Raw genomic sequence first — 576,716 nt, forward strand, 5'->3', positions numbered from 1 at the left:
CTCTGGCACAGACTTGTCCTATGAAAGGAGATAAATCACTTTTTTCTGTGGCTTTATTTTTCCCATCTGCAAAATTGAGATAATAATACTTAACCATTATATGGAAATGTGCCTCAGCTGCTTAAAATAGACAACATCTTGCCATGTTATCTGGGCAATGTCAGGCTTATTTAGATCATGATTCAGCCAAGCACTGAAGCATGTACAGAACTGTAAATATCTGAGTGCTCCTATTGACTTCACCAGCTTTGAAACTAAGCACATGCTTAAGTGCTTTGCTGGCCATAAGGGGTAAACTATGTGGATCAGGGATCCAGTTTTCATACCTCTCTGCAAAGTGCCTAGACACTGGTGATTTATGAATAACAATAATAATAACTTAGTAATATTTGTGATGTGTATTGAGATCCTTTAATAAATGGCTCTAGAGAAGTATAAATTATTGTTGCTATGGAGCTGGCATCCTAGCATTGCAGCCACAGAAAGAGGTTTAACAAAGTTCTTTTTAGCTCAGTTCACCTTGGTCATTCATGATTAAGTTCAGTGCAGCACAGAAGAAAGTTCCTAACTACAGATATCCCATGATACATAGAGACAGATGCCTAAATTCACCCTCCTCTACAAATATCATCACTGTATGGTGAGTAAAATTCCCACTTTGGTTTTAATTTTCCCCATAATATTTCTTTTAAAAAGCTAAGAAAGACTTAGGAAACTGCATTGCCAGTGACCTAAATATGTACAGCGGCCTGGGGATTATATTAATTTTTAATGCATTAATTTTGCTCCATAAAAGTCACATTTAATTGTCCCCATGTTCTCTCCACATCAGTTTTATTGAAACTAAAATGGGGTTAAAATGTAAATGAATCTCAGCTTTAGGTTTAAGAGTCGTTTGCCCCAGATACTGCACTTAAACGCAAATCCTGCAATTCTAACTCAAAATTTGATCTTCCTGCCACTGAAGCCAATGGAATAATTCCTGCTGACTTCAGCTTGGGAATGATCAAGTCCTCAGTGCTTACTCAGCCAAAACTTCCATTCACTTCCATGGGAATAGGACTGGGCTTCAGTCCAACTCCAGGTACCCTCAGTAAGAGTTTTGCCCGAGTAGTAAGGGCTACCGGATTTGTCCCTTTATGCCTTTTAGAATTGGATTTTCCAGTAAGAGGTGAGGAACCAGAAACACTCTAACAAGGGAGACCTCACTTCTGATTTACACTAAATTATCTTGTCGTTTGAAATTTCATGAAGTCATCAGAATTCTATGCCATTTGGGGTCACAGATTCTGAGTGAGTTATTACTGCAAATCATTCTGTTTGTTCAGGCTCTCTTCATATTCTCTTGCACCATTTATCACTGTGGGTGCTGATGGCTAAAGCTAAAGGGTCAGATTCATCCTGGCCCTGTTGGCACAGAAAGTTCATTTTTTTCAATTCTCTGCACCAGTGGTAGTCCCTGTACCCCAAGGAAGATTCACCTTGGGGGGGGGGGGTGGCAGAATTACAGGCAATGTTTTCACAATCACCCTCCCACTTGGAGGACAGTGGCAATTTTCGCTAGGCATTCCATGGAAGCCCATCCAAGTGAGGGTGCAGAAATCATGTGCTGAATAAGAGCATACCCTGGGCTACCTTAGCCATTCCCCTTCCTTGGGGAATCCTCCATTTGCTGCCCTGCAGACAAGCAGATTGAGGCCACCTTGCATAACCACAGCCTGCTATGGCAGATTTTGTTACCTTTTGATCATGCACCCTGCTTCAGGCTGGAACAAGTCAATGTTCCCATAAGGAGTGAATTTACTCCCCAGGCTCTAGAGCAGAATGCCCCATTTAAAGTGGAATCCTCAATGGTGTCTCACCCATCTTTGCCTTCTGTGGTAAATGGGAGTAGTCAGCATCAAGGCCAACAAATATTCTCCCCCCACCCTTTTTTTTTTTGAGGTCCTAGATGATGCACTGGAAATGACTCTTGCAGACCTCCAGATAATATTTAGTGATGTGCTCTCATGGTCTGAACCTGTTTTGAAGACAAGTCTTTGTTTTATCGGTAGCCAGCAATAGCAAACTTTGGGTTTTGTCTGTGAGTTTGAACATGCAGGAGCAGCAGAGAATTGACTGCTTCCTTTTCTTGTAGTTGAACTGTTGTTTTTCTGCCAAGTGTGTCCTGTCTCTAACTGTGTTCCCTGCTGCTGCACCTGCATTTTTTTAAAGTTAACATGGAGAAACCCTGCAGTGATGCCATCAAACATTTTACTTTCTGCATTGTAGATAGATTTGGCTTCAGTTAGAACAGTGAAATTTCCAGGAAGGACTAAAAATAAAGAAAATTACTACCTTATAAGACAAGCCCCCAGTATAGAATAAAGGACAGAATTGGAAAATGATTTCTGAGAAATCCAGGATTAGTCTGGGGATTGGAGAGAATAGTGATGGGATCAGTGTGCATCATCAAGCTCCTGAATGGATATGAGGACTTCAAACTGAAATTAGTTTTAATTTTTCAGTACTTGTCTTTAGACACTGAAGTAATACCCCAACTGTGATAGTGACTCCATTGCTCTGAGCGTCGTTCATTGCTCCTGGGGGAATTCTGCACCAAAAAATTGAAAATTTTGCACAAAATATTTTAAAATTCTGCATCTTCCTGTGATCTGAAGCCAGAAAATATTGCTTTCAAAGTAATGAAATTAGCTTCTATTAGTCTTACTCTGATTTGGGTAGATAAGTGTGCTGTAGGAAAGATTGGCCCACACTCCAGTGTCTTATCAGATAATTATTTTATTTAACCAAAAACATACATTTTAAAGAATTATCATATGCTTACCTCAGATAATAGCATGCATATAACTCTTGTTGCAGATGATGGGAACCGTTTGCTTGTGCCTGAGAGGGGAATTTAGCTCTTTCTATTGTGAGGTCCTCAACAAGGAATCTCCAAATAAAGACAACCTACAATGTAAAAGTCAAAAGACCTCCCCAAAGCTCACTGAAGTCAATGAGAGCCATTCAACTGATGTTAGTGGGCTATGGATCAGACCCAAGAAGGGGAAAGCATTATTCCAGTTAGAAAGACTCTCTCACAAAAAACGTTCCAGTACTGAGCTGAAATGAGTATATCTACACTGCACCTGGGAGTGTGAGCATCAACAGACAGATTTGTGTCAGTGGAGCTCATGGTAGGATGCTGAAAATAGTTGTCAATGCTACGGCACTGGCAGAGTCTCAGGCTAGCCATCTCAAGCTTGGACCTACTCTAACCCCTGGGTCCAACCTCAGGCAGCTATCCTGAGTCTCTGCTGGTGCTGTCCACATTGCTATTTTTAGCATGTTAGTTTGAGCCCTGTTAGCATGAGTCTGCCTACCCTGGCTGGATGGTTCACTCCCAGCTGCAATGTTGACATCCCCTTAGAGACGTAGAAATTTACAGCTTCCCTCCCACCATGATGTCACCATGATGTCCCACCATGATGTCCCCTGAACTCCTTACTGTAACCTCTAGTTGCATTGAATAGATCATTACTAGAGCTGATTGGGGAATTTTTGGACTGAGTTTTTTTTCCAAAACTGTAACCGTTCACGGGAAATGGTTTTGACTAATTTCTCCTTTTGAAAAAAAAATGGAAAAAAGTTACAACATAGTCAAAATATCCCATTTTATTCTAAAAGCTTAGAAGTCTCAAATTTTCCCAGTACAGGAAAACCATTCCCTAACTAGCTCTAATCATTACAACAGGCAGTTTATATTTCATTTTTCCTAGAGTTGATCCCAGGGACCAAAATTCACACACAGAGCAGGCTGTTAAACACCTCTAAATTCAGAGTTCTGGTCTGGCTCAGGGTAGACAGATGCCAGCTCTGAAAGTGGGGGTAGGATGCTGAGCCCCCCACCCCCATTTAAAATTCAGCAGCACTCAGATATGGGGTTTTAATTTTGGATAGCTTTGTTTTTACTCATGTTGTTAATCATAGGCTGGCTATTGATGAGAGTGAAGTGAATAATTAAGTTTTTGGCTGAGTGGCCAAATAAAAAAAAACCAAAACAATTTAGTTTCAGTTCAACCTGAAATGTAATTTTTTGGGCTTTTCTTGCAAAAATGAAAAGCCTGAATGTTTCATTTTGGATCAAATGAAATATTTTTTACCTGAAATGAAACAGTTCATATTGGTTTTCAGTGTTTTAACCTTGGACATTTTAAAACAAAACAAAGCTAGTTAAATTTAGAAATTCACTATTTCATTTAGAAAATGTCAAAATGAAAGTTTTGACTATTTAAAAACATTGTTTCAGCTAAACCTATTCACTGAATTTGAGCCAAATTCACAAACTGTTTCAATCAACAAAATGTTGTTTGTTAAACATTTGAAAAAATTTTCCTTGCTTGAATCTTGATCATATCTGCAAGATTCTGCTGCTGATCATATTCCTGTTATTGATCAAATGTATACAAGTCATATCAGTAAACAACTGGTATCTACACTTGGTTCTCCCTTTTTCTTTTGTGATTCTCATATTTACATGTGGTGGGATTATTTTCTGTTCAGTTCCTTCAGCATGTTTCCCTAGATTGCATCAACCAGAAATGTCAGTGTTGTCACACAGAAAATATTCTAACAAATTAAATAAATAAACGTAGCTGGCTCCATGGATGTTGTTGCATGGCTTTGATTCCATCATTTTGCATCATCTAACTGGGATGAGCCATGCTTGAAGGGGTAAATAACTCTCTGCTTTTTAGTTTCAAGAAAATATCTGACAATGTACTGCAATGCTAAGAATAATTTGCTGCCTTGCTATTTGTTTCTAGCCAGTGCTTTAAAATGTAACAACAGATTTCTAAGTTGTGTGACTAATAGTGCCCACAGAGCAACTTTATATTCTGGGATGAATCTACATTATTTTATGTAGAGCAAAGTAAAAAAATTAATTGACTTTTTTTTTTGCTTGTATTCTTTCCTGTATTTCCTTAACTTGACCAAACAAGGTCCACTGAATTCAGTGGGGCTATTACCCTGCATAAAGTTACTCACATGCATAAAGATTTGCAAAGTTCAGGCATATGTCTATATTTTTTTCTTTATATTATTATTTTTGGCAATGTGGATAATTAAAAAGTGTAAAACTGTAGAGGAAAAAAATTCCTAAGATTCTTATGGTACTTTAACTGTTTTTTTGCATACTGCAATGAGAAGAGGGTTCATCGATTTGTAGCCTTTAAAGCCAAGAGGGAACTTTATAATCATCTAATTGGACCCCTTGCTCAGAAGCTCACCAAGTAATTCCTGCATGAAGCCCATAACTACTTTTTTCCGGTTATAGCATATCTTCTAGAAAGAATCCAAACTTAAAGACCTCAAAGATGGAGAATCCACCACATCTCTTGGTAAATGGTAATGTTAATTACCCTCACTATTAAAAATGTGCACCTTATTTCTAGTCTGAATTTGTCTACCTCCAGCTTCCAACCATTGTATCTCAAGCCCATTTCTTCTAGATTAAAAAAAGCTGTCTATTATCAGAACTTTCTTCCCCATATAGGTTCTTCCAGACACTGACCTTCTCTTGACCTTCTCTTAACCTTCTATGGGATAATCTAATAGATTCAGCTTCATTAATCTCTCACTATAAAACATGTTTTTCAGACCTTGAATCATTCTTGTAGCTGCTTTCAGAATCCTTTACAGTTTTTCAATATTCTTCTGAGGCAGTTTACATGAGAGGATGGATTGTTAAGGCACCCCACTTTTTTTTGCTACAGTAGCTCCTCACTCCCAAAATTGACAGCAGTTTTCAGGCACCTCACTAGCATGAATCCAAATGACAAAGTACATTTGAACTATTGTTTAAATTGAGAAATCCACATGAGAAGAGAACTGTAATAGTTTTTCACTACTCTGTTTATGAAATCAATCTGAGTAGACTCCATATCAACATCCGATTTCTGCTGTCATCCCATACTGATTTCACACTTTGGAAATTTATAGGAAAACTTTTTACCAAAAAGGAAATACAGCCTGCCATTTTATCTGGCTTTGCCTGTTACCTAGCAGTGTCTGTGTAAAATTAATCTTGTACTCATATTTTTCTATATATATTTTTTGCTGTAGATTGCTAATGTAGTGAGTAATTCACTCATCTATGACCGATCCCATCTTTATCCTTTTATGAAGGATCCTTTGGGTCTTGCTTTTCTTCCTAGATAAAGAAAGATGGTATCATTTCAGATTGGAGAACAATGCATCATAACTTGCATGTTCATGGATGATTCATAGAGAATACATTAATTTCAGTTGTACAGGAGCCAGAAATCTCATTATAATTTATTTACACACCATATACTGTACCCTGATGTTCACTGTTACTCATCCAATTACTAAGTTTTTTGGCGAAAATTGAAATAAATAAGGCATTTAACACTTTATCCATTGCTGTGTTTTCTGTCATTGTCTTTCCCTCCTCGTCCCTGGTCCTCCTCTTCTCATGTATTTGTAAAATGCTTTCTTCTTACCCTGTATTTCCCTAGCTAGTTTAACCTCATTTTGTGTCTTGGCCTTTCTAATTTTGTCTCTACGTGCTTGTCGTATTTTTTTTTTAAATATTTATCCTTTGTAATTTGACCTAGTTTCCTAGTTTATATGTGTCTTCCTTGAGATTCAGATCATTGACAATCTCTTGGTTAAGCCAGGGTGTCCTCTTCCCATCTTTCCTACACATTGTATAGTTTGTTCTTGTGCCCTTAATAATATCTCTCTAAAAAACTGCCAACTCTCCTGAACTTTTTTTCACCTTAGACTTGCTTCCCATGGGATCATACCTGCTAATTCTGAGTTTGCTAAAGTTCGCCGCCTTGAAGTCCATTGTCTTTACTCTATTTTCCTTCTTACCATTCCTTAGACTCTCAAATGCCAGCATTTCATGATCACTTTATTGCAAGCTGCCTTCCAGCTTCAGATTTTCAACTAGTTCCTCCCTGTTTGTCAGAATCAAATTCAGAATAGCATGTCCCCTAGTCATTTTCTCCACCTTTCATAATAAAATGTTGTCTCCAGTGCATTCCAAGGACTTGTTGGATAATCTGTGCTATAATATTTTCCAAAGGTGGTGATGGCAACTTCAGCTACCCAGATATCAAGTACTGTGTTTTGGATAATTTTATTAATTGTAATAAACTTATGACAATTTACACCAGCTGAGGATCCTGCCCCTGAAATATAATGGTTCTTTTGTATAGGTGCAGAAGCTTATCTGAATCTTTATAGCCTTTGTGGGATGGGGGCTGGTTCTTTTCCTCTGAAGTCAATGGCAGAACTCCCACGGACATCCAAGAGAACAGTAATTGCTGCTAATACTTATTAATAACTAGTTTGTATTTATTTCTAAACATGAAGCTCTCTAATATCTACATCACAATTGATATTGGTAACAACCATAAAAATACATGTTTAATTTTTATCCACACTGTCTCATTTAAACAGGTGATGATGTTATACTGGAAAATCTTCCAAAGATACAGTGATGTGATCTGAATGATAACATGAGCCTCAGACAGGGTGGATAGTATCTAGGAGGCAGGTACATGGTCTGTATCGATGGTCTAAAAACTGTTTTGGCAGAATGTAAAACACTGAGCAACAGAATGTTGCCATGCTGTATCTGAGGGTAGGTCCATACTTACCACGCGGGTCGACGCGGTGAGTTCGACTTCTCGAGTTCGAACTATCGCGTCTAATCAAGACGCGATAGTTCGAACTCCCCACGCGCTCCGGTCGACTCCAGAACTCCACCACCACGAACGGCGGTGGCGGAGTCGACCTTGGAGCCACGGAGTTCGACCCCGCCGCGTCTGGACGGGTAAGTCAGTCGAACTAAGGTAGTTCGACTTCAGCTACGCTATTCGCGTAGCTGAAGTCGCGTACCTTAGTTCGAACCCCCCCATAGTGTAGACCAGACCTCAGTGTGTAGAAGATTCCTTGATTTATTTACATTGACACAGCAGTTAATTTGCCTCCAGCATACTGAAAAATGATAAAAAGTTTAAATATTTTATTTATGCATTAAGTATAATCAACAGGGTTGAAGTCAAAAGATTAATCTCTACTCTCACACAAATGTATTGAATATTTTTCCAATAAATAAAACTACTACTATGTGGTCTTGAACTCAAAAAGGGTATAAAGATCATTTTAAAAAGTCACATGTAATGAGAAGAGAAAACAGATATTATACCCTAAAGTATCTGTGAAAGATTTCTTTTTCAAAAACCTATCTTGGATACATTCAGGCCATAGTTACAGGCGCTAATAGCTTATCTCACTACCAGTTTAGAAGACACATTCCAATAAACCAGGATAGAAAAAGAGAACTATATATTAGAGGGAGCACATTTAATATTGACAAGTCCTTAGACTATTAATAGAGGATATTTGTCTGACTCTAAGTTCCACATGAGCATTATTCTTCTCCTTTGAGGCTAGGACTTCAGAGCCTAACAAAAGGTTCGCCTTCATCATGATGTTCAAAGATATTTTTCCTGAGATTTACAAATCACACAATTTGGCAGGAAAAAATACTGCACTACTCAGAATCTAACTCTTTTTAAATTTAGGATTTAAGCATCAGAAACTCTACTGAAAGGATAAAATGTCCTGAGCAACACTGATATAAATGTGTCCTATACTAACATAGTAAGAGTCAGTCCCTGCCCTGGAGACCTTTGGTCTAAATAGATATCATAAACAAAGGGGAAATGTTCTCTCTCTTCTACACAGCAATAATACAATGGGGTCTGATTCTTCCTGTGCTATGGCCCTTTTGTGCTGCTTCTCCTCAGGCTGCTCTAACTTGCACCAGGAGATGTGTGCAACACATCAGGATTGACAGAACCCAAGGGCATCCTTTCTCCTTGCTGAATGTCACATTTTTTCAGTTGTAGCCAAGGGTTTTGGCCTTAATGTCCCTTGATTGGGATCAACTGGGATAAAAATACTGTTATTCCTTTTGGGCCTGAGTGGCTAGACAAAAGTTGGGAGGTCTTGCATGTTGGTCTAGTTATGAGATGAAATGGGGGATGGAGTTGGTACCTTTTGATGCAATCATGCTGATTTATAAAGAACGTACAGAGTCCTGGCTCCCTGAAAACAGGAAGAACCAAACAACAGGGAATAGTGACTTTGCTTGCAGTCATAAGCCTATTTTTGCCAGCACCACACCAAACTTGTCCCAGGAGTGTCTATCACTTCCTTCTCTGCCTGTTTCTTTCTCTACACATCTTAATCCAAAACAATACCCATGGAAGCCCTCGACCCACATAATTCTAATTCCTGGGCAGACTTGCATCTGCCTTTGCTTTAGGTGGAGGCTGCTATAAAGGAGCCTGTTTCTTACAGCTATCTTAAATGAAGGGTGGCAGTTTCATTTACCAGCTTCAATGATGTTTTGCCCAGCCTTCAATGATACTGTCTCACTAAGGCGTTGTGGCATTCAATTAGTTATTTTTTGTAAATAGTTTGACACTCGATGATGATGATTCCCTCCATTGCTGCAGTGCTTATCAGAATTAGGCTATGTCTACACTACGGACCTTACAGCAGCATTGCTGTAAGGTCTCCTGTGTACCTGCTCTATGCTTGCAGGAGAGCTCTCTCCTGCTGGCATAATTAAACCACCCCCAACGAATGGCAGTAGCTATGTTGGTGGGACACCATCTCCTGCCAACATAGCACTGTCCACACAGGGGCTTTTGTCAGTGAAACTTATATTAGAATCATAGAATATCTGGGTTGGAAGGGACATTAGGAGGTCATCTAGTCCAACCCCCTGCTCAAAGCAGGACCAATCCCCAGACAGATTTTTGCCCCAGATACCTAAATGGCCCCCTCAAGGCTTGAATTCACAGCCCTGGGTTTAGCAGGCCAATGCTCAAACCTGTTGGTCTGGGGTGTGTTGTGTGTCGTTCCCCCACACCAGCCCAAACTCTTGACTGACAAGGTTTGCGAACAAAAGTGCTAGTGTAGACAAGGCCTTAGAAATCTTTCACAGAATGCATATGTAGACTTCATAAAAGAAGAAAGATGGGCAAAATCAAAAGTAGGGATGGGATCAAATCTGTGTCTCATTTTACTTGAAATCCCTAAATTCACCAGGAAAGAATAGGAGTTTGGATAAATGGTTCAGATTAGGGCCCAACTCTACAGAACAGGCAGAAATTTCCACCTTGCCTTTTCTGCTCTTCCCAGTCTTTCACTGCTTGGTTCTTTACACCAGTGAAGGATTGGCAGAGGAAAGTTCTGCTCTACATATCCTCTCTCTCTGACCCATCCCCTTATGCCAGAACTCTTTGGGGGGCCTGCAGAGGAGATGGCTTAGCTGCTTCTACTAGCCTTATGTCATGGGAGGGTTTCTCAGAATGGGACAGATCCTCTGAGTATCTGTAGCTGCAGTGCATTCACTTTGTGTGACCTGAGTGGTGTAAAGTGAACATAGCACACTGGAGAATCGAACCAATCATGGTTAGTACAAAAATGCATACAAACAGCTCCTCCCTAGACTGTAATTTGAGCCATAAGGTTTCCCCTGCTGCAGCTGATCAGCCATAATAAATCACTTTGTCATTAATTTGTTTATAGCCTAATTTATTATGGGCTTGAGCCAACACTCATTTAAGTCAGCAGAAAACATCCTATTAACTTAAATGGGAGCTGGATTTGGCCGTGTGATTTTAATACAAGAGTCACAAGCTGTTTATGCAACCCTTGAAATGTTCTTAAAATCAAAAGACTTCAAGATAATTCCGTACAAGTGAATTTATTTTTGAATGATATATTTATTAGCTTTATTTGGATATGATATCCATTTCTTCAATGTGTCATCATGGAATAGGGAGACGACACAAAAAATTGTCACAAGTTATACCGTCGGCAGTTGACATTCCCCATTACACAGTACATAATACACCCTAACCCTAGGACGTCTAATATTCTACCTTTCTAACCTTCCTATAACCTGGTAGGGCTAGATCTTGATGGTAAAATTCCCCCATTTTGTACTCAAGAACTGAGATTGTTCTTGGAATTTGTGAAGGAGCAGAAAAGGGGGAACTTCTTGCCCCCTTTCTTCACTTTTCCTTGCACTTCCACTCTGGGTTAAGTACAGTCTAGTCCTTAGCCCCTTGCCCTGCTGATTTACACATAATCTTGTGAGGAAAACAGTTTAGGAGCCTGCCTGTTTTGAGTTACTGTATCTTCTTTATATTTTGGAGTATACTGTGACTCCAAAAATACTGTATTGTGGAGTCACAGTATTTCCACAATAACTGTGTGGAAAATGTTATTTTATGATTATTTTGATATTTTATTTAAAATTAAGTTAATCTCCCACTTTTAATAAAGCAGTATTTTTCTGCATATGGGATAACGGTGTAGATTTTGATTTGGACTTCTCTAGCATTTCCCATCTAAGGACCTCAGAGTCCTTTTAAAAACATGAATGAATATGGGCTAGGTCCTACAAGGTAGGGAATACTTCAACCCTGATCCAATGGGGTCTGTCGCCGTTACAAAAGCACTCAAGATTGTGCTTAAATTCCATTTTAGTTAATGGAACTGCTAGCATGCTTAAAGTTGAGGACATGTTTAAATACTTTGCTGCATCAGGGCTAAAATGCACAGCAACTTGTAGGATCAAGACCTTAATCCTCTAGTGTGTGAAAGTATTATAAACCCTATGCTATTTAAGGGCAAATGGGGCCCAGGGAGGTTAAGTGATTTGTCCAAACTCACTCAGCAAGTCCGTGACCGTCGGGAATAGATCCCACAAGTCCTGACTCCTACAATCACTAGATACATTCTACAGATACATAGTAGGAACTTATGTCAAAAAATTTTCAGATTAAATGGCCTCCTACAGTTTAACTTGGGGACAGTTTATGTTTCTAATGAGAAAGGGAGAGAAGAGAAGGAAAAGGTAGTTGAAATGGGAGGAACATCCCTCCTTCTTAGTGATTATAAACCTTCACACAGTTACCATTTCTGCTGCTAATCCATTAATCCTGTCCCCCTCTGCTGAGTCTGTTCTTCTTGAAACAGTATTTTCTGTCAGCAAAGTACAGGAGAAACTGCTTCTGGCAAGGCTGGGAATGGGAGGCCAGCAGCAACTGTGTGGTAAACCTGGTACATAGCAGCTTCGTGATACAGATAAGGAAAAAAAGAGCTGTAATGCTGTACTAAAACACTCATGATATTTGATAGGTACTGTATAATATAAAAATTCCATTACAATATCAACTATTCAGAAAGTTGTCATAAACCTGCATTGTACTTATAAGACAAGGTGGTTGTTCTTAATTTACTAAGAGGAAATATTATTGAATCTACAATTCCCTTAATCTAGAATGTTGGCTATGGCTCTTTCACATGCATTTTTATTAGCCACGCTTCCCTGTGGCATCTATAGCTCAGAATTTTCATCTGCATAGCCGAAGAAAAAATCAGGCATGTATAAGATATGTGTAATTTTATATGCTGCAGTTCTCACTAGTTCTCACAACACAAAGCTCAGAGTATAGGTCTAGTGGCTTAACAATAGAGACTTTTTTCATTGATGTTGCCACAAACATTTTTGTTATCTGATTAATCAAATATAACATCACATCCCAAAGTATTTTTGGAATAAAGTAAAAGAGATTTGCAGCGAAAATCAAAGATCTGATGTGAGATGGCAAGAAGTCTGAATTTAATTACCCTGATTATCCATTCCATTTCTTTTTCAGCTGTGTAACTCTGTTGACATCAGTGGAATCAGAGTGACTTAAAACTGGAATAATGGAGTATAAAATCAGAACCAGTATTTCCAGAATCCTTAAAAGACATTCCACAGTTCCAGAGCTGAGTAAGAAAAGTGAAAGAAAGTTGTATGGCAAGAGAACACGTGGTTCAATGGTCACCAAGGTATGTCCATCTAGGTTTTAAAGGGACCATCTCAAAGTTCTATAAAACAGATCAATAACTGCTTTACAAATAAGTAATGTAAATGTTATTTCCTGGATTGCTCTCAACTAATAGGTAATGCCTATGTTCTTGTGTTCCCAAGATTTTTCAGACTTCTATCAAAAAGGAAATCAATATTAATTATTTTGGTCAGAGATAATATTTTACTAAGCCAAAATACAAAGAACATGTAAAATGTGGACTTTAGAATAAACAGAAATTATACGTTGGTTATTTTGGATTTTGCATTTTTATTCTTTTTTTTAATGACCCAACAGCAATAAAGATATGGGCTAAGTAACTCACCATCAGGAGCTTTCGAATAAAGAGTGAGGCATATTTTCCAACTAGAACATAGATTCCACTGTCTGTAAAACGGATACAAGCCTAATACATCAGCTTTGGATCCAAAAGGCCTTTAAGAATATAACTAGGTTTAAAAGAGTTGCTGTTTAGCCTCCTGGAATTATAACTAAATACCTCCCAGAGCTCATAGGGGATGTCATCTGCCTTTGAACATTTACTTGCATTTACATGTACCATACGCCAAAAGTGAATAAATTGGAATCAGTCCTGATAGCACCTTGGAGACAGAGAATTTAAAAGAGGAACAAGCAGTTGAACATCATCGACATACAGTTGAAGTAGAAACTCAAAGATTTTGAATCTGTTGATTAAGTGGTAGCATATAGATAAGGAACAATATCAAGCAGTAGAGGGACTGTGGAACACACCAGAGCTGAGATAATAGACACAGACCGGGCCTGATTCTTCTCTCACTTCCATATTCATTCAAATAAAGTCAGTGAGTCAGACCAGAGTTAAAATCAGTGTGAGAGGAGATTCAGATCCACTGGCAGTCAGAAGCAATGAATGTTTAACCAACCTGTCAGTTACAAATGTTGTACATTTCCTCTTCAGCAGATGGCCATGGAGTCAGAAGCAGCAGCAAGATCTAAAAGAATCAGCATGGCAATTGATTTTGAATTGTAACAAAGAAACTGTAATTAACATCCAAATCAGAGCAGCTTCAGTACTGAGGCTAGATTCAAAGAGCTCATATAATAAATTCAGAGTAAAGGGAAGGCAAATCTCTGTAAATGGATAAAACTCAGAACTGCTATCTGGTGGGAAGGGAAAGGTAAAGTTTTATAAAGGTCATTTCCAGCACTCCTGACTCAGACAGCGAGGAAACAATCAGCACTGGAACTGAGCTACAAACATGTTTAGATGAGAGGCTGGATGGAAGAAGGTTCCAGGAAGGAGATTGCATGGAACAGAGGACAGATCATCCCTTTCAGCTGTATCATCATAGGAAAGATATGAGAAGTAGCATGTGCAGAAATATGGGACCAAATTCTCAGCTTGTATAAATTGATGTAGTTTAATTGAAGCCAGAACTACCCTGCTTTACTCTAGCTGGAGATCTGGCCACTTGTCCTCCCTGTAGCTTTGGCTCTGTCCAAATCTTCATTTTATTCTGCTTCCTCTTTATCCATGGATGTCTTCAGTCCCCTGAGGTAGTACTAACACTGGATGATCTCCAGGCTCTCAGTTGGATCTCAGTTGGAGGTCCCAGTTATTTGTTCTTCCTCCAGTAACTACTTTGATTGGGGGATGCATGGGGACTGAAAAGTAAAGAGCATCAATGGACATTTTTCTTGAGCAGAGAATGCAGAATTTGTCTCTAAATTAATATGAATGACTGCAGTTTTCTGTTAGTATGCTTTACACAAACACTCCTCCAGAAATAGGAGATAAAAGGAAAAAAGTCTGAGCATTGATGATTAAAATAAATAGGGGACAGATATGCTCAGTTTGAAGCCAAAGCCTTGATGCTTCATTGTGTTATACCAGTTTTGTATTGTGTAGTTCCATTTACATCAATGTAGCTATATCGCTTAAAACATGGTAGAGAATCAGGCCCAATGTCATGAATTCCGCTCAGCATGTCACTTTAACGTATTGTTAGAGACACACATTCCTTCTTGTCTTTCTGTTTTTAATCTCATTGGGTGAAATCTTGAAATTCTTAGTATTTATCTAGTCAACACTCTTTTAAGGACTTCGATACAGGAATCCTAGAGAAAGTGCTTCATCTATTTCTGCAGGCAATCTCAAGTATAGGGCATGTGAATGTTTCTGACTCCAGGATATAAGCCACAAGCGTAACTGAAAGCAACATTAGAATAACAAATAGCCCAGCCTGCTGAGCTAAAAAAACAAAAAAAAAGTGCATTCAAAAAGAACTCACTCTCACTCCTAAAATAATTAGTTTGTATTTACGTGGTGGTGCCTGTATCCCCATGCCTCAGCCTAGTATGAAAACTCAAAACAAATATTTCAAAAAGACAGCATAGTCCAGCAAGCAGATACCAGAACGGGCATAAAAAAATAGCCTTTATTAACCTACCCCTGCACAGAATAAATAAAGACTTCAGAGGCAAACAAATATGTATAAACCAGACTCTGCCACCCTCAAGTGGGAAGTACATCACTCCTCAAGCCTGAGTAAGGGACAGAGCAGAATTGCTCCTAGCCTGATTCCGACCTTGCTCCCGAGGGGAAACAACCTGGCACAGATTACTTCAGCAGCAGCCAGAGGGAACAGCCAATGCTTTATGTCAGCAGCAAATTACAACCCATCCCATCCAAACGCATCTACTCAAGGTGACAGGGAGGGAGTAGCAGGTGGCAGTGCCCGCTTAATCTAGTGGACTGATAATTAGCATTGGGGTAGACTGTGCAGGTACATACAGAGTGGAGCAAGGGGCTTCTTATTCCTTCATGCTTATGTGCAGGCATGTAGGCCAAGTTAGAATCTAGCCCAAAATCTTTTGTGTTAGCTGGAAAGGGAGGAAAAGGGTCTGTGTTATATTTTGGCTTTTATTAAAGAGGAGAGCACTGCAACACTATAGCAAAGGGTGACCACCTATATTTTTAGGGCTTTAGGTATTGAAAAAAGCATAGGTTGCTGAGTGTGGCCATCACAGAAACTCTGAGGAAGTATTTGTGCTACTCCTGTCTAATGCAGCTGCCGTCAGAGTGGCATTTAACACAAGCCCCAAGTGGAGCACAGTGCAAAGATACAGTCCAGAGGTCGCAAACGAAGCAATTCCAAAGTGGCTCCGTCTCACAAAATATGTTCAATAAAGTCGGTCCTGGAAGCTTTAATGATACAGCACTTGATGTCCATAGCAATTACTTAAAAAAGGAGCAGATGAGTGATAATACCACACTAGGCTGCTAAAGCCAGTCAGAGAAGCAGTACCCTGTATATGATGAAGAACATTTAAGGAACAAGATGTCAAAGAGACAGGTTTCTTGCTGCTTCCATGGTCAGTATAAAGCAGATGTGAATCATTACAGAATTATGTAGATGAACTGATCCCAGCGCTTCCTTCACCCACTTGCCAACCCACTGCTCTCCTGGCTTTTAGCTCCATCAGGCTGATTTAAGGCTGAAGGGCACAACTTTATAGCCTCATTAAATAACAAGGGCAGTAGGCAGAGCTCTGGAACTAACATATACAGTATCCTAATCAGCAGGTGAGTAAATGCGTAAAATCCACTTATCTCCAAGGCATCCAGTGTTAGAGCTGAGCAAATCACTCAAAATTAAAAATGGTATGGTAAATTTCTGTTTGTGGAATGTCTGTGAGCAGGTCACAATTTTCTTTAGTTAGTTGAAATTTTGTGTGTGTATATGCGTGCTAATTTCATTTGCTGCATGGCTAGCTATTTGATACTTAGCTTAGAAAGTATATATGTGCACTACTGACCTGCAATATCATAAATGAATAGCCACAAGCAACTCCATTCCTTTCTAATCTTTACATTTTCATTCCCTCAAGGAATGGTAGGAACTTTCCGAACCTCCAGTCTTTCTACTGGGAGTGTTAGCAAACATAACCTGCTAATAACAGGTCCAAATCTGAAGAAAGTTTCTCTCAAAGATACAGGGCCAAATTCAGACCTGGTGTTAGCAAGTACAACTCCACTGATTTCAGTGATGCTGCACCCAATTATGACAAGTCTTGGCCTAAGGGGAGTAAAGAAATGTACTATAGGTACCAAAATTTACCCAAAGCTTTCCATTATCCGAATATATTAGTCTAGAGAAACATAACAATTTATCAAAAAATGTTACTTTATAATAGTTTGTATAAGATTAAATAAATACAAGAAATGCATGAAAGATATTGTATAGAAACTTCTGAGTAGGCTATGTTATATATATTCATTTGTAGAGAAGTATGTTTGCTAACACTCCCTGTAGAAAGACTGGAGGTTAGGAAAGTTCTTACCATTCCTCAAGGGAATGAAAATGTAAAGATTAGAAAGGAATGGAGTTGCTTGTGGCTATTCATTTATGATATTGCAGGTCAGTAGTGTACAGGACTTTTACTTCTTCATCAGAATTTCAGGAAAATGCTATACCAGAGAATACATGTTAACTTTGCTAGAGGAGGGAAAAACGTATAAAGTAGTAGTGCAAGATTTCTTCACTAAATCTGAAATGCAGGACCAGATCCTTAGCCCTTGTAAATCTACATAGAGCCATTAAATCAATGGAGCTAATTTACACAGCTGACAATCTGGCCCTAGATTTCAAATGCACTGTGAACCAATTAACATTAAAACATATTAGTGAACTAAAATGAATAAACAATACTGTAATCTTTTCTCACTCAGTACAGAATAAGTGTGTTTGTGTGAGTTTGATTTTTCCACAAAAACCGCTATCAGCAAAAATGCAGCTTAGGCCAGGCTTTTCCAGAATTCCTGACGTGAGACTTCTAGGTATGTTTTATATCTAAAGAATTTAATTCGACAAGGAAAAAGATGCGCAAGAAGATGTTATGCTGAGCATCTTTGTTCTGTCTATTCATATATATTTGCATGGGTTGGGTTGATGAGAGTTAATGTGTTAATGGACATCTGGGGCAAAAAGACTACATCAAAAACAAAATTGCAGCCATACCACCATAGGCTATGCTCCTGCCAAATCTCACAAACTGAGAAGGATCTAAGCAGGTCAATACCTGAATGGGAGACTTCGAAGAAAAACCTGCATGAATGGTGTTTGACAATTTAGTATGTGGATCTCTCCTTCTGAGACTCTACTGAACCAATGACCCAGGAAGATGGTTGGGAACACTGTGCTGTAGGTGATACCGCTTTTCAGATGAGACATAAAAATAAAGTCTTGGCCATTTGTGGTCTTTAAAGATCCCATGGTTCTTTTCTTAAAAGTTGGGGTGTTAATCCTGGTGCACTGGCCAAATTCCAGCTGTGGTTATTATCTACATTTCCCTTGAACTTGCAACAATATTACCCCTAGTGAAACACATCAAGTCATAATCAGAACGAGCCAATAGAAAGCAAGCCAAGAAGACTTAATTACTGGCACTCTGAACTGATATTAATTATTTAGTCATTGTCACTGTTCAGTTTTTTTATTAATGTACATGTTTATTTGAATATTTGCTTTACTTTATATTTAAGTTCACTTACTTATTCAGGTGCTGATTTGCTGACCCAAATTAAGTAGCACAGCAAGGAAAGATAACAATAGAATTATCTCATTTTAAAAATGTAGCTAACAGTTTCCATGATGCATCTTATGTAGTCTGAAGGGTAAAAAAGGGCCCAATTGTATTTGTAGATTAATTTGCTTTTAAAGGGAGCTGATAACAGCAGGGTAGAGGTGTGAAAATATTAATTCAGTGTTTCATATTCTACAGACTCCATTATATAAATTCTTATCTGATTTGTCTGAGACATTTTTCTTTTCAAAGGCAACATTTTAGGGTTTGGTTTTTTTTTCAACCACAGTTCAGCTTTCATGTTTTTCTTTATGGGTAGCTTATTTCAAACATGTCTCCCAGGCAGAAGAAATATTATTATTATTATTATTATTATTTTGGTTAAAATACTTTTACATACAGTAGTTGCTCTTGCAAACATTTTTATATCTATGTGTAAAATACTTTCCAGCACTCTGACTAATGTCAGAGAATTATGAGGCACAGTGATAATTTTCAGACTTGTTGTTGCTTTAAAATATTCTTGTTTGTGGCATTTGGATGCTATAGCTAGCAGACATATTTTACAGTGTCAGCAAGCATCTTTAATTATGTAACATTGCAGGCATATTTTAACCTTACAGAAAATAGCTTTAATTATACTCCATCCTCAGTGGTGTGGGCCCAACCAGTTTGGAGAGGGCTTTTCTAAAAGATGGGTTATTTCTAGGACAATTTTTCTGAGTTCTTATAAAGTGATTTTTTAAAAAAAATCTTGCCTATATGTACAGTACCCAAAATGAAGTGGAATGACTTGGCTTCTATTTTGCAATAGAGATAGGGGGCCAAATTCTTCATTGGAAATGAATGATATTGTACACCTGGTTGGTCCAAGCTATTTTTTTAATACAGCATGCTTTCACGTCCTACCAAAACCACAGCTGCCTGTAAGGGGATCTGGATATATGTGGGATTTAGAGGGGGCCCCCGGAATCTCCCAACTCAGACACTGTTGGGAGAAGACAGCAATAAATATTATAGAGTCTGCTAGATCCCTTCATGATGAAATTTGGAAATGCCAGTCGCTTCAAGGGGCATTCTGCGGGTAGTCTGTGGTTTGTGACCTCCCTGGAAAAACAGCTTCCCTGGGAACTATTCTGTCCAGACACTGGTAAAGGGGCTTCTGTGCTGATGCCCATTACCTCTGGAAGACATCTCCAATAACCACGATTTAAGGGTGGAATACCTGGCTTCTTCTGCTGGGAGCCCAGGACAACCCCTTCCCCCATGCAGTTTTCTCTAGGTAAGTTATTCTTACAAACAGGTAGAAGGAGCCATTTAGGTCATCAGTACATACACATCTTAGACATCAAGGAGCTTGCTCCAGTGGATGGGGCATTGAGCTGAATGCTATTCCTGACTCTGCTACTGACTGGTGTAATTTTGGGTAAATCATTTAATCTCTGTGTACCTAAATTTCCCCATCTGCAACGTGGGATTAATGACTTAACTTTCTTTACACAGTGTTTTAAGATTGAGAGCTGTACAGTATTATATAAGTATTAACTATTATAATTTATGTCATTGCTGAAGTTAGATCTAAATGTTACTTGCCGTCCTCTCGGTTCTGCTCTCTATTTCAGGGGTAATGATTGAGACTAAACAGTCTCACTAGTAAATGTAAGAAGACTGGCTCTTATATGGTGTGGCTTTATTTGAATGTGGTTTGTTGAAAAAGTAATTGACTTGAACTTGCACCAAAACTCAGAGAGGAGGAGAGAAGTTAGAATCTGTTTGTTTGTTTGTTTTAAATAATTTCCAATTGAAATTAATCTTCTGTTGTATTTTGGAAGAACGCATTTATGTCTGTGCTTTTCTTTAGTAGTACTTTTCTCCTTGATAAAATTAGGAGATAGAAAGTTCAACTCTTTCAGCTTTGTATTCACATTATAAAATATTGTGCTGGATAACACTTACCGTAAGTGTACAGAGAAATACCTGACCTAGGTATAACACTGTTTCATGTTATCTGATGCTAAGCATGCAGAAGTTATACGTTCCAGTAGAAGATTACATAACACATATTTGTTTCACAGTGATGGTATATGGCTAGATTTTGTGTAGTGCTTAGAGCATGGTTAGTCCTTCAGCTATATCACATATACTCTTGATATGGGCCCAATTCTTCAGCTGTTCCACAGACAGTCTTCCAAGTGAAATCAGTACAATTTCTGTATGCGCTGGTGACAGACTCAGGCCCAAAGTGATTTCCTTTTATGTAGCAATAGATATACCTATGAGATAATAGTAGAACAGTGTTTAAATGTCTGAGATGAACGTGGAGTGTTATGTGAATCTAGGATAAAAGAGAGAAAATTCACTTCTTGAGCATAAAATAAAGTGAGAAGTGTTTTGAAAATCTTTTTAAAATAAATTTGTTTTGTCCTTCAAAACAATTCCAGTCATCATCGTAACCCTTAGCTCTTATGTAGCACTTTCCATCCACTGATCTCAAAGCACTTTGGGCACTCTGACAATAGAAGCAGCCAGCTATTGTTAGCTGTATGTAAAGCAATTACGAATGTAATGGACTAGGGTCAACATGGCATAATCAGCCCAGAGAGTATTATGCAGCTATGAATAAATTCTGTCATGCTACTCCTTGCCTTATGGGAAACAAAGGTGATTGTACATCATATGTTTAAGGGATTTCTTTTGCCATTTCAGTGATTTTTGCATAATACAAAGGAGAGAGCAATGAACTTCTCTTATTTAAATTACATGAGCTGGATACTTCCATCTCAGGAATCCTTTGCACATCTTTGAAAAAAGAGAATTACTAAAAAGGAACAGGGATCAAGCAATAAAGAGTTTGGAATGGGCCATACAAGTCTTTTGCGCGTGGCCTGATGAAAGCAAAAGACAATGTTATGTGATAACATACACAAAGGCCCAACAGATTCTTGCAATCAGAGTGAAATTTATTTTAGATAAAGAAAGCAACCAATGCAAGAGAGAATAAATGTAAAATCTCCATTAGAGAACACACAGTGGGCTTGATTCACCCATGTATCTCTCCAGTTTTATGCTGGTATAATTCCATTTTTCAAGCAACTGAATATGACCAGCATAGAAATGGTGTCCCAAAGAGAAGAATCAGGCCCAATGTGTGTGTCAGTGAATTGAACTGAACACAACAGGAATGCCTGTACCTGTAGACAGCAGAGACCTTAGAGATATTTAAAGCGTGATACATGGAAAAACCAAGCCACTAGGGAGCATAACTAAAATGTTCCACAGACAAATGTAGATACTGAAGTTATAGTTGATCTAGTACAGCTCTGCTATATAGAAGCATTGATATCTTTCAGTAAAACTACAGACATGCTTTACTTTCTCATAAAGAACATGCTGTCTTTGTGTATTTAGATCATCAGTCACCCATAACCACAGAAACCAATCCATTCAACAGAACTGTCTCCCATTTGCACACATACCTGTGTTGCTATTATGCCCCTAAAAGCACCGTCTGTAAAAATTCAGTTGATCAGAATTAAATAATTAAGAAAATGGGGACACTTGCTGCCTGATTAACAACTTTGACGACACGTGATTAGAAATTGGCTGAAAGCATTTCTAAAAAAAATCATGAATTTGAATTAAAAATATGATCATCTAGGGACTCTGACTTCCTCCATAAAACAGGTTATAGAACTTCCCTAAAATAATTCCTAGAACATATCTTTTAGAAAAAAAATCTAATCTTGATTGAAAAATTATATGCTAGAATGAAGAGCCCATTATTAAACATTTGTTTCCCACATAAGTACTTGTAGACTGTAATTGAGTCACCCCTTAACCTTCTCTTTGTTAAGATAAATAGATTGAGCTCCTTAAGTCTATCACTTTAAAACATGTTTTCCAATCTTTCAGTCAATCTTGTGGCTTTTCTCTGAACCCTCTCCAATTTATCAACATCCTTTAATTGTGGACACCTGAATTGGACACAGTATTACAAGCAGCAGTCACAGCAGTGCCAAATACTTAGGTAAAATAACTTCTGTACTCCTACTTGAGATCCCCATGTTTATGCATCCCAGGCTCACCTTTAGCCCTTTTAGCCATCAGCTCCTCTCTGCTCACCCCATCAAGCCCTGGCTGACAGAGGGATTGGGAGGAAATCCTATCCTGACTTCCTGCTGCCAGTCTGTTTCTTACTAGAGACTAGGAATGATGCCCTAAGGCAGGAGCAAGTTGGGTGACCAGACTGCAATGTGAAAAATTGGGACGGGGTTGAGGGGGGGTAATAGGCACCTATATAAGACAAAAGATCAAATATTGGGATAGTCTCTATAAAATTGGGACATCTGGTCACCCTAGGAGCAAGTGGGGACAGGCAATTGGTTGTAGGTCACTTAATTGGCTCTGTACCAATCATCTAGCATTGGGGGGAGGGGGTATACAGAAGACATACAGGGCTGAGGCCTGGGCACATGTTGCTGCTTGTGATGGGGTGTATACCCTGCACTGGCACTGCAAGAGTTAAGGGGAGTTGGAGATCTCAATTAGTGCGCTCAGTTGCAGCTGGAGGGTGGGCTACACCCAATTAAAGAGTTGTCCCAGCTGGGCTGTTAGTGTAAAGAGAGAAATTTCAGAGCAGAAGCAGCAGAACAAAGAGCAGCTTAAGAGATTGAATTCTTGAGTAGTGGAGGGATGCTGGCAGGGCCGTAGAAGAAATGGAGCGGTGAGAGCTGGTACCGGGATCCTCTCCTGAGCAGAGAATTCTGCCAAGAGGTCAGGAGATAAATGGAAAAGCCACTGTGGTGGAGCAAGATCTGGTGGTGAACCCTCACAAGACTGGGTGTCTGGAGAAAAAGCCCAGGGAGGCATTCAGCTGAGGAGCAAAGCACAGGGGAAACCTAGGAGAGAAAAGCTTAAACATGAGGTGGGCAGCAATAGGTGTGTTTGGTATATATATTTTAAGTTGGGATATGTTGGGGGATTCCAAGTGGGAGCCCTTGCCTTGACAAAAGAGTGAACCTTAAGAAGCTGTGGAGTCTGCGAAGTACACAGGGAGCACAGAAATGTGGGAAAGTCCTGCTGACAGACTGAAGTAGGGAAGCCTAGGGAAGTAGTGGGTGGGTGTAAATGTACAGACCTTGACTGCTCACTCTGGGGTCCTTGGAGGAGGAGCGGGATTTTCCTCCTATCATTTACTGAGAAAAATGACATGGAGGCCACTCATATGGAAAGTAGAGCTTTTAAAAGCCTTGAGATGAGAGGGAATGAGGGCCGGTCAGTTAGACTGAAAACCTGACGTAACGCTATTAGACTGTATTTGTTGGACTCTGTTACCCTGAAAGGGGTGGGGCTGGGGTGGGGGGAAACTATATGTGCTTTGGCTGGAGGACTGAGTCACAAGAAGAGGCAGATCACCACAAAGCCAGAGTGGCTGTTTGGTAAGGAAACCAGATGAGGAGAGCTTGCTTTGCCGTGCTCAGCCTTGAGGGGGTTTGCCAACAGTGAATGCACTCCCGTAGGCTGCTGGAGTGAGTTGGTCCAAACAGCACCTAGACCCAAGGGAGGAGCCCTGACCCACCAATGGTTGTGGGAATGAACTACAGGCAATACAGACTAAGAGTGGGCCTGGAATCAATTTGAAATCTCCATCAGCGTAGAGATTATTCCTCTGCATATGTAAACATTGGAGACCTGGTATTTTGTCCTATTGCTGGAAAGGAGGTTTATGGGACTCCTAATAGGGCCCCCCAAAAGGTGCCTTGTACTAATGGATGGATTATTGTGTCCAGATAAGTGTTACTTCATAGCTGAGGACAGCATTTGTTTCTGGGGTTAATTCCTGCCTCTTCAAAAGGAGGAGCCTAGGCACTTGGACCTATTTGGTGGCAACCAGAGTACACTCAAGCATATAGCTTGGGATTTGGGATGCGCTTAATGAAACCAAGTTGCCCTTACTACATCAGATTTACAATGATTTCAGCACCTGACCAACAAATTCACATTCTTCACCCTAGAATGAGCCCAAGATAAAATCTGTATCAACAAAAATTCCTCTCTCTAAATTCTATTTATAAGGTGGCAGAGCTAAATAAGCTCTGATTGCTTATTTAGGAGAAATTTGTATACTACAATACAGTATAAGACAAAAGAGTCTAATTCACAGTTTGCTATGTAACTTTTTATTTCCTTGTATTTTTCCATAAATCAAGGGTGATTCATTTTTTTGTTGCTTACGTCAGTGTGATTAATTTTAAATGTCAGAATTAAGATGTGTTTTTAAATTTAAGTGCATGTGTTTTAAAAACAAACAAACATTGAACTTCTTTGAATCTGAATCACTACTGTTAATCTCACTCCCAAGTGCAGGAAAAGTATGGACAAAAAAATACATTATACTATGCAAGTAGTGTCTGTCTCAGAAGTATTTTCAGTGACAATTATACTTAAAGCATGCTGTCTATTTTCCTTCTGAAACTTTGACTACATTTGCGACTAGGTTTTCAACTAACTTAAACAAAAATGTGATGGGGAGAGAAATGGGGGCCAAATTCTCCGAGGGCATACTTCAGTGCAAGTTCATTGAAGTAATTGGTTTTCTCTAGCTAAGAATTTGGCCCAATGTGTGCCCTCTCCCTAAAACAAACTCTTGTGCTCTCCCTTCTGCATCTAAAATCTGCTAAATATAATGTGAGCATTTAAAAAGATAAATAGTAAGAAGTTGTATGATATTTACAGCTAAAAGATATGTTTGCCTAGCCGAAGACCTGACTTGTTCATTCAGGGAAGTCAGGCTGATCCTGAATTCCCTCTGAAGTTGCAGTTGAATACAGTATTCCTCTTCACTTCTTGTTCTGTAGTGTTGCTGTGCACTGTAAAAATAACTGGATTCCACCTTAAAGGAAACTGCATTGGTGCTCAGTGGAGCAAGCCGTAGATAACATACAAATCTGAGACTATAAATCTTATTTGGGTCACATGGGTTCTGATGATTTCTTAGTGAAAACTGGTACAGTGCTTGCATAGGTCTAACACCCATTGACATCAATGAAAGTTGTATGTCTACAGCTCAAAGCCTGTGAAGTGCTATATATAAAGTGCTATTATTTACTGTCGAGTCACCGGCTCCCATATCTGGGGGGTGAGGACGAAACCTGCAGATGGTGTTTGAAAATCCAAGAGCTTCTATTAGCGTGTTTCTTAAGGGTGGAGGCACAGTTGTCCACTGTTGGATGGACAATGAGTTTGTTACCTTAAAACCCAGGAGGCCTCAGTTGGCGTCAACTGTTAAGTTCTGGGTGCAAAACCTTAAAGTACGTGGACGAATTACAGCGAAGGGCAACAAAAATTATGAAAGATCTAGGAAACCTGACCTATGAGGAAAGGTTAACAAAATTGGGCACGTTTAGTCTTGAGAACTTAGCTTAGTTGAGATGTCTTGAGATGAACCAGTGGTGGATTTAAGCATAAGGGCTCAGGCAAAGTAATTGGTATTTCACATTTAGGGGATCTGAGAAGAACAGGATTGTCTGAATAGGCAGACAGGAGCAGGTATGCATCAGATAAAGAAAGAGCTTGGCACAACTGAGCAGCTGTAGACCTTTCTCCCCCCCTCTGTGCACCTGCCCTGTGTATCAGGATAATTTGCAGGCTAGAAAATTCCTTCTCACCTAAAGGAACTGTCTAGGGTCACTGAAGCACACCCAGAATCTAGGACTGCATTTGAATTTACCCTGACTCCCTTGCTTTCAGTCTTCTTATCTTTTCCTTTTTTTTTTTTTTGGTCCTCCTTAGCATGCTTAAACATAGCACTGTGTCTATGCTGGTGGCAGCATGGCTAGTTGTCCAAACACATACCATGGGTGTCAGGCAGGATTGTAGTCAGGTCGCCTGCAGCTATGCTGCTGTTTTTAAACATGCTAGCTTGATCAAAGCTAGCATAGGTACATCTACTCAAGCTAGACATTATACCCTCATCTGCAGTGTAGGTGCACTCTTAGGTGGTCATGACCCAGGCCTGGGTTCCTCATCTGAAACAGGAATAACTTCTACAACTGCTTATTTTGTCCCATTTTTGTATGCCAGGATGATCCACAAAACTCCTGTTTGGCTGCAGCCCAACCCAGTAGGTTCCTAAACTCATTCATCCCCTAAGTTTCTGGCTCTGAGCATGTGAATTGCTGTCTCATCCTATTGGGATCCAGGAACCTAAGCCCTAGAGCAATCCACAAACTGTAGGGGAAATAGGCAATCCTCCACCTACCTCCCACATGGGGCTTGATCTGGTAGACGTGCTCAGAGCTGCCTAGAGCTACACAACAGCTTGGAGGAGGGCAGAGAACTCTGAATTTATTTGCTTTTTAAATGGTGACTTTGTTTAGATTTTTAGTAACTGAAAAATTCTTGTAAGGAATTTTAGCCTTTAATTTACTGTTGTGCCCTCTGCTCCTCACATTAGCCAAGTCTTTTTGTCTGTAGTATTGTGTCACAAAACCAATTTTTTTCTGGCAATTGAGTGTTATCAGTACTTATCTATTAAGACCTTGTTTAGCCAGTAAAATATCTATAGCTTTTCATTTGCAACAGAAAGTATAGTTTTAAACTAGCCATTAAATAATTCATTACACACTTAGTTATAACATTTGGAATCTGCTTTTAGAGCTGGTCACGGAAACTAAATTGAGTGTGATTCACCTGCATTTTCTGATTAAGCTAAACACTACAATAGATGATATAATATCTTGTTGAGGTCACTTTCAGGAGTCACAAATAATGATGTGGGGGACGACAATGATATTTTTAAATAGTGACATATTACTAATCTCAGAAGCATAACTATTCTCAGATGAAATGTTTAAAATGAATTCTTATTAACACTGATTTATTTTTACCCTGCTTGGACCCTGAATTTTAATGCTTCCAATCACTAGTGTTAATTTTTCTACCTGTTTCTTGTTGCTTTTGCCTGACAGAGTATGAAAGTTTGTTGTTGACATAAGTTAATTATCATCCCGTCATGAGATAATGCAACAGTGATAATGAGGTGTACCATGGCTGCAGATCATTATTTCTGAGGCTTAGCCTTGCACTGGGAAAATGATTAGCTTGTGCTACCGTTGTAGCACAGTCAACATTTCATGAGCTGAAATTGGTATTCCCTCTAATTTTCTGCTTGATTTCCAGCAGAGCTGTTTCTTGTAGAGAGAAGAAAAGAGAGGGAGAGGTAAAATAAAGAAAGGGAAGAAAATGGCAACATCTGGGTCAATGACTTTCATTTGCAGTGAACCTCAGTTTAAAGGGGGAAAAAAACGGAGACATCACAGTGGTAGAAAAGACAGCCCCATTGAACATACAATTTACAATGTAAGAATAAAATAAATGGGGATAAACACATTTAGATCCATGTGAGAACCAGAGAAACATTCTGAGCTGCTACCCAGCTGATCATTGGTCTCAATTTTGGTTGTAGGTGCTCTGAAAAAGGTTCTGGAGAACTCTTAGCACTAAGGACAATGTTTTAAGGTAGGGCATCCACTCTGAAATGTAGATTCATCACATAAGCCCATCAGCAAAATTAGAGTAGCTCACTCAACTAGATCGCTGCTACTTCAACTCCCATGAATTTTAGCCTATCAGAAATATACACAAGCACCTCTGCTCAGTGTGAGCTACAGTAGGGGTTCTCAAACTTCATTGTTCCATGACCCCTTTCTGACAACAAACATTTCTAGATGACCTCAGGAGGATTGTATAGAAGTCTGAGCCCCTCCAAGCCCCTCTGCCCTGGGGGAGGAGGGGGACCCAAAGCCAAAGGGCTTCAGCCCTGGGCAGGGAAGTGGGGGAACTGGAACCTGAGCCCTGCCACCCAGGGCTGAAGCCCTTGGGTTTTGGCTTCAGCCCCAGGCAGTGAGGCTCAGGTTTTCGCTTCAGCCCCAGGCAGTGGGACTCCAGCTCCGGGCCCCAACAAATCTAATGCCAGCCTTGGCAACATCATTAAAATGGTGTCCCAACTCACTGTATGAGAACCGCTGCGCTATAGAAAACTCACTCTAATAAAACAGTAACAGTGAAGGTTTTGCTGATAATTGTCTTGCATATTATTCTAGGATGTTTTCCACATCCCCCATTTCATAAAGAGACTGTATATTCTGCATCCTGAGCCCAAAAATATGTGAAGTAGTAAATAATGACAGCCCAGTATACAGAGAAATCTGCATCACTTGGTGAGCTGGGTTCATTTGAACAATATGCATTTTAGTACAGCCAAATGCAACATACATTCTCTTTCCCCCACCCCACGCCCCAGAAGGAGGTCACACTTGCAGGATGGATGACTGTATCCTGGAAAGCAGTGATATTTTGGAAACAAGTTAGGGGTCATGGACTTCCAGTATGACGTGAGGACTTTAAACAATCAATTTCATTAGTCTTTTAACAGGACAGTATTGAATGGCAGTTGGGAGGTAGTGTTGCCACTGAATATATCACTGGTGAGGCCATTACTGGAATGTTGTGGCCAGTTCTGCTGTCAACACTTGACAAAGGTTGAAACGCTGGAACAGATTTGCGAAAGAACTGTAAGAATGACTCCAGGACTGGGAAACATGCCTTATATTGAAAGATGGGAGCCTAAATTTTCTATCAGAGGGAAGGTAAGGAGGTTGTTTGATCATGGTTTGTGAAGTACCTACAATGGGAAATCTGTGGTGATAGAGTGGGGGCTCTTTAATCTAGCAGACAGAGGAATAACAAGATCTAGTGGCTGGAAACTAAAGCTAGATAAATTCAAGCTAGAGATAAGGTGCAATTATTTAATGGCTAGAATAAGTAACCATTGGAACAACTTACCTGAGGACGTACTGGATTTTCCATCACATGAAGTCTCCAAAATAAGCATGGACATCCTGGTTTTAAAACAAACAAAAAAAACCTGTATCTCAATCACATTGTATGGCTTTGTTGCCAGAATTACTTAATGAAATTCCAAACCATGTTATGCAGGATGCCAGACTAGGTGATTGTAGTTGTCCCTTTTGGCCTTAAAAGAAAAAAAAATATATCAATCTGAATCCTTATGAGTTGTTCAGAGAGAACAACTAGAGAACAAGGCCACCTCAGAGCTCCACTCCTTCTGTATCCACTTCTTGCAAGAAATCCCAGAAAAACAGCCTCTTCTTTCCCTCAGTACAACAACATTTCGATTCTTTGACAAGCAGGAAACCAGGGTGAAAAATGTATCTAAACTCTTCAGAATGTCAAGGAACAGTTGGGTCAGTTCATCAGCTGGTGTAAATCAGTAGATCTATTGACTTCAATAGAACCATGTTGGATATGGCTTTGTTCCTTACTCCTATCATCTCCTTACTCCCTCCTCGGTATCCTTTCTCTGTTTTCTCCCACCTCCCTCCTTTTTCTCTTCTCTCCTTCTTCCCTTTCCTGGGTTCCCCCATGAACAGATCTGTTGGGCAGCAGGGGGAGAAGCTACAGACTACGTTGCTATCACAATACACTAATATAGTACAGGAGATGGATAGTGTGCTAATATAAGTTGCAATATTTATTCAGATATTCTTCCACACACACTCTTTTATGTAATAGCCACTTTAAGAAATGGAAATATCTTCAAAAATAAACTTATAAATTGTTTCCGGATTGTTCATTGGTCAGAAATAATACACTTAAAGTATGCATGCACTCTAATGGCACATTCATCTGTTAGCTTGAATTGCTTGCTTTGTTTCAAGAGACTGAACAAATAACTACCTTTACCTTGTGTGAGAGAGAGAGATGCACCTCTTTTAAGGGATGCAGCACTTGCCTCTCTGAGAGATGCGCTCCAGAATAATTTAAATTGTATCCAACCATGCTTGCCTATGCTCATATTTTAAAATCTGCATTGTGAACTTTTCAATTTAAATGTTCTTGGCATTTAAGGTCAGAAATTGTGCTGCAGGATTGAACATCCATGATTTTTTATATATAATATATATATATATACAAGTTCCTTAAGCTGAACATTTATTTGCAAATTTAAAAATCAGAGCCATCAATTTTAGACTCCTTGTACGTACAAATCATTTTTACAATCTCTTTTTAGCAACGTATGCTCTAGGGTGAATAATTTGCCAAAGCCACATTTTTATCAAATATGATTGAAAAACTGTCTACAGTTGCAGGAAACAATCTCTTAAGAAGCTATTGTGTGACTGGATGCAGGTGGAAGCTACTACAGCAAATGATCGATAATGTTTAGTATTGATTCTCAACTCTGACATTTCTCTGCACAGAATCATACAATATATGATTATGTACCTTTAATCTCCATTGCCCTAACATTAATAACTTGATCCTTAGAAGTGCTGAGTACCCACAACTATGCCTCTCTCAGTAGGTTCAGATGATGGAAAGCTCTGAAGCTGCATTGGCTTTATCAGAGCTATGTGGATTGATACTGGCTGAGGATCTTGCCTGATGGGAACTGAGTCCCACTTGAGTTAAATAGAAGTTGCTGGTGCTCACTGTCTTCCCCTAAGTAGCTCACCTTCCTATTGATGGAAAACAGCTAGTGTTATTACTATTCATGTGCCACAAAAGAAAGTTATCCACCCCTAGTAAATTCATTAATACATAACTGCATTTAAGAACTTTCCAATTAGAGCAGGGCCAAAATGAAAAAACTGCTGCAGTAGAATGGAGTGTAACTGAGTAAATAAATGAGAAACATGATGTGCAAATATACAATAATTACATATATGCCAACATCCTGGGCAGCGCAGCTTTCACTGAGAGAATTTTTGAGATGACTTAGATGGATCTAGGTCAGTCCAACCATCTTATTATTTAGAAGATTGGAAACTCCTAGCATCTGTGCTAATTTCCAACTTCGGGCTTCCCTGGGTGGCTGCTGTCCCTCTTGAAGAATGGAGGCATTCACACCAAGGTGGGGGAACCCCCCTAAGTTAATGCTGATCTGGGTGCTGATCAAGGTCCTAACAAAGCTGATTAAAAGACTATTACTCCTGTGAATATTGTGTCTAAAAATTCTGTACACAATATTTTAAAATTCTGCATATTTTAGTTATCAAAATAACAAATATAATCACACCAGTTTCAAAATTTTGGTAACTTATTTCAAGATACCTGTCAGCAACTGCCTGTAATAAAACAGATACACACACAAAAATTCCTCCCTATGACACTCCAATTCCTCTGTCTCTTCCCCCCCCTTTTTTCTACAGAGCTGAGCTGGGGGGCCTGAAACCCACAATCCCTCCCCCCAGCCAGGGCACACTCCCAGAGCCTAGTCATGGGGTGCCCCCCAGTCCAGATACCTGCACCCCTCTCCCAGAGCCCAGGGATCAAGAGGGAGAAACACAGTGAGAGTGGGTCCCAGGCTTGTATGGAGTTTCCTGCATGCCAATTCCTCTCTTCAGGGTATGCTGGGAACTGCAGTTGCCAGAAACCTTAAAGCTCCTCCGCCCCTCCCCTTGGCAGTGTCTTCTGTTTGTGAGCAGGGGAGCTAGGCTCTGCTGGGTCCAGCAGCCCCTAGTGGTGGACAGCAGCTCTTCAGTGCCAATTCTGTGGGAGGAAGGAAATTCTGCACAGAACATAAATTGTGTGCAAATTCTGCAGTGTGCAGTAGTGCAGAATTCCCCCAGGAGTAGACTACAACTGACTTCAATGAAAGAAACATAAGGGCCAGAGTTAGTCATAGTTTACATGGAGAATTTCCTCAGAATTCAAAGACAGAGAATTTTGTATGGATTGCACTCCCTACTGCTAGGTACTTCTCCCATGTCATTGTCCCCTCTATCTATGGAGAGCATGACTAGCAAAACTTCAGACACTCATGATTAGTAACAACACGTAATCTATACCACATTCATCACCACAGTATGAACACCTTCCACTATTGCACTAAGTGATATGGCTAATATCTGTCACATGTGGTTTGGTCTTTCATGCTCTCCACAGGGTGAGAATTGCATATGTGATGTATTTGGTTTTGGTAAGTGTGATGGGCTAATTACTCCACACTTGCCTGGAAAGAGTTAATACAGAGTGAGAAGGTAGCTAATTAACTCAGCAAGCCACAACTGTGGGAAATCAGGTGGCCAAGTAATCCCCAGACTAAATGAGGGAGCCCAGCTGAGGAGGAACAAGCTGGGTTGGGGCTATAAAGGAAGGAAATTGGTAGTAGAAGGGGGCTGCTGGGAAAGTCTATAGCCACTCCCTGGAAGGAGAAGGTCTATTTGGACTGGCAAACCCGGAAAGGAAGGAATGTGGGATAGGCAATAAGGTTTACATAGGAATAGACCTTGACTGCTGTCTAGAGGATCCTACAGTGCAGGGCAGGACTGAGTTCCCCTGCTAGTTGCTGAAGCTGTAGTACTATAAGGCAGTGAATGGGAAAACTGCCTAGGATAGTTGTTGAAGAAAAACTTTCATGCCCCTGAAGAGAAAAATGGATATAGTGACCTGGGCAGAGTTACAATGAGGCAGCAGTAGCAGCTTGTGGACCAAGAGAGGGGTTGGAAATGGAGAGACCAACAGAGGTTGTGCCATCTTGGGAAAGTGTATTGGCCTGACAAGCTATTCCCCAGATTGACCAGGAGGAGATGATATCCTTGCGGTGAGTAGACCAACACAGTGGGGTTTGAGGTCTTTTGTTATGTACACACTGTTTTATGTTAGACCAGGCAAAGAAATGTATCTTGCATTTGTAGCAGAAGATAGGTTTGTGTGATGGTCCTTAATTTCTGTAGGATTTGTTCCATAGCCTAGGCCCAGCCTCCAAGAAAATCTCTCTTGATATGAGACTATAACACTCCACTGGCGCAAACAGACTTTCTTTTGGAACACATGATGGTGGATAAAAACTATGAATTTTTGCCATAATGACTTTTCTTCAGCAAAATGCAAGAATGTTTTTCTGTAAAATAAGCTAACTGAAAGAAAAAGCAACCAAATCATGAAAACAAGCCCATAAAATTCTTTTTTGCATTTGTGTGAAAAGAGGAAATATGGTTTGTCAATCAGTCTTACCAGGGGTGATGTATTTATAGTGTGCAGGTATGCACAACTTTGAACTATTCTGCACCAACATGTGGGGACTTGCAAATTGCTTCACATGAAGCAAGAACACTCTATCTCCAAACCTTTACCTCCAATCTAAAAGTTACCTGTGTAAATATAACCTAAATCTCTTGTTTATCAAACTTCCAGTGATCAAGAGCTGAAGGAAATTGAAGCTGATCTATAGAGATGCATGCATTTTGTCTCATCTTGATAGTTGGCAAGTTTGGCCTTAACTCTCAGGTTTTATGGAAGAAGACTTTATAGTAACACAGAAGCCAGCAAGACTCCAACAGTTTGCCTAAATAGAACTATTAGGTAAAGGATACATATTCGTTCTCCCTTCCTTGACATAGTTATTGTGCCATTAGCTGTAAAAGACTCTATTTATAACAGATGAAGGGGAGACTATAAAGGACTAATACCCTATTCAGTTTGTAATTTACAAACTACAATCACAGCACTCCTAGATCAATTTATTTCTGTGTCTTAGATCATTTAAAATGGGATGAAATCTGAAACTTCACCTATGTCAGGAGGTTGTTTTAAAATCTATTTCATAATATGAAGTTTCAACTGGCTTCCATATGGTAAAAAGTGTTTTTAATCTCCATGTGCCAACTGTGCTAAAGAATATAATAGAATGTCAGGGTTGGAAGGGACCTCAGGAGGTCACCTATTCCAAACCCCTGCTCAAAGCATGTAATTTAAGTTGTATTTGGTAATTAGCTATGTCAGACTGGACTGGTGTAGATGAGAAATTCCAACTATTTCTATGGGGATGGAGGATCAGTAGAGCTCACTGAAAAGCAACAGTTCCATCCCATAGTAAATATCAACAGCTTTCTTACTCAATCAAAATAAGTCAATATAAAAACTTCACACAGAAGAAACATTTCTGAAATGTTGAGATATTTTGATAAATGATCTTTCTGATCCACCATGGTGCCTCATCAGAGGCCTGTGACCATGATGCTTTATGGGAAATGGAGCCCGGCTTTAGAGCTATGCCCATAGGTAAAAAATGGGGGTGTGAGGCATCTGAAGTACAGTTCCCATGAGGCACAACTGGGGCTCAGGTGGAGGCAGACTAATGTCAGCCTGACCTGAAATGAATTTCTTGTTTTTAAGGGAAAAATCAACAAATTTCAGAAAAATTAAAATACTGACTTTTTTTGCAAAAACTAAATTTTCTGTTGGAAAAACAGTTGTCTAGAAAATTCCTGACCATCTGTAACAGTCATCATGAGCCCACCTAGCACCTTAACACATCTTCCTTATAAACTTAGGAGACAATTCAGACACTCTCTAGTGCCAAGTGTGGTGAAGTGAGATTTGCTTGAGGATTATTAAGGGGCATGGGAAAGAGAGTATCCTTCCTCCATCCCAAAGACAGGATGTGGGACACCTGCACAGAGGTCTTCTGCTGCTTCCACCATCACTGCACCTGCTGCTTGCTGCACTTCCTCCATACAAGGTTTATCTGTGCAATTTGCCAACCCACTGCTCATTCTGTTACAGCTCAAAAAAAAAAAGTTTCTGCTTGTTTTGTGATGCTGTAAAGGCTTCAGCTTAGGTTCACATTTTGAAAGGGTACTCACTTCCTGTCCTAGAAACTGCACTAGTGACATTGACCAGTGATGTGATCCCCTCCTGGTTATGGATAAAGGCACCTTGTCTGCTTGCTTCAGCATATCAATCAGCTGCCTTTGTTAGGATTGACTAGGCTGTTAACAAGGCTCTAATCACAGATGGAACTGCTTTGAAGTGGCTTTACTTCCTTTTATATACAAGGACCTAGAGGATGGCTATGGGCAACAGTTCATGCATCACAAGCTTTCTTTGTGGGGTACCACAGGTTTCTATTTTGTGTGTTTGGTGGGGGTATACAACTACCCCCCAGTCAAAAAGGTGTTTAAAGAACAACTTGGGCTCAGGCAGCCTCCCCTTGCCACATCTGCAAGGCATGCCAATCTTGGAGGAGAAACTTTGAAAGAGAGAAGCCTAGTTCAGGAAGGCCCAGTCCTGGGAGGTTCAGAGGCTTCTTTCCACTTGTTCCCTGAAAGGAGCACTGTGCAGGATGAAGCTACTTGAAGGCTCCTGTGAACACTACAGAGTAGCTCTGAGTTTCCTTTCCTCCAACAACTGGAGAACAAGGCCTAGATGCAGGCCACAGTAGGAGGAAGTCCAGGGAAGGAGCAGAAGGCCTACAGAGTCAGACCTTAATTGCCTACTACAGAGATTTTTGGGGTGGAACCCAGGTTAGAGGAAGGGACAGGGTTCTCTTACCGGCCACCAAAGAGAGGCCTGGTGAAGGGCGTGGATAGGGGTCAAAGGTCTAGTGGTTTCAGAATCAGGTTGGAGCCCTGGCACAAGGCTATTGGACTCAACTCTGACCTACCCTGAAAAGGGTGAGACTAAAATATGACCTGATCAGAGAGCTGAATTATGAGACAAAGGAGACCACGAGCAGATCTGAATAACTGGTTGGGATGACTAGAAATAAGGAAAAGCCCTGAGAAGCCACCCCAGCCACAAGGGGAGCACTGGCTGGTAAATCACTTGCTCACAATGGCCCTGTCAAAGCGGTGCAGGCCGAGGGACATACTGGCCGCCGCTTCCCGCAGCTCCCATTGGCCTGGAACAGCGATCGGACGGACCTGAGGACACGGCAGGTAAACAAACCGGCCCGGCCTGCAAGGGGCTTTCCCTGCACAAGCAGTGTCCCAAGTTTGGGAAACACTGCACTAGCTTATAGGAGGGGGGGGCAGGATAACAAAGACTTACCAATGCCAGGCTACCCAGAAATTCTTCCACAGAAGGAGAATTATCAGTTGGGTAGGTCCACCAGAGCCTGGCAAACTAGATGGAATTAGGCTAAGGTCTTGCCTTACCAGTTTCCAAGTGAGTATAGAAGGCTACCAGTACAGATAAGTACAGTTTCATATTCACGATGAACTCATTTTGCACAGGCATAAGAGTGAACAATGTGTCAAGGACTGGGGAATCAGGTCCAAAGCCAATAAGTGTAATTACAAAAACATGGGATGGTATTATGGAGGGTATGCATTTCAATGGGATCTCAACTTTAGGAATACTACTTATTCATATCTGCTGGTGGCTATTGATCACTGGTTCACCATAGATGTTTAAATTATGCATTCTATCATGTGATCATAAAAGCTGCTTCTAATCACAGTATAAAGTGACACTTGAGCATATGCTAGGTATCTTGCCTTTAGTTGTACTGCACCTATGTCAGACAGTTCTGTGTCCCCTTTATCAACCAGAAGTTGTAGCTCAAATCATTTAATGTAAAAAGAAAATATAATCTGTAAGATTTCAACAATGCCCGGGATATTCATATACTCCATGAATTTGAGTAATTTGCAATCATATATGGGAGCACTACACTTTCTTAGACTTTTTTTACATATAGTTCTTCAATTTTTATACATTAAATTATAGTACTTTCCAAAGAGTCACTTTCTGCTGCCATCACTGTCTCACAAGGATCTGGGCAATGTATGGCCTATAAGCCAAATATGGTCGTTTAGTGTCTAAATTCTCCAGTGATTCCCTAGTTTTCTCTCTCACAACCTTTTCTAACTGGCTTGGGAAACACATAAAGGCCCCTGTCCAGCAAATCGGTAGAACTGCTCAGATCTTTAGAGCTAAGCATCTAGAATGAAGTGCCTTGTTGTTCAAAATACAACTAACCAGTCAATATTGCTTCTGTAGACCCTACTGAGCACATGGGGGCAGGGGGTTATTTTTGGCCAATTTTGGAACCAGATGACCTGTCACTTGAATTCATACATAACCAATTCCAGTATGAAATCTGAAATGCAAACACATGACAAAAAGCTACATTGAAATTCTTTGCAACTATCCCAGAACTACAAAAATAAAGTTCAAATCTGACTTAAACAAAACACTGCTGATGCAAATGTGATAAAATATTACATTTTCACAGTTGCCTAATAAAGCTCAAAGCATAAATTTGAAATGACATTCAATTTCATAAAACTTCGCTACTACTGTATTCCTGGTACTATTACTACAATCATGTACTCAGACTGGGCCACCAGATCCAATCACCTTCTTGCTTATCTGTAATTTTATACAACACTTTCAATCACAAAGAATCCCCAAATGTTCTATGACGTCTAGATACAAGAACGTGTTCAGCCACTATTGAGAGGCATCTCACCTTGTATTGAAATATGGTAGATCTTTGACAAAGCACACACATCCTGCAGCTTAAGTTAGCATGTGAATAGGACTCTATTCAATTGAAGTTGCTGGTGAAGCTTGTATAAGAAGAAAGCAGCTAGTTGCTTAAGCTAGAGGTTAGACAGAATTTCCAAAGTGTTTTTGTAAAAAGTAGGGATTGTTAGTGATCACAAGTGCTCAACCTTGGTCAAGGTTTTCAAACAAGGGTGCCTAAATGAGTGGCTTGATTTTTTTCCATTACTTCCACCCCAAGTGCTGAGTACCTAGCAGCTCCCTTTGACAATTGCTAAAAATGGCAACGGGATCATCTAAATGTGGACTTAGGAGCTGAACTTTGATATCCATTTTTATAGCCTGGGCCCTGTCAGGTTCTTCTGTAGTCTCTTCTTTTCTAGAAGGTCAATAAATCCAATAATGGAATTCCTACTAATCTTCCATGTCACTCTTGCAAATTGGTCCAGATCAGGGTATTGGCTCATATGCTGTTGAGTCCTCGTCACGACCTTCTGCAATGCCCTTTCTTATCCAAGGGCTGGCCAGGGTGAGATTTTACAAAACTGGAGCCAAAGATACTTTGGTTGTGGAGTACACACTTTCTTTTTCCATGGTTGCCTTAGTTCGGATCCCAAGGCATAGCTCAAGAGATAAGAAGCTTCTAATCCCTTAGAAGGTTCTTTAAGTAATTTTAGTTAGAAATACATTAACATGGTAATAATGGGAGATATACCAATCTTCTAGAACTGGAAGGGACTTTGAAAGGTCATCAAGTCCAGCCCTCTGCCTTCACTAGCAGGACCAATTTTTGCCCCAGATGGCCCCCTGAAGGATTGAACTCACAACTCTGGGTTTAGTAGGCCAATGCTCAAACCACTGAGCTATCCCTCCCCCTAACATGGGATTCTAGGAGCCCCTGGCATTTTGATGTCAATACTAGTGCAGATGTTGAATGTCATAGTTATGAAGCAAAAAGAAAAAAAAAATCTGCTTTTGCCAGAGAATTTCAGGGTTCTTCACCTATATGCAGGAGACATGAACACAAATGATCCATTTATAAAAACTTCTGACTGTTTAAAAGAACTAAGAACAAGTAAAGTAGGAGAGTGCCAAAGGTAATTACCTGTCCCAGCTATTCAAGCAGTGAAGAGACTCTCACAAAGTTAATGATCTCTTCATAGGCATTCACTATTCCTTATTTTACTCTGATATATGTGTATATATTATATTAAATCTTCATTGAATAGCCCTGAAAACTGGTAGATGAGAATCATGTCCAGCCTGATTTAAAAATGCTACTATGATTGCATATACTGTGGTGACCATTACAATAGTTTACATCTATATGTGGGGAGGGATGGTTCAATGGTTTGAGCATTGGCCTACTAAACATAGGGTTGCAAGTTCAATCCTTGAGAGGGCCATTTATAAATCAGGGCAAAAAAAACAAGACAGGGAAACTGTCAGGGATAGTACCTGGTCCTGCTAGTGAAGGTAGGAGACTGGACTCAATAATTTTTTTAAGTCCCTTCCAATTCTATGAGGTAGGTATATATCTCCATTTATTATTATATTCTCTTTAATGATACCAAAATCCTATACAGTAATAATGTACAGCACACTGAAATGAAGTCACTTTGGGGCCTGTCAGGGCTGAAATGACAGACTAATTTCATATAGGATTTTTGGAGTAAGTACATGTAGCAAAAATTATAAATACAATATAACAACCATCTCAGTATAAGCAGGCCCTGACCCCATTCAAGCTGGAGCCTGAATTTTAAGATAAATTAGGAAAAAAGGTCATCTCTTTCCAGTCAGCATAACATCATTATCTTATAGTAGTGAAGGCTATGATGAATATCAGAAGATGAGGCTTTGGAAACAGAAATGAAGCTGGTGAGGATAACTTAGTTAGCCAGAGCCCATGGTCTGATTGTTGCCATTCATATTTTGTAAGGAGGGAGTAGTACTTAATTACATACAAAAGCAGTGCCAATAGGTCCTTGATCCATTACTTCCTGATAAGACTAAGATAAAAAAATACCAAGGACTGTAAAATGACCCCTGGACAGCAAACTGAAAAGCAAGCCTGCTCGTAGTGGACTTCTGGGTGAAAAGTCTAGAGGGGCACAAAAAAGGATAAAGTGGTGGAAGCTCATAGATGGGAGTTAGTCTGAGGTTTAAGGATAAGCAAGGGCGACTCCAGGCCCCAGCATGCCAAGCGCGTGCTTGGGGCGGCATGCCGCGGGGGGCGCTCTGCCGCTCACCAGGAGGGCGGCAGGTGGCTCCAGTGGACCTCCCGCAGGCGTTCCTGTGGGCGGTCCACCAAAGGCACGGGACCTGTGGACCACGGGACCAGTGGACCCTCCGCAGGCACGCCTGTGGGAGGTTCACCGGAGCCGCCTGCCGCCCTCCTAGGAAACTGGCAGAGCGCCCCGCGTGGCATGCCGCCCCAAGCACGCGCTTGGCGTGCTTGGGGCGGCGAAATGTCTAGAGCCGCCTCTGAGGATAAGGCTCTGCAGAGGTTGGACAATGACCAAACCAACTGCAATGAAAAGCAGGCTACTTATCCAGGTGCCTTCAGAAAGTAACACTTTTGGTCCTTACCAATTGAGGCTGGATTTGGACCAGTGATGCTAATATGAGGCTAGTACCCTGAGCCAACCATTCTCCACATTACTTTAGATCATTATACCTTCTTTGGGCTCTAATCCTGAGAACTGGCGTACCTTTTACTACCATGGCTGATCCTAGGAACAGGCAGGATGGTGTGATAGAGGATTCAGAGAAACTGCTCATTCCCTCTGAAGTTGGGACCATCAGAGACTCAGAAGGAGGTGGGGAGCTCCCCATCCTTTCCAGCATCCATGGAGGAGGCTCCTGCATCTCCCCTGTACTGGGTTTGTATTAGCTGCTACAGCCATAGAGCAACATTAGCCTCAACCCAACTGCCTGTAAGACTCAGAGGAAAGATAGGTGACAGAGAGGAGCTCAGGTGGAACACCATCCCCAAAACAGCTCCTTGGGTTTGTTTCTGGGGAGGTGCTGCTCCCTATTGCCTGCAGAGTTATCTCTGGGCTTGTGTTAGATCATTGGTAGCTACAAGTATTAGCTGTCCTCAGTAACTTTCAGTGCTAGGTCAGTACTTGTATAAAACTGAGGAAAGTAGGAAGAGACTCAGGTCCAAATGAATAAGTGAGATACATTGAAACTTTATTGGAGTATTTAATTGGACGTCCTCTAAAAATTCACCCCTGGATCTCCATAGTTACATCATCACTGCACATCATTTTGATTCTAATTCCCATACTAGCAGAATCATAGTGTATGGTATAGTCAGCTATATTAATATTTTTAACGTGTTCATCTTGGTTATATAATGGACCATAGATTTAAAATGTGCTCTATAAATTACTGCAATGATTTTATTAATAAAGGTTAAAACCCCTCATTTGTAATAACTACATTCCTAATTTGTAAACGCGCAATATTGATTGCTTCTAAGTATTTAATCATAACCATTATTCTAAGCCAAATAGTTGCTTAGCATAATGCATCTGATTACCCGTCCCACAGGATTTATATTTATTTAAAAAAAAAAAAACAACCTCCAGTTGATCTGATTGTTTCATCTCCTGAACCTTTTCAGGATTATGCAAGTATGGCATTGGTTTTTAGTAATTCCTCTTTCATCCATAGTGTGTGCGCCTTACTACTTTTTTCAAGATTCCAGTTTAATACTGCAACATTTACATTTTTAAAGCTTAAAAAAAAGAAAAGAAAAATAAGACCAATGTTTACAAAATCTGACTTTCTAATCTGTGAAATTCAGACCAAGTGCTACTTTCATTTAATTCAAAACTATCACGTAAAAGTAATAGTTGTAGAAATAACAGTTGTAGGAAAGTTCTCTTCTTACTTTCCTCAGTTTTCTACAAGTGAATTCACTGAGACTCACTAGAAGTGAGAGTTGAATCAGGCCTTATCTGTTCAGATAACAAGACCACAGGTTCATAATCTATTTCAACTCAGTTCTTTTTATAATTCATGCTCATTTATAATGAATACGTCATTAGTTTAAGATGTGCTTTCTCAGGGCACACAAAATGGGTCCAACACTTTCTGTAAATTCCTTATGAAGTATCTTTTGAAAACATAAATTGGTGTTTGTGACATTCTAGGTACTATCTGGACTGTTGAACAGCTGTATCCCCTCAATTATCCATCCTGGGGTGCCTCTTTATACTGCTTTACTGAGAGTGTAACCACTCCTAGTCTGCTCACTCTCAATCTGCACCATGCAAATCAGTGGTTCTCAACCAGGGGTACGTGTACCCCTGGGAGTATGCAGGGGTCCTCCAGGGTGTACATCAACTCATCTAGATATTTACCTAGTTTTACAACAGGCTACATGAAATCACTAGCGAAGTCAGTACAAACTAAAATTTTATACAATGAGTTGTTTATACTGCTGTATATACCATACTCTGAAATGTAAGTACAATATTTATATTCCAATTGATATATTTTACAATTATATACTAAAAATGAGTAATAGTGTGCTATGGCACTACTGTATTTTTATCTGATTTTTTTGTAAGCAAGTAAATTAAGTGAGGTGTAACTTGGGGGTACACAAGACAAACCAGACTCCTAAAAGGGGTACAGTCATCTGGAAAGATTAAGAGCCGCTGATGTAAAGCACTCCCAGCTACGCTCTTCTGGTGTTGATCTGCAGTGTAATTAAATTTCCAGGCCCAGACTTTCCTCAGAAACATACATCTTGTACTGCCCAGCCCTCTCCTAGAAAATACAAGCTCATATAAAGTCTTTCATTTTATTAATAGAAAATGATGTGCACAAATCCTGTTATTTCAAATGGAGTTTCCCAAACACTTCAATCCAAGCACACTGGTTTAGATACAATAATTTATTAACTACAAAAAGATATTTAAGTGATGAGGTATAAAAGTCAGAATTGGTTACAAGAAATTATAAGTGAAATGCAACTAATACCTAACCTAACCAACTAAAAAACGACAGAGTCCTGTGGCACCTTGTAGACTAACAGATGTATTGGAGCATAAGCGAATACCAACTTTGTCAGACGCAAGGTGCCACGGGACTCTTAGTCTGGATCTGTAAAAAGTGACAAACACGGCTACCCCTCTGATACTTAACAAAATGAATTCAAAGCAAAAATCTCTCACCACATGCTTCAGCAGTCTTACTGGCTGCATTCCTTTCAGGCAGGATCCCTCCCTCAGCTGTATCTTTGTTCCTCAAGTAGTGTGGCTGCTGTTGGTAGAGAGAGAGAGGAATATTTTGGGGTGTTTGTTCCCCTTTCTTATACCTTTTCCTCTTCTTTGAGAGTAGTCTCCAGCTGGGGCTCGAGGGACAAAGTCTCTGGAGATGGCAACCTCCAGCTGTTTCCTTGCCAAGATGTAAATTTTCCTACCAAAGAATGGCTACTTAACCAGGTTGATCATCCATTTGATTTCATTGACACCTGGCTCAGGCATCAGTTTGTGGTTACTTCCCCAGATTTAGAATATGTCTCATAAGATATTACTGTATGATATTACTAACTTTATATAGAATGTTGCCACACACAAGTTACCAGGAGAATAATGATCTGCAAATCATGAGTTTTCAAATAATACCTTACAAGGCATAGTTTGTACAAAATTTATCATAGCCTTTAAAAAGGAGTGAAACTAGTGTTACAAACTGTTAGCGTTTCCTCCAAAGGCAACACTGTTATTTCAGAAGTTAGTGAATTGCCCCCACAAAAACTGGTGTTGTGTGTGTGTGTGTGTGGAGCGGGAGGTGTAGATTGAGAACTATAAATTGTAATGAAGAACCAAGTATGGTGAATTTTGGAAAATAATGCAGTGGAAAGCCTTGAGTCAGTCACAGCAGAGAGCACCGTATTGCAGTTAAGTAACCAGTCCCCAGGCTCTCTAATTCAGTAGATTCTATTTTTGGGTGACAGGTGGGGTGTTACCAGGGAGATATATTTTACTGTAGTAGTAACTAAGGGCCAGGTTGCCCACCTCTCTGAGAATTCACATAGAGGGCTAGGAGGAAGGAAAACTACCCTTTCCCTCTTGGACTAGCTCCTAAACTCTGTAGATCTCCTTGCTTTCATAGGAATCCAGGAACATATGCACAGAGGGCCCATGCCTCCATGTGTCAACTGCCCCATTACAATTGATTCCTTAATGAAATTCCAATGGAGCTCCATTGTCAGGATGACAGATGATGACCGTCCAGACTCTTCTGCATGATGCCAGGAACTGTACTTTTCTACTGAGTTCCATGGTGCTGCTGATAGGATGATGGATGTCTTCTAAATCTGGACCACCCCGTCGACTCCTGAGCAACCCATTGCCTGCTTCTACCCACACATGTATCAGTGGCCAAGAAAATAACCGTGAGCAGAGTCAGAGGAAGGGAACCAGTGCTGCAGAGGCAGCTTTTCCTCTTTTGTTGTGGGAGGCTTGAGAGCTGGCATGGAATACTCTTTCCCTTCTCCCTCCCCCAAAGCATACAGATCTGGTGGGCAAGGAGTATGAACAGAATCTTAATAAATACATGGCATTATTAGCACCCAGTCCTATTCTGATTGAAGTCAATGACACCACTTCCATTTTCTGCTTTGTAAGTTGGTCAAAATATTTTTCAAGGCAAATTTCTGAATATGCAACTTGCCATCAGGTAAATCTATCAGAGTGCCTGAAGTTTGAGATAATTTCATGGATCGTGAAGGGAAAAAAATAGCTGTGCCTTGAGATTATTCAACCAGATGTTTGCGTAAGAAGTTGTTGCATAAAACAAAATGTGAAGAAAATGTATAGCAGCGGTTCTGTCACCTGCCAGAGCAGGCATAAGAGAAATTAATCTATGGGTCAGATCAGCTGCAGCTCCTGAGAATATGAGCAACCCCCTTACAATACTCTGCTAACAGGGTGTTTTTCAGCACAGAACAGCAATAGCACTTGATTCCACAGTCACTCTGCCACTAGCCTCTATCTCCATTCCTGGAACTCTCCCCACCTGGGGAGGTATAAAGATGGGCAGTGTAAAGCCATGTATATTGGCCCTATACAGTAAGGGAATTATCACATAAGCTACTGAGGCCTCCTATACCATCAAAGAAACACACAATAGTTGGGATAAGGGTCTCATGCTTTTATAGTCAGAATGATTAAGACTACAAGTGCATGTATCTCTTAAGATGTGTTAACAGCTCAGAGGTCATATGTAAGAAGGGATGGGATCCATGTATCTGTCACTCATACTGGACTTGAGTATGAATATAATTTTATACTGACACATTGTATGAAGTGTACTTTATATGTTTATACTCAGATTGATCCTTGAGATCCCCAACCATGGAATGAGCTTGAGGAAAAATCATGGCAGGAAGCCTTATGGGGAGGAGAGTTCCCCAAAGTCCCCCTCAAATAGTTTACTGAAAAATCTTTTGTCACGAGTGTCTCCCACAGAAAAGCAGGATTTGGACCCCTAAAACTCTGCAGAAGCCCAGAGACCTGCAGGATGCCTGTGCCTATGTCCTTAGGACAGTCTGGAACTATAATAACTTGCTCATGGACTTCTCCTGAGAGGTGGGACACACCAACCTATTTCCTCCCTTGAACAGATCCCTGAGGTAATGGATTGACCATCCCTTCTTGTCTGGTGGCATTGGAGTTCCATTCATGGAGAGTCGCCTCCATCTTCAGGTCATGAAGATACAATGTGGCCCTAAAAATTTCCATAATCATTTGTTCCTTATTCTTTTAATAAATCAAAGATACCAATGAGAGAGTTGGTAGAGAAACTACCAGATAATAAATGCACATAAAAATGGAATTGGATAACCCTGCTTTAAAGAACCCAATATATACCCCCCCCTTTTTTTTTTAAGAACTAGATAATGTGGTGCTCACAAGCTTAATGCTCTGAACCCATGTCCTATTTTTTATAACTGTTACGCATCTTAGGGCATTGTACCAACCGCCCCGCCACCACCACCACTGAAAACAATTGTACGTTACAAGGAATTTAATTTACTGGTCTCATATCCATCATTTTTATGAGAAGTTTTATTCCAAGGATTCTGCAAACTACAAAAGCAATTGCTTATTAGAATTCTGCAACTCTTATTCAGTGTACCTAGGAAAATTACCGTGCTTTAAAAAAGTAAAAAAATATGTTGAAGTATTGTGCTTATCCTGAACACAGAAATATTTATGAATGTTTAATGTATTATGTTAGCATATTTAATAACTTCATGTTTGTGATATCTCCTCTCATTGACGATGCCAGATCATACTGCTGTATAGTCAGTGAGTAGATAAAGACAGTCATACCACTAATACTTAAATTTCTTGTTTCGGTTGGGATTAATATCTATTTGTTTAGGAGGGTGGTAAGCCAGGTGCAATGTGAACTCTGGGCCAAGCTGTAAATAATGGAAAGCTATGTGTCTGACTAAAGAGTTTGCCTCTGCATCTCCAGTTGACTTTTAATCTCCCTCTCCCCCAAGGAAACTTGTGACTTGTCTGGGGAATTTGGGGGCGGGGATAGTGAAAAGAGGAAAATAGAACAAGATGGATGCATAGGTTTAGGGACACTAGACTCACAAATAACTTTCAGTTCATCTAATTTTTCCAGAGTTTATTCTTTACAATACATTAAAAATGCAGAAAGCAAGAGCAAAAGATTGGAGTCACTGCTTCTTTTAAGACTTTAAGACAATCTGGTAGATGTCACTGTCCAGAAGAGAGAGAGAGAGGGTGAGTGAGTGTGTGTGTGTGTGAGAGAGAGGTGTGAGCTTTTGGTGACTTGTGTGTGTCCCAAAAATGCTGGAACTCTCACAAGTAAGCTGCAGTGCAAACACATGGTCTTTGATGCAGGCTTATCCATTTTTCCATAGCCATGACTGCATCCATAACTAGACTGTTCATGCAAGCTATTTCATGGATCTCTTCTGGGAAAATACATACTAAATTAGAGAACGGCTTTATGATGTGGATTATTGACCACTAGAGAACACCTGCTTTTTACTAAAGACCTGCAAGTGTAGTTTAAGCAAACAAGAGGCAAAAGGTAGCTAGGTAACTACTCAGTCTTAGGCTAAATTAGGATGTCTTTAGCCACACTTAGATACATACTGGTGTGTGTGTTTTGTTTTTGTTTGTTTTGTTTTGGGGGGGGTTGTTGTTTTTTAAGGTAGAATACTGAAATTGTTTTAATATTGTTGATGGAAAAACTAACCTTTGTGCTACCAGAGTTTTGTGGCTCAGGCATCTGGGACTAATGTCTCAAAGTATGGCAAAACTTGTCAGACTTATGACTGACTTATGGTAAAAGTATCAGAAGAAATGGGTGCAACCATCACTTTTTAAGATGACAAACCGAATTGAAGTCAAGTGAGTTTTGCCTGGATAAGAGAGAGCAGGATTAAGCCTAAAACTTGGCCATATCATAAGATTGGAATATTATCTTTGTACCTCAAAAATTAAGAACTTATAGGACTTGATTTTTGCTCACTCACACCACAGTAATTTAGAAACAACTCCACTGACGTCAATGAAGTAGTGCCAATGTAAGTGACAGAAGAACCTGATTCTATAACCCTCAGTTGATGTGGAAAAAACCTTAGAATACAGAGCAAGTCTCACAGTTTTGCAGACAAATTGCCCTACTCATAAGGGCACCTTAATGTTCCAGAGCCTCACTCATGATATCCTATTCTGTAAGTCAGAGAACCAAAATTTGGGACTTCATTCTATGAAGATGGGGAAAAATAAATTACCAACGGGAAGGAAAAATAGCTCTAGTGCTAACAATGCCTGTAACCAGCTGCTCTCCATCTGAAAGTTCTCCGTCTCTTTCAGAGCCTCTTTGCCCCCTTCAGATTCTCTTTTTTCCCGCAATAATCATCTCTGACATGTAGTTGGAATCCCTTATTCATGAGAATCTTTTCTTTAGTGTATCTGGTTGGCGTACTATCAAATTCTCTCAGCCACAGACCAAGAGATACAGTGAGCTTTGACCTTCTTCTTCACCTCCGCTGTGTGAGACACATTACGGTTTTGGGAAATGAAAGGCAGCTTGCTTTTTCTAAAAAACTGACACCGCTGTCCTAAGTACTTTAACTGTGATGGAAGAATGGGTGGGAAGAGAATGGTACCCTGTTCTCAGGAGGTGTAATTAAGGGGGAGTTAGGTAAGGAACAAGACACCACTAGAACCAGAGCAACTTCTTATGTGGAAGCTTTTTGCTCTAGAGACTAGCAGCTATATTCAACCCCTTATTCTGAGTCCTTGTGCATGCACAGATTCCAGGCTTATTAGGCATTAGGTGACGCCAAAACCATTACTTTCACTGTCTTGATGTATGTGAATGAAATTCTGGGGGGGAAGTAGACAGACTTACAATAGTACAGAGAGGTATTACATGTCCTCTATGGGACATGGGGAAGCCATTTGGGGAATGCCAAACGAGACTAGAAAAAGTGCTAGAAAATATAAGGCATGAATATGAGCTAATTTGTCTCTTCTTTCTCTAAATTCTGTGGTTCTCTGATCTCTAGTCTAATTTTAGACATGAATCACAGCCTTTGCTGGTCCCTTAAAATAACACTATGTCCCCATTATCAGTCAATCTAGTGTATCCTTTCAGAAAGCCAGATTGTGAACACCTCACTTATCTGAGTCGTATCTAATTACTACGGGCCAGAGATTTGAATGGGACTGCTTGCACAGTAAGGTACAACTCAAGGGTGGCTTGGAGTGGGGGGGGGAGGAGAGGATGGAAGTGATTCACCATCTGGCCCAAAGTAGACAGGATGAAATCTGTGATGGGCCAGTGCCCACAGTAATATATCTTACTTATTACCATGTTATGTTACACTTTGGACTTCAAAATCCCTTACTCTGGATATTCTCAAAACACTTTAAAAACACAGATCGCTCCTTCTAAAACCTCTAAGTGATGTCTGCTCATTTTTTTTTACAAATGTGGGAAGCTGAGGAATATATGGGTTAAGTGGCTTTTCCAAGGTCATACAGTAAATTGGTGGCACACCTAATTATAAAAATCTGATTCCCAATCCTGAGCTTTTGGTAAGTTACATGGCTTCAAAGTGTTCACTATCATTTTAGTATCTAGCCTGAGAAAATCTTCTGTCTTTTCACATAGTCATAGACTTTAAGGCCAGAAGAGATCATAATCTCATCTGACATCCCACATATTGCAGGATACAAAACCTCACTCACCCACTCCTGTAAGTAAAATATATAACCTCTGGCTGAAATACTGAAATCCTAGAATCTTGATTTTAAAAAATTCAAGTTACAGAGAATCCACCATTTTTAGCCTAGTTCAAACCAGCAAGTTACCCATGGCCTCATGCTTCAGAGGAAGGCAAACTCCCCACAAGGTCTTTGCCAATCTGACCTGGGGGAAAATTCCTTTCTGACCCCAGATATGGTGATCACCTAAGCCCTGATCATGTGGTGAGGCCCACCAACCAGAGGGACAATTTCTTAAATACATTCCTTGTTACAAGTGGTTAGGTGGGCCAGGTAGGAGGAGGCTGGAAAGTACTGTCTCTTGCTCTCCTTTCATTGGTTGGCTCTCTAACTTTGTTTCATATCAATGTTTTATAGTGTTTACTGGAAGCACAATAAATACTCAGAGCTGCATAGTTTAGCGCACATTATGCATATCCCACTGTCATCACATTTGCAATATTCATTTATGCATAAATGAATGTATATGATGCGAAATATAAAAGGGAAGGGATATAGAAATCCCACTTAGTGGCTCATGGTTTATACAGTTATTTAAGCAATTAACAACTACAGCATTTTAAGTGTGTGTGTGTATAGTCAACTGTGACAAGGGGAGCAATATAGCCCATAAAGGACAGGAAAGAAGCTGTTTTCTTAAGCTGCTCTTCATATTTTCATGTTAAATTATCCTAGTTGATCAGCAAGAATAATGTATAGGTCTTTACTCAATTAAAATTAGTTCAGGCTCTATACACAACCATATAAGTTGGTAATTCAGTAAGAAATATACCAGCTGTGAAATGGGGGCCTATTGCTGGTTCACTACTAGGTCAGCAATTCTTTTCAGGCCTGATATACTCACTATGCTGTTGTCATAATCTGTATCTAAAATATGTAAGGTAAAGCAAGGTATCATCTACACGCTGGTCCTGAAAATCACTGGTGTACACTGTACATCATAGCTATGGAGTGTTTACAAAGGATTAAATACATGGTAGAATTATTTTTTTTTTAAATGTATTTGGCGAGCAATGCCTAAGCCACGCCTTTTTCATTCAAAGTAATGTGGTTCCACCTGCTTGAATGGATCTCTGATATAAATCGAGAGACATTGGAAATGCAGTTACATGAAAGGTAAACAAAACTATCAGGATAGCAAGCTGGGAAAAGTGATCACTTAAGTCTCAATGGAGGATGGAGACTGCACCCCCAGGAAACCTTCCTGCCTCTTGAAGCCTGGATTAAGGTCCATTGTTTCCTTTCTGTATAGCGCTAAACTGAAAGAGTATGTGGAACAGATCAAGAGGTGGAGTTGAAGCCTGGAGAACTTTTCTGTCAAGTGTAAAAGTGTGCCCCCTTTTTCTTCCTCTTCCCCCCTCACCAGCTTCATTCAGGTGAATTATGAACAGGTGAATTTTGCTATGAACTGTGAAATTTAATTTTGGTTGCCACTGGTTCTGCGTGTTCACTTGTGTGTGTTCAAATTTTCTGTATTTTGTAAAAAAGTGAAGCCTATCAACAAACAAATGTGATTATAGTCTAACATTCTCAGAACAAATTTTGTAAGGAAGTAAATGTGTGGTTAGATCGTGCATGCTCTTCTGTGACATTGTCAAGGCCCGCCTCCTGGCAGATGAGGTGAGAGAGGTGGTGGTTGGTGGCTGACTGACTACTTTACTTTTTCTTTTCTTTTCTTTTATTGTGTGCAGTTAGTGACCCTGCAAATAATGACAACCCTCAATTCCTATGGAAGTCAGTGATTCATATTGCTCTTCACCCTCATGTGGAATGTCAATTGATGTCTAAGAAAGTTCCATGAATGAACGGTCAGAATTATATAGCCAATGGAGAGTTAGTCTGTGATTCTTTTGAGCACAATATAATGCTCCCTAGATAAAACCATCCAAAGGAGTTTGCATATGCATTGTTCAGCATGAGAGAAAAATGGAGTGCATCATTTAAAAAAAATAGATAAGAAATATGACCATATGAGTAGATTTCTCTCTAAATTGCATTGTATAGGAGGAAAACTGGCAAGGAAAGAAGGAAGAACTATGGACTGGAGTAATCTGGTTGAGTAACAGCTCTGTAAGAGTTGTGCAGAAAGTGCAAAACTGCTGTATAAGTACATTACAGAACATATACATTTACCCATGAACAGGGAAAGAAAACTGGGTATAGTAGAGTCAGGTGATACAGTGATCGTAGAGTACATACAAGGTTGTTTCATGTGGCTAGTTGTATCCAACATGCTAAAGTCAGAGGCAGTACATTTTATGGGTCATGATGAGATGTCTGTTTTTGCTTCTTGACAATGTTTTAAGCTGTATTTGGCATTATTTCAGATAATGTGCCAGAGCTGAACATGCAACTGGTATCAAAGTAATGCCATTGACTGTAGTATAGGAACCCAACATCGGACACTAAAAGTAGTTCCCATTCTTTAAATCCAGGTATAATCATCACATTGGTTTTAAACCAATGTCAGACTCTCTGGGCATCAGTGGAGATTCTTCTTTAGATCAGGGTAAGTGTAATCAGAATCAGCCCCATTATGTTTCACTTTCAATATCAAACACTATTTTCTTCTGTTGGACCACTATTAAAACCAGTTGGAAACAGGTACTGAGCCCTCTGTATTGGGATCTGCCTTACTATCATATGTCAAACTATTTTTAAGCAGGCTCAAGCTTCTATTGTAATTAAAATCTATTTCACCATTTATTCATGGCCCCAGTGCTTTCTGCAATGTGAAGTTTCAGCTGTTGAGCTGAGCAATAAAAGATCTATTTAGAAAGGCATATGTATGTTATGAAGCAGTAACCGCAGAGGAGGACTGGAAAGATTACAAAAGCAAAAGTCTCAAAGGGAACATTAAAGCGTAAAAAAAGCAGAGGTGAAGGATGAAAGGAAGATTGCAAAAAAGTTTATAGCAAATAAGGAATTTATAAGAAACTAAAGGTCAGGGAAGGAAGCATCAAGGCCTCATAGTAGTGGTAATTTATTGTCAAAAGAAGTAGATGGTGCTAAGAAATTAAATGAATTCTATTTGAGTGCTCACAAAGGAGGAGGGAGGTGAGGTGCCTTAACTAGTCATAAACTTCCCAAGAGCAAAGAGTGTAGTAGTGAATAAAATAAGAATGGTAACAGAACAGATACACTAATTTCTAGAGCATCTCAACTCTGAAGACTGACTAGACTACAGACAGGACCACAGCTAGGGAAAGAGTACCTACTACACCAGAGCGCCGCTCACCACTGCTATGGAGATATGGATCAATGGGAGATGGGTTGGAAATAGGAGGGTGCGTGGGCCATAATGGCAGAGAGAAAGGAGGGTCAGGGCAAAACTGGGAGGCAAGATCAAATCAGTATCTTAGATGTCTATATACAAATGCAAGAAGTATGGGTAATAAGCAGGAAGAACTGGAAGTGCTAATAAATAAATACAACTATGACGTTGGCATCACCAAAACTTGGTGGGATAATACACATGATTGGAATGTTGGTGTGGATGGATACAGCTTGCTCAGGAAGGATAGACGGGGAAAAAGGGAGGAGATGTTGCCTTATATATTAAAAATGTACACACTTGGACTGAGGTGGAGATGGACATAGGAGACGGAAGTGTTGAGAGTCTCTGGGTTAGGCTAAAAGGGGTAAAAAACCAGGGTGATGTCGTCATGCTAGGAGTCTACTACAGGCCACATAACCAGGTGGAAGAGGTGGATGAGGCTTTTTTTAAACAACTAACAAAATCATACAAAGCCCAAGATTTGGTGGTGATGGGGGACTTCAACTATCCAGATATATGTTGGGGAAAATAACATAGTGGGGCACAGCCCATCCACTAAGTTCTTGGACTGCATTGCAGACAACTTTTTATTTCAGAAGGTTGAAAAAGCTACTAGAGGGGAAGCTGTTCTAGACTTGATTTTAACAAATAGGGAGGAACTCATTGAGAATTTGAAAGTAGAAGGTAGCTTGGGTGAAAGCCATCATGAAATCATAGCGTTCACAATTCTAAGGAAGGGTAGAAGGGAGTACCGCAAAATAGAGACAATGGATTTCAGGAAGGCGGATTTTGGTAAGCTCAGAGAGCTGATAGATAAGGTCCCATGGGAATCCAAACTGAGGGGAAAAACAACTGAGGAGAGTTGGCAGTTTTTCAAAGGGACACTAGGGACCAAAAGCAAGCTATTCCGCTGGGTAGGAAAGATAGAAAATGTGGCAAAAGACCACCTTGGCTTAACCACGAGATCTTGCATTATCTAAAAAATAGTCATATAAAAATGGAAACTAGGACAGATTACAAAGGGTGAATATAGGCAAACAAACAACACAGGAATGCAGGGGCAAGATTAGAAAGGCAAAGACACAAAATGAGCTCAAACTAGCTACAGGAATAAAGGGAAACAAGAAGACTTTTTATCAATACATTAGAAGCAAGAGGAAGACCAAGGACAGGCCCACTGCTCAGTGAGGAGGGAGAAACAGTAACAGGAAACTTGGAAATGGCAGAGATGCTTAATGACGTCTTTGTTTTGGTCTTCACCGAGAAGTCTGAAGGAATGCCTAACATAGGGAATGCTAATGGGAAGAGGGTAGGTTTAGAAGATAAAATAAAAAAAAGAACAAGTTAAAAATCACTTAGAAAAGTTAGATGCCTGCAAGTCACCAGGGCCTGATGAAATGAATCCTAGAACACTCAAGGAGCTATCTGAGCCTCTAGCTATTATCTTTGGAAAATCATGGGAGACGGGAGAGATTCCAGAAGACCGGAAAATGGCACTATATTTGCCCATCTATAAAAAGAGAAATAAAAACAACCCAAGAAACTACAGACCAGTTAGTTTAACTTCTGTGCCGGGGAAGATAATGGAGCAAGTAATTAAGGAAATAATCTGCAAACACTTGGAAGGTGGTAAGGTGATAGGGAATAGCCAGCATGGATTTGTAAAGAACAAATTATGCCAAACAAATCTGATAGCTTTATTTGATAGGATAGGTTTCAGAGTAGTCTTGTGGATAAGGGAGAAGTGGTGGATGTAGTATACCTAGACTTTAGTAAGGCATTTGATATGGTCTCGCATAATATTCTTATCAATAAACTAGGCAAATACAATTTAGATGGGGGTACTATAAGGTGATGCATAATTGGTTGGATAACCATACTTAGAGAGTAGTTATTAATGGTTCCCAATCCTGCTAGAAATGTATAACAAGTGGGGTTCCGCAGGGGTCTGTTTTGGGACCGGCTCTGTTCAATATCTTCATCAACGACTTAGATATTGGCATAGAAAGTACGCTTATTAAGTTTGCAGATGATACCAAACTGAGAGGGATTGCAACTGCTTTGGAGGCTAGGGTCATAATTCAAAATGATCTGGACAAATTGGAGAAATGGTCTGAAGTAAACAGGATGAAAACAAAGACAAATGCAAAGTGCTCCACTTAGGAAGGAAGAATCAGGTTTACACATACAGAATGGGAAGAGACTATCTAGGAAGGAGTGTGGCAGAAAGGGATCTAGGGGTTATAGTGGACCATAAGCTAAATATGAGTCAACAGTGTGGTGCTGTTGCAAAAAAAGCAAACATGATTCTCGGATGTATTAACAGGTGTCTTGTGAGCAAGACACGAGCAGTCATTCTTCCGCTTTACTCTAAGCACTGGTTAGGCCTCGACTGGAGTATTGTGTCCAGTTCTGGGCACTGCATTTCAAGAAAGATGTGGAGAAATTGGAGAGGGTCCGGAGAAGAGCAACAACAATGATTAAAGGTCTTGAGAACATGACCTATGAAGGAAGGCTGAAAGAAGTGGGTTTGTTTAGTTTGGAAAAGAGAAGACTGAGAGGGGACATGATAGCAGTTTTCAGGTATCTAAAAGGGTGTCATAAGGAGGAAGGAGAAAACTTGTTCACCTTAGCCTCTAAGGATAGAACAAGAAGCAATGGGCTTAAACTGCAGCAAGGGAGGTTTAGGTTGGACATTAGGAAAATTCTTAACTGTCAGGGTGGTTAAACACTGGAATAAATTGCCTAGGGAGGTTGTGGAACCTCTGTCTCTGGAGATATTTAAGAGTAGGTTAGATAAATGTCTATCCAGGATGGTCTAGACAGTATTTGGTCCTGCCATGAGGGCAGGGGACTGGACTCGATGACCTCTCAAGCTCTGTTCCAGTCCTAGAATCTATGAATCACCAGCCTGCTGCTTCCTTGACTCCCCTGATGCTTGAAGAGGGAAGGGAAGCCCGATGCCAGCTCTGTCCACATATCCATTCAAGTGACACCATCACAGGACCTAATCACATCAGACAGACCATCAGGGGCTCGTACACCTGCACATCTACCAATGTGATATATGCCATCATGTGCCAGCAATGCCCCTCTGCCATGTACATTGGCCAAACCGGACAGTCTCTACGCAAAAGAATAAATGGACACAAATCTGACATCAGGAATCATAACATTCAAAAACCAGTGGGAGAACACTTCAACCTTCCTAACCACTCAGTGACAGACTTGAAGGTGGCAATTTTGCAACAAAAAAACTTCAAAAACAGACTCCAAAGAGAGACTGCTGAACTTGAATTAATATGCAAACTAGATACCATTAACTGTGGTCTAAATAAAGACTGGGAATGGTTGGGTCATTACACCAATTGAATCTATTTCCCTATGTTAAGTTCTCCTCACACCTTCTATGGGCCATCTTAATTATCACTTCAAAAAGTTTTTTTTTCCTCCTGCTAATGATAGCTCATCTCAATTGATTAGACTCTGCCTGTTGGTATGCATACTTCCACCTTTTCATGTTCTCTGTATGTATAAATATCTCCTGTCTGTGTGTTCCATTCTATGCATCCGAAGAAGTGAGCTTTAGCTCACGAAAGCTCATGCTACAATAAATTTGTTAGTCTTTAAGGTGCCACAAGTACTCCTGTTTTTTTTGTCTTTCACTTGCTCCCTCTGTTCTGGGGTGATTTGAGCTTCCCTGCCTACCACCATTTGGGGTGACTCAAATGCAGAGTCACACAACTTGGCAATGATGGGTAATGGGAATTGTGGGTTGAGTAACCAAGGACCCCCATAACTGATTATATGGTTCTGAGGCTTGGCAGTTTGTAATCTGTTGGCATCTGTGCAAAGTGGATGTAATATGCTACCTGCCATTTAGACTAGTCTTCAGACACCTGTGCACAGCTGCACAAGCTGCAAGGCATTGGACAATAAAGCTTAGTGGCGCTGGGAACTGTCTGGTAGTCATGTGAAGTAGAGACAACTTCATTGTCTAGACAGATTTTATTTCTCCACATTTTACATTAGTGCATTTAGAGATGATCTAAAGTCAAAATTTACCCACGTTCTTCTGAATTTTGGTGGTTCAAGTAGGGAATTTCAACTCAAAACAAAAACCAACACTTTATTTCCTCTGTAATTTGAACTACAATTCATAATATCTGTAGAACTTTTGGATTTCTTACAAACTATTCTTCCCCAATTCCCCCCCTCTCCCCTCCCCCCTTATTCTGCTTAGTGCTACTGTCATGTTATCTGGAGTGGCTCACAACTGAGAGCCACTCTCAGGGCAGACATTCCAAACTGGTTCTATAATTTAGATTTCACCAACCCAATAACAAGTGTGAACACCTAAAGCACTTAACAGTCTTGCCATGGAGCCACACTGTCCCCCTTAGACCTTCCAGTCTATCTTGCCTCCCAGTTAAACTGGACCATGTTATAATTGCTTTACACCAAAAATCACCAGTCCCAAAGGACCAGTCACTTTACCCCAGGTAATTTTGTACTCTGATCTCAAATCAAAAACGCTTGTAGACAATCCTGTAATAAACTAACTAAAGATTTATTAACTAAGAAAAGAAATAGTTTTTTACAAGATTAAAAAGAAACATAAACACAAATGAGTTAGTCTTGGATTCAAAAAGGTAATACAAGTTTCTATGATAAGCAGCTCTACATATCCTTTAGGGCTGACCATGCCAAGCAGTATGTGAGTCTCTTGCTTTTGTTTAGAAATCTTTACCCTTCAGAGTCTGGACAGAATAAAGATCCCAGTTTCTCCTTGTCAAGGATTTTTATCCACTTCACCCCAGGATTCAAGCTGATGGATGAGTTGATGTGCATGCTTCCCTTTCTTGAAGGGAGTGAAGAATGCAATCAACAAGCTCTCTGTCCATTGATTCTACACTATGTCTTGTGTGCACAACAAGCACTTTAGTTAAAGGTAATGTTTCTTTCCCTGTTTGGTGAGATACACCGTTACAGGTTTATAATGCAAACACTCAATATAACTTTATACCATGGATTTAAAACATACCATATAGTAAGTAGGATTAGTACATGGAACATCCTACAAGCATTCCTTAAATTCTAAACACATTCTTAGAACACTAATATCTAATTCAACCTTAATAATGCACAGGTAAGCCAAAATAGTGTCCAGCTAGTCATTTGTTAGTGTTTAGTGAGGGCCTGGACCTTGGCGTGAACTGGCAAGTGGCCTGCCAACATCACATCCACATCATAATACCTACACTGTGTGTAGTAATAAGCAAACTGTACAAATAACTTGTGAATTTATTTTACAGGGGCTCTACAATTTTGCCTGTAGGGCTTTGAGATGTGTAATACATGTACAGAGATAGTTGAACCTGCAAAGAAAATGTATTTTTTTATTTATACTAGCCAAGAAATGTATCTTTCACTGATGGATGTCTGAACTGATTCTGGTACTGGAAACCTAGACTATAACAGGGTTCAAAAAAAACCAAGATGAAATTCATGGAGAATAGGTCCATCAATGGTTATTAGCCAGGATGGGCAAGGATGCTGTCCCTAGCCTCTGTTTTCCTGAAGCTGGGGATGCGTGACAGAGGATGGATCACTTGATGATTACCTATTCTGTTCATTGCCTCTGAAGCACCTGGCATTGGTCACTGTTGGAAGACAGGATGCTGGGCTAGATGGACCATTGGTCTGACCCAGTATGGCCATTCTTATGTTCATTGTCATGTGCATCAGCATTACAAATGACTTAAATTCTAGATATGCATTGTCTTTTCATTTGGGCCAGGAGGCATTAATGCTCAAATGAGAATGGAAAGTGTTAATATTTTTTTATAGAAACCCTGGACAATGATTAGTTGTTTACTCTTGAAAAACAACATAATAAAATGAGTATTTGTGTACCACAGCTTTCTACTGAATACAATTGGAACCGGTGGTTTACCTATTATATGCTCAAAATGTACTGATATAGGTAAGGGTGAGTCGTCTTTAGTGCAAAAGGTAAGAGCTTGTGCCTTTGGAACAAGGGAATTTGAATTCTATGCCTGCTGCTGCAGTGAAGTTCTTTAAGGCCACATTATCAGGTGTTTTCCATTACTGTAGGTATGTTGTTGTGTGTCAGTGATCCCTCAAGGTCCAGGATGATCTCTTTCACAGGTTTTTTTATGGGTCCTCTGACTGAAAAGTTGGATCCTTGAGCCACAAACTTGTTGGCAGACGTTGCAGGCTACATACATTGCAGGCTACATCAAACAGAGAAACCACTTACTAATGGGACACTAGATGGGGAAAGGCTTGGAGTTACTACAGAGAATTCTTTCCCAGGTGTCTGCCTGGTGGGTCTTGACCACATGCTCAGGGTCTAACTGATCGCCATATTTGGGGTTGTGAAGGAATTTCCCCCTGGGTCACATTGGCCAAGACCCTGGACATTTTTCGCCTTCCTCTGCAGCATGGTCACTTGCAGGTTTAAACTAGGGTAAATAGTGAATTCTCTATAATTTGAAGTCTTTAAACCATGATTTGAGGAATTCAGTAACTCAGCTAGAGGTTAGGGGTCTATTTCAGGAATGGGTGAGGTTCTGTGGCATGTAATGTTCAGGTTAGACTAAATGATTATGATGGTCCCTTCTGACCCTAAAGTCTGACACTGAGTAATCTCCCTTGGTGCTATTAGTCATCCATTTAGAACTTGGAAATAATTGTTTTTCTTCCAGCTGTGATGCAAGAGCTGAACTAGTGGTTATTTCCTGTCCCCTCCACCATCCCCCTCATCTCCTGAGCCTCTTTCTTGGAGCCTCCATATACACTTTATAAGACAGGGCAGGGAAGTGGAAGAGGGGTGTGTACATTTTTCCTAGAAAAATAGACTGTTGTGCACTGTTTGTGGGAGGCTTCAGATTGTCTGAATGATATAAATTTATGCCATGCCCTCCGTGCAAAATATTAATTTGTTGGACTTCAACACTTTGTTTTTATCCATTGTTTGTTTTGTCAAAGGCAATTGTGAGTGTTTTTGGCTTTCTCTATCAGACAAAAGGGGTATAAATAGGTATCTTTCTACAAATTGAATTTGAAAATTTTAATTTGATTGCCATTTGTTCTGATGGTGAAATTACCAAGGCACAAGTTTGAAAAATCACCCGCAGCAGAAAAACAGTGAACTCTGAGGTTTGAATTATCCCAGCACAGTTGTGTAAACTCTTCCTCTCTCTCCCCCACCCCCCAGTCCCCATTTATTTATAATACATCTGCCCTGTGGGAAAGAGCATTCACAGGAGCTTTTCTTTGTAGTCTTATTTCGCAGCAATGGAGTCTTAAGAAACGGTGGCTTCAATTTTCTTTTTTACAACATTGAGTGGGCAGTTACAGCTGCTTCTACATACTAATGTCTGTCAAACACTTCATTCATTTTGCAGTCTGGAAAATGTTTCCGAGCTCTGCCATCTGCTAGTGTTGCCAGAAGCACAGAGGGCTTCTGTTTGTTCCAAGAAACTGTCATGCAGTATATCACTTTACATCAGAAGCAGCTTCCCATGTGATCCTTTCCTGTAGTGAGCTTCCAACAGGCAACACCTGATTCATAGTAATGGAGATTCCACCCTGAGTGATGGTGGAGATACTTATTGACAGTTTGACTAGGAAGATAAAGTATTAGCTTGCAATTGTCTGTGCAAAAATATTTGATGTGCTACAGGAAGGATATTATTATTTTGAGAGGGTACAATAAAGATGCTAAAGGAACTGAAGAGTATGTATTATGATACAAAGTTAAAGAAGCCACTTATTCTCGATTGGAAAAAAAGGAGATGGAGGGGACATAAGTTACTGAAGAAAATTACTCCATTTTCTAGTTATTTTTATTTTAATTGGAAGGGCTCAAAATTTAGGAACACAACCTTAAAAGAAACTGGATGCCAGATTTTTGAATAGTCATAGAAACTCCCATTTAAACTCAATTATAGTTGTATATAGGTAAGGAGTACAGGACTGATCCCTAGGAGTATAATCAGGGAATTCAAGCATGACAAGATTGTACTAAGAGTATAGTGGATATATGTTAGGGATAATGCAAAGGGTGTGTTTCTCCAGTTTTATTACTGTATAACACAACTGACTTCACAAGAATTACTCCTGACTTACTAAGTAAGAGAAGACTCACACTCAAAGTATAAATTAAACTAACAGCTTCATTCCTTTTTCTAGAGAAGGGGGAGAGATGGAGTAAATTTATCTGGCTAGATGGATTATTTATCTTTCCTGCTCATAACATTTCTTACAACAGGGAAAACTATTAACTAATAACAATTGTAGTTAGTAATATTTGGATTGCACATATTTATCCATAGATCTTAAACCAGCATTACAATCACTGTTTTGTAGATAGGGAAACAAAGGTCAAGGGCCAGATTTGCAAAGGCATTTAGGCACCTAAAGTTGCAGATGGGCACCTAGAAAAACTTTCAGACACATTTATCTGGATGGGAAGAAGTCCTGCCCTTATAGAGAACAACCAGAACAAGTACAAATTACCATTTGATTCTTAAACAATGTTATCAGTTCTCACATAAGGATGACAAGGTAAAGCAGTGGCAGTGACACTCAGGCAGTCTTTGGCATCACAGATCTATATGAGCCAAACAGCTACAGGAAAGAGAAGACCATAAGCCAATCTGGAGGCAAAAATAAATTCACAGGTACTGTGAATCTATTTTTCCTGAGAGGAAGGTAACCTTGCTCCAGGGATGTAAGAATTATTTACTGACTGTACAGTCTCCTCGTTGGGTTTTTTCCATGTAAATTAACATGGAGCTCTCATCTATTAAGAGGCCAAATAATGTTCTTAGTTGCACAGATGCAATTTCAGTGAGGGCTGCATGTATTTATCTAAGGATAGGCTATGGATTTTTATTATGCACAGAAGCTGTATATCAAATTCAGCACACATGCACACTGCCACTGTACATACAGAAATAACTGAAGGCTGAAAACATTGTGTTAACAAGGCAATTGAAACCTGCAAGTTAAATGAAACAATATCCCCTTATGGGTAAGTAATTTTGTTGAAGAAACTTCTCTACACAACTTCATTAGTTGATTCAGACCTACAATTATTAATATATTATGGCTATGCCTACACTGTGTGACTGGTACTGCAAACTCCACTTTCTCAGAACTAGCGTTTGTAACAATAATTGCTAGAAACCTCTAAGACACATAGTCAATGTCCCTTACACAAACAATATTTCCATTAGCAACAAAAATTGCTCCCTGAGATTTGTTACCCCAGCTGTCTTTTAAAAAGGATCTTTTAACTTTAGAAATAGTTGAAGTCTGCAAAATCAGTTTATGGGAATTTGCTTCCCTGCAAACAGAAATGGATGAAGGAGAAACAAATGATACTGGAGATTAACAGGAAACATTAGGCAGATAGTTTCTATGTTTTTATTTGTATCCTGAATTAAAAATTGTTTTTGTGCTTTTTGAGTTTAGCATAATTTTAGAATCAAATGGTTAATAACTCTCAACAGTCTTTTGGAAGATTGTTTGTTTATTTGGAAGCAATCTATAAAGTGAGAAGTGAATACATCAAATTTCTCAAATATTTTCTAGAAGAGATGTAAAACAGAGGTTCTGAACTCTTACGTTCCGCAAAGATTCCTCCACCGGTTTTCATAAGGATAAGGGTGTGGTTCCCAGTGCAGTGGCCCAATGTTAGCTCAGGGAAATTATTTGCCTACTTAAATTCCCTCTGTTCTTCCAATTGGAAAGAATATTCTCTTTCATTTGCTTCCTTAAACAGCATACAGCAACTACAGATTAACTGCCAGTGCATTATTTCAGAGGTGGCTGCATTTCACTGGTGGATAAAATGATCCCTATATATTTTTAATCCACAATACAAGTCTTGTGAGGCTTAATTATTTAGGGTCTGATCCATCAAGATACTAAGCACCAGCAGTACTTGGTGATTCAGGTGCTCAGCATATCTGTGGATCAAGTCCTTAAACTTTGGAAAGAGTATCAAGATCTGTGAATGAAAAGCACTATTGAAATGCAAAATATTATGCAAATCATTATTTTTAAAATGAGTTGATCCCACATTTGAATTCCTGGGTAATAGTATTTTTCTATAGACTCAATAAATGGCTTCAAAGCAGCCCATTTATCTCAAAATTTGCATTTTAACGACACTAGGCAGAAGGGCAGGGCTGCAATAAGTGTTAATTTTTAGAAGGAATGAAAGCTTGGGATAGTCTGCTCCAGTGACAGAGCTTTGTCATGTTGTTGGCTACTTGCTTTGTTCAGTTATCTCCCCCCTCCAAAAAAAAAAAAGAGAGAGAGACAACCTGAAATGCTGATTGATTGGCAACACACTCCTGTGTAAAGCATGGGTTTGAAGCGCCAATTCCTTGCCAGACTCTTTTGGATTTTGTTGAAGAGGAGCAGACTTTGATTTTGATGCACTGAAATATTTTTTCAATGCTCTTAGTAGATGAGTCTCTCTTCTTTAGCCAGGGTGTACCTTAATTATCTGTATCCCAGGTTGGGAGTAAATAGTTTATGAGATTACAGAAGTGAACTTTCTAGAAACTGTCAGAATTGTCCAAAGCATCTTGACAGTTCTGTTTGGAAAACAGGCCAGCAATGGGCAGAAAATTATTTGCTTCCAATGATGGAAGCTAATTACATTTTCTATTATAACAATTTATTCATAAGCAAGCTACAGAACTCAAAATATATTGAGCCAGATCTTCTAGTGTGCCAGCTGTTTGTGCCACTTCAGAGGATGCTAAAGATGGCAGCCTTAGGGCAGTCTTGGGAGCTGCTATGGTTACTGTATTCCACCCAATGCCACCAGTTGCTGGCACAGAGGACATGACCAGGGAAAAAACAATTACAAAAAACAAGGGTGTTGCCATGCTCTGGCAATTCTGCCAGCTCCGACAGATGAGGCCTATTAATTTTACTAGTTAGTCTGTCCTTGGTTGATTCATTACTTTCCGTTTAAAATAGTATACTGACCTGAAATATATAAAACTTAGCAGACTTTGTCAGTTTTTAGCACTTCATTAAACACTGTAAAACCCTACAAATGTGCAGCCGCATTCTGTCTGCCCTTCTTGTTATAAGCTAGTTGAAAGTAGTTCACTACATGCTTATTCTGTGCTAGTTTATGGGCAATAAGAAATGTAGCAGTATTCTGCATTGTAACACATCCCGCACAATTAAATAACTATATCCAAGGGTTGTATGCTGCCTTTGAGCATCTCTGATTTACACTTTTTTTTCTCACCAGGCAGGTCCCAAGTGGGTTAGAACTAGAATACCCATGCACTTACAGCAGGCATTGTTGGATTAATGAACAATTATTCTGAGTTATTCATTAGATTTCTTGCCTCTGAGACTGTCTTAATTAGCTAAGTGCAAAAGATTTCCTATCCGTACACAGAGTTTTCTAAAACATCACAACAAAAATAAGATTAAAAGAACATTAATCATGTTTGAATATCTAGGGAAGGAACAACAGATTGTTTGAGGTGCTTTTCTGCTGAAACTTTTTGTTCCATGTAGTTTCACAGTTTGTACGGTTTATGCAGAAAAACGGTGAGATGTGGTATAGCCTTTGATGAATTAAGGGTATGAGAAATGAGATGGGCCATCAATGCCAATCCAAAAGAATAGAGTGTTCAAAAAGCAGGAATGATACAATTGAAAACATGTATTTTCATAACGTCAGTGCATAATTGAAGGGAGGGGGCGGGGAAAAGGCAGAAATCAATCATATGTAGCAGTACCAAACATCACAATCTTCTCAGTGGAATAGAAAGAACCAATGTCCAATTTCTTACTTTGGTGTTAAGCTTATCTATCTTTGCTTGTCTAGATTAATCACTGATCTAATCTCTGGGTACTTTTGAGTAGGACAAGATAAAGGGCTTGGCTACACTTACAAGTTGCAGCGCTGGGAGTTACAGCGCTGGTCATGCAGCTGTGTAGGGCCAGCGCTGGAGTGTGGCCACACTGACAGCTACCAGCGCTGCAGTGTGGCCACACTTGCAGCACTTTCCAGCGCTGTATTGAGAGTTGCATTGTGGGCAGCTATCCCACAGAGCACCTCGTCCCATTTTGGCGCTGAGTATTGTGGGAAGGGGAAAGAAATGTGTGGGTCATTCCGCTTCCTGTGCCAACGCCCCGTGGTGCATCGCTTCACATCCCAGCATTCAGTCTTTCCGGCAACGTTTGGCGCCATTGTGAGTGTCTTCTGTTACTCTCTGTGTGTGAATCGCGATTTCTGTAGGAAATGGAGCCCGAGCTGCTGAGGACTGTGCTGATGAGTGTCGCCAGCACAACACGTTTGGCAATCGAGCTATTCCTTCAGCTCCAAAGTGACAGTGAGGAGTCCGACGATGATATCGATTTGCCTGCCGCGTGTGACACTACAGTGCTTGTGGCATTCACAGAAATGCTCAGCACCGTTGAACGCCGCTTTTGGGCTCGGGAAACAAGCACTGACTGGTGGGATCACATCGTCATGGAAGTCTGGGATGACGAGCAGTGGCTGCAGAACTTTCGTATGAGAAAAGCCACTTTCATGGGACTGTGTGCTGAGCTCGCCCCCACTCTGCGGCGCAAGGACACAAGATTGAGAGCTGCCCTGACGGTGGAAAAGCGGGTGGCTATTGCAATCTGGAAGCTGGCAACTCCAGACAGCTACCGGTCTGTCGGGAACCAGTTTGGAGTGGGAAAGTCGACCGTTGGAATCGTGTTGATGCAAGTTTGCAAGGCAATTAATCGCATCCTGCTAAGAAAGACCGTGACTCTGGGGAACGTGCAGGACATTGTGGATGGCTTTGCACAAATGGGTTTCCCTAACTGTGAAGGGGCGATAGATGGGACGCATATTCCTATTCTGGCCCCCCCGTCACGTGGCATCAGAGTACGTTAATCGTAAGGGGTATTTCTCTATGGTTCTCCAGGCACTTGAGGATCACTGTGGGCATTTCATTGACATTTACACAGGCTGGCCTGGAAAGGTGCATGATGCACGCATCTTTCGGAACAGTGGCCTGTTCAGGAAGATGCAGGCAGGGACTTTTTTCCCAGACAGGAAGATCACAGTAGGGGGTCGAAATGCCCATTGTGATCCTTGGAGACCCCGCTTACCCGTTACTGCCTTGGCTCATGAAACCCTATACAGGGAAGCTTGACAGGACCAAGGACCGGTTCAACTACAGGCTGAGCCGGTGCCGAATGACTGTGGAGTGTGCTTTTGGGCGTTTAAAAGCCCGCTGGAGATCCTTGTATGGGAAGCTAGACTTGGGGGAAAGCAGCATCCCCGCGGTTATATCCGCTTGCTGTACCCTCCATAATATTTGTGAAGGGAAGGGTGAAACATTCAGTCAGGCATGGACCACCGAGGTTCAAGTCCTGGAGGCTGAATATGCACAGCCAGAGAGCAGGGCTAATAGAGAGGCCCAGCACAGGGCTTCAAGGATTAGGGATGCCTTGAGGGAAGAATTTGAGGCTCCGGATCGGCGATTACCCTCGCGGGCTTTGTAATAGGCACTCCGCAGCTCCTTAACTTTCACCCTGCATTGTAGTGCGTCCCGATCATGGCCCCTATCCAGCATGGACCTTGATACCTGCTCAAAGATATCGTAATTCCTACGGCTGGAGCGCAGCTGGGACTGGACAGCTTCCTCCCCCCAAACACTAATGAGGTCCTGCAATTCGCCAGTGCTCCATGCTGGGGCTCGTTTGCCGCGTGGAGGCATGGTCACCTGTAAAGATTAACTGATTGCACTCCACACCTGGCTGCAGCAAACAGGAAGGAGATTTTTAAAATTCCCGGGGCATTTAAAGGGCGGGTCACCTGAGGCAAGAGCAGTAGAGTGCAAACTGATGAGCAGAGTGGCTGAACAGGAATTCTGGGATAACTCCTTATTCCCTGGAGGACAATTAAAGCGCTGGTGAGTGTCCACACCTGCTGAGCAGCGCTGGATCACCAGCGCTGCACTCCTTATACCCCAACCCGGACGGGTTTTCAGCCAGCGCTGCAACCAGGGAGTTGCAGCGCTGGTTGTGCCCTGCAAGTGTGGACGGGGTGTAATTGCAGTGCTGGAAAGCCTCCACCAGCGCTGCAACTTGTAAGTGTAGCCAAGCCCAAAATAATTTCTCTTCCTGTTCTGCACAAAATATCTGTGCCCTTCCCATATTAAGGACTGGGGTGTGCATTCTGTTCTCATTTACACTCTTGAAAATCCTAGTAACTCTAGAGATCAGTGGCTTACTAGAATAATTAAGAGCACAATTTGGCCCATAATACTGGTACTGCCCTAAATCCGATTTAATTCCTGTGGGTAGTAACTGGGAGTAAGGAGTGGGCATGCACAGCTGAACTATAGACAGGCATACACAAATGCTTGAACACTTTTACAAAATTTTCCCAATATACGACGAAATTCTGTGCCAACTTGCACCCTGTGCAAAACCACTGGTACTGCAGAGGGTGTAAGCCTATAAAGAATTTGGCTATTCATTAGGCCTGATTATTCCTCTCTTGTATGGCTTTAAACTGGGAGTGATTCCACTGAGGACAGGCATTGAACAGTCCTGTGAAGAGAATCAGGCCTATGATTCTTAAGTACCAGTTCTGGCAGCTTCAGCTAATTTGACAATCTCTCCGATAACACGTTTTCATTGTGTGAATATATAAGTAGTAAATGGTGCCAGAACTAGGGTACCAGCTGTATGCTTACAAATTCAGAAGCCTGAATTTAGCCAAATTTTAAAATCATAGCTGTTTATCAGGACTAAAATATGATACATTTAGCGTGGATTTTAAAGTTATTGGGTTGGAAGAATTTATTAAATCTTATCAACTGACTAAATCAAGCCAAACAGATGTGGGGGAGGAGATCTCTGTTATCAAACACTCTTTTTGGACAACAGTTCAGTTAAATATTACAGGCCTTGTTGTCCACTCCCTTGCACTTGTTCATAGTGATGTAAAACTATTATTCTTGCTTTCTCCAAATGTAAATGATTGTCTACTGAAACCTATATTGTGACTGGTTGGAAAACAAAAAAAAAATGTGGTGTCAAAATTTAACACCTTCTCAGAATTCAAATACTAGCAAACTTCCAATAAGCTCTAGACCCCAGAAGGGGTAAGGCAATGAAGGAGGACCTATAAATTCAAATAATCACCACTAGCTTTTCATGCTTCTAGGAATACTGTGAAAATGACTTCTTTCTAGATGGAGTCTGAAAACACACATTTCTGTACTGTAGTACTATGGGGCTTAAATTCAACCAGCGCTGTCCAGAGCAGAGCACTGGTAAATACTTTCAAACCCACAGGAGCCCCAGCGCATCCCTTGGAGTACAAGCCCTGAGCCCCATCACCTCCTGCGGAGGAGGATCCCCGGTGCTCTGGGAAATATTCAGTGAGAATTTCAGCCCTGATTAAGTATAAAATTTCTCTATTGTTTTCCCCCCACTTTATTCTCTGGACCTAATGAGTCAAATTCAACGCTGGAATTAAACTTCTGGTCAAATATTTCTAATGTTATGTAAGTCTTTAGAACTCTCCACAAAAACCAAACACACACACACACACACACACACATTATTGGGGCTTGTTAAAGATCTTATGTTGTAGTGTCTGTGACAAATAGCTGCAGATCAAGGATTTCCTATTTATGTTGAGAAATCTGGGCCTTTTAAATAGCAACTCTGAAATGCTGAGGAGCCACAGTGATGCAGAGGGCATACATTTATATTCCTTTGGACAGTGTTACTTATGGAAATTCTGTATCATTGTGGTCAGTGCAGTGCCAGCTAGTCAAAAGTCTGACTGTCACTGACTGGCTGCTGTGACTGGGGGTCAGTATGCTCCAAATGCTCTTTCAATTTCTATTTTACTGGTTATAAAAAATTGTTGCAGTGCATGTGCAGAGAGAAGACCTAAAATGATGGAGAGTGACTTCTTTCTGTCTTTATTTTGTGACGTGGACTTTGATCTTCAACAGCCAAGTACAGAATGAAGAGGAAGTATCAGATGGATATCCATTTAGAAATGCATGTGGATTTCACAAATTCCTAGTGGATGTGTGCGCACCTATCCTGGTTTGGTTCTGTGTACACTGAACAAAAATCATGTTCCTATGGCATGATGATGGAAAAAACACTTAGGAAGGTTGGGAATGTGTGACCAAATGCAGACCTGAATTCAGAAGGTGTGACCAAATGCAGACCTGAATTCATAAGCTACACGCTTATGTAATCTTGGTACAAAATATGCCTTTGAAAACTAATAACTCAATGATCAATAATATCATAGTGAAATGCATGTAGCAATATTATATGTAAAGTTATGAATTCCCCCATATAATCAAATCCTGCATCTTGGCAGTTGGTTAGCCTAGATGACCCTTCTGGTCCCTTCTAACACTATGGTGCTGTGATTCCAATGGTGCTGGAACAATTTGTATGGGGCGGGGGGGGGGGGGGAGGAAGAGTGAGAGCCATTGAACCCCTCTGTAAACTCTATCTATGATGGAAACCACTGCAAGCCAGGGGGTGCTTCAGTACACCCCCTGCACTGCTATTTCCAGCACCTATGTATGTCGTTAGCATGTTATTAGCACCCAAGCAGCTCTGACTATGCAGAAGGCATTAAACAGGTCTATCCTAAATAAGGAAATGTGGGTTTACCTCACTTTACATATAAGCAGTAAACATGGTCCTTGGGACAGCAAGAGTGGGTAAATGGGTTTCTCAAAGACAAGGGACAAACTGACACCTCTAGCCAGGTGTCAAAATGGATTGGCAGACACTGGTCACATGGCCATTGTTTAAAAATGAAGGGTGGCAAAAACAGATTGATCTGCATTCTAGCAAGCAACAACATAGACCTTCTTTCACTGTGAGACTCCAAGTCTCTCTCATTACAGAAGGAAAAAACGTTATTCAGCATAATGCATTTCAGAGGGTGAATGGACTATAAAAGTGAGTGACAAAAACACTCCAGCTTATCTTTCTTTTTCTCCCTCTCTAACCTAAGAAGACAAAGGAACCAGCCCTTTGACCTTCGGGCGTGGTACTGACCTGAGAATTTGGAAACATGTGGAAAAGATTTTTACCTTGAACCGAGTCTAGTTTACTAAATGTAAAATGCTTTCTAGTAGCTTATCTTCTTTCTCTGGTAACTTGTTCTTAAAACTTAACTTTTAAAATCTCTTTGTAGTTAAATACACTTCTTTTTTTTTTTTTAATTAAAACTCAGCCTTTGTTGTATTTAAAATGAACTACTTGGTAACTCTAGGTAAAGTAACAAACTGTTGCATATTGAACCCTTACAGAGACAACAGACCTTTAATATCTGAACTGTCCAAGAGAGCTGGACATGGCAGGACCCATATTTGGGGAAAACTGGGACTGGGGTATGTTGGGGTCACCCTGCAAGTAGTAGTCAAGGCTTCTGGAAGCCAGAATGTGACTGGTGTATTGTCAACAGGCTGCTGGGGTTAGAGCTGCTGGACTAGGGTGGTGGTCCAGCAGGTGTGACCTGCATGCTGTTTGTGAGAGACCCAGATTGGGAGCCACAGCAAAGCGTTGTGAGGCACCTAAGGTTGTGGGCCAGGTGATGAGACAGCCTCTCATTGGTCTACATTGCAACCTGGAATGTGACAGAAGGATATTGGTTGAGTCTCTTCTGCCCTGACAATATTTTTGCTTCTCTGGCTATATGAGCAGCAGTAAAGAGTTTTATTGAATGGGAAATAAATATCTGCATGTCCTGTTAACCACTTTTTTTTTAACCTTCCTGCAATTATCAAAATATCTCCCTGCTGCTATGGCTATGTCATTCACCAGTCTTCAGAGATTTTATCTTGTCATTTAAAAAAAATACTTTTAAAAGTAATTTTCATTCAGGATCCAGATCCTCATTCCTCCATCTCAGATTTCTTATTCTTTAGTGCACTACACCCCTAATGAAGAACAGAATATTAAGTGACTTTATGGACCAGCAGTTCTGATTTTTGAGGCAGAAAATGTATCTTCCTCCACTGGCTTGTGAGGAGTCAGATTCCCCATGAGCAATTTTGAGTTTATTCTGCTATCACTAGAGATTGAGGTTGCTGAGAGCAGCGAATGTAAAAAGCAGAAGTAGCAACAGCAGAGTCCATGCAAGTCCTTGCTTTACAAGGCAACATCCTGAGGAAGCGTTTTGGCTTTACTCTTGATAAATGTTACCTCAATGAAATTCAAGATTATGGCACTTCCTACAAATTGTATATAGTGCAAGTTACCTAAATAAACTACTCTCCATCACTGATCTGCATTTGTCCAGGATGAGCTGAAATTAATACTATCCCAAGGGTGAAGCTCGCAGGAGAGGCAGGGTTCTCTTGGTACCACATCTATAATGGATCCCTTCAAAAATGCATCTAAGCTTGAACTTGGCCACTATACTGTTTTACTGGTAATTGTGAATAGAGACAACCTTTGGCCCAATCAAGTGCTCTCAGATACCACTGTGAGAAATGTTACACATTTTTAAAGGCCTGAAAGAGTTTTTCTCTGTGGTGGTATTTGTACATGCGTTTCAAGATGCATATTTAACAACTTCTGTTTGCATAAATATAGTACACTGCTCTTCTATAGAACCTTCCATCTGAGGACCTCAAGTGACTTTACAAAAATTAACCAAGCTATGCTCTCCTTGAGGTGAGTAATTGATCCACTAGAGAACATGACCTATGCAGAGTCTTACTGTGCTTCAGTGGAAGAGTTGGGAATAGAAGTAGAACTTCCAGGTTGTAAATGCCTGCTCTAATGTCTAGACTGCACTGCAAGCATATTATTAATATGCAACATTGTTCAGAAATATAAGTGCAACATAAGTTCAGAAAGTGTAAGCTAGCATGTACTGTGTGGCACTGTACATAAAAAATATACATATGCGGCACTGATCAGGTCACATACAGACAGGACAGGATTATTTGTATGGAATTCTGATGTGGCTCACCCTCAATCTCTCCTATTGAAGTTGTTCTAATCAATTAAATGTTAATTGGGCTAGAGAGTTGGAATGAATCTATAGCTTAGTGTTTAGGGCACTCACTTGAGATGTGGCTAATACCTGTTCAGATCCCTTCAACACTACTTCAGCAGGAGGGCTGGCTTGACCTGGGGGTCTCCCACATTATGGGTGAGTATTTAACCACCAGGCTAAAAGGTTATGAAGGAGATATCCTCTTCCCCTAGCTCTAGCTGTTTTGTCAACTTATGTGAGGGGTCTGACCTGGAAGTTGTGCTCAGAGGCTGCCTACCAGACTGAGCCCGATACATGACTTGGGCCACCCCATGCTTATCTTCTCTGGTTTGTGAATCACTCTGGGGCTTAGGCAGGAGATATTTGTCTGCATGCCAAAGAGAGGCAGCCATGCACATGTCCAGAGGCAGAAACAGATGCTTAGGGAACTTTTACTGCAAAAGCATACTTGCCAAGTGAGATTAGGGGGTCTAAAAATGTAATTTTAGGCATCTAATTACCATTGTGACTCATACCTCTAGTAAATAATAGAGACTTTGGTATATATCATCTGGTATGGTGAATCATTGGCTTCTTAATGCTTTACATAAGAGCAGTGTCTTATCTATGATAGCTGGCAGGACGCATCAGTAAAAAGCTACAGGGGATTATTAGAACTGGTTGAAAAATGTATGGGGGGATCAGAAATGTCATCAGTTTGTTTGTCTTAATTGAAATTTTGAGAAAGTTTAATCAAAATATTGAATCCTGAAAAATTTCAACCAGCTAAAGTTATTATGAAGATGAACTCATTAAAAATTAAATAATTCTTTCCACATCTCCTGTGAATGTGACACATGAAATATGACATCATGTAATCACACATCAAATATTAATAATGGAGATGGCTTTTATCAAAACTCTGGTTCCACCTGAAGCAGAATCTATATCAGAATTTTTGCAAGTGACCCTTATATTACTGATGCTTTATTCAAGAACCGCACATGTAATCACCCCAAACTTGTATCTGAATGTTGTTGCTTCAGTTCATCTGTAATTATTAATAATCTGTAGTAAAATAATACATTCTATATTCTGATTAGATCAAAATCCAGTTGTAAAGAGGAGCTAATGAATGTATAATTTTCTACCTGGATATTCCAACTAGCATTATACCAGCTTTTGGAAGCTTGTTCCTAGTCATAGCCTCCCAACAAGTTTTATAATTGAGCATGTAGTAAGGATATGTCAAGCTATACCTGGGCTCAAAAAGTGCTTTAAACTATAATCTATTGATGCTGAGAAGTAAACTCCATTTTTTTCTTTTTAAAATAGGCACCATCTCATCTAGAAATAATTGGATGCCACCTGCCAGTCACCAGATAGTAGCAAGTGTAGCATGTTTTTGTTTTTTAACTGAAACTGACAACCGTGTAAATGGGCATACCTGCACCAAATGACTGGCAGGCAGCTGGCAGTGGGATGTTGGCTTTCATTTAAAGATCCATACAGTACATATAAACCTAAATGATGTGTATTAGGGGGAGGTGGCCTTCTCTTTATGTAACACAACTGGCAGTTTTTAGATTGAGGAAATATTTGCTTATTTTCTTTATTTAAATTACATAGCACTTTGACACAACTTTTGGACTAAAAGCACTTTTGTCACTATTAAACAACTAAGCTTTACAATAGAAGGGATGAGGGATGGGGAGAAAGGTAAATATAACCCACAGTGCAGCTGGATTATCAGAGAGAGGAAATAACTTGCCTTAGGTTATTGAGCAAGTTGGTGGCAATCTAAATCCTAGGCTTTCAATTCAAACATTAACATGATGCACAGGCATGGAGCTACTTTATTGTCTTTTTCTACAAACGTGGTATTATCCTTCACCCTTTTCTAAATGGTTATAAGTATGTAGCATTAGCTTTTGCTCATGAAAAGTTGTGGGAATCTATATAGGATTTTATTAGCTTTTGTCATCTACACAGCAGAAGTCTTGTTCTTCTCTTAGCTATATATATATATTCTATATATAATAGAATATACAACATATATATATGTTGTATATTCTATTTTTTAATCCTATTTTTTCAGTTTCAAAAGTTGGCTCCCTATTCAATTTTCTGGTATTATTTAAAATACCAGAAAATTGAGTAGGGAGCCAACATTTGGAACTGGAAAACTAGAGGGTTTTTTCTTTTAATTACAATGTACAATCTATTTGATGGCTGAATCACTTTTAAGTAGAAGTGAGGCTAAATTAGAACTTGACTGTGAACAAACTAAAAATTACTAGCAGTCTTTTGTAACATGACAGTATAATAAATGATCTATGATAGCAGATTTTGAGAGAGACAGATTTGTGCCAAGCGATAACCAGAATTTTCACCTCCAGTGTTTTACAGTATATTGAGGGTGGGGAATCAAAGCTGAAAATCATTCATTTAGCTTTTTTATTTTGATTTGCTCTATAAATAATGTAGGTGTAGTTTCATCAAAATCAGAGACTGAAAACTTTTTTATTGGCTGCTATAATTTTTTTTGTATTGTCATTTACAATGCTAATATTTTGATGGGCAAAATCTGCTCTTGTATAACATCAATGTAAATCTGGAGTCACTTCACTGTCTTCAGCGATGCAAAAATTAGCCCTTACTCTTTCCAGCCAGGCTCACACCCAACACTACATGAAATAAGCAAATGCTAATAACCAAATTGAATGATAGAGCTGGCTGGAAATTTTTCAATTAACAACGTAGTACTACTTTATTTGCAGTGTTGTGGTAGCCATGGACCCAGAATGTTAGAGACACAGGTTGGATGTTTTTATTGGAAATTGTTGATTTGTCAAAACTACAGTTCAAAGCAAATATAACTTAAAGATATTGTAGAGACAGTCTATAGTAAAACCTTGCCCACAGTGCCATAAACCCTTTCAGTATGCCGTGTTGTAGCAGTATTGGTCCCAGAATATTAGGGAGACAGTGTGTGAGGTAATATCTTTTATTGGGCCAACTTCTGTGGTGAAAGAGAGAAGCTATGGAGCTGATATAGTTAACCAACATTTAAGGAGAAATGGCCCATTAACACCCCTGCAGTCATAGGACAAAAAGCAGGGATGGGTGGGTTACTAGGTTAGATTGTTTTAAGATCTCATAAATCCAATGCCCTTATTAAGCACAATTACAAAAGTCTAGCAAAGTTACGAATTTAAGCTCTCCAGCTTGTCTTTTCAAGGTGTTGTGCAGGTTTCCTTTAAGGACGAGGACTGAAAGGTCAAATGTGGAGTGATGGTTTTTGTGAAAAATGTTCATTCATGGTGGTAATTGTGTGTTTCTCGTGTTTTTCTATGTAATTTTCCACTGTTATGCCTGCTATTGCTTTTACTATCACTAGTGGGCAAACACTTTTAGCAAAACGCCTCAAGAATGAAAAGCATGTTGCCCAGGCCATTTTTGTTCCCTTTGTGCAAACCTGAATGTTTTCAGATAGTGAATTTCGTAGTTGACATGCAAATATTTGTAAACAACATTTTAAATTCTCATGACCGTCCGCCTTGGCAATGCTTGTGTTTTCATCCAACTAAGTATCTGTTCCCATGTGATTTATCTAAACAAATACAATTCAGACTCCAGTGAATGTTTAATATACACGGAGAACTGTTTGCCATCATTTTTATAATTAAAAAAAACAAACTCATTGAATAATTTTACATAATTATTACATTTGCGGAAGCAACGATGTGCTCAAAACATACACCAGCAATAAGGTTATATTCACCTATAAACTATCTGTGAAATATTCATTCAGCAGTAGTTTCTAGCCCACGTCACTCATACAGAATGGAAGGTTCCTGAGTAAGGGGACAGAACTTAAAGTAGTGCAAAGCACTGAATCCAGGGAGGTAGGTTACTGGGCTATTTTCTTTGTGGTCTGATTTAAGTGGATCATATTTTTCTTATCACTCCCTGTGGGGGAGAGAAGAAACTAAAGCAACTTTTGACTACCTGTGCTAATCCATCAAATGCATAATCATTATTGACCTACAGCATAGTCTGTGGTAAAATGTTTTGTATCCAAACTTGGATATTTGGTCCTCAAAAATTACTCTTCACAGACATTCCATGTCGGCAAAATGTCATGATAGAAGGCCCATAGCGTGGCCTGATACCATAGCATCACCTTGTGCAATTCAAATAATCTTTGAAGGAATGCTTTATATGTGGCTTGGTTCCAGGCTGTAGTAATTAAGGGTTTGATCCTGCACCCATTGAAGTTCATGACAAAACTTCCATTGATTGCTATGTGTAAGATCAGAGGGTTCAGTCCAACTCCCACAGAACTCAATGAGTCTTTTCACTGACTTAGGTTGGATCAGGTCCTACAAATTATTTTTTTCCTTTAACAAAAAATTTCAATATTCTCAAAAAAGAAACCAAAAGTGTCTTAATGACCCAAAACAGGCCAGTCCAAGGAACAGTTGCTGCCAGCGTAGAACCATACTGTGATGAGAATATGAAGCTCCTGGAGATCCTTCCAAAAAGGTGTTCTTCCCAGCAGGGATACAGCACTGATACTTTTTGAAAAAGTAAGGGTATGTAGAACTGCATGGGAGGAGTTTGGCACAATCCTGACTCAAGTACTCACTTGAATAAGGACCACTTGCAAGAGTAAGCATTGCAGGATTAGGCCCTGTGTGGGTAGCCTTGTTGGGCCAATTCCTGTGCAGTGGTGTACATGACACCTGAAGTTTGCTACGTGGGGCAGATTAGAGGAAGAGAGGGAGTGCAGAACACAACATTTTTGTCTTTATGATATGAGATTAAATATTTTAGTTGAATCAGCTCTGGTCAGTTATTTTCAGATGACTGATTAAGGTTCCAAACATCCATCCTGAATTTTAGGGGTAACTTGCACGTTGGATAACTGGCCAGAGAGAAGTACAGTTTCATTTTAGCTGTTTCAATTGATTGGCAAGTATTTTAGCAGCTGAATGTTTCTGCTGCTTAATCACTCTAGACTGTTCATTAGGGAATTTCATCACAATATCTTCAACAAGCTACTTTGGGAAGAGGAGCTACTTATCTTGTTGTGTGTAGCAACTCTAAGAACAATCAATAAGCAGATAGTGTTAAATAAAGCCAATTAGAGAACATTAAATATCTTTTTACAAGGAAAATCCTATCAGTGGTAAAGTGACAGTGTGGTTTTCTTCCCTTAAGAGGAGCACTATTGTTCGTGGGAGGTGGAAATCTATGTATATGATTGCATAATATTTTTTTGAGTTGGAAGTTTTAAAAACATTAGCTTAGTGTAGTGATCTGTGTAGTGGGTATGCAGGATGAACAGGCAGTTCTCAGTCACATTTTAAACTTTACAATTTCTATTGTAAATAAGGCTGGGAATGTGTTGTATGAAATCAGGCATCCATACATCCAGTCATAAAATTACATGCAGTATAACTTTCTGTTTTTGTGTAAACTGTTTCTTGCAAAACAAGTCTTTTTTTGTTTTGTTTTTTGTTTGTTTTTGGCCAGGCAATAAGATTTGTATATGCAGTTGGAAATGTGATTTAAAAACCATTTCATGTTGTGTTTATCAGAGGAATTTAGTCAGTACAAAACGCGAATGCAACAAAACTTCCAGGAATTCAGTCCTTTCTAGAGCAAATATCCTTTTAGGTGTGGGTTCATATGAACCATTTACGCGATACCACAGAGATGGGGACAGTACAAGTACATATGCAGAGGTTTGTAGGTTTGTGCATGTATAATTAATATATTTGCTATATTTCCTGTATGTTTCTAAGAACAAACAAATGTAAATATGAAGTAGTTGACACACTTACCAAAACCTAGCATAGTTCCTGAGAGGTGCAGAGCACTCGCAACTTCTGTGGAAATCAGTGAGAGCTTAAGTGCTCTGCAGCGTTTAAGATAAGGCTGTAGGACAGGTATTTAGGTTATGCCTGCCAATGCTAATATTGCTAGCTTAGCAAAATGCCCAAACCAATATTTTAGTGCATGCTCTAAGGCTGGTAGTTTAAGGGGCCAAAAGGTAGTTGGGTACCTAACTCCTTTAGGCTACTTTGAAAAATGCCAGCAGAAATGTTACTATCCAACAGTCATTGGCTGATATATATTAAGTAAAATGCTTCTTCCCTTTACATAGTGTGTGCTTTCATGTCTAATTTAACACCTCCATGATGAGATGGTAATATTACAGTTATCTCAATGAATGTGCTGGTAATCCTAGAGGGTAACTGGCTGAAGGTTTAGCCAGTGAAAATTGCTTTAAGACAATACTTAACACAACTATTTTGCATGTTATATTTTCATCACCCAATTAACTTCTTTGGTTAAAGAAGGCACGACTAGCCCTTTTCACTGTGTAGGAGAGCAGTTTTGGCTTTAAGGGATAGATGGGTGAGCCTTTCTGGTAGCTTCGCCTCTTCCTGGATGATTGAATATCTCAAGTTGGAAAACTTCTTTTTCTTAAGGCTTCCACTGAGCAGAAGTAAATATACAGAATTAACACTGTCCTACTGTATTGAATAGAGAAAGTAAATATTTTTGGTAAGTAAAAATAAGGGTTTTTTCCAAAAAAGTTACCTTTTCTCTTCCAAAATGTTGAACAATGACAAAGCTTCAATTAAATGTTTTGATCATAAATAATTCTGATCATCTTTGTATCTTGAAAAAAAAGTTTGATCAAATTTTCAAATAAATGTTAAGCTCAGTTTGAAAAAAATTGTATAACTTTGTTATACAACTTGTATGGAAAACCTAGGAGATGTATTATCTCATACTTTAATCATATTCATTTGAAGGATACGTGGCAGTGTTCCATCATAGAATCTCAGGGTTGGAAGGGACCTCAGGAGATCATCTAGTCCAACCCCCTGCTCAAAGCAGGACCAAACCCAACTAAATCATCCCAGCCAGGGCTTTGTCAAGCCTGACCTTAAAAACCTCTAAGGAAAGAGATTCCACCACCTCCCTAGGTAACCCATTCCAGTTCTTCACCACCCTACTAGTGAAAAAGTTTTTCCTAATGTCCAACCTAAACCTCCCCCTCTGCAACTTGAGACCATTACTCCTTGTTCTGTCATCTTCTACCACTGAGAACAGTCTAGATCCATCCTCTTTGGAACCCCCTTTCAGGTAGTTGAAAGCAGCTATCAAATCCCCCCTCATTCTTCTCTTCTGCAGGCTAAACAATCTCAGTTCCCTCAGCCTCTCCTCATAAGTCATGTGCTCCAGCCCCCTAATCATTTTTGTTGCCCTCCGCTGGATTCTCTCCAATTTATCCACATCCTTCTTATAGTGTGGGGCCCAAAACTGGACACAGTACTCCAGATGAGGCCTCACCAGTGCTGAATAGAGGGGAATGATCACATCCCTCGATCTGCTGGAAATGCCCCTACTTATACAACCCAAAATGCCATTAGCCTTCTTGGCAACAAGGGCACACTGTTGACTCATATTCAGCTTTTCGTCCACCGTAACCCCTAGGTCCTTTTCTGCAGAACTGCTGCCCAGCCATTCGGTCCCTAGTCTGTAGCAGTGCATGGGATTCTTCCGTCCTAAGTGCAGGACTCTGCACTTGTCCTTGTTGAACCTCATCATATTTCTTTTGGCCCAATCCTCTAATTTGTCTAGGTCCCTCTGTATCCTATCCCTACCCTCCAGCGTATCAACCACTCCTCCCAGTTTAGTGTCATCTGCAGACTTGCTAAGGGTGTAGTCCACACCATCCTCCAGATCGTTAATGAAGATATTGAATAAAACCGGCCCCAGCACCGACCCTTGGGGCACTCCACTTGATACCGGCTGCCAACTAGACATGGCACCATTGATCACTACCCGTTGAGCCCGACCATCTAGCCAGTTTTCTATCCACCTTACCGTCCATTCATCCAGCCCATACTTCTTTAACTTGCTGGCAAGAATACCGTGGGGGACTGTATCAAAAGCTTTGCTAAAGTCCAGAAATAGCACATCCACTGCTTTCCCCTCATCCACAGAACCGGTTATTTCATCATAGAAGGCAATTAGGTTAGTGACTTGCCCTTGGTGAATCCATGCTGACTGTTCCTGATCACTTTCCCCTCCTTTAGGTGGTTCAGAATTGATTCCTTGAGGACCTGTTCCATGATTTTTCCAGGGACTGAGGTGAAACTGACTGGCCTGTAGTTCCCTGGATCTTCTTTCTTCCCTTTTTTAAAGATGGGCACTACATTAGCTTTTTTCCAGTCATCCGGGACCTCCCCCGATCGCCATGATTTTTCAAAGATAATGGCCAATGGCTCTGCACTCTCATCGGCCTACTCCTTTAGCACCCTCGGATGCAGTGCATCCAGCCCCATGGACTTGTGCTCGTCCAGCTTTTCTAAATAGTCCCAAACTACTTTCTCCACAGAGAGCTGGTCACCTCCTCCCCATACCGTGCTGCAGAGTGCTCTTTAAAACTCATAATTTCGTTCATTTTATTTACCAGTTCATAAGAATTATTAAGTGGTAAAGGTTGCAAGAACAGCAAAGCACTTAAGTGGTATGTGCTTAATGTTAATCATGTGAGCATTTGATGTCGAAGGAATTGCTCACATGCTTTAATTTCAAGCATGTTCCTAAGTGCTTTGATAGCTTCTTAATTTGTATGAGATATTAATGATTCTGTATGAAGTTTTAATCTAAAAAGTCATCAAATTCATCTTGAGGGAGAAAATGTATTTACACATACCTCAGTTATGCAGGGTTAAATTGTGCCACAGAGCCAAAACCCTGAATTTGGAGGATCATTGTGCAAAGCCATACCATACCAAGGGACAATCTGCTCTGCTTTGTGAGGAGGCCCACAAACTGTTACCTCCCTTTGAGGAAAGTGACATATTACCCTAACCTACCTCATGGTTGGACAGCTCTATTGGCAAGAGTGTAGAAGAAGGAGTGATGGCTCCACCTATGCTCTTCCCTTCCCTCTCTTTGGTGGTGTCATACCCACTATCGGGAACATCTCAGGAGCAGCACTGTGCTCCTCTAAGTGCACTGTAGCAATTCTGGCAGAACTTAAACTGTGGGAGGAAGAGGCAGCTACTTTCTCTTGCTCCCACATGCATTGGGCACCGATGTAGAAGCCAAACAGAATCTAGCTCACTGTAATTATCATTGCTCAGCATAGCATAACAATCATTAAATTAGTTGACTGACTCCAATATCTAATAAAAGAATCTGTTGGATCAATATCTGATTTTTATTAGAAGGTTGAGAGGGCCAATTATCCAGACTAAGACTGTGTTTGTTTTGTTTTATTTTTAGTGTGCAGAATGACACAGATTTTTGCATTACCCTCATAAAAATAAAGCTGCTTTTTTTTTAATTAACTACATCTTGGCTAGAAACCAAGACAGAAATGCAAAAGCTTCAAACAGCAAATTCTGACTGAGGCACAAATTTTAGAAATATATGTAAATATATATATTTAATAGCACCACTTATTTCCCCTCACGGAAACACCTGCTGCTATTCATATGAAGATACAAATGATATATTTATGGTATCAGCAGAAGAAATATTTGTATTGCAAGTAGTGCCTAATAGTCCAAGACATAGACCAGGAGCCCATTGTACTAGGCAGAATGTATGAACACATATCAAAATGATGGTCCCTTCCCCAAAGAACTTGTGGTCCAATTATTAGACAAGATACAACAGGTACAGTCAGACAAGGAAACAATGGGGCAATGCTCTGCAGCATGATTGGCAAGTGTTTCAGTACACTAGCTATCTTGCCATATGTACAAAAATCCCAGCAACTTGACAATCATGGCAGAGGAGGGATTTTGAGGAAGAGGTTGGTGTAACTGTGGATATTTATGTGGAACTCCTGCCATCCATGAGAGGCAGCGTGGTAGAATGCATGACAGTGCTATTTAAAAAACTTAACTGGGCAGAAAAGGTTGGCATCAGTGGCAGGAAAGAGGTGGGAATCTGTATCTCCATGACAGGGTGGAAGGAAGGATGGGAATGACCCCTGAAGTGAAGACTAGTGGTTGTGATTTATTAGATACAATAGATTTATTTGAACGTTTAAGTGTGGAACCAAAACATTTTGGATATTTGGAGGGGAGGATCAAACTCTTGCAAAGATTATAAAAATGATAAAAGCCACAGTGGGTCTGACCCAGAGCCTGTTCAACTTTCTCTTCCCTCTTGTTCTTATAGAATCCATATAATGGCTATTCAGTTGCTCTTACATCCATCCACTCACACTCTGGAGATATTAGACAGCTATTCTTTCATATACTTTCAGATTTTTGTAAAATGTTACAGCATGTGTCTCTGTTATGAGGTGGAGTGGCTTCCCACTGAGCCAGAGGGGGAGGGACCACTCTGTGAACCCTGGTGGGCAGAGCCAGGCCATGCTCGCTCCTCTCACCAGAAGTCAGAGGCCAGAACAGGAAGTATAAAGGGCAGGTCCTGGGGCTCAGTTGGGCTGTAGCCCCCAAAGAAGACAGGCGCCTTCTGCCTGCTCTAGCCAGAGCTTCTGGAGCCACCTGCTGACCCAGGCACCAAGGAGCCTCTGGGACTGCCACTGATCTTCTACCCAGACAAACTGGAAGACACACTATGGATCTAGGTAGGGGAGGGGAGGAAATGGCCCAGGGGCAACCAATTCTAGTCTGGCTGCATTGCTGTCAGATACCAGCTCCTACATGCTGACGGGGATTCCCCGCTGACCCAGTGGCGCAATACTCCTCTACTGTTAGGGCCTGGGGTTGGGACATAGTGGAGTTGTGTGGGCCTGCATCCCCCTACCCCTGCTACCTTACTCCTGGGGTTGCAGTCTCCCCTTTCTAGGCCAAGGAGCTTGGGATCCACTGAAGCTAGGGTGCCCAACCCTCTTGCTGCTTGGCCCTGAGTACAGGCCTGAGCCATAGACTCTTGGCTGCCCTGACAAAGGGCTTGGACTCGCAGCTGTTTGCTCCTTTGCCCTGATTGTGGGCTAGAGACCCTAACCAACAACCCCTCTGCCAGGACTGCTGCCAGAGCCACAGGCTGTGGATTCCCTGACTGTGGGTGACGCCCAGCAATGTAGTGAGGCAGAGTGGCTGCCTAATGACCCGGGGGGGGGGGAACAACTGCTAATCCACTACAGTCCCATGGTACCTTGAAGCAAAAAAACTAGTTACTAAAAAGTTTCATATCCATATGAAATCCTAACAGATGAATAAACTTTTGGACAGAAACATATCTGAAGCAGAGAATATTTTAATAACCACACTGACTGTTAATCTTCATCAGTTGTAGAATTGCAACTTCACAGAACCTCTGATTTGCTGATGACTTTGAATTAATTAAGTGAGATGGGACAGTTATGTAGACGGTTGACTCGATTAACCATAAAGTTTTTGGAACTGGTTAACTTCTTTGCTTTAGATGTCTGAGACTGTATGTTCTTAGGTACAAAAGGACTTGAGAAGTAATGAAGAAGAAATTTAAAGAAAAAAGTATTGAAACTGAAGCATGATGACAAATGTACTGTGCTTCATATAACTACGGAGCAAATATTCTTAATATCAGAATCTACAATCCCTTTAAAAATTGTAGTCTGAAACAGATGAATCAATAAAAAGCAAGAATGTTCACATTCATCTTTTTCAAGCTCACTTATTCTCCACGAGAGGCTAAAAGAAAGCTTTTAAAGGAAAAATGGGGTAAGGATTTTGAAAGATCATTAATAATTTGGCTAGTTTGTGGCCTCTACATGAAATGAACTTGTGGTCTCCATCTAATTCCTAGTGGACTGGTGTCTACATAACACACAATCATGATTAGTTGATGCACTTGTCGACACTGTTTCCATTTTAGGCAGCAGAGGGGCTAAGGACTAAATGGGAGATGTACATTGTGTGACAGGGCAAGGCCAGATGGCTATAGTAAAGTAATGGGAGACAGATATATTAGCCACAGGCTAAACAAATCCCTGTTACCAGGATAAGCAAATGGCAGCTGCTCCAGGTCAATTAAGACACCTGGGGCCAATTAAGATCTTTCCAGAAGGCAGGGAGGACAGCTAGGTTGATTGGGACACCTGAAGCCAATCAGGGGCTGGCTGAAACTAGTTAAAAGCCTCCCAGTCAGCCAGGTGGGTGCATGTGTCAGGAGCTGTAGGAGAAATCTATGCTGTTGGAGAGACTGAGCAGTACAAACCATATCGGGCACAAGGAAGGAAGCCCTGAGGTAAGGCTGAAGTAGATCTTGAGGAAGTGGGGGCTGCTGGGGGAAAGTGGCCCAGGGAATTGTACACATCCTGTTCAGGAAGATGCAGGCAGGGACTTATTTCCCAGACAGGAAGATCACAGTAGGGGACGTCGAAATGCCCATTGTGATCCTTGGAGACCCCGCTTACCCGTTACTGCCTTGGCTCATGAAACCCTATACAGGGAAGCTTGACAGGAGCAAGGACCGGTTCAACTACAGGCTGAGCCGGTGCCGAATGACTGTGGAGTGTGCTTTTGGGCGTTTAAAAGCCCGCTGGCGGTCCTTGTATGGGAAGCTAGACTTGGGGGAAAGCAGCATCCCCGCGGTTATATCCGCATGCTGTACCCTCCATAATATTTGTGAAGGGAAGGGTGAAACATTCAGTCAGGCATGGACCACTGAGGTTCAAGTCCTGGAGGCTGAATTTGCACAGCCAGAGAGCAGGGCTGTTAGAGAAGCCCAGCACAGGGCTACAAGGATTAGGGATGCCTTGAGGGAAGAATTTGAGGCTGAAAGCCAACAGTAATGTTTGCTGCCTTGCATGGGAGTGAAGTGCAGTGGTTACACTGTTAGGATTCTATTATCCCTAACATGATTTCCAGTGACTGTTTCTTTACTGGGATAAGGTATCTTTCACTATGCAATAATAAAGACTGTTTTCAAAGCCAAGATTTATTTTATTGAATAGAAAAATACTTCATTGACAGACACACAACATTTCAGGAACCTAGGGCAGGGGGGTGGGTGGGTGAACTGTACAGTCACAAGTTTGCATATGTCCTGTCTGCAGTGCTGTGCAATGGCTGCTGCACTTCAGGGTGCATATACTGCATGGTGATGGGGGTTGAGTGCAGAGGGTAAGGGTCGTAATTCTCAGGGCTGGTTGGTGAACGTACAGGTGTTGGAGGCAGCTGGTGGTGGTAAGAACCTGGATGCTGGGGAAGGGGGTTTGGAGCTAACATTGGGGCAGAAGAGAATAAAATTTGGGACAGGGGGGGCTGTGGGGCAGCACGGGACTGCTCTGCCTGCATAGCTACGAGTGCCTGGAGAGAGTCCGCTTGGCGCGCCAGGATGCCTAGCAGCTGGTCTGTGCTTTTCCTCTTTGCCACAGCGTTTCTCCGCCAATGTCTCTGGCGGATCCTGCTTTCCCTTTCTCTCCACTCCTGCAGCTGTTTACTCTCTCAAGCAGAGTGATCAATAACTGTTTTCAGCATGTCTTCCCTGGTTTTTCGAGGCTTTTCCCTCAGATTCTGTAGTCGCTGTGCTGTGGTAGATCTGGGCAGTCCAGCAGTCAAGGTCACTTCTTGAAGGCAAAAATGGCAACATTTAACAGGGTAGCATTGTTAATTATCTCATCCAAACAGTAATTCCCACACACTGAAGGAGTTTTCAGTGTTCACTTTAGCATTCTTTTCCCATACCAAATAAGACCACACATAACACAACAGGAGACAGGAAATGGTGAGTAAGGGGTACTGAGATTGCTTCAGGGCTGTGCAGGGGTTTCTGTGCGTTGGGGACAGCAAACAGCTGTATGGGGGATCTGCACTAAACAGTCTCCCAACATTTTCCACAGGAGTTACTCCTGGAAGATATCTCCCTGCTGCAGGTCACTAGGGAAGAGCAGGAAGGTCTTCTATAGCAATGCGGATTCCGCCTTGGCCCCTATGCAGCTTGCCTGTGTGCAGCAATGGTCCCCGCACCCCTCGCAGCACAGTGGCGCGGACGCGTTAGCCTGACTGGGACAAGGACCACAGTGGCTCTCCCTATAAACCTGCGCAGGCACATTGCCCACGCTCTGGCTGAAACTTTTTGAGGAGATTACTGCAGCTGATTACCGCGACGTGATAGACCACATCAATGGGCTATTCCACATCTAGGCATGCATGTATGCAGCCCTAACCCCCCCTCCTCTCCCGAAACATTTCCACCCTGAAAATAAAAGACGCTTACCGGTAACTCGCTCCTCTGTTTGTCCTTCAGCAACTGCTGGCTGCTGCAATTGGCTTCCTTCCTCCTGGCTTGAGAAGAGCTCCTGGCTGCATGCCTCCTGGGACTCTGGGGTGTCTTCCCCCATCCCAGTAGCTTCACTCGCGGTTTCCACCCCCCCCCCCCGCCGCCGCCACCACCTCCTCCTCCTCCTCCTGTCCCCCACCCGGCTCAGAAGTGTCCATCATGGTCCTCGGATTGGCAGTGGGGTCACCCCCAAGTATCGCGTCCATCTCCCTGTAAAAACGGCAGGTCGTGGGGGCAGCGCCGGAGCGGCGGTTCCCCTCACGGGCTTTGTAATAGGCACTCCGCAGCTCCTTTACTTTAACCCTGCATTGCAGCGCATCCCGCTCATGGCCCCTATCCAGCATGGACCTTGATACCTGCTCAAAGATATCGTAATTCCTACGGCTGGAGCGCAGCTGGGATTGGACAGCTTCCTCCCCCCAAACACTAATGAGGTCCAGCAACTCGCCATTGCTCCATGCTGGGGCTCGTTTGCCGCGTGGAGGCATGGTCACCTGGAAAGATTCACTGATTGCACTCCACACCTGGCTGCAGCAAACAGGAAGGGGATTTTTAAAATTCCCGGGGCACTTAAAGGGCGGGTCACCTGAGGCCAGAGCAGTAGAGTGCATACTGATGAGCAGAGTAGCTGAACAGGAATTCTGGGATATCTCCTTATTCCCTGGAGGCCAATTAAAGCGCTGGTGTGTGTCCACACCTGATGAGCAGCGCTGGATCACCAGCACTGCATTCCTTATACCCCAACCCGAACGGGTGCACAGCCAGCGCTGCAGCCAGGGAGTTGCAGTGCTGGATGTGCTTTGCAAGTGTGGACGGAGAATAATTGCAGCGCTGGAAAGCCTCCACCAGCGCTGCAACTTGCAAGTGTAGCCAAGCCCTTAGTAGGCTGTAACGCTTGCCTCTAGAGTGAGAATGGCTATGTGGAGGGTCACAGTGAACCTCTGAGGCTAGCGAAATCCGTCAGAAAATGCGGGACCCACAGAGACAAGGACAGAGCTTTGTCACAATTGACTTACAGAGACTTAGTTTGAAAGGGTAGCAACAAAGTTGAGAGAAACAGGTGGAATAGTATGAAGAAATTTGGACTGCTGTTAGCTGTGCTGTGCCTCTTTTATGAATATATAGAAAATGGTATTTTCCAGGACAGCTTCTTGCGAGAACTAAGGCCAAGATTTTCAAAATGGAATGCCTAGGACTAGGTTCTTATACTGAGATTTTTCAAAGTACCTAGGGGATTCAGGAACACACTTTTCATTAATTGTGATAGACTTAGGTGCCTAAGAATGGGATTTTCAAAAGCACTTTTCATAAAAAAATACATATTTGAGTTAACTGAGACACTTATGGAATTTGTGAAAAATTCACCAAATTTAGATGGAACAATAAAAACAGTAAAATTCTGAAACATTAAAATGTTTCACTTCCACATTTTTGAAAAGAAACTTTTTGATTTGAAAAGACTTTGTTATGAATTTTACTTCAATTTTATAAAAGTGTGGGGGGACTGATACAAAATGTTTCATTCAGTCTAAAATAAAACACTTCATTAGACCTGAAACATTTTTTTTGGTTCATCTAGTGACCCAAAAAACCAGTTGTTAGCATAACTCTATTTAGGATCCTAACTTTAATTATTCAGTTTCATTTTGATTTTCCCTAGATATCAAACAGTAGGCTTATTGAAATGTTAGTAAGGGGAAGTTTTGCTGCCTCCATTAGCAATTTTATTGCAAGAAATTAAGGATGGTATTTCCAAAGGCACTTAAGACAGTTAGGTGCCCAAATCTCATTGAATATCTAACTCTAGTTAGTCTCCCTTGACAATCCCACCCTATGAATAAAACACCATTGTCCACTCTGTAAAGAGTTCTACACCTGGCTTTCTCCACTAAAATCAGTGGAGTTACACTGATGTAACAGACTGGAACATCTGGTGCGAAATATTTTAGTTTGCTTTTCTGTTTAAGCCATTTTCTGAAGCTGAATATGAACTTTTTCTAAAGGATTTGAATCACGGCTTTCCATTTCTCCTCATTATCATTAGTCTTTTCACATGCATATGAAGTCAGGATGTTTAGCTGGGTTTCTAGCCAACTAGAGACCAGGAAGGTAGTAGTGTTCTTGGTTTTTGTTTTCCCCTGGCCTTCTGGTAGGTCCATCACAAAGATTTCCCAGCATTATCTGTACAACAGGACACTTAAGAATAAGTATGACCTTTCCAAAATAATTTTATTATCTGACTACTTTGTGTTTTACAGGGCTTTCTCCACATTGTGCCAATCTCAGCTTGAAAAATGAATACTACACATTTATATTTAATACAATTTAGTGTGATTTGTTTAATTATACACAAAGCTAGCATGAAACATATGAACCTGTTAGAAATAAACAAGCAATTACTTTCATTGGAACTTTCAGTAGACAAGGCATTGTCTAATAAAAGGAGAAGAATATTAATAAAATAAGGTCTCAGCTGGCTCACAGATCAAATATAAATTTCTTCAGCTTGTATGCATCAGCTTAACTCCAACCTGTTTTATGGCTTTAATCTTAATATATCATTGATTGGAAAGGATGTGCTGATTGCTATAATTTAAAAAAAACCAAACACTTTCACCCCTTTTTTATATTGCCTTAAAACCAAGTTGCACATTTAAAATGCATGGAGTAGTTACAGAAACCCACATTAGTCTAGAAACAAGAATGAATCAATTCTGCTGCTGTTTGATGGGAAGTTATTGCTCTACTCAGGAGCCATGATTTAAATTTTTGAAATGGCAACAGTTACCTCATGAAATTAAAGTATCCATGGCTATAGAATTACTTGCAATTTATCACTCAGTTGCTGATGTATCAGGTCAGATTTTGTTGGTGTAAACAAGAATTCCATGAAACTGATCAGTTGTACTGTGACTGATAATAAACAAGAAATCAGCCAGGTCTGGATATTCCAACATCTCAAAGTTTGGGGATGTTTAGGTTGGGTTTTTTTAGCCACTTACAAAGATTTTTTTTTTATAAGAATGCATTGAAAAAAATGGATCCTAACCCGTGTTAAGATTTGTGGATATTACCTTTTTGAGTGGTAGCCAGTGTTAGGTATTTGAGATGGTCCAGTTTCCTGTTTTGGGGAGACTGATGACCTAGAGCCTGTGGTGTGGCCACTTCATGCAACCCTGTGGCTGTAGATTTTGGGCATAGAACTGGTGTAACTAGTCCCAGGAGGATCACTCAATGTAGTGAGCCCTCAGAGATCTGAGACTTCAGTGCATAGGCCCAGTGGTGTGATCTGGAATGAAAATTCTTATGTTCTTAGATGTAAAAGCTACATCTGTTGCCTTTCAGTCCATGGCTTCAATAAGAAAATATAAGAAAAGGCTCACCAATTAGGGCAGATCTAGCCCCTACACGTTAAGTGATTCACTCCCAGGACTATGGGAGTGCCTACATTTAAGCATGTGTCCAAGGCTATTTGCAGGATGAGAGCTGTAGTCTTTGGGTTGTCAAAGTGAATTACATCTCTCAGAATTCTAACTGTCACCCTCTTTGTATAAGGCCTTTTCACTTTATGGTACTGAAACTATTTATTCCATCTATGAAGGTTTAATGTTTTCTTTAATCAAAACTTTTTTTCTTCCCAGAGACATTTAGAAATATTTGGCTAGGATTGGGACTCTAGGAGTATGTTAAATTTAAGAAAGACCTTTAACTGAGCTGTAGGGTTTTATTTGATTTTTTTTTCTGTTTAATTCTTCTCCCTAGCCCCAATAGTTTCCCTCAGAACAAGTGACAGAATTTTCAGATAAAATTAGCTAGTGGGTACAGTGTGACATTCCATCTCATCCCATATTCTTTATGAAAATATACTTATGATATGAATGACTGACATACATGAGCCATCTTGCATAAAGTAAATCTCAATTAAGATATCATTGGAAAGATTGATTTACTGAATGTGATTATCCAATGTGTATGCTTGTATCATTTCTGTTCCGGAAGTTAGTTAATATGCCTATGTATCTGTATTTCAAATGTGTTATTTTGAGTGTCAACCCCAACCAGCCCTTCAGGTACAACAATGGAAAAGCCAGACAGGGCTAATGGTCCATTAGCAAAGACAATGGACTGTGAAAGAGCTTAGTCTTCCTGTGGATGCTGGAAACGACCTACGAGCAATGGCTACCACAGCCCTGCAAAGACATGGATCTTGTCACCAGATACTAAATATTTCCTGGGACGACTTGTAACTTTCCACTGGAAGGGAAGGAGTGTGTGTGTGTGTCAAGTTTGGGAAACAAAGGATTCCCACCTTATGTAAATCTTATTTAATGGTGGGGAGGAAGGCAAACATGACTCCTCCTCTCCATGGCCTGCCTGCCCAAGAAGAGACTGCTAAAGCCACCTGAAGGGAAGGCAGGGGGAGTCCAGACTGAGACGGATCCAGTCTGAAAAGGAATATGCAGGTCTGTCGCATCTTAGGCGGGGGTTCCGTTCCGCGGTTATCGCGTAAAGCGAAAACCGCGTATAGTCAAAGCCCTAAGCCCTTTAAACTCCGCCCGCAGCTCCAACGGCGAGGCCGGGGAGGAGGGCATTTAAAAGGCCGGTGGAGCCCTTTAAATGCCCCCCTGCCCCTGTCCCACCGCCAGAGCTGCGGGTGGGATTTAAAGGGCTTCCCCCTCCCCCCCGCCTGGTCGCCGGAGCTGCAGGTGGGATTTAAAGGGCTCCGCCAGGCTCCCCGCCGTATTGGGGAGCTCGGAGGAGCCCTTTAAATCCCGCCCGCAGCTTTGGCAGCTGGGCTGGGGCTGGCATTTAAAGGGCCCAGAGCTCCACAGTGGCTGGAGCCTCAGGCCCTTTAGTTTGCCCCAGGGGCTACCAGCCACCTCTGCAGCTGGGAGCCCCCTGGGTGATTTAAAGGCCCTGAGACTCCCAGCCACAGCTGGTGCACCAGGACCTTTAAATCTTGAGGCCACGCTTCTTCTACTTGAGGCCACGCCCCCTCCCAGACTCCAGGCCTTTCAGCGTGAAGCTGAAATCGCGCATGTTAAATGTGCGTAAGGTGCGAGAGACCTGTAACAGGAACTCTGAATCACAAACTTTGCACCCTGCCTAAAACAACATTTAGGGTAAGAAATTACATTTTGTAACCTGTTTCTTAAGTATATTGAATTTAGCTTGTATACACTTTTTATTTGCTCAATAATCTGCTTTGTTCTGTTATCTTATATTCACTTACAATTCACTTTTTGTATTTAATAAACATATTTCTTGATTTATAATATAACCCAGTTTATATAATTTCTAACTGTCATGGTGGGGGCAGGGAGGCAAGAAGTTGTGCATATCTCCCTCCACATTGAGAGAGGGGCAAATTTCATAAAACCTTTTGGTGCCTACTCCCCTTAAGGGGTACAAACCTGGATGTTGGAGCAAGCCCCTAAGGCTGAATCTTTCCAGAACAGATCTGTCTCTCTGTGCAGCTGGGTGTGGTCCTACCTGTATGCTTGGCTGGAAGAGGCTTGTCATCCTAACCCAGCAAGGCCAGGTAAAGGACACCCAGGCTGGCAGAATAGGTGGAATCAGCTAAACCCTAACACATCAGGTGACACCCCAGAAGGCCCAAACCGTCACAGTTGGCAAAGTCACAATCTCTGTATATATACTGACAGCAGAAAAAGACTTACCCTTTGTGAATAGATCTCACTGGGAATTAGTCACTAAGGCACATCTACACTGGCAGAGTTACAGCGCCGGCAGTTACAGCACTGCTCAGAGAGCACTGAAGGGAAATAGCCGCTAGCTGGGGCGCTTGCAGCAGTACTGGGAGCGGTGCATTCTGGGCAGCTATCCCACAGAGCATCTCTTCCCCTTCTGCCACTAAGTTCTGGGAAGGCAGAGGGGGTCCTGTCCCAATGTCCTGTGACACATTGCTTCGCATCCCAGCAATCCCTGTGCTTCCATCCACATTTGATGTCATCTTTCAAGGGTTTGTGTACTGCATGCCCTGCCTCTTTTGGGCTGCAGGAATGGATCCCACACTGTTGACCACTATGCTGCTTGCTCTGACCAACATGTCATGAGTGGCAGTGGAGTTATTCCTTGCACTCCTCTTGCCTTTATAGTTTGACCTTGATCATGTCACGTGTAGTAGCTATGACATGAGTTTGCTTGTGGCATTCATGGAGGTGTTGACCACAGTGGAACACTGCTTTTGGGCTTGGGAAACAAGCAGTGAGAGGTGGCATCACATAGTGATGCAGGTCTGGGATGATGAGCAGTGACTGCAGAATTTTTGGATGAGGGAAGCCATGTTCATGGGACTGTGTGATGAGCTCACCCCAGCCCTGTGGCGCAAGGACACAAGAATGAGAGCTGCCCTGCTGTTGGAGAAGCATATGGTGATTGCACTGTGGAAGCTGGCTACTCCAGACTGCTACCGATTGGTTGCTAATCAGTTTGGAGTGGGAAAGTCTACTGTTGGACTCATGTTGACAGATATGTGCAGGGCCATTAATCACATCCTGCTCTGAAAGACCATGACTTAGGGCAACATGCATGACATTGTAGATGGCTTTGCACAAAGGGGCTTCCCTAACTGCAAAGGGGCGATAGATGGCAGAATGACTGTGTGCGCTTTTGGCCATTTAAAAGCCCGCTGGAGCTGCCTCTATGGAAATCTAGACCTGGCTGATGACAATATTCCTATAATTATAGCCACATGCTGTATGTTTCATAATATTTGAAGGGAAGAGTGAAAGCTTCACTCAGGCCTGGACCGCAGAGGCTCAGTGCCTGGAGGCTGAGTTTGAACAGCCAGAGACCAGGGCTATTAGAGGGGCACAGTGTGGGGACTCGAGGATCAGGGATGCCTTGAGGCAGCAATTTGAAGCTGAAAGCCACTAATATTTGTTGCTATGCTCGGGAATGCAGTGCTTGTCATGCTAGGAGGTGATTGGTGCACATGATGCAATAAGGGGGTTAACATAATTGTATGTTGCTTTGCAGTGCTCTTTTTGCTTTCAATTAATAGAATAAAGATTGCTTTCAAACCAACACAATTATTTTATTAAAAGACAACAACCGGAGAGAGTCAAACAAAACAAAAAATCAGCAGTGAGGGAAATGGGGGAAGGGAAGGTCCCAGGAGAAGGCGTCCCAGGATGGCTAAAGATTTGAGTATGTCCAGGAATCATATCCAACCTTCTTCTTTGGAGTACAATGTAGTGGGTGTTGTACTTCAGCAGGGCCAAACTGCAGAGGGACGGGTGTTGAGTGCAGTAGGTATTGAGAGTCCACAGTGCTGGATTGTGAGGAGGGAAGAGTGGAATGTTGCACATATAGATTAGAGCCAGAAGGTTTATAAGTGTGGTGGTCGTGTCTGGGGGGTGCATGGGAAAGAGTCTTGCGACCGCAGCTGCAGGGGAGGGCGTGTGTGGAGCTGCTCAGTTTGAAGAGCATGCATCCGACGAAGTGGGTATTCACCCACGAAAGCTCATGCTCCAAAATGTCTGTTAGTCTATAAGGTGCCACAGGACTCTTTGCTGCTTTTACAGATCCAGACTAACACGGCTACCCCTCTGATACTCAGTTTGAAGAGTTAGCATTGCTTGGAGCATGTCAGCTTGGCGCTCCGTAACCTTTAAGAGCTGCTCCATTGCTTCATTCTGGTGTGCCGCATTCTCCTTTCGGTCCCTATTCTTGCTGTCCCACCACTCCTTCAATTCCTGTTTCTCGGTGGCGGAGCGCATCATAACATCACACAGAAAGTCCTCCTTAGTAGTTCTTGTCCGCTTTCAAATTCTGTGCAGCCGTTCAGCCGCAACACAGAGAACACTGAATCAGTGATTTAAAACACAGCCAGTACACGCACACCTGTCACTAACTGGCTTACTCCAGGCAAGCACACATGAGCCGCAAGACCCTTCAGGGGCAGGGTAAATTATTCTTCCCAGACCCTGCTGTATACTGGGCACTTGGCTCTTGGAGAGCCAGCACTGTAGGGTGTCCTGATATTCCTTCCTGTCCCTACACTTTCCGCAGAATGTGATCATTATGGATGAGATCTCACTGCTGAGGATGAGCAGAGAATCAAGGGAGGGTCTTCTCCAAGCCTGCAGTGTCTGCCCTGGCCCCTATGTGGCTCACCTGTGTGCAGCAATGGTCCATGCTCCCCCCACCCCTCCCAAACACTGTGCCATGATGGCACAGTGGCATGGGAAAGTTACTATTAATGGGACAAGAAACAAAGCAGCTCTGCTGAGGAACCTACAGCAGCGAATTTCCCAATATGTTCATAAGAGTTTCCTGGAGATCTCTAAAGGAGATTCCCATGAAGTGAGGGAGTAAATCAACAGCCTGTTCCGCTGCTCAGACTAGGCATGTGGTGGGAGACAAGCCTGTTTTCTGCAACCTTCCTGCCCCCAACAACTTGCTTTAGCAGTTCCCAAAATCAGATCCACTTATCAGGGGCCTCCTCTCCTACTTGCACTTTGCCAATCTCTGACAGCTGTGACTGGCTAGCCTCCTCCAGGGTAGAAAAGAGCTCCTGGCTGCATGCATCTCTGGCCTCCGAGTTATCCTCTGCCTTTGGGTCCCCCCCCACATCCTCGTCCAAGATTTCCTCTTCCTGGCTCAGTTCACTCTCAACTGGCACACAAACCACCGAAGTATCCACAGTGGTCTTCGCAGTGGAGGTGGGGTCACTGCCAAGTATTGCATCCAGCTCTTTGTAGAACAGGCAGCTCGTGGGTGTAGAACAGGAGCGGTGGTTGGCTGTAATTTCTTAATCTAAGAGCTAGGTTGCTCCCCAGCATGAGGAGGAGGCTCACAGTTACACAAATAGTTCCTATTTATTCCAGTGTAAATATGCAGGTGAGTGAGGGACTTGCAATCTGGCTCTAAGGGCAGGTCTACACTAAGGGCGGGGGTCGTGAATAGCGTAGCTGAACTCGAAGTACCCTAGTTCGAACTACTTACCCGTCCAGACGCCGCAGGATCGAAGTCCACGGCTCCAAGGTCGACTCCGCCACCGCCTTTTGCAGTGGTGGAGTACCGGAGTTGACCGCGGCGCTTCCGGAGTTCAAACTATCGTGTCTAGATCAGATGCGATAGTTCGAACTCCGAGAAGTCGAACTCACCGCGTCGACCCAGACGGTAAGTGTAGACTAGCCCTAAGATACCTATGGTTTTTACAAAAACTTGCCCTTCTCACTTGCCTCTGTAATGAAGTTAAAAATTGAACACACAGTATCACATTTTCATTGAATCAAGTGTCCCCTGAGGTAGAATTTGCTGTAATGATTCACATTCTCTTCTGTGCTATTTTTAAGTTAAAGCAATTATGATCTCCAGGATGGGATTGTACTCAAGTGGTTAGAATGGGAACTAGGAGTCCGAACTCCTGGATTCTGTTTCCTGCTCTACAAAAGTCTGTGCGATCTTAAGCAAATGTAGTCTCTCCTGCCTCAATTTGAACCACTTTAAGAGTGGGTAGAGTAATACTTACCTGCCTCTCAGCGACTCTGTGAGGCTTAGTATTTGGAAAACATCTTGAGATCCTTAGCGGAAAGTCTAGACCCTGGACTGGGGAAGAAGATAGCGTACCTTAGAAACGTTTTTTAAAATATGTTGAGTTGAAGTGGTTTTAAAAGGAAAAATAAAATTGGATGTATAACTTCAAACTAGGCCACTGGGGAAACTATTCATTATGACAGACCTCTGGGAGGAGTGTGTAGCACTCTGGGAGGTTTGCAATCAGTACAAGCTAACAAGGGTGTGAGTAAATTAAAGAACAATGAGAGAAGCCCAACCTATAAGGAGGTGCAGGACAAATCAAGATTTGAAATGGCTCTTTGCAGAAAGAACAGTCCAGGGAAGTTAAAGGCATTTTAAACCCCCCCACAAAAGCTACTATGTGACTGTTTGACTCTTAACGGAAAGTTCCGTTCAGACACTCAAGTGAATGTTTGTTTGACTTGTATATTTTGCCCAACCATCTCTGCTGTTCAGAGTATTACATATCTAGATTGACTCACTGCACTTGCTAAAGTTTGTATGCCTAATGGCTAGTGAAAAGAAGTATGGTTATAATTTGCCAGACTACAATACAGGAAGAGCAGCAAAGAATCCTATGGCACCTTATAGACTAACAGACGTTTTGCAGCATGAGCTTTCGTGGGTGAATACCCACTTCTTCGGATGCAAGTGGTGGAAATTTCCTGGGGCAGGTATATATAAGCAAGCAAGAAGCAAGCTAGAGATAACGAGGTTAGATCAATCAGGGAGGATGAGGCCCTGTTCTAGCAGTTGAAGTGTGAAAACCAAGGGAGGAGAAACTGGTTCTGTAATTGGCAAGCCATTCACAGTCTTTGTTTAGTCCTGAGCTGATGGTGTCAAATTTGCAGATGAACTGGAACTCAGCAGTTTCTCTTTGAAGTCTGGTCCTAAAGTTTTTTTGCTGTAGGATGGCCACCTTAAGATCTGCTATTGTGTGGCCAGGGAGGTTGAAGTGTTCTCCTACAGGTTTTTGTATATTGCCATTCCTAATGTCTGATTTGTGTCCATTTATCCTTTTCCTTAGAGACTGTCCAGTTTGGCCGATGTACATAGCAGAGGGGCATTGCTGGCATATGATGGCATATATTACATTGGTGGAAGTGCAAGTGAATGAACCGGTGATGTTGTGGCTGATCTGGTTTGGTCCTGTGATGGTGTTGCTGGTGTAGATATGTGGGCAGAGTTGGCATCGAGGTTTGTTGCATGGATTGGTTCCTGAGCTAGAGTTACTATGGTGCGGTGTGCAGTTGCTGGTGAGAATATGCTTCAGGTTGGCAGGTTGTCTGTGGGCGAGGACTGGTCTGCCACCCAAGGCCTGTGAAAGTGTGGGATCATTGTCCAGGATGGGTTGTAGATCCCTGATGATGCGTTGTAGGGGTTTTAGCTGGGGACTGTATGTGATGGCCAGTGGAGTCCTGTTGGTTTCTTTCTTGGGTTTGTCTTCCAGTAGGAGGCTTCTGGGTACACGTCTGGCTCTGTTGATCTGTTTCCTTATTTCCTCGTGTGGGTACTGTAGTCTTGAGAATGTTTGGTGGAGATTTTCTAGATGTTGGTCTCTGTCTGCGGGGTTAGAGCAGATACGGTTGTACCTCAGTGCTTGGCTGTAGACAATGGATCTTGTGGTGTGTCCGGGATGGAAGCTGGAGGCATGAAGGTAGGCATAGCGGTCGGTAGGTTTTCGGTATAGGGTGGTGTTGATGTGACCATCACTTATTTGCACCGTGGTGTCTAGGAAGTGGACCTCCCGTGTAGATTGGTCCAGGCTGAGGTTGATGGAGGGGTGGAAGCTGTTGAAATCGTGGTGGAATTTTTCCAGAGTCTCCTTCCCATGGGTCCAGATGATGAAGATGTCATCGATGTAGCGTAGGTAGAGAAGGGGCGTGAGTGGACGGGAGCTGAGGAAGCGTTGTTCCAGGTCGGCCATAAAAATATTGGCATGTTGTGGGGCCATACGGGTGTCCATAGTGGTGCCACTGATCTGGAGATATATATTGTCAGCAAATTTGAAATAGTTGTGTGTGAGGATAAAGCCACAGAGCTCAGCAACCAGGTGTGCTGTGGCATCATCAGGGACACTGTTCCTGACAGCTTGTATTCCATCAGTGTGTGGGATGTTTGTGTAGAGAGCCTCTACATCCATGGTGGCCAGGATGGTGTTTTCTGGAAGGTCACCAATGCATTGTAGTTTCCTCAGGAAATCAGTGGTGTCACGGAGATAGCTGGGAGTGCTGGTAGCATAGGGTCTGAGTAGAGAGTCTACATATCCAGACAGTCCTTCAGTGAGAGTAATTCATATTCCCAGTATATTGAAATCAAAGGAAAAGGAATTGGGCCCAAAATGAGTAACCAAAGTTTTTTTAAAAAAATGTGTGGACCATTTCAGCTCTTTTTGTGCAACACTGTCAAAGTAAGAATAAACTGATGAAGAAACAATCCTTTCCAGACAATTTTACTTTAATATTAAATAATTATGTTGTTTTTCATTAAACTGAAAACACTTGTAGACTGTAACTAAAATAATTTTTTTTAAATCATCTTGGAATTATCACATTGTTCATGATCAGTTTTTGAATAACCATAATTTACCATGATACATGGCATGAACTAAAGAAAAATTATTACCTCAAGGACTGTTTAAGACTCCGTGTAAACCCTGGTCGAAATTAGCAAATTTCACAGGATGATCACAGTGATGATTTAAAATGTCATGGCTTGTCCCAAACTAATAGCAAACCTGAGTGGGAATGTGGAAATTATTTACAGAGCAAGAAAATAATTATCAATGTCTGTTTTTATTATGAATAAAAAAAATCTTCAGCAAAGAATCTTTCTAGGATATGAGTTATATGCTGGTGTACTTGACTACATTAGATGTAGTCACCCTTTCACTTTCTTCCTAGTATACTGGACAGCTATTAAACCACAATATACTCTGACTAGGGTTGTCAAGCGATTAAAAAAAAAATCATGATTAATCATGCAATTAATTGTGCTTTTAATAATAGAATACCATGTATTTAACTATTCTGGATGTTTTCTACATTTTCAAATATATTCATTTCAATTACAACACAATACAAAGTGTACAGCGTAGAGTACTTTATATTTACTTTTGATTACAAATATTTGCACTGTAAAAAAACCAAAAGAAATAGTATTTTTCAGTTCACCTCATACAAGTACTATAGTGCAATCTCTTTTACGCTGTCACGATACTTACAAATGTAGATTCTTTTTATTACATAGCTGCACTCAAAAACAAGAAGTAGAACTGATTGGACTTGTAGGCTCTAATCACTCAGGCAAAGAAGTTTGTTTACATTTGCAGGAGATAATGCTGCCCGCTTCTTGTTTACGTCACCTGAAAAGTGAGAAGAGGCGTTCTCATGGCACTGTTGTAGCCCATGTCATAAGATATTTATATGCCAGATGCGCTAAAGATTCATATGTCCCTTCATGCTTCAACCACCATTGCAGAGGACATACATCCATGATGCTGCTGGGTTCTGCTTGATAACTATGCACAGCAGTGCAGACTGACCCTTATCATTTTCATCATCTGAGTCAGATGCGACCAGTAGAAGGCTGATATTCTTTTTTGGTGGTTCGAGTTCTGTAGTTTCCGCATCAGAGTGTTGCTCTTTTAAGACTTCTGAAAGCATGCTCCACACCTCATCCCTCTTGGATTTTGGATGGTACTTCAGATTCTTACCTTGGGTCAAGTGCTGTACCTATCCTTAGAAATCTCACATTCGTACCTTCTTTGTGTTTTGTCAAATGTACTGTGAAAGTGTTCTTAAACCAAACATGTGCTGGGTTATCATCTGAGACTGCTATAACATGAAATATATGGCAGAATGCAGGTAAAACAGAACAGGAGACATACAATTCTCCCCCAAGGAGTTCAGTCACAAATTTAATTAATACATTATTTTTGTTAATGAGCATCAGCATGGAAGCATGTCCTCTGAAATGGTGGCCGAAGCATAAAGGGGCATATGAATGTTTAGTATATCTGGCACATAAATTCCTTGCAACACCAGCTACAAAAGTGCAATGCAAATGCCTGTTCTTACTTTCAGGTGACATTGTAAATAAGAAGCAGTCAGTAGTATCTCCCGTAAATGTAAACAAACTTGTTTTTCTTAGCAATTGGCTGAACAAGAAGTAGGACTAAGTGGACTTGTAGGCTCCAAAGTTTTACTTTTTGTTTTTGAGTGCAGATATGTAATAAAAAGAATCTACATTTGTAAGTTACTTTCATGATAAAGATTGCATTACAATACTTGTATGAGATGAACTGAAAAATACTATTTCTTTTGTTTATCACTTTTACAGTGCAAATATTTGTAATAAAAATGAGCACTGTACACTTTGTATTCTGTGTGTCTGAATTAGCTGGGGGTTCGTTCAAGCTTGGTATTGAGTGAGGAAAAGACAGGCAGGACCAGGGTAACACTGAAAAGCCAAGTGGCTGTGTTTATTTAAGGGATAATTACAACTTGGGCTGGGGGAGTAGGCAACTTTGGCTGGGATGGTATTAAAAGTACAAACACACCCCAAAACACAGTAATAATACACTTTATACTGCTCACCACACCACACCAGATAGGCAGACACACCAATCACACAAGATGGGAATCGGGTTCGTCAGGGCGGTGCCTGGTGCAAACACAGAAAAAGAGACCCACGGGTCACTGCCTCAGCCACCCTTGCTTTCACACTAAGGATAAATCCAGAGTGTGGTGCGGCTGCAGCTGGGCAGATTCCACTCACTCAGACCGCGGGGACTGGACCCCCTTGGTCAGCTACCCTCTAAGTAGAGGCAGCTCCCAAGTTTGAACACACACACACTGGACACAGACAGAGCAGTGATTCATTCACATAAACAGTTTGCAATTAACAATTCAATAACAACTAGAACTATTATACAAGCTAGCTAAACAATTGTGCAATTCTGAGCTCACTAATACAATCCTGATATCCTGAGTAGATATTTGGTATCAAGTTAGGGAGGGGAAAAAATAAAAGGCTAGATAAGCTAACTGTCAGATATCAAAAAGCAAATACCGCACTCCAGGCGCAGCTGACCAGCAGAACAGACACCAGAAGCATGACGAGCTGACAGGGATCGGGTCCAAACGACAACGAATCCAAACGATACGACACGAGTGCACTTTACCGGGAGGAGACCCTGGCCGAACGAGTGATCAGGTCCTTCAGCTAACACGCGGATGCTCCACACAAATTTTGGGGGGGGACCTAGTTTTATAGAAGGGTCTCACTCCCTCGTGTCAGCATCTGATTGGCTCCCTGGTCCCTCCTCCCTTCAGGATTTGAGCTGTTGCCACCCCACGTCGGAAGGCTTTGCACACGGCACACTGGAGTTGACGAGTAAACAAACCTGACCCTTAGATGACTGGATCCAAAAAGAGCGGGAAAGTGAGTCGCTGGGCAGAATTAAGTCTCTGTATACAATACTCTGGAGTTGCTAGGCAGAACTAGTCTGACCTCCAGACGACCGACCCAAAAAAAACAGGTTGCTAGGCAGAATCAGGCCTTCATACACAGAACTAGCCTGACCTTTAGATGACCCAGCAGGAGAAAGAAAAAAAACAAAAACACAGGAGAGCATACACAGCCAGTGTTGCTGGGCAGGATTGAGTCTCTGCCTTCTCCTATACAAACAAGAACCTGGTCCAAGATGGAGGCTGCCTTGTCCTTTTAACAGGACAAGATGGCCGTGGACCGACAATTGGCCATACAGAGCCATAACTATGCATCGGATTGCGACACTGTGTTGTAATTGAAATTAATATATTTGAAAATGTTGAAAAATCCAATAATATTTAATACATTTCAATTGGTGTTCTATTTAACAGTGTGATTAAACTGCAAGGAATCACAATTTTTTTTTTAGTTTAATCGCATGAGTTGATTGCAATTAATCAACAGCCCTAATTGTTATCTGGATTCATTTTGCATGTGCATTACCCCTTCCCCCCCCCCCCGATATGCTCATGCATGGGGCTTTAAAGAAGGCCTTGGTCTTCGTGTTGCAATATGTTGGGTACAAACTCTGATAGAGCCTTGAGGGTTCATAAGGAGGATCCTAGCTCTCTGGTGATCTGAAAGGTTTAGGGGAATATCCTCACATTATTGACAGGTTTCCCTTAGTTATGGCCTAGCAGCAGCTTGTTGAAATGATCTCTCAAATGGTTTATACAAACTAGAGATGGGGTCAGGGAGACAGGTTTTCTAACTTGGTTTAAGGCCCAGCTAAACAGCAGATTCTTTGAGAGAATACACTGAAAAGTGATATGCTTTTGCACTTACAGCCATTGGCTCATTATGGGGTCTTGTATCGGGGGTAGCCATGTTACTCTGTATCCACAAAAACAAGGAGTCTGCATCTGAAGAAGTGAGGTTTTTACCCACGAAAGCTTATGTCCAAATAAATCTGTTAGTCTTTAAGGTGCCACCAGACTCCTTGTTGTTTTTATGGGGTCTTGTGACCAGTTGCCCAGCTGAATTCTTTTCAAATGGAACAGCATTCCCTAGCATTTCTCCTCCCTTTCTCATTTCAAATTGAATAAAGAGCCACATGTAAGACATTTAAACGTCTATAACTTCGGTATTAGGCCACAGAAACTCCCCAGACTTGTCTCCATGCAATGTGGTGAAATAGATGTTATCAAGAAGGAAGCTGCCTGATTTCTGTTTCCTCACTAGATCTGCTTATTAGCTTCTCCAAACAAATGCAAGGACTAGAACTGGTTGCCATTGGAAGTCAAAGGTGTCAATGGGAGCAGGATCACACTATCAGTCAGTATTGGAAAATGAATGCAGAGCCAGCAGCAGGGTTTGAAATGAATTAGATAAATATTTTGAACAGTGTAACTTTTTATTATTAGACTCATGGCTGAATCACCAAGTTGTTATCTGGATCCAAACTTCTACAAAGTTTGGGAGTACTTGAATGTGGGGTTTTCAGTTAGGCTCATCTCTAGTGCATTAAATAGTCTGAACTTTTAGAACCAAACTGCCATAAAAAGTAACATGCAAGGTCAAAGCATACTCTCCATTTGCACCTGTAAATCTATTCCTTGGGCATACAACTGGATAATAATTTTTATGTACTGTGTTTTTTGTATCCAGCTTAGAGATGAAGGTAGGCATGACCTTGGCCCTTCCTCTTACTAATAAAAGTACACCTGAAACTAGTGTCAAAGTGACATTTAGAATAGCTGGCTATATAAAGTATATTTGAAAACAAAGGGTGCCATCATCCCTTTGAACAGGGGCGGCTCTAGGATTTGCGCCGCCCCAAGCAGGGCGGCACGCCGCGGGGGGCGCTCTGGCGGTCGCCGGTCCCACGGCTCCGGTGGACCTCCCGCAGGCGTGCCTGCGGAGGGTCCGCTGGTCCCGCGGCTCCGGTGGACCTCCCGCAGGCATGCCTGCGGATGCTCCACCAAAGCCGCGGGACCAGCGGACCCTCTGCAGGCATGCCTGCGGGAGGTCCACCGGAGCCGCCTGCCGCCCTCCCGCAGGACGCCGCCCCAAGAGCGCGCTTTGCGCCCTGGGGTCTGGAGCCTTTGAATAATGTTTTTGAATGATCAAAATATTCTGATCAATTAAAGGCTCCTTGAAAGCAAAATATAAGTTTGCAAGTATGCAGACTCAGGAAATTTCATCTGGAAAAATTACTTTACAGGCATAAGGAGGAAGAATGATCCAGTGGTTAGGTTAATAGCCTGAAACTTCGGAGGCCAGGGCTTGCTTCACTGGTGTTATGATGCAATGTAGTGTTCCTCAAAGATGAGCCACAGATTTCTTTGGTAACTTTCACATTTTGAGACTAGTGGTAAAAGGATTACACTTTGCACAAAAATAAAGTTAGAGCTACTGTTAACACAACATTTGTGGGGTGATGCTAGCTGATACTCCACCACTTGGTGTGAGATCTAAGTTGGCTATAGATGTCATACCATACGTACACACATCCTCTCTAATGCACCTCAGCTTCTCAAGCAGCATAACTAAGCCTAAGTCTTTAGCTCCTTTAATGCAGAGCTGTAAACTAAGACTCATATTGTCCAGCACTACATAGTGAAACATTACAGCAAAATTAGGTGTTGACTTCTGATCTCTCTTTCTCTCTGAACAGCCAATTGGTTCTTCATATATTCTTCAAAGAATTGCTTGTATTTTGGTAGTAACAGGACTCATTTCTCCAGGAATTTGTAGCTCCTTAGCCATAAACTAGTCCCCCAAAGAATGCTGAGCCACTTATCAAACTGTGATACTATGTCCCATATTCCGCAGAGATATGGTTATGACATAATTAAGGCATAACTAAGATGTATTTTATGCAATATGGGTCATGTGAGATATCATTAGAAAGGATATGATTTACTGAATATGATTTATTTGTATGTATGTCGTTTTTGTATCCTTCATGAACATGTGCTTTTGGATTAGATTAAATAGAGTTTAATAGCTAGAAAAAATTAGAATTTGGCCTTTGAATTTTGCAGCCTAAGCTATAAATGTGAACACTATATACAGCTATAAATATGCAGCAGCTAAGAACAGTCTCACATTTCTTTCCAATTTAGTTAAACATTTTAATAGGATAACTACAAATATTTAAGATGCACTTGTTTCCAACAAAAGTGATCCAAAGTAATGTTGTTAAAAAGTAAAAATCAGCACAATTTTAAATGAAACTGTATGATTCTCTGAAATACATCATTGTGTGCATGTACATATGTGCCATAGTTTAAAGATTTTCTCATTTATTTCAATACCAATAGCACTTTAGGAAGCTCACTGTCAGTGGATTTAGCACTTACCTTTTGATGCTCTGGCTGGTATGTGTTCAACATTCATCCTAGATGGAATTAGTTTGAAGGTCTTAGCTCAAGTGCTCTTAGCGGATAGTGCCTTACATCACCAGAAATACTATATCATAGGTCAGTACAGTTTTTCAGGTTAGCCCAGAAATGAGAGAGCATTAAAACTGAATTTTCTGTTGAATTACACAGTAATGCCTCTTCTAATTTTTTTTTGTTTTGTTACTGTGGCAGTTTACTGAGGACCAAAATCTCCCACCTTACACAAAGCTCAAGTAAAAGGGCTTTGCAGAAAAGAGATCTGCAGTGGAGGATCGCCACTGTAGAGATCTGCCGTGACGATCCTCCACATGTTTGGAGGATGGAATTCATGAGAGGCATAGTCATATCTGTAGCTGCTCTGCATTCATTTGGACATTCTCGACAAGAGCTGTCTGTGATGTGCCTCATCTCTCTGCAGCAAAATCATACCACCTTTTCAGCCATTGAGCCCATTGCTTCAGTAGGAATATTTGTGTCAGGAAATGCTCACCAATATGAGTAAGGATTGCAAAAGATCCCAGCACAACTAGTAGTTCCCCCTAGGTCCCATGGAGAGTTGATAGAACTGAGCCAGGGAGGCTTGACTCCCAGCCCCATACTTGGAGCTGTCAAACAATGTTCCCCTGGGACAGGCTATTTACACAACTGTCACTAATAATAATGGCTGAGAGATTGTTTTCTTCTTACTTTCCCTATTGTAGGGTTGCACCAGAGAAAGCGAAGTGGGGTAGAAGGAGATGAGAGTGCTGTGGTGCAGAAGGAAGACTTTTTTTTTTAATGTTTCTATGGTACCTCTCAGTAGCTTGCACACTTTCACAAGGGCTTCCCCTAAAATCCAGACAGGCAGATTATGAATGAAAGAGAAGCTGATGATATATGGAGGTAAATTAAACTGTTACTTTAATATCAAATACATTTATTGGCCATCATAGGTGGTTGGGTCCATATCTTGCCATTCTAATTCAGGTGAAATGATCCCAGATTTGGGGACAAGACGGTATATCAGATTTTTTTTTTCCATTTCACTTATTTTTAGTTTTCCAATATGAGCACATACAGGTGTATTTTGTCCCCAGTGAGTTTCTCAGGCTGGCATGTATTTTCCTAGAATACAGGAAAGTAAACAAAATCTTCCCAAATCCCTGCTATCACATTTTATAAAGGGCCTCTTTGGGTGTGGGCATGTTTCCTGTTGTAGTCTTGCTACAATCTTGAAGAGACAGAAGGGAGCTCCTTCTTCTTTGCTTTCTCTTGTGTTCATCCCTGTCAGGCTTTCAAGCTCTAGATTCCTATAGGCAGGTGTAGTAACACTCCTTTTTTTTATTTTAGTTTTTTAAAATCTCATTTTGCTTTGACCAGCTCTTGTATCTACATAAATTGTCCCACACATGAACAAATCAGGGAACATAGCTCAGCAGTAAGTGCAACTACATTGTGAATTGCCATATAACGGGGTGCAGCTGTGCCCCTCTAGCTTCTGCCCCTGCTGTACCCACAAACCAGCCAGAGACCTCTGTGGTGGTGCAATCACCCATGCTCTTTATTTACAGTTTATTTTCCCACCACCTTGTAGCTACAAACCACTTCAGTCTTATAGCCTCAGTGGCTGCTAGCTCCTGCAGCCAGCAGGGAAGAACTCCCACTCCCTCTAACTCCTTTCCTCTCTTTCTCTGGCTTCCTTCCTGCCAGCCTTTATGTAGGCCCTGGCTACTGGGGCTGGTAGCTGTTCTCCTTTTGCCAATCAGGCCTGGGCTTACTCCGCCAACTCCAATTCTCCTTTCTTGAGTGGAGCTGGTGTGACAGAGGCCTGGCTCAAGGTTCCTTAGCCAGCACACTGTCACATACCTCTTTGCAAGGTGAGTGGGGGAAAAATAATCATGGGGATTTCAGTTTTAGCCTCTAGGCTCTAGTAGTCTAGATTCATTGAGTCCAGGGTTTGAGAGATTTCATATGTTCTTTATGGTGTGCCCTCTTCCTGACCTGACTCCCAATGGTAATGAAATTTTATCCTTTATGAAATCTCCTAAGTATTTCATCAAAAAGGTGAAAGACAAGAACAAACGTTGGGTTTTTTTCGACTGTTTGTGGAGGAACACCACACTACTATTTTTAAAGTGATAGTACTGAAGGGCTGTGAAGCTAGTTTTGCAAAATGAGAATGTTTATAACTTTTTTGTTTATATAAACACTCAAGCATTCTAGTCCCTTTATAGGCACACGCATGAGAAGGTCCCTACTTTTGAGGAATTTACAGTCTCTGTCCCCAATCCGGCAAACTTTTAGTGTATGAATAATTGTATTAATCTGAGAGAGCCTGTAGGTGTCATGCTATTCTTCCTCTGGGATTTCTTAGCTGAGGAAACTTAGGTATGTGAGTAAGTGCTTGCAGAATTTGGGCCAAAACTGATAATATACACTTCAATCCCTCTACTAACTGCTACTTTATTTTTTAACCGTTGTCTAATTTTAATAATCTTTTTTGTCTACATGCAGTTCAGTCCAAAACTATTTTCAGAACACCTTTTCTGCTCAAAAACCATGTAACAAGTGAATAGTTTGGATTTCCATCACATATAACCTCACTCCAGCATTTCTATTTTCCTTCACTTAACTGAACACTGTGCTCAGTCTCTAGCCACAAAAAAGCAGCTGATGAATTAGAGATTTGCTTCAGTACATAGCTGGGGCCAGATCATGCTCTCATTGGGTTCACACAGCTGTAACGGAGGGCTATATCTTTGAGTAATGTAGCTATATATCCATTAGACATTGTAGAGAAATGAATCATTCCCACTAGAGCTATTTTGTTAGCTTTACTCCCTGTTTCACTTTGCTTTTTTAATGTACAGATATATAATTGGCAAAAGCATCAGCATTGGCCTGATTACTGAGTTAGAAATTGATGTTCTTCAAGTTCAATTAAATCTGTGTTCTGTCAATATAACCATAGCTGTGCCAGTGAAATTGAAGAAGTGAGGGATAGGCTAAATTCTCTTGTCCAGTGACAATTAGTTGAATTAAATTTGGACTTTTCATCTCATGAGAAATTCTGAAACTTCAATATTGGTTTTCACCCCGAATCAGGATGCTAACTTTGATTTGGAAATGTCAAAATGTTGGATCAAAATGAAACCGCAATGCTCAAAATTAAAACGTTTCAGTTTATTGAACAGACCTGAGATTCTACATTTCGAGTTGGTTCAGAATTAAACTGCATTTTTCCCAAACTGGTGGTGTGCCTCAAGAGCTGTAGTTTGGAAGCCAGATGGCCGCTGTCTCCCCTATGGGCCAGGCTTTATCTTGCACAATGCACTAGGTGTTTCCAGTATTGTTACATCCATGTGGGTCCCAGGATATTAGACCCACAAGTTGGGTGAGACAGTGTCTTTTATTGGACCAGCTTCTGTTGGTGAGAGAGACAAGCTTTCGAGCCACACAGAGCTCTTCTTCAGGGAAGGGAAAAGGTAGACCAAATGTTGCAGCTAAATGCACTTGGAACAGATTGTTTAACATAAGTTGTTAGCACAGATTCTAAGGGACTGCCTTGCATTTAGCTGTGACACTCGGAGTACCTTTTCGCAGCTCCAAGAAGAGTTCTGTGTGGTTCAAAAGTTTCTCTTTCACCAACAGAAGCTGGTCCAATAAAAGAAGACACTGCCTCACTCACCTTGTTTCTCTTATACCCTGTGACTGACACGGCTACAACTACACTGCATACGTATTCTAAGAGACCATTCAAGGTGAAGTAGTCTGTTAACAACTCTGCAGTCATAAGCCAAAAATCGAGGGAGCCATAAATCCAGTCTCTTTATTAAAACCACCATTTTAGAGTCTAGCAAAGTTATGAATTTAAGCTTCTAGGCTCATCCTTTGAAGATGTTCAAGTTTCCTATGAGAACAAAGACAGTTTGAGATCAAATATGGAGTGATCGTTTTGTGAAAAGTGTATGCCTATGGGTGAAATGGTGTTTTTTGTCTTTTTTATCATTTTTCTGTGTGAGTTCATCTGAGTGTAATTGTCTGGTTTCACCCACATAGTTATTGAGGCATTTAGTGCACTGGCTGAGGTACATGCCATGTCATGTGTAGGACCTATGGATCTCAATTGGTAGAGCATCAGACTTTTAATCTGAAGGTCCAGGTTCTTGTCCCTGGTCAGATGATGAACTATTCAGCAAGATCTTAAAAATCTGTCTTTGTGGACAGGAGAAGGGATAGCTCAGTGGTTTGAGCATTAGCCTGCTAAACTCAAGGTTGGGAGTTCAATTATTGAGGGGGCCATTTAGGGATCTGGATCAAAAATCTGTCTGGGGATCAGCCCTGCTTTAAGCAGGGGGATGGACTAGATGACCTCCTGAGGTCCCTTCCAAGCTTGATAGTCTATGATCTTGAAAAGCATGTTGGTGACTAGCAGTGGAGATAAGTCTTCAGGCTTTGCATCTGTTATGATAGGGTCCAGTGCTACTTTAGGTTGATGGGTTCAGGTCTGTGTGAAGCTTGCTTCTTATGATGAACCTGGGAGCTTAAATTTGTAACTTTGCTAGACACTAAAAATCATGGTCTTAATACAGACTCTGTATTTATGGCTTATTACAACAAACTGCAACCCACTAACTCTTCTCCCCTCCCCTACTTTTTTGGTCCTATGACTGCCGAGATATTAACAAGCCCCTTCACCTTGAATGGTCTCAGAGGGTATGTCTACACAGCAATGTAAGCCTAGGGTTAGTGAGACTTGAGTCACTGACCCATGCAAGGGAACCTTGGGCTTGAGCATCTACACTGCATTTTGACCCTAGAGTAAGACTTTTCTGACCCAGGCTTGAACCTAGGGCTCTGGTATCCACAGTGCCGTGCGCAGACATGAATCAAAGTAAACCTATCCCAGAGTGCCTTTTACCCCACCAATGTCGACATGTCGGGAATGCGGTTCACTCTACTTCCCATGCTGTTTCCTAGCTGTGGCAATGCTATTGAGGATTCAGATGCCCACAAGGAGCATATGAGTGCACAAACTGCATAATTAGCTCCTTTGGTGGCTGTCTCAGTAGAAAGACTGCAGTTTGAGATGGTTTATTACTGAACTGCCATCTAATCTGAGATTTGGGTTCTCCACCTCTAGGCTGAGTCACATTGGAAGGAAAATGCCCCTGTTCTGAAGATAATTAAGACATCAGGTTCCAGGGCTGTCAAACTATTTTTTGTCTTTGTTTTAAAGTTTGACAGAAAATGTAAGTTTCAGAGGAAACACACATACGTACACGTCTGCTGGCTGAGGAACAGTGAAGTGAATCCCCAGGACTTGGGGTGCAGTGTGCTCCAGCACCCTTCTGTGATCCCTTACCTTGGTCGCCACTGAACCCCAGGAGGCAGGGATAAGGGATCCCCAGGAGCCTGTGGGGAAGTTTTGGGGCTGGTTCCCACTCACCCCCTGCTTCCCAAACACCCTCACAATGCATGCTGCCCAGGTAACCCCTGCACATGCATCTCCAATGAGGGCGTGGGGTGGGGGGGGAGGGGACAGGAGAAAGGGGCCAGAGATGGGAGTGGGGACTAAATAGCCAACCCCTTCTGGCTCAGCACAGATGGGGAAGGGATGACCTGCTCCCCTCCCCCAACATCCTGGCCGCTCGGAGCCACCGCCTGCCTGTCAGCTTTGCTCCATGATCTGGGCAAGCTCTGTGCAGCAGTGAGGAGTAGACAGAGTGTGCTCTGTCAGGCAGTAGTGGTGCGTCTGCAGCACTGCTCCTCTGCCACTGAAAACTCTGGGATACATCTGGAGGGCTTCTGAGACTCAAGTCACATAGGAAAGTGATAGGGCTTGGACCAGGTCACAGCTTAACACAAGATCAGACTCTCCAGCCCTGAAGGGAGGGGGACTCTAGGTCTGAGACATCGGCTAGCACAATTGGTGTGTGAATGCAAGGGGGTTACGCTTGAGCCCAGGCTCATGTTGCTAACAAACTAGTGTTAACTACTGATGCTAAACAATCTGTTCCACCTTGTATTTATGTGACACCACTGAGTACCTTTCCCGGAGCTGAAGAAGAGCTCTGTCGCTCGAAAGCTTGCTTATTTTACCAACAGAAGTTAGTCCAATACAAAATATTACCTCCTCCACCCTGTCTATAATGCACTAAAGTCATTTGACTCCCATGATGCACCATGTGGAATGGTCAGAGGAAAATCTGCATTGCATGGGAGATGTAATCCTCCATGGAACCTGACCCATAGGAGAGAATGGGGGTCTGAAATACAACTTCAATATGAGAATGCTCTGATAGGAAAATCGTTTAATATTTTGTTGAACTGATTCAAAACAAAACATTTTGGGTCAGTTAAAAGCCAAATACTCCTCCAGTTCAGGTCAAACCAGTCAGAATTGAAATATTTAATTGAAATGTTAAATATAGAAAATAAAAAAAAATCAGCAAAATTATAACTTTCCCGTGGGAGATAGCGATTTTATGGAAGCTGCATTTTCTGTTAGAAAATCATTCTGATGGAACAATTCCCTATCATATCTTGTAACAATGATGGCCAACTCCCCTGAAATCAAAAGAAATATTCTGGAGTAACACCAGAGTCACACAAGATAGAATGTGGCCCCATGATGTGTCTGAGCAGTTTAAAAAAAGTTGTAAAAATTCCAGTAAGACTTGCATAAACCAATCATTTTCACAATGCAGTTCAATAGACTCATGTTAACTCTATTGATACATTATTCTAGTTTATTAATCAGTGCCATGAAATAAATTTTAATATGGGTGAATTCGTGCAATGACAGTGATATAAAATATCTAATTATTTAGAGATCCACGGATATATTCTAGATTATTAAAACATTCCAGTCCAGATCCTTACCTGATGTAAATCATCATTGTAAGGAACTACACTATTTTTCATTATCTGGGAATCTGGCTCTGTATCTGGAAAAAATGTGATTTTTTTTTTTGGTTTCCTTTAGTTCATTTCCCTTGTTTTTTCACTAGAGGTGACACTTAAATTAAAAACAAGATCTTGGATTTAGTAATTAGATGAGTATTAAAAAATTATAGCTGCCACTTGCATACCAATATCCTTAGTTACATACAATATGGGAACTAAACCAATTAGAATTGTTTCTAAATAGAAATCTGTTCAAAGATTTCCCATGAACGCCAAACTGCTTTGTGTCAGCTATTAAAACCCATTCACATCAATTAACATTAATGGAAGCAAAGGATACATTTGTGTAAAGGTTCGTTCCATATCTGGAAATGTACCAAAAGTAGATCAACTGAAAGAAAAGAGGAATTTATTGAAGTGGTAGTGGAAGTGGCATCTGCTAATATCACAGTTTTGATTAGAGCTACATATTTTTTTTAACCTTTGGAAAAATAGAATATGAATAGTATACGATAGAAAAGTGAATACACTAAGAATTCCATAACAAGAAATCCTGTTAATACCATTCTCACTTATTTCCTGCTAGAATCTTACACTCCTGCCTTGTTGAAAAAATGGAGCAGACTTTTCTATGGAACAAACCTTGCCTTTATAAAAACAGGCACAGATGGCCAGATCTCCTTCAGTGTGGCAGTGGTGTAAATGACAGCACAATTTGTCCCATATTTTGTAGAGCTGTAATGATATGATAGGATATCACCTCTTGCCTACGCTTTATTTATCTCTCATGCTAACCTCCATAGAGGCACACAAAAAGCACATTAAAATAATTTGAATATTGTGACACACACTAAAGCCCCCCCCTTACAATGGTTGAAGTGGAAAACTTAATGCTGCATTGATGACCAAGACAGAAATAGAAAATAAAGTACCATATGTCCTCCAATACGTAGACTCTATTTGACAAAATTATATTGCTTTTGATGTCCATTTTTCTTAGCTACTGGACACTATATGACATAACGTAACCATATTTTTTGTTGGTATCACCATCTAAGTATTGTCATACAGTTTTTTTTAAATTAGCTGAAACTTTTTTCCTCTTAACCTTTCAATCCTTAAAATAAAAAAAACCCCTCCAGTTTGGTTCAGTTTTCACATGCCTGGTTTCAGCCAGAAATTAAGGTACCAAGATACCAAAAGAAAAGCCACTTTGGATTTGAAATCGGGCTGGAATATTTCAAAAAGGCTGAAGATATAAGCCAATAACAAAACTTAGGAGCATCCTAAAATTTGCTTTATGATCTATACTGCACCTGACAACCATGTGTGATCATTAAATAGATGAACTCTACATCTAGGGCCAGTGACTAAAGTAGGGTTATTAAGGCATAACTGAGTGGAGAAATTTTCCCTTATTTTGCTAAAAGCGTGAGAAAAATCTATCACAGGGTTTGCTCCACGCCGCTAGTTCATCTCCTTGTGGCTCACCACCAGTCTGACGCCCCTTGCTCAATCACTTGCTCCACTGCCTCTCTCTTGCTGGACTCAGGGTGTTCCCACTCTCTGACTTGGCCCTCTGGCCAGGTTACTGTAGTTCTCCCCTTCCTGGGTATCAAAGTCTATTGGACGATTGCCCCAGGTAGTCTGCTGCTCCACTGCCCAGTCTGTTCCACTTCCCTAGTGGCTGGTGAGGGAACCTGGGCCTGCCCCCACTACTCTGAGTTCCAGCCCAGGGACCCTACAAGCAGTGGCAAAGGTCTGCACTGTCCCAAAGCTTATTTCCCTGGGTTGCTTCCTACTTCACATCAAGCAGGCTTCTTCTCCGCCCTCCTCTGGGTATGCCATTCTCTCAGGGCCAGGATCCCAGGGCCTCCATTCTCTCCCAATTTCCTCTATTTTCCTTCTCTAAGACCAAAGAGTGACTGCAGAGTGTCACATTGTAGCCCCGTTCTTCTTTATTTCTTTTTTTCTCTTTTTAATGGCAAAGCAGACTTGACTAAATGGTCTGCAGCTGCTACCAACTATTATACTTGAATACTTAGCGATTTACAGTCTCTTGCTGTGTCCTGTGTCTTTCAGATAATATAACAGAACTTTTCTAATAATATTCTATTTCCTGATGTGTTTACTATGTAACAATGTAATTTTTGTTGCCTGAAGACATTTGAATTCCTTAGAAAGCTTTTCACTTTCTTTATCAAATCCATTCCATACCCATAAAAGGTGATCAGTTGTTTCTTCCACCTTACATAGTGTACATAATCTATCTTCATGTCTGTTTATTCAAAAAAAAATAGTTTTGGTTAAGCCACAATGGCCAGTTAGTATTCTAAACAAAATCATTTCATTAATTCTATCTAGGCCCTGAAGTATGTAATTATCCTAAACTCTAGGGCACAATTCAAAAAGGAGTTGTCCTCTTTTTTTTCCCATTAATTCAATTTTTTTGCCATTCCTCTTTTTTTTAAATTTTTCTGTACTGGGTTTTGAATTCCTGTGAGAATACTGTGTTTTCTTAGCTCCCCTCCCCCCTCCCCCACCCATTAGCCCCAGCAAGACTGTTAAGCAGGTTAATTCTTCCTGTACATTTATCTTTAACATTGTTTATATGATCTTTCCAAGTAATTTAGTATCAAATATTACCCTGAAGAATTTGAACCTTTTTAAAATATATCTGTTTCTTCTCCATACTGATGCAGTTTACATTCTTTTGTAAAGAACAATCCTTTGGTTGTAAGACTGGAGAACTTGAATCCACTTGCATTTCCCCAGTCAGAGGTCTCTCATAATACTGTTGAATCTCTTTTCTGCCACCTCATTATTCCTGCTCCTAAATCACACAACCTAATCATCTGTGAACAGAGTGATATCTATCCTGGCACTTATTTATTCTGGGAGAACATTTATCATAATATTAAATAGTCAAGCTGATAACACTTCTCCACTTTTAATATATATTCAATATAACTTTTTGAACTCTGACCTGTATGGGTCCTTTTACTCAAAAATTCTCTGATTCACCCTTACATTCTTCCTCTTATCCCTGGTGCACCTCCTTTGTACAAGCTTTCCCTCCGGAGCATGTCATATGCCTCTTTGATATTTAGCGAGACAGCTATCATGAAACCTTTGTGCCTCTTAGTTTCTAATTTAACAATGCGTTCAATGGTGCATCATCTTTTCCTAAATCCACTCTATACCTCATCTATAATGCCATAGGGAATGAATCTTTCATTCTCCATTCTTGCCACAATTTTATCAAGCCTGACCGTAAGGGCAGTTGGTGCACAGGCAACCACTTTTATGGATAGTTTGCCTGGTTTTCATATTGGAATTACTACTGCATGTTTCCACTTGCCAGGAGTGCATTATCACTCCTCTCTCCCATATAGTGTCATATAATTCCAAGAGGACCCTCTGACAGTACTTTAGATTGCACCCAGAAATGAATTGGAAGCTAATGCAGATGACCTACTTCACAGGTGTAACAGAAAGATGTTTGCAGCGGCTTTTGAAACAAATAGGATCGCAAATGGAAGGCTACATCTTAGGGTTTCTGCCCACCCCAGCTGTACAGTGCAGGCCCTTTGAAAACTATGTGGATAATATTGATTGCACAGTGATGCATGTCAGGATAACTTCTGTGAAGCCAGTGTTACACTAATTTAACAGTATAACTAAGAGCAGATTCAGACTTCCCCCTTCTGCCTTTTGGTTATAAAATGAAATAGGGTATCTCTGCCAACAGGGAAGTCAGAAATCCATGTAATTTTCAATTTCCTGAACTATCTAAGACCTATTAGTTGCCATGTCCAGAGGTCCATGGACTTTGAATGGTTGGATGATGTCTTGCTGCCATTCCCAGAATTATTACTTTTGAAGGCATCTGTAGTTCCAATAGTTATGTAAACTATCATATGCCCTTCACCGAAGTTAGGCAACCCAGGTGAGTTGGGTATTCAATATGTAATCATCCCTGTTAGAATAGTGGAAAACACAGCACTTTTTCAGAATGCAATAATGTACTTATTTTATTTCTGATAGCATGATTGTGAAACTCTAAATGAAATCATGAAATCCTTAGCATCCATTAGAGAGATTATTTTCCTCCTTCAAAAGTTATGAAGATATGGTATACATTTAGTTTGCTCTCCAGCCTGTGCTCAGAAGAATTTCAGGACTGAGTTAAAAATTGCTTTACAGGTACAGGTTAAAGGATTTGAGATTATATGGGCGAGACGGGACTGATAAGACTCTCTTCTGTGGTAGTTTAGTAGTTGCTTCAACCATCCTTTTTTTGGGGTGGGGGGAGGTGCTTAAAAAAAAAGAGAGAAAAGAAATGTACTGCTGCCAGTACAAAACTTCATCACTACAAATACTGACAAGAGAAGAAAAAGCTGGCTTTTGACAGGAGGGAAGAAAATTATATATATGTTTGTGTGTACACACATTTTGTGAATGTGCTATAGTATATACCAACCTGACACACACATTGTTTGCAATGCATGTTTTTAAAGAATAAGTGAAGTATATAGAGATAACATATCAAACATAAGGTTTATGTAATATGCATTTGAAAGCTACACTGCGGTTCTCTCAGATCTTTGTCAAACTGGCATCTAACATATTTTGCTAAAGATAAACTTTATCCAAATGCACTTTATTTTTGAACTGATCTTTAATTTTGAACCTATTAATTTTATATTTAAAGGGGGCCCTTAGTTAAATTATTACATGATGTATAACCTCGCCAATTTTTGAAAGTGACCTCTATGGCAACTTTTGCTGCCTCCGTCGAGATTTAAGCTGATAAATAATGTGATAGCCAGGATTTTTTTGTACTGGGGATAGTAAAGTACAAGCCTGAGGCAATTGCATCAATTTTCTAGCTGTGTAAAAATGAAGCAGCATGTATCAATGTGTGCTTTGTTGCTATTCTAACATTGTTTTTGCATGTGATATTTAAATTAGATTTAGACATTTTAATACTTTGAGAGGACACACCATGACTACTTTCAATCTCTTTCTAGAGCTGAATCTCAAGTTCTGATTGGCTTAACTATGTGATTTTAAACATTTCCTATGTAGGACCCATAATCATGCTAGATAAACTTGATTGCTTTTTGATAGAATTATAAAATTATTAGATTAAGGGAACACATAGATGGACTATATTTGGGTTCTAGTAAAGCATCTGATGCTATCTCTCTCAGACGCTTACTCTAAATCAACCAGATTGTCTTGAATGTGAACACCGTTGCACAAAAAGAAAACTGTCTGAAGGACAACAAAGGTAATAGTGACCAATGGCAATGTGAGGCATCTAGTGAGCACCTTTATTAATAGTTTAAACAAAGCACGAAGCACCACATTAACACAATGCCTCAATGATGCTGAGGGTCGCATCTTGGAGGCCTTCCTATGAATACACCTGGACTCCTATTGACTTCAGTGGGGATTGGGAGCACTTAGCGCTGCACAGTAAGCATTTAGGTCATTACCGTATTGCACTGTAAACTGTGAGAAGTTTGCAACACCCAAGGGTCCATCATTAGAATGATGGATAGAAAGTGACAAAATGAAATGCTGAAGGAAATCTAGGGTTGCTGGTGGATAGGAAAAAAGGACATGGATTGGTAATATATGAAAACAAAACCCAGTTCTTGCTGCTTGCACTCACTTGTGACTATCTGCTTCTGTCCACTGAGAACCAGCTGACTTTTCAATGCTCTATACATGTGTCATGAAGCACAGGTAAATCACACTGTTCCATGTGCTGGCTGTGTCTTGTTGTCAACCACAGTGCCCATTAAATCAATCTCTTTTTCATTCTTCACTGGAGAGAAGACTTGCAGAATACTATGATCTATTCAAGAATGCAAAACAACTTGAAGCTGTCACATTAATTGACCAGAAATAAGGATGTGGCTATAGTCAGATATCATTAATGAACATTACATCAAATGGATGATAGAAATCCCAACTAAAACCATTCAAACTTCTGTCCTTTGTGGCCTTTTATTTGCTCTCTTTAAAGAGAATCATTAACCTGCTCTTATTTGGAATATTTTATCATTATTACTAGCTATGCTACAAGTTTGTATAATTCTACATGTGTGTCTTTGTCCCAGTAAAATAGAGATAAGTGGAATGTCAAAAGGACTTCACCTCCTGTAAAGAGTCAAAAAGAGGAATCTATTAGATTCTGTGTAATAGTTCATCAGTTTCAAAATATCAGCTCACTTTCTGTGAAACACAGTGGTAGTATGGTATATGGGAGGCCGTGTTTCCCAGTGGACTGAGCATTGAACTGTGACTATCACCGTCCTATTGTGCCTCAGTTTCCCTAGTTGTAAAATGGAGATGGTGATACTGACCCCTTTGTAAAGCTTGTTAATCTACTGATGGAAAGTGGTATATAAGAGTGAGGTGGTAGAGTTTATTACCTTATTGTGAAATTTGCACAGAAATGGCATAGCCAAAACACTAGAAATAATGGTTTGGGATAAATATTCTGCAGTGAGATATGTTAATATTTTGTTATGTAATCTGTTTTCCTCCACTTCTCTTTAGTACATTTGCACATTTCAAATAGACAAAACATGTGTACTTTATCATTTTAAACAGCTGATAGATTCTCTATTACTATGGTAGCTTCTCAAAGTATCCACTAAAGACCAGGGGTTCATTGTATTAGATAATGTAAAAACACATGCGTACATGGATGTCTTTCTAAATGGGAAAGATGTTTATATTTCAAAAAGGGATCTCTAGCTTCATCTTTCCCCTCAAAAGTATCTAACAAAGTACAGAATGATGCTTCCAAACTGTCAGTGTGTGTAACCAAGACTGCAGGAATTTGTGTGACAATAAGTTTCATTGGTGTTATGAAAATAAAATTACTGCATTACTGGAAGTTACTGTATAGTTGTTTCCTGTTCAGTTATTTTATATTCAGGGCATATGAGTATTGGCAAAGGACTATATGATCAGAAGAACTTTTACTCGCCAGACTGGTTGCAATTATTTTATTTAATAAGACTGTGCATAATTCCAGCCATGGAATGGTAATGCTTGATTTGTAAACTTGTAAACTTGGGCATGTTGGATTTCTTTGTATGGAATATTCCCCCCTAATAGTTTTTAATTAATCCAAGTATTATAAGTTAATGAAATATTTGGCAGCATTTATATCATTCTTCACATGTTGAAAATGCTATTTTTAATAAATCAATGACAATCAGAAACAATCTGCAATTTATTTTATAAAAATAGCTATTAATCATTTTAAAAAATTAATACTGCTGTTAAAATGATAAGTTTTAAAAGATATATACACAATGAAAGGTGGAAAAACAAGGTCAGTTCTCCACGTTTTACATGGCTTAAATCAAGAAGGCTGTGCATATAACAGCAGCATCTGAATGCTAGCGGCCAAGTTTTCCCAAGGACAGCACAAGAGGTTTGCCTGCAAAAATGTGGATTGTCTTGTGCTCTCACTTGCATTTACAGCTGGCATTTATGTCCATAGTTAACCATTTTGTGCATGCAAAAGCTGTCTTTTAGGGAGACCGTTGGCTACAGGTTTGCATTAGTTGCTCTTGTGACCCCCTTAATGCTTGGGGGCTTTAGCTTTGCGCAGGGCATATATATATAATATGCAGAATGCTTCTGGGTGTGCTGGAGACCTCTCCACGCACAGAGCTCTATTTTGGGTACAGGGGCTTTCTACAAAACACTCTGGGTGGGTGGGGACAGGGCCTGGTAGTTGGGGGATGGTACTCTCCAGAGCTCCCAGTTTGGCATTGAATAGGTGTGACTAACATACACCAGTGTGCTGTTTACATTGGGGTGATATGGTTGTGGGAGGGGGGGATGTCTGTCTTCCTCAGATGCCCAAGGATTTATTGGATCATGTAACAAGGGCTCCTTCTCCTCACATCCCAGCCTCAGCCTACCTGTAGAGTTGCAATGTCCCTCACTTGCCCCCACACAAACACACCTGAGATATTCTTTACTATAGGTATAGGAGGACAGCCTGCATCAGTCAGTCTGCTTCCCATGACCTCCAAGCTGCTTAAGAGGATATTGCTGGTTAATCTGACTAAATACCTTCCTGGAGTCATTACTTATTTATTTGTATTATGAAAGGGAAGGGCCCTGTTGTGCTTGACACTGCACAAATGCATCATTAGTCAGGCACATAGCATATTTTCATGCATCTCTGCATTCAGTAGTTTTGTCTGGTTAGGATGTAGCAAATGCAAGCCAGAGTGCTGAGTACAGGTGGTAGAATGATGGTTACTTACACTACTTCTGTGTAGCTTTACAATACAATCTCTGTCGCATACTGATTTGCCATTTGTGGATTTGATCTTTCTCATGACAGCATGGCCAAAATGTCAAGAAAAAAAGAAGACTTCAGGCACTGTGATTTCCCACAAAAGATACAACTTCTGCGAAGAGGGAGAATTCAGTAACAGAATTCAGAAAGAATTGTTCAGTTGTAGAACTCCATGAGGTTCCAAAAGCTCACTCCAGGCTCATCTGGCTTTGGTGCATTCCCCCTGAGGCACCATTGCCCTTTCGTCAGTCCCCTTTGTATGCATGTAAGGGGGTGAAGGAAGGATTAAACTATTGGCATATGGCTGTAGGTGAGGTGGTAGCCTGGAAAGTTTGGCATTTTCTGGGTAAGAAACTGACAGGCAGGCTGTGCTTTTTATGATCTTTTTACTATCCAATCATGAGTAACCATGGTAACATGACCCTCTTTGGTAGTGGTGTGTAATGTGGAAAACAACAAAAATATTGCCTCAAATTAATATAGTTCCTGAGCTGTGGAGAATCGTGCTGAACTGAGGACCAACCATATTGAACCAGGAAGCTACTACTAAGAAACACTGACTGGGGGAGAGGTCAAATTTCCTTTTTTTTTTTTTTTTTTTAGCAGTGTGTGCTGTCGTTTTATTTCTCAAATGACACACACTTCACAAGTAAGTTGGATTGTATTGGTTTCATTTGTGTGTTGGGAAAGTCTGACTAATTCCCTGGAGGCTGGTATTGTGTCCGAGCTCCCACTCACTGCAGTTAGTGGATCTGTAATTATTGTAATGGTGTTCGAATAGCTCCCATTCTACTCAACAAGGAGCAATAGAAATGTGGGTTAAAATCTGAAAGCTTCCCTCTATAATACATTATTGAACTTTTAAAAATTCAGACCCCTTTTTACATGAGCAAGTAAGTATGGAAACAACTCGAGCTCCCTTTCCTTATGACCAAAAAGCTGTTCTCATTACATAAAACTACTTTGTTTAAATTCTACACTTCTGCCATACTTTAGATGCTGAACATTTATTATGTGCTGTGCACTGTAGTCTGTATCCCTTGCAGGGTAAGGATATTTAGGACTTTTTGTTTCTGACACACACTATTTGAGAAGAGAAAGTGAGGGGCTTCATTCTTACCACCTGATGACTTTAACCCCGAGAGAGGAAAGAGCAGATTAAACTCTGAAAGCACCTCTATCAACCACTGACTTGTTTAAATCAAGATTAGAAAGCTCATAAACACAGAAAGGGGGGAAAAAACCTAAATCTGAAGCCTCTAAGAGTTTTTCTTGACAATTAAGGTTTTGTAAAGATGACATAAGCGTTTCAAAATATATAAACCTATATCCTCTCTTCTCATTTTACTACTAACATCAAGATGTGATTATATGAATATCAAATTAGAACAATAAGGTTTAATTCCTACTTTGCAGAGGACAGCTTTTCTAGGCAGGATGCATCAGGTTGATTGTCTGTTGCTTTAAATAAGTAGTACCTACTTTTCTACAATGAACTTTGTACAGATCCCTTTCTGGTAGGCAATACAACTTATAACTAGAGTAGATTTGTTATGTATTTGTTTTTCTTCACTCTTCCAGGCAAAATCTACAAGTCAGAGATGCACTCTTATAACCTTAGAGTTAAGTGCCAACCACTGTGTTTTCCTTCCCTAGTTGCTACTTAAACTGCTAGTACTAACAAATCCTTCAGGACATCAATAGAGTCACTGTGTTGAATAATCACAGCCTATCAGGCAGTAGGCTTGCAGCAGCAGCTCCATTGCCTGTGACATCATTCCTGAAGCTCAAACCCCACTCTAAGCTCCCTTCATTAGTCAGTCTGTTGGTCTGTCTCCTTTTCCAGATCTACAGACCTTTGCACACCGGAGCATGCTGCTCTGAGAAGAGCAGCTGTGGAAATCAGAAGCAGTGAGAGAGAAAGAAGAGGATACAGAGAAAGAAACAGGAAAAAAACCAAAACAAACAAGACAATCTACAATATGAAATTCATCTCAGCTTGTTACTTGCTGCCTTTTTTCCCTGTTCTAGTTTTCAGCACTAGGTGAGTACAGAAAGCTATTTTACTTGGAGTTCTCTTGTTTTGTCTGCTGTTCATCTTTAAGATTCATTCTTCTCTTTTAAATCATAGAGATTCCAGCTTCTTCCATGGTTATAAGTTCAGAGTGTTTCTTCTTCAAATTATTCCATTTCCCCTCACCTCCACCCCAGATACTTTGAGAGATTGAGTCTTTACTTGGTTACTCCAGTTTATTTATGCCCTTACCTTTTTCATAGGAAAGCTGATGGCTCTACAATAACCTAAAGCTTTTGTGGTGAAACAAAATGTTTCACAACAATAAGCTTGATATACAGTGCAATTATAACGAGGGGACTGTGTATCAGTGCAAATCAGGGAGCCAGAGAACAGAAATTGAGATCATTATGAATGTTTTCCCCATTAGAGTGCAAAAATAAAATAAACATTGGAACAGTCTTACTGCAGTGAGGGTTTTACATCTGAACATTGCCTATTTTAAGGTTTATTGTTTTTCATCTTAAACACAGGAAAGATGCTGCAGTGGCAGCAGGATGCCTGAAAACATGTTAAAAAGTTATTGAAATCTAGAAACATTACTCTCTACTGTGTGAGTACAATAAGCCATGGGGAAAATAGGAACATTGTCTATTACAGGTTAAAATCGGGGCTGACTATGCAGCATTCTGAGATATAAATTTTCCTAGGAGAGAGTATGTTCACAATGCCGGAGGCATAGCATGTGCAGCAAAGGAAAGGTAAAGCTACAACACACTATCCTACTGTCACATTGTTCACTGATGAAAAGTTAATACTGTGTACAGACCAGGTATGTCATTTTCAAATGACACTGCTGTTGACAGAAGCTTTCTAGCTTCCTGATGCTTATCAACAAATAACTGACATTTCTCTGTTTGTTAATAAGTACTCAGTAAACTTCTATGTCCCTGGGGCATGTAATCACGGTGTGTATGTCGGTGTGTATCAGGGAAATACGTCCATCCACTTATTCCTAGCATCTTGCAATAAAATCTGAAGATAACACTCCTATGGGTGATAACGTCCCATTTTAAGCTCTAACTGCCCCCTAATCTAAGAGATGGTGGGAGTTCATATTTAACTCATGTTTGAACAGCTGCAGGTGTGTGAGAGAAGAAATGGGTCAGAATGCAGAGAGTGAAGTTGTAGGCTTACCAAAGGTTTGAATGTAGGTGAAATATGCCACAGTGGTGGAATGTCTTACTCATCTTCATGTCTTTTTTAATATTTCTGATTTAGGTTTTAATATTCATCAGTCCCAATCACTGTGAATCACTCCAGTATTCTTTGAAATATCTTGCAATTCCCTTTTGAGTCTTTGTGTTGTGATTCAGTAATTATCCATGGATCCCTTTTGATTTAATAAGTAGATTGAAGAAACATTCAGTATCAGTCTTGTGAAATTCAGATGAATAATTTTACTTTATCTTAAAAATTGTACATTTTTTGCTAAATTACACTGGAGTTGAATTTAAAAGGGGGGAACTGAGAGCCAACTTTTCCAGATGTAATTTTTCATCTTAAATGGGCTTCTGAGTGAAATGCTTTATGAGGGATTCATTGGCTGCCAATGTATCTGTTAGTTAAAATGAGGGAAAGAACGGGAATTATCACACATTTCCATATTTCATAAAAAACTACTATACTTTGGCAAAGATAAAGGGGCAGATCTGAAGCTGCAACTGAGGATCTGGCCCAAAAGCATTAAAAAGGAAATCTGTCATCTTAACAAGAAAAGCAGTGCTTGCATATATTTGTGAACTTCAGTAAATAGCTCATGATTTAAAATTGGATTTTACTCCCCACTGCAATTTGCCAAGGTATGAATAGAAAGTTGAAGTCGACATCTGAATGCCATATGTGATCAGTGTAACTCCAGGAAAAAAAATAAAAACACTTAAGAGATAGATTTGAGTGGCACATGATCAGTTACAGTCCTATGTGACCTAATGTTGAAAATAAATAGCACACAAATGCAATGATTACAGTTGTCAATAAGAATCAATATTCAGGCAGAGAGATTTCAATCTAAATTCCATTTCAATTTTTAATATAAGGGTTTTGAATCATAGATTGTAAAATACAGCTGTTACTTACGCTATTCCTCTGAAACCATGCTGGATGTTCCATTCAACAGAAAAGTAAGTGGGACTCTAAAAATGGGGATTTGGAGGTATAGAAAAGGAAATGTCCTGTAACAATGGAACGCTATATTTGAGCAATTTTTTTTATTCCTCAGTTGAACTGACTATCTAAACAATGGAGCGATTTTTCTTGCGATCATGATGGAAGTTAAAAAACAATACAGTGTTATCAGTATGTCATTAACTGGGAGGAGATTGTGCTTTAATCTGTTTCATCAGAAGGCTGTTCTGTATGTTGCATTTAGTAGTTCTTGCAAACATATGGTTAATGTGTAGGCTGGAACCCAAACAGAGCAGCTTTGCAGGAACAGTTGCTTTAGCAAAAAGGGGAACCTATTATCGTGCTGTGTGAAACTGCTTAGCTCAGGCAAAGAAAAGATCATGAGTAGCAATAAGTTTTCTACCATGAGATTTCTTTAGAAGTGCTTTCCTCTCAAATTATCGTGTATGCAGGGCAATCTCTGTGTAACCTGTTTGCGGTTCCTGAAGTCAGTGGGCAACTGCCCACATTTCTCATCAAGTAATTGCTATTTATTTCTCTTTGGCATTTGGTGATGTCATCTTCCTTGTATCACTTTATTGTTATAGTTTTGTGAGGCCTCTGCATGTTGATTTTACTTCTGGGATTTACAGAACAAAGTTTCAGGTGTGATGATTACTGCACAGTTTTATTAACTGAAATGTGTAGATTTTTCATAACTATAGGGGTCCAGATCCTCAGCTGGATCTGTGCTGATATGCACCAGCTAAGGATCTGGCCCATGATGTGTCACTGCAAAGAAAACCTAAAGCTGTTGAAGCAAATATTTTTTTAGATCCTTTTTGTTTGTTTTTTGGTGTTTCTCAAATCCCAGTGATTTCTCTAAATAATGATTATTTGGTGCTATGAACAATTGCAAACATCTGAGGTTTGATTTAAGATGTATTTACTACTGTAATAAGCACCATTGACTTCACTAGCTACTGCATGAATAACAACTCCAGGATGAGGCTTATTAGAGGAGGGACCAGCAACTCTGTAAAAATATCAACCCTAAGTGTACCCAAGGGGACTTTCTAAAGTTTGGAAAAGTTTGGATAACTCTTTTGTTGTCAGTTTTTACATGCTTTTGCACTTCCTGCTTTTGGAAGGACCAAAATATGTTCTTGTATTTCCTATGCATCAGGAATGATGAACAAGTATTATTTATAAAATGTTATATTGCAGTAGCATCCAGAGGCCTCAGTCAGGACTGGGGGCCCCATTGTGCTAAATGCTATGCAAATACATATGAAGACAGTCTCTGCTCCAAAAAGCTTGCAATCAGGCCCCGATTCTCTAATTGACAACATGTAGGCACTCCTGAGATCTCTTGTGAAGCCCCAGTGATCTATCTGGGTGCAAGCATGCGCCTCTATCAGTTAGCTGCAGATTTGTGTAGTAAGTACTGGAGATTTCACAAGATTTCTAGCCCATCTTATATAGACAAATGAGGTTTTGAATAAGTTCAGGTAAGTGCCCACTCTTCTGCATGCTTATTTAAATCTATTCTCTAAAGGACAGATATTTAACTCTTTGATTTCAATGAGCATTTTGTCTAAGTCTGAACTTCAGGCACTGGCCCTAGATATTTGAGGTTCACCCTTCATAATGAAAGCTTATATTTTCCTCTAAACTCACCTAGAACAATGTTCATGGTACTATGTCTCTGCTTGGTTCCTGTTATGAAACTCAGCTGTCCCTATCCTGTGGTGGCAAACTCTTTTCTGTATAAACAATCTGAGAGTGATCAAAACACACAGTAATTTGATTGAAATAGGATGTTACACTCAGCACCATGTTGATAAGCACTGCAAAATGCAGTTTAATAACAATATTGCTAATAAAGAAAATCATTAAATGGGTATACAAATAACAGCAGTAAAGTCATATTAGTCTAATAGCAGGGGAATGGATGATAGTATTTTTAATAGCACAATTCCACAGCAATCTTAAATTGCTATTGCAAAGCAGTCAGGAATTCACTTCAGAAGAACAAACACTACCTCAGTGACTTGTGAGGGGATGAAAGTTGGTTGGTAATTTATGGTAGAGAAGTTCTGGCATGCTGCTAGTGAAGGTACATATTTTGATCTGTTATGCCTCTGCTTCTAGAAGTGACAGAGGAGGGAGTGGAGGTCTGTTGAATTCCCTTTACCTTGCAATGCACAAGAACCTTTATCCAATGGCTGGTAGGCCTTTACACTGGAAGTGCCACCTTACTACCTTAGGATGTGTCTACACTGCAATTAGACACCCACGGCTGGTCCGCGCTATCTGACTAAGGCTCACAGGGCTCGAGCTAAAGGGCTGTTTAGTTGCAGTGTAGACATTCAGGCTCAGGCTGGAGCCTGAACTCTGACCCTCCAACCCCACAGTCCTAGTGCCTGGGTTCCAGCCCAAGACTGAACATCTACGCTGCAGTTAAACACCCCTTAGCCTGTGTCCCAGGAGCCCAAGTCAGTTGGCATGGACCAGTCATGGGTTTTTTTTTTTTTTAATAGTGTTGACATACCCTTAAAGGTTGAATTTGCTCTTTCTGTTGCTCCTCAGTATTCACAGCACTGGTTTGCTTTGGTGTCTATTGTTAGGTAATATGTAGGTGGTACTTGTAGTATTCTTTTTCCTTCAGCAGATACATTTGAAGTATTCCCACTGTTAAATCTGGTAGAACGTTAAATGTGGATGCCCTAGAGTTTATTAGATTGATGATAAAAGCAAAATGTTTAAAATGTTTCTCCTAAATTAAAATCTTCCCTGTGTTGTAAACATTCATTATGCTGTTACTGGAAGATGAAAGTGACTAGAAAGGGCCCCTTCCTGCTCTTCTAGGTTGAAAAACAAGCCTCAGACATGCTTGGTATCAGCTAGTGCTGAATACCCAAAGGCTGCTCTTTGAGAGGCCACAATCTTGGAGTACATGAGTTCCCTTCCTTTTCCCCATGATGGCAGGCTTGGGTGTGTAGGAAAGTTCTGGAGACAGGTAGTCTCGGACAGGAACTACCATGTTAGCAGGAAAAAGCAGCTGATATGTCCATAGGATTTGTGAGTAATAGAGACCACCTTTATGTTGTTCTTTCTGAATTCCTTCAGGAATTCAGGGGGCACTGACTGCTTAGAATTCATTTCATATTCTTACCATCTCAGGGCATTTCACACTCATCCAGTTCTAATACCTACTAACTAATATTTACAAAAGGCACACAAAGCTACTGGGAGGAGATCAATTAAATGCTGCATCCCTGAGGTGGTCCTGCTCCTTGAGAAAGGTGAGGCTGTATGTTTCCAGATGGTATATGTTAACCCTGTAATTTCTGAGAGAGAGCTCTGAACTATATTTATATCTATTTACGTGCCTCCATCATTTTATCATCCGAGTATCTCTCAAGCATTCATTCATTTATACTCACAATACCCCTCTGCCGAAGGGAAGTGTTATCCCCATTTTACAGATGGGGAACTGAGACACACAGAGGTTAAGTGACTTGTCCAAGGTGTGTCAGAGTCTTTTGCAGAGTTGTCAGTTAAACCCATATCACTTGAATCTAAACCAGTGCACTAACCACAAACTATCCTTCTTTCCTTTTGACTGTACATTGAGAAGCAGCATAACTTTACTCCTATTTTTTTGCCATATTTTTTGAACTCCTCCAGCCCAACACACCCTCACTCAGAAAAGAGTGATCTCATTGATGTTACCTCCTCCACTATCTATCCCCTATCTATCCAGCCACCCATCCTGGTATTAGAGTGCCTTCTATTCTGAATAAGGCATACATGGGTTTAGGGTGTAGTGGGTGATCACTGTAATTACTGCTGCTGTATCTATTATAACCTATCATACTTTCAATAACTCTCGTGGTTCTTGATAATTGCTTCAGTGGTGGGAGAAGGGAAAAGAATTATTTCATCATTATTGCTGCTGGTAAGCAACAGGATTTCTTTTAGAGTACTATATGGCATTTGGATTAGCAGTATTTGGTGCTGCATTTCAGGTGCTTAGGTGACTTCATTTGACATGGGCCACAGGAGTGACAGCAGTAGAGGCAGTTCCTGTGGTTCCCTAACTTAGAATTGCTAGGTGAACCATTAGAATCTCCTAACCTATGATGGTAGGAGCCAGGGTAATAAATTGTGTACAACATGTATATCTTCTTGATGATTTTTTTCCCCATCCCTGTTTCATAATTTTGGACTGAGTTTTCTGTTCGTTGTTTGTTACAGATTAGCCTGTTGCATTGGGCAGGAGAAAGGTGAGACTTTACTGAAATGTAGATGAGAGAAGAAAAAAAGTGTGAGAAATTGAATCAACAAGGTGGTAAAAAAATGATGTGCTTGAGGTAGCTTTAGATTGGTTGTTGAGGGAGAGTAGTTTGTTCCTCCTGGTACAGCAAATTAATACATACTCAATGTGTAAACAGAGAAAACTTTCCAAGTGTGTGTGGGGAGGGGCAATAATATTTTTTGCTCACACTTCACTTTCTAGGTCTTAAAAGGTAACATTTCTTCAAGAGGGGACAAATCCTAGTCCCGGAGTGGTATTCATTGCTGAAATGGATCAGCTTCACATTTTAATACTCATCATCAGTACTGAAATAACTACAAAGGCCATTGTACTTTCTGTTGAGGCAATGGACAGGAGATCCACCAGGCCTGGCTCAGATCTACCCACACAGAGCCCCTAAAAATGCATGAGTTCCTGACCTCTTCCCTTGTTCTCTTGTATTGAAACTTCCATACACATGGAAGGGGCTGGACCCACCCTTTAGTCCAGAATATTCAAAGTGCTCTGCACCTCCAATTTGTGTCAGATTTTTCCAAGTGTTCAGCTCCTATTTTGGTATAAAAATAAATGGCCGGATTTCCCCATCGTGTTGACTGATGAGCACCTTTGAAAATCTGGCCATGAGTATCACAAGGGAGAGCAGAGCACTTCTGAAAATCAGACTCCTTATTTAGGTACTTGATTTTAAGTGCTGAGGTCTTTTGAAAATATGGCGTTGGACACTCTCAGAAAAATCTGGTCTCATGTCTTTTGTTTTATTCTTGGTTAAGGATATTTGGCTTAATAGAAATGGTGCAGCATTAGAAATGACATTGTAACCATGGTGCCTAGATAGCGTGAAGTTGTAAAAACAAAACAAACTCCAATATTCCTGCTTTCCTTATTGCCATTGAGTTAAGGATCTCTGACTTTGCAGTCTGTCCAGTTTGTGATATTTAATGCAATGAAAATTCATACCAACATAGTGATTTCTGTGGACTCTCTGCAGTTAGTCTGGAATTAGTGTATTTTTTCACACATCATTCCAAGTAAATGCATAATAAATATAGACTGCTCTGCAATTGCTGCTTTATTTACTTGGAAAATAGCTATTTGCTGTTCAGTACACACAAACATGCAGTATTTTGCTCAGAAAAGTTTGTGAATCCAGGCATTTAATTTAATATTTTTTCCTTTAAATCATATGCCTTTCCTCTCTCCCACCTTTAGAGGGTCCCAATTCTCACTCCAGCTCCTCCCAAATGAACAGTTGACATCTGAGGTCTTTGTGCCAAAAAAGAATTTGAAGAACAGCTAGCCAAACACTCAAAAACTAATAGCAAATTTTGTAAAGAAGCAAACAACCAGTGAGGCTAGTGGATGATTGAAGAGCACTGTAAAGGAGGCCTCAAAGATGATAAGGCCATTGCAGAGAAATTAAATGAATTCTTTGCATCGGTCTTCACGGCTGAGGATGTGAGGGAGATTCCCAAACCTGAGCCATTCTTTTTAGGTGACAAACCTGAGGAATTATCCCAGATTGCATTGTCATTAGAGGAGGTTTTGGAACAAATTGGTAAACTAAACAGTAATAAATCACCAGGACCAGATGGTATTCACCCAAGAGTTCTAAGGAACTCAAATTTGAAATTGCAGAACTACTAACTGAAGTCTGTAACCTATCATTTAAATCAGCTTTTGTACCAAATGACTGGAGGATAGCTAATGTGATGCCAATTTTTAAAAAGGGCTCTAGAGGTGGTCCCAGCAATTATAGGCTGGTAAGTTTTCTTCAGTACCATGAAACTATAGTAAAGAACAAAATTGTCTGACACATAGATTACCACAATTTGTTGGGGAAAGAGTCGCCATGATTTTTGTAAAGGGAAACCATGCCTCACCAATCTACTAGAATTCTTTGAGGGGGTCAAAAAGCATGTGGACAAGGGGGATCCAGTGGATATAGTGTACTTAGATTTTCAGAAAGCCTTTGACAAGGTTCCTCACCAAAGGCTCTTAAGCAAAATAAGCTGCCATGGGATAAGAGGGAAGGTCCTCTCAGTGATTGGTAACTGGTTAAAAGATAGGAAACAAAGGGTAGGAATAAATGGTCAGATTTTCATTTCTCTCCATTCTGAAATCTATTTCTGTCTCATAGAGTTAAATGGTCCATCAGGTAGCTTGAGCCAATTCTCTGGCAGGGACCAAAACCTTTTATTTTGACCCTAAGTTCAATAGGGAGACTGTATGGGGCCATGAGAACTGGCGTGATATGCTTGCAACAGCCAGCATTGCTGAGTAAGCGGGCTGCCACATATGAATCCAGTTGTAGCTTTTTGTAAAGTTGGCACTTTCATTCCTAGTTAATAATATATCACATAAATATACTTTGGGAATCAAAGATGTGTGGATTACCCTGGCAAAGTCGAGGTCTGATAAGATAGGTCATGTTGGTATAGTGAGTTGGAAGTGGAAATAGGTGTGTTTGCAGACATAACTATTTGAGTATATTTGGTTGCAGTGGGTAGTTCAAAAGGACCAGTAGGCTATGGAACATCTAGACAATCTGAGAACTGATGTTTTAGTGGTGAGTTCTTTCCTGAGGCTGTACCACCTCCCTCTTTCTAGAGGTTAGCTTCAGCCAGCTGCTTTTTATGCAGGTGCTGATGTTTTCCAGGCATGTTGAAAGCTGGGAGATAGTTTTATTTGTGTTAGACAAATAGGAGACATGGAGGTGGTATAGGAGATGATAGGGTCGAGGTTAGACTAGCTTTCGTGATGTGCCAATGGCCCCAAAGGGTCACAAATGTAACTAGGTATAGCTATGAAAACACACAGGTATAAGACTTGCTGAATAAGGAAATGCCATTTTTTCTATTCTGAAGTCCCTTACCCCATCCTCCCACATACTATTATCATGTTATAATTATTGATGGCCACTATTGCTGCAACCAATATAAAAAAAACAACAAACCCTTAGTCTGAATATCATTCATGTATTTTCCAACAGATTTTGTTTAGACCTTTCTGTAAATTCACTGGATGTCCATCATGTATGTGTTCTACTGTCTTTGTTTTCTCTTTTTATATAGAAATGTCAGCATCCCCAATTAAAAGAAGATTTTAAAAATAAATGAGTGGTAAAAGCCAGTCGCACAATTTGGAGATGAATATACTTGTCAGAATTGAAACCTTTAACTGTAAGTGCATGTCTGCATTACAGACTTGCATGTAGGGTAGACAAGCTGCCTTATGTCTATCAGGCCTAATATTTTTCTAATTTCTCCCATTTGAATTTGAAAGAAATGGGAGGGGAACAAAAACTGCCCCTATGGTATTATCTATACAAATTCACATCTTTTATATGTGAAGGTATATGCAAAAGTAAAGGTCTCATTTGAAAGAAACAGGTGTCATTAGATTTGTACTAAAGCCTTCAAAAAAATTGGAAATTCCAAACAAGCACAATTATATATTTTTATTTTGGCAGCTGAGAAAGGATAGTTCTAAAACCATCTAAAATTCATATTGCTTTTTCACTCTTACTGAATACATCTCACAGGTCTTTTATGCTCCCACGTATATTCAAGTTTCGTGAGTGACACTAACCTTTAGGGCTTAGAAGGCCTATGCTCACTACACCACACTAGATTTTGTATCTTTTTAGGCTCTTTTTATTAGGAACTTGGAAACTACTCCAGTGAGGGGATTTTTCCCATTACTTCTCTTTTTTCACTAGCTATCCTAGCTATTAATTGTTCTCCCCTCATTAGTGGGTGGTCATAACAAGAGCTGGAAGTGAGGAAAAATCTAGCTGGTGTGAATCTCTCACACGTTTATTATCAAGCTAACATTAGATGTACATCACTTACTAAAGCTGGCAGTGAACATTCAGGTACTGTGTATGGAGTGATGAATTAACCCTTAGTATTGCCCTGGACTGAAGCTAAAGTTGTTGGCCCCAGCTCACTGCATTTGTTTTCAGTTGAAAAACTTTTTTTAAATCCTGGTGCAGAACATTTTCATTGTTTTTGCAGATTTGGGGAATATGCATTTTAGTTAGATTTAAGCTCCCAGAATGAATCAAGCACAGGGGCCAAGGGTTGCCCTCCACCTACACAGGATTACTCCCACCTGAAATCAATGGGGCCAGGATTTCATCTGTGTTTTAGGCTTTAAACTTGTCACTGGTATGAGAGCGATTATTGCCATGATTGAATACTAAGAATTACTAATATTATGTACCTTTAAGACCCATCTTAAATTATTCACATCAGAAGAACCTGAATAAAGGAAGCTCTGGATGAAACATTGATCAGGAAAAAGCAGGGAGTGGAGGGTGAAGGGGATGGGGAATAGAAAAAAATACAAATGATTTGAATCTTGATCACTGGTATAAATCTGATGCAACTCCACTGAGTTATGGAATTATCCCAGATTTACATCAGTGTAACCTGAGATCAGCATTTGTCCCAATGACTTTGCATTTGGGGGGTTCAGATTGCTGCAAGCTGTTGAGAGAGACAGAAGCAAGAATCAGCTATTTTCATAGTGGAATATATGTGTATTTGTCAATATTCAACATCAAACTATTTTTTTTTTAAAGGAGACATGAAAAAATCACTGAATCTATCACCTTAGTTGAAGTGATCATCTTAGAGAGAAGTGTTTTTAAAAGTTTCGCCAGTTAATGTTTCTCATGCTCTTATTTCTCTCTAATAATCTCTCCATTAATCTATGAAGAGATACTGTAATTAGTTTCTGTAACCAAAGAATACATTTATTTTTTAGTGCAAAATAATATTTAAGATGAACGTGCTGCTGTGTAAAGCAGCTTCTACACATATTGAGAACCTGAGATATAATCATGGCAATTACTGTAAGAAAATTGTTTTCAAATACATGCTGTCTCTAAGGCTGGCTGAGACGCTTTGGACATTGTCCTTAAAATGGTTGTGCTCACAAGTGTATTATTACTCCCATGGAGGAACACACTAAGGCTGCAGGAGAAAATAAATTTGCAGTCATAACAAAATCCAAGAGTGGACCTTGAGACTGCACCAATCCGTTCCCCATTTTAGCTTTATATTACTGTTTGTGTATCTTTATGGCTCAGATACTTTATTTTGTATACAGTGTCCATATGAGGACAGAGTTGGAGCCTATTTCACAGTCTATTTTAGAGCAGTGGTTGATACCCTGATTTGAGATACTAAGAAAAAAACCAGAAAGAGCTTGCCTCCATTAAGAGAAATAGCCACTGATTTCTGAGTACATCTATCCCATCCGGAGGAACAATGGGCCACCAGTAAAATTTTAGATGGCTGAGGAGGGAGGGATAGAGAAACAAAAACAATAACAGTGACAGGAAAGTTTGTATTATTCAGCGGATACATGTCACTGGGAGCATTGACGGGCCTGGCATGACGCCACTGCAGTGAAACTTGTAGCAGGCAGTAGTTTTAAATCAATTATTTGATCAGCTTGAGTAATCACTCACAAAATACCCATTTAACTCCTTTTATGGCCTTATTGTACCATCATCTTAAAATGGAATTTAATTTTGACTTCTTTTGAAATGGCACTGCAGTATGTTATTGCCAATCTATTTTGTACTATGTATTAAACTTATTTTGTGACTGAAGAAAGATTATTTTAACATGAAGCCCTTTATGAGATATAGTAAGTAAGACAAAACACCTCTTTGGGTAAAGCTGTATTCTTAGTCTTTGTTCTTTCAAAAAGAAAAGGGTAACAAAAGTAAATGCTAATATTATTTAATTAAAAGCACAAAATAGCTTTCAATTTAGGCTCAAAGGTTATGTTCTTTAAAGAAAGCTAAAGGGTTTTTATGCACACACTGCAGTGTGTGGGCTTCATTCACCACTGAGTCACTTCACATTTTATGGTGATGTAAACTTATTGGAATCAGTAGAGTTACACCAGTGCAAAAGTGGAATAAAAAAGTGGTGAATCAGCCCCCAATTTAGCAATGGCAGAACTGAAACAGTTATTATGAGCGTCATTTCAGTTAAGCATCTAAAGAACTGGGTACAGAATTTCCTGTCCATCAGGTGTAGCTCCATTGATGTCATGGAGCTACTCACGGGTGTAAAACAGCTGTGACAACAGAATTAGGCCTCTGATGTTTATCTGAGCACCCTTGACCCAGAAGTTTCACAAGGTTCAGGTTTCCTTGTGTGAAATTTCTGTTGCTACTTAAATTTTAAATAGGCAACAATACAAGAAATTTAAGCCCAGTAGGTATTTCTGCTTTTTGTTTTAGCAGGAGTGCAGAAGTTCAGCAACAAAACCTTTTATTTTAAGAGATTTTCTGTAAGTACTCCAGACAGCTCCATGCCTGACTACATCAGTCCGTCCTTCCTTCCTTCCTTCCAACCCTTCTGTTCACTACTGGGAGGTCTGATTCAACAACTGAAGTCAGTGCAGTTTCACTGATGTTCAGCTTGTGTAACAGGACAGAGAATCAGGTCCTGTATGTTCTACTCAGGTCTCTTGCCTTTAGGGGAAATGTATTCCTGTGCTGGTACTGAGACGAGCAGGGCTGATGTGGGGATGGTGGACGTGACTTGCATTTCCTTGAATCCAAGGTTGTTGGGAGCCAGATTGTTTTTGTGCAGGTCAGGGCTGCCCTGAGTGATGCTCTGATTTATGCCTAGGCACTAATGGCCCTGAACCCTTGACCACTCCCCTTTTCTGTCTCAACAGACATGCAGGCCTGCTTGCAAAATTCCTGCAGCAGGGCTATTCTTGGGGGGCCCATGTGGCTGCTTTGCAGTCACTTCATGCTAAAAGAGGCTGCAGGACTCATTAAGTCCTTCATCGCCTCCCACTCTCAACTAACTTCACATGAGCTTTCATGTTGTCACTGTACTATGAAATGCCACCCATGTGTCTCAGTGGGTAGGGAAACTTGATGGGACCAGTGATGAAGGGGGACAGCCCCAGCACCAAGGGAGGAAGACACTTGCTGAGGGGCTCCAGGTAGGGGGGCAGGTGCTGATTGGCTAATGCCAATGCCAGGGATTTAATCTGGAGCAAGGGCCATATTGAGTCTCTTTTAGCTCTGTTCCTGCAGGGATTTTACTGATGGGCCTTGGGCTCGTGGAATAGGCTGAGGTCCCTGCCCTTGAGCACCCTTTGTCTTCATCACAGGGTGGGAGCAGGGCTAGGGCTTCAAAAGAGCTGATTCTGGGGTTTAGGCTGAGGAGAGCCTACCCCAGTTGTGTGTTGTATGTTAGGAGCCCTGTAACATGCCCATTGGAACCACTTAAATGCCTGGTATAAGAGAGTATGGGTGATGGGCAGGTAGCACCCCTTTCCTGTGTTTAATTTTTTTTTAATAAAAAATCAATCCACGTGTCTATCCTCGTTTTGAATCTGTATGCAGATCAACAGCCTTCTAATTAAGGTACTTATGACATTCTGGGGTGCAATCCAGACCAGAGAGGGGTTGTCACTCCCACCCTGCAACTTTGCCTCACAATGCTTTGCTGCTGTAGCTCCAAGTGTGCTGTCCACAGACAGCATGCAGATCACATCCTGAGTGTCTGTGTATAACCACAGCCCTAGTCCAGAAGCTCTGACCCCAGGAATCCCCCCTCCCCCCAAAAAATGTGTGTTCTGCACTGGTCCAGCACTCTCCTTGACAGTCCAGATATATTAGGTCCATTGCATCTCTAAGGGGATCAATATACAACAGTTTGCTACTTTTAAAATTGAATTCAGTTTAAAGACAACACTGGATTAGTTTTAATTAAAGAATAAAACAAGTTTATGGGCCTACAAAGAGGGAGAGACTTTAAGTGAGTACAAGTATAAGGGGTTAAAATCAGAAATGGTTTCAAGAGAAATAAAGATAAGATGCTTTCTAACATCTTAGAAAGATGGTCAAGGTAATATTCTTACTATATGTTCCAGCATTATTGCTGATCAGATTTCAGGCCAGATTCTCCCCCAAAGTCCATAGGGCTGGGGCTGTTCCTTTTGTTGCCTTAGGGGAAGGAGAGAGAGATGGAGAGAGAACTTGGGGGTGTTTCTTCCCCCACTTTTATAGTTGTCATCCTTTCAAATGCATTTTCCTGAGGGTTACCACTAAATAATGTTCGTTCCCACTGTGAGGGTGGAGTCAAGGAGTCTGCTGTCTGCTGCTAAGGTGCAGATCTGTCTGTTCCTGCCCCACTTCCTTGCCAAAGGATACCCACATGATAGGTGATTTGTCCATCATCTTTGACCCCTGGCTAGAGGTGTCAGCTTGTCTTTTGTCTGAGAAACAGGTTTATCCACTCCCCAAATTTGTCTGGTAAACACACTTCATTCATGATTTCACCTTATGTTCATAACTTTACATATGATATTGCTACATGGATTTCACCATGATATTGAACAGCAAGTTATTAGTTTTCAAATGATACCATACAAGGCATATTTTGTAGCAATATTATTATAATGGTGTGTAGGGTGTAAACACAGGCATGCATTCAGTCACGGTGTCCCAAACAACTTGCCTTTCTTCCTTTTATATCTTGTTCTGAAACTGCTCTCCCCCCGTCAATAAAATCTGAGGGATAACATTGGTAGACACTCTTTAGTTGATTTCTGAACTGTCTCTATTTCTGGCCTCCGTCTAAAGCTCTTAAGGGAGGGCCGGCTCCAGCTTTTTTGCCGCCCCAAGCAGCGAAGAAAAAAAAAAAGCCGCAATTGGCGGCACTTTGCTGGCAGCTCTACTGCGCCGCTTGATTCTTTGGTGGCAATTCGGCGGTGGGTCCTTCCCTCCAATAGGGACCTGCCGCCAAATTGCCACCGAAGACCCGGACATGCCGCCCCAAGCACCTGCTTCCTGCGTGGTGCCTGGAGCCGTCCCTGTCTTATGGACTGCGATTTTTGTCCTTTCTTAGTGTACTTTACTTGTTGTGATGCAGCCTCTCTCTCATTAAATGTATCTTGAATTTACTCTGGAAAATTGTGGGATAGAGTTAGTTATTGTGTGTCTTTCTGTTGTGCTCTCATTGTGAATCTTCTACCCCTCTCGTGTTAATATTTCCAACAACGTAAATAGCAAATGGAACTGGGCTCTTCTGCACAATATAAATACCCCACTTGATGATAAAGCCAGTGCTAAGTTGGTTGGTATGAACTTGAAAAGTACTTTACTAATTTGTCTTCTGGTATGTAGGAGGGGGGTAGAACAAACATGTAATACTTTCAACTTGAGTTAATCTTTCTCTGGGACAATCCAGAACAATGACTACATATCAAGTAAAGCAGCTGTTTTGTTAGGGACCTATCTGTACACAATGAGCTGTAGACTAGAATTGAACAATAATCCAATTCTAAACATAATCTAAATATTCCAGAATTCAAATTATAGTTATTTCTGTGCCCCTGCAGAATAAACAGATACACTGTAGACAACTGACAACATTTAACAATGAAAAGAAACAACTTAGTTACTTCCTAAGTATAAGAAATAAGATGTGGCACAGCATTTCAGATATCATGCGATAGATCTGGCCCAGATCTTTAGGTGATACCTGTAAATGTACACTACCTGAGAATCTGATCTGTTAACTGTAAATAAGGACTTATTAGTGAGCACATTGTCTTTGCCTTTTCAATTGTCATGTTCTTCATCTTGCTCCAGAATAAATGCCTGGGATTGCAGTCTCACGTTGGACTATCACTGTTCTGCGTCTTCATGGTCCCAAAACATAAACTGTTTTTATGTTATGATTACTAGGCATACTTACCCCAGCCTCCCTCCTGTTCTCTCTGTCCCACATCTACAGCTCACTCTCTTTGCATTCCTGTTTGTTTCATAGCAGGCAGGAGCACAGTGCTCCTTCAGTATTAGGACTTGATGATATATGGATAGAGATGAGGTTAAATGGGAACTGGCAGAATAGGCTGCTTTATGCTGGACATATCCATCATGTTCTGTTTTCCTGAGCATGTGCCATCTCCTATTGATTGAAGGAATTGGCATTTATTAGGCCAGATTCTCAGATGGTCTAAATTGTTGTTGCGTGGCTGATTTTTGCCAGGATCTTGCCTTCCATTTGAGGTCACATGATTTGTTTTAACCAACTAATTAATAGATAAAAATCAAGAGACCTAGGCATTCAAATATCATAATGATGGGAGTGCTACAAGAATCTATATAGATGAGACATCTATGAGGGCAGATTCTCTTGTGGTGCCCTGATTCTCAAGGCCAGGCTCTCTCTGAAAATGCATATGTCATAATGGCCCCTAAACCAGTGGTGGGCAGGCCTACCAGAGTGGAGCGATGCCACACCACTTCCCTACTGCCTTCTGTCAGCAAAGCAACCTATCTTGTACAAGGGGAAGGACAGGGCCCATATCTGGAATAGATGCACCTGCAAGGAGTTTTCCTCCAACAGGGGATTATGTGCTGGTGATTGGTCTCCTTTATACCACCTCGAGGGTGCAGATGGGTTATATCTCAGAATAGAATGTCACACTGTATATGTGCGCATGCATATAGAATGACAGGTTCACCACTTTCATCTTGCCAAGTGTTCCTTAGTTAAAAGTAAATAAATAAATAGATACATTTATTCCCTATCACAAGTAGAATACTTAGTGTTTCATTAGCAATAAGTGATGCAGCATGCAAACAGGCATTGTTGTGGGTCAGAGATCTTTACTGAACATGGACATTTTGCTGAGTATTACATGCGGAGAGGCCTGTGTTTATTTGGTAGCAGCCTGGCCCAGCTTGTACTCCTGAGCTGCTAATGTCATACCAACTAGGTCCCTTCTGAAATCTGACCCTTCTTGTGAAGTTCTGACATTGTGAATACTTAGAAAAAATTTCCAGCTCCCTTAGATAACTATGTGAATTATAAAATTGCATGGATATGTGCAAATTTGTATGTGTTGGTTATTAGCCACTTTTTCTTCTATTTCGATAACTATATCGTTGTTGGTAACATGTCTGCTACCAAGATGGTGTAATCTGCCTGGTAATTACTCACATGCTTTCACCTTGAGCAGCAGAAAACCAGAACCTATTGTTTCAATTGGAAATGCCAGTTTATATTGCCAGGTGAAAACTGAAATCCCGAGATTTCCCTCCCCAATACAGGCACATGCATTGTTGTATGGGTATAAAGAAATTTCAGATGTGTGGCTGAACCTTGAAGAAAAATGCAGAGTGATGGGGGATATATACAGTGATGAGCTACCAAAATATTAACAACTGGTTCCCTCCTCCCCCCCGGGGGGGGTCGTGCCCCATCCAACCCCTCATGTTCCTTGACACATACCCCCGGGACCCCTGACCCATCCCCCCATTCCCTGTCTCCTGACTGGCCCTTGCCGCCCCACCCAACCCCTCCTCTCATTCTCGATGGCCCCCCAGGACCCCTACCCCATCCAGGCTCTATCCAACACCCCCTCCCTGCTCCCCTTACCTTGCTGCCTGGAAATGGGGGCCCAGCTGGGCTGGGGCTGGGGCCCGGACGCCGGGACAGGAGCCGAGCCCCCGCTGCGCCCCGTCGCGCCGCCCGGACCCCGGACCGGCAGGAGGCCCCGCCGTGCCGCCCGGACCGGCGGCAGGAGCCCCCGCCGCGCGCCGCCCGGACCTCCGGGCGGCAGGAGCTGAACCAGGCCGCGCCGCGGAGCCGCACTTCCCCTCCCCAGCTTGCCTGCCTGCTGCTTGGTCAGGCTTCCCACGAACATCTGATTCACTGGAAGCAGGGCAGGGGGAGGAGAAAGGGGGCGGAGCAGGAGAGCTTGGGCCAGAGCTTTTGTGAAATTTAGCAGCCCTTATAGAACTGGTTGTCCTGGAACAACCGGTTCTAAAATGGCTGCTAAATTTAACAACCGGATCGCGCGAACTGGTGTGAACCGGCTCAAGCTCAGCACTGGATATATATTGGTTAGAGTGCAGAGAGAGAAGAAAAATACTGTCTGAAGCAAGAACGTAACCATGTATGTAACTGTTGCATGAGGTGAGGCATGCACAGTTGAAGAATTTAATAAATCAAGCTAAGCTGAAACAGTAGGCCTACAAAGGGCCTTCTTCCCATCCCTTAAGATTGATGTTTATGCTGTTGTGGAAGGAGGGAAAGAGCATATACAAATATCTTAGATCTTTTAAATTTGAAGAATTTTGACAGGTGGATATGAGAGATCTGTCCATGTGCTGTCTGAAAAAAAGAAGTCATGCAGAAAAAGTTACTTGCAGAAATACAGCTGTCACCATGTGGTAGAGTTATTAGTAGAAGCAGAGTTAGCAGAGAGTAAAGGCATCAGCATTTGCAGAACAACTGATAACTAGCCAAAATTGGAGTAGAGCATTGGTGGGAAAAAATCTAGGGATCTGGAACAAGGGACTCTTATTTATGGGTTTAAAAAAAAAAGATTTTCAGCTTGATTCCCAGCCACTGTATTGGAATGTCCTTGAAAATCCAGATGCTCTATGAGGAGAACCTCCTCTCAATTTTCTGTTGGGGGACAGAGGTGGAAAAACTTGTGTCCCTCTCCATATGGGTCTCTCACCTCCTGTGTGAAAAGAGGGAGTAGCCAACCCTGTGAAAGACTACTCTCTTGAGGTTTGGGGATCTGCACAGGGAGAGTGGCCAGGTCTACCTACCCCACAGAATTCACTATGGAAATTTAGTACCGGCTGACTTTTTACCTTTCCATAGTCTTCGGTCCACACTAGAGCTACCTGCTAGGATATGTGGCCATGAGGGGAGGTAGTATTGGCATCCCTGATGTAATAAAGAGGCACAGGATCTCTGTGCAGATTGCTTTTGCAGATGCCAGAATATCTGTGGAATTCAGTGATGGACCTGTGGCTTCTGCTGCAGGGAGGCAAGCCCTCCTGAGCTCTTCTAAGAGTAAGACATGAACTGCCATGGAGAGACTTTTTCATATAGGAACATAGCCCCCTTCTGCAGGTTTTCCGAAAGAGGGGATGATCCCCTGTTCTTTTAAGTTCCCAGATTAATGCATTAGCCATTTTTTTAAAAAGGCACTATGATGCAATGGGTAGATCTGTTGACTTTATTAGTGCCACTAAATCATACTGACTGCACTTTACAAATTGAAGCTGTCAGCAGGGCTAATATAGTACCAGAAGTAGGAAAATGCAGTATATGGGTGAAAAAGGGAAGAAGTGAGAAACATGTTCAGTCTTGGCAAACTTTCATAATTTGGTGCAGGAAGTGGGTCCATGCTAAAGATAAACTCAACTACCCAGCAAGTATGTACCTAGTCCATGATGGATCTTTAGGCAACACAAGGTAAATCAAACTCCCAAAATACATTTGAATGCCTAAAGTTTTCCTAAAGTATAACTGCACAAGGGTCAGAATCACTTCTTCCATTCTTGTCAAATTATAATTAGGGCCAGACACTGAGAAGAGGAGCGTATGCCTCAATCCATGCCCAAAAGGCACTCTTCACAGGACTCTCTCCCCCAGTAGGGGAACTGGGTTTCCATACATTGAGAGTGGACAGGATGGGCAGTTGGTGGGTGAAGAAGATGAGCATGTTTTCCTCCAAAATACTTGCGGGATTAACTGTAATCATTTTCCTGCTAGAAGCTTTCTTTTGCTTGGATAGGCCATGCCCTCGTCTCTTGAGGGAAGAATTTCAAGGAACGTCCCTGAGGGCAGGACATAAGTTTTTCCCACCCTCCAGCTAGGTTTTCTGTAGGAATTAACCCACTTGCTGGTAACAGAAGTAACTGCTTTTATCTAGGTTTATGAAAACAGCTCATGAAATCATTAACTGAAGATGTCACTTGCAAGACACCTTACATGGAATGTTAAACTAGACTCCCTGTCATACATGCTAAACATTGCTACCCACATAGCCATTCATCTTTTTACCATCAGCACAGATCACTGAGCAAGCTAGTTCATGGCACCCACTTTACTTTCAATATTAGCCACCAGGGATACTTTCTGGGTGCATGATGTTGCTGTTGACATCTCATTTCAAAGCTTTTCTGGAGATCTAATAGAAACCTCCTCGGGTAGCTACATGTGTAGATTCAACCATTTTCATTACTTTTTAATTACTTTTTTTTTAAATCACTCTTCTCAATAAAACATTTTACTCATTATGGGCTTGATCCTGCAATCTGTACTTAGCCTTCCTCTGCTCGGAGACCTAATGATGTCAATGGAACTACGTGCAGGAATAAGTGTATACACAGTAGTAATTGTTTGCGGGACTGGGCGCTTTGGTTTCCTTCATATAAAAGAGGGATTAAGGCTCCATTTAGTAACATATCAATCCTTACCATTCAAGAACAATTACTGTATCTATTTCATTCTCTTTGATAAAAATGGCTTCGCCTTTTCACCTCCTGAGATAAAAGTTCATGTCTTGGATTTTGGACACAGATGAAACTTTGGATTTCATTTAGGGACAGATATTGGCCCACGTAATAAAAGCACTGTTTGATACAGTTTGCAATACAATTTTTTTTTAAAAACAAACCTTTAATTTTGGGTCAAACCAAACATTGTTTTGGGTATTTTTAATAAAAGCAAAGGAAATAAAAGTCTGGATTCAGAAAACACACTTGTTGGTGCCTCCTTTAACACTTGGTGTAGTGGTTAAGGCATTCACTTGAGAAAAGGGAGAGCTGGGTTAAAGTCCTTTCTCCAGTGCAGAGATGAGTGCCCTAACTATTGGACTAGGGTGTATTCGGGGGCGGGTGTCTCTCAGTCTCTGCTGTTGAAACTGTTCCACTCTGTATGAAATACATCAGTAGTCATTGGGCCAGAGATGGAGAATGAATGACTCCAGTCTGGTGATTAGGGTACTCACCTGGAAGGGGAAAACCCTGGATTCCAGTCCATGCACCATTTAATAATGGAGCGTAGAGCAGAACTATAGAGTTACATTCAGGAGTTTTGTACTCTTAAGCCAATTTTGTGAGTATAAAGTTACAGCATAAACATAATCATAAGTCATTATTAAAAAGGACTACTTGAGGACCTAAGTGAGTCTAATTATATTTTGAGCACATAAACTAGAATAATAGCAAAGAACTGGATTACAAAATGTCAGGTAGGTTATCAGTTTTCTCCTGTAGTGAACTCAGAACATTAGGAATTGTTAGATTAAAACAATATAGTTGTAAAAATGTTCCTGAAATACACTTGAGAATGCCTCGTAAATTTCATTTCATTTTAACTGCACAGGAGATTTCATTTCTTGTTGCCTTTTGATAGCAATTCTTATTGCAGGGCTGTGACTTTTAACTCTCTGACAAGCAAGCAACATTTTTGTTTAATTAAAAAGAAATAGTTAGGAATCACAAGTTTAATAATCTGGTTCCAGTGAAGTAGATCACAATGAGACAGCATCTGCCATACATTTCAAAACAGATGGTTCCTTTCTTGGGTTGTGCAGTTTTTCCTTTGGAGATGATTTTTGTGTTTGGAGTATCAATGAAAAGCTGGAGCATGATGACACATTCTGACATGCAGTCTAGTTTAAAATGAAAGGCAGAAGAGACCATTTGATCACTTACAAATGCACTCTTAAAACCACCAATTTTATCCTGGTATGTTGACATAGTTTAATAACAGTAACCAGGTTTTCAAAGGAGCATAAGTGAATTAGATTCCCAACTGTTGAATTTTAATGAGATTTGGGTGCCTAACTCCCTTAGGCTCCTTTTGTTTTTTATCTTACAAAACAATTTTGCATGATTAAGCATTCAGTCGTGAGGTGTAGAATTTTTTTCCAACATGTGAAACTTGGCAGTATTTTACATTAAACATATGATTTTCAGGACAAAAAGTATATTACAATAGAGAGATGCTGTTGTGAATGAAAACCATACAATTATTTTTACTTAGCTGGTATTTGTATAGAGGTTGATAATATATGGGTTGCAGCTTGCACGATTTCAAAATTGTCCCTAGAGGTATGTAGTTCAAAATGGGATTTCTTTAAGCTTTTATGAACCTATTGTTAAGAAAAACAAAAAAAACCCACCCTTCTTGTCAAGCTGCTGTGCCTGATTGCTAAGGAATTCAACATTTCATTGAAAAGGAGATATAGAATACAGGAAACAAATTCTGCATAAGAATAAATGTATGAAAATTGCTGCAGGGCATCTTAAACCATTATGAAAGGAAGAGATGGATATAATAAATAATAATGATGTTTATGGAAGATTTGGAAAGGGGAGGTATCCACTAAACATGTCCATGTGTTCATCTTGTCTTGTAAAAAATAAGACAGATTATCCTTCTCTTTTCATAAATGATTAAATGTTTGTATTGTTCAAGTAACTGAGGGTTTTCGGAGTAATCAACTGTTCTATTTGCTACCATCTTCAAGACTTCATAAAATCTCCATTACATTAGTGTTACACAGTCCTCAAAATTATATACATTACATTGAAAAGATCCTTCCATTAAAAACAAAATACTTTGGAAAAGCACTAGCCAATGATATTCCCCAATGTACCATATGAATCTTTCTTTTATAAAACAATCCTAATCTCTTATTCCATAACACAATATATGTGTCACTTAAGAAGAAATACTATCTCAAAAATGACAACTGCATAATAATAAATACTTAGCATTTATGCTTTATACACCAAAATCCTGGTCTTATTAAAATCACTGGGAACTTTGCCATTCATTTCAGTAGAATTGGGATTTATTCATGTATCTTTAACAGTTTATCAATATTAACCACATTAATTCAGCCTCACAACAAACTTGGGTGTGGTGGTAATAACGATTATTATCCCCACAAAACACAGTAAGGTTAAATGCCCAATTTTGTTTCCACTGAACTTTAAATAAATAAAAAAATAATTAATAAAAATTAAAAGGGTGAAATCCAGGCCCCTTCCAAATCAATGAGAAGCTTGCTATTGATGTCAATGGGATGGGATTTCACCTATAGAATTTTTATAAAGCCAACCATTCAAGCAAAAGCCTTGCAACTTATCCTGTAAGTCTGCAAAATAGGCCTATGTTCGGCTGATAAGAGCATTTCACAGTTCAGGGCCAACCATTAAGATACCTGTCTAGACACCATTAGTGAGTCAGCTCAGTTGGGCTTTCTATCAAGATAGAACTTGAATAGCAAAGAGGTATCCTCTGAGAGACAGCAGCCATCGAAATAGGTCTTGAGAGATCAAAACTAACACCTCGAATTGCTCGTGGAAACAGACTGGAGGTCACTGTAATCTAATACTCAACTGGTGTATATAAAATTATATATACACACACACATCACTAAGCAAATGAACACCTATATTTTGTGGCATCTGAAGTTTCTGATTTGCCTTCCAGGTGAGCACCTGAATTTCAAGGAGCAGGTTGGGATCCCTGGATTGCAAACCTTGTAAGCAAACAAAGCAGACAAACCTCCTCTATCAGGGGTACAGGAGTTGTCTCCATTAGATGTGCAACCTTTTACCAGGCACCACTTGTGCCTTGCTGTTTGAGCTTCATCCAAATGACTCAAAAAGTGAGGGTGCTAGCTTCTGTTCTCAGTTCAACTCGGGTAAATCTGGAGACTCTCTTGTGGTGTTAGTGGAGTTACTGTGATCTCATATTAGCAATAATGATGGTAGAATATGGCTCTGGGAGTTATAGCAGTGGCCTTGGATATAGAATTCCCTTGGCATACTCAATGTCTGATGCAGGGAGTAGGCTGGGAACTGGAGGGAGAATGGGTGTAGCATTTTGGGCTGTAGCTATTCTGGGCAGTAGAAGAGCAAGTATGTAGGCAATTATGGGGAGACTGCCTTTCCCCACCTTTCCTCCTGGGGAGCTCCTTCTGTGCTATGCCACCAGAGAGGTGAAGCACAGACTCCAGCTTTGTGTTTTTGTCAGCACAGCCTTGGTGTGCATAAAGTACTGAGTTAATAGGCCACCTAGAAGAATAAGGTTCATATGGATGCAAAAAAGAAAGCTTTTCTACTTGTTTCAGGGACAGTTTACTTTCACCATGAGCCATTGTTTAGACAGAAGCTGAAATTTAAGTTCTGTAACTGTAAGGAAGTGTTTTTATTTAGGTGATATTTTTTTCTTTAAAATTTCTTCGTGCATACTGTTATAACTGGGAATCAGTTTTGTAAGTGTCTCCTGTGTCACGGAATCAGCAGTTTGTGAGAGAAGACCATGATTTATCCATACAGGCAAAAGTTTGTTCCTCCAAGAAATTTGGTCCTTAGAAAGTATTTGAGATTATTGAGATGAATATAACAATACCTTGCCTCAACATAACACGTACTTGTGCAGAAACACAAAAATGGATAGGCTGAGGACACTGTTAGCCTCTCACAGACTTGAAGGGTATACCTCTTATGCAGTCTATGACAGATACCCTCCTGGGCTTCTGAGGTAACATAAGGAGAGGCGCCTATTTGTTTAGTACAGATGCGGTCAGATCTCTTCCCCACCACACCTCAATGTCCTGCCAACATACTTGGAGAAGAGGCCAATCCCATTCCACCCAGATATATTATACTGGGGCTTCTACTGCTATTGGCATTGTTAACTGCCCCTTTGTGCTTAGCCGGCCTGCAAGCACATCATGTTCCCCCCCCTCCACATGATGGTAGCTGTAGGAAAAATTGTACAGTGCACCCTGTTTTCTTTATACCCTATTAGAAATAACCAAAATCTTCTAACAGGTTGTATAGAAACAGAAGCTTTTTTAATAACATCAGACAGATGACAACATACTTTAGACATGAGTCTGTTCCTGTTTCTGATCCTTAGATGGGGAGAGAGATACTGTAGCACAATGTACTTCACTGAAGTTTGAGGTTATATTAACAGCATTTTGGTATCGTGTTCACAAATGAAAGTGTGTGATGACCCTCTTTTCTGTTTGTAAGATACAGTCTTAATGCATGATTCAGGGTACACAGTGCTTGGGAATTTCAGTGAAATTACAGTGAAAACTGCATTTGTTAGCAGGATAAGACACCAACATTTGTATAATATACAAATAAAATGGAAGGAAAATGATCTATCATAATGTGAAATATGCCACATTTGAAGTATCCAATTTGTATATTGCAAACAAATGTAGTTAAGTGAAAAAAAGACTGACTTAATTATATATTTTAAATCCACCATCTTTCTTTCCAAATGAGTTGTCCATTTAATTTCAGGTATAAGGTGGGATTTTTCAGAAGAACCCAAGTGACTTAGCAGTACAGATCCCATACTTTTGAAAAGCTCACCTGTACATAAAATGAAAGAGGACACTGAAGTTCCCAGTTAACATATTCCCTTTAAGAAAATGTATAGGAAAATTCAAATCAAATTATTTTGAAAGTAGCACAAAACTCTACTATTTACTTCCTATAATTTCCAGTTTTCTCCTTGCCACCCCAGGTATCCTGCTTTTTACAATCCGTGAAATCATGCTAAGTCTGTTAACACCAAATATAATTTCATGCCACTGCATAGGCTGAAATCCCATACTAAAAAACAAACAGAAAAATACATAAATACTTTTAAATAATTCTATGGATTTCTTAAAATAGCAATATAAGGTAATTTCACATTACTAATATCTTTCCTAGATGGTTTTACATATTTGTTACCACCCTTAAAACAAAGTTATCAAACAGTGATTTGAGAAAATCCATTCCTTTTTTGGATTCATTCAAGTTTTTACACTAATCTGGCAACTTCACATTAAAGATATGTCTACACTGCACCAGGGAGGGTGCTTCCTAGTACAGGTAGAAAGATAGACACTAGCTCTCCTTGAGCTAAAATAGCAGTGTAGCCTTGAAGGCAAGAGTGGAGGCTTTGACTAGCTTCCCAAATACAAACACCTCCAGAAGAGCTAGTATGTATCTGTCTCCCTGCAATGGAAAGTAAGCTCCCAGCTGCTACGGCAAGATACCCCAATTTGGTAAGGTTTTTGTATGTTTGTTTGTTTTTTTTAACTGCATAACTCTGATCCTGCATTAAAATCTGCTATCCTATACCCCTTTACCCAGAGTCCCATTAGGATCATGCATATGCTCAGGGATGTATTAACTTTGCTTTGGATTGCCTGCAAAGGTTGGGATAGGCAATGTAAATCCTTCCCAGTCTGCAAAGGGCAAATCTGAGATCTCCATAAAGAGTCCTTTCTATGCTCCTGCTGTTGAGAAAACGATCATGTTCTTGCACTGGAGAGACAGACTTTGTTTAAGTTAGTATTTCCCCCTTGTTCTATTTACAGAATACACAAACCCATGAGAATCCTGAAGCTGTACCTCAGCTTCACAACAACTGAAGAAGGATGATCATGTAGTTAAAGTGCTTAGCTGGGACTCAGACTATCTGGCTTCAATTCCTAGCTCTACTAGAGGCTTCCCTTGTGATCTGGGGCAAATAATTTAATTACTGTGTGCCTTAGTTTCCCATCTGTGAAACAGAGATAACTATAAAACCTTCTAATCTTTGTCGATCTTCTATATTTATATCGTAAGCTTTTGGGGACACTGACTCTCATGTGTCTGTACAGTGCCTAGCAGAATGGGGCTTTGATCTCATTTTGATTCTGCATGAGGTACAGTGGGTACAGTATATAAACAGAACATGGCTGGCTTATAGTTTGACCATAGCTTTGATTATTTGGCTTCTTTGCACATAGGCCAAATCATTGATGGTGCTTTCATGTAGTTTTTGTAGTTTAATATACCTTGGTCTGATGAAAATAAGAAATTCATTTTAGCTTTTAATAAACACCACATTATAGTATATGTGAATCTTTTAATTATTTTTTACATTCTGTGGACATAACTTAGATTTTCAGTGTTCAAAATGATAACCTCTCTCATTTTCTAAATGGAAGAACTGGAGATACACTAGATATACTATGTGCAATTTTTCATCAACAACAAAGATTCAGAGCCGTGAAATTGCCATAGAAGCCAAGTGAAAAAATTGGCAGGTCAGATGAACTATAGCTAGACCTTCACATTTACACTTTGCTGAATTCATGCAGTAATGGGGATAATGTAATTCTTTTTAGTGAATTCATGCTGAGGAGCTATGCATTTTGAACTGTTGAACTCCTAGACTTTAAATCAATATTCCTTCTGGTTGATTTTAATGTGAGCAAGTACTGATGGTGCTACTTGTAGCCAGAAATGAGTTGTTCTCAAGTTCAAGTAGCATGCTAGTATTAAGGCTACAGCTGTAGTAGGACACGTCTATCAAGTTCACTTAAAAGACCCAAAAACAAAAACAAAACCACCTAACTGAAGCAAACATTGTGTATTTCCAGGCTTCAGTCAAACAAAAAAGTAATTTTGTAGACTCTAGTTCTCAGGCTTTTCAGTGTTAGCCATGATGCATTTGATTGGAACATGGCAGATTTGATGCTGGCTACCTAATTTTGGATTAACTATCCAGAGTACTGGTTATTGGAATGTTTTAAGCCACTGGATAAGATCATTCATTTTTCACAAGAAAAATAAAAACGAGCCACTAGTGTTTGTGTAGCTTATCTACTGTTACCTGGGTGACAGAGGAATCTTTAAACATGTGACACTAGCATCATCTTTGACTAGCACTAGCAATCTCATGTCTGTGCAGCATTTTGGAGTGAGCCTCCCAGCCTGGGTCAGACTTGGGCTAGTAGGGCTCATGTTTGTGCTCTAGAAATAGCTGCATAGACAGCACTTTAAAGTTTAAAAAAAAACAAAAAAAAAACAGGAGTACTTGTGGCACCTTAGAGACGAACAAATTTATTTGAGCATACGCTTTCGTGGGCTACAGCCCACTTCATCGGATGCATAGAGCTCTAAGAGGCTAATTAATTAAGATGACCTGTTAAAGTTATGTCTCAACCTGGAGCTTGGGTTCTGAAGCCTAGGGTCCCTCCAAAATGCTGTGTAGACATACTCTTTGTTTCTTTCCAGGTGTAAATCATAGCTGCAGAATAATTTGGTCAAAAATATTGACTTAAGGAAAACATTGAAGTAGAAATGCCTGTTTGTACTACCTGGACTAGAAATGCCATTAGATTGTTGTGCTAATCACAGTTGGGTTTACAATAGTAGAAATAGGTAATAGTTGTTGGAAAGGCTTCACACATCTGATTATATGTTCATCATTTTCTACTGAAGTGAGGATTTCCTAATATTTGTACTCTAGAATATATAACCCCTGAAGGGCTCCCATACTACGAATAGAGATAGACCAAGGATGTCATAGTCACACATGTACCTGGACTATGTTGGGTTGAGGTCTGAAGTTGAATCAGGATTAGGTTTCTGGTTTGGATTTGTTGATGAGGAAATGTATTGGACTGTTCTTGGAAGCTTTCAGATGCAAATAGTGGTAGTTTTGTGTAATCTGTTGATCTTCTAAGATTTACATCATCTTGATACAAGCAAAAAGGACACTTATAAAGACTATTGGTGAGTTTTCCTTTTAAATTAAAAAAAAATAATTTCAATTCTACCCTCATAGTACTAATGAAATAGTCCATTGGACACTCTGATCTGCAACATATCAAAGGGGATGTCAGAATAATTCATCCCTTATATCTCTAGTTATCTGAATTACCCCATTCTCATAGCTCAGGATGTAAAATCACTCAGTAATTGTCCATCTGATGTTATTGAGAGAAGACACAATATTCCTTGTTTCCCCCTTTGAAGTCCAGTTTTCATTTATTTTGGAAGAAGCTGCAAAAGACAACTTCAAATAAGGGATGACCTTTTTAAAGACTGATGTAGATAAGGTCAGAATGAGCATGAATAAGCAAATCAGGAATCATCCTGTATGGATGAAAATTACAATGCATGTCTAATAGAGTGAATTAGGGAATAGAAAAACATTTTAAGCACTGTATTTACAACTCTTATCTCCTAAAGGGGCATAGTTGCCTTTCACCTATCATTGTAATCTTATCAAAGATAAAATTATAGTAAACAACTTCTAGAAAAAAAATCTGCCTTATTGATTGTCTAACGAAAACGCAAAATAAAAATGATGAACCCAGATCACATTCTTTTATACTACTGTGAAATCCTATTACTACAGCTTTAGAAACTGAATAGAGTGACAGTTTCGTACTGTTGATGGTTTCTCATTTAGTCATAGATATTGAAAAACATATCACAATAAGGTATATAGTTATTATGTCCTTCTTACTGGACATAGACCTGATCCAAAGCCCATGGAAGTCAGGATCCAGATCTGCTCCCACTATGGTCCAGTAATATGTGATTACTTTTAATAGCCAACATTTTCTTTTATTTCACTTAGTCCTGTGGAACCAACATATCTAAAAAAGAGTGAACTGGAATCTATTCTTTTGTGTCATCTTTGTCACGAACTTCTTTCATAACCCTCCGAAGTCTATGGAACTAAGCAGGTTTTTTTTCCTGTTTCTGATTAGAGCCAACCCATTCCAGATTAGGCCCTCATTGATGCCATTATTTGGTCTCGAGAATTTTTGTTAACATTGACAGTGTGTGAGAAGGAAAAAAAAACAACAAAACAAATTGACTTCAATCTCAAGCGGAGGTTGCAGTGGCACTTTAACAAAATGTGGGGATTTTTTTTTTACATGAGCATAGTTGTTTGAGAAGTCATTGAGAAACAATAAACAAGGAATCTTACAATGTCCCTTTATTTTGCAGAGTAGTGCCCATTATAGTTGTCCCTTTCCACTAAAAATATTAAGCAAATAGTTCAATTAATTTTTAAACTAATTCTCCTTGGCCAGGTGTGCACTTTGTTGTGGAAAACAAATTCAAACTTGTTTGCTCAAATACAGTATATGTTTTAAAGTCATCTTCCCCTCCCACCCCAGTATTTTTGCCAGAAACTTGGTTTATAAGTTATTCTAATGCAATTCAAGGAACTTAAGAAAAATGATACCATGGATAAGATCCTCATCTTTCTTCCAGCCATTTCACACCCAGTCAAACAGCTGAAGTGGCATAAGTGAGTCTTCAATCCCCAGTTCTGCCTGGAAGAAGATCCCCCTGTTCATGCTCTATGGAAACAGTCTTAAGGCTGCCTCCTGAGGATGCACTCACTAGTCCCAGCATAGCCACATATTGGAGGTGGGAGAGGTGTGCCGGGTTGGACACTTACTTACCACCACAACCTCCTCTAGCCCTGGGCTGCACCTCTCAGAATCTCCTCTTGTCTGATTTACATGGTGATTCACAACTAAGCAACACAGCTCAAATGTTGTATTACAAATGTTGAAACCATGGAGTAAATAAATCTGAAAAAAAATTCAATCAAATAAGAAAACAGAGAAAAAGAGAGGTGAACATTGCTGAATAAATTCCTTGTATGATTTATTCTGTCTGCTGTAGAGATAGTACTATAAAATGTATTCCCAATACTGTATTCCCAATGCAGACAGGAAAACTCACATGAAAGATGGAACTTCATAAGAGGACAAAGATCTACTACACTGACATGTCCCAGGGCAGAAATGGCACTCAATGCTGAAAAAGGCTGGCATTTTGTATAGCACATTTTTGTTGTTTGCTTATTTTTATATTTGGTATTTACTTTTGGTATTTTGATATTTTCATTTTGTTGTTTTTCTCTACCCTATCTGGCTATGCGAGAGCTGTTTTCTTCATTCCATTGTCAATAATTTTGTTTGATTATTATTTTAGAGTTAGAAAAATATCCTTTTGCAATGGTGGCTAACTTGGAGGGCTTGGCAGTGCTTCGAAGAAGGGTAGAAGATTAGCCACAATCACAGCTTCTTCATCTCCCTCCGTACCATAAATACATGGGTAGACATTTGGGACTTGTGAGTACCGAGCTAAGTGGGACCAGTTATCTACAGGACCATGGTGTATGTGAGCTGTCCAGGAAGCGGAAGTCTCATGGCTAGACTGCAATAAAGTAGATTATCAAAGGTATAAATGCCCTTCAGCGGAAGTTTTTACCTTTGAAAATCTCCCCCCCTCCCCCAACCACTAATAGTATTCACCTATTTATAACCTGGAAACCAGTCTCTGTGATACATATAAGGAACTGTAAACAATAACTTTACAGAGGATGTGGATAATGACCTTGGCCCAAGTACTAAGCAAGATCCTTTAAAGTCCCAGACCACATCTGGCCTAAATTTTTTACATGGATTTCTTAGTTTTGAGGTAGACATATTAATGCCATTTGTATTTCAGCTGCTGTTTCTCCTTGTACTGACCATTTTTACTGATCCAATATTTGGACATTTTGAGGAACATCTTTAGATTTTTTTTGTATTTAATTGGACTCCTATATAATTCCAATTATTGTTGATCAGCTCTTCAAAGTTTTATTACCCTACTGATAAATAGCAATGGACACACTTCTAAATATCCAGAGTCCACTCAAAGCCTTGAAGCAGTTAAGATGTACAGAATCAGTCCGTTTAAAATTGGAGGCATTCATTAAAGAAATGTGTTACAAAACACACACAGAGACAAAGAACCTTCCACACAGCGCCACAACCATACACTGCCTGGAACTCTAAGCACACTGAGTGCAAGTGAAAAGATCATCAGTCCCAAAGAGGGATTTGGAGAGAGATCTTAAAATGGAGGGGGTAAGAGATTGGGTCATAGGTGGTCATCCCTATGGTTAGAGCATCAGTCAGGAATTAGGAGCCCAAAGTCTCAGAGACCAGCTGCCAGAATTGTGGATTAGAGCTCAAATCAGAAGTCAGGAATCAGAGCAAGGGTCACCTGAAGTGACGCAAGGCAGAAGCAGGGCTGGTGCCAAGGCTAGAATAAGGCAGGGATAAGACTGGGAACAAACAAGCACAGGGGCTGTAGGCAAATACTTTGAACAGCCACTGAACTGCTGCTGGTCTTAAGAGCTACTCTGCTGACTTTTCCTAACAAGCAGGCAGTGTGGGCAATCAGGCAACCTCCTACAGGCCAGGTGTGCTCGTTAGGTTGCTCAGGAACTGGCTCTGCTGCAGGCCCTGATTGCTGAGAGTGCGGAAATTAAAAACTTTCTGGCGGAATAGTTATGAACAGTTTAGTGTGTTCTGATTTTGTGCCAATGGCCACTCATTTGAGTCAAATTATCTACCATTTTTCCATTCATAGTTTTGTCAGTCACTTTGAGCTTTGTATTAAATTATTCTTAAAATTTTCTTTGCTTCCTAATCAGTAATACTAAGTTTCTTATATGCTGCAGCTGCTCTCATACTGTCTGAGGAGAAATAAGTACAACTAATTTCATGTTTCAGTAGGGAATTCTCTTTTTAAAAAGTAATGTAATATCACTTATGTCCTCTTCCCATCTCTGAGGGCAATCCTCTTCAAAGAAACTTCACGTTATAAGTGACAGAGAGTCGTGTGGTAGACTAACAGAAGTATTGGAGCATAAGCTTTCGTGGGTGAATACCCACTTCATCAGACACACGTGGTGGAAATTTGACGAAGTTGGTATTCACCCACGAAAGCTTATGTTCCAATACTTCTGTTAGTCTATAAGGTGCCACAGGACTCTTTGTTGCTTTTTACAGATCCAAACTAACACAGCTACCCCTCTGATACTTCACGTTATAGAAGACCAGTTAGGCTCTGGGTACCTTGGAATATTTTCTTATTGCTGCAGGTTATGCTTCAAAGGTTTTCACATGATTGGGAGTGCCTTTCAGAAACTTCTGTGGTTGCTAGTTCTTTTCCCTAAAAAAAAAACAAAAAAACAAAAAAAAAACCACATGTGGATGGGAGCTGTCCATAAAGAACATGCATCAGTTGAAGTTCTCAGATGAATATTTCTCATCCTTGTAGCTTTTACATTTAAAATTTTAGTGTAATGATGCAATATCCTTGAAACATTACTTTTAATCAAAAGCAGAAGTGACCCGGAGATTTCATGTGGGACCTCATTAATATTTCCAGGGCTTTGGAATGGAGCCCAAAGCTGGAACACGGAGCCACTCCGGAGCAGTAGGTTTTTCTGGAGCTGGAGTGGAGCCGGAGCACAGCTCCAAAGCCCTGAATATTTCAGACAATAACAAGATACTCAGTCAACAGGCACATGTATTCATTACTCCAGGCAGTATTGAGTTTGCCTGTATTTGGTAGATTTGTCTAGTGGCTGGAGTACAAATCAGGGGTTCTATTTCCAGCTCAACCAATAACACTTCTGAGAGACTTTGGGTAAGTCACTTAGGACAATTTTTTTTGAGTCCTCTAACACAAGAATTGCACCAAGTTTAAGGTGCATAAATGTAGACTTTATTACCAAACTATAGGCATCAGAGCCTGAAAATTGCAGCCTTGACTTCACCTTTTTTTGACTCAGCTCTAAAATTATGAAAATGATGATATTCTGTTTTTGTTAACCTCTGAAATTCTTGATTGAAAAATGCTATATGAGAACAAGATATTATTAATCATGTATCTTAGAGGGATCTCAGTTACTTAAACCATGTCTGTCCATTTCCTAAGAGACAAACTTACATATGTTAGAATTCTGGACATAGGAAATAGTCTAAATAGTCTATTTCCGTCACCTACAGCCCCCAACTAAAACTTCTCCAGCGCATCATCAAGGATCTACAACCTATCCTGAAGAACTATCCCTTACTCTAAGACCTTGGGGGACAGGACCGTCCTCTCTCACAGACAGCCCCCCAACCTGAAGCAAATACTCACCAGCAACCACACACCACACAACAAAAACACCAACCCAGGAACCAAACCCTGCAACAAACCCCAATGCCAACTTTGTCCACATATCTACATCATAGGACCTAACCACATCAGCCTCACCATCAAGGGCTTGTTCACCTGCACATCTACTAATGTGATATATGCCATCATGTGCCAGCAATGCCCCTCTATCATGTACATTGGCCAAACCAGACAGTCTCTACGCAAAAGAATAAACGGACACAAATCTGACATCAGGAATCATAACATTCAAAAACCTGTAGGAGAACACTTCAATCTTTCTGGTCACTCAATAACAGACCATAAAGTGGCAATTCTTCAACCAAAAAAACTTTCCAAAACAGTCTCCAATGTGAAACTGCAGAACTTGAATTAATTTGCAAACTGGACACCATCAGATTAGGCCTGAATAAAGACTGGGAGTGGTTGAGTCATTACAAAAACTAAACCTCATTTCCGCAATACTAATTTTCCCCTACTGTTACTCCCACCTTCTTGTCAACTGTCTGAAATGGGCCATTCTCATTACTACTTCAAAAGTTATTTTTCCTCCCTTGATATCCTGCTCTCAATTGAATTGTCTCATTAGACTGACTTCACACATGGTAAGGCAAATCGCATCTTTTCATGTATTTATACCTGCTCCAGTATTTTCCACTCCATGCATCTGATTAAGTGGGTTCTAGCCCACAAAAGCTTATGCCCAAATAAATTTGTTAGTCTCTAAGGTGCCACAAGGACTCCTCATTGTTTTTGCTGATACGGACTAACACAGCTACCACTCTGAAACCAGTCTGTTTTTCTGTCATTCATACAATCTCCATTCACTCAAGTGCTGAAGTACTATAGCAGTTCGCCCAATAACCATTTTTAACTCCTCATACTGTTGCAGTTGCTGTGTTCTGAAGACTACTCTATATTCGTTTGTGCGTGTATGTGTGTGAGAGAGAGAGAGAATTTGACCTAATTCCATTGGGGTTTGACGTATCTTTAGTTTTCTGTCCTCTAGATATTATATTTGAAATAAGTTCAAATAGTCCCATGCTACCTATTATTTCTGTTCTTTCATGATTTTTGAACCTCAGCAAGCTCTCTCTCCGGTCTTTTGCAAAGAATTCAGACTTCATTTTTCCAGTCTCTCTCTCTAAGTCCTTCAAGGCTCCAACTCATTCTGGTTGCCCTTTGCTATATCTTCTGCTTCTTCATACTTTTTAAAGTGGCTTCAAAGGAGCTGAGGGAACTCAGCATCTCCTGGGGTTGGGCCCATGTTCCTCATGTGATACTGCAGTAATTCAGTCTAAACTGATTTCAGTGCTTGTATTCATTATGGAATCAGTGAGCCTTCTATATACAATGGTCCATGATGGTATTCTTCACTGTTACCTCAAGCTCAATTAAAAGCAAAATTTTTTAAATTAAAGTTTGGGATTAATTTAAAATTAAATATTCATTTTTTGCAACTCTGTATTTCCTAAAACCCTACTAGAGCTAACAAGATATTCTTGTATGGTGCACAGTCCAAATTCAAATAGAAGCACTGGTAATGTAGGAAAGTGTGAGATACCAACCCAGTTTTGCAGACCTGGGAGATTTTGGCAGCATCTTTAGAAGTTAGCTCATTGATATGTAGAATAGGGTCCATATTGCATAGAACCCCTCCACCTCCATAGCTTTGCATCTCCAGTCTGCTGACATGTTGTTCTGAAACAAGCTGAGTAACTGACAGCGAGGAAGAGAGTGACAGGTGCAGTGACAGCAGGGTTCTTAATATTTGACATTTTGGAGGAGGGGGAGGAAGAGATGCCAGCAGCAGCTTGTAGAAAGAAAAGCAAGTGGCATAAAAGTCCTGTTTACTCTTCCAGGGTTTAAAACAAATCCAAAGCTTTCTATGATATAGTTCCTTCTTTTCTAATGGGAGTCTTGTCTGTGGAAGGATTGTAGGACTGAAAAAGTTAGTCACCTGAAGTTCTTGTGGAATTACACTAGAATGTGACCTGGTTTGTGACTGCAGTTCTTTATAATCTTCATTTCATAGTCATTAGTAACCCTTTTCTTATGATCATTTAATTACAAACCACAAATGATTAGGTACGTTTCTTATCATTTGATTTTGGGGATAAACCTATAAACTTATTTTTAAAAATAGATAATTTAATAAGAAGCTTGTGTGAATATGAATGTTTCACTTGTACATTATATAAGGCCCTTATAGTCAATTCAGGAGTCAGTGATAGGAGGCAGATAGCTCAGTGATTTGAGTATTGGCCTGCTAAACCAATGATTGTGAGTTCAATCCTTGCTCATCATGCTGCTTCAGTGAAGTACTAAAAATTGTGCACACTCAGGTTTGCCAAGGTATACTTCACAGCTGAATTCAACAAAACACACATACTGTTAAATGCAAGAAGAGTGCAATGTTACCCAGGGAAATTTTAAATGCAATAAAGTAAGGAAAATGCATAGTTTCCCCTATAACTGACCCCTTCTAGCATGTGTTGGCCAACTACTGGGTTTCCAATATACAGTTCAGAAAAACTAATGAAAAACCCACTTGAATCATAGGGTGGAATATTTCTGTCTCAAATTTGGCAGCACAAAAAACACGTAAAATGACCTTTCTTCTTACTACTTTACCTTTGGATGTTTGAGGAAAACAAGCCCTTTTTTGCAGTTGGAATAGTAAGATGGGGGTCTCTCCTGTCAGTCACAAGCCTGGAATTGCATAAGAAAAGACTTGGGCAGATGGGTTATGGTGCTGATCCTTAGCCTCTATGTTAATGTATCATAAGAGCATAATGACCACTTAGGCATATGAAGTTACTAGTTTTAATTGGACAAGGAGGTGTTCATGAGTAACAAGACACCTTTAGTATTGATACTGGCATCCTAACTTTCACATTAATACTTCCTGAAGTTTTTTTGTGCAAAGACAGAATAATTCTTTTGTCTCAAATGTATACAGTGAATGGCCAGAACTCCCTTATATCATAGTAATATTGTATGAGTGTTTACATCCAAGATCAGGACCTGAATGTGTAACTAAAATTTTCTCCATGTAAGCAGCACAATCCTTCCGAGCAATGTTAGCTATAAATGTTACTCTCAGACACACAGTCTTTCTGGCAATATACCAAAATATTATGGCACAAATTTTCTGGAAAATATTGTTGGCAAAAATCATTTTACCAAAGGGTTTTAGTAACAATGAAAGTTGTTTTTAAAAATAAAATGTTTGTAAAGCTTTTAGTAAGGGCATATTGTGTTATCTTTATTTTCACTGAATACTGACAATATGAACGGTTGGTTCATTAGACTGAAGCCAATGGCGTTGGTTGTGGAGTATGGTACAAGTGAAGGTGACTAAGCATATGACAATAATTATCTTAGGGTATTGTATTGCAGCACATCACTATAGTGTCTAAGTGCCTTCCAAGTAAAATCAATAGCAAAAGCAAAGTCCCTAGTGCACTTCCTGAAGTCTCTGGAACTTCTCCCTTTTGAGGGGGTCAGAACTCTGCTTAGGGTTGTGTTTGTGGTTTTTGTGAGATTTTTTTCTTCAATTTTGATTAATTTCCTCCTTTTTCTTCCTTGTTGATAGAGGTTAAAAGGTCAAACGGGGGTGTCAGTGTTGCAAATGTCATTTTACAGTGGAAAAGCTTTCTTTGAAGAGGAAATCTGACCTTAAATTGTGTTGTTTTAAAACGCCTTGTTATTGAACTCAATTTTGTTGAGCCTAGCGATGTATAGTCCTAAATTAAAAATAAAAAAGGGGTTGGAGGGAGGGAGGCTGAATTTCCGTTTTAGGGGTTTGCCCCCATCGTTAATACTTATTGTTAATCTGACTTCTGTGTACTACTCTGAGTACTCGCCATTATAAGGAGATAACACAGCAGTTGCCAATATTATGGAATGCAGGGTGCTCAAAATGCATAAGGAGGGACTCTCCTGAAAATCTCTTCTGAGTAGATGTCAGTTGAAAAGAAAGTTCACTATCTCAGCAGCGTTCCTGTCAATTCAGAAGTTATGTTTCTGTGTCACTTTAACACCAAAGATATCTTGCACACCGTAATTGCAGAACCATAAAGCATATTACGTGCTAACAGTCTTGTATGACTTATACCCTGCTCTGCTCCAACTGTGATCAAATGGGTTAGAACCTTATCCCAAAGCCGTTTCAATATACATTTTGAATTGTTCCTGCTGCCGTGCAAGACTCCCATGCAATATGCGTCTCCAATTCCAATTAAAGTGTAAGAAAATAACAAACAAATGAAGGATATAAAACAGGAAAGGATAAAATAGGTTCCCTTTATGTAGTACTCTGAGACATTTTGCATTTAACACAAATTGCATACACTTGAACTTGCTCTCTGGATGAGGTTCACTCTTGTCATTTCTTAATAATTCTTTTTAAAGATCTGTGTAAGACCTTGGCTTAACACTGATTTCTAGGTCCATTATCAAGGTCAATAAATGTGAACATATATTATGGTATAAACCATAAAAAGATTATAATAAACTTCTGCCAATGTGTCATTATCAGTGGCATTCCCCCTCAACCTCCTCCTATTCTGGTTCCCACTAATTCAACTAATTAGGAACAGAAAGGCTGCAGATTTGCTGGCTGCCCAAGACTCAAGAATAGCAAATACTCAACTATCATATTTAACACTATTCAGTAAAATACAGAAAATAATAATTCTTACTCATGTGCAAGGCTAAACTGATCATCAGGTCTGGGGTCAGAAGGCATTTTTTCCAGGGCATATTGTCATTGACTTTGGGGTTATTTTGCCTCCTTCTTCAGCACTGAGTCGGTAAAATTCATTAAAAGCATACAAAATTGATATGCTGATCTCCATTATTTGTGAATTGTATCTCACTCTAACTTATACCAGCAAATCCATATTTATCAAACCAATTGCCTTGTTACCAATGGGAATGATATTTCTTCCTTCTCTATACCACTCTCATTGCAGAAGCGCCTACCAATATGACAGAAGTGCTGCAATCACCACATCTCCACAGATACACTGCTAATGTTTGTAAATTAGAGAAGTCTCAATTTCATATTATATGTAGCTTTGTCTTGTATAAAGAGTAAGCATATGGTATTTCTTGGTACAGATTAAGGATTGGGATTCTATTTTTGGCTCTGCCACAGAAAGGCTGGGTATCTTCAGACAAGTCACTTAATTGCTCTGAACCTCAACTTTTCCTGTCTGTCAAATGAGGCTAACGCTTCTCTGTGTCGTGGGATGTTGTGAGCCTCAAAGAATGTTGGGAGTAGTAGAGCTGACCATAGATAGAAGGACCATACATCCCATTTTGTCCAGGACAGTCCCTTTTTAAAGCCCCATCACAGCCGTCACAACTTTTTTGGTAAAGGTGGGTATTTGTCCTGTTCGCTCTTGCCAACTTGATCAGTTGGCAAGAGCAAATGGGATAAATGCTTATTTTTGTCAAAAAAATAAAAAAAATAAAAATGGGATGTGGAGGAATGTGCGTGGGGATGAGTGGTGATGCGAACCCTGCACTGCAGGGGGCGGGGGCACAAGGGAGGAAGCAGGGTTCGGAAATGGAGCAATGGAGCGAGCAGCAATGCCAGCCCCAGCTTTGTGCGGGAGGCAGGCAGGCCTCCGGCAAGCAGCAAAGCCAACCCTGCACAGGGAGGGGTGAGAGTCTCGGGCAAGCCCCGTGTGGAGAGGTGGCAGGAGGGTTCAAGCTAGCCCCACTCAGGGTCCCATTTTCCCTTTGGGAAACATGGTCAGACTAATCGTAGAACAAAACCAAACTCTCCTGAAATTTGTAGGGAAATGGACAAGTTTAGGTTTTCCATTCCAGGCTCTCGCTCTCCCTCTCTTTCCTCTTCTGGACTAGACCAGAAAGTCATCCCAGGACCAGAGAAACCTTCCTGGTGAAATCTATATGTCTCCAGGAAATGATTTGGTTCCAACAAAATGTCATTTTTGTATGAAAATGTTTTGACCAGCTCCATTTGTGAGGTTTCATTAAACTTGCTTGTAAAGTGCTCTGAGATCTGGAGATGGAAGCTGCTACAGAAGGACAGAGGTGTGTATTTGTTATCACATTAATCAGCTGCAGCTAAAAGAGTTAACTTGCAGTAGGTATGCTTTATGTGTACCAGATTCTTTCACAAGTAAGGAATAGTGGTTATGGCATAGCAGTAATTCAGTGCTACCTTCCCTCAATCTTGGCAAAAAGACATTAGCTCTAAACCTTTTGAGATCAAGGTTGTCTCATAGTTGGAATCCTTATGAATAAAATAACAAAAAGGCTTCCTATTCTTTTGCCCTACAAGGGTACGTCTACACTGCAGTTAAAAATCTACAGCTGGCCTGTGCCATCTGACTAGGACTCACGGGGCTTGACTTCAGGGGCTGTTTAACTGCAGTTAGACATGCGGTCTTGGGCTGCAGCCCAAACTCTGGGACCCTCCCATTTTGCAGGGTCCCAGAGCCAAGGCTCAAGACTGAGCTTTTACACTGCAGTTAAACAGTCCCCGAGCACGTGTCACCCAGCTGCGGGTGTCTAATTGCACTGTAGACATGCATGAGCATTTACTATTCGAGAGGAGCCCTCACTCCCAGCTACTTCTGTTTTCAGGTTCATACTTTGAAACCTGTTTTTAAAGGTCTTTTTGGATTTTCTGTGGAAAGTGCATGATCTGCATCATCAGCATTTCCTTTCACAATTAGTTTTCCAACACAGCAACCATCTCCTTAGCTTATTGCTCTATTTTGTAAGCAAAAGTTCCACAGGTGCCTTTCCACTGAAGTCTTTACTGGCTATTGTCAAAAGCCTTTCCAAACAAAGAAAGAGCATTGCCATTTTAATGTTCTTCCTGCCTGTCTCTTGAGGGGAAATACATCTACTCAGAAATAAAAAGCCTGGCAGAAGCAATGGGATGGGAATGATCTTCTATCTAGCACTTTTTTTTCTTTTTCTTTTGGGGACCGTGTGGAGGATATCACATTGTCAGCTTGATGTTTGTTTCTCTTTGTCAATGTGAAGTAAATGCACCGATGGCTAAACTGTACTGCGACATAAACTGAGATGCCACAGGGATAAATAAAAAAAAAGAATTGCTAGGCAAGGAAATAAAAAATAAATCCCAACAACAACAAAAATACACGAAGATTGAGATATTCAACCATAACATGTAATGAAATAACAGTGCAAGCCTTGTTTACAATAAGCAATTTGTCTGGCTAATTATTTCCATTAGAAAACATTTACAACTTCATCTGATGATAAACATCTATTTTCTTTCTTTTGAGCTATTTGAGGCTGAAAGGTAACAAAATCAGATTTCAGTTATTGCTGAACATTTTTTAATGTCATGGCCAAAATAGTTTGTCTCTCTGTAGTTTGATATATACAGATACAGGAGCTTCCTGTAAATAGAGAGGGATGAACATGTCTTTAAAAAACTTTTCTGCATCTTGTTTCATCTGAGTACTGTTTATTATTGACAAGGAAACATCCAAAGTTTATTGTACTATAGCAGATTTCAAATTAATATAAGCACACACTGTATCTTCTCATTTGCTCCCCATTTTAACACACAATTCCCACATGCCTCTTATGCAATACTTTCTGTTGTTTGATCTCATTGATATCCAGGAGTAAAAACATCATGATTCAGCCCTAAATATTTTCATTTTTTAATTAGCGGTGTAGTAATTTGAAAATATGTTAATAAAACAGATTAAGAAATTATCAGTCAAAAACAATGAATTAAAAACTTTCCTTTCTCTCTAGCTGGTTTTCACTCCATGTTTTATCCCACAAAGTTAGCAAGGAGCATGTGATCATGAATAGTTTGTGTTTCAAGTCTAGTTTGGAATAAATCCAAATGTTTACATACTTACTGAAAGTTCAATCAAGCCATCTGACCCATTTAAACCCACAGATTGAACATCTCATGGTAGGGAATATTGAACAGTTTTTAAATTTTATTATTTATAAATACATCCTGAAAATGCTTCAAAGCCAACGAAGTCGGTGCCCCATTGTGCTAGATGCAGCACAAACATATAGTAATTGACTGTACCTGCCTTAAAGAGCCTAGAAAATTAAACTCCATTCATACCTGCTGGCACAAGTGGTGTCTTGCATCTTGAGAGAGGGGGTGCTTCATGACCGCAAAGAGACAGAAGGGATTTAACAACTGACAATTAATGATCATAGAGCAAAAAAATGAAAAGTACTCAATCAGTAAACTGGAAAGTGGCCTCTTGAATGCAGAGATCATTGTGACATCCAAAGGATAGTGTTGCGTCAAAAATATCTCCCAGGCTTTCCCACAACATGACATGAGGATAGAATTCCTATAAATATACCCAAGGATGAAACTTTATGCCAAAGTTTCAGCATCATCAAAGCTCTGTTTAGATGGAATTTGTTTGAGGGGAGTTATCTTGGCATTGTCCTATAGCTGAACAGGACAACACCTAGGTCTTTCATGTAGCTAAGTTTATCAGTGCAATCTGTATAAGAGTAGTAACTATAGCCATAAACACAAGATGAAGCATGTAGCCTTGAGCTGTAAAAAGCTTTTCCTCAGCGTTTCACATTCTGGACAGGAAGCTTTTGAATTTCCTGCTGTTTGAACCTAGATTAGGAACTATTGGTTATGTTTGGGAGCGTGGGAGGGTATTGTTCCCAAAACCCAACACTTTCCATCCCTTGAGCATGCATATTGTAAAATGCAACAAATGGCGGCTGCTTTTTATTCTATTTGGAAACTATAGGATATATTGCTGGTTTGTATGCCACATGGATCATTGAATAATATATTACCCATGTGCTAAGAGAAACTAGGTCTAAAGCATGATTAAAAAAAAATTGTAAAAGACAGTGCAGCAGTAACAAAGGGTAGGAAATTTCTCACTGGTACCTGATACTGTGAATAAGGTTATCAAGTGTGTACAAGAGGCAGGAATGATTGGAAGTGGAAGATGTATCATTAAAAAATAGAACTAGATAACAGTAGGTTACATATTGATACAGCAGCAGTTTAAAGATGGATAACATAGATTACATTCTAAACCTCCCTTGAAATGGCTTTTTTGGGGTAAATAATACATTACATGGGAAAGTAGTTGACAATATAGTCCATCTTAATCCACACTGACAAAGCTATATACACTCAGTGAGTGACAAATTTTTCTGGAGGCATTTTCTAGAGCTGGTAGGGTCAGAGTCTGACCTCAGTTATACTAGTGTAAAATCAATTAATGCTAAAAGTCGATAGAATTTACAAAAAGGCAGATAAGAGCAGAATTTTGCGTATAGGTTTTCTGGATCCAGGGCTTTCTGGCAAGAGTATTTTGGGATAGACAAAATTACCTATGATAAACTAACAGGACAGCTGTACTAAAATCCAAGATATCCTGGTGTGGTGTTATCCATTAAGGAACTAGGTAGGAAGGTTGGAGTATACAAGAATGTCAGACAACATAGGTACAAGCTTGATTCATCAAATTTGGCAGCCAGTTCTCTATGAACTACCAAAGAAATGCGAACCGTGAGACTACAACACTGACAATATCAAGGAGATGAAATTCAGCAGCTGACTGAAAGATCAATAATGTAACAGAATTGTGTATATATTAATGAGCACATCAAGCCAGATGGCATAAGTAATGACCACAAATACAAAGAAAACTATTGATCAGAGACATGGTAAATAAAGCCATTCACCTTGAATTTTTTTAAATTAATAATAAGTGAGAAACTGCTACAGTATTTAAGATGCAGCAAATTTGGTAAAAGAAATCCACAAAGGAAGTTTAAAATCAGTGCTTTCAATAAAATTAAAAAAGGGTGTGGAAAGACTATACTTTGTGGATCTATCCATCTCCCTTTATTAATACCTCATAAACAAATACCTTAGAATCATGACTGTCAGTGACCAATGCAAAGGAAATCTACAAAAGGTGTATTAATCTGAACTCTTGTTGTCTTGCTGCTGTTGTCAGTTGGCATATGTGTTGTCTGTGTGTGTTCTCTCCATGTGCTGTCCTAGCTCTGCGCAGCTAACTGGCTCAGCAGACCTGGAGGGAACTGCCCAGAAAGGCCACAGGCTCAGTTCAGTGGCAAAGGCACTCAACCAGGTTTATTGTCAATGAAGCACAGTACTAGTGCCCCATAGATTCTACAGGTACACTAACTGCTAAATGTACTGCTAAAGTTCTGTTTAGTCTTTTAAAGTGCAGATGTATGAGCTTCCCAAATTTTAGTTATTCTCCCTTTAAAGGAAGAAAACTAGTCACTTCTTTCTTATATGATATCTGGATATGCACTGATTTTTGCTTGCTAGCATCAAGTAAGACTGTTAATTGAAAGGAGAATTTTTCCTGTACACCCCCAAGTTAAATTCTAAGTTAAATATATGCATTTTGTCAAATTAATAACAATTAAAAAAAATAGAAAGTAAAGATAGTATCTTTTTTCATTCCAACACCAACGGGAATGATATACAAGAAAGGTGTTCTTGTATATCCAATCAGAAAACTTTTATTACATTTTTACAAGCGTTTTTTCCTAGACCTCTGCTGATGGCAAGAATATTTTTTCTATACGAGAGATTATACAGAGCAACAAAATCACATGCCCTAAGTCACAGGTTGTAAGACTATAGAAAAAATTATCCATGCCTGTTCAGGCAGTTTATCTAGAAGCTGCAGTTGGTACAATTTCTGTAAGGTAGCCAAGGGCTTGCATTTTAGCCCCAGGTAGATACATAATTTCATTTTTTATCAAGCAAAACTTTCAGTTAAAACTTTATCAAAAGTACAAGTTACTTTCTGATCTAGAATTCCTCCATTGCAAAGAGCATATTTTAAGAAGAGAGTGATCATTATTTATAAACTCTCTTTTTTATTAAATCCTCTGAACAGTGGAATTTATGAAATGTTAGTTTTGTTGGATTTTTTTGAAAGGGCAACACCATGACAGTGGGCACATTTTTCAAACATGGGGCCAAAATTTTCAGAAATGACTAGTGATTTTAGATAACTCAACATTTTAGAGCCCAGCTTGAAGCACCTTAAGAGACCCAGCCTTTTCAGTTGTCATGGCGTTCTCCCCGCCCCCGCCCCCCACCCCGAGGTGGATAACGCTGTTTTGGGAATTGGAATTAGAACATCAGACAATTGCATGTAGGGCAACACAAAGCTACTAGATAGAAAAAAGTTCTAGTGACAACCATTGGGGAGTGGTCTCAAGTTGCTTATCACCTCCACACTAGAGCTGGGCAAATAGTGGATTTTTTGTTGTTGTTGTTTGTTCTCTGTCACATTATGACGAATGGGGAGGGGGGAGTTGCATGTAACTCACCAATGACATTTTTTTTTTTGACAAATTGAAAAGTCAAATCTTTTGAGTCAAAATGTTTCAGTAACATTGAAACCAAACAGTTTTTGTTGACAATTTGTTTTTTCTGTGTTCAGGCCTTTTTGACAAGGGAAAGGATTCATGAAATGGAAGGAGGAGAGAAGCATTCCTTAGCCCAGTAGTTAGGTTACTTACCAAGGATTTGGGAGACCCAATTGCAGTTCCCCCTCCATCCGATGCAGAAAACAGATTTGAACTCTGATTCCTCACACTCACGAGAGCTCCCTAGTCACTGGCCTATGGGATATTATGGTATGGGGCTTTCTCCATCTTGCGTCTTTAAGCAGTTTCACCTTTTATAATTATTTATAAAATAATTCCACATAGTCTTCCACACATTAGATGAGTGCCCTCACTGTCAGACAGCTGAGTCATTTTCTTGCTCTTTCCCAGACCCTATGACTATTAAACATTTTGACTTTATCAGTTCAGTTGAAACTATTCAGCAAACTCAGCACAAATTTGTGAATAGTTCTGGTCAACTTGAGTCTGCATTTCTCAGTGAATAAATTATTTATATGAACATTTTTGCCCACCTGTACTCCATACTTCATAAAAATATAGTATTTGAATGGTAGGCAGAGGTTCCTTCTTCAGAATTCATCTATCACTATGGTATGTGAGATTCACTGAACATTGTTTAGATTCCTTTAAATTCCAAGTCCTCACTTAAGCCATAGACTGAGCACCATTGGTCCCTATGACAGGAAAGTATCTCTGTGTCAACTCTGTGAGGATCTAATTGTGGGGTTTCCCTTACATTCTCCAGAGGAAGTGGTTATTTCTGAGTGGGAAGGAGAAGAGCCCTGTCAACAGCATAGATCCATGAGATACAGAGAGAAACCACCATGGATATTGGGCCACTCCATATCCATATCCATTAGCTGTACTAATTCCTATAAAGATTTTGGAATGTTGGAGAGAATGGTGCATAAAGTGGCTTCTTTCTGGCTCTGCTTCCTTCCATCTTTTGTCCTTAGAGCTGTGTCTATATGTGGAGCTAGTGGTGTGATTCCCATCTTGCATAGACATATTTGTGCTAGATCTCATGAACTGAGCATGATAAAAATAGTAGTGTAGGCATGGTAGCATGGGCTAGTCGCTTCAAATATGTACCTACAGGGTTCAGGCGAGTTTGTGCCCTGGATGGCTAGCCTGTGCCACAGTTCTCTGCTGCCACAGCTGCACAACTATTTTTAGCATGCTAGATCAATGAAATCTAGCATGAGTGTCTGTGCCAGCTGGGAATCATACCCCTAGCTCCCAATTTAGCCTATGTTAGAGCCCTGAACTTGCATTATGCCTATGAAACAACCTCTTCAAGTTTCTAGGGACTTCTGTCTTCTCCTTCTACTGCCAAACATGGGTCATTCCAGACTTTGCTCCCTTCTACCTATGAAAGTGGAGAGGAGAATTGGGCCTGGCAGAGTGTTAAGCACAACTGAACAGAGAAAGGAGTGGGTTCTGCCAAATAAATTGCTACTGAAAAAGTCCATTTTTAATTTTCTGTACTATATAGTCATATTGAGGAGGAGGGGTGGGAAGCGAATCTATTTTGCAGCTTTAGATCATGCAGCTGGCAAGATTTTATAGTTAAAGGCAAAGAGATATTGTAAATACTGAGGTAACTTGCCCACCCTCTGTCTTTAGTATGTGTTCCTCAACTGTACATCTCAAAATTAGCTCCTCACATCTGCATACTGACAAAGATTGTGAGCGAATCCTGACTTTATACTTGCCACTTTAATAAATACAATGGTATACTGAATCTATCACAGCGCTACATAAAAACCTGTGAGTGCTTTGCATTCAGATGACTTGTTTCTAGCACACAGGGAAATGTGAATCACTGGAGTGGGCAAACAAATGATAGGAAAACCCTCCCATGTTCTCCGCCTATTCAGAACTATATGGGAAGAAGTGAATAGTGCCAGTGTTTTGGTTTAATCAAATATATTTGTATATGATCGCCTATGAAAATATCAGCCCCGCAAGATCCAATTTCTGCTAGACTGATTTTATTTGCGTTTGTGGAATTCCACTGCTTGGAGAGAGATTCTGTACTCAGTTTTGGTTTTATACATTTATGCTGTTCCCTGACAGATATTGTGAATGGCAGAGAAATTTCACATAGCAGGAGATTTCCAATCAGTTCACTAATTACGGTAAGCAATCGCTGTGCTGTAAATTAGTAATGTGTTTACCATAAATAAAATAGAAAACACTTATGTTTCACAATAACTAAATAAAGTAGAAAATAAGAACTATTCCTGATTCTGACTGCAGTTTACCCCATTGACTTCAGCCAAGTTACCCTGATTCTCACTGATGCAAGTTCAGAATCTGGCCTGCTATGTCAAAGCCCTGCATCATTTTGTCTAATATGTGTATTCAGGGGTGAAAGTAATTTAAGATTTACAGGTACGCTGGAGTCCTGAGCTGGGGGGCGGGACTTCAACTGGAAGAGGTGGAGCCTTTAAATCCCTGGGCCCTTTAAATCAAGATTTAAAGGGCCTGGGGCTCTGGCTGCGGTAGCGACAGCTGGGAGCACCAGGCCCTTTAAATCACTGCCAGAGCTACCAGCTGCAGAGGCGGCTGGGAGCCCTGGAGTTCAGGGGTGATTTAAAGGGCCCGGGGCTCCAGCCACCGCTACCACCCCAGGCCCTTTAAATCTCTGCCCAGAGCCCCTGGCCGCCCCCACTACCCTGGACTTCTGGCAGCAATTTAAAGGGCCCGGGACTCCCAGCAGCAGCTGGAGCCCCAGGCCCTTTAAATTGCTGCCAGAGCTCCACTGCCAGAGCCCCTGGGTAGCGGAGGCAGCTGGGAGCCCCGGGGCTCGGGTGATAATTTAAAGGGCCCAGGGTGGTAGTGGCAACCAGAGCCCCGGGCCATTTTTAATCTCCCTTTACCGCTCTTGCCGGTACGCTGTACTGTACCGTACCAGTTTACTTTCACCTCTGTCTGTATTTATATGAACGTGCAATGTGAGATACAGAAATATCAATGCAAGTGCTCCTGATGCAGTTATGCCAGACCCTATCAGAGAGGAATATCTTTAGTTGCAAATATAAACCACAACTATGTCAGAAACTACACAAAATTCATTTAACTTTTCTCTTCCTTTCTTTTCCTTACCCTTTGCCATCAGAACTAGTTTCAGAGGTCATACAAGTCAGACCATAAAATAAACAAAGGCAGAGGAAATAAAGGTATTGGAAGGAAACTGACTGAAGAGTGCTATGGATCCTCAGTAATTAGAACAGTTACCCTTAGCACACAGTGCATTATGCTCTACAGTGAGGAAAGCTCTAGTTCCATAATTCATTATCAGAAAAACTGAGATCTTGTCTGCATTAAGGTTTTTAGCATTGGTATCACTGAACTAGTGAAAACTCCTGGTGTAGTGCTCTGTGTTGGTGTGAACTCCATGACTTGTGTTAGTGCATCTTATCTCAGTTTGAAACCTCGTATCATAAAATAAATAAGCTAAAGGTGTCTGAAACTGGGATTAGCTGTGCCATGTGCAAGTCACTTTTTTCACCAGTGCAGAGTTTTCAAAAGATCACCTACACTTGTGATAAGACTCTAATGCAGATTACACTTTACTGCCAAATTTCTACTAGTAGGAAGGCCAGATAGTAAAGACTCCCAGTGGGGGAAATAGCTTGCCATATCTTTTGTAAGTGCTATTATTAAAGTGTTTTAGAAATCTCTCACTTTCCTCATACTCCACAGGCCCTACCCTGTACTCCTTTTCAGATAAAACCCCATTTGACATCAGTGTAAGTTTTACCAGTGTTCAGGGGAAAGTGTTCTGCAGATATACAGGGTGGATTTTATTACTGAAATGTGTTCACCTTTGGGCAGCAAGTAACATTAATTGTGTGCTAAAAGAGGAATGGAAATTTTGGCAAAGCACCACAAGGCAAATTTTGCATGCTTATAAATCAAGTGCTTCCATTCCTACCCTCTCCCTCCACACTGTCCTCCATCCCATCGGTTCTTTCAATTCAAAGAAAAACCCATATCATAAATATCAAGGAATTTATTTTATCTATCTTGGAAGGATAAAGAGGTGAAATGGTCTGGCTGTGATCTACGCACACATTTGAAGTAGTTCTCCATTATTTCCCCTAAGAAGATATAACTGCACTGTGCTACTCTGGCATGAGTGCTGTTTGAGACTCAAATTATCAGTTGAGTCTCAGTCCTTTTTAACTTAATGCACTCTAAATGAGTGCAGACTCAGGAGGGATAGTCTTAAGGCACTGGAATGCAATTGACCGCACTGCATCTTTAAGTGGGGGGAATTTGGCTGGCTGGCCAAATGAAGGGAGCAATGCTTTATGGCTGGCGGGAGGGGGAGAGGTCATACTGCTGTAAAAGGGGACCAGGAGCTAGCGTAGCAACACTGACTTGTCCCCTGGGAACTGGATGGGCAGAAGCGTTTGAAAGGGGCAACCTCGTACAGTGAAGCTGCCTTTTACATAGAGCAGACAGAGGCAGCACCCACCCTCTCTTCCCATTAGGTGGTGAAATATCAGGTCTGGTCAAGACCTGCTGTGGGCATTGCTCTAGCCAGCCACTCCTTTTTAGGAGGACTGGGATGGAATTGGCGTAGGTGGAGTTATGGGGGGTTCAGGGAAGGCTTTGACGACATGTGGCATGAAGAGAGGTAGGCTGTATGTTGCAGCTCATTATATAAGTGTGGAGCTGATGTCCAGTGCAGGTACTCCATAGGAAAGGGATACAGTGACTGGCTTGATGGGTAGAAAGGATTTGTGGGCTTCTATGAATGGTACAGCAGGAAGCCAACCCACCCCCTTCTTATAGGTCTCTTTCTTATGGGTGCAGAGGGGTGAATGGTAAGGTCCCAGCAATGAGTTGGCTGAGGGACCTGGATGGAAAAAGGGAGGGGGCTGCAAGCCCCCTGGGAAGTTATTGAATGAACATGGGGTTACCTGCACTGTACACTTATCTGCCAGGTTATCTCAGACATTTAATAATAAAGTTGTGGCCTGATTAAAACCATATCAAATGTCTCCTGTCCTTTTGGTATAGCTGGACAATCGGGAGATCTGGGTTCAATGAAGTTTCTGGGTCTGCCACAGACTCCAGGTATTACCTTGGGAAAATTATGTAACCTCTTTGCACCCCAGCACTCCATCTGTAAAATCAGGGTGATATTTTTTCTCCCACTCTTGTCTATTTAGAATGTAAGCTCTCTGGGTTAGAGACCCCCATACAGTGGGGTCCCTGACCTTGGCTGTGGACAAGTGAATAATACTAATATCAGATGCTTAGAGAGTAATAGCATTACTGGGGGATCCTCACACTAGGATCTCATCTCTTCTAGATAAGCACATGCCATTTCTGTTAAAACTAAGGGAGTCTTGTGCTACAGCTAATGTGCAATCTCCCCTTATCTTTTTTATATCTAAATCATGTCTAGCTTTTAACAAAAACAACTCAAACCACAACGTTTGTGCAGTGAACAAAAAAGGTCCACAAACATATTGATCCCAATTCTGCTCTCAAATGGAACTTCATTAGGAACTATACTTGGGTATTCGGAACTTAACGACGTCCACTCAATCTGCAGGTTATTCCACTCATAGGAGGAATTTGCTCCTTGGATAAATGTATGTACCCAACCCCCTTTGACATGAATGAGTGATGCACCTGTGTATCTGAGGATAGAATTTGTCCCATAGTGTTAGGATGCCATAATGCAAAACAAAATTTCAATATGCAACAGTGAAACTGTGAGCTCACTTGAAATCTGTTCCAGTCTGATGACTTGAAATGAGAATATTGTGGTTGGTTGACAGTTCATAATTTCCACTTGATGGTTCTTATTTAGTGGTTTCTAAAGGGTGTAGTTAACTAAATAATTTTACTCTAGCTAAAAATATCAAAGCTCAAGAACCTTGTTATTTTTCAAATTGTGAAAGTACATTCATATAATTTAATGAAAAATACTACTGGGGTCAGAAAACTCTGCTTCTTAGATCAGACGAGCATGAAGGTAATATACTAAACCTGATACTATGCATACCCTATGTTAGGATATAGATATTCAGGCCTGTCTGCAAAGGCCTATACTTTAAGAATGTAGGTGTATTCTTATCACTAAGCTAGTTATAGAGGTATAAAATAAAGAATCAAAATCACTGTCTGTGTAAGGGCCTTCTCTTACTGTGACAGTCTGAGACTTGGTTTTTATGCTAAGCCCCTCTGCTAAGCAGCAGAGGCCAGCCATAAACTGGGAAGTGTATGGTCACATCCTCACATTCCAAACTAGTCACATTGAAATAAGGTGCTATTGGGTTGTTAGGAATACAATCCTATTCTGATATTCCTATCACTTCCAGAGAAAGGGAAGAGCCTAGAAGATGTAAAAGGAAATTTAGTTTGATAGCATCCTGTCTGGCAGAACTCAAGTTTTACTATATAGTCTGCAGTCAATCAGGAAATAAGGGGGAAATGGGAACAAGGACTGGGGATGGGAGTGGGGGAATTGGGATCATGTTTTGCTAAAGGGGGGAATGGGAACAGGAACAGGGACACAGGCAAGGCTCTGTGGTGTCAGAGCTGGGAAGGGGGACACTAAAGAAGGAAACTGGAATCATGCTTGCTGGAAGTTCATTCCAATAAACATCAAATTGTTTGCGCCTTTGGACTTCGGGTATTGTTGCTCTCTGTTCATGCGAGAAGGACCAGGGAAGTGAGAGGGTGAAGGAATGAGCCCCCTAACACCATATATGGAGAATAAAATTAACCTCTTCCATGATGCCTGGAAAAAACTGCTTGATGACCATGGCTAGGCAGGTGGCTACCTGACTACCATGCAAAACTAGCTGTTTCACTGTTATCTTCCTTACACTTTATTTGTATTTTCCACCTAACTACAAACTATGATTGTAAATTCTGCGGAGCAATGACTTTGTTTGATTTAGTTGTCCCATCCGTGGAAATCCTTTTGAAGTCGATAGGAATTTTACATGCGAAAGAACTGGGCCCATATTTAAAACTCCCATCTGGTGTTGGCATCAAGCTTTTAAAGCACAGAATAGTTTTAAAGTCCAATCAGCTGAGAATAGTTTCAGCATGGCTGCACCTGCTACTTCTATAACAAAATGTCTTCATCTACTAGAGCTGTCAATCCAGCACAGTTCACAAGCACAAGATAAAATAATCATAAACACACTACTCAAATTCTTATTTACTAACTCTAGGCTAAAAAATTGGCTATGAAAAGGGTCTTGGATTAATAATCACCTGAGAGGAGGAGGAAGAAGATAATATGGAACTATAGTTGATCTAGAAGTTTATGGAGACTCTGTTCTGGTGGGTGTGGTACTAGGCTGGAACTCTGGAGACCTGAGATCTGTTCCCAGCTCTGCCAGTAAACTGCTATGTGACTTTGGGTACATTATTTCAGTTTTCTGTTGTGTATTTGGTTGTCATGGTTTTTGTTGCTATGGCAACTGAGTTAGATTATTATGGGTTAGCTCAGCCGGTTTCAACCAGCTGAGTGAGCTCTCTGTATATGTGTAAATAAAATGGAGGTTTTGGTTAGCTGCCTGCTCTCTGGCCTCAAGTGATTGCTTCCTACACCGGCTGCCCCAAGGATATAACACTGGCGACGAGGGTGAGACTCGGTGCTGCTCCAGTAACAGAAGGAAGTAGAAGTTAAGGTAAAGAACAAACAAACAAAAAAAGCTGCTTGTTTGCACTGACTGTGAAAGTGAAACTAAAAATCATGGCTACTCTGACCAGGCCCCTGGAGCCTTTTGATGAGAATACAGAGCAGTGGCATGTGTATACTGAGCGTTTTGAGCTTTTTGGTATTGCAAATGACATTACAGAAGCGAAGAAGGTGCCAATATTCTTAACTGTTGTAGGGGCTAAAACCTACTCTCTGCTACGCAGCTTACTACACCCTGTTAAGCCTGAGACTAAATCTTACAGTGACATTGTGGAAATCCTGGGGTCTCATTTCTCCCCAAAACCACTGGTAATTGCTGAAAGATATAGGTTCCACAAAAGAGACCAAAAGGAAGATGAAACAGTTGTACAATTTGTAGCCATTTTAAAAAAGCTAGCAGAACACTGTGAATTTAAAGAGATGTTAAATGATGCCCTGCGTGACAGGTTAGTGTGTGGCCTCTGCAGTGAAGCTATACGGAAGCGCCTACTGACAGACGCTCAGCTTACATTACAGAAGGCTGTTGATATTGCTGTCTCCATGGAACTGGCTACAAGGGAGGCACAATACATCGGTGCATCCCCTAGGGTGCAAAAAGTGTCACAAGAACTGACCCACAAAACGGTGCAGAGTCAAGAATGTTACCGCTGTGGTAAGCTGGGTCACCAGGCATCAGAATGCTGGTGTAAGGACCTGGTGTGTCGACACAGTGGCAAAAAGGGACACATTGAGTATGCCTGTAAACAAAAGAAAAAGAGGCCTGTGGTCTGGCCGACAAAAAGAGGAACCTTGCATACCCTAGAGCAGACCCAGGATGATCAAGGTGACACCTCCTCACAAGAGGAAGTGCCACTGCATGTTTTGTCTTTGGCAGCGGGCTCACATGAATACTGGGTAACCCCTTTATTGGAGGGCAAACCTATTCGCATGGAACTAGACACCGGTGCAGCTGTCTCGCTGGTTCCTGAGACTGTGTATAAGGAAAAGCTACAGCATCTTCCGCTTAAGGCAACAAAAACTGTTCTGAAGACGTATACAGGTGAAGCTGTGCCCATGTTGGGCACTATTGATGTTAAGGTGGAGCTCAATGGACAGGCGGCTAAATTGCCACTGTTTGTGGTGAGAGGTAACTACCCAGCCTTAATGGGTAGGTCTTGGCTTGGGAAGATTCAACTGAACTGGGCAGAAGTGCACCGGATGACTAAAGAAGAAACCAGTCTAACCCCTATTCTAAGGAAACATGCTGCTGTTTTTGGAGATGATTTGGGAAGTATGAAGGGAATCACTGTGACATTGAACATTAAACCTGACAGTCCACCAAAATATCTGAAAGCCCGAACTGTGCCATATGCCATCAGGCCAAAAGTTGAAGCAGACCTGGAGCGCCTGGTCACCAATGGAGTCCTAATACCAGTTACCCATAGCTCATGGGCCACTCCTATCGTTCCAATCGTGAAGAAAGATGGCTCTCTCCGGATTTGCGGTGATTTTAAAGTCACTGTCAACCCAGTGTTGTGTGCAGAGCAATACCCGCTTCCCCGCATCGATGACGTCTTCGCAGGCCTGGCTGGGGGACAAAAGTTCAGTAAGATTGATCTGAGTCAAGCATTTTTACAGATGCACGTCGATGAAAAGTCCCAAGAGCTGTTGACTATTGTGACTCATAAGGGGCTTTATCGATACTGTCGCCTACCCTTCGGAATAACATCTGCTCCCGCCCTGTTCCAGAGGGCTATGGACCAGATCTTGTGTGGCTTGTCAGGAGTTCAGTGCTATCTGGATGATATCCTGGTCACTGGAAGAAATGAAGAGGATCACTTAAAGAATTTAGAGGCTACCCTACAAAGACTGGAAGAGTTCGCAAAGACAAGTGTGAATTCTTCAAGCCCTCTGTTGAATATTTGGGAGACATCATTGATTCTGCAGAGAGTACTATCCAAAAACTACGAGGACTCTTTAGTCGTTTTGGTCTGCCAGAACAACTTGTGATCGACAACGGACCGCAGTTCGTTTCTCAGGAGTTTCAAAATTTTATGAAGGCAAATGGGATACACCACATCACGTCAGCACCATATCATCCGTCCACCAACGGATTAGCTGAAAGATTTGTGCAGACAATGAAAAACGCTTTGAAATCAGCAAGGGGACAACACTCCATTCAAAAGCGTCTGGATACCTTTTTACTTTCCTACAGAAACACACCTCATGCTATGACCCACGCATCTCCGGCCTTTCTAATGATGGGATGACAGCTGCGCACTTGCTTTGATCTGCTGAAACCTTCTGAACCCCGACAAATTGTGCAACATCAGCAGCAATATCAAGTCATCAGACGGGCAACCAGAGCAAAAGATCGAACCTTTAGCCCGGGACAGCCAGTTTTGGCTCGGAATTATACTTCCAGAGCTAAATGGGTTCCGGCCACAGTCATCACTCAAACAGGACCTGTTTCCTACACAGTCCGGACTGCAGAGAATCTTACCTGGCGGCGACATGTAGATCAGCTGTTGCCAGGTCATGCCAGTCCTCAGGACCCATCTGCAGTTGAGGGGTCTGACTTCACCTCTTCTGGTGAGGGACCGAATCACGAGTCACCTGTTTCTGACTGTTCTCCTCCATTACTGCCGGCGGCTGAGATACCCCTTTGCCCAGCACGAGCTGATACCACCTCCTCACCTGTTCATGCTGCGGACCCTGAGCCCCTAGTGCTTTCGGGTGCAATAACACCAGAAGTTCGCCGTAATCCACCTAGAGACAGAAGGCCTCCTCATCGGCTGGATCTTTAGCTAGGGCGAACCCATGGTTATGGGGCAAAATAATCCCCAGGGTTTAGCCGGGAATGGAGGCAGTCTACCCTCCTTCTCTAGTCTAGTTGTGTTTTATTTAGGGGATGTTCTTATTAGGGGGGGAGGAATATGTTGTGTATTTGGTTGTCATGGTTTTTGTTGCTATGACAACTGAGTTAGATTATTATGGGTTAGCTCAGCCGGTTTCAACCAGCTGAGTGAGCTCTCTGTATATCTGTAAATAAAATGGAGGTTTTGGTTAGCTGCCTGCTCTCTGGCCTCAAGTGATTGCTTCCTACACCGGCTGCCCCAAGGATATAACATTTTCCATGCCTTTTTTTCCCCCCATGCTCTCTAACTGTATTGTCTATTTAGGTGTAAGCAATTCAGGACAGAGACTGTCTATTTTAATGTGTGTTTGTGATGCCTAACATAATGGGCCCTGGATCTGATCTGGAAAGGCTAGTCACTGTACCGTAATACAAACAAAATAAGGTTAAATGTTAGTGCTTCAGACATACGAGCAGAAGGAATATTTGAGATGCTGAATTTTTAGAGAGAATCATAATGGCATCTTTATCTTGCTCTTGTCTTGTGTACTAGAAAACCGTTTTCTTCCTCCTATTTATTTGAAAACTCTGATTTGTGAAGGAAAAATAAATCAGAAACTAATAGCTTTGACTGCCAAAACTTCCGTTATGTGGAACCAATAAGAAATTTATCCATAGGAAACTTCATGCTATTGATTCCACTACACTGTATTTGTCCAATTAGATGGATATTACTTATTTACACCGGCAAAGTTTATTTATCTTAAATTGTTGATTTGAATATGGTTGTAACTCTGGCTAATAACTACTATTTTATCAGCCTATTAAAGCTTAAAGTTCATTAAAAGACAACTGAAATTACAGTGATGTTGAACAATTTTATTTTATTACATCAGTCCTCTAATACATCAGTTTAAAAATTTGCCTTGATTTACTTCTAATTTGCTCAAATTTTAGCTACAGGCTAGAAGCTAAATCAATGGCTAAGATGATAGTAATATTAGGGAACTGATGGGCAAGGTCCCCTGGGAGAATAACATGACGGGGAAAGGAGTCGAGGAAAGCTGGCTGTATTTTAAAGAATCCTTATTGAGGTTGCAGGAACAAACCATCCCGATGTGTAGGAAGAAAAGTAAATATGGCAGGCGACCAGCTTGGCTTAACAGTGAAATCCTTGCTCGTCTTAAACACAAAAAAACAGCTTACAAGAAGTGGAAGATTGGACAAATAACCAGGGAGGAGTATAAAAGTATTGCTCAGGCATGCAGGAGTGAAATTAGGAAGGCCAAATCACACTTGGAGTTGCAGCTAGCCGGAGATGTTAGGAGTAACAAGAAGGGTTTCTTCAGGTATGTTAGCAACAAGAAGAAAGTCAAGGAAAGTGTGGGCCCCTTGCTGAATGAGGGAGGGAACCTAGTGACAGAGGATGTGGAGAAAGCTAGTGTACTCAATGCTTTTTTGCCTCTGTCTTTACAGACAAGGTCAGCTCCCAGACAGCTGCACTCTGCAGCACGGTATGGGGAGGAGGTGACCAGCTCTCTGTGGAGAAAGAAGTAGTTAGGGACTATTTAGAAAAGCTGGACGAGCATAAGTCCATGGGACCGGATGCACTGCATCCGAGGATGCTAAAGGAGTTGGCCGACGAGATTGCAGAGCCATTGGCCATTATCTTTGAAAAATCATGGTGATCGGGGGAGGTCCCGGATGACTGGTAAAAAGCTAATGTAGTGCCCATCTTTAAAAAAGGGAAGAAGGAAGATCCAGGGAACTACAGGCCAGTCAGTCTCACCTCAGTCCCTGGAAAAATCATGGAACAGGTCCTCAAGGAATCAATTCTGAACCACTTAAAGGAGGGGAAAGTGATCAGGAACAGTCAGCATGGATTCACCAAGGGTAAGTCATGCCTGACTAACCTAATTGCCTTCTATGATGAGATAACCGGCTCTGTGGATGAGGGGAAAGCAGTGGATGTGCTATTTCTGGACTTTAGCAAAGCTTTCGATACAGTCTCCCACAGTATTCTTGCCAGCAAGTTAAAGAAGTATGGCCTGGATGAATGGACGGTAAGGTGGATAGAAAACTGGCTAGATGGTCGGGCTCAACGGGTAGTGATCAATGGTGCCATGTCTAGTTGGCAGCCGGTATCAAGTGGAGTGCCCCAAGGGTCGGTGCTGGGGCCGGTTTTGTTCAATATCTTCATTAACGATCTGGAGGATGGTGTGGACTGCACCCTTAGCAAGTTTGCAGATGACACTAAACTGGGAGGAGTGGTTGATACGCTGGAGGGTAGGGATAGGATACAGAGGGACCTAGACAAATTAGAGGATTGGGCCAAAAGAAATATGATGAGGTTCAACAAGGACAAGTGCAGAGTCCTGCACTTAGGACGGAAGAATCCCATGCACTGCTACAGACTAGGGACCGAATGGCTGGGCAGCAGTTCTGCAGAGAAGGACCTAGGGGTTACGGTGGACGAAAAGCTGAATATGAGTCAACAGTGTGCCCTTGTTGCCAAGAAGGCTAATGGCATTTTGGGTTGTATAAGTAGGGGCATTTCCAGCAGATCGAGGGATGTGATCATTCCCCTCTATTCAGCACTGGTGAGGCCTCATTTGGAGTACTGTGTCCAGTTTTGGGCCCCACACTACAAGAAGGATGTGGATAAATTGGAGAGAATCCAGCGGAGGGCAGCAAAAATGATTAGGGGGCTGGAACACATGACTTATGAGGAGAGGCTGAGGGAACTGGGATTGTTTAGCCTGCAGAAGAGAAGAATGAGGGGGGATTTGATAGCTGCTTTCAACTACCTGAAAGGGGGTTCCAAAGAGGATGGATCTAGACTGTTCTCAGTGGTAGAAGATGACAGAACAAGGAGTAATGGTCTCAAGTTGCAGAGGGGGAGGTTTAGGTTGGACATTAGGAAAAACTTTTTCACTAGTAGGGTGGTGAAGAAATGGAATGGGTTACCTAGGGAGGTCGTGGAATCTCCTTCCTTAGAGGTTTTTAAGTTCAGGCTTGACAAAGCCCTGGCTGGGATGATTTAGTTGGGGATTGGTCCTGCTTTGAGCAGGGGGTTGGACTAGATGACCTCCTGAGGTCCCTTCCAACCCTGAGATTCTATTATTGGAGTAGTACTGGACTAAATTAATGGAGAATACTGTCCCTTACCTAACAGCTTTGGCAACTCACTGCTGTAGTATAGGAGTGCAGCGGATCGCGTATTCACCACCGCAGCGCCTCCTGCTGGTCATCTGGGAATTAGCTCAATTCCAGCTCCAGAGCGCCCTCTGCTGGCCAGTGTCTCGCCTGCCTCAGGCCCCCATGTCTCTCCCAGACCCTGGTGCCCTTTACCTCAGGGTTCTGCTCACCATTACCACCACACTATGGGTCTCCCCTCCCAGGGGAACCCCTAACCCTCTATACCCACCTTGGCTCAGCAGCTGTTGCCAGTCATCTAGCCTCGGTTCTCTGGGGCAGACTGCAGTCTGTACTGGCAAAGGCGGGGTAGGACCAGCTGCCTCTGCCTATCCCCAGGCTACACCTCTTCAACCCCGGTACCTCTTTAGGCCTTAAACAAGGTCTCAGACTTACTCCTCTTGCCTTTCCCCAGCACTGCTCTGCATCAGGTACCCTCTGTTCTCCCAGGCAGCTAGGTCCTTCTCTCTCTATAGCTCGAGAGAGAGACTGCATTCTGGCCTGCAGCTCTTTTATAGGGCCCAGCCTGGCTGCCTCAAGCCCAGTCATGATTGACTCTCAGACCCAGCCCTCTCCAAGAGCTGGCTTTTCGTTCTTTCAGGGCCAGAGCGGGGTGACTGCCCCGCTACAAGGAGAATTTGACCTCCACTTTTACGCAGCTGTGGACTATTCCAGTCTATTCTATATTGGTTTCTATACCACTCTCATCCCTGAGTATCTGAGCACCTGAATATTACTTGAAGATTCTCTAGTGAAAGGTAATCCCACAAAATCCTAAATAGATTGCTCCTATAAAATGATGCACTTTAAAAAAAAAAACATTTTACAATATCTGGAGCCCTGTTATGAAGACTTTTCTCGAGGGGGAGGGGAAGAGAAGGAAGTGGAATTACATAATGGGATAGGATCATTACTGGAATATCTCTGTGAATTAAATGAAGACCTGGGATGTTTGTTTTTTCCCTTGGAAATAAACAGAGAACTAATCAGAAATCATTTAAAAAAATCATTCAATCTCTTTTTATATATATTTATTTGAATTTTTACAGGATAGTTTTCTATTAGAATGTATTAATCATATTTCATATCATTTACTATGTTATAGAGAACCTTGAGTGCCTGCTTCAGAGAGTGCATTTGTTTGGGAGTTGCCTAGAAAAATAAAACAATCATTGTTTGTAACAACAGAAGACTCATTTAGGAGCCAGGGGAGTAAGGATCACTTTGGTGTGTGTGAGCATTGTCAGTCTCTGCACAGAAGAGCATTGAACAGCTGCTAAGAGGCCATTACTGCACAGCTGAGCCAGTATGGATGGGGAAGTAATTTGCACCAGGGAACAGCTGATACAATTACTTGCTCCCTGGAGCAAGTGGGAAGTGGAGATCGAAATGTGTTTCTAAGACATAATTCAGTCCTTGGTCTGCTACTTGGGTAGTGCATCTATGTTTTGCCCTTTACTCAGGCCTTGTGATAACGGCATGAGCTAATTTTATAATAATTATAAGTGTTATATTTGACTGAGACCAAATAATACAGATCCTTTTGGGTATTTCCTTGGGTAGGACTGTAGTTCTAGTGGTGGGGAAACATTGATGCTACTTTGTTAGATTTGTAATTGGGATTTAAAAATGGCAAAATTAAAGGCATTTAGTTATAACAGAGGAAATTTAGGATGAAGTGTTGGCTGAAAGCAAGGAGAATAAATCAGTGGAGAGAGAGCGCGGGGGGAAATGAAATAAAAAGTGAACAAAACTAAATCCATATATGCCCAAGAGTTATGTGTTTATCATCTGGTTATAAGTACACCAGGATGTAACAGGGGAAAAAGGATTAAAAAAGGAAGTATTAAGAGTAATGTCATGAGAGAGAAACATAGACAAGCATAAAATCCCATCAGTGCAGCCATTCCTTTTGTTGCTGACCAGCTACCTGAGAAGTCCCATTGACGTCCGTAGAACTGTTCATATTAGGAACTGCTCATCAACACGAATAAGGATTGCAAATCAGGTCCCAAGATGGAGGCTTATTGGAAAAGTAGAAAAATGCTGAGTGTAAAGAACAATGCTTGAATAGTGAAGGTAAAGACTATTGATGGACAGTTTAAGGTAAATGATCAGAAGATACCCAATTTCATAAAGAACAAGTAGTCCATGAATATGATAGATTTGGCTTAAGCAATAAAACAATAGAAATTTACTGCCAGAAGAAGCAGAAGTTGTTAAATCCTTTCCTCTCTATTCATAAGAGGTTAAAGAATGATCTAGCAACACAAACATTTTTAATGGGGAGGAGGAGTAACTAATGGAGAAAATCAGGAGTGACAGAACACCAGGATTTAATGAGAACTATCCCAGAATTCTGAAGATGGATAAAGAGACAGGGAAATCAGTCAATGTTTACATTTAACCCCAACTTGGTAGGAGAGGAGGAGGTATCAATGTACTAATGCAAAGAGATTTTTGGAAGGGGACTACAGATCCTATTGAACAAGGGTGATGGTAGTGGGCACATTAACCAAAGACAGCACTGGAAAACTCATCCAAAAAGTTGTCATTTCATTAAAGGCAATCCAAATGGATTTAAATCATAATTTAAAGTGACAGGGAATTTTTGGAGGGCAATAAAAGTCAGCATTCACAGTCATTATCATAATTCAGTTTGACTCATGGAAACACGAGGTAAATATTCTAGGGAGAGAGCAAAACACATGAAAAGAGAATACTCTGTACTCTTCATAATCACATAACTAAACAAGGAGCTGGAGAAGGATCAGTGGATAGTGATGGCTAAAATTGTAAGGCACGTGTATGATGCTGGATAACAATAAAAAACTGCAAAATACTGAGAGGCTACCAAGCTACTCAATAAATAATAAATATTTTCACTATATAGGTCTCATGAAATGAGATTACATTTGAAAAGTTCTGCATAAGCTTGGGCACTTTATGTAAATTTGCTCTTTCTGCATATTTTGTTTTTTTCTTGTCATAGAAAATGATGCCATCTCTCTCTTTCTTTCTCTCTCTCTTTCTCTGTGTGTGTGTGTGTGTGAGAGCGAGAGAGAGAGAGAGAGAGTCCATAGATTACATTGACCTGATTAGTCTGTCTTTCTCGTCCTCTATCATATTGTGCATACTTCGGTAATATTCATTGATTGTTCCTGGTGTGGCATGATAACCACTTCTTTATTTTCGGAGGGATGAAATTCACCCCAGTGCAGAAGTCCGAGGCACGTAAGTGTTATACTAGGCCTCTGCAGGGGGGTGAATATCATCCCAAATAATTTGAAAATCCACATGTATGTTGCACACCCTAGTACACAGTCATGCCAGCTTTTTAATAACTGTTAGTGTCTCTTTAAAAAAAAAAGTCATCAGCTCCTGCTTCACTCCACCACACTGCAAAATGCAAACCTTTATTAATGAGAAGTAACTCAGTGGTATGTGTGAAATTATATCAAGTTAAAACCCAATGTGTGAGGTAAGAGGCCCTTTTGTTTCCTCATAGAAGTTTATTAGGCACTGAAGAACCCAGCATTTGTGTAGTGAAACACAGTAATAGCTTTGTGATCCTTTTTGCAAGTTATAATCCTGGCAAATACCATCATATTTTATAACAATCATGCTATTACTGCATGTCACCACTGACAAAACACAGCTCACAGAAAATCAGGTTTTGGCTCGATCCTGTAACATGCCGAACGCTGCCCTGAATTGCTGAGTCTCATCAATTCCTATGGACTCCAAGGAGCATTGAGGGCCTGCAGCTTGAAAACTAGTTCTTTGTAGAATTGGAATCATATCTTGGTTAGGGTCACTCACAAGTGAAAAGGTATTGGATTGTCTCATTCTGTTTGTTCACATCATTAAAACCATTGCACAACTGGCAATGTGCTCAACAGAGATCTGGACAAGAATAGAATCTGCTTTGCACGCCAGGGTTAATTTACATTAGCAGAGCTATGGGAACTCTTATTCAGGCGGTCCCTGAACTGTGTATGATTTATGATCACACTATCAGTCCCTGACTTTTGTAAACAATAAATTCACTCTCATATTTCAGCAGAGCCCCTCTTCCTATAGAAAAAAGGTACAAAAGAACCAAAGTATAAATCTTTGTCATTTCATAGCTCCACAAGGCAAGTTAGAGCACGTCCAAGATGTTGTTAAGGGAAAAGGTAGTTAATCCTTACATTTAAGTAAAGTTAACATTTAGATGGTATTCTCTCTTTGATTTTTTTTGAGAGGAATTGAGAGCAGAGATTCCTCAGAAATTGGAAAAGATGGATTATATTGTGGTTTTGAAATATTCTCCAAGTGATCAACTCTAGTAACATGCATTTATCATTGCAAAGCATAGCAACTAGCCACTACTATAGCTGCATATATTCAGTAGGGAGATCTGCTTGGGGAGTTGGTACTAAATTAGGTGCAAAAACATTGGGTAAAATTCACCCCAGTGCAGTAGGTCAGCATGAGGCTTTTAAGTTAAAGTGGTACTCGAGTGGTGGAGCTCTGCACAGAGGTGAATTTCACTCTCAGTTGAGTCAAGTCTTACCATTTGGTGTTGCATGGAGATATTTGTGAAAAATGTGCAGTTAGCCAAATAGCATCTTTATTATTCATAATGTAAGATATTTAATCAGTTTAATATGAGAAGGCTTTCATCTCATCCTATGCATGTAGCTGACTTTGGAGCATATCTCAATCACCTTGTAGTCAAGTTAAAAAATGTTTTAGTATGAAACTTTTTTTAAAAAAATTGTTGTTGTTGGTTTATAAACCAGAAAAAACACAATCTATAAAAAACCTTCTCCTGGAAAATTGCTAAGCACCCAAACAGTCAACTGAGTTGATATGCATGAGTTTACAGTGGGCAATGGTAACATAGAATACAAGCGGTATCAAAAACTTGCATGCCATCCAGTTCATTTACAGATTATAATCTAGTTTGTAGTCTTAATGATGATACTAATGATCATTGTCACTTTACAAGCATTGTGCACAACCAGCTGCTGCTGAGCTTTCTCTTTTGTTTGTTCACCTAAAGAATTGAGGGGTGGGGAGTGTGGGCTGCTAAGGAAGAAAAGCCAGTGGTTCTGTTTCATAGATAAATTCTTATTGTTTTCAGTCTACAGTTTTGTCAGATCCTTTGAAGCTGGCATTTATTTTATTTGCTCTGAGGGTTTGGGTTTTTTAAAAATATCTACAGTCAGTAAATAGAACAAGTGCTTAATTGTAATGATTACATTATGGTACTAATGTGTTAGTTGCAATCACACTGTGGTGTTTGTTTTGGTCTGATGTACCCTAGGTGGGAAAAATAAGTGTTCTCTATGGCTGTTAGATCCTCTTCAGTTCATCAAAGCTGGATGTGCCTAGCTAATTAGATTTTCAGCTGTATTTATGGTTCATGAATGTTGTCATGTATCATTCAAGGCATTTTACCTTAGCCAGGGAACGTCAAGAACTTTCAAGTTGAGGTTGGTATTTTATGGCTACTAACCATCTGAAGCCTCATACTCAAACCCTATGTAGGTGTGCATTTGTGCAGATACTATTACATGCCTATTTTGTGTGCACAATTGCTAGATTTTGGTACACAAATCTAATTTGCATGAAAATAACGCTAAACACTGATCTAGCCATGTGTAATCACAGATCTGGATTTGCACATGAATATACATAGCTAAAGTCTGAATTTCAGGCCCATTATATATAGTATACATTGGTCTCAGACTTGACCTTTGCCAGCCCAATAACATTTTTACAATGGCAATATGTTAATTTAATGTGGTAAATATCTGCCTTTCCCACTTATCTGATAAAGACTGACATTGCTCCAGTAAAGTCTCCAGTCTTACTGTAACAGTTGCATAGTGCCAGATGTTTCTTTACTGTTGAGAAAGACATTGCAGAAATGTCTTCTAAGGGTAGTATTTCTGGGAGAAGCATGGCAATACAGTACATACTAGTCCGCACAGCAAAATGCACAGCATCCTGATATAACATACATTTCCATATCCTTTTAGTGATGTGTTGTCTTGGTTGACATAAGAATGGCATACTTCTGAAGAGTTGATTTGTATTGTTTCTCAACATAAATAAAGTGGCATCAAAATGACTTGCCTGTACTGGGAATGGCAAAAACTCAGGAAAACATTCCAGTTTGTCTGGCACCTAAAAAAAAATATTTTTCTAATTTTGAAACACCATTGAAACTAAATGACATCTACTGATTCTATTGTTCTTGTTCACATTGTTCTTTCTGTAGCTCATTAAAAATCCTAGGGAAGCTGAACACTGTTAATACAAAATAAATAAACAAAGATGGATAATAATGACCAATTAAATAAATAAAATGTGAAGTTTAATTTTAATATTACATGGTCATTTGGTTTAATTTCATTCACATTCACCAAACATTAATTTTTGTGGGTTTACACAACTTCCTCCTTAATTTTTCATACATATTTAACCTGCATGCATAGACACACAAACACAGCAAATAAGTTTACAATTCTTTGGGCTGATACACTGTCACATTAAGAAAATATTTACTTGGAGTTTTATTATACATGTAGTTCAGTTTGGGAATGACATTTATTTAAATCATTTCTAATTGTTTAGAAACCTGTTAACGCTGCAATTAGCAGCAAAGCAGCTGTATACCTATTACATACAATACTGTAAAGATTCATTTTCTTCCTCCATTAGCTGTCAACTCAAATAAATAGGCTGTTAGTTTATCTGTGATAAATGTACTGTATTTAATGCAATGGGACTGTCCCTTAATTTGAGCACCTAGCATGGTGTCAGCCTAAATCTCCTTTGGCTGATTTAATTAGCATAGCTTCATGTTAATCAATTTGCAATTAAACTTTCCCAGCCTTGTGCTGGGGAAAAAAATAATCCCTTCACAAAATGAAAAGTTAGAATTAGCCCAGCAATAAAAGTAATTTACATGTTTTTTAGGAAATGTGTTAAACAGCTGATGAATTATTCAACACTAGTTGTCTGTAGCAGATTTACAGATTTTAATGAGCTTTACTGATTTGACTTCCCATACAAAATTGTACTATTTCTTGAATATTTTTAATTGAAAAGGGTTCACATATATATATCAATAAATTATCTTTTCCTAATAATGGCAGCTATATTTTCCATATGTAATGATTTACTGGCTCAGTGATGTGAGGAACATTCCCTCCATTGACTAAAATTGATCTAACCTATTATTCATTGCACTGCTATATGAAGAGTAAAAATTGGACTACTACTCTCTGGCTTGGTTATATTCACAGATGCTCCATATATTTGTGTGGCATTCAGGTGCATGGAACACTATTATACACTTTTCTTTCAGCTGCTATTTTAGCCGGCAAGATATTGAGGTCTCCATTCTAGACAGCTCCGCAAAAGGACAGCATTCTGATTTCTATAATGCCACTTCCCTGGCATGCTAGAAGTCATTTCCAGTTCCCTCTGTCCATGCCTTCTCTCCTTCAGTGACAGTCTATTATGTGCCCCTAATTACATAACATCTACTGGTGTACGGAATGTGTAGTTCACTGGCTTAATTTTAAGTGCTCTACAACTTTCAGTACTGATATTACTCCAGAGTGAGCCACTGACATGCCCTTAGAAATTTCCCATGGCAGATTGTAAAATAGTGGCAATTCCCCTGAAATGGGCCAAATTTTGTTGGATTACCCACCATCCCCCATACCTTTGACTCTGCAGAAACCCTGTCTGAGCATTTAAGATTGTGGTTTGGTGGTGGGGAGGGAACATGCCTACCTTTGGAAAGGGTGAAACAAGAAGCGAACCTCAAACAGTGTTTTTTCTGCAAAAGTTTATATTGACTCTATTGTTGTTATGCAGGTTTATCCTTTGCAATCAAACTCCTTTTTTTGGAAAAGTCCAATAGAAGGTTCTCATTTTTCTATTACAACACTGGAGATTTTTAATAGAAAATTATATTCTTGTAATGTTGTTGTATAGGATGAGTCAAAATAGTAGAGACAAAATGTTACTCTTTTAAATTTGATGTTCCAGATCCTCAGTTGATATAAATGGAATTGCTCCATTGACTTCAAAAGAGCTACCTTGCTTTACACTAGCTGTGGGTCTGGTCCTATATGTTTTTAATGTAGTTTTTATGTAACCATATTTGTTTCATCCCTATTACATTCTATAGGAGTTTAGGGAGGATAGGGAGTTTAAGGTATGTAGGAAATAAATAGGAGCATGGCTCCCTCAGGGCACCATAATCTTATGGGAGGAGGGGGATTTGTACAGGTACCCTTACCTCTATGCAAATGCCCCAGCCTTTGCAGATAGCAGGAAATCTAGTAAATCTCATGCAGTCTATTGAGCAAACCTTGTTTTCCACAACTGGAGGATGCAAAGGAAACTTAATGCATTGAAACCCATAGAGATTCTTGACCCCTTTGCATTATTCCCCAAGGAAGGGTGTAATCTGGCCCTATATCTATATCATAAGATTCCAGGATTGTGTCTCTGTTTGACTCTGAAGCTTAGAAGGTCTGAGTCAGTGTAAAGCAAAGGAAACAGCTGCAGGCATGGTTGAGAGCTTCTTTCATCTCAGTCTCAGACACTATCAACCAGAAAAGCTGCATACATTACTTTATTTAAATTTATAAAACAGACAAAAGAGGCATCTCTCCTACTCTCTAGACATTAACAATTATTTAAAAGCACAACCAAATCTAAAAACAAAATGCTAAATAATTTAGGCTTATAGGAGAACAAAAATAAAGGAAAATACACCACACTTTTTTCAAATTACTCCTCCTGCAGCCTCCCTCTCCTCAAAAAGCTTGAGAAAAATTTGAGCATTCCAGTATAGCCCAAAGGTTGGTCCACAGAGGATAAGTCTAATGTTGCTGCCAGATAATGGTATTACTGCTTTATCTCATGTGGTAGAGATCTGTGCTGCAGAACTGAAGGTTCTAGATTCAAACCCTGCTGAAACCCCCTGGAAGGCATAATTACGAAGGACTTGAACTCCAGTAGGCATCAGGAGTTAGATCCATGCTCCATCACTGACCTCTTTATGCTGTGTAAAACAGCTAGAGCAGGGTAAAGATGATTCAAAGGCCTGGATTTGGTGGGGGTGGAGAGGAGGTTTCCCCCAAGACAGGAACTGTGGAACACAGTTACTAGGCTGCTTTCCAAGGACCCCTTTGAAAGCTCTAATGTGGGAGCATACCCAGGTAGGGTTTGAGAGTGAAACTGGTATCTGGAAGCAGGGCTGTAGCAAGCTGTGCTGTGGTGAATGCAGGAAGCACTGCAGGGCTGGCTCCAGGAACCAGCTCAGCAAGCAGGTGCTTGGGGCGGCCAAGGGGAAGGGGCGGCATATCGGGCTCTTCTGCGGCAATTCGGCAGTGGTTCCCGCGGTCCCTCTAAGAAGGAGGGACCTGCCGCCGAATTGCCGCTGAAGAAGAAAGCAGCGCGGTGGAGCTGCCACTGATGGCAATCGTGGCTTTTTTTTTTCTGCCGCTTGGGGCGGCAAAAACCCTGGAGCCGGCCCTGAGCGCTGTGGTCCAAAAGAGCAGTGCTGGGGAGTCTGCTGTAACTGGGGCTATGGCTACAGGTATGTATGTATGTATGTACATACAGGGTCCTGTTGGGTTTGTACTCAGGACAGCTAGCCCATGCCACCACTCACTACACAACTGTTTTTTAGCTCACTAGCTCAATGAGCACTAGCACAAATATGTGTATGCAAGCTGGGGATCACACCCCCAGTGTCAAGTGTAGACATAGCTTTAGACAGCACTGGATGCCTGTCTGTGTTACTCTAAGGGCATTCAAGCCCCCAGGATCTAGAGGGCACAATAACCCTCTCTGTCTCTGAGATGTGAGCTCAATGATCTTACAGGCTCAACGCGGAGGACTTGAATTAAACCCTCTAATAGGGGAAATAAACACATGATAATACTGCTGCTAGCACACAGAGTTACTCCACTTGAGGTAGAGATCTGTCCTGTGTGGACCTTCAAACTCTCTAATGGACCAGGTGATGGATTGTTGCAATTGCACATAAGTTGCACATTTTAAAAAAAAATGTATGGGGACATACATATATACATACAAAAAACTACATTAAAAGAATTTGCTTGTAAATTTAGTTTTTTTCAATGCAAAGTTTCATCACATCATCAAAATTTGAACATGTGGATCAAACTTAGTCATTCATAAATTATCAGTTCATCCCTGAGTTATATATTATTTTCCTATTTAAATATGGATAAGTGGAAAGTATGAAGAGGCTAACTCAGGGGTCGGCAACCTTTCAGAAGTGGTGTGCCGAATCTTCATTTATTCCCTCTAATTTAAGGTTTCGCCTGCCAGTAATACCTTTTAATGTTTTTAGAAGGTCTCTTTCTGTAAGTCTATAATATATAACTAAACTATTGTTGTATGTAAAATACATAAGGTTTTTAAAATGTTTAAGAAGCTTCATTTAAAATTAAATTAAAATGCAGAGCTCCCGGACTGGTGTCCAGGACCTGGGCAGTGTGAGTGCCACTGAAAATCAGCTCGCGTGCCACCTTCAGCACCCATGCCATAGGTTGCCTACCCCTGGGCTAACTGTATTCTGTAAAGGCACGTATAGCAAATCCATGGCAAAGCTTGACTGGAACCCAGGAGTCTTGATTCCAGTTACCTTCTCAAGCCCCTGTACAAAGGGCACCTTATATCAAAATGTGATCTGTCTTTTGTGTCATAGGAAGTTTGATGTTTTTAATGCTTATACAGTATTTGTATGGTAATAAATAACATGCTGTAGTGAAGGTTTAGATTAGTGAAACTTGGCTATATAGTAAAGGCCCTGATATACTTAATTTAAACATGAGTAGTACCATTGAAGTCTGCTTACAATTAACCACATGCTTAAGTGCTTTTCTGATTTGGGCCTCAGCGTGTTGAACTAATACAATGTGGATTTGAATGTAAAATAGTTTGTGGTTAGAATAAATAAATTCTAGTAATAATGTACTAGAAAATATTTTTCATAGAATCATAGGACTGGAAGGGACCTCAAGAGGTCATCTAGTCCAGTTACTTGCACTCATGGCAGGACTAAGTATTATCTAGACCATCCCTGACAGGTGTTTGTCTAACCTGCTCTTAAAAATCTCCAGTGATGGCGAGTCCACAACCTCCCTACGCAACCAGTGTTTAACCACCCTGACAGTTAGGAAAGTTTTTCCTAATTTCCAATCTAAACCTCTCTTACTGCAATTTAAGCCCACTCCTTCTTGTCCTATTCTCAGAGGCTAAGAAGAACAATTTTTCTCCCTCCTCCTTGTAACAAGCTTTTATGTACTTGAAAACTGTATGTCCCCTCTCAGTCTTCTCTTTTCCAGACTAAACAAACCCAGTTTTTTCAATCTTCCCTCATAGGTCATGTTTTCTAGATCTTTAATCTTTTTTGATGCTCTTGTTTGGACTTTCTCCAATTTGTCCACATCTTTCCTGAAATGTGGCACCCAGAACTGGACACAATACTCCAATTGAGGCCTAATCAGCGTGGAGTAGAGCGGAAGAATTACTTCTCATGTCTTGCTTACAACACACTTGCTAATACATCCCTGAATGACGTTTGCTTTTTTTTTTTGCAACACCGTTACACTGTTGACTCATTTTTAGCATGTGGTCCACGATGACCTCAGATCCCTTTCCGCAGTACTCCTTCCTAGGCAGTCATTTCCCATTTTGTATGTGTGCAACTGATTGTTCCTTCCTAAGTGGAGTACTTTGCATTTGTCCTTATCGAATTCATCCTATTTACTTCAGACCATTTCTCCAGTTTGTCCAAATCATTTTGAATTATAATCCTATCCTCCACAGCACTTGCAACCCCTCTCATCTTGGTATCATTCACAAACTTTATAAGCGTACTCCCTATGCCATTATCTAGATCATTGATGAAGATATTGAACAGAACCACACTCTGAACTGATCCTTGCAGGACCCCATGCATTTTGCCCTTGCAGCATGACTGTGAACCACTAATAACTACTCTTTGGGAACAGTTTTCAAAGCAGCTATGCACCCACCTTATAGTAGCTCCATCTAGTTTCCATTTCCCTAGTTTGTTTGAGAAGGTCATGCAAGCCAGAATCAAAAGCTTTACTAAAGTCAAGTTATACTACGTCTACCATTTCCCCCCATCAGTCTACAAGGCTTGTTACCCTGTCAAAGAAAGCTATGTTGGTTTGACGTGATTTGTTCTTGACTAATCCATGCTGACTGTTACTTATCACCTTATTATCTTCTAGATATTGGCAAATTGCTTAATTATTTGCTCTATTATCTTTTGGGGTACAGAAATTAAGCTGACTGGTCTGTAACTCCCCAGGTTGTCTTTATTTCCCTTTTTATAGATAGGTACTACATTTGTCCTTTTCCAGTCTGCTGGAATCTCTCCTGTCTTCCATGACTTTTCAAAGATAATCCCTAATGGCTCAGATATCTCCTCAGTCAGCTCCTTGAGTATTCTAGGATGCATTTCATCCGGCCCTGTTACTTGAAGACATCTAACTTGTCTAAGTAATTTTTAACTTGTTCTTTCCCTATTTTAGCCTGTAATCCTACCTCATTTTCACTGGCATTCACTATGTTAGACATCCAATCACCACCAATAAGTACCTCTGCCATTTCCACCTTTTCTGCTATTGTTCTCCTCTCCCCACCCCCTCCCCCAAAAAATCAAGTAACGGGCATATCCTGTCCTTGGTCTTCCTATTGCTTCTAATGTATTTGTAGAATGTTTTCTTGTTACCTTTTATGTCTCCAGCTGGTTTGATCTCGTTTTGTGCCTTGCCCTTTCTAATTTTGTCCCTAAATACTTGAGTTATTTGTTTATATTCATCCTTTGTAATTTGACCTAGTTTCCACTTTGAGTTTTAGTTTTAGATAATTGAAGATCTCCTAGTTAAGCCAAGGTGATCTTTTGCCATACTTCCTATCTTTCTTACGCAGTGGGGTAGTTTTCTCTTGTGCCATTAATAATGTCTCAGATACATATAAGACTTGTTCAACTGCACAATGTACATTTAGGTGCAAAGAAGTAGGTTAAGTGTAGGTTTTTAAACAGGTGTTTAAAAAATCAACAATAATTTGTTTAGCCACTGGGCTTTATTTGATCGAACTGGCTTGACTTCCATCAGCTACATAAAATTCAAATTAGGCACTTGCTTGTGAATAAATGGTGAGTGTCAGAACCAAATTGAATTTTATTGCTAATAACTTTCCCAGTTATCCTTATATATCTAACTGCAACATTTAAACAGGCAGAGAATGTCCTCCATATAGGGCTCCTTTCCTGTGTTCTCAATTGTCACAGTACCAGGGCTAGGTATACCTTTCATCCCTTTCTGGTTCTCTCTAAGCAGGCATCCCCTGAAGTTACAGATCTGCATCTGCACTTATCTGAGTGGAATCTTGTGATTCATGACATTTTTTTTGCACTGGGTCATGATGCTTGATATAGTACCTCTCCTTACCAACAGTGTTTCCTTACCAGGTCCAGGCTGCTGCTGTTGACTTTGGCTGCTGCTGCTATAGACTTCCCTTTGGGATCTCTGGAGAGTATGAAAGGGCAGTAACACTGAATACCCTCTCCAAAATAAAGTATTTATCTTTTGGAACATAGCAATCAAAGAGAAAAGGGTTAAAATAATAAAATATCTACATTTATATTGTCTTGCCTATTGTGACAGAGAGTGGTAGAAGTCAGATATATCAGCTCTAGAATGGTAACGCCCTTCTCCCTATGAAAAGAGGTTACCTCAAATTGACTAGAGACACCTGAGTCCAATTAAGGACTGCCTGTGACCTTAAAAAAACCTCTCTTCTGGTGAGAGGAGGAGAAGGAGAGATTAGAGACCAGCTGCAGCAGGGTTAGTGGCACTGAGAATAAAAGATCTCTCCTGGGTAGAAGGCTGCTCTCCTCTGTATACAGGAAGCAACCAAGCCAACTGACTGGGGAAGGACTGACACCCAGAAGCCAGCATAATAAGGCAGCAGTCTGGAGAGCGGGAAGGGAAAAGTATTTCCTTTTTTTGTGTTATGAATTTTTATTTTGTTTGGCCCATTCTGTAAATATTGAAAAAAATTAACCAAAAGAATAAAAACCCTCCGGAGTAGGACTGATTTATTCCAGGCCTCCCACCACTAGAGGGCGAAATGCTAGGCTGACGAGGGAAGGGAGTACCTTGCCACACTATGGTTAGCATTTCCCTCAAGACTATATATCTCTCTACTGGAGCTCGAAGTTATAATTTCCAATCTGAGGAGACATACCTGTGCGAGCTGTGATCGAGCTAGCGTGCCAAAATTAGAAGTATAACTGTGATATTGCGAGTGGTGGGAGGGGTTAGTTGCCATGAGTATGAACGTAGAGTCTTGGATGGGATCATACTTGGAGTGGCTATTCCCGTCATTCATCCAACGAAGTGGGTATTCACCCGCGAAAGCTCATGCTCCAATACGTCTGTTAGTCTATAAGGTGCCACAGGACTCTTTGCTGCTTTTACAGATCCAGACTAACATGACCACTCCTCTGATACTATTCCCTTCTGCCACTCCTGCTGCCGCAGTTACACTTGTATTTTTAGCACACTAGTTCGATCAGGGTTATCACAGGCATGTCTCCTCAAGCTGGAAATTACATCTTTCAGCTCCAGTGTAGACAGAGCCTTAGGTGGGCTTGACTTAGCCCTGATACCTTCACTCTTCTGGGGACCAAGTTAGAGTATGTTTCTGTGCAGCCTGAGGCTTTTAACAGTTTCCAAGCTTTTTGTTTAAGGATTTCCTGCTTGAATATTCTCCCCTGCATGTTATCAACCAGCTTGTTGATCAGTGTGTGATGGGGATAAACTTTCAAAGGAACTGACACCTATATTGTTTAAATAAGGCTGATTGAATTTATCCTGCAGATATGTAAAACCACCTAGGACTGAGTTAACTCTTTGCTCCCCGTGTAGTGAACTTTGTGATAATCAATATATTTATCTATTTGTTGCATTACCATAGTGCCTAGTCATGGACCAGGATCCTGTTGTGCTATGCACTGCACACAGAACAAATGAGTGCTTTCCCCATAAAAAGTATGGCTCTCTGCCATGTTCTTCACATCAATGTATCTTGTTTCTTTAATTTCCCAGTGTTATGTCTATAGCTGTTCAAGTTATTCACTGTTTTATGTTCATTAAGACTTTAATCACTTTTGAGTCATTCCCAAACCAGTCTTGATGTTTCTTAGAAGACATTTTTAAGTATTCATTGACTTGTTCAGCTAAATCATTTACAGACTATGGATTGGTTGCAAACTAATAGGAACAATTCTGCAATTTACATAGCTCAGGCAGTACCTTGCAGATGCACAGATTTGAGTGGCCCTTCACACACAGGGATGGATGTCCAGGCATCTGAATACTGTAAATTGCAAAATCAGGGCCTATTTCTAGGTGCTGTTCACTTCTCACCCTTTGTGTGGTTAATTCTCTATGTCACATGGTATGGTATTGTGTCTGCTCCCAAAAGACAGGAGAGGCATTCTAAAAGGAAGAATAATGGAGTGCAAGTAACAACTGACACAATTTCTAGTGTAATTTTTCAGACACAGAATCATAGAGCGTAAAATTATATGTTTCATATCTGAAAATTTTGACATTCAGAAACATTTCTACCAATACCCCCTGATGTTCAAATAGTCACAAAGAGTAAATAATATAAACCTTCATAACCTCATGAACTAAATGTGATACTTTTATGTAGAGAGAGGCTGGCAAACGGGTATCTTTCTTATTTGAGCAGATTTCTTTCATGTAACTGAGAATATTCCAAAATGTGCCTCTTTCTTCCATCAGATGCACAGTAATTCTATTCTGATAGAAATAACCTCAGCTCCTTTCTTTGCTACCAATATATATTTATCACCCTCAAAGTGACTTCACTAGGGCTTGATTAGAGACTTCTTTATTTAAGAATTGACATCAGACAATGAAAGACTTTCAAAATTTTTCTTAAGTTCACACAGGAGGAGTAAGGCATCCCTTTCTTTCTCTTTTAAAAGAAAACCTTCTCTTGCATCTGAATGTAAGAGATAATGTTCAATCATGCTTGGTAGAGAATCTCTTTCACACTTTCTTGAGGTTTGTGGTACAAAAAGGCACAAGGCAATACAGTAACAACAGCTAATATTTTGGGAAGGGAACAGTGTTCCTTTAAAAATTAAGTATTTAAGGAAAGCTAGAATCCAGATTGAAGTGATTTCATGATTCATTCTTTTGTTTATTAACAGCAACTAAATATCAAGGTCCTAAAACATCTCAGAATTTGTAACTAGAAAATCACTGAGAAGATTTGGCACTGTATAAATATAAGGCTTTGGATTCTGAGTGACAAAAGTCCCCTGAAAAACCCGTGTTTGCCACAGATAAAGAAATGTTGATATGAAAGAGTTAGGAATTGGGATTGGAGAACACACTAATACATTAAGGGGGTATGAGGATATAGCCACACTAATTATAATATTGAAATATGAAAATGGAGGGTTGCTAATGGTAAGATTAATATCTTTGATAGCTATATTTTAATGATTTGTAATTATGGGTAGGGAATGAGTATAGATGAGGAAACAGGGACAAGCGTTTTGCTGACATAAGTGTGGTTTTGCCAGTTCTTTTCACAGAATTGCTGATCTGGTCAAAATTATACTATTGCTGAAAGAACGAAGATAAAATTGTGCTGGAAGTTTTGTGGTTAAAAACACATAACACCAAGAAGACTTTTTACTGGGAAAATCCAGGAACAGGGTGACACAAAAAACATGACTGTATAACAACATAACTGCATAAACCGCAATCAATCCAGAAGTTAGGTAAATTGAAGCTTGCGCATGTGTAAAGTATGGGTTATATAAACAAATGGGTGATATGCTAAAATCTGATTGAAGAAAAGTTGAATAATATGGAATGTGATAACCTGGGCCCTCTACCTGTTCTGTCTTGTCTGTTATGGTCGGGCATAAATACATATTCAGATACTATGAGTGAACAGAAGTCTGCCTGAAATTGTATAAATAAAGGCAAAAATTGATTAAGCCTAAATTGGATGGACTTGTGACTCAGATTCACAGCTTAACCCCCACTATTCTCATAAGTATTAGGGTGACCAGATGTCCCAATTTTATAGGGGCAGTCCTGATTTTTGGGTCAGGCTACTATTACACCCCACCCCCATCCAGTTTTTTCGCATTTGTTGTCTGGTCACCCTAATAAGTATTCTTGCAGTACCTAGAAGCCTCAACTGAGATTGGGGCCCCATTGTGCTAGATGCTGTACAAACACAGTGAAGAGCTTACATGCTAAATGGATAAGACAGACCGAAGCGTAAGAGGGAAAACAGAGGTACAGAGAGGAAAAATGACATGACTAAGCCCTGGTCTACACTATGAGTTTAGGTCGAATTTAGCAGCATTAGATCAATTTAACCCTGCACCCATCCACACGACAAAGCCCTTTTTTCAACTTAAAGGACTGTTAAAATCGATTTTGGTACTCCTCCCCCGACAAGGGGATTAGTGCTGAAATCGACCTTGCTGGGTCCAATTTGGGGTAGTGTGGACGCAATTCGATGGTATTGGTCTCTGGGAGCTATCCCAGAGTGCTCCATTGTGACCGCTCTGGACAGCACTCTCAATTCCGATGCACTGGCCAGGTAGACAGGAAAAGGCCTGTTAACTTTTGAATCTCATTTCCTGTTTGGCCAGCGTGGCAATCTGCAGGTGAGTGCAGATCTCATCAGCAGAGGTGACCTTGATGGAGTCCCAGAATCACAAAAGAGCTCCAGCATGGACCGAACAGAAAGTATGAGATCTGATCGCTGTATGGGGAGATGAATCCGTGCTCTGTTCCAAAAGATGAAATGCCCAAACATTTGAAAAAATCTCAAAGGGCATGAAGGACAGAGGCTATAACAGGGACCCGCAGCAGTGCCACGTGAAACTTAAGGAGCTGAGGCAAGCCTACTAAAAAACCAGAGAGGCAAATGACCACTCCAGGTCAGAGCCCCAGACATGCCACTTCTATGATGAGCTGCATGCCATTTTAGGGGGTGCCCCTACAACTACCCTACCCCTGTGCTTTGATTCCGTCAATGGAGTAGCACGCAAAAGGGATGCGGGTTTCGGGGATGAGGAAGATAGCTCACAGCAAGGAAGCGGAGAAACTGTTTTCCCCGACAGCAACTGTTTCTCACCCTGGACTTGGAGTCAGTACCCCCCGAACCCACCCAAGGCTGCCTCCTGGACCGGCCAGGCGGAGAAGGGACCTCTGGTGAGTGTACCTTTGTAAATATTATACATGGTTTAAAAGCAAGCATGTTTAATGATTAATTTGCCCTGGCATTCGCGGCCAGTACAGCTACTGGAAAAGTCTGTTAACATGTCTGGGGATGGAGCGGAATTCCTCCAGGGACATCTTCATAAAGCTCTCCTGGATGTACTCCCAAAGCCTTTGCAAAGGGTTTCTGGGGAAGGCAGCCTTATTCTATCCTCCATGGTAGGACACTTTACCACGCCAGGCCAGTAGCACGTAGTCTGGAATCATTGCATAACAAATCATGGCAGTGTATGGTCCCAGTGTTTGTTGACATTCAAACAGCATCCGTTCTTTATCTCTCTGTGTTATCCTCAGGAGAGTGATATCATTCCTGGTCACCTAGTTGAAATAGGGTGATTTTATTAAGGGGACATTCAGAGGTGCCCGTTCCTGCTGGGTTGTTTGCTTGTGGCTGAACAGAAATGTTCCCCACTGTTAGCCACGCGGTGCGGGGAGGGGTGAAGCGCTCATCCCAGAGAATTGGGTGTGTGTGTGTTGGGGGGGGCGGTTAGTTGGGTTTGGGCTACACATTAACCCAAAAACTGCAGCCCCTCCTCCTTTTACATGGCCAATCCATTTTAAATGGCCAACCCAATGGCTGCTTGGTATGGGAAATGAGGGTGCTGCTGTTTGAAACCATTCCCACATGTTATGAAGGTTAAAGAAGCCAAAAGACTGTGTCTTGCCATGGCTGACTGCAAGCCAAATTCTGTTGCCCGACCCTGCATGTGTGATCTCTTGCACCAAACAGGCATATCCTCAAGAAGAGGCAAAATGTGACCTTGTACTGAAAGCACATGTGCTATGTAATGTTAACAGCAAGGTTTACCATGAAAGAGTCTACTATTGTTCTCTAAAATGTGTCTTTTTAACTACTATGCTGCCTTTTTTTTCCTCCAACAGCTGCAGATGTTTCAATGCTCACAGTATCTTCTCCTTCCCAGAGGCTAGTGAAGATTAGAAGGCGAAGAAAACGCACTCGCGATGAAATGTTCTTTGAGCTCATGCAGTCCTCCCACACTGAAAGAGCCCAGCAGGATGCGTGGAGGCAGACCAGTCCAGGAAAGCACAATATGAACACGAGGACAGTTGGCGGGCTGAAGATAAGTGGTGGGCTGAAGATGATAGGTGGCATCAGCTTGGTGATAGAAGGCAAGAGGCAATGCTGAGGCTACTGGAGGAACAAACTGATATACTCCGGTTTATGGTTGAGGTTCAGGAAAGGCAGCTTGAGCACACACTGCCGCTACAGCCTCTGTGTAACCAACTGCCCTCCTCCCCAAGTTCCATGGCCTCCTCACGCAGATGCACAAAAACGTGGTGGTGGGGGGCCTCTGGGTACCCAACCAGTCCACCCCAGAGGACTGCCCAAGCAACAGAAAGCTGGCATTCAATAAGTTTTAAAATGCAGTGTGGGCTTGTCCTTCCCTCCTCCCCCACCCCTCCCGGGCTACCTTGGCAGTTATTCCACTATTTGTGTGATGAATTAATAAAGAATGCATGAATGTGAAGCAACAATGACTTTATTGCCTCTGCAAGCGGTGATCGAAGTGGGGAAGGGAGGGTGGTTAGCTTACAGGGAAGTAGAGTGAACCAAAGAGCGGGGAGGGCGGGTTCATCAAGGAGAAACAAACAGAACATTCACACCGTAGCCTGGCCAGTCATTCAACTGTTTTTCAAAGCTTCTCTGATGTGTACTGCACCCTCCTGTACTCTGCTAACCACCCTGGTGTCTGGCTGCACATAATCAGTGGCCAGGCGATTTGTCTCAACCTCCCACCCTGCCATAAACATCTCCCCCTTACTCTCACAGATACTGTGGAGCGCACAGCAAGCAGTAATAACAATGGAAATATTGGTTTCGCTGAGGTCTACCTGAGTCAGTAAACTGCGCCAGTGCGCTTTTAAATGTCCAAATGCACATTCTACCACCATTCTGCTCTTGCTCAGCTATAGTTGAACAGCTCCTGACTACTGTCCAGGCTGTCTCTGTACGGCTTCATGAGCCATGGCATTAAGGGGTAGGCTGATTCCCCAAGGATAACTATAGGCATTTCAACATCCCCAGTGGTTATTTTCTGGTCTGGGAAGAAAGTCCCTTGCTGAATCTTTTGAAACAGACCACAGTTCCTGAAGATGTGAGCGTCATGTACCTTTCTCGGCCATCCCACGTTGATGTTGGTGAAACGTCCCTTGTGATCCACCAGTGCTTGCAGCACCATTGAAAAGTACCCCTTTTGGTTTATGTACTCGCTGGCTTGGTGCTCCGGTGCCAAGGTAGGGATATCTTCTGTCTGTCGCCTCACCACAGTTAGGGAATCCCATTGCAGCAAAGCCATCCACTATGACCTGCACATTTCCCAGAGTGACTACACTTGCTATCAGCAGCTCTTTGATTGCGTTGGCTACTTGGATCACAGCAGCTCCCACAGTAGATTTGCCCACTCTAAATTGATGCCCGACTGATTGGTAGCTGTCTAGCGTTACAAGCTTCCACAGGGCTATCGCCACTCGCTTCTCAACTCAGGGCTGCTTTCATCTTGGTATTCTTGCACTTCAGGGCAGGGGAAAGCAAGTCACAAGGTTCCATGAAAGTGCCCTTACGCATGCAAAAGTTTTGCAGCCACTGAGGATTGTCCCAGACGTGCAACACTATGAGGTCCCACCAGTCTGTGCTTGTTTCCCGGGCCAGAATCGGCATTCCATGGCATGAACCTGCCCCATTAACATCATGATGTCAACATTGCCAGGGCCCGTACTTTGAGAGAAGTCTGTGTCCGTGTCCTCATCACTGTGCTGCCGTCACCTCCTTGCCTGCTTTTGCTTTTGCAGGTTCTGGTTCAGCATATACTGCAGGATAATGTGCGTGGTGTTTACAGTGCTCATAATTGCGGCGGTGATCTGAGCGGGCTGCATGCTTGCTGTGCTATGGTGTCTGTGCTGAAAAAAGATGCGAAATGATTGTCTGCTGTTGCTCTGATGGAGGGAGGGGTGACTGATGACATGGCTTACAGGGTTGGCTTGCAAGGTTGTCACACAGAATGGCCCCCTCAAGGATTGAGCTCACAAGCCTGGGTTTAGCAGGCCAATACTCAAACCACTGAGCTATCCCTCCCCACACTATTTATGGAGGGGGTAGCAAATGAATACAAAACAAATCTTGCCTCTTTATTGTTTTGATCCACTCCATCTCTCTCATCTTAGGCTGGCAGCCGATGGTGCAGTATGACTGCTAGCCATTGTCGTCTCCTGGCTGCTCAGCAGAAGATGGTGCAGTACAACTGCTGGCCATCGTCCTTTATGGCCAGAAATGCCATTTATGTCCAGGCGCCCCCGGCTGACCTCTCAGAGGCCAGTCAGGAGTACGCATATCTGCCCAGGCGCCCCTGACCGATCTCACTGAGGTCAGCTAAAAGAGCACCCAGGAGACGACGATGATGGCTACCAATCATAATGCACCGTCTGCTGCTGAAAGGCAATGAGGTGCTGCTGTGTAGCAATGCAGTACCACGTCTGGCAGCACCCAGGAGACATACGGTGATGGTGAGCTGAGTGGGCTCCATGCTTGCCGTGGTATGTCGTAACCCAGGAAAAAAGTCGAGAAATGATTTATTGCCGTTGCTTTCACGGAGTGGGGTGGGGGGTGATGACATTTACCCAGAACGACCCACAACAATGTTTTTGCCCCATCAGGCATTGGGAGCTCAACACAGAATTCCAATGGGCGGCAGAGACTGTGGGAGCTGTGGGATAGCTACTTACAGTGCAATGCTCCGGAAGTTGACACTAGCCTCCGTACTGTGGACTCACACTGCCGAGTTAATGCTGTTAATGGACTTAAGTGGAGACACACACAATCGACTGTATAAAATCAATTTCTAAAAAATTGACTTCTATAAATTCGACCTAATTTCGTATGGGAAGACATACCCTAAGTTCTCACTGCAGGTCAGTGGCAGAGCAGGAATAAAACCAATGTCTTCTGAGTCCCAGTCCAGTGCCCTAAGGCACCTGCTTTCCCATTCTTTCCCTTTAAAATTCATCCCCAGAGATATCATAACAAATTCCACCCACGCTCCCTGAAAACATTCAAGAATGGGCACTTTCTGAAGGGTAAAAACCCAGTTATGAGCCTGTAAGTTGCAGGCCCCAAAAAAGGCGATTGTTCCCTCCTGGCCACAGTAAATATACCAAAACCTGATTCACAAACACCATTTTTCTCTTCTCTGTATGTATCTATCACATGTCAGTAGTTTCTATGTAAACTCTGTCTATTTTAAATGTGATACAGAATCTAGAGTTTGGGGGGAAAAATCTTATTTAATCAAATAGAATTATGGGCTTCTCTGTGGCCAGCCCCTGCATGCAGTGCATGTGGCATGCGAGCAGTACAAGGAACTTCTCACTCTTCTTGTCCCCCAAGTTAGAATGGCTGGGGAGCATCCACAAACTCCGGACCCTCTGCTCCTAAAGCCTCCATAGATGCTAGCTGCTCTAAAAGAAGATCATGGCTAATACCCTCTTCTTTGCTTCAAGCCACCATAGTTTGCTGGGTAAAATAACATTACTTGCTCCAATTTGATATTCACTGGTTGTGGGAAAAGACTGTAATTTACTCATTTAAAGCCACACTTTCCAGAAGGACTCAGTTCCCACATTTGTGGCCAGATTGTCAGAAATGCACAGGACTCAGTAGTTCTCATTCTGAACTGAAGCTGCTGGATGTTGATCATTTTCACAGGTTCAACCCCAATTGTGAGTGCTGAATACTGACTGTTAGGGTATGACTCTATACTGGAGGTGGAGGTATAATTTCCGTTTTCAGTAGACATACACATGCTAATTTTGATCAAGTTAGCATGTTAGAAATAGCAGTGTATCTGCAATGGCATGGGCAGCAGGATGGGCTAGCTGCCCTGCACACAACCCTATCTGAAACCCTAGGTATATACTTGGGGCAGCCAGTGCATCCCACTGACTACACCACCATGGCTATGCTGCTATTTTTAGCATGCTACCTCGATCAAAGCTAGGTCTTGTATGTCTACCTAAACTGGAAATTACACCTCCAGCTCCAGTATGGACATACCCTACATGGGCAGAAGTGGTGTAACAAAAATATCGACAGGAACCTGCCCTCTCGTACCATGCTCAAACTATTGATCCTACTTTCTTGTTTATTTAAATTAATATTAGTAGGTTACACATTTATTTAAAACTCATATTAGTCTTTTTCGTTTACTCCATATGACTTTTATCCTAAAACTCTTCAGCCGGAGTTTGTTTTTCTTTCTAAGTAAATATTTAACATGAAAAGGTTAGGAAAAAAGCCAATATGGAATAACCAGCATGGCTGTTGGAATTTTTGAGTAATTTTTATTACAGGACTCATCACTAGCTGCTGAAGATACCGGCAGCCGCACTAAAAGTGACCCTTTGGTGACTCATCTGCCATGCTGATTGTGCACACACAAAAGAGCAGAAGGTGAGGCATTGAAATAGTGAGCATTGATACCATTCATTTTTCATTGAATCAGAAACAGCAGCGGCCTGTTCTCTGACTCACGTTGAGATGTTCCAGTAGCAATATAAATGAATTTAGCAGTGAGGCATGAATTCATGTCTTTTTGTGGTGGTATTTAATCAACTCCTGACAACAAGGGTTTTTCAGAATTCTTGATGCTAAAGAGATGCAGCATAGGTATGAATACTACTAGGTCCACTACCAGTTAAAACATTGTTGAAATTGTTTCTTTCTCATCATTGATTTTTATTTCATTTATTGGAAAAGCAAATAGTGGCTTGAACCTTTTGTGCTCTAGTAAAAGTTGTGCCAGATGAAACTCAGCTATTGCTTCTGTCATTTGTGTAACGTTTTATTTTCCTCTCAGTAGATTTTAGAATTTCTGAAAGGTGCCTACTTGGCCAGCTCTAGAGACTGAGCTGGAGGCAAAAATTCACTTCTGTTCATTTGACTTATCCTTGGTGTAGTTCCATGAATGCAAATACCTGAAGTAACGTAGTCAAATATTTTATATGTTGGTTCAAAATGTGTCCAGGTGACCTGATTCTGTTCTTCTCTAGTCTAGAAGGAAATTCTGTTCTGTTCTATCCCTGCATCTCTTTGGAATCAATGTGGTTACACAGGCACAGAATCTGATCTTACCTCTGTAAAATAAATTTAATAAAAATCCCCCAGACTGTAAGTGATGCCTCTTTTAAATGAATCGAGACATAAAAAGAATTGTCCTTTGCGCCTCTACATTTATTGACATCGCTGAAGAAAAGGCATTGCTTTCCTGAAGAGGCTTTTATGATCCATGACCCATTTGAATGTACACGCTAGATATATTTTAATTATTCATTATTAACATTTTAATTGAACATATAATTTCTATAATGACCCAGTTACTGCATAGTCGCATTCATTTTCTAACTCTTTCGAGTAGATTGTTATTAGGTGACAATTCAGTTTCTGCAAAACTGTCCACCAGCCCAAAAAGTTCAGTTTCTAAAATATAGCAATAAAATATAATTAGAATGTGATGTAACGGTTACTCTATCCTGACTCTGTTCTCTAATTTTCACTTGATGTGTATAAACCTTACAAGAAGTACAGTTAAGCCTTATTGGCACAAAATTGCCTTGGGAGATGTCAGAGACTGTTCCAAGTGGGCACTGTGGTTCTCCAAAGCACAGTGCTCCTTACACCTGTCACACAGGTGGAGCCTGCCTGTTGCTTATAACTTGTTACCATAAAGAAAGTGCCATGTGGCTCCTTAGCTGCTATGGCTCCATCCCTTTCAGGCATGGTGCTAGCGGCACACAGTCCTGGTGCTCAGATGGTTGCAAAGAATGCAGATGAGATTGACCTCTGCACTAAGATTTCTGAACTCTTTTAATTATCTCCTTCCCCTTGTAGGAGCTGGTTACAATCTAGGTTGAGCAGAGGAGTTTGGGTTGGTTCATATATTTGGATGTTTATGAATTTTGAGGTTTGAGAAATATGACTGGAATTCTCCCGAATACTGGTGCAAAGGTCTAGTATTTGGTTGTGGTCTGCTAGAATGTAGAGTTGTGCCTCGCCCCTCACTCTAAGACCAACATCCCCTTTCTCCTCTTCCATCCCATCAAAAAAACACTGAAATATTTTTTCTCAAAACAGTTTGTCTGTTGGAAGGTTCTTATTTCATCTGATCTAATTTGCCCATCCCTTACACCTACAGTCACTTTCCACATGAAGTACTGAACTAGGCTATGGCCATGCATAATGCTATTGCTACAGAGCTGCTGATAAAATTATTCATACTTTTAATGCTGAGGTATGTCTTCTTATACTGTAGCTCCCATTCTTCATATTTCCTTTCCCTCTATCTTTATTTCTAAAAATATTTTGTGCAAAGATGGGATATTAATTTATTCATCATTCCTAGTATTTGCTTATACCTCACTTGAGGTCAATCCTCTGTTTGTTTCATAATCTGTTTTAACAGCACCCAATAAGAAATGCAATTAATGCAAAATAGGAGACTGATTCTTCATATTCCTTGCCCACCTGCATATGAGTAGGGCCATTTAAAGTCTGTGGGAGTTGAAGGTGGTCAGCACCCTGCAGCAGGAGGGTCTTTGTGAACAATTACTTTTATGTATTGCCACCTTTCTGCCGAGTTTAGCAAGAAGGATGCAAATTCCACTTCATGGTCAGTGATAGGAAAAAAAACATTGCTATTCTCTTATGGCATATGTATTATCTCAAAACAATGCTTTGCATTTTAGACATACACGCTCAGTTTTACTTGCTGCATGGATACTGTGTATACACATATAAAAAGGGCCAGTTCTGTCCTTGCCTATGTATGCGTGATTCCTGTAGAAGCTGTGGATGAACACAAACATCCAAATGTAGAATTTGAACCATAATTATTTGTACAATGTTAAAATGTTGATACAAACCAGTCAAAAGCCACAAAATCCAGGGGCCGGCATTCTTCCCATAATAACTAGCACTGTTGCTCTTTTCCATATAAGGGCATGTTGAAGACTCTCATCCTGAACGAGGCCTATGCAGTTGCTGTTAGGCATTCCACAACCTCAGCTTTAAGATCAGCAAATCCAAACTCATTGAGATTCCCCGGGCATAGTGGATCCTTCTGGTGCATAGAACCATTGTAGTGGCCAGTGTAGGAGGTGTGGCCAGTGTAGGGGGCATGGCAAGAGAAAAGAGTTTGTGGCTGTAATATCCATATGTCCTGATGACTATTGGCACAGATGATGATAGTCTTCAGAATGCTCTGACTTGCACCAAAAGGACCAATCAACCACACCGTGGTAGTGTGATTAGTAAACACAAAGTGTATGTTTGCCAGCCCTTCCCTTGGCCGCAGTTGAGGTTCAGGCCCAGAAAGACTGGATTCATATCTTCAGATTATCATCTCTTCAAACTTGGTCAAATTCTTCAGGGATTCATTTCTTGACAAGAAGCAGTGTTGGGCCTGTCCAGTCCTGTATTTGAATATGTGATTCTAGAATTGATGCTACATCAGGTGATACTCTCTCCTCTGAGACTGTACTGAACCAATAACCCAAGACTGTTGGGATGGGGTGCTCTTCTATTGGAGATGCCATTTCCCAGATGAGATATAAAACTGAGATCCTGACCAGTTTTAGTTATTAAGATTCCATAAGCACTTTTGCCAATGTTATGCCCTTCCTCGCCCCTGCCTGCCCATTCTCCACCTACCTGTGAAGGAAGAGCAGTGACCCTGAAATAATTGCTGTTTCTCACCCCTCTAACATTGTGATTAACGATATGAGAAGTCCATTCAGGGAAACAAGGGGGTACCCTATATCCCCTATTTCCACGCAGGCCAGCTCACAACTGATCCCTTATTGATCTTAGCATAGTGTTATGTATTCTCTGGAAAAATATAATTGCTTCTTTGTTCCCTTCCTTACTAAAAGTGCCCGATAATGGAGGTGTGTGTGTCTGCATATTGAGTCCCAAGTGAATGGTTATATAAATGTGTGCGGTGGGGAGGAGTGGAGGAAGTAATTGGAGTGTATACGAGTAGGTCACTACAATGCCAAAGAGAGGCAAAACCACAAGGGCACATTCAGGAACATTTACCTTCCTGGCTGCAATATTCTTTCTCTGAAATGTATTCCCCTCACACTAATCAAACATTAACTATCTAAATCTGGAAATTGTGCCAGGAGCTACAGATTTCTGTCTGCCAAATGAGTAATCATTGTAAATTTGACAGGAAAGGAGGAAGAATTAAATTCATTTTGCCTCTTATTTTTTGAACTTAGAATATATATACTTGGTTAACATCAGATTAGAATTCACACTAGATAATATTAACAGGGCCCATTTAGAATAAGGCAGAGCTGAATAAAAAATGAAGTTTATGTCCTGTGGGGAATTTCAATATTTCAAAATTTGTTTTTGCCCCAAATTAGGATGAAAAGACAAAATATTAAAACTTACTGAAACAAAAAAGTTCAATGGCATTTTGATTCAGAAATGTTGGAATGTTTCATCTCAGCATTTTTTGTTCAAAATGAAATGCTTAATGTCAGGTCAGGCTGACATTGATATCTGCGGCCACTTGAGCTGCCTTGGTTTTACCTGAGAGTTGTAGTTCTAGGTACTTCATGATCCCATTCTAGCATTCTGGACCTGTTCCCAGGCTGGACTGCATCTCCCATGGGAATCACAGTGGCTCAGCAATCGGTTGAGACTATGAGGCATCACGGGAGATGTAGTCTGGCAAAGGAGCAAAGCCCATAGTGGAGAATAGGGGCAGACGGGAACCAGAACTACAACTCCCATGATGCACCACAGTGTCTGAGGCAGATGCAGAAACTAATGCAGACCTGATCAGAAGCTGTTTTTTCCCCAATTTCCCTCACAGAAAATTCTATCAAAATCAATAGTTTCCTATATAAAATATCACTATCAACAACCCCTCATTTTCCACAGGAAAATATTTTGTTCAAAATTTGTTAACCCACCCTAGAAGAAAGGCATTCAGGCAAAAGCTTTGGAGACATTGGCCTTGATTCACAACTATATTATTTCAGTTTTACAGTGATGTAACTCCATTGCAATGGATTTTCACCAACCTAAAAGTCTACTGTGCAGTGGTGGATCAGGTATGTGAGGTGAGAGAGAGAGGTTCTATTTTTATTGTACTGGTTTTGTTGATGCTGTTACTATTGCTCCTAGCTGTTATTTTCACATTTATTAAAATAGTTTTAAATGAGTCAGGAAGATGTTTCATCAGCTACTGTAGATTCATTTCTATGTTGACCCTGCTTAGATGAATTCTAAAGGAAAAAGAAAACATACCTCATGAGCCACACAAATAGCTTGTACATTTGATGCAAGGTAAAGCTGCTATGTTTGTCTGCCTTTTCCATTTTTATACAAAGAGATTGAACAATAGACATGACCTCCTTAGCTGTGTTGGAAATGAAGGTGTTATCTAGAGGATAGAGGTAATGTAATATTCTTTTAACAAATGGAAGTCACATAATAGAAGGTGTGATGACAGAAGAACAAAGTGCTATAGGAACAGAGCCAGCATTTCAGGAAGAAGATTTCTCACTTACAGAAAGCAATCTGCTGAGAACACTGATCTCAGGGAAGCAAACAGTCTCCAACCCACAGAATATGTCTACACTGCAATTAAACACCTGCGGCTGGCTCTTGTCAGCTGACTCAGGCTTGCAGGTCTAAGGCTATAGGACTGTAAAATTGCAATGTAAATGTTCAGGCTCGGGCTGGTGCCCGAGCTCTGGGACCCCACAAGGGGACAGAGTCCCAGAGCCTGGGCTCTAACCCAAGCCCCAAAGTCTACATCACTGTTTTACACCCTGCATACTGAGCCCCACATGCCCCAAGTCAGCTGACCTCAGCCAGACCCGGGTGTTTAACTGCAGTGAAGGCACACCCTCAGTGTCCAGTAATCTGAAAAAGCACTCTCACTCTGGAAAGCCTGAGTCCTTTTTCATCCTTGTGTTCTTTTTATTTTCATTACTTACTCTCCATTAAAACAGATGAAGGCAGAATTTAAAACAACGTCTTCTTTTTCAGAAAAAAAATTCTTAACTGTGCCTCTGAGTAAAGAGTTTTCTTTGAAAATAAGAACTCAAACCAGTGTGTTTTTAGTATGGCTAAATGTATATAGCTTGGATACATTGGGTCCAGGGTAAGGAGGGGATACTGTTAGAGGTGGCTCACCCCCTTTCTGCATGTGAGGGATTTATTACGTGTGTCCCCTCCCCGGCCAAACTCCCCCTTCCCCGCACAGCCCAGGGCCACCATGCTCTTTCCACATTATGTTACCGGCAAGGGGAACACTCTGTCCTCCCACTGCACCTGCCTCCCCTTGGCATATTCTGCCGCTCTCCCTGGCAGGTTAGAGCCTGGGCAGGGAGTGGGAGGGAGACGCTTCTAATGCTGGCCCTTCCCGGTTGCTACTCTGCAACCCAGCAGCTGCCTGAGAGAATCTGGTTGGGGAGGAGGCGGCTGCCAGAGACCGTGAGTGAGTGAGCTGGAAATGTGTTGGGGATGAGGGGGGGCTCTGGCTTACTTGCCCTGGTTTTTGGCACCCGAGCCTGGGTGGAGAGCGGAAGCCACCTCCTCCCCAACCAGGCTCCCTCAAGCAGCCGCCAGCCCACCACGCTGCAGAGCAGCATCCTAGCAGCCAGAAGGGCTGATTCCACTCCTGGCCCCCCTGCCCCTTCCAATGCCTGGCATTTGGGGCAGTTGCCTCCATGCTCCTCCCCAACACATCACCTAGTCTTATCCTTGCTCCACCTTTTCCTGCCCCTGCTCCTACCCCCACCCCTTCCCCAGTGCCTCCTGTATGCGCTGGAGGGAGAGGGGAAGGAGTTGCTCAGTGGGGCCTGCTACCGGTGGAAGACGCTGGGGAACAAAGAGGGAGGAGGGGCCCACTGGTGGGGGGCTGAGCACCCACTATTTTTTTTCCAGCCCCAGAGCACCCACGGTGTCAGTGCCTACGTATGTGGATGATACCAAGTTGGGAGAGGTTGCCAACACTTTGGAGAACAGGATTAGAATTCAAAATGATCTCGATAAATTTGAGAACTAGTATGAAATCAACATGATGAAACTCACTAAATACAAGTGCAAAATGCTATGCTTAGGAAAAATCAAATGCAGATTCAAAATGGGGAATAACTGGCTAGGCAGACATACTGCTGAAAATGATCTGTGGGCTGTAGTTGATCACAAATTGAATATGAGCGAATAATGTAATGCAAGTGTGAGAGAGGCTAATATCATAGCATATTAACAGGAGTGTTTTATCTAAGATATGGGAGGTAATTGTCCTGCTGTACTCAGCACTGGTGAGACCTCAGCTGGAGTACTTTCTCCAGTTCTGGGCACTACATTTTAGAAAATATGTGGACAAACAGGAGACAGTCCAGAGAAGATCAACAAAAAAAGTCAGGTTTTCTAAATCTTTTATTATGAGGAAAGGTTTAAAAAAAACTGGGCAAGTTTAGGCTTGAGCAAAGAAGACTGAAGGAGGACATAAGTCTTCGATGTGTTAAGGGCTGTTGTAAGGAGAATGTAGATCAATTGTTCTATATGTCCACTGAAGGTATTGTCACAATTTCAGGGAAACTACACATGTAATCCACCAAGGGCAGCAACTTTAGGCTTCTGGTTGTCAGCTGTCACCTCTCTGAGGCAGAGACTCATGCCTTCTTCCCTCCTGACTGGGAATTGAGAGGCTGCAGAGCTCCCTGCTTTATGCTGTGATATCACTAGCAAGCCAGACTGGCTAATAGACAGTAGCCAGCACTAGAATAGAAAGCACTGTGCTTTCTCTGAGGACTTTGCCTACAGTTATAAATTACCACAGAGCTCTTTCTAAGCAAGCACATTAATTCTTAAGGCAGAAAGCATTATGGAGAAAACATAAAAAACAATTACAAAAAAACCCAAACCCTACACACATACTAAAAATCTTACTAATGAGCACCTCCAACTCCAGCCAAGAGGTCTGGTAGATTTCAGTGCTTCAAATCCCACAGCTGGGTTCTCCATGTGGTTACAAGTTCATCCATCTTAGCTCCAGAGCTAGCACAACAGCTGGACAGATCAGTCATTTCTTTAGATAGCTCAGGACTTTGATCTTGCTTTCAGGCTTTTCTATATCCGGTAATCAGCAGATAATGACCCTCTCCTCAGGGCATAGTTTTGAAAGATTGGGTTCTTGTATAACTGGAGCTGGGGAATTTGCATTAACTCCTTCCTAGAGATTCCCCATGAAATTCGCTTAAAATTTATTGTCCCAAATAACCATACATCTCTGGTACATTTTCATTATACTCTTTTGAACTCCAGGACTTACATCAGTGACATCTCCACCCTAGGAAGGTTACATAAAGTTCCAGCCCACAAAAATACATACAGTTAATACTATAAGGTCTTCTAAGAATACTGCAGAAAAACGGCCAGATCTTTCACAGGGAGGACAAGAAGTAATCAGCTTAATCTGGAACAAGAGAGATTTAAGTAAGATATTAGGAAAAACTTTCTAACAAAAAGGGTAGTTCAGTACTGGAATCCCTGTGATTGGAGATTTTTAAGAACAGGTTAGACAAACACGTGTCAGCATGGTCTAGATATATTTGCTCGTGCCTTAGTGCAGGGGGCTGGACTAGATGACCTCTGGAAGTCAATTCCAGCTCTACATTTTGATGCTTCTGTGATAGTGACATGAAAACACAATGCCTGGCTTCCTGTTCTCTTTTAGAAAGCTTAGTGAGAGGTCTTCAGAGAGGACAATTTTATTATTCAGTCCCTCAGATGCCTGTCACTGTGCAAATTGATTTGTAGGCAAACCCCTGTGTGACCTTCTAGACTTATTTTTATTAGTACTGACCCCCTGTGTGCAACTGTATCTAATATTCAAGGTAGGCATCTTGCTGGAATTGAAAACAAGGTTGTGTCTTGTATGTGAGGCAGTTTTATTTTGCCCTGCTGTTATTGAAGTTCCATCTAGATCAACATGAGGAGACTAAGACGTCAGGGCAATAACTGATTTAATTAGCAGTTCTGAAGTCTTATGTACAGCCTGATATAAATTTGACATGAATAGATACAAAGCTGTAGCTGAAGTTATAGAGATTCATGATTTAGACATTAATCTGGATATTTTACAATAGGAAGACTAAGCAAGCCTCTGTCAAGTCAAAATGTCTTTCCTGATTTGGCTCAAGCACTTTTATACAGACAAGAATGTCATAAGTATGTCCAGAGAGATTAAACATACTAGATTTGAATATACCTGCGCAATAACCAGAGCTGCACAATTTAAAGCTTCCATTCTTAAAGGGACATTATCAACTTGAAATCTAGGCAGTAAAAAAGTGTTAAAAGTTATATACCTGCCTTTGAGTCTTTGTCAATCATGTGGTTTTACAATCATATTTTCCTGTTAAAGGTTTTTGTCTCTCCTGTGTGTGTGGGAAAGATCCACACAAATAAGAAGGGAAATTGATTATATATGTTTTGCTGTGAAATGCACAAAATAAACAAACTGGTAATAAACAGAATCCTTTCCACTAATCTTGGATTTTACCTAGAACAGTAGTATGTAAAAGGTTTTCAGGAAGTATTTTTTTAAGCTGATGAAGTCCTGTTAATCAATTTTTAACTATGACCGTTACAGCCAGGCAAGTTCCTTTTTTTTCTTCTTTTTTTTATTGTGCTTTCATTGAGTGATGGTTAAAATGTTCAGTTCACTGAATTTAATTGCATGCATTTCCCAACTGATTTTCCCAGCTGGAGTCTGTATTTGAATCAGTTTTCAAATACTGCACTAGACACATTTAGTGGAGCTCTAGTGAGCCTGGCTATCATGCCCATAGTAAACAGTAAGTTCTTCAACTGATTTACATGGGACAAAGCCATGTACACTTTTTTCATGTCTAGTGCCATACTGGTAAATTTGTAGAATTGTGAGAGGTCTGGGCCCCGAGGCCCTCGTTAATGTCAAAACAAAACATATTACTATAATTCCATGCCACTCTGTTGAGAAGTTTCACCTGGGTCATTTACATCTGCCTTTGCTCTTTCATTGGGCCCAATCAACACATTTGTTTTTTAAGAGAATGCAAAATTATTTCAGTCTTATCTTAGTCTATAAAATCAGTAATTATAGAAGGTTATAACAGCTTACAGTAGAAATGATTCAGGGTACAACCCTATTGCTAGCTAGTGTCAGAAATGTTTCCCCTGGTACTGAATCACACAAATATACAGCTCATAATGGATTTATGCCTGCCCTTGAAGTAGTTGGAGTTGACCATTTGGAATATGAGTCAACAGTGTGATCCTGTTGAGAATCAACAGGAATGTTGTATAATTACATTAGATAATCGTCCTACTCTACTTGGCACTAGTGAGTCCTCAACTGTAGTATTGTGTCCAGTTTGGGGTATCACACTTTAAGAAAGATGTAAAGAAACTGGACAGCATCCAAAGGAGAGCAATACAAAATGAGAAGAGGTTTAGAAAACATGACCTATGAAGAAAGATTTGGAAAAAAAATCAACCCACTTTTTTCCAGCATTCTCTAAGATATATTTCTAGGACAAGAGGATTCACTAGAAATGAATGATGCAAATTACCATGTGATTTACGCATAGTTACTAGCTCTGTATAGCTACAATTCATAGCCAGGTAGTTTAGGGGAATGTTATCAGAAGCAAACACATGGCTTTAGATAAATTGACATGGTGCCCCTGCAAAAAGAGAGAAAAGAAGAAGAGAAAGAGAGACTCTCTAAAGGAAGAAGAATCGGGCATTTAAAGACAGGATGGAAATTAACCTAACTTCAAACTCACTCTCACATCTTGGGTTTGAATGTTGACTCTAGTATCACTGGGTTTATCCTCCGTTTGGGAGAGACTGTGGGGAAAGGTCCAGCATGGGAGAAAAGTAAATTGACAAAGATGGTGCAAAATGGAACAGAAATGGGAAGAATGAAAATCAAATACAAGAATATGTGGGTGGGTCTTGGAACACAGCCCTGTCTTCCTTTAATGTATGTCACCCTGGGGGAAAATAAAACATTCTGTTTAAATTACAGAGGTAAAAATGTGTTTAATTTGAATTAACAAACCCTCTAAAATTTAAAATTGTAGAGGATTGCAAAACTGCAAACTTGATAAGCTTTGCCTGTGTCCATTAAGAAACAATTGTAGAAACTTGAATTGTAGATGTTATGTTGTTACTTTAAGAACATGATAATAGAGGTTGATGAGATAAGGAATATATCGCACTGCATCCTTATCGTTGCAGCATAACAGTAAAAAATGCTGATTTCTTTGATGCTCACTTCCAAATGTAGTTTGAGGCATTTGACAGCCATCTGCCATTAAAATAAAAATGTAGCAAAGACTTCCTGAAATATCATCTGTCTGATATTTTTAAATGGACCATTCTTTGGAGCAGAGTAGGGGGAACATTTGAAATCAAGCAACAAGTTTTCAGGCCATAGGTAAAATTTCCAAAGGTGCCTGATTTAGGAGCTTAACTGCCATGAGATGTAAGTTCCTAAGTTACTTAACATTTGAACATTTTACTCAAAGTGTACAAATAGCTCAAGATTAAGTCAATACAGTTCTGCTACAATCGGAGTAGAGGCAACAATATTCTTTATTCTTAAATTGAGTGGTTGCTATAAGATCATCTTTTGTTCTAATCAGATAGCCACTGGTCTAATTGTTGAACTGGCAAGAGTTAGAATAATGTAAGAAATCCTCCCCACGTACACATCCTTGACATTATATTGGAGGATTTGGCTAGCAATCAATTAAGCTGAAGATCATGTGAATGACATAGGTTACAGACTTTTAGGAGAAAATGGTGTGTGGGTGTGTGTGTGTGTGTGTGGTTATCTCTCTAAAACAAGTTACAGTGGGAGTAGCTCTCTGAAACGGAGTTCCAGCTTCTGTTCTAGTTCTTCCTTCCCCATTTTTTAAGTTTTCAAATATATACATGGAGACACATACATGGGGAGGGGTAAATTGGCCATTGTTTCTTATGAGTCCAAAGATATTTTCCTCAAGCTAGAGTAAACTCGGTTTAGCTGTGTTTGGGTCATGGAAATATTAATAATGTATACTTTTTCTCCTGTATGCCGAAATCTGAAAATTTGCACCAAACTTACTTTTCTCTGCAGCTCACACTTTAAAAAGATTTAAATAAACAAACAAACAAAAACAGTGTGAAGAAAACTGGTTCAGAAGTTTTAAAGTAATGGATATCTGAGGTCTCTCTTTTGGTCCAGATAAATTGAAATTCTTCTGTTTAGTTGTGCTGCACATGTTTTAAAGATTCATTGTTTATGCATGCACTTGTATTGGCTTACCCCTTAGGGAAATACTATCAATGCCAAACATTTTTTAAAGGGGTGGGGCAACAAATATAATACAACATGCCTTTGGGGGAAAAATAGGTTAATTCTGAATTAAAACTGCCCCACTTTGCTTATCTCTATTTGAAATGTCTGAATAGAAAGCATAATATCTGCAATGAAATGTGTACCTTTCCTAAGACCTTTGTCAAGAGTCTTATTGAGCTGCAGCCATTCTTGTACCAAGGGTATCTTGGAGTAGCTGGTACCTCTTTTATCTGGGGAGCAAGCAAAGTCAATTAAAATAGTCATCATGTTCTGACTCCCTAAAAGTCAACAATCCATTTTAAATAGGTGAAAATTTAGTATGCAATAATGATTTCTTTGAAGAGTTATGCGAATGTGGAGTATGAAGAAATGATATTGTTGTCATTGTTTGAATAATATGGAAAAAATAGTATATTTGTTTAAACATAGTGTGCATGTTATAAATGATAACTGCATTTAATTTTATGAACATGGTTGGTTTATTTCTCCAGTATAGAAGCAACTGATGGTAAATCATTTTCAAATGAGGAAGTACTGGAAATCTTGTATATGTTTCCTTCCACCTGCAAGTGTTGCAGTGAGATTAGTGCGTCCCTCATCAGCTCAACTGTCTTGTTCTTGAGCTGTGCAGTAATATTTCCTTTTATCCTTTTGTATGAAAACCTTAAGAGGAATCTTTCACAACACTCATTGCAAAATGATTTTTCTCCTTTGTTGGTGAAATACCTGTTCCCATACAGATAAAAAAACACTGTCATTTTGTTTCATTATTTTCTTCCTTTCTTTATTTTATACCGTGTAGTTTTCAGTTTCTGGCATTGAATCCTATGCCCCAAGTCTCCTCTCACACCACCAGAAAATCAGACGTAAACCCACTGATCTCAATAAGTTACAGTAGTGTGAACACTGCATGAGCAAGATAAGAATCAGGCCCTGAGTTTCCTATTGTACTTTATGAATGACTCTCAAGTCTCTGTGTCTTTTGTCTGTCTATTAATTGACCCTCTCTGTTCTCCACAAGGAAACCCTGAGCAGAAACGGAAGAGAGGGGATGGGGAATAGTACCCCCTCAAATTTGTCTACTGGGGATACCAGAAGTTTGGGGCCAGTTTCCCTGTTACCCTGCACCTTATGTGTTCATATAAACCAGTGCAAAGTGTTCTCTGAGTAGCATTTTAAACCCACTTTGCACTGGACTACAGTGAAGACTATACAAGGTGCAAGACAATGGGGAATCTAGCCCCATGTGTCTGTCCTTTTAATTATAAGTGGATTCATGTATCTTTTGAACAATTCACTGAAAAACAGAGGTCTTTACATAGAAGCAATAGGAAGGGAGAGAAGCCTCTGGTGAAAAGATACCTCCCAGAGGAGCAAAGGGTGATCTTGTTCCACCTAAAGCCAATATGCTTTCAGACTGGGGTTGGGAGGAAATTAGTGTCTTCCATACACCAGTGTGTGAGAGGGGAAAAATAACTCACAAGCTGGGACTAGATGTTTGGAGATACTGAATGGATGGACAAACACAATAAACACTGAGATAAATTCTGGCCTACACCTGGCACCCATATGTCCCCAGTTCTACCTGGCATTGGGGCAAACCACTGGCTATAAACATTTATCAGAAAGCTCACCAGCATAATGGCCCTATAGAGCAGATAGGCTTGTCAATGTGGGTTATTTATTCCATATAGGAAGAGGTATAGTCTGGCTTCTGTAGAGAGCATGCTACTAGATATGGTAACTAAAAACTTGTGGAAACCAAAGCACAAAAGGCCCAATGCTCATATGTGGCCAGACAACACCTGTGCATACCTATTACTCATGTTCCTTAACCTCACTCATGTGGCACCAGAACATGTGTATTCCTCTCATCGTTTTTCCCCCAAGGCAGTGCTGTGCAGAATTTTAGCAGTATTATGTGCTGAAGCACTGCCTCCAAGCCTGCCGTGGCACACTTCCTATGCTGGGACTTGCTAGGTTGTTTTCGATAGAGCCTGTACTGATGCAATCATTCCCTCCTCACCCCCGCCCAGGCAGCATTGGGGCTTTAAGCGCCCATTTACTCCACTCTAGCATTTGTCCTGCTGTAAAGAGTCTAGAGCTGTCCTAAGGATCTCATCCAATATTTTCTATTTTGAAACACATCTTATAATTTCCTTGTAACTTACTTTAGTGCTTATTAATGCCACTTAAAGTAATGATTAGAGAAAAGTTCTGCTCCATTTGTATTCTCTTGTTGTAACAGATACGTTATTTGTGTGTATTTATGAGCAAATCATCACATAAAATGTGCAGTATTACAAACCATATTACTGTTCCTTTGAGTTTGTCATAAACAGATAGTTAAGGGTTAAGGTCTGTTTTACCTGTAAAGGGTTAACATGTAGTACCTGGTGACCACCTGACCAGAGGACCAATCAGAGATAAGATTTTTTCAAATCTCTGTGGAGGGAAGCCTTTGTCTGAGTGAGAACTGTTTTTGGATCTAACAGAGGACAGTCATGTCTCCAAGTTCTCCTGGAGTAGTTTCTACTAATTAATAGTGAGTATTAATTAGAAAGGTGAATTAGTCTTATGATTTGATTTCTACATTTGCAATTGTGTGTTTGCTAAAGGAAATGCTTTATTCCTGTTTGCTGATATTGCTTTTACTGAGAAAAGGGGGAGAGGGGATTCTCTCCAGAGATTGATAAGGTTATACCCTATGAGTGTCCAGCTTGGGCTCATAGAGATTCTGTATTTTCTTTTTATTCTTTAATAAATTCTTTTCTATTAAGGACTTGTTGGTCTTTCCTTGGGTGGATTCTCAGGGAAAGGGGAGGGGGAGGTATCCCTCTGTAGTTGGATCCCGGTATCTCTCCTAGGAAAAGGGAGGGGGGGAGGAAGCAGGGGGAATGGTTTGTTTCTCCTGGGTGTGAGAACTCCATGGATTTGGGGCTCTTGGAATCCCCTAGGATTTTGGGGAAGGACTGTGTCTCAATCCACATTTCATGATTGAGTGGTGGCAGCGACAAGGAGACCTACCCTAGGATTTTAGGGTGGGGGAATACATGCTGGTCCTCACTTTGAAACCCCCCAGTTTCAAGTGAGAGTGCAGACCAGGACATGGTAGTTTAAAGGGAAACCAAGTCAGGTCCCCACATTGGAGCCCGACAGTTCCAAGTGGGGGTGAGACCTTTGACATGGTGGCAGAATACCTGCGGGTCCCCATCTTTGAACCCACAAGCTCAAAGTGGGGGTGAGATCCCATAGGACATGGTGGCAGAATACATGCGGGTCCTCACTTTGAAACCGCCCAGTTTCAAGTGAGGGTAGACCCATGACAGAGTTGAATTTTATGTGCATGGTATCACAGGATATTTAAAAGAATATTTTAGGAGATTTATTGGATATAATATGTACTATATATATAATACCATATGTGATGGTGGCTTTATTTTGTTTTTTCCTTCATAATTGTCAGGGGGGAAATGAATATCTTGCTTTACATAGCAGAGAAAAATGTGCCTTCAAGAAGAATGAAGAAAGTATTCTCAGTATATACATTCCCCATAGGATGGTGTACCAAGTAGGTGGTCTCTGCCTTCTCCACTTCAGAGGGATTGCAGGATTGGCCCAAAATATAAATGTTTTTAAAACAGTAAATTAGAGGTAAAAAGAAATTGCTAATAAAGTAGGAAGCTGGAATGTAAATTGTGATGTTTAAGATGTCCCATATTTTCTCATGATTTACAGAAATCAGTTTCCAAAAGATGAGGTTAAACAAGTAATTTTTTTTCTTTTTTACACACACACACACACACACACACACACACACACACACACACACACACACACACACACACACACACACACAATATCACCTCTTTTCCACTGTAAAGTTGAAAAATGGATCCCAAATCCAGTTTCATCCAGGAATTACTGTCACATATATTTACCTTTGGACACGTCATCAATAGTTCACATTGTTTTCCTTGTGATATGCTTTTATCAATGAGATGGTAACTTTAGTTTTAATCCATCACAAAGGAGAAATGGAAGACAATCAATTAATCGGCTGTTCTTTGTAAAATGGAAAATTGTTTGATAAGCTCTTGACCCATTCTGAACTTTATACAATTATTGCTAAGATGTGAGAACAAAGACACTGATAACAAATGTTAGATATCGTCATATCAACAGTTTTCATGAGAGGAATGATTATACCATTAAACTACACTTGATCATCGTTAAGTGAATGCATATATAGTGGTTCCAGTTATGGATTAGAACATCTGCTCAAACGTCACCTTTCAGCTCTTGCCAAAACTCTGATCAAAAGTTGCAGATGGTGCTGAACTCCTTATGAACATAAGAACACAGGAATTGCCCTGCTGAAACAAAGAATGGCCCATCAGTCTGATAACCTGAGTCTCAGTGGCTAGTGCCAGATGCTTCAGAGGAAACTGTAAATCCCCTTCCCCCACAGTGTACCTAACTCTCAGATATGTCACCATAGAGAGACATTCTTCTTGACCCCAGCTGATCAGTTGATTTTGAAGCATGAGGAGATTTTTTTTCTCTCTCTCATAGTTTTAATCTTGGCTAGGGTGAATGCAGATACTTTTCTTATTCACAGAAATGTCTACCCCTTTTTGGAAATTTATTAAACTTTTAGGGTCATTTATAAAACATCACACAAAGCAGAACAGAAAATTACTGATAAAACACTACCATTCAAAACCAGGTTATTTACACCAGCAGTGTGTAATAAATAAATGAATCAAGCCAGTAAGATACTGCATTCTTCAGCTACAGTTATTCCAAACTTGTCACTGTATGATTACTGTTTTCTATTCTGCAAATCAAACTTTCAACAAAGTGGTTTTAAATTTCATTGAGTGCAATATAAAAAATGCACCAAGATGTGAATGCACCCAAACCTTGTTACAATGTTTTTTTCTGCCTTTTAGGATGGTTAACTGTTTCCTTGCTCTTTTTTATGACCTTCAGTCCTTCATCACACAAATAATCCCATTCAAATGTAGACTTAAAGTAGGCTACTTGTGTGAGTAAATTTTGCAGATTCAGGCCTTAACAAAGCCTGAAAGCATCCCTCTAAGAAGCAAGGGAGCTGTAACCAATCCAAAAGTTTATAAAGATGTATTGTTTAGAGTTGTATTCACATCTTGGGTCCCATGTTGAATTCAGATCTCCACAGACAGATCCCTGTGACTACAAAGGGCATGTATACAGACCTAAAGATCTGCCTGAATGGAACTGAAGAGAGGATTGACATCTGTCTGTCTTTATAGAAAGTGTAATGCTATTTTTAAAACCAAACTTTGAAGTAATGAGACTGATTTTTGAGTAAATGTTGCAGGATTTTCCCTTCATTAATGTTGATACAGCGCAATGAAGTAGTAGTATTGTTATATATGAATATGCCAGCAACTTGTTATATGTATTGAACAAAATGAATGAAATGGTCTTGCAGAACCCTACCCAAAAGATCACTTGCACAGACACACTTGGAGCAGAAATATCAGTCAGTCAAGAACAATACCATCTACTCTACCAAGCAAGTTAACAAACTCTCAGTAAATGGTATCAAAGGCTGATGACAAACCTAACAGGATCAGCATGAACATCTGTCCTGGGCCATTGCTAATGAACAAGACTAATGGAGTTGCGCTACCATGCCCAGACCAATGTCCAAATGAAAGGGATTAGGCAAATCTGAGAATTCTGCATAAATTGCCTTGTCGCTCCATCTTCCATTATCTTTCCAGAAAAAGGGATGATTAGAGACTATGTGACAGTGCCACCATGAAAAGATCATGTTCTCTTAATCATGGGCCTAACCATTATTTGTTTGAAGGAAGCTGACATGCTACCTTCTTGAGAAACACAAGAATCTCAATTAATAAGAGACCAATGCCTCCCTGTTTGCTTTAAGACACCAGGGAAATGGTTCCAGCTTGTAGGTCACAGATCATACTTACTAAAGGAACTCCATAAGTAAAACTGGCCAAATGTATGTTGTTTATAATAGAGCCTATTTATCTGATTTGTTTATTTTGCTGCTTGTGTGTGTATTTTGTTTTAAAATTCTAGTAAATAAATAGAACAAACTGTATTTAATAGGCATGCAACAGGCACTCCCAAGTTAAACGACTCCAAAGTTAAACCTTAGACTGAGTTACCTTAAAGGTAGAGTTACCCCATCTGTGCTGAAGAGCCAGCTGCACCACTGATTTACAATTAAGCAAGAACTTATTGATACTATGGTACTATTGAGAGAAGTAGGAATGAAAGGCTGACTTCAGGGTAATGTTTTCAATTCAATTTCCAATTCAATTTATTTATTTAACCTGGAGAGAACTCTTGATTTTATATGTATAGAGATCTAGAGATAGATGATATCTATCAAGAGTTGTTTCCAGGTTGAATAAATAAATTGAATTGGAAATTAAATTGAAAACATTACTCTGAAGTCAGCCTTTCATTCCTACCTCTCTCAATAGTGTGTATGTGTGTGTATGTATATGTATATATATATATATATATATATATATATATACATTTGAATTCCCAGATGATCCTTTCAAGAGGTGATATATTTATACCCTTATGAAATCATTCAGTCTAAAGTCCACTTGTTTAAAAAAACAAGTATAATACATAATAAACTTAAGTTTAAATAAATCATTTCATCCAAATCCATGGGCTAATCCTGCAAGGTTCCAAGTGCCTCATTTGGCATTATGAATGCCCTCAGCTCCTCTTGAAGTCTGTTAAGTCAGTGGAACTTAAGGGTGCTCAGCATTTGCAGGAAACTCTTGTCAACTGGCTGATTTCAGACCCATACCTGCAAAGGTGGAAAAAAGTGACCTAGAATTCAGATTTTATATAATAGAAGGGCAGTCCTACTCAGAAGTGGCAACACAAGAAAAGCTATTCTGTTATGTAAGATTTTATATATAATATATCTTGTATCCAGCACCCAAAAGATCAGAAGATATTTCTTCTTGCTTTGTAACAAGTTTCCTTTCTCTAAAAATGAAGCAATAAATGCTCTGTAAAGTTGCCAATCACTTCTTCATAGAAAGAATCAATAGAATTTTCCGCTGTTACAAGGAAGTAACTCTCTAGAATGGCTAGACAAAATAACCTTACTAAATGCAATAATTACATTCCAGGACCAAGTTTACTGAAATAGCTCCACCAATCTAATTGACTTTCAGTAAAAGTCAATGCGACATAGACTCCTGTCATATTCTGGGGTGTAATTCAGACCATGAGGGGTTGTGTTACTGCCTGCCCTGTAATTCTGAGTGCATCAAAATGCTCTGCTGCTGTAGCTCTCTTGTTTGGACTCTTCCAGCTGTGTTTTCATAGAATATCAGGGTTGGAAGGGACCTCAAGAGGTCATGTAGTCCAACCCCCTGCTCAAAGCAGGACTAATCCCCAGACAGATTTTTGCCCCAGATCCCTATATGGCCCCCTCAAGGAGGGAACCCTCAACCCTGGGTTTAGCAGGTAAATGCTCAAACCACTGAGCCATCCCTCCCAACTCTGATTCTAGCAGCCTGCTTGTTACACCACTGTCTCCCCCTGCCTTGGTTACATCTGGCAAGATGATCCCAATACCCCCAGTCCTGAATTTTCCCAAAACCATATGCTCCGCAATGCCCAACTTTCGCTTGGACCATTCAGAGAGCTATTAATGTTTACCTGTTTGTTTGTTCCTCTAAAGATATCATACACAGCAGCTTGCCACTTTAGCTGGAGTTAACATTCACTTTAAATCAAATTCAGCACTGGGTTGGTTTAGATTAAAAGTAAAACAAGTTTATTAACAAACTCACTTAATTCCTATCTCCTTTTCAAATATAAAGGGTAGCGTTAGAAAAGGTTACAGGCTAATATAAGTGAAAAACGCTTTCTAGAGGCTAAGACTTAATTTAAAAAATTACAGCCTTTGTTCAGGGTTGTTTCCTTATGAATCTACCTTCCAGCATGATGGCTGACCAAACCTTGGTCAATATCTTCCATAAAGTCGAAGGTGCTAGATTCCTTTGCCATCTTAAATGAAAGATAATTTTGGATTCTTTGGTTACCCCATACTGAAGTTCATTCAAGCTGTGAGGAAAGCAACATGGAGTCATCTGGTGTAGGACATTTCATCTCCCTTCTCCTCCCCTCGCTGGTCTTTGCTAAAATGCAAATTGATCCATTTCCTGCAATGTCCTCACCCTGTGAATCTCCTCCTTGTTGGCTCGATAGTCCTTTTTACTTTTTATGTAAATTGAATTCCTACCATCTCTTAATGTGCGTTGGAAATACCGTCCAGGTGGCAGAACCATGTTCCTTTGTCTAGGATATGGTAACTTCAGCCCTGCCTGGCAGACACACTTGAAGAACATAATTCCCAATATGTTTGTAATTCTGAATTTATCCTCCCATACATACACCAGTCAATAATATTCATAGTTAGTATGATATTAGTTTTCAATTGATATATCAAATGATGCCTTTTAGATACAGGTTATGACATTAGTGAGTTGGGGTACATTCAGCTGGTTAGGCCAGTTGAAACTCACTACCAGTGAGATTCCTGCTTTCTTTCCTCTGGGATGCTGTTAGAGTAACAGTTCCTAAGTCATTTAGATATTTTTGAAAAGTTTACATTCTATCTATGTAATATTTCTGTCTTGCTATATTTTTCAGTCTCGGTATTTCTTTTGTGTTTGTCATCACCATGGTATCTGAACATCTTGTAAACTAAATTTTAAGGGCCAGTTCTTCATCTGGGTTAAATGGTCTTGAAATTAATGCTGATTTACTCTAGCTGAGCACCCGTCCTACTATGTTTCCTTCCTTTCTATATGTTTCATATGTAAGGCAAGATATTTTTAAGGCAAGGCAAATATTTTCAAATAGGACATATTCAATATTTGTGAATGTGCTCAAAATCTGCAATTGTAAGAACAAAATAGTAGTTGTGTGCATAAAATTACCCAACTCATGTATACAAATGCTGATGTCTGCAACTATTATGAGGTTTTTTTCCTAAGACCATTTTTAAAAAAATGGCATTTTGATGTCCCTTTATGCAGGAGGAAAATGTTTTAATCCTCCTGGTTTTTTGCAAATCCCATTTTAAATACAACCAAAAGTGTATGTATAACAATAATGAAGTTTATGAAAGTCCTTATTCAAATTTTGCATTCTGTTTCACTTAAGCACAATTTTAGTTTTACATACTTTTTCCTCTCCCATCACACATCCAATTCTTGCACTCAGGATTTCAATTATTTCAACTGGCTTGTGTGTGAGGGTGTCATAATGGTTCACCATGTAATTTTCTTTCAAAATCTTGTCAGAACAACCAAAAAGAATGGGAATTTATGCTCCTTTACATAATGTAGTTATTAACACCAGGCATAATAGCAAAGACTGGGAAGAGAATGATTAGCTTTAGTCCATCCCAAAAATTGGGTAAATGTATTATGGAATTTATTATAAGCAAACCATTCAACAAGGAGTTTTGTGTGTCCATATCATGTATAAGCCACATCTCTGGCTTTACATAAATCAGTCAGCTCGAGAGTAAATTCAAGGTCACCTTTTGCCTTCATTCTTCTCTTCTCAAAAGCAATAGAATTTTTTTAACTAAGTCATTTAGGAGTCTAAATAATATTGACTTTCATTTTGTAAATTTTACTCAATGTGCTTATTTTGCCTTTTCAAACTTTTATTAAAAAATCATTTATAATGGGCTGAAGAGCCCGTGCTCAGATCCCTGGATAGGTTTTACTCAGGATTACTCAGTTTCAAAGATGAATCAAGAATAAAATAGATTTTGATGCCTATCAATGCAAACTCAAACGAGCTGTTTTTTTGTGAGATTTCAGCCCTAAATTAGTGGAAATTTTGTAAGATCAGATGATCTCATAAGATTTCTATAAGCCTAGTCTAGTGTTGTTTTGTCTTCTTTGCAGGATCTTTTACTACACCAATCCAATGTGATATTTGAGTATCAAAATTACAAACAAACTGTTCTAATAAGAGTTATGATACATTTCACCCAAAAGATAGGCCTATTCTGGTTTTTGCTCTGATTTGGAACCAAAACTTCAGAGACATGTTTAGATACAGCAATTCCAAGTAGAACTCTCTAGTGCTCTCCACTGAAATTTGAAGATGTTTCAATTTCAGATTCTCCCTTTGACTCCATCTTCAACCCTTGCTCACGTAAAATCTTATTGCTTAAGAAAGAGAACCCTTGTCTTGACTCTCTTACTATTTGTAAATGTTAATTTGTGGGCTGTGACTTTAATTTTTCATAAATCCTCTAAAAGAAATCAACTGGATTATCTTCTTGCAGCCAATTAATTTTGGATTTGAGGCCGAGGCAGCGGATTTTAGCAAGACACCTCCACTAATCAGTGTTTGATCTTTCATCACTGATGTCAATGGGAGCTATACTACTGACTTCAGTGAGCACAGAAAATGCTTCCAGTTGGTCGGTTCTAATAATGAAAATCGTGAGACAGCGCCCCAGTCACTGTTGTACCTATTTTGCTACTCGGGATTAGACTCAGGAATAAATATAATATAGTAGAGGTTGGGAAGAGCCCACAATCTTGTCACAATAATATTACTGAATTGGAAATACTCATGAGGTTCAGTAATAGAGTAAGCCACTCAAAGATTTGGAACTTAATGAAAACTAATTTAGCACAAATTTAAAGGCCCTGACGAATATCACAATTTGTTAGAAATCAACTGTAGAAACAGGAAGAATATTTAAGATACAGCTGGACAGGAAAAGGGCAATGGAGGCTACAGGGCTTAAGTAGATACTTGAAGTGTAACATAAAAGACAATCAGAAACTTTAAATATCTATATCGAGATCTAGATCTATCTATCTATATACACATGTTTTGATAAGGAAGAGGGTTAGAAGAACTATACAAATAAATAGATGCTAGAGGGACAATAATTAAAGGAAAAACATGAAATACTGAACAAGCTGCAGAGAATACTTCAGCTAAAGAGTTCCTCAAATATATTCTCAATGGGCAGAAGGAAAGAGTATATTGATTCTGAAAACTAACAGTAGTGGAAAAACTGGGGATTTAAGGAAACTAAAGACTGATTTTTTTTAAAACAATTAATTTGCTCTTGTTTCTGCAAAAGAAGATTAGAATGGGATCTCAGTAGCTAAAAATGGGACCCAATTCCCATCATGGACATGTTGGACTTATGAGAAGATAGACTAGTGGAAGTGACAATGAAAGGGTTGGATATTTCTCATTTAGTTAATGTACCATGTGTCATAAACATACAGCTAAGGTTAGCATAAAATCCCTCTTTACCCTGTAAAGGGTTAATTCCTCTTTTACCTGTAAAGGGTTAAGAAGCTCAGATAACCTGGGGGCACCTGACCAAAAGGACCAATAAGGGGAGAAGATACTTTCAAATCTGTGAGTGAAGGTTTTTGGTCTGTGTCTGTTGGAGCCAGCCAGGAAACAGGGCAGGGCAAAATATATCTGAACTAAGAACTAGTCTTGCAGAAATAGCAAGTAATAGCAGAAAATAAATGCATTAAATTCACAAGCTAAAATAAAAGGTAATCTTTCCCTGTGCTAACAAGGAGGTTTATCCCTGTTTTTGTAACTTTAAGGTTTTGCCTAGAGGGGAAATCCTCTGTGTTCTTGAGTCTTTTGTTATTCTGTAAAGTACTTACCATCCTGATTTTTCAGAGGTGATTCTTTTACCTTTTTTTTAAATAAAATTCTTCTTTTAAGAACCTGATTGATTTTTCATTGTTCTTGAAATCCAAGGCTTTGGATCTGTGTTCACCTGTACTAGTTGGTGAGGATATTATTCTCAAGCCTCCCCAGGAAAGGGGGTGTAGGGGCTTGGGGGATATTTGGGGAAGGTAGGGCTCCAAGTGGCCCTCCCTGAATGTTTGTTTAAACCACTTGGTGGTGGCAGCATACTGTTCAAGGTGGAAGTTGTGCCTTGGGAAAGTTTTAACTTAAGCTGGTAAAAATAAGCTTAGGGGGGTCTTTCATCTGGGTCTCCACATCTATACCCCAGAGTTCAGAGTGGGAAAGGAACCCTGACACCATGTAACTACCACTTGGACTTTGCCAGCTCCTGGAACTCTGGACTGAGCCTCTAGGGCTATAGCTACACAGCCTGTAGAAGTGAACCTCCCAGTATGGGTCAACAAACTTGGGCTAGCACTCTAAAAATAGCTCTGTTGACAGTGTTTAGAGGTTGTGGCGCAGGCTGAAACTTGGACTCTGAAGCCTAGGAAGGAGGGCTACACAGCTATTTTTAGAGTAGTAGCATGAGCCCTACACTCAATTATTTTAACTTAGGCTGGGAGGCTCGCTTCTGCAGGCTTATACAGATATACCATATGGGTCCACCCCGACACTGGCTATTGAGAGTCAGCTGAGACCTGTACAGAACTCCAGACCAGAGAGTCAGGAGAGGACCCTGCCCTCCTACCCCCAGTAGTGAAGATACTATGAGGACTTTTTTTTATTTGTTTAAACCAGCCAACATTTAAAGTGCTGCAGCACTTGTCTCCGGACTTATCCCCAGCATAACTTCTGCCTGGGAAGGTGTTGGAAGGAGCTGGGGGCTGGGAAAATTTGAGAGTGTTGATGTGTTAGTATGTATTAGTTAACCCTAATCCTTTTCTTCCTCAGGTCCTAGTTTCCTGCTTCCAGTAGAGTTCCTATTTGTGATGGTCGTGTTTTTGGGTGTATCCTTTTGCTTTAGTTGTGTCGGTGTATTTTATTGTTTTTGTGTACTGGGTTTTATACTCCTTGCCCATTAGTTGTATTATTCATTTTCCAAAGGGACAGTAAAGAGGTATCATGTGAGGAGAGGAGAGAAGCCACTCCAAATACCAGCTTTAGCCATACCTCAGGGGTGGGGAGATATACCTGGTCCAGTTTCCTCATAACACACATCCCTATCATTCAAGTAGAAGAGATCACTCAAGTGTTAGTGGATGTTAAAGATGTTATGTGTTAACCTGTAAGATTCTTGGGGACTGGAAGGGTAAAAATAAGTGTTTTTCATTTTGGACACAGCAAGAATGTAGTTGCCCTCTTAAGATCAGCAGTGAGGAAAAAATATTCAGAACAGATTTTCCGGGAATTGATACCATAATTTTATTTGAGACAACCAGCAAAGATTTATGACAGGGAGATCTTGCCAATGGATGGATGAACCAGTTCAGAATAAAATAAGATCATTTCTCTCCCTACATATATTTCTAAGCAAAATCTATCTAATCCATTGCTATACTTTAGAAATATTTGGAAATGGTATTTCTGTTCACTTTCAGTATTTGTCTGGGGCCAGTGCTGGAAGAACTGGAAATAGCACAAAAAGTCTGTTTTGCAAGATCTGCAGTCCTTTTGTATAGACTTAGGAGGTTGGACAATTGATATAAGCATTCAGGATTTGGATGATTAATTATCCAAATCAAACTTGAACTCTGCACCTTTTGAAGTTTGTCCATCATTCATCTAGATCTTATTGAACTGCATTAAAGTTCTTTGAACATGTTAATGCTGTGGTTGAGGGAAATGTAGTTGATATTATATGAAGTATTAGGTTTGGAATGTAAACATGCTCTAACATTAAAAATATCAAATAAGCTGTAGATTAGCAATGAACTCTACATTTTAAGATGACTGCTTCTATCCCATAATTTTTCAAGTAAGCTGTACTGTTTATTCAGTGGAAAACCAGAATATCGGTAGATGGCATTTGGAACATTCTAGTCAGTTTAACTAATAATTAATCACTCAGGGTATGTCTTCATTGCAACTAGAGGTGTGAGTGCAGAGGGGGCGCCAGCCTCTTCCCGGTGGGGTGGCTGAAATGGGCCAGACAATTGGGGGGCAGTGCCCTGCCTTGCCACATGGCCCTGCCCTGTAGCCAGGCTGAAAGCTGGAGCCAGGCAGTGCGGGGCGCTAACTGCTTGCAGGCAGTAAGAGATGACTGGGTGTGGTGACCCAGTTTTGGAGCAGGCAGAGCCATGGGGCTAAGGCAATTTTTGAGGTGGCTATAGCCCCCACAAACCCTCCCCCTAGCACTGCCCCTGTGTGCGGCAGCACATGTAGACCTACCCAATCTAGTTTTGATCTAGCTAGCTCAAATAACAATAGTGGTGAAGCCACAGCAGCACAGGCTAGAGGCTCAAGTACATAGCCAGGGTCTTGTCAAGAGTAGCTTTGCCTGGGACCTGATCCAAAACCGTGGAAAGCAATGGAAAGACTAACTGATTTCAGTGAGTTTTTCATTATTCATAACTGACAGAAGGCATAATTTGTCTCTAGGTAAAGACCCAGATTTTCAGAATCAGTGATTTGGGATGTCTCTGTTTTGGGGCCCAACCTGAGACACCATAGAGATACCTGGTTGTCAGAGAACAGGTCTGGAGCACTTTCTGAAAATCAGACCCCTCTCAGGTGTTTCAAGCTGAGCACCCAAAATCACTGCTCACTTAGGGGAAAACTTGGCAAAGTGTCCATAATAATCAGTTTTCAAGCTCAGATGTCTTATAGAGAGATGCAGAATATCTGCAAACAAATCATAGTTGGGACTTATTTTCAAACTGTTAAATGCCCTGCCTCATCACTATATCAATCTGGAAGGATGGCTATGGGGAAAAATCTTTGTTCATACTTTCAAAATCACCTGTGATAGGAAAGGAAATGCAGAATAAGTGCATGGCAGTTTAATGGTTTGGAAACTGATAAAATGTTGCTGGTATGTGCCTGTGGTCCTTCAACTTTTCAAGATAGTTGAGTTACTACAGAAAATTCTTTCCTGGGTGTTGGCTGGTGAGTCTTGCCCACATGCTCAGGGTTTAACTGACCACCATATTTGGGGTCGGGAGGGGAATTTTCCTCCAGGGAAGACTGGCAGAGCCCTGGAGGTTTTTCGCCTTCCTCTGCAGCGTGGGGCATGGGTCACTTGCTGGAGGAATCTCTGCACCTTGAGGTCTTTAGACCATGATTTGAGGACTTCAATAACTCAGACATAGGTTAGGGGTTTGTTACAGGAGTGGGTGGGTGAGATTCTGTGGCCTGCATTGTGCAGGAGGTCAGACTAGATGATAATAATGGTCCCTTTTGACCTTAAAGTCTATGAGTCTATTATGGGGTGGAAGGGTAGTGGAACCTGCATCGAAGATGACAGTTTGTGTCAAGATTTCGCCTGCTATGATTTAAAGCAGTAATATTAAAAAGTCTTCAAAAGTAAGGCTTGTAAAGAGAAACCATTGACATATTGTTAACTTTGTCATAGCAAATGGGTGCTGCCTTAATTAGCTTTGTAGACTAAAGCTCACTTCTGGGTGGTTTTGAACCTGGTGTTTACAAAATATATTTGAATTTCACTCTCATGGATGCTATTGGCCTGATTCATCTTTGTTTCTCGCACCAGTCAGTTTTATACCAGTGTAGCTCCATTAACTTCAGTGGAGTTGCTTATAATTTTATACCACTCCAAACAAGAACATAAGACAATCAGTTCGTCTTAGATTTAGTACCATTCTGGTGGCATGCTTTCAGTATTGCAAATGCCACTTATGTTCATTTCCACTGGTATGCTCTAATTACGTCTGTTCTTTCCAGGGCCGGCTCTAGACCCCAGCACGCCAAGCACGCGCTTGGGGCGGCATGCCACCGGGAGGGCGGCAGGCGGCTCCAGTAGACCTCCCGCAGGCATGCCTGCGGAGGGTCCAGTCGTCCGGCGGCTCCGGTGGACCTGCCGCAGGCATGCCTGCGGAGGGTCCGCTGGTACTGTGGCTTGGGTGGACCTCCCGCAGGCATGCCTGCGGATGCTCCACCGGAACCGTGGGACCAGCGGACCCTCCGCAGGCACATCTGCAGGATGTCCACTGGAGCCACAGGACTGGTGACCGCCAGAGCTCCCCCCGCGGCGTGCCACCCTGCTTGGGGCGGCGCAATTGCTAGAGCCGCCCCTGGTTCTTTCCCATTGTAAATTGCTAATTTTATAGTTACTATTCGTTAGGTTAAACATTTATTCAATAGAGCAAAACCATGCAAAATGGGAAAAAGAACGTGAAAATACCTGATGCCCTTACAGAACTCTTGTCAGTCCATGATCTCAAAGGTTTCCTTCTCCTCCATTGTGTAATTGGCAAGAGGCAGGAAATTGAAGAGGGAAAGATTAATGCGAAGAATACAAATGACTGTCTTATACTATACATTTCAGATTCAGCATGATAAATGTTATTACAAAAAGAAGATGGAACATGCAATACATTTCAGATGCCTTTTTTAAAGGAGGAAGAAACAGAAGAGAGATTAAAAGTAATGACGGAGAAACTAGTCCTGTTGCAATAAGAACTAGCCCAAGCTTTAGCCCAAGTCTCATTAAATCAAATCTTTACAGATATTTGCAAATGTTTGGATAACATCTTCCGCTTCCTCTTATAACTAATTTTCCTGCTTTTTATGCTGCCTGTCAGGGTTTGGAAATTATGATGAATTATTGTGAGAGAGGCTGGTCTTACATCATTTCTGTCCCATTTTGGTCGAAGAGATGTTATACGTCTGTTCTGATCTCCTAAAATTACCAGGGTCATCTTGGAGACTTCAGAGATTTGGATTGTTTGGATGAAGTTGGAATACTGAACTTTTGGATTTTATGTAACTTGAATCAAAACTCTGAGCAGTTTGAGGTTTGCTGAGAGTGGGGACAAAATCTGCTGTGCTGATGATGGGAAATTTTTCAGTGTGATACTGGCTAATGTCTAGGATGCTTTTCTCCCCTGCTTACAGTGAGCCTCTTACTAATGCCATTCATTAATATCCTCCATACTGCTCCCTACAGTATCAGTGGTTCCTCTCTTTTCCACCTTTCCCCTCTTCCCTCTCCAGTTGTGGATTCTGGATCTGTCTCATACAGGGCCACCCAGAGGATTCAGGGGGCCTGGGGCAGGGCCAGGTCTTCGGTGGCAATTCAGCAGTGGGTCCCTCTCAGAGGGAAGGACCCGCCGCCGACTTGCCGCCGAAGAACTTTATTTTTTTCTGCTGCTTGCGGTGCGGTGGTCCGAGGCTTTGGCAGGACTTCACTGCCGAAGGGTCCGCCGCAGAAGTGCCGCGGAAAACCCGGAGCGGCTCAAGGGGCCCCTGTGGGGCCTGGGGCAAATTGCCCCACTTGCCCCCCTCTCTGGGTGGCCCTGGTCTCATATGAATCCTAGGTTTCATTATAATTGGTGGGGATGTCAGAAAAACAGAAAACAGCATAGCATTCACTGGGACATTGACTGTAAGCTCCCTTGATCTATTCTGGCCTAGATGTCAAACAACTCTTTTTCTAGCCTCTCATTCAAACAAAGAAGTGAAGAAGTGTGCTATTAATGAAACATAGATGTTTCTATGTTTGACATCCATTAAGCCTTCATTTCATGGAGCTTTCTTTTTGATTAACACCTTTGCTAAGTTCCTTGCAACATTATTTGGAGGAGAAGAGAAATAACTCTTTTTGCCTTTGACTGAGCATTCACACAATGTTACTCTGCTCCTCCTTTTACCTGCTGAAGGTCAGAAGTGAATATCCTTCTCTCTGGCTTGCCTGGCAGAGGCTGTTCCCAGTTCCAGTTACTAAGTGAAATGTTTATTTGGTATGGCGTGGAAAATAAACAGAAGAACACAAAATAAAAGGTAATTGTAAACAAACACTTCTAGTTCAATACCTGCATGGAGACTTTTTTTTATTACAAGTGCAGAGCTATAGCATATTGTAATTGAACAAATTTACTCTCTCCTTCAGTTCAGAGTTTAAACATGTCTCTGAAAATCTGTTCGTTATGCCTCACCAAGAGGTGTGTTTTTCTCAGCAACAAAATATATAGCTGCCTTCCTCCCCCTCCCCTTGATAGATCTCACTTCATTTTCATTTGGAAACAAATCATTTACCCTATTCTTGATGACAATGTGGCATAACATTGTATAATGTGTTTCTTCCTGTTATCCAACCACAGTTGTTTTTTGATGTAACAAAAATGTTTCTCACATTGTTTTAGGCTATTTTGGGGGCTTAGAAGAAAATAGATTTTTATTTAATATAAAGTCTTCTCCCACTTCCATCAAAGTTGTTTGAACTAAAAGCAGATGATATGTAGGTCATTTGCATAAAATCATATTAGCCTCCTTGATTACTTTCAAAAGCTTTTTGAAATAATGCTTCATTACCATACAAATGGAAATAGACTGTGTTTCCAAGCTAACTGTCATATAGAGTAAAATACAAAACACAATAAAATATCTAAGATTTATATACAATTTGTAGTGGACATCAAGTCACATTTACCAAATGTTGTTAGGTTAAAAAAAAATTCTAAGCACACTTTAATATCTACCCAAGGAGTGAACTGTTACGCTCTTCAGCAACTCTGAGGCCAAGCTTCCAGAAAACTATTATGGCTTTAATACTCCCACCAGGGAGACGGATGGTCAGTGAAGAAAATGCCAACAGTTTGAGAACCAAAGGCTGAGGTATAAACTAATAGAGAGCACAGGAGAAAAAATTATTCCCCTGTCTTTCAGTTCTTTGCAACTGTAAAACCCCCAATAATTCATTGGAAGCTGGCATATATTTTCGGTACTCTATCGGGGCCCCCAAACAATCCTGTTAATGTGTATTTTGAGGTTTTAGTTATGTTATTGAAGAGCATCCCCAGTGAGCTTTTGAAAGCAGAACTGTGTTATAAACTGTGTTTAGCTACAAAGTGCATGAAACCAGTTTAGGACAAAATTCCATCTTTGGGAGCTACAGTAGTATGGTACTTCTGAGATAGGAAACACTACGGAGGATGTAGCTAAAACTCAGAGTAACATGTTATACTTTTTGATCACTAAGCCCCCCCTGGGTACATCTACACTGGAATAAAAGACCTGTGGCATAGCTGTGGCTGGCCCACAGGGCTTGGGCTATGGGGCTAAAAAATGCTGTGTAGACATTTGGGCTTTGGCTGGATCCTGGGCTCTGAGACCTTCACCCCTCGTGGGGTCTCACAGCCTGGGCTCCAGCCCGATCCTGAATATCTACACAGCAATTATACAGCCTGAGCTCCATGAGCCTGAGTCAGCTGATCTGGGCCAGCCACAGGTGTTTAATTGCTGTGTAGACATACCCTAAATGGTCCAAGACTTTCCCAACTGAGAGATCAGTTCTCTCTGCATGCCATGCTTCTACAGATGGGATTAGCTGACACTTCAGCTCCATTGGTTTGTAAGGGAGATTGTGATGGGGTGTACAAACTTCACACTGGAGAGGAAGGTTTAAAGGAGCAATTGTGAGCCTATGCAGCTTGGTCCCACCACCCCTAGAATGCATGCACAGGCTGGAGGAGGAGCTTAAAAGAGGAGCAAAGTAGCTCACCTGCAGGCAGCCAGTGGAAGTGGGCAGATCTATGCTCTGAATATCTGCAAAAGGATCCTTGTGGGAGGCCTAGATGCTGGGGCCCCTCAGTACTGATTCCTGACCTGCTGAGGGAAACAGACTCTGGACATTTATAAGGTTGGAGACTTCTTCTTTGATTCATTTAGTTCACATGTCTTAGGTTTTTGTGTGGGGAGGCCAGTAGGACATTGTCCAGGGCATAGGCACTGACTTCTTCTGGCGCCGGTGGGTGCTTGACCCCCCCTCTGCCCCCAGCCCCACCGTGACTCCACCCCTACCCCGTCCCTCCCACCCCCATTCCAACCCCTTCCTCAAAGTCCCCGCCCCCTCCCTGCACCTATTTGACTCCTTCCCCAAATCCCCAGCCTGACCCACCTCCTCCCCTGAGCATGCCATGTTCCCGCTCCTCCCCCTGCCTCCCGGAGCTTGCCACAGCTGTTTGGCAGCGGCAAGCGCTGGGAGAGAGGGAGCAGTGGAGACGTGGGGCACTCAGGGGAGGAGGAGGTGAGGTGAGGGGCGGAGAGCTTGGCTGCCGGTGGATGCAGAGCATCCACTAATTTTCCCCCGTTTTCATTAAATATTTTTCATGCTGCTCTATAATTAAAATGCTCTGCTCTGCTATATCAACACTCAACTTTCTCAAAGGGTGCTCATGCATAAGACACAGATTGGTCTTACAGGGGATACAGTTAAATATGTAGAAGAGGTTACTGCAGTAATCATGAAGGTTTTCAATTACCTAGTTGACTACCCTGATATTGGCTAGAGACCGAGAATTTAAAAATGACTATATTTTTCCAGAAAGATAGAATCAATATTGCTGCTTCCCCCCACTACCCTTCCTTTTTTACACTTTACTGAATAACCAACTTCAGAGATTCTTTTGGATTATGTGTGTGGAAATGAACTAGGAGTGATGAATTGGGTATCAGTTGTTGAACATCCAGGGTCTAGTGATCATACTCTCTTTAGATTTGAGGTACTTATGCGAGTACTATAAAAGGTAATAGCATAAAAATATTTAAAGTAAAAGATAACATATTGGACTTTCAAAAGTAGATGGAGGATATGTGGAATGAACTGAATAAAAATTGGATTAGAATCCTATATTGCATTGGAAATCATCAGTAGGGAAATATTCAAAAATCACCCAGAGAAAGATATAGGCTTTTGGAATTTAGCATTTAAGGCCAGTTATAAAACTTTTTGCGCCTCCCTCCTCCTCCCCCCCCCAAAAAGGCACATGGAGCCAAGTCATAACTTAATTTGCTCCACATGCCCCCCCTTTTTTACTTTTTCCCTCAGTAATCCTTGGAGGTATGATTTCAGCCAAAAAATTGCCTTGCAGGAGTCAAGCTGCAGAATCTTGATAGCAGGGAATCCATTTTCCATTCAAAACTGCTAGGGCCTCTTTGTGAGCAGAGCACTTTTGTTAGCTCCTCTGTGTTCCCCCCTCCCCCTGTGTTCCCAATAAAATCACTAGGAAATAGAATCATAACCTTGAGAGGTCATCTAGTCCAGTCCCCTACACTCATGGCAGGACTGAGTATTATCTAGATCATCCCTGACACATGTTTGTCTAACCTGCTCTTAAAGATCTCCAGTCATGGAGATTCCATAACCTCCCTAAGCAATTTATTCCAGTGCTTAACCACCCTGACAGGCACGCAAGCAGCTCCATGTGGCTCTCACCTGCAGGTATTGCCCCTCCCCCCCAGTTCCCATTGACTGGTTCCCAGGCAATAGGAGTGCAGAGCCGGTGCTTGGGGTGGGGGCAGCACATGGCCCCTCTGCCTATGAGCCGCACCTGCTACTGGTTGCTTCCGGGGCACAACACAGTGTCAGAACAGGTAGGAACTAGCCTGCCTTAGCCAGGCAGTACTGCCAATGGCCTGGTCAGTAGTGCTGACCAGAGTCACCATGACCCAGTGCCTTACATTATGCGACCCAGTACTGGGTCATGACCCGCAGTTTGAAAACCACTGCTCCAAAGCACTTGCAACCCCTCCCAGCTAGGTATCATCCGCAAACTTTAAAAGTCTATAATCTATGCCAATATCTAAATAATTATTGAAGATATTGAACAGAACTGGCTCCAGAGCTGATCCCTGAGGGACCCCACTCGTTATGCCCTTCCAGCATGACTGTGAACCACTGATAACTACTCTCTGGGAATGGTTTTCCAACCAGTTGTGCACCCACCTTATAGTAGCTCCATTTAGGTTGTATTTCCCTGACAAAGAAAGCTATCAGGTAGATTTGACATGATTTGTTCTTGACAAATCCATGCTGACTCTTACGTATCACCTTATAATCAGTGGTTCTCAAACTTTTTTTTGTGTGGACCACTTGAAAATTGCTGAGGATCTCAGCAGACTATGTAATGGTCTTTCCAAATGTTTTTTGTACCGTTAGCTAACTATTATAATGGGCTTTGGATAAAAGCGCGATATTAAAAAAAACTTTAATAATAAACATTTTTTTTGTTCTACAGATAAAATCACATAACTCGTATTTTAATATCGGTAGTCTTTTCTAATGCAATGGATGTGCCCTCTCTCCCCCACCATGACAACCTCTGAGCTGGGGCTGGAAAGGAGGGCCATCTCTCCCTAGCAGCCACAACCCTAGAGCTAGGGAAAGTTGCCTCTTTCTCTGACTGCCGCAGCCTTACATGTCCCAAATTTCCCCCACCTCCTCTTCTGATCCCATTGCCTCCTCCCATCTATTCCCTATTCCCCCCAAGTCCACCACTTCACCTTACATGTGTGTCTTCTCCAGGGTCCAGACACCTAATTAGTGCCACGCCTGCACAGCTCCACTAATTAGGTGAGTGGCCCTTCATTCTCTTGTGTGCATCCACCCAGGCGCGCATCTTAGAGGGAAGTATCCGCGGACCACTTGAATGGAGCTCGCGGACCACTGGTGGTCCACGGACCACAGTTTAAGAACCTCTGGTCTAGATGTTTGAAAATTGATTGCTTAATTATTTGCTTCATTATCTTTTGGGGTACAGAAGTTAAACTGACTGGTCTGTAATTCCCCAGCATTGTCCTTATTTCCCTTTTTATAGATCGGCACTATATTTTCCCTTTTCCAGTCTTCTGGAATTTCTCTCGTCTTCCATGACTTTTCAAAGATAATTGCTAATGGCTGAGATATCCATCTAACTTGTCTAAGTAATTTTTAACTTGTTCTTTTCCTATTTTAGTCTCTGATCCTACCTCATTTTCACTGACGTTCACTATGGTAGATGTCCAATCACCACCAAACTTCTTGGTGAAAACTGAAACAAGCACCTCTGCCATTTCCACATTTTTTGTTGCTGTTTTCCCCCCTTCATTGAATAATGGGCCTACCCGGTACTTGGTCTTCCTCTTGCTTCTAATGTATCTGTAGACGGTTTTCTTGTTACCCTTTATGTCTCTAGCTAGTTTGATCTCATTTTGTGCCTTGGCCTTTCTAATTTTGTCCCTAAATACTTTTGTTTATATTCATCCTATGTCATTTGACTTAGTTTCCACTTTTTGTAGACTCTTTTGAGTTTTAGATCATTGAAGATCTGCTGGTTAAGCCAGCGTGGTCTCTTGTTATACTTCCTATCTTTCCTACACAGTGGGATAGTTCGCTCTCATGCCCTTAATAATGTCACTCTGAAAAACTGCCAACTGTTTTCAATTGTTTTTTCCCCTTAGACTTGCGTCCCATGGGATCTTACCTACCAACTCCGAGTTTGCTAAAGTCTGCCTTCTTGAAATCTATTGTCTTTATTTTGCCGTTCTCTCTCCTACCATTCTTAGAGTCATGAACTCTACCATTTCATGATCACTTTCACCCAAGCTGCCTTCCACTTTCAAATTCTCAACCAGTTCCTACCTATTTGTCAAAATCAAATCTAGAACAGCCTCTACCCTAGTAGCTTTCTCCACCTTCTGAAATAAAAAATTATCTCCAATACATTCCAAGAATTTATTGGATAATCTGTGCCCTGCTGTGTTATTTTCCCAACAGAGTCTGATTAGTTGAAATCCCCCATCACCACCAAGTCCTGTGCTTTGGATGATTTTGTTAGTTGCTTAAAAAAAACCTCATCCACTTCTTCCAGGTTAGGTGGTCTGTAGTAGACCCGTAACATGACATCTCCCTTGTTTTTTTTACCCCTTTTATCCTTACCCAGAGACTTTTAACAAGTCTGTCTCCTATTTCCATCTCAACCTCAGTCCAAGTGTATATATTTTTAATATATAAGGAAACACCACCTCCCTTTTTTCCTTGCCTGTCCTTCCTGAGCAAGCTGTACCATTCTATACCAATATTCCAGTCATGTGTATTATCCTACCATGTCTCTGTGATGCCAACTATATCATAGGTGTCAAGTATCATAGGGGTAGCCATGTTAGTCTGGATCTGTAAAAAGCGACAGAGTCCTGTGGCACCTTATAGACTAACAGACATATTGGAGCATAAGCTTTTGTGAGTGAATACCCACTTTGTCAGATGCATGACATGCTCCAATACATCTGTTAGTCTATAAGGTGCCACAGGACTCTGTCATAGGTGTGTTTATTTACTAGCATTTCGAGTTCTTCCTGCTTATTCCCCATACTTCTTGCATTAGTATACAGACATCTAAGATACTGATTTGATTTCCCTTCCCAGTTCTCGCTTCTCTCTCCCTTATCCTTGCTATAATAGACCAGGCTCCCCAAAATTCCAACCCTTCTTCCAGGTCTCCATGTTTTTGACTTATCTGCTGAAGAGTCTGAAATTTACCAAGGCTCATAATTGATAAGTTATATCAATTTGTAGAAATATCTAGGGAACAACACTCAGTGAAGTCCTTCAGTGCTTTATACTCAAGGTGAAGGGTGGCAGTACTACAGACTAAGAGCTATCCAGTTTATGGATCTGAAATGCATCACCGCATAAGGACTTGATTTTGAAAGTTATGGGAGGTGGTCAGTGGTATCTGCAGGTGTTCCACACATTTGAAAATCCATCCTGAAGTATTAAATTATGCCATCAGTCCACCCACAGAATTCCCACTTCCTGTCAATGGCTATTTTGTGCATGGAACCACTTCCGAATAGAGCTTGTAAATGCCTTTAAAAGTTAGCAATGATGAAAAGATGGATTTGGGGAAAGTATGGCTCAATGTTCCAGACATTTGATTGTTTGCTCAAATGGGGTCATAGCCACTATGCAAAACAATAAATTTTGTTTTGCGAGTGCCCAGATAAATCAAGATTAAATAACTTCAGGGAGGATAATACCTCATGGTCTTGGCTGGCCATTGTATAAGCCCACATTACTGGAAAGCCATGACAGCTGCTGACCCTAGCCCAACTGAGCTTATTATTGCATTGCTTGGCTGGCCATGAAGCAAAGACCGTTACTGCTGAAGAGTCCAAAACCTGTTTTTTACAGCTGCAATGAGCTGTTTGCCAAAGTTTAGAAATTGGATAACTGTAACTGTATTAAATTCTTGTAAATGCTTTTTGCTAGGTATTAGAACAGAGGACAGGGACAGGAGCCCGTGTGAGTAAGATCTGAACTGGGTCTCAGGAGATCTGAGTTCTCTTTCCAGCTTTGCCAAAGGCTTCCTCTGTAACCTTGAATCTCAGCTCATCTTCTGCTTCTATGTTGAATCCTTTTCTTGTCCACCCTTTGTCTTGTCTAGTTAGACAGTAAATACTTTGTAGCCAGGACTGCATCTTACTATGGGCTCAAATGTGCCCATTAGCCAGGGCATCATTGAGGGGATCATTGTCCCTTTCCCAGCACAGCTATGCAGGATGTACAGCAAGTCAACAGTTAATATTTTGTAAAATACTTTGTCAGTATTTTACTTTAACTTGCCTAGAGAGGGAAAACGAACACACACTTATTTATCGTCCAAAAATCAGTTTGCAATTATCTTTTCCTGTGCACATACTAGATTTCTGGCTTTAAGGGACACATCAAAATAATCATCACAGAGTAAAGAAGGAAATAAGGCACCTGGGCTATATTACAAGTATTTGTAAAGAAAATGTGTAAACAGAAAAGTTGCATCATAACTAAGGCAACTTCAGCAACTAATTCACAGTGTGTGGTAAAGTGCCTTTCTTTCTACAACCCTCCAGTGATTCAGCATTGCTTGTTGAGTGATTGCTCATTGGAGAAGGAAAAAAGCATGCTTGAAAAAATCTTGAAAAAGCATCTTATGTGGTTGAATAAACCTAAAGGTTCAGGATTATTCAAATTACAAGACATATTAGACACCTGCTTTATTGACTGATAGACATTTAACACATTTTGATATTTAGCTTATACATTCTCCACTGATTTATAGTCTTTATTCACAAATGGCAAAGAGATGACATATTTATGCTTCTCTATCATCCTTTCCTCTGCTTGACAGAGGCCTGAATTTGCAGCAGCTTCCTCCTTTGAGCTGTGTTTTGTTTTGGGGACAGTGGAAAGGGGAGAAGACCAAGTGAATTTAAAAGGAAGTTAGAGAACTTCTAAATGGAAAAAAATGATTTAAAAATAATGAAGGTTTACAGGATTAGCAATGGGAAATGGAGCTTTTCATGTTTAGGTTGCCAGTTGAAATCTGGCTCATGGTAGTAAAGACCAAAGTGTGTTGTCATTGATTAGCTGTGGGATGATGTCTGTGAAATAATACTCTGCACTTTCATTAGTAGTTCAGTGCAGTTGCTGGTGGACAGGTGTCCACCTCACAAAACCACTGCTGTGGTTGCACTAATTGAAAGCTTGCTGACAACCTCAGCAGAGGGGCCAAGGGCTGAAGGGCCCTGGAGACTGAATTTTCTCATTTTCTCTCTCCAAGCTGGAATTCAGGCACATTGGCAGGATAGTGTAGGGAAAGATGCAGTCTCTGTGCTGTTTTTGTTCTGTAGTTAAGGGGTACTTTACAACTCCCAGGACATGGACACACTCTTTAAAGAGGAAGAATGAGTCAACTGTGAACCTAGGTGTTTTGGGTTAGAAATTCATAGCAGTCATTTAAGGTTTAAGGCTAATATTATATTACTACCGTTTAACAGGCTTTGTAAGGAAAACAAATGAAATGACTTCTTATTCTAACGGCAGTGTAATGGCATAAGGGAAGTTCATAAAATCAAACCTCTGTGTAGCTAATGTAAAGTAGTGCATGCTTTAACAACGTTTGTCACTCAGCACCGAGGAAAAAAGCATTAGAATTGGTCACTGAGCCTCCCTTTTCCCTTATAAAATAAAATCAACACCATGAATTTCAAATATTTATTTATGTAACAAACAAAGGGAATAAAGCAACATAAATGACAATAGCTGAATCACATGAAAACCTGGTGAGTTTATTACTGGGTTTATACAGTCAGGGTTAACTTACCCTCATTTCAGATTTTGGAACCACCTATTGGGGGTAAATTCAAGGGCATTGCTCTTATGTGAATGTCCTGTAGAATTTAAAATAAAATGACACCCTTTCCACAGGTTTTTAATAATTTCTATTAAATTAAATAAGATTAATATACCTGCTACAGCATAGCAGGATGGTTTGTTGTTAAGTGCTGTGGAGAGTTGTTAAGGCTGCTAAATTGTTATGGCTGCTTAGGCCTGGTCTACACTAGGAGTTTATGTCGAATTTAGCAGCATTAATTCGACTTAACCGTGCACCCGTCCACACCAGGAAGCTAATTAGTTCGACCTAGAGGGCTCTTTAGTTCGAATTCTGTACTCCTCCCCGACGAGGGGAGTAGCGCTAAATTCGACATGGCTATGTCGAATTAGGCTATGTGTGGATGGAAATCGACCTTAGTAGCTCCGGGAGCTATCCCACAGTGCACCACTCTGTTGACGCTCTGGACAGCAGTCCGAGCTTGGATGTTCTGACCAGCCACATAGGAAATGCCCAGGGAAAATTTGACATGCTCCGGCGCCTTGTGGATGTTCTGCAGGACCACAGGCAGGAGGACAGAGCACCCCTGCACTGTATCTGCAACCGCCCTCCCCCGCCACAAAGTCCCAACCCCCCTCACCCAAAGTAACAAGAAGGAGGGGTGACAGGGGCCGTGAAAACTGTCACTGCACCCCTGCAGAGTGCACAAATACAAGAAGGTTCTCATTCCCTAAATGTTGAGAAGTCCTTCCCTCCCTGGCTCACCGAAGCCCCAATCCCAGTTTCATCCCCTAACTGTGTAGTTGATTATTAAAAGTAGTTTGCTGTTAATTACTATTTCCGTCAAGTTTTTCTACAGAAGACTGTCTGTGAAGGGGGTGGGGAAGTGGGTTTTTAATTGCATAGGACAGTCACCTTTACCAGGGTACAGACACGGGGGCAGGATCAACAGCAGGTCACACACACAGTGTAGTCAGTAGGCACCCTGGTCGGTCTGGGAGGTGTTTTCCATGTTCTGTGTGGGTGGGGGGTACGTGACTTTGTGGCATGGGAGGGCGGTTACAGAACTTATGCAGCGGTCCTTGTCCCGGACCACAGAGCCACGCAGCAGGGGAATCTGTAACCGTCCTCCCCCGCCACAAGGTCACGTAGCCCCCGCACACAGAGTCCCGAAAAGGAGGGATGGCAGGCTCCGTTGAAACAACCAGTCCGGCACTGCAGACCGCTCTAGGAGCAGGAGCCTATCATTCCTCGAGTGTAGAAGCGGTGTTAACATCACTGCACACCCTACCCACCACAGTCTGCATCCCTGTTTCAACCCTTTAACGCGAATTCATTAATAAAGAAAACGTTGTTAATTAACAATGTTCCATTAACTTTATTTTTAAACTGGTGTTGGAAGGGGGGAAACGTGGTGAATGGGGTATGTAACCGCAGAAGAAAGTCAACAGTAACTGAAGCAGGGGCAGGTTCAGCTTCTCTGTACAGAAACTGAACAGTCACAGGTTACCCTGCTCCCTGAGGAACCTAGCTTTCAAAGCCTCCTGGATGCACAGCGCTTCCCGCTGGGCTCTTCTAATTGCACGGCTGTCTGGCTGAGCATAATCAGCAGACAGGCGATTTGCCTCAACCTCCCATCCCGCCATAAAGGTCTCCCCCTTGCTCTCACAGAGATTGTGGAGCACACAGCAAGCTGCAATAACAATGGGGATATTGGTTTCGCTGAGATCCAAGCGAGTCAGTAAGCTCCTCCATCTCCCCTTGAGACCTCCGAAAGCACGTTGAATGATGACAGTTACCCAAGACCACCCTCGACACATTTTTCCCCCCAGCATGTATTGTGGGGAAATCCCAGAATTCAAATGGGCAGCGGGGACTGCGGGAACTGTGGGATAGCTTCCCACAGTGCACTGCTTCCAATGTCGACGCTTGCCCCGTTAGTGTGGACTCACAAAGTCGAATTAGTGTCCTTAGTGTGGACACACAAATTTGACTTTGTAAGGTCGATTCCACAAAATCGAATTAAGTGAAATCGAACTAATCTGGTAGTGTAGACATACCCTTAGTGTTGCTGTTCTGGGAGCTCCGATATCAGCTACACTATCAGAGTATGCAGGTTACTGATTCAACAAACCTCAATGTTATTCACAAGGACAGAACACACACTCAGTTGGGTGGCGATGGTGCTTGGCCAGGTTTATTATTGACAAAGCACAGTACTAGCACCAGATAGGAACTACATGTCTGCCTGCGACAAGGTACCTGCTCAATTAGCACACCAGAATGCTGTCCCCTCAGTGAGTACAAAGATGCCCCTTCTCCTTTTATACACTGATACAAGCAAGTTAGTATTATGCTGCAGTTGGTAGTTACCACCCTTATCCTTGTACCTGTTAGTTAGAACAAAACATCTTCATCCATTATCCTGCCATTCCCTCTTTATATTTCCAGGGGTTGATGTGTTCTTGTACCATCTCTTATGAATGTGTTTACATAGTTCCAGTACTTGAGAGATCTGTGAGTGTTTGTATTGTCCTCAGCAGTCAGGAATGTACTTACTTGGCTAGCTGACACCTGATGTGTTCTATTTTACTAAGGCCAGGCCTGCTCTGGTTCACAGCCTTTGGTTCATATTCTTACTTATGATTAGAGCTCCAGCAAGGCCTATATAGTTCAAAAAAATCTATGGAAATAATCACATTTGCTATTAAATTCTGATTGAGTACAGAGTAGTTTTTTAAATTTTATAGAACTCTATTGGTTTCCTGTCTGTTGAATTCTCTGGGACTGTCCCACTCTGATGGAAGCTCTTGACCAAGTTATTGAGATAGCTGATGTGGAAGCTGATGGGGTCTCTGTTCCACATCCCTAAGTGTCCTTTAATATATATTTATTTTATCTGTGGTGCTCCAAACCGATTTTGAAGGTGGAGCCAAACTCTCAGCCACAATGAATAATGGTTGTAGTCAACCTCAGTATATCCAAAATTGGTTCTACATGGAAATAACTTGCATACAGGAATGTTATAAGCCTTTATCGGGGCCTGCATGGACACACTCTAGTATGGGCTCGTTCATTTCACACAAAGATTATTGACATACAACTTAATTCCACCATGTGTATTATTTCAGGCACTGATCCAACTACCACTGAAATCCATATGAGCTGTTGTACTACTTTCATATGTAGTTAGTGTGGCACAACTTAAAAATCAATTAAATAGCAATGGCCTCTTCCCTCCTCGCTTTCTACATTCAGATAGTTCATGAGATTCCACACATTATTTATGAATGAGGAAGAACTGGCATCCAAAGATGAGCAAATCCTATATGTGGCCCTGGGGGATTGCTTCAGTGATCTAACAGATCTTTGTCATCTCTCTCTCTCTCTCTCTCTCTGCTACAATTCTTTAATCTTAACTGGAATCATTTTCTGCACTTTGGAGGTATAAAAGAGAAGTTCAGACATGAATTATGAAAGTGATGTATATCAATTCCTTCTTGCAGAACCTGGACACTTGCTAAGCATTGTAATGGAACAGAGCAAAGGAGGGGAAAAATTGGTGAAACACATGCAAAGTTTCAGAGTAAGCTTCTGTTTACCCTGCTCAGGTTTTTGAAAGTTTGGGTCAAATGCTACCCTTGGATCTGTGCCTATGACTTTATTAGGGTTACTGCAGGCACACATGAGGACAGAATTTGGTCCTGTGTGTTGCATTATTCTATGAAGTGTAGAAGCTTGAACTGCTTGTTGACATTGTTATCCATTAGGACACTACTTTTTTTTTCTTTTTTTTTTAAAATATTTCAAACATTTCCAATTCTGTTCCCAGACGAAACTTTTCTTGTAGTATTTTAGTGGTTCCAGTTTAGGTCCAGGCTGGATAAAGATTTATAACGATTTTTATTTTATCCACAGATGGGTCACCTTTTACTTTTTAGTAAGCACACACAAGTCTAGATGGTGTCAGGAGAGAAGGCACAACACTTTACAACAAATGTATGATCACACAGAGTCTTCTCAGACATCCACAATCACCCAGTGCACACTGGTCATGCACAGAGGTTAATCCAAGTGTTAGCATAGTCACTTCCACTCTAACATCACATTTCATAAACATAGTCAATCCTATGCTAGCAGGATACCCACCTTTTAGACTCTCCCAGTCCTTTTTACTGAATATACCAGAGAAAAGCAAACTATAAGAAAGAATAGCAAACTACAGGCAATTTCTATAGTGCAAATAAAATACACTCTCATAGTGACTGGCAATTTCTATAGTTCTTGAAGAATGTTAGAGGCCTTCCTTTGTATTGCTTAATGCTTTCAGAGATGCAAAAAAGGGTGTGATACAAAGAGAATTAGTAAAACAGATTATTTTTTATTTATTCTATTAAAAAGAAAATGTGATATTCTTCCCCCACCCCTTTGCTGTTTGAACTTGCTCAAAGTAGGAAAAGAGCATTTTTCACAGCAAAAATTATTAATAGGCTAGGAAAAAAAGTCCTTTGGTGACTGGACCTTCCAAGAAAATAAGGGCTTCTGTCTTGTTTCTTGGATAGTATAGGATCCATTGGTAAGAAAAGATGAGAAAATATAATAGTTATTGTGATTCACATCCATTTATGTGGCAATATTGAACCATTTGTGGAATAGAATTATCAGCGAATCAATACAGCATATTTGCCAGTCAGCAAAAATTATGCATGTACCCTAGGAAAGGATATATGAAATTTAATTTATAGCCTATAAACAGTATATCCTTTGTCATATCTAATAATATAATGGTCTGGATATAATTAACGCTTCAGTGTTTGTTTTACTTAAACATCTGATATAAATGAAAAAAGGTAAGATATATCACTCTTCTTAAAGAATGGACTTTGCCTTGACAAGTGTTCCCACTTTGTAATCCCCTCAAGAAAATCAGGCTATAGTTCAGATACAAGGTAAATCAGTACATCCTTTTAAAATTCTATTGGGCTATCTAGATTCTATTCATTTTCTAACATTCTCAGAGTGCCTATTGTTTAATAAAGGCACCTCCTTTAAGATAAAAAGACTGCTGTTCACTTTGGTTGTGGACATTTGTAATCCATTCACTTCTAAAGCATGGTGAGCTCCTCAAATTCAGAATGTTGTTGGGTAACTCTATAGTCTGTGTGGGTGTAACATTTAGGGTGGAATTTATGCAGAAGGTTTGCCCAAGGTCCTCTGCACCACTTACACTCCAGACTAAGTGTCTCCTTCACGGTGATACATGCCTTCAGCTCCCTTAGGGTTCAACCAGATTAGGAAAAGAGGTCAAGGTTAGGTTTCAGTTAGGCAGTCATATGTTAATTAACTCCAACCTGACCTCAGCCTCTCTTTTTTTTTATCTAGGCAGATCCTTAGACAGCACTGCACAGGAGGTACTTTGAACCTCGTGGGGACTGAGCACAGCATAGGACCTTGTCTGGGCATTGGCATGATTTTCATCCTCATTGACTGAGTCTGGGATTTTCAAAGATGCCTAATGAAATTTGACACCCAACTCCCACTGAAATTTAGGTTCCAGAATCCTTTGACAATCCCAGCCTTTGAAAAGTTTCCAGGACCAAATTATATACACTTCCCAGTGAAATGCAAACAACTGATCTTACATGAAAATGCAATCATGAAATATAACACCTCTTCAAAATTCAAGGATGTAAATTGATGGAAATCTAGGGGAAGTTTTGCTCATACAAGCGGAAAGGTAAAAATCCAGCCTCTGGCCCCCAGTGGTGGAAAGTCTACTTGGTGAATGTTGCCTAGTTACACAAGCTGCTGTCAATGACCCCTCCATCCTTTGGCTGGCTGGTGAAGCCGAGAAGGTAGGCAGAGTTGGCAAGGTTGATACCCTGATTCCTCATGCAGTTTCTTTTAACAGGACTCCCATTGAGGCATGCCAATAATTTTAATCTATTTGCCTCTGACAGGACCCTTGGGAGATGGTACTGAAGTGCGGCTCCCCCATTTCTCTTGGAGAAAGCCCCTTTTTGAAACAGGTGCTCCTGAGTCCAGGAGAGTGTACTAAACACAGGAGAGACTGGGACTCGACTGAAACTGGTGTGATACGTAATAGTGCTAGCATGACTTTTGCATTTATATATATATATATATATATAGTTTAATGGGATGCTATCCTGCCCCCTCTTGGGCCAGCAAAGCAGGCGGGATGCAGAGTGTAGCAAGCTCCTCCCGCCCTTCTAGAGGGGTGGAATGGGTGTGTTGTCTCTAACCACCTCAGAAGTCTTGGTTTCTCTTTTGGACCTTCTTCAGTTGCTCTTCAGGTACATTTTACTTGCATTCATATGCCATTCTCCTGAAGCAGCCTTTGATCTCTCACTGTGCAGGGACAAAGAAGTCAGCTGTGTGGTGTTTGCTTTCTTTGAGCCTGAAAATCTGTGCCATACAACTGTCAGTCAGACATGATATGGAAGGAGGAAAACTAAATGTATTATATATGTGTCAGTTAGACCTGCTTTGAGCAGGGTTAGATGACATGGTTCTTGACATAGGTGGCAGCACTAGTAGAGCTGACCTACTGTTTGCAACAGTGGGGATTTATTGAAACGAAAAATCCTAAGGTAAAGAGGGTTGTAGTGAACAACTCTTGATCCATCTGTAGAATATACTGAATGCCTGTTGCTGAAGTGTTAAGTGTTCAGGGAAGAGGTGTGTTTTGTCACATTTCCTGTTAACTTTCCTTTTCTCAAGCAGTTTGTTTTAACTTCTTCCCTTTTATATCTCCTTTTTAATATTGCTGCGTTGCAGTTATGCAGAAGGATTTGGCCAACAGCCAATTAAATTAGATTTGCATGCAGTTTGGGAAGCACATGGCACTTTATTGCTTATGTGAATTCTATAGCCCATAAATTTTGATTGTTTGTTTTTTTCTTTAGAGAGACAAAGTGGATGAGGTAATATCTTTTATTGGACCAATTGTAATTCTCATTTTCTTCCTATTGCATTCAGAAAACAATACAGGCATTTTCAATGGATTTGAAAACTAGACCTCTGTATAAAAATCCCTATAGCTAGGTTACCTAATAATTTCCATTATAAACAATTTTTGTGACCTTTGTTTGAGAAGCTCTTACGTTGTCATAGTTTGCAGGTGGTCTTTGAAATTCAATAAAGAAAAAAGCTTTAGAAACAGAAATGACTTTTCTTTGTCCTATGAAATCACAAGCCATTTAAACCAATGGTTTGGAAGCAGTGTTCTAATTTGTACATTTGTCAGTTTCTAAATGCCCAGTTTGAGACATCTGGGGCTGACATGCAGAAGCTGAGCACACAAAGTTACAGCCAGTAGAGAGCTATGCTTGGCAGTGAAGCAGTGTGAACCAGCAGAATGAACACAGGGTCAGGAGCCAGTAGGGTCTTGAGTTCTCATTCTGGCCCACCATGGGTTCACTGTGTAATCTAAGGCAAATCCCTTTGTCTCAGTTTTCCCATCTGTTGCATAGGGATAACAATGATCTCTTATTTCACAACAGAAAAAAATCAGTGTTTGTGAGGCAATCAGATACTACAGTGATGAGCACCATAGAAAAGCACCTCAGGAAATGAATAATCCTGTGTTCATTGTAGGCTTTGGGTGGCGTATAATAAAGAAGGCAGAGACGGCTAATTGAATGAGGATAGCAATGTTGAACAGCTGTCTCACTCCCTGAGTACCATCTATCCTGAGCACTGAACAAGGCTGAGATGCTAGGAAAAAATAGTATGTGATCATGGAGAATCCAGCCTAAGGGCCCGATCCAGAGCTCATTAAAGTAAATGGAAAGATTGCTGTTTATGCCACAGGGTTTTGGCTCAGGCTTATATTAGTATTTGTACTGTATTTTTGTATACAGGCTAAGGGATGTAGATGAAGTAAGGAGGGCAATTCACACTAGATAAAAATTAACCCCAAACGCCTATTAAAAGTATTGAGCATTCTATTCATATTTATGAATACAGGTTCTGCTTAAAGAAATATATTATATTAAATATGCCTGATATTAAAAAAGGAGACCGCCATTTTTTCTCATGTGAAACTATAATCATTCAGTTACATAATACAATTTCACTAGGTTAGATAAAAGATTATTGTTAACACTCCACAGCCTGACTCAAGTTATTAAATCCAGTTTTTCAGATGTATTATTAATGAAATGTCCCCATACATGTATCACAGGAAGTTTGTTATTAAACACATATATTGTCTTTAACTTTAATTTTATTAATTTTAAACTAATATATTTTATTTTAAAAAATCTGGAAGTTTTCTGAAGGTGCCCTACAAATAAAAAACAGTAATACTATACGGAAATTGCTTTGTGGTGCAGAAAAGGTACTTTTCATAGCTGCAAGTCAATTTTCTGGACCAAAAAAAATGTTATAATGTAAGATAAAGAGCACTGAGATATATAACATATGTCAAATTGACTCCCAAACAGAGCTGTTAAGTGATTCCTGCAATATTTTCTACATGTGGAATGTTTTTTTGATAGTTGTGCTGACAATTGTGTAGAGAGGACTATATATTTGACCTATGATTTTGCAGTGTGATTACAGGGTAATATAATCAATTATGATTTTTATCTGATCCTCTGAATTATTTTGGCACTGTATTTCTTTTGCAAGTTCTTCCTGATTTCTTGGCCTTTTTCAGTGATTCTTTTCAGTATTCCACTGGCTTGTTTTGATTCCCTCTTATGCCCACCTAGCTATTTGCTTTGCTTTGTATTTTTTGGCTCTTGTATTTCAGTTTTCCACTAGTTCATATTGGGTTAATCCCTAAATCCCTCTTCACTGATCTTTCTGACAATGTCTTTGTGACTTTAGTTGCAAATAGCAAATAACATAGTAGTCTTCCTGCAGATGCTCCTTCATCCTCTTAATCACTCATTCAATTCTCTGCCATCCTCCTTTATTCTTCCAGCTGTTTTCAGGCTTCACTAACACTCCATCTTGCTTTGCTGGACTTCACAAACATTCATCTTTCCTCCAGAACTCCTTTGTCCACTCAATGCTTCCCTGACTATGTTTTGCTGATATTTTCCTTTCTGCTGTTCCCCTGATATGCACATTATTTTTCCATTCCTTCATCTTTCTCCAGAGCTCACATATTTCTGTACCCTGCTGTTCTGAACTGACCTCTTACTCTCTCCTTCCCCCTTTATAATGTGATGATCATATTGTATTCCAAGATCTGAATAGAAGAGTGATTTACGGCTGAAGTCAATAATTCACTTTTGGCCAAAGCAGTATATTTTAGAGTCACCATTTCTTTGTGCTTAAGCCAAATATGTAATTTATTTGTACAGTTTCAGCTCAAGAAAATACATCCAACAAAGCAAAATAAATAATATAATAATAATAATAACAACAATAACAATAACAATAATAATAAAAAACCTCAGCAACATGTATGTCCCAGTTCAAGACAGCAAATAAGCACATCCTGATTCAATACAAGTATTCAGGATAATACTTCAATACACATTTAACTTTAAGTATAAGTTTAATCATGTGCTTAAAGTTAAGCACTGTCTTGATTGGGGATGATGTGAATGGGGGCTATGGGAGAATTACTTTGGTAAATCACATAATGAAGAGTGAAAGAACACTTTCTAGAAATAGCGTTGGGGACATTAGCATCGTGTTCCATTGCAAACAATAAAACAGAAAAGGTGCTTCTCTATAAGCCTGTGCAATTTTCCCTTCATTTGTTCCCTCAGGAGTAAGAGGTTGGCAGCATTGCAAAGTGGCAGGGTCATACAAGATACGGCTTAACAATCTGCAGGGAAAACACAGACCTATAGCTGTAGATCTTGAGGTCTCTGCATGGAGAACTTCGCTGTATATGTTGGTATCCGGTACTGTCCCTGAGGAATCAGGCTGCCATCAACCTCCCTAGTCATGCATCTCTCCTATGTCTCTCACCAGGGAAGGTGAGGACAAATATCCAACCAGATGTCTACTAGATCATGCACCACAGAGCAGCTGCTTTTTGGCCCCACTTCCCTTCCTCTGGTTTGTCTTGCGGACAAATCTCTATGGATCCTCACACGGGATGTGAGTATAGACAGGCATCTTGAGGCCAGCTCCCTCTATGGCCATTCTCCATACCAAGCAGCAGTGTGAAGTACAGGGGCAGATGTTATTTATGAGTGTGGGATAATAGTCTCCCAAGATATTGTTTTCACAGTAGAGTGAACAAAACTGAAGGCAGTGTGGTGTTGTGAAGAAAAATTTAATGCTACATTGTTCTTTAAGTTGTCCATTTTGTCAGAGCTTAAGGGGAAAATGAACTATACTGTTTCTTCTGTCTATTCTGCTTATCACTCCAGGACTTGTACAAAAGAGTGAATTGTAGGAGCGAGGACAGAACTGTTAAAAATTATTGAGTGGATGATTTTTCATTCATTAGCATTGGCTTTTTTCATTTGATGATGGAGTAAATTTAAAAACATTTTTTCCCAGAAAGAAATCTTTCAGATAGGTGAAGCAGCCCCTAGTATGTATGCTGCACGTAGAAAACATCTTCTTTTCCAAAGTGTCTGGCTTGCAGGTGATTTATTTTCAGTAATTATAAGGAAGAGGATTTTAACCAATCAAAGCAGAAAACAAACCAAGAAAAAACCCAAAACAAACAAACCCCAGGATATTATACCCTTGCAAATGGCTCTGAGTAATAGGCAGATTCTACCTATACAATGAGGTTGCAATATTAGGGGCTAATTCTGCACCCATTGAAGGCAATGGCAAAGGTTCCATTGGCTTCAGTAGTGCAGAATCAGGGCCATAATCTTTTATAACCTCCTGTAACCTTCTTTGTATGAATTTATATTGGCGGAAAGCACCTAATTCTCTTAAGCACCCTTTGAAAATACCTGTGTGTAATTCTTTACACATATATAGCTCTGTGTGTGTGTGTGTGTGTGTGTACAATATACGCACGTCTGAAATGCAGCAGCCTGCTCCCAAAGAGTTGGTGTGTCTCAGTCCAGTCCCCAACAGATGCTATTAATATAGCAAAATATTATCACCGCAGCTGACAACTTAATTTGCAGTCTTGGAAAAGTGGCCTACGGCACTGCATATTACTGAGAACACTAGTTAGTCCCACAGTCACATTCATTTTAACATTTATAATATTTTCCTGTTTCACTGGATTGCTGCATGGATTAATTAGTTAATGGTTTATAGTGCTTTGAACATGCAAAGTACTATATAAGCACTACTTATTTTTGTTATGAATATTTATCTTTATATTATGAGTTCTTGGAGATTTAGTCACATTTTAGACCTAAATTAAAGGCAACAATGGTTATAATTAGTTATATATATATTTCAGTTAGTGAGTAGCTTATTGATGAATTTACATGATGCTTGTTTCCTTTTAAAAATCATATTGGTATTTGGAATGAGCCGTTTTTTGATTAGATGAATCTTAGGATGAGCCTGTTGTCTCCATCAGTCAGAGTGCAGCTTTGCAGTAATGCACAGTGAACAAATGTCATTCTAATGCACCAACATCCATCACAAAATGTGGCAACATCTATATTAATCATCTGAACAGAAATAGAAATGGGGGTAAACTGTTGTCACTTAATGTAATGTACCCTTCACTTAACTTTGGCTAAGTGCATCAGTTTTGCCCTGGCAATTTTATAGAGAAGGGAGACCACTATTCTGTGACACCAGCAGTATTCCATTCCGTTGACATTATCACCTACATTAAAGACCGAGCATCCCTTTTTTAGATAACAATGGCCCCTGAAAAATCAGTTAGTCTGCAGGATCCTATGTTTCTTCCAAAATAAACTTTTCATATTCAACTAATTTTTGATAGACTATCACAGTCACTTTATTCTTTGTGGATGATCTGCTCAAATTAACGTATAGTTGAAAACTGATAACTGATTGTAAGTCTTTTAACCATAGCAGTTAGATACTAGCACATCAGTGGTTGAATTGTGAAACAAAAATAATTCATAAAATCTTTTCACAAATAATAGCAGTAAGTATGGTTTGCTGTGATTCATGGAATCTTTTTACCATATTGATCATTTAGATAGCTGCCATCTATTTCTCACTTCTCTGAACAGCTTTATGAATTTTATTATGAAGTTGTGTTCATGCAAAACTTCAGACTGGAATTGTTCTCCTTTTTAAAAAGTTTCAGTCATATAATCAGGGAGCAGAAGCTGAGCAGTCGCTTAACACAAGTAATGGATAACTAACAGGCAAAAAGCTGGCCAAAGCATCCACTAAAGTTAATTAGAACTTTCCATTGACTTTTTGGGGCATGATTCAGACTGGAGGAGAACAATTCAATGAAAATGTTTAATCCATACTATTTGGCAAACGTACTAACAGGGGGCACAGTAACAGTGAAATCGTGATTTGGTAGCAAATGATTTGCTACACAAAACAGAGACTAACTATGACGTGATTGTTCATACTAAATAGCTTGACCAGCTGTAATTGCCCCAACGCTGCCTTCATACACCTGTAAAAATTCCCTTAACATTGAAGTTATCCTGTTTCTGTTCCCATGAATAGAGCAGCTCAAGGACACAAGTTCTCCCTCATGATGTATGTCATGCAGGCTGTCCAGAGCACAAACCAGGCAACTGGGCTCTCTCTGTAGAGAGTACTACCTCAGTAGAGATGGATAGGGTCTAGATTTCATGCTCCAGAGTGGATAGATGAAAGGAAGAAACCAACTCTGTTGGTGGACTGAGGAACTGACTAATGATCCTTTTAAAGCACACATCAACTGAGATCTTTCACAAGGATTAAAAACGGGTGGGGATTTTCTTGAACCATGAATTTGCATATGAACGGGATGTTGGATTATAGAGGATTCCAGATTACAGTAATAGCACAATTATATATTCAACATTATTGAAAAACATATAGCCACCAGGAAAGGAAATATTCCATATTCCAAGCAAAATCTGTCTGACCAAATTCAACCACTGTTGGACTCCTGCTGCATCAAAAAGTGAGTGGATAATTTTGCAGTTATAGGAGACAGTGTAGAGGATATTTCTTAATTTAACAATCTAAAGTCTAGCCCATTCAGAACCCACTTGTAGGCCATTTAGTGAATGACACAAGGGTATCCTTCAAGAGGATTGATAACTGGTTGGAGTCCATCATTCTATCCAAATTTGAATCCTCTCAAACTAGCTTTAGATCTGAGCTTGGAGGACAGCCCTTTTTAAGAAGAGAGCATTTGTGCTCCTGTAGGCATCAAAGAGACCATGGAATAGCTTCTCAGCTAAGGTTAAGATAGGCTTTTCTCACCCTACTTGAAGTCAGATACAATCTGGTATTTACTCACTGCTGGAAGGGAAGGTAGTTCGTTCTGAATGTGCATTTACCTGTCTGTCTTGTCTAGATGTCAGTAGCATCCACTATTTGACACATTTCATTCATGTTCTCAACATATATACCTTCTAAATGTGTTGTCTCTACTTCACTTTAGCATCCTTCTTTCCCTTAACTCTAATATCTCGTGAGAAACACATGATCTGTGTGTAGCCATCAGATGATTTATTTCACCAATGTATCACAAGAATGACAGTTTGCTCTTGTGATACATTGTTGTAATAGATCATCAGCCTGGCTGATCATTCTCAATTGCACATCAAAGTGATACATCACAGTGAGGTGTCCTGATGGAATGTTCTAATGGTGGCACCTTTCAAGCATATTGGTAAAAGGGAAAGATTCACTTGAAAAACTAAAGATATACAGTCCAGAATCCTTGCAATTCCTCCTTTCCTGTCAAGGATTTCCTGCTCTCCTAGATTAATTCCATTGAGCAAAGGGGAATTTAGTTATACACCACCCAAAATATTCTGTAACACGGGTGGAATTTTAAGACTCCAGGACAACTCTCAAATGTCCCTTGTTTTTAAGAACCTCACTCAGTTTTGTACCAAAGTTAACTATGTTTCACTGAAATTTGGTGTCTCTTCAATTCTTCTTTTGTTTAAAATTACTTGCATCACAAATAGAAAATCATGAAATTGAGAAACTGAGCCCTGTGTAATGGGCTGTAACCTGCATGGTTGGATCTAACGTTGCTATCTCATATCCATTTATACAGTCACCTTTGGGTGGATTCTACTTGGCTTTTAACCCTATCTGTAAAGGCTATAGACAGGCTGGGGTTGCTCCTGATGGGCCTTGTCCTCTCCAGATATCATGAAAGAACACTGACCATGTCAAGGGAGTGTGACTTGGGCTCTCCATGATTTGAGTGGGGCTTGAGGAGGAAAACTGGGAGGTAAATCAACTAATGTAAGTGAAAATAGGAAATAATATTATGCAGGAAGGCTCTGATTCACCATGTTCTCCGAGCTGATGTTATGTCTACTAAAAAGACAGTCTTTACAGCCGGGGTAAAAAGAGGAGGATGCTAGGAGCTTGAAAGGGGGTCCCATCAAGACGGATAACTGTGAGGTCCCAGGAAAGGGAGTGGGGAGCTCCTAGACCAGAGGACTGCATGAATAAGACCTTTGAGGAATCTAGCAACTGTAGGAATGGAAAATGTGGCATGGTCCTGAACTGGAGAATGATGTGCAGATATTAGTGATAAATTTACACTTAGGAAGCTGATGGATAGCCTCCAATGTTTTAGAGTTAGAAAACAGTCCAAAATAGCAGAAATGGGGCCTGCCAAGGGGGACTGTTGATGTTGTTCTGTCCAGATAGAAAACGCCTTCCATTTCCGGGCATGAGTCAGTAATAGAAATTTTTACTGTTATGTTCTGGTAATCTGATTGGGTGCTATATTGACAGATTCACTAGATCTGAGTACCAGAACCGTCTGGGCCAATCTGGGGCTACCATGATGACTGAGGTTGAATCTCACCTCAGGATTCTTAATATTAATGAGATCAGCGGATAGGCATTTATGAGCACTGGTGCCCATGAGATGAGCAAGGAGTCAAACATCTTCTGGAACACACAAAGGACATTTCTTGTTCAGGTCTGTGGCAAGTAGGTCTATTTTTGGGCACCCCCACTTTGGAAAGATGCTCTACAGGATGGAATCTTTGTAGTCCAATCATAATTGTCTGAGCAGTGTCTTCTGAGCTGATCCACAAGGGCATTTTGTAAGCCTGGAAGAATCTCCAAGGTATCTGCCATGTGTAATAAGATTCTAAATCATCCAGTTGGCAAGGAGTAGAAGGGATGTCTGCCTCACTGGGGGAAGAAAAAGATATTTCTGTTGAAATCAATTAATCATCTGTATCCTGCTGTTCTTCCTCACTGTCATGCTCCTTCTGGCACAGATTATGAAACTGTACAGTGTGACCTTCTTGAGTACATATACAATGTCTTATAGGGGAAAGGGATCTAATTCTTGGGTGGGAGATATTGGAGAAGAGCTTCCTAGCTTGGTTGCATTCCCAAAGGAGCATGATATGGCCAAAATTGTACATTGTAAGGGTAATGGGCTTGGCAACCAGGGTGAATGCTCCCCAGAAGATCCCTGGGGTCTGTTTTTATAAGGGCAATCCCTGGATTCCCAATGAGTCCAGTACAGCTCATAAATGCGAGAGTGGTGTATCAGGGTGGGAGGCATCTCCCTGGTGTGTTCAGAAGAGGATGAAGAAAATGAATATACTTCTTCCAAAGGAGGATTTGCCCTGTTTAGTGTGTTCAGGCCACTCTCAAATCCCACTGCTAGTTTCAGAAGGTGGTGCTCATGGGGCACATGCACACCAGAAATGAAATCCAGGCCACTCCGAGAAGAACACTGTAATGTGCCACACCTTTCTTGGATACAGGAACACTGAGGCATGGAGCCAGCAAGGAGAGATGTCCTGCTCCTGGTGTGGTACTTGAACATCTGAGAGTGAACCATAACCCAGGAATCTTGGCTGTTTCCATGATGTGTCCTCCGCCCTCGTCACCCACGGCATGGCTATTTCCCCTGCCAAGCTATCATTGGGAGGTTGCCCTCTTGCTAAATTTACTGCTTTCCCTGATAGACTGTGCAAGCCTAGGAGGGTAAAATTAATGTTGTTTAGATTACTAACTTATGAGATATTTTCCCATGTATATTGTCAGTTGACTAGAGCACCCTGCTATGCAAATGATGCTCCCGGTAACTGTTTTTTGTTCTCTTTGTGTAAAAGGGTGGACTGGGCCCTTTAAGGAGGAACTGGGCCAGCCCACTTGTTTTTCATTTAATAGCCTTGCAACGATAGAGAGTAGATAGAGAGTAGCTGATAGAGAGTAGCTGGTATCTATAAAGACCTAGTCTCTAAAGAGGGGGGATCAGGAAGCTGTGTGAGAGGCCGTCCTTGCCTGGGGATAGGGAAAATAAGGGTTTGGGTCTGGAGGCCAACTTAGACTGTGAGCATGTAGAAGAACTCTAGGTAAAAAGGCCTAAGATATCCTGCAGAGATAAAGAGCAGGGAAAGACTCCAGGTAGGAAGGCCTGAGAGTGGATCCTCAGAAGAGACCAGGGAATGCTTAAAGGCTTCCTGGGTGGGCTGAGGGGATAGCCTGGGATGAAAAGCAGTGCCCAGCTTAGAAACTTGAAGACAGACCGACCTCAGGTTTGAGAGGATAAAAAGACTGTATTCTGAGTTTGTATGCTAATAAACCGCACCCCAGGACACAAGACTTTGTGGTGTTATTGAGGAGTCTGAGTGAAGGGAAAACTAAGGCAGTGTGCTGCAGAGCCACCTCAGGATGCAGTCCAACTTTTTGGACTGCTCTCAGGATGCAGTCCAACTTTTTACACTTTGTCATACGGGTATTGATGCATTATTTTTAAATAAAGAGAGCCAGGTTTTCATAGACTTTGCAAAACAGAATAAGAAAAAGAGGTCAGATTTCATGCCTGCCAACCTGGATAGTGTTCTTTTATATTTATTCATTCATTTATTTATTTATTTATTTATTTTAAGGTTCCTCATGTTTTTTAGTTCAGAGCACCATGTAGAAGGAGAAAAGGACAATAGTCAATAAAACTGTGGCTGACAGATTTGCTGGCAAGAATTTGCAAAATTAAGGAAATAAGAAAGCAAAAATGTAGGCTGAATCTGGGGAGGGCGGGAGAGAGATGTTTCCTAACAATGAGATCTAACAGACCCTGGAAGTATCTCCCAAAGGCAGTGGTGAGAGCTCCTTTGCTTGAGACATTATGAAACTTGAATGGCTCAAACACCATAAAATATACAGTAAGGAACAATTTGCCCTGACAGGGAGCTGAACTAGGTGATTTGGTAAGCCTTTTCTGTCACTAACCTCGTAATGTCTATAAAAATGTCTAGAAACCTTTTAATCAAGTGCAGTGTTGTTTTTTTAAATTTCTTCAGCTGAATATCCTCTTTTATAATAGTCAAGGTTAAATCATATTAGTGTTGGAGCATGTGAAAGAAAAAAAGAGAGTTCACAATTCTATAGAACAGATTGTTCTATTCAATTCCAAACAAAAGCAATGCAGAAATTAATGTACAACAGCAATTTTAAGCATTCAGGAAATTAGCTGGTACAGGACAAACCTAATCCAATCATATTTTACAATGAAGAGGTTTAAAATAGTTATGGAATCACAGTGGGAGTAGGGACACTCGCATTTCTTCTAACAGTTGATTGATATGCCCCTGTGAAACAGGTAACTTAATTGTTCTATTAAGCCATTCATGAGTTATCCGCTCTCCCCTCACACATGACCTCATGTACTATATATAAAGTGGCAATTATTTTCTGACTCCCATGCAAATTCTTAGATTTAATTCTTTTATTTAAAAAATGGAGGAGGCTATTACTCTCAGATGCTATCCTAATAACAAGAGGTTAAAGCATTGTCCGGGAGACTGAATCCAAAATGACAGCTGATCCTGGAGTGACAAAATTCTGTGGTTCAAGCACTGTGCCTGTACTTATAAGAATCACCAATCTACCATATTTTTAAGTGATAGTTGTGTGTATCACTTTATCGGTGTGACCTGAACATTTTATCCAATGATGGCTATAACTCTATGGACTGAATTCAAATTACAAGAGTAACTCTTAGTTTTAACAGAAGTTTGACAGCACTGTCTGCTGTTCTACGATGAACTAATGAAATAACATATCTCCCATTCAAGTTCATTTGCTACCTTCCTCTACTATGAAGGACTGCAGCTGAACTGGTGAGGACATGATCTGGGGACCTATATGGGAGATGCAGTCTCTTAGGGTCTATGGAACACAGTACTAACATACAGGAGTGGTTTTGGATGGTGGTTAAAAAACTGCACTGGTCCATTGTAGGCAGAAGAGAAATATACTGGCCATGGGATCCATTGCAATCCCATGGATGAAATAGCAGCCAGAGAGCAGTTCCATAACCTAGAAGAAGATTTCTACTTGCATCCTCTGGAAATTTTCTACAGCAGATTATTTGGACTCTGAAGCCAGAGTGAGATTTGACCCATGATTTAATATGTGAAAGAGAGTACAGCTATGGATGCAGTGGTACCCTAAAATCTAAGTGTACTAGAAATTGTCAAACTAGTTTACACCTTGGGTTATCTAGTCCAATGGCCTGTTTCCGATAGTGTCTGGTATAAGGGAGCCACACTGAGTTTTAGTATTACATTTTTGGGATGAATATGTACCTTGATGTGGATAAGGTACCTTTTAAGGCCTTTGCTTTTCCTGCTGACGGAACTATTCAAACTCCTTCTTATAGAATGCACAACCATAGTGGGGGCTGGCAGCATTTGAAACTTGGACCATTTCTTGTCTCCTCTGGATTGTTGGCCTACATTTATTTTTTTAGGTTGTCTACTTCCATTCCTACAACTGTGTCATCCGCTTTTTGTAGCAGAGATTCACCGATCAGTGAACACCATTTTATTACACTAACTCTAAATTATTAAGCAGTGGAACAAGCTTTCACAGGAAACCTATTGACCCTTTTGTCAATTAAACTAGACATTTTAAAGTTTTATGTGAATTGTGATAGCACCTTACTGAGGTAGAGAGACGGGGAAAAAATTCCCACAGATGTCATTCCCTTGGCAGGTACATTTATGTTAACTGCACAATTAGATGTAAAATTCCAGAAACAACAATTAAATTAAATTCTGTGATAATCTGAGACAGACAGAAATATTGGACCTGACTATACTGAAAAAGACAGTGGGAAAAGGCATGTCTAGTTAATCTAAGAAGAATTGTACAGCTATGCTTTTTACAAATCAAAGGAGTATGTGCTGCAAGATAAAGAGGTCATGGCTAAGAGCTTCTGTAGGCATTCAGTAGGAAAGCAGAGAAGATGCAGTGTGTATGTATAAAGAATGAAGCTTAGCAGTGTGAAAAGGGGTAATCTATCAGGAATTCCATATTAAAGACAACATCTTGCAAGGCAGATCTGAAAAGTACATTTTGCCCTTAAGTGCATGGGACCAGATTTTTCCATCAGCCTGTATTTAAATACTGGAAAAAGCTGTAGGCATCAGGGTGCTTTTTACAGACACTTAATAGTATCCCTTTCAAGAATGTACCTTTAAGAAACCAATATGGATTCATTGCTCTAGGTGATGTCTTTAATGTGTGGACAGCTAGAGAAAAAAATCTTAACTATCCTAATTGTTTACATTTTCACAAGTGGAGTTTGGTTTTCTGGATGGTCGATAACATGTTTGTGGGCATTGTAAACCTCATGCATTTAGCTATCTTTTCTCACCCACATATTGTACTGTAGGAAGATATTTTACCCTCTTATCAGGTATAGTCATTTAGGTTGAGATTTTCAAACCCTCCTAAGGTGTTAGGAGGCCCAGTTTTCATTTAATTTTAATGGGAACTGTGCATCTAAATCCCTCAGACAGATTTTAAAACCGCAGCCTTTTACCCTATTCATCATTGTTGCAAAAAAAAAAAAATAGTTGCTGATAGTCACAGGTGAACACAGGTGGGTTTTACACAATAACAATCTTAACAAAGGGGATAAATATGTATTGTAACAAGTCAACTTATTACCTAGAAAAGAATTACAGTGACCCTCGATCTGCATTGCCTTTCAGTCTGTATAATTATTACACTTTTCCAAAGTTAATGGAAAATGCTAATAAATCAGACTAGGAACATTGAAATGACTACACACATTACAAGGTAGTGGACGAATCAGAATTCATTAAAGATACAAATCTGGAAAAACTAAACTTCTTATGAATGTGTCTAAGAAAATGGAAAAGGGTCCAATTTCTGATGGTTAACTAAAACAATTAAATGTACCGGCAAGGAATATAATAAAGTATTTTCATTAAAAAAGGTCAATAAAACTAATCACAAATTTTAAAGGGGGGCCAGTCATATGCCAAAACTACATTAAATGTAAGGTTTGAGGTGTCAGTTATGACATTGGCATCAAGGACTCCTGATGCTGATTTAGGAGAGCACTCTATTCAGGGCAGTATTTAAACACATGCTTAAGTCTCATTTAATTATAGTTAAGCATATGCTTATAAGCTGCCCTGAATAGGGGCCCATATTATTTTCCATGTGTCATGTCAACTTCAGACTTAAATGCAATCAGGAAAACCTAGTGGAAATGTTTGCAATCACACTATCTGATCATTCTTTAAAGTGATCAAAGATGGACCATTTTCCTCCCACAAACTTGAAAAGGCTTAAAATGTGTTTTCACTTTGAAAAGTGACACTCTAAAAATGACATTGTAGGGTTCTGTGTGGATTGTGTCTCAATGATTTCCATTATCAAATGTGCTCACTTTACAAGTACAAAGATGTTTTTCCCCAACTGCCAGCCTTGGAAATTCAGCCTGGGAATTCCAAATCAAGCTAAGTTCTTTTCTTCTTGCCTATCATCACATCAAATTTCATCAAGCCAAACTATGTCCACATATAAACCTCTGCAGCTAACTGCCTTCTAATGATTGCTTCAGTGACATCTGTGCATTCCTATTTTGTTCAAATATAAGTAATCAGAGTTTAGTCAACAATTCTGTTCATGATGCTCTACCTAGATAGTATTTAGTTCACTCCACTCTGTTGGCTCTGCTTGAATAACAAATGTTTAAAAAATCTAAAGTCAACATTTATACCCTGTATACATACAGGTAGAAGATCTCTTGCATACAAAGGAGCCATCTTTCATAGAACTGCACTTTTAAAATATAAATTGCACAAGTAAGGTTTGTAAATTAAAAATCATGGGTTTAGATGGTGCCTGAAATGTAGCTATCACCCTAATTTATTCTCCAAAAGAACCATGCTATTTGATGAAAGAACCATCCAGCTGAGTCTTAGGACTTTTCTATTTGGATGGGGACACCAGGAAAATTAATCCGAATTAACTAAAAGTGTGAATTTAAAGCAGATTAGTTAATTTGGATTAATTTTCCATGTGTCCCAATAGACAAATCCTAAATTAATTTAGGTATTGTTTTAATGGCCTGAAATTCATATTTCAATTTTCTCTTCTAAGTCAGCTTTGCAGTAAAGGTACTTTATGTACACAGAATAAAATAAAATAAAAATGATTTATAGAAGGTCTGTTTCAAAGACAGGCTTTGTTTTCCCTGTGGATTTACAAATCAATATTTCTTTGTCTTAACATTGCACATATTATTCAGTAAGAAGCAAATTCAAACCTGATTTTGAAGCCTAAAAGCCCAGTTTATAAAATTGAAGAAAATAACAGTCAGAGGTGGAGTGATCTCCAGAGACACAAATCTCTTACTTACAAGGCACCTGTTTCCACCACCTACTGAAAATTAGGATCTGTAGAAATTTTGAAACATAATTTAGACATGTCAGTAGGAATCATGAAAAGTCCAAACAGCTGTGACAAGTTTAAAGCTATTTGAGAATAACATTCCATGGCAACAAGATGACACTTGAATTTACAGAGACCCCAGATCAATATACGGAGGACAGAAACTAAACAATTGCAATTACCATGATTCAAATGACTTCCAGACATTGGAATATTGCCAACTGGGATTGCTGTGTTCGCCTTCATTAACATAAATTCTGCATACTCCCAGGAACACTGTAAAAGTGATATTTTAGGTCTTCAAACTTGTCCTATTAATTTTATCAGCTATAAATTGAGATTCAGATTTGCTAAAGAAAAACATCTATGTGCATGCTGTGTGATTAGGTACATAATAGAACTAAGGAACTTGTAAGTACAAAACTCCAGCTATTTCTTTTAAAAACATGCCTGCTAAAATGGGAGATGTATATTATAATGCCAGTTGTGCAGTACATATGCTGATAATGAACATTTATTTTTCAGAACAGTCTAATGGGACATCTGGTGGGCCAGATTCAATCTTGGTACAACTCTCTACAACACAATAGACTTATAGCAAGAGATGGAGTTAGCCCACTGTGTCCTCATAATTGTAGTGTCTGATACTGCAAGGTGAGGAGGGACTTGAGACTCTTCTAGTCCTATTGGAGTTAATGGGGATTGCGGGGATTCAGTACTGTAGCAGGCTGCAACCATGATCTGGCTTGTTCCAAGGTGGCCCTTTTTGCCTGGCTCCCCCCAGACTTGCAGCAACGTCTTTCAAACAAACAAAACTCAGAAGAAAACCCTTCATAGCCAAGCTGTTTCCTCACAGGCATCTCTAATGCAACATTGTTTTCCAATCTTCTTCCACAGCTTGGAGATCAGGGTCAAAAACACCTCAGTCCTTTTCTTCTGTGTTAGGAGAGATTAGCAGGCAACCAACCTTCTCCTGCTAGTCTCTCCCTCATTGAGACCCCACAGTGGGTGAAGGTCTCAGAGTTGGGCCCAAGCCTGAGCCCAAATGTCTACGCTAGAGTTTTGTAGCCCTGCTGACTTAGGCTCTGAGACTCAGTTCTGCAGGTTTTGTATTATAGTGTAGACATACTGTATAAGATCCTGGGTCCTTAAAGAAATAGCAGCCTTTTTCCTCCGCAGATGCTTCCCTCTTCCTCTCTCTCTCTCTCAGCATCTGGCTCCACTGTTCCCTAGGCCTTCATTTTCTCCAGTACTCCTTGACTAGGGTAGTCTGGTCTCCCAGACTCCCACCTCTGGCCATTAAGGGCCAGTATATTCTATGATAAGCACTTTTCAGGACTGAGCCCATAAATCCATATATGGACCAGATCCTTTACTGGTCTAAATCAGTGCCTCTTCATTGGCTTCTATGGAACCATGTTGATTTATACCAGGTGGCCTTTATTGTTTTAGATCTTGTGATTTTTACTTAATCTGGTCCTATACTTGCTGGTATAAATGGGTGCAGCTCTGTTGAACTCAATGGGCTTTTGATTTACATCAGCACATAATTTGCCCTGTGTGTAATTGTATATATCTACATATACAGAGAAATATGGTTTGTCATGCTGAAATTATTTTCCCTCTAACAAACTAAAATTTAGAACAGGAATCACAGCTTCATACAACAGCTAAAAAATATAGGCAGATATACAAAGTGGTCTTATTTTAATCAGACCAATTTGCCCATCTCTAGTTACTATTGTATATATCATGAAATGTATTGAAGGGAACTTATGTAAATTAAGATCTGCCTGGGAAGCTGATGTTGGAATACCTAAATTGCCTCAGAATGGAATAGTTTAGGATATAATATTAAACTAGTGGCTGTGGATCTCTGCTTCCAGCTGATCCAGCAAAAGCTTATATATAGGATGTAGTGGAACCCATCCTGCTTAGGTAAAACAAGTATTCACAGTGATGGTAAATACTGGTATGTGGGAAAACCTAGGGTTGTTCAAGTCACATGGTTTGGAGCTGCCCAAAGGTAATGGGCTTTTTTGAGGCACATGTATCAGGGTAAGTTCCTTTTTGTGAACAGATCTCCTTTTAAGACCTGAGAGATGCATGCTGGAGCTAACACAAATAAAATAGACCTCTCAAACCCATAGAATCCTTATTTATTTCAAGTAACATTTATGCCTAAATGTCAAATATTAACACTTATGGAAGGCTATGACACCACCAAAAATAGTTACAGAATTAGTCATGTTGACTCTTGCAAGAGTAATATACAAGCTATGAGAAGGCATGCATGTCAAGCGATGGGGAATAATATCCTTATCTGTAACAGATGAGTGATTTTTAAATATGCCTTTATCAGAAATAGTGTTGCATAGTAATAAAGTTGCCAGTAGAGGATGCAATCCAATAAGGTCACACCATTCCTTTTCTTTCTTTCTTTCTTTCTTTCTTTCTTTCTTTCTTTCTTTCTTTCTTTCTTTCCAGTTTCCATAGGGTTTCTTCCCTTTTTTTACCTATCGTGTGGAAATATGATATGGCTTATTGTCAAACCAGTCATTTGTATACTGTTCTGCATTGTTGTACGCTTGAGCTTTTTATTGGTCTGTATTTTTTAATCCAACAGTGTATCAAAAATTGTGAACACTTTTAATCACACACAGAATAAGATTGCACTGAATTTTAAGCCGTTCCTTGAACTGAACTCATGCCACTTACCTTAATATTTCACTGCAGGAGTCCATCACCTGTATGTATATGAGTCGGTGGATGATGATAGGGAGGGGGATAATGACTTCTAGAAGATACAATAGGCTTGTTTTCTCTATTCTCCCATCCTGGTCTGTGTTTAGCTCAGGGAGTTGCCAGCTACCCCAGTTTGTTCTCTGGAAGTGTGTCTCGGAAGCTGAAAGAGGCTCTATACCTCACCCAGCAGCTGCTTCTCTTCAGACCTAGGAAGCCCCTTCCCACTCTGGTGATTATAGGTCTTGCATCCTGAGGACAAAAGTCTTATCTGGCAGCTCTTGATACCCTTCTGCTGAGCCCTGCTGATCTCACTCTTTGAATTTCCTGATAATTCACGCCCCGCCCCGCCAGGATACACTCCATGCTTGACAGCTTGGAATTTGCACTGAAAGGTTTGATAAATCCTGACTATTGTTAAAACAGGAGTACTAGCCTCCACACCTTTTTAACACTCTGCGTTTTTTCCCTTTGACTCAAATTTTCCTGACTGGTCTTGCTACTACATTTTTTTTAAAGCACACAAATGTTTAATCATTTGTCCAATTTTTAAAAAATGTATCAAAATGTGTCTATTAGAGTAGGGTGAATAGTATGACAAAAAAAGCCTTCAAATATCCATTAGGATTTTTCATTGAATTAGTTTCAGATATACTTGGTCTTATTTTCCATTTACTTTCCCAAGAGCATTAATGGAATCCAGTTTTACTAACCACAAATATGTCAAAATAAATGTTAGTCTCATATACTCCTGTATTGAGAAAAAGCAAATTTTATACTCTTCTCCTGCAAGGATTCTTATCACTTTATTTTGGCCACAATTCAGGAAAGAATCCCTATTCAGCAATGGCATTTAAGTACATGCTTAAATCTCTGAGTGTATGTTTAAACCAGGGATAGGCACACGTGCCAAAGGCGGCACGCAAGCTGATTTTCAATGGCACTCACAATGCCCGGGTCCTGGCCACCAGTCCGGGGGGGCTCTGCATTTTAATTTAATTTTAAAACCTTATTTATTTTATATACAACAATAGTTTAATTATATATTATAAACTTATAGAAAGAGACTTTCTAAAAACGTTAAAATGTATTACTGGCACACAAAACCTTAATTTAGAGTGAATAAATGAAGACTCGGCACACCACTTCTGAAAAGTTGCCAACCCCTGGTTTAAACTGAAGCATGTGTTTCAGTGCTTTCTTTAATTAGGAATTAGAAGAGTTCTGTTCATCCAATCAGGGAACAGAAACACTACCATGTGACTTATATTACCAATTACAATGAAGTAAGAACTGGAATTTCAAATCTCCATTGATTAAAGACAACAGCTTTCTTGGAAAAAATGTGAAATAATATTGAAAAACTAATAAAATTGGAGAAACCATGATCTTGTCACAGACACTCCTTGAATTGGAAAAGAGGTTAAATTTATCACAAACATTATTTCATTTTTGATCTAATTGTCTTTAAATCTATAAGGGGAAATTCAGTAATTAGTCTTACACGCGGGAAAGAGAAGCACAACATTGGACTTTAGAGAGAAGGATGCAGTTTTAGCTCTCTATATGAGCTGTTTAGGGAGGAGTAGGAAGTATACCACTCAGATGGGAATTATTGAAAACTTTACACTTAATGTAGCCAGGAGCAAGCATTTAGGGACAGTATGGGGATCTTGCTTACTGTAGGGGCAATCTGAGATGCTAGGCACCCCATACTACAGGTTCCCCCACAGGTCTTCCACCATAGCCCCATACCCGAAGTTAAAATGGCAGGGTGGTGTCTTTTTTGCCCAGAAACTCTCCTAGAGTTGTAGAGACTGTCAATCTCTACTCTGTTGCACTCCCAGAGAGCAGGAAGCCTTGAGTGCCTTCACTGCAGAAGTACTGTACTGCACTAGTGTGGACATAATTTGGATCTTTATTTTGAAAAACTTACTGAGGGCCTCAGGAATTATTGTTGAAGTTCTCTCTTTAATCCCAGATTTTTCAAACTATTTCCTCCTCCTCACTTCCTGTCTATCATGTCAATATTCAGTTCCATGGGCAAAAACATATTCCAGTGAAGACCCAAATATGTTAGGCCATAAGACAACCAGGCCAATCAACACTGCAAACTACATGTCCTTTTTCCTTGAGAAAGAAGACTCATTTCACCCTTTGACTCACTTCGAAAGGTTGATTGTTAGGAGAAACTGATTCCTGCTCTGGAGTGGTTTGTGATCTACTGTATGAGAGAAACAATGCACAAAGAAATTGGAGTGTATATATGTATTTATTAGCTGGAGTTTGATTTATTTAAGTAAATGAATATCAAAATACATAAGACAATACAGTGAAACCTATCTTAAGTGACAATCCAAGGGAGAGTGTAATTGGTGGGCTAGTAATCAGGAGGAATGGATTGGGGCTGGGTAAATAACCAGTGCTTGCCTGGGAACTGCCTGCACCTGCCAGCCTCATTAGCAGGAGCTAAAAGGCTGGGGGGCAGAAACCAGGATGGAAAGGTCAGGCTCAGAGGGAAGAAAGAGCCTACTAGTCTGTTGCTGGTCAGGCCTGTATGAGGCCAAGCCGTGTAAATAGCCCGTAGATAGTGGGGAATGGGTGGTATGAACGGACACAAACTGAAGACCACGGGTGTTGCATCAGCTTGGAGCGTCCCTGAGTCTTTAAGGAGCAGGGCCAAGGGGCTGAATCTAACAGGGCGTGGTGTGCAGCCCGTTACTCCTATAACGAAAAGTTGAACAAAATGGTACTGGAAACTTCATGGGGATACTTTAAATAAGTTGCTTAAGATGGGTAGCTAAGCTGCTGGGGGTGCTTCTTAGTGCATGTTTCACTGTTAATAAAGGGCATGACATAGGGATGCCAGAAGAGATCATCAAGCATAATATGCTGTTTTTGATGCTTTTAGAGGAATGCAAACAACAATCTTGATAATGAAACTGACTAATTGCTTTAAGCAGAAGAAATTCCTTTCCTGCTGTCTGCTCATCAAGAAATTAAAGTAGGAAGCATTCTCTGTAGCTTGTCAAGTCAATTACACATAATGGTCCGGTTGCCACTGATGTGGGACAAGTATTTAATACCGATGCATACCTTGTTAAAAATTGCATGTAGTTGTGATAACAAAAATGTAGGTACTTCTGCATAAAATTTAAATGAAGGGGGTTTTGTTTTCTTTGCATTTAGCCACTAGAATTCTAATATTCAGCAAATAATGAACTGGCTAGGATTTCACTCATTTTAATTTGTAGAGAGAAACTTGAACAAACCCCCCAAGTCTAAACAATTTTAGAAATTTCAGAATCCAAGTATTAATATTGTAGCATAAATCCGTGTTGTTCTGACATTGTGTCTCTTGCTCATGATAGTCCATATTTACCAGTGAAGATAATGGGAGAGAAAATGGTACTCAGTATGAGTGAGGCTTGCAGAATCAGACACTTTGAGTGTAGACTCATAAAATCAGATATGTTCTCCCTTATTATAGACAGGCAATCTTAGGCCTATGCCCTTCACAAAGTGCTGTGAATGGGTTCTTAACTAGATTTGCTTTACCCCAAAGGTGAGGAGTTTGTTTTCCTTACCACTGCCGATGGTCCACACAGTGAATATCCCAAGAACAGTTTGAAAGGAAAAGTATCTTAAATTAAACAAGATTAATCTGCAAATTGAGAAGAAGGTCTAATTATAGCAAAACTAAAAGGAATTAAATCATATCTTGCTGATGACTGGGTAACCATTCGGTTGGCAAGGTTATGATCTTTTCATTAAAACATACTCAACCCCCAAAGACTAACCATTGTACTAGAGCTTGTTGGAAAATGAGCCTTTTCCCCAAATTTAATTTCAATTTCTTAGAATTTTTTTAAAAACATTTTCAGCCAAAACTGTTGATAAAAAATGAAAATGTCTTTCCAGAAATGCTGCTGCAGTGCCACATGGAAGTTGCATGTTGGGTTCTTGATGCCTCCATTCTCCTCTGTGGGCTGGATTTCCTGTCTGGATTACTTCTCCCATAATACAAGACAGTTTTCCCTTTTGCTGAGTCCTGTAATTCATCGTGGAAGATGTAATTTGGAACCCTACCCACAGAGAAGAATGGGAGCAGAAGGCACTTGTGAAAAATGTAGGGGTACTCAGTGGTGAATGTTGATCTGTACACCAAAATGTACTTTCTGAACAATGGAACAACCATCACTGAAAGGCAAACAAAGACCAGATTGGGTCCCAAAAGAATGTAAGATGGATTCATTCTTTTCCTGTAACTAAAGAGGGAAGCCTATCTAACTCAGTTGGCAGTGAAGCATGTGATTAAACAGCCTACACACGTTTTTAGACTTATCTAAAATAATTTTATCTCATGGTTATTCCTTTTGCTAATAAAGCTACATAGGCAAGAAGTCTGTTGGTCACTATTTCACTGTCCTAGGGTTCCCAAAAGGTATGAAACTCAGTTGTCAGTTGGACCTGAACAGTAATAAGCAGGTGGTATAGATGGGGTGTTGTATCTAGATCCTGGACTAACAGTGGGAGAACTGTGAAATTTTCCCCCCAGACAAGCAAGGGCACAAGGCCGAGCATCTGATGGGGGCACTCAGAGACTACCAAGGGGAAAGATGTGCAACCAGTAACAACCTGTAACCATGACACACCCAAAATATAACTCATGTGAGGCACTGTAATGGCATTTCCAAATAGCCATTTTTGCTTTTCGGATGATTTTTAGTTTTATGTGTTTGGGGTTTCAGTTAAAAGTCAAAATGTTTCATAGAGAGACCAAGTGGTGAGGTAATATCTTTTACTGGACCCACTTTTGTTGGGAAAGAGGCAAAGTTTTGAGCTACACAGAACTTGTCAGGCCTGCCAGACCTACGAGACCTGAAGACGAGCTCTCTCTATACTTTGAAAGCTTGTCCAGTAAAAGATATTACCTCACCCACCTTGTCTCTCTAATTTCCTGGAACCAACACAGCTATAACAATAACCAAAACATTTTTTTTCATAGAACGCAGATGCTTTTCACTTTTTTAAAAATCTATTTTCCATTGAAAAAGTTCAGTGGGAAATGTTTTAACCAGTCCTCGTTTATATATTCTATGCATCAACTACTTAGGCTTTCAAGGTTTCCACATCACTTTTTGCAGGTTAACTGAGTCCATCATTCCCCCCAATTTCTGTAGCCACCCTTCTCAGCACTGGATTTTGTTTGTCAGGGAATTAGTTCAGCTGCTCTAAGTTCTCTGTGAAGATTAGGTGTGACTTGCCTGCAATAACATCTTATCCACAAAGTAAACTATTGTATTAATATAGGGAATCTGTTTACTCCAACTTTCTTTCATACACTAACTTTTTTGCCTCCATCCTCAGCATCCCTGTGGATTTGTTGGTACCAGCCTGCATTCTCCCCTTCTATGCACCACAGCTGAAGCAGCAATGATGCATCTTCATAGGAACTTCTTTACAGCATGTCCTTGTCAATCTCCCACTCTCATGGCTGCTGTCACTGGTACCATCTGGCTTATAATTAAACTAGTCTCTTTCCCTCATTGGTATAGCTCCAGGCTCTCCCATTGCTGTGAGTGTGGCTTCAAGCTCCTTCCTTTTTATTTTTGTACTTTCATGTTTACTTTAATTTTCCAAGTGAATTTTGGCACTTGCGGGTACTGGATTGGCAGCCTTTTTTATTTTTTTGTTTGTTTTGCTTTGTTGTTTTATTCTTGGATTAAGCACAGCACAGGCAGTTGTAAGGATGGGTTACACCAGGCTGCCCAACAAACGTACTTTAACCCTTCCCTGGCAGGAAATTACTCATTTGATCCTTGACTTGTCAGACAAGACTGTCAAGTAGTGGTTTTTGTGGTGACTCATGTTGTGTTCCAACTGACCTGTGATGACAAACTAATGTCACGTAGGCCACCAAATGGAACAGCTCTTATGAGTTTGATCCTGCCTCACTTGGGGTTTTATTAGTGCTGCCTGTCACTGTAGTATCTGAACACATAACAGTACATTACATGCTCTAAGTCACTACTGATTAGAGCCAGATCTGCTGCAACAGCATATAAAACAAAGATGCTATAAATGTCCTTTATCCATTCTGTCCCAACTTTTTGCATATTAAGTTCACAACAGAGTGTGGGTGGCTGAATAAGTTGTTCTCTTCTTAGTAGAGGGCTGTGTGACATTAGTCTAATGTTTGGGTGGACAAAGGGATGAGTGGAAGTGGGTATTGATTTTATGGAAATAAAGGATAATTTCATACCTGTGACAAATGGTATTCTGTAGATCAACTCCCTTTTGTCCCCATTTTTATATACCCTTTCAAAACAATTTGTTGTTATTCTATTCTTCTCACATGGAGATACCAGTTTTTCCTTGATCTAGACCCACAAGTATGTAGTGTTTTTATCCTTTTAAGATATTTGAAATGCTATTTGCTATTGAGCTCATATATGGAAATGGAGGATAAAAGTTCTGTTGCCAAGAAACGACTTGAGCACATAGTTGGAGGCAGTTGCATGAAATGTAGGTTTAATCACTAATTGGATAGTGACCACCTGTCAGCATTACTGTGGCAGGCAGGGTGTTGCAGAGTGAAACATCTCAGTGGTTTTCACAGTAGTGAGAAGAAATTACAGATGTTATAAATTTCATTAAAGAGATGGCAGCTCAAATATTTCCACACTGTTTCCCCACAGTCACATCTGTAAAAATGTTGGCCAAATAAGCTAAAGGTATTTGCTCTTGATGGAGCTTCAATTCAGTATAGTAGTGTACTAAACTATATCAGTAATATAAAAACTTATAACTGTAGGAAAATTACATTTAATTAAAGCTTTGAAATATACCAAGTATCCAAAATCTGATTGTATAGTGCACTATTTTTTTCTTCCATCCTCCAGGCAGAGTAGATGAGCTGTCCATTGCTAAATGAATCAGCCAATATTTCTCCAAACATGGCCAGTGTTCTTGATAGCTTCAGAAGCCCAATATGGGCCTGACCTGAAGATCACTACTGATTTCAGTGAGCTTTGGATGAGGCCCTAAGATAGTCTTGGTATGTTGCAGGATTGAGACATTTGTTTCTTTTTATGAACTGATGAACCCAGATCTTCATAGGCATTTAGACACCTAACCCCAATCTGAGCCTGAATCACTGACTGGGTAAAAAAAGTTTTAAATTACAGGAGGGAAAATTCAAATATCTTTGGAACATCCTTCCCCCACAAGGAGGGTCAAAAATCTCTGACTACAAAGTTCAATAATTCCTACTGTGCAATATCTCACAGAAAAAGAAAAACCTCCTTTATTGTCAACTTGTGTCAAATATAAAAGCATTTGTTCCTGCCCATAACAGGGAATAGGTTGCTGTTGGCATGGTGGTATGAGGATTTGTGTACACAGATGCAGCAGTTCAGTTTGTCATAAAACATTTCAATTCCTAAACATGGTGCAAGGGGGAATGGAAATGGATTCTGCTTATGATTAATAAAAACTGGATGAACTAAGATGCTGATTTCAAGTACATTGGGAAGACATTTTGAGAGGACTGCCTGTGCTTTGTGTTAGACAGGGCTATGAAGAACTGGAAAGACAACTGAAAGAAGTCTTTAAGGAAAGGAGCAATATCCTCCGTCAACTGTCGAAGACCTCAAAAGAACTTGAAGGAATTAAAGTAAACCTGCAGGTTAGATTACCCTTCACTTTTCTGAGATATACGATCACTCACTTTGTTTATTAGAATTACTATCTATTTGTTAAAAACGTGTTCTTTTAACATGAGACTAATTGGTAATTAATTACCCTGATGCTTGTTTTATATGTTGCGTATGCCAGTTTTCAATATTATTTAAACTGAGAAAACATGGTGCGCATTACACATGAGTGGATTATGCAGTTTATGAATCCCCAAAATTTAGTCTGGATTTGTAAAAAGTGACAGAGTCCTGTGGCATCTTATAGATTAACAGACGTATTGGAGCATAAGCTTTCGAGGGTGAATACCCACTTCGTCAGATGCATGTCTTGGAGCATAATGGTTGGTTTAACAGTTTTGGTGAGAGGACAGGACTCAAGTTAAGGACAATATTTGAGTTATAACTCAACTCTATAGTGAAGACAAACCCTCCATGTGAATAAGGGGTTTCCAGTCTTGCCCTGGATTTGTTGGCTCCCTCAATGACCAAATATTCACATGACAGGGCAGCAGTCTCTTCATGAGGGAGTCTCTTGGCCTAGTGAAAGCAATGAGAATAATTCAGACTGGTTATCAGGTAGATTGCTTATTCTGACACTTGCACTGCCTTGCAGAGAACTGCATTTTATTTGCGCCACCTGTTATGAATGGGGCATATATAACTTCCAACAAGACCACCCCTTGCATTGACTAGTTGAGGGAACAATTCTGGGAAATTATCTCCTCAAACAACTCATAGGACCATGCTGTTATCTTTGAGGGCATGTATGGCTCCCTGTATTCCATTCATTGATGATGCTACCTTCTCTGAGCAGTAGTCTGTCATACATTTTAAAATGTCAGTCTGCATTATCCTGTCATCCTCTACTGCTATTTTTTTCTTGTTGAATTTCTTTCTTCACAGTTTATATGGGGAACTTGCTTCCTCTCTCTCTCTCTCTCTCTCTCTTTTTTTTTTTTTTAAATGAAGTTACTTTAGAACTTCATTCTCATCAAACTGAATGAATAAAAAAGTAGGACACGGGAAAATTTATTTTTTCACGGTACTTTGAATTTGATGCTGCCGAGACCGGATCTATGCAAAGAACTGTACTACATACTCTATTAGATCAGTTCTGCTTTAATGTCTTATCCTGAACACCTGTGTGTGTGCTACAGCAAGTGCTGAATTACTGCCGCAGAAGAGCCAAACTATTTCTGCCCTTTTTTTTTTAAACTGATGATAAAATGTATTATTCAATGGGAGCCTTTTGTAAAAGAGGTCACCATTAACCTTTTCACAGTTGAGTAACATTAAAGATCTTCTTGGTAATTCTCCCTCTCCCCCTTTGTTTCCAGTCTTTGAAAAATGACGAGGCATCTGCCAAAAGTGATGTGCAGAAACTTCTGGAATTAGGCCAAAAGCAAAGGTAAGAAGCTACCTCCTCTTTTCATTCCTGTAAACAGATTGGAAACTGTAAGACCATGGAATTCAGTCTTTCCTTCGTTTGAACCAGTAAGCACAGCACAGTAGGCATGTCCACTAGCAATCGGCCATGACTGTTAAACAGGGGAAGGGAGGAACAATGTAGGATTGTTTCTGCTACACCTGAAATATTAGCTGATATGTGACATACTTTACTTCATAGTTGGTCATTAATAATATTCACAAGGGTTAATATTAGAATTAGATATACATCAAGGAAATTGGGTTTGGTTTTGCAGGATAGCTCAGTGCTGGAAACTTATTTATTCAAGTCAACACATTTCTGTGCTTAGTGAATTGAGTGCCTTATTGAGGCACCATAAATGCGCCTGATTTTCAGAGAGTGCAGTGATCAACAAGTTTGAAAAATCTTTAAAGCATCTCAAATTAGAAACCCAAGAATTGAGGAACCTAAAATAACTAGTTAGTTTTAAAAATTGCTGGCTTTGGAGGTGGAGCATGGGTTCAGATAAAACGCATGAAACCGATCACCTAGTTTTGAAAATTCTTACAGGGTAATCTGTGACAAGAAGTAAAAGAGAATAAATTTGTTTTTTTTTTGGGGGGGGGGGAATATTCATGTCAAATATTCACTTGAATCTAGTGAACTGGAAATTTTCCATGACAAGGGGGTGACAGATCACCATCCTTAGTCCTAGCTCGATACGCAATGACAGTTCACATGATTCTTATAAATGGAGTTGATCTGATAAATTGATATGCCAATATAATTTTAACAAGCAGACCTAGCCAATAGGGGGATTATTTTCTCTGAAACAGTATGATGTGTTTAATACATGTATGTGTCTCAGTTCTATCACAATAAAAATATACATTACGAATTAATCAGATATGGCCAGTCTAGGTACAGCATATATCCCTTTTGTTGTCATACAGAGTAACACTTGAAATCCTGTAATGATTTTATTGCTAATATTTTACCCAGTAGTAGTTTTGTAGCATATATTAAAATTAGATGGCTAATAGGGAAGGATTGTGATGAAATGATTTCCCAATCAGCTCTTAAAAAACAAAAAAAATTGGGGCCTGTTTCAGTGCCCACAAAAGTCAGTGGGGAGTCTATCCATATACTTCAATGGGTGTTGGATCAGACCTTCACATGCCTTAGAAATGCCAAAGACAGATATTTCTGTTTAAAGGGGGACATTTTAGACCTGTCTGAACTGTGGAGTAGCGGGGTTTAGTTAATTAACGTTTCTAGAGAACTTTAAATATGCAAACGTCTATATAATTGGACACAATTAAAACATCACTATTTACCACTAGTAACTATCGTGTAGAAAATCAGACACTATTTTTTTATCCTCCCGTTTCTCATGTAGTAAATGTTGCCTTGAAAACCCAATATTAGCTGCTGTAATTGCTAAATATTCTTATCAACAATTTTTAACCATGATGATATTAGGCAGTGATCATCACACCTTGGAACTTTTAATAAGTGAAAAGTAATGTGTTCTTTGCAATACATTAGTAATTATATAATGTCATTAAAACATAATGAGATGATAAAATTATGATGCAAGTTGACAGTATCATTGTTCAGTGGTTCAAATTTGCAAATGGTCTCTGAAATATGCACCTAAAACATTTGTGGTTTCATCTCTTTGTGCGTGAAAATGATGCCTCTTTTTGTGGATGTATATCAGCAAACTACATGGTCACTGCCCATGTATGTGAGTGTAGTTAACTATTTTGTGGATGCAAACAAAGGTTTTTGGGATGCACAAATGGACACACCCATGTAATTTACAAAAGTATTTTAGAACCCTTTTGGAGAATTGACTCTAAATCTTCAGTCTTATAATTTGCTCTGTACATAAAGGCTACATCACAAATCCTTCACCCATAATTCAGTTTCTGTGATGGGGTTTGACAAGCATGCAGCTTCCATGAAGTATTCACATCAGTGAATTAAAATTGTTAATAAGCTATTTAGTCAATTTTAAATATGCCTGTTTGCAGATGAGAATATGGAATAAGTCTTTCTGGGCAAAAATGGGTATTTCTCAGCTGCACGCACCATTTTGTTCTTTCCATTCCCCTACACAAGACTCCACCTCAGTTCTGTCTGTTTGTCCACCCAAATGGAATGTCAGTTGTCTTTCCAAAAGAAATATGTACTGAGTGTACAGCAGTGTGCTTCAGTGGAACAGTTCCCAGACACAGATTATGTGATACATGCAATGGGCTAATGAACAGCTTGGATTTTTCAATTGCTTCCTTTTTTAAATCCAGGCTTTTATAACACTCTTCGAGAAATGCTATTAAAACCAATATTGTGGGTACTCAAATGACTGATAATTACAGACTCACTGGAATTGGGTTCCACAGAGGTTATGGAAGTCTAGAAGCCCCTATTGACAACATGACAAGGAATTAAAATTGGCATATAATTAACACAATGGGTGCACCTGCTATGATATATACCTTTCCCAGAGATTGTGTATCTAAGAATAAACCCAGACACTTCCATCTGATAAGCTGTATATCAGCATAGATACGTATCTATCTTTACCTTGTCGTAAATCATTCTGTTAGCCTCCTCTCACAATTTACCTAATGAAGGGCCTCATAGAATATAAGGGTTGTAAGGGACCTCAGGAGATCATCTAGTAAACCCCCTGCACAAAGCAGGACCAATCCCCAACTAAATCATCCCAGCCAGGGCTTTGTCAAGCCTGACCTTAAAAACCTCTAAGGAAGGAGATACCACCATCTCCCTAGGTAACCCATTCCAGTGCTTCACCACCCTCCTAGTGAAAAAGTTTTTCCTAAAAGCCATGTTTTATCTGATATCATGTTTTATCTGCCAAGATCCTGAGGTTGTACCCAATCTGCAATAAATGGAGAAGAGTGTAGCTGCCCTCCTGTTGAACAGAAAACCAGCTGGATTAAGATGCTAGGACCCATCATCACTTTGGGTAGCCTTTCAGCATTAAAGCCACAATCTACTTCCTTCATAGAAATGAGGACTGCATTTGCCTTATGGGCTGCACTTTCATTAAGCCTGTTATATAGCATGAATCCAATAAAGTGTAGGGTGCCAGAATCTCAGCTATCAGAGGAGTAGCCGTGTTAGTCTGTGTCCACAAAAACAACGAGGAGTCCGGTGGCACTTTAAAGACTAACAGATGTATTTGGGCATAAGCTTTCGTGAGTTAAAAACCCACTTCTTCAGATGCATGGAGTGAAAATTATAGATGCAGGCATAAATATACTGACACATGAAAAAAAGGGAGTTACCCTACAAGTGGAGAACCAGTGCTGACAGGGCCAATTCAATCAGAGTGGATGTGGTCCACTCCCAATAACTGATGAGGTGTCTCAATACCAAGAGGGGGAAAATTGCTTTTGTAGTGAGCCGGTCCCTATTCAAGCCCAAATTAATGGTGTTACATTTGCAAATGAATTGTAGCTCTGCAGTTTCTCTTTGAAATGTTTTGACGTTTTGAAGTTTTTTTGTTGAGGTATGGGTACTTTTAATCTGTTATAAAACGTCCAGGGAGATTGAAGTGGTCTCCTACTGGCTTTTGTATGTTACCATTCCTGATATCTGATTTATGTCCATTTATTCTTTTACTTAGAGACTGTCCAGTTTGGACAATGTGCATGGCAGAGGGGCATTGCTGGCACATGATGGCACATTCACTTGCACATCTACTAATGTGGTATATGCCATCATGTGCCAGCAATACCCCTCTGCCATGTGTCAGTATATTTATGCCTGCATCTGTAATTTTCACTCCATGCATCTGAAGAAGTGGGCTTTTTACCCACGAAAGCTTATGCCCAAATAAATCTGTTAGTCTTTAAGGTGCTACTGGACTCCTCATTGTTTTTGAGAATCTCAGTTGATACAAGATGAGGTAGCACCATTGACTTCAATGAAGCTGTGCAGATTTACACCATCTGAGGATCTGACCCTAGTGTTCATTCACCAGAAGTCCAACTTTAATCCCTTCACTTCTGACTTCTGTTGTAGTTTTTATGCTGCAGTAGAACATGGTTGTTTCCCATAGTGGTTCAAGTTCTGTTACTTCAATGTATTGTTTGTGTCATTTTGAAGTGTTAACTATGTCTATATTAGACAAATTGGAAGTGCTGCTGCTGTTGGCTCTCTGGCTTCACCAGCTGTTTCAAGCACCGTTTCAGTTAAATCTGCACTACCCAGAACTCCCAAGGTTGCTAGCACCGGTGTAGATGAGGACTAATATGGTAGATGAGCCAGCAACTCAGGTACTTCGTGCCTCATCATGTACAAAGCTCATTCTACACCCGTCAAGCAGTCACTGGGCTAAATTGTCTCCTGCACCTGAGCCAAGGCAGGCAGGGGTTCCAGCTTCCTGATCCTGAGGGTTGATTTGTGCCAGTGGCATCCCTGATAATGCTGTTAGAATGTTCTAAGATATGTCACTCTTGTAGCAGCACCACAACCCTTGCAAATGGCCTGTGTTAGGGGTGAAGGGAGTGGCTAGCGTAAGACTTGTATCAGACCTTATTGTGCTAGAAGGGAATTCTTACTCCACATAAATCCTCTATATGCAATGTGTTGCCAGTTTGTGGTCCCTTTTCACTTCCTGAGCAATGCAAAGGGGCTGGATCTCAGTAGCTAAACTTTCCAATAAATCTCTCTGGGTTTTTTTGGGTGGCGTTTCTTTTAAACAATTAGACAACTCCTTAAAAGATCCCAGTTTATCATTTGCTTTTAGAAAGAGAGAACTAGGGGCTTAGGTTTACCAGCTAGAATTTCTCTTTTCTTTAAAAGCAAATATAAACAAAGTGTCATAGACAGTAGTATATTTCCTTGTTCAAAGTGCTTCTCTTTCCTTTCTTCACTGTTACAATTCTTTTCACTAGAAATTACACAATTAGCAGATGTTTTGCACAGGAGAGTGCTTGATAGATACAAAAGGTAGCTACTTACCATTTTTATATATATTTATATAAAATTTCTTTTTGCATCAGCAGTGGAGTTCACTGGACCATTATGGCTTTAACAAAACACATAGATGCAGCACTCCTGGTTGTTATGCTGCATAATTAAACGAGTCTGTTTAACTAAAGTAAACAAACAAACAAAAAAACCCCACCCCCATATTTCCTAATGGAAAGTAGTGCTGAAGTTTGTATTGTTTCTTTTCAATGATCTAGGGAAGAAATGAAATCTCTCCAGGAGGCCTTTCAAAAGCAGCTTAATGAGGCAGCTGAGAAAGCAGAAAAACAGCAGGCTACTGTGAGTGATTCTCTGTCCTTTTTTCTGTATTCTCTTTTGTTTCTTCTGTCTTTCTACTCTCCTCTCTTGTGATTTATTTCATTATCTCAAATATCTTTGCATGACCAAAGTTATAATAATTTATTGATTATGCACAGTGCTTTGATGACTAAGAAGACCTTAGTCCTTGCTCTAAGGAGGCTGCATCCGAAAGCCCTTTATTCTCATGTATACCACTTTATACTGTTATAATTCTATTGACTTAAGTGAAGTCATACCAGATTGAAAAGAGTTTCCATAAGAATCTAATCAGATCCCAAAGGTCCAATCTTAAGCTTATTGAAATCAGTGGGTGATTTGCCCATTGACTTCAAAAGAAATAGGATCTCGGTCTCAGTGTTGTAATCCATGAACTCAGATTAAAGTAATCATTAAACTGTGTAATATTTTTTGGCTAAATCCGCCATTAACCAGGGACAATTGAATCAAACTTTGTGTATTACTGTTATTCTGTTGAGCATAAATGGTCAGATTTTACTACTGCATAGAAAATTACAACCGTTTCTCATTTCTCTTGTGTATAACTGGTTTGCTGCTAGGACTTAAATAAGGAAATGTCCCCTATAAGTGTCAGTGCTTAAATAAACAAAACATCTCTGTAAATGATCTGTCTTCAATTGGTCATCAGGTAACTGAACATTTTAATACCATTTGAAAGCTGTTTTGCCAGATTCCTTGGTTAACGTCTGTTTTCACCCTGGCTGGAAATACTAGTTGATGATTTATTTATTTAATTATTTGGCCATATTTAATTATTTTTAGGCTTAAAAGACAAGAATGAGGTGAACATAAGAATAGGGTAAATAAAAACAGGAATTAAATAATTTTGCAAAGCTTTGCAAACATTTGGCAAAATGTAATTTTTAGATGAAGGTTGATATTCCTCTTATTTGTACCTGAGCCAGATTGTGAATGCTTGTTTAACAAGATGTGGATTTTATTAACTGGTTTAGGAATGATGTTAATAGGAAAATTTCCATTTGGCTTCAGTGGGAGCAAGATCAGATACTGTGGCCCCAATTCAGCAAGGTACTTAAAAGATAGGGTAGTTTTGTGGAAGTCAATGGCACTACTCGTGCTTAAAGTTAAGTGCATGTTTAACTGCATTGCTGAAATGCACCCTATATCCAGCTCATACTATGCTTTTGAAAAAAGAAATAGCTTTGTCCAAATACATGTATGGAAGCATTCTGCTGTAAAGGAGAAATAAAGTGCATTTTATAATCATCATGTACAAGAAAACTTCCAAGGGAATATTTATAATATCAGAAAGTACTTTTTCTTCACTGCTCTCTGAAAGCTTGGGAGGGGAATCCATTCCTTTACAAAGCATTGTATCCTCTTTGCCACATATTTAGGTATTTATTATTGTTTGAGGGTGTGAGTTTTTTTTGTTTGTTTTTTTGTTTTGGGGGAGGGAGGGGGAGAGAGAATGAACAAAACAACAAACAAAACCCCCAACACTTTGCTTTGGGCAGAAGATGAAAAGAATATGCTTAATTTTGATTGTATTTGATTATATTTGATTATAGTATAAAAATAAGCAGGTCAAAATTAGTCCTGCCAAGGTAGTCATGGCAATGTGTGTCAAGAAAATTAAAACAAATTATCTAGCTAATCTAGCAATAGTATTTATATGGGAGAACTGTCCTAAAGTCAGTAGCAAAGCAGAGCACAGGATTTGTTTATCCCAATTCTCTTCTCCAGCCAGTTGAAAACATGGTAGGACAAATTCTGCTTTCAACTACATTGATGGGCCCCCACTGACCTTGATGAAGGGTCAATAATGTACGGTAATAAAGAGGAGTATTAGTGATAGGTAGGGTGACCAGATGTCCCGATATTTGGGGCTTTTTCTTACATAGGTTCCTATTATCCCTCCAACCCCGTCCCGATTTTTCACACTTGCCATCTGGTCACCCTAGTGGCAGGAGTCAAAACACAAACAAAACAAACTTTAAATTAGAATCTCCTGACTTCTTGTTTGTTACACTGTATATGCTTAAGAGCAGTTCAACACTGGTGTAAATTAGTGCATCTCAAATTAGGTCAACAAAGAGGTACCTCTAAAATTTGGAGTTAATTTTACTCTTCAATTTTTTCCTATTTTTATATAAAGTTCTGTCTCTTTTTTGCATTAGCGTTTATCTTCTGTGGAATCTCTTTCATGGTGCATTCAGGGTAGGGTGTAATCCTGGAGTGAGATACAAGGGACAAAATTCTGATCTTAGTTACAATTCAGTGATTCTGCACCACCTCCACCACCTTTGGAACACTGTGGGATCGATCACCAGTGTAACTGAGAGCAGAATTTATCCCAGGTTGTTGTCAACTGGTTAGAGAAGGAGATTGTGACACAGAAGGCTTGGGCTCCAGTCTCAGCTCTGCGAGTGATTGACCTCCTAATGATTTCAAGGGTAGCAAAGTTGAGCTTTTGATATGTGACCCTGTGCAAGACAATTAACCTCTTAGTGTAGCCTTCAGTAAAATGAATTACTATCTGAAGTCTTTTGAGATGATTAGTTGAAAGATGCAATAAAAATGGAAACAATTATTATTACTGTTACTTAATCCTGTCTCCTGACAGTGTTTCACACCTTTTTGAAAGCCAGTTAAAAGATATGGACAAAAATCTGTAAGATACTTTCTTAATACTTGAAGATGGAAGTCTGGTGTGGAGAGTGGGGTTGAATTTAGTTCCGTTTTACTTAACTGTAAGGCTTTATTCTGGTCAAACATGTGTAGGTTTTAGTCTATTGAACTCAGTGGAGTTACTCCTGATTTATACTGGTGTAAATGAGATAAGAATCATTGTTGAATCAAGCCCATAAAGCCTCAAACTGGAATATTTGCAGAAAATTGCTGGAGGAGGGAAGGTTAGAATGCCTGTTCTGTTCTTAGCAACTTGGAATAATATAATCAATCTCCTACTTATTGCATGTTACTCAATTGGTAAATTAGCATTACATATTTTGAACAAATAGAGAACACCTGCCAGAGGGCAATGATGGGATCTGTTAAGTAACTGCAAAATGGTTGTATTTAAGAACCTAAAATAATTAAGTAAATCAAATAATATTTCCACATTATTTTTAATATAATAGATGGCTTGACCTAAATTGGCAGATCTAAATTAACAGCACCATAGCATCTTGAATACATTACTCAAGTGTCCAAGCTTTGCAGAACTTACTATATTAATCCTTTATCATCCACTGGCCGTATTATATAAACTAGGCCTGGGCAAAATTTTATGGACTAGTAGTTTATTCACCAAAAAATGCTATTTTGAGTTGATTGAAACTATTCATCAACTCAACACGGAATCACCAAATAATTTTGATCGAATGAAAGAAATCTAAATGTTTCAGCAAATGCTGTGTTTTAATGGCTTCTGCTGAATAAGCATTAGTTGTACACAAAATAAGCAATATGTGTGTGTGTATATATGTAAGGCTGTGAGTCTGTCAGTCACGGAAGTCACAGATTTGGTGACTTTCCATGACCTCCGTGACTTCTGCAGCGGCTGATGCTGGCTCAGGGGCTGCCCGAGCCAGACAGTCTCTGGGCCAGTAGCAGCAGTTTGGGTGTGTGGGCGAGGGTTCAGGGCTAGGGGCAGGGGGTTGGTGGGTGTGTGGGGGTGGCGCTTACCTCGGAGTGGGGGGCTACCCCTGACATGGCCCTGCAGCTCCTAGGCAGTGGGGGGGGGGCAAGGGGCTCCCTGCTACACTCTGCCCATTCCCCCAGGCCCCACCCCCACAGCTCCCATTGGCTGCTGTTCCTGGCCAATGAGAGCTGCCCAGCCGATGCTTGTGGTGGGACAGGAGCAGCGTGCGCACGAGCCCCTGGCCCCTCCACCACCTAGGAGCTGCAGGGACATGGAGCTGGGTAGGGAGCCCCTGCGAGCCCTGCCAATCCTCCCCCCTCCCCAAACACCAGTGGGGGTCCTGGGCCACCTCCCCCAGCACCTGCAGTGCCCCCTGCTACCCCACTCAGAGCACCCGTAGCTCCCCACTCAATTTTTAGTTCGGGTATATAGCAAAAGTCATGGACAAGTCACAGGCCCTGAATTTTTGTTTACTGCTTGTGACCTGTCCATGACTTTTACTAAAAATACCTGTGACTAAAACATAGCCGTGTGTGTGTGTGTGTGTGTGTGTGTGTGTGTGTGTGTGTGTGTGATAAAATGTATTTGTATATGCTACCTTAGAATTATAGAACCATAGGGTTAGAAGAGATTGCAAGGGTCATCTAGTCTTAACCCCCTGACAAGATGCAGCATCTTTTGCATCTAAACCATTCAAGACAGATGTCTATCCAGCCTCTTTTTGAAAACCTCTAGTGAAGGAGCTTCCATGACTTCCCTAGGCATTTGTCCATTCCCCTACTGTTAGAAAGTATTTCCAGAGATTTAATCTAAAACTGCTATGATGTAGTTTGTCAGGGAACTACCTTTTATGAAGCATGCAGTGTATGACATTTAAAAACAAATAAATCTAAACTGAAATGGGAAAAATGAGGGAAAAAATGAGAGAGGAGGAAAAAGGAAGAAATATGGCTTTTTTAAAAAAAATCCATTATATTTCCCCCATCCTAGAACTTTGTTTAAAGCATCTGAAACAGCTTTCAATTGATTATCTCTTTAGTTCAGTTTTTAGATTAGAGTAATTTATAAATTGTTTTTGGAAAGAAAACAGAGCTTGGATTTGTATCCCATTTTTCAGACCCACAATATTTGAAATAGTTCTCTGTGTGTGTGTGTGTGTGCAATAAAACATTTCACTTTCCATTAATATTATACAATATAAAGTATATTACTTTGTGAACTAAATTGTTCGTGAACTGAAAAATATAGGGACTACATATACTAGAAATTTAAAAAATGACTGAAATCTTTCAGTTATTAGTTTTAATACTGACATTAAGATGCATCTAGCTGGTTTTTTAAAGTAGTGAGTAAGGATAGACTAACAAAGACCTACTCTCAATGATATTCACACACACAACTTTAGGTACATAAATAGTCCTATTCAACTATTTAAATGCATGCCTCTTTCTTCCATCCTCTTTGTAGGTCCGCTACTTCATCTGCTGTCTCAACTACTGTCTTCTTCCAATTTGATCCATTCTCCTTGATACTTAAGTCCTTGTGGTATTGTAAAACACTGGAATGGTTGCCAAATTCCATCTGGAATCTGATACGCATTTCTTTTTCCTTGAACTTCTCTATTCCTGTGTTACGGGATGCTCTACTCAGTGCTGCCTCATGGCAGTTCTGGGGATTAGCTCTGACAGGCTGATGCCCTTTCCTGCAGTTGCACTCCATCTCTCTCTCTCTCTCTCTCTCTCTCACTCCACAGCCCCTCTCTCACTCCAAGAGCTTCTGCTTTTTCTTTGTGACTCAGTCTTCCGGCCAGGTCACTCACTGTGTTTTCCCCATTCTGGGGTATCAAAGTCTCTTCTCACCAGCAGTCTTAGGCAGTCTTCTCATTCACTGCATCTATGGTGCCAGTGGCTGGTAGGGGAACCCAGGCACACCCTCTACTCGGTGTTGCAACTCAGGGACCCTCTATTTAGCAGCGAAGTTCTATTCTCTCCTGAACCTTGCTGCCTTTCCCTGAGCCTTTCCTATCTTTCTGGCTTCTCTCCTGCCCCAGGGTTTCCAGCCCAAACTTCCTCCTCCCAAAGACTAATTGTATGATACCTATCTCTATAGCTCCAAACACACCTCCCTTCTCCCAAGGACTAACTGCAGACTACTTCCCGTGCAGCTCCCACCTGCTCTCAGCTCCTGGGCTTTATCCAGGCCCTTCCTGTTCCTATCCAGCGAGCCACATCTAATTTAATCCCTGCTCCCTGGCTCCTCCTCCAGGGGAAGAGTTAATTGGCCCAGCTAACCACCTTAATCCCAGCAGGGGTTGTGTGGGGTGGATTCCCCATTACATACTGTAACACTTTTTATCTGTCTTCATGATCTTTTTGAGTTTAAGTTGTAATGTGACCACTAAAAAATAGTAACCAACATCTGCTCTTCTTCTGACTTTCACATCCCTCAAGGAAGATGCCATCTCTTAGATATACACACATGTACTGTCTGGTTGACAGATGTATTGTCTGGTGAACTCCATGTGAGCTTGTGAATCCTCTTGTCTTGGAAGAGTTGATTTCTAGAATGCTTGTTCCACAGAGATTCAGGGTCCATTCACCATTATTAGTTTGGATGTCTTTTGTTTTTTGCCCAGGGCTCTTTGCCAGCCAGTAGAGTTCTTGCTGATTTGTGCATTGAAGTCACCTATCATCAGCCTGATGTCATGGTTAGGCACATCATCCAATACTTGTTGCCACTGCTCATAGAATGTATACTTTTCACTGTTGCCCTCTGTATTTGTTGGTGCATGTACTTAGATTATTCTACACTTGGCATGTCTTGTGTGGAGCTTCCCTGTTGTTGTTCTGTTGTTCACTGGCTTCCAAGTCAACAGGATCTTCACTGGGGTGTTTCCAGCATAATTACTACACCTCTTTCATGTGTTCCTCCTCCTGAGTATAAGATTGTACCACCATCAGACAGCATCTTGCTGCTCCCTTCCCATAACGTCTCAATGATGCAAATATGTTCAGATGGTATTTTTTCATTTCTCATGTAACCTGTGCCAGTTTTCCCATACTATACAGAATAGGTACATTCCACGTTGATACTCTTGTTACGGATTTAGTCATCATGATTAGATGTCCTGAGATCTGATCTTCCTTTTGACTTTCACTGAGATCTGTCGTCCTTGGGTTTTGAGCTCCATCTGCACCTATCATCTTCAGGCTTTGTTTAACTTAACTGCTTCTGATGCAGTAAGCTTTTACCTGAGTGGGTCACAAACCCAGCTGCAGAACCCTTATCTTTTATCCAGGCTTGGACCTGGCACTGTTGCTAACAACCGCAGAGTAATTTTATTAGTAGTAAATATAAATAAACTAGTAATACTAAAATATGAGAAACAGTAGTAATAAAAAATGCAAGATTTCCTCCAGAGATCTCTAACCATGAATAACAATCTAACAATGAAAAGCTCAGATCTATCCTGCCTTTTGCTAGAAATATATAGACTGTTCGCTTCATTTAAATAATAGGCATTTCAGGCAGAGCAGAGCCATAATAAATGACCATCTTTTTTTTAAAACAACCTTAACGAATAGCTCTGAAAGCTGTAATGACAAAAATAGAAAAGTTTATCTGAGTGAAATATCTTTTCTTTAAGGATTCAATCCTGAATCCTGCAGAAATTTCCAAGAGCCACCAAGTGGCCTCAGCTCCTATAATATTAATGGCAGTTAAGTGTGCTTAGCACTTTATGGGATTCAGCCTCCAGTGAAGCAAGTTTTCTCTATTTTCTTCAAAAGACAGGGCAGATCTAACTTTTTTTGGAGGGCTGAGAGGTTTAATACCAACAGAATGTATCTTACTCATGGGCCAAATCCTGATTGTGTCAAAGCCAAAAGTTTTTATGTTGAATTCACTGGGACCAGGATTTGGGCCTGAGGGAATAAAATTTCCCCCAAAAATTGATTTTCCCCCCAAATATATATTCTTGTACTGAGAATCTGCCTGCTTTGTTTTCATCCCTACCCAAACTAAACCATTAGCATGATACAACCCACAGAGCACGATCATAACATATACAGAGCTGCCAGTTGTAGCCATAGTAATGAACAATATCCATGCACATGCTGTACTTCAGTGCATTGTTAATTGTTCATGGCTTAACCTGTCCTAAGTGAGACATAAGAAGTGACTAAGCATCCAGCGTGCAAGCTTTGACTGTGCAATAACAATTACATGTTGGTGTTCTTCTGTCCTTCATCTATGATAAATATTCATATAAAATAAATGTCTGATTCTTAGAATTAGATCATTGTCATCTGTTAGGGCATTTTGTATTTCAGGAGGCAGGTTAATTTGGAAATTTCAAGGTCAAAAACCGCTGAGTAAAGGCCAGTGGATGAAAGCTGTTGTTTTTAACAAATGTAATAAACTCTGAAACACTTGTCTCCTGGAGACACAGAACCACAGTCCTTGTTTAACATTGAAAAGTTCACTGGCTTCGAGCTTAATATATTTTCAATATTTATTTTTAATTGCAGCTAGATATCAGTTAAATGCAAACAACATTTGAAAACCATGGATGCCAAACGGGTGAAAAGACTGAATAATGGGATGCAGAAAACTCCTGAGTGGCTTCACAGCCTTTAATTTAAACAAAAAGATATACCAGAACTTGAATGGCCATTCATGCGTATGATAATAATAGGTGCATTAGGGTGGAGGAGGCAGAAAGCAGAGTTTCTACACCCACATAACTAATGCTTCATGCACTATTCTTATATGCCCCCAAGCAGTGTTTTTCAACTCAAGGTTCTCAAACCACATACTGTCCTTCATAGCCTTGCATGATGCTCTTTCCTTGGATTTGAGTAAAAGCATCATGCAACATCCTGACACTGAGACAATTGCCTTAGGGCACCAAAACATAGAGGCATACACAGACACACTCAAATGGACAGATGGGGTTATCTCTATATTAGCTCTAGTAGCCAAGTAATATAAATCTAAGTCTTTTATGTGGCTTACTGCAGCTCTGTTTTATGACTAATTGGCTCTTCAGCTGCTAAAGATTAAGTGGCACAGCCTTAGAATTCCAAGGAATGTAAACAATAAATGCATTTTTCTTAATTCAAATATAATTTAACTTGAAAAGAAATGGTTTCCTGTGGAAAACTAAAAGGTATTTATTTAGGTTAATTGATTTAGTACACATATTCTTAGGTGCCCATATCAGTGTGATTTACATCTACTGTGCAGAAAGCTTACGTAGTACATATGGCTTTGTGGGGTTCCTTTAAAATACACTAAATTTCACCCTAGCAGAATAGCCAGGCTAGTGTCCATGTCCTATAATAGCAGTAGCACACTGAGAGCATTTTCTGTACTATCCTATTACCAATCTTGTACCAATCTGCTATTATTTTAGTTATTTCAGCACCAGAAATGAGCAACTTTGGAGGAAAATGACAAGGAATCTCTCTTGAGAGTAATGACTGAGAAATAGGACTCATGTCAATGAAGGTCAATTTTTTTGCCTGTCTTAACTATGTCCTTTGAACACATAGAGCAGTGCATCTAAAGAGCCACATTTATCCTATACTTTTTTGTGATTCCTCCATGGTTTTTGGACCTGTGGCTTCACAGTGGCTATTTTTAAGTGATTTAGTAAAGCCCAAATGTGTTAGGCCAAATGTCTTGCAGACTGAAATTCTCTATTTGAGCTTCTTGATCATCTGTGAGGTTGCTGAAAGTCTTCAACTCCTATTAAAATCAACGAGAGTTGAGAATAATCAGCATTTTCCACAATCTAGGTCTTTATGCGCAGGACTTGGACAGCAAAAGTTCCATATAGCCCTGCCAATCATCCCTGACCTGAAGGGACCTCTCCCCCCACTGAATGATAGATTGTCCACTGGCTTCATTGCTGGTATGGTTATCAGTGGTCCCAAGTATGATGGTGTTTTTTAATTACTGACCTCTCTCCCCAGGAAGTAGACTAAAACAATCTACTCAATGTCACACAATCTAAAGAAGAGCTTATTTTACGGTAAAGCCACTGAGGCCCGTATTCCAGGAGTGAAAGGATCTGTATCCTAATGTTGTCCTTCTTAAAACAGCAGGTTTTCCCAAAGTGAATTTATAGGAATACTTTCACAAGTGCTCTTATGTGAACTACAAAGTTTCCTCAGCTGTTTTTCTATGTGTGAATGCTTTTTGTTGTTTGTTTTTGTTTGTTTGTTGCAGAGAGAGCTGGTCTATTTTTTTAATCTCTGTATTGCTAATTCATGTAGGATTGCCATGACATTCTAATATGAAATGAATATTTTCACATTGTCATGTTTATTTTAACTACATACGCCTTTATCCCTCACTGTCCTCTAAAATGTACCTAGCAATGAAGTGAATGCAGTCTGACTCCTATAAAGAAAAATACAACCTGACTTGTGTAAACCAGTGATCCTTCTTAAACTACATGAACTGCGGAAATTGAGTCAAACTTCTACAATTAAGAATTCCTTGAATTTAGTATAGGCTAGGAAACAGGTTCTGACACCTTTACTCCATGAGTGCTCTCATTGGCTCCAAAAGCTTGATGGAGCCACTCACATAGTAATAACGTTATTTAGTATAAGTAAAGGTGTTAGAATCTGACAGCTGTTATGTTAACATATAGGAGATTGAAAACTGCTGAGATTTTCTGATTATAAAAACAGCAACTTTTATTGTTCTAAAAATCTTCATTTCTCTGAAAAAATCTGGATGTATCAGATCCATCCAAAAACAAAACTAGGACTCTAAGGATTTTCATGCAGAATGAGTTTCTTTATTAAGGGTTTGGCTACACTTGCAGCTGTACAGCGCTGGGAGTTAAAGCTGTCCTCGTACAGCTGTGTAGGGAAAGCGCTGCAGTGTGGCCACACTGACAGCTACCAGCGCTGCAGTGTGGCCACATTTGCAGCATTTGCAGCGGTGTTGGGAGTGGTGCATTATGGTCAGCCATCCCAGCATTCAAGTGGCTGCAGCGTGCTTTTCAAAAGAGTGGGGTGGGGTGGAGTGTGACAGAGAGTGTGGGGGAGACAGAGAGAGTGGATTTTTGGAGCTGACACTGTGTCAGCTCCCTGCCTTGCAAGTTCCGACCCCTTCCCCCACCCCTCTCTCATTCACTAAATGCAAATAGCCCCCTTTGTTGTTTTCCTCACAGACCAGATAAGCAGCTGCTCCGAAACGGACCCCCCCCCGCATGCCATGCTGCTTCTCTCCTCAAGCAAACATTCCAAAGGGATCCCTCTGCCTGCCTCTGCTCAAGCGAACAGTAGCTGTGTTTGTTTTTTAGATAAGCAGCTCCAGGAGCCCCGAGTTCACAACAAAACAAAGAGTGTTATCTTTACTTGAAAAGCATTATGGGAAGGTTCCAGAGGTCAGTTACAGCATAGTAAGATTGATCTCTGTTTACACTGGCATCCCAGCGCTGCAGCACCAGCGCTGTTCTCTTTATTCCTCTCGTCGAGGTGGAGTACAACCAGCGCTGTAGCCAGGGAGATACAGCGCTGTATGTGCCTTGCCAGTGTGGACGGGGAGTAAGGCTATGTCTTCACTACCCGCCGTATTGGCGGGTAGCAATCGATTTCTCGGGGATCGATATGTCGCGTCTCATCTAGACGTGATATATCGATCCCCGAATGAGCTCCTGTCGACTCCGGAACTCCACCAACCCGAACAGCAGTAGCGGAGTCGACATGGGGAGCCGCGGATGTCGATCCTGCGCCGTGAGGACGGTAGGTAATTCGATCTAAGATACTTCGACTTCAGCTACATTATTCACATAGCTGAAGTTGCGTATCTTAGATCGATTTCCCCCCGTAGTGTAGACCAGCCCTAAGTTACAGCGCTGTAAAGCCACCACCAGCACTGTAACTCTCAAGTGTAGCCATGCCCTAACCTATCTTGTTTAGTGAATCCCCTAGCTACCTGTATTGTCACTTTATTACAGATTATTTAATAGATATGAAACTGTAGGCTACTGGGGCTGGGTACCTCTTTTAGTTAAGTAAGGTGTCTTATCAGTAGAGATATATATGACTAGTGGCTTAATTTTTGAATAGCCTATCAAAAGTTGTGAAGAGGAAAAGAAAAGCAAGAGAGTGGAAAAGAAATGATTGTGTGGCATTTGTGGTATGCTTCAAAATTTAACATTCAGCGTTTTTTTAAACTGGCAGATTAATTTTCTGAAGACTGAAATGGAAAGGAAGAGCAAAATGATCAGAGATCTCCAGAATGAGGTAAGCGGGATATTTGATTGTCAGCAAAGTATTTTTAGAGTGGATTTTAAAGAAGTCTCAATATTTGAACAACATTGAATGCACTTCAGTTTGTTCTGTGAGATTAAACCAAGAAAGGAATAGTGGTCAAATTGTTAGTATATTTACAAAAAAGGCACAGGTTTTCAGCTTTGTTTTACTTTCTGGAATTGTGAAATTTTCCATGTTTGCTCAGATTTATTCTATTGAGACATGATATGAGATCGTTCAGGTGCAAACACTCTTTTTATCATAGTATTCTACCTTTATTTTTGAGTACATAACCTTGAAACACTTAATGGTGGTTTATGTGTAATCCTATAAATGCTGGCTTCAGAATTAAATTAGAGCATTTTGAATATATAAACCTCCTATTTTACTGTAGTGAGCATTTAACATATACCTGATTAAGAGATATAGGTTGTGATTTAAAGTGGTGGACGCTGCAATGCCTGATAGTTTCACATACTGTATCTGCAACAGAGTTACTATCAGGTATAGATCATTTTATTTTTTGATTCATATAGTATCCAAAAGAAGTGTGGGTCAGGTATAGTGAACTAGCTAAGATTTACACCAAGGTTGCTGTTTTAATGTTCTGTATCATTTATCAGCATTCAGCACCCTTACCTGAGGATATAGAGGAACACAGTTTGGTAGACCCACAGATGAGATGAAAGAAGAACATTAAAAAACAAGGCCTTCTATCACTACTATGGATTTCCTGTCTCTTACTAATAAATTCCGTTCCAACTCTTCTTAAATCAAACAACTGGCATGCAGTATTGTCTGCACATGGAACAATCATGATAAATATTTAGCGGTGCAGGTTTGGCACACAGGTTTTTTTCAGTTGACCCTCGAGGTAGCCAAATGACATTTCATAGGGGGATAGAGGAAAAAACGGAGATCTCCCATACATTGAAAGAAATTATAGCTTTAATTCAGAACTGGAACATACAACAATGTACTGGAGAGATGAAGTTTTAGTGACATGTTGAAAATGCATCCAAAAAATGAAAAAGTGCATTTAGAAAAAACAAATAAAGTGAAACAGCAGTGTGAACTGATGTCCTTGTTAGCAAGATACAGCATACAGCTATATCCTATTTTGGTTTTTTTTTGTTTTGTGGTGGTGGTGCTTTTTAAGTATTGTACTTTGTTGTGATGGTAATAAAACCAAATTTGTGGGCATTATGCTTACAGATAGTCCCTTCTTACCACCCATCCAAAATAAAAATGTTATTTCCCTTTTGCTCAAAGATATGAGATTTTACTTTCAGGGCTGTGTGTGATATAGAATGCAAGAAAATCTACTATTGTCTGATATGCAACATTGCTTGAAAAATCTAGCCAGAAAGAACAGTAAAGTACTTCATAATCCATTGTTTCTAAATAGCTCTGCATATACAACTAGTACAACATATTTATTATTTTTTTTCCTTTTTTGGAGGTGTTATTTAAAATTGAGTCAATAAGCACCTTTTTAAAGATGAGGTATTTATCCTTTTACTGAGGTACAATAGTACTTCATTGGTCAAGCTGCTCCATTGAAATCAATGGAACTATCTAAGGTACTTATGACCTCCATTACCATGGTCTGTGAGCATCTCACAGTCTTTAATGTATTTATCATCCAACACCCCTGTGATGTAGGGAAGGCTTATTATCCCCATTTTGCACATGAGGAACAGAGAAGTTAAGGTCACACAGGAATTCTGTGGTAGATCAGGCTATGGAAACCAGGTCTCCCAAGTCCTAGGCTTATGCCCTAACCACTGGACAGTCCTTCCTTTCCCTTATAATTTACTTATTATATACCAGTCAACATAAGTGAAGGTATATGGCCCTAAGTCAAAAGGTGGAAGTAACTGTCCACAAGTATTTGAAGGGTGTAAATATCAAAAAGGTAGGGAAAACTGTGTAAGGAGCTTCAGTGGGGGTAACTGGAGGGAATTAAGTATCTGTAAATTTAGAATCAGTACAACTTACCCATTTCTTCATAGTGAGATCTAATATATAGTGTCAAGGGAAGAGGAAGCTCCATAGTTCCTATAATTTAAAAGTTTGACTGGACAAAGTCCTTTAAAAGATACACGGAAAAGATGTTGGTTGGAAATGATTTAGTAGATGATTTAGAACATCTCACCATCTATGATGTTTCTCTGATTTCACTGTATGAATCATGTCATTTTATTATGTAAATGATATGTCAGATATTCATTTAGGGTGAAAGTCTGCCTCCCATCCCTCCGTACAGTTGAATGGCCAAAATGCAGGGAGTTTTCATGGTGCCTGAGAATTGGGGAGAGGCAATGCAGGGGAATATCCCATGTCATTAGCATATGGAAGGGGCTTATGAGTGGGCTGGAAGTATGACCAATGCGCCTCCAAACACTTCATGGACCCACTTGTCATGACAACACATGCATTCTGAATCCAGGTCAGTCCATTTTCTGACCACCTGTGTTGGTGTTTTGAGTAAACTTGTCCCTTAGGAGATTCACTGTTCATACAGAATCTGTAGTCATTAATAAACATTGTTAATGTTTAGTAGCTTTTCCTTCTATTGTAAAGTAGATGCATGTTCTTTTAATTGAAAAACACATTAATTATTTCTGTAATACAAAATGCCATTTTAAATACTCCCATTAGTAAAAGTTCTTAGAGACCTTCAGAAAATATACAGAATCTACAGTCTAAAATATTGGTTGATTTTAAACACATTAGGCATGAAATCCTGGCTCCCTTATATCCAGTGGCAAAAACCCCATTCACTTAAATTAAGCCAGGATTTCACCCTACTTGTTTTGCAAATGAAAAGTGTACATTATATATGGTTCAATAGGTTTAGTCTAACTTACTATTTTAGTTCCTTATTTAGGGCCTCATGTTACTTCAGTAAATCCCAGAAGAAGGCAAGAAAAGATGGAGAAAAAGGAGAATGAATAAATGAAAAAGACAAATAGAATAAAGTGCATCAGTCTACCATACCTGTTCTAGGCACCAGTTGGTCTATTGCAGTGGTTCCCAAATTTCCATGTACCAGCTTACTGTTGCTAGTCTATTCCAATGTTTTGCAAACAATTACGTCCATTTTAGCAGAGGACTTATGCTTGTGCTTGAGTACTGTCTTGAATAGCCTATGGTCTTTGGACTGACAGTGGAATACAATGTTTCAGAACAAATAGGAGCTAAGAGAGGACACAACATGCATATGAGACAGTCTCTCAAAGCAGCTCACAGAACGAAAAGTATGATAACCATCAGCTCCTTAATTTTCACCTGTTATTTTTCCTTCAGTGTAGCTGAAGAATGAATTTCAAGTTGTAATTTTTCTATTGTTCGTGGAATCTTTTATCAAACCTTATCTTAATTTTGAAAAGTAAGAATCTTTGAAGTTGTCTGGAAGAAAAGTTAAAAAGTAAATTAGTGACAGCATCTATGGCATATTCTTTGGGATATATTGTCAGCATTGGGCATGGAGATCTAGCCCTGTGCTTTCTGTACCTGTTAACGATTATGTTCACCAAACCGAAAATTTTACCTTTTCTGGTATGCTTGGCTTTTTTCAATTAAAAACTAAATATTTTCAATTTCTTGTAAAATATTCTGGTATGTCTGGCTATAATTTTGAGGTGGAAATGATTTATGTTGGAGAAATAGGGTTATAAAAGGTTAAATTGTAGTATTCTCTTTATTTTCCCGTTCAGTAACAGAAAGCTCACCACTTTGTTCCAAATGCAAAGCAAACTTCTACCTCACTTTTTTGAAAAACAGATATATCATATTATGCCCACATTTAAAACTTACACAAAAATGACCAAATAATGCGCACAGTTTCAAACATACACTTAAAAAACATAACATATCATACATAAATTAAAAAATAGGTTTACACTCAAATTTCCCTTTAGGGACCAGAAGGGAGAGAGAATGAGCCACAAGTGGCAGATGCTGGTCATGTTGCTTATTGCCACAGTGGAAGGTACTCAGATACCACAATAATGGGCACGGTATAAGAACGTGAATAGCATAGGATATGGGGATGTATTTTTGTAATGCCAGCTTTATATTTGCCATAATAAGAGACAAGCAGGCCACTGTTAATATTAGTATCTTGTATATACCTTATTTTATTTTTAAACTGACAATGCAAGAAGGAGAAATAACCCCATTGTGACTTACCACAAATATTTTTTTTCACATATTAACACTTGTCTGGTGTTTACAACTCATAATCCTTTTTGAAGCCTTGATTCTAGATAATGAAGAGCTACAACCTTCAGTGCACTTTTATATTAGCTTAGGTTAATGTAGTAGGAACATTTGTTACCCACTGGCACCTGTGAAACAATTTCATTTTCCACTTGCACTCCCACAAATCTGTCTGGGTTGGGAATAGCATTTGAATAATTCTCAGGGACTGGAGCAACATGTGTATGCTTGTTCCACAAAAAATGCTTTCTAAGGAGGGTTAAAATGTGAAAGTATAGAATGTAGCCATCTGGTTGCTCTAGGGCTGTACATGCCATTTTAACTGAACAATATAATAATTTCTGGTACATCTGATTTTTAAAAAACTTTCATTAGATTACATCAGAAATTAATATAATTCAATGGCCTAAAATGCAATTTAAAAAAAAATCCCTACTGTTTTGAAAAGATGTGTCTCAATTTGGATGGTCTCACTTTGGCCGGATTCCTGTTTTAAAGTTTCTTCTCCAAGCTCAAGAGCAGAAGGACAGCTCAGCAAGCCCATATTTCTTTTTCATAAACAATTACGATATTCTATTGATAATAGAAGATAGACAATGAACACGTTACAGGCTTATCCCCAAAACTGAGAAAGATGTATTAGATTTGGGCTATTGTTTCTTTCCTTAACTAGGAAAAGAAGATGTGAATGGAAATCTAGTTACATGCTCATTGGCTTTGTATGCTCATATGGCAAGAAATGGGACCTGTTTCAAGGACCATGGAACAGAAGCTGGTGAAGTTAGGCATGCAGCTTAAATATGAGATCAGTGTTTCTCCATCTGCAAAGAAATGGAGGGAAAAGTTATATTCAGATAGCATTCACACCAGATAGTAGTGTTGTAGCTGCATTGCTTCTAGGATAGTAGAGAGACAAGGTGTGTGAATGCTATGACCCCCAGGCTATTGGGTATTCAAGGGTGGTACTCTTAATAAATCATTCTACTGTATCAGAATTGTCCACTCCAGGGGCGGCTCCAGGCCCCAGCATGCCAAGCGTGTGCTTGGGGCAGCAAGCCACTGGGGGCGCTTTGCCAGTCGCCGCGAGGGCGGCAGGCAGGCTGCCTTCGGCGGCATGCCTGCGGAGCGTCCGCCGAAGCCACAGGACCAGCGGACCCTCCGCAGGCAAGCCGCCGAAGGCAGCCTGCCTGCCATGCTTGGGGCGGCAAAATGCCACTCACACTGTTGTTAGCTCTTTACATCCACTTTACTGTCCCTTTCCACAAATGTAAAGGACAGCGCAGGTTTCAAGTCCGTGGAGAATCAGGCCCTAACAGTATTAGCATAAGCAGCTTCAAGCCTATACCACAAACATTGAGCATTGCTTTGTAATAAACTTTATTTTAACATAACAGGACCAGATGATGCTATCAGTATACCTCAAGCAGTAAAGAAACACAATCGACTTAAATGGTTTTTTTGCAATACATTTGAAACCTTGTGTAGCATTCAGGAATTAGCTTATTGCTAAAACTGCCCTGAAAATCAGCATAGGCAGCTAATGCTTAAACCTTCCTGTGCCCTGAATACTGTCCAGAGAAAGACTGAAAGGCTTGTTATCTCATCTGCTGCAAAACTAAAGATAAAAAAAGAGAATTTATCTTTGTTCCATGAAAAAGACTGGTCTTCCAAAAGAATCTTTATGACCAAATTCTAGTCTTCAGTGATACATGTAATCCCACTAAATTGAATGGGATAACTAAGAACAGAATTTAACCAGACTGGAATCCACTTTCTGTCTTGCCCTTCATCCCAGAACAACAACATATTTATTTATTTTGCCCACCTCTTACATTTGCTTTCTTCCACAATACATTTTCATTTGTTTAAGAATGCATGTCTGAGTTCTGCCTGTTGAAGGTGTATTTATGAGTTAGGAATGGGTTAACTCAAGCTCAGATCTTGGCTGCCTTTTGGGTTCTGTGTAGGTACAGGTACATACAATCCCAAAGAAGTAATACATATTTATATTTAATTCTGAACCACAGAGGAAGCAGGCTACCAGTGCAGATAGTTTATATAATCACTTATGTCTTCCTTTGTTTCTCCTGGCTTATGCCGTTCTCTCTCTGAATTCTTGATTGATTTTTGGTTATTACTGTACAGTATATTTCAGTTATTGCACTTCCTGATTCTTTCTTCACAGAAGAGGATTTAGCTGTTTTGATACTGGAGAGACAATCTCCCAAATTCTCAGAACAAGTTGGGTCTGGTGGCTGTGGAGTGTTAGTAACTCGGGAATAATATTTCTTGGAGATTGAAACTTCAGTTCGGTATAACAAATGAAGTTCAACAGACCATAGAATCTTGTCCATATCACAGGGTCCTTAAGAATTGCAATCTAAATGGCTACTACATTTTTCTGTTTTGACCTTTAATCTTTTAGATGCTTTGGGATTAAATCTGCCTTTTCTAATATATCTTGTCTTGTTATGCTTGTCTGATTTCATCTACCAGTCATAGGAAGGCCTCTCTCAATATTCCAAGAGAAATATTTCATTAATATATCTAAAGTTTAAACCAGATGTGGTGTTAATACTTTTCCTGGGTAGATCGTTAGACTTTTATTGCCAGGTGGAAGGGCTTGATGTTCAGTCCCTCTTTCTATAGTAATTCATTTTGGGGGATTTTGTAACCAAGGGTGTTTGTGCTTCTCAATTTAAGGAGGTGTTGGCTTAGAGAAATTAATTTGAAGCCAAGGGAAGTCACAGGACTTAATCCTGGAAGATTTAGATCTTATTTTTGTCTCTGACACAGATATCTCAGGCAAATAATTTAGTCACACTTTAAAAAAAAAATCCACTATCTTGGAATTACAGCTGTAAGGTTCCAAACCTGTGTCATGAAGGGTTGGATGGTCAGGGAGGCTGAGCACCCACTATCCCAGCTAAAATCAGTGGGAGCTACCACTGCTCAACATCTCTGAAAATCAGACCTTGTTCTATGTGTCAGGGTTGGCACCCACACACTGAATACTCCAAAGTAGTTCTCACTGTTGAAAATGTTTGCATCTGTGCCTCAGTTGAACCATTTATGAAATAGGAATAATAGGTTAAATGGAATCCTAGTGTAACTCCACTGAAGTCAGTAGAGTTACATCAGGGATAAATTTGGATCAGTAATACTGAGCAAGAGATAGCATGATGCAGTGAATGGGAACTGGAGTGGGAGTTGGGAGAGCTAGGATCTGTACCTGGATGTGCCACTAACTTGTTGTGTGACCTTTTTTCTGTCATGTCTATTTAAACTATAAGCCCTTCAGAGCAAAGACTGTCTCTTACAATGCAATTTTACAGCAACTAACACAATGGGGTCTAACTTGGTTGGTGCCTTTAGGGGTATGTCTACACAGCAACTGGGAACGAGCCTCCCAGCCAGGGTAGACAGACTCACACTAGCGGGGCTCAAACCAGTGCACTAAAAATAGCAATATAGCCATTGCGGTTTGCACTGGGGCTCAGGCTCTCAAATTCACCCTGGCTCCCTAGGCTTGAGAGCCTGAGCTCCAGTCCAAGCTGCAAAATCCATCCTGCTCTTTTTTGATGTGCTAACTCAAGCCCAGCTAGAGTGAGTCTGTCTACCCAAGCTGGAAGGCTCACTCCCAGCTGCACTGCAAACATACCCTAGGTGCTACTGTAACATAAATAAATAATTATGAGTATTGTGAGACTCAATATTTTAATATTTGCAAAGCCCTTGGGAACATCAGGTGAATGCTGCTTGTCAAGGCAAAGTGTATGTAACACAGTGATTGTAATTAATTATATTATAAACTCTTCAGGGGCTATGTTTTTCTATGTCCCTGTTCTGTGCTTAGCACAACGGGATCCTGATCCTCACTGGGCAGTATTTCTATACTTCATCTAATGCTAATAATACCGGTACCAATTTTTAATGTATTCTTGGACCCTGCATAAGGATTCTGGGTTGCTCTCTTGAGTCATCATGTTACTGGGTGCTTGAACACTCTATGAATGCCCAGTGCTGAGTCATACTAGCAGATGCCTTTGTTTAGCTTTCACTAGGCGGTATGACAGATTTGCAAATTAGAGATGAAAAATATATAAAATATATTGTTAATCAAGTTACTATTTAAGTTAACAACTGGATGGGGAGGATCAGAGAACACTTAGCGAGAAACAATATACTGGCTCTATTAAGTCTTCAGTCATGCCCAAAACCCCATCAGAAATGGAGTGGGTGGAATATGTTGGCAATTTAGTGTCACTGATGTGTCCCTGTTCTTCTTGAGAGAGAATAACTTGGTATTGCTAGAAATCATAACTCTCATCTCCTAAATAGGTTCCAGAATCAGAATGCAAATAATTCACTTCCCCCCCCTTTAAAACTAAAGACCAATAAACAAAATTGTACAACAAGAAGGCATCAGATTTCTCAAGAGAGAGAACAAAATAACTTATATATGCTCTTAATGGAACTATAAAACTTTGTGTTTATTAATAGCCCTCAAATGTTCCAAGTTTTATATAGAAATAGAAGGATTAAATCTTGGGGAAAGAGTAATTTCCAGGACTGTTTGTGGAGCAGCTAATTTTAAGTAAATATTAAAGAATAATCTGAGAACGCTAATGTTGAACTCCTAAATACATCACTGTGCTGCTCACAGCAAATTCTGTATTTGAGGGTTCTTTACTTAGGCTAGTCTACTGCCATTCACCACTGAAATGGCACCAGAGACAGACAGTGAGAGCTTTTCAGTTGAATGCAACTGTTGTGATTTGTGCAGTGTAGTTGTAGCCAGGTTGGTCCCAGGATATTAGAGAGACAAGGTGGGTGGGGTATTAACTTTTATTGGACCATGTTCTGTTGGTGAAAGAGACAGGCTATTGAGCCATACAGAGCTCTTCAGATCACTGTTGTGGAAATCTCAAAGAAAGCCATTTTCCAGGCCATTCAAGTCCTAGGAGATGATGATAATCACCTTAAATTGTCCCAAGATATAAAATGGAATCTAGTGCTGAATGCAGAGCATAAGAATTGTGTTTATTACATCCTATCCTACTTCAGGGGTGGTAAGTGTGCCTTTTGCATTATCTGAAAAGCTCAGCGAGATCCCCAGGAGGAGCCCTATATACACCAAATGACAATCTACCTAAGATAAAAAAAGCATCAATAAACTGCTAATGGTTACATAAGACAGAAAAGGTTATAGTCTCCATGGCAGCCAAAGATAGTAAAAGACATGACAGACATTAATAGGCCTGGAGTTCCAGGAACTCCAGTGTGTTGAGTAAGACCCCCAAAAATTCAGTCTACAAAGATGAAGTGTAGGGTATTAATATTTGTAAAGTCCTGTTAGATCTTTGGATGAAATATTATTATTATTTTATTATTATAAAATGCTAACAGCCTGCTTTAAATCAAAGGCACAGTCACTTATCAACTATTGCAGTTCCATTGGGATATCATTCCACAACAACTGTTTGGAAATGCTACAACTATGGATGGTGTCAAAGGCAGGATGCTGTGTCAACATGCAGTAATAATTCTTTTTTAAAGGGCGAGGGTAGGGATGAGTGTTGACAAATAGCTATTTTTGTACAGAATTAAAATTCTTGGCTACAGTTCTGGGTTACCTTAAATAATGGCTCAGCTGGTAAAAACAGTCACTTTCTGTTTAGTATATTCTTAATGTCCAGTTCCTTTCCTCTTGACAAGACTGTAAAAAACATTCTTACGTAGATACTAAAGTATCTTAGCTAATGAACACTTAGCTACCATTTTCAAGAAATTGGTGAGCCAGGAATCGTCCTGAAGGCTCTTTGCAAATAGCCTCATTCCCTGTATCCTCGACAGAGAGTCATAAGAATATTATACTTAGTACCTTTATATCACATAACATTATCATTTTATTTTGCATCACCTTAGCCCACAACGTGACTGAGTGTGACAAAAATGTAGCCTGATGCAATATGACATTCTATAGGCATAAAAAAATAATAGAAGTTTGGATGACGCTGATGCATGCCATCTAATTGGCAGAGAGGGATCTGTAATGAACACTTAGCTTCCCACACAATTTTCAGGGGCTATAATTTAAGATATATCTGGGAATCTCTAAGTTGATATTTGGGAGACAAAGTGGGTGAGATAATATCTTTTATTGGACCAACTTCTGTTGGTGAGAGAGACAAGGTTTCAAGCTTACAGAGAACTCTTCTTCAGGTCCTGAAGCTTGTCTTGAAAGCTGGTCTTGCTCATCAACAGAAGATGATCCAATAAAAGAAATTGCCTCACCCACTTTGTCTCTCTAATACCCTGGGACGAACACAGCTACAATAATGCTGCATATAAGTTTCTGTTTCCAAACATCTTCCAGTGCATTCATACAGTTGGTAGGGTTATCAGTATCAGAAAAATGTTTTTGTTTCGTCTCTTGCAGAACAGGAGAAAACTATAAATTTCTTATAGTCATACAGTAGTGGAGGTGATAAAAAGAAAACTAGAAATGGAAAATAAATTTGTCTGTAGCTCCCAGTAATTTTTGTTTTCCTGACGTGCTTTTATAAGGAGTATGGTTTTAAAGAAATTACTATGTAAACAGCCTGTTGTTCTATTCATATAGGGCAAGTCTACACTATTGTTGACCTAAGTTACGTCAACATACAGCCTCCGCAGTAATTGAATCGGTTTTACATGTCCACACTTTGCTCTTAGGTTGGCAGTGCATGGTCTCACAGGATCGCTTGCACTGATTTAACTGCCCATTGAGGCATTTTGGGATGGTTTCTGAAAGGCAGCAACAGTCGATGTAAGCAACACAGTGTCTATGTTGACACTGTATCGACCTAATTACATTGCCTTAAGCACTACGCCTCTCGTGGAGGTGGAGTTAAGTCAGAGTAGTGGGAAAGTTACATCAGTGGGAGCTACATTTTAGTGTTGACACTTAGAGTTAGCAACCTAACTCTGTAAACATAGACCAGACCATATAAATTGTGGTTATAGCTTTAGTCTCAAGTAAATCATATTAAGACAGCCTTCTATCCAATCTCTCTGTGCTTAGCTGTTCTAATAAAAGGAACAGTGATGGAACTTTAAAATTTCACCAGATCTACAGGAAATGTTATGGCCTGAAGGGTAAATTCAATTGTATTCAATTAAATTATGGTGGAAAAGGCACATTCTTGATGAAGGACAGATGACATTTTAAGAGTCTGGGTCTATATGCTGACAGTGCTCCATACAGGGAAACACTGTAGTCCCTAACCCTTCATAACTTTTGGACAAAATTAACTCCCAAACTCTGATTTATTCTTCAAAAGTGAAATTCACTCCTGTGCAGAGAGAGGCTGCACAAGGTCCTAAGTCCCATTTATACCTTATATGGAGGCCTTCTTCAGGATGATGTGATGTTAACAATTTGTGTTTGAATTGTTATAAAGCTTTAACTTTTTGAATCTCAATGTTCACTGTCATTAAATAATTGTCTTCCCCCATATCCTGCAACTGTGCAAGTTTAAATAGACAAAAATCAGAAAAAAATGTTTTAAAAATAAACATTGATATCGTCAAAATTATTTAAAAGTATGAATTCTGCCATGCCGTATTTATAAGAAGTGATAGCTTTTGGACTGCATTGTAAATAGTAGTAGTAGACTTGAAATTCATGGAAGAATGAGACTAGTAAAATCCTAGACTAAAGGTGCAACAGTCTTTTGCAAGGGCACTGGTCTGTTCTACTTAATTCTAAAAGTGCTACATGGCCTTCTTTGTGCTTCCCCAGCTCCCATTGACATCAGCTGTTCTTCCATCAGGCAATGAGGGCCGTATGAAATGAAACTAGATACCTTAGGTTCAGGGCCAGTGCAGCCATTTAGGTGACCTAGGCGGTCGCCTAGGGCACTAGGATTTGGGGGGCGGCATTTTCTTCGGCAGCGACCGCGGCGACCGGATCTTCGGTTGCCCCAGTCGCTGCCGGCATTTAGGTGGAGGGAGCTGGGGCAGGGGGGCGCGGGGAGGGCCGCCTGCAGCAAGTAAGAGGGGGAGGTGGGATGCAGGGGAACTCCTCTCCCCAGTTCACCCCTGCCCCGCCTCCTCCCCGAGCACGCAGTGGCTGCTTCACTTCTCCTACCTCCCAGCCTTGTGGTGTCTAAGCTGATTGGCGCCACAAGCCTGGGAGGTGGGAGAAGTGAAGTAGCGATGACGTGCTTGGGGTGCTCGTGCGCGTAGCAGGGGTGAGCTGGGGCGGGGGGGGTGCCTCAGGGCGGAGGGTGTGGGATGGGAAGCTGCCGCAGGAGGGGCACCTCAGGGCGGAGGGGGGGAACTGCTGCGGGGGGGGGGTGCCTCAGGGCAGGGGCTCGGGGATGGGGGAGGGCTCAAAGTGGAAGTTTCACCTAGGGCGCAAAACATCCTTGCACCAGCCCTGCTTAGGTTCTTTGGTCTTTAAACTTGAACTTGGTGACATACAATATTATCAAGCAGTACAAATCTTGAGTGTAAGGCAGATTGGAGCCTAGCCACAAAAAAAACTAAGCGTGAATGATATTTTAAAATCAATGCAGAACTTGTTGGGAGCCAGTGTAAAATCAGTCACATAGGAGAAAGAAATGTGCTGATCTTGCTTGTCCCCGGTAAGAAGACAAGCAGCAAAGTTTTTCATAGTTTGAAGAAGTAGAAATTGCCCAGTGGGAAAATCACTTAAAAGGGAATTACAATTATATAAGGGGGAAAAAACTAAGAACATAAATCAATACTCAAAATTTTGAGAAGTTCCTATTGATTATTTCTGTCCTCAGATGAAAAAAAATTAATAATCAAATTTCCATGACTCATATAATAGAATGAGTAGAGTGCAACTGTGGATTTTCATCACCACAAGCAGAGCTATCAGTTGCCAAGGCTTAACATTTAGATCAACACGAGATAGAACCCTATCAGAAGGAAGTCTGGGTTATTGGTATTTGATTTCAGAACTTTCCTTGCCATCTAAGACTGCAATACTCAACAAAGAGTGTTCCAAAAAGACTGTCCAATATTTACTGAAAAAGAAAAGTAGACCAGCATGTGACCTGAATACATATTTGTTAAAGGTAAGAACTGAGTGGGGAGGAGTAGAGGGGGGAGAGAGAGAGACATTGATTTCATTTATTGATTAAAAAGTTTTCTTTTACTAGGCCTGATCCTGTCAAGCAGCTTCTAAATTGTGCTGCATTTCCTTAATTCAATTTAGAAGGTGGTTTGAAAGATTGGCTCCTCACTAGAGGCCTGATCCTGTTCCCATTGAAGTCAATGAGTATTCAGAGGAACAAGACTTAGGAGCCCAAAACTGATCACATTGGAGTTAATGGGAGCTTAGCCACTGATTCCAATAGAAGTAGGAGATTCTGGGAGTAAGTTTTTAAAACCCTCTTCATCAGCCTGACTCTGCTTCCATGAAATCAATAGGAGGTTTACCATTGACTTCAGTGAGAGCAGATTTAGGCCCATGCTTTGAAAATCATCTGTGCCTCATTTTCTCATAGTGGCTTCAGGAGTAAAAGTAGCACACACAACAGAATGCAGGACACTCAGTATACAGTAGCTGACAATAAATCTGAGCATCCATAATTTCAATTATTTTATCACCAAATATGTTTAGATTTAAGATATCCTCTCTTTTATTAGAGATATTAGAATAAATAAATCCCATTCTGGCATGTAGTTTGGTGGTTTGGTCTTCAGTTTTGGATCTCACTCCAAACTGTAATCATGGGAACACTTTCAAATACAGGAATTTATGTCTGCACCCTCGTTCTCCCCAAATTCAAAAGGATTTGGAGTGAAGGCTAAGGTTTTGGTCTAAGTCTAATCCTTATTGTGTGTTTTTGTTCAAGTGAACATTTCAGTTCAGGTGTTAGACTGGCAGCCCTGGAGAGCAAAGCCTGCTCTTTACCTAGATAACTGGTACAGTACAACATACTCAGTGGGAGTGCAACAAGCTTCTTTGTACTATGTTGCTTGATCTGGAGGGATCTCCAGATTTCTTTAGGTACAAGGGAGAGAATAGGTCAGTCTCTACATTCAGTCCTTCACCTTTGTTGAGACTAGTAATAATGGTACCAGTTAGTGCCAACAGTGCTGGAAGTTTGTGATGCAGAAACACTTAAAACTATTAATCTCTTGCATTCTCTTATCCTCACTACCCTCATCTTAAACACAGTCTGGGCTAAACCAATTTAAAGTATTTGGGATTTAGGACACAATAGGAAAAAGAAATGTTAAATAGAGCATTTCAGAGGTTCCCCATTGTTAGTTTGTCAGCAATTATAAGTATAGTATTCAAAGTGACATTGATTTTATTAGGTGTCATTTAAGTACAATATTGACCTTAAGAATATGGATTTATATCTATGATGTAATTCAGAAATACAGTGTTTATCCGATAACTAGAATTGTCTTGGTACTGTAGACTCTATAATCATACCCATTTGTTCAAGTTAGCCTGTAAAAGTGACTCTGTTTAATGGTTCTCTTTTCCACTGCCCCATAATTTGATTACAAAATTATTACAAGTGAGACCATTAAATATCAAGGCCAAGAACAACAGAAACCAGTTACTCACTTTTCTCACTAACTGCTATTGCTTTGGCTTGCAAACAATGTTCAGCCTGAAGGATTTGGTGTATATGGAAATGCATCTTAGGTGAAACCAGAAGGATTTAATCAAGGCTGCCGCTTTAGGCATTTTGGAGTGTATCTTATTGACTTTCTCAACGTCTCTCTGTTTCTCCTTAGTTGTTAAGTGGCTGTAAGTTGTTTGATTATAGAGCATATCAGGTAGCACACTTGTTATAGTAAGATAAATGCAGATCTTACTATCTCTATAACTATACATGGTGGAGAGGCCTATTGATCCTCCACAAACAATATCATATTTCAAAGTAGTGCACACCTGAAGTGTTCTCACACTTAAAAATATACTTTTCTATGTTAAAGTATAATATTTAGCCCTATGGATCAGATCTCTCCATAGAAAAATAGCTAGTTTGAGATTTTTTTTTTCAGTGTGTGTGTGTGTGTGTGTGTGCGCGTGCATGCATGCATGCATGCATGCATGAGAGAGAGAGTAAGAATAGATAATTTTGCTAGTGCTGGAGCCTTATCACTTGATACATTGAAGACTGAACTGGACAGATAGCTAGATTTGAATATACGTAGGAAACAGTCCTACACTAGCAAGGTCATGGACTTTATGATAGAACAACTCATCTCCCTTCCTAAGTTGTATGATTCTGTGAACTGATTGCCTGGGGAATGGGGTGGGGGAGGTTGGTTAGGACAGAAATCCCTAATCTCACGCCTATAATACATAATGTGCCAGATGCATTTTGGACTTTTCACCTTTCTCTGAACAGTCGAGCACAACCCACTACTGGATTCAAGATGTCTGACTAGATGGACTAATGTTTTGCTCCAGTGTGGCAACTCATACTGAATATTCCTATATTTGTATTTGTTAAAGATAGTTTTCTGCAGAACTGTTTAGAATGAGTCTTCTTGACTATTTAGAATGAAGCTTTATTCCAAGATTAGTCTCTCTCTTTCTCTAAGCTCTGTATCCCAACAGCATGTTCTCTTATCACTCTCTGGATTGTATGCACAAGGATAATAGACTGAATGAACCAGTAGGTTTCAGGAAATTCTGAACACATTTAAGGTTAAATGATAGACTGATAGATTAATCTCTTACATTACGTAATATTCGTTTGAAGTACTGCACACCTTTACTTTACTTCCAAAGTTCCATACACTGTCTTTAAATCAGTAATACTCAGACCTCAGTGGTTCAGGAGCCAAATTAGCTATCAATATTACCCAAAAGAGCCACAGTAGTGTGAATTCATTGTTTCATTTACTATAGTAAGTATATTCGTATTTAAACAGTCTGATAGGGGAAATATTTAGTGTGTGTGTATGTAATTATATATAAAGTAAATAAGCCATCCCCTGGTGTGGACAGCACTATTCGACATAGGAGAGCGTCTCCTGCTGATGTAGCTGCCGCTGCTCGTTGGGGGTTGATTGATTTAAGTCGATGGGAGAACTCTTTCCTGTTGGCTTAGAGCAGCTACGTTAAGAGGATCTGTAGACTCAGATAATAGGGCTCTCGGTAGGGTGGATGCTTTCCAGTGCATGTTGGTCAGTCTCATTGAAAACCTGGAGGGGCAGCAATTACTAAGAGCCTGTCAGCATTTTTGACGGTTATGTTAGTTTTGTTGGTTTTTTAGTGCAATCAGAATTTCTGAACAAAATAAAACTTGGCATACAATTTCTCAACAGATTGTACATTGTCTTTAGCAAAACTGTATCAAATTGGTTTAGGTATAGGTCCAGAGCCAGAATTGGAGCAGTGTTTGATTGGACAGGGGATGAGGATGCAATTATTTGATGCTTTCTTTGAGCTGCTTCTACTGGCAGTTTTCCTCAAGTGTAATTTTCTCCTCCCTGCACCACCTTTGGTGAATCTGGCCCATTATTTTTAATGTGACAATAGTGCAAGACCTATGCCTTGTTCCAACAAAAGTATTAAAGCATATGCTTAACCTTAAGAATGTGAGTAGTCCCATTGACTTTAATGCGTGTACTGACCTAGCTATAGTTAAACAAGTGTTTACGTCCTTTGCTGGGTTAGAGTCCTAGTCTTCTTCCACTGCTAGGATTCACTAAATACATGCAGCTGATTAAAAACAAAATTACACAATTTAGATGAGCCATAAATATCGATCAGTGAGAGTTAACCTGGATGCAGAATATTTTAAAAAACTGGGCGGGGGGGGGAGGAAGAGGGAGGGATTGAGAGAGAGAGAGGTTTTAAAAAATCAATTCAGATTCTTAATGCCTGTTGCCAATTCTTGTCGTCTTTATTTGGGAAAAGCCCCAAGTCATTTACATTTCAAAAGCGGCAACTGTGCATGTATAGAGCCTACTTTTCAAATTTGCACTGCATTCCATACTACTTATTATATCCTCTGCGTAGCGTGAGAACTATGCAGAATCCATTTGATTCAGTGGCACTTTGTATACTTAGGCTATGTCTACACTTGCAGAGTTTTTGTGCTGTCAGTTTCACCAGTGATAGGGAACCGGTGAAAGAAAAGTGCTGGTTTGTGTACTCACTTACTTCTACAGGCATCAGATAGTGTTTATTTTGCGGCAGTTCCATCGCTGATAAAGGCAGCGCACTGAGGGCAGCTATCCCAAGTGCAGCTTTCTTCATTTTGACAAGTCTTGTAGGAAAGGGGGGGGCTGAGCGCAGGATCCAGGTGGGGGATTGTTTGCTCTGTGGAGCAGCCATGGTCACTTGGTCAGATGAGCACTTGCAAACAAAAAAGGAAGGGGAGTTTCAAAGTTCCCGGGGCTTTATGGCGGGGCGGGGGAAGGGGCAGATGTCTGTTTACCTGGCATCAGAGCAGCAGAGCTGCTGGCCAGAGTGGTCACCCTGGGCACTGCAGGATATCCTCCGGAGGTTTAAAGCTATTCACAGGAAGAATGTCTTCACTTGCACATCACCGCAAAAGGATCAATGGTAAGAACGTGGAGGTGGTTTTCTGTTTGCGGTGAAACTCAGAAGTTTCACCGCAAAAAGTCATGGGCAAGTGTTGATGCTTCCACAGTTTTTGCGCAAAAAAGGGACTTTTTGTGCTTCAAATGGCAAGTATAGACATACCCTAGGATTTACCTGTTTTTTTCATTTCCTTCAGCATGATTGGAAATAATACCACATTTTTGCAGTGATTTAATATAATATAAAATGAATGATACATAAAAAATGTAGCAAATTAAATCATTATATTTACTTTTTTAAAATTAAGTGTCTCGTCCTTTCTCCATAGAAACATTTTGGTTCTTCCTGTATCCTTCTGTCATATCATTAGTGTCATTAATAAATCTACAGGAATAAAAAGTAAAATGAAAACTTAATTCTGTGCTACATGTCCCTGCATTCCAGCCCAGTAGTGGGGGCATTAGCATATATGTCTAGACTTAATTGAATTTTCATTTTAGTTGTGCAGATAAGCTTTAACACAGTAGATGATACATTTTATTTTTGCTCTGTTTTGATTTAGGCTGACTTTAGCACATTGTTCTGTATGGTCCATATGGTAACACCTCACCTATGAATAGGTGTGGCAAAATGTGATTTTTGTTTTTTTTTAATAATTTTGATGGAAATCTGTCGTAAGCATATTTTCCAGTATTTATCAATTTGTGCAAAATTATGGGTTTTAAGCTTTTTTTAGATTTGAATCTTTACATTTTCACAATTGTGGGGATCAAACAATCATTATTTAGTGATAATAGGCATTGAGATTCAATAAGCCATTTTATAACCGTTAAAACACTAATTGTCAACATCACATGTCAAAATATACAAAATAGATATCCTTAAATCAAACTCTGTTAAGTTCTCAGCATTATTATTCTTTCTTTTCCTATTTGTAAATTTCAATTATTGGTGGAAATATTTTTTCATCAGTTTGTCTGTTTAGTGTTATTGATGTTAAATGACATTTATCGATTAAAAAAATCAAATCATTCCAAGCCTACCTATGAAGCATGCTTTGAGAAGCCAGATATGACACTGACCATTTTTATTTGAAAGTACCAGAGTTCTTTTCATGTTGTCGGCTAAGACTGTATTTTAGCTGCTGCTTATTTGTCTGTGTTGGGGAATGTGGGGGAACTTTTGTTTGTGAAACACACAAATTACCTATTTGGCCAGTCATGCAGAGTGAGGAACGTGTCACATTTCTGTCGGTTGCAGAAGTTTTAATTTCCAGAAGACTTTTGGGGAGCTTTATAGAAACACACAAATCTCTCATTTTATATAGTGCCTTTTTCCCCACTAAGAGCTATGTTAGATTTTTTTTCATATTTCATAAATTTCAGACACCTGGTTACATAGTTTCCTTTCTGATAATTCCACATGGCCAGAGGGATGGCTTGAATAAACTAATCATCAATTCTGAAGCAACTATTTTATCCCACGTTCAATACAAATAAAGATGACTCCGTTTTTCCAAAGTAGATAAACTGAAGCACTGATCACATTTTGATAATTAAGACTATGCGATTTAGTCTGCAGAGTGTTATATCAAGACTCTCAAGAGTATCTAGATGTTTCCCCATTCTCTGGTCTGACTGCAGCCAGAGTATCAGCAGGATGTCTTAAAGTGTACCACCTTCTCTCTGTCTCAGTAATGAGCATTTCAGTTAATGATTCTGGGCCACAATTCCTCCCTCGGCCCTCACTAAAAATCAAATTATTTTGCCCCGTATTCCCTCCAAATACATCAGTTGATTGTTTCTTTGTGTAACTAAATATTCCAAGAAGCAGTCAGTGCAACCAAACCATCTTAAACAAAGAAAATAGAGAATCTATGTAAATTACAGTTAAATGGAATAAACCAAGTTGTCAATGGACAACACAAATATCTGGCTTGCTAGGCTAAAAATCTACATCATGAGGATGATGATTAAGAATCTTTGAAGAGCCCAAAAATGTGATAGGTGCCTCATTTAACAAGTAAACTAAAACCCCTAACCCGAAGCATTTACAAGCTGAAGCCTATATCCTGTAAAGATTTAGGATATGTCTACACTGGATCTGGAAGATGTAATTTCCATCTTTAAACAATATACCCATACCAGCACTGATAGAGTTAGCATGCTAAAGTGGTGCAAGTGAAGGAAAGGCTAGACACTGAAGTGCTTGCCTAGGTTCTCAGATGGGATAGTTGCCAGGGTGACTAGCCCCTTCCTCTGTTCACTCTACCACTGCTATACCTCTATTTTTAGTGTGCTAATTTGATCAGAGTTAGTGGACGTATGTCTTCTTGAGCTCGAAATTTTATCTTCCATCACCAGTGTAGACGTACCCTTACACTCATGCTTAACTTTACATATGTGAGTATCCCCGCTGAAATCAATGAGACTATGCACATGCATAAAACTGACCATAAGAGTATGCTAGATTGGGGGCAAAATTAGACGTGATATAAGAATTGTCAGGCATAAACAGACAAAAAGGGTGAGAAGGGACAAGGATTACAGTAATGAGATCACAAAGTGATTCAGCATATCATGTAAGTTTTTGTTGCTGTTGTGATTGGGCCCAGTTTCCCCAGTCAGGGATGGGGTCATGCTGTGGCTGCAAAATGGTGGCTGGGAAAAGTCTCAAGAGTGGGGTACAGGTGTATAAATGTAGACACACTCCCTTATAGAGTCTCTGAATAGGTTACGCTCTAGGAAGGAAGAATATTGCTTATGATTTATCTCTATCCAATAGGATTCTTTATGGGCAGTAACTGAGATTGTCTTTGCTGCTTTTTTTGAGATTATCATGAGTCCTTATAAACTATGATTAATGGATCTTGCAGACAAGAACACAGATTGAGGGAATGAGATAATAGACATGGGAAATGAATGAATGCCAAAGAGTCAGTGACATACTAGCTGCTTCCCAGACAGTAATCTTATTAATTTAGACAGTACCCAGGATTGACCAGGCCTCAGTATGGCAGTGAGGTGCTATCTAATTCTGAGTTGGCAACATCCCATATCATAGCATAGATCAAATGTTTCCAAAAATATGTAAATTGGCAATGCAGGTTTGAGGTGCTCCAACTGGAAGTCGGAGGTTTAGGGACCCCCAGAACACTGGGTTGCATCCCTTACCATCTCTGCAAATAGCCATTGATGGGCCTACCCTCCATGAACTTATCTACTACTTTTCTGAACCCAATTATACTTTTGGCCTTCAAAACATCCCTTAGCAATGAGTTCTACAGGATGACTGTGCATCGTGTGAAGAAGTACGTCTTTATGTTAGTTTTTTAAACCTGTTAATTATTAATTTCATTGAGTGAGCCCCAGTGCTTATGTTATGTGAAGGGGTAAATAACACTTCCTTATTTACAGGTTACTTTCTCCACATCATTAATTTTGTAGACCTCTAGCCTATCCTCCTGTAGTTATCTCTTTTCCAAGATGAACAGTCTCAGTCTTTTTAATCTCTCCTCAAATGCAAGCTCTTCCATACCCCTAATCATTTTTGTTGCTCTTCTCTCTACTTTTTCCAATTCTAATATATCTTTTTAATCACACAGTATTCAAGGACTTGTCACACCATAGATTTATATACTGCCATTATCACGTGTTCTGTCTTATTATCCAACCCTTTCCTAATGGTTCCTAATATTCTGTAGATGTTTTGACTGCTACTGCATGTTGAGCAGGTTTACTGTGATCCCTTTGTAACTTTTTGCAGTCATAAATGATAAAAATTGGTTTATAATATCAAAATTAGAGGGACGGCTCCCTGGGTTGGCCTGAAGAATGCTTGGCACAGCGCAGGTAACTTTTGTGTTCCCCTCTCCTGCCATGGTTATCTCTGGACCAGTCCTTGAGCGATGCTCTATTATAGGCCAGGAGGCAACAGCCCCAAGGCAATATTCCAGCAGTGAGAGATCACCAAATAATATGGAATCCTAGCAGTGACCCCTAACAAGGCCAAAGGGAGTGTGGATGTCATAGGAGCTATTATGCTACAGCATCAGGGAACCCAATTCTAACATTAGGGCTGGTGGATCAGTTCAAGGCAACATAGGATTGGGGCCACAGTCTATGTCCCTTGAAACATTGGAGGTTTTGATAGTCTCTCCTTTGACTAACATTGGATTCCTTTCACCTGAACAGACTGACAGCACATATTTATCTGTCAAGAAGAAACAAGTTAGTCCCATTTTAATTCTGCACCCCAATTACTACACTCAGCAAAACTTTGTGTTGTGGGGAAAGGCTGCCTATTCAATGCACACTGATGAAACAGAAATATAACACAATCATGCTTTATCTGTGGTGTCTGAAATCAGTCTACTAGATATTTTAAGCTGCCTGATATTAAGTCAGGAGGGACCATTCCACCGCTTTCTCTCCTATCCTTGCAGAACACCTAAAGACATAGATGTTCTCTTTGTTCCATTTGCAGGATTCAAGGTCCCACAAAGGTTTAGCTGAATCAATACCAAAATAATGGCTATTGCTTTTAAGATTAATACACCTTTGTCCTACTCTGTCAAATAACAAACAAACAAATCTAGGAAATGCCAAGTTCGTGTTTCTCATAAAGGTTGTTTCCACTCTTAAAAATATCTAGCTGATAAATTTACATTACATTTCTTTAAACTGCAGAAAATACAATTAAGCAGCTTTAGTTCAGACCATTTATCAAGCTGCACAGTTAAACACAACTGTCACTGAATTGAAAATGTATTGGCAGTTGATGCTGTGTTTATTTAGATCTTGTGTAAAAGGCAGAGAAAAATAGACTGTATAATATTATATAACACTTTTAAAATCAGTATCTTACTGCGCAAGTAAAATGAGAGCCTAAGAAGGTAGTTACAGTTTGCGGGCTGAGTTGTATGTTGGAGTATATATTGTGTTAAGTGCGGTTTAAACTGGCTGTACTGGATGAATTCATGGGTATAGCCATAAAGGTATAAAGTTCTTACCCAGCTAGCTGGGGAAAAAAGGGCTGATAAAGTTGTATAGCTTCCTGAAAGTTCATGGGCAGTGCTCCCAAGGTCATACCTGAAAATACAGCATGCGTCACACTGCTACCTGCCATAGAAAGAATTATTCCTTTCTTTCAGATTTCGAGTGCTTCGTGTTATCAGGAGGTAAACACCCTGTAATCCTTTGCAATTTCAACTGAGATCTGTGTACTGAGCTCTGTTGTTAGGTCTCGCCAAGCTACCCAGAAGGCTTTTACTCAGGATAAAAAGAAATCACTCCTTAGGGGTAAATCCCAGCCTTCCCTCCACAGCCTTAGAGGGTTGTACCTGCTCATTCACTGGAATTAGGAAGCCTGCACCCCATTCGCCATAGAGTAAGAATAGGGAAGTGTCACAGTTTCCTCTCTACCCCTTCTCCCCCAAATAAAAAATGTGGTGCTCAACACTTTGCCAGATTTACCCACTTTAGACCATGAGATCATAGTTCTTCTTGCTAAAAATATGATGCAAGCAAAGATGGCAAAATACTGAAAACACTTCACTACTATTCTTCCACTACTACTCTGAAGACAAGGTCCTAGATTCCTGGAATTTAGTTTACAATTCTGCTGCCATAGAATTAAATGGTAAAACTACACTGTAGTAAAACTTGTGAGCCTAGACCAAAAGAAAATGATCATATAAAATAACTTTCTCTATGTTTGTGGGCCTTGTTTTAAATTCCTATCTTTGATCAGCTCTTACACAAAGCTGGATGTCTAAATGTTTCATATTCAGTTGACATTAGGCACAAATTTCAGAAGACTTAAGGATCAAGAAAAACGCCAAGCACTCAGTACAGCTTGGAGGTGGGAGAAGAGGTACAATGGGCTCCTTTCTGCCTCCTCTGAGCCTAGGTCTGGATGGAAACCAAATCAGCCCATAGAACAAGTTAGAGCAGCCTAAGTATTGCTGTAACTTTTATTCTGGCTTGTTATGGTCCCCAGGAGCTACTAGGATTGGCCAGAATGCAATATTCTCTGGCCATGCACCTCCTTCACTTGTAACAACCCCTATTCTGGGCACAGAAGCAAGTGGCATAGAGTAGGCTTTGCCACTGCAGAATGCCCCAAGCCAGAGGAATCCTCAGCTTCTGGTTTAGAGACAGTTTTCCATATTGTAAGTGCTGAACGATGCAAAACAACTGGGGCTGGAGATCTGGATTTTAGTGTTTATAATAAATTTGGACAGCATGAACCACCAGCTAATTAATGGAAATAGTTTTACTGGATGTTTTGGTATCAGACAGTATGAAAGAGTTACTTTGTTGCAAGAATGGCATGGAGCCACATGTGATGTATTCACAACAGGTGGTTTTTTTTCTTTAAATCGTTTAAATACAGTAAATGGCCTCAAAATATTCTCTTAGCCAAATTTATTTTCACAGCTTGCATAAGCACTAATGCAGCTGTTAAGAGAACGCTATTAATAATGGATGATTCCTGGAATGAGAACAAAAGCAGGATGCCAGGAGATAACAGTGGTTAGAGCCTGTCAGGATGACTACTAGTCTGTGTGCTGCAGTACATTGCTGCTGCAGAGCTAGGAAAAACTTCTGCTGGAAAGGCACTAACCTACAAAGCATGTCTAAAAGAAGTAGTAGTGTATCGACTGAAAAAAGTACGTGCTTTTGTTTTGTGGGTATGAATTGATATTTAGTCCAGAAATCTATCTTTGCCAAATTCAATGGCAGCTCAGTCAAACATTCAAAGTAGAAACTAACATGTTATGTTTGAAACAGACATGTTATGTTTAAACCACGATTTGAGGACTTCAATAACTCAGACATAGGATAGGGGTTTGTTACAGGAGTGGGTGGGTGAGATTCTGTGGCCTGCATTGTGCAGGAGGTCAGACAATATGATCATAATGGTCCCTTCTGACCTTAAAGTCTGTGAGACTATGAAACATTTAAAATGCTTTGAGGTTGTAGTTTTTGTTAACATCAAAACATGTTTCAGGTCTATACACTTAATCTACTTTAGTAAATGTGTGAGATCAATTGAATATACATAATGAATCCCCGGCATATACTATCATGCTATGATAGTATATGCCGGATTCCTTAACTCCTAGATGTGGTCAAATTGGTTAGCCAAGTGAATTCATATACTGAAAAAAAAGAAACCCACATTTGAGAATAACTTGGGACTCATAGGTAGTGAGGTAGATTAGATAAATGTGTGGGTATCTGCGGAGGAGGTAATAGTATTCAAATACTTGGTCACAAATAGGAAAGAAGAATGTTATGAAATGAGCCACTACTGAACCATACTCAAATCCATGCTGAGCCTCAATAATGCATTCATTTTTTTTTGGTTTTTAAATAAATTAATAATGCACCTGACTCTCCTCATACTAGTTCTACACCAATTAAATTCCATTTTATTTCAATGGAATCACTCCTGATGTAATTTGGTGTACGTTACTTTGGAACTGAGCCCAACCATTCTTAGGACTTGTCTACACGTGGAAATAGCTTGAAATGGCTAATGTGGAATAGTTGTTTAGAAGTGGGTAAAACTAATCTTCAAAAAGTCACTTTTAGCAAGGAATAAGGTTGTCCACATAGGAAGCTGGTGTAGAATAGAATTAGCACTTTAAATTCACACACTAGGTTATTTAGCAATTGGTTCCTCATGTACACAAGCCCTTCATGATAAAACAACTGAGAGAGTTTTCTGAGTCTAAATCAAATCTCAATGTTCAATCAAATCTCAAAGATTATGAAAAAGTGGTAACTTCTCTACAAACAGAAATCTGGCCAAACTACTGTGTAAATAGTGTGGGATTCCTCTTAAAATTAGCCTAATTAACCTTGTGCTGAAAGGTTTCTGCTACTATATCTGTCACATCAAATAGTTTGTTTCTGGTGCTTCTGAAACCAGCTGTGGTGGTAGTGCTGATTGCAAGCATATTGTCAAAATGAGAGGAAAGAATTAAAGTGACTACTTTGTTGCATATTTGTTCCTCCCAGGAGACTGTTTATTTTCATGTAAAGAACAATTATCCTTTAAGGTGATACTAAGCCCTTCTGTTGACTTTTTTGGGCTTTGGATTAGCTCCATAATAATGGCAGAACTAATGAAGTGTAGGAACACAGTGGGTTTGTGCAACTAGCTAATCTTTCTGACTTTCCCATCAGAAACATCAATTGTCCAGTGAGTGACCAAGCAGAGTTTCTTCTATTTATAATGTTCTGAGAGAGTGAGAGACCCCATGTCCTGTCTGCTGCTTGTCATCTCACCTAAGCACCCAGAGGTGTATCTCTTGTTCTAGGTATATATAATTTCTTGCACCTGTGTTTGATATCAGAACCCTAGCTTTTCCTGAACTGTTTTTTGAATGAGATTTTATTTATTTTATTTTTTCTTCCTTTATATTCTTCTCTTATTTGTAAAATTTGATATTGACTTTTTTACACTCACAAACTTAATGAATATGAACTTTTCTTAAGACCTTTCACCTGGCCTCCTCTAAGTTCTCCCAGCTGCCCCATTTTCTCTGTGTGCTGCTGCAAGGAGATGAAACACTTCTTGGGGGAGATGTTTTTATTACAAGGAAAAGTAACACGTCTTAGGTAAGGATTTTCCTTGCTAAGAGGAGGCACCCTATTGTCTAGAAAGTTACTTCTCCTGGTATTGGACAGGGCAGTCCCAGGGTAGGATGTGCCTGAAAGGAGGTATGTTTAATGGTAAGAGAAGGCGAATAGGAGTCAAGACTCTAGGATTCTATTCCTGGCTTTGCTCCACCTCACTGAGTGACTCTGAGCAAATCACTTAAGGCTAGATTGTCACTTTGTCTACATGTCCATGCAAGTGAGGAAGAATCCCCCTGCCATCTCTATATAAGCTACCCAGACCATAATCAGTGCATGCAGTATTAAGGAGTTATGCACCTGCTTACTCGATCCCCAGATCACATGGGCATAGAGAGAGTGGGAAGCAGCCGGGAAAGGTGGAGCCTTAGCTCCATTCCTCTAGTTGTTGGCCAGCAAAGAGATGGGCTGTGATTTATTGCTGATAAATTGCTATCAGAACCCCAGCAAGCACCAAGGGATTTGTCTATTATAATTCCTCTCTGAGATGCTCTGTGGATGGAGCAGCAATGCATTGCCTCTTATATGGGCTTTGTCCTTGTGACACAAATCTAGTCTTTAAACGCTCTATGCTTCAGTTATGATATCGCTCACATGGATGTTGTGAGACTCAGATAATTAGTTTGTGAAGTAATTTGAGTTCTTCAGATTTCAGGTGCTATACTTGTGGAAAAGATAATAAACCAGAGAGTGAAGAGGCTGTGATATGTACTAGTTGTTCTTTTAGCTAGACAAAGAGGTGATACCAGTCAGGATTACTTTCCCCCAGTATGGCAAGGAAGCACCGCATTGGGGATGGGAGGGGGAAATTGTAGGTTTGGGTAGCATGCAATTAGGTATGAATTGGTCCAGTAGCTCTGCCTGAGAAGTATCTATTTCCTGGTTGAAAGATGTTGCAGGAACTTCCTCCAGAGTTGCTGATGCATCTATAGATTGTGTCTGCAAACTTCTGCTTTTAAAAATTAAATATCTGGGCAATATAATTTTGGAATGACAAATCTTGAATGAAAACAGTTAAATATTCAATGTTGTTCGAGAATTCAGAAGGCAGAACCTATTAATATGAAAGGGAACTTATGTGCTGTGATACCACAAAGAGAACTTAAGTGTACTCCCCTAGTCATATTCAGCCCTTATCCCTTCATAACTGGCAGTTTATATTTTAAGGCAAATGTTGACAATTTTGACACAAATGTTTATGGAGCCAAAATATGCTTAACATGACAGTTCATTGTGTGCTGCTATTACAGCAGAAAAGATAAAGTTGTGGAACTGAATGTGGTCATTATGGCCCCTTGCATGCCCAGTAATGCAGCAGTTTGTTGGGAAGGCAGAGATTTAATGTTTTAGATATTTAGATTATTTATATTTGCATATTTGGCAACATTCAGGATGCTCTTTTCATTTTTATCAGCTTTCCTTAGTGGATCTGTCATTTTACAGTAATGGGCGTTTTTAAGCCCAATCTTGCAGCGTGCAGCAGTACCAACTTCTGTTTGTCCTTTGTCAAACAAATGAAAAGATGGAGCTTCTGGCTAACATGTACCCAACCAGGTGCTCTCCTTTACTGATCCTGCAAACAACCCCTAAAGCACCCAGTCACATTTACCAAAGAGAAAGAAAGATCAAAGAATTACCAGGTTTCTTCTCTGGATAATCCTGAATGACACCGGCAATTGCCCTATATTTCAAAATCAAATACTGTAAGATAGGATTCTCTGTTCTAATCCACTTCTATTTTTAATTAGAAGTGTATCTTGCATGGAAGGAATACTAAATTGCACTTCCTTTCCCACAGCCAGCTGGATCCAACTCCTATTGAAATGAATAGAAAGATTTCATTGGAAGTAAAATCAGGCCTTGGAAGTATTTGTACCATTTGTATCATTCCTCCCGCATCAGTGATTCTGAATCACCTTATTCAGAGAAGAAGGAGATGAAAAAATAGGGGTGAAATAAAATATTTGTCCCAGCACAGTGACAAAATTCCCCTCAACTTCAGTGAGAAGGATTGGTCCTTGCATTTCTCTTATCACTCAGCAACACTCTTATCAATAAAGCACATGTGATAGGTCAGTTCATTTAATTTTATATTATTTATTTTCATTTAAATTGTCGGAGAAAAACTTAGTTCTCGCTTTTTGTTTGGGTGCAGCAAAATCAAATACTTTATTATTTCTCCAGTAATTACAATGGAGGGAGGAGGGAGAGAGTGCCATAGGACACAGGGTCACCCCAGTCCCGGACAGGTCTCTCAACTGGTAAACAATTACATCAAGCCTTTATACCTTTGTTACAGACAATTTCTAGCAATCATGGAGACAGTAAAGAGAAAACAATTGCATTTGTTTATACATAAATCTTTCTGCTATCTTATTTATCTCCCTACTAAGGAAAGCAAGCCTGCATTTTTGGTTAGACTGTTGCAAGGTCGTAATAACTTTTCACACAGTTCACTCTGTCTCACATTATCTTGCTTCTACAAATCTCACGTCATTAGGGTCACAGCTAGCCTAACTCATGCTAAGTAACTAACATGCATTAAGATCCCTTCAAATCCTTGTTAATTATTTACTGGCTTCCACAAATAATAAGAAAAGATGTTTATATATCTTAACAATTAATATCACAGCATTTCCCCAGCAGCATTAAACAGTCAGGGCTTGTCTAAGTGCGCAATAAGCTAGGGAGTGAATTTAAATCATACTAGCAACTTTGCATTAACTCCCCATGTGGACCCTCTGCCCAGGGCCGGCTCCAGCTTTTCTGCCACCCCAAGCAGGGGAAAAAGAAAAAAAAAAAAGACAAGCTGCGGCACTTTGGCGGCAGCTCAACCGCGCCGCTTCTTCTGCCGCAGTTTGGCGGCGGGTCCTCCCTCTCTTCCTCTTTGGCGGCAGCTCAAAGAGGAAGATAGGGAATAAAGGATCCGCGACCGAATTTGTGCCGAAGACCCGGAGATGCCGCCCCGATACCGGACGGAGTGCCCGCCCTTTGAATTGGCCGCCCCAAGCACTGCTTGCTACGCTGGTGCCTGGAGCCGGCCCTGCCTCTGCCTGTGCATTAAGGCCTGGTCTACACTAGGCGTTTAAACCGGTTTTAGGAGCGTAAAACCGATTTAACGCCACACCCGTCCACACTAGGAGGCACCTTATATCGATTTTAATGGCTCTTTAAATCGGTTTCTGTACTCCTCCCCGACGAGAGGAGTAGCGCTAATATCGGGATTAACATATCGGAATAGGGTTAGTGTGGCCGCAAATCGACGGTATTGGCCTCCGGGCGGTATCCCACAGTGCATCACTGACCGCTCTGGACAGCATTCTGAGCTCAGATGCACTGGCCAGGTAGACAGGAAAAGCCCCGCGAACTTTTGAAATTCATTTCCTGCTTCCCCAGCGTGGAGAGCTCATCAGCACAGGTGACCACGCACAGCTCATCTGCACAGGTAACAATGCAGTCTCCTGAGAATCGAAAAAGAGCCCCAGCATGGACTGCACGGGAGGTACTGGATCTGATCGCTATATGGGGAGAGGATTCAGTGCTAACAGAACTGCGTTCCAAAAGACGAAATGAAAAAGTATTTGAAAGAATTTCTAAGGCTATGACGGATAAAGGCCACAGCAGGGACTCAGTGCAGTGCAGAGAGAAAGTTAAGGAGCTCAGACAAGCCTACCAGAAAACCAAAGAAGCAAACGGAAGGTCCGGGGCAGGTCAAAAAACATGCCGTTTCTATGCTGAGCTGCATGCAATTTTAGGGGGCTGCGCCACAACTACCCCACCCCTGACCGTGGATTCCGAGATGGGGGTTGTAATCTCTGCCATGTCTGAGGATTATGCGGACGGGGAAGATGAAGATGAAGAAGAGGAGGAAGACCTAGCAGAGAGCACACAGCACTCCGTGAGCCCCAGCAGCCAGGAGCTTTTTCTCACCCTGACGGAATTACCGTCCTCCCAGCCCTCACAAGCCACTATCCCAGACAATGACGCCATGGAAGGGACCTCTGGTGAGTGTACCTTTGCAAATAGCAAACATTGTTTTTTAAGCAAGCGTTTTTTAATGATTGATTTGCCCTGAGGACTTGGGATGCATTCGCAGACAGTATAGTTACTTAGAAAAGTTTGTTAACATGTCCGGGGATTGAGAGGAAATCCTCCAGGGACATCTCGATGAAGCGCTCCTGTAGGTACTCCAGAAGCCTTTGCAGAAGGTTTCTGGGCAAGGCAGCCTTGTTCCGCCCACCATGGTAGGACACTTTACCACGCCATGCATGTAGCAAGTAATCAGGTATCATTGCATGGCAAAGCATAGCAGCGTATGGTCCCGGTGATTGCAGGCATTCAAGAAGCATCCGTTCTTTATCTCGCTGTGTGATCCTCAGCAAAGTGATATCGTTCAGGATAACCTTGTTAAAAATCAGGAATTTAAGTAAGGGGGATGGCCATTTTCCTACTGGGTTCATGGACTGCAGCAGCTTAAAAAAAAACCTTTCCTGCACGTAGCCAAGCGGGGGGAGGGGAGGAGTGAAATGCCGATGATCTTTTTTGTGTTTGGTCACCGGCGATCTTCCCCAAGCTACCAGCCACGCAGTGGGTGGGTGGGGGGGAAGGGTATTGATTAGCAGAGAGCTAGCGTGGTATTAGCCATGCATTGGGGGGAGGGGTAAATCACCGCAGAAGCCGAAAGACAGTGGCTTACCATGGCCGCATGCAAGCTGAATTCTGATGCCTGGACCTGTGTCTGTGAGATCTGTAACTCCAGAGCTGCAGGCACTCAGTATTAAGATGAAAAATGCGACCTTGTAGGGAAATCACATGTGCTATGTAAGGTGAATAGTGCTGTTCACTGTGAAAGAGTATAACCATTGTTCTGTAAAATGTATCTTTTAAAATATTTCTCTCCCTCATGCAGCTGCAAATTTTTCAAGCGTGCCTCCTCCATCCCAAAGGCTAGCACAGATAAGGCGGAGGAAAAAGAAGACGAGAGATGAAATGTTCTCGGATATTATGGAAGTTACACGCAATGAAAGAGCTCATCTGAATGAGTGGAAGGGCGTGGTATCAAATTACAGGAAAGAGGCCAGTGAACGTGAGGACAGGAGAGACACCCGAGATGAGAGGTGGCGGCAGGAAGACCGGCAGGAAAATCAGAGGTGGTGGCAGGAAGATCAGCGGTGGCGGGATGCAACTCTGGGGCTGCTGCGTGATCAAACTGACATGCTCTGGCATCTGGTGGAGCTTCAGGAACGGCAGCAGGATCACAGAGTGCCGCTGCAGCCCCTTTATAACCTCCCTCTACCCTCACCATGTTCCATATCCCCCTCACCCAGACGTGTAAGAACGCGTGGGGGGAGGCTCCGTGCACCCGCCAACTCCACCCCCGTGGACAGCCCAACCAGAAGGCTGTCGTTACTGTGAAATTTTTTTAATGGCCTTCTCCATCCTTCCTATCCTCCTCCCAAACCACACCCTTACTTCTCTCCCTGTTTTTATAATGAATTAATAAAGAATTCATGATTTTTAAACGAGAGTGACTTTATTTGCATAAGTAAGCTGTACTCGAAGGGGGAGGGTGCGTTGATTACAGGGAATGAGTCAATCAAGGGGGTTGGGTGTTCATCAACAAACACAGCAGTCACACTGTACCCTGGCCATTGATGAAGCTCGTTTTCAAAGCTTCTCTGATGCGCACCGCTTCCTGGTGTGCTCTTCTAATCTCCCTGGTGTCTGGCTGCGCGTAATCAGCGGCCAGATGATTTGCCTCAGCCTCCCACCCCGCCATAAAGGTCTCCCCCTTACTCTCACAGAGATTGTGGAGAATACAGCAAGCAGCAATAACATAGGGGACATTGGTTTGGCTGAGGTCTGAGCGAGTCAGTAATGTGCGCCAGCGCGCCTTTAAACGGCCAAATGCACATTCCACCACCATTCTGCACTTGCTCAGCCTGTAATTGAATAGATCCTGACCATTGTCCAGGCTGCCTGTGTATGGCTTCATGAGCCATGGCATCAAGGAGTAGGCTGGGTCCCCCAGGATAACGACAGGCATTTCAACATCCCCAACTGTTAATTTCTGGTCTGGGAAGTAATTCCCTTGCTGCAGCCGTTTAAACAGAGTAGTGCTTCTGAAAATGCGAGCGTCATGAACCCTCCCTGGCCATCCCACGTGGATGTTTGTGAAACGTCCCTTGTGATCCACCAGTGCTTGCAGCACCATTGAAAAGTACCCCTTCCGGTTTATGTACTGGGTGCCCTGGCGCTCCACTGCCAAGATAGGGATATGGGTTCCATCTATCGCCCCACCACAGTTAGGGAATCCCAGTGCAGCAAAGCCATCCACTATGGCCTGCACGTTTCCCAGAGTCACAACCTTTCGTAGCAGCAGCTTAGTGATTGCTTTGGCTACTTGCATCACAGCAGCCCCCACAATAGATTTTCCAACTCCAAATTGATTCCCAACTGACCGGTAGCTGTCTGGCGTTGCAAGCTTCCACAGGGCTATCGCCACTCGCTTCTCTACTGTGAGGGCCGCTCTCATCTTGGTATTATGGCGTTTCAGGGCAGGGGCAAGCAAGTCATAAAGTTCCATGAAAGTGCCCTTACGCATGCGAAAGTTTCGCAGCCACTGGGAATCGTCCCACACCTGCAACACAATGCGGTTCCACCAGTCAGTGCTTGTTTCCCAGGCCCAAAATCGGCGTTCAATGGATAGAATCTGCCCCATTACCATCAGGATCTCCAAAGCGCAGGGGCCCGCGGTTTGAGATAATTCTGTGTCCACGTCCTCATCACTGTCATCTCCGCGCTGCCGTATCCGCCTCCTCCTCGCCTCGGTTTGAAGGTCCTGGTTCACCATATACTGCACGAGAGTGCGCGAGGTGTTTAAAACATCCACGATTGCGGTATTGAGCTGAGCAGGGTCCATGCTTGCTGTGCTATGGCGTCTGCACAGTTCACTAAGCAAAAAAGGCGCGAAACGGTTGTCTGCTGCTTTCAGGGAGGGAGCGGTGAGGCTGTACCCAGAACCACCCGCGACAATGATTTTTGCCCCATCAGGCACTGGGATCTCAATCCGGAAATTCCAAGGGGCGGGGGAGGCTGCGGGAACTATGGGATAGCTACGGAATAGCTACCCACAGTGCAATGCTCCAGTAATCGATGCTAGCCTCGGACCGTGGACGCACACCACCGAATTAATGTGTTTAGTGTGGCTGCGCGCACTCGATTTTATACAATCTGTTTTGCTAAACCGGTTTATGTCAAATCGGAATAATCCCGTAGTGTAGACGTACCCTAAGAGTGCCCTCGGACAGTTGAGCTTAATGCACTTCCAAAGTAAGTGTCCAGTAAGTATCCACACGGGGGAGTTAATGCACACTAGCTCCTCCACACTAGAAGCTGTTGTGGCACTTTCAGTGTGTGTCTACATGGGGACGGTCAAACAGAAACTTGCCCAGCCAGCCACCTACAAAAAAGTTCCTTTGTTTGTTGCAGGAGTGCACACTCAAACCTAGTCATAAACCCTAGCACACAGATGTCTGTTGCAGCATGCCTGGAAGGTCACCAAATTTGGGCTATTTGAGTCAAAGATGGAGCAAGTTCCAGAGTACTGGGGTCCTCACCAAGATTCCCCTGCCAGCAGTCCCCCTCTTTTCTAATGAGCATGATCTAGCTGGAGTGCCTCTGGCTGCAGCAATCACAGTATAGCCTGGGGAGAGAGGTGATCCCTGTGGACCTTTAAGTTACAATCAACACCTTAAACTCCACTGGAAACCACTAGGTATCCAGTGCAGATCTCAGAGTATTGGTGTCATGGGCTTCCAATGAGGTATTGTGAGCTGCTCCATTCTCCACTAGCTTCGGTCTCCAACTGATTTTAACTGTATGCAACTGGGTAGTAAATAGCTCTTACCACTATTTGTTTCCCATGAGAGCTATACCTAATATAGTCCATGAAAAACATTGCTTAATGACCTACAATTGTAAGTGTGGGCTAACAGGGACAAAGGAATAAAGACCACTTCATTGGATTAAATATTACTGGCCACTTGGCCAGATTTTCAAAATAATTCAACTCCCATTTGGGCACCTAAAAGGAATTGCCAGATTTTAAAGTGCTCAGATGCTGCCTGACAGTTTCCTTCATCGACTGTGGGTAAATTAAAGCTTTATGTAAGATACAGAGAATAAAATTATTAATAATGATTTAGTTAATCCTTTGCATTTCTACAGTGTCTTGCATCTCAGGATCTCAGTGATTCGCAACCTTAAGGGGCAGATTGGGGATCCTTTAAAGTGCCATTGGTTACAAGTAGCACTGAGTAGAAAAGACCCCACAAAAAATTAACATCTTAAAAAAATAATCTTGGTAAAATGTTACTCTTTGAAAACAAAAGAACAAGTTCTCTGATGGGATGGACTAAGTGTCAAAGTGGCATCTCTGAATAACTGTGTGGTAGAAAAAAATACTGTCCATTGGCCGTGTTCTTTCTCTCTCCGATCAAAAAATGCCTATGGGCAACATTTAAAACACTACTTCATTGGCTAGTCTGAAGTTAGCTGGCTGCCAATCCCAACACCCCTTCTTCCTCGTGTTCATGGTGGCGTTCCTGACATCTTAATGGAGAGTTACAACTCCCTAAGGAACAGGTGTGCCATTCATGCTCTTCTGTGAAGACTTAACTAGACTATTTTCTGAGTTCCACTGGGTCAATGACTTGACGCCTGGGAGACACAAATCCACTAAAGCCATTAATTTTAGTGGGATTGATCTTTTATTTAACAGCCAAGGCTTAGACTTTCTGCATGAAAATGTTAAGAAGTTCAAATACATAAAAGGATGCAGGAAGAAAAGTATATGTGTGGGGGGAGGGGGGAGCTGCATCAAAGGCCTGCATCAAAACATAATTACTTGGTATTTGCATAAATATTTCAGTAATTGTTATGCTGTAAGAGAGAGACATTACAAAACTACGTCAAAATTTGGAACTGTCCTCGAACCTTCACTGCTGTCTGTGTGGTAGGTGGACTTGTATTTGCACACTGAGCCTATAAAACATGTAGAAATCCAGTCAGAACGTGCTACATATTTTATTTTGTATAGTGCTACCCTGCCAAGTATTCCACATGACCTGGTAAAAATGTGACTGGCAATTTACTCTTCCTAATGAAGCCAGCGCAAGGCGTTACACAGCAGGAGTAACCCACAGCATGAAGTGTGGTTGTTATGTGTGAGATGAAAGTATGGCTCGGGTTGTTATTTCTGTGACTTTTAAATATATATATTGTTTGAAACATGAGTATTCAAAATGATGCATAAAAGATCTTTGTTTCTTAAGGGTACATGTCCTCTGGCTGCTTTTTGCTTACTCCAGTGCATTTAACACTCTGCTATGATTTCAACTGCCACCCTTTGTTGTCACACATAGGATCATAACCCTGATTAGGGAATGTGCTCTGATAGCTCATGCCTCTCTACTGTTGCAAAGAGGCCATAAACCAGCACATCTCCCCTCCACAAGGAGCCCTTCTTGTGGTGCAAAGCTGCTGTAAATCTTCCTCTGTTGACTACTGGCATAGAGGACTGAGGTAGAAGTAATGGGTGTGGTCGGGCTTCTAGCTGTTGGCAGAGTCCCTTGGGGCTATTGGCATCTAGTGCATGTTAGAGCAGCCTTTATATTATAGGTAGTAGAGAATAGAGTTGCATTTGTGTTTTTGTGCACATGGGCATTATGCTGGGGACTAGTGCAGGAAATGGATGGGTGAGCTTCAATTCCATTCTCATGAATTTTGTAAGCTCTTTCTTAATCAGATAAAAACAATGTGGATGCATTGGAGGAGTACTTATGTGCAGCAGAGGAAGGAACATGTTTATTCTGGGGAAGGAGCACTTATAAGTTTAAACTACTTTATCCTGCATCTGGCCCCCATATAAATGCACAAGGAAGAAGGATTTAAGAAGTATCCCCCTTCTTTTTTCCCAATAGACTCAGGTACAATCCTAGTCCCTCTGCAACCCTGAACAGAAGAACTGCTCTCGTACCTGTGACACAAGGTCTGGAGGATGGCGTGGACTGCACCCTCAGCAAGTTTGCAGATGACTAAACTGGGAGGAATGGTAGATACGCTGGAGGGTAGGGATAGGATATAGAGGGGCCTAAACAAATTAGAGGATTGGGCCAAAAGAAATCTGATGAGGTTCAAGAAGGACAAGTGCAGAGTCCTGCACTTAGGACAGAAGAATCCCATGCACTGCTACAGACTAGGGACCGAATGGCTAGGCAGCAGTTCTGCAGAAAAGGACCTAGAGGTTACAGTGGACAAGAAGCTGGATATAAGTCAACAATGTGCCCTTGTTACCAAGAAGGCTAACGACATTTTGGGCTGTATAAGTAGGGACATTGCCAGCAGATCGAGGGACGTGATCATTCCCCTCTATTTGACATTGGTGAGGCCTCATCTGGAGTACTGTGTCCAGTTTTGGGCCCCACATTACAAGAAGGATGTGGAGGGCAACAAAAATGGTTAAGGGGCTGGAGCACATTACTTATGAGGAGAGGCTGAGGGAACTGGGATTGTTTAGTCTGCAGAACAGAAGAATAAGAGGGGATTTGATAGCTGCTTTCAACTACCTGAAAGGGGGTTCCAAAGAGGATGGATCTAGACTGTTCTCAGTGGTAGCAGATGACAGAACAAGGAGCAATGGTCTCAAGTTGCAGTGTGGGAGGTTTAGGTTGGATATTAGGAAAAACTTTTTCACTGGGAAGGTGGTGAAGCACTGGAATGGGTTACCTAGGGAGGTGGTGGAATCTCCTTCCTTAGAGGTTTTTAAGGTCAGGCGTAACAAAGCCCTGGCTGGGATGATTTAGTTGGGGATTGGTCCTGCTTTGAGCAGGGGGTCAGACTAGATGACCTCCTGAGGTCCCTTCCAACCCTGATATTCTATGATTCTATGATAAGCCATTCCATACCAGGGGCTGGAAGGAGGCTGGTTCATGGGCAGAGCTGTTCCATACCAAACAGCAGAACTGGTCAGCTGCATGGAGATACGTATGATGCACACCCTATAGGGATGCACAGTGGTGGTTCTCCTAGTGCATGCCTGAGAGCTCCTAGAATCATTGTGCTTCCCAGATCATATAGGGGTCATGCATCACCCACACAGGACTATAGCTAAAACCTATATGACAACCCTCTAGATTTTACTTTGGGATGCACCTCATTGAGGTAATTGGCTTAAAATGGAGTAGTAAAGCAGATGTCTTTATTTGCAGATTTAAAAAGTTAGGTCTCGAAGCATTGGTAAAGTCCATGTGGTTGAGGTGACCAGATGTTTCTGAGGAACCCTTAGGGTATAAATTTATAAATTTATCTCTATTTCTGTCATCCTCAAAATGATATTGCACTCTTGATGCAGCTAGCAGGAGTTATGAGGGCATTCTCTCAGCCAATAACAGAACAAATACAAATGTTTGTGTATTAACATAGTCCTGTACCCATCTAACCCATTACCCTGTAACATTATTCCCATAATACAGGAAATATAGAATAAATATAGCAAAACATCTACAGTTCACTGTTTTTTGTTTGTTTGTTTTTAGGGAGATATTCCAGTAGCTCTTTATTATATGTGCATATGGAGTGTAACACGTTCTATATAAGACCATACCTCTGAAACCTTCAGCAATAGCTCCTAAAGCAATGTTGCTATTAATTATAAGATACCTTACATTTACCTCGCAAGGCTCATTCTGATTGATCCCAGAGCACTTCAGAAATTATGTACTGCACACACAGGCTCACCACTTAAATGTAGCCTCTGCTGGTGCAGAGGCCAGCAGCCAATCCACACACATAATGCTGTTCAACAATGTGGGAAAGGAACCTTTGGTGAAGAATATAGAGGCAAACTCCTACTCTTACAAAAAGTGTCATGTATCTCTAATGTCCATGAAGAGCAGATAGAACCTGAGTTCTTAAGGTATTAACTGAAAAATGTGCACACAGTAAACTGCATGAAACTTAATTTATCTACCTCATAAGAAGTCGACCCTGACAGGATTAAACTAGGCTCACTATTTCATGCCACATAAAACACTTTCTCAACATCATACAATACAAAGCTAATATCCAGACCACTGAGGGTACCAGCACAATGTGACATCAGATAAGGCCTAGATATTTGATTTTTGTCTATTGCTGGCTTCTGATTTCCTCCATCATGGTCCTGTGAATAGCTATTGTTAAACAGGAAATGGAAAATATTTCATCTTGGCAATCGCCTCTGTCACATTCTTACTGAGCACCTTATAGTTTTGTGGGTTGTTTTTTTTTAAAACACCTATATGAAATGTTCTGGAGATGAGTGAGGACTCAGCATGGTTTGATTTGCACTATTCATCAAGCAGAGGAAGAGAAAAATTTATCTTATACAAAACAAATAACTCCTGCCAGACATCAGATAAACAGTCTAGATTGGCACTGATTGTCAGGAGTAATTTTCTGTGGGGAAAATGATTTTCTTTGCATTTATATACTCTGTGCCCTTGCTTCTCAAAAGTGTTGGCTATGACACTGATAGTTTTGTGCTGAATCTGCCTGCAAGGGTGGAACATAGAACTATGAGGGTTCTGAGCAGCTGATATCACCATGGGAGGCTTAGGCTAGGCTCCCATGGGAGGCCCATGTGAGTCTGGGCTTGGTTGGAAGTACCACCCAACAGGACCAGAGTTGCCCCCCACAGCCCACTGCTTGTTCAGTACCAGTATTTAAACCAGGAAGCCATGAAGGGAAGCTGTCTGAGCAACCACACAGACTGCCTGCCTTTCTCTGTTCCAGGCCCTGCTTGTGATAGACCCTAGTCTCTGGCGTCTAACACTGGTTTTTCCTCAACTTTACTGTTTGATAGCTGTCTGTAACCTGGCAACTGGCCTCAATCTCCTGGTAACCTAACCCTACCTGCCTCCTGACACCTGACTCTGTTTACCGTCTGGCCTGTCTTGGACTCTGACCTCCCAGTAACTTTCCCCTGCCTGCCCCATGACTCTAGCTCTGACCACTAGGTCTTAGTCGTGACATAGCTTATATGGTATTGTTTCTCTGCTTAGCAGTTCTTGGCTACAGTACACTTCTAGTGGGGATTGTGCATGCGGTGTCTGAGGGCCTGATCTTGCTCTCATTGGAGTCAATGGATGCCATAGGTATTCAACACTTCCGAGGAGTCAGCCATTTATTTAGGTGCCTAAATACAGATTTAGGTCCCTAACTTTAGGCAATGAAATTTGAACACTTTGGCCTTTATCCTATTTGTGTTTCAGTTTATCCATCTATAAAATGGGATGACAATTCTTACTGTACTTTTGTGAGGCAAAGTTTATTGTCATAAGTTTCAACTAACATTTGCACAACTGTGCTTCATTGAAGCATGACTTTCAGATTTGCTATGATTTAGCTCTTTAATGAAATAGAGTATGTTAACATAGGATTGAGTTAGGGCTGTAAATTGTATGCACATCTGAAAATTATATATTAAAAAGTTAAAAATATTATTTAAATTTCAGTAAATGCCAGACTTATGGTTGTCCATGCAATTTTAATTATGACCACTTTTGCATACATCTTGTACACTGACTAGGGTGATCAGATCGCAAGAGTGAAATATCAGGACACATTGGGCAAGTGGGGAGGGAGTGGGGAGACAGACAGACACAGGTGCACAGCCTCAACTGGAACCAGAGGCACACTGGTCCGCCTGGCCCTGTGCTACCAGCATGCCCCTTCCTGTTGGGGGTGGGCCCATGCTGTGCCACACAGCTCCCCTGCCCAGCACCTCCTGGATCCACTATGCCCAGAGCCCCCCTACAACCCTTCCACCACAAATGCACAGTGCTGTGCACACACACCCCACCCAGCGCCCCCTGCCCACAGCACCCCACTCGCTAGTTTCCCAATACACACAGATTTCCCCTCCCTCCCTTCCTTCCTCTCTTCCTTCCACCCTTCCCCACAGCCCTACCACCACAACTACACAATGCCCCACACAAACCAGTGCCCTGACACACACAGATCTCCCCCACTGCCCAGCACCCTCTAACAGGCCCCCACTGTCTAGCACACCAAAACACACAAACCTGCCTCACTGCCCAGCACCCTCCACACCCTCACAGACCATTCCCTCCACACCCTCACAGACCAGCACCCCACACACACCTCCCAGACACTCACTCCATCACACCCTGCCCCCTTCCCTGGCCGCACTCACCAGCCCTGCTGGGAGGTCTCTGGCTCTTAGGGTGAGAGCAGCGAGGGGAGTCTCCAGACTCTCCACGTGCTGCGCCTGCCACAAGCGCAAGCTCCATGGCTCCCATTGGCCAGGAAAAGCACCAGTGGGAGCTGCCGGAGCCACAGAGCGGGGCTTCCAGGTGCCAGCAGCATGCAGAGCCCCTGCTACCCTAAGAGCCAGAGGGGCCTGGCAAGGGGTGAGGTGGGGAGTCCCGGCAGTGCTCACCTAGGATGGCTCCCGTCCCGGGAAGCATCTGGCAGGTTGGTCCCTCTGGCTCCTAGGGTTGTGAGTTGGGTTGGGTGTGTGTGTGTTTTGGTGTGGGGAGAGGGCTCTCTGCTTGCTCCTGGTGTCTGCAAGCTCCACCCCTGCAGCATGTGGCGCTCCTGCCGGCAGGTGGGCACTGGGAGCTGCCCCAGGAAGCGGTGAGCTGCGGTGCCGTGGCTGTGGTCCGATGGTCCCCAATATCGGGACAATGGGCATCCCAACAGATGTAAGGTTGGGACGCGGGACAAGTCCCCTAAAATGGGCACTGTCCCAGTAATATCGGGATGTCTGGTCACCTGAACGCTGACTGAGGCAGGGGTCCCGTGGAAGAAATCTTGTATGATCATGTAATTAAAGACTGTATCATAAAGCCTATATTCATGTTATGTTGAGAGGGACTGGTGAGTGCATTGATCACAAACCTCTTTAAGACTGGGTTTGAACATACTTTGAATTACAAGTTACTCACAAGCCCTCCACCTAAGACAAAAATGGCTGTCAACCTGTAATCATGGTGTGACCCTGGAGAAGCCTAGAGAGAGGTCTAGATCAAGGATACTGTCTGAACGAATCTTGGCTCTGTAAGATAAGGATACTTTTGGTCCTTCTTGCATTCAGAGAAGCAAGACTTTGTACATTCCTTGTAAAATCAAAGAAAATACCAGACTCCATCAATTTCTACTCAACTGAGACATCTTCAGGGCCCTGAACTTTGACTAGCAGCTTGGGTCAAAAAGGGGTAACATGCACAAATTAAGATTGCATGACAACCATAAATCTGGCATTTCCTAACATGAGGTATTTGGTTTTACACCCCGAATAACTTTCCATTAATGCACAACTGTAATGGCTCCCTCAGCATGCAACAACAGGGGTTTGAGCCCTGGCTTTTCTGCATTGCCATGTAGTCTGCTTCACATGAACTACAAGGCTAATTACATTACTTAACCAGCATGAGAGTGTTTTTATTCCAGAGTAAGAAATGGGCCACTAGTGCCCCGTGTGTGATACTGAGGAAGTGAGACTGAGAGTGGGGACAGCAGCTGTGCTTGCTCGCTCTCTCTCTCTCTCTCTCTGACAGGCTGTCTGCTCTCAGGTTTCCCAGTGAAGTATGCCCTGCTACTATTGCTTTGGTGGCATCAGGAGCCCAGATCTTTAGAATGTTGGTATTATTTTGGCATGCTGCCAAAATGACCAAAAAGTAATTTTTAAAAGTTTATAACTCAGCTCATTCTCAATGGAATTTCATGGAACAAAGAAAAGGCACTTATCTAGCCTGGAGGTTTTTTCCCTGCTCAATTTCAAAGGCCTACCACAAACAATGAAGGTGTCACACCTTTTAATTAAAAAATAAGAATATTTGATAAAAAGAGGAAATTAAATATAGGGATTCCTATCTACTCTCCTGATAATGAATTCACCCCTGTCTCTTTTCCCTTCACATTTTAAGTTCACAGATATCAAAAGATTATGAGAGATCCCTGTATTCACAATTACAGTAATAATTTAAAAAACAATACCACCACCACCAAAACTCCAAGCATGGAACTGCTAATTTTTTTTAGGCAAGGTCCAAAGATTTTTATTTTCACCTGGAAACTTGAATAAAGTGTCTGTAATCAGGTCCTATCTGTTGTTAAAAGTTCTCAAACCCCCACCCCCCCCACCCCGGAAGGTCATTGATGGCTGACCCATCTCTGCCATGCACATTCCAGTGTATATCCTATCTATAAGTATCCAATGTCTAGTCAGATCTGTCAGCTGCTTGGAAGGGCAATGAGTAGGGAATTGTCTAAGCAGTGCACTACACAGCACCAGAAGGGTGTAAGTTTTAGTGCACACTAGTGTGTCACATTAAGTGGTCCACTTGTACCCTGCTGGTGCACTCCCTAGCACACATTAATGTAACTGGATGACATTAATGTGCACTAGAGAATTTTTAGTGTGTCTCAGCTGTGTCCACACCGGTCAGTTTAGCACATGACACACTAGTGTCCATTAGAATTTACACCCTTCTTCTGCAGAATAATGTACTATGTATAACAGCCCTAAGATTACTACAAATCTGAGGAACAACCAAGGCAGGTTTCAACTGCAGCTAAATTTATGGATGCACTGAAACTGCTGATGCAAAGAAGTTAAATAACAGAAAGGGGAATGAGGCTTTAGACTTAAATTACAGTTGTTCAATGTGCTTAATGATACAATGATGCAAATGTTTCAGCAAAGCACTCTGTGATATTAGCATTTCAAGCAACCTAAATACACTTAACTACACATTTAGTTTGGATATAATAGGATACTTGTTCTAAATCTAAAGGGGTAAATCTAGTTGCAGTCATTATTGTATATTTTTTTAAAGATAGACTGACTATTAAAAACACATTAATGGATGCTTAAACAATTATGTTTTATGTACACATCTTGTTTTTTAAACTTGAAATATCTTTTTAATCTAACCCTATTTAAGAATATAAAATGTTTATAATGTTGTGAAAAAGTGACTGTGTAACATCCCAGTTCAATTTTAAATAATTTTTTTTAGTTTATCCCATTTTGGGTTGCTTAAGTGGGAAACAAGAAAGGTCATTTTAAAGCTGTATGAGACCTAATTTTGAACTTTTTTTCCTGACTCAGTAAGAATTTGCAACTTCAGAGTCTTGTGGATTAGTTAATTGAACTAATTACTGAGAGCCTCCTTTACCAAACAGTTACGGAATACAAATGAAAGCAGACTCTTCATGAAAATGGTTCTTAAACAAGAATCCTGATCAGATTATCACTGGGGCTCAGATACAGCAATACAGGTCAAGCATGCTTCATCTGCTGCAGGAGGAAATCATTGATTATAATCAGGATGCAAAACAGTACCTGTCAGTGCAATGTGTCCAGAGTTTGGTAAATGCCAAATAGTAAATACCAAAATTCTCCCAGTTCTAGGCAGAATCTAGCCCTAACAGGCTATCTAAGAATTCTGCCAGCATAAGGGGTCTCTTAGCTGGCATAAAGTGTCATAGCTGGTGCCAATGGCATTTGAGCCCTGGCACAGGGGTGTTGGTGGTAGGGCAAGAGTGTACCTGCAATACAGCAATTCACAACTAATATGATCCTAGACAGTTAGTATAAATTATAATGGCTCCTAAACTGCTCTAATTTATACTGATGGACCAGGACCAGTGCAACTATCTCATTGGTTCCTAATGCTCCCAGTGTTTGTCTTTATCCACCATTATCTCTTGTCTTCTATGTAAGCAGATTGTAAGCTCTTAGTCCACAACTAAGGATACTAGGTGCTATGGTAATACAAATAAATAGTAATAGCGGTTAATAGTAAATGCACCATGAGAATTGAGGTGGCCTAACTTGTTCCCCCTTTCTGATGCAACAAACATATCTTTGCAAAGGAGAGAATCTGCAGTATAATATCATTGCCTTGTAGTACTGTGAACACGTATTTTAAGCAACTTGAAACTATTTATCATTGCAGAAGCAACCTGTGTTAGTGTGTAATAGAGAGGAACAGGGTGAGGTGTGTGTGAAACAAGATTCTGTACTTTGTCATTACCCAGGAATTGTTCAAAAGGCACATGAGGGAATTCAAATAGCATGGGAATTTCTTTGCACTGGTAAAAACTGCATATGTCTAATTCACAAATAAAGCTTCCAGGTTTTCCACTGAGACATAGACTTAAATCTAAATTGATGTACTGAATCCAATTGATATTCTTTTTCAAATGCCAGTATATTTCCCATGCAAAATTTTAGAGAATGCCATTGCTATTCAGTAATAAATTTACATTGTGCTAAATGAATCAAAGGTGGTGGGTTAGGTTTCCATATGTTCATGGTTCATTAGCACATGGAGAATGGGCTCACCATTATTTTATTTCAGTTTTTCTGATCCCTTTGATTTAGATTTTCTAGATCCAGCAAGCCACACTATAAAAAATAGTGACCAGTTGCAGCTGGAATGGTTTAAAGAGGAATACTCCATCTTTCTGGGTTCATTCTTTCAAGGGGCTACCTACCCTCCATCAGAGAAGCTATTCTTCATCAAAGGATAGCTATTGAAATACCCAGCTTTCCCAACTGTTCCCAACATACTCGCCCTTTCCATTAAGGGGAATTAGGTGTTCCCTGTGAAAAGTAAGAAAGAGCCACTGTATATGAGAGGCATTCTTGTTGGGATCAAGGAGACGCGGAGTCAAGAGGTTTGTTAAGCAGGCGTCCCGAGCTCTCTTGAGCTGGGTTTTTATTAGTAATTAGAACAAAGAGCATGAGATCACAGTTACTTGTAACATATTGATTGGTTCACCCATAGCCATCTCCCTTTGTGCAATATATCATAATTGGTGAAGGGGCTACGTGAGCTATTGGAGGGGCTACGTGCGCTATTGCCTAGTCTGTGCTTAATCAATAACCTGAGCATTGCTTTACCTTAAGCCAGGAGTAAATGTAATAAACATGTGTGTGGTTTGCCAGCACAGCATATTTTCACTACATCTCCCCCTTTTTGTTTTTAAGCAATTTGCAGGCATAATGAATGCTCTGTTTTGTATTAAGTCGTTGCCAAGGGCAGCCTTGGACAAATAGGCTAATAAGTGAAGGAATACACTGTAATATGCAGCAACAAAGTATTAATCCTGCAACTATAACAATAACATATGCAAACATTTGCTTTAGCCAGGATAGGTCTGACAGCCATCCTTGTATGGTCGAACGTATCGTGCAGGTACCCAGAGCGGGCCGCTTGGTGTTGATACAGCTGCGTAACCGCGCCCCCAGGTGATTAGTGGCACAGGTCTGCTCCACTCCGGGCCAGGTAGCTGACGATAGGTTACCTTTGGAGCAGGAAGAACTTCGGTCGTCTGATAATGCCGTTGTGCCCTGGTGAAAAATTGAGAATTGAAAGGGAATAGATTTAAATGATTGAGTGTAAACAGTACTTGAGCCAGCCATTCTTCCTTTTCTGTCAGGCTGCCGGGGACAATTCCCCCTTTCTGTTTTTGCCGCAGGAGGGCAGTTTTTAATGTGCGATTAGCTCGTTCTACAATGGCTTGTCCTTGGGAATTGTATGGGATGCCAAAGGTATGCGTGATTCCCCAGCGCGTGCAGAACGCTGCCATCGCTGAAGAGCAATAGGCTGGGCCGTTGTCAGTTTTTAAAGCTGACGGCTTTCCCATCACTGCAAAGGAACGAATGAGGTGATTACAGACGTGTTTGGCTTTTTCCCCTTTTTGTGGCGTTGCCCATATATAGCCAGAATAAGTGTCTATGACTACATGCAAATAGGACCAGGGAGCTAATGGTGGGAACCGAGTGACGTCCATTTGCCACAATTGGTTTGCACCTAGCCCCCGAGGATTTACCCCGATAGCGGGTCCTGCGAGGTTTCCAGTACACTCAGGGCACTGCTGAATAATCGCTTGTGCATCAGATAGTGGTATGGAAAATTGTTTGGCCAATGCCCTAGCATTTTGGTGATGTAAGGAGTGACTTTCCATAGGAGAGCAGGGGAAAACCTTTAAGGCGTTATCAGCATAGGCATTGCCTTGCGAGATTTCTCCGGGGAAAGGCTGATGACTTCTAACATGTGCGATAAAAAATAGATGTCGTCGGTGACGTAATATCAGTTGTAGGGAAAGAAATAAACCAAGCAAATTATTATCCAAAGATGCAGTAACACAACTAGAAGCAATATTACTAACAACATTGGCAGCATACAAACTGTCTGTTATGAGGTTAACTGGTTGATCAGAAAATGTGTTAAAGGCAAGAATTAACGCAGCTAGCTCCGCACGCTGAGGAGAGCGTTGCGGTAAGGTAAACTGGGATTTCCACTGGTCATTTTTCTTCCAAGCAACCACCCCTCTGGAGGGGCCACCATCGGTGAAAATGGTAAGAGCTTCTGTTATGGGAACGGGAGATACCAAGTAGAATACTTTCAGTGGAATATGCTGAGCAACTTGGAGACGAGGATCCTTGGGAGTATGGTAAGTTACAGACCCAACATAATTGGCTAGGGCTATTTGCACCTCCTCCGAGTGCATACATGCAACTTCCCAGGTGGCGATGGGGATGGGGATAATAATGTTTACTAAATCCATGGCAAACAAGTTTAGTGCTCGATTGCGTCCTTTAGTGATTAATTGAGCAAACATTCCAGACAATGGGACGAGTGTGTTTTTGTGTGTGTGTGGTAAATACATCCACTCGAGGATAAATTCTCTCTCACTTGTATGTTGAAGTAATGCCCCCATGAATTGCTTAGTGTCCCCAAGAATGATTAAGGACGGGGGCACGTCAGGTACTGCTCTATCTACCCACCTTTCTGCCATGGCTTCGTTGACCTTATGCACTACCTCCCGTTGTTCGTTTGTTAGTGATATTATGTCTCCCGGTTGCTTTCCTAATTTTAGGGCATTAAACAGTGGAGTTAGCATAGAAGTGGGAATCTTGTAATACGGTCTTATCCAATTTATGGATCCCAGAATTTGCTGTAGTACTACATATGTTAATTTGTTTGGCAAGGTAAGTTTTGGAAGTATGGGCATGGAGTATGCTGCAAGCATTTTATGACCTAAATATTGAAAAGGTTCGGATTCCTGTATTTTTTCCGGGGCTACTACCAGACCCGATTGACTTAAGATATCCGTTAACTCACTTTTCCATGTGGTGGGTAGGGGCCTACCGGCTATTAAGATATCATCCATAAAATGGTATACAAGTAGCTTTTTGAACTTATTTCTGAAAGGTTGAAGAGCAGTGTTTACAAAATACTGACACATGGTAGGGCTATTTAACATGCCCTGGGGTAACACTTTCCAATGATAACGTGTTGTGGGTTGGGCATTGTTCAGGACTGGCACTGTGAATGCAAAATACTTTCTATCCTTTTCCTGTAACGGTATTGTAAAGAAACAATCCTTTAAATCAATTATTGCCACCTGGTAGTCATAAGGGATTAAATTTGGATTGGGGAGGCCACACTGCAGGGGGCCCATTGGTTCTAGTATTTTATTAATTTCCCTCAAATCGTGAAGGAGCCTCCATTTTCCTGCTTTTTTCTTAATTACAAAAACAGGAGTATTGTACGGGCTTGTAGTATGCTCAATGTGTCCATCTTTTAATTGTTGCTCAACTAATTGCTGCAAAGCTTCTAATTTTTCTTTAGGTAATGGCCATTGTTCTACCCAGACTGGTTTATCAGTTTTCCACTGTAACGGAAGAGCCTGAGGCTTACTCATCTTCCAAAACCAGTTTTGCCCCTATCTGTTCTAACAAATCTCTTCCCCAAATGTTAAACTGTAAAGGCAATATGCAGGGTTGAACATATGCTATTATGGGACCTTGTTCCTGGGATTTTACCGGTAACCATTGAGAGCTCTTTTTAGATGCTTGGCTTCCTCCTACCCCGAATACCGCAGGGGCTATCTCAGAGGGCCATTTAGGTTCCCAATCCTTTTCAGCTATGACAGAAACATCCGCCCCTGTGTCCAACAAACCGGTCAGCCACTTACCTTGGAGGTTATACTTACGTTGAGGTTTGTGCAGGGATATTCGGTGTACCAACGCCGCCACCTGTGGGTGAAAGGAAGAGTCGCTGTCGCCTTCAGTACGGGTTGATCCAAAGCCTCCTGTACGTGTTACCTGTGATTTTTCTCCAGGGAGCTCATATGGCAACAGTATCATTTGTGCCCAGGAGTCCCCTCGTCTTAAAGTAAAAGGCAGGTGACTCCAATACTGAACATATATTTTTCCCTGATAATCAGCATCAATCACTCCTGGAACTACCATAATTCCTTGTTTGCTTGCTGATGACCGAGGGAGTATAATGCCCACCGTCCCTTCAGGAAGGGGCCCTTTTAATTGAGTAGGCATTAAAAGAACTTCCCCGGTAAGAATGAGGATTTTTCTTCTTGATTATACAAGTCTATTCCAGCACTGCCAGTCGTTGCCGGTTGTGCTCTAGTCAATTCTTCCGCCCCCGTTGTTTTTCCAGGGCCCGGGGAGGGCCCGGTTATTGGTTTCCCTGCCCCAGTCCTGATCGACATTGATTTGCCCAATGATACCCCTTGTTGCATTTAGGACATTTTTTGGAGGGCCTACCCCCTTCCTGGGGTCTTCCTTTATGTGCTCCCCCTCCGGGTGCCCTACACTGGCTTTTAAAGTGTCCCGGTTTTTTGCAATTAAAACAATTTCCTGCTGGTTTATTACCTTGTCTTATAGCCCCCGCCAAAAGAGCCATAGCATGGGTTTGACTACCGACATCCGCGCAAGCCTGAATCATGTCCGCTAAAGTGTACGAGGGGCGATGTATTATAGATTGCAGTACCTTCTTGCAATCAGCATTAGCTTGCTCATAGGCCAGTCGCCGTAAAAGCTCTGTCTGTGCCTCCTCGTTATCAACCTGCCGCTGTACTGCTTCCTTGAGCCTATCTATGAACTGCGGATACGGCTCTGTAGGCTGCTGCCGGGTGGCTGTGAAAGACCTAGTCGGTTTCCCACTTACGGGAACCCTTCTGAAAGCTCTCATAACACTAAGTTTAGTACGAATATATGTATCTGGGTCTAACTCCAACTGTCCCTCTATAGTGCTAAATTGGCCTGCTCCATAAATCTGGTCAGGCGTGGCAGCTGGGGTTGAGTATCCCACAGCAGCTAACCTAAACTCACTGTCCCACACCATATACTGGGCGGGGGTCAGCACCATACGAAATAAGTCTTTCCAATCTTGTGGAGCCATAATGTAGCCATTTCCAATTCCTTCTAAGATGCCTGCCACGAAATTAGACCTGATGCCTGTCTCTGTGATAGCTTTTCTCACTTCCCTCAGTACTGTATACGGTAGCGCCGTCCACTCTCTGACGGCATTGCCCTGTGCATCGACTCCTGCCGCTATAGGCATTAGCATGGGCAACTCTCCCTCCCACTGATGTTCTTCCTCCAAATTCAATTCCCCCGTCTCACGCGCCAACGCAACCGCCGCCCGGACGCAGCCCCCACGATTCCCCCGGAAACAAGGCTGATCAGTTCCTTTATTAACGGAGGGATCCGAGGGCCGCTGCCCCGAATCCGACACCGCAGGCGCTGGTGGTAGCACCCGCGGGTACGGAGGCGGTGTTGTCAGCGCGAGAAGCGGGGCGGCAGTGAGAGACGCCTGTGGCCCCAGTTTTCCCACTGCCTCAGTACAGCGCTGCCACATGAGCAGGTGCTGTACTGCTGCTCTCGGTGTCTCAAAGAGCTGTGTTCCTATCTTTTGCCAATCTGCTTGCTGCAGGGACCCCTCTTCGGGATACCAGGGGCATTGGCATTCTATTTCCTTAACAAAATCCTCTACATGCCGCAGCGTAACCGCTGGGCAACCGCTCCCCTCAATGAGCTTAAATAATTCCTTAGCATGAGCCTTTTGTGGCACTGATAAATCGCTCCCCATACTCACGAGTGGCTGTTTCCAGCGGGTGCACCTAGACTATTCCAGTCGGATGAGCAGGGGTCCTCGGGATCCGGTGTATCACGTCGGGGTCACCAGATGTTGGGATCAAGGAGACGCGGAGTCAAGAGGTTTGTTAAGCAGGCGTCCCGAGCTCTCTTGAGCTGGATTAGTAATTAGAACAAAGAGCATGAGATCACAGTTACTTGTAACATATTGATTGGTTCACCCATAGCCATCTCCCTTTGTGCAATATATCATAATTGGTGAAGGGGCTACGTGAGCTATTGGAGGGGCTACGTGCGCTATTGCCTAGTCTGTGCTTAATCAATAACCTGAGCATTGCTTTACCTTAAGCCAGGAGTAAATGTAATAAACATGTGTGTGGTTTGCCAGCACAGCATATTTTCACTACACATTCTCAGTGTGCTCCTTTCATAGCACATGCATGTTTGCATGCACGCACATATGTACACACTAGAAATATTAGTCCAGTTTCTCATCTTATGACAAATGATGAAACTCCACTGACTTCAGTGAAGCTAGGCTGAATTGTACCAGCTGAGAATACGGCCCTTGGTCTGAACTAGAGTAGAAAATGGTTTTCCCATCTTGTGAACATTTTTGAGATTTTGAAAAAATGCCCATTCTGTACTGGAATGCAAGTGAGACCTTCTGAAAATTATAAAGAGAGAGAGAAAGAGTCACCCTAGAACCACCAGTTTACTGGTGGTTAGGGCACTCACTTGGGATGTGGGAGACCTAGCTCTGCCTGGTTCAGACCAAGGACTTAAATGTAGGTGTCCTATATCTCAGATGAATGCTCTCCCACCCATTCTGATTTTAACCAGAAACTTCATCCTGAACTGAACCCTCAACAAAAGCTTTATCAACAGGGGTACGTTCCCGTGAAAAGTTTTTGTTTAAACTAGTTGTCATTTTCTAACAAAAAGCTGGTTTGTTTGAAAAATTCCCACCTAGCTGCAGTCTGAATTTACCCACCTCCTGGAGTTTACATTTAACTTAAATCACAACAAACACAAGACTCAGTCAGTGCTTCCTCCTGTTCCTATGTTTTTTCTTTTCATGCCTTGGCCCTTAGTTCTGCCATGAGAGCAATTCTTGTCCCATTTACAGTCAGGAGCTGAAGCTAATGAGACCCACTTAACTTGGTTGCCAGGGTGAGTCAACAGAATGGCTGTGTATCTCTAGGCACCTGAAAACCTGTAAAGGAAAAACATTTTAAAAGCCAGCTGTGCTGGTTACTTGCCTACTAAAATTCAGGCCACATTTGTTTGTGGGGAATACACCTCTCTGTGGGGAGTGCACCTCTCAGCATTTTAAGATTTCCTTTTTGTGGCTTAAAACCCCTTTTTTCCCCCTTCCATTTTACTGTTCCAACCACATTAAAAATTTCACACTTCTTTACACTGAGAGAAGACCACAGAGTTAATCCAAATAATACAGCCAAGGGTAACAGAGCTGGTTGGGATTTTTAAATCCCTGGTCAGAGGGATTTAAGAGCCGAATTCTCATTGAAAGTCAGTGGGAGTTGGTATTTAATTCCCTCAGCCTCTTTAAATATCCTACCTGCTAATAAGAAATAAGAGTACATATTCTTTACTGTGGACCAAAAGTCTAAGCATTCTCGATGTGACCATGCAAAGTTACCCCTTCCATTGATTACTTTTTATGAAATATACTTTGAAACGAGAGAGACTCTTTTAAACTGTGTAGTAGGACAGGTCTGGGAAGAAGTAAATCTGTGTCTTTATTGAGGAAGGGGGTTTCAGGGTTAAGGTACAGGAGATTTGGGTTCTATTCCTGACTCTGCGAATGAGCTCCTGTGTGGCTTTGGACAGGCCACTCATTCTGTATTCCCTGATATTCCCATCTGTAAAATAGGAGTAGGCACATTCACCTTCCCTGGGAAAGTATAATTATTGTTGTCTCAATCAATTCATAATTCTGAACCAGATTTTAATGGTATTTATATGCCTAAAGATGCAGATATCTTATAGCCCCTTCTTATCTTTTTGCCTTTTCATGTTCAGTTAGGGGAAATGGGTCACCATACCAAATACTTCAAAAGGTGTAAAACATGCTCAATATAAATACTGTCCACAGCAGGTCCATAACTAAGTACAGATCAAAATGAATGTACTTCCTATACAGCTATGTCATCCCATAGTCCACACAGTTATATTTTCATCTTCTTGTGTACACCTGTTACATGTTGGTAATGCCTCAGGCAGTATTGTAGGTGATTTGTATTCATAGATTACAATTTAAAAACTGTCTTCTGGTAATTTTAAATGCTTCTTTTTAGAAATACAAACCCCCAAGAAACACACAGAAAGAGGAATATGAGGGGAGGAGGTAGAGGGGAAGGAAAACCTTAAAAGATTTCTATTTAGCCTTTATTTTATTACAGTGAGGGAGAACTAAATTCTCAGCATCTGCACAAAACAACATAAAAAAATAGCCAGTTGAAAGGCATTCAGTGGGCAAAATGTAAACAACTTTGGCAAGAGGCAAAGAACAAATGACACCCCAGGCAAGAAGCATCTTTGGCACTCCTCCCCTCCCACATCCATTTGTTAAACTTTTGAATACCTTATTTTTTTATTGCATATGTAGCCTATTTCATGACTTTGATGCACAATTTGAATGCATGATTTATCCCTATCATATAAGAGGTTCTACAAAGATCCAGAACATTCTAGGAAGTTAATGAAAAATGAGTCCACATACAGAATACCTGACACATTTTATTTCAAACATTCTAGTTCCCCTTTTGTCACTAACAACAAAAACAGCACCCGAAGCCCAGCACCCCAGGCAATCATCTGAGTAGCCTGCCCCTAAATCTGGCCCTGCCCTCAAGTTACACTCACAGAGTTTCCTTCACACATGAAGCTCTCACCCACCCTTTCCACAACACTGACTTCTCATTTCCTAAGATCGCTTGGAGAGTGCTTTTTTGGGATCAGGATCCAGTGCAGTGGAAGCAGCTGGGACTAGATGGCCCAAAAATGGGTGTGGACATCTTTCTACTGGCCTTGCAGATTTCTAAGAGAAAATGATATGACATCAGGCTTTATTACCAGTCCTCTGAAGGTGGGATCCTCCTGCTAAAGGGGACCTCCAGTGCAGATATGAATACAGAGATTCTTGGTGCCTCCGCTCCAGTAGAGATGTACTGCTTTATTTAGAAAAACTGGACGAGCAGAAGTCCATGGGGCTGCATCTGAGGGTGCTAAAGGAGTTGGCGGATGTGATTGCAGAGCCATTGGCCATTATCTTTGAAAACTCTGGAGAGGTCCCAGATGACTGGAAAAAGGCTAATGTAGTGCCCATCTTTAAAAAAGGGAAGAAGGAGGATCCGGGGAACTACAGGCCAGTCAGCCTCATCTCAGTCCCTGGAAAAATCATGGAGCAGGTCCTCAAGGAATCAATTCTGAAGCACTTGAGGAGAGGAAAGTGATCAGGAACAGTCAGCATGGATTCACCAAGGGCAAGTCATGCCTGACTAACCTAATTGCCTTCTATGAGGAGATAACTGGCTCTGTGGATGAGGGGAAAGCAGTGGCTGTGTTATTCCTTGACTTTAGCAAAGCTTTTGACACGATCTCCCCCAGTATTCTTGCCAGCAAGTTAAAGAAGTATGGGCTGGATGATTGGATTATAAGGTGGATAGAAAGCTGGCTAGATTATTGGGCTCAACGGGTAGTGATCAACGGCTCCATGTCTAGTTGGCAGCGGGTTTCAAGTGGAGTGCCCCAAGGGTCGGTCCTGGGGCCGGTTTTGTTCAATATCTTCATTAATGATCTGGAGGATGGCGTGGACTGCACTCTCAGCAAGTTTGCAGATGACACTAAACTTGGAGGAGTAGTAGATACGCTGGAGGGTAGGGATAGGATACAGAGGGACCTAGACAAATTAGAGGACTGGGCCAAAAGAAACCTGATGAGGTTCAACAAGGACAAGTGCAGAGTCCTGCACTTAGGAAGGAAGAATCCCATGCACTGTTACAGACTAGGGACCGAATGGCTAGGAAGCAGTTCTGCAGAAAAGGACCTAGGGCTTACAGTGGACGAGAAGCTGGATATGAGTCAACAGTGTGCCCTTGTTGCCAAGAAGACTAATGGCATTTTGGGCTGTATAAATAGGGGCATTGCCAGCAGATCAAGGGACGTGATCATTCCCCTCTATTTGACATTGGTGAGACCTCATCTGGAGTACTGTGTCCAGTTTTGGGCCCCACACTACAAGAAGGATGTGGAAAAACTGGAAAGAGTCCAGCGGAGGGCAACAAAAATGATTAGGGGGCTGGAGCACATGACTTATGAGGAGAGTCTGAGGGAACTGGGATTGTTTAGTCTGCAGAAGAGAAGAATGAGGTGGGATTTGATTGCTGCTTTCAACTACCTGAAAGGGGGTTCCAAAGAGGATGGATCTAGACTGTTCTCAGTGGTAGCAGATGACAGAACAAGGAGCAATGGTCTCAAGTTGCAGTGTGGGAGGTTTAGGTTGGATATTAGGAAAAACTTTTTCACTAGGAAGGTGGTGAAGCACTGGACTGGGTTACCTAGGGAGGTGGTAGAATCTCCTTCCTTAGAGGTTTTTAAGGTCAGGATTGACAAAGCCCTGGCTAGGATGATTTAGTTGGGAATTGGTCCTGCTTTGAGCAGGAGGTTGGACTAGATGACCTCCTGAGGTCCCTTCCAACCCTGATATTCTGTGATTTTATGATTCTATGCTATAGAGGAGGGCTATGGGGCGAGAGCTCTGCAGAAGCACAGTCTCCGACTGATTCCTTGGGATCTATGAGGTTTGGAGGTAGTTCAAGCAGTCTGTTTCTAGGGGGGGAAGCAAGAAGTGGGGCAGGAGTCCCTTCCTGTCCACCCAATAAAACGATGAGAGGGAATCTTTACTAGGGAAACTTTTTGCAGATCCACTGACTTTCCAGGATTTAATGTGAGGTGTTGACCCTGTCCTTTGTGCTGACCTGTTGAGAACACTGTGTGTTGAGCTGCTAACATTTCTCATTTCTTGCCTCACTTGGGTGTTGCCAATGGCTACACACTGGAGTACAATATATAGCTTTGTAGAAACACTGTTGATAGTGTTTTTTAACATTGAAAAATATAGCTACAGTATGCATTACACTGGCTGATGTATACGAAAATAACTTAATGAAATTTCCCTGAAGCGTTAGCAATAAGGGTATGTAACATTTGTTAAGCCATTTCTGCTCTGTTACCTCCATCACATGCACTCTTTGACAGTACAATCCCAGATGGACAGCATCTGCACAGCTCGTCAATTTCCTAAAGATTGTTAATACATAAAAAATGCAGGTCCTTAGTATAAATTATGCAAGCTCTGTATTAGCCTAGTGTGGTACTTAAAAAACAAAAAACCCAAGATCCATTAGAAACTACTTTAGGTTTTTCATAAGGCTCCTTAATGTCCCACAGCAAATAAAATATGAATCTCAGTGGGCTGCAGTGTAATAATGAGGACAGGAAATTGAAATAAAAATAGTGAAAAAGAATTCTGTTCAGCTCTTACGGTAATGTGTTTGAGGAATTCAGCATGGTAAAGTCATTCAAGAGAAATGAGCTAAAAAGGTGGAGACAGATCCTCAGCTGATATAAATTGGTGTAACTCCATTTTGTCACAGTTATACTGATTTACTCCAACTCAGGATCTGGCTGACTGCATTCTTAATTCAAGAGGGAAGAATTTAAAGAGAGCAAAAATAATTTTCAAAGCTAGGCAGCTAGTCACCTAGAGGAGAATCTGTAAAGGTAAATACCCTTGGCTATCAACTATAGCACGATATCAGCAAAAAGAAAGACTATAGAAAAAAAGTTAGTGTGTGGGAATATTACTAGGCTAGTTGAAATTTCATTTTATTAACATTATAATCAATTTCCATTTCAGTAAATAAGTGAAATTTAAAACTGCTATGGTAGAAAAGAAGGTTGAATGGTGGGAGTGAAATGAGGGGACTCAGCATTTAATGTTTCAGACTTTCTGCCAGTTTTAAATTAAACAATTTTACCATGAAAAGAATTTTTAAATCTTGACTTTAGTGGTGGGATACTGGGCCAGACTCTCAGCTGCTGTAAATTGCCTTAGCTCTACTGAAGTCAGTGCTCAGTAATGCTGATTTATACTAGGTGAGGATCTGGTCCCCTGTCTTTTCTCATCATATTGAGATTAAATAAATGTCTTTCAGCTTAATTCATATAGTGTTTTGAAAGTTTAGTGTGAGGTTCTGTCTCTGTGAACGAATATTTTAATGCAAAAAACCACCCGCCTTCTGAATTTTAGAAGGGAAGGTGCAACTGTACCATTATACATTTATCTTGGCTTCATATTTATTTGTGTCCTGACTAACATCTTGAAGATCATATCTAGTAAAAAATAAAACTAACATGTTAAAATATTTAAAGGATTCCTTAATATTTTAGTACTTCTCAATAGTAAAACCATGTTCTTTTCTCAGAACAAAAGCCTGAAAAACAAACTCCTGTCGGGCAACAAGCTTTGTGGTATTCATGCAGAAGAGGTGAGTAGAGTTTCTTACTGTTCTAATTCTAACACACTTGGAGAGACAGCTAGTGTTCAAAGAGGCCATGCATCTAAAATCTCCTCTCATGTGCTCCCATGACAAAAGCATACATCAGGAAACAAAATACAGTCTCCGGTTTTATACAAAGTAAATCCATACGTTTAGATTTGAGATCATTGGAGGAGATTGTCTGCCAAATTCCAGGCTCAAAAGCATTGATTTTCTCCATTGGCCCCAATACCAAAAAGTAGTAATAACTCCATTGTTTGAATAATTTTAAAGAATTCTGAATAAAGCACTGGAGAAATTATTTTTAATGTTAAAACAGTGTATGATTTAAAAATCCATGCATGGCACTTTACTAAATATAGAATAAGAAATGGTACCTCTGCCAAAGAGCTGGCAATCTCATACAGACAATATAAAATCCCTGATTCTTCAAATACTTAAGTATGTAAGTATTTTTACTCATATGAACGGTCATGCTAGCTACTAATGGGTGCTATTGAAGTGAGTAAAGTTATGCACTTATTTGAGTAGTTCCCTGTAGTCAACAGGAATACTCAAATGAGTTACTATTGATTCCCACACTCTCAAATAAGAATCAAGCCCCAATGATGTAAATCAGAAGTAACTTCAATGAAATCAAACTGGAGAAGCATAAAAATAGAGAAGAGTTATCAATAATAGTGTACTCTAGGGAACAATTATGCATTGCCAAGAAGATAGGCAAGATGATCTAATAACAATAATAACTTTTCTCTCTCATTCTGGTGAGTCTGCAGAAGTCAATGCATGTTGCTAGAATACCACAAAATTATCACACTTGAATCAAGTACATTTTAATTCAGAAACAGATTTGAAAACTTGTATTTTCAAAGTTATACAGCCAGATACATAGTCTAAATAACTGATTTCCATTTATTTCAAGTGAGCTACACTGCGGGAAATCTAGCCCATTGTATCCAAGAAATCGGCAGCAGTCAGAAGCAATAGATTCTTTTCTCTCACTTTGTTCAAGCTACATCATCATATCTTTCTGGTTTACTCTACAATATTTGGTTTTAAATGTATTTTTCTCTCCCTTTATACCACGGAATTAAGTCCTGGCCTAAAAATATGATAGTGTTATTTTTTTCTCTTTTGCTAATTTCCTCAGGGTTCATCACAGCTTGAATTTTTAGTATTATTTAACTTTATTTTTTTCTATTAGCTTTGCATCTTAATTAAATACATTTGAATATTTGCAACATAACTGTGTATATACCAGCACTGACATCTACATTTAAATGGAAAACAGGGAATTTGACTTTCCAGTGTTTGATATGAAATCAGTGTCAATCAGTATATTGCCAATAAATCTTGTCTTTATTCTGGGAGTTTGAAGTGATCAGAATCAGAACTGCTTGCAACCTGTCTCTAAAAATTCTCATTGATGTATCTTTCAAGTTAGAGCCCTCTTAAAATAACATACATTTTAAAAAGTAAGATGTGTTTTAAAAAGACCTCTCTATCTCAATATCTGTTTACATGAGAGACCAGATTAGCTGAGGTGGAGTTCTCATCAAAATGAACAGCAGGAGAATCATTGTGAATCATACACATGGATGTTAAGAAACCTAACTGTAACATTGCTCCTTATGGACCAGCTGGTGTCTTCCTGCTTCTGCAGACACAGAAGAACCTAAAGTGCTGAGAATTGCATTGGTTCCACCTCACAAGGGAGGGTTAGGGATTACAGGCAGCAAAAGCACTCCAGACTTCACTTTGCATACTGGGGAGCTCTACTTTCTCTATGATACCCTAAGGAGGGAGGGTGGCATGGCAGACCATTCTGAAGGAGGGGTGAGGCAGTGGCCTTCAATCCAGATCAACAGGCCTAATTCTCTGTGTAGGATGATCACAGTTGAGAGCAGTAGAGAGATTTCATTAATTTCTATGGCTCAAACCAGCAGGTTGGAGGAGATTTACTGGAAATCCCCACATACTCGCACATTATTTTCAAATTGATGCACAATATGAAATAGAATTAAATTTGGAGGCAGTTTAATTGGAAGCACTATATTTTAGTGCATCTAATGAAATACACCACTTATTTTTATGGTGCCAAGTTCTGAGGTTTTTCCTCAGTCCTTTACCTAGTGAATTGCCTTCAAATCAATTCTGAAACTGATTTATGTAAAAGCTAAGTAAGGAATTTAGGATTTAACCCATGAACAAACTACTAATTTATTAGCCCAACAATATGTGACCTAACTGAAAAGCACTTATTAACATACAGTACAGTATGAGAAACCAATGGAACTCTTATAATGCACAGTACAATTCATAGTATAGTATGGTATAGTATGTCTTGCCGTCAGGATTATACAAAGAGCCTGTGATAGCAGATTGTGAATGTGCCCTACTTTTCAAGTGCCAGGACATTAAGCTTTATAGGTAGTCTTTATGAATAATGTGTTAACCTGGCCAGCACAGCTAGGATGAGATGCTGCCCAGTAGGTGCTTTGGTGCTGTAGTCTTGCCAGGATTCAATGGGGTAAGACAGGGAAATACATTCTGTTTGCTTCTGTTCTGAATAGGAGTAATATGCAGAATAAAGCGTGCATATTAGGTGGATGCTGGTGTGTCACTCCCTCTGATAGTAGAACAAAATCCCTTTAGGCTGAGGTGTATGGAATGGCATGGTAGTAGGTTGCCCTTTCTTTTTCTCCTTTAAATGCTACTTGGAAATCCTGCTTTGCTGACTGCAAAGGGAGAAGAAAAGGTAGAAATTCTGTGTCCTCCTTGCACCAGCACGGTAGAGGGCAGAATCCTACCTTACATCCATAAACTCTTACAGGGTGAACACATCCCCCAGTGTCAGCTCATTGACCTTAGTGGAGTTACACTAGGAATGAAATTAGCTCTATGAATATTAATTTTACCAGCTAGTTGTGCAATTAGCAAATGGGTGATACTAATATAAGTATAACCTTTATTTTGCTGTAGCTGTTCTCTAAGAATCACTGGGACTTTTACACTAAAAACTAGCACAGCATCAACAGTCTAGTGTTGAATAAAAAGCTGCCACTATCATCATGATTGAAAGGTGTGTGTCTGACACTGTCTCAGAATGTTAGTCAGTTACAGATCTAACAAAGAGCCACAGGGTTACAGTGCTGCTAGTATCAAACAGACAGAGTGTTTTCTACTAGCATGTTCAGGAAAAAGCTGGTCAATGTGGTCTCAGACATCAGCTGGTAAGACATGACAAAAGGTCTCCTCATTAACAAATGCCAGTGTTGATTAGTAGTGAAGCCAGCAAGCAATGCTATGTGAGCTGTACAGCTAGCAAGAGACATTTTCCCTTTGAAGGTTGATTTTAATCTTTCTGGAAGATTGGGCCAAAGCTCAGAGTTTTAAATTCCTTTTCAAAGGCTAGCCTTCAGCTTGACTTACAATATAATACCTCACACCTCTGCCCATCAATCTGGCATCTTTCCTCTATTCAGTCTTCTTAGGATAATTCAGTGTGGAATAGCAACCATGCTTTCATATATATAATATAAAGTAACTATTTATGTGTTCATTTGACCTCCATGGTTTGTTACTGGAATATAAACCATTCAATAGTTAGCTACTAGTGACTGGAAAATGCTGCAGACTCCCTACCTCTGAGCTACTGAGTGTGAGAATTTTCTAAGGACATGACTTTTAGAATTTCCTATAGATCAGTTTTCAGAGTAGCAGCTGTGTCAGTCTGTATCCGCAAAAAGAACAGGAGTACTTGTGGCACCTTAGAGACTAACAAATTTATTTCAGCATGAGCTTTCATGAGCTACAGCTCACTTCTTCGGATGAAGGCCATGGCTACACTTGCAGATTTGCAGCGCTGCAGCAGGGTGTGAAAAAACACCCCCTCCAGCGCTGCAAGTTGCAGTGCTGCAAAGCGCCAGTGTGATCAGAGCCCCAGCGCTGGGAGCATGACTCCCAGCGCTGTACGTTAATCCCCATAGGGAGGTGGAGTATGGACAGTGCTGGGAGAGCTCTCTCCCAGTGCTGGCGCTGCAACCACACTCGCGCTTCAAAGCGCTGCTGCGGGAGCGCTCCTGCGGCAGCGTTGTGCAGCGCTAAGTGTAGCCATAGCCGAAGTGAGCTGTAGCTCACGAAAGCTCATGCTGAAATAAATTTGTTAGTCTCTAAGGTGCCACAAGTACTCCTGTTCTTTCTTTAGATCAGTGTAGACCTGGCCTCACTTAAAAGGTCCCAGTTATGGTGAATGTGCCAACTCCTTTGATAAGTCATTCTCAAGGTTGAAGTCCCTTTTCAATAGACTTGGGATGAGTTTTGAATTTAATTCCACAAAACTCTAAATATCTGAGATCATTCAATACCATGAAGAAGATGTCATTAAACATGCAAATTGATGGGGGCAGGGAGGGTGTTAAAAACCTCACCACAGCAATAAAAACTCCAAAAAAGCTGGCAATGAAGTACTTAAGAATAGTATCTAATTTGAAGACCTGTTTGAATTATTACAATTGTGAAGCCAGAAAATACTTTATTTGGGCTGGCTCCTGAGATGAAGGAGAGGAAAATATCAGTGCTTAAAGGAACTCAGTATAGTTCAGATCCTGTTTTTTAAAACCTTTAAAAATATATAAGAAAAGTTAATAAACTAATTTCAAATCCATGTATTAACAAATATTTTTTCTTAAAATTAAAAAACAAACAAAAAACCACCTTTCTAGGCCAGATCCTCAGAGAACATAAATCAGCATAGCTTTGTGGACTTTATACCAGCTGTCTATATGATCTGTACAATGCGACTCACACAAAGTACAAATAAACACATAATAGTAGAAGTCAATAAATGCTTCTGAATATTCTCACCCATGCTGCCTTCATTTGTGCTTAGCTGTGAACATTTAATAAAATCTTGTGTCTGAAATAGATGAGTTAAACTAACTGCATGTAACAATGTGATAGCTTGTGAATGTATTTTAATTGGAGGTCACCTTTTAACTTTTCCTTGGGTCCCATAATTGGTTTAGACATGCTGTCCTTGCAAAGAATGTATGTGCATGCATTCAAAAGAAAAAAAAGAGCGAGAAAGAGAAATGACTTTGATTTTGCTTCACTTTTGTTGTCTGAGCTAAATTCCTTTTTTCCATTGTCAGAATTTGCTGTCATCTCTTCCACAGGTTCTCAAATGTAAATGATTTTAAAGATTAATTTATTATCTTCCATTTGCAGTCTAAAAAGATCCAAGCCCAGCTGAAGGAGTTTCGCTATGGAAAAAAGGATTTGATTTTTAAGGTGAGTTTATATTACTAGAGCTGGCTAAAGTATTTACTTACAGTCCATATAACATTACAATCATCCAGTGGGATAACTGTCTTTATTACTGGAGAACTGAGAAATCATTTCCCTCACTGTCAACATAATGAAAGAAGCTCAAAACTCTGAATCGCAGACATCATTCCCATAATGTATTCTCTGAAATCCCCTCTACTTCAGTGTTGAAGGGACAATGCATAGTGTTACAATGCTTCCTGTGGCAAAGATAGAGGTGATTTCAATGCTTCAAAAATTCTGTTATCTTCATCATTATTTAAAATTAAAGTTGAAAAATATTTAGCTTATGATTATTTACATTAAAATGCCTACATAGACCAATGTCCCAGTCAGTACTCTGCCAGTGACCCAAATCTCTCCCATTGTTCCACAGGTTTCTTTGAAGACCTTTTTATCTTTCTAATTGAGCAATAGAGCATTTTATGGCTGCCTGGTGGTTTCTGTTTGATTAGCAGTCCTCCATGCTAAAGCTGTGCAGGGTAACATTTAAAGAAAAGCGTTCTAATGTTTGTGACAAGTAGACAGAATGACTTGTGACAAACATGGAAAATGAAATGTTATCCTGTAGGCTTTTATCCATCTACATACCCGCTCTGCTGAAATTTCTTTTCTGCAACTATAGCTTCCTGAAAACAAAATGAAGTATCTATTAGGGATGTGCAAACCAAATTTAGCTTCAGTCTAATTCACATAAATACCCAAAAGTTTAGATACACAGCTAAACATATCCAACTTCCTCTTTGTAAAACCAGGCAGATAATAATATTATGAGGACAGGCTGTCTCACAGAACTTTGCATACTTCCTACTTCTGGTCTTTGCTGGAACCAGGGGCAGCTCTAGGTATTTTGCTGCCCCAAGCACGGCAGGCAGGCTGCCTTCGGCAGCTTGCCTGCAGGAGGTCCCCAGTCCCGCGAATTCGGCAGCAGCCTCCAGGAGGTCCACCAAAGCCACGGGACCAGCGGACCCTCCGCAGGCATGCCGCCGAACATAGTCTGCCTGCTGCCCTTGTGGCGACCGGCAGAGCGCCCCCCCCTCCCCGTGGCTTGCCGCCCCAGGCACGCGCTTGGCGTGCTGGTTCCTGGAGCCACCCCTGGCTGGAACCTAAAAGGAGCAGAATTAGAGGTAGGCCCTAGGCATGAAAATCCTTATCTGAATTTTCACTAACTTTAGGCAGTTTCACAAGGAATTTGAGGAATTTTCTCTAAGCTAGATCCAAGGTTCTGAAAATATAACCAATTTCTCTGGAGTCCTAGTTCATTACCTTATCTAGTGGACCATGCTTCTCCTCATGAAGGACGGACCTGTGGTTGAGGCACAGGGCTGAAGACCAGGAAGGGGTCAGGAAGGGATTTTTTTTTCCTACAGTGTATCTGGGGTCTTTCGTCTCCTTCCTCTGAAGCATCAGAGATGGCTGCAGCTAGAGATGGGATACTGGATAGGGTCAGGGGTCTGAAGTGACACCAAACATTCTCTCTCTGATTCTTGGCTGGCTGGTTCTAGCGCATGTTCTCAGGGTGTAACTGAACAACATATGTGAAGTTGGGAAGGAATTTTCCTCCAGATCAGCTTGGCAGCGACGTTGGAGACTTTTCTGCTTCCTCTGCAGCATGGGATGCAGATCAGTCACTAGGATCATCTCAGTCTCTTCCTTACCATTGCAGGGGCATGGGGGTACTGGGGCACCTTAGTATCTCCTATTCTCTGCCTGTGGAACATAATAATTTAGCCTCCTGTAATATTTCAGTTGTTGGATTTAGTGTTTAGGTGCCCGGTGGAGATGTTGGCCTGTGCTATGCTGGAGCTCAGCCTAGATAATATGATGGTCCTTTCTGATCTTAAACTCTGTGAGTTTGAATCATAGAATATCAGGATTGGCAGGGACCTCAGGAGGTCATCTAGTCTAACCCCCTGCTCAAAGTAGGACCAATCCCCAATTAAATCATCCAGCCAGGGCTTTGTCAAGCCTGACCTTAAAAACCTCTAAGGAAGGAGATTCCACCACCTCCCTAGGTAACCCATTCCAGTGCTTCACCACCCTCTGAGTGAAAAAGTTTTTCCTAATATTGAGTATTCTATTTTAGGCTGTAACATTGCCAGGGTGAACTTAGGCAAGTAATTCAATCTCCTTGTACCTTAGTGTCCTCATGTACAAAATGGAATAATAATGTTTATTTACCTCCCAGAGATATTGTGAGGATAAATACATTTACATAAAGCATTTGAGCTCCTTAGATGGAAAGTGCTAAAGAACTGTAAAATATCCATTGAAACTCCTGAATCCCACACGTGAAGCAGAACTCTCATTATTTACCAGAGAATCCACAATATCTCTAGAGAAGAGCTGAGTTGTAAGAAACCTTCATTACTTTCACTTGTTAATTTGAAATTTGCCTTGTGTTTTATTTTAATAAAGTTTGTCAAGTTTGCTTAACAAAGGGAAAGGGAATAATGGATCTTTAGGCTAAAGTCCTCTACTGTAGCACTGCAAGGTGAGATGCCAGCAACAGCAGAACAAAATAAATTTGTGAATTTCTGTGCATGTACTTCAGGGATAGACTGCCCCCCTCAGAGAAACTGTCAGTTGTAACAACAGTTGTGTACATAAAATTGTGAAATGTGGAGTATAATCCCTTAGGTTTGAAGCAGAGATCTCAAATTCTGTAGTTGCATAGGTGAGCTGATAGTTTTTCACACCTTTTGTGCTCAGTTTTTGAGGTTTCTGTCATTGCTGAGAAATTCCCAGCCCTCTTGAAGAATGGGTGGTGTTCCTACCACTACTTTCCTCTGATAGAAGGCACCTTCATTCTCTGCCAAGGGTTCAGTAGGATCCCTTCTGGGGACAGAAACAAGAATACACTGAATCCCTGCATGCCCTGGCCATTCAGTCTTCTGCAGCATTATTTACCTTTGGGCTACACTGTAAGTAGTTGGTCCCTCTGGTAGAAGGTAGGGTACAGTCGCATTGTGAGCAGATGTTCCTCCAGCACAGAGCATAAATAAATTTGGCCCATATGTTGTAATTGGTGGTGCATACTATGCCATTAAGGAGCTACTAACATGGCCAAGAAGTGGAAGACCAGATTCCCCCATTTTAAAATTTAGTTTAGTACTTGTGATGGGTGCTGTACTGAGAGCTCTGGAGAATAAACTTCTCTGTATAGTGATAGAACTGATGTGAGATTCGTCCATCATTGTCGATGAAGACCTCAACAACTCATTCATTCGACGACCGGGCTCTGTGTATCCGAAGATGACTGATCAGTCCGATTTGGGCGTGGAACGTCCTGTCACACGTCGGGCAGACATGTGATGGCACTGTCGATGATGTGCGGGCAGCTCTGGACTTGCGCAGCTCACGCTTTCTTTCAGCCTCAGCAGTATGCCTCGCCTCAGAGGTATTACTGCCTGTGTGAATGAGGCTGCGCCATGCTGGACGGTTCAGTGCGAGGGTTTCCCATGTGGTGATGTTGATCTCGAGGGACTTCAGAGAGGTCTTCAGCGTGTCCTTGAACCGCTTCTTTTGTCCTCCATGGGAGCGCTTTCCCTGGGTGAGTTCTCCGTAGAAGAGCTGTTTAGGAATGCGCTCGTCTGACATTCTCCCGACATGTCCAGCCCATCTGGTGTGGGCTCTCGTCAGCAGTATGTAAACTGACAGCAGACTGGCTCTGGTAAGGACTTCAGTATCAGGCACTTTGTCCTGCCATCTGATTTTTAGAAGCTTTTGCAGACAGGAAATGTGGAAGTGATTGAGCCTTCGTGCATGACTCCGATAGACAGTCCATGTCTCGCAGCGTACAGCAGAGTTGGAAGCACCACTGCTCGGTAGACCTTCAGCTTCGTTGGTAGGCTGATCACTCAATGTTCCCAGACATTGGAGCGCAATCGGCCAAATGCAGAGCTGGCTTTAGCAATTCTGCAGTTTACTTCATCATCAATTGACACTGCTCGAGAAAGGGTACTGCCCACGTACGTGAAGTGGTCCACTGCCTGAAGTCTCTGTCCATTTATAGTGATGGACGGTTCTGAGTTCAGAGCGTGGGTAGCTGGCTGGTGCATGACCTCAGTCTTCTTGATGTTAATGGTAAGACCGAAGTTGTTGCATGCAGATGAAAACTTGTCCATACTGGCTTGCATTTCTGGCTCTGTACTAACATTCAGAGCACAATCATCGGCAAAGAGAAAGTCTCGAAGTACAGTTTCCTTCACCTTGGTGATGGCACGCAGTCGCCTCAGATTGAATAGTTTCCCGTCAGTTCTGTACTTCAGGCCTACTCTTTCAGTGCAGTGTTGAAAGGCATCAGTCAGAGTGGCAGAGAATATCATGCTGAACAAAGTGGGTGCTAAAACACACCCTTGCTTGACGCCGTTGGTGACTGGGAAGGCCTCAGATGTTTCACCGTCATCCAGGACATGAGCCATCATACCATGATGAAACTGACGTACCATTCGTATGAATCTGTCTGGACAGCCGAATTTCGACATGATCCTCCACAGGCCCTGGCGACTGACAGTCGAACGCTTTCATGAGGTCCACAAAAGTTGTGTAGAGTTCACGATTCTGCTCTTGACATTTCTCCTGTAGCTGACGCGCAGCGAAGATCATGTCAATAGTCCCACGTCCCTTGCGGAAGCCGCACTGTGATTCTGGCAGTAAGCCCTGCTCCAGGTGAGTGATCAATCGGTTCAACAGAACCCGTGCAAGAACTTTCCCTGCTGTAGAGAGCAGCGAGATTCTACGGTGATGGTCGCATACCTGGCGATTGCCCTTCCTCTTATAGAGGTGCACAATGGACGCGTCTCTAAATTCCTGTGGACTGGATCCCTGCTTCCAGAAGGACTGAACAGCTCAGTGAGTTTTTGTAGCAGCACGGGTCCACCGACTTTGTACACCTCTGCTGGTATGGCATCTGACCCTGGAACTTTGCCACTTGACAGCTGATTGATGGCTTTCTTCACTTCGTCCTCTTCTGGTGAAGCATCCATGGAGTCATTGACTGCAACCTGGGGCATCTTGTCAATGGCCTTATCATTGATGACTGAGGGACAGGGAACATTTTGAGGCAGTTCTCAACTGCCCCTCAGTCAGTGATAGAACTATAGAACAGTTGAAGGCTCTTATAGTGCTCCACACAGACAGCCTCAAACATGACTTCTGGGGATGACCATGATGACTCTAGGGGAGAGAGAACACTTCTATCTATACTCGTTCAAACATTGTTTTCTCTGCTGAAATCGCCAAGAAGGGCACCAGTTGTGGTGGTGGGTGGGTGGTTGTTTTTGGTTTGTTTTTTTGCATGGCCAACACTCCATTGGCCACCAGAAACTTGTTCTCCCATTTATTTAAAAAGGCCACAGGATAAACAGTAACTGTTATCATTGAATTTCTGTTCTGCTTGCAGCTATAAAAAATAAAACGGTAGCTGTGTCTCCTCTAATTCTCCAATGAATCAGTTAATAGTGTCTAATATTAACCTGACTCTGCAATAGCATTTTATCAGATTGCAGTAAATAAAATGTAAAGTAATAATAATACTAGCACTTACAATCCACTTTATATTTTCAAACCACTTGACAAATATGCACACATCAACCTTCATAGCCTCCTTTAAAGGCACAAAAGTACAATTAATTATCATCATTTGACAGGCAGGCAAAGTGAGGCAAAGGTTAAATGACTTGCCCAAGGCTATAGAGGCAATTGGTGTGTCAGATGGGATTTGAAGTCGAGTTACTGGCTCTCAGCCCAGTGTTCAGTCCACTCGAACATGTTGCATGGAGAGTATTGAGACCATTATTTTTAAAAGAAGCAAACTGTAATTTGCCATGTGTTGAAACAAGAAAAACTAAGACCATGTAGTGCCAAATTTCAGCGGAGGCCTCTTATTGTATAGCCCCACTTGTACAGAAAATTACCTCACAAAGACAGCTACAATTTCTCTTTTTAATTATTTTAATTATACTAGTAGCCCAAAAACCCTGACTCAGCAAAGCAATGTAAGCAGGTGCTTAAGGGACTGAAGCTTAAGTACTTTGCTGAATCAAGGTCTGTGTTTGTTTCAGGCATTTCTAACTTTTTTTTCAGGTTGCTTCTCGATATATTGATGAGAAAAAAATCAGATTTTTTAATTAAAGAAAATATTGTATGCGTGTGAAAAATACAAAATGTAAACATAGGCTTGATATAAATTCAGGAAAAAGAACATTCATTAATTGCACTCATTATGCAGTTTTATACAAATCCTTTATTATTTCTCAATCTTTTTCTTATTAGTGATTTCAACTGTAATTTGTACAAAATCTGAATACTTGAGTGTGTTTTCAGTTTGTTTTTCTGATGTATTTAAATGGTTCTGCTTTATAGTTTCAGAAGTGCATATTTCATGTATTGTTTAATCCATTTTACTTCTTTTCATTTAAGATTCCAAGGTAAAATAACAATTGTTTCTCTATATAATAGGAAAGTAAAGCTGGTGATCTGACAAGCTAATTATGTGTCAAAAGCTTCAGAAAGTAAAGATAAAACAAAAAGGAGAAAAGGAATAAGGAAAAGGCTGGGGCCGGTTTTATTCAATATCTTCATTAACGATCTGGAGGATGGTGTGGACTGCACCCTTAGCAAGTTTGCAGATGACACTAAACTGGGAGGAGTGGTTGATACGCTGGAGGGTAGGGATAGGATACAGAGGGACCTAGACAAATTAGAGGATTGGGCCAAAAGAAATATAATGAGGTTCAACAAGGACAAGTGCAGAGTCCTGCACTTAGGACGGAAGAATCCCATTCACTGCTACAGACTAGGGACCGAATGGCTTAGAAGCAGTTCTGCAGAAAAGGACCTAAGGGTTACGGTGGACGAAAAGCTGAATATGAGTCAACAGTGTGCCCTTGTTGCCAAGAAGGCTAATGGCATTTTGGGTTGTATAAGTAGGGGCATTTCAGGCAGATCGAGGGATGTGATCATTCCCCTTTACTCAGCACTGGCGAGGCCTCATTTGGAGTACTGTGTCCAGTTTTGGGCCCCACACTACAAGAAGGATGTGGATAAATTGGAGAGAGTCCAGCGGAGGGCAACAAAAATGATTAGGGGGCTGGAGCACATGACTTATGAGGAGAGTCTGAGGGAACTGGGATTGTTTAGTCTGCAGAAGAGAAGAATGAGGGGGGATTTGATAGCTGCTTTCAACTACCTGAAAGGGGGTTCCAAAGAGGATGGATCTAGACTGTTTTCAGTGGTAGAAGATGACAGAACAAGGAGTAATGGTCTCAAATTGCAGAGAGGGAGGTTTAGGTTAGACATTAGGAAAAACGTTTTCACTAGTAGGGTGGTGTGGAAGCAGGGAAAGCTTCAATAAGGATTTGAAGCGGATTTTAATGTGTGTCAGTCAGTTAGCAAGAGTCAGGCCATACTGTAACCCTAATGACGTGAGACTTGTAGGAGCAAAGATAGTGCGAGGCGACAGGACAAGAACTGTGTACAAAGTTATTACGACCTTGCAATCACTAACCAAAATGCAGGCTTGCTTTTCTTAAGAGAGGCTTATCTTATTTGTCTCTTTCTGCTATGTATAAACAAAATGTATTTGTTGCTTTTTACTGTCTCCATGATTGCTAGAAATTGTCTGTAACAAAGGTATAAAGGCTTGATGTAATTGTTTACCAGTTGAGAGACCTGTCCAGGACTGGGGCGACCCTGTGTCCTATGGCACTCTCTCCCTCCATTGTAATTACTGGAGAAATAATAAAGTATTTGATTTTGCTGCACCCAAACAAAAAGCGAGAACTGAGTTTTTCTTCGACAATTTGGGGGCTCGTCCGGGATGGCAACGCCCACAGACCCACAGACGGCTACTATGGATCATTCCCCTTCGAACCCCATGGCGCCACATGAGAGGTATGAGACCTTTTGAAATCTCTATTGGGGTATCGGAGGAGGACTTTCCGTGAGGACGTCTGTCTCTGTTGGGCTCACACCATCTGAACTTATTGACTGTGCAGCAGGATCAGATGCAAAGTGGTATTGGGGAGAGGCCCCAATAAGGTTAGTTTATAGCAGTACTGGGAACTGCTGAGTTGGCCAAGGAAATGCATAAGGTAATGCATAGGTAAATTCATTAGAATGCACCGGTGCTGAGGGGTTTTTACCGCCTCAAGAGGGGTTGTCATACCGCCTCATGGTATTGGTCCGGACCAGGTAAAGATGCATCGTGGTTTAAAAAAAAAAAAAAAAAAATTAAAAAGAGATAAAAAGGTTAAAAAAGGGTTAAAAAGGAAGAAGAGAGGCCTTGGTGTGTGTGTGTGTGTACACCAGTGTGAGTGATCGTTATCGGAAGACGCCCAGAGTACCCTGTGAAGCGGAAGCTAATGATCAGGACTGCTCTAACGCAAGCCCGGTAACTAGTGGATCTTTAGGAGATCCGACCCACGGTGGGCTGACTCAGCCTGGCATAGTCCGGCGAGGAAGCTGCCTGGGTCTAGGAGTGTGTGAACCCATCTTCCCTCCTCTTTCCCTTCTGTGTGGGCTACTGACAATCTGTTCGTCTCACTGGATGCAATTAGAGTACGCGGCGCCGTCTCCCAGAGACTAGCCGACGCTCTTTGCTGAAGGGAGGTGTAGGAGAGTCGTAGTCTTCCTTGTGAGTCTCTCCTGTGTGAGTGCCCTGTAGGGAAAGATCCTTAGTTTCTGAGCCGCTAGCGCGGACAGGGCACCCTCTCTCTGTGTGTAAGGGGAAAATGGGTAAGGGACTGTCTAAACATTCCACCTTACCCCCTAAGGGTACCCCAGCATATTACATGTACATACATTATGGTCCTAAAACCTGCAGGTATTTAGCGAATTGGAATCTTCACACGCGTGAAAATTCATTTAAACAATGCCCATTAGAAGGTACCTTCAGTCTAGATAAGATCATATATCTCAGAGGAGCTTTTAATCACCAGAGAAAAGCCTCTGACACAGTGTGAGCAATTTGTCTAGGAACGGGTTAATTTGAAATTCGGCTTCGCCCAGAGATAGGAGAAGTTGCTTTGTGTTCAAGGTCAAGAATCAGTGCAGACTATGCTAAATGCAAAGAAAAACTGCTTTCAGCCCCAGCTGCTTGTGGAAAATAGAGACGGGGCAACCCAAAGGCAGTACAAGTTACAGAATTGGAATTATATTTGCAAAGCTTAACTTTCCAGTGGGACATGTGTGAGTATTAAAGTGGCTTAAGGCTTGGGGCATTCATATTTTTCCTGTGTGAGGTGGGAGCATTCCCAACACTCTCCATTGTTGTTTTATTATTTTTAATGAAGCTTTAAAATTTGATTATATGCAGTGTCAGTCTGATCACCTGACATGAAGGATAAATTGGTAACGGGAATTTGTCACAGTTTGGTAAGCAACTGAGTTTTTCTTCGACAGTGGTGAAGAACTGGAATGGGTTACCTAGGGAGGTAGTGGAATCTCCTTCCTTAGAGGTTTTTAAGGTCAGGCTTGACAAAGCCCTGGCTGGGATGATTTAGTTGGGGATTGGTCCTGCTCTGAGCAGGGGGTTGGACTAGATGACCTCGTGAGGTCCCTTCCAACCCTGAGATTCTATGATTCTATGAATTTTAAAATGCTATTGGCTGAGATAATGAAAGAGGTCTATAGAAATACACCACACATCCACTGGAATACATGTAATTAAATCCCCTAGACTGCCTTGATAATCTCTATTGCTACATTTTAATTCTTTTAAGTGGCTTCAGTGCTTAGGAAGAGTTCTAGGTAGACAGTCCTGAAAATAGAGATTTCTACATATGCAATTGCTATATCCTAGGCAATAGCAGCATAAGCTTTATTTGCCAGCATAAGTAAAACTTCTATAGTACAAGGTGGGGAGCCCCATTTCCATAACTATGTAGTCCCTGATTTATCTTCTGAGACTGCTGAAAAGTTCAGTTTGTGACAATGTTTCTGTGATTGGATGATTATGCACATAAAAATGGACTGCTATTTATAGTCCAGGAAAGTACCAAGCACTCTCAATTCCCATAGATGTTGGTGAAAATTGAGGATGGTGAGCACCTCATTGGAGGCCCTCAATGCTCCTCAGGATTGAGTCTCATCATGTTATTTTCTTGAAAGTGGGATTAATTTGTCAATTTGTAGAGACTTGGAAGACATGACAGGATTAAAGGAAGCAATGTTTTGTTAAATCACCTGCAATGAGGACACGGTAAGTATCCCTATTCTGAACAATACTTCAGCATGTGAATAAATTAAGCATGTGCTGAAGTGCTGTCCTGAATAGGGATGGCCTGTTGTATTAATTTAGATGGAATATATGGAATAAAGGTGTTGGCATAACCCAGTCATTGTCCAACAACATTAAACAAGGCTTGAGGATTGGTATATAGAGACCTCAGCTTGCTTAGTACCATGGCACATGTCTCATTAAAAAGTCTTTTAACCTTTTATTAAAGATAGAGAAAAGAAGAGACAATAGTTAAAACATTTGAAATGTAAAGTATTAAAACAGGCTTTCATTTTAACTACTTGTTTTTGTTCCCTTTCCCTTAATCTGGAGAAAGTTTTAAAAGAAAAAAAAACACCTTTGTTTGATGGTATCAAAGACAGTAATAACCGTCCTTTTGGGGAAAAGAGAAGAGCTTAATTGAGATGGGCCATAAATGTCATTGTTGCTATTGTTAAAGTCCAATTTTAGAAGGGAACTCGCCCCCACCCCCACCTCTCACCTCTGTATAACCTATCTCCCCCCCATTTGGCAGTTTCTTAGATAGTATTAAAGATGGTAACTGTCATTCCAGGTGGTGGTTGGGATTTAGCTGGCATCAGTAGGGGGTGACGATGTCATCTGAGTCCTTCTCTTTCTGGCCCGTTCTGCTCAGTATACCTCTCTGTCTCAGGATGATGAAGTCACAGGGTCCCAGGAAAACAGTGCAGGTGGCAGCTATGATTAGAAACTAGCTTCAGTAGCCTCAGTGTATTCCTCTTGCCTGTTCTTTTTGTTCTTTTGAACTTTCCCCACAAAATATTTCTTTTAAGAACTCAAAAAGGGAGCAATGGGTGGAAGAGCCCATCCTCTCATTATTTTGTCCACTAATTAGGCCTGTTATCTGGCATAACAATTTTGGCTCATTATCTTCTGGCTTTACATCTTCTGGTTTCTAACCAGCTTAATTTTAACCTGGTCCCTGATTCTCATCAACCTGGCCTGTTTGTTTAGACTAATTCAGTTATTCTGTCTTCCTTTTTTACTTTTCCCCATCAACATTTGGTATTAACGTTGTTGTATCCTTTTATGAACTTTTACATGAGCTCACAATTGGGGTAAATGTGTAGGCCCAGTAGTCACAACAGGTCTTAAGCATATATTTCAGTACTTTCCTAAACCAGGTCTTAAGATCAGTGCTGATATAAAATGTACTGTATATTAAATTTTACTTTCAAACTGTCTTTGCAATAGAAAATGCTGGTCTTCCAGGAAACTCATTGTTGGGTGATGTGTTTTTTCTTTCTACATACTACTCTTCTTATAGTAAAAATATTGTATGAGATAGAGTTCTGTAAGATTAGTTTCAGAGCATAATTATCTGGATGTAGCAGTAATGTGTACTATACCTCCTCCTAAAGTAAAATTGATGCTACCATATATAGGCTTGTGTTCAGTGCCTATTAAAAATAATTACATCCACAGTAAACCTATTTCCTGGAGTTGCAAAGGACATAATTCTGTACTCCCTAGAGACAGAGCTAGAAGTGATAAAAGCCAACTCAACAGAAGTCATGTTTTCATCATTAAAATTTAAAATGCCATTATTCTTCACAATGCAAAAATCAATGCAATAAACTGCCTTTAATCTTTTAAAGGGCTGCTTTGCACACAAAAAAGTAAAATTGAGATTATTCGCTAAAATGCCACAAAATATTTGGATACAATGGCAGACATTGAAATGTTGTGTGTGTTGTACCTTTTGGCTCAAATCCAGTGTTGGTGCAAGCAGGTGCAACTCCATTTCATGTTTGTTTGTGCTGCATCCATTTATACTAAGGCTGTGTTAGGCAATAGAGTTCAGCTCAGCTGGCTTTCCCAGTTTGGAAGTACAGTCCCTGTATTGATTCACAAATTTAAAACACAGTAGACTACTTTATTCGTTTTCATAAAATAGCCTTTTAGTTCTGTAAAGAAATACACTGCTTTCCTTTACCAAATTCACAACTTAGTACTTTATGTACTGAAAGAGTGCACAGATTTTTTTTATTTTTGTTTTTTAAATTATGGTGTAATGCTGCACCAAAACCTCTGTTATGTTTCAGGGTTATCCATACCTTTGACCCCTCAGTCTCTCCATGAGCACCTCCTACAGTGACAGGCCTACACTTGCACTTCTTTCATAGTAGAATCTCACAATTCATCCCTTATATGTACCTCAATTAAAAAAAAAAAAGTAAGAGAAACAACAACAAATAATCGACTATGGCTAAACAGAGTAAAAGAGGTGGTTAGAGACAAAAAGACAGCTTTTAAAAATTGGCAGTCAGCTTCTACTAAGGAAAACAGAAAAGAGCATAAATTCTGCAAGTAACCCGTAAAATGGTAATTAGGCAGGCCAAAAAGTAATTTGAAGAACAACTTGCAAAAGACAGAAAAACTAACTCCCCCTCCCAAGGCCGTGTCTACACTAGAGAGCTTACAGCGGCACAGCTGTACCAATGCCGCTGCGCCGCTGTAAGATCACTTGTGTAGCTGCTCTATGCCAATGGGAGAAAGCTCTCCCATCCATATGATAAAACCACCTCAATGAGTGACACAGCACTGTGCACACTACCACTTATGCCAGCACTCAGGGTGTGTGGTTTTTTTCACATCTCTAAGCAACATAAGTTTTGTGGACATAAGCGGCCTAAGTACATCAAAAGCAGGAAGCCTCCCAAACAATCACTGGGGGCATTGGGCAATCAGGTTCTAAAAGACCACTTAAGGAAGACAAGACCATTGCAGAGAAGCTAAATAAATTCTTTACATCTGCCTTCACTGGAGAAGATGAGGGAGATTTCCATATCTGAGACATTATATTTAGGTGATTTTTAGGTCCCAGATTGAAGTGTCAGTAAAAGAGGTTTTGAAAGAAATTGATAAATTAAACAGTAATAAGTCACCAGGACCAGATGGTATACACACAAGTTCTGGAGGAACTCAAATATGAAATTGCAGAACTTCTAACTGTGGTATATAACCTATCACTTAAGTCAGCCTCTGTACCAGTTGACTGGACAATAACTAAGGTAACACTGATTTTTAACGAAAGCTCCGGAGATGATTACAGGCTGGTAAGCCTAATTTCAGTATCAGGCAAATGGGTTGAAACTATAGTAAAGAACAGAATTCTCAGATACATAGGTGAACATGATATGTTGCAGAAGAGTCAGCACAGCTTTTGTACAGGGAAATTATGCCACACTAATCCATTAGAATTCCTTGAGGATCTCAACAAGTATGTGAACAAGGTTGATCCAGTTGATAGAGTGTACTTGGACTTTGATAACGCCTTTGACTTGATAAAGACTGATAAAGCCTCACAAAAGGGTCACAAAGTAAGCAGTGATGGGATAAGAGGGAAGGTCCTCATGGATCAGTAACTAGTTAAAAGATAGGAAACAGAGGGTAGGAATAAATGGCCAGTTTACACAATAGAGACTGGTAAATAGCAGGGTCCCCCAGGGATCTGTGCAGGGATCTGTGCTGTTCAATATATTCATAAATGATCTGGGGGTGGAGGGAGAATAAACAGTGAAGTGGCAAAGTTTGCAGATGGTACAGAATTATTCAAAATTGTTAGTTCAAATACTGACTGTGAAGAGTTGCAAAGGGATCCCACACAACTGGGCAAGAAAATGGCAGATGAAATTCCATGTTGATAAGTGTAAAACAATGCAAATTGGAAAACATAACCCCAACCATACATACAAAATGATAGGGTCTAAATTAGCTGTTACTACTCAAGCAAGAGATCTTGGAGTCATTGTGGAGAGTTCTCTGAAAACATCTGCTCTATGTGCAGTGGCAGTAAAAAAAGAAAAAAAAAGAAAAAAAGCTAATAGTTCTTTGAAAACATCTGCTCTATGTGCCATGGCAGTATAAAAACAAAAACAAACAACAACAACAAAAAACACGTTAGAAACAAACAGGAAAGGGATGGATAATGAGACAGAAAATATCATAATGCCAGTATGTAAATCCATGGTATGTCCACACATGGAATACTGCATGCAGTTCTCATTGCCCTATCACAAAATAGATAGATTAGAATTGAAAAAGATACAGAGAAGGGAAACAAAAAAGAGTAGGGGTATGGAACAGCTTCCATATGAGGAGTGATTAAAAAGACTGTGACTGTTCAGCTTCAAAAGGAGATGACTAAGATGGGATATGATAGAGGTCCATAAAATTGTTAATGGTATGGATAAAGTGAGTGAGGAAGTGTTATTTATCTCTTCACATAAAACAAGAACCAGGGGGTCACCCAATGAAATTAAGTCAGCATGTATAAAACAAATAGGAGGAAGTACTTAAGTCACACAGTCAACCTATGGAACTCATTGCTATGGGATGTTGTGAGGGCCAAAAGTATAAGGGTTCAAAAAGGAATTAGACAAATTAATGGAGGATTAATGTCTATTAGCCAAAATGATCAGGGATTCAACCCCATGCTCTGAGAATGCCAGAAGTTGGGACTGAAAGACAGTGGATGGATTGCTTGATAAATTGTCCTGTTCTGTTCATCCATCATACTGGGCTAGATGGATGATTGGTCTGACCCAGTATGACCTTTCTTATGTTCCCACATCTTCCACATTCTTCCCTCCCTTCTCTGACCTGTTCTCTGAGAAGCAGCATTGCAGTTCCATTGGTCTATAGCAATACTCTCCTTGAAAAGAAAAAACAGGGGACTATAACTTTTTTTCACCTTTCATTAGAGGCTATATTATGATTTGAGTTACATAGCTGTGCTGGGGAGTTAGAGGAAGTAAGGACCTCTCTCTCATATGCCCTGGCTCACAGGCTGCTTGGACCTTGTGTGCAGGGGTAAGCAAGTGTGTACCTGCTTATCTCTCCCTGGAGCAGGTGGTTGCTGATGGGTGGAGCATGGGTGAAGTCTTGGCTCCACTCCGTATACTCATTGACCAGTTCAGCTGAAGTGGCATGCTTTGTTGCTGGCATAGGCCAGCAGGCAATTACTATAACAGCAAAACAATAAGGAAGCAAGGGGGTATTTGTGATTCAAGATGTATCTGAATAATAATGTCTTCCAGAGCTACTCCTGGGGCTGTGTTGCTTATTCACCACCCTTCACTCAAGACTGTGTCTAAAGTCACAACCCAGCCTAGTGAGATGAACTATATGGGGAATGAGGGATACAAAGGCTTAAAGCCAATGACAAAATTTGAAAGTTTGAATTAAAACTTGGGGAGGAATAGCTCACCATCTGTTTCTCTAACAATAGCAGAGGACACAAGAATTTTTTGGTATAAAAAAGTAGGATACTGGATTTTTTCCCCATAATACAGATTTCACACCAGTGACTTTACTAAGGATAAGAAATAGAGATGTACCGGTACGTTAAAGACTAAATGCAGTGTATTTCTTCACAACCTACTAGAGCAGGGATTGGCAACCTTTGGCATGCGGCCCACCAGGGTAAACACCCTGTTTACCTGCTGCGTCCACAGATTCGGCCAATTGCGGCTCCCACTGGCCTTGGGATGTGCTAGCCGCTGCTTCCCGCCACCCCCATTGGCCTGGAGCAGCGAACTGCGGCCAGTGGGAGCCGCAATCGGCCAAACCTGCGGACACGGCCGGTAAACAAACCAGCCTGGCCCGCCAGGGTGCTTAGCCTGGCGAGCTGCGTGCCAAAGGTTGCCGACCCCTGGACTAGAGTCTTGAGGCAGGGATCCAAAAGATATTACAATTTAATTGTAGAGCTCCATTAACCTATGGTTTGTGAAAATAAGTGTTGAAGACTGCATGTAATTCTGTTCACGTGGGCAAAGAACTTTAGCCATGTGTAGCAGGGCGGTCACCCCGCTCTGGCTCAGAACAAGGGTTAAAAGCAGCCCTGGAGAGGGCTGCGGCTGTGAAAAGCCTAGGCTGATTGGGGAAACAGCCACAGCTCAGGCCACGTACCAGTCAGGTACAGCTGGTCCGGAGCTCAAGGGAGTCTCTCTCTGGCTCTAGAGAGAGAAGGACTGAGCTGCCTGGGAGCTGAGAAGGGTACCTGAGGTGGGGAAGGGCAGAGGGAGCTGGGGAGCTCCAGTCTAGTAAAACCCCAGACTGCAGGCCTAGAAAAAGGTACTGGGGCTGCAGAGGGGCAGCCCAGAAATAAGCAGCGGCAGCTGGTCCAACCCCCCTTGCTGATGATGAGTGATTTACAGACTGCAGTCTGTCCTAGGAAGCGGGGGCTAGATGGTGACTGGCAGTAGCCGCTGAGGCAAGGTGAGGATAGAGGGTTGGGGGTTTCCCTGGGAGAGGAGACCCAGATTGTGGGTTACTGCTGAGGCAGAACCCTGATGTAGAGGGGCACCGGAGTCCGGGAGGGACACAGGGGCCAGCAGTAGGCGAGACACTGGCCTGCAGAGGGCGCTCCAGGCTGGAAGAGCTAATTCCCAGGATGACCAGCAGGAGGCGCCGCACCAGTGAGTCGTCGCACTGCCACACTGTGGCAAGCTCTTTTTACAAATTGCCCATGTTGTCTTTAGCAAGAATGATGTGCCTGGGTGAAAACAACCTTTGCTACACTACATTTAGAGCCTTCTAAAAAGAGAAAATCAGTCATGAAAAATGGGAAGCATTTTTTCTTGTTTTGAGGTGGTCTAGAAACAGTGTTTATTTATCTAAAGGTGAATGGTGTTTAAAAAGTATGCAAAATATCTGAAATTTTATTTACAGTTTAATTCTTGTATCTTTTTATGTTCTGAAAATACCAGTATTTTATCTCTGTGTTCATCTAGTGTATTTTATATTGTTTTCCTTATGATGCACATGAATCACATCCATCTATTCTAGTTTGTATGGTATTCCTATTGCTACACTGATCAATTGATTTAATAGCATAAAAAACTGAGGGGGATGGGGGTTCTGGTGTTGGTTATTTTTTAAGAGAGGCTTGTTTGTTTGTTTTTTTAATTCATAGAAAGAAAATTGTTGGGTAAAAGACTAGGTAAAGAAAAAAACATTTACAATACATGCATAATCTATTATAGTATGAAAATATATGTAAACTAAAAGTGTTCAAATATTGTTTCAGATTGTATCTTGATAGATAAATTAATGAGGATAAGAGTACTGTTCCATGGTTAATGAGCTACAGAAAAATCTCTGCAGGCATTTGTGTAGCCTTGGGATAAAAGACGGGTTAGAATACCTCTTGGAATTTTGGGGTTTCGTCTGTGCTAGCTGGGGGTTTTCTCTGTGCTCATCACTTATAGCAAGGTTCAGTCATTTCAGAATTACACATCGCAGAACAAAGAAGTGATAAACATGTTGTTCCTTTTGTTTAGCAATTTGTAGAGCTGACTGAATAATGAAAAAAGTTTCCCATAATTACTCATACATATTTCAGGCATCGTGGACTAGTGGAAAAGACACTAGATTGGTGGGTCAGGCAACTTGCACCTTACCTGCTGTTTGACCTTGGGCAAGCCACTTCACCTTGGTGTGCATCTTACCATCCTTTGTCTGCCCTGCGTATTGAGATTGTAATCTCTTAGGGCATGGGCTGTCTCTCACAGTGTGCATATGCACAGTGCCTAGCATAATGGGCACTGAGCTCAACTGTTGTCTCTTAGCACTAAGGGGAGAAATGCATGCAGTGGTCTGTTTTATTTTGGAAGGTTTTATTTATTCATATGTATATACACAGAGAGAGAGAGAGATTGCTATATGATTGTGGCAGAGAAGGCAAGGTCAAAGAATTGAACCTTGGACTAGGAATAAAAGGAGATAAGGTTTGTGATAGTCCTTACTCCTGGGGGAGGGGAGTTCATTCAACAGTCTCAGACTGGCTCTCCAGAAAACTGTCTCTCACATAGATGAGCTTTACTCTTCTTGTAGAAAGTTTCATTGTGCCAGAGAAGCATTGTTGTCAACCATTGTCGTCTTCCTAGAGTGTTATTCAGTCTTTTAGATATTCTAGGCCCAGGTAAAGGAGTGCTTTGAAAATGAGAACTGAGACTTTGAACAGTGTTCTGTACTAATTAGAGTTTCCTAAGTAGCAAAGACTTGGTGCCCAGATATAGAACATCACTGTAGACCAGCCAATAGATGCCAGAGGCATGTAGAGTATACTCCTGATTATCCAAATAGCATATGGGACATGGATTTTGTTCAGATAATCAAGAGGGCAGAAGCCATTCAAGCATTCAGCAGCAGCTGGGGGATCCTCCTATACCTTGCTGTCTTAATCAGTAGTCTCTGCTCTGTGCTCACTTAATCCCATGACAGCAGGGCTGCAGAGGGTTCCCTGTGCTACTGCAGAGCCAGTGACACCTAATCCGTGCAGGCACAATGTGTGCCAGGAGGGAGGGGGGAGCTGAGAAGGAGGCTGAAATCCTGGTTAGTCTCAGTAGAGACCCCTTGGCCAGGACTCTGCTATGCCCAGCCAGGACTGCAACTTAAGATGGTAAAAGTATTATTCGCTGATACTTTTATGTGTTAGCATCAACAAGAAATCAAGGAACACTCCTGAACTGAAAATTGTGGGAGTGTGCTATCAACCAAAGAAGACCATGCCATGGTGGCAAATTCTTCAATGTGCTTTCCTCTGCCCACCAGCATAATCTCTTTCTTCCTCAGGTTCAACTTCAGCCAGCTGTTCTTCATTCCTGAGCTCATCTCACCCAAGACTGGCCCATCTTGATAGTAGTGGAGTGGTTGTATGCGGTGAACGATAGGTAGAGCTTGTGTCATCTGCATGTTACTGTCACTGTCTGTTCTCCAACTCACCTATTAGCTGTATGTAGATATTGAATAGGACCAGAGAGATAAACTGATCCTTGTGGGACTCCACAAGTGGGAAGTCTGGTGATGGAGATTTTCATAGGTTCTAAAGCCTGAAAGGATTACTGTGATTATCTAGTCTGACTTGCTGTATTACACAGGCCATAGAACTTCCAAAAAATCATTCCTAGGGCATATATTTTAGAAGAACATCCAATCATTGATTTAAAAATTACCCATGTTGAGAATCCACCATGACCCTTTGTAAATTGTTCCAGTGATTTAACTACTCAGACAGGTAAAAATGTAAGCATTATTTCCAGTCTGAATTTGTCTAGCTTCAACTCCCAGACATTGGATCATGTTATACCTTTCTCTGCTAGATTGAAGAGCCCATTGTTAAATATTTGTTCCACATGTAAGTACTTATAGACTGGAATCAACTCACTACTTATCCTTCTCTTTGTCAATCTGAATAGATTGAGCTCTTTGAGTCTATCACTCTAAGGCATGTTTTCTAATCCTTTAACCATTCATGTGGCTCTTCTCTGAACTGTTTCCAATTTACCAACATCCTTGTATTGTTGGCCCCAGAACAAGACACAATATTCCAGCAGCAGTCACACCAATGCCAAAAAGAGAGGAAAATAACCTCTCTATTTCTATTCAAGATCCCCCTGTTCATGCATCCCAGGATTATATTAACTCTTTTGGCTACAGTGTTGCACTGGGAGCTCATGTTCAGCTGATTATCCCCTGCAACCCCTAGGACAGAGTCCCCCCATCCTGTAAGTACACCTCTACCCCAGTATAACACCACCGATCTAACATGAATTCAGATGTAACGCGGTAAAACAGCGCTCAGGAGGAGCGGGGCTACATGCTCCGGCAGATCAAATCAAGTTCGATATAATGTGGTTTCACCTATAACACGGTAAGATTTTTTGGCTCCCAAGGACAGCGTTATATCGAGGTAGAGGTGTATTGCCTACATTCTTTGTTCTTAGATGTATACATCTACATTTAGCTATATCAAAACATATATTTTGTGCTTACAGACAATTTACCTAGATCTAGATTGCTGTCCTCTTTATCTTTCACTCCCCCAATTTTTGTGTCATCTACAAAGTTATCAGTAATTACTTTGTTTTCTTCCAGGTTTTTGATAAAGATGTTAAATAGGGTAGGGTCAAGTACAGATCCACACAGGACTCCACTGGAAACAAACCCACTCAGTGATGATTTCCCCATTCAAAATTACATTTTGAAACCTATCAGGTAGCCACTTGTTGTTCCATTTAATATGCGCCATATTAATTTTACATCCATTCTAGATTTTTAATCAGAATGTTGTGCGATAAGTCAAACACCTTACAGAACTCCAAGTATATTACATCAACCCTGTTAGCGTTGTCAACCAAACCTGTAATCTAATTTTTTTTAAAAGATATCAAGTTAGTTTGCTGGGATCTATTTTCCCTAATCCCATGTTGTTTTGCATTAATTACATTACCCTCCTTTCGTTCATTATTAATTAAGCCTCTCCATTATCTTACCTAGGATGAATGTATGACTGATGGGCCTACAATTACCCATGTCATCCTGTTTACCCTTTTTAAAAATTGGTACAACATTATCTTTCTTCCACTCTTCTGGAACTTCCCCAGTGCTCCAAGACTTATTGAAAATCAGTTTCCCATCACTACTCATTAGGTGCATCCCTCCTGTAAGGACTCAAACTATTTTACCACATTCCCCTGGACTCTTGCGACCTCTCTTTGGAGAGAGAGCAGTAGCTTATGGTCAACTGTGTCAATTATTGCAGAGAGGTCCAGGAGGATGAGAATGGATGTCTGTCCTTTGACAACAGGAGATCACACATCAGTGCCACTAAAGCAGTCTCCATTCCATGTCCTTGCCTAAACCCAGATTGTGCCAGGCCTAGGAGATTAGCTTCAAAATGATGAGTTTGAAGTTAGCCTTTGGCTAGCCTCTTTGTTCAGCAACAGAAGGCTTGATGCTGGAAAGTAGGTAACTAGGATTGATATATCCAGGGTTCCGTGTTGTTTGGACTATTGGGTATTTGAAAGAGGAAGGAATGATTCCTTCCCTGAGTGAAACACTGTCTATATCAGTCATGAAAATGCAATTCCTTCACATTTCAAAAATTTCAAAAAATTTCTGTCTAACTACCGTAATTAAAATGAAACGTTTTGTTTCAGGTCAGTTCAACTCAAGTCAAAATGTTAGGTGTCTTGAACCTAACTGAAACATGTTGTTTCGAGTCAATTTGACATTAAATTGCATCTGCCTATAGTACCACAGTTTCTCACAGGAGTTTTAGGTCAGTTCATGCTCCCAGCCTTTCCTATGGGCCAGGTCCTTTGGCTGGAATACATCTCTCACGATGCTCTACAATGACCCCTCTAGCCATGCAGTGTGGTAAATCATGGGAGTTATGTGACTGTGGTATATTATGGAGATATAGTCCAGCCAAGGAGCCCAGTCCATAGGGGCGGGGGAGGGAAGGGGAATTAGAGCATGAGCCGTCTGAACTACAACTCCCAGGAGGCACTATGGTACCATAGGCACAGACAGTTTAGTGAAACAAAATATTTCAATTTGGTTCAACACCCTGGAACAAAATATTTTGACATTTTGAATTAAAAAATTAGAAATTTTCATTCCATGGAAAAATGTTGATACTTTGACTTTTATCCCGATTTGGGATGAAAACAAGTGTGAAAATATTGAAATTTTCTATTGTTGCTCCATTCTATCAGTGCATTTCAGATTCCCTAAAAGTCAAGAATACAGCAGGTTGGGGTTCTCTCAATTTCAAGGCAAGAAGTTTGTGATGCAGTTTTACAGACTAACATTCTTCAATGCCTACTTTGTGCAAAATTTCTTTTTTTCATTAACTTTTGATAGTACTAGAGTTGTACACTGAGAACCTAAACAGAATTGAGCCCAATTATGTTAGCCCCCTGTAAAAAACATACAATGGGATGCTCTCTGCCTTTAAGATCTTAAAATCTAGGGAGAGAGGTGACAAAATATGCAGGGATGTAGTCAGATATATCCACTTGTATACACATAGTTAAACACATTTGTAATTTTTCTATAATAGATCATCAGTCACGACTAACCTCAGATACCTCTCAAAGCATCATTAATCTATACCAATAAAGACTGATATTTTAATTGAACTAGAGAAAGTACTATTTCCTACTGTATTGCTTTAATAGTTTTATAAACTGGTGGGAAAAACAAGTTTGCAACATTTGGGTATAATTTCAGTCCTTTGTAACATATATTAGCATATTGTTACAGAGCTTCTCATCATGTAGCCTTGAGCATTAAAATGTTATTACATCTTTAATGTACTGAAAAATCCAATTTAAAAGGTTTCTTACATACCCTTGAGGTGGCCTTAAGGGTCTAGACTTACATTTCAAGTCAGTGCTGTCCTTAATAGTCAGTCTGAGTTACTGTGTGTGACAAGGTTACTTAGATAAATCTGGAAGCAGCAGCAGCAACAGTTTTACTGCTAAACTAGCTCACAGATTTCTCAAACCTCACTAGAGATATCTGCACCCACTGCCACTGAAGTCAGGAAGAGTTTGCCACTGGCTTCAAAGGGAAATGGATCTGGCCCCAAATGATTGCCACTCACTCAGTAAACTTGCTTTAATCAGGATCCGAAATGTATCAAGTGGAGCAGGATTAGAAGTTAATTAAGACACTGAAAACACTGCCGCTGTGAATCCAAACTGCCCCCAAGCTCAGACCCAAAGCTTATGAGACAAAGGGGAATTCGGAGCTGTGATAAGATGTAAGTCTAGCCCAAGGCAGGTTCTTTGTGTAACAGACAGCAAAATAAAGAAAAGGAGAGAGAGTCTCTAATGAAGTGTCTTAATTTGTTTCCATATGGCCTATATAACAAAGTAGTGCAAGAATTCTCAATGAATGAGGCTAGTATCAGCCATACACTTCGTAAGTAAACTGTATTGGCACAGTCATTTTTCTTTGGTGTTTAAGTACCACAGTGATAGGCATTGTAGAAATACCTGAGCTAGACAGTGTGTTTTCTCTGGGACTTCTGGGACTCAAAATTTTGTATAGTAAGGCTATTGGGGCAAGCTTTGCTCTTACTTACAACCATGCTGCTCCAGTGACTTCACTGGGCCACCATGGATGTCAGTGAGAGTAAAGTGGTCAAATGCAAGCACATACATTGCAAAAATCTCTAAGAGCAAGATTCTGTCTCTGTGCCCATGGATATGTAAGAGTAAGCAGGACTTGCATCCTGGGCAGGGAGGGTAGGTGAGTGGATCAAATCTTGGTTCCACCTCTGTATTTATTCTCCAGAACAGCTGACGTTGCCTGGGAGGTTGGGATAAGGTCAGCAGGCTATTATTACCAAATGTGAACAGCAGGGTGATTGTGATAGGAGGCAGCAGGAGGGTAACTATTACTCAGAACACTGCCACATGGAGGTGATGTATCTTACACATAATCGTTGCTCAGGACTGTGCCTAAAATCAAAATCTAGCACCAAGTCCATGAAATCAAGAAAGTAGAGCTAGCCTCCAGCTCCATCCAAACTACAGGACTGGTTTTGACTAAAAGGGTCAAAACTCAGGGACACAAAAGAACAAAAAAATATCTGGCAGGATTTAACCAGGACCCTTTCTCGAGAGAGGAAGTAGTTCAGGGGTACCAAGTCACATAACACCTTTTGGGGGTTTCTAAAGAAGTTAGACCTGCCTAAGTTGCCCTTAGGGATAGTATGACTTCTAGAAAGACAGACATAGATGTGGAGTGTTTGTTGTTTTCAATTATTTTTCTCTAAAACCCTTTTTTCTAGTGCTAAAATGAACAATACCTTTGTGTTAAGGAGGCTGTTTTGTCCCACCCCACAGGTCACAGACTCCTATAAAAAAAAAACAAAAAAACAAAAAAAAACCACCCCCATGAGGGGAGCAGCTCCCAGCACTGGTGCACAGTCTACACTGCCATATTAGAGTGCTGAAACTTGCATCTCACCCCTGAGTGAGAAAGTTTCAGCGCTGTAAAGTGGCAGTGTAGACGAGACCTTAGTGTGGGAGAATTGCAAAATTCCATCTGAAAATAGGTAAAGGCACAAGGCTCCACTGCTGAGAGGGTTCACTCAGAGAAACCAGAAAAGCGACAGCGGGACAGCTGCAACTGTGACACCCCTGTTTGTGAGTACTGAGTATAAACCATTCAGTAACATTGTACAATCTGCTTTCAGTCTGCTTGGCTACACTTGTGAGTTACAGCACATTAAAGCAGCCCGGGCTCACTAGCTCACTCCCCATCTACACTGGCAAGGCAGGTAGAGCACTCTGACTCCGCAGCTACAACACTGTTGGTACTCCACCTCGGCGAGTGGAATAATCTTTGCTGCACCCCCGCTGGAGCGCCACGGTGCCAGTGTGGATGAGGTGTTGCATTGCTGTGCTCTGATCAGCTTCCGGAAATGTCCCATAATCCCCTTAAGTCAAGTGGCCACTCTTCTCATTGTTTTGAACTCGCTGTAGGAATGCAGATATGCCATTTGAAAGCTCCGTTTCTGACATCCGGCCGCTTATGTGCTCCGAGACAGATAAATGTGCTCCAAGACAGATTAGTCTGGAATGCTGTGTGTGAGAGAGGCAGGGGGTAGGAGGGGGGTGCTGCTGTCTGAATTTACAAGACAGCATGCTGAAATACTCTGTCCCCCCCAAAAATCACTCTCTCCCCCACATACACACAACACACTCCCTGTCACGCTCCACACACACACTCCCCCATTTGAAAAGCATGTTGCAGTCACTTGCATGCTGGGATAGCTGCTCATAATGCACCGTCCCAGTGCCGCTGCAAGTGCCGCAAATGTGGCCATGCCAGTGCGCAAGCAGCTGTCAGTGTGGACAGACTGCAGTGCTTTCTCTACTGTGCTCTCTGAAGGCGGGTTTAACTCACAGCACTCTACATCTGCTAGTGTAGCCATGCCCTTAGATCCCAGCATAGAGAGTCACTTCTATAGAAATGGCAGCCTCCTGTCACTTACTATAACTAAAATCTGAATGATCTGTCACTGGTTGAGTCACAGGGTGATGTTTTATGTGCAGGAAGAAACATGGAGTGGAAAAATCTTAATAAGAAGCGGGGAGTGAAGCTTCCAGTACTAAAAACCGTGGAGGTCATGATTCTTTGCTTAGATTGAACAGCCAGAAGCGTCACTAATGAGGATAACAGCATTGAGCATCAGGAAAATAGACAAACTACAAGGATTTTGAGGGGAATCATATTTTAAGTTGGCTTTCTTTCCTGTTATACATTCTTGAACTATAATTCAGATATTGTGGAATGGCTGTGGTTTTTTAGCTGCACATCTGATTGAATGGATAGCAGTCAGCAAAGTGCAAGTTTCAACTATATTTAAAATGTTGTTTTATAGTACATAGTATTGTCCAGTGGCACCAAGTGTTTGTTTTTTCTAAGAGGCAAATAGTGTCCATAGGGTAAATATAGTAGTTTCCTCTTCACAGGACACCTCATTCAATGTTTGTCTCTCTTCCCAGTTCAACAGTTGTCCCAAATAGAAGATACAATTTTAAAATAAATAATACACCAAAAATAAAGAAAAGAAAATGATGCTCACCTTTTTAAAACTTAAATATTTATTTAAGTACTGAATAAAATTAGAGCTCAAAATGTCAAACCTATTTAACGTGGTTAAACACCATTTAACTACTAGATACTTACTGAATGTTTCCCAATTAGGTAGAATTTGTGATAATTACATAATCAATAAGCAGCAGTCCTTGTCATTTGATATAATTAGGCTCAAAAAAATTCCCTTTTGAGAGATCCCAATAAAATCCCACTGTAGCATGTCCTGAATAAGGCTCTGATCCTACCAACACTTATACATGTATTAATCTTTGCACATGTGAGTAGTCCCTTTAAGAGGAGGGGACAATCTAGCCCTTTCTAGCTACGCATGGCTGAATTTTTTTGAAAATTTGACCACCCTCTACCCCCGCAAAAAAAAGAAAAGAAAAAAAAAGACCCCAATTCTGTGCAATTTGCCATGTCTCAATCTGTTCGTATTTGTGACGCAAGGTTTTCAGTTACATCTGAGACCTCATTCCAAATTTATGGTAAATTACTTCTTGAGTGACAGAAACCATAAACACTCAATCCTAAATATTCATATAATATAATTTTCCTGCATATTACTTGAATTACAGTCATGCATATTTCATAATATCCAGGCAATACATGCAATCCAGGGTCTTATTACACACCTCAGGAAGATTCATAGATTCATTATGATGATCTATTTTGACCTGTATAACAAAGTTTGGAAAACTTCCCTAAAATCATTCCCGGAGCAAATCTTTTAGAAAAACATTCAATCTTAATTTTAAAATGGTCAGTGATGGAGAATTCACCATGACCACTGGTAAACTGTCCCAATGGTTAGTTACCCACACTGTTAAAAACTTATACCTTATATCCATTCTGAATTTGTCTAGCTTCAGCTTACAGGCATTGGATCATGTTATACTTGTTTCTGCTAGGTTGAAGAGCTCATTATCAAATATTTGTTCCTCATGTAGGTACTTATAGACTGTAATCAAGTGACCCCTTTTCTCTTTGTTAAGGTAAACAGGCTGAGTTCCTTGAGTCTATAACTCAATCCTTTAATCATTCTTGTGGCTCTTCTCTGAACCCTTATAATTGACAATTTGGCATTACTTTCAATTCTTAATCGTCCAGGAAACGTTCATGTCCAACAATTAAGACATCTGTGGTCAAATTATGGTTGCACAGAAGTTAGGGACAGGAGGGGAAGAGATTATAAAGGACTGCCTGTATGTCCTATGCAGAAGTCAGACATAATTTGTGTGCAACTGTAACAGGATGGTAGATTCCGGGGCTCCGCAAAGGGATACAGCATGCTTCTGATGAGTCATTTTGATGTCAGGTGCATGAAACCATGCATAGAGATAGAATTGCTGGGGTTTTGTTTTTGTTCTTGGGGGAGGGGGGACATTGTTTGTTTTGTTTTGTATTCTGCTGAGCCATGCTAGCAAAAGGATTTTATTAACTCAGACATGAGGACTTAGATCTCTCTCTGAAGCAGCGGCAGCTAGGGATTAGGATGAGGAGATCCTGCAGGAGAAATCTCTGGGCTAGCCTTCCATGAGGAGGAAAGTGAAGGGGCTCTATTTGGAGTGTGGCTTGAATGTAGATTGCTTGTTAGAAGCTGGGTGAGCTGCTTTATAGTGAGATGCAGTGTTCTGTGATCCAGAAGGTGATGTATACATGCCCTTTGTTCCAGGCCTCCCCTGTGAAAAATTTAGATTTTGCAGGGAACAACATTAACACATCTGAAGACATTATGCCTGGTCTGCAAAAGCATAAAATATCTAGCTTCTGAGGATCATAGCGTGTATCACCTTTATTACTTGTTGTATAGCTTTGAGAGAGAGAGAGAGCACTGACCCTTTAGAACTTCAATATGATATACAGCAAGCAATAATTATAGATCTTTGTTAAACAATCAAAGCCATTGTGCCATGGAAAAAAAGGCATCGTTTGCATACTGTTTGATGTATCACAGATTCAAATAGACACAAAAATCCTCATTCTGATCCAGAGCCACTCTGGAGTTGTATCTAGGCAACATAGATCAGACTCTAGCCCAATAGCCAACTCTCTCTTTTTTCTATATCTATAGATATTTATGTAAATGCTGGCATTTTCTCTAAGGTAATTTGTGAAAAACAGGATGAATACATTGAGTTTGGTGAGAGTTTGGGAGTGGGAAGGGAATGCAGGACTCCTAAGTGGCTTTAAGTTCCTGCACTTAGAGTAAGTGCTCAAAATGCTCTCTCGGGGGATTCAATGCTATTATTTCATTTCATTTCTCCTCTATTAGGGCCTGATTCTTCAAGGTGCTGAATCCTATGAGAAGATCAGTACTATGGACATTAATGAGGGGTTGAGGGCCCTCTGTGTCTCTCAGTATCATGCCCTTGTAGTGGGCATAGTTAAAACTTTTCTTTTACCAGTGGGTAAGAGATCACCAATTCTAGCAGTATTCTTCACTATAATAATTATTGGGAAGAGCTGCTCAAACTGATTATTTATTTCTGGTAAAAAGAATGAAAAGCTTTTAAGCTGTGCTCATTCTCCATAGCATTTTAGAATATATTTTTTAATATAATGGTTTTGCTCATTCTGGGTACCAATTGTGCTCTTTCCTTAGCCTCTTTTCACTGTCTGGGTTATGTTAATCAACAAAACTTTTTCAAAGGATTAGCTCAAAGTAGCAGCAAAATTGTACCATATGAGATGAAGTTTAACAGACAATTCTGAATTTTTTTTGAAAATAATTAATTTGGGCATTGTAAAATTACAGGGGGATGAAGAGGTGAGCTGAGATTTAATATCAGCTGCTGCTGAATCTACAATCCATTATATCAATAAAAATATTTTTTAGTGCAAGGGCTTAATGTCAGTTTGTAGCAGCAGGATTGATACTACATTGGCCTATTGGTTCAATAGCCTGTGAAGTAAAATAATTTACGTGATAGACTCAGCCATTAAAGTAAATCAATCAACCCAAACTATTACTTTAAAAAATATATATCAAAGTAAATGTGTACTGCTTAGATAATAGATGCCTGCAAAATTATTTTTAAGATTCATATTATCACTCCTTTTCAAGAATGCTATCTATACTCCATTGATTCAGAAGGTTTTACATGATACGAAGTAAAGTTATAGAAGAGCTAGTCATTGGAAATAACTTTGGATCAAGTGATCACAAGTTGATTAAGTTTAAATGAAATGGAAAGATAACCAAAATCAGCTTGTTTTAAATGTACAGATTTTGGGAAATTAAGGGAATTAGTTAAAGTCAGATGGACTGAAGAGCTCAATGACTTAAATGTGGAGGAAGCTTGGAATTTCTTCAAAGCAACTACACAAAAGCTATCTGAAATTTGCATCCCAAGTAAGGAAGAAAAATGTAGAGAGAAACTGCCAATCCAAATGGATGAATTAGACCTCAAAAAGATAATTAGACGTAAGCAGAGAGCCTATAGGGTCTACCAGAAAAGAAAATTAAATCATGGAGGTTAGAAAATGTAGGAGTAAAATGAGAATTGCTAAAAGCCTATCTGAATTAGGTTTTGCCAAGGAAATTAAAATAGATAAAATATTTTTCAATTATAAATAAAAAAAGAATAAGGAAGGATGAAGTTGGAATGCTATGCAATGTGGATGGAAAGGAGGTTAAAGATAATCTAGATATGGCCCAAAAACTAATGGATACTTTGCTTCTGTTTTCAGTAAGCCAGTTGGTGGCTGCCAGGTTTGTGGAGATGGCAGGTACAGATGGGTGAAGACAGAGTTGGAACCCAAAATTTAAATAGACACTGCCCAGTGGAGACATGATCTGCGTTACTGTAGGTGAATTTTGCTTAGGGCAGGACAGCTGACCAGTCATTCTGGTGATCATTTGTAAAGTACTATAGATGTCATTCTAAATCCTGATTCATTCTCTCAGACTGGCCATCGGTCTATGGGTGATAGATGGAGGATGTGTAGGTGCAGATCCAAGCAGCAGCAAAGTTTTGTGCCAGAACCACAACACAAATTGCAGACCTCAGTCAAGTAGTCTGTCTGGGGAGCCCATGGAGATGGATAAAGTGTGTCACCAGCAGTCAAGACATCTCTTTAGTGATGGGCAGGTGTGCAAGGGGGGCAAAGGAGGGCATTTTGGTTAATTGATTGACCATGGTGAGGATGATGGTGTATTCGTCAGACACAGGGAGCTGCTGCACTATAAAATCCAGGGTGATGGCTGCCCAAGGTTTTGCTGAGGACTTTGCAGGTATTAGAGCTCCAAGGGGACTTGTGAGTGGCCACTTGGTCCAACTTCATACTTCCACTGCTCACATCCTAGGCCATCAGAAGTGGCTAATCAGGTAAAGGATCTTGAGGTGGCTGAAGTGGCTTGCTAGTGGGAAGTCCTGACTGAGACTCAGGACCTCAAATCAGGGATACCCCGGTGGAATGTACAGATGACCCTTGACAACAGAGGAAATAATCTCATATGTGATGTTGCCTTGCGTCCTACCTCAAGTTCCTTGGGAGAGTGTTCCTACCCTGTTGCTAAGTGGATCAAAGACAGGAAGTATTGGGAAATGGTGGTATCCAGGAAATTGCAGGGTTTGAGGATGTGTGGTGGCTCTGTGCTTGAGGGGAGTTGGCTGGTAAGATACTCCCCTTTTCAGTACAAGGCTTCAACAGCCTTGTTCTGGGCTCTAGGGTGACAGATGCTGGTGACATTAAAACAGGTGAAGAACAGGGTCCAGCAGAGATGTCTTTGGTTTAGCACCTTAGACTTAGATGTACTGGTCTAGGACGTCATGAGATATTTCATAAACTGGAAAGTGGCAGGGGCATTTGTGAGACCGAATGACATTGCCAAGTATTCATAATGGCCATATCAGGTTTGAAAAAAGCTGTCTTCAATTCATCTCTGCTCTGATCCTTACCAGGTCGATAGCTCCACACAGGCTGAGCTTGGTGAATATATCAGCTGACCACACATGGTCCAACATCTCCAGGATGAATGTGAGGGGCTACCAGTTTCTGATGATTATTTGATTGAGGGCCCAATAATCCATGATAAATCCTGGATTCCATCTTCCCTTTTGATAAAAGGAAGAGGGGTCCTGGTAGGAGATGTTGATGGCCAAATAAACCTCTTTCCAGATTCTTCAGGAGATAAGGAACAAAGAGTAACCAGTTCTGGTTTTTATTACATAGATGTAGCATAGGGTATTTTGGCCTCAGGCTGTAGCTCAATCAGACAGTTATAGTCCTGGTGGGATGATAAGATGTCTGCATTTCTTCTCAAAGTTGCTGTACTTAGCAAGAAGAGCAGGAGTTGATCCTGGTGATGGTAGCACCTAGCTACAGCCAGAGTCCAGAGATTTCCTGGCAGTGGCCCAGTCTCTGGCCAGGATCCACTGGGCAATGTACATAGGCAGACTTGAAGACAGAATTCAGAGCAGAAACTGATTTTGCATTCCTACCGCAGACATGCAGTTCATAGATTGCCAGCCACAAGACATCAATGATTATGGGGAAGTGTGGTGAACGGATTCCATGAAACCTTACAATTCTTCAGTGATTCTGGATAACAACTTGCAAAGGCACAATCTCCTGTGTCATTGGGTCCAAGGACAGGAGCGAGTCATCTACAGACTCTCAGATCAGGGGTTTGGATTTGGCTGCACTGTGATACCCAAGGCAAGTGTAGCATTGGTGTCCATGAAGTTGTTCACTGTCCTGGTGTTCACAAGTACCCGTTCTGGGAGAAACTCATTGAGGCGAACCTGGGTTGTGGAAACAAACCTGAACTTGAAGGTGTAACAAGGACTAGCCATTCCTTCAGCATGCTTCAGTAAGGGGATGAATGGCTCATGGCCCACCAAGACTGGCTCCCTTTGCTGTGTCTGGGCTCAGTGATTTCACAAATTTTGCTGGACTGTGGCCCATGATGGGCAGCCAAAAAGTGCATGACCGGGTTCCCCACAGTAGAAACAAACTGTGGTTGCAAGAGCAGTCTCTTTCCTTGGAGTCATATGGATGTGGACTGCACTGAGTTGCATCGACACTGGGCTGGGGACTGTTACCAAGGAGTATTGGCAGGGATATGGCACAAACCCCTTTCTTTCTGTGCATCACTCAAGCAGTTTGTCACTGAGTACAGCAAGGTCGGCAAAGGCATCCAAGTGGGTCAGGGTTCCCATGTAAGCCAGTACATCTTTGACTTCCTTGTATAATCCCCATTGAAGCTGGTAGAACTGGGCCACCTTGTTTTACCTGGTGTCAGAGATGATTCGTCTTAGGTGGGTGACATAGGAGGTGACCAACCCCTGCTCCTGTTGGAGTTTTTGCAGGGTTGCTCTGGCTGAGCGAGTACAGTGGAGGTCACTGAAAATGCCAAAAAAAGAAAAAGGAAAAGAAAAAGGCTGAAGGAAGGTAGAATCGTAGAATCATAGAGCCATAGAAGATTAGAGTTGGAAGAGACCTCAGGAGGTCATCTAGTCCAAACCCCTACTCAAAGCAGGACTAACCCCAACTAAATCATCCCAGCCAGGGCTTTGTCAAGCTGGGCCGTAAACACCTCTAAAGAAGGAGATTCCACCATCTCCCTAGGTAACCCATTCCAGCGCTTCACCACCTTCCTAGTGAAATAGTTTCTCCTAATATCCAACCTAGACACCCCCACACACTGCAACTTGAGACCATTGCTCTTTGTTTTGCCATCTGCCACCACTGAGAGCAGCCTATCTTCATCCTCTTTGGAACCCCCCTTCAAACAGTTGAAGGCTGCTATCAAATCCTCCCTCGCACTTCTCTTCTGCAGACTAAATAAGCCCAGTTTCTTCAGCCTCTCCTCATAAGTCATTTGCCCCTGCCCCCTAATCATTTTCATTGCCCTCCACTGGACTCTCTCCAATATGTCCACATACTTTCTGTAGTGGGGGGAAAAAAACTGGATTCAATACTCCAGATATGGCCTCACCAGTGCCGAATAGAGGGGAAAAATCACTTCCCTCGATCTGCTGGCAATGCTCCTACTAATGCAGCCCAATATGCCATTAGCCTTCTTGGCAATATATCCAGCTTCTCCTCCAGTGTAATCCCCAGGTCCTTTTCTGCAGAACTGCCACTTAGCCAGTCGGTCCCCAGCCTGTAGCGGTGCATGGGATTTTTCCGTCCTAAGTGTAGGACTCTGCACTTGTCCTTGTTGAACCTCATCAGATTTCTTTTAGCCCAATCCTCTAATTTGTCTAGGTTTCTCTGGACCCTATCCCTACCCTCCAGTGTTATCAACCTCTCCCCCAAGCTTAGTGTCATCTGCAAACCTGCTGAGGGTTCAATCCATCCTATCATCCAGATCATTAGTAAAGATGTTGAACAAAACTGGCCCCAGGACAGACATCTGGGTCACTCCGCTTGATACTAGCTGCCAACTAGGTGTCTCAGTTCATCAACACTGGGCTTCCTTGTTCTAGCACGGATGTGGCCCAGTCTAGCAGCTCTTCTGTTAGGAGGCTAATTACAAATCCTACCTTAGCTTGATCAATGGGATAGGGCATGGAGCAGTGGAGGAACTGCAAATAACATTGATTAAGAATCCCCATGAATTGTTGGTCTCTGCTGAAGTGTTCATGGAGGTGAACTGTCAGCCCCATTTGGAAAATTGCAAAAAAAAATTCATTTATTTTTCAAAACAAGATTTTGTTTGAAAATGTTTAATAAAAAAGGATATATTTCAGTGATGTGGATAATTTTTATACAATATTTTAATTTCTAAAAAATCACAATTTTTCTATGAAAACCTTTTTCATTCAGAAAACTTTTAACCAGTTCTATAGAAAATAGTACCTCCTATATCTGAGAGCTGCACATCATCGGGATTACATAGTCCAGAGCTAATATCAGTATTGTCTTTGTCTGATTTCCGCCCCCCGCCCCTCCCTCGCAACATGTATGGAGGTCCTCATTGTCCACATAATGTCCTCCTGTGCCCAACACACAGCCATTGCAAGTGCTTCTCCAAATTCATCCATCAGGCAGTTTAGCACTTCCAGCTAGGGTGTGATTCCCAGTTCAAGGAGACATACCTGCAGCAGCTCTAATCAAGCTAATATTCTAAAAATATAGAGTATAGTCACAGTGGCATTTGGATGGGCTACCCGCCCTGAGTCTGTACCTAGGGTCCTGCATCGGTATATACTCAAGGCTGCTAGCCTGTGTCACAGCTACATTCTATTTTTAGCATGGAAACTTGATGAAAGCTTGCACCGGTATGTCTCTCTGTGCTGGGAATCATATACCCTAGCTTGAAAAATAGACATATCCCTAGATCATGCTAACATGGCTACCAGGAATATCCAATACATGTCAACCTAGTCTCCTTTTGGCCACATGAGCAATTCAGGCCTCCCTCTCCCCCCCCATCAAAAGGCAGGCACCCAGATGGATGATAACACGCCAGGGTAGGGCTTGGGTTCCTTTGCTGAAGCTCCTGTTGCTGCTTGTTGTTCTTCTTCGTCATCATTATACTGATATTTATTTCTATCGTGTTAGTGCCTAGGAGCCTCAGTCATGGACCAGGGCATCATTGTGCTAGGCACTATACAAACACAGAACAGAAAGAGCGCACAAGAGTCATACCTGGTTTCAAGAGCCCTCCAACTGCAGTCCTTGCCAGCGTAATGAGTCACTGTCTACTTGTGAGCCGATGTACAATGTTGTGTCTCAGAATCCAAGACAAGAGAGAGGGGCTCATCAGTCCTGTCCCATTGTGCCTACCTAACAAATCATAAGAGTTCAGATATGAACAAGTGCCTTTTCTTCACATCAGCAGCAGAATGGAGTGCCAGGACTCTGATTGTCATGACTTTTGTTAGTTTGTCAGACATTTAAAACTATATATTTAATATAACTCTTAGCTTTTAATTCTGTACATGAGGACATTCAGTTAATTTTCCATTGTTCAACCACCTACAGCATAGCCAAAGTCTACCAAATAATAAAATAGGAAAATGTCACATACCTACTTCCCACCCTGCTAAAGATCTTGTAAGTCAGACATCTGGACTGTGGTATCTCTGGGAGTAATTAGCAATATGTTTTAGCAATTGATTGTTTGATTAAACATTTACAAAGGCCTAAAATGTGGTGTCCTTTGACTGATGAGTTAGAACCTTGCAGATCTATTCATATGCAAAAAATGCACAATGCCTCGTTACAATTTCAGATGGAAAAGACAGCCATCTGGTCCCATATCCTTTCCTCCCTTCTCCTTCATAAACACTGAAAATAACTACAAAGCTATTTATATTTGCAAGTAAAACAAAACCAAAAAACCACATCTCTTTAGTTACATAGTAGGTGCTGTTACATTATAGGTGTCACAGCCATAAGAACCTAGGGACTCTTAACTCCTTAAAAGTTAAATTCCCCACTAGAATTTTCTTTCTCTGGAGGAAAAATTCTATTGAATTATACTGAGTTCCTGCGGAGCGGAAATCACTCCCTGTTGTTAATTAAGGAAACTCAGGTAGACTGTTGTAAATGTAAGCCAGTGGAATGTCTCTGCACACACTCAACATTTGTCTAAATCACGAAGGTCTCTTCCTTGAGAAAACTCCTCCAGTGTGGAGTCTAGCCCGGGCCCCTGGATTTGGACTCTACACTGTCTCAAAAACAGCCATCCCTATACCCCTTCCTTTGAGTGCCATACACAAGAGGAGGGAGAACCAGAGTTGGAGTTGACTCCATGTTCACCAGGGAGTAGGCCCTGCAGCCTGCCACAGTATGTATGTATGGCTGTTTGTGCGTGTGTATGTGTAGTCTAATTTTCAGTTTAGTAGAGAGAGTCTGAATGGTTAGGAATACAAGACTAGCCAAGGAACAAAAACTATACTAACACTTTAATTTGTACAAAAGATACTCTATACTGGGGTTTCTAAATTCTTCAGAACATATGGAAACTTTTCTTACTGCCGCTGAAGTTAATGACTAAACTTCCATTGACATAAACAGGGTAGGATTGGGCCCAGTTCTCACATAAAAAGCCACATTTTCTCAGTAAAAATATCCCATGGGGCTTGGTCATCTGGCAAGTAATTTTGACTTTAATCTGCAAAGTTAACTCCTTTCCTCTCTCACAGGCATAGCACACAAAATTACTGGGGAAATGATTGTATTGTAAATTACATCAACTGCTTTTTTTTTTATTCCCACAGGCACAACAGCTAACAGATCTGGAGCAAAAGCTAGCAATTGCAAAAGATAAGCTGGAAAAAGCCGCCCTTGACAAAGTAAGAATTTATGTGGGTGCTATAAACATGTTTAGCTCTATTAGCTATGGACACTTCAGTGTAACTTGACAAAGAAATACAAATTAAGGCATCAGTTCAGCAAAGACTTGCACATGCATTTAATGTACTAGGAATAGTCCCACTGAAGCACTGATTAGTTCCATTGACATAACATTTAAACTCAAATGTAGGGTTTTCAAGATTGGGATCAAGAAGATTAAAAGTAAACTGTTTGAGAAACTCATATCAAGCCGAATTCAAAGGTTACCTGCAACAAAGAGATGTTGATACTTGATCAACTTTTGGGCTAGATTTTAGCATTTAGCCACAGTCCCTAGCATGATGTAGTGCAGATGTATATAACCCCATGGGAATGATTGAGCCACAGTCCATCTCTCACCTGGCAGTGTAGAGGAAATGTGCAATCTCAAGGGATAGCTTAGCTTGTACGGCATTCTTCCCTAAGGGCACCCAGCCAGCTCTGCAGGCCAGTTATTGGTTGTGGAGTATTGCACAATGGATTTGCCTCACCCAGCTGCTTTTGGGGTGTGTGGAGGAACAGTCGTTGATCTCCCACAAGTGTGGAACTGTGATTGTCCCTGGACTTTCAGTGAGGTGGGCTTGAAGGGTCACTGAACCCTTCCCAAACTCCATTTGCATGCTCACAAAGGTCAGGTACAGTCTTACACTTTGTGAGTAATAGACCTAGTTAGAACTAGTCAAATTTTTGCCGCTGAATGTTTTTCCATTGAAAAATGCTGATTCAACAAAATTGAGATGCTCTATTGGACATTAGAATACAGTTAGAATTCTAATTGAGCAAACCAAGCACCAATTAGCTAAATTGTTGGAATAAAAATTACAAATGATTGGATGCTCACTAAGCAAATCAAGAACCAATTACCTGTATATAATGTATAAAAGTTGAGTTGATCAAGGTGAAACAAAATAAATGAAATATTTTTGACCTTATTGTAAGAAAACATTTCAGTAACATCAAAATGAAATGTCACTTCTTTTTTTTTTTCAAAATAAAATTTTAATTTATTGTTCCAATTCAGAACAAAAATAAATAAATTTCAGAATTTCCTGTGGAACAGGAATTTGGGGGTCTGATCAGCTCTAATTTTCACCAGTTGCTCTTCTTGTTTTGATATGGTAACTAATGTGATGACCACTCTGCATTCTCTCTTAAAGAATTAATCTAAGCTCTTATACTGTGGGAGGTGAGGAGGGGGGTAGAAGATGGAAAGAAATGGAGTGTATGAAATAGAAAAAATAGATACTACTATTATACAATACTAAGCATAATTCTAAAGTATTTTTATTAAATGTGTTTTATTTGAAAATCTTTGGGTTTCTGTGATTTGAACTTGTTATTCTCCTTCCACTGAGCTAGAAGGCTTTTTTCTTCATCAAATTAATGCCTCAATGTACTGATCTCACAATGTCAGCACAGTGTCTGGAGGATAGGAAAGACGATAGAAGAATGTGCAGTTTGGGAAATATAACTACTTTGGAAATAGATGGCATTGTACAGCTGCTATATAGCATATTTTGAACCACAGTCAGATACTTCAAATGTCAGCCAACACCTGAAGTTGGATCCAGATTGTTGGCGCCAATTATATTCCCTTGTGCCACTCTGATGATATAAAGGAAGCTTGAAACTGACCTAGTTGGCCAAAGGGTGATTCCCTGCCTATGCTTTATGTAACTGCCCCTCAGAAACCCAGTGCAGGAGATATATTTTGTAGAAGGGGAAAGGCTGGAGTGTGTTCAGAGCCATCACAGTCATCTATAAGAGGAGTCCTGGGGCTTTTCAGATTTATGAGTTGGCCTCCAGCAGCCCTGGGGATCAGGTGAGTACAAAAATCATATTAAAGCAATTCTCTTTCTTTCCTCTCACCTGCCCCATGTCAGGCCCTGCACTGTGAAAAGCTCAACCAGACTCAAAGATCAGGCCTTTACTCTTTAATGAGCCCTTAAACTCAGGCAAAATGCTTTCCTCTTGGATGATTTTTATTTACTTACTCTGGCAAGCCTACACAATCACTGCTCTGAGTTACAGATGTTTTCCCCACAGTAAGGATACAGGAAAACTATTCTGTTTTGTCCTTTTTTTTGGCTTTTAATCTTCTGTCCATTTCTTGTTTCTGTGATTATCCTCTTTCTGATATGAATAGGGCTTTTGCAATAATGCTTCATCACGCCCTGGGGAGTTTTCATACTGGTGGTTTTTTTCTTGAATACAACCCAAGTTGTGTTCTCCTGGGTACCAAACAAGTTCGTTTATGTGATTTATCTCTAGGTTCTAATTTGGTGGAAGCAAGATCATTTCTATTCTTCTCTAATAGATAACACATCATAGTTATCAGGACATAAAAAAAGATGGGGAAAAAAATCTCAGAATGTTTGTTATTGGTTACTTGGCTTAGCAGTGCTAAAGGCATGCCGAATAGCACTAGATATAAGCAGCTAAATTACTTCAGATACACCTGTAATGTAATGTGGCTCGTTCTCTCTATTTTACATGTTACTGTGTTTGGAACTATCTATCTAAGGTACTTATCTGGCCCCATTATCATAGTATCTGAGTACCTCATAATCTTTAGTGTATTTATCCTCACAACACTCCTTTGAGGAAGGGAAGTTCTATTAACCCCATTTTACGTGGAGGGAACTGAGGCACAGAGAGGCTGTGACTTGCCCAAGGAAGCCTTTGGGAGAGCAGGGAACTGAACCTAGAACTGCCAAATTCCAGGCTAGAGCCCTAACCATTGGGAAATCCTTCCTCTCTATGCTTACAGCACATCAGTTGGACAGTCTCATTAGTCCATAAGAGAGTGGTCTGCATCCCTTTTTATAAGACTGTTATACAGCTCCTCTGGAGCATCGTGCCACTCATCCAGGATACTCAGTATTTCTATCCAAATGGATTATTTAACTGTCTTTATTAAAAAGATCACTCAGGATCCAAGAATTGTGAATGGTAAAATGAGCTGCTGTTCTCACAATATGTAGGAGGCACTCCCTATAATTATACCATAACTCCCGGTATAATTATAGGAAGTGCCTCCTACATATTTTGAGAACAACCACCCATTTTACTATTCACAATTCCTGGATCCTGAGTGTTTTTTGTTTTGATCGGGACCATGGTAATTTTAAAATTTCCCAATCCAAACCAAACTATGGATATAACTATGTGACACCAGACACCTCTACCCCGATATAACGCTGTCCTTGGGAGCCAAAAAATCTTACCGCGTTATAGGTGAAACCGCATTATATCGAACTTGATTTGATCCGTTGGAGTGCGGAACTTGATTTGATCCATTGGATTTGATCCCCCTTCCCCTTCCCCCCCCCCAGAGCGCTTCTTTACCACATTATATCCGAATTCATGTTATATCGGATGGCATTATATCGGGGTAGAGGTGTAATTGCATATGAGAGAGAGAATCTTTCTGCCACAATAAATACACTTGTGCAGAAATACTGAGGATCCTGAATGAGTTACACAATACTAGATACCCACATGTATGTGTGTGTTTGTATGAAACACACAAATGAACATCTGTTTCTCTCCAGCAAACTTAAAAACAAAGGCTGTTACAGCCCTGATGTTTGGTAGATTACACCTTAGTTCCTTTCAATATAAGTGGTCTTTACCAGGATGTCTTATTTAAGTGCAATTTTAAAGTTGCATGAGAATGGAAGGGAGTTTACTGTGACTTTCGCAGTCTGTTTGATGTGCAGTGTACATACTGTAATCCATGTGGCAATTATGTAAAGGGTGAGTTAAATTGCTTTAATTTCCTGTTTTAATAAGAAAGATTCCTACAGCTGTTGCCAAGTGTTTGGTTCATAGCAGAAAGAAAACAAGCTACACTGTTCACTATAGCCTATCTTTAAGAGCTGATGACTTCTCATTTTCCCCAGGAGTCACAGCTGAAAGCTCTGAAGGAGACTGTACAACTCTGCCTGTCTTCTGTTCTGCACAATCAACCACCCGCTACGAATATAATCCCTTCAAAACCAACTGAGAAGCTGACATCCCAAGTTACAAATGACTCAAAAGTTCCATTTCAAGTGACAAACACCAAGGTACAATTTCCCCCCTATTTATTTTTTTTAAAACAGCTTTGAGAGTTTGTCCTGTAAGACCATCAAAGTGGAACTAAGGAGGATTTTAAATTCATTGAAAGATCAGGATGAATTTGAAAATAATTCTAAGCCTATTTCTGATGTCACTAATGTTACTTTTAAAAAGTTGGAAAACAGCTACTTGTCGGTGAACAAAATTCTGTCTCTGCTGTTAAATGGAACCTGTTTTTTAGGAAGGTGGGCTTGTGAATACAATAATGGATTATATTAATTCATATTGGTTTTATAATTAATTGCCAGGCACTGAAAATTGTGTTTGATGTTCTATAGGCCTAAATGGCAAGAAAATTTCTGCCCACCATGTCTTCCAATATAGATGATACATTTAGAAACACAAGATGCAGTGGGAGGCCCAAAAGAAGGGAATCTCTCTTTATTTGTTTTTCTCGGTTTGCTGATTGATTACATTTGGGGGCCACGCAGAAGAGGTGGCTCTTTATGAGTGATCTCAATGAAAGCACACTGGGCTTGGGAGAATGTGCGAAGCATATAAGTGCTGCATGGAAGAAGGCATGAATGGAATTAAAAATGAGACAATTGGATCTAGTGGGCTTGAGCTTGGATTTAGATCTGGAAAAACATGGGTTCAAACCCTGTCTTGGATATTGATTCTACTCAGTGCCTGTGTTTTCTACAGGGTCCAATCTCAGGCAACCTATGAGCACACCTATCAGATCAGGTCAGCAGGAAAGATAAGTGGGAAATATCTAATTTGAAGGTCTTGTCAGGGTATGGGTCTCAATTAGACACTTGGCGCCAGGATTTAGGCAGCTGCTTACATGCCAAACAGTGGAAATGCAGGCACCTAGCAGACTTTGTTGGTGGAAACTTAGGTGCCATGGGAATTTAGGTATCTACAGAGTTAGGCAGCAGCTGTGTGTGTGTATGGGGAGGTGAATATCTAAATTTTAGACTTAGCAGTTAGGCATCCAAATACCATTGTGGATCTAGCCCCTAATCTTTGCAGAGTGTAAGGATTTTACTATGATCAATAACAGTGAAAAACAATTATCTTAATTTATATTTATTTTCATATTTTGCCCTCATAGCCAATTGTGTAAATCTAGGAAAAATTATTGGTTTCAATAGAGTTATTTGAGATTTGCAAAGAAATAACTGAGATTACATATAGTGTGCCCCTTTCATTCCAAAGGATCACAAAATACTTTCCTAAACTGCATATAGTAATCACTTCACCCACTGTAAAATGCAGCCATCTGTAAGGTGGGACATGGCAGCTGTATACGTGCATAATCTGGTTAGAATTTTAAACCAGGAATTAGTGAGTCCTTGTGTCCAATTAAAACTGTAGAGTAATTCAGTAGGCAGAATATAATTATCCAATTAGAAATTTGATGAGGACATGGAGTCTCACATAGCTATTCATGCAAAAAGTGCTGTGGAATCCTTAACAAGCATGCATGGTCAGAACCTTCTCATGCAAAAGAACAGCATCTTCAGGAACAAACATTGTGCCTTTTAATAACACCACACGATTACTGTTTCAGTGCTAATTTAGAAGAAAGAAAACTCCATACTCTGCTTCCTGCAATATCCTGGGATTTTCTTGGAGGTCATACAGACCATGCCCCACCTTGCTTAGTTTGTGAGATCTTAGGAAAACCCTAAGATCTCACAATTTCCTGAATTTCCTGAAATCCTATGTGTGCAGGATTCTTTGTTTTTACTGTACCAGTAGAAGTTTTATATATCTGCTTTGCTTCACCAATTGCTATTCTGCCATCATGCAAGAACAATAATGCTTAGTAATAAGGGTCAAAAGGCCACTGTGCATCTGGCTAATTTAGGTGTAGTGTCATAGACTACAGACTGATGCTGTCCAGCTCTCATTGGCTTTACAGACGTGACTGCAGTACAAATTTTGAGGGAGTGGGAATAAAAGCAGTGTAAAATGGAGTGAAGATTTTTTAAGTTCTGGGTTCTGAAAAAAGAAACATATATCTGATTTTCTCTGTATTCTTGTAAAATGTTGTATTTGTTGCCTATTACTATATATAAAACTTAGTGATGTCAGTATTTCCATGGTAATACTGTCAACAAACCTGAACAGATAGGCTTCTGTACATCTGTCCACAGGCGTATGTTTGAATAAGAAAAGCAGTATTGCCTCTTCCTTAGTCATTGTTCACATTTCTCTGTACTTGGCACATGCTGTGAAAATGTCTGGGAAAATAATGGGTCTCAGTCTTGCTGTTCCACCCATTGACAAGCCATTATTATAAATCTGTGCATTATCTGTGATTATAAAATCACTGAAATCTGCTACTGTGAAATAGGTTGTCAAAGAATCATAGCCTAGGCCAGAATTATGCTCTCTGTACCTGAATTATATTATGGAAGACTTTCCATAATGCCCTCCATTGTTATGTATGTAGTCCTTGACTTTGTCTTTCTATTACAAGCTAACTCGCCCAAGCTATACATGTGTGCGTTTTTCCTTTCCTTGATGCTCGCACACACATTTTCATACTGTGGGCTATTTAATTGTGTGTGTGTGTGTGTATGTTGTTGTACATTTTTTTAATATAAAGATAGTGACCCTCAGTGGAAAAATGTTCATGAATCCTGTCACTTTTGATAAGTGTCAGTTTAACCTTCAGGGGAAAATGTGACACTTTGCCTGGTAAATACCTTAACTTCAAAGGATTACTCATCCAGCTTGAAAAATTGCTTTTTAAAAATGTCAAATTTACATACTACTTGCAAATTAAAATTTATATTGTGTGGTCTGTACCACTCAGGGACCATAGTCACTGGAATTGGTGTTAGTTCCTATTAGAGAGTATGAATGAGTAGATTGTACACTTGATCAATGGCTGACCATTACAATGTTATAGGATGGTTTTGGCACCTCACCTCCTAGTGTTTTGAGAATCAAGTTATCACAGGCAGAAAGCAGGGGAAGGAGGAGGATGTAGCAAGAAGATTGCTTCTCTTGCCACTAGCCAACAGGAAGAATTGAATATCTTAATTGTTATCCACAGTTTTGGTCTGTGTGGAGGTTGTTGATACAAGAACATTTATCTTAATAAAAAATAAAAGCTGTGGAGTTGGATAGCTCAGAAGCTTGGAGTATTGGTCAGTAAAGAAATTCTCACAGTTAGGTCATGAAAATGATTCAAATCCAGTGACTGAAAACATTACAATGTGAATTCCATTTGGTGTCATATGTTAAATGAGTTGGTGATCTTGAATCCAATTTTTAATGGACAAGACAGAGTTCATATACCAGAAATTACCCTACTCTACCAGTAATTCACATCCTTATTGCCACTCTAAAAGAAGATAAAAATAAAATAGTCATGGGTGGACTTTTCTTCCCACTTACTGAACTGGACATTCAAAACCAGAATGGGAGATAAGTAGGCAGCACAGTGTGTAGAAGCTTGCACTGCCATTTCTGCCTCTTCCTGGGATAACAAGAGGACAGGAATATTAATCCAGCATTTCTATTGCCAGGGCTGCTATTGCCATATTTCCTCCAGCTCTAAAATTCATTTACTTAAAATCCAGCACCAAAAAAGTAATGGATAAAATTGGGAGAACAAGAAGAAACACAGGTTGATTGAATTTATTTTTCTTCATAAAGAACAACTGGAAGAAAACACAGTGTCTTCCCTAAATCAATATATTTTCTGATCAAAGAGGCTTCTACTGTAAATAACACTTCCAATACTAATGTATGTAAGTGGTCAGGGCATGTACCACTATAAAAAAACAACCTAAGGAACAGTTCGTAGGTGCAAGACAGTCTCATCTAGAGATCCTGTCACTAAGCCTGAGCTGAGAGAGTTCTCAAATTCTGAAACAGAGTTCTGCTGTCCTACACCAATTCTTAGCTGATGTATGGTCTCTAAGGGGCCATAGCTAGCTGTCATAAATCATGGTATCCCCTACAACATCCAAGACCTGCTTAAATCAAAAAGCAAAGAAAGTCTGTACCTCCAGGGCCAGAGTCATGGAGGAAACATCTGCGAGATGTACCCCAAAATTGATGTTTCAAGGAATGTACTGCCTGGCAAAGAAAGTCCTTCTGCCCTGGTGAATGTCCTGTGATCTGAGAACTTGCAACAAATTAGGGATTTGAAATCCCTGAGAGTTTCATGCTTAGAGCAGGAAACACTAATCCTTCCAATGCTACAGGACAACGTGGAGAAAACACCACACAGGGACACTAAGCTTCCTAGCCTCAATTTAGGAAAATCCAGATTGGGCTAGCATGTGGCTCATTTTTCTCTAGTAACATACAGTATTACCAACACTGGTAGTGTTATCACAAGCATTACGATTTTGTCAGGAATTTTGCTTGAACTGCTGTAGTTTCCCCTTTCGGCCCCTAGAGAAGCTCTGGTTTCTGCCTGCAGTACTGGATTTGAGAGTTGAGCAGCTGTGGCACTCAGATGGGAATGCATAGGCCTGGGGGAGTGGAGGCAGTGGGCACCTGCCAGGGAACAGTGGGATCCTGAGTAACAATGAGAAGGAGTTGGGAACCACGTGCACAGAGCAGATGGGGCCTACATTTACTGTGTGCATTTCTGTTATGCATTTAAAGTTGAATTTTCTACCTGTAATTGTCACAGGCTCATTGAGTGTAGGCAGAGGGATTAAAAAACTAGAAGACAAATCAAAAAACATAGTTTGGCTAAAAATCATATCTATTTTTAAGAGTAATCTTTTGATTTTGGAGGTTCTGATTCATGAAGTCTGAACTCTTACTGTTGGCAACACCACATCTATTGCTTCTCGAAGGCAGCATAAGCAGTTTTTTAGGCTCTGTCTCGTCCTTTTTTTTCAAGGAGATTAGGTGGGACCTTGTCTGTGTCAGTAAAAATACCAAGGAGAATGTGACTGAGTCATATTTTGTAATAATTTGCAAGATCTTCCCAACACAGCAGTTATTTCCAGTATCCTACTACAGGTTTTTTAAGCAAATACAGTAATGTATCATTTCAACTATATCCCCTTGTGGAAGGTCAAGAAAAAATCCAAAATCAGAAAAAGTTTTTAAAATAATTAGTGTTTGCTAAAATTAGAACCAAGGCTGCTCACATCATTTATCATAATATCCCAATTTAAATGCAGCTTTTGACCTTTTTTTGCACAAGGCAGTCATACGTTCTTCTATGAAGAGCATATAAAACAATACAAATTTAATTATAGGATTATTTTTGTCCTAATAAGAGAGAGTACTGGTATAATGAAAACTTTTCTAATGTGTATAATTTTTTTCTCAGGGTGACCTCTGTTATCATAACATGTTGGAAAACCTCATTTTTGAAAATTATATTTCTTAGCAACAGCTTGAAATATATTGCCTATGACATTATGGCATTGCGCACCCACACATTTCTTGTTTGTAATAGTCCTGCCACTTAGACTAAATTATGTGTGTCATTCAGGAAGTAACATTCTTTTGAAACATAGATTTCAACAACAAGGGACATACCAGGCTACTTATAGTTCATTTGCTTTTAACAAAGGGCTTTTGAAAGAATCTGACAGTTTGGTACACAAAATGTGACTGTCTTCATCCCAGATGGATACCATGAGCCACCCATTTCTTCTCCAGACTGTGTCCATGACTGAATGGCATGAACTGAATTTTTCCCAGATTTTCCTTCTGCCTCACTGACTGCTTCTTCATTATTGCTGTCTGTGAATCATCCACCCCATCTCTGTTGGTGTTTCCCTTTGCCAAGTCCTCTTTTTTTCTCTCTCTCTCTCTCTCTCTCTGTGCACACCCCCAGGATGACCTCATACATGCTTTTTGTCTCTCAGTCATCCCGCTGATTGCTGCAGACCTCCTTTCTCCCCAAGCTTACATATCCCTCTGGATCTCCTGTTCCTCCTTCAAACTTAAACAAATCTGAATATATAATTTCCCTTCCTCTACAGTTGCTCTGTCCCTCTAGTGTGTCTGACTCTCACCATTCCCCTTTTTAGTCTACCCAGCATGTTGCAATTATATTATTATTGTTGTTTAAATATTTTTATTATGGTGGCACATAGAGGCCTCAGTCAGTGATCAGGGCCCTCATTGGTCTAAGAACTGTGCACATACATAATGAAGACAGTCCCAGCCCAAAGGAACTTGCAATCTAATCAACTTTCTTTCACCCTACTTTGACCATATCCAACACCTCTTCCCCACCCACTCCTACCACAGACAGAATCACTTCCTTGTAATGGCTCCCCGCTTCTCTGTGTATCACATTTGAACTTCCCATCTTCACTTTCAAGATACTGCATAGCTCTGGTACTGCCTACATCTTAGCTCTGTGCTCCATTTCCTTTCACACTATGTCCTTTGTCCTGATCTGCCAATCATGTGTTTACCATTTCTTTTAGTAATGCCACCAGTGGTTAAATCCAGAGGTAGTGTCTTTTCATTTCTACAAAGCACCAGGAAAATTGATGGCACTATATAAATATTTAATAATATTCTCTCATTTAAAGTCCAGTCCTGAAGTTCTTACTCAGGTAAGACTCCCCGGTGTTTCACTGGTAGTTTTACCTGTATAAAGATTTCAGGATTGGGAGCATAAATTATTTTAACCTGGAGACTAAAAACTCCATCTTCCAGTCCTTTTTTTCTACACTTCATTCACAATATGTTTCTGCACTAACCCAAGGCAAAATTAAGATGCCAGATTCAGGCTGTTTTGGTTTGGCTCCATCAATGATTTCTATTTAAAAGGCCAAGTTTTGCTCTCAGAGGCTCATGTGCAACCTCCTTGCATTACTTAGAGAGGTATCTCCAAGTAACTCGAGAACAAAATTTGACCTAAAGTAGGTTAAAAAATCATCTTCTACTCCTACAGAAAGAGTTCGAGAATTAATGTGATTGTTTCAAGAGAGGATAAGGAGAGGGCTCATTTAGATTTGTAACAGGTGCAGATTATGGGTGTGTTTTTCTGTATTCTGAAGAAAGAATTCCTTTGTAAGTGTTATGGAAATGGGGACAGAAAAAAAGAGCGTTGCTGCCATTTCATTTGCTCCAGCAAAGGATGATTGCTAATCTATTTATAAATACTACTATCAAAACTTGGTGTTTTATATAGAAATCATCATCGTCCCCTACTGCACATTAGCCCAGTCTGCTGTGTGGGCTTTTTATTTATTTATTTTTCTTTCTTGAGAATGATTTGGAAGCTCATTGTACTGTTTCCATATCTTAAATCCCTTCTTTTATCTCTGTTTTCTGATGTCATTTCAATGTAGACAAGCCTCTTCCATTTCCTCAGAAAGCTTCCTTTATACGAGAGTAGCTCTTTTGCCCCAGTGATGAATTTTAAGGAAGAGTTGGTGAGCTGACCTTATGTGCTAGAAAATGTTTAATATCAGCATTCATTTAACCAAAAGGTGAAGCTGTTTAGTTTTATTGCTAGTTTTAAAGGAGTCTTCATTATTAGCACATTAGCTTTATAGATAAATAGTTTTTATAGCTAACTGCAATCAGTTGAATTTGTATGAAAAACACCTGATGTCTACTTAACCAAAATCCTTAAAACACTGTAGTTTTCTTGACTATTTAATGTCATAACCTTTATAACTTCCTGTAATTCAAAAGGCAAGCTGACTCTCTGACCTCCCTTCTTCAGCTTTATGATTGACCCCATTATTCTGCTTGAATGTCATTCTTTGCCTTAATATACTATTGTGTAAAATTGTAGATAGGCAGTATTGCTATTATACAACCTAGCTGAGAATTCCACAGCTGTATCCTTGTCTTCCCTTGACACTCTAGAATGAGAGGTGTGGTCAGTGGAGTGAGGAGGTGACCTGGAGCCAAATATTCCCAATCTCTTTTCCTGAGTGTGATTGACTAACAGCTTTACTCTGGAGAAGTCATTTAACTGGACTGTGTCTATTACAGCAATAATACACTTATTTCTAACCTGTATCTTATTTCACTGTATCTAGGCTCCATCACCATGCATGTAACTAATGTACTTCACAAGGATGCTGTGAGGCTATATTTATTTATTGTTGCAAAGCACTATGAGAACAACTGATGAAAAATACTATACACGTTTATTGTGTTTAATCTTGTATGGATCCAGATCCTTGGGTGCAGCCCAGGCTATGCTCAGCACAAGACTAAGGACATGAAAAGATCACTTGAAGCAATCTTTGTCTCATCAAAAGCAGCTGAGGTCCAGAACAGTCTACACTGTTACTTAGAGGAACTTTTTGGCTGTTCTAAGTTCTGCTATCTGCCATAGCCTTCTAGAGGCTCTGGCCACATTTTCTTCCATCCCCAATATGCCTCCTGCGTCCGCCATACAACCAGAGAGAAACTGAGGTCACTTTACCTATATTTCATACATTTTTATAAATGTTACTTTGACAAACAGCATAACTTAGTATCTTTTTATAATTACTAGCCAAATGGCAACTGACATAATTGATGGACAGATTTTTTTTATCACTTTGTGTAAAATATTAGTCATGTTCAATAGGAATAGATAGGAAAATCAATATAAGGTAAAACTTTCTGTTAAATTTTAAAGCCTTACAATTTGGATACACTGTCTTTTACAAAAATACACATACACATACACATCCCCATATGTGTGATCCCTGACAGACTGCCCAAAGTATTTTATTGTTCCATTTGCTGCTAAGAATAATGAAAGTGCAACTAATGCAAAGCAACAGGGAATATATGTATCTATGCATATTCTATGGTAGTGTGCCTATTTTAAGTTTATAGTAATGCTTTTTTCTAGCACCGTCTTTTGATATTATAATATTTGAACAAATATAGTTAGTGTCTTAATTATAATTTTAAATGGCTTACATAGCTGAATGTAATTGCCAAAACAATCTCAAAAGAATTTTGTTACTAAGAATCCATTATGAGTATTAATGTAGTCCCCTTATATGTAACATATATTATTAATTAACTTTTATAAGGTTTCACTTAACACATCTAAGAGGCTAACTAGGAACATTAGAGTTGCTGTTAAGTATTGCCTTCTTGAATCTGTCTAAACAAAGATATAATTTAGAAAATTTCCACTAGGAAAGAGTATTAATTGCCTCCAATGAATCAGGCAGTTTGACCTTTAAAACACAACCACAGTCTTTACATCTTCTAATAATTTAATGGAAATGTTGTTTTGAATCATCAGCCATTAAAAAAATATCCACAATGCCTTGGACATCAACAATGGAGGAATTCAATTAGCTTTTGTCTTGAATGATTTGAGAAACAATCTGCTGGCCTAACATGAAGTCCTGGCAACTCTCAAGAGATTAATAGAACTTCATCTCTGATTTTACATTTGAAATCTAGCAAAAACTAAAAGTTATGTTTGACATTTACGAGGAACCAATTTAAACAGTCTGACTGAAGCTAACCTCCTATCAATGGAAAAACTGGCCTCCAAAGGCTCATGAAAAACACAAAAACAAAATCCCACCATGAAATCTCAGCCTGAATTGGCTGTGTGGAAACAGAAGATTTCTTGTTAAGTAATCTTCATGACCAGCACAATTACAAAATATTGAACATTTATTTTTTGTCATTACTAAATGATCTGGGATAGCTTGCTAAGCACTTAAACATACATGGCCCTGATCCTGTAGTGACCTTATTCTGTTCACAGCCAGGAGATAAGGGCCATGGCTTTATACTCAGGGGCTCCCAGTTGATAGAACAACCCCCGAGGACCGCTGGACATATTATTCAATGAAAAACTTCTAGACATCTTTATATGTGACTAGAGCTTGTTGGGAATTTCCAGCTAAACATTTTTCATAGGAAAATTCTGATTTGTCAAAATTGAAATGATTCTTGAGAAAGGGTCAGTTTTGATGACTTTCCTAATTCAAATAAATTTTGACAGAAAAGTTTTAAAATTGTCAATATGGGATTTTTCAGCATTTTCAACATGAAAAGTTTAGTTTTTTGGTTTGAAAGGCTTTTTGTTTGAAAAATTTAGTTAATACTAAAAACGGGCATTTTTTTTCTAAAAAGTTACAAACCAACACACAACATTTTAAGATTATTGGAACAAAACATTTTGATTGACTTGACACAAATTTTTTTGTGGGTTATCAATTTGGGAAAAGTTTTAAGATTTTAACTTTTCATCCTGATTCAGGTTGGGACAGAAAAATAGTTTCCCATCCAGCTCTATCTGTGATCTCATCTTCTGTGAACTATGGCTCTTCTCCCTCTCTAATTCTTTCTGATATTTGTGCTTTTTCAGCCTTGCCTTTCTGCCATTACAAATGCTATCTCTATGACATATTGTAAACTACATAGTTTTGTCTGGGTAAACTGTAATTGCCTATGAAGCATTCTGTGATATTCTGTGTGACTGATGCTTTACAAACATAAAATGTGTTGTATAAATGAATGTTCATTAGCCTATGACTAATTACTTTTTCCTGTCATGGTAGTTGCCAAAATCAAAACACTAGCATATCAATAAGTTTCTCTAAATACTTCAGTTTCTTCTGAAATTTGATTGTCGAAGAAGTATAACTGCTTATAACAGTGTGTTGATGGTGTTCTCCTGATTCATGAAGCTGCCTACATTTACTGAAAGCTAGGGAGAGTCAAATCAGCAGAACGGTGAAGCAATAGAAAGTTCCTACATCAGGGCCAAATTGTGAACCTAATTTAAGTCAAAGGCAAAACTCTCATTAAATTCAGTGGGTTCAGGATTTAGCCTTTAGGAATTATTAAAGAAAAACTAAACCAAGATGGAAACCACCAAAAATGGGGAAATTCACACTGTAAATTGCATTATTCTCCAAAACCAATACTTAGAACTCTCCCTGTAATACAGGGATATTCAGAGACAGAGATTTCCTAGTCCTTAAAACAGCCCTTGGTCCATCTATTAACAGCTTTAGCCATTTTACATGAAAAATCTACTGTAATCTCTACTGGACAAGTACCTCCAGCTTTTGCAGAACCTAAACCTTCATTTAAAAAAAAATGACTGTAGCCCTTATGGTTTCTTGCTAAGTGTGCAGAATGACAGCTTCAAAGCTGCCACCACCAAGCAATAGGTGATGCCCAAACAGTGGAAAATTAGAGTGGGGATGATGATGCTGAGTGGAGAGAATGGCTTGCAATGATCTGTGGTTCAGGCTTGAAGTGCCAGTGTATTTCAGCCTGGCAAGTAAATGTAGTCCTTGGGTTACTACGTGTTGGATAGGGCTGGAAAAAAAATTGGAATCTTTCATCACAATTAAACATTTCTGCAGGAAAAGATTGGATTTGGTGAAACTCATGATAGAGTTGGTTCAATGATAGAGTTGGCTCATGATAGGATGGGTCAATCACATGGAAAGATTATAATGCATCTGAGAGGTGTGGTTTGGGCAGCAAGCAGAGTACAAAGTGGGGAATAAGAGCATTAGGGACTCAGAAGTACAACTTCCAGAAGACACTGTGGTGGCTCAGACAGAGATTTAATCTCACCTTGACCATAAACAAAAGGTTTCATATTGGGTCAACAAACTGTGAAAGTCGCATTTTGATTCAGGAATGTCAAAACATTTAGTTTCAATAAAAAGATGTTGACACAAAATGCTTTAACATTTCCAAATTGAAATTCTTTGTGCTGCAAAATGTTTAGCTATTTCAATATTTTGTCCCAATTTGGCATGAAAAACAAATATTGAAATATGGGAAATAGAAATTCTAGTTTTCACTCAGCTCTGGTGTTGTATAAGGTTTTCAAGTCATTTCTTAAATAATGGTGACCATATTTAACCTCTCATCTCCTGATACTTTAGTCATAAATAAATATCTACAGCTACTACTAAACAAATGTGTACCATAATGTAGCCTACAGTGAAATATCAATACCAACTTGGCTACCCGCTAACAACCTTATAGTCTGCAATACAATACACTGAAGTAATATATTGTTGTCAGTGAAATTGGACAGTTCAAACTATTAATTTGTATATATCCATAGATTTTAAAGCCAGAAAGGTCTATTATGAATGTCTAGTCTGACAGCTTGCATAGCAAAGGCCATATAATTTCACCATAACACAGAGTCTCTATAGCTTGAGCTACATTTTATTCTAGCTGTTTACTTCTGCCCTAGAAACTCTTTAAATTAATGATATCTTTGTCCACAGCACCAGGAATTAATGCAAATTACAACCTTAGTAGATATTTAACTGATATTTATTTCTTATCCTGTAATATTGTGGTTCACTGTGAATCACTTAGGACCAGATTCTGCCTTGGCCTTACATGGGTATGCAATGGGAAAAAGGCCAAGGGGACTCTTCCCTCTTCCTTTCCATGGCCCATGTAACAGCCCAGCAGAATTACAGACCCTGCTCCCTCCCTACTCCCCACAGGTGCATGTTGCCTCCTATACAATAGTCATCAGAGCTGGTAAGCCAGTCAGCAAGATAGGGTTAGTGAGCTCCACTGTACAAAGGAATGTAGCAGCAAGCACACTGAATCAGTGCCCCTCGGTCCTCCAGGAGACATTCTGCCTCCTTAAATGAAAACACCTCCTGGTACTCCAAGAGGTTACAATCCAGCCATCATTATTTATTGTTAATAAATTAATTATTATTTATTGTTTAGATTGCAGAATGCAATCTACCATTTGCTAAATGCATTCCAAACTCAGAGGAAGATGCAGTATTTGCTTCAAAGAACATACGGCCAGATCTTCAGCTGTTTTAAATAGGCTTAGCCCCATTGAAGTCAATGGCACAATGAAGAATTACACCAGCGTGGGATCTGGCCCACAGTCTAAAAAGATAAAACAAAGAAAAGGTTGCAGGAAAGGAATGCTCTTAAACACATCACACTCCCCTGAGTTCAGATTCAAATGGGAAATGTTCAGATGGCTCCAGCATTAACAATAAAAAAATATGTGTTAGAACAAATGGTGCAGAAATAAATTAATTTATTAGTAAATAGTCTTTCAGGCATCTGCCACTTTTCTCTCCTCATACTTTTGTCACTACTGTCTTCCGTTATAAAGGATGCCCTTCATTTTCAGTCAAAATATACTACATCCTGCATGAACTGCTATTACCTTGCTTCATTATTATTCTAAATTATTTACAATAGCATCTTCAATTGTTTTAGTGAATCCTGGCCAGTTTGCCTTTTGAAAGTTCCATCATGGGTTAAGCAATGACATGATTTCGAGAAATTCAGTCCTAATATGGATTATAACTGGTCTATGCTGACTTTGTGGAAAGTTACCAAGAATAATTCAAGATGCATTCTGATGGATTCCAAATTAGTCTTTGGTAAGGAAACAGACATCCTGGTTGCAGTCTCCATTCCAGTGAGCAGAATGAAAAGTACCTTTGCCTTTTGGATCCAAAAGGCAATGTGTGTCTTGATGTATTTGATTCCTCAACTGTGTTGGCCACATTATCATTACTTTCAAAGCCCTGAATCATGTGGTTGCTATAGAAATCAACAACATATATAGACGGGTGATAAGCCGTGGGGAGAAGGCCAGTCTGTATTTGGTAGTTTATACATTTTAACTATCATTATCTCGGTGATTCTATCAATGACATGATTCCACTGAAGCCTAAACATTTAGATTGTTTCACCCAGCTCATTCAAATAGCTGCAAGAAAAATCCTCCTTCACAGCCATCGAAAAGGACACATCCCATGCTGGAAATCAGGAACAGAAAGATTATTAAAGATGTACCAAATGACTGGTGGCCCAAATAGAGTGACTGAACTTAGCTCTCCATCAAAAATTGATCAAGATGATTGAAGCTCTGGACTTTACTCAGTTCAACCATAAAGCTTGGGGTGCAAATCCAGTGAAATATTGAAACCCTGAAGTTTCAACTGATGTGATTGCAAGAACACTTCTTATGAACTCAAAAGCCCCAGGGGAGAACCTTATTAATTGCAAAGTGCTCACAGAGCTCAGACAATCAATCAGCTCACTATCTGATTCCTCCCCACATCATTCCTCTTCACTGTTGAGGAGGTAAGTAAGGCCCTCTCAGTCACAAAAGCCCAAAAAGCTGCAGGACCTGATGGTGTCTTTCCAGAATTTCTTTAAAATCTTGGTGCCAAGGAATGGAAATGGCAGCGCTGTTCTCCAATATTCGTTCTTCAGGATTTGTCTCTAGGATCTAGTGCAAGACTAAAGTACATTCCATTGCCAAATCCAGGAGGCCAACCAGCAATCCTTCATTGTCCTTGTTCTTATCACTTCTCTGCAGTAATAGTACTCATAATGCTGCTTGTTGAAGCAGTGTTACCAGATGAACAAGTAGGTTTCTGACATACCACAGCAACCAAGTATTAGCCTTAACAACACACACTGAGGCAAGAATCCAGAAAGACTCAAGATTGGGGCTGCTTTCTTAGACTTATCTACCACTTACGACACTGTATAGAGTAATAGCCCTTCCTGAAAGCCAGCAAAATTATCCCATGCAACGTAATAATAAAATTGTTCCAAACAGTTCTGACCAGTGATATATTTTATGTTTTCTTTGGTGACCAGACCAATCAGCCACACCCTGTCATTGAGGGCCTATCACAGGGATTAATTCTAGCACTGATCTTGTTTGCTATCTACCCCAGCAACCTTCCTCAAACATCCTCATAAAAAGTCTGTCTATGCTGATGACCTTGCTCTGACTAAAAAGGCACAGGATTTACCTTTCGTAGAACAAATCTTGACTAAGGATAGTAAAAATACGAAAAATATTTCTTATGTTCGTGACTAAATCCAAACCCCACTAAGACTGTTGTGTCAGCAATTCAGATAAACAATGAAAAGGCCAGGGTGAAACTGCACATGGACTTCCATGCTGAGCAGATAAGACACGATCCCACCCCCAAAATATCATGGTGTGACATTAGACCAAATCCTCACACATCACCAGCATTTGAAAAATATCCATGACAAAATAAAGATTCATGTAAAATTCACCCAGAAACTGGCAGGAATGACCCAGCTAGCCAGTGCAAAAACACTTCAGACTTCTTCACTGTCAACTTAACACCTTCATGTGGACCAGTATAATCATCGTAAAATTAGCACCACATCTGTGGTTTCCCATACTGGCCCATATCCAATCACTTCAAATTTGTCACCACATGAGAATCCTTCAGGAGTCCCATATTTGAGGGAACAAGGATTTCCAAATACGTGAAAACCTAAATAATATACCAATACTCTGACTTTAATCTAGAAAATCTTTTTGGCTTGCAGTGCAAGAGCTTGAAAACTTTGGGTCTTTCCTTGAAGATCAGTGGCAAGGAAGGCAGATGGACACTAAACAAATACCTCATCAAGGTTCCAGCCAAAGAACTCAGTATTTTTTCATGCCGATGGAAAATATAATCCACTTGGAATGGCATCTGCACATCACATGGCAGATGCACCAACTTTCTCCATAAATGGAGACTGGAACAATTTGTATAGGGGGTTGCTGAGAGCCATTGAACCAAACTGTAAACCCTGCATATGATGGAAACCACTTCAAGCCAGGGGGTGCAGCAACACCCTCAGCACAGTATATTGATATGAGACCTATCTACATTTTCCGAAAATTCACTTGGTACTCAGAGGATGTATGATAAATTAAAGGACTGGACTATTTTCTCAGTGTAACGAAGAGAGAGAATCCCTGCTTCAAGTGCAAAATTCAACCTTAACTATGGAGTCATCAATAATGTATCCATAATATACATATATAGTGTATGTGTCTATATATAATACCAGTATGAACACATGGCATGCATCTATAAGTTACAACATAATTCTGAAATGTGTGAGTACTGGTTCTAGCTTTAATAGTTGTATCAAAAGCTGAATTTCCATTTTAGATAATACACTTCAGTATTGAATTGAAGGAGCCAACAGATGTGATTCCCAATTTACCTGCTTAATAGTGAATTTAAATCAAGTTGGTTGTGATGGCTCTTACTTTTCCTCTCACAGTCTTCTTTTGTAATGTGTGACTGCTTCTTTCTTTCTTCTTCTTATTTACTGTTTGTTGGTTACTTTTGACCAGATCAGCTAGCCAAAAATTGAGGCCTTGCAGGTTGTTCCAGTCAGGAGAAGTAGATGATAGTCAGGTGCTTTTGATGCAGTCCTGTTTGTTTACAAAGAATGTACAAAGTTCTGTTTCCCTGAACACTGGAAAAAATACACTATGAGATAGTTTCCTTGATAACAGTCCCAAGCATCTTTTTGGCCAGCACTAGACCCAAAACTGTTCTCTAGACTTTTCTCTCAGGGCCACACACTTGGCTTGTTCAGGCTCTGTCTGGAACTTCTTCTACTCTTTCAGTGTGCTTCTCTGCTTGTCTTCTCCCTACCCCCACCCCATGCACCCTTATTCAAACAATATCCAGTGAAGCTTTTCCATTACATAGTTCAAATTCCTGAGCGGCCTTGGTTGTGCCTTTGTTTTGGGCAGTGATATATGACCAGGACATCATTATGCTAGGTGCATACACAGAACATAAGGATGGTTCCTACCCCAAATAGCTTACAATCTCCTCTTCTGATTGTGTGCTCAAAAGTATTCTTGACAAAAGTGAGGATGAGGTTCTGTGGTGTCAGCAGAAACATGAGGAGCATATGGTGCCATTTCTTAGGACTAGATGATAAACCATGCTTATAAATACAAATATATTTTCATGGACAACAAAAGAAATAATCCCCCCGAAAGAAAAGCTTTTTATATATTTTTTAAAATGCAATAAAAATCTAATTGTCTTAAATTGATATTCTCCAGCAGAATCACATATGTATCAAACACCAAAAAAGGGTCTTTTTATTGTCTACCTAAACAGTAAAAAAGTATATCATAATATATTTATATTGACTCTGCTTTTACTACGTAACTTGTCTAAAATGCTATGCAGTAGCTTACAGTACTTTTGCTACGTTTTGGACCATTACTCTATAATATTTTGGTATTACTTTATATGCATGTTATGTAGCCTCATTTAATTATATGCACCCTTCATTTGTCACCTGTTCTAGATTGCATCTACCCTATTCAGAACAGTAGAGGGGAATTTATTATTTCCTTTTTCTTTTTGGTTAATATATAATTCTGTCCTTTGCTTTCAATCCTGAGACTACGTAAAAATCAGAGCTACTTCAAACCCATGTTTAACTGTAACAAAGACCTTTGTAATACTCTGTTTTCATAGAATCATAGGACTGGAAGAGGCCTCGAGAGGTCATCTAGTCCAGTCCCCTGCACTCCTGGCAGGACGAAATATTATCTAGACCATCCCTGACAGGTGTTTGTCTAACCTGCTCTTAAAATTCCTCAAACTCCCTAGGCAATTTATTCCAGTGCTTAACCACCCTGACAGCTAGGAAGTTTTTCCTAATGTCCAACCTAAACCTCCCTTGCTGCAATTTAAGCCCATTGCTTCTTGTACTATCCTCAGAATGTTAAAAATAACCTTTTGTGTACTTGAAAACTGTTATCATGTCCCCTCTCAATCGTCTCTTTTCGAGACTAAACAAACCCAATTTTTTCAATCTTCTCTCATAGATCATGTTTTCTAGATCACTAATAATTTTTGTTGCTCTTTTCTGGATTTCTCCAATTTGTCCACATCTTTCATGAAATATGGCACCCAGAACCGGACACAACTCCAGTTGAGGCCTAATCAGCACATAATAGAATGGAAGAATTACTTCTCGTGTCTTGCTTACAACACAATTGCTAATACATTCCAGAATGATGTTTACACTCTTGACTCATATTTAGCTTGTGCTCCACTATGGCCCCTCAGATCCCTTTCCACAGTACTCCTTCCTAGGAAGTCATTTCCCATTTTGTATGTGTGCAACTGATTGTTCCTTCCTAAATGGCATACTTTGTATTTGTCCTTATTAAATTTCATCCCATTTACTTCAGACCATTTCTCCAGTTTGTCCAGATCATTTTGAATTATAATCCTATCCATCAGTTTGGTATCATCCACAAACATTATAAGTGTACTCTCTATGCCATTATCTAAATAATTATGAAGATATTAAACAGAATCAGACCCAGAACTGGTCCCTGCAGGACCCAACTTGTTATGCCCTTCTAGCATGTCTGTGAACCACTGATAACTACTCTCTGGGAATGGTTTTCCAAGCAGTTATGCACCCACCTTATAGTAGCTCCATCTAGGTTGCATTTCCCTAATTTGTTTATGAGATGATCATGCAAGACAGTATCAAAAGCTTTACTAATGTCAATATATACCACATCTACCACGTCCCCCCATCCACAAGGCTTGTTACTCTGTCAAAGAAAGCTGTCAGGCTGGTTTCACACAATTTGTTCTTGACAAATCCATGTTGGCTGTAACTTTTCACCTTATTATATTCTAGATGTTTGCACATGTATTGCTTAATTATTTGCTCCATTATCTTTCCGGGTACAGAAGTTAAGCTGACTGGTCTGTAATTTCCTGGGTTGTCCTTATTTCCCTTTTTATAGATGGGCACTATATTTGCCCTTTTCCAGTCTTCTGGAATCTCTCACATCTTCCATGGCTTTTCAAAGATAATTGCTCAGATATCTCCTCAGTCAGCTCCTTGAGTATTCTAGGATGCATTTAATCAGGCCTGGGTTTAATTGTCCTGGGTTCATAAGCCAGTACATCTTTGAGCAGGATGCTCATTTGATCTAAAAAGATATATTTTTTTCCCATTTCAAGATCCTACTTCCAGTGGTGGTAGCTGCTAATTAACAATGTTCAAATCGCTGTATTTCTAAATCCCATCACACGTAGACTCTGATTAGAGTCAAAATTCTGAATATTGGTAATTTCTGTATTTTACCCTCCTTCCCATTTGTCTTTCTAAAAAGGTGCAACAGCCTATTATTTCCCACCTCCATATTACATTGTATGTTGGGGTGTGCACACATAACAGAGGGGAGCCAAAAACAGAGGTTTTCACCTCACCATCTAGTTTCTGACAAACAAACATGTCACCATAGCTATCAGTCACCTTTACCTTGTTTACTGACCATATATTTTTCATTAGACATTAGAGAAGTATGAGGTGAAGCCTTTGGTCCACTATTATGATATCTCATTATTGTAAAACTCCTTTAGATGGGAGAATATTGGAGATAACTAATAGGATGCATAATGTATGGCTATGTAGTCATTGAGTGTATAATACAGAGGAAGCAGAGAAAAAACATATAGATTAATGGAACGGATTGTGATTATGTATATAAACTTGTTACTTAAGTTTACTGCGCAACCCGAAGAAAAACTACATTAATATTTAGTGCCTTGTTTTTCATGGTTAACAGCAGGGAATAGAGAGAGAAATACAAATAAAGTAACAGAGATTTTGTTTCAAAGAACCCAACATCACTAAATTCAAACTTTGTTTTGCTGTTACCTTGGTTTTAATGTAATGAAAGCTGTGCTGAATGATGGATGGATGATTCAGGAAATAAGAAACCTCTCACATTTAGGAAGTATTGACTGAATTGAAACACTCTTGATAATTCAATATTTCTGTCCATCCCAATACATTAAAGGCATTAATGTAAATGGGAAACCTCTTTAGCTTTATGGATGACATTGAATTCAGATGGCTGAGAATTGTACATAATTCAGAAAAAACGCTAATATGAGCACATGGGATTAATTAATGTTTGTAAAACATTTGGTAGGTGAAAAGTGCTCAAAGAGCATTGTTGTGGGGTACTTTGTCAGCAAAGAAATGCTAATAGGTATTATGAGCAGGATAAAGGGCCAGATCCTTAGTTGATAAAAGTCAGTGTAGTTCCATTGAGGTCAGTAGAGCTATGCCAATTTACACTAGCTGAGGTTTGGCCCAGAAGTTTTAATCACTAATATAGGGTGGCTATAGCTATTTTCTGAACTAAGAAGAAATTAAATATTGTCGTTTCTATTCTTCTTTCATTCTATGCTTCTCAAGGGAGGGAGCCAAGTGAGGCGAAAATAAGTACAAGAGCCCCTAAACTCAGGAACAGCATCTGGGCGGGCTAGCACTTTCATCCCTGGAGCCCACAGAAGTTCCTGCACAGTTATGCCTAGGATGACCTGATGTCCCATTTTTGGGGACTTTTTCTTCTATAGGTGCCTATTACCCCCCACCCGCTGTCCCATTTTTTCACAGTTGCTATCTGGTCACCTTAGTTATGTGATGATGTCAGGACTCCTTTGGTCTGGTGGGAGAATGCTGAGGTGAATAGTGGGAAGAGCAATTCTACATAGCATGCTCCCCTCAACCACGAGTGATGTAACCAGTATTAAACGCCTTCTGTACCTTTTGCTTAGATTGTGGCACAAACACTAGCAGCTCTGAAATCTGCATGGATGGAGACCTTCTTTTACTACAGAGTTTTGGTGCTTAGCTTCCTATTCCTGTGTGAACTCCAGGTACTGTTCCCATTGATGGAAACATACTGAGTAAAATCCATTAGATTCATCCCTCAGTTTCCTGGATGTTTTTTCTCTATACATGCTTTTTCCCCCATATAGCCGTGTATAAATATTAAATCCTTATACAGGACCAAATCCTAAAGTCCTTGCTGATTTTTACTCTGGCAAAGCTTCTAAGAATCGATTGAAAACTAAGTAAGGAATTCCCATAGAAAACAGAATTTGCTTTTATATGTTTCTTTTTACATTCAAAGTATCCCAAACACCTCTGAAGAGTAATGAATCCCTGTAGTGACTTATAGTGGTCAGTGTAGGCAAAAAGCACAGACCCTCTGCACTCAGCAGTAGCATATATGCAGCCAAGACTATTAGAACCTATTTTACTTAGGGGAAATGTTGACCAACACACCAGCATTATGCCCTACTTTTATAATAAGATGTGCAGAAGAATCTCTAATTTTGCCAGGACTGCCACAAGAGAGGATCAGAAGGGACTTTGATTATATGTTGTGCTTTAGGACCAAATTGTGCCATTTAGGCACCAGGTAGGGGGGGCAGGGTGTCGTTTCATTGCCCCAGGAGGAATATTGAGTACAATCTCTTCAAAGAATCACCTGAAGGATTGTGCAATATGCTCCTCTAAAAGATGGCCCACTATGTAGCCCTTTGTGTATGCATGCAGGAAGGGAGGATTGTGGGTGGTGACATGGCACCTGACAGCATAATCACATCCTGGTCTAAACAAATACTTACAAAGACCTAGTCCAGTTCCTCAGATGGAGTAAATCAGTATTGTTCTGGTGAAGTCATTGGAGCTATGGGCTACTTTACCCAAGCTGAGGAACTGTTCCAAAAACTTCTGATGCACATTCACATAGTACCAAATCATTGTTCAGGTTCAAGACTAGCAGAGAAATTATTTACTAAGCTTTTTGACAATGATCAGACCTGACTGCCTTGATTTAATTGTTCTTATTTTTCAGTTTTGAACAGAAATACTTAATGAGTGTGGTAGCATCCTACAATGAGGAATGTTTATGAAGTTAAGCCAGGAATTATCAAACCTTATTTATTTGTCTTCATTTGCTGTACAACTGAGTGAATCCCAGAAAGGCTTAAACAGAGATAATGGTTATGGAATAACTTACAAGTTAATTTCTAGCATGCAGGCATTTTCCAGCCAGCCAGAAGTGTGAAGATAAGCACAAAGTTATATTTTGATGTCATTTTCATGAGTGTGAATCCTAAGTAGTTCTGCAGAGTTGAGTGGAGTTGTGTGGAGCCACCATAGAGAAACTGAGGTCAGGATCTTGTCCATCATAAATATCTGTCCAACCCAACGTGTGAAACAATTGAAAATAAAACACACACTTGGGTAATTTTTTTCAGTTAGTTCACAGCATTATTTCCTGTAATAAATGAAATAGTGGGATTTCTGAAGTAGCCTAGAGATTTTCAGAAGCACACAGGAAAGGTAAATTCCCCACTCCCCATTGAAGTCAAACTGAGGAAAAAATGTTAGGCTGTTTGTGAAAATCAAAGTGCATTATTTAAAATGTATCACTTCAAGTTTACCCTAGCTTTAATAGTGTCCAGTAAAATTGTCCCAGTGTGGCAGTATTAAAGCTTTTTTACTGCCTTATTTAATTATCTCCCTTTCGATGGAAAATGAGCAAATTAGTACAGTACATCAAAATAACTTCACTTTAACTAGAGAAAAAAAACAAAGTTACTAACTCCGGTAGAAATGATGCTTAAAAGGTGGAAAAGTTGTTACACAATTGCCAAAAGTAATCAACCTTAAAGTCAAGGTGACCCTTCATTCTTAAATTGTCCTGTTGTGTCTAGGCAGTTGTCGTGCATATGGTGTGGGATTACATAGACTCTGATCTGAGACCTCAAGGAACAGCAAGCAAACCTAAATCATTATTTTGCAGACATTTCAAGGTGCACCTTAACTATTTATCTATTTAGAGATTTAAATTAATATATTATTTACTACAGAGATTGAATATCTTGGATACTTTGAAAAATGCATATTAATACATCATTGGGGCTTAATGAAATAAATGTGGATTACTGACCTGTTGGAAATCTTGGCAGACAATATACATGGTATCAGAGGGGTAGCTATGTTGTAAAAGCTGTGATGTAAAAGCCCTGTTGATGTTGCTGTTATAGATTAACCATATTTACTGGCACCGTTATTGTGCAAAAAGTTTGTGTGATAGAATTTCTGTTCGTATTTTAGGTCTGTTTACTTTTTCTTACATAACAAATCTATAAAGTAGGTCTGTCAAGTGATTTAAAAAATTAATCGTGATTAATAGCACTGTTAAACAATAATAGAATACCATTGATTTAAATATTTTTGGATGTTTTCTACATTTTCAAATATATTGATTTCAATTTCAACACAGATTACAAAGTGTACAGTACTCACTTTATAGTATTATTTTTATTACAAATATTTGCCCTGTAAAAAACAAAAGAAATAGTATTTTTCAGTTCACCTAATACAAGTACTGTAGTGCAATCTCTTTATCATGAAAGTTGAACTTACAAATGTAGAATTATATACAAAAAAACTGCATTCAAAAATAAAACAATGTAAAACTTTAGAGCTTACAAGTCCAAACAGTCCTATTTCTTGTTCAGCCAATCGCTCAGACAAACAAGTTTGGTTACAATTTGCAGGAGATAATACTGCCTGCTTCTTGCTTACAATGTCACCTGAAAGTGAGAACAGGCATTCACATAGAACTGTTGTAGCTGGTGTCGCAAGATATTTACATGCCAGATGCGCTAAAGATTCATATGTCCTTTCTTTCTTCAACCACCATTCCAAAGGACATGCACCCATGCTGATGATTGGTTAATCTTGATAACGATCCAAAGCAGAGCGGACTGACGCATGTTCATTGTCATCATCTGAGTCAGATGCCACCAGCAGAAGGTTGATTTTCTTTTTTGGTGGTTCGGGTTCTGTGGTTTCCACATCAGAGTGTTGCTCTTTTAAGACTTCTGAAAGCAAGCTCCATACCTCATCCCTCTCGGATTTTGGAAGACACTTCAGATTCTTAAATCTTGGGTCGAGTACTGTAGCTATTTTTAGAGATCTCACATTAGTACCTTCTTTGTATTTTGTCAAATCCGCTGTGAAAGTGTTCTTAAAAAGAACATGTGCTGGGTTATCATCTGAGACTGCTATGATATGAAATATATGGCAGAATACGGGTAAAACAGAACAGGAGATATACTTCGCCAAGGAGTTCAGTCACAAATTTTATTAACATGTTATTTTTTTAATGAGCATCATCAGCATGAAAGCATGTCCTCTGGAATGGTGGCCAAAGCATGAAGGGACATACGAATGTTTAGCATATCTGATATGTAAATAATTTGCAACACTGGTTACAAAAGTGCCAAGCGAATGCCTGTTCTCACTTTCAGGTGACATTGTAAATGAGAAGCAGGCATAAATGTAAAACTTGTTTGGCTGAGTGATTGGCTGAACAAGAAGTTGGACTGAGTGGACTTGTAGGCTCTTAAAGTTTTACATTGTTTTGTTTTTGAGTGCAGTTATGTAACCAAAAAAAACCCTACATTTGTAAGTTACAGTTTCAGGATAAAGAGCTTGCACTACAGTACTTGTATGAGATGAATTGAAAAATACTATTTATTTTGTTTTATTTTTACACTGCAAATATTTGTAATAAAAATACTATAAAATGAGCACTGTACACTTTGAATTCTGTGTTGTAATAGAAATCAATATATTTGAAAATGTAGAAAAACATCCACAAATATTTCATAAATTTCAATTGGTATTCTATAATTTAACAGCGCGATTAAAACTGCGATTAATTGCAATTAATTTTTTAAATCACAATTAATTTTTGAGTTAATCATGTGAGTTAATTGCTATTAATCCACAGCCCTATTATAAAGCTTTGCTACCTATACACAAAATGAAACCCTGCACACTATATAACTGGCCAGGGTCTCAGAGGTGACTGTTGGGTCTTCTCTAAGGTTCTGATCTGTAAAAACTTACTCCTCTGATTAAATTTTAAGTAGATGAGTAGTGCCACTGAAGATGAAGTGAAGTGTGAACGTGAGCATAAGTCTTTAAAGGATCACGGCCTAAAAGACTATTTTCTGGGCAAAGGGATAGCAATGATTTAAAGAAGAAACAACTTCAGTGTCTTACAAAAATATTAATAATGTTTTCCATTACTCTTGAGTGCCCAAAGGCCCTACTCAAGATAGGAGGTCCATGGGAGGACGTGAGTAGAGCACAATGTTCTATCCTTGGCTCTGCCATTGATCGGCTGAGTGACCTCAGTCCAGTCAATTTCCCTCTCCATACCATAGTTTCCTTATCTGTAAAATGTCAAGTACTCTGAGGCCTACTGTTGAAAAGTATTATATAAAAGATTGGTGGTATTAATAATAATAATAATAATAATAATTGTATTGTGCCAAGTATTATCAAACACATAGACTTATTCCTTGCCCGAAACAGTTTGCAACCTAAGATGTGAAAAATGAAAGTAAGAGATATGAGGGAAAAGGCTGAAAGGAGGATGGAGATAACAGTATGAATTGGATGCAGAAACTAATGCTCCAAATCATTTAAATGTATTTTTAATTGTAATTTTAAATATTCCCTAGCAAACTATGATGCCTCATGTTCACTTATTATATTCCTCCACAAAAATTGACCCTGATATCAACACCAATCCTTTTATTTATTTGGCTAGTTGTTCCCTGCCCCCTTCTCTCTCCTCTCTTCCCCCCCCCCTTCTGTGCAGACTATCCCCTACTTATCCTCTACTTAAAAACCTGCATCTGGCCTCAGGCTAAGGGGCTGTTTAACTGAGGTACAGATGTTGAAACTGTGGTTGGAGCCTGGGCTCGAGGACCCTGTGAGGTGGGAAGGTCCCAGAGCTCGGGCTGCCTCCCAAGTCCAAGAGTTCACACCACAGTTACTCAGCCTTTTAGCCCAAGCCCTGTGAGCCGCAGTCAGGCACAGGCCACTCGCGGGTATCTAATTGCAATATAGACATACCCTTTAAGGTCCCAACCTGCAACGCTTCCTCAGTCAGTGTCCCTTTTCCCCAGCCCTCTCCCCACTCTATAAGCCTCCCTAACCCCTCTTCACTGGGGTACCTGCTCCTTGAGAGCCCCCTAGGATTCTAAAGGTTCTTCCACTCTATCTGCTGCCATTATTCAGGAGCAAGGTGTTAGGTCCTTGCAGGTGATGCAAAAGGACAGAAAAGTCTATTGATACTGATCAGTTATGGTACATATGTTCTGCTATTACTGTGGTCCAAGTCTGTGCAGATGCTGCTGAGATCCTGCCCATTACTTATCCTCTGGTCAGTTCCCACCCCCTTGCCCATACCTCCCACACCCAAAAGGCACAATCCCACAGAACAGCTCACAGAACTTGGAACTGTTAACATTATCAGGCATCCTGAGACTTTTTATAGCCCTGCCCCTTCGTGCTGCTAGGAGGTGGGGAGTTCAAGAGCTGAGTACCACCGAAGTACTTCATCCTCAAAGGCTAGCTGGAGTTCAGCTTATCCCCTCTGATTCTGGTTCCTAGTGCTTCTGGCAGACATTGCTGATGAGTCTCTCCTTCTCGGAGGATGTTGGAGTCGTCTTAAAGAGCCACTCCCTTGGGAAATTCTGTGGACAGCCCCATCCCACATGTCCTGGGAGTGAGAGGGACTGATGGGGCTATGGTTCTTTAAATTCTGGATCTGGGAACAGCAAAGGGGGTGAAGCTGGCAGTGGCTTCTGTAATTCCAGAACATCTCCTGAAACCAAATAAGTGGGTATTTTTTCCTATATAAAAGTAAAGCAACATTTAAGCTATTCTAGGCCAGTGAAAATGTCTGCCTCTATGTGTTTGTTCAGAACCCAGTATAATTATTATTTATTAGCTTATTATTTGTATTACTGCAATGTGTAGAAGCCCTCATCATGGACTTGGACCTCGCAGTGCTACGTGCTGCACAAACACAGAACAAAAAGATAATCTCTGCCCCAAAGAGCTTGCGGGGTCCCAATTCTGAGTGGGGGGCCTTTGGAAACTGTTACCAAAAAATAAATAATTACTAGTGAAAAAATTTCCTCACAGATTAACAGCAACGTTGAAAAAGGTTTTGGAATCCTTTGAGAAATCATTTTGAAAAACTTGCCCCAGAGAAAATATTTGTTTTCAAACCCACTCTGATGTAAAACTTTAAAAATGGAATCTGGAGGACATTTTTGTCATAGACTTCAGGACAGTGCCCAGTCCTGCTCCCAATACAGTCATTACAAAAACATGGATGTCAATGGGAGTTGGATCAAGCACATTCTGAAAAAGTGGCCTGCAATACTTATTTTACAAATTAAATCCTTTTATTAATTATAGGGATATGAAAAGTATATGTAACCTCTTTGTACCCTATGACTTAAGAAGGCAGCCACACAAATAGATTCTGAAGCAAGACCTTGGGTTTCAAGTTTAATCATACAGCAAATTTTTACAGCTGAATTATAAAACCTGAAAATAAGCATTTAAAATGAAAATACCAGCAGAACTTGAACTTTAATGACATGAATGTCACAAGTCTAATAATAAATCCCTTAACAATGTAATAAATCAACGGAAGAACTGAGAAGCTAGGTGATGAATCTAATCAGATTTATAGGCAAAATGAAATATTATGTAAAGAGCATTCTGATAATAAATATAATATCCTTCTTGGGACCCTCAGAGGTTATTTTACTTTACTTTTTTATCTCACTAATATTGGTTTGGGGAAATCAAGTGCATGGCAGAGAGGACGGCAAAAATATTTTTGAGCACTTAAATATTTCCTACAACATATTACCATCTTCATGTAGGAACAGAGTATTGAATGATCCATTTCTCATCTGAGAGGTATTCATTACTGCAAATCTTGATAACCCAATAGGCCATACTTTTGAAAAGTGTCTACAATGCAATTTTAGAAACACCTTGGTGGCCTAGTTGTAATGCATTCTTACTCAAAAAGATTCAAGTTCAGGTACTGAGCAACCTACATATGCATGTCACTCAATCCTAGTTGGAGCACGAAGTGAGACCCAAAGGGGCTCTCAGCATTATGAAGGTTGTATTAACAGTGGGGATTTGAGGATTAGAAATTGACCCTGGTGGTATTATTAATAATAATAATAATAATAGGAGCAAAGGGCTCAATTATGCAAAGTACTGACCATTTCTGTAAGGTGCTGAGCATCCTTAACTCCAGTAAAATCAGTGGGAGTTTTGGTGTTGAGCACTTTTCAGAACTGAGTACAAAATGTGGTATCAACAGCTTTCCAAGAAGTATTTACAGAATCCCTTCCCATAGCAGTAAAGAGTCCTCAAAATCTTTAAAATCCATGCAGCTCACACTTCACTCTACATCTTATTATCACAGATGGTGCTGTCCTAAGGAAAGTGTTTGAATCATTAGCTAAATTGGCTGTAAAGAAACACAATTATATGACAGCAGAACATTTTCCTCCCCTTAAAAATTCAACAGAAACAAAAGCCAGATCCATCACTGAAGAGGAACAAGTTAATGGGACTTTTTTAACCTTCTGACTGGAATGTATGAAACCCTAATTTTGACATTGTTCTTTAGATACAAACTTTATGTACTAGTATACACATTAAAAAAATAAGATGGATTTTTTTCAAAGTACATTACTCTTCACTCTGCATATCAGCTAAAACACCAGAAAGAGACAGAAGCTCTGGGCAGGGGTGGAAACACCTGCCCAGTTAGAGTCAAAATCCCCATGGATAACCATATAAAACAATTGCAGTGCCATTGTCACTGTCGTCTTATATGGAATACAGCTGTGGTACATCGACAGTGTCTATATTCAAAGCTTATATTGTGTATTAACAGATGGAATTTCCTCCCAGCCTATTTTTATCTTGTGTGCATTCTAACATTTATTTTAGTGTTATCCTTATGCTTATATCAGAGTCATTTTCTTTTAAATATGCTATATGGATGCAAAAATGACAAGACTTGGTATTACTAAGTAAAGGAAGAATTGGTAGCTTTTGTAGACCTTGTGAGCAGCGTATAAACAGTCATTTACATTCACTTTGAATTATGTCCTCTTATTGCAGTAAAGCAGGAAATAGTAGGCTACAGGTTATAAATGAGAAATTATGTAGACTCTTGATGTTCATTGTTGCATTTTGCAATGGATTAGCATAAAATTAATGAGCACAGGTGTTTCTGTAATTGGGAAGCATTTGGAAAATTCACAGTGTTGAATGACCTCAAATTTCACAGCCATTTGTTGTGGTGACATTGTGTTATTGCTCTGGACTGCTATGTCAAATAATGTTTTAATACAAGTTGGTCTCAAACTCTAAGAATATTCTTCTTGTACTACATAGCTTCTTTCACTTAGTTAACTACATTCTCTGCTTTTTTCATATATAACAAAACATATTCAGAAAACAGTTTTTACAAGCATACCTTTCAGTATAGGTATCTTTCTTATCACCACACAAGTCCTGCCTGTCAAAAGTGCACAGTGTATACCCAGCAGCAGAACTGTCAAGAATGGGTTCTTTATATGTGAATTTACAACATGCTTGGAAATCCTTCAGAATTAAAAACTTACATTTAAGAAATATTGGACCAGGTCTTCAACTGTTATAAAGTGAAGTCAATGGAGCTATGCTGATCTATGCTGAAGGTCTGACCCAAATATGCACACGGACCGGTAAGTGCACTTATCACTGAAATGCAGCCACCTCTGGGCAGAAATAAGCAGATGTTTTGTTGATACACAGCAACACTGCACAAAACCTTGGGGAAAGAAATGGATAAGAATATTGTCGCTAAAATGAACCTGCAGAGAGAATTTTAGCTAGAGCGTACCCAAACTAGAATGTTGCTAGGATATTTTTACTCTTTCTGTGTTCCTAGTTGGGGAGATTAAGGACTACCCTGACACAGTAAGAGCCCAAGAAATATTCTGCATTGTTAGAGCTGGACTTCATGCTATTCTGAAACCTGGTTTGACCCCATTGCCCCTGCTCTCATATCCACCAGAAAGAGAAATAAGTTCAGTCTGAGCCAGAATGGGCCTCTTAAGATGACTGAGTTATAGTAACACAGAGAGAATAACAGCAGAAATACTAAGGGTAGGTTTACACTTACCTTCCCGGTCGACGTGGTGAGTTCGACTTCTCGGAGTTCGAACTATCGCATCTGATCTAGACGCGATAGTTCGAACTCCGGAAGCGCTGCGGTCGACTCCGGTACTCCACCACTGCAAACGGCGGTGGCGGAGTCGACGGGGGAGCCGCGGAGTTCGACCCCACCGCGTCTGGACAGGTGAGTAGGTCGAACTAGGGTACTTCGAATTCAGCTACGCTATTCACGTAGCTGAATTTGCGTACCCTAGTTCGACCCCCCTTCTTAGTGTAGACCAGGCCTAAGACTATAAAATTGCTATGCTGAATTAGGGTATGTCTACACTGCGGGATTATTCCGATTTTACAGAAATCGATTTCTGGAAACATTGTATAAAGTCGCGTGCACGCGGCCATACTAAGCACATTAATTCGGCAGTGTGCGTCCATGTACCGAGGCTAGAGTCAACTTCCAGAGCACTGCACTGTGGATAGCTATCCCATAGTTCCCGCAGTCTCCCCTGCCCATTGGAATTCTGTGTTGAGATCCCAATGCCTGATGGGGCCAAAAATTTGTTGTGGGTGGTTATGGGTAAATGTCGTCAGTCAATCCTCCCTCTGTGAAAGCAACGGCAGACAATCATTTCGCACCCTTTTCCCTGGATTGCCCGGGCAGATGCCATAGCACAGCAACCATGGAGCCCGTCCAGACTTTTTTCACTGTCACTGTATGTCTACTGGATGCTGCTGACAGACACGGTACTGCAGTGCTGCACAGCAGCAACCCCTTGCCTTTGCAAGTTAGCAAAGACGGTTACCAGCCCTACTGTACCGTCTGCTGCTTTGCAAGTTGACAAAGATGGTTAGCAGTCATACTGTACCATCTGCTGCTGTCATGGGTGCTCCTGGCCAGCCTCAGTGTGGTTGGTCGGGGGTGCCTGGACAAAAATGGGAATGACTCCCCAGGTCATTCTCTTCTTTAAGTTTTGCCTAATGGAGAGTCAGTCCTGCCTAGAATATCAGGAACGCCTACTAAAGAACCAGAGGCAAACAGCCGCTCCAGGTCAGAGCCCCAGACATCCCGCAGAAATGATGAGCTGCATGCCATTCTAGGGGGTGCCTCTGCAACAATCCCACCATTGCTTCCTTCCTCCCCCACCCCTCCAGGGCTACCATGGCAGTTATCCCCCATTTGTGTGATGAAGTAATAAATAATGCATGAATTTGAAACAACACTGACTTTATTGCCTCTGCAAGCAGAGATCAAAGGGTGGAGGGGAGGGTGGTTGGCTTACAGCGAAGTAGAGTGAACCACCATTGTGCACTTGCTCAGCCTATAGCTGAAAATGGGAATCTGTGATAAGCACTAGGATAGAAGCACTGGCAGGACTGAATTTCCATTTGTGTGGGGGCCTTTGGTTGACACTGGTAAAATACAAAATGTCCCAGCATATGTATGTTGAGGGACAGTTCTAAATGGCAGCTTAATTTTTTTGTTTGCAGCAAAATGTAGAGTTCTAAGTATCTGATTGTGAGTCCTGGTAGCAAGGGGTAGGCTGGGGTAGGCGCGACTATGAGGTGCTGCTGACTGAGAGAGCAGCCTGAGGCAGAAGCATCCAGCTACCATGATATTCCCAGCAGGATGAAATCTCCATTAGACAAAACTTAAAGGATAGAATGACCTGGAGTCATTCCCATTTTTGCCCAGGCGCCCCCGACTGACCTCACCAAGGCCAGCCAGGAGCACCCATGGGACGATGATGACAGATACCAGTCGTACTGTACCCTCTGTCATCCGTAAGGCAAGGGAAGGGGATACTGCTGTGTAGAGCTGCAGCACCGCGTCTGCCAGCAGCATCCAGTAGACATACGGTGACATTGAAAAAAGGCGAGAAACAATTTTTTCCCCTTTGCTTTCATGGGGGAAAGGGAGGGGGTTGATGACATATACCCTGAACCACCCACAACAATGTTTTTGATCCTTCAGGCATTGTGAGCTCAGCCCAGAATTCAAATGGTTTTTGGAGAGTGTGGGAACTATGGGATAGCTACAGTCATCGGTCGCCCCCTCCCTCCGTGAGCATCCATTTGATTCTTTGGCTTTCTGGTACGCTTGTCTCAGCTCCTTAAGTTTCACGCAGAACTGTGTTGAGTCTCTGTTGTGGCCTCTGTCCATCATGGCCTTGGAGATATTTTCAAATGTTTTGGCATTTCATCTTTTGGAACAGAGTTCAGATAGAACAGATTCATCTCCCCATGCAGAGATCAGATTCAGTATCTCCCGTACGGTCCATGCTGGAGCTCTTTTTTGATTCTGGGACTCCATGGTCACCTGATCAGCGCTCCACGCTGGGCAAACAGGAAATAAAATTCAAAAGTTCACGGGGCTTTTCCTGTCTACCTGGCCAGTGCATCCGAGTTCAGATTGCTGTCCAGAGCGGTCACAATGGTGCACTGTGGGATAGCTCCTGGAGGCCAATAATGTCGAATTGCAGCCACATTAACCCTAATTCGAAACGGCAATGTCGTTTCAGTGCTACTCCCCTCATCGGGGAGGAGTACAGAAATCGATTTTAAGAGCTCTTTATGTCGACAAAAATGGCTTTGTTGTGTGGATGGGTGCAGGGTTAATTCAATTTAACGCTGCTAAATTCAACATAAACTTGTAGTGTAGACAAGGCCTTAGTAGAGGTTAAAACAAAGTTGCTGTTTAAACAATATGGATGTAGAGCTGAGAGTTGCAGAGTATTCTGTGGGGACTTTTTATAAAGTTTCCATAGTAATAATATCTTATTGTCAGAAGTTACATTCCTTCACAGAGTTGACCAAAGTCACTATTCCTTTGTTCACCATGCTTTGTAATATCACCTCATTTCCATTTGGGGTACCTGAATGGCTGAATAGTCTATACCTTTACCTTGGGATCCACTGTATAGGCTCTTCAAGGCATGTAAAGTGTTATAGCTGAGCAAATCTTAGAATCATAGATTAGGGTTGGAAGAGACCTCAGGAGGTCATCTAGTCCAACCCCCTGCTCAAAGCAGGACCAACACCAATTAAATCATCCCAGCCAGGGCTTTGTCAAGCCAGGCCTTAAAGATGGAGATTCCACCACCTCCCTAGGTAACCCATTCCAGTCTTCACCACACTCCTAGTGAAATAGTGTTTCCTAATCCAGCCTAGACCTCCCCCTCTCCAATTTGGAGACACCGTTGCTCCTTGTTCTGTCATATGCCACCACTGAGAACAGCCTAGCTCCATCCTCTTTGGAACCTCCCTTCACATAGCTGAAGGCTGCTATCAGATTCCCCCTCACTCTTCACTTCTGCAGACTAAATAACCCCAGTTCCCTCAGCCTCTCCTCATAAGTCATGTGCCCCAGTCCCCGATCATTTTCGTTGCCCTCCACTGGACTGTCTCCAATTTGTCCACATCCCTTCTGTAGTGGGGGGCCCAAAACTGGATGCAGTACTCCATATGTGGCCTCACCAATGCCGAATAGAGGGGAATAATCACTTCTCTCAATCTGCTGCCAATGCTCCTACTAATGCAGCCCAATATGCCGTTGGCCTTCTTGGCAACAAGGGCACACTGTTGACTCATATCCAGCTTCTCATCCACTGTAATCCCTAGGTCCTTTTCTGCAGAACTGCTGCTTAGCCAGTCAGTCCCCATCCTGTAGCGGTGCATGGGATTTTTTCTGTCCTAAGTGTAGGACTCTGCACTTGTCCTTGTTGAACCTTATCAGATTTCTTTTAGCCCAATCCTCCAATTTGTCTAGGTCACTCTGGACCCTAGCCATACCCTAGCCCTACCCTCCAGCATATCTAGCTTAGTGTAATCTGTGAACTTGCTGAGTGTGCAATCCATCCCATCATCCAGATCATTAATGAAGATGTTGAACAAAACCGACCCCTGGTATCTCCTTTGATACCGGCTGCCAAATAGACATTGAGCCATTGATCACTGCCCATTGAGCTTGACAATCTAGCCAGCTTTCTATCCACCTTATAGTCCATTCATCCAATCCATACTTTAACTTGCTGGCAAGAATACTGTGGGAGACCATATCAAAAGCTTTGCTAAAGTCAAGATATATCATGTCCGCTGTTTTCCCCATACCCACAGAGCCATTTATCTCATCATAGAAGGCAACCAGGTTGGTCAGGCATGACTTGCCCTTGGTGAATCCATGTTGACTGTTTCTGATCACCTTCCTTTCCTCCAAGTGCTTCAAAATGGTTTACTTGGGGACCTGCTCCATGATTTTTCCAGGGACTGAGGTGAATAGTTTAGTTTTTGAATTTGGCAGTTCTGCTTGTTTTTGAATTGTCCACAATCATCTTGCAATAGTTCTAGTACTTTTTGTTTCTGCTGTTGCTATTGGGAGCAATTTTCAAAGGCATAAAGGGTACATGGATTCATAGATTATAAAGCCAGAAGAGACCATTGTGATCATCTAGTCTGACCAGCTGTATAACTCAAGCCATAGGACTTCCATGAATTAATTCCTGTTCAAACTAGATTTTTAAAAAATTCCACAACTCTTGATAAGTTTTTCCAATTATTAATTACCTTCACTGTATAAAATGTGCAATTTTTTTTCTAGTCTGAATTTGTCTAGCTTCCACTTCCAGCCTTTAGATCTTGCTATATCTTTGCTAGACTGAAGAGCCATTTATTGATGCATTTCACTTCTCCATGTAAGTGGTCACTCCTTAGCCCCAAAACGTAAATTGGAAATCCCCTCTAAATGGGAAATCATTGTTGAATGGGTGTTTCTAATCTGGCCCCACAAGGATCTGGTCTTGGCCCTAAGATATTTAACATTTTTATCAATTACTTGATAAAAACATAAAAGCATCACTGATAAAGTTTTCAGATGACCCAAAAATTGGGGGAGTGGCAAATAATGAAGAAGGCAGGGCACTAATACAGAGCAATCTGGATTTCTTGGTAAACTGGGTGCAAGCAAACAATATTGAGCTTCTTGGGTCTTTCCTTATAAAGGGAAGTTTTCCAATCCTTTAATCATTCTTGTGGCTCAAACCTGCTCCAGTTTTTCAACATTCTTCTTGACTTGTGAACACCAGAACTGGACACAAGATTCCAGTACCAATTGCAACAGTGTCAGCTAAAGAGGTAATGTAACCTTCCTACTGCTACAAAAGGTACACCTCTTTATTCATCCAAGGATCTCAGTAGCCCTTTTGTGCCACAATATCACACTGGGAGCTCATGTTCAGCTGATTATCCACCATGAGCCACAAGTCCTTGTTATAGTCACTGCTTCTCAGGATAGACTCTTCCATCCTGTAAATATGGTCTACCTTAGGCACCCAGCTCTCACTGTAAGTGACATATAAATGAAAGTCAACAGGAGATGGTTTCCTAACTGCCCTTTTTGCCATTGAAAATCTACCCCATTATTATGTATTAAAAATATATATTGGCTAGTCATTGTACAAACCACAATCCCTGCTACAAAGTGCTTTCAATGTCATTCAAATCTCGACATACCAAGTAACATAATAAACAGTTGGAGGGAAGGGTAAAAAGAGATTAGCCATAATTTAGCTCCGTACTAGTTATTTCCCCTTGAGGTTTGAGTACAATCCACATGTGGAAGAATGTACCTTCCACTTTCTCTGATTCTCATAAAGTTGTCCTCACACTGTGATTTATTATATGATGATGAGTTTGTTTTTCCCATGAAACATAATGGAAACATTTGCCTGATATCACCTTTGGTGACTAAGACCATTAACACAGTACATTTCAGACCAAGTGTTTTGATAATCAATATGCAAACTGCTCAAAATACGAAGTGCTACAGTGTAGACAGTGAACATCAGCAACATTACACTTAGCATGAACTATTTTGTAAGCGTTCTTTGGAATAGCTATAGAAATCTCATCCTCCCTCACCTAAAAGGTCATCTTATAGTGTGGTACCATTCATCTTTTTTTTATGTCTTGGTTTATTGAATTTTCTTTTGTCTTGTCATTTATAAGGAATAACATCCATGGCAGTGGTATGCACTAGTAGTAAGTGGATTTTGCATTTAAGAGCTTTGGCATTTAATCACCCACAAAAGCTATTTATTGCTTCATATACTCCTCTGCCATGAACATTATCCCTTAAGTATAATTTGTACTCATGCGGATATTTATTTTTGGAATCAAGTGAGGCTGTGTGATATATTAGATCCCTTTTGGTACTTGATTTCCCTTAGCAGCCCATCAAATGGATTATAAACTGACTCCAGTATCTCCGATTCTTTAGTGCCTGTTCCTGATAGTCCACATTTTAATTTTCAAATGATTAAAAATGTCTTTTGTGTCCAACATAATGTACTCCATTTTATCAGTAGTGTACCAATATTGTTTAGTAAGCTTTATACAAAAGGCCTCTGGATAAGGTACAGGTCATACATTTTAAACTTTACATTTTTAAAATTATTTCATTATAGTTAAGCAATATTTGTAAATATATTTGTAAATATTTGTAAATATTTGTAAATATTTGTAAATGCTCATAAAATATTTAGTGAGTGTATAGGCACAATACTATCCAGTAATTTTCATTAAGTCCTCTCAGAAAGGCCACTCTTAAACAAAATTGATGGAATGGGTGTTCATCATTCAGTGTTTGTTGTACCAGATGTATTTGTAATACATCATTTAGACTGTTTGTTGGGACTTACCTGAAACAGAGGTGTCACAATGTGGCACTGGGCTTTTTAAGAGGGAAGAAGCCAGTTCACCTGTGACTGGTAATTTTGAACCCCCCCGCCCCCAATTAGGCTTAAGAGACGGAGGAGACCGGGTGAGTCAGAGACCTGATGGGTCAGAACCTGAGATTGTCATGAAGGAGCAGGTGAGAGTTGTCTGAGACCCTGAGGGGAGAGAAGGATCAAGGAAGAGTTGGTGGGAGTTGCATTTGGAAGGAGAGAAGTTAACTGTGATCTGCCAGTGAGATGCTTGGATGAAAGCTGTTGGTGAGAACTGATCAGAGCTGGGGATCCCTGATGAACAAAAGACTCAGACAAAGGCCCTCAGGCAAAGGGGAAGATCTAGCTTGGTCAGAGGAAGCCACGCCTGGAAACAAGAGGATTGTTGTGGGGGAGTGAATCCCTTTGAGAAAGGGAAGGACTTCCAGGCAGGAAGTCCTGGAAAGGTGGAACACAGCAAGAAGGGGAGCCCTCAGGATGAAGGGCTCTGGGAAGATTGGTCACTCTCAGGCAGGGAGGGCCAAGGGCCAAAGGAACTGATAACAAAGTCCTTCTATTGAGTCTTGGATGGGTAGCTTGCTGCTGATGTCCCTGGACAGGGAAACGTGGAAGAAGCTGCTTTATGTTTATTGTGGAAAATGGAAAATAGTTGTACTGCAAAATTTGGGGGAAGAATTGCACAAGTGTTTGTGAAATTATGCCCAGAGATAGGCTTTGTATTATGCACTGAGAGCCTATGTGCCTTTTTATCGGAAGAAAGAGGGAAACTGAGACAGGCACAGCTGTCATGCTTTAGCCCAGCACAGGAAAGTGCTTCAGGCAGAGGCTAGCCTGTGACAGGAGGTTCCCCAACTGAGCTAACTTTTGTTCTGGAAAGCCATTATTGGTTCATAGAGAAATGGCTGGTTAAAAGATGCTGCATCTCCTTGTTTCTAAATTTTAAAAAATATCCCATATGGAACGGAGAGAGAAAATGAACAGTAAAAGTAGAGAGTGTGAGTAACTTTTTTCATGACAGGCAAAACAGTTATAATTTCAAACACAGCTAAATGCTTTCCTTCTATACTTTCTCTATTTAAACAATTGTCGTAATTACTACAGGGATGTCATAGACTTGGAAATGGGAAGTGTGATGTCCTCTACAAAATCTTTCTAGTAAAATGTCTGAAATATGACAATATGCACTAGTCTCTGTGTATATTCATATACTCAGTAGTAGTAGACAATAGTGGCCCCTGGAATGTACTTGGCTAGTGGGGCATGAATAGGAATATTTGCCTAGTGACAATTTATAGGAAACATTCGGGCACTAACTACTGTTTGTTGAATTAATTTTATATACTTCTAAGAATATCAAAGAGCAGCTCATGTCTACTGGGAATGTAATGGTAAAAATACTCAGATGGGGGATTCTGCTGCTTAAAGATAATGTGAGTTCATCCATTGGTGGTTTTGTAATTAGCAACTATCAGGTCCATGCTGGTTTGCTGTGGAGAAGATGTCTGGTATTCTGTCCGATTGGTGTCATGAGAGCTGCCGAAATAGGCAGGCAGCAGAAGCCATTAGGAAGGTTCTTCACAGTGAAGATTAGGCCTGGTGAATGTCCTACCATCCAGAAGTGATCTGCCCTTCCTAGTTAGGAAGGCTGATGTACTTCTGGGCCATTTTGAAGTGAGACTCTAGAGCTGCCCTATAGTGACAAAATAAGAAAAACACAGGAATTGGTAAACAGGACGAAATTGGGAGAGATTAACTTTCTGTCCTTAAAACAAACTTTTTAAAATTCTAACCAATGTAATCAGGAAAAAGTGAAAACGAGGGAGGTTTATGCTGTGCCACTCTAAGGTCTCCTGTGTAGAGCTCTCTCCTGATGGCATAATTAAACCACCCCCAATGAGCAGCAGTAGCTATGTCGGCAGGAGAGTGTCTCCCACCAACATTGTGCTGTCCACGCTGGCACTTTTTTTGGGTGAAACTTATGTTTGTTTCACACCCCTGACAATCAGAAATTTTACTGACAAAAGTGCTAGTGTAGATAAAGCCTTAGACTCACTGCAAGAAGGACACTGCTGGTGTTGCTTTCCAGAGGGTCCTGGGCTGGAACCTGGTGGAGAAGGAGGTCCAAGTTTCTCCTTCCATACCCCTTTAAGGGTCTAGACTCAGATGTGGGTGGAAAGCCAAAGATCCCCAGCTTAAGGTCAGAAATGGTTATGTACTACTCTGACTGAGTGGCAAGGGGCTGGAAGTCCAGTTCTTTAATCACTAGGCAACTCAGTCTTCTAAGTTCCCAATCACACAGGATCTGGTATTGCTTGGAGTTGGTGTATCCTGCTTGCTTCTGATGATGAGCTTGGTGAGTTTGAGGGGCTTCAGGAAAGAATTCTTTTAGGATGTGGTCCTGATCAAGTATGCACTATAATTGTTTGATATCCCATATGGGTTCCATGTTGAGATGGAATGTGACAAGTAGGGGTATGTGTTCAGTGTTTTTTTGTTTTGTTTTGTTTTCTATATGGAAACATTTTCTCTTGGGGAATTAAAGTTGCCTGTTCCATGATGCAATCTGCTTCTCTGATGGAGTTTCCTTTTTTGATGAAGATGGTTTTACGGTATATATCCCAGACTTCCTCCTCTGGGCATATTCTGGGGTTTCTATTCACCTAGCTGAAGATAACAGATTTCTTGGTTTATTACTGAATCTGTGAAGGTAAGTGTGGTGATTTGTAGGTTTCTTGTGTATACTTGTCTGCAGGGTTCCAATTATTTATAAACTTCAACAGGAGAAACAGAGAGATCTACCCAAGAATACTTAGTAGCCTGGTGGTTAGCAGGACACTCACTGGGGATATGGGAGACCTGGCTTCAAGTTCCTGTTTTAGAGCAGGGATTTAAACCAGGGTGAGTGCCCTAACCACTGGACTACTGGGTAAAGGGCAGGGTGGGGGGCGGGGGCGGGGGTGGGAAGAGTAGCACTTTGTTCACTTCAGTTTTTGTGATTCTAGCCCTTCATTTCCTTTTGCTTTTTTAAATGCCCAAAATGAAATGTTTCATTTGACCTGAATTGTAATTTTTCTTAAATTTTTAAGTTTGCCAATTATTTTTATATTTATATATAATTATTTATGTTTTGGTCTGTCCTGAAATGAATTCTTTTTTCAATGTTTCTAAACTTCCAGCAAACCAAAAAATCAGTTATTGGCAACTAACACTATGAACCAAAATTAAATTGTTTTGGTTTTGAGCTTTTTTAAATATATTTTTAAATTAAATTGAAGTAAAATTTGAAATGAAAAGTTGTTTAGAAAACATTTTAATTTTGACAAATTTTAATTGTTTTTTGACAGAAACAATTCAGCAAATTCAACACACATTGCTTTGACCCATGCCTGTGCTTTTCATTGAAAAAATGTTTTGACCAAAAAATTTTGCCCAGCTCCACCCATCAGCTGTTCTGTGGCAATGCACTTTTCCCAGTCCTAATTTCAAACTGAGGATTTAAAATAATTTAAGTTGACATGAAAACTCCAGGACACCACAGACATAGGCCAATTATGTGAGCAATAGGTTTATGAATTGAACACTGACTGTCCTCATCTCTAGTCTAGACATATGTCAATAAATTGAATGGAATTTAGTTGAGGATAAGTTGTGTTAGAAAAGCACAAATAAAATCTTATCTCTTGGATGTATTTATACCTGGAAGGCTGCATGTGTCATCAAAACACGTAACTCATTAGCGTGTTGGAAGTAATGTAATAGAGTTGGCTCACTTGCACACACATCTGCTGGCAAAGCCAAAAAGTGCTGAAATAGTACTGAGAGAATAGGGTGAGGTTGCATCAGGGACATTATTAACAAAATAATCTGGCTTTTCCTTCCAGTTTGTCTTTAAGATCTTTTTCTTTTTTCTGCAAACCCATGCATTCCACTAATGGTGTTCTACTCTGAGCTATACGTGTCTAATAATTTTAGCTAAAAATGTACTTGGTGGTGTGAAAACAAAACAAACTTCCCCTGATTGCCAACTGGCCTCTCAGTTGTGATAATGGTGATGTTAGACAATGGATATTCAACATATATTGAAGTGTGGTCCACCCCTTGTCTACACTTTGAACAAGAAGGTTTCTTTATGTCCAAATATAAATCTTTGCATAATTACTTATGCATCTGAGAACCTTCCAGACACTTCTGAATGCTCTCATGAAAACCATCTTGTTTGTATCTCATTTATTCTTACCTCCTTAGAGATTGCAACAGACAAACAAATGACAATCATTTGAGCAAATGACAGATATCAATGGCTGAATTTAGGTTTTGCTAAATTTGTTTCACTTTTTTGTAGGCTTATGGAATTTACTTAACATATTGCAATATCTAAATGAAGCTTACTGGAACACGATAGAAAATTTGGTATATATTGAAAGTAAATATATTGTTGTTTTTCCATTTTGTGCCACATCGTACTTCTATGCATATTAGTATTTTAGTTGCTTCATAATATGAATAGGTGTAATTTAACTGCATGACTCTAGCTTCAAAGTATTAAAATAATAGAATGCATAGACAGTACATGCTATAGTTACCAGTGAGTTCCAGCTTCTGTTCTAAGCTACCTATTATAAGTCGCTCGTAATTTCATTACACAAATTCCTATTGAACTGAAGAGTTCTTAAGGCCCCAGTTCAGCAAGATACTTAAATCACATGCCTAACTTATCGTATATGCATCATGTCTCAGGGGGCACGTGGCCAGGATTCATCACCGTACTTTGAGCATGTGAGTAGTCCCATTCAAGTCAATGTGGTTATTTACAATTCTTCACAACAGGGCTGCCCAGAGGATTCCGGGGGCCCGGGGTCTTCGGCGGCGGGGGGCCCCCGCTTCAGCAGTAATTCGGTGGCGGGGGGCCCTTCCATTCCGGGACCCCGAAGTTCCCCGAAGACCCACGGCGGGGGCCCCCCGCCACTGAATTACCGCTGAAGCGGGACCCGCTGCCGAAGTGCAGCTGCCTCTTCGGCAGTAATTTGGCGGCGGGGGGGGGCACTTCGGCGGCGGGTCCCGGAACGGAAGGGCCCCCCGCCGCTGAATTACCACCGAAGACCCAGCTGCACTTTGGCGGCGGGTCCCGATTCGGCGATAATTCACCGGCGGGGAGTCCTTCCGCCCCGGAGCGGAACGACCCCCCCGCCGGCGAAGACCGGGAGCGGAAGAGTTTTCCGGGCCCCCTGGAGTGAGTGAAGGACCCCACTCCAGGGGCCCCGAAAAAACACTCGTGGGGCCCCTGCGGGACCCGGGGCCTGGGGCAAATTGCCCCTCTTGCCCCCCAGTCCGGGCGGCCCTGCTTCACAATAGGTATATTCTTAAGAACCTTGCTGAATTGGAGCATTAACATTATCTGAAAGGTGATTAAAAATCATTGTTTATTCAACTGAACATGAAAAAGTTTTGTGCTGAGAAAAGTTATATGTAGATAAATCATAAAAAGCTGAAGATATGCTTTGTAGGTTTCACCGAAATGTAAGTTTTAAATAATTGGGGGTGTTCTATTAGTTTAGTATTTTTATATACTTATGAAAGTTAAAACTCAGCCATTTGAAATATTTTATGTAAAAAGACAAGAAAAAAAAACTGAAGGAGATTACATTTAAGAATAGCATTATCCTCACCTTTAGCTTGCTCTTGGGAATTTGTACATTTACAAATAACATACAGTTAATATATTTATTTAAGACAAAATGCACATAAAGAGTCTTGCTGAAAATATAAAACCAAGTGAAAAATCCTATCAGTCTCTCAGCCTTTAATATTGTGTCTAGCCATTGGAACATATACGCATCATTTTTTATTATGCTCCTAATGAAGGGTCATATCAACTGTAGTACTAAGACTGAAGGGGGTGAATTTAGGGACAGAATGAGACAGATGACCTTTTTTCTCCTTTTTTTGTGTTCTTAGCCTGATCTTTTATGTTGTTTCTTAAGTATTAAATACATTTATTTTGTAGATTCCCAAGAGCAAAATAATGTTGTTCTTCAATGTTGTCTCCCCAGATCAGTCTTTTTCCCTGTGTATATAGATTAAAACAGTAATGATTATCATTTCCAGTTTCTGTGCCTTTTTAAGTAATGAACTATCTTTAATATAGTAACTTTGTGAACACAGTATGAGTAAATGGAGATCTTAGCAGTACCTGGGAATGCTTTGTTGGATCTCTCTTAGAAAGGTTGTTACAAATAATAGATTGATCCCACCAGTTTTAGACCTTTAACAACTGATTTGGTAAAATAAAATTAGTTTAGGCTGAAGAGTTACCGGTATACAGTCTAGAAAACAAAACAAAACAAAACCCCATACACTACAAACAATATCTGAAATGAAAGAGCTCTTTCCTAGCTTTTGCCTGTAGGGCTTCTTCTGAATGTGCTTTTACTTTTATTTCTTAGAAGTACAGTAGAGATTTAAAAGAGGAAGGAACACAGAAGAATAGCAAAGAAAACATACAAACATTAATGGTCCATTACATACCACAGGGAAGCAATTATGATGTAGTCACAAGTATGTTATAACGTTTCAAAAGTGAGAAGTGTGTGTGTGTGTATACCATTGTCTCAAATTTTCTTGCTCTTTGTCAGTCATTGAACAATTTTAAGTTTTCTCATTATAATTTAGAGCAGAAAGGATGACTTGAGATTGATAACTGGATATGGAGACTTTTACTTCCAGATCATCTGTTTGAAGCCAAAAGTAATTACTATCTGATGGATATTCTGGGGTTTCTGTGACATACGTTGACAGTCTCTCTCCATTTCCAAGACGAAAAGTGTTGACATTCCAGAGCTACCATTAGTTCACTTGAGACCTGAAGCAGAGAAAAAGAAAGGGAAGTGTTGTCTTTTTCGCATTGATGTTAATGAATTTTCATAAGATATGTCCTAGGGTTTGTCCTGGTGTCCCTGAACAAAATGTCCCCATAGCCACTTCTCACTCCAGAGATGCTTAAATTTCAGTGGTGCTAAACATGTAAAAGTCCAAATTCTGAAATCATTAGTTTTAATTCATGCCTTGCAAAGGTAAAACTCTCAGTGGAAGTTTTGCCTGCTTAAAGACTGAATACATAAGGATTTAGTACATAGGTCATAAAGTGATCTGGGATCCTATGAAAAGTCATACACTAGTGACTGTACAAATGTACTTGAATTTATTAGGCCAAAGAGAACAAGGTTTGAATAGGGATGAAAACTGAACTCCCTGTTACTGACAACAGACAATTATCTCCAGGTCTTCACTGAGTGACATTCTCTGTGTAGTATACAAAAGCTTGCAAGGCTCCTTGCTAATTGTGCTGGACTTGTATGTATGATGGTGACCATCAGACCTAGGGAACTATAGCCTGTATAGTTTCATTATTACCAAGGTTTGTGCTTCTTAATTTCTCTCCCTCTTTTTTTTTATTTCTTATGTATAACCTTTTATAGTCACACTGCTAAGAAACTGACTCAAGTATTTGCTTTACACTGCCAGTATTTACAAAAAGTTGTACAGGTTTCTCTGTGGTATTCAGTAAGGGACTGTCTTTTCTATTTGTCTCCAGCTATTAAGAGGCCCCCAACTAATTTTGATTACTTCCAAAATTGTGTGGAAACACATGTCTGTGTCACATCACATTTTGGACAGAAAAGATTAGAACACGAAACAGAAAGCAGTCATGAAGAATTGCAATTGTAACCTGCCCAGAAATTATGCAAGGCTTTGTCAGGCCAAGCATTTTTTCTAATGGCCCCTTAAAAAAATCAGGTGGGGAGTGCTTGCCCTGTGCATGTATATAGTGTGCAACTAGACAGTCAGAGCCTTGTGTTTGGGGGAATGTGACAAACGCCACAGATTATGGGGATGAGAGATCTCTGGATGCATTACAATGCAGCTGGCCCAGAAAAGCACTGAGAACTCTGTTCCAGCTCCCAGCTATCAAACTGTCCTCGTCCGCCATGACAAATGTTACCAACACACAACTCCCTGACCAGTTACCAACCCTTCCCAGACATCATAAGCACCTCTGTGCCAAAGAACTAAAAAAAGTCCTTGAAGTAAATTGAGGAAATTCCTTATCTGAGTTTGCACAGAGCCCTGCAACATCTACAGCCAGACCAAGTATTAGTTGATTTATTTTCTTGTATGCAGTCCTGTTACACACCATCTGTCTGGTTGTTCATCTGTCCTTGTAGTTTCCTGGGAGAGAGATGGACTCTCATCAGCCTTTGAGGCTGGCTTCAGCTATCCAGATGGATACCACAGAGGAGGGTATCAAGCACTTCCTGTAAATGTTTTTTAAATGTTTCTAGTCTTGGCCTTTGATGCTTCTAAGGATAAAAGTTTATCCCTGGACAAATGCCAGTGGTATTGCATCTACGATTTAGACCAAAATAGTCTGTAGGTTTCAGGGCATAGCCACGGGTTTGATGTCCAACATCTTGGTGAACTTTACAGGCATTACAAGATAGTAATTCAATTGCCATAATGAAGTAGTGGTATTAGGCAGTAAAGAAATAATGGTGAGACCAAAGAGATTATAATAATGTAGTATATTTTTTAAAATAAAAATTGTAAGTAGTTTGAATGGGGATAATGTATTGATAGAAGCTAAGAACATTTAGAAAATTCAGAGAAATTATGAGTTTGGCTTGCTTTTCTGTTGTAAATTTCCTGGATTTTTTCTTGCAAGCTATGCACACACAAATGGATTCTAGTTTCAGCGGCAAACATATATGTTAAATGAGTTGTAAACAGCTTTACTTAATGCAAATATGTGACTTTTCAATACCTGGTTGGTTTTTTTTGGTCAAGCTTGAAAGGTCTCACCTGCAAATATCTGTATTTTTCAAAGCAGCTCTAGTGGATGCAGATCCACTGACAAATTTTACGTGCAAAATCCTGGATTTAAAAGCTTTGGGCGGGGGTCAGAAGGGCTTAGACAAATTAGAAAGGAGTCCAGGAGCTGTTTCCAAATTATTTTGCCTGCAAATACACAGCAGCATTTTTATCAAAATGCTAAGTGATTTAAATCAGCAAGTAAATGGTGTTTCCATTTTCATTAGGGCTGAGAATTTTTTTTTCAAAAACAAAAAAATTTATTTGTAAAGGTTTGTTTCAAGACATTCATTCACATCATCTGCGAGTCAACAGCCCTTTTAACATGAGCTCCCAGTGCAACCCTGTGGCCAAAAGGGCTAATACAATCCTTGGAGGCATAAATAGGGGAATCCTGAATAGGAGTAGAGATGTTATTTTACCTCTGTATCAGGCACTGGTGTGACTGCTGCTGGAATACTGAGTACAGTTCATGTGTCAACAATTCAAGAAAAATGATGAAAAATGGGAGAAGGTTCAAAGAAAAGCCACGAGGATGAGCTTCTTGATTCTATCACTATGCTTTAATCAATCTATTTAGCTTAACAAGAGAAGGTGAAGGGGTTTCTTGATTAAAGTCTACAAGTAGCTACATGGGGAACAAATATTTAAAAATGGGCTCTTCAATCTAACAGAGAAAGATACAACATAATTCAAATGCTAGAAGCTGAAGCTAGACAAATTCAGACTGGAAATACGGTGTACATTTTTTACAGTGAGGCTAATTAACCATTGGAACAATTTACCAAGGGTCATGGTGGATTCTGAATCACTCACAATTTCTAAATCAAGGTTGGATATTTTCCTAAAAGATATGCTATAGGAGTGATTTTGGGAAAGTTCTATGCTGTGTTATACAGGAAGCCAGACTAGATCATCACAATGGTCCCTTCTGACTTTGGAATCTACGAATCTATAAACACTAAGCAAAACCTTAATGATGTTTCAGAAATATAATTGGTCATGGTATTTCATCTAAGAAATTAGTTCTAACTATTCCTGGAACTCCATAAAAATCCATACAGATGCTGTAGTCTTTAGGAAACTGGATAATCCCGGTGGTCAAATGCTGAAGCCCTTGCTCAGGTGAAATTACCATTGAATAGAATGGGAAATTTCCCTGAGTAAGGACTGATTATGGACTTCAGAATGTGAACACGAGTGTTGAACAACTTAGATTCCAGACAGTTTCCAAGGTTTTGAAGTGGCCAGATGGAATGTGAAAGGGTTTCTGGCTGCTAGGAGGTGAAACAGGTTAGAGCTCTTGGGAGGAACCAGGAACAGGCTGACAAAAACCTCTCTTTGTTTCTGGCCTGCACTCTCACCATGATCTGCTGAGTCCCATCCTGCTGTTTCCTGAAACCTCCTTTGGGTCAGGAAACAACAGGCAGGAGATGGGAGTGGCAAATTTAATCAGGAACTGAGGACATGAGCAAGGAAAAATTTGCATGGAGCCACAGCATGAAGAAGAACTGGAGATGATGGTTGCACAGGAGATGTGGGTAAGAAGCATGAACCATTCTTAAGGGTAGGGTAGAGGAGCATTCACTATACAGGGACTTCTCCCATTCCCCTGGAAGGCTCATTTGCTTGAGAAAAGGAAGATAAATGGAATAGAAATAGGGAAGGATATGGAGATTCTGCTGTGCACAGGGGGAGAGAGGAAAAGAGGGAGTGGGGAGGGGTTTGTTTGGCAACATCACCCCCTTAAGAGAATTTAGGCTGTATATGTTTGTCCATGATGCTCTGGGAAGGGAGAAAGAAACAAAAAACATCAAGTGACATGGTATCTGTATTGATGAATTTGAAGTGATGAACCTTAATATGTCAGTTGTCTTACAGAAAGGGAAAGGTCTTATCATTCAAGAACTCGGTGTTATTCAATGGTATTTACTGTGTGGAGCAAGAAAACTCCTATAGGACAATTCGAATTTCAAGTTTACACAACTCTAGTATTACCCCTCATCGTTCAGATAGGTAGATTACTTAATCAAATAGGTCCATTGTTATGAAAGAAAATTCATTGTTTCACCAAACTGATTCCCCAGATCACATAACTAGCAATTTTTTGTCTATTTTCAAATAAATACTTATCTTTCTCTTGTTCAGAAGTTTGTAATGTGATGCCATACTCTGGGCCAAAGTTGAAAATAGTCCCCACCTCCCCATATTGCTAGAAACACCAGGGGAGCGAGGATTGCTTTGGTGTCACATCCCAATAAGACTAATAGTCTTGCCAAAACTAGGCAGACCATATCACCAGCTGTTTTCATGACTATAGCTTGTCATGACTATAGCTTATCAGCCTCCATGAAACTAAAGACACTGAAGACATCCTCCTATTATTAAAGAAAAATACTATTTTGTTGTCTATAATTTACCCATTTCTTCTCTTCAGCTATCTATCAAATCTGGAAATTTCTAAAACATTGGTATAAGAGGGAGGGTACTGACACAAGAAAGATGAATAGAACCCTGAGCAGATACAAAATTAGTATCCACATCTGGTCAGTGATCCACAAACATAGTCTTCAGATATCTGCAGATTTGCAGAGCTCTAAAGATGGAACAGCCTTTCAAAACTGGTCATTGAAGATGACCAATTGGTGATTTGGTTGCCTGTTCCCAGCTAAATTGTTGTGAAATTTTGGACAAAATGCAAGATTTACTTGTTTCAAGATCTCAGCCGGAAATATAGAGCAGCCCAACTTCATCTGAAAGTATTCATCCAGAGACAGATGCTAAACTTTTCATGACTTGAAACTCATACCAAAATCAATAAGGCTCATAAACATTGATTTTGGAATTTATTGTAGGATTTATTCTCCGAGAACATATTTTAATATATTCTGAGAGAATAAATCCTACAATAAATTCCAAAATCAATGTTTGTGCCGTTTTGATAGGCCATAGTCACTGGAGTAATTAATTCTCTTTCCAGTGGTTCAAGGATCTCACATTTTTGAGGCACCTAGAGCCTGATTCAAATTCCACTGATATCAGCTGAAGTCTTCATATTAACTTCAGTGGGCTTTGGATCAGACCCTAAAGAATTTCTGATAGAAATAGAAGAACAATAAAAATACAGTAGAAATTTTCACGATGATCATGGGTTTAGTGCTTTCAGAACAGATAGTCCTGTATAACTGATAATGAGCAGGCTGTGATAATGACCCACTGAAATTCTTTATTAAACTATGTTGCATATTGTACTACAATGGCAATTTTATGTTACATTTTATTTTTCAGCATGGTGTGTGTTTTATTTATACTTTATTAACAAACAGTATGTACAACTGGTATGAAGATGAAATCTTCAAATTTAATTGTTCATCTATTTAAAATATCCTATATGTTTATCCAGCCATGTCACTCTGTACTGTAGTTCTTGTTAGGGATGAGGGAACCTGGAACTATCAACATTACTACAGGTAAACAACAAAAGTATGATGCTGATGTATATCTATATAATGTAACTGTGGTACAGATTTTGTATCAAAATAACATCCATATTCATTTTTCCTGTTTGTCATGGCACAAAGTGTTGGAATATGGCTGAAAAGGGACAATTGAGAATTTTCCCAGTGTTAGAGATCTCTCAGCTGGTTTACAGTTTATACCAACTGCTCTCAACACACAAATAACCTGTCTTAAGGGTGGGAGGGACATATTGTGGGTAGGTGCGGCAGGTTTGTATCATTTTTTGTGGTGTCTAGAACGGGTCCAAGTCCCACCCCTCCACACACAGACCTTCCTTGTAATCCAATATATATCTTTTAAAATAACGGCGTGGGGCTGGTGATGAGGGGTTTGGGGTGTGGGAAGGTCTCAGACAGAGGGTAGGGATGCAGGGGTGAGGGATTACAGTGCAGGAGAGGGCTCAGGGCTGGGGCAGAGGGTTAGGGTGTGGGGGGATGAGCACTCTGGCTGGGGTTGGGGATTAGGGGTTTGGAATGTGGGAGGGGCTCAGGGCTAGGGCAGAGAGTTGGGGTGTGAGCTCTGGGGTGGTGCGGGATTGTGGATGAGGAGTTTGGGGTGCAGTCTGACTGCCCCGGGGCTGGGGCCAGAGAGGAGGACTCCCCCAGACCTCTGCTCGCTGGCAGCAGCAAGCTCTGGGAGAGGGACCCCCTTTTCCCCCACCCTCCAGCAGTACACTCACCTTCTATCCCTCTCAGGTCCAGGAAGCCCCCTCACCTCCCCTGTGACGGGTGCCAGGAAGTGGGGAGGGACTGCCTGCACGTGTGTGCCTCCTCCCCTGCTGCTGCCCCTCACTGTAGCCCACTTGCCCAGCATGGCGCAGGAGCAGTGACTCCAGGCGGGGGGCGGGCCCTCCTGTGCTGGTGGAGGGTCCCACCGGAAAAGGGAAGGGTCCGAGGCAGAAGGGCAGGAGCAGCCTGCCCTGGCATTAGTGAATGAGGGGCTCTGGACTCGGCAGCGGCAGTTGATGCTGGCAGACCGGAGCAGGGGGCAGTCGCCCACTTGAGGCAGGGATGCTCTGGGGTCTGGAGGAGGCACGCGGGGGCGGCAGGTGGAGGCTGGGGGAGAGACCCGGCCCCAAACATTGGTGGAGCTGGGCCTCTGGGCCCTTAATATTGCTGGAGCCTGGGCACCACAGGCCCATATAACTCACTGCCCCTGATTGTGGGCATAGAGAAGTGCATGTTTTCACCACCCCAGTTCACAACCTGTGTAAGGTCCCATAGATCATAGCTGGTTGGAATACGATAAGGCAGTTCTTAAGATGTGCCAACATATGCTAATAAGCAAGCCTGGCTCACAAGTACCAAAAGATTAAGCTAGGCATAGATTACTGATATTCCCTTTCTCTTCCCTGCCTTGTGTGTTGGCTGTATCTGGGTGCAGAGGAGAATCTAGGCAAATGTGTGCTGCATTACACAATAGTATAAAGGAAGCGCTATCCAAGGCAAAGCTTATCATTAAATAAAATCTTCATGTTTCAGTCTTCTGCGAGGAAATCTTGATTATTATTGATTTTATACATAAGTAATCACATGTATCAAAATGCTTTGCAAGAAGCAAATGCCCTGAAAATACAAAATAGAGAGTAATTGATGAGTAATTGACAATTTACAATAAACTTATTGTATTCTATTTGCAATCCTGATTTTCATGTAAATTCTGTCTACAGCTTGTCTCTGTATTTACTTTTTTTTTTTCATTTTCTTCTTTCCTACTTTCAGCAAAATGCCTCAGCAGATAAGGAGACCCTTGCTTCAACAAAGAAAGCAAATCAAAGTGTCCAGGAGTGTGATTCTCAAGATGTAAGATTGGGAGTCAGTACTTAATATAGACTGAAAGCAAATATTAAAGCCTTAGAGACAATTTTAATGCTATCTGTTTTTTAATAATCAAGATAGTACATATATTTTAAAAGCAATTTCATGTTCAGATGCAGTGAAGCAAATACTGTTTGGTGTACAAGTATGCATTGTACTCTCTGGGTTTTCTTTAGGGATTGGTTAACAGGATTTTTAAAGCTTTTGTGAAAGTAAAGCAGTAGAAGAGATGTGATTTAATGATTAACCTGTTCAGCAATCTACTTATTCCCTTAGAGATTTGGAACACAGTGAGGTACAGAATCCTGTGATATAACATTCACATTAATAAACAAGCATAGATGTCACAAATGCTTCATTTGGGCAGAGGGGTGGGGGGGGACCTAAGGCAGATGTTTAACTTGAGCAATAACGGTGACAGTGTAATGGTAAAAGTTTGCAATCTTGTCCACTGCAACTAGGGAACAAGCTGAAAGCTCAAATCTATAACGCATCAGAGACAGTGGGCTGGAACCTGCAGCCCTTATTCAATTAAAACACTGATGTAGTATAGTAACATAAACCTCAAACCAATTTATTATGGCCCATGTTACAATAAAAGCAAAAAAGAGTTTAGTATTGCTGATTTGAATGTTTCCCTGGATATTGTAAAGGATATCACACTAATATGGTCTTAGCAAATGTCCTAATGAGACATGAAAAAAAAACAATAAGAGAAGACAAGAGACAAATGAGCCTGGAGTGATGTACTAAACACACTAGTGTTCCTTAAATATAACACCCGCTATATCTGTAGGTAACTGGAAAGCTTTCTGGTAACAATAATAGCAGTTTACACATCTTTCATCCACACACTTAAACTGTTATGCAGGGATTGCTTTAACCACCTCAGAAGTGCAGCCATCTTTTGGATGAAACACAAGAGCCATTTAACAGCACAAAGGAACACAGTATACAACAGGAACATATTACACAACATTTTAAGGAAAGAACGGATTCAATGAACACTGCAAAGTAGAAAGAGTTGAGCCTGTTGCCTTCAACTCTGTACCAAGCTCCTTCCTGATACCACTTACTGTTTTTTGTTTAGCAAATTGCTCATGAATATATCCCTATTTTTGGTGAATGTTTTTGTTTTTCCCAAGAACTTGCTGAATAGTTTGGACAACTTATTTTCAGATTGTTGGTCATTTGCAAATATGGTCCCCATCAATCAGTGTCATATATACCTATGTCACATGGTATGTTTTGCTCACTGATTGCAGCACAGAATTTTTTTAAAAACAAGAGAATAATATTGTGTGAATAGTGAACAACAAATAATTCATTATTTGAGCAGCTGTAGTTAAAACATTACACGGGGGGATTACTGAGGCAGAACTAAAGCAATTAATGCAGAGCGGCCATACTTTTTAAATAGGGCTGGCCAAAAAATTTGCATTGAAATTTTTTCAACAGAAAATTGGAGTTTTGACTAAATGAAATTTTTCACAAAAAGTGTCTGTTTTCTGCAGAAAATTTTGACTTTTTATAAAAGAAAAAAAAACCTGACAACAGAAGCACTTCTGGTTTTCAGCCAAAAAGCTGAAAAAGTGTGATTCAGATATTCTGTCATGGTGCCTTATGGGAGCTATAGTTTTGGTGCCACATGCCCCAACTCTTCTCTGTCAACTGCTTTCCCTAGCTGCACTAATCTCCCATGATGCCCCATGTTGGCTCAACAAAAGGGGAGACCATGAGACACCATGTAAACTATTATAGTATAATTAGGCAAGCCAAAAAAGAACTGGAAGAGCAACTAGCCAAAGACACAAAAACTAACAGCAATTTTTTAAAAGTACATCAGAAGCAGGCAGCCTGTCAAACAGTGGGGCCACTGGAAAATCCAGGTGTAACAGAGCACTCAAGGAAGATAAGGCTAGTGCGGAGAAGCTAAATTAATTCTTTCCATCAGTATTCACTGTAGAGGATGTGACAGAGGTTTCCACATGTGAGCCACTCTTTTTAGGTAACAAATCTGAGGAACTCTCCCAATTTGAAGTGTCAAAGAGGAGGTTTAGAATAAATTAATAAATTAAATAATAAGTCACCAGGACCAGATGATATTCATCCAAGAATTCTGAAATAACTTAAATATGAAATTGCACAACTATTAGCTGTCATAAGTAATCTATCTTTTAAATCAGCTTCTGTAGCAGATGATTGGAGGATAGCTAATGTGACACCATTTTTTTAAAAAAAGGCTCCAGAGGAAATCACACTAAACTTATAATAGTTTTATTAATACAGGTAGGAACTTCACAAACACTCCAACCCAGCAAGGCAGAATGAGTTGAGCATCCTTCTGCTTACACCATCCTTTGAAAAACAACCTGAAGTGTTAGTTATCTTCTTCCACCTCACCATCATAACCATCACCAGTGGACATCATCCTGGCATCTCCCTTCCAAAGCACATCGGACTGGGATACAACTTTATAATGTGTTATGCTGACACCACTATGCCTAATGCGTATTTATTAGAGGTTTCTCCCCTTTGCCTTATTTGTATTTCCTCCCAATCTGGAGGGCCAGTAGACTGCTTTTTATTTGATCCCACCCTTTGGTCTGTCCAGTTTGGGTGGCCCTAGCAGGCATTAAAACTCTTGCCAACATAGCTCTCAAGGTCATAGGGACAAACAAGCTGACCTACTGCATCAAGGTACTCTCCTCCAAGGAAGGCAGTCCCTCAGTTGTCTTGAGTCCAGCTTCACAGGAGGGAGAGAAACTATAATTTGATATTTTTAGAAACCTGAAAAAAGACTTGAAATCCCACCCCTTCTTTAAAAAAATGTTTCCGAAATGTTATTTTAAGGAGTGATATCTCAGGACTTTTCAGAACTAGAAGCAAGTACTGTACCTGTTGGAAATTTGGGTATTTCCTCTTGTCAATAGGACAATGCTCTTGTCTGCACTTCTTAGCTGTGTCATTTTGAGTAAATTCCAAGTTTGGGAAGAAGAACGGTACCTTTTTTCCCCACATGTTTGTTTGCATGTTGGTTTTAATTTATTTCTATATTTCTGTTGTTTTTTAAATAGGAAATGTTTGAAGATGGTCAGACTTTTTAAACTATTATGGTCCAGTGGCCAAAGTACAATTAAGGTCGTAAAAATGCATGACAAGTTATGATCTGCCATTTATTTTTTAAAAATAATATAAGGGTTGAAACTGAGTTAAAAACCGGGACTTAATGAATATGGTCAGAATCAAGATGTTGCTAAGAAACCTTCAGCAACTCTTCTCACAGTGGTGGAAAAATCTCTTAATTGTTAAACTGGATCTTGTTTATCAGATAATTTTGTAGAAGGATTACTCTTCTAATGACTGACTACCGTAGAAGAACATACGGTATTTTAGACTTCTAAAGAAAAGAGAAAGATGGTAAAGGGCTTGTCAAATATATCAGATTTTTCCCCCTGCACTCCTTATGGCCAAATACATTGATTATTTTTAATTTGCTACTCCTGCTGCAGTTTTTGTTTATGGCTTATGTGTTCATATTAATGTATGTAATTTCTAAAGTGAATATACATACGATTTTATATATAGGTTGGATCTAGATAAGCAGAATGAAATTAATTCATTTGGAAATTGGACACGTTGGGAAAAAAAGAGCTACCCCTCCCCCCATATCGCCCCACACCATGGGACATTCAACGGCTACAAGTAGTTAGCTCATCTTGCAATATTAATGTCTTGGTTTATTTAAATCAGTGACATTTTGCCTGAGTCAGGACCTCTGTTTGCCTCCAATACCAATTTTTTTTTACTCATCCCTGGCATTTATAAAACACTTTAATAAGAAGAATCTTATCAATTAAATTCAAGAGGATGTTTTCCAGTGGTCAAACTGCTAGGAGATTATCAGTGAAATCCTGGCTCAGTTGAAGTCAATGGGATATTTTTCTGTTGGCTTCAAGGGAATCAGGATTTCACCTCATGTATTTTTACTTACAGTGCATAGCTGTAGAATCCTTCTAGTGTAGAATCCTGGACTGAACAATGTCTCAAGCAGAAACTAGACTCCTTCTGTTACAATATTATGAAGAATATTATCAATTTGTAACGTTCACACCCCTCCTGCCCCAAAAAAGAAAAGGCACCATCCAAAGGTCATTCACTACCTTCTTCAGTCCAGAGAATCCTTATGCATATGACACATTTAGAATCACCTATTGCAGGGAGTCAGAAATAACATCAAATGTTGCTTTATTTAAACAGCTTAGATTCATCATCTTGTGCTGGATTTTTAGCTCTCTTTGTTTGTCCTTGCTCAGCCTTTTCTGAAAAACAAAAGTAGTACAGATTTTATTTACTGCCTTCATGTTCCTGCAGTAAACAAATACAACAAATTCATTAATCATTCAGTGGCAAAGGACATTGAGCACTGGACCAAAACATACACATGTTTCTAAGCAACCATGGCATTTAGCGTCATAATTTTTCATCATTCTTAACAGCAAAGCTTTGATCACTCTACTGTCCTCCACCTCCCTTGCCAGTGTGGTAACAAGAGAAAAGTAAAATTGTTACTGTCACAAATTTCATTTCAGGCTGGCTCAATTCTGAATCTGACTTCAATTGTCCCATGCTGCCTAAAAAAAGACTATAAAGGTCATGAAGGGTTAAAACAATTTGGTTTTAAGTGTTAAGCCAGTACACTGAATGCCTAAAACAAGAGTGCTAAAGTGTGAAAAACTGCAGGGATACCTTAATCAAGAACCAATGGAAATGCACACTCAAATATATTATATATATTTAGCACTACATCTTCTTTAATAAGCTGTTTGGAGGCTCACCAGATATTTAAGTAGATCATTATAATAGTTGATGAGAAGATGTTTGTGTGTCCTTGTACTAAACATGGAAGTAATTTGGCTAATGATACAGGACAGTTCTCAAAGGAAAAAATCTATTCTGCACCTTACCATAGTTATGCCATATTTTAATACATTGAGTTAGGATCCGGAAAACAGATAGTTCCTGTGTATTTTAAAACAAGATACAACAATAAAGTTTGTATAAACATGAGCCATCTGTGTAGGTTAGCGGATTATCATGAGGAAAAAAAGACTAACAGTTAACTAGTCAAGTTCAGTCATGGATGTAAGCAAATGCAACTCCACTGCCTTCAGTTAAGTCTTTGGCCTTGCATCTTTGAGGGGACAAGTTACTTTAGAAATCAGGGAAACTGACAAAAGCACATTCTTCTCAGTGTGCAGCATCAGAACTAGAGAAGGGAAGAAATCTCAGAACCTAGAACTAGAGAGAAAGGAGCGTGACAATACGTGTTTAATGTTTGAGAACTAACATGTCATAGTCTAAATTCTCTCACTTGGTCTGGTGTAAATCCAGTCTGAGTGGAGAATTTATCATTTTAATCATTAGATCAATGTGAAATATTTGCAAACAACACGAAAACACACAAAACTTAATTGTCTGGCGTTTGATACAAATTCAAATGCCAAACCGAGATAATTGAAAAGTTTGGAAGGGATAATAAACTTTTGAGCAAACTTGGGCCCTTTATAATTTTGACTTGAAATCATTTAAATTTGTCCTTTCAGAGAGTTTTGGCATTAAACCAGGTGAAATTTAGCAGATTTTATCTACTTCCTCTTTGAAAGTTTCAGATCATTTGAACCAATAACACAAGAATAATCCAGGGATTGTAAACCCATCCAAACATATTTTATCTCTGCAATGTGAAACCAGGAGATTCCAGATCAGACTCTGATCTTACAGATATCAGTTTTACACCAGCTTAACTTCAGTGACACTCTATGGAGCTTTAACACTAAGGGCTTGTCTACATTGCAGCTAGAAACATGCCTCACAGCCTGAAGAGACAGATGCATGAGCTCTGCTCTAGCTAGCGTGTGAAAAATGCACCTTAATAAGCAAGTTGAATGATTAGTTGATCTACACAGTATGTAGTTTTCTTTTTAAGTCTTGCTTCACTGATTTAACTGAATACCTTCATAGTCATGTTGTTGCATAGTTTGTAGATCAAATTGAATAGTTTAATAGTCAAGAGACATGCCTAATGTTACTATTCTATTAAAAAAATTAATGAGGATGCATACTGGGCTGATCCACTTTCATAATTTACACAGCCAGCAGTGCATCTCCCTAGCTCTGCTGTATTCACAGGGTAAGCTGAATACTATAGGTGTTAAATTTTTGCATACTTTACTGATCAAGCTGCATAGTTCATCAATTGAATTCTCACATACTGATACTTTGTTGATCAAACTGCATACTAAGTTGATCAAGATGGATAAATACTTTGTCTTATACCATGCCTTGATTGTCTATCTGCTTTAATATTTACTATTCCAGATTCTTTGTGCTTTAGAGTGCATAAAAATGAATTGCTTAAGTATACCATGGGATACTTTATTTTACAAATAAAAATAAAGAGGTCATTAATATTTTTCTTAATCTTCACATGGAAAATGTGAAATGAGCCCTCCTCACCAATAAATTCAGCCCATGGAAACATTGTTCTGTTGTTTAGAAGGAAAAAATAATAATAACCCGTTCTTTTTTGCAGAGAACAAAATTCACACACAGTCATAAAAATTGTAATTCCTGTCAAGACTAAATTTTAATGAGATGTTGTGGAAAAATACACAATTGAAACAGGAAAGTATAGAAAAATAAACCTATAAAATGAAGTCATGGTCTGCAAATAAATGAACTTGATTGATAATTTTTTCCATGAAGTTTTCATCTTGGGATCAGACAGTGTGCAGCTCTCTGCATTTGCAGCTTGCATTGATTTCAATGAGAGTTCTGCACATACAGGGCCTGAAGGATTGGGGCCTTCATAATGCCTCCAAATCAATGGACAACCTATGTAAGTCAGTTAATAAATTATCTGTAACCATTAGGTTCTGGATCAGAAAACTTTCTATAGTAGAAAAACTTTAAAGTCAACAAGAGTTTGACAGATTATCAATGGGGTAAAGGTGTTCAGGATTTGCCCACAGTTAATCTGTAAAATTCACTCATTAGTAAAATATCTGTAGGTTGAGTAGCTCAACACCTATCAAATAGGGGAAGGATATGTGCAGGAAAGAGAGAGATATCACCTCTGACTGTGTCTTCCATTACTGTTTAAGTTTGAGGAGGAGTAACAAAATTGCACGTGCACAACCAAAAGGCTGTGTAGATTAGAGGAATGAGCAAAAGATAGGAGGGGCTTGAGTTCTAATCCAGACTCTGCCTCTTTCTATCCCCGTTTCCTATGCTCCAATGTGTGGTTAGTGATACTTATCTACCCAACTCAAAGGAGTGTAATGAGAGCTAACTATTTTGTTAATAACTGGACAATGACAGGACGGGGGAGACTCTGTCAAGGCCACACCTATTCTAGATTTTTCCTGACCCTTCCCCACCCACCTCTATACATGGGCAGGCACAATTTTTAGCAAACTAACTAGCCTTGCTTGAAGAGTCTCTTAAAATCCCAAAATTTCTCTCTTTCATAGAAAAGCCTCCATGGTTCCTCAAATATTTGTAACTAGACCAATGCATCTCTGCTGAATCATATCTTCCTTGCTTACTAATATAGTTTCCCAAGTGTACAATATCATCCATCTCTTTCATCTATGCTGCTCTTACATCCACAGTCTTTATTCATCTGTCACAAACAATAAGAAAAATATGAATAATATAGCTCTGGGTGGTGGTTGTGGTTTTTTTTGTTGTTGTTTTTTTACATTGGCCCTTAAAACATAAGCTGAGCTTGTTGGGCTCTCAAATGGATATTAACTAAGGGGAGAGAAGTAGTCTTCTAAAGGAGTTGCCTTTATTTTCCCCTTGGTGTTGCAGAGTTTCTTTTCTTTGCAGATATAAGCCGAATAACCTTGCTGAACTTCTCTGATTGGGTTGAGGGAGAGGACAAATGTATGCTATGAATCCCAGAAAGTCCTTCCTGGAAGTAAATGGATGTTTTAAATATATTTATCAAGCTCAAAAACATCACCAGGTGTAGTAAGACTGAGATATAGGCCCAGATCCTGTGTAGGGAGGACTACACTAGTATATATGGATCCTGCAATGGTGTAGAGCTGGCAAAACAGCTCCTGCTCCATCTCATTTCCCTGATACCAGCTTAAATTTGAAATTGAGCATTGACCCCAGTAGACTTGGGGAACATGAACATGAAACACCTCCATCCATCCTGGAATGGTTTCATTCAATTCCACTGCTAAGCCTTCCCAGATTTGCAAAAGAGCAAGAGAGAGATTCCTGTTAAGATTTATTTGTCAAATGGATACTCTGTGCATTGGATTAGAACTGAAAGACTAATGTAGTTCTTTTGGCACAATTTTAGCTCAAATCCTGCCTTCAGGATAGGCTCAGTTAGGCTATGTCTGCACTGCAAACTGGGGGTGTGATTCCCCAGCTCATGTACACATATGTGTGCTAGCTCTCACTGAGCATTCATTGAGCTATTGTCGGTATGTTTACAGAAGCAAGGGAATCACACCCTTAGCTCTTAATGTAGACATAGCTTTAGACTGCTACACTGAAAACAGTGGTGTTGCACTGGATTAACTGAGAGATTGTGGGTTATAACTTTTTAGTTCTCACTGCCTTGAACGCATCCCACTTCTACCCCTTACATTTGGCTGTGTTTTCATCTGTTTATATTTGCATTTCTGCTAACATTCTTGCAACCTCTGTTTTCATTCATCTGCTCATGGGCAATGGTGGTTCCGTGTGCAAATTATGAGGTGAAGATTGTTTCTTTATGGGGAAGAAGGGGATGGCAGGATGGGATACGGGACATGTGCTTGCACATGTGCAAGGGAATATGACTTTACTTCCTGCCCACCTCTTTCTGGATGATTTACTCATTGGCAGAGAAAGGACTGATGAGTCTTTGCTCACAGGGACTAATATTTTGGGCCACCATTCTATTGTCTTAATAGAGAAGGGTGGGTGTTGGGACAACTGAGGGACTGCCTTCCTTGGAGGAGAGTACCTTGATGCAGTAGGTCACTAATGACAGGGCAGGCTGTCCTTTCATGTGCAGTCACAAAGACAGATTACTGCTTCACCCAGTTTGTTTTAGCCATGCATCCATAGAGGAGTAGATCTCTACATTCTTTATCCTTGCCCCACCTTCTTAGTTTCTCAAAGCTATTTGTATCAAAGTCTTTGTGAGTTAATATGTTTATCTTTATATATATATATATATATATTTATCTCTTTATTGTTAAGGTTCCTGAGAAGAAATTTTCTGATATATAAAACTGCTGAAAAATAAATGCATAATATCCAGTAAAATATTCTAAAGCCCATAATCTCATGTTCGGTCTTTGTAAGTTAAAAAAATGTGTTTAGCATTTATTAAATAAATTTGGTATATCATACAGCAGGTAATTAAAAAAAGCCACCTATAAAATGTCAGAGGCTTGCCTTATTCATTCATTAAGTTACCATGATATATGGTGTGGTGCATTGCAATAAAAACACAGTAAATTGCTTTGCAACTCCAGTGAAAATAATGGCAGCTATGCCATGACTCATGGTATTTTATAGTAATATGGTGGTGTAAGTTATTCATGTCTCCAGTGCATCTATCCTATATTAACAGAGTTATACAAACACATTATACTAGACACAATGTTTTATTGGGCTTTGGCACTATGTAGAAAAAGCATTCATGACACCTTAGGTAAGGTTTCATTTTAAGCCCTATTTTTACCCTTCTGATACCTAAGAACATTTGTTTGTCTTGAAAGTTGCCATAGTTACTTGAAAGCAAAAAAGAAAATCTTACCCAAAATTTGAATAAAATTCATTTTAGAGTTACGGGCCATTTAACAAGTATTCTGATATGAAATCATAATGAGTTTCTACTATCTATTTCAGCTCTTCTAGAGCAAAACAGCAGGTAACTCCCTTTTCCGAGCTTGAAAGGGAAATCATCATCTGGAATAAATTGGCATCGCTACAGTATGCTGATTTACACCGGCCGGCAGAGAATGTAGCCCTCCAGATAGTTTACTGTCTTCAAAACTAGTGCTCATGAGGCAGCTGAAGATTCGCTTATAACTAAACAAAGTGATTGGCTTATCAAATTGTACCACTTGTACCAGTTACACCTGTAGACCTCATTGCTAGCTAACAAAGCTGTTTAGAGCTGTCAGGCTATGGTGCTTTTTGAGGGGGAAGTGTCTAGAGGATCCCCTTCAATGTATTGGCTATCTCTTGGTGGGGAGAAACAGGGATATCACAGGAGGCACTGCTTCCCCTGATGTCAATCATGATGCCTCTACTACAATAGGACTGATCCCAAGCCTACTGAAATCAGTGGGAGTCATTCTGTTTCAGTGGGCTTTGGATGAGGCCTGTAGGTGGGCTGAGGAGGGTGGAATCTTGGAGTCTGCTTCTGGGAGACAGGACTGGAAAGCTCCTCAGTGACTACCTGCATGCCTCTTCTCACTGGTCTCCAGTAGTGCTCTGCAGGGACAGAGCCAGTTGGGCCATGGAGCTCTGGAGTGTGTCTACACCTGCTGGACTGGGCTAAATCTGCTGGACTGGCAGTGAAAGTTTGGCCCTTTGTCAGTCTATGCATTTTCTAGAATGCTCATGCCCATGGTATATAGGATCAAAAAATCAGAGGACTACCACACTGAATGTGTCTGTAAAGAACCTAGCCATTTACCAGGCCCCCCAACCCCTTTATTGTTATTAAAATGCTAAATCTAGTTTCTAACCTTCCCATATTACAGTAGGTAGCTTTTCTACTCTTTTGTAATTTCTCTCAGGCTTTGCTATAGAACCTATTGCCATAATGTGTACACACTGAAACAAGTCAATTTTGATCTGCATGATGGACTCTCTCAATGGCATCCATAAAAGATTCAGCTGTTTGTTCTTAGACATTAGAAAACTCTGGTTGGCTGGCTTTGTTGGTTTCCTTTGTTCCTGGTGTGTTTGTTTTTTTTAGTGGAAGAGCTTTAGGAAATGGGTGGGGTGGATCTTGCAGCATATTCTAAAAGTGACCAATGTAGGTCTTGTTCAAACTGCTATTGGTAACTCATTTCAGAAACAAGCTCCTTTGACCAAAATATTTTATCTCTGAGTCTCACAGACTTTGTCTTAGGTTTCATTTGCTACAATGTCCTAGAAGTATTTGCCTGTTTTTCAAGTCATGAATGGGGAGGCAGTCTCTAAAATAGCCAGGACTTGGCCTGCCAAGGGCCTTAACTATTAAGAACGGGACTGGTTTCAAATTGGTAACCAGTCAGGGTATACAGTGCAATGGTATGACGTGCTCTTATCAGTATTTCTTGTTTAAAATGCAGGCAGTAGTTCATCTTTGCTGGTTGAATTGATAGTTATTTGTTTAGTAATATGGAAGTCTTCATTGTGACAGAATGTCAATATTTAGTGTGGTTAAACACTAAAGGAATTTAGGAATTGCTCTACTGGTTCAGAACAGTCATCCACCCAGTCCAGTATCCTGTCTCCAGTAGTGACTAGTACCAGATGCTAAAGAGAAAGGAGCAAGAAACCTGCTAGTGGACAAATATGGAATATCATGCCCATAGGGGAAATTTCTTCCTTTCCCCAGAACCACATCAGTTAATGGCTGGCTTGTGAGATCAAGCATGAAGGATTGGTCTCCTATAAAAAACAATTATTAATCCTAACCATGCCCCCATTACTTGTCTTTGCTCTAAACCATTCCTTTCTTTTCAATTAATCTTTCCCAATTTAAAAGCTTTTCCATGTCTCTACCAACTTTTGTCACCCATCTCTGGATCCTTTCTATTTCTGTTGTATCTTTTCTGAGACAAAATGATCAGAATGTTTCAGCCTTGTAGGTGACAGTACACCATCAATTTATAAAATGGTCTAATAATTATTTAGTGTTATTTTCTACTATTTTCTTTACACAACCTAATATTTAGTTGGTTAGGGTTTTTTTTTCTTTTTATGCCCCTTTAGTAAATTTCATTTCTCATCATGCTTCCCAGTCACCTAGCTTTGTTAGGTCTTTCTTAAATTTCTCAAGGTGACTAACGGGTTGGACTCACCCCTGCGGCGCCTCCTGCTGGTGACTCTGGGAATTAGCTCTCTGCAGCGCTGGAGCGCCCTCTGCAGGCCGGTGATCCACATGTCTTCAGGCCCCCCGTGTCCCTCCCTGGACCCGGTGCCCTCTTACATGGGGTGCTGCCCCCTAGCAGTAACCCCATTCTCTCTGGGTTTCCCCTCCTCAGGGAACCCTCACCCTCTATCCCCACCTTGCCTTAGTATTGGCTACTGCCAGTCATTGTCTAGCCCCACACTCTGGGGCAGACTGCAGTATCAGCCTACTCATCACCGGCAAAGGGGTTTGGACCTGCTGCCTTGGCCTACACCTGGGCTGCCCTCTGCAACCCCCAGTACCTGTTGGCCCACTGCTAGGCCGCAGCCTGGGGCTTTCCAGGCTGGAGCTCCCCAGCTCCTCAGCCTTTCCCCAGCCCTGCTTCACCCTAGGTACTTATCTCGGCTCCTAAGCAGCCAGGCCCATCTCTCTCTATAGCCAGAGAGAGACTGACTGGGCTCTGGCTTCCCTGGCCTTTTATAGGGGCCAGCTGTGGCTCAGTTTGGGGGCGTGGCCTCAGCTGCAGCCACTTCCTTATTCAGCCCAGTCTTGAGAACCGCCGCTCTCAAGCCCTGCCAGGCCACTTTTAAACCCCTCAGGGCAGGAGCAGGGGCCACCCTGCTACACACCCCCCACCTCAAGAACCCCTCCACCGGGGGGGGCGGGAGTGTTGTTTGTCCTACCGGCCCAGCTTTCTCCTCAACTGGGCCCTCAGGACATCCCTTTCCTGCCGCAGGCTCTCCATTGCTTGGAGCAGCCTGCTTGCTTCCTCAATTGTTTGGGTCCCCACCGTAGACCTCTCTAGTCCTACGTGGGTCCCCACTTCCATTTGGGTTCCCACATCTGTTTGGGTTCCCACATCGGCCCTCCTGGCCCTTGTGTGGGTTCCCTGATTAAGGTGGGGCCTCTCTGCCTCAGCCCCCTTGTCTTTAGGGGCCTCAGTCTTGACTACCCCTTCCTGGCGGCTAGTCCCAGATGGAGCTTTGGTTTCAGGCACTCCCCCTTTCTGTCTCAGGGGGCAATGCCTTTTTAGGTGGCCCTTGGTGTGGCAGTGGAAGCACCCTTGGCGCCTTCCCCCTACCACGGCCCCAGTCCTGGTTGTGCGGGCCCTAGCCCTTTCTTCTGGGCTGGCCCGGGCCTTGGGAGCTCCATGAGGGCACACTCTCTTTAGGTGTCCCTGCTTCCCACAAGCCCAACAGGTCTGGAGCCCCCCTGTTAACTTCACAGGGGGCACTCGAGTCTGGTAGGGGCACTCCCTTCTGAAGTGTCCCCGTTGCCCACAGGCAAAACAGTCTTTAGGCCCTGGCACTGGCCTCCAGCCCAAGGTGCCTGGCCCCCATTGAGGTCCATGTGCCCGCCCCCGCAGCAGTTGAAGCAGCCCTGCTTGCTGCTCGGCGAGCCGGGCCACACAGGCTCTCCAATAATAGTCTCTTGTCTTCATTTTCTCTACCGTCTCAAAGTCCAGGCAATAGTCCCATAGTCCTTGCCCTGGCCCCTTGTATCAGGGGCGGACCGCTATGCCTGCATTCTCCACCACGTGTAACGGGTTGGACTCACCCCTGCGGTGCCTCCTGCTGGTGACTCCAGGAATTAGCTCTCTGCAGCGCTGGAGCGCCCTCTGCAGGCCGGTGATCCACCTGTCTTCAGGCCCCCCGTGTCCCTCCCTGGACCCGGTGCCCTCTTACATGGGGTGCTGCCCCCTAGCAGTAACCCCGTTCTCTCTGGGTTTCCCCTCCTCAGGGAACCCTCACCCTCTATCCCCACCTTGCCTCAGTATTGGCTACTGCCAGTCATTGTCTAGCCCCACACTCTGGGGCAGACTGCAGTATCAGCCTATTCATCACCGGCAAAGGGGTTTGGACCTGCTGCCTTGGCCTACACCTGGGCTGCCCTCTGCAACCCCCAGTACCTGTTGGCCCACTGCTAGGCCGCAGCCTGGGGCTTTCCAGGCTGGAGCTCCCCAGCTCCTCAGCCTTTCCCCAGCCCTGCTTCACCCTAGGTACTTATCTCGGCTCCTAAGCAGCCAGGCCCATCTCTCTCTATAGCCAGAGAGAGACTGACTGGGCGCTGGCTTCCCTGGCCTTTTATAGGGGCCAGCTGTGGCTCAGTTTGGGGGCGTGGCCTGAGCTGCAGCCACTTCCTTATTCAGCCCAGTCTTGAGAACCGCCGTTCTCAAGCCCTGCCAGGCCACTTTTAAACCCCTCAGGGCAGGAGCAGGGTCACCCTGCTACAGTGACTAACCTGAACTAACCTGAACAATTATACACCACTGTTCACTTCCTTTCTATCTCATGAATAAATGTAATAAATGCCAGTCCTAATAGGCTCGACTTAATAGGCTAGACTATAGGTTAGACTTTTGACGTAGAAAATTGAATATTTCTATTCTGTTTTCTGTCTATGAGAGAGTCCCTGATCTATAACAGAACTTTACCTTTCAGTCTGTTGTTTCCTTTTAGTAAGAAAGTATTTAAGAACTTCAAATAAATGATATCAACCAATGCTGTTTTATTCGCTATTCTATTGACATGCTCAAAGGATTTTAATAGACAACAAAGGCACAGCTTTCCTTTCCATAAACTTTGCTGATTTGTCCCTCTCACCTCGTGTTCATCTAAAGAGCTGGATGTAATGCACTTTCTGTACTTAGAGAGACAGATGCCCTCCTCCCACTCAATCTGTTGATCGATTCCATTGCCCTACTACTGACACAGGGATGGCCCAGTGATTTAGGTAAAGGAATGGAAATGGAGAAGTCCTGAATCTTAATTCCAGTTTTTACTCCAACTCCCTCTGTGGCATTGATCAAGCTACTTAAATTCTCTGCCACAATTTCCTCATCTGTAATATGGGAATTCTAATTACTTACCTACCTGCCCCACGGGGCTGTTGTCAGGATAAACTCGATAATATTAGTAAAGAGCTTTGAACATAAAAAAGGTTATATAAGTGTCAATCCCATCTACTGAAGGAAAGAAGAAAATCACTGATTTTTTCCCCCAAAATTTTGTAACAGTGATATGGTTTCAATGATTGTATTTGCAGGTTGGCAAGACTTGTTTGGGGAAGCACAATAATTCAACATCTCCTCACCTCAAGGTGGCAGAAACAGATCCTAGCTTTCAGGTACTTCTGTCTTCGTGTAATTGAGCCCTTTTATAAAAGTGTCTTTATCAAATGCAAAATTCCTTGAACTGTATCTGCTTATTCTAAGTCAGTGATTTCTAGGTAGCTCCTCATTAATCACAGTGAAGACTTCTGCTCCACTTGATTGAAGTTGGTGGTATGAGATGGCCTTCTGTTAGGAACTATTTCAATACTTAAAGAACTTGACTGCCCTAATAATCAGCTAGGCCATTCTTATAAACTCAGGGTTCCTTTTTTGGGGGGAGGGGGAAGAACAATTTCCAAACCCTGGGTATTACTATGATTTAGTGAAACTGTGCTTAATTAAGCATGTTACACAAAGAAAAACTTCAGAAGATTGTATCATAGGACCCCTTCATCTGTAGGTCCAATAAAAATATAGATACATAGATATTCTGTAGGAGAAATGGGAAGTGCTGTACCTCTGGGCAGCTCAGCTGTTTTGCTCCATTCTAATTCTCCAGCCATTTTTGTACCACTGATTGACCAGCTGTTTTTTCCGCCCTCTGCCACTTAGGGGGTGGGGGGAGCACCAATTTTTTTTTCCACCCTAGTCAGCAAAATGGCTAGGACCTCTTCTGGCAGAGACTAGAATTCTGAACCAGACAATGAGAAAGCAGTTGAAGAATATTTTATTGTTTTAAATCTTCCTAGCAGTATCCTCAAATAATAAATCTATAAAAGGTGAGCAATTGATTTCATACAATTGTTTCTACAATTAACATTTTGGTATTTTGAGAAAGATGCTATAGGTTTCATGGAATGTAGATTAATTCTATATATATAGAGAGACACACATTATACATATGTATATACATATACAGATAATGTATATATGCACTCAGCAGACATACTATAGTTATTTTGAAAGCAGTACAAAGACTAACAAAAATAAATACAGCTGTGTGCACATTATTCCTATGGCACTTTAAGCATTCAGTGTTGATGCCTTGTATTCCAATGTAATATGATGACCACAGATGTTGGCTTGATTCTCCTCTCACTTACGCAAGTGTAAATTCTCTGACTTCAGTTCAGTAACTCTTGATTTAAATCAGGATTGATCTGTTTTTTGATGAGAAGATGACCTTTTTTATTTAGCATCCCACTATTCATCCGTGTAACATTCCATAATATTATAATACTTACATTGATTCTGTTTTCCCCTTTGTGTTGGTTAACAGAAGTTACACAGCCCTCCATGGATTAAACCTGAAGCTAAAAAATCAGCAGAGACAAATGAGAAGAAGCATGAAGAGTCAGATAAAACAGAAGAAAAACCACTGTAAACATTACTAAGCCATGTTAACAATGTCCTTCATTTGCTATTGTCTTCATATTGTTTTTAGTCCAGAAGCATGATAATGTATCAAGTTTCTAAAGCATGCAACTTTTTTCACTATTTTATGAATGTTTGTAAATTAGTCTAGTTTCTGAAATAGACCAATTAGTACCTCTCAGCAATAATCCAACAGAAATGGATGTTTGAAGATATGCTTTGTAATACAGTCCAGTTTTTTTGAAATATTATTCTGCCCTGATCAGTAACTTGCTTATTATAAATCAGTCTGTTTTGTAAAGAACTGCCATTCAGAAGTTTTCTTTTCTTAGCCTGTTCTGTTTGATAGCTATCTTTACTGTATACTGGGAGGCTGAAGTCAAAACAGGGATAAAAGCCTGCTAACATAAAATAATAATAATAATTACATAGGTAGAGTGCAATGCTACTCAAAAGAGTGACTATGAAAATCACAATAGGATTCTATATTTACCACCTTTCAAGTCTACTCAGTTAACAGGTAAAAAGATTTTTTTTTTCTAACTGCAACCGTTACAAACTCAACTGAATCTCAAGTTGTTTTCTTTGTGGCTTATGCAGCCCCAACATAAAAATTCTGCAGTTGAAACCAAGTTAACAATTCTACTGATGATGCACAAGCCAGAATGGAATCTATCTCCATCTCCCATAGCTGCGTTGGCCCTGCTGCCCTAACAGGAATGAAAAAGAATAAAAAAGTACTTTGTCACCATAATTGGCAAAACACAGAGAAAGTGGATTTGATGAATGCTTGCAATGGTATGTGCTACCTATATAGTTCTTAAGAATCTCTTAGCTGTGCATAGAGTGCACTTTCTGTATCAGCTCTCCAGAACAGGGAGTAGAACCAGCAGGGAATTAATATCTGGAGAATTGATTCAGCTGAGGTTAATTTAAGCTACAGGGCCCAGCTGCTAGTTCTAAAAGAAGAAGAAAAGGTGAATCTGGGGGTGGGGAAGTGCAAATTCTTCTTTGAGTATTTGTTAGAGTGGATCCCAAGTAGGTGTGAATGTGTCTCATGATTAGCAATGTCTGTTGGGCCTTGCTTGTGAAATGCACATCCTCATGCTCCCGCCATGGCAACAAGACAGAAACCCTTTGATCAAAATTAATTCCTCTTATTAGTTTCTTTATCCCTTTCCATTTAAATGATGAAAACAAATAAACAAAACTCTCCTTTTGTTTTCTTACTACCCTGGTTCCTTGTCCTCACGTAATGATGAAATCAAAGCCTTGGGGCTTTAAGTCTTGTCCATTTTGCAATTACCTAATCCTGCTCACCAACGTCCAGAGCTGCTGTCTGTTCTGCCTCTGTGACTTGCATACTCTGAACAAGTGCTCCATGTGCAATATGTTCTCAGCACGGACCTGGAAATCCAAAGATGCCCACTTCAAGCCTCATCTTTTGGAAAAATCCATGAGAGTTACATCAAACCCAGAGGAAAAAGAGATCAACCTCCAACTCGCAACAAGTAATGGGAAAGTTTTCCTGTGCAAGTATCCCTAACAGCCAGCACACAAGGAGAATGATACCAAAAATAAATCAATGTTGAGTAAAGTCTTGGAATTGAAGTCACCCCTGGCACTTACAGCCTTGGTGGCAAAGACCTGTACTACCTCCTCACAGAGGCAGGGAAGTCCAGAATAGAGATAGACATGACTCCAGGCATTGCTCTGTGTCCTCCCATAAGGAGAGGTCAAAATACCAGCCCTCCAAGGAGGAGACCACTAAGCACTCACTATCATAGTGGCTAAAGATCAGCATAAAAATACACAAGCCCAGCACCAACATTGACACTGTCCACTCCGGTACCTATATTGGCACCAACAACAGAATCATACATGGTACCTACTAGCAGAGGAACTAGTATCCTCTGTGGCAATGTCTTTGGTACTGAGATCTTCAGCAGCACCAGTGCATGCACCTATCCTTCCACCACTAATATCATATATCAGCACCACCCCTGGACAAATCTATTCATCATCCTTATTAGCATACCTTCTCACCAACATACAGTAAGGAATCTTGGGAGTAGACCAGAGACGACTCCTTTAGGGTCTCAGTGTTTGGAAATGGACTGTCCATCCCCAACCAAACCAGACATACCAATATGTATACAGGTGGGGGAAAGGGAATATAGGATCTCGAATCATAGAATATTAGTGTTGGAAGAGCCCACAGGAGGTCATCTAGTCCAATCTCCTGCTCAAAGCAGGACCAACATCAACTAAATCATCCCACCTAAGGCTTTGTCAAGCCAGGACTTAAAAACCTCTAAGGATGGAGATTCCACCACCTCCCTAGGTAACCCATTCCAGTGCTTCACCATCCTCCTAGTGAAAAAGTTTTTCCTAATATCCAACCTAGACCTCCCCCACTGCAACTTGAGACCATTACTCCTTATTCTGTCATCTGCCACCACTGAGAATAGCCTAGCTCCATCCTCTTTGCCTTCAGGTAGTTGAAGACTGCTATCAAATCCCCACCACCACCACTCTTCTCTTCTGCAAACTAAATAACCCCGGTTCCCTCAGCCTCTCCTCATAAGTCATGTGCCCCAGCCCCCTAATAATTTTCGTTGCCCTCTGCTGGATGATTTCCAATTTGTCCACATCCCTTCTGTAGTGGGGGGGACCAAAACTGGATGCAATACTCCAGGTGCGGCCTCACGAGTGCCGAATAGAGGGGAAAAATCACTTCCCTTGCTTACCGTCAGCCTTCTTGGCAATGAGGGCACACTGCTGACTCATATCCAGCTTATCGTACACTGTAATCCCCAGGTCCTTTTCTGCAGAACTGCTGCTTAGCCAGTCACTTCATCAAAGGCAGGGAAGCAGGCTATAGTTCCTCTTCCCCCATATACAGAGAAAGGGGAGGTGAGAGATCAAGACAAGCAGCAAAATCCCCCATGCTCCTATCGCCACAGTTTAAGAAGCCAAGCTATTTAGGAAACCTCTCCTGACTTCAGTTTTGCCATCTCAGGTCAGCTGGAGATGGAGGCAGCTGCTTCTGCAAAGTAAGTAAGGTGGGGAGAGGGAATATAGGAGATGGAAGGCAGGGAAGCAATCTCATAAGCTGGGAGCTGCAGATAGCTGCTTCCCTGCCTTTGAGATGCTATATTCAGAGCCCTCCATGGATACAAAATTTATATCCGCATCTAGGCTTTCATTCAGTTCCCATCAAGTCCACCTTGCCGTAATCTCTGCATGTCATCCACCTGATCAGTTCTCTTTAGTCTTCATGCATTCCAAGTTGTTGCATACTTACCCACCTTTCAGCAAGCACTGCTTGCCTGGGATCTCAATGCTGTCCTTTCAAGCCATTTCATTTTGGAATGCTTCCTCCACCACGTTACAGTCAAGACAGTCTTAAGGGTTGCCATTTCATCAGCTAGCAGAGCTGAGATCTCATCCAATTTTTATCCCTAAAGTGGTTTCAGAATTTCATTTGAACCAGGCCATCTACTTACCTGTATTCTTCACTAAAGCCCATGCCACACTAGGGAAAAAGAATCTGCACATTCTGCATGTTTCAGGAATTTTATTATAGTATGTTGATTAAAAAACCCCTTTAATCTGGCACTCCTCTTTTTGTGATCATTTCTGGTGCTTTGAACATTCAAGCTCTCTCCTCCCAGGGGATGTATAAAAGGATCCCACAGTGAATATCAATCTACTACCAGATGGATGAGGTGCCTCTCCCTCCAAACGTTAAATCTCTCTCCACTAGAGAATAAGCTATATCCGCTGCCTACTCCACAAGCATATCCATTTTAGAAATCTGTAAGGTTGCTATGCAGAGTAACTCCTTGGTGTCCATTAAGCACTACACTCTTGACCTAGCTGCAAGGTCAGATGCCAAGTTTGAGAAGCAGTGTTACAATCGCTGTTCAGTTAGGTCAGTCAGAACTCCTCAGTTCCATCTTCCAGATGGGACAGTGCTTGCCCATCACCTACAGTGAGATTCACCACGGATATATACTCAAAAAAAAGAAAGAATGGTTACTTACCTTATAATAACTGTGGTTGTTTGAGATGTAATCAGTGTGGATCCCATGAACCACCTTCCAACCCTCCTTTTGAGAGTTCTCTATACCTGGGATTATGATTTAGCAAGGGAACTGAGGGCTAACTGCAGCCACTCTGCACTTTATGCTTTTGGATAGAGGAGCATAAAAACATGCAGGTATGGCCCAGTAGACACTGCTATTTAAAAGATTCTGATCTCACACTTAAGGTATGTCTACATTGCAATTTAACTCGGGCTTATGGGATCAAGCTAAGGGGCTGTTTACTAATGGTATAGATGTTCTGGCTTGGGGTGGGGACCAGGCTCTAGGACCTTGAAAAGTGGAAGGATCACAGATCTTGGACTGAAGTCTGAGCTGGCATGTCTACAGTGCAGTAAAACAGCTCCTTAGCCTAAGCCCCATGAGCTTGAGTCAGCTGGCACGGGCCAGCCACTAGTTGTTAATTGCAATGTAGACATAGCCTTTTAGTGGGATACATACTAGTGGGGAGAAAATTGTGTTTCAGGGGTTTTTTGCTTGTAGTCTACAGAGGGGTGAAATAATATTAACCCTGGAAATGGAAAATGTTTTTCTAAACCTGGTGAGGGGGAAGGACTTTGGAGCCGGAGCTTCGGTCCAAGCAGGAACATACACTGCTATTTTAGCCCTACGGCTTGATCCCTGTGAGCCCAAATAAATTGACCTGGGCTTTAAAACTTTGCACTATAGGCTATTCTTTGAAGTGTAGACAGACTCTTAAGCATCAAATGCAAAACCTGATCCCCTACTACTTCTGATTGACTGGTTTGCACAACGGGCAAGGGGAGATAATCAGCAGGGTCTTTCTCATTGGCCAGTCGAGATCTACCCTATATGCACACACACCTGTAATAGGTGAAGGGATGTGGACCGTAACATTATGCTGCTACTTGGCATAAAAGTCACAGAGCACAAAGTCCAACCCTTCATTTTGAAAGTAAAAGATAGTCTTAAAGGGACTAAATACATTTATGTATTATCAGAAGGTCAGCAGTTAAAAGCAGGTTCTACTTTTAAAAACAGCCCTTCCATATTTTGCTGCACATGCAGTGCAACAGGAAAAAGGGCAAAGCAGTATCCTGGTTCACTGCACATTGTAACATCTCATGACTGTTTTTCTGCTGGATTGCACAATAAGATACAGTCCCAGATGATTTTTTTTGTCTCCTTTCTAGAAAGAAGTTCATCCATGTCACATATATTGATTTTTATGTAAAGCTCATAACCAAGAAGTGCTCACTTATGCAAAATTGGAAACACACATTTTTGGATCAAAACAATGAACGCTATAAAACAGAATGTTAAAATCCTTGTTATTCTCCTCCTTAAAAGCTACGTTTGTGTTGAAATGGGTCATTTGTCTGCGAATAGGGCTCAGTAACTCATTTTGCTTAAGCGAACATATATATTTTACTAGATGTGATTTCCATTTTATTCATCAAGAAACATAAAAATAGCCCTTAGTGTTTCACTCCTTGAAAATTAAGATGCTCAATTCCAATTCATTGTTTAATTTTTGTATTGAATTTTTACTGTCTTTGCAGGGTAAATGGGACATGGGTAAGTGAAATAAAAACATACTTTATGATGTAAATATTGTAGTGATACTGGGCTAAATTTATCCTAATGAAAGTCCATCAAATACAATGGTTTTCCACTAGAGATTTGGCTGGCTCAGTGTATTCATCAGGAATAAATTTTCTACCTCAACATGGATTTCTTCGAATGTTAGGGAAGAAAATTCAATATGGTATAATCAGACTGTAGAATGTCTGTTACAGCTGCCACCCTGCTGCATTCCTTTTTTGTTTTCCTCTCTGTGTGTCCGCCCCTCCCGGCCATGGGCTAGCAAGAGTCATAGCCTGGCCCTGCTCATTGGAATGGCCTTTGCAGACTAACTGGAGCCATTGCTTTGCTCGGGGGAGGGGGAGTGGACTTTTGCTCCTTTGTTCAGACCTGGGCTCGGTGTAGGGGGCGCTGCCCAAGAATGCAAGACCTGAAGTGGCCACATAGGTGAGCATGTGAGTCATGCCTGTGACTTAGAACTAGCCCAGACATGTCTGTGCCACCTGAAGTCTGCTCTCAGTCTCCTCTCCTCCCCTGTAAGAAGGCGAACCAATCAAAGTTACTGGTGGGAAGCTGCCCAGGTTTGCCTTTATAAACAGACATTTTCTAAACACACTTCAGAAAGAAAGATTCCTGCATTGCTGCCTGGTCTGATCAGCCAGGAGTTCTGGGGGGTCCTTTCTCCGCTCTCATTTTATTTTTGAGCGTACCCCTGTTTTTAAACTCCCCTCCCATGAACAACGAATTTTGCCTGGAGATCTCCTGAGTATTGTGAGCGAATTGAGTCCTCTGATGTTGAAATTACTGTACCTGCTTCTGCCTTTGCTGCTGTCCTGGGGATTGGTAAGAACTCCCTCTTGCAGACCTCCCCTGTCCTAGCTGCTGGCTTTCTTTCCCCAACAGACAGACGCAAGTTAACTCCTTGGTCTGTATCTGTAATCTACTTCTAGCTGCAGCCACCACTGGGCACACACACCACTCTGCCCTTTGAAACTACCCTTAGCATAAGGTGCACCCATTAAGTTAGGTTTAGCATTATACTCTGTAAGTTAGGCTTAGAGAATTGTTGCATTGTGTTTTGTTACTTGCTAATTTGTGTAGTTTTGGTTAAGTTAGATCATAGATAAGATTTTGCTGTGTTTTGTATAATTGTGGTTAAGTTTGTCTTCCCACTGAAACCCACCCCCCTCCCCGAGCTTCTCTGTGTCCCTCTGACTTCTTACAGTCGCTCTGTTCTCTGTGTCTCTCTAAGTTTAAATCTCCCTCTGCTCCACCACGTGCTCCTCTTCCCCCATCCCAATCTAGCATAAAACCCCATTGGTTACTTTTTCCTCTCTGATACACCTCACATTCTACATTTACACCACTGTGACACATTTTTACCTAAAATTGTTTGTTATTTAACATATTTTTCCATAACTGTTAGTTGGTTATATGCTGCTGTGACACACCTTTTTACATAGAAATTGTTAGCTACCTGTTACTTTTATACTTCAGTGTTAATTGTTTACCAACTGTATTGTACCCCACTGTATTGTACCCCACTATTGAAACCCCCTGTACTGTTCACCAAAAGAAACCCCTCCCCAATTGTCTACTTTAACAAACCCCCTACCCCTCACTATTGAATTTTCCCTGTTTTTGCATTTTCTTAATAAAGTTTATTTTGCACCCCACCAGTGCAGTAATTGTCCCCCAAGATCCACTACCTGCTGGAAGGGACATAGAATAGGGCAGTTTTCTGAAAAATATGATCTTTTCAGAAGATAGAAATATGAGTCTTAAATACTTTTCATTTTTAGCATATATTGAATATTATATTTGCTATGCTGTGTTGTATTTGCTGTAAATACAAAGTGTTAAATTATTCTCATTTGAATGTGTTATAGAAACAGCAACAATATTTGCACATACTAAGTTTACTGTGTACCAAAAATAACTAGGAACGTTCTGTATAGGACTTCAAACTGACTCCTACTGGAATATTTCTAACTGCACAATATTAGGCTCTGATTCTGCCTTTGTATACAAGTGACAGGGTGTACCAGGCCCTTTGAAGCCCCCTGTTGGAGGCCCACAGTCTTACCACACCATGCCCCCAGGAAGGAGCTGCAGAGATAGGTCCTCCAGGCCTGCCTAGAGAGTCTGCACAGAAGTAGCCAGTCAGAGCCTAGCGGACTCAGATAAAAGGAGCTACAGGGGCTAAGCAGGTCAGTTGCTGTCTGAGACCAGAAGGGTGAGGAAGGGCTGCAAGTATCTGAAACTCTCCAGACAAATAGGCCTGCAGGAGACCCTGCTCAAGCAGGGAACAGACCATGAGACCCAAGGATTGTAATCCTAAGATAATTGGTGAAGGTGACAGGACTGAGTGGGAAGCAGCACAGGGAATGCAGCAGTAGCAACAATTAAAGGAGCCAACACATGGCTGCTGTTTACAGGGTCTCTGGGTTGGGACCTACAGAAGTAGGTGGTTTCCGGCCTCTCAATCAGTCAGTGGGGAAATGGCCTGAGTCTTGAAAAGGGGACAAGACTCTTGGCTAAAAGCCTGAGAAAAGAACTGGAATTTAAACAGGCCTGGGGTTGGGGCTGAAGACTCTGGTGAGGGCCAACCATATGTTGAACTTTTGGGGCTGTGAGAATCTGTGAAGATGAAGAGTCTACAGCAGGGATCTGCAACCTTTGGCACATGGCCTGCCAAGGTAAACACCCTGGTGGGCTGGGCCAGTTTGTTTACCTGTCGCGTCCGCAGGTTCGGCCGATCGCGGCTCCCATTGGCTCCAGTTCGCCGTCCCAGGCCAATGGGGGCCGCGGGAAGCAGAGCGGGACAAGGGATGCGCTGGCTGTTGCTTCCTGCTGCCCCCATTGGCCTGAAGCGGCGAACCACGGCCAGTGGGAGCTGTGATCGGCCGAATCTGTGGACATGGCAGGTAAAAAAACTGGCCCGGCCCTCCAGGGTAAGCACCCTGGCGGACCATGTGCCAAAGGTTGCCAATCCCTGGTCTACAGGGAGAAAGCCCTAGTAGCAGAGTTCCATTACAAACCGGGGAAGGACTTAGTTAGCCCTGAAGGGACTGAGAACTGAGCCCAGAAAGCAGGCTGAAGAGTAAGCCAAAAGGAAGAGACAATCCTTTGCTTGGATGTTTGTTTAGACTTTCAGATGGACTTCTGTTACCCAGGAAGGGATTCATCCATTTTAGACTGTGACTTGGCTAGAGGACTGAGCTAGTGAAGACACACCTAATGGGGCTCACAATCTAGCGCTGGTTCCAGGAACAGAAAAGGAGATTGCAGCACTACATCACCTGACAGGAGGCATTCACGGAGGTGAGTGCACCCTGACACTATCTTTTATAAGTAAATGAAATTAGTTGTGTGTATAAGGCTAATCACACATGTAAGTACCCATTTCAACAAAACTATGCGACACATATTAGCTACATGTTCTGTAACTGAAAATTTGTGCTTGGATTCCTGAAATTTTTGTTTCTAATACAGAAATACTAGGGACCCTGTCACAGGGTGGTCTCCTGTGAATCTCTCACCTTAGGTACAGACCATGCTCAATCCAGGCCACCTTCACCACCACCGTGCTTTTATTATAGTGTTCTAACAGGCCAGTCGCTGAAGTACTATTTAAATATTATCAAGTCCCTGTGAGTTCTCCCTCTTATGTATGGAAACAAAGGGAGTAGTGCTAGTAATAGCAGCCAGCTCTATCTTCCTTTAGACACCTCACTGCATCCAGCGTTTCCTTCCTCTCTATTTATCTGCTCCCAGCTGTTGGGAATTTCTCCCTCTAATCAGCCCTTCAGCTGTGGCCCTACTTCTTTAATTGATCCTCTCTTTATGTCTCAGTTAACCAAGTTGGTGGGGATTTGAGTGACAGTTTACCGAGTCAGCTCCTGACTTAGAATCCATGTCACAGACCAGTTTGGTTTCTTCATGAATAACCTAGTACTCAGTACCAGGGTTAAAGCCCCTGCCTTACTTTCAGCTGTAGATGCCTTGTCAGTGCTGTCTCTCGTTGGCGCAAACTTGATGGATTCATGCCAAAGTCCCTCTGGGAATGCGCATCCTCTAATGTCAGCAGGCACGCCTGCACTACATTGTGATAATGCATCTCTGGCAGACCACCAAAATTGTTGGAATGTTGCAACTCTTCACAGGCATGGTCATCAGGTCACTGTCTTACATGAAATGGACCGTCTTAGTATATCAATCACAGGATTAACAAAAGCAAGGCTGATATATCACAGACATCACAAGGTGGAAGATTCTTTACTTCTGTATTCTGGTGGCCCCAACCATTTATATGGGGTAGCACTACCACTGCGAGGCAAGGCCAAGTCCTTCCTGACAACCTGGACACCCATGCCTCCCCGTTTACTTATTGCACATCTAAAACATTGGCATGATTACCTCACCATCATAGTAGTTTATGTTCCAACAGAGGAATCTGTTAACTCAGTTAAAGATCATTTCTATGATCAGTTGGAATATCTAGTATGCATGTCCCTCCATATGATAATCTCGTGATCCAGTTACTGGCTCCCTGAGAACTGGGTTTGAACAGGTCACTGGTCATTATGGTTCAGGCACACCCAATGATAACTCTCGCCCCTTGCTTACATTCTGAGCCTCCCAGAATCTTTCCATTCTTGGGTCATGGTTCAAACACCAATGCATACACCAGATGCCATGGATCTCTCATGATGGCGTCACTCAGAAGGAGTAGGACCACATGATTACATGCAATAGGCATCTTCTCACCCCCTGTAGAGTATATAATGGTGAAGAATGCATGGCAAACACAACTCACCATCTAGCCTGTATGGTGTTGATGCTCCGCCGAGCAGGTATGCCCTCTGTGATGACAGGTTTAGTATTGACGTCAGCAACAGATTCTCGGCTCTAGCTAATCTGCCAGATGACATGGAGGTAGCCTGGTCCCTGTTCACTTCTATCCTCAACCAATCTGCTGAGCAGACAATTAGCTATGGGCATCCAGCATGCTGACCATGGCTATCAGAGGAGGCCTTCCAGATAACTAAATTGAAGGCTGCAGCCTGCCAGCGTGGTGATAAATGCACTTGTAATCAGCTGAAGTGAAAATTTAACACCCCGCAATTGCGAGGCATATTATAACCAAGTGACAGATGTCGAATTTGGCTTAACCCAGGGCAACATGATGTCAAATTTGGCTTAACCAGGAACAACTTGAAGCCAGCATTCCACACCATTCGTAACCTCAACGGTCAAGAGGTAGTCACTACAAATGGCATCTTGAATGACAGCCAAGGCCATCCATGTAAATCGGATGATGACATTCTCTCATGATGGGTGGAACATGATCACAGTGTTCTGAACCATCCTCCAGCTGCCACTTGTTCAGAGCTGGATGATCTGGCAGTCACTGTGGTTCCAGATCCAGACATTTGTACTGATGCACCAGCATTGGATGAATTGAAGCATGCGATCTCTAAACTGAAAAACGGATGCACAGCTGGTGCTGATGGCATCCCCTCAAAGCTGCTAAAATGTGCTATTGATCCTGTAGCAGAATCACTTCTGGCCATCTCTAATCTGGTGTGGAGAACTGGAACCCTGCCAATTGCCTGGAAGGACTTTATTGTGATCTCACTCTATAATAGCAAGGGGACTGCACAGTGAATGTAAGAGCTACAGGCCAGTCATCTTGCTCTCCATTCCAGGGAAGGTGTTTGTGCATGTTTTGCTGGCATGCCTAGAGCCTTTGCTACATCGGAAGTGTTGTCCCCAACAGTCAGGCTTTCCAAGGAACAGGTCCACATTAGATGCCATTTTGGCCCTTTGCTTGTTGTCGGAGATACATTGCAAGTTCAGGAAGCCCCTGCATGTAGCATAGGTTGATCTTAAGGCTGCATTTGATTCAATAGACCATGTCTATGTTATGGAAGGCCTTAAAGGATGAAGGTGTCCCTACCACTCTGCTGGACTTGATTAGAGAGCTGCATAATGGAACCACTGCCTGTGTTTGTCTGGGGAACCAGATGTCAGAGCCTTTTAAATCAGTATCTGGTGTTAGGCAGGGTTGCGTTCTTGCCCCTACACTCTTTTGTCGGGCAATGGATTTCATAATACAGCATTCCGTCAGGTCTACAGGCACTGATATAGGTGATCTCTTGCTCACAGACCTTGATATCACTGATGACGTTCTTTTAGTACAGAGCCCCGATAAGTTTCATGAGGCACTCTAGCACAAGGAGGAGAAGTCAGCTAAGATTGGTCTCCATGTTTCATGGTCAAAGACTAAACTGCAAAATCTAGGACCAGGCCCACCTGTGACTCCAATCTCTTTGAACATCGAAACCGTCAAACCAGTTTCCAGCTTTTGCTCTCTGGGTTCCATACTTACCAGCTCCTCTAAGTTTCACATGATGATTCTCCATCAGATTGGCATCGCAGCATCTGCCATGAGCCGTTTACAATGGATATGGAATCAACATCATCTTAGAATGACAACCAAGTTCAGGATTTATTCAAGCTGTATCCTTCCCATACTGTTGTACAGCTGCGAAACATGGACACTACGCCGCTCAGATTGGATAAAACTGGAGGCTTTCCACACAAAATGTCAATGTTGTATATTGGGCATAAAGCGGAATGACTTTATCTGTAATGCAGATATTTATGGTCGCTCGGATCTACAGACTACTGGGGCCATTGTCCTCAGGCAGCTCTTTACGTTTTTTGGACATGTTGCAAGGATGCCACAAGACATTCCAGTGAACACCGTTCTCTGGGTGGCTTGTAACATCTTGGATAAAATTCCACCAACTGAGGGGTGGAGGCTGCCCAAAGGCAAACCCCCTATTACACGAGGTTCATCAAGTCTGTTCCGATATTGGACTCTAGGGCTGTCAAGCCTCTGCGGTTGTGCAGGAACGGACCAAATGGCGAACAATTGCTATAGCCGACTGTCTGGCTAAGTGGTGAAAAAGAATGTACTGTTGTATGTATTAAATTACTGCCAGTAACTTGCAGGGATTCAGAAAATCATACAATTTTATAGAATACTGTGTATATCAACTCAAAAACCTTTTCACTTGGGAGATGAAAAGGGTACCGCTTCTTAAAAGCATGTTCTCACCTGTACTAAAACAATGACTGACAGTGATGTCTTTATACATAGTGGTATCTTTACACTTTATCATGATGAATATTTCAATGTTATAGGCCCAGGTACTGAGACAAACATGAATTGCAACAGACTAGAATTATTTATTTGTACCTGTTGAGCAAGTTCTGTTGGACTAAGTGAATATAAACAAGTGTAACTGCTCATCTAAATTTACTTGGCCACTTGGAAATTATTTAGATCTTGGGTAAGAGAGTCTCCTGCAAATACAGAGAGCTGCAAGAGCTCTGGACAACTGAGTACCCAAAAAGCCTGAGGTCAAAATTGGCACTTAAATCCATATTTAGGCACCTAAATAAAAGTGGCATGGTGTTTTGAGAAGTGCTGAGCACCTGATGCACAGATTAAAGTCAAAAGTATCCATGAATTTTGGATACTCAGTGTGAGATACCTAGGACCTGATTTTTTTTTCCAAAGTACTTCACATTATATAGCACACTGAGCACAAAATAACCATCTGTTAAAAGTTTTAAGTGAGTTGCCTAGCATTAGATAGAAACTCTTTGACAGAAGCAGTGATAAAATCCAATTCCTCAGGGCAGTTTTCAACTGCATTAACAATGAGATCATCCTTTCTCTTACTGCACTCTCCTGCCTCATTTACTAAACACCTTCCAATTTTTGCAATAAATGAGACAAGATTCCTACAGACAACTGCATCCTTGACTACACAACCCATTTTAATCCCACAGCAGATCCATTATGTGCACTGCATGAGGGAGGGGTCTTGTGAGAGAAATAGTATGTGACCATGTAAGTAAAAACTGTATCTTACTGTAGAGAGAGAAATTAAGGTTCCTTGTTCTGTTCCCAGTTTCCTGGCCCAGCCATTCCCACTTCTTCCTCATAGAACTCAAGGCTGGAACAGGCCACCAGATCATCTAACTTCTTGCACAACATGGGGCACCAGCATCTGCATGCTAAACCCTAAACTGAAATTAGACCTAGGTACTCCAGCTCTCAGGAGATCAAACTATTATGTGCCACAGACAGAGAAGAGGGAGGACCAAGGTGTGGGAAATTATTAAGATAGATATGCTCAGATGATCCTGGCAAGTGACCCACTCCCTCACATGCTATAGAGGAAGGTGAACAACCCCCAAAGTTACTGCCAATCTTATCTGGGGGAAAATTCCTTTTCAACCCCACATGTGGCAATCAGTTCAACACTGAACATGTGAGCAAGAATCAGCCAGCCAAGCACCTGAGAGAACATTGGGTACCACCTCAGAGCATTGGCCACCCCTAAACAGTGTCCCATCTCCAGCTCGTGCCTTCTCATATGTTTCAGAGAAATGTGATTAAAAAATTCCCCACACATCAACCTCAAATACATGTTGGGGGCGGGGGGAAGTAAATTCCTTCCACAGCCCTGCAGGTGAGTAGCTTGTGCCTTGAAACATGAGATTTTTGGAACATCAGGCATGACCCAGAAGGGAGTGCCAGGGCTGATGAGCCCTGTCCCCCACCATTACCAGCAACCCCTTCATACAATCACACTGTTTTGTTTTGGGTTTTTTTTGCCCCTACCACTTTTAGTGGGAGGCTGTCCCAGATCATCACTAAGATGGCTGAAACCTTCTAATTTCCAGTCTGAATTTGTTCATGGCCAGTTTATAACCATTTGTTCTTGTGCCAACATTGCCCTTTTGCTTAGATAGTTCTTCATCTCCCAGGTATTTACGCCCGATGTAGTTATAGAGAGCATTCATAGCCCCTCTCAGCCTTGAATTTACGAGTCAAAACAAGCCAAGGTTTATAGTCTTCTCTCATAATAGGCCTTCCATTCTTCCAATCATCCTGCTATCTCTCTTTTGCACCTGTTTCATTTGGAAATCATCTGTCTTTCTTCCCCAGCTCCTCTTATGATCTGTCTCTTACCCTCTTCCCTGGCATTCTGTCTCCCACCCCCAATCACATTGCCCATCCACACTGACTTCCAGTCTGTTTCCTGCTCCAGGCACAGAATTCAATCTGTGCACTGCCCTTCCCCAGCTCCTTGTTCCAGTTTTTGACCATCTGGTCCCAGTTCTCTACCCACATCCTGGCTTGTCATGTCTGTCATCCCTCCCCTCAAATCTCTTTCCTGTTCCCACTTGTTCCCAGTTCTAATCTCTTTACCCAGCCAGTACCAGTCTCCTCATATGATCTCACAGTGTCTCGTCCACCTCTCCCCCCCACCACCCATGCCCATTTTTCTCATTAGCTCCCAACCCCAGTTGTCCTCCCTTTGCCAGCCTCCAGTCCCATTTTCTCCCTCTCTCCCAGGGTCTTTGTCCCAATCTTCTCCTACAGATCAGCTCTTGTTTCCTCTGCATTTGAATCAAGCAGCCTGGGCATCAGCGTGGGGATGATTACTGAGAGCACAGGATAAGCAGTCTGCCTACTTTGAGTTCTGGTGCCTTGCCTCATCCCACAGCAGCAATTGTAGGGAAAGGCCTGTTCACCCCTAGGCTGGAGCATGATCAGGGCAGATGGTATCTTCAGGGAAGTTTACTGCAAAGCTCTAGCAAGTCACTGAAAATGTGTGAAATGCAGTTTTTTAAAGTCTTATAACTTGGCCAAGTTTAGGAAGATTTTCAAAGGGATGGCCAAAGGCCACACCCGTGAAAAAAATTGTGCTCCTGCCCCAAAACATGGGGGATGCTAGAGTGTCTCAAACAAAAAGTCAGCAAAAAATTTTAACATGTGCAAAACTATGTATTTTGCATGATCTAATTCTGGGAAATAACTGAACCATTTTGGCTGAAATGTTTGAAAAACTCTCAGCCTGAGGCCAAAGCTGAGGGGGCAAAATTTCAACCTGAATGGCTAAAGTTTGGCTAAGTTTTAAACAACTGAACAGATGTTCTTATGTGAAGTATCAGAACCTTAATACATAGTGCTACCAGTCCTGCTTATCATATTGCTATATGATCTTTAAAAGAAAAAGTGTACTGCATATATAGCGTATAGCTACAAATATGGTACTGCACTGTGTCAAACTCTGCTGTATATATCCCATACAATCCCTTCAATGTACAGGAATACCTGTAAGCAAAATGGCCTAGTTAGGCTTGGAAGGATTAGATATTTATTGATAAATGTCAGTAAATGGTAATTTCACTCTATGCACACAAACTGACCAAAAAAATTCCATTGATCAAAATTTACAGCTAGTCAAAGTTTAAAAAAAAAATCTCTATCTGCATTTATTAGTTTGATATAAGGATATTTACTCTGTGTATCAACATTATTTTGACAATTTTTGTTTGAATGGCTATGAGGCTCTAACTCTTTGAACCTTAGCACCTACCATCATTAAATAATTGTCTGATTCTCCCACCATTTCCCATAACATTGAATATTTAAATGGGTAAAAATAAAGTTTAAAACCCATAATTTTGTGCAACTGTGAAAATGTAAATAAAGCTTAAAAATAAACAGTTATCCATCAAAACTAAAAAAAAATAAACATCAAATTCTGCCCAACCTATTTATAAAGTGCATGTGCATGTTTGCACACATTATCACATCTTTTTATATAGAAATGATGGACCAATATACTAAATATTTAATCCAACATGTTACACAGGATCTAAAGATACTTGTGAAATATCTGAAGCTCTAGATATTTTATCATACATATCACTTTTTGTCTCATAACTCTATAAGAATATTTCTGATCAACCATGTGATATGATAAGATTCCTTTACCAAATGTTGAACTATGGTTTAAAGTGATGCAACTTTCATAAGGTATTTCATTTTACATATCAAATATCCTCTCACTTTCTTCCATTTCTCTTTCTTTTCTTTGCCTCTGTCAAACTGTCATCTGAAATCTGTTTCAGAGATGACATTACCATTAAGTCCTGGTACTGTATGTGAAAGTACAATATGGTAGTCACATTCCATTGACCAAAGACATTTTCAACAGATACTTTTATTCATATTCTTCAGGTCAGTGAACTTGGACAATTGATTTGGCATACATATTGCTGGATGAGAATCTGACATATTAGTAGAAGTGTAGTGTCAGAAAGCATTAGTATTACACTCCACTAGTATCTCAGGAGCACTATGGATATTGCTCTGGGCATATATTGCTGTGGCATCTAGTCTAAAATTAAAGATAATGTGGAGCAGAACTGGATATGGTATGTAATGGAAAATAACTCTTTTCAAGAAGGCCTTTACAATGATATCAAGCATAGGTGCACTTCAGAATTGTCATAGGACTAAGCAAAGTTAGCAAAATGTGTTTAGAATAATTTATTTATCAGTGGCATATAGTACACCAGAGACACTTTTTCACTTTTACTATGATATAGGAAAAAAATACTACACACAATGTAATATTTAAAAATGGTGTTGGGATTTAAACATCGATTGCTCATGCACCAAAAAACCCCTATGACTTTGATGGGAGTATTGGTATGCAGGATCAGCTCTATATATTGTAAGCTCTGACAGTTTTCTATTAAAAACAAGAGGTTTCAATGGGCAACTTGAGATTAAATATATGGGAGAAATCCTGGTCTCACTGAAGTCATGTTTTACTTACTGACTTCAAGGGGACCAGGATTTTGCTCATGGATTATAGAAAGAAAATGCATATACGGCCTCACATAAAGCCCATTGAAGACGAGTCTTTAGTGTCTGACACACAGACTCCTTGACAAAGGATCCTCTGTTCTTCGCAAATAATTCTCACCTCAGATTTGATAAACTCACTACACTGTACATGTCTTACATGTTACTCTTTATGGGTAAGTATCCTCTAAGATATCTACAGAAATCTTGTAACTTATCAAGATTTATAATCGCTGCAAGATGTATGTATGGGTAATATTTAAGGAATAATGTATGTATTTTGAAATTATGCTTTATGGACTTGGAATAAAAATAATCACTGCAAGATAACGTGTATCAGTGATGGCCCATTCAAGCAAGGGAGTTGTCACCCTGCACTGTCTGGCCAGCTATGCAGTGCAAGACTCAATTGTATAGTCTGGCACATCACTAAAATTTTGAATGGTAAACCATCAGAGGCAACAAACTATTGAAACCACTTACAGGTAAAACAGAAACTTAAGAAAAAGCGTTCGCTGTGTCTGTGAATAGAAACAATAGATTGTTTCCAGTATAAAACAGAGGAGGGAAAAGCCCTCTTATCCATTCACTGAGGAAAACCCTTTCTGAATCAAGAGTACTTTCATGAACATTTGGATCCTGGTTCTTGAGAAACCAGGCAGCTCTGCAACAGACTGAACTTTGGGTGTCTGTGCATGGAAATCTACTTCATTATATAGGAAAGGTAACTATGTATAAATTTAGACCCAGGTTTGTGGTTTATGATTTTGTTTTGTGTATTAACCATTTGTTTCAATTCTGTCTCATTTCTACTTAAATCTTTTTATTCTTAAATAAAGCTACTTTTGTTTTTATTATGAGCACTTACTGAAGCAGCGGTTTAAGGTTAAACTGGGGTACACTGCATTTCTGGGTGCAGAGGATCTGGAATGTCTGTGAGTACCCACTGTTGAGCTGGATATCACAGGAACACAATTCAAGGGGACTTGGGGATTGGGTGCACTTATTGTTAACCTGCAAAGCAAAGTTACCACAGACATAGCCCAGAGGAAAATGCTTCAGTGGATGAAAGGCGGTGGTACTGGAGAGCTGATACCTAGCCAGGCACAGGCGAGACTTCCCCATGCTGGAGGCAGGCAGTAACAGAGTGATTCTCTCAGTGCTGGGTATGCCAACAACTGTCAGTGTACTTGGGTAAAAGGAAAGTCCTTTGGGACTGATTACAGGCCCTCTCAGAGGTCCAGAGAGGCCCGGGCCACTTCCAGCTTTTGAGGCCCCTAGCTATAATAAAAATTAAAAATGATGACACATGAAAACAAAATAAGGCACCAAAATAAGGCACTAAAATTTAACAATTCTCTACCTTTCAACATGCACTTGATCCAGCACCAGCCACTAGTAGTGGTTCGTTTAAATAATCAGCTGATCTGAGAGGACACATTCATCACGGTCTAATATTGTGCCATCAGAATCAATATATTTTTATTAATATGTATGAACATTTTTAATTCTTTTTAATATGACAAAATCTATATCAGTTAACAAAAAAACTATGTCTTTTACCAAATCACATCTCTTATTTGCTTAAATTTGCAGCTCTAAGCTGAGAGTGTGTGTCACATTTTGGTCTGATAGGGATGTGCCTAAAAACAAGTTGCAAAACTTATCAAATGCCAAAAAATTAACACGTGTCTAAATTGGAGGCCCCCTTTGAGCTTGAGGCCCAGGACAAATGGCCCTCCTGGCCCCCTTTCTGATTGGCCCTGACTGATTATGATGTCGTTCTCCAGAAGCAGCATGTTCAAACATATAACAGAAGAATGGATCTATCTATTTAGACTTTTATACCATGCTTATCATCCTGGTATCGGAATGACTCAATTGATCTACAATTGGATTAATGAATGTATATGTAATTTTGATCTCAAATAAATGTATTTGAGATTTATTACAAATATTATACTGTGTTAAAGTATATTTGTCTCTTTTTACTAAAGATTAGTTTCAAATATCAGCAGGGTAGCTCTGAGAAGAAAGCAAGCAGTATTTAAACCCAACTCAGGGAGCAGGAAGGGGGCTCCACTTAACTGCTGCTATGTTGTGATGTACCTGAGCACAACAATAATAAAGACACTTGGAGGAGGCACCCTGGTGGACTCTGTGTGCTACTTAATTCCCTTGATTCACAGAGGGCCTATTAGACAGGGTTTTCTGGAGCTGAGCGGGGAACATGGATTGGGCAGCCCCCTGATGACAGGAAGACAGAGAGAATTCATTTCAATGTCTTTATTCTCATTTAGGGAAACTAGAATTCGTATCTTCAAAGCTCTAAACTGTGATGAAATTAAGTTGAGCTCAAAGTTTGACATTTCAATTTCCCAAATGAGATTTTCTTTTTAGATATATGAATTTGAGTACAATCATTTCTAGCATCAAGGAGTGCTGCCGTGAGGCTCTCTTTCAACAGATGAGCAGAACTGGGACCTTTCCATTTCCTCCCCAATAAGTTTCACAAAAGCCAATTAGAACTTTCTGGGGAAATATTTGGAAAATATTATTGGTTTTATTTCAAAACAAATGATTGAAGAAAATAACTTAGAAGTCAAACTGCATAGGAAATCTTAGAGTAACTGAAATGCACTGTGAATAAGCTATCAGTGGGCATCTCAATAGGACCTTGTGAGTGTGGAAATGTAAGTGCTGTGGTAATGTTTCTGATAAGAAACTTAAGTTGGGATGGGGGAAGGGAAATTCTATTATTCATTCAACAAACTTTGCTAAAACCATATTGGCAAACGTTTCATGTTTACTTCTGGGGACCATTTGAACAGTTGAGGTTTACTGAAATGGACAGATAAGTAGTGGTGGATACATTTATTAAAAATATTCTAACCCAGTTCTCCAGCCTGCTTAACCTAATTTAAATAATGACAATACTTCAAAGTCAGAGAAAGAATAATAAGCCTCAAAGTAAAAAAAAACAAAAAACCAGTTCTGAGAAGACAGAGGCCTGATCGCACTCCCGATTGACAAGAGGGATGGGAGATATTGAGGTATTGATAGTGCCCTGTGAAAATATAGAAGAGGGAACAAGGAGATGACTGACTCCCAACTATCCTCTGAAATCCGAGTACTAAGTTCACATTTAAAAACAAATAAAGCAATGGCCAGACCATTGGGTCTGGCTGAGCAACTCCTGGTGCAGGACCAAGGGAAAGGAAACAGATAGATAGTTCTAAGCCCTAGATCCTGAGGCTGGCTAGTGACTCTTTTGGCCCCAGCTGGAACATGGAGTTAACTTAAGGTCTGCTCTAACTTATGCCAGCAGAAATAGCCACCTGTTCTATACTGTTCTGCCAGCCAGTGATCACCAGAGTGGAAAGTGTTCCAATGTAAGTATAGCTATTAATTAGCTGTTTCAATTGTGCACAAAGTCTGTTTGGTGTATACACCTAGAACGGGATGCAGCCCCTACCCAAAAGAATTGTCAATCTAGAGTACTTAATCCTGCAAATGCTTACACATAACATTTTGCTCTTAATTTGGTTTTCCCCAAATTGCACTATCCACAATGTCGCTCAGAGCTTCCATGTGAATGGTGCAACTCCACACTGCCTCAGAGGAAGGCTTATCATATAAGGCACAATGAAACCCCAAATTAGCATGCCCTATTTTTAATCCTATGCTGTTTGCTTCGTACATATTACAAGTCTGATCCAAAGTTCACTGAAGTCAATGGAAAGTTGATTTCAGGAGATTCTGGATTAGGCCCTAATGTAGTATTTTAAACTCATTGTCAAGAGCTCCTTTAATTGCTGATATATTTCAAGTCGTTTAATAAGGATAACTTTGCCATGTAGCAAGTTGATGTGTTCCTTTCTTCACCTAAGCAGAGATGTATCAAAATTATGGAGGGAAAATAGCTGATGGCTAATAATACTAGTACCAATATAATATATACTAAACTGATATGTATCACTGATTGTGATATAGAAACTCTATAGCGATAGCTTCTTCCTTCTTACTTTGTTCCTGAGAAGGTCTGTTAAATCTTTAGGTATTCTCCCAGTAATACTGGCTTTTGCATTCATGGGTGTGTTGGATATAATGGATATTTAGCTCTCTCACTGCCCCTTTTTGATATTATATGCAGTCAAGATTGATCACAGTAGCTGCTTCTTGAAATAGGTTATAAAGTGACAATTTTAGCTTACCTTAGAGAACTTAAACTCCAAGGCTACATCTATATCTGAAACATATTATCATGCTGCCTTAAGCCACTCCTCCTCTGTTTTGAAGAATTCTTGAGGAAAGCAGCTTCACTATAATTTAATGGGCAGTTACTGTTTTAAAGACAGGAGAGGAATGAATTTCAGAACTGACACTTCTTTTCAGTATAATAAGCCACTTGTCAGGAGCAATGTGAGTAAGAGGACTGCATTGAAATGTCCTCACTATGGATGGGAGAACTCAGACAATTTAACAGTTTTCAAAAATCATTAGAACTCTGTAAGGGAAAAGAAAATTCTGTATTTCATCCATTTAGGATTCCGATTCTCCTGTCACAAACACTCATTTTACACAGGTGCAACTCTATTGGAATTGCTCCTGATTTACACCAATGTAACAGAGCAAAACCAGGCCTTAAGCATGAAATTACCAAAAAAAAAAGTATGTTCTCTAATTTACAAGATCATCTCTTGAGTTGCTTTTTAGATCGCAAGGCTGTCAATCAGCATTCAGACACAACATTGATGGAAATGTTTGTGCCACAGCACTTAACAGGAAGGACTGTGTGAAGGCTGACAGCTTCCTCCTCTGATGTTAGGTGCTGGGTTGGAAAATGTTGGCTTCGGTTCTTTATTATCTTTACTATTATTTTCAAAAAGAAAACTGTTTACAAAAAGGTATTGATTAGTAAAATTAATAGATCCCATCAAAATAATCCCCAAATTAATGGGATTAAAATAAGAGGTTACACTAGTAATTAGAGAGAACAGATCTTTTATACCTCTAATTAAAAGAGCTTTTCTAAATCAATAATAGATTAATGGCACTAGGCTAAATGTTAGCTTTACACTCACGTTATCATTTGTGATGGTTACTAAAGAAGTACCTAACAGAGCTGACAAATTCAAAAGCACAGCTTTTAGCTACTGACAGACCAACCCATTTCTTATGTCATTCATGCACAGAATGAAACCACTTCTACATTTTCATTATGTGAATGACATCTAACAAACAGTTAAAGTATCTTCTTGTGGTGTCAGTGCTTCATGCTAGACACTGTAGGCAGAGGCTTATTGCAAGTAATGAAAGTATATTGCTTTTACCTTTGCCAATGCAGATGAGATGAGTGCCATCTGTAAGAAATTTCCACCAGTCCCAGCATGCAGCTAAATTTAGTAGTGCCAGCTGGATCTTGTTCTCAGGGTATAATAACCTTAATATCATAATACTTCCGTCGATGGGGCAAATGATACTGCATCAGCAATGAACCTATTGCTGCCAGTTTCTGGCACTGATGACAATTCTGTCTTGTGCATAGTAAACAAACCAGAATCATGTCTCCCCCCACCCCAGTATTTGCTACTTATGCACTGCAATTAGCATCCCACAGCTATAGAATTGAGGTTGAGTTTATTAAAGTTTGATGCCAGGTGTTTTTTCTCTGTTGTTCTGCCCTTCAGAATATACACTTTGATATGCATGAGGCTCAACAACAGAAAGGAAAAGAGTGAGGTGGGTTGTGGTTTTTTTTGAAGATTTATTTCATGCATAATGCACGAGATCTAATTTCTTATTAGCCCTGGAACAGACTAGAGAATATTTGTGGGAAATGGTACAGTATGTGAGAAAGGAAATGTAATTTTCCACTCTTTTCTTTAGAACTAGTCTATGATTGACACATCTCTCTGCCTGCTCCCCTCCCCTCTTCTTGTCTTTTAGATTTCCTCTTAACTAGAAAAAGTGTGCTTTCTTTCAATTATTTTTTTTAATTGACTGTTCCTTGGGTGAAAATACAGACTGAAATACAGTGGTTGGCAGGGCACAAGCCCTGAGAAGGTTTCACACTTTAAAAAAAAAAAGTTTGACAAATCCTTTAAACTTCACTGGGGTCATGCATTTCTGATAGAAACCAATTACCTTCTTGTGCTGCATTCCACAATTAAAGAAAAGGAAAGGTATAGGATGTCTCTTTCACTGAGAAGAGATGATTTATTTTTTAAAGTACCACACAGAAAGGAAACTGTTATGCAATCACTTTGGGGGTTCATTTTATGGAGTTGTTTTGTCTTTTATTGCCCGACCAGGAAGCAAAAGAAAATAATTCGAACACTGATTTTGGGACGAGAATTTTCTTTTGTCAGTTGACATGGCTCCAGCCATTCTGCAGTACTGCCACATAGGGCGAACACTACATAACAGTGACACCGGTGAAAATAAACCTCTGTTCTTTCACCATTTATTTGACATTTAATACCAATGCCTCCAGCAGTTCAAAGCCTTTTCAGGCTATGTATTTCTTGACAGCCAACTCAGACTCTTAATAAGAACATACATCTGCTTTGGGTCAGGTAGAACACAGTTTTTCTAGCACTTAAGGCAGGGAAGATTAAATTAGCTATATGGTAAGCTGTCTGTTGGGACAGATTAATTCATGGGCACAGAATAGAAAGAGATTTTGTCAAGTACTGTTTTTCAGCAGTAATCTATTTTTCACACTTTATCAAACTGGAGGTATACAGAAAAACACTTTCAAGCATTGTTATCTATATAACACATGCATAAAATGATTAATAATCTTTATTTTTAACCTGTAACACATTCACATTTTTTTAGTAGGATTTACAAAATCTGTTGACTAGAGTCACCACAATAAGGGGCATGATCACATCCTCTTTAGATATGTCAGTACAATAGTTTGCATAGTAACAGACACTAGAGGACCACATTGTCACACATGCCTTCACCAGGGGCGGCTCCAGGCACCAGCACTCCAAGCGCGTGCCTGGGGCGGCAAGCCACGGGGGGGCGCTCTGCCGGTCGCTGCTAGGGCGTCAGGCAGGGTGCCTTTGGTGGCTTGCCTGCGGAGGGTCCGCTGGTCCCACGGCTTCGGTTGACATCCCGCAGGTCCCGCCGAAGCCGCAGGACCAGTGGACCCTCCGTGCTTGGGGCGGCAAAATGTCTAGAGATGCCCCTGCTTTTCACTATATTATTTTCTCCTTTCAACAGGTGAAAAGCAGGTGTAACAAAAGTTACCCTCACACTCCATGGATCATACAGTTGTGTGTAATGGTGTTCTAACCTCTCTCCCCTGAGTCTTGGGCTGATGGGAGTCAACAGAAGTTCTTAACATTCTGTGCATTCCTGACAGCTGTTTGCTGCTGGTCAGGCCATGATCCTTTGTACAGTGAAGCATGCTACCACAGGACAGCATCCTATTTTAAAATTGCTCTTCTCACCTGTAACACATGATGGAAAAAATGGAGGAAGTAGCAAGGTGTAGCCCCAAATGACAAGAAAATGGCATTAACCCAGCTCTTGATGTATTTATTTTTTGCTTGATAAGTAAGGCCATGTCTAGACTACAGAGTTAAGTTACATCGACGATCTTAAGTTGCTTTAATACCATCAGTTGTGCACGTCCACACAATTATCCTTGGGTCAGTGAAGTCATTGCTCTTGCATTGATAGAGGGAGCATTGCATTGTGGGTAGCTACCCCACTGAGCAACTCATCACCCTTTGTCACCCTGTGCTGCTGTGAGCTCTGTCAGGTGATCTGGCTGACACTGCAGGATCGTTGGGGGAAGATGATGAAACACACCACGTGTCTAAATTTTAAAGCTTTATTGATAAAAGAATAAAATACAGCAGAGAGTGCTGGGACCGTCTGTTCCCACATCAATCAGGGGGAGAAACTAAGCATTAGAGCCCCAAGCCCTGACCCACTTTCATACTTACACCACGCACGACCCAGACTGGGCCACGTCTAGGTGTAATGTCAGAAGAAGGGGGTGGAGAGCATGGACGTGGAGTGCTGTCCTGGGCCCAGGTCGTCCAAGAATCGTCTGTGTTCTCTGAATTGCTTCAGCTCTCGGGAGGTGTGGGGGTTAAGTTCTGGGCTCTTTTGGGGGGTGACCAAAGACACATTTGGCACCTTCTGAACCTGTTGTTGAAGCACTCCTTGCAGCTAGGTGTTCCACTCAGGGGACCTCTGCTCCTGAGGTCTAGGTTCCGGGTGTAAGGCTTCATGAGCCATGGGAGAAAGGAGTATGCAGGGTCTCCAAAGACCACTATAGGTATTTCCACATCCCCCATTTGAATCTTCTGGTCTGGAAAAAAAGTCCCTGCATGGAGCTTTCTATACAGCCCAGTGTTCCCAAAGATGTGTGCATCATTCACCATCCCTGACCACACCACATTGATGTCAGTGAAATGGCCCTGGTGATCAACTGAAAGAGCTACAGTCAAACCTCTCAATAACGTGCCCCACCATAACGTGAAATCACGCATGATTATAATGCGATCACAGATTGGCTCACCTTTTAGGTATAATACAGTACGGTACTGTACCAATGGTCCCCAACACCATTGCAGGGGAGAGAAGCTGCAGCCCCGCACCTGCTGGGGACAGAGAATTCCGAGGCTGCTGGCTCCGGTGCTCTCTGTCCCCAGCAGATGCGGGGCCCCAGCTTCTCTCTGGCTTCTCCGGGGCGGCCGGGGCCAGTGCTCTCTGTCTCCGGCAGGTGCGGGGCCGTGGCTTCTTTCCCGCTTCAAGAGGAGCTGCGGCTCCCCGCCTGCCGGGGACAGAGAACTCCGGGGCTGCGGGCGCTGGTGCTCTCTGTCCCCAGCAGGCACGGGCCACAGCTTCTCTCCCGCTGCAAGAGGAGCCGTGGCTCCCCACCTGCCAGGGACAGAGAACTCCGGGGCTGCGGCAGGCGCTGGCCGCGGCTTCTCTCCTGCTTCAAGAGGAGCCGCGACTCCCCGCCTGCTAGGGACAGAGAACTCCAAGGCTGCGGGCGCCGGTGCTCTCTGTCCCCGGCAGGCGCGGGGCCACAGCTTCTTTCCGGCATCAAGAGAAGCCGTGGCCCCGCGCCTGCTAGGGACAGAGAACTCCAAGGCTGCGGGCGCCGGTGCTCTCTGTCCCCGGCAGGCGGGAGGGCCGCAGCTCCTCTCCCCTGCAGGGCACTAGGCACCAGAGGCACTAGGTGGTACACCTCAATGCACCGCTTTGGGGACCACTGAAAAACCGACTGGTTTGAAACCCCGCTATACCACGACCCCGCATTTAGCGCGATTGAATTTTTTGGACCCCAAAGGTCGCGTTATAGTGGGGTTTCACTGTACTTCCCTATAGTCTTTCAGATGATGCTGGTTGTACTTGGTCACAAGATGGTCAGGGGCCAAAATTGGGATATGCGTTCCATCTATCACCCCGCTGCAGTTAGGGAATCCCATTGCCTCAAAGCCATCAATTATTTCCTGCACTTTACTTAGAGTCATAGTCCTTCATAGCAGAAGGCGAATAATGGTCCCACACACTTGCATCACCGCAATTTGTGACTGACTGGTAGCAGTCTGGAGTTGCCAGCTTCCACACAGCGATAACCACTCACAGCAAGGACAGCTCTTATTCCAATGTCCTTGTGCTGCAGCAAGCGCCACACTCAATTCCAGGAAGGTGGATTTGAGCATCCAAAATTTCTGCAGTCACTGCTCATCATCCCATACATGCATCACAATGTGATCCCACCACCCCCAGTGCTTGTTTCCCTAGCCCAGTACTGATGGTTCACCATGGCAAGCTGCTCCAGCAGCAATCTTGAATTATTTGTTTCCATGTCAGACACTAGGGCAGGCATCACCAATTCACTCTGTGTTTCACAGCTCATGAAATACTGCAGGACCAATAATACCAGGATGTGTTCATAAGGTTCATCACCAGACTAGTCAGCAGCTCAGGATCCCTGCTGTTAGGCAGAGGTAGCGGGTGCACAGTTTACAAGGGCAATTGAAAAATGCTGTGCAACAAAGTAGGAAGACCTTGGAATGATGGGATGGAAAGAACTTGGGGGAGGGATAGCTCAGTGGTTTGAGCATTGGCCTGCTAAACCCAGGGTTGTGAGTTCAATCCTTGAGGGGGCCACTTAGGGATCTGGGGCAAAAATTGGTCCTGCTAGTCAAGGCAGGGGGCTGGACTCGATGACCTTTCAAGGTCCCTTCCAGTTCTAGGAGATTGGTATATCTCCAATTATTACCTAACTGCATCACCGGATGGTGAGCATGTCACACCCCAATGGCCCCCTCCCTCAGAGAGTCCCCAGGGAAGGCAGATCAGCATTATATGTGGCTAATGCTGTTGCAAGCATCACAAAGCATTTGGGGGAGAGTCAAAGGTGTGTCAATAGGGAGTGGCAGTTTTCTCAGCAGGTATGAGAGGCCGAGAGGGGAGGGAGAAAGAAGAGAGCAGAGAATTAATCAATTCAACACTCCAGCTAGCTGAATCCGAAGATAAGAGCTGGCCCCAGCCAGCCCAAGGGCACAGCTCACAGCCAAGGCTTGGCTGCGAGCCAAGAAAGATGGGGGCTTAAACACTTCTGAGCAGCTGTGAGAAAGAAGAATCCTACTGCCCAGACCTGCAAACCAGCAAGGCAAACTAAAGAAGATAACCAGCAAAGTGTGAAAACACAGACGAGACGACAAGAGGGGGGCGCCGAGCTGCGTGTCCCTGGAGCCAGGGTGTTTTGGGAAAGTTGAAGAGACCATTGGAAGATGGTTTGTACTGGCACAAAGAGCACCAGGAGCAGAGGTCCCCTGCGTGGAACACCTAGCTGCAAGGAGTGCTTCAACAACAGGTTCAGAAGGTGCCAAATGTGTCTTTGGTCAATTGAAAGGTCACTGGTGCTGTCTTCTTTTGGCCAGTTAGACCTCAATGAGGAAAATATTCTGATGGTCATTGTGGCCTGCTGTACTCTACATAATATTTGCAAAGCAAAGGGGGGGGAAAATATTTCCTCAGGGTAGTTTGCAGAAGCTGATTAGCTGGTCGCTGATTTTGAACATCCAGATACCAGGGCAATTAGAAAGGCACAGTGGTAGGCTACTCAGATCAGAGAGGCATTGAAGGAGCATTTTGACAATGATTTGAAGTAATGTGTCTTTATAAGATACATTCAACAGGCAATGATTACTTGCAGCCTTGAATTATCCCTGTAGTGTTTGTTTCCTTAGCGTTAATTGTGGTGAGCAAATATTCCTGCCTATAGCCACTGTGTTTCAATGTTAGTATTAGCCAGTGTGAGTATTTCACAAACTAAGACTTCTTTTATTTCAAAGACTCAAGTTTACTAACAGGACAAAACACCATTTTTTGGTCAAACAGGGGACATGACAATGCATAACAGTCTCAGTTAAGGCTTTCATATCTGTGTGTAACTCCAGCTTTTGTTTGGAAACCAGTCCCTAGGCATGGAGTGCACAGAGTACTGTGAGGGACTGGGAACACACGAGGAATGTGGTGGGAGATTTTGAGGAGGGCATGGAACAGAGTTCTGTATTGGTTGCAGGGGGAATCATGCCTGGGTATGCTCAGATTGCAGGATAATGAAGGACTTCATCATTTCTGTCTGGCCCTCCAGGAGCTTTATATTCACGCCTGCTCCGACCCTCTTCCAGGCTATCCAGCCTCAGTCTTTCATTAATTGTCTTGTTTGTCTATGTGCTGCATCTGTTGACTGCAGCGCTTTGCGAAACATATCCCTCTTACCCCTCCTGGGTCACTGCCTTATCTTATGGAGGTGCTCCACCACTGTGGAGGAGTGGGTCCTCAAAGGCACATCTGCAGATCCCAAAGAAGCAATGAACAGAGACAATATTGTGAGTTTACTCACAGCCGTTAATCACAAAAGTTACACACAGCTCTTTCTAACCGTGCCTGGGCTAGCACCTAGGTCAGTGCAAATCCCAAATATGGTGAGTTCAGGGGTTCTGGTAAGGGGGAATGGGCAAGGGGGACAAAGGGTGGTTCACGAAGGGGGTTACTACAAGTGGCTATGGAGACTATTCTGAGTATTGGTACCCTTTTCCACAGGGTAATTGAACCCGATATCTCACTCCAAAGTGAAACCCAGGATGCTAGGGTGCATTTCCTGCATGCATGTGGCTTCAGATTGACTCCAAATGCTGCTTGCCTGTGTGCCGCTCTGGTCCCTGAAAAAATAATTGCCAGGTGGTATGGCAAAGTTTCCTACAGCGGGGGGAGAAACAAGGCAGTTCTCAGAAGAAACCATTGGCAGAGGATTGCAGAATACCTACAGGAAAGTTTCCTAAAATATCTATGGAGCATTCAAGGGACATCCCCGTGTGCATTAACAAACTTTTCCGCTGTGGACCCACAGTGTAGATAGACAGGCTCTGTTGTTAATTTCTGTCCCTTATCCCACCTCTACCATATGACAAAGTACATGAGAGCTCAATCTCCTCTCACCATGCAGTATCAAAGCAAAATGAGCACTTACCAGAGCTCCTCTCTCCTGCATCCTGCAAGCTGGGACTGGCCAGACCCCTCTGGAGTGGAAAAGAAGTCCTGACTCATCATGCCACCAGATGACCCTGCCATTTGCTTCACTTTGTCCTCCATTGCCACTTCCTTGTCAACCAGTTTCTCATCAGGGTTGAGTCCACTGACCACTGCCTCCAGTCCCCCCGAAATATCCATGGGGCTCCTGGAGGTGGGGTTGCCACTGAGGATGGCATGCAGCTCCTTTAGAAGTGGCAGGTCTTCAGCACCATATCAGAGAGAGAAGGTTGGCCTCCCTTGCCTTCTGTCTCAGATCCTTGATCTTGGCATGGCACTGCTGTGTGTCCCTTTCATGCCCCTTCTCCTACATGCCACTAGCAATCAGCCCATAGCTATCAAAGTTCCTATGGTTGGAGCGAGGATGCGACTGCATAGCCTCCTCCCACCCAGACTCAGCAGATCCAACAGCTCCGGTGTGCTCCACATGGGAGAACATCTGTTGCGGAAAGTTGGCATGGTCAGCTGTGAAGATGTTGTGTGGACTGTGCACACTGAGCAAACAGGAAGAGGAATTTCAAAACTCCCCAGGCCTTTAAATGGGGGAGGGGTACATACCTGAGTACCTTCAGGGCAGTGGAGTTCAAAGTGCTGACCAGAGCAGTCAGGATGGGCATTGTGGAATACTTCTTGGAGTTCAATTATGGCGATGTAACCAAGTACAGTGTCTACGTTGATGCTGTGTTGCTCTAACCATTGTAAAAAGCTCTATGCTGGTTGTCTAGGTGGTTTTATTATGTTGGCATAGCAGGTGAGTTACATCAGTGAGAAGAGCATTGTTGTATGTACACCTCCACTGCGTGATCAACAAAAGCTGACTTTTGTCGACAAAGCTGTGTAGTGCAGAAACGGCCTAAATTGGCTGGCTGAGTCATGTGCCTCATATATCTTTTGTGCAATGGGAGATGTAAAAAAGGATATAATTGCTTTTTAAAGGGTATAGAATAAATGTAAGGAACAACATTGCAAGTCCTTCTCTCCATGGTAATACTAAGCATCAGTCCAGACATCCACCTCACTTTCTTTTTCCCCCCCTGCTCTTTTTCTTTATTTTCTTCTCTTCTGACCATGTTACTTGAGACTCCTATTTTCACAGTGGAACTGGCAAAAAGCCTATTACCAGGGCTGGTCAAATCTATTGCTTCCTGACTAACATTTCCCAGGTGTAGGCTGGTCATGACATTTGTAGAGCCTCAGACTTTCCTAACTAAAGTCAATGAATTTTCTGGGAACAGATTAAATAAATGAGCTGACTCCCGTTTCAAACACAGCTCCGTCTTTCCTTCCTCTTGTCAAGATGCTTATCTGAAGCCTGGCGCACAGAAAAAGGGACAATGGAGAGCAGCAGGCTTCCTTGTCTCTCTTGTTTCCTTCATCCTCAACTAAAAAGAATACAAATGCCTTTCCATTGCATGCTTATGCTCTTGCATTTGCTTAATGGCACACACAGCAGTCACCATTAAAAAGTCAACTTTTTACCACAGCTCTTCCTTAGTGGTATCTAAAATACCTTCACCCCAAGCTCTTTGAGGCAGAGGCAGTCTTTTGTGTGTGTTTGTACAACACCTAGCTCAGTAGGGGCCTGGTCTGTGACTGGAATTCATAAATAGAGGTATGCAAAAAATGTTTGGTGAATAGTAAATTCTCTGAAAATATGTTTTTTGGAGCACCAAATTTATTTGTGAATTGGGGTCAAATATTTGAATAGTTCCAGCTCTGACTTTTCCTTTCAAAATGTCATTTCATTTAAAAAATTACTTATATTAGTTTAAAAATAACCTCAAAAATATTTTAAAAAAAATTCACCCGAGATGGAATAATACCAAAATGCAACCAATCAAAATTGTTTTGGATCAATTGAAGTGTTTCTTTCCTCCTTCAACTAATTTGATTTGTTTTGGTTAGAATTTCAGTGTCAGTTGGATCAAACCAACTTCCCCCACCCAGATTTTCCCATTTGGGCCCTGACCTGAAAAATCAATTATTCACTGAATTCCACTCCTAAGAGCCACCACAATACAAATCATCATCATCATAGGAGAAGTTTGCAGTATCTCAGATAGCAATATGAGGGTAATTATGGTTAATGTTGTTGTTGGTGATGGGGTTTTTTAGTGGTTTTCATTCAACAACTGCATCTTGACTGTTATTGGTTTATTATTGTCTCATCTAATGGAGCTGTTGGGGAAATATTCTCAATACCAAAGAAAATGAGGGAAAAAAAACATTTCACAGGTTCATGAAAAAGGAGAAAACCATCATTTGTTCTCATCTTGGGAAAACATCATTTGTTCTCATCTTGAGCTTTGTTGTGAAAATGAAATGTTATCTACAGCAGAAACTGTTACATTTTGCTACCAGTGTTCCTGAAACAGTTTGGTGGTTTTGAACAGCTCTAATTAGTAAAATCTTTCAAAACATTCTTATTAATCTAGGACTTATTTCTATTAACTGCTTTTCTCCTTTGCCCCCAAACCAACTAGTTGCAATGTCATCAACACAATCAAAAGGCATTATGCTAAAATGACAGACGTTAATTATATAGGAGTGGGGAGGTGAGGGGAAATCTGTGTTTCTTGCTTATGTCAGTAATGGGGCGGGGATTAAAGGTCTTCAGAATGGATGCGGTGGTAACATATCATCTTCTCTTTCTGATATTACACATTCTGTGCCTAAACTTTCTTTTTCATGACAGTTCAAAGGTGCAGGAAGTCTTTCTTTCTACTTGCAAAAATAGCATCCTGGAAAGACAGCATGGGCCAGATTTTTAAAGGTATTTAGGAACCTAACTCCCACTGATTTTAATGGGAATTAGGCACTCAACTATTTTAATAGTCTGTATATAGTATATATTTGGTGGTAATGAAGTTTTAGCATGCCACCATTTTACATAGTCTGTAGCATTGGGATTCTGAGTGCAAAAGCTATTCAAGAAAATCTGTGATGATGCTAATAACAGTCCATGATTATTATATGTTAGGAAGTAAGAAGCATTACTATTTATTATACCTCAATCTCTTCTTGCCAGTTCTCTGTGTAAAAATAGAAACATTTGTATAATGCAGTAGTTAACAAAAGAAGAGCTACAGCAAAATCTGGGAAAGAAAACATACAGCTGAGTACATGTTCTACACACTTTCCAAATGAACCTATTAGAGATGAGAAAACTATTTATAACAATTAATTCCTATCCAGGATCTGGCAGGACCAGAAGCAGAACAGAGGCAAGGACCATCAACATAAATACCTCTTGCCTCCTATGGATTTCTCCAAGAGCAGGAGGTAAACTTAGCCAGAGGTGTAATTTCCAGGTTGGGTAGACAAACCCATGCTAGCTAGCATGCTAAAAATAGCAGTGTATCTGTGGTGGGATAGGGACAAGCTAGCCACCCCAAGTACAATGATGCCTGAAATCTAGTTATATACCTGGGCAGCTAGGCTAGGATGAAAAATCGGGATGGGGGAGGGGATAATAGGCGCCTATATAAGACAAAGCCTCCAATATTGGGACTGTCCTTATAAAATCCAGACATGTGGTCACCCTACAGCTAGCCCATCCTGATGCTCATGACACTGTGACTACACTGCTGTTTTTAGCATGCTAGCACGCATGGGTATGTCTCTTTGAGCTGGAAATTACACCTCAAGATCCAGTGTAGGCATATTCTTAATGGCTCCACGCCCTCCATCTTCCTATACAAGGGGGCATGCCCTGCAATGAAAGGATTGAAATGTATAGGAACATAAAACTGCCACGCTGGATCAGACCATTGTGCTAACTCCTCCAGTATCTTGTTACTGCCAGAGGCCAGTACCAAATGCTTCTGGGGTGAAATCCTGGCTCCACTGAAGTTAATGGGAATTTTGCCATTGGCATCAATGCAGCCAGGATTTCAGCCTTGGGGTTTTGGAGAAGGTAGGGATGGGCAGTGTTAGTATTTTGTATTGTAACTCCAGATAGTCTTGTTATTGTTATAAATATATATTCCCTTTTTAATCCCATTAAACCCTTGGCGTCAGTGATACCCTACGACAATGAGTTCTACAGGCTTAAACATACATTTTGTGAAAAAAGTATTTCCTTTTTATCAGTTTTGAATTTTCCCATCTTTCAATTTCTTAGAATGTGCTCTTGTTCTTGTATTACGAAACAGAATGAATATAAGTTCTGGATCTACCTTCTCTGTACCTTTAATAATTGTATCTACCCTTATCATGGTCCCTCTTGTTTGTCTATCCTCTAAGGTAAATGATCCCAGTAATTTTAATCTTTCTGTTTCATACTGTTTCTACTTTTTGTAATTGTAAGAATGTGAAAAAAGTTTTATAAAAGAGAGAAAATAGCAATTGTGGTAAAACCTTTTTTCAGTTTTCCTGTTAAAAATTAAAAAGTCTGAAGCAGTGTTTTTCCCATATTTCTTCCAACCTTTTTACTTGTTTCTAACTTTTTCATATAAGAGGAAAGTGAGAGGCTTTCTGCCTTTCTCTCCATCTTTTATCTCAGCCCCCTTTTTTTTACTGGGGAAAAAAAGGGGGGAGAGGAATGTAAAAAGGAGAGAGAGAGGAAAACAAATTTGAAAATCCAAAAAATGCAATTGAAAAGAAAAAGGTGTCCATTTTAAAATCCAAATTGGAAAGAAAATGTTGATTTCAGTTCAAACTGTCCTCCAAAAATAATTATTTTTTCTCAGGAAAAAGCACCATTTATCTGCACCATCTCTAAATTACATCTGCCAGTCTATTGCCCATTCAAATAGCTAGGTTAAGTCCCTCAGAAGATCCTTAGAATATTCACTGGCCTGGGGTTACCTAAAACATGTTAATTTTTTTCCACTTCACTGCTCATATTTTTCTCATTAATTAATATAAACAGCATGGGTGCTCCTGTAGAACCTGCTTGTTAACCTTTTGCCATGATGAAAATTAACCATTTAGTCCCTCTCTTTGTTTTCTGTCTCTTAGTGAAGTCTTGATTCTGACTCCAGTCATGTAACAGGTGAATCGACCTTTGTCACTGTGACCCAGATCATGTTACAGGACTTGATTAGAAACCTTACTTTGGTAAAATCTCTGTTGGCATCATGCATTTTGCTAGAGCAAGGACTGCAGGATTTAGTCCAAACACGCTGGGAAAATTGATTTATTTTCTAAAAGATATAATCTAGATATTATTTTGGGGGAATTCTGTGACCTGTGTTATAATCAGATTAAACTAGTTGATCATAAAGGTTCCTTCTGGCCTTGGAACCTATGAAAGGAAAAGATTTTAGAGTAAGCATAGTTTCTGAAACAGGGTGGTCAGCCCCTTTAAGGGCCAGTGGATCTGGGCTAGGGTGACCAGACAGCAAGTGTGAAAAATCTGGATGGGGATGGGGGGTAATAGGAGCCTATATAAGAAAGAGACCCAAAAGACCCAGACCTATAAAATTGGGACATCTGCTCATCCTAGTCTGGGCCAGCCATCACTGTTTGTTTATCATATCTAAGCTGAGAAGAGGCCAGGTGATCCTTATAGAGGTCTGAGAGAACTTACTTGGAAAGGGGCTCCAGGAGAGAGATGGTGTCCTGTGTTAGGGGGATTGAAGGGAAGCATGTAGTGTTTTGAGCCCTGAGAGAAGCAAAGGGAAAATTTCTGAAAGCTGTAGGAACTGCTTTGGTTGTCTGTTTGGGTGAATAAACTGCCCTGAAAGAAGGGCCTGAAAGAGACTTGGGCAGGATAGTGAGTCCTTCCTGAGCTGAGGAGACAGGCCAGCAGCTTATAATTCCATATGGTTAAGTATTCATATTGCAGATAAAAGTATTTTCCTTTCGAAAATAAATATTTCATTTTCATGGCAGTACATTTCAGGACAGAAGGAATTGCATTTATTTTGCAGTTACCATTTTTATTACAGAAATATATTTTTATTCACTATTTTAGTTTTCCATCTCAGCAAACTTGCCTCATCATCAAACAGAAAAGAATAGTAAAATGAGGCTAGGCTATGCTATGTTTTAATGGCTAAAGGGCAATTGCCAGGTCTCGGGTTTGTTAATGAGCAGCTGGATTGTGGGGAAAAGCTCGTTAAATTTGTCACAGTGTTTATCTAGATGCCTCAGTAATCATAGCTTGGAAATAGGTTGACTGATCAAAGGAAAGTAATGAATATGCATGTTAACAAGGTGTACTTTCTGGTTAGTCAACATTACCCACTTTTTAAGCTTTGATACACTTCTGTGATCTCCTCCACAGAGAGGAGTTGCAAATTCTTTGCTTTACCACAGACTTCACTCCTCCGCCCTCCTGAAGACTTTTTGTTGCCTGGTATTAGCATAATGCAGAACTCAAGATACTCCAGTAACTCCAACTGAGTCCTGTCAAACTCACAATTCAAGACTTACATTCTATGATGATCGATGCCATGTGCAATCCCACTGAGGTCAGTGGAGTCTCACAGGATGTAAGTCTCTTAGCATTTCCATGAGAACCTGTAATTTACTTCCCATGAGTCTGGATTATATGCCACACAGTGCATTTTAAACTGGAAATGCACAGACTCCGAGTTGGATGGGCCCAATGTGCTCAAGTGGAGGAGAGAGATTCAAATGACAGTTTGGGAGGGATATAAATCCTCATGTTTCAAGACATAAGCTACCCTAACACCGTAGTGAAGAAACTTTCCCTATGGCCAATTATTCCATAACAGCCCACTTTGGGGTTTCTCTCACCTCCACTAATGTTTTTGGTATAGACCACAGTCAAAGGTAGGATTGTAAAACGGAAGAACCAAGGGACTGATAAGGTAGGAAAATTCCTGTTCCCATGAAAATATAGTGCAGAACAACATCTGGGTAAATGGTGAAAGATAAATTGGGCTTTGAAAATTCTCTGAGTTTTAGTAATCTATGATGTTCATCCGTGACAGAGATAAGTAATTTTTTTTATGAGTGTTAAACTGACAATGTCCCTTTAGTAGGTTTGCTGTTTCGAATGACATCAAACAGCTAGTTGCAAATCATATTTTAAAAATTACTTCTACTATTAAGCAATGTTTAGGATACAGAGGGGTGTTTTTTGTTTGTTTGTTTGTTTGTTTGTTTGTTTGTTTGTTTGTTTGTTTTAAAAGAAAGAAAAGCATGTTCAGGAGTTACATTTGTCTCTGCCAAGTAGTAAAACCCATTTACCAGTAGGTTCAATACAAGTAAATTTGGCAGAGTGTCAGCATTATATTAGCATCCTCTAGTACTTTAAAGGGATTTCAAATGTCAGGAATTTTACTTGTTGAAAAATAGAACAGATGTTGAACAGGAAGTACATCTAGTTCCAATTCTGCATTTAGGAATAATGTGAAATGAACAGGGAGATTAGAAAGTAAGGAAATCATGCTGTAAATTAAGAGCTGTGCATGTGCAAGTGGTAATGTTTCATGGCTGTCTTTAATACTGTGCAAATTCCCCAACGACTTAAATGAAAGTTTATGCTGTATTAACAGAGCTTTCTCCCCTAACACCTTTTGGAACAATACTAATTTGCCAGGTGTGCTGGGTGAAAATGATTTTGCCTTCTGGCAGAGAAAAGTGATGTTGATAGTTATTGTTAGATAAATCTACTCCTTTGAGTTTCTATTTAATACATTTAAACTACTTGCAGTGTCACACATTCATATTGTAATGAAGGTTTTGATAGTTGTAACCAGAAATTCTTAACTGTGAAATCATACACTTATAAGGTTATATATTTTAGGAGTTCATGCTCAGCCTGATTTTAAAAGCTGGAGAGTCTCAGTTTCTGCCTTTGTAATTGAATTGGTCTCTTTGATCCCATGAAAAAACGGTACAGAACAAGTAGAGTCTTTCCTGAGTAATAAAGAAATTATTCAAATTCAATCTCATTCAGCAGAGAGTTCCACTGAGATGGCTCCAGTTGTTTCCATGAAAATCTGAAAGAAATAACCTACCCTTTGATGCTGAGTAACACAAAGTAGGGATTCTGCTATGTCAAGACTGGTGTTTTTAAGTCAAGGCCAAGGTAGCTGAGCCAGTGAACAATTTCACTGATAATACTTGCTGTCCACATGTGTGAAATCAGGCAAGAGTTGCACACCAGAGAATGTTTGAGAAGGATACAAAACAGCACAGGCAAGAAAAAAGGACCAATGACACAGTGAGCCTGATTCTGATCTCATTTACATCAATGTGAATCTGAAGTAACTTCACTGAAATGGAATAACTCCTGATTTATACCAATGTTAGTAAATTCTCAGTCTGGCCTAGTGTATAATGAAGCCACACTCCTCATATTTCTTGGCATCCCAAGTGATGCATGAAATCACATTGGGCCTGATCATTATTATAGCCATTATAGTTACACCATTATGGCCATTATAGTCACACCTTGTCATAAACAGACAGCTAAGGGTTAATTCCTCTTTTACCTGTAAAGGGTTAAGAAGTTCACAATACCTAGCTGACACCTGACCAGAAGGACCAATAAGGGAACAAGATACTTTCAAAGGTTGGGGGTGTGGTGAGGGGGAAAGGTCCTTGGTCTGGGCTGTGTGCACTTTTGCCAGACAGGGAGAAGGAACCATCCCACTCTTAACAGGGTAAAGATAAGATACTTTCAAAGAGGGAGGAGGCGAAAAGTCTTTTGGCTGTTCTGTGTGTGCTTTTGCTGGAGTCAGAGATCCAGAAAACAACCATCTAACCCTTGTTTAAATTAGTGAGTATTTAAATAAGAATGTGGTAGAATTCTTTATTTTTCTCTTTGTCATTTCTTTTGCAAACATAGAGGGAGAATCAAATTGGGTTTTTGTGTAACTTTAAGGTTTTGCCCAGAAGGAAATCCTCTGTGTTTTAAATCTGTTGTCTGTGAGATCATCTTGCTTTCTAATCTCACAGAGGTATTCCTTTCACCCTTTTTCTTTAATTAAAAGTCTTCTTTTAAGAACCTGATTGATTTTTCCTTGTTTTAAGATCCAAGGATTTTGGATCTGGGCTCACCAGGAATTGGTGGGGGGAATTTTCTTGAGTCTACCCAGGAAAAAGGGTATAGAGACTTGGGGGAGGGAAATTAGTCAAATCCTGCCAGGAAAGGGGGGATAAGGACTGGGGAAAATTAGGGAAAGGCAGAATTCCCAAATGGCTCTCCCTCAAATGTTTTTTTAAAACATTTGGTGGTGGCAGTGACTGTTTTGCCTAAGCTGGTAAAAATAAGCTTAGGGGTTATTCATGCAGGTCCCAACATCTGTACCCTAAAGTTCAGAGGGTGGGGGTGGGGACACGCACTTCACTTCTTCCCAAGCAGCCCAAAAGGAGAGAGAAAAAATCTTACTGGTCTTTGGTTCAAAATGAATCCCACCGAGCTGCCACCATGTCAAGGTGCCCCCCCCCCACTCTGAACTGAATAACCCAATTTGATTCTCCCTCTATTTTGCAAAAGAAATTAAAAATAGAAATAAAAGTAATTTAATATATTCCTTTTCTAATTACCCACTACCCTGTTAGGAGTGGGATGGTTCCTTCTTCCTGTCTGGCAAAAGCCCACACAGCCCAGACCAAAGACTATTCCTCCCCCCACCCCACCCCCCAACGTTGAAAGTATCTTGTTCCCTTCTTGGTCCTTCTGGTCAGGTGTCAGATAGGTATTGTGAACTTCTTAACCCTTACAGGTAAAAGAGGTATTAACCCTTAACTGTTGGTTTATGACACACCTGTAGATAGGCAATGTCCTCATGTCCCACTGTGGAGACTGCACAAGGCTGTGTTTCACATCCCTTAAGATCATCTGAGTTTGTTTCACTTTTCCTCTTGGGAAGCAATCTGATCTCATTTATCTGTCTGTTTAATGGGCATTCAGAGTTCTCTCGTCAAGCTGCCTGGGGTTGCTTTATCATGTGTTTTTTCCACTCTGGCTCTGCATGCTACCTGAAAGGAAAGGAATGCAGCAGTGCAGGGATGTAAGCTGTGCTCATCCCCCTTTGGGCTGCAGCCAGGCCCTCTTTCTTGCTGCTGCACAAAGCTATAACACAAATGTTGCCCAAAACCATGACGACGTCTGTACGCTGAGTGGCGGACAAGTGCCACCCTTCAGCGATGTCATTCTTTTCATATCAGGCACACAGTATACAGAAATGTGAGCATGTATCTTTAAAGTCTAATCATCGGCTTGTGTGCACTGAGAGAAATTTTGTGTTGATATATGTAAATAAAGATAGAGAGTCCAATCCTGAACTTTTTACCAAATCCGTTCAGCCAAAACTCCCCCAGCCCAGTACCTTAGCAGGTACAAATAACTCTCACGGGCTTCAGAAGAATGTATACATATCCTGGTAGTGCTGGTGGGGAGAAATTGGCCCCCCCATTTGGATGGGACCAGATTTAGGTTGATGATGATTAGCAGAGTTCTATAACAATTGAAGGAAATCTTGAACAAATCACTGTTTTTAGGTCAGCCACTGAAGACAGTCTGTTAGTGCAAGTTATAAACTGCTTTAGGGCTATAAAGTGGCTTTAGAAAATTTGTTATGCTTCGGGACAATAACCTCTCCCTCCCCCCCCATAATATTCAGATTTTTTAATGCACTATCAGGTTGGAGTAATATCTCTCTGGGGAGTAGTAAAAGCAAATGGGAGTACTTTTTTAGATGCATGTGATCACAGTGTGGAGATGTCTAGAAATGTAGTGATGAAAAGGTCTGGTATATACAACACATTCATCACAAATCAAGCCCGTAGAGCTTCTTCAGATTTACAGCAGCATAAATGAGAGTAGGATTTATCCCATCTACTTCTGTTTCTTTTCACCAACTCTGTATTTTTGCTCTAAAATTAGAATGTTGTAATTAAATATCAGTTGACTAGAGGTTCATTTGAATCTTTTATTTTCCCAGTTTTTAACAGACACTAACGTCTAGTTTTACTCATTTTGCACTGCAGAATAAACCTTTGAAATATGTAAGTACATCACTTCTTCAATTGTGACAAGAACATCACTTCTTCAATTGTGACAAGAACTGAATTGCCATGGGAAAATGCAAAATGGCCCTTGCTATGACATACTGCACATTTCTTGGGGGGAAGGAGGGAGCTCACAATTTATAGTAAATTGTGTACAGGTAGAACATGATCTTTTATAGATTATATTACAGTATAACTCTATTCTTAGATTTTTTTATCATGCACATAAAATAGTCTCAGAATGTATCTTTTAAATATAAATATATTTAATCCTATTAGTCATAATAATCAACTTTGCAGACCAATATTCCAGAAAGTCCAATAGTCTATTCCTAATAGCAGAGCGTTTTCCATGATGAAGCAGTGCTGGTGAATAGAGCGGGGGACTAGTTTATAATAGTTATAATAGTTAATAATAGTTTATCACAGAAAAATGCAGTTTGGGATCAACTGAAACTTCTTTGTGAATAGTATCAGAGGGGTAGCCGTGTTAGTCTGGTTCTGCAGAAGCAGCAAAGAATCCTGTGGCACCTTATAGACTAACAGATGTTTTGCAGCATGAGCTTTCGTGGGTGAATACCCACTTCTTCGGATGCAAGTCTTGCATCCGAAGAAGTGGGTATTCACCCACGAAAGCTCATGCTGCAAAACGTCTGTTAGTCTATAAGGTGCCACAGGATTCTTTGCTGCTTCTTTGTGAATGTGAATCATATTGGGTGAATAACTTCCCCTTAAAAATGATACTTTAAAAAAAAAGTCAAAACCTTATGTTTAAATCAAGATTTTGTTTTGAAATTTAGCTACATGTATTTTAAAAAATGAACCAAAAGGGTAAAAACCACTTGAAAACAATTTAAAAAATCAAAAAATGGGGAAAAAATAATTTCAGGTCAAACAAAACATTTTATTCAACACAAAATGTACATTTTCAACTTTCTGGTTTGGCAATGAAAACCAAAAGCTTTCTGTTTTATATCAACCTGAAATTATCTTTTTTTCAGATTCTTTGGTCAAAGTCAAAACAATTCTGTATTTGTTCTGTTCTGCTTGTGAAATCACAGGGACCCAGGCATATGTGGAACCAGCTTCTTGTCCCTGCCAAAATAGGGGTGAAATTACTTCACTGCCACACTCTTACCTATTCCAGCTACATGGCCACAAACACTTCCACACTACTGTGGAGGGACGTATGGAATAAAGCACCATAGCATGTGGGCAGTGCAAAACTTCAGTGGCTGTCTTTACAGCCTCTCTGACCATGCAGTGGAGCAGCATTTGCACTTCAGAAAGTGGGTTAATGCTGCAACACCTAGCATCCTAGTCCATCTTACATGAGTAAAGAGTATAAAGGGTAACTCTCTGTTTTTCTATGTTGCAAAGGAAAGAGGAAGGGAGAGAGAAGGGCTTTCACCCAGACTCGTTCCCTCAGGAACCCCTCAAATAATACAGCATGCAAATAACCAAGAAAATCAGCATGTGACCTAAATGAAAAAGTACAAACCTACCTTAAGAGTAGATTACTCCCATCTCCAAAATGCCCTATACCTTGAAAAAAAAATATCCTCTCCTACTTGCTGGTTGGGACCAGCACAGGTAGTGGGTCATATAAAATGATTTTGCCTAGAGGAATCTTAGCTCCCTCCACAGAGCAATTCATCCCCAATAATCTATCACAGAGGAAAAATCATTGCTTGTTTTTAAAGATTCTCAGCTCTTGTGAAGTCTGATAAAACCTTGACAGTTCACATGCCAGCACTTGATTGTATATATTGTATTTTGCTTTACACCACTACCCAGATGATAGTACTTGCTGGCTGAGACAGCAAGGAGCTCATACAACCTTTCTCTTGTGACGAGGACACTTGCTTCTGTATGGCAGGGAGGAATTAAATTATCAAGAGTATATTCTTCCCTTGAAGCCAACACATGAACCAGCCACCATGAAAGCTAATTGAAGGTACATGCTGCACTGTATGAGAAGAAAATGTACCTTGTTGGGAATATGCTTACACAAATGTAGAGAGGAGAGATGGGGTAAAGGGATGTTTTATTTTTCCACTAATGTTTGTCTGTGAAGATATCTGGATCCAGGTGTAGGATCCATGGATCTTGGAAGGTGTAGTGTAGCTGTCATGGTTTTACCCTCACTTGAAACTGGGGGATTTCAAGTTGAGGACCAGCATGTATCCCCCCACCCTAAAATCCTAGGGTAGGTCCCCTTTTTGCCGCCACCACCCAGTCAATTTCGTGGGCCGGGACACCCCTGTTTTCCCCCTGCCTCTTTCCAAAGACGTTCCCTGGGGAAACACAGATCAACTCACAGAGAGAGAAACCTTCCCCCTCCCCTCTCTGCCCGGAGATAAGTCTGTCTCACCACCGAGAGGGAGTTTCTTAGCCCCTCCCCCTGTATCCACAGTAGAGGGATTTAATCAAATCTTTATAAAAAGAATTTATTAAAAGAAAAACAAGAAAATACAGAATCTCTATGAGTCCAAGCTGGACACTCATAGGGTATAACCTTGCTAAGTTCTGGAGAGAATCCTCTCTCCTTCTCAGTACAAACAATATAGGCAGAATTAAGAATAATCAATAGCAAACACACAGAATTGCAAACATAGGATTATTAGATGAGGACACAAAGTACCTTTCTAATACTCACTATTTTGACTAGAAGAAATTAGTTCAGAAAGGTGGAAATTTGTAGCAGACTTGATTAAAACATCTGGACTCTTGTAACTCCAAACGGCTAAGAACAACACACACAGAAACAGAGGGAAAAAGTTCCCTCCTAGGAGTTTCAAATTCTCTTCCCTGATTGGTCCTCAGGTCAGGTGCCTACCAGGTACTATGTTTTAACCCTTTACTAAGTACTTATGACAGTAGCAATGGAGGTATGTCTGTAAATGTGGTTATGGCAGGGTCTGTTGCTGCTTTGAGTTGGTGTGTCCTGGTCTGTGGGGAAATTGATTCTGATGATGACCTTGGTGAGATTGTGGGGCTGTTTGAAGTGGGGGGATTGGGAAAGATTTCTTTCAGGATGTGCTGCCCATCGAGTCAGGGTTGTATTTGTTTAATGATATGATATATAGGTTCCAGTGTAGGGTGATAGGTGACAACTATCAGTGTACAGTCAGGAGAGTGTGGGAGTCCTGTCTCAAAACAGGTTTTCTCAGGGTATTTGGGTGGGTCATTGCGTGATGAATTCTATTTCTCTGGTGGAGTGTCATAGTTTGATGAAGATAGTTTTAAGTGTGTTAAAGTGTGTGTCCCAGACTTTATTTTCAGAGCATATTCTGTGGTATCTGAGTTCCTGGCTGTGGATAACAGATTTCTTGGTGTGTTTGGGGTGATTACTGTATCTGTGAAGGTAATTTGGAGCTTGGGAGTGAAAAACGAAGATGAAATTGCCATTTCTGTTCACTAAAAGCAAAATTTCCCTCTTCCATCCAGATGATAGTACTGAACTTTAGCATTCTGTGGGCCAATCTGTGGAATATCAATGGAAGATCAGCACATACAGGTAGGGCAGAACTCTGAAGTTGAGTGTTACTGTCTAGATCTCAGTGGAGAATTTTGCCCTCAGACTTACATAAGAAAGACCATACTGGGTCAGATCAAAGGTCTATCTAGCCCAGTATCCTGTCTTCCAACAGTGGCCGATGCCAGGTGCCCCAGAGGGAATGAGTAGAACAGGTAATCAATCATCAAGTGATCCATCCCCTGTTGCCCATTCCCAGCTTCTGGCAAACGGAGGCTAGGGACACCATCCCTGCCCATCCTGGCTAATAGCCATTGATGGACCTATCCTCCATGAACTTATCTAGTTCTTTTTTGAACCCTGTTATAGTCTTGGCCTTCACAACATCCTCTGGCAAAGAGTTCTACAGATTGACTGTGCGTTGTGTGAAGAAATACTTCCTTTTGTTTGTTTTAAAACTGCTGCCTATTAATGTCATTTGGTGATCCCTAGTTCTTCTTTTTATTACATGTGTGGCAAGCATCTGATCTTTGAAAATTTCTGTAAGAGACAGTTTTTAAAACCCTACTGTCAGAGTGTGAATAGCCTTAAGCTGACTCACCACTCTGAGCTCTTGATAAATGCACACACATGAGGCAAATTATGTAGATAATTGGTCAAAGACTCAGTGATTAACCTGTTAACAGGGCGGCTCAGCTCATCATCTGAGAACAGCTAAAAGAGAGACAGGAAGAGGAAGAAAAGAGAAGGGTAGTCTTGGTTTGGCTTCAATTGAAGGAAGGAACAGAGAAGTCTAGGCCCCCAATGGGATGATCTCTCTTCCTCCTCTCACCCTGAGTCTAGGAAGAATATAAGAACCTCAAGCTCTGGAGAACTTGTTCTGTTCTTTCACACTGTAAATAAAGTACTTGGTGCTGAACTTGCCATGAGTTCTGTATGAGGACTGTCTGCAGTAAGGAATCCAGTGTGAGAGAGACCCACCCTGAGACACCCACATTTTTGAGAGACTGCCATTACTTGGTTCCATGAAAATCATTTGCAAAATTCTCATTGGCTTCAATGGGGCCAGGAATTCACCTCAGGTTGAAATTTGAAATATATCAATATAATGAACATATAACTTTTCTTCCTTGTTGTACTTTTCTCAAATAATGACTTTGAGCTGTATGAATCTAGTAACATGCAGGGAATTTTGGATGGGGTACAGACCTATCAATCTGAATAATATCATTTTTTTCCTGATATTGTTTAATGATCATTTCTTTTTCAGTAAATGTCACTTACACAGCAAGATAAAATATTTTATTATTTACTCCTGTTCTCCACTGTAAATTGAGTCAGCTTGTTCTAACTTCTTTTATTGGAATATACCATTTTATCATTCATTCCAGTATAGTAGGATTCTTTTGGAGTTCCGCTTGCTCAAAACATAATGTATTAGAAAGCAAAGGCTAAGGAATTGTCTCTTTCCTTCTGAAAGACTATTTCCCTTTTTGTCTTCAGAGAGACAAGGTGGGTGAGGTAATATCTTTTATTGGACCAACTTCTGTTGGTGAGAGAGACAAGCTTTTGAGATACACAGAACTTTTCTTTTGGTCTGAGAAAGGTGCTCAGAGAGTCACAGTTAAATACATGGTTGAACAGATAGTTTAGCATGAGTATGCAGTAGTGTTGTAGTGATGTTGGTCCCAGGATATTAGCGGGACAAGGTAGGTGAGTTAATATCTTTTATGGGACCAACTTCTGTTGGTGAGCGAGACCTTGTTCCTTGTTCGCTCAGGTGTCTGATGGTAAATGCAGTTAGAAGAAATACTCATTGTTGACTAATAAACACTGAAAGTGTGATAAATCATTCTTAATGAAGGTTCTGTCTGATAAGCCATTGGAAACGGAACTCTGTTGAGCAAAGCAACATGACTCTTAACTAGCACTTGAAAGACACATTGAAAAGTGTTCTCTCAATTATACATACAGAACTGCGGACACAGTTTATCAAGAGAGGAGATAATATTTGCAGAGCAGGAAATCTGACAAGACTCTGGCCTTCAGTAATCTTAAACTAGATTCTGTAGATTATTGCCCTGCCTTTGAAGGAAAAATATAAAATCAATGTAAGTAGGCAAAACACAAGCCAGGGGAGGAGAGGAAAGCAAGCTTTCATTACAACCTCACCATCTTGACCATTTTTAATATTACCTTGTTATTTGCATAACCCCACTAAAATTAATGGGACTACTCATGCAGTGGGCTATTATTCAATGGGAGTAAGTGCATCAGAATTTGACCCTTATTTTACAGCTCACGTTCTGGTAAAGAAATCATGCTAACCATAGTGCACCACTAAAGGTCTAAAACACAAGGAAAGAGATTATTAGGGTGATCAGAAGGAAGAAGCTTGAAAACTCAATACTGTATATGGTACAGGGCCTGATGGAGGATCATCTCTGAACACCTTCAAACAGGCAAAAAAAAAAGGTTGTTTTTGCTGCCTTCAGTTTCCCCCCTTCCCCTTTGGAAGCTTTCTCTCAGTGCAGCATTGATTCTCTCGAGCCTGGCAATTGCAAGGAGACCTGATGGCTAGTACATTTCTTTCTTTCTTTCTTAAACATGCCTGCCTAAGGCAGCTTTTAGATGTCAGTGGAGAGAGTGCTAAGCCAAATGAATCCATTAAGCAATAATGTGATTGGTGACAGAAGGGCAACTCTACCTTGTCTTCGTTATCCTCAACCGCCTCCTCCAAGGCACAATTGAACAAGGTGTTTGTTCATTTTAATGATTCTCTGCTTTAATGGAAGACAGAAAAGTAATTCAGTTACTAATAATGGCTCCAGCAATATTTTTCTGTGATAGGCTCTGGATTCAGTAGCAAGTATCACAGCCACAGATTTATGGAAAACTAGAGCTGCTGCTTATGCTGAGCTCTCCAATGCATAAAGCATCTGTGCATCTGAATTGTCCAGAGATGCAGTCATGTGAACCGTCTGACAGAAAGTTGGATCAAGTCGTTACAGTTATAGTCTCAACTAAATGTGTGATGATTCAGCCATTAAACTCCCATCAGAGTTAACAAAAGTTATGGGCGTCAGAGCTTAAAATGAAAGAAAACTGGAAAGGAACATAATTTTTCTGGATTACATAAAGTCAATCATTTGTCTTTCTTCTAGTTTCCCCCCAGTTCAAGCCTTGGTCTGTGCAACTTTCATTTATCCTAGTGGGACCAGAATGGCTCAAGTCCCACACACCAAGTTAAGAATATAACCCTTAGGCAGATGGGAAATAAATTAACAAGGAGCTGTCATCTGACGGAAAGAGATTAAACAAAAGTATTACAATAAACTATTAAATGATTCTAAAATATACAGGAATAAGGGGAAAAGAAATATATGTCCTGTGATCTGACAATATTTGCATCATTCTTTAAAAACATACCAAAAGACTTTCCCTTTCACAGTTACTTTTGCTCTGTATTTACACAAACAGGGTGAAGAATGTGCAAAAACTCATTTTGAATGAATCTGCAGTACCACGCTGAGTCTCTGTAAGGTGAAATATAAGATACAATGTGTGAAGTTACACAGGAGGAGGGTGTTAGCTGACTGAAATTTAAGAATATCAGAGAGATGTCTACTTATCATGTAAATACGTTTATTTAGATGCAAAGAAACTTTAGAACTCTATTAATCGGCAAGTTAAACACAGCATTTCCTTCATGTTGTGCTGTAATATGTGATTAGAATTTCAGTGTGTTCCCTGTAATCCCTCAAGTGGCAACATTACAATGAATAACAAGAATGAGGGACATATGAAAAATATATACAAAGGAAGCTTGATTTCTAATATAGCAAGTGATGGTGGTGGTGGTAGATGCTTATCTGCAGAATAGCAGACACCTTTAATAATCAGCAAAGTATTATGTGAACAGCTGCTAGCAAGACAAAGCATCTAATTCCACTAACTGTATTTTTAATTGTGTACTCACCATACTGAGTGAATGCTGATTTCAATATGACATTTAAAGAAAAGTCTCAGCTGGTTTACATATCAGTTTACAACCCCTGCTTTGAAAACAGTAACTGACTGATATTGCTAACGAGCTCCATAAAATCACATAGCTTCTTATGGGACATGAGTGGGTATTAATTATCCCTAGACTCAATCCACTCGACTGCCTGCTGATCTTTCCTAAATATCACATCTACCATATTTTGCCTATCTTCCAAACTATTGTACAACTTCTTATAGGATTTATTTCTGTGGGTGTCATCCCAGCATGAGCTAATCTTCCTTGATGTGTGCTGCAATATCATCCTCCATAGATAATGCTTTTGAACATAGCACTTGGGAGTGTAACTGAACATCAAAATGGTGGTACCTAATTTAGAGTAGGTCAGATAGTTGAATACCCCATCTTTATAAGGTCTATGAATAAAGTGTATTTTTTATTATTTATGTAAGTATTTAAAGCTGTTCAGTTTTCAGTCAAGAAGCCTAAAGTCTTGTGGGAAAACTTGTTCTTTTAAGATTTTGAGTCAAATTGTAAAGGCTTAGGAGGTTAAAATGATTGTTGTGAGTGTTTCCCCTTGAATCTGACTGCTACTGTCCAGACAATAAATAAACAACAAAACAACTGTTCACTAGATAACGTCTGTGGGTGGTTTGGTTACACTATATGTCAGTCACTGTGGTTTGTATTGCATTGCACACAGCATATCAATTGCTTTAATTACAATGGGGGTTGCATGAATCCATCAGAAAGAAAGCCCATAAACATGATTAAAGAATGTCACTTTGTCTTCACTATCAGTTTATCTCCTCTTCTTTTCTAGTTTGTGACAGAGGTGATAAAAGCAGTTGAGACAATGTGTAATCCAAACCCAGGTAATCGTTACAGGGTATTTATCTGGTAATATAACAGATTTTAAGAAGCTAATGCTCTCAGCAAGGAAATGACTAATTAAAGAGCAAGACAATGCATTAAGAGAGTTCAAAAGGAAATAAAAAAGTTTTTAGTTCACATTCATCTATTTAAACTTCATCCCTTTACACCTGTCCAATGATCTAAAAGCATTTTACAGATTTAAAATACAAAATGTTGAGATAACTCAGAGTTAGTTTAGGTTCATTTGGTGTAATTATTTTTTTATCCATTTACATGTGTTCTTAAATGTATTATGGTCTTATAGTTACATCAGGATTTTCTGTTAAACAGGGTCTTTAGCTCAGCATCTCAACTTTTATTTGGATCCTTTTTTTTGTAAATGTTTCCATAGGAATTTGAACCTAATTGTATCCACAAATGAGTGTGTGTGGCCCAAATCTCCAGTGTGTACTTTGTGTTTCTATGATTTTTTGTTTGTTTGTTTGTTTTTGTTAGGGAATTTGGACAATTGGAACACTGGAAAAAGCCTGTTTGTTTTTTTCACATACAGAGCATATTTTCTGCCCTAGTCTGTTGCCTAAGCAGTAACATTGTGACATCCGAGATAATCAGCCACTTACCACTTCCAGTTCCTTTGTATACTTGCAGAGAGCCACTATCACATTGGTTGTAATGGCTGCCTTTGATAACTGATTTTCATCCAAGGACCATAACATTATTACAAAGAAGGGTCCCAGAGGAGCTGTAATAAAAGCAGTTTCTCCTGAGGGTTTGGATAAGATCCCTCTGTGCTCCTTTGGGTTTGAAGTGGAGTAAATTACACTAATTCTTTTCAAAGGCTAATCGTTACTTTGGTAAAAAAAGATTACATGAGAATAAGATAAAAAATTCCAGCTCCTTTTCATATATATATTGGTTAGGTGCTTCTTACAAACTGAGGGTATGACTTTCTGAATATTTACCTCATAAAAAAGGGGGAAATTACACATTTGAGTCCTGACTCAGTTTCCTGTTACAATATTTTTAAAAGCAGCAAAGAATCCTGTGGCACCTTAACAGACATTTTGCAGCATGAGCTTTCGTGGGTGAATACCCACTTCGTCGGATGTATTCACCCACGAAAGCTCATGCTGCAAAACGTCTGTTAGTCTATAAGGTGCCACAGGATTCTTTGCTGCTTTTACAGATCCTGACTAACATGGCTACCCCTCTAATATTTTTAAAAAGTAATTTGGAAGTTGCAATATAACTGAAGTTGCTTTACAAATGTGTTGTTGAAATACATAAGAACAGCCTTACTGGGTCAGATCAACAGTAAATCTAGTCCAGTCGCCTGTCTTCCAACAGTGACCAATGCCAGATGCTTCAGAGGGAATGAATAGAACAGAGCAATTTTTGAGTGATCTATCTCCTGCCATCCATTCCCAGCTTCTGGCAGTGAGAGGTGAAGGACACCTAGACCATGGGGTTGCATCCCTGACCATTTGGGCTAGTAGCCATTGATGGACCTATCGTCCATGAACTTACCTAAGTCTTTTTTTAACCTCTTTTGTAGTTTTGACCTTCACAACATTCCCTAGCAACATGTTCCACAGGTTGATTATGCATTGTGTGAAGAAATACTTTCTTTTGTTTGTTTCAAACCTGCTGCCTATTAATTTCACTGGGTGACCCCCTGATTCTTGTGTTTATATGAAGGAGTAAATAACACTTCCTTATTTACTTTCTCCACAACAGTCATGACATTAAAGACCTCTATCATATCCCCCTCCTCAGTTGTCTCTTTTCCAAACTGAAAAGATCCAGTCTTTTTAATCTAGCCTCATATGGAAGCTGTTCCATACCCTTAATAATTCTTGTTGCCCTTCTCCGTACCTTCACTAATTCCAACATATCTTTTTTATTTTTAGATGGGGTGAACAGAACTGCACACAGTATTCAAGGTGTGGGAGTTCCTGGATTTATATAGTGGCATTTTGATATTTTCTGTCTTAATATCTATCCCTCTGATAATGCTTCCTAACATTATGTTAGGTTTTTTTTTTACTGTTACTGCACATTGAGCAGATGTTTTCAGAGAACTATCCACAATGACTCCAAGATCTCTTTCTTGAAATGGTAACTGCTATTTTAGATCTCATCATTTTTATGTATAGTGAGGATTATGTTTTCCAATATGTATTATTCAGATTTGAATTTCATCTGCCATTGTGTTGCCCAGCCACTCAGTTTTGTGAGATCTCTTTGTAACTCTTCACAGTCAGCTTTGAAGTTAACTATTTTGAGTAATTTTGTATCTTCTGCAAACTTTGCCACCTCGCTGGTTACCCTTTTTTCCAGATCATTTATGAATATGCTGAACAGCACTGGTCCCAGTACAGATCCTTGTATTTACCTCTCTCTCTCCCATTGCACATACTATGCCCATTTATTCCTACCTCTTTTTCCTATCTTGTAACCAGTTAGTGATTCATGAGAGGACCTTCCCTCTTATCTCATGACAGCCTACTTTTATTAAGAGTCATTGGTGAGGAACCTTGTCAAAGTCTTTCTGAATGTCCAGGTCCACTGGATCACTCTTCTCCACAAGTTTGTTGACACCCTAACAGAATTCTAATGGATTGGAGAGGCATGGTTTTCCTTTACAAAAGCCTTGTTGACTCTTCCCCACCAAATCTGGTTCATCTATGTATCTGATAATTATGTTCTTTAGTATCATTTACTATTGTTGTCTGGTACTGAAGTTAGTCTTACCAACCTGTAATTTCCAGGATCACCTCTGGAGCCTTTTTTAAAAATTGGTGTCACATTAGTTGTCCTCTTGTTACCTAATACAGAAGTTGATTTAAATGATAGGTTACATACCACAGTATGTGCAATCTAATTTAATTACATTCAATATATTGGTCAACATGGCACTGAGTGGTGAAATATGAAGTTTCATAAAGATAGCAATGGCAGTAACATATACATTAAAAAAATATTGTTATATTTACAACTTAAAAAATAAAGTACTTATGTATTAGAGACAACTAATACATAAGTACTTTATTTTTTAAGTTGTAAATATAACAATATTTTTTCTATTAAAAAATAAGAAAATTCAAAAACTAAAATGCCAGAATTAATGTTGCCTGTGTCGCATTAATTGTGTTCCCTTGTCTGTATGTATTATTATATAGTCTCTTTAATTACATGCAAAAATGACTACTTATGAAAAGTTTGATGTAAATGACTTGCACAGCATCACATAGCAACTCACTGGCACAAGCAGGCATAGAATCCAAGTCTGTAGGGTGGCATTCAACTGCCCTAACCATGAGACTATCCTTTCCCTTCCTGCAATCCCCTGCCTCATTTATTATAAAACTTCCAACTTTGGCAACAAATGAGGCAGAAGTCCTCAGACAACAGACCCCTTTGCTACACAAGCTTGATTTATGCCAGAGCAGATCCATTCTGTGCATTGGATAAGGCATGGGTCCTCTAGAAAAAATAATATGGGAGCATGTAATTAAAGACTGGATCATAATGCATATGCACAAAAGGGCTAACTTAAGGTAACTTGAGAGTGCTGACTTTTCAGCCTCTTAATTCCTGATTTTATTATTTTAATTTCCTATTATTTTATTATTTAATTTACTGATGAAAGCAACCTTCATTAATGTTAAATAAAGTTTTTGTTTATGACTATCTACTATACACAAAAACAGTTATAAAGGATGTTTTGGTTGTCTGGTCAACCCTCCGCAAAGACTCCATGAGGACTATTCTCATCTCAGTTGGACTAATCCAAAGTTCATTCAAGTGAATTGAAAGACTCCCATTGACTTCAGTGGGCTTTGGATTTGGCCCATGAAGCATGATCATAACATCCATTAATGTTAATGGAAGTCACATGCATCGAGGGCTCCATCCAATGGTCTTGATAGTAATTACATTGACAAAAATTTCCTTCTATGGAAACTGATACTATTCTGCGGAGGGTGGTCTCATCTGACAGACAAATGAAGATACATTTTTGGATACTTTACAAAGGAAGAGCTGTGCTTGTCATGTGAGAATTACTGCAAGTAGAAAATTAAATAATATTAGCAAAAGCTGGCTGGAGAGGCGTCATTGCCTCTGTCTCATCCAGAAATATTAAAGCATTTGTTTTTGTCTTTCATGTAGCATCACAGCTGCTTTCAGTTTCTGTGTGGCCATCTTCAGCCTGACAACATACAAAAGTAGCTACTTTTGCCTGACTGGGTTTGAAAATTGCAGCTGCTGGTTGCTAAAAGATTGAGCAAAAATTGTCTAGAGGACTGTTTATGACTCAACATCAGGCCTGAGTGAGAATGAGACTTTGTTATATTTCCCCCCAAAGCAAAGAATTTGAGCTTTTAATGGGCTTTAAGAAAACACTGAGCATAAGATCTTTTCACACAATATTTCTTGTACGTTTAATAAGGACAGGAAGAGTTATCTTCTCTTTCTCTAGCTTTCTGTCTCCCTCCTCCCAAAAAAAAAATCTTTGCTGGGGAATAAGTGATGCCAGTTTGCATTTAATAAAAAGCCTGTAAAAAAATCAGTGTTTTGGTCTCAGCCAAGTTTCCAGTAGACAGGCATATAAAACAATACTGTTTGACAATTGTGAAGGGGACCTCAGTAGAAAGATCAAAGATTGAATACACTTGGAGAATGATCCTTCCACCTGTGTTATTACTATTGTATTTGTATCACAGCTGTACCTAGGTGCCCCAACTAAGATCAGGACCCTATTTCTTAGACAGTTCCCTACTCCAAAGAGCTTACATTCTAAAGAGACAACAGAGACAAAGGATGAGAGAAAGGAAGTAGAGGTGGCCTTTTTAGTCCAAGCTGAAGCAGACTGGCAAGGTATTGGGGAAGTTTGCACACCCTCTGCAGTAACAGAGCAGTTGCAGCTGGGATATCTGGATAATTATGTAATACATCTGTACTGTTAAAATAGCCATTCAATGCACTTCAGCCTACCACTTTGTTGCAGCGCAGGCTTGACTTCTTTCATTTAAAACCTGAACATCAGGGGCCAGATCCTCAGTTGGTGTAAATTGGTATAGCTCCATTGATTTGACAGGAATGCCAGTTTATATAAGATGAGGATTTCACTCTAGGTCTTAATAATACCCAACCACATTCAGAGAAAGACAGTGTGTGATACTCATAAATACTTGTATAGCAAACTATGTACTAGTATAAAAAAAGCAAGCATTTTTAATAGCATGTAAAATGCTTTTAAACAAATGTTGTGGTCTGATCCAACGTTCATTGAAGTCAAAGACTCCACTGCCATGGAAAGACTCTGGTGGGCATTGAGCCAGGGCCAGTTTATCCTTTGTATATAAACTTCTACAGAGAAGGGTCCTTTCATTCCTCTTGCTGCCTGTACATTCACACTTATGGAATAAAAGTCTGATGTAGAGCATCTGCATCAGAATGTAGAATTTCTCAGCATTGTCTTTCCGCTCCTTTATTTTAGTTCATGTGCGTGTAGATACTGTTTCACTTTTGACCCTCAGAGATAGTTTTTTCATCTACTGTGTATCCTAAATAAGTTAACTGTGTGTCACAAGAATTCTTCAGTTGTCTAAGCAGATCCAGACTGGAGACTGCAGCATCTGTTAGTCTATATCCAACTTTTTTTTCCTACCTTGTCAGAAAAGTCTGATGTGAAAGTCCTGCTAGCACTAGTCTTCTGTTGTTAATGCATAAGCCAATGTATTCAGGTTTCCTCCCAGCAGACTAGAAATTGTCAAAAATGTTACAGGTCTCACACACCAATGCATAAAATAATGAATCCCTTGGATTTTCATAGGGCTCACACTCATATACAGCACTATCTTCTCCGATAGGCTAAGCTGCATAAGATAAGGGATTTACAGATCCCTATTTCACTGAGGTCTGCTTCTGTTACTTTCTTTAGTAGTTAGCATAGAACTATGATTTACAGTTTATAGTTAAATGTGACTTTCATAGGATCTGTAGTTTCTAGGAATGACAAATTATCCCTGCTCCACTGTTCCCTATGATGGACAACAAATTAATTTTACTCAGACTTCTTTAATGGATAAAGGCCAGAGTGCACACTACTTTGTAGCCTAAATCTTTTAGATATGTATTATATGTACAGATAGTTTTTTAGTTTGGAAACTCATTTAGACTGTAAGTTCTTTGGGCCAGGGACTGTGTCTTGTTATATCTTTGTACAAAGTTTAGCAAATTGGGGCCCCAATCTCAGGAGAGACCTCTAGGCACTACTTTGAAGATACTTCAGATCAGAAAAATAGGAAATCTAGCCATTAGAATGGTCGTGATCTCTTCATTTCTCCTTTTGTTGTTTGGTTGGGTCTCACTGGAACACCCATTAGCTCTTCTGTGATCTACAAACTATTCCTGACTAGCTAAAGTGACTCAACTCCTGGCATGAGGATGCATGTGAAACAGGGACTGAACAGGGACTCTCTCACTGCCTTTGAGCAGTATTGTCCAAACTGGAAAAATTGCAGAGGTCTTACACATATGATAAGGTTCATGTGTGGAGTATGCAAGAATATTCTTAAGCTGTTGTGATGCTGGCATTAAAGTTTATTTTATTGATCCTTGCATCTTTAATATGATACCTGAAGATTCTTTCACTTCGTGGTCTTAGGAGAATCTCCTCAGAAAAATGCTATCATTTCATTTTCTGCATTGTTCTGCATATTTATAGTGGTATACCCTTTTGTGCTTTATACACCTGTACATAACAAAGAGGCTTGCAACAAATCCTTTCTTCTTCTCCACTGCAGCCCTCCCTTTCTCTGGACTTAACTGAAAAGAAAAGATAAAGGGGGTGGATTATACTGTACCTCTTCTGTGAATAAATACAGTATTTCAGTCATCAGAGCTGTTAAACCTGCATCTTTCATTAGTAAGTTCACACCAAAAAGGAGCAAGTATCCAATAAAATAAGATAAAAATGTCAAGCAACCTGAAAATATAACAGTTTATTTATTGAATGAAGAAATAAAACCGTGGCATTATATTTGAGATTTTTCTAGGAAGAGTGGAGTGGTGCTGGCTTGTAAAACTTGTTATTGGCACTGGCTCAGCTAGTAATAAAACGGGGAAAAACAAGCTGAGAACATACTGTTTACATCTATGGCTCTTTAAACTAAGAAGTAAGACCAGCTGCAGTCTTAGATGTTGTTACAATTCATGAGTTCTTAAAAAAAACATCACAGAGGACATCACACATCAAATACAAAGCAGGGCTGTAATCTTCTATATGATGGGAGATTTATGCTCAGTCTTAGACCCCAATTAGGGCTTCAGTCGACAGGAGATGGAAAGCCGTTTTACTGCAGCAACACAAATAACTTTTAAATTGACTTAATGGGCTGATCTGGTTGTTCATAACATTCTACGAGGAAAAAATGTGCATATTCCAGTCTCATTATTTTTGCTTTGAAAAAAATACTGGAATTTACAGAACTTTGATTTTATGTATTGATATTACAAGGCCAGTGTTGTGCATACAACAGTGGATGGCCATAACTTGGTTGGTATACTCCAATTCCAGGCAACCACAGATGTAACTTAAACTTAGAAATGCATCTTTTCATTAACAGTAGCCATTTTGCCCTGACATTTGAGCCAACTGGACAGTATATGTATAAATAGCTTACTATTCTAGGAATTCTGCCAGGGTCAGAAAACATTGGGTGAATTTGGATAGAGAAATGGCATTTGTTTCAGTAGTTTTGCTTTTTTTGAGTTAAGCAGGGCCGCCTGGGGGTGGGGGTGGGAGTGGGGGGGCAAGTGGGGCAATTTGCCCCAGGACCCATGCCCTGCAGGGGCCCCCATGAGAATATAGTATTCTATAGTCTAGAAAATATGATCTATGAGGAAAAATTGGGGGAAAAATGGGTTTGTTTAGTCTGGATAAGGGAAGACTGAGGGGGGACATCATAACGCTTTTCAATACATAAAAGGTTATTACAAAGAGGAAGGCAAAATTTGTTCTCTTTAACCTCTGAGGATAGGACAAGAAGCAATGGGCTTAAATTGCAGCCAGGGAGGTTTAGGTTGGACATTAGGAAAACATCGTAACTGTCAGGGTGATTAAGCACTGGAATAAATTGCCTAGGGAAGTTGTGGAATCTCAGTCATTGGAGGTTTTTAGGAACAGGTTAGACAAACACCTGTCAGGGATGGTCTAATTATTACCCGCCTTGAGTGCCTTGAGTGCAGAGGACTGGACTAGATAACCTCTAGAGCTCCCTTCCAATCCCACACTTCTATGATTCTATATAATACCCAATATCTTCAAAGAGCTTCACATACATTAACTAATTATCACAACACTCTTATAAGATAAATATTATCATTCCCATTTGACAGATGGGAAAGGTGAGGCAGAGACTTTAAATTGTTTGCTGAAGACCACAGTTAGTGTTAGCAGTGGGAATTGGACTCAAGAGTTCCTGGCTCCCAGCCATGTACTCAGAACAGATCCATGCTTCTTTCTCCACACATACCATCTTGATGATGATCTTCTTAATGGTACTTTTAATTCATTTTTTGGAATGAATGGTTATGCTTAGTATGGGTTCCTCATCCCAGTCAAAAGAGTAACCATGGAGCTCCTCCTTAATTACTTAATATTGCAGTATGGAAACTAGTAATTACGACCACCTGTTGCAGAAATCCTTGGCATGAGTCCTCCAGCCCCTATTCTGCTTTGCCTATGTTCTCTTCTGAGATCTGCAGTTTTTCAGCATTGGTAATAAATTATTTTGCAATTCTCCCGAAAGTTCTGTTTCTCATGTTCAGTCATGTTTGGGTTGTATCCACCATATGGGCCACAGTTTCAGTGCAAATGGGGTTGTTTCTGGAGAATGAATAGGTTATCACTATTTTACACTTTGAAAAAGACAGATCTTTTCGAAGTAGATTAGGAGTGTATTATGGTTGACCCGTAGCCACACAACCAGGCCTGTTTGCTCAGTGAGTTTCACCTTGCCTAATAGGAATGCTCCCATGAGCATCTTTCTTCTCTCTCACTGATGGAGATTCCTCAGAGTGCCGGGCAGCTGTTTTAGTGTAAGACTATAGGGTGTGGCTATAGAGGTCACCCTCTATACTGGAAGGTGGAGCTATACACTGAAGGGGCAAAACAGGTAGTGGCAAGTTCCAGCTAACAGCAAGGTCTGGATTTAGAGCTATGTAATTTACAAATATGAGAATTCAGTTGTTAAATACAAGCTCTGGATGCTTTCATGAGAAGAACGCAGCATGGTGTACACTGTTATGTATGACAATTAACAAAAACAGGGATGAGATTTGCCCTTTTTGTCTAGCAATGTGGGTATAATGTTTTCTTTCTGATGCATGTACATAAATGTCAGTATGGTTAATACTGTGATTTCCAGGCTGCAGCAGAATATGCATAAAATTGTCAGATATAAGCTGAGTTTTAGAGGAAAAATTGTTTACAAAAAAGAAAGCAATTCACTCCCATTGGAACAGGGAATGAGAGAGGAAAAATATCTTTTTGTTCTTTTTTGTATCTGCATTTTGTGCAGTGCTTAGATACCCTGGTGATAGACACTATATAAAGACCTTAGACAGATTTATATTAGCTCTTGTGTGCTGAGTCTCAAGCCAGTACCAAGAAAAATGTAAAATCACAGAGACACGGAATAACTGGGTTTATAATGGGGGAAAGCATCAGACCTTCCACTCAATATCACAAACGCTGTTAATACTATAAAAAAAGCAAACAATGTGTCAAAGCAATATAACAGACTCTTTTGAAACACCAAGTTGTTACAAAGGAAAACATATTGCAGAAACTAAAAATTGCTGCAAAGATTATGCTAATAATTAGACTCCAACTGCTTGCTGCTTATTAAATTTCCTGCAAAGAAAAGAGGTATAAATAATAATAATAATTAATAAAAAGAATGAGTTACTTTCTTTGGAATCTCAAATCTTGTAGCTGTATACAAATATTAACTCTAAATTTCAGGTTTACTAGTCTTCTACTAGTCAACTTTACTAATTACTGCCCAGTAATTTCTGATCTTATTAGCAGATGCAGCTGTCCCTTGTGAAAGTTCAGTGATTATGTAGTGTGTTTAACAAGGAATTCATTCAGTCATTGCCTCAAAAATAAACAAATAAATCCTCTAATAAACTCTAAACAGTCCTCCTCCCCCCATACATATAATCTCCAATGCATGTTCTAGGGTCATTGATTGTGGGCCCCTAGAATTGCACACACAAAAGACCTGGTGGTATCTTGATGAGAGATTACCATATATGAATAAATTGATTAAGTAAATAGAGCCTTTTAATGCAAGGGTAATAGTCTCTCTCTCTCTCTTTTTTTTTAAATAGCAACAGGACAGGTCCAATGGTCAAGAAGTAGTGTTACGGATTGGCATAGAAGAACCAGGTTACAGTTGTCAACATGGCCCAGATGGTCAGCTGATGTACAGTGGCACGGCTCCAATGAAGTCAACTGGATGCACACATTTACACCAGCTGAAGACATGGCCCTCTGTGTAGCCATCAGAGACCAATGGCCTAAGACTAACCTCATGCCAATTGTATAGCAGTGTAATTCCTTTTACTTAAATTGAGATACTTCAGACATACACCTGTGAATGGGAGAGCAGAAATGGGACTCAGGAATGCTGAGTGTGATACACTCAGCAGATAACAGCATCTCTCTCTGTTTAACTGACTTGTGGGTTTGAAAGGATTTGACCTTTTCCTTATCCAGTCCTGGTTCAACCGCATGTTGTTCCCAAACAAGAGCTAAAGAGGGATGCCGTAAAACTGCCTCAACTTGTGCAGATCTTCAAGACGTGCGGATCTTCAAATCTTCAACTGAAATGAAATGTTTCCACAAGGAGAGCACACAAAAAAGTAATGTGTGGTTGGAAATCACCTTTGTGAACTAAAAGAGCTGTCCTGTATTTTACATCAGTGCAATGCACAAACATTCATGTGGTATTTACTGGTATAAAAGCTGTGGCTGTCTCCCTGGACCTTAACTACTAATTGCTACTTTTAATATGGAAGCTATGGGATGAGCAAAAGAATTAGAGAAGGGAATTGTAAATACTGGCTGCACCTGAAACCAATTTTAATGTTCCTGTTAAAAAAAATACATAATCAGAAAGTATTTACTTTTCATGGTTTGCATTTCTAGTTATAAGCAGAAGTTAAAGTTCGTTGAACAGATATAAAGGGCTAACAAAAACTACGGCAGTAGAAGTTTGTTTCTATTAAAAAACATGAACTTGTTTATGCCTCCCAGATCTGTTCATGGGGTGAATTTCACCCTGTGTAGAGTGCCAGCACAAAGCCCTATACACCACTTAATGCTCATTTAAGCTCATTTATGAATTTCACCCATAAAAGACCAAACAGATCTGACTCTGCCTGTGCAAACGTGGAAGTTAGCTCCCTTTGCAGTATCATCCTCATTCTGCATGGACCCTCAGAAAGCACACTGTCATCTCAAAATGTTGTACTATCTTTAATTTTAGATAGCCTCAAAAGTTAATCAGTTCAGTATCCTCCGATATGTGTAAGCCATATTAGATCATTTAGCTTGATTCAAAATAAAAAAAGATGGCTAGCAAATTTTACCAGTCTTATGTAACATCTCTCATTTTTAGCGAACCATTTGTTTTGAAAGTATACCTGTTCCTTAGACCACTGTGAGAACTCTGGAATAGCTCAAGTTTGATGTGTCAGCTGTTTCTGAGCTATCCATTTGCAATATTCTCTTAAGAACATGTGCATTTTTTTGCATGCACACAAGACTCAACATTTTGTTCAAACTCTCTACATACACGCACATCAGTCTGGTTTAATATAAAGAATAAAAAAAATGACCTGAGAAAGAATTAGTCAGACAAAGTTCTGTGAATCTGAAAAAGGGGCTAACCTAAACTAGAAAGTACTGTTTCTCTGCTCACCTTAACAACAGACAGGCAGCTGTGAAAAGCCCTAAATGCATCTGATAATTCCAGAAACATCATAAATCTCTCCAGCTTCAGTCTCATGGTTTATTATACAATAACAAGCTCCTGTCAACATATTTACAGTCTTGTAATTTATAGTGACATGGCATCTTTTCTCTGCAATGTGTGTTGCATGAACTGAATAATACATGAATGACAATGCTTCAGGAAATAACACAGAAGTGTCTCTTGGACATTTCAAAGTTGTTGGGTGGGGGTAACAAATATGTCTATGCATAAAGATTCTTTTTCAGGAAGAGCAACAGCTTTTGACAGACCATTTTGCTTCTTATTTAGACGCTATCTCATAATAAGGTTTTCTTCCAAACTGTAATTGACATATCTTTACCAGAAAGGCCAGGAAATGAAAGAGGATAACAGGTCTCTTCATTTATAAGGCTATTTTTTACAGTGAATGGCATCTGAACCCAGATGAAGTTTCATTTGAATTTCACTCTATATTGTGAATCAAGTATTGCTGTCAACACAAACTCATCTCTGTCAGACACTGAAACTGAAGTCTTTAAGAGCAGTCTCTTCTGTAAGTGGTGGTGTGCCCATTCTTTCTCTCGGGAAGGATCTCTTTTTTTCCTCCTGCATCCTGAATAAGGATATTTTCAGCACCACTAACTCAAGAAACTCTCTCTCACAAAATACATTGTTAAGGTAAAATTAAAGGTATCAGAGTACATCAGCCACTTATGAGCCAAAATGCTTGCAAGAATGTTAAATAGTAAATAAACAAATTAAATTAAATTTAAAAAAATCAACTAATATAAATCCAGGAAATACAAAATTAAGGTTAAACTTTAAAGAAACCTGGACATTGGAATGTACATGAAGCAACAGTTGTCTTAAGACCTTTTTTTGTGATGTGAAACAAGACTAAAGAGTCTGGGCCACATCTTCTGCTGGTGTAAGTCAGCATAGCTTCATTGACCTCAGGGGAGCCACTCTGAGTTGCACCAGGTAATGAACTGGCCCAGTGCTTTGAAAATTACTATAATTCTACCAAAACATTCCAAGAACGCTCAGGGTATTTTCTTAGCTGAGGCAGGGACGGTGCAACCATTTAGGCGATCTAGGCGGTTGCCTAGGGCGCTAGGATTTGGGGTGTGCCATTTTCTTTGGCAGCGACCGCAGCGGCTGGATCTTCAGCCGCCCTGGTCGCCACTGGCATTTAGGCAGAGGGAGGTGGGGCAGGGGAGTGTGGGGAGGGCTGCCTGCAGCAAGTAAGGGGGCAGCACGCAGGGGAACTACTCCCCCCAGCTCACCCCTGCCCCACCTCCTCCCCGAGCATGCCGTGACTGCTTCACTTCTCTCATCTCCCAGGCTTGCGGCGCCAATCAGCTTAGGCGCCGCAAGCCTGGGAGGCGGGAGAAGTGAAGCAGCCACGGCGTGCTCGGGGTGCTCGTGCTCGTGTGTGGAGCAGGGGTGAGCTGGGGTGGGGGGGTGCCTCAGGGCGGAGGGGAGGAGCTGCCACGGGGGGGCACCTCAGGGTGGGGGTGCGGGGGGGGGCGCAAGGTGGAAGTTTCGCCTAGGGCACGAAACATCCTTGCACCAGCCCTGAGCTGAGGAAAGTGATACCACATACCATAATGCTCTTACCAGAACCTCCAAACCACTCATAATCCTTTTTCACAGGGCTTGGACTTTAGTATTTTTTCAGCCTTTGACTTTTCCCTGTCAGTCATGCTATACTCATCATTACATTTAGAAAGATACAAGGGGGGGGCAGATTGTTCAGAGATTGATGATGTGATAGATTCTGTCGTTCTGTAGCTTGGTCTACACTTAAAACTTATACTGACATAACTTTATAGGTGAGGAGTGTGAAAGACATAACTGCACCAACAAAAAACCCAGTGTAGACTCAGCCAAGAGTGCTTCTGTTGACATAACCAATGTCATTCAGGGAACTGATGTTCTTACACTGGCAGAAAAACTCCTGTCAGGGTACACTGCTTCTACAGTAGAGGGCTATGCCAGTATAGGCACATGGCATAGTAGCGCAGGCATAGTGTAACTCAGCAGTTTGCAGCTCATGAAGAATATCAGTAACCAAAAGTTGTTGCTATCCATGAGCTGTTGGCTGGCCTATGTGAAATGAATTAACTGGTCTTAATGCAGATGCTAATGAACAAGGTTTTCATCACAAAACCATCATTTTAAGCTTCAAGTGGCATTAGTTGGCATCCTCATTTGCAATCTGAGCAGAAGTTAATCATTGTGTAGAATGAAGCACTTCCTCCACTTTGGAGATTGTCCTCTCAGATCAAAACTGAACCAAATAAAGTTCATATCACCATTTCCTATATCTGTTATGTTGATAAATACAGACTCGCAGTTTCCAGAGACTTATTTCTTTCTTGCATACACTATTCACTTAAAAATATACATTTAAAAAAAAAAAACACCTCTAAGAGAATATGTTGCAAAGCAAAGTACATCCTTAGTAAAGCTCGTTGAGTTGTCTGTCGCAATTATTTTCTGATGAAAAATGCCCTTTTCACAAAACCAAAATTTTCGGTGAGAGATTTTTAGTTTTGCAAATAGATAGATTTTCCATCTGGAAAATCAAAATGACCTCTCCTTAGCTGCTGGCCCAGAAGGCTCTGATCAATTTTACTTTTTGCCAGTGAAACTGACAAAAACTTTCCCAGACGGCTGCCAAGGCAGAACTAGTATGTTCTGCTCAGGAAGATAGAGAAACAGAGAGAGCCCCACCATACGGGCTGCCCCAAGGCTATGGAGCCTGGTCTTTCAGGTCAACAGCTCCAAGGCAGCCCTGCCATGCCAGGGCTTGTCAGCCCCAAGCCATGGGAGCCAGAAGCCTGAAAGCCCGGGGAGCCCAGCTCTAACCAGAGTGCAGCTCTGCAGCAGGAAGTCTGGAAGCCCTGAGAAACCCAGCTCAAATCAAGGCTCTCAGGGCTATGGAACAAGGAGTCTGGAAGTCCTGGGATAGACTTCCTGAGTCTGCAGTTCCAGAACAGCCTTTCTAGGAAGAGAACTCTGGGGCTGCTAGACTCATAAGTTAAATAATATTCTGGTTCTGCAGGCCCTGGAAGCCCCGTTAGCTACTGAGTGAGCTGATGATGATGTCAATTTCACCCAACAAATGTGGGGAGGAGGGGGGATGGCAGAAATACCATGTGTCAGTTATTCTCAAACTATTTCCCCCCTCCCCCCAGGATTTCCAGTTAGGAGGAAATTTTGAAAAAAAAATGGATTTGTTTCCGTTTTGAACATATCCAAATTTTGAGGATGCGAAATAGCCCATGAACTGGAAAGCCCATGTTTTGGCATGCTCTAATCCTCAGTACTATACTAAACACACAGTTATGAGGGAGGAGGATGGCCTTGTGGCTACAGTAGAGACTTTGGAGTCAAGAAATCTAGATGCTAGTCCCAGCGCTGACACAGATTTCCAGGGTGAAATTGGACAAGTCACTTAATCTATTAGTGATACAGCTTCTCCCCATGTAAAATGTGGCTACTAGCCATTTATCTCATGGGGATACTGTCAGATTACATTAACTATTTGTGAGGTGCTCTCAGTATTATGGTGATGAGAATTCTAGACAGGCATAAGTAAATACCTATGTCTGTATCACTTTAACCAATGAGATATAATATCTACCAACAAAGAAAAGTTCATTAATTCTGCATTTTAAAGAAGATATATGTATATATATAAATTGTACATTGGGTTTCAGACATTATCATTTCCATTTAGAAGAGAGTGAATCTTTAATTACCGTCCATTGAACTTGGTCCAGAAAATACAAACATTTCACCAGCACCGTTTGGGCATTTTACTTGCTACTTCTCATTTGTCAGAATCTCCACTGCAATTCAATTTATTTATTTATAGGTATTTCCATGGCATCCATCAACATAGTGTGTAAGCTCTTAATTATTAGAGCTGTTAAAGAAAGTATCTCAAAGGGTTTTTCAGTGATAAGTCAGCACTTAGATTGATAAAACAAGATATAAACTTTTAGTTTATATTTCACAATGCTGCTCAGAAAACATTTGTACCATACCTATTTTCAGTGCAAAAGCCAAGCTGGTTTAAGATACAGCTATAGACAACCAATCATTAAACTTAATTTCAAATTCATTAGCCTTTTGTAGTTTTATTCAAAAGCCGCTTCTTCAGTGCCTTAGTGATGAATGATCCCAGTATTCTATGGTTGAGAGCCTCACCATCTAGAAGGCACAGAAAGATTAATGGATAAAGAAAGCAGAACTTGGATTTTTGTTTTTAACTGTACAATAGCCAAAAGGCATCAGGTTCCTAGGAGAGGGCCTACTACTGTAAATCCATCATGATGTACTCCTCTCTCAAGTTTGTTACTGCTGCAAGTTATATTTTAATTATCTCTCCTGGTTTGCGAATGAGAATAAATTGTTGATGGTGGGGGGAAAAAAGGAAAATACAGCATAGCCTTTGAGCATTAATATGACTGAGTGCACAGTGAGGAGTGACACAACTGTTTCTTATATCATTGCAGCTTAATGCCATGTTATTAACTTTGGGTTATAATTGTTATTTAAAAGACTTCTGAAAACCATGTAGCCGGGTTTTGTGATCTCCTTATACAAAACAGTCCATGAGCTTGTACGTTCCTGAATCTAACTACATTCTTATATGTCTCTGATCACCACGGTGTCTGAGCATCTCACAGACATTTATTTATTTATTTAAATTACAATACCTCTATGAGGCAGAAAAATATTATTAGCCCATATTACAGATGGGGCTAATACTCCTAAGGCACAGAGAAGTTAAACTGAGTTCATCCCTGATCAGATCCCAATGTGGACAGAAAGGTGTTGACTTGCAAATTCCCATATTCTGGGTCTGCCCTAACTTCTGTCCTGTTTGTCATGGCCCCTAAGGGGACACCTCTTCATGCACAGGGAAATGGCTCTTTCCACTCCCCTTGGGACATTCCCAGATGGCGGGAAAAGAGGTGTCTGGTCCTTTTCTATGCTGACATAAAGTGGCTACAGTAGTAGGTTGAATTTCTCTTTAATGGATTTGTCTAAGATCACACTGAGAGTCTGTGAAAGAGCTGAGAATTGAACCCAGACCAACTGCATTTCAGTCCAGTGCCAGGCCACAGACCAGCCTTCTTAAGGCCATTCTTCCTCACCAACCTGTGCTAACTCTTCTAAGGAAAAAAGAAGACAGCCTGTTCCCACTGAACTCCATATAGCCACAGGATGAACCGCTGATCTGATTTAATTTCATGCTCAAGCTATGCTCTCATCACATGGATATCAAATAATCCTGAGTATCTTGCTTGGCTTCTAGCACAGTTTGGCTTCTACTGGAAATAGAGCTAAGGTCTCAATTCTGGTACCTAAGAACTGAACATGGACAATCCAATTTAAAATTTTAATTAATAAAGTTTGGGCAACAGGTGCTTTCTTTATTAGGGTGCAAAATAGGCACCTTAATCTGTTCAGAAAAACATTTTCAGTACAGTGAATATGAGAAAATGTGTTCTAGCATGAACTGCCACAATGTATGCTTATGCCGGATGATAGGGAGCATTGTTAAAGAATAACGACAAAGAGTCCTGTGGCTAACAGACGTATTGGAGCATAAGTTTTCGTGGGTGAATACCCACTTCATCAGACGAAAACTCATGCTCCAATATGTCTGTTGGTCTATAAGGTGTCACAGGACTCTTTGTCACTTTTTACAGATCCACGGGTACCCCTCTGATACTTGTTAAAAAATACACAACCAATGTACAGTATTTGTGAAGGCTCACATAATGTTCTCAAAATGTGCTTACATTTCCCTTGCAAATGCCGGATAAAAGCAGAAACTTGTTAAAATTACTAGGCTTATATAAATTTACAAGACAAAATCAAAAGCAAACATTTCAATGCAAATTAAAGGTCATCCCAAGCAGGAAAAAATATGTTCTGTTTATTTTTAATTACAGTGTGTTATAGTTTTACATGAAAAGTGGTACAATCTCATATGTTTCTGGCATCAAATCAAATGACATAATACGGAAATGCAAAATAATATGTTAAGGGTGCAGGTGAGGGGGTGTTTCCCCCCCCCACAAGTGAGCAAAATTTCTTTACTGCTTGTGTGACCTGGCAAATAACCTAGAAAAGTTGGACTTTTTATTAGTATATACTTCTCTCCTTCCTTTATGGAACTTGAATTATTTTTCTTGGCTCATTTCTTCTCAAGCCAACAATGTACCCCAATACACACATGAGTCAGTTTCCATTTCTTCCTCCCCCCCGCCCCAGTAGTCCTTCATTTTGTTATGCTTAAATATTTTGGCTTACTTTTGTTTTTATGAAAATGAATGACCGTTTGCAATAGTTTTAATCATGTATTTGGATGTTCCCCTACAACATCCTGCAAATATCACTCACTCATGCCCATCACCCCAGTCGGGGTATGGGCCGCCAACCACAGATCTCCAGAGTCCTCTATCCTGGGCCATTTGCTCTAGCTGGTTCCAGGTATAGCCCATTTTTTTGCTATCAGCCTGAAGGTTGCGTCACCAGGTGTTTCTTGGACGGCCTCTTTTCCGCTTGCCTTGGGGGTTCCATTGCAATGCCTGTCTGGTGATGCTGGTTGGCTGCTTGCATAGTGTGTGTCCTATCCAGCCCCACCTTCTCCTTCTGATTTCTTCCTCTACTGGGAGTTGACGGGTCCTCTCCAAGAGGTGGATGTTACTGATGGTGTCTGGCCAGTGGATCTGGAGAATCCTTCTGAGGCAGCTATTAATGAAGGTCTGGATCTTCCTGATGGTTGTTTTGGTTGTCCTCCAGGTTTCAGCTCCATACAGTAGGACTGATTTCACGTTGGAGTTGAACAGTCGAATCTTTAGTGCCAAAGACAGCTCTCTGGAGCTCCAGATGTTCTTGAGCTGTAAGAAGGCTGCTCTTGCCTTACAAATCCTTACTTTGATGTCTGCGTCTGTGCCACCCTGCTGGTCGATGATACTACCTAGGTAGGTGAAGGACTGCACTTCTTCCAGGGGGCTTCCATTCAGTGTGACTGGGTCGTTGCTGATGGAGTTAATCCTAAGGATCTTGGTCTTGTCCTTGTGGATGTTGAGGCCAACCTGTGATGACGTGGCTGCCACTACGCTGGTCTTCTCTTGCATCTGCTGTTTGCTGTGCGAAAGGAGTGCAAGGTCGTCGGCAAAGTCCAGGTCATCAAGCTGGGTCCACAACGTCCACTGGATTCCGTTCCTACGCTCGTAAGTGGATGTCTTCATAATCCAATCGATGACAAGGAGAAAGAAAAGTGGTGACAACAAGCATCCTTGTCTGACTCCGGTTCACACCTGGAAGCTGTTTGTGAGCTGCCCTCCATGGATCACTCTACAATGTATACCGTCGTATGAGTTCTTGATCAGGTTGACCACCTTTGCTGGGATGCCATAGTGCCGAAGGAGCTTCCAGAGGGTCTCTCGATCCACGCTATCGAACGCTTTCTCATAGTCAACAAAGTTGATGTACAACAAGGAGTTCCACTCCATAGACTGCTCGACTATGATGCGGCGCGTTGCTATCTGGTCCGTGCATGATCTGTTCTGCCGGAAACCTGCCTGTTCATCTCGTAGCTGTGGATCGACAGCATCCTTCATTCTCTCTAAGAGGACTCGGTTGAAGACCTTCCCTGGCACCGACAGGAGTGTGATTCCTCTGTAGTTGGCACAGTTACTGAGGTCTCCTTTCTTGGGGATTTTGATGAGGTATCCCTCTTTCCAGTCTGCCGGAATCACTTCTTCTTCCCATATCTTCTCAAAGAGGGGGCACAGCATTTCCACTGAAGCATCCAGGTCTGCTTTCAGGGCCTCTGCTGGGATGTTGTCAGGTCCAGCCGCCTTCCTATTCTTCATCATGGTGATGGCTTTTCTGATCTCGTCTCTGGTTGTAAACCCTGCAAATATATTCTGTACAATACTTTCTGTTAACCTCTGGATGTCTTTGATCAGGGTCTAGCAGTCGTGATGCATTGTACCAATCACTATGATGGTGTCATGAGCAGGGTGACATGAGCATACTTGCAAAGATGTGAGCCAACATATGTTGATTTATGTCTGGTTATGTGGTTTATCCATTTAGGCTATGACCTCACAAGCTGATCCATGAGGACTCCTGCTCTTGCTGGGTATCCAGTGAGATCCCATGGGACTGCCTTACATAGCTCAGCTTGAATTATTTGTTCCCAAGTTCTGCAAGCTCATCCATGATTCACTTCTCTCATGCAAATAACCCTCCTGAAGGCCATGGGGCTACCAATATAAGTAGAAGTTACTCATCTGCTCAAGTGTTTCAGGATTTGAATTTTGGATTATAAACTACTGGGGACAGGGACCTAATTGTCTGTGTTGTCTATAGCTACAAACACCAAGTCACAGCACAAGGAATAATGAGTTAACAGAGCAGAAGACGCATTAAACAAAACATGTTAACTAAAAGCAAAATAAACTTCCCCGCAGCCTCAGAACAATACAATCTACAGCTGCACCTCTTTAAACTATACATGAGCCTTTTCTTATATTAGCCTGTACACTCTAGGTATAATTGATCCTGGCCTCCTCCTGAGTCATATCCTTTATAAATCAGGACCGCCACATAGTCTTAGGTCCTGTTAACTGATTCCTGCTGCACCTGAGAGTCTTTAAATGGTCCCCACATGAGCTGCCCTCTGCATAATAGCAGCTGTGGGTAGAAAGTGACCGGTTGTTTAGTGAATCCAGACTATAGCTGAAGTAAGCTAGAGGAGGAGAAGTCATTTCTTTTCCTTCATCAAAGGTAACTTAACATTTATGTCTGTGTACACAAATCCTGATGTCCCTTCCACCTTCACACACACATATACACATACCCTTTTTATTAATTGAATGGGAGTTTGCCTGTGTAAGGACTCAGTTAAAGCTATAGGATTTGGCTCATGCTCTGCAGATAAGAAAAATAAAATAAACTTCTTGAGAGTGCGCTTGTTCCCACTGAAGTTAATGGCAAAACTCTTGTTGCCCCTAAAATCATTGCTAGACACCTATTGACTCAGTTCAGGGCTCTGTAGTAAGGGTTTTCCATATCACGCACAGAGTTTGGCATAGCTGGGCTGCAGGTATACCTCTGTAGTCAATCTCTTACCTAAGCCCTTTTTTGATGGAGTGCATTGATTGATATATAAATTTTGGTTTGTTTTTTCTTTCTAACAAAGTACATGCATGAAGAATACAACAGTTATGTGTTGTCTGTTACATGTCCTCTTCACTCTTTTCCTCTTCTGACTCACCCTGAAGCTTCACACTCTTGATACATTAATCTCTCTTTGTTAAGGGAAAAGCTTGCATAAATAGAGTAACCTTAGGCTGATTCATGACAGTCAATAGATTTGTATTCTCATCATTTCACAAAGGAGTAAAAATTGGCTTGATTTCCTCACTGCTCTTGCAGAAAACAGAAAATTGTGGTGATTTAGAGAAAACAGTGGGGGAGGGAGAAGAAAATGCTCCTCAATCTGAAAGAATTCCTGGTGCTATGATATAATTTGAGCTCCACTCCTAGAGGCATTTACAATACAGGGGTGGGGGAACACTGTCGTGATTAACCATTCTTTCCCAGGTGGTTTTGTGATGTGGACCAATCTCTGAGACTAGACCGTGTTCAGAGCCCCCTACCCCAAATTTACTTTTTATTTTTTGTGGCAGAAATTACAATTTTGCAGTAGTTTAGTATTGTTTTATTGTAAATGCACAGACAGTAAAGATAATTAACATGAAATTCCACATGCTTTAATGCACAAACACTTGCAACTGTATCATTATACACACCAAAAAGTTATTCTATGAAGAGATTTCAGTGTTTTGTGTTAAATCTTGTTAGCTCTTCCATGGTTCTTGTACAGTTATCTTGTCATGAACCTGGACTTGTCCTAACCTTCACCAGCTCTATTTATAACCATTTTCATTCACTCCCCTCCCAACAATAATAGTTATACTATTCACTTTCCATGTACTGGGCTAGGAAAGTCAAATGAAGAATATTTGATTTGAAATGATCACAATCATTCCCTGTTACCATGAATATAATTTATGTGGATTTCTAATTATGATTGATGAAGCATAAATGAAGCCATGCTTCTCCACTACTGCATGCCAATCATGATATTACCTTGGAAGAAAACTGTCAAATACAGACAGTTTTCTGATGTGCACCACTATTTTATATTCTGACAGAATCTAGAAGATTGATTGTTTTCACATTTGTTAAATGTAGTAATTAAAATTTTATAGCAAAGTAACTGGCATCAAATGCTTTTGTGATATGTATTACATGCTGAATCACAAATTGAATGTCCTCCTAAGCAAGTGGGCTGGAATCCAAAGATAATGTATCTCAGGACTGGACACGATTGACTGTGAGTCAAAAAGGTTCACGGAGAGAGACACCCAATTAAATAACCAAAAGTCTTTGGGCTACCAATTTACTGTCTCTCAAGCTGGAGTGAGTGCTTAACATTGAAGAGTTCCACACAGAGAATAACACAAGAATAACATGTGGGTATCAAAACCTTATCTATTATGAAAATTGTATTGTCAACTCTAATTCTACAATAAGCTCTGTAGAAGTGGGCCTTCACTAAAGTCATTGTGGTTTTGTGCTAGTATCTGCCCCACATGATCTTCTTTACAGGACCAGGACTTACTATTTTTCCTTTCTATGGTCTTGTCTACATAGAGCCATTGAGGAAAATTAATCCAAATTAATTTTAAAGTGGATTAGTTAAACTACATTAAACCCCTGTGTGAATAGTCTTATTCAAAATTAAAGTTCCCTTAATTCAATTAGCTTAATTCACTTTGGAAGTTAATTTAAGATAAAAGCATGCACACAGGGGTTGAATATGGTTTAACTGATCCACTTTAAATTCACACTGTGATAGACCCAGGCCAGTTGGGTATAGCAGAAGGCAGATATACTGGCCACTGGATTAACAGTTTTCTGTTCCCTGACTGACCAGAGCAGGGGCTGCTCCAGGCTAATGAGAACACCTGACTCTAATTAACGTGCAGAGTCAGGTGAGGCCATTAAGCTAATGTGACCACCTGACTCTAATTAAGGCCCTGCTGATACTATAAAAAGGGCTCACTCCAGTCAGGCAGAGGTGAGCTAGGGAGTCAGAGGAGAGGAAGTGTGGCTGAAGGGCTGGTTAATGAAGACACCCTCAAACCATTGGTAAGGAAGCCCTAAGGTAAAAGCAGGAGAGCTGTGGGGAAGAGGCCCAGGGAAATGTAGCAACTCTGGCAGTAAAAGGTTGGCTGCCAACAGCTGCTACCATTAGGGTCCCTGGGCTGGAACCTGGAGTAGAGGGTGGGCCTGGGTTCCCCCCAACCCACCACTACAGGAACATCTCCCGAGAGGGGAAGTCAGGCCCCTGTCAGGACAGGAGGCTAAACTGTTCTGAAATAATCCCCCAGGGATAACAGAGACTGTGGGAGCTCTCTCACCAACCTCCTTGCTGGCCTATGATGAAAAGGGCTCAGTAGACTGTAACCTTGGCCCTAGAGAGAGAGAGAGAAGGGCTACGTGGAGGGTCACAGTGAGCCACTGAGGCTAGCATAAACCGCCTAGAAGTGCAGGACCCATGGGGGCAAGGTCAGAGCTCTGCCACAACACCTTTAGTTAACTCACATTAACTTTCCTGAATGCTCATGTGCAGGCAAACCCTATATTCTGAGTATACCATTGTGCTCTGTCAGATTTAGAAGCTTTAGATCCCTCTGATACTTCACAGATTTAGAAGCTTTTAACCCATTTGTTGATTCCTTCAGCTGTACTTCTAGCAGAAGCCCTTCCTCATCAGTGTGGAAGGTTAGACTTATGGAATTCATTGTAAGAGATTGCACAGTAGTTTCTATCCTAATTTAAATCTTAGTGTTTTAAATATTCTATTTGCATTCTAATGGATAAAGCTTATGAGCCAAAGGAATCGATAGAGCTGATGTTGGGGAAGAATCTGGATACTTACTCTGTTTATTTACATAAATTACAGCTTATTTGTGACATTGTCTGTCACCAGAATTACTTGTGATTAGTAACATTTTGTGCTCACTTTGTCCTCAGCTTTGGGTAACCATGTACAATGAAAAATCAAGTCTAAATTAGTGACCCTCTCAGATCTCTTGGGCTGCTTTTTGACTCTCTTTGAATGAGACTTTGTATAGGTTTCCAGCGTAAAGCCGTGTAACATTCTCCTATTTTTTCTATTAACTAAGTTGTAAAAATATTTTTACTCCTCAGTCCTTTCTTCCACCCTTCAATTACCATCTGCTGCTTTGGTGGACTTGACAAGTCCTCCAGCTGGTGGGCTTTTCTCATATTCTGCATGTTCTCTTTTCTCAGCTGTCTGCTTAAAATGAGAGCAGCAAAAGTTGTTTCAATCTTACTGACAAGCCTATTTTCTGTGGCACTTAAAAATAAAAAGAAAATAGGCTAGACGTGAGTTATCTACTAATTAGACTCTCTTTTTGATGTTGTTCATATCTCATTTTTGTATCAAAATGCATCTTTTAAATACCTCGAAGCATAATAATTTCACTTAGCATTATATATTTAGGGAGAGTGGCATGAATTCCTGCTGCTGTGCAATATAGTAGTAACAGTGCTTTTGAAACAGTATCTTACATAAATCTAAAATTGTGTGTTGATTGGGCCTAATTTATTAGCTTTTAATTACAAAATAAAAGTGAATCTTGGTATTTTTTTCATTTGAATTTTAAAACCGTAAACTTTACAGGCTTAAATTTTCAGAAGTGACCTGTGACTTTTGGGGTGAGCCTTTTAAAATTACCCTGATTTTTCAGAAAGTGCTGAGCACCCAGACTTTGAAAATCAGGCCCATTGAAAGTATCTCAAATTGGGCACCAAACATCACTAGTTAAGTCTGAAAATAGAGGCTAAAATTTACCTAATCCCTATTTTCGCCATAAGAGGTCAGTGGTAGCCAGTACAATTCTGGTTGATTAGCCATTGATTCCAAGACACCACATCACAAGAAATGGCAAGTTTCATCCTATTTTGTAAACTTTTCAGTGAAATTAAAATTATTCATATATGATCTAAACAGTTATGAAGGGAGTGAAATCTAAATAAACAAATACATGTTGATTTATAATAAACCAGACAATAGTAATGTTCTATATGTGCTGTATAACAATAAGCATGACTTCTCTGAACTGTATAACAGAGGAGCTTCAGGTCATGAAACATAGGATCTGTAAACATGCACTTATATTGTGAAGCATTTTGTACCATTGCATGGAGCTGAACAGCTGACTTTCTGACATGATATTTTTCCTCAGCTTTTTCTTTTAAACTAATGTCCTTACTGAGTGGGCCTTTTATATAGACAGACATTTATTTTTAACACAATCTTAAGATGCTGTTAATTGGTGTAACTCCATTGGTTTCAACAGATCTATGCAGCCTTGCACCAGGTAAGGATCAGGGCTGTAGTATATGCTGTAGCCAATTGCAACCAGTTTGGGGCCACAGTTAACATGGTATCAATCATGACTTTAGTACATAGGGAATTGGTTTGAAAATGTGTTGTCAAAGCAGGTTCAATAAGAGTTTGTATCCAGAAAGCATATATGTGAGACATTCCAAAAGGAAAGGGCAGAACTCCCAATGGAGTATTTTGGTGAAACTCAGTCTGAGAACAAAGCAAGTGAACCACTTTTGTCCATCTGAATTATCCTGTGTGTGGGGGGTGTGGTGATGAAATGAGATGATGGTGGAGGTTGGGGGGTGTGTGATATTTCCTTAGGCAATGTGACTACAGTTTTTCATACACTTCATATACATATGCAATTATCAATAACTACTTTTTTGGGGTGAAAATTACAGCAAAGGGTCCCGACTATTTGGTCATTAAATATTTCCTGGCCCTTTTGGTAAAATAAGGGTTAATAACATTAATGTACTAACTAAATACTCTAATTATAATCCACATACATACATTTCTGGGAAGTTCCCACTTTTGCTGTAATCTGCTGTGTAATTTTGGTATGCACTGCTAAACAGCAACTGTGTTCTGTCTCTGAGGTAGTTACTGTTCATTCAGTGAAATAAGTTGGCCTAGAGAGTCAAAGATATTAGCATGACCCTGTCATGGGTTTCAAGGTTTTGAGTACAGAGACATGGAAAACAAATAGAAAATTCATGACTAAATTTTATTGATTAGGCTATACTGATGAGAGAGAATCCAAAACCAGCTATAAAGCATATTGGAATTGACAACTGATCAGTCTGAGAGAGATACAGGGTTGGAAGAAGATAATAGGGCATAGAAAGGAACACATGAGGGAAGCAAAGACACAGCAGGATCTCACGTGTATCAACCTAGGGTCCTGCTGGTTCATTGGTGATGGCCAGACATCAGTACTGGTGTGCTAATGGATTGTCTTCTTCAGTGACCCTTGAAGTTCATCATGAAGGGAAGTGTTTCTGGAGTGAAGCAGATGCATGTTAGCCTTTCTCAAGGAATCCCCCAGGAATCTGTCTTTGCTCCCCAAAGTCCCTTTCTTTAAGGTGTGTGATTAGCAGAATAGGCCATCCTCTCATTAGTATGTCTAAAAGTGGTCTAATTCCCAACACACCAGTTTTGATCCATTATGTTCCAGTTCTAACAGACCCCAGCTATTACAATAATATCTTTCTACAACTACATGTTGTGTTGATAAGGATGTATCTCAGGCCCAAAATGGATAGGATGTTTATTAAACCCCCTTTTACTGTCACAATATATGATGGGGTACATACCCCCACATAAGCTCAGAAAGGATTAATGTGGAGCTGAGGCCAATTAGGCTACTTGGCTCCACCTGGAGTGTGGGCAAGGCTTAATTTAAAGATGAGTCCCACCTGAGACAGAATCTGGGTGGTTAGTTTAAAGACAGGAAGCCTAAACTAGAAAGGAGTTTCAAGTAGGAAAGGAAGGAACTCCGATCCCAGAGAGTGACTGCAGAGAGTATGGAGACCAGGAGGATCAAGAAGGAAGCCCTGGGATTCTTTTCTGTGTAGAGAAGGCTGGCAAGCAACCAGGACAGACACAGGGTAGCTACAAGAGTAGAGCAGACTAAGGTGGTATGCCCTGATAAAAGGGCAGGTCTGGGACTTCCCAGGGTGGGAAGTGCACTGGGGCGTATTTCACTGAACTGTATAAAATAAACTTTAAAAGGGTGGGCAGAAGTTAGGTTAAGTTGTACATTTGGTTTGAGATTTATTAGGGGATTCTGGAGGAAGGCCTAGTAAAAGGCTTTGGCAAGGGTGGCCAAACTGTGGCTTGTAAGCAACGTGCATTAAAGTGCAGCTTGCAAGCCCCCTCCTTGCCCCCACTCATGCAAGGGGGGACCTCTATCTTGCAGTGGGGTGGGGGTTAGGAGTGTCTGTCCAGCGGGGAGGAGGGTCTCGGGGCTTCAGCCCTGCCGGGTGCACCTGCCGAGGTTCAGGGCTTCAGCAGGAGTGGGGCTGAAGCCCCGAGCCCTGGCTCCTGGCAGGTGTGCTCCAGCTCTCAAACTACTGAATATTGTCATATGTGGCTTGGAGGGCCACCAAGTTTGGCCACCCCGGGCTATGGTATGAAGGATCCCAGAGAGATGGAAGGAGCAAATTTGACTAGAAAGATCTTGCCTGCGCACTTCAGGGTCCCTGATTTGGAGCCTCGAGGAGCAGGAGGGCTTCGGTTCCTCTACCAGTCAGTGCTGCGGTTGTGGCGTGAGGCTGAAGAAGGCGATCCTTCTGCATATGGCTGATGGTAGATGTAGAGCACCAACTATAATTTTACGTTCAGATGGTTAAACCAGATAATTGTGTCTGGAGTAGCGAAGTGTATTGCTGTGATGCTTCCTTCATATTTGTGAATGGGGCATTGTTATAGGTACTGTGACCTATTCTGGGTGACCACAGTCACACACTAAAGAGTCTTTAATTTTCTTGCCCTACAGTAATTTGAGATTTTTTTTAAAAAAAGTTCCCATTCCACACTGAGAAGAAAGACATCTTTAAAAATTGTTTTGCAGTGAGACACACCAGTAGCGAGGGCACTCACTTAGGCACTGAGCCTTGATCTAATATCTTTCCCCAAATCAGGCATAGCAGAAACTTGAACATGGATCTCCCACATCACAAGTAAGTACCCTCACCACCAGGTTACTAGCTACTGGGAAAAGGTGTTGGCTTCTCTCATGTGAGCCAGAAATTCCATCCTGACTTTTGGAAACCTTTCCAATAGAAAAGTTTTGTTTTTGGCAAATCAGAGATTTTGACTGAATATTTCCCAGCTAATTCTAGTAGTAAGAACCACAACCACAACTGAAGCCAATGACAGCTTCTTGTGCTCAGCAATTCTTACACAAAATAATTAAGAATCTGGTTTTTATCTTTTACTCTTTCTCTTGTAAGCAATGCCATGGGAGTGGGGATAAGTGTTCCCACCATAGTATAGTGTTGGTTGGCTGTCTAGGCATACTTGATTGTGCATATGGGGTTGTTTGTTTTTAATTTCTCACAAACTTTTTTATTATAGCCTAAGTGACCCTATCCTCAGATGACAGCATAAAACCTCATATTATATAAGTCACCTTGCCAAAGGGTAGGGAACTCTTCATTTCACAAAGAACATTTTTTCTGTAAGTCTCATGAGGATATCAGGGATGTTTCTCGCTCTGCTGCTGCTGTTCAAAAAGATAATTAGCATCTCCTTTGCTAGCCACTAGAGAAGTAGTATTCAGTGTGGATTATGAGTCACTGACAGCCTTGTGTTTTCATGGCTGTGTACAACAATTCCACTGTTTGTGTTTCAATGGGTGGTAGTGGCATAAAATAAAAGCCTCTTTGGGTACTCAAAAAATTCCCAAATAGTGTTCAAACTTCTTGCAATTCAGAAAACTAGTTAACTTTTTAACTCACCTTTGCTAATCTTTTATCTATTTGTATCTCTGGGTTCCTTCTAGTATTAGAAGCAAAAATGTCAAACTACAGCCATTGCGTAATGTTATGAAAGAGGAATTTTGCTAATTTGGGAAATGCACAAGGCAATGTAATCATAAGTTGTTGAATTTCCAGCCCAAGGGAGAGCATGAGCTACTAGAACTAGACACCATTTTCTTGTAGAATTTTTTATATTTAAGCAATTCAAATAGTTCAGAGGAGCTTCTGGCAAGCAAGCTAACATGGGGGGGGGGGTAAAAGGTTGAAATAATCACAAATGCCCTAAATGTAGAACTCCTATTAACTTGAAATGGAGATCCACATGTTTGCAGGGCTCAACTTTAAATTAGTTAATATTCGTAAAGCACTTTGAAAAATGCAAGTGGTCTACAAATTTTAAGTGGTGGTCTTATCTGAATTAAACCTAAACCCTGATCCTTCTGAGGTTAGCCCATCTCAAAATAATTAATGTTTGTGAAGCACTTTGAATGTGTCCGAGTAATGCATTACATAAAGTGCTAAGCATTCTTAGTAATTATTACTAGTGGTGTTGCTGTTTTGCCTGATATCTTTTACTGACTTCCTCAGTGGATTCATGCTGTTAAATTCATCAGTGTCATTGGTGGGGAATCATCCCTATTATAGTCATAGGGTGTTAGAACTATCTCTTAGATAACTTTCTGCCCTACATTATTGCAGTAATCTGAGCATCTCACCATCTTTTTTTAAGTATTTATCCTCACCAGGATGGACCATATACATAACAATTTAGAACCAAGCGAAATCTGGAATTTCAATCCCACAGGAAATTCAATAGTCCATCTTTTGCTTTAATTGGAAATCCCATTCTACAGGAAACTGCAAAAATTTTATATATATAAGATTTATTCCAAAATGGAATGAAAAATTTAAATTTCCTGTAGATTGAGAATTCTGAAATTTCATTGACCTTTTTCAAAATGTTTCTGATGCTTCTCAAGATGCTTGGAGCACTAGCAGCCTGCCAGGTGGGGACATGAGAGTAGGGGCCCAAGTAATCTAGACTGTCCAAGAGCCAGAAGCAGTCCAGGACAGTTTGCTTGTGTGCTGGCTCAGAGCTGGGAAGCCTGGGCTACCAAGGAGCAAGAGAACCACAAAGCTGGGGTAATATTTCTTAAAGTCAATTTGCTGCCAAAATTAAAACTTTCCCATCTTATTTAATCTAAACACTGTTACTCCTCCGCATTCCCTTTCCCATGAGCTGGTCTTTATCTAGAGTCAGAAAGTAACCAGTAAGCATCTGATGAGGAATAAGCTTAAAATTGTCCCAACAACTTCCAGCTGGTAAGCCACTGAAATTCAAACTTTTCCAGTGCATGTGAGTCAATGAGGCTGTAAGACGGTTCAGGTGAAAATTAGCCCCTGGTAACTAACCCATTATACTTCATTTATTAGAAAGATTTGCCTTTAACACCTTTTTCTGAAAATGCAGCTGAACATATCAACACATGGCAGATTCCCTCTTATTTTCCAGGTGGCTTTGTAATCAGGTACTAATTCAGCAAAAAGTCTGTTTTCTGTCTTGCAGTAACAGGTATCCAGGATGATATAAAATATTAATAAGTCTACACAACATTACAGAGGCCACAAACATAAAACATTAACTCATTGAATTTTCTCCTCTTAAGCTTTTCAGTTAAGTCAATAAAAGGCTAATGATAAAAGTACTGTATATGAACAGATCAAAACTTGCAAAACACTTCAACCTCTCTTTCTAGAAGGTATTTGGCTTCATTCAAATATTGTATGTACATTAGTACATATTATACTAAAACTTTTTGTTCATGTGTGGGCATTCATAGGCATTCAATCTCACTACATATTCAGTTAGACAGGAGAGATTGTGTACATCCTGCTTTGATAAGCTTAAAGATCCCATCTGGCAAGTCTTCATTCTGACAAGCAGTCATTGACACCCTCTTTGTCATGATTTTGGTATCATGGGGGTAGTAGCTGTCCACTAATAACTGTATTAGAAGTTGGGACTGATAACGCCCTCAATTATGAAAAGATTTCCAGTAGAATCATCACTTGATGCCTTAGAGCCAGCTGAGAGACTCACTAGAAGGAACAATATTATACCACTTTTGCAGAAAATCTTCATTGACTTCCATAAACAACTGTTGAACACTCTTTCTAGATTGTATTAATTTTTATCTTTCTTTGTAGACTTTTTTACCTTATTTTTGTCTCCATGCTTATCAACCATACCTTCTCCTGCTCTTTGTATTACCAAAATAGATACATAGATTTTATTCTTGGAACCCATCACCTGGCACCTGAGTTTCATAAGTAAGAATAGAGGTCAATGGGATAGTATTGTATGAATATTTATAGGAGATTTAAAAAAAAATATTTCCATAAACTAGAGACCAGGACTGAGCTGACAAGCTTACTTATCAATTGAGTGTGTTAGTAGGTTAGTCATTAGGATGTGCTATTACTGCATCTAGACTACCAAATCAAGTTTGTTTGTTTTTAAATACTTAAAGAGAACCTGAAGGTGATCAAGAGAGCAAACACACTTAACTGAGACAACCCAATTTATTGATTTGTTTGTGGAGCCTTATCAGGGTTGTTCTTGTTTTGTTTTAGAAATAAAAATGAAGCATTTATTCATAAATGAAGTAGTTCACCTGAAGTCTAGTCCAAAGCTTACTGAAGTAAATGGAAAGATTCCCCTTGAGTTACAGACTTTGGGTCAGGATCATGGAGTATGAATTTACTATACTTTATGTAGCACAGAAAGTGGCAGAGCATGGTAGAGAGAGTGAGCACTGATCAATATATTTCTGTAATCTGGGGACTGCTGTAAGCAGCAGTGTTATCACAAAATGTAATATGACCAATTCAATCTGATATACATGAACTACTTTTATGTTTGAAACAATGATTTTTGGGGGGGGAGAGTTGGTAATGGGGGAAGCCATTGCGCGTGTGTGACAAAGAGCACTGTAGTAGCATAGCCAATACATAATAGAAAATGGAAAAGCCCGAGGCCACTGTGTTAAAGACATGTACTTGTGTGATTTTTTTAAAGCAACAAAAGAATGGAAGTTTACAGGTAAGGACTTCCTCTAATATTTATTATCCCCCAACCTTTTTTTTGAGATCAATATAGTATATATTTTAAGTGAGTTGCCTTCAACCAGCCTCAGTATTATATAGTCAATAAATCTAGTGTATCTAGTTCCTTATTTTCCTTAATTATAACTTTTAAATGTGCCATGATGTATTAATAAATACTCAATAGTTCCCAGGCTAGATCTGTAATCTACTGTAATTCAACCTACTATTTGTCATCTACATTGGCAAACCTTCACAAAGTTGTGTATAAAATAATTTAGCTTTTTTTGCCTAGCAATATAACTTTTATTGGACACAGCTGTTTGCCTTTGTCCAAATTAACAGATCTGTTAGTCTATAATAGTGATTCTGACAAGCTAGTTGCATGTGATGAGAATTCATTTTAACTTAATGATTTCTTCAGTATTCAGCAGATTATCAAAATATTAAAGAAGAAACAAGTTCAATTAGGTTATTGTACAGCTTGAAATAAATACAGGTTGGGTGATTATTCAGCTGAGTCTAGAAACTGCTTTCAAATGGACACTACATCTTTTTATTTTATTTTGTGGCTGGAGGCTTTAGAGTTTAATTGATCGAGCTGTTTCCAGGGAAGATAAATCAGAAGATGACAAAAACAAAGGTGATAAGTCTGAAAATAGTGTCTGAATCCTTCTCTCTCATCTAATGAAAAAACTGGGTTTAAATGAAATCCTATTCCAGTCATTTAAATTCCCAGATTGTTTCCAAGCAAGGTAATGACTATGATGATAAACTGGTACTAATACATTACTTTCTATCAATCTAGTCTAGTGAGCTTAAGAACTGGACTTTAGCATCACCAAAAATATCTTCACTTAAGTAATGTAATATACACTTCTAGTAATTTAGTTTTTATTGTGATACTAAAAAGTTTAATAGCATTGAAGGATTGGATGGCTTGTGACTGGGAAAGTAGCTTTTCACCTCCAGGGTAATATTAGAAAACCAGTTCCAGACTGTACCTATCAAAATTTTGGCCAAACAGCATCCACTTGCTAATATGTGGCATGATTTGGGGTCCTATCCCAATTCCCAGTGCAGAAATGTCTACTTAGTAAATTCCAACAATCATCACAAACTGTGACCTTTGGGTACCAATTGCTATCTTTGTCTGGAGACTCATTAGAGAGGTCAATGGAGCATCAAGTATCCTTTTGTCCTCCTGGTGGTCTTTTCACCTCAGTGTTGAGGCATGTTAATGTGGCTGTGTGGTAAACTTTGAATCATTGATGACCCCTTCTTATAACATGTAGGATAATCATCTTGCTGCTGTTGTGGTCTCGACATCTGCTTGTTGAATCCCCCTGGGGTCTCTATTGTTTTTTTAAATTCTGAGCTTATTGAAATGGGCTAGCTCAATGGTGGGGGGAGGTCCATATCTGGTACTGAAGCAAGATACCTTCCTCATGAATATGAGGCATTTTGTCTCCAGAGATGTAAGTTTGATACTTTCTAATCAATAGTGAATTATCTTCACTAAAAATAATGGAGTTAAAGGCCTGTAACTGGAAACAATAGAGTCCTGGGCCATCCTATGTATAAGCAGTTTTCCCAGGAACTGAAAGGGGAAAAAGAATACTTGGATTCTCTTGATACCCTTGTCTCAGTACAAACTTCTGATTGCAAGTGAATACTGATGAAATAGTGGGTAGAAAGAGAGACTGCAGTCAGGGCCGGTGCAAGGATGTTTCGTACCCTAGGCAAAACTTTCACCTTGTGCCCTCCCTCATCCCCGAGCCCCCGCACCTGAGGCGCACCCCCCCTGCAGCAGCTCTCCACCCTAAGGCACCCCCCACTCCCTGCCCCAGCTCACCCCTGCTCCGCCTCCTCCCTGAGCAAGCTGTCGCTGCTTCACTTCTCCCGCCTCCCAGACTTCCGGTGCCAATCAGCTTAGGCGCTGCAAGCCTGGGAGTCGGGAGAAGTGAAGCAGCCACGGCGTGCTTGGGGAGGAGGCGGGGCAGGGGTGAGCTGGGGCAGGGAGTTCCCCTGTGTGCCGTGCCGCGCCCCCCCTTTCCGTGCTCCTCTGGCCCCGCTCCCTCTGCCTAAATGCCAGTTTAGACCGGGGCGGCCGAAGATCTGGCCGCCACAGTCACTGCCGAAGAAAATGCCGCCCCTCAAATCCTAGTGTCCTAGGCGACTGCCTAGGTCACCTAAATGGTTGCACCGGCCCTCACTGCAGTTGTTCCAGTATTGCTCTTCTTTGTGGGTATCTTCTATGGAAAGAGATCCTGACTCCAACTTGTGTTCTAACCACAAGATTCACTCTCTTGATTTATAATTCCAAACATGCAAAACAATGTTCTGATGGATTAAATGTAAAATCCGAAATCTGTTGTATAAGACTTTCAGGTTAAGAATGATGTCAGACAAATCAAACCCAGTTTATGCTCATAAACTTTTCAGTTTTCCATTGGATAACTAAATTTATTCTTAGAATTTTCAGTGTTTCCTTTTCTTAGTATTTCCCAGTGCTTTATCTGTACTAAAGTAAAGCTGTTTCTTTTTCTAAGGCAATTATAGAAGGACAAGCACTGTATCACTGCAAACATTACAGTCTGTGTATTTTTCTTTTCTACTTGTAGGTGGTAGACTAAAATAATAGCCACTTGAAATAATTAGAAAATAAATATGAAAGTCTCAAATGTTAGCGAATACCCAAACAACATTTATTGCAGTTTAGCTAGAGGATCTAACACTTTTCATCTCCATTTCTGCTTACCATCTGTCTCCTGAAAAAGCCAGTGTCACAATGATGCATCAGTAGTTTATTTCTCTAATTGCTATATTATTCATAAAAGGAAAGTTGCATAATTGGAATTTAACTCTGCTATCTACCTATGATACTTTATTCATCTATATATTTTATCAACATCTCCATTAATTAAAACTATATCTTGTTTTTCTAGAAAAAATCGCTTAGTTTAGCAAATAACTCAAATTTTTTTTGTAGTCTTTGACTAACAGTCTAAAATCATTTGTCCAGTTTTCAAGGAAAGATGTCAATAGATTGCCTGTATTCAGTTACTGCTCCAGAAAAAACAAACTTAATACTGCAGATACTATGTATATCTAACATTTTCTTGCATTTGCTAATGTTTTTACTTAGACATTGGTGAGGTTAAGAATTATGAGGCCATGTAGTCTTCAATTTATCTGAAGTTTCTAGATTGTGGAAGGAAATTAATTGTGCAAGCATATTTCCTTACTAAAGTTGCTCATGCATGCACACATACTCAGAACAAAGTGCCAAGCTACCATTTGTAAATGAAAACTTATCACAGAAAATTGAGAGCACACTCAGTGATTCAGACTCATTGCATACATTGCTTGTGTTGTGAATGATAGCACAATTTCTATAACAAATACTGAATAAGAAATGATACCCATCATATCACTTTCACCATACACTGGCCGCTTTCCATTCTACCAGATATAATTAAATATGCTGTTTAAAAGAGCCATGGTTTTTTATCAGTTTGTAAACACAGTTGATAAGCTTGCAATAAAAAATCAGTGTGTATTTATCCTATAAGAAAAGGGTTTTTTTTTTAATCTCTAGGGAGATGGTCCAAAGCTCTCTGAAATCAATGGAACGGCTCCTATTGATTTTGGTGAACTTTGGATCAATCCCTACTATAGAAATTGAGCTAATAGAAAATATGATGATAGCTTATTTCCTTTGAGGTCATAATTGTTTTTTTAAAAGTTCTTATATATGAACATATATAATTCTTAAATGAAGTGCACAATAGCCAAATAAGAGATCCAATGTAGAAGAGCTATTTTTTTGTTTGAGGGCACTTTCTGAATGGCATATAGTGTACACAACCAACGAAAGGCTTATCAGAACACCCTGTCTTACTACAGAGGTGGGATCCACAGAATTAATATGTGAGCACCTATGCCAGTAAACAATCTCCTGAAGGTAGTGGGTCATGTGGAATGTCACTGGAGGAAGACATTATTCTCCTTGTCTATGTATTAGATTTTATTTACAAAGGCCAGATTCTGATACCCCTATTCATCCTGAATTGCACCTTTATATAATCCAGTGATGAGCATGTGTTACAAGTTCCCCTCTGCCAACCAAGGCAATGCTTTTAGCTTTGGAGATCCTTGGTGTGTCAGCCAAGAGGGAGCCATTACACTTACACCACTAGTGTAAATGTAATGTTTAAAATTAGTATTATTCTGTCTGGGTTTGGATGACAGATCACTGAAGACTATCCCCCTGAACATGATGACCTGTTGTGGTAATGAGACCCAGTGAATGGGAGAAATGAGATTTGTTGCAGCAAACTTTCCTCTACTGTCTAAAAATTAGTGTCTTTTTTATTTTAGGAGAAGATAAAAGCTGATGTCAACAATGGAGAGCCTTGTCCTGATTATTGTGATGATACAAAATGTGGAAATGAGAGAAAATGCAAGCATAATGCTTGATAAACATCTCTCAACCTACAAAACTGACAATGTGTGACAAATGCCCAGAATGTAGAACACTAGCTTTTGCTTGGCATCATGACATTAAAAAAAAGCCTTTTTTTATTTTTTTGCTTGGGGCGGCAAAAAACCTGGAGCCGGCCCTGTGTAGTGCTAATGTTAGCAGTATGTCAGAGCCCAGAAAAATTTCTGATAGTCTTTCTGAATTCCTCCTGGAGGTGACTGCAGAATAGTTGTTTCTCACCATCAATATGTGGTTAAAGGCCAAAATCCAGTCTTGGTATGGGAATTTTGCTCATGTTCGGTGATTTTTATTTTTATTTGGGTGTTATTCTTTCTTTTAATACCGTTTCCATTCATCTTTGGTTAGAATTAAGGTTTCATGAGTGCCAGTTACATGGTTAATTCTTAACCTCTGAGTATGACCACAAACGGGTTACGCTCCTGCAGAGGAGTTAGTTTCTGAACAGTTGACTGATTCTTACTATGTTTTATAAGCTCAATTAGAGGCAAAGAATGTGTTTGTTTTTTTTTCTCACGCATATAATAAAACATATTTGTGGCAATATTTTTTTTATCTACTGAAACTTTCTCTGATTTGGTGACTGTGTTGCCCATGATAAGTACGATTTGCTTACCCTCTTTGAAGTAACCTTGACCTACATATTTACAATTTACATCAGATTCTCTCACATAATACAATTAACATCTTTGAACTAGCATATGGGACTGGATGCACAGAAGTAGCATGATACTGCACAGCTCCTACGTTTTACTGAAGTTTGGTTTGCTGATTTAATTTGAGTCAGCACATTATTCCCTAGACCAAGTGCACTCAATGAACTATCAATAAAGAGATGTCATAGGATTAATAGGGAGGCTTAGGAGAATTTAGCACTGGTCCTCCCAGCTTGCTCAGAAAGTGGTTTCCTTTTGCTCACTGGATAGAGATGTTGCCAAATGAATTACGAGGCCTTACTCTGTTATGATGCAGTAATTTCTATGGTATCCACACAAATATTCCGTAGTTGAGTGGAGACTGGCTAGTTTTTCAACTGCTTTCTAATAGGAAACCTTTTGTATTCTTCACTAACTACTGGAAGGCATACTTGAAACGTAATTTGGAAGACCAAAAAATGTTACTGTGGAATTTTCTCAGTGCGATGGCAATGGGTAAATGGGTTCCAATTTAAAAAAAAACACACCAATCTTTATCCCAAACCAAATTTTGTTTTTTAGAGCATTTTCAATACATCATGGAATATCATGAGACAAACATGCCAGAAAGACAATGATGGAGGTCCATCCACACTCCTATCAACCTTCCCCCCTGGTGCTTTTCCACCTACACCCTCCCTCACCACAAATGTCCCAGTGCTTTTCCACAGAACATTTTGGTGGCTCCTGGCTAGGCTGCCTCTCTCTTCTGCTTTTTTGTAGAACCAGTAGGCTTGATTCCAGCTAAACCTTCCTTTGGCACCTGCTAAGTACCAGCAGCAAATCCTCCTTACTTCTGTTTCCGGGAAACCCCCCATCCCGATATTGTTTTGGAGACACCTGTGGATGTTTTCAGTCCTTCAACATGATCTGAGGTTAAATTGCCCAGCAGTGCAAGGTCATACACTAAAATCCCTACTCAGCCATGAGAAGGCAAAATAAAATATGCCATATCATGATCTTTGTCCACATATATTTATTTTACAGGCTTTGCCATGATTTGCAGCTCTGATATAGGAACAGGAAAATGAGCTTTCTGGAGGAGAGAATCAAGCAGGGAAGAAGATAGTTGAGGGAGGCAAGGGAGAGAAAGTTTGGGCAGACTGCTGCAGAGATAGGGGAGTGTATCCCCAGGGGCAGCTTCACCTAATTTGCCGACTGGACATTCATCCACAGGGCCCAGCTCAACTGCGTCCCACTGAACGGAGCCATCCGCCTTGGGAATCGGGACAAGCGATACAGGAAGTGCAACTATGCCAATGAAATGCTTCCCCATGTCCTGTGTAGCTGCAAGCCCCATTCGAGAGCTTAGCAGCTGCGACACAACACCATCCAAGATCGCCTGGCCAGAGCTGTCCCACCACACATGGGAAAGCTTTCTGTAAACTCCGCCATCCCCAGAACAGACAGCCAACTGCAACCAGGCATTGTCATCACCAACGAGGACCAGAAGAAGATCATCATGGTGGATGTCACAGTGCCATTTGAGAACAGGACCCTGGCCTTCCACGATGCCTAAGCTCGAAAGGTATAGAAATATGCCCCTCTGGCCGAAACCTTGAGAACTAAGGGTTACCAGGTCCAGACACATGCATTGATCATTGGAGCCTTAGGTGCATGGGACACCAGTAACAGGCAAGTGCTGAGAGAATGCAGAATTGGTCAGTGCTATACTCGGCTGATGTGGCAACTCATGGTGTCAGACGTCATCAGGTGGTTGAGGGACATCTACATAGAACACATCCTCAATACCAGGAGGGATGAGCTGGAGTGCAGATGAGAAGCGCAGTCAGGAAAGTAACTGAAATACTTTCCTCATGGATTGTATTTTCTAAATGGACAACCTACCTAATTCTCAATTACTGTGGGACAATCTCCACTCATTGATATATTTTGCTTTCCACAACCAAATCTCTGTACAACTTTCCATGAGTGATGTACCTGAGTTTTCGGATTCTAATATCTAAACTTTATTGTTAAATCTATTCACCTAAATTTGGATTATTGCTGATTATGTACTCTACGATATGACTCTTAAAAACTAACTTTATATTTGTGGATAATCTAAGCATTATACCCAGATGTACAGGCACTCTTTTCCCAAACTATGTATTATAATTTTTTTAACATTAGTATTTGAGCATTGCCCATTTTGTGTCGCATGGTACAATAATACGAAATACTTAGTTCCTATCTGATGGATCTTCTAATTAACTGATAGCAAACCCTCTATCCAAGTAGATCTAATGTGCAGAGAGGTGGTGTAAAAATCCAAAGATTATTTTATATTAATACAGAAGAGCTGTCATCTTGCTTCTCTGGGTACAGGATATAGTAGCTAGTTACATAAGTTCTATTTATAATGGAACTGCTGATTTTCGTGGTCATGGTTAAGTGTGCTAGCCTATTGCCATGCAATACTGCATTTCTGGGCAATTTTGTGCTAGTTCATAGTTTATGCCAGGTTATCTCAAAATTGATTTATTTTGGAGAGTGTGTGGTGGAGTTTTTTTAAGGGGGGGAGGAGGAAATGAAAGGTGTATAGGCTGATTGGGCCAAATTAAAAAAGCAGGTTCAATTTGATTGACTTTAACTCATCAGTGGGACTTTAACTAACCACTGATGCCAATGGTGAATTTGTCTCAGAACTGGTCACTCCAGTTAAAAAATAATATGAAGAACTCACACCCACTTGGATGAGTATTAAAGATTTCAGAAGGTAAGATGTACAGTGCAGCACATCAGCTTCCCTTGTGCTGCATCTCCTAGAATCAATATTCACTGTAGTAATCCTTCTAATGTCCCTTATTTATGGCCAAGGTTTTAGAGAGCTTTACTTACAAATTCCTCTGGTTATTGAGTCCTTGATGGCATGAGGACTTGTTTGTCTTTTTTTTGTCTTGCATTTGTCTTGTTTACTATTATATACAGAACAACATGTGCTGTGGTTCTGTCTATTGGGGTACCCCATATTCTATCTCTTGTATTCTGTTCACTTCAATATTTGGAACAGAAATATTTGAATGCGATGAGAATCCTTTTATTTTAAGCTTGAGTGGAAAACACTATACGCCTGTAACAAGGGTTGTGCAATAGCTGCTAATGAATTTGCCTTATATTTAAAATGTATACTATGTAGTCTGACTATGTATTTTTGTAATTATATCAACTTAAACAAGAGGTGAAAATTTTCAAAACTACCTAAGTCCCATTGAAAGTCAATCAGACTTAAAGACTTCAGAAAATTTTGCCCAATTAAGCCTGCATTTTATCTTTGAAACTGTTGATCAGCATCCTAAAGTGTATGCATTAGGCCTCTGGGACAAAACCCAAGAATCTTGATTCCAAAAGTGCAGACTACCATGTAAACTAAATAAAATCAGCTTTAGCTGGTGGGAAATTGTATGTGCATCACTTTCCACAGATAATCTAGTTCTGCCTATTGTCTTTCTTTGAGTACTAACAAACAAGTTACCTTACTTTCTCACAGGGCTGAAGGATGGTTAAATCCTTTAGATACGTACAAATATGTAATAGATCCTGTGGAAAACATGGTGGGAGCAAGAAAGTTCATGTGTTTTTGTGTTGAGTCTCCCTCCTTCCCCCAACCCCTCCCACTGCACAGTATCTAAACATGAATTGTTTCAGTTGTGAGTATCAGTTTCAAGAGCACTGAAAACTACACTATTGTAAGCCAGCTCAGAAGTCTAGCATGGTTTGGAGTTGAAGTTATGTGAAATCACTTAGCGTTTCTACTCAAACCATAAATTAACCATGATTTGCTTGGTATTTTCCCCAGCATCTTCAAAAGTATTGCACACCTTTGCAAAATTATATGGTGGCACTTACTGAAATCAGAGGCAGTTTGTCTGAGCAATTTCAATCTGAGTGAAGGGTTATAGATAGGGCTCTGTGTCTGTCACAAAGGTCGCGGAAGGCACAGATTCCATGACTTCCTGTGACTTCTGCAGCAGCCAATGTGGCTGACCACAGGGCCACCCGAGCAGCTGGCCCTGGGGCCAGCTCTTCAGGCAGCCCTGGGGACAGCCACACCGGCTGCTGCTGGCGCAGCTTTGCAGCCAGTCGCTCAGGTTGTCCCACAGCCAGCCACACAGGTCGCTGCTCTGGCTGCCCAGACAGCTGGCCCCAGGGATCGCCCAAGCAGCAACCGATGCAGTTGGCCCCAGGGACTCAGCAGTCCTGGGGCAGCCAGAGCAGCGCAGACCCTCCTGCGCTGTCCCCCTCTCCTCTCCAGGGGCAGCCAGAGCAGCAGACAGCCCTTCTGGACCTTCTCCAGTTTGTCCACATCCAGAATGATATTTGCTTTTTTGCAGCAGTGTTACAATTGTTACATTGTTGACTCATATTTAGTTTGTGGTCAAATAAAACCCCCAGATCCTTTTTGGCAATATTCCTTCCTAGGCAGTCATTTCCCATTTTGTATTTGTGCAATAGATATTCCTTCCAAAGTGTAGTACTTTGCATTTTTCCTTACTGAATTCCATCCTACTTATTTAAGACCATTTCTTAAAGACCAATTTTTTACTTCTAATCCTGCTTTCCTAAATTCTTGCAATCTCTCCTGCCTTAGCATTAGCCACAAACTTCATAAGTGTACTCTCTCTGTCATTATCCAGATAATTAACCCTAGTTAATATGCGCTAACAGATTGAACCACTGATAACTACTTTGAGGAGCAGTAGCTTTTCCAACCAGCTGCGCACCCACATTTATAGTAAGTTTGTTTAGGCTATAGTTCTCTAGTTTGTGTAAAAAATCATGTGAAACAGTTTCTGAAGTTTCAAAAATCAAGATACATCATCTCTATTGCTTTCCCCCTCTGCACAAGGCTTATTACCCTGCCAAAGAAAGCTATTAGGTTGCTTTGGTATGATTTGTTCTTGACAAATGTGTTACTTCTCACCTTGTTTTCTTCTAGGTGCTTACAAATTGTTTGATTATTTGTTCCATTGTCTTTCCGGGTACCAAAATTAAGATGACTGGTTTATAATTCCATGGGTCGTCCTTATTCCTCTACTAAAATTGCCCTTTTCCAGTCTTCCAGTCAATCTCTCTCTTCCTCCACACCTTCTCACAGATAATTGCTGATGTCTCAGATCTCTTCAGCAAGTGCCCTAAGTATTCTAGGATGTATTTCATCAGGCCCTGCTGACTTGAAGACCTCTAACTTGTCCAAGGAATTCTTAATTTGTTCTTTTCCTAATTTAGCCTCAGGCCTGGTCTACTCTAGGCAACTAGGTTGGTATAACTATGTCCTCAGGGGTGTGAAAAAATCCACCTCCTCCCCTGAGCGACAGTTAAGCAGACTTTTTTTTGGTGAAAACTGAAAGAAAAAATGTTTAACATTTCAGCCATTTTTTTCCTGTTTTTTCCCCTTCCCATTTAGTAATGGGCCTACCCTGTCCTTAGTCTGTCTTGTTTCTAATGTATTTGTAAGATGTTTTCTTGTTACCCTTTATGTTTCTAGCTAGTTTAACCTTGTTTTTTGCCTTGGCCTTTCTAAGTTTGTTCCTATGTTCTTGTTTTGCCAAGTCTCCTGAATTTTTTTTTCCCCTTAGACTTTCTTCCCATGGGATCTCACTTACAATTCTCTGGATCTGGTAAAGTCTGCCTTCTTGAAGTCCATTGTCTTTATTTTGCTGTCTTCCCTCCTACCATTCCTTAGAATCCTGAACTCTTTCATTTCATGATCACTTTTGCCAAGTCTGCCTTCTACCTTCAAATTCTCACCCAGTTCTCCCTTGTTTGACAGAATCAAATAGCTTCTCCACCTTCTGTAATTAAAAAGTTGTCCTCAATGGATTCCATGGACTTGTTGGATAATCTGTGCCCTGCTGTATTTTTCCCAAAAGGTGGGTAGCTGACGTCCTCCATGGCCATGTTTCACACTGCTTTAACCATGTTTCAGATATAGCCACTTGAATGTTAACCATGACTAATCCTGGTCTGGCTATAGTGTGTGTTGTTCCCAACTCTAATGTTTGATTATGACAGCACCATCTGGGAGACCCTTATGGGCATAGAAAGAACAAAATAAAACTGCATATCTGAGTTGCATTTGGGAAATATAAAAAGGAAAAAATGAATTTGTCGTGTCCAAGTAAATAAATGAAACCTAGTTTCAGGGACTGAAGGATTTATCAGCGTGTCAAGCCAATTGTATTTCCATATGCTGTATATAATCTCACATGACACTGATAGAAATGTTAAAAGAAACATCTTAGACTAATGAAAAACCTAGTGATTTGTCCATAAAATATTGCTGCAATATGGTGAAGGAGATAAACTATAAAACAGGTTATGAAAGACTAAAGGCAACAAAGCTTTAAAGCCTGGCTCTTTGTCACTTGGTGCGCCAATGATTTATTCCTGTTAATAACGATTTGATGGGTCTGCCCAGATATGTTGCCACATTAACTCTTGCTGCCATCCTGTTTATTGGCTGGTGACAAAGTGCTTTTCCGTCAGCTTCCAGAATGAGGAAAGCTTCTAAAATGTCTAAGTGTATTAGAACAATAAGGTCCTATGCTGCACAGAGCTTTACTGCTGGTGGAAAATGTGCAACAACAAATTAATTGTTACAATAAGATACAGAAGATTAATTTTTCCACTTTTCCTGGTGGCTTATTTTAGTCCATTTTTTAAAAAATCATCTAAACACTGATTTCCTATTTGATTTTAAAATAAAGCACTTCATTCTTACCCACATTACCCTATAAGGTTACTCTCTCCACTGTGTTTACTACCACTCATTCTCCAAATCTACTTGTCGTCATCTCACCCATGTGAATCTAATTGTGGGATCATGGCCCAGGTGTGTAAGATGTACAAACTAGAGTTATTTGGCATAATGTTTTATTAAATCAGAACATGCAACATGGGCATGAGCTAATAGAGTTGTAGGTATCACCAAGGTGAGAGAGTAATTGAGATTCAATGGCCCATTCAAGCCTTGGCTTCTGTGGGGAGACTACAAAAATGATGGGATTTTTTGTGATGTAGTCACCTATCTTAGAGAGACAGACCTACTTTTTTGACCTATTCAAAAATGTAGAAAGGGAGGAGTCAGAATCTTTTTCAGTGCTTCCTTCCAGAAAGGAAGGGTGAAAGAATTGATAAGAAGGTGCCTTCATGGAAGTGCAGGATGCATATCCAATAGATCAGTGCCTAAGAAATAAAAGGGGAAAAGCACAAAGACAAAGTGTAAGACCAAGCATCCTGCCTCTTCCATTTAATTTCTTAACCCTTCCTGTGAGTTGCTTTCCCTGCTACATGCACCTCTTCAAACCTTTGTGTAAGCTATGCACACATTTAGCCTGAACACAATGCCAGTTAAGTGTAAATTGATGGATTCTCCTGTTGCTTTGACAATGTGTTCAGTTAATAGTATTGACTTAGATGCTGGGTTAACTTTTGTTTTTTGTGGCTTCTAATATGGGAAGCAAAGACAGTTGCATTTCTTGCAAGTGTAGTTATTGAGGGGAGAGTTTGAGGCGTGGCCTTACAACATGCTCTCTTCTTCTGCATAGACGTCATGTGCCACCCCTCAAAAGTGGACATGGCCTCATGGCACAGACCCCTCCATCTGGATCTGTCCAGTGCAATGTGTTCCCAGGTTTTTAATATCTCTTGCATGCTTTGAGATTGGCCTTCAAGGTGTTCTTGTATCTGAGGATGCATCGGCCTTTAGAGTTCCCATGCAAAGCTGGCTGTAGAACACCACCTTTGGTATATGGGAAACCTCCATGCAGACTGTGTCCAGCCCAGCACAGTTAAGCCCTGATGATCATACTGTTGATGGCAGGGCTTTGGCACTGTTTGACTTCAGTATTGGGGATCCTGTCCCGCCACTTGATGTTGCAGATGAATCTTAAGCAGCAAAGGTGGAAGCTTTCTAGCTGTTTGTGGCATTGGTAGAGCATCCATATCTGACAGTTGTCAAGGAGTGAGATGAATACCACAACATGGCAGATTTTTATCCTGGTTCTGCAGCAGACTCTATACTCCCTTCAGAGCCAGTGGGTGAGCTTGGCAAATGCCAAGCTGGCCTTTGCCAGGCGCTTTATGATCTCATCATCCAACATGGCATTACTAGAGAGTGTGCTAGCCAGGCAGCAGAATTTTCTGATCGAGCTGTGACAATGGGATCATGGTGTGTGTATGAGGGTGGTGGTCAGGTGCAGGCTGGTACGTGACTTCTGTCTTTTTCAGGTTGATTATGAAACTGAAGCATTTTGAGGCACAGGCAAACTGGTCCATGATAAGCTGAATATCCTTGAGCAATGTGCCATGAGGGCACTTTCATCAGCAATCGGAAGCTCTCTGAATAGCTGTTTGTTTACCTCAGGGTGGGCCCTGAACTGATGTAGATTGAAGAGACCCCCATCCACTCTAAACCGGGTGTATGTCTCTGTCAGTGTACTGGAATGTGAACAAGAGCGTGGCTGTAACAATGACAGGGCTGGAGCCATTATGAATTCTTGTTTGGTGCTGTTGGTGACAAAGAAGGCTTTTGATGAGTCACCACACTTCATCATCATGCCATAGTGCAATAAGAGTATAACAGCAATAGTCTTCTCTGGGCAACAGATTTTTGAAGGTGTTTCCATACATCCTTGTGATTCAGTGTGTCAAAGTCTTTGATCAGGTCAACAAATGCCTTATATAGGTCCCTGTCCTGTTCACGAGCCTGACAATATTAATTACACAATTTAGGAAGACAAGTATTTGCTAAAATATCAATGTGTATATAAAACTTGAGACTCCTGGATACCATAGTTTTTTTTGTTTTGTTTTGGGCCTTTTAATTTTCTGAAGGGCTTAAACTAATAAATTGAACTTGTTGGAACATCTCTTGCCATTCATCAGGAAGGGTAGCATGTATATAAACTACCCCAAAGCTCTTCTGTGGTACTTTCCTGCTGTTGGCTGAAGTTTCATCAGGGATGTGTTTGGAGTTCCTCTTGTTGAAGTAAGGGATGTACAAAGCAGTTGTACTTGCATGGAAACTGATTCAGACAGATGTTTGGGATCTAATAAATTGTTCTAAACATATGTTAATGAGCCAGTAAATGTTCAGAGTTTTTCAAATCTGAATTCTTTCCTGCTGCCATCACATCTTTGTCAAAAGCAGGTGCTTACAGCTGTACTGTTTTTTGGGGGGACGCGGGGGAAGAGATACTGCTTTTGGAACAAGGGTGTAAGCCTTGCACCACTGAATCTTTTGTTGCTGCTGTTCATTTAGTGCCATCTTCTGACATGATATATGTTTGCTGCTAATGCAATTTGTCACCTGTCACAAGGAGGATGCCATGTCTATGTATTTGTTGAATTGCTAGGCAGTACTGGTAATTTGTCTTCCTTTTTTATGCCTATTTCATTTTACACTTCAGTTTTATAGTCTTGTAAGAATTCAAATGTCATTTGCGGTTTCTCTTTGAGATGCTGAACTAGAAGTAGCTTCAATCTAAGGGTACGTCTACACTACAAGACTATTTCGATTCATCTTAATTCGAATTTCTGGAATCGACCTAATGAAGTCGAAGTTGTGTATCCACAATAAATACACTAATTTGACTGTGTGAGTCCACAGTAACGGGCGAAGCGTCGACTTTGGAAGCGGTGCACTGTGGGAAGCTATCCCACAGTTCCCGCACTCCCCGCCGCCCATTGGAATGCTGGGATTTCCCACCAATGCATGCTGGGGGGGGGGAAATTGTGTGGAGGGTGGTTTTGGGTAACTGTCATCATTGAACCGTCAATCACGCCCAGCATCCCTCCCTGAAAGCGCCAGCTGGCAATCTGTTCGTGCACTTTTCTTCTCAGTGACAGCGCGGGCGCCACAGCACTGCGAGCACGGATCCTGCTGCAGTTGTGGCCGCTGTCAGCTCCTCGCAACTTATCGTCCACCTCTTCCGCAGTCAGCTGCTGAGAAATTTGGCTAATTTTCAATGGTGCTGCGAGCAGTGGTGGACCATGGGGGACGTTTTACCAACATCGTCGGGTGGCCAGGCAAAGTTCATGACGCACGTGTTTTCAGGAACTCTGGTCTGCTTAGACGCCTGCAGGAAGGTAGTTTCTTCCCAGACCACAAAATAACGTTTGGGATGTGCAGATGCCCATACTGATCTTAGGGGACCCAGCCTACCCGCTAATGCCCTGGCTCGTCACGCCCTATGCAGGCACCTTGCACAGCGACAAGGAAGTCTTCAAGTACCAGCGAGCAGCGTGAACTGTGACTGTTCAGTTTCTTCACAGAGAAGCTGAACCTGCCCCTGTTTCTTTACCAAGTTACTGTTGACTAGCCTCTGCAGTTACATACCCCGTCCACCCCGCTTCCCCAACTTCTAACACACATTTAAAAATTAAAGTACGTGTTCCACTGTAGCTTTACAATGGTGTCTTTATTGATGACTTTGCGTTAAAGGGTTGAAACTGGGACGCACACTGTGCTGGGTAGGGTGTCTGGTCATGTAAAGACCGCCTCTAAAGTCGAGGTTTGACATGCTCCCGCTCCCAGACCGGTCAGCAGTGCCGGACTGGTTGTTTCAACGGATCCTGCCATCCCTCCTTTTTTGGACTCTGTGTGCGGGGGCTATGTGGCCTTGTTGCGGGGGAGGACGGATACAGATTCCTCTGCTGCGTGGCTCTGCGGTCCATTACAGGGACCGTTGCATGACATCTGTAACCCCCCCTCCCCCGCTACAAATGCACGTACCACCCCCAACGACAGAAAACCTGCAAACCACCTCCCATACCAGCTAACTGCCTACTGACTGCACTGTGTGTGTGACATGCTGCTGATCCAGCCCCCGTCTCTGTACCCTGCTAAAGGTGACTGTCCTATGCATTACACTACCCCCTCAACCACCCAACGACCCACCCAAGACATCTAACACTGCGTTGTGTAAAAAACCATGACGGAAAAAGTAACAGAAAACTACTTTTAATAATCAACAACACAGTAAGGGAAGGACTTTTCAAAATGTAGTGACTGATAGCTTTTGGGTAATTTAACACTGTCCTGTGGTGCAGTGACAGTTTTCACGGCCCCTGGTGACCCTCCTTCTTGTTATTTTTGATGAGGGGGGGATTGGAGTTTGAGGCGGGGGTGGGCGGTTGCAGATACAGTGCAGGGGGGCTCTGTCTTCCTGCCTGCGGTCCTGCAGAACATCGACAAGGCACCTGAGCGTGTCCGTTTGCTCCCTCATTAGTCCAAGCAGCGTTTGAGTCGCCTGCTGGTCCTCCTGACGCCACCTGTACTCCCGTTCGCAGAGTGAGCGGTGCTGCTGAGTGAGGTTCTCCCTCCACTGGCTCTGCTGGTCCGCCTCGGCTCTGGAGCAGCCCATAAGTTCAGCAAACATCTCGTCCCTTGTCTTTTTCTTACGCCTTCTAGTTTGCGCCATCATCTGTGAGGGGCATGGTGGATCAGGTCGTGATACAGTTGCACCTGTGTGATGTCAAAAAGGTAGTGAATTTCTTACAATGATACATTTTTTTAAACAAAGAAACATAGTCTATTCGGTGTCTGTGAACAAGAGTATGCACAGCACCTGTCTCATGCGCACTCACTAATGGAAAGTTCGAGTTCTCTGAATGCGCTTTCATTGCCTAGGGTATTGGGCTGCAGATCAGAGAACCTTTGCAGGAAAGAAGAATTCGTGTAGCAGCAAGGCATGGTAAGCCAAACACTTTTGGATTCATAGAAGTGAATGTACAGCTCTGTCCTCTTGATGCAGGCAATCCTGAAAGCATAAACTCGGCCCCTGTTGCACCCCCTCGCGGCTGTTCACTGGGAAAGATCCCTGTATGCTGCCACTCTGTAGACTGCAGCATGTGGCTGTTAAGTGAGGCTTCTTGTTATGCAAAGGAACAGTTAAGCGCTCCCATTACTAATAGTACCCCAATTACTCTAATTTCATGCAGGAGTGTGCGAGAGAGATCACCCTGAGGAGAGTCTCACAGGCAGAGAGAGCGTGCATGCTGGAAGAAAGCCACCACAACCCATGGGCCTACTCTGCCATGCTCGTGAGGGCAATGGTCCCGGAGTTCCAGCTTATAGCATGGCTAGGCAAAGTGTGCTACCTCGGGGGACACGATAAGCTAGCTCTGCCAAGGAACCTCCTGCATAGACTTTCAGATTACCTCCAGGAGAGTTTCCTGGAGATCTCTTATGAAGATAAAAGTTCCATCCCCCTGTATGCATACCTTCTGTTCTCCTAATGTCTCTCCCTGTTTAGTTACTAAAAAAATGTTAACTCGTTGGTCTTAGCTGCTTTTAATAAATAAATGTTAACTTGTTTAAAGCACTTACGGACTGATCCTTCTCCCGATTCAGAGTCCGTGGTAACGGCTGGGGAGGGTTGGTAGGGGATCTCAGTGAGGGTGAGGAAGAGATCCTGGCTGTCGGGGAAAGCGCCGTCGACTGCCTCGTCCTCCTCATCTTCCCTGTCCGCGAACATCTCCGAGGAACAGTCCGTCGACACTATCCCATCCTCAGAGTCCACGCACACTGGTGGGGCAGTGGTGGCAGACCCACCGAGAATGGCATGCAGTGCCTCGTAGAAGTGGCATGTCTGGGGCTGGGCTCCAGAGCGTCCGTTTGCCACTCTGAGTTTCTGGTAGCCTTGTCTCAGCTCCTTGACTTTCACGCAGCACTGCGTTGTATCCCGGCTGTATCCTCTGTCTCTCATGGCTTTGGAGACCTTCTCGAAGGTCTTTGCATTCTGTTTGCTGGAGCGCAGCTCCGAAAGCACAGACACATCGCCCCACACAGCAATCAGATCTGAGACTTCCCGGTCAGTCCATGCTGGGGTCCTCTTTCTAGTCTGAGATTGCCTGGACTCCTCTGCTGGAGAGCTCTGCATCGTTGCCGGTGATGCTGAGCTCGCCCCGATGAGCAACCAGGAAATGGGATTCAAACTGTCCAGACAGGAAAAGGAATTCAGATTTTCCTGGGGCATTTCCTGTGTGGCTGGTCAGAGCATCCAAGCTCCGACTGGCGTCCAGAGCGTCAACAGAGTGTTGCACTGTGGGATAGCTCCCGGAGCTACTAAGATCGATTAGCATCCACACCTAGCCTAATTCGACATAGCCATGTCGAATTTAGCGCTACTCCCCTTGTCGAGGTGGAGTACCGAAGTCGAACTAAGGAGCCCTCTATGTCGAATTAAATGGCTTCCTGGTGTGGACGGGTGCACGCTTAATTCGATTTAACGCTGCTAAATTCGATTTAAAGAGCTAGTGTGGACCAGCCCTAAGAGACTGGATCTGAATAGCTAAAGACTTTGGGGAAGTTCAGAGCCAGATAGCAGTCAGTCTTTTCCATCTCAGACTTCTCGCTTATCAGAGCATCAGCAGGAAATATGTAACACAGAGGAGTAAGGGAAGCAAGCCATTCTTTTTCTTAGAATATGAAAATGCCCATTCCTTCAGTTTTCATGTTGAGTTATTAAGGGAAAAATATGTACAAACTGTAGTGAACCTAAAAGATTTTGGATTTTAAATGTTTACAAGTTTCTGTATTAGCTCTTAAGTCTAATATATTGATATAAGCAGATGCTGCATCTAAATTCATAAACACTCTTTACATAGCCAAGTGAATGAAATAATTTAATGCCCTGTTTCTCATATTTGGCTAGTAAAATGAATAGCAAAATGATCCTACAAAAGTCAAGAGTAAAACTGCTGCAATAATCATTAACTAGTACAGTATATAAATACTTTCATCTTGTAGAAACAGTCTATTGATTCAGATCAACTTCTTTTCTTTATCTGTTTCATGGTAAAATTTCCCCAAGGAGATTTTCCCTCTAAACAAGAGGGGAAAGACTTGTGCGTGGTGTTGAAAACCAATTCTAAGTAGCCACATTTTAAAGGATTTTAAATTAAATCCTGAGCAATATGTCAGACATTCTGGTGGGTGTGGTGTATGTCAAGGAACCATGCAGATAAATTCTAGGCAGGAAACAATCCAGGTTTAAGGCACTTGGCATTGTATAGGTGTGACTCTGCTCCCATTTAAGCTCCATGACAAAGGCTTTGTCTATGCTAGCACTTTCCATTGACTTCTATAGGAACAAAATCAGACCCCAAAACAGCCAAAGACATGCCAAAAGCCTTGTAGACATCTGTAGTGAATTGCACTTATGAAGTTCAATGGCTTTGTTGGGGGGTGGGGAGAAAGTATGAGTTATAATGCCGGACAACACTGTTCATCACTTGTGTCTTCTGCCAAAGTATTGCAAGTAGCAGCTTCTGTTCAAGACAGGCTAATGAGAAGGGTTACCCAGCAAGAGAGATGCCTTTGCTTTGTAGAGAGGGTTGGGAAGCTTGCACAGTATCTGTCTCCACTGCATCTGGTGAAGATTAGCACTGTTTGCTGAAGTCCTCCAGAGAAATAATCTGAAGTATAAAATAAACCAACATGAAGCTTATGTTTTTATACAGAGCAATATGTGATCACTTGCCTGTGCAATGCTATGCATAACTAAAATGGAATCAATATACATAAAGAGAGTGGGGGAACAGAGGAAGTGAGCTAAATTTTTTGATATCGTCATGAGTTTCAATTAGGGCTGTCAAGCAATTAAAATTTGTGTGATCGCACTGTTAATTTATTTAAAGATTTTTGGATGTTTTCTATATTTTTCAAATATATTGATTTCAATTACAACACAGAATATAAAGTATACAATGCTCACTTTATATTTATTTTCATTTACAAGTATTTGTACTATAAAAAAACCTAAAATAGTACCAATACTGTAGTGCAATTTCTTTATCATGAAAGTTTAACTTACAAATGTAGAATTTGTTTTATTTTTGAATGCAGTTTTTTTAAATCTATCTAAAATTTTAGAGCCTGCAAGTCCATTCAGTCCTAGTTCTTGTTCAGCCAATTGCTCAGACAAACAAGTTTGTTTATATTTGCAGGCGATAATGCTGCCCACTTCTCGTTCACAATGTCACCTGAAAGTGAGAACAGGCGTTCTCATGGCACTATCGTAGCTGGTGTCACAAGATATTTGTGTGCCAGACAGGGTGACCAGACAGCAAGTTTAAAAAATCAGGATGGCAGTGGGGGTAATAGGAGCCTATATAAGAGAGAGACTCAAAAATCGGGACTGTCCATATAAAGTTGAGACATCTGGTCACCATAGTGCCAGATGAAGCATGAAGGGATATATGAATCTTTAGCACAACAACCATTCCAGGGGACATGCATCCATGCTGATAGTGGGTTCTGCTCAATAACAATCCAAAGCAGTGTGGGCCGATGCATGTTCATTTTAATTATCCAAGTCAGATGTAGGATTGCCAACTTTCTAATCACACAAAACCAACTGGCCCTGCCCTCGCTCGCTCCATCCACCCTCCATCCATCGCCTGTGCTCCCCACCTGGGGGTGGGGAGGGTGCAGGAGGGCGGGGGAGGGCTCCAATTGGAGGTGCGGGCTCTGAGGTGTAGCTGTGGGGTGTGGGAGAGCACTCCAGGCTGGGGTATGGGGTTTGGGTGCGGAGGGGGGGTATGGGTTCTGGGCTGGGGGTGAGGTTCCAGGTGGAGCCAGAAAGGAGGGGTTCAGAGTGCAGGAGAGGGCTCTGGGCTGGGGCAAAGGGTTGGGGTGAAGGTGGGGTGAGAACTCCAGCTGGGGTGGGGCCAGGGATGAGGGTTTTGGAGTGCAGGAGGGGGATCAGGGCTGGAACAAGGAGGGGAGTGTAGGCTCAGGCTGGGGTGGTGGGTGCAGGAGGAGATTCTGGGCTGGGGCAGGGATTGGGGTGTGGGGGGATGAGGGGTCCCGGCGGCACTTACGCAGAGCTAGGGTAGGCAGGAGACATACAATTCTCCCCATAAGGAGTACAGTCACAAATTTAATTAACACATTATTTTTTTAATGAGCATCAGGATGGAAGCATGTCCTCTGGAATGGTGGCCACAGCATGAAGGCGCATAGCATATCTGGCATGTAAATACCTTGCAATGCCAGCTACAAAAGTGCTATGCAAATCCCTGTTGTCACTTTCTGGTGACATTGTAAATAAGAAGAGGACAGTGTTATCTCCTGAATATGTAAACAGACTTGTTTGTCTTAGTAATTGGCTGAACAAGAAGTAGGACTGGTTGGACTTGTAGGTAATGGAGTTTTACATGGTTTTGTTTTTTAGTACAGTTAGGTAACACAATCTGCATTTGTAAATTGCACCTTCATGACAGAGCTTGCACTACAGTACTTGTATGAGGTGAATTGAAAAATATACTACCTTTTGTTTATCATTTTACAGTGCAAATATTTGTAATAAAAATAATATATACTTTGATTTAAATTACAACACAAAATACAAGATATATGAAAATGTAGAAAAACATCCAAAATATTAAATACATTTCAATTGGTATTCTGTTTAACAATGAGATTAAAACTGAGATTAATCACGATTAATCTTTTTGAGTTAACTGTGATTAATCGACAGCCCTAGCTTCTACAAATCTATCTTGTGATTAACACTAAAATGAAGTATTAACTTTAAACTCATTACTTGAATGTTTTATATGTGGTTTGTTCCCCAAAATCCCATTATGGGGATTGTACAAATGTTAATATCATTGGAGCTGGACAGGAAACAGTTTTCTGGTACCAAGAAGCTTTTTGAGACTTCTGAAAACTTCTTGTTCTGCACTGGGATAAGACTAAGACCTTTCTGAGGTTTTTCATGGAAAATGAGAGCCATACAGACCAACTCATGCCAGGATTGCTAATCTGCTGCTTGTTAGAGAATTTACCTGAGATGTGGGACACCAGGTTAAAGTCCTTGCTTTGCCTGATTTAGGCCAAGAACTTGAACCCAGGTCTCCCACATTGCAGACAAGTGCCCTGACTACTGAGCTATACATTCAGTCCCTCTCAACCTCTCCTTTTGGAGCTGTTCCACTTTGTATGGAATAGTTAAATAGTCATTGGAGCAGGATCTCAAACTTGTGCCTCACATCCTAGGTGAATGGCATGACACTGGGCTCTGCAGTCTCCCTTTCTCTTTGGTCTAGTGAAGAGATGGCCCAACAAGAGATTGAGAGAGATCCACCACAGAACATTCCCTGTCCCAGTGGATAGGACACTCTCCTGCAATGTGGAAGACCCTTCTCCATTCCAGGTAGAGAAGGGAATTGTACACCAGTCTCCTGTGACAGTAGTGTAACCACCGGGCTAAAGGAATCTCTCCTCCACAACCATCCCTCCCCTGGGCAGTTAGTCCACCGTGGCTTTTGTCAAAATGCCCAAAATTTAAATTAAAAATGTCAGGTAGAAATTAAATATTTCATTTAGAATTTATTTTCAAGCTTTTGGTTCACTGAAAATTGGATTTTGTTTTTGCTCGACTTGAAACTAAACTGTTCTTGATTATTTCAGAATTACCAGCAAACAAAAAGATATTATTCACATAGCTCTTCTCAGAACTTTGCAGGACTAAGATCTGAAACAGAGCTCCATACTTGTCTGAAGAGAATGGATTCAGCATTTAAGGTATATGCATGTGATGGAACAACTGTCAAGATCTCTAAAACATCGTGCTCTTGGGCTTAGTTCCATGAATATGCAGAGCAACCTCAAGTGCATATAACTATACACTATTTTTGTTCATTTTCTGGAAGACATTGCCATCTGTTCTGTCCATGCTCTTGGCAAGTTTAGGCACCTAATTTCCATTTGAGATGTAAGGTCCCTGCAAATATATAATCTTGATTTGCAAAATAATATTGTGTTTACCCCTCTTTTTGCTGCCTTATGTTGTTTAATAATGGCCTCAAGGGCATTTTTTTAAAAAAAATACGTTTTCTGATTTATTTTTATACTATTGCAATAACAGAGCAGTCAGGTCTTATATTGCCTTTTTTTGCTGGAAGTCTCTAGAATCTAGGGAGCTCTCTCAGGCCTTGGCTGAAGTTAGGAGCTGTCTTACAAATGAAGGTTTTAAACAGACTAATAATCCATTCCTCTCTGGATTTCTCAGGTCTTTCTGATGTTGTAATCTCATTAATGCTCAAATCATTCATAAAGTATTCCAGCAAAAGGACAGACAAAACTTGAGATTTCTAATGAAAGAAAAACAAGCAGGGGAAAAATAGCAGGAAATTAAAGGGAGTTTCTCTGTGTTTAGTTAAGTGAAATGGAAACTGACCCAGTGTGAATAAATGTTAAAACAGCATGATAGCTTTAACTAACTATTTCAAGGGAGTCACTATTAAGGTACTGCAGGGTACATTTTCAGAGCATGTCTGTTATAAGTGGATCTGATGGATAGATCTCATTAGCTGGGAGAAAGTGTTTAAATCCCAGCTCAAGCACTTCCTCGGTCACTTGACACAAAATCAAGATAAGGAAGGGAATTTGCACCATTGGTCATTCTTGTAAAGCGTGAGCACTGATCAGATGTGGTGCTTAGGCATCAAGAAAAGAAGTCAGTGACAGCAAAAATTGTACTGTATGTGTATAATCGTGTAGCAAAAAGGTGAAGCAGACAATAGGTCTGTTGCCTTTGTAAGCTAAGATCTAAGTGAGTTCTTAGACACATTCAGCCAGTGAAACACATTAGTGCTTTTCCATGGTCTTACCTGTATCACACTACCAAATAATCTACAAGAGAGGAGTAAATAACTGAAACTTGCTATTAGCTAACTACTTCTCAAGTAAGGCAGAAAATTGGAAAGAGTAGTGCCCTGTCCATCTTCCCTTTTAGGATTTAGTGGTGGAGGATAGATATGCTAAAAGTAATGGCAAAAGTTAAAAAAGGAAAAGAAAAATTGCCACAGGATTAGCTGTTCTACATGGCTGTGGTAATACAAAGGGAAGCTAGAGCAGTCTGACTGCAATGCATATTTGTCATTAGAATTTGTATTTAAGACCTCATGCTTCAAATGAAAATTCCATGTCTAAACTTGCCAACAGCATGTACAGAAAAAAGTAGCTATATTTTCCAGCAAAATACGTGAGTTAACATGTAGGTTTAGGAATAACTTAAGAATTATTCATGTGCTTTTTCTCTCTTCCCTCCCCTTAAACAAATTGGGCACTAAAGTCCAGTCAATTTGTGGAAATTGCTGCTGTTCTAGGAGCTATAAAAATGGCAGTTTGGAATGAACTGTCAGATTTAGTAATCAGCACAGCTGACTAGGCTAGACATAGTTTTCTTACCTTTCCCCTTAACTGGAAACCAATGGAATGAAAAATATTTCTAGAGGAGAGCCATTAAAGAAAGCTGAGCATATATTAGCTACAGATCAGTGAGAAGAGAGCTTGGCTAGAAAATGAAATAAAAGGTCATTCCAAAAAGTGTGAAATTGAATGATTGATCCTGCTACCAGTGAAGTTCATAGGAGTTCTGCAGTTGTTGATTTTACTGGGAACAGGATTGGGTCCCAAAATGATACTGTTGCAAAGGATTTGGAATCTGTGCTGTATAAGACTGCTGTGAGAGCTGTCACCTGACCTCAAGGAAATAGATATCTAACAAGCAGAGTTTTACACTTTTATGAGGTTGTTCCTGACTAATTACTCAGTCTTTACCATTCACTTAGGGTGGGGTGCACTCCAAGATTGGCATGGAGTCTCCAGGAATTAAAGATTAATCTTTAATTACAGATTGTCAGGGACGAGCAAACTTTTTGGCCTGAGAGCCGCATCGGGTTTTGGACATTGTATGGAGAGCCAGTTAGGGTGTGGTGGCTGGGACACGCCTCACCTATCGGATCCCCCCCGCCGCTTCTTGCCCCCTGACAGAACCCTCCCGGGGCGACTCCTCCTCCATCCAACCTCCCCTGTTCCTTGACGGCCCCCGCCTGGACCCCTGCCCCATGCACCCCCTCTCCTTCCTGGCACCCTGGGACTCCTTCCCTATCCAACCCCCCCTCCTTCCTGACTGCCCCCCCAGGACCTCTGCCCCCATTCAACCCCCATGCCTCTGACCACCCCTCCCCCTATCCACACCCCGCCCCTCGATCAGCCCCGCAAACTCTCCTGCCCTCTATCCAACCCCCCCACTCCCTGTCCCCTTACCACGCACCGGTGGCTGATGATGCTACAGCCACACCGCCCAGAGCACCAGAACAGGCAGCCGCACCTCCCAGCTGGAGCCAGCCGCAGCACCAGGTCAGGCCGTGGCCCTGTAGCTGTGCTGCCCCAGGAGCGCACAGCCCCACCAACCAGAGCATTGTACCAGTGGCGCAGTGAGCTGAGGCTCTTCAGGGGAGGGGAAACAGCCGGGGAGAGGCTGGGGGCTAGCCTCCCAGGCCAGGAACTCAGGGGCCGGAAAGGAAAGTCCTGAGGGCTGGATGTGGCCTGTGAGCCGTAGTTTGCCCACCTCTGGATTATGTCATGGGAAGAAATCTCCAGGAATCTATCCAACCAAAATTGGCTACCCTAATTTAGGGGTTTATCCAGCATCCATTGAAATCAGTGGAAAAGGTTCCCATTGACTTTGTACATGCTAGATTTGGCCCTCAAATGACAGGAATTACTTAAGGTTTGAATAAATGGATTGTAGCAGCATCTCCTAGTTTTTTCAAATCAGCACCAGATGAAGTGTTGCTCAGCAACTGAATTAAGCTGAATCAATATAAAGCAGCTGTAAACTGCTTTAAGGGATTCTGCACAAGGGTTTGTATCAGTATAAATCAATTTTATAAACAGATTTTAGTTAGTGATACAACTTGTGTGTGTTTGATGAAGGCTTCGTAGTGTAGGGAATATAATAATGTATAGAGACAATGGGCAGGGAAGGGTTAAACTAAAGGCATATCTACAGTCAGAAAATGTGTGTCTAATTGTTTTTTAGATCAATATCGGGAAGGAGAGAGAAACTTTTTATAATCTGAAGGATGTTAATCTCAGTAGGCATTTCTGATATAGTTAAATGTACTGTTCCTGTGTCTGACAGGAGAGGATTACAAGCCCAGACAGTGTAATTCTCCAAAGGTTATAAAACTAAACTTGCCAAAGAAAATAGAGGATTTACATGTTTGTTTGTTTTTTTAAATGTCAGTTTTTGTGTAATGAGGGATGTCAAAAGAACTCAAAGCAAAACATAAATAAGATCACTACATTCACCTGTAGCACTGTTGATATTTGACTTTGGTCATTTTTTTGCCAAGTGTCTAATATTTCTGAGGAGGAGCATCTGACCTCGCAGAGAGATGATGATCTCTAAATCAGGAAATACTGACTTTGGACTAACTGATAGCTAGGGTGACTACATGGTAAGTATGTAACGGGGTGAGCTATTACTGCTGCCAATTCTAGTTGTATCCCTGCCTCTTTCATTTTATAAAGAAAACTCTCACCACCTCTAGAAATACTTTCCCTTTCTCTCCTAACCCTTGAAAAATGTGTGTTCTCCCTTATTGTAAGCTTCCATCCTCTGAACCTTCTTTTATTTTTCTTCACCTTGTATTTCTTCTCTGAACATTGTTGCATATGTTAAGCAGCAAAAAAGGAATGACTAATTGAAATTGACAGACGTTAAATGGGACTCAGTATGTGCAATTAGGGCCAGGTTTTCAAAAGGTTTTCAAAAGACCTGTTCTCCCATTTTGGATGGCTCAATTAAATGGTCAGCCTTTCAATACATCGCAGCTGTGTTGTCAACGGGAGCTGCTGGAGCACTTCTGAAAATCTGGCCCTTAACCTTTATTAAAGATTAAATAAAAGGAAAGAACCATTAATCTCCTAATTCACATGTCATTTTTGCACATTTCATTGGATATTTTAATTTCTTCTGAAATTGCAATGTAAGTAACTGGTGGATCACTGATTTCTGTGGGTGACAACTTGAAGGAATCTCTCTGCTTATTTGTTGGGGGCCAGCTGAAAACCAGTTAAAAATTGCTCCTGTTGCAGAACAGGAAGTACGCTTTGGTTTCTTGGGAGACTTCACATCCATTCATTCTTGTCTTGTGGCTTCTCTGTTTTTAAAATTAAGGTATTGGGACAGAAAATGTGTTGATCTTTCTGTATGGGAAAAGAAAATGTGTGTTCCCATTCCTTACCAATGACTGCCTATGATGGGCTGTCCACTCCATGCAAGGCCTGAAGGGTTAAAATAGGTCAGTTGACGTACTCTGCACCTGCAGGAGAGCTGAGGCCTACTAATGCCTAATGGCTGATTAGGGGCGGGGGAGAGGGAGCTAAAATAGGCTTATAAAAAGAGGAAGTTGGTGATCAGGGAGGAGCCCTAAAGTGGAGAGGAGCTGCTAGGTATTCTAGGGGGAGAGGAAGCCCTGGGATCCTGCCTTGGACTACGGATTCTGGTAAGAAGCTGAAAGGGGGAAGTAGTCACGGGGAGCAGAGGAAGCTCTGGTAGTAACCCAGAGGTGTGCTAAAAGGTAGCAAGAAGTCTAGGGAAGCTGCAATAGGGTCTGGGAATTAGCAGGCCATAGTTGCTAGGCATAGGGTCCCTGGCCTGAAACCTGGAGTAATGGGTGGGCCTGGCTTCCCCTACTAGCTTCTGGAAAAGTGGCACAGGATCTGGCGCTGGACTGGAAGTTGGTCTAGAGAGGCATGAGGACAGCTGATCCAGTGGGACTTTGATACCCAGAAGCAGATGACTGTAGAGTGACTTGGCTGCAGGGCTGAGTCGCCGAGGGAGCACTTGTGAGTCCTGGAGAGTGAGGGGGGTCATAATGTGAGGAAGGGGGGTGTCGCATCTGAATGGAGCTACTTTCCAGATGTGGCCATAAAGAGGAACCTAATAGTGAGTGAACCACATGATGCTGCCCCGAAAGTGGGTGCTGCTGATCACATCGGTTTAGCATAATTTGAGCATAAAGGAAGCAGCAAGATAAACTTGCTATTTGGCCATTCATGTGCTTTGCGTGAGCTTGCACAGACACACGGGTATAGGCAATACCACAGAAGTCATTGCAGTTGAAAAAATCATGTTTACCACTTTGTGAAGAATAATTTTGGAGTACACCTTGGTGTTTTCCTATTCCAAAGAGGAAACACAGCTTCCACAAATCAGGAACTGTAACTTCACAGTGACAATGAAAAATGTCATGATTTTGCCCATAATAAAAATTTTACCATATTCAAGGTAACAGCACTGTTATTGTTAGACCTTTGTAGAAAATTTGCAAATTCTAATGAATATTATCCACGGTTTCACATGTGCTTTATAAGTTTTTACAAATTCTGAAACAGAGAGAGAAGACCCAGTTTTGGTGGGCCAGATTGTGCCATCAGGTTAGAAGCAGAATTCCCCACAGACCTCAATGCAGAGTTCTTTTAAAAACTGATGGTACAATATGGCCCAGATCTATTTGCAGTGAATTTTGTGAAATGTCACCAAGAGTGAACGATGTGAAGCGGGGGGCGGGGGGGGGAGTAAATTTCACCATATTTTTGCTTTCAATAGGAAAAATTTCAGCCAACTCTAATTTGATCCTGGGGCCCAAATTCACTGGTTGGTTCACTTTTGGTTATTTGAGGTATTCAGTTCAGGGGTGTGTGTGTGTATATATGTGTGTGTGTGTATATGTGTGTGTGTGTGTATATATATATATATATATATAATCAATTCATGGTTCAAATAATTGTCTGCAGGTTAGCAGCACCATGACACAGACTTTTCAATAGCTAAGGTATTGTTTGTTTCAAATTTAGACCACACCATAAAGTTATGCAATTATTCTCTCATGCTCAGTTTAGTCAATTCATTAATAAGACCATACTCCGTGTGTATGCCTGTTCAAATTTGTGGCACTACTAATATAGGAGCATATGGGAGGACAAGGAAACTTCTTATGTCAGCCAACAGGTAACAGCACAGGACAGGAAGCAGACTCCACAGAGTTATTTCCCCTACTGCACAAATGGATGGGAGGAAGCAGAACTGGGTGTGGGATGGGCTTCACACCTTCCCCAACCAATCTGATGGCAGGTGCAGCTGTGCTGTGTGATGGAGAAACATACATTGCACCCCATAGAGACCTGATGAGGCTTATTCTGTCCTTTGGAGCAGCAGGGGAACTGAGAGGGAGATTGACTCTGAGTCAAAAACTCCTTCCTTGGCAGCTCCAGGGACAGCACAGCAATGTACTGCTGCTTGTGTGGGCATGTCACATAGTCATGAATGATCTAATCCTCTGAGTAATAGCTGTGTATTGACTTATTGCATTCCACCACTAACTCTGGTCTTTGTTATTGAACAAATCTATGTGGTCTGATAAATATTTTGTTTAACTTAAGAAATCACAAATGTGGCCCATACCAAACCCCACACTGGACAACAGGAGGTTAATGAGCTAATGTGGGCTCAGGTGGCTCTGCCCTATTGCACCTGTGAGAAGTGTTAAGGTTAGAGAGAGGAGCTTAAAAAGGAGAGCCAAAGATCAGTTGATGGCAGACCAGGGAGGAGAGCAAACCTTCAGCATTCAGCTCCTGAAGAGGGGGCTGACTGAAGGCGGGAACTGACCACCGCCTGATGGCTCCTCCCTGAGCAAAGGGAGGGTTGGATTCTGACTCATGTTGAGAGGGAACCATTCCCCTCTATTATCTGTGAACTCAATGTATGTAGTTTGGGTTATTGGCTACTGGTTTGGCTCACTAACTACTGAGGAAAGGGAAAGATTTGAAACTGACCTGGTTGGAGGGCTAAGTCACAAGAAGAGGCAGTGCACCAGCCTCCTGGAGTGGCTGTCAGCTGGAGGATACCCAATGGGGAGGGAGCTGTTGTGCCACGTCTGGCCAGAAGGCAGCACCTGTAGTGAGTCAACCCTTCACAAATCCCTGTCCTGTTGTAATTTAAATTGACAATAACATTTCAAACACAATGGGATGCTCTTCCTTGTATAAAATTAAATACGAATAAAATTCTACTCTCCAAAGCGCACACAACTTCTCCAACCCTCAATATAAACTCTCCCCCCTCAATTGCTTGGAATTTAACAAAAGGATCTGTCAGCACCAGTGTGCTGGCAGACTTGATGTGATGTCTGAATTCCATACCTGAGGGCCTCTCAGAAAATGTCTCGCTGGCAGCCGTCCCACATTTGAGTGCCTGCACTAATTTCAGCTGCTGTAGTATGATATTGGGAGATAGATGGTCTTTTGGGTAATCATACAGCAGACTGAGACGAGTCTGAGGGCTGCCTACATAGTTTTTATACGCTAGTTTAGAAACAGATGTAGTTGGATCAGTGCAGCTCAGTAGTGTAGAAGGTTTATACCAGTATAACTCCTATTATCTAGCTTGCTTTGGTGATTTTATACCAGTATAGCTAGGCCCACACTAGCAGGGGTTGAACTGATACAACTATAATTGTTTCTAAACCAATGTATTAAAAACTGTATGTGGACTAGCTCTCACTCTACAGTGCCAAATGCCACATGTAGGTGAATTTAATGAAGTGCTCTGCAATTTTAAGTATCGACTAGGTATCCCCCTAGCCTAGTGCAGGAGACAATGTGTTTGTCATCTTTTTCTAACAGCTCATGTCTGTGCAATATAATAGAATTTACATTTGGGCAAAGATGTCTGTGGTAGCTTGGTGACTTCCCAGCTAGGGAAAAACATTCACTTAGAATGTTCTCTTCTATCATGAGACTGTCTCTTAGGCACACTAGAGTTCCTTAATGAGTCTGTCATTTTCTTCATAATTTGACAGGTGTTTGTAGGCTAATTAATATTATATACAATAGTTTGTGCACCAGTGATGTGAAACATTAATGGTGTTGCTGAGAGAATATGAAATGTCATTAGCGTGTCTTGCTAACATTACCAGGCATTATTTCCTATGGTTTGTGCAAACAGCTCTTGTGAACTCTCACAAGAAATCTTGTGGGGGCAAACTGACTGTAATTAATTACCATTGTTGGCAAGTATTGCTAGACTTCAATAGAATCATAATGCTGTCTTGACCAGTTACTGTAACTATTTTCCTGTTTGAGGAAGGGACGGTCTTTTCTGTTGTAGATAGCTATCTTAGAATCTTCTACTGTTGCCCATTGCCACAATGAGCCCTTGTGGCTAAAGGACTGGGTTAGGTTGCTGGGTCTCTGGGTTAAGTACCTAACTTCCTCCACAGATTTCCTGTGCAACTTTGGGCTAATCCCTTTTAAAAGGGA

At 40.7% G+C, this 576,716-nt stretch overlaps 1 protein-coding gene and 3 long non-coding RNA genes across 12 annotated transcripts; 2 read left to right on the top strand and 2 right to left on the bottom strand.

The window, feature by feature from the left end:
• The first annotated feature begins 32,755 nt into the window (after nucleotides 1–32,755).
• LUZP2 (leucine zipper protein 2) lies at nucleotides 32,756–464,201 on the top strand. Of its 8 annotated transcripts, none has more exons than XM_045012211.1 (13): nucleotides 32,756–33,162; nucleotides 121,316–121,513; nucleotides 275,625–275,742; nucleotides 277,090–277,160; nucleotides 282,389–282,470; nucleotides 294,324–294,386; nucleotides 351,315–351,377; nucleotides 356,619–356,681; nucleotides 392,571–392,645; nucleotides 396,591–396,755; nucleotides 447,266–447,346; nucleotides 462,561–462,641; nucleotides 463,847–464,201. In XM_045012211.1, exons 1-13 carry the CDS (start codon nucleotides 33,149–33,151, stop codon nucleotides 463,949–463,951), a joined length of 1,179 nt encoding a protein of 392 aa, XP_044868146.1. In that variant the 5' UTR covers nucleotides 32,756–33,148; the 3' UTR covers nucleotides 463,952–464,201. The 8 variants fall into 8 exon arrangements, with proteins under 8 accessions (XP_044868146.1, XP_044868148.1, XP_044868147.1 ...); XM_045012212.1 differs by lacking the exon at nucleotides 32,756–33,162 and adding an exon at nucleotides 50,924–50,973; XM_045012215.1 differs by lacking the exon at nucleotides 32,756–33,162 and adding an exon at nucleotides 51,617–51,674.
• Nucleotides 85,011–85,784, bottom strand: LOC123367901. Its single transcript, XR_006578641.1, has 2 exons — nucleotides 85,723–85,784; nucleotides 85,011–85,072 (listed from the first exon to the last, which is right to left on the bottom strand). It is a non-coding gene; the product is annotated as an uncharacterized LOC123367901 (long non-coding RNA).
• LOC123367900 lies at nucleotides 143,357–174,474 on the bottom strand. Its single transcript, XR_006578640.1, has 5 exons — nucleotides 174,331–174,474; nucleotides 158,260–158,337; nucleotides 154,533–154,629; nucleotides 152,076–152,207; nucleotides 143,357–143,456 (listed from the first exon to the last, which is right to left on the bottom strand). It is a non-coding gene; the product is annotated as an uncharacterized LOC123367900 (long non-coding RNA).
• A 31,704-nt stretch (nucleotides 464,202–495,905) lies between the features above and the next one.
• Nucleotides 495,906–524,888, top strand: LOC123369894. 2 transcript variants are annotated; one of them, XR_006579178.1, is made up of 5 exons: nucleotides 495,906–496,002; nucleotides 504,801–504,864; nucleotides 506,665–506,824; nucleotides 508,318–508,387; nucleotides 523,632–524,888. It is a non-coding gene; the product is annotated as an uncharacterized LOC123369894 (long non-coding RNA). The 2 variants fall into 2 exon arrangements; XR_006579177.1 differs by lacking the exon at nucleotides 495,906–496,002 and adding an exon at nucleotides 502,486–502,514.
• The last annotated feature ends 51,828 nt before the right edge of the window (nucleotides 524,889–576,716 follow it).

Source organism: Mauremys mutica, chromosome 4, assembly GCF_020497125.1.
Source record: "Mauremys mutica isolate MM-2020 ecotype Southern chromosome 4, ASM2049712v1, whole genome shotgun sequence".
Lineage (NCBI taxonomy): Eukaryota > Metazoa > Chordata > Testudines > Geoemydidae > Mauremys > Mauremys mutica.

What these genes read in the sequence shown, in the direction of transcription:
- LUZP2 (XM_045012211.1), top strand. An exon ending in GAATTAGGCCAAAAGCAAAG is followed by an intron (nt 277,161 to 282,388) that starts GTAAGAAGCTAC and finishes TCAATGATCTAG; the next exon opens with GGAAGAAATGAAATCTCTCC. An exon ending in AAAAGGATTTGATTTTTAAG is followed by an intron (nt 356,682 to 392,570) that starts GTGAGTTTATAT and finishes TTATTCCCACAG; the next exon opens with GCACAACAGCTAACAGATCT.